Below are 576716 nucleotides of genomic sequence, written 5' to 3' on the forward strand. Positions count from 1 at the left end.
ATGGTATTCACTCTCTCCCTGTCCTGCCCATTTAGATTGGCCACACTAACAGCTAATGCTTCTGTTCCTATGTGGCATACTGTTGAGGTGACTCACACCTTTGTCTCTGAGATACCTGAGCCATGGGGACACAGCTCTTCTGAAACATTGCAACATGTATCAGTTTGCCCTTGGGAATGAGCAGCATTTCCTAATGTGAAATATCTTGCACCTAGAACCCAAAGACATCTACCAAGCCGCATGTTCTCCTTGGTAGTGGGTGGTACAAGACACAGCACATTTTCTTTTACTTTGGAGAAGATGTTCTTGCATCTCTTTTGTGACTGAGCCCTCAAAAGCTTCGCTCTGAAGTTCTCTAAACCTTCACAGGATCTTCCCATATCCAGACATTATGGTATCCAAGGAGTTTCTCTGATGACAGATACATTCTCCATCTGTTCTTTCCAATATAATACTATGAGCTACATGTGGCTATTGTACAATTGAAATGTGCTGAACTTGACTGAACCTCAAAAAGGTTTTCAATCTTAATGAATTTTAATTTAAATAGTCATATTAGTTGAGGCTGCAGGCTACAAGATTGAGTATTTTAATTCTAGGGCTTGTCTGTCTCATAAAGTTTCTTAATATATTGCTGTTGCTCTGATTAACAGAGTATCAGCCATACATTGGTCTGATGTGGATATTTAGCCTGATATCCACACAGTTTGGTTCTTATTGGACTATATTATGACTGATCAATAAAGAATTAACTTTGCTCTTACCCAAACTCTAAGTGTGGACCTCATATGAAGAAGAACCATTGTTTAGCTTAGTTTGGTGAAAGGATCTTACTGCGTAACCCTGGCTGGCTTCAGACTAATGATCCTTCCTCTTTAGTCTCATGATTGGTGGAATTAGAGGTATGTGCCACCACACAGCATGACAAAATAGATTTAATACTCCTTTTGCGTAGAGATGAAAAAGAATGTACCAACCAAGTCAATGGCTACATACCATGAACCTGAGTTTGGCTTAATGCATTCTAATGAAGAATGATATCCATATACCACTAAGGCTACAACTTGGCTATGTCTGTCAGGTTGAAACCAATTTGTCTGGGCATGTTTCTATGTGTTTACATTATTTTATTTTGTGGAACAAGACAAATGGGTGCAAACATGATAGAACTACAACTTAGGTATAACTCCCAGTATATAAAATTATCTTTTATTCATCTAGCATCCCATATCAGAATCTTCCACTTGGACTTGACCTTTGTGAGAGGTTTCATTTACAAACAAAGGATACTGAGTTAGAATTTACTGAGTACTAACTATGTCCATTCTAATTATAATTTCATGGCCAACAGGCATGTCTAGAGCGAGGAAATTCATGTCAAGTAGTCAGAAGTGAGAGTACAAATGGCCTGTGACTCTGAATGGTCAGTATAAGATTTTTAACATTATAATGGTCAAAAGTAGTAGGTGCTCAGGAGAAACTCTACTATGGTTTTAATTTTTGATCTTTTCCCAGGCTAGCAATAGCCTACTCATAAACTCTTGGGACACCAACTACAGGCAGTAGCTACAGTTTCCAGTCACCCTTGCAAGCACAGAGGTAAAAAACGAACACTTTATTGTATATTGTGTTGTTCAGACATGATGTTCATCAGGTTAGTTAAATTATATGCATTTGAGTTATAATATTTTCAATTTATGATGATTTATTACTATGTAATGCCATTGAAAGTCAAGGAAATTCAGTGTCAATAATTGGACCAATAAAGCATGGTGATATATTAAGAACTACTTACTACCAATAATGAGGTTCTCACAGACAGCTGACCAATGAATGACCACTTCCAAACTCCCACTTAGAACTGTCTTCTTCAGTTCACTGCTGACCCTGACGACCACGGTCTAGGTCCGTGGGAAGCAAACTCCAATGCAGATTGCTTGCAATAACCTTTTAGGGAAGTGACCATGCAAAGCCTTACTTGTGAAGGAGCAAGAAACCAAAACTGGCCAGATGAAGCAATCCAGCTGTGAAGCAATAGAAATAAAGGCCTCTGTGGATTCCTAGAGAACTCTGGAACTGGCATAGCCCCTAAGGAATTCTGAATTTCGGCCAGAAGTTTGGTTATTGGAATGGTCCTCATCGGTAACAGCCATCAGTCACTGAGTGCAGGCTGTCCCTGGGGAGGAAGCAAAGACTTACATAAGGCAACTGGTTGGGCAAAGGACAATGCCCAGAGAAAGAGGGTGATTCCTGGAGAGGGACTGGGCTGTTCGCCTCAGGAAGCGACACTCCTTGCTGTTGACAGACAGAATGAGTGTCCCAGATAGAAAAGTTGGCAGTGGGTGCCACAGGAGGCCTGTAGACAGTGAGAGCACAGCAGCCACCAAAGGTCCCCTGCCTGGTTTTGCCTGAACACCGAACCTGCCTTCCCAAGTCTTCTCTCGCCCATCTGGATGCCACGGCAGAGAGCTGAATTCTCATGGATGTGCTTTTCACTAATTATTCTAATTTCCTAGTCTATAAGTGTCTAGTTGTTCAAATGATATTTTTCAATATAAGTAAAGGGGGGATTCATAGAGGAATTTTTTCCCCTGATTTTCATCCAAACAGAGAATTATAGCAACACATGGCTTCACTTAACCTCAAAGTCAGTATCTAATTTTCATAAGCTAAGGATGTCGGACGTCTTTCTGTTACCACTTTGGATCTTTACAAGGTGTCGTAAGTCTTATTTGCACACACAGTTTTGCCACAGTGTGCTGTGGAATCCATTGGTTTATTTGTTACCAGAAGTCATGTCTTTTCAGCTTTCAAATATAATAAACAGTGCATGAGTGTGTAAGTGTGTGTGTGTGTGTGTGTGTGTGTGTGTGTGTGTGTGTGTGTGTGTGTGTGTGTGTGTGTAAAGCCAGTTAGAGAAAGGGAGAGAGGAAAAGGGTACCAACTATTTCTCTGGTGCATATAGGAAAAAAAAAGTCTTCAGAATCCAATCTTAGGAATGTCATTGAGACTGGGTAGGACTAACTACTATAGACTAGTAGCTTCTAACTACTGTGATGAAACGCGCTGGCCAAAAGCAAGTTGGGGAAGAAAGTGTTTATTTGGCTTTCATTTCCACATTGCTGTTCATCACTGAAGGAAGTCACGACAGGAACTCAAGCAGGGCAGGAACCTGGAGACGGGAGCTGATGCAGAGGCCATGGTGGGGTGCTGCTTACTGGCTTGCTCTTCATGGCTTCCTCAGCCTGCTTTCTTACAGAGCTCAGGACTACCAGCCCAGGAATTGTACCACATCCACACTTGGTTGGGCCATTTCCTGTCGATTAATCACTCATTAAGAAAATGGCCTATATTGGACACTTCTTATGGAAGTATTTTCTAAATTGGAGTTCCCTCTTTTCAGATGACTCTAGCTTGTGTCAAGTTGGCATAAAAGTAGCCAGAACAACTTCTTTTATGCATCCACAAGGAAAATACTTAAATCTCATTCTTAGAAGTTTCTCTGTACCTCTTGAAAAAGTGATCAGCAAAATGCACAATTAGCAAGTTTTCTCTCCTACTGCAATTTCACACCATGACCTTTTCCACGCTCGTGAATTGAGAGGAGCTGCCAATCACTGTCTATTGCCAATCATTTTTTTTCACATGCTCAACTTTATCACCATGTATTTATACCTAAGCAGTCTCTGACACAGTGGCATATCTTATATTCAGTTACTGCCTCCTTTTGAGTAATATTAGTCCTCTTAATACCTTCTCTAGCTCTCTATCTATCCCAGAAACTATAAAACCAAATTTAATCTTCAAAATTCATGTATGGTGAGCTTTTGTTCCTTGAGAGGTTTGAATGTCACAACCTAATGACATTGGACATTTTAATCCATGCATTAAAACTGCAGGTCAAATATTTTACATCAACAAAGAAGCAACTTAGCCACAAGAGCTATTTGTAAAGCAGGCTAGTATCTTCCTCTATGTGATAGTCAAGGTAAACTATTAATGGTATGTATCCAGTCAAAGGTTCTTCATGCTAGCCCTTTCCAGATAATCTTGCAGAGTAACAAGATTCGTTTTGTCCAGCAGCATTTGATTTGGAAGGACAAATGTTTTAAGTGTTGCTAGTTCAGTAATCAACACTTGGGAATTATAACTGTCTTCTCTCAGTTCAGTCTTTATGACATAACCAACAGATGTGAATTTCTTGATATAATCCCTCCTGTGTGACAATGTGAAATGTAGCATGTCTTCTGGTGTTTATAAAATTAGAAGACAAAATGAAGAGGGCTGCTGCAGAGATTTTACTGTCTATAGAGTTAAAAAGAAGCACCCACACAGAGACAAAGCAAAGGTCTAAGTTTACATTTTTGAGGAGCATCTAGAGGAAATAGTTAATGATTAGAACTCATCTGCACCTGACATGTAAAATATAAAAACATTTGCAGTGGTTTCTACAGTCTTTATAAGTTTCACTTATGAAGTCTTTATAAGCCAGGCAGCGGTGGCTCACGCCTTTAATCCCAGCACGCAGGAGGCAGAGCCAGGCGGATCTCTGTGAGTTCGAGGCCAGCCTGGTCTACAGAGAGAGATCCAGGACAAGCACCAAAACTATACAGAGAAACCTTGTCTCGGAAAAAAAAAAAATTCTTTATAAGCAGAAAGTGAGTATAGCATACCTAATTATGTGTCAGAACACAGCTCCCATTTATGAAGCTCTATCTACTTCATCATCTCATTTTAAAAGTTGCCTCTCCCAGAGGCCTGTGAATATGAGAATCCTGTGTGTACTGTGCATACTGTGCATATGGTACCTCTCATCTGTGGGATCGTGTTAGGTACCATTGCTTCTAGGGTTCACACTGTTCTTAAGCACCTCCCAACTCTGACTGTCGACAGTGGGCCAGTCTGTCTGCTGCTGCTGCAGACTGCAAGTGTACACACACAGAGTGAGAAGGCAGCTGAGCAGCTGCGCAACGCCCTTTGCACAGAAATGCCTTCCATCTTCCCACCCACCAAGCATCCACGCATGTGAAGAAAGTTTTACATGTGGGCAGCAGGGTCTTGTATGTGTTAGTTTATCTTTGTTACAATAACATTTGAATGTGAGTTCTATCGTTATTATTCCCCATCTAGGAACGTAAGTGCCAGAGAAATTAAACATTATGCCCAAGCCTCACAGCCAGAAAAGGGCAGAGGTGGGCCTTGAATGGGTGTCCAGGATTCTACAACACAGGAATTTCCCATAATGCCCTACAAATCCCCACTCTCAGGTTTTGGCAGGATACCTAATGGTTCATAGTAGCATTTGTGGAACTTAACTGGTTTCAGACTCTTTGATTTGCTAAAAGTTATCACCTACTTAGTACTTAGTAAGTTAGTTCCATGCTAGTAGAACACAAATAATATCAGTGTATAACTTGTAAAATTAATACAAAGATAAATTATTTTAATTTATATAAAGTGTTATAGGTACATAGAGATTGTACATAGAGATAGGTACATATAGAAATAGTTAGAATATACAAACATAATATGGAAATACTGTATTTCTGTATTGTAGAAGATAATGTTAAATTAGCTATTATCATTCTATATTCTATTCTCACTATGCAATAAAGGCCCCCACTGAAAATGAAATCATTTTAATGAAGGAGGGCAGCAACCCACTAGTCCAGCTGCCCAGGCTAGAGTCTCATAATCTTCCACTAGTCATCCATGAGAGCACCCAGGGAATGAGGATGATGTGAAAACCTGTTTTATCTGTTGGATAAAAGATGTGGAAGAGCATTACAGTGTCAAAATAGGATGTAAGGGAAACCTGGGAAAGGTTGGAATCAACAAGAGAGAAGCAAGCCCAAAGTTTCTGCTTTGAAATGCTCCTGTAGAAGACTGCCCTGAGCCTGGCATGGTGGCGCATGCCTTTAATCCCGGCACTCGGGAGGCAGAGGTAGGCAGCTCTCTGTGAGTTCAAGGCCAGCCTGGTCTGTAAAGCAAGTTCCAAGACAGCTAGAGCTGTAACACAGAGAGACCCTGACTGGGGGGGGTGGGGGGAGGGGAGGGGAGGCTGCCATGACTGCATTAGATGCCGTATCTTGTCATTGACCTGATTATCATTTTGGTTTGCCTTATTATGGATGCAACTGTCTTCCTATTGTCCCATAACTCTTCCAGAATGTTTGTTCCTTGAAAATAAATTTTTCTTTTAACTTTGGGAACAGTAATAGAATTTTGAAAGGTAAATACACAGACTCAGTATTGAACATATGCATTCATGTGGGTCCCAAGTATTATTCTTCAGGAGCCATCCATCTTACTTAGAACTGATACAGTTTTTATTCTATTAGCCTGGAACTCAGAGTGGACTAAGGCGGCTGGCCAGCAAGCCCCTGGGGACTCTCCTGTCCCTGCCTCCAGTGATAAGATTGCAAGCACCCACCACCACACCACACCCAGTTGTTTCTTGGTTGTTTAAATTTTTTTAAATGGTAGATTCTGGTGATCAAATTCAGGTCCTCACACATTAAACAGCAAGAATTTTACCCACAGAGCCATCTCCCCAGATTTCAATTTTTAATTTAAAGTTAAATATGGCAAGTGTGAAAATAACTATAAAATTATGTGGCGTTATCTATGGAACCTCTCTGAAATCTAGGTCTTATATTTTTTTTTTCACTATTTCCTCAAGATCTACCGCCTAATAAAGTTCACAGCATGTTTGACAGGATTTTAAATATACATTATTCTTCTTGATTTGAATTGCAACTTCTTTATTTGACATTCAAATTCTTCACTCCTTCATGCCTCAAAGGACAAGATTCTGCCGAAATAGGAGAATTTGTGATAGTTTTCCTCTGTGTTCTGTGTCTTGTATTAAGACTTTAAAGCGCTTGTTATCATGTCACAACTAACGTCTCTGTAGCATGATCAAAGGCTGAGATGCCATCGAGAACTTCGGGTAGGACTTACTCTGATCCTTGTAGAGTCTGGGAGCAAACACACAAGGAAGTTTAGGAGTCTGCGGTGATTCGTTGTGAAAGAACTGTGTCATGCAAAGAAAAAGAGGTGAGAATCAGGCAAGACTGAATCATCAGAGTGGAGGTGCATCTCCTTACGCCTTCTCTCCAACAGCTGCTACACAAAAAGTGAGAGGAATTCAGGCTGTCAACTGCAATCCAATTAAGCAACTACTTTCTTTTTTTTTTTTTTTTTTTTTTTTTTTTTTTTTTTTTTTTTTTTTTTTTTGGTTTTTCGAGACAGGGTTTCTCTGTGTAGCTTTGTGCCTTTCCTGGAACTCGCTTTGGAGACCAGGCTGGCCTCGAACTCACAGAGATCCGCCTGGCTCTGCCTCCCGAGTGCTGGGATTAAAGGCGTGCGCCACCACCGCCCGGCAAGCAACTACTTTCTTAAGTGCCGGGAACCTGACCATCTACTCACAATACAAACAAGTGGAACAAAACCACATTAGTATGAATGCTCCCCTGAATGTTTAATAATATCCAATAGTCACTCTTTTGCATCTCTGCAATAAAAATGAACTCAGTGAGAGTGAGTACTGTAATAGAATGTCCATTGTTTGTGCACTAAAGATATCAAATAATATTACTTTAATTCAAATCTATGCATTGATAGTAAATTCTCTTCCTCATGGATACCAAAAAAAAAAAAAATCTAGCTTTTTGTTTTGTTTTGCTTTGAGACAGGGTCTTGTTGTGTGGTCTTGAACTTACTGTCTTTCTACCTCAGCTTCCTGAATGCTGGGATTGCAAGCAATGCGCCATCAGGGTTGGCTTCCAAAACCATTTTCAATGACCGTATTTCATTTGTCATAACGAATCCCTGTGGCAGTTTGGATGGGGACAGTATTACTGTCCTAATTTTTGGAGCTTAACAAGAAAAACACTTCAAAAATAATTTGCCTAGAGTTACAACTAGTAAATTATAGGGACAAGACCCAAAATTTTGGATTTTTTGGCTGTGCTAAGAGGTACCAGAAATACAGTACAGTCTTGAAATAAAGCAGATAACAAGTAAGATGTAGCTGCTCAGATGAAGAGAAAAGACAGCTTAATCCTCAGGATAGAAGACAAGAAAGATCGTTTTAGAGTTTTCCTTGGTTTCAAAGGAAAGCCATCCCCAAAGAGCTGGGACCTAAACAAGTCTCTTATGTGTTTCTAAAACGCATGGAAGCAGGTAAGAAAGGTCCTGGAACCCATGAGTGGCCATTGTAGATAAGATTAGCAGAGTCAGGCATCTGCCTGGGAGTGGTGAGATACATCCGGGTGTGCAGTGGGGGAAAAAGATCTCACCTTGGACAGTAGCAGATGCCAGAAGACAAAGCAGGTGATAAAATGATAGAGATCTTGGCGTCAGGCAAGCTATTTGGTGGTGTGGGTGCAGGGTGTTTTGAGAAACCGGAGTTGGGGTGAAGGCAAGCATAGTTTCCTACTTTGTGATGAGCTAGAAGAGCAGAGACTCAGGGAAACGAGGCATTAGTGCTGGAGCACAAGAAAAAAAAACAAAACAGGAACTAAGAAAGAAAAAAAGACTGTTTGGTACATGGAGACCACTATGCGTTAAGTGCAAAAGACAAGTTCCCCCAGGAATCTGTTACCTGTATGAGGGCAGAGCTATTTACTAAGTAGGAAGATACACTTCTAGGACTGTGTCTGTGTGTGTATTTGGGAGTACACAATCGTGAAGCTGAAACTCCTCATAACAACACTTCCTTTTTACTACTAGGACTGTGTGTGTATTTGGGAGAACACAATCGTGAAGCTGACACTCTTCATAACAACACTTCCTTTTTACTAAAAACAGAGACTATGTACTAATTCAAGGCAAAGGGATGATTGAGCTATGATCCTTTTTTTTTTTTTTTTTTGGTTTTTCGAGACAGGGTTTCTCTGTGTAGCTTTGCGCCTTTCCTGGAACTCACTTGGTAGTCCAGGCTGGCCTCGAACCCACAGAGATCTGCCTGGCTCTGCCTCCCGAGTGCTGGGATTAAAGGCGTGCGCCACCACCACCCGAGCTGTGATCCTTTTAAAATCATTTTACTAGCTTTAGGAAACAACACTGGTACATATTTGGAGAAACTCAGTGTTGGCAATTGACCGTGCTTAGGAAGCTTACAGGAACAAGATCAAGGTCAATGTTCTCTGAGTAGAATTTTATTTTTACCAACAAAAACAGGGGAGCAACTCACAAATACCAAGGACTAATATGTACGTGAGAACTTTGAATTTCTCATCCATTTTTCAGAGGAGCCATTATGGTAATCATCAACAATAAAGGATTGGACATTGTAGACAGAAGTGGAACCTCATGGAGGCAAAGGTCTCAGGCATGTTAAGACCCAAACCTAGGTCTCCTGAAAAGGTAACATTCTGCTAGAGGGAGTTTTCATCTCTAAAAACATAGACAAAAAAGGAAAGAAACCTTCTGTCAGGTATCCTCATGGGAGAGAAAATGAACACTCTGGCATGGTGGCACAGTCTTGCTGGTACCTGAGAGGCAGAAGCAAGAAGCTCTGAATGTTTGAGGAAAGAATTAAAGAAACAAACAAATAAACAAAGGGGAGAGAGAGAGAGAAAGAAAGTGAGCTAAAAGAAACAAAAAGGAATATGGATACCACTGTCTTCAATGTTCAAATGCATATTGGAAAATTATTTAAGACAAAACAGTAGATTAATAATAATAATAATAAACAATAAACAAGATACAGACAAGATGTTCTCAAGAGTTCCATAAAATTGATTTTAGTTTATTATGTGTCAACAGAATCCAAAAATTGTCTATAATAACATAAGGAGAATTTCTTGAGGTTAAAAATAAAAGATGAAAATGGGCAATAAAACGCCTTAAACCTGAAGTTTTACACTGTGCTTTTAGAAATTGATCATTTCTTTCGTCAGAGAGTGTCAAATGCCTTGCTTTGCCTCCCTTCCTCAGAGACATACTGTTCTTCAGCATCTGCCTCTGTACAGGGCGGCCATTATCTTAGGGCTTAGTCATCACGTTCAAGAGCTGAGACTCGGAGATTGTCCATATAAATGAATGTTTAACCTGCACAGCCCTGCAGAAAACAATGTCTCTTTTTAATGGGTGAATCATAACACAATAGAGCCCCTCCCTCCAACGAGCTCAACTCCTGAATGCACTTTCAAACAGTTTAGTAAGCACTGAAGAGTTCAATCAAAAACTCCTTCAGCAGTCTGTTTTCCCACTCCAGTGGGCCTCCACCTTGGCAGCCATTAAGGGTCTCTTGTGAAGCTATGAAAGACACGCCTTGAACCAGGGCGTCTGAGGGTACAGCCTGGCCTGCTGTGATCAAGAAAAGCTCCACCACGGAATCTAAGGCACAGGCCTGCCTCAGAGTTCTGACATGGGCAACATGTAAGCCACGTGATGGGCTTTCCTTGAGAGGAATCGGTGAGGACATTACCATGTTTAAAAAACAAACAAACAAAAAACGCTCCCAAATAAGAAGAAACTGACTTCTGAAAGGAGTTACACTAATCTAACTGCTCCCTGAAGTGGCCGTGGCTCCATGATCTGCACACCTCCAGGCAATCCCACTTCGGCAGCAGTGATAAATTCCAAGCATATTTCCAATGCAAACTGACCTGACCTTTGAATCTAAATCCCTCCAACTCTCTCCTAAAGTTTAACTGTAAACGTTCACTTGGGTTCAACTTTCCGTTCGCCCAGTATTATTAGTCAGCTGGTGTGGTTTAAACATTTATAGATAGAAAAGTTCAGATGTGATTCAAGTTTTGTTGTAATCAAATGTTAACTGAGTGGTTCATGCTACTAAGTCTCTGACTCTTACAGATCTTGGAGAATAATCATTGTCAAAGAATCTCGGGGAATTTTGTTTGGCCTTTAGAAATGAACAATGGACCTTATATAGGTTTACAAAAATATTTATCATGACAGCAGCACACTGTGTATGCACTAGTAATCACACCCTTAATTTACTCATATTCTAATAGAAAGTCTTTAATCATCTAGTTTATTGTAGGGATGCAAAGACACTGTCTTAGTTAGGGTTACTATTGCTGGAATGAAATACCACAACCAAAAGCAAGTTGGGGAGGAAAGAGTATATTCCACTCACAGTTCCACAGTACAGTTCATCAAAGGCAGTGAGGGCAGGAACCTGGACACAGGAGCTGATGCACAGGCCATGGAGGGGTGCTGCTTATTAGCCTGCTCTCCATGGCTTCCTCAGCTTACTTTCTTATAGAACCCAGGACCACCAGCCCACGGGTAGCACCACCCACAACAGGCTAGGTCTTCTCGAATGAGTCACCAATTAAGAAAATGCCCCACAGGCCTGTCCACAGCATGATCTTATGGAGGCATTTTCTGAACTGAGGCTCCCTCCTCTCTGATGACTATAGCTTGTGCCAAGTTGACATAAAACCAGCCAGCGCAGACGTACATATAGGATAGAATGTCTGCAACTGGAATATCATTGTCTACACAAAGGGGCAAATCTATGAACTAAAACTTCTCCCATTTGGTGTCGTGATTGGAGTAGGTAGAGAGTACCATAGAGTCACAGAGGAGAACAAACCTTTATAGAGAGAGTCGGGGCAGGTCTTACACAGAAAATGACATCGATATGCAAATCTCAGTGGGGGAGAATGTGACACATTCAAGAAAGGGTGAGAACTACATGGAATTCTTTGCACAGGGCCCAGGGATGCTCAGTTCAATACCACCCTTGCCATCGTTTTTGATAAAGGCAGCAGACCTGTAGTTATCTGCCCAATTTCCTGGCTTCTAAGCTCTTTATTTCCAACAGTTTCCTCAGTTTCCCCAGGCTCTGGCTTCCACCATTCTACCCTTGTCATTACAATGCCTGCACCACGTCTCCTTGAAATTCCAAAGTTAATAGTTCAGGCATTCTGAGCACAGAACCCCACTACTACAACTACAGTACGCTTGTCTTGGAAACCTCCCTTCATAACTTCAGTCCTGTTAGGCTCTCCAGTCAACTAACCACGTCAACTACTTCTCCGCTCTCTTTCTACCTTCATCACTCATTCCGTGTACCACCAACTTCCATACCCTGCTCTTCTTCATCTGATCAAAGCCCTGATGAGGCTCAGTACTCTACTATTACATATCCAAACACTAACAGTTGAATATAACTGAAGAAAAAAAAATGAAGCACATTATCTAATTCTGCAGCTCTCAGGGCAAAAAAAAACGACCTTCTCCATCCTTTTGCAATTGATGTTCCTTTTGCCTAGGATGCTTTCCCCCCAGATAGTCACATGCCTTGCTACTCTGACTCATTCAAGTATTTGTTTATAGATCAACAACTTCTTAAAGAGGCATTCTTGGAGTGTCATCTAAGAGCGTCAGCTACCCCAACCTAGCTCTCCTCTGTGTCCTTTGACTCTGTTTTACTTTTCCTCATAGTACTTCTTATGAAACATCGTTGTCATCTCCATTGATGACACGAGGCCAGCAGCTACAACTGTCACGTTCACAGTAATGTGTCTGTGCATGTGCCACATCATGAGGGATGTGGTTAACTGTATGTCAGCTAACCAGGTCAAGGAGTACCCCAATAGTCAGTTGAATGTCATCCTGGGTATGTCTAAGAGGGTCTTTCTAGATTTAAATCAGTAGTGCGGACGGTTGCCCTTTCCAATGTTGAACGACACATCCTATCTGCTGAAGTCCTGAATAGACAAAAAGGCAGAATGTGGGAGAATTTGTTCTCTCTGACTGATTCCGTACTGGGACACATCTTCTCTTGCCTTTGGACTTAGTCATAGACTAAAACATCCTTGGCTGTCTTGGGTATCCAGTTTACTAACTGGAGATATTGGGTCTTCTTACCCTCCACAGTTACATGGTAAAATTCTTTTCAATAAAGCTGGAAACACATGTGGTAGATAGATCATTGTACCTACAACTTGATTTGCTTTCACTGGAGAAAGTCAGCGATATGTCTTTACTGTCCTACCTTAGAGGTGTGTCCATTCTCCAGCACCACATCATAATTCATTTCAAAATGACATCTTCTTATTCAGGGACCATTATGAACCCAGGCTGACCTGGAGCTTGCAGTCCTCCTGGCCCTGCCTTCCTAATGCTAGGATTACAACTATGAGCTGCTACATCCAGTTCAAAGGGATTCTGACTGTGTCTCACTTCCACAGGCTATCACAGTTGCCCATAATAAGGAGCTATCACTACTCTAGGCATACCTTAGGACTTTCGTGTGTCCAAGAATCTGGAATCACCTACTTTGGTGAAATTGTAGAACTCTAGTGGTATGAGATATTTCAAGATCCTCTCCCCTTTTTAGTTTTTTGGTTTTTTCAAGATGGGGGTCTCTCTGTGTAGTTTTGGTGCCTGTCCTGGATCTTGCTCTGTAGACCAGGCTGGCCTCGAACTCACAGTGATCCACCTGGCTCTGCTTCCCGATTGCTAGGATTAAAGGCGTGTGCCACTGCCGCCCAGCTCCCCCCTTTTATTAATGATTCTCTTCTTGAAAGATTTGTTTTAGTTTTAATTATGTGTATGTATGTATCTCACATGCACGCAGATACTTGCAGAGACCAGAAGAGAATGTCAGAGCCCCTGGAGCTGGAGTTACTGATGTTTGTGCAGGACTGGATGGGAATGGCTGGGAACTACATCCAGATCCTTTGAAGAGCAGGTGCTCTTAACCTCTGGGTCATCTCTAGCCCCCAACATACCCATTTTAAGATTAAGGATAAGCGGTTGTATCTGGTTCCTCCAATAATCAAGAAAGAGGCACAATAGCTTGTAAGCCTATTTGAATTTTGGAGGTAACATATTCCTCTGCTGGTGTGATTTTCAACCCATTTACCAAAACAAACAAACAAAACCTTGTTAGTGTCAAATGGAGTCCAGAGTAAAAGAAAGACTTTCTATAGTCCAGGCTGTTATGAAAACTACTCTGTTGCTATGTCCATGTGTTATAACAGATAACAATTGTGCTTAGTATTGATGGCAGATTAGTAGACAGCTGTTCAAAGCCTTTGACGGGACTTTGCAGATGAACTTTAGTGCAAGCCCTTAGGATGTTGGAGAAAAGCACTCATCTTTCCCAGGTCCTAATCTCCCTTGGAGAAACAGTGTTAGGCCTCTTTTTAACCACAGGCCACCATGTGACCAAGCAATCTGACCTGCCCACCAATTGCTGAGTGTTATCTAACCCACCAGTCGTAAAGCCGGCATGAGCAGCATTAAACGCACAGGCCGGTAACATCGAGAACTGGTTCAAATGTCCAGGATTCCCATTATATTGCTTTTTCTTTCTGTGTCTACATTTACGATCCCTTGGAGGATTCACTATAATCCCTTGACAAGAAAAGATACAGCTGGCATATATAGTTCTACACCATAGAGTTCCCACCATCCTAAAGAGGCTGTGACACAATCAGTGTTGAAACAGACACCTTGAAAACAGCTTTCGGGATTGGGAAAGCATTTTCTGGAAGGCTGTATATGATCTGAGTCAGCATCTCACACATGGTGCTATGAGTTACACAGCCTGCAGCATTGTGAGTCCAGCTATAAAGGTGTGGTAACTGAAGTGACATCGTGCGATTACCCCTAGTCAACATCTGTGCTTCCTGCTCCTACGGTCTTTGCTTTGCTCTCCTAGAGGTTTTAACTCAAGAGAGAAGAAAGAGAGAGAGAGAGAGAGAGAGAGAGAGAGAGAGAGAGAGAGAGAGAGAGAGAGAGAGAGAAAGAAAGAAAGAAAGAAAGAAAGAAAGAAAGAAAGAAAGAAAGAAAGAAAAAAAAGACAAGAAATTCTGACAGTAGAAGACCCAGACACGATGCCATTAGACTAGCAGTTAAGATGGCCATCTGACCACTTTGGACTCCCCATGCTTCTGAATCAATAGGCTAAGAAGAAGGGTGCCTTGTCAGGGTGATTGACCCTGATAGGAAGGGGAAATTAGACTGCTTCTCCATAACGAAGAGAATGAAGATGAGATTAGTAACCACAGGGTATCCCTTAGGACTATTAGGCTTTGTAATTAAAATCAAAGGGAAAAAAACAAAGACAAAAACGCAGCCCCATCCAGGCAGGACTAGGAAGGACCTAGAGTGACCCAGATGTATCTACCCTGTGGCCCACAGGCCACAGGCCACTGATAGCTATGAATGTAGCCCAACACAAAATTATAAACTTACTTAAAAGTATGAGGGTTGTTTGGGGTTTTTTTTTTTTGGCCATTTTTAAATATTTGATTGTGTGGTTCTCACTCATGAATTTTGTGGGTGAGGATGGCAACACCACATTGTAATATCAAAAGGATGGACACACCAGACACCAGATCTTCCAAGAATGGAAGTTTAGGTCATCAAGTAAAGAACCAGGCTGAATCAAGTGCCTTTTGAAGGTAAAGGAAATATAAAATGATTAGTAAATTGGGTAGGCATGAACAAGAGCTATAGCTACTTAACTAGCTACAGAAATACTAAAGTTGTTATGAATATTTTCTCCTTATTTGACCATGAGTGTGCTTGGGTATGTGTCTACTTAAGACATATATGTACATGTAAGCCTATGCTTAAATGTTTATTTATATATTTAACAAGTAGCTTTATTATTTTTCCCCTCTGCTGCTCACTTATGTAACACCAAATGTACTGACTTTACATCAAGTCGTTTAGTATTGTTTTTTTTTTTGTGTGTGTGTGTTGTGGCATTTAACTTAGAAGATATCAAGGACAAAAGTATATACTCCACCTCCAAAATCGTACTTCCACTTCTGGGGAAAGGGTTAGGGCAATTCTCCTTGTACACAGCATAATTTGGTGGTGTCAGGTGACATGTGTGTCATCGACTGTATTTGGAAAACACATATGCTCTCAGGAGATTCATAGGGTGCCAGGTTAACGTGGAGTGGACTTGCTACACTTAATCTTATATGTCAACCTGACAGGGTCATAAAAGGTTTGGTTAAACATCATTCAGGGTGTGCCTCTGAGGGTCTTTCTGGATCAGATTAACATTGAAATCAGTAGATAAAGAAGGTTGTCCCTACCCACGCAGGTGGATCCCATGAAGGGCTTAAACAGAATAAAGCCGAGTAAAGAAGAATGCATTGTTTCTGGCTCTCTTTGATCTGGGTCACCAATCTTCTGCCTTTAAACTCTAACTCAGAGTGGAAAGTACGTCATCACTTCTCCTGGTTCTCACATCTTTGGTTATACTATAAATTAGGCCCCACACCCATGACTCCATGGGCAGCACAAATTTGCCTCAGTGAGTTATAACACCAAAAGGGACAGAAAATTGGGAGGAGCTGGGGAGGTGTGAGTGGATCTTGGAGGAATCAGGAGGAGGAATGAGGATTGAATATGATTAAAAATGTATTATAGACATGTACAAAATTCTGAAAGAATGAATCAAATATATTAAAGATTCAATAGATCACCAGCTCTTGTCATTATCAAGTCCCTACACTTGAACAGAAACTGCCTTCCGAGTTCTGGAAAAGTTGGCAATCCAGAAGCTACATTCAGAAAGCCTCCCCAGCAAGCATGGCTGCCCAACACATGAGCTGAACAAGGACAACACCAACAGACATGTCCAAGTGAACAAAGAAAAGCCCACAAGGCCTCAAGCCTCGGCAAAGAACTGTTGGCAACTAAGGAGAAACCGTCTTCTCAGGGATGCACACACTGACTGGTTACCCAAAACCAGATGGTCAGCCTTGAAAACAGACATTTAAGTATATTTATTTATTTTTTTATTTTAATTAGTTATTATGTATATGTATATATAATTATACAGACTGAGGTTATACATATATGTATATGTACATATATACATATATATCTATCTATATATGTATGAAATAATGATTAAGAAAAAAAGAGGTCATGAATTTGAAAGACAAGGAGGGGTAGATGGGAGGGTTTGGAAAAAGGACAGAGAAGGGAGAAATGTTATATTCTCAAAAAAAGTTGGTAACTTCAGATCTTAGGACTATAGTTTTCAAACAATTTTTGTAATGAATCTATACAAATTAAAGTCTTCTATTGGCCTTAAACTTTTACTGAATAAGTGGGTAAATTAATGGCCTTCCTTGTATTTAAAATGTATCAGGCAAATTAAGTTATGAAGCTAAAGAAATGATAACATTTTTAATAGGAATTAATTGTATTATGCCATAACCATAAACAATATATGCAAACAAATATAAATAAGTTATTTCATTTGTCACTCATAACCTCGTACAATTGCTGTTTTTATGATCTCCACTTTACAGAAAGCACAGAGGAGTTAGGTCCCTGTCTCATACACCATTATCATAACTGTTTACCTTGAAATTGTATTTCACAAATAGAAACAGCTCTAATATTTATGTTCTATCAAATCAATCACCTAATCACTTAAGCAGCAAGAACATACTGAGTATGATAACCTTGACCGTGGTGATTTCCTGTATGGAAAATAAGCCACTGATGATCAGTACAAATATCTTCCTGGATCCAGGACACATTAGATAAAGGACTCTGGATATATTCCACCTTTGGCCAGCCTTTCCCCTTATATTGCTATAACTCACTATTTCCCATAGAAGAAAATTATAAGAGCTAAATAGCTACTAATTACAACCTCACTATAAATAAGAAAGAATTAGCTTGATGAAGCATTTTAAATCATGTGGACCTTGTCACAGACATTATCAGCAATGTGGAGATCATGTTTTCCTCTAAGGAATAAAAAGCCTATCCCCAACACAAATATGTTCACAAAACAAAACTTCCCACAGCCATGGCCACCTTGATTAGGGGTTAATGGGCCCTTTTTGGTAAATGTTCAGATAGTAAATATTTCAGGTTTTGTGGTCTCCATCATGCCTGCTAGATTCTACTCTTGTCACATGAAAATCGACACCGACCAGTAAATGACTGATATTAGGATATTACACACACACACACACACACACACACACACACACACACACACACAAAGAGTCTGTCTTTATAAAATGTTGAGGGTGATGGTGGGGAGAGATTGAAGCTGCCTGAGTTGTAGTTTTCCTGAGCCTCTGAGCCCCTATCTAGAATCTTAGGTACCATATGGCCAGATCAGAAAAACAAGCTGAGAAAGAGTCTTCACTCACTCTGATGCAAAGTAGGTGTCGATGAAAGCTAATAGTGCCTAGTGCACTTGTAGTGATGAATAAATTGATAAAGGGTAGAGGTAGCAGTTGATACCAGACCATCTCAAAAGAAGCTTGACGTAGGGGTGGAGAGAGAGCTCCGCAGTTAAGACCATTGACTGTTCTTCCAGAGGACCGGGGTTCAATTCCCCACAAGGCAGCTCAAAACTGTAACTCCAGTTCCAAGGGATCTGGCACCCTCACACAGACATGCATTTGGACAAAACACCGATGTACACAAAATAAAAGTAAATTAAAAAGAATTTTTTTAAAAGAAGCTTGATATAAATTATACAAAAGAATCCAAATCAGTTAATAACCAGGGTGGTTACCACTTAGGCAGGAACTCCGAATTTGGCTCAGAGTCATCTTTTGTCAGTAGACTCTTCAACAACACTGGTGCTCACCCACAAAATCTACTTCCTTACCTGGACTTACCTACCCTGGAACAAAGCAAGCCTGTCACTTTTCCTACAGTTATGGTAACTTGTTTACTGAGGCCGACATGCCAATTACAGAATGATATCTGCAAATTGCTTTCACTAGGTAACTCCTTAGCATGCACTTGATTCCTGAACTAACTCATTCAACAATAGCAACAAAAACTTCATAACCAAAGTTTCAAGTTTACTGGATCCCCACTGAGTTTTAAATCATAGAAACTGCACCAGGGACTTAGCACTAAATTCTGAGGGATACAAACAACACCAGGACTCATTTCTCAGAAGCAACTTTCACCACCTACATGGTTCCCAGGGAACTGTATACTCCACCCACGAGCCATCACTAAATGGCTCTTTATTAGTTTTCTGGAGGACTATAACAAAGTATCATACACTGGGCCGTGTAAATAACAGAAATGTATTGTCTCCAGTTACTGAGGCAAGAAGTTCAAGATAAAGGGGTCAGCAGGGTTGACTCCTCCTGCAGAATGGGAGGGAAAGTCTGTTGCAGGCCTCTGTTCTGGTTCCTGATAGCTTGCCGGCAATCTTCACATTCCCTTATTTGTAGGTACATCATGCTCTTTCTGCCTCCATATTGACATGAGGTTCTCCCCACGTACTCTTCTGTTTCTGTGTCCAGATCTCTTATTTTTACAAGGACATCAATCTTATTTATTTATTTATTTAGTTAGTTAGTTAGTTAGTTAACACCCCTAAGACAGTTTCCCCTCCCTCTTCCCCACACATTCCCTCCTTCCTCGCCCCATCCACTACGCCTCTGTTTCTGTTCAGAAAGGGGCAGGCCGCCCATGGGTATCAACAAACATGGCACATCAAGTTGAGGTAAGACTAAGCCCCTCCCCTTGTATTTAGGCTGGGCAAGGCGACCCAGTATGAGGAATAGGTTCCCAAGAGCCAGTCAGAACATTAGGTACAGGACCTGCTCCCACTGTTAGGAGTTCCACAAACAGAACAAGCTACACCACTGTCACATATATGTAGAGGGCTTAGGTCAGTCTCCCTGGTTGTTGGTTCAGACTCTACGACCCAGGTTATTTGTTTCTGTGGGTTTTCTTGTGATGTCTTTGAGCCCTCTGTCTCCTATAAGCCTTCCTCCTTCTCTTCAGCAGGATTCCCTGGGCTCAGCCTAATGTTTGGCTGTGGGTCTCTGCATCTGTTTCCACCAGTTACTGGATGAAGGCTCTCTGATAACAATTGGGATAGTCACCAATCTGATCACAGGAGAGGGCCAGTTCAGGCTACCTATCCACTATTAGGAGTCTTAGCTGAGGTCACCCTTGTAGATTCGTGGGAGTTTCCTTGGCATCAGGTTTCTACCTGACCCTGAAACCGCTCCCCCCCCCTTTCCATTCATCTTTTTCAGTACTCTAGCCCTCCACCCACCCCCAACCTGGTCCCTCAAGTTCCCATCGCCACCCACCCCATCCACCCAGGAGACCTCTTCTATTTCTCTTTCCCAGCAAGATCCATGTGTTCCCCCCTTGGGCCCTCCTTTTTACCTAGCCATTCTGGGTCTGTGAATTGTAGCTTGGTTAAAGGACATCAATCTTACTAAATTAGGATCCAATTGAATAAAATCATCAAGTTAATAATATACAAAAAATAAGGTCACGTTCAGATACCTGGGGTCAGAAATTCAATATCATGTTGAAACACACAATTCAACCCATAACAATTCTAAGGTCTCCCAAGCAAGGACAATGAGAGACTTCATGGGGATTTTTGGAAAGACCATTGAGCAATCTCATCCAGATAACTAAACTGGTGCTATGTTAATCTCAAGAGTACTTAGTAAACATATTTTTTCTATATATAGAAATTCCAGCTGCAGTAATAAGAAAACTAACATACATAAGAGATGAAATTTTTTTTTAAATTGCTCAAACACACAGAAAGCAAAACATCACCTGTGGATGTGATGGCAATGGAGTCACTGGTTCCAGATGTTTCACAGCTGAGCCTCCAGCTGCCATGCCCATTCCAAGGTTTCCTTACATTCTGTTGGTCTTTGCAACTTTCAATATTAATATTAATATTTTAGCGTCTCTTAGCCTTCAAATATTTGTCCTCCACTGTATTCATTTAGGAGATTCCATATAAGATGTGACTGTAAGACATTCTTTATTCTATTAAAAATTATTACAGAAATATATACCACCAAATAAAGAATCATAAGGCACCCAACAGGCTATTGAATAATTAAGTGTTCTGGTCAACAGGAAAAGAAAAGTCATCCAGAAACAATAGGAATGTCAACAACAATAACAACAACAACGAGATTATTAGTCAGGACTTTGATGTTTTGATAGAGGTTGTTCTAAGTTTGGAGTTCAATAACAAAAGGTAACTTTATGCACCTTGGAAAGGTAGCTAATTGTCCTCTGCTGGCTGTGCCTTGCCTTCTCACAGATCTGAGTTATACTTCTTCATATATTTGGCAAGTGTCTATGATTTTGACATATCTGAAGAACCAGTAAAACAGGAATTCTAGAGGATTATTCATTTGAGCAGCGAAAGCTAACAGGGAAAGAGTTCATACCAAAGGTAGAGGAAACCAAAGGCTAATCAGAAAGCAGTAGCCACTAACAATTTTACTTCAGTTCAGTTGACATAGCATGAAAACTGGAAAGAAAAAAAAGGAGGTTTATTCCCTTAAATCTCCATGAATCATTGAGAGTTCTGGTCAATCTCATTATCTCTATACGTTACTTTGGCAACAGTACAATGATACGGCAATCTGTTATTCATATTTATCAACAGCATTGACTAACCAAAAGAGGATGACACTAGCAACATTAGCACCACTAATTTTATGAATAAGAGTCTCAAAACTTTTACTGTTATCACCACAATAAGCGTAAGAGAAGAATATGGAATATCGCATGGTAATTTGGAAAACTAGTTTGGTAGCATACTCAAAACCTACCTACACCAGGGATGTTCAGAACTATTTCAGAAAACATATGAAGATTCTTTTTTTTACAATCTACAAAGAAGACAGAAGAAAAAAAATAGACTAGTCATGTTTGAGACTACTATTATAACCTTACTTTCTCTTCTAATTTGGTTCAATCTAGAAAAAAAAATTCATTCTTGTGAGACAATCTCTCTATGAAGCCTAGCCCAGCCTTGAGCTACATACAGGTCCTTTGCTTCATCCTCCCAAGTGCTAGTATGAGAGGGCTGTGACAATATAATTAACTAAAATTTAAGATTTTTGAAGAATAATGAAAAAAACTTTTGTGTGTTTTCAATTCTCTTCTACTATTTGTAGTTTGATATTTCCTTGTATGTTGTTATTACATACATTAAATCATTTTCATTATCTATTAATAATGTCATTTTATGAGTCTCTAAGGGGCAATTTGAAAAGCACTAGGAGACAGAACAACAGCAGAAAAAGAAAACAAACAAACAAATACAGGCATAATATGAATCTCTGTACTGGGGAGGCTGAGAAAGGATGGGCACTCCAAGTTCCTGGGCTACAGAGTAAGAGCTTGTACCAGAAAACAAAGCCAAAAAAAAAAAAAAAGACTCAGAAAGATGAGTGTTGTTGTACAGGTCTGTAATCAGCCTTTGGGAAGAGGAGGCAGGAGGATCAGGAGCTCAAGGTCATCTTCTACTACATATTGAGTTGATGGCCAGTCTGGGGTACAGGTGAACTCTTGTGGGTGGAAAGGGGACATAAAAGAACTGGAACCACTATCTCTGGATAATTGGGCAATCAGCTCCGATAGGGGCAGAAATCACAGAACTATCCCCATGTGGGGTGTGGACCTAACAGGTCTACAGGAGGTTTTTTCTGTGGATTAAGAAATCCTCAGAACCTGCCTAAGTTGATGTCTTCTATGCCATTTCTGTTCAGTACCAACTCTGTCTTGATACTTGAGTGTTGAAGCAGAGAATCTCATTATCTTTAAGTGACAATAATGTTTTCTAAAGTTTTATCTGAATATACCCATGCTTCAAAGACAAAAATCTAGGCATGAAAAACTCTTTAGTGACATTTTTTTTTATTATTTTCTTTTTTTTAATTTTTTTTCAAGAGAGGGTTTCTCTGTGTAGCTTTGCGCCTTTCCTGGAACTCACTTGGTAGCCCAGGCTGGCCTTGAACTCACAGAGATTCGCCTGGCTCTGCTTCTTGAGTGCTGGGATTAAAGGCGTGTGCCACCACCGCCTGGCTTGACAAAATTTTTTAGAGCAAAAAAATTTCTGCATTTTTGTTGTTATTGCTGTGTGTTTTTGTTATTGTTTGGTTTTTTTGTGGGGGAGGACTTGAGAAAGTACTGTTTTTGTCTTTTTCTTTTTGGTACTGGAAACTGAACCCAGGGCCTTGAACATACTAAGCAAGTTTTCTACCACTGAGCTGCAAACCAGCCCATTAAAATTAAAAGAAAAAAAATTTTTTTTTTGAGACAGATTCTCAATTGTAGCCCAGATTAGCCTTAAACTCAAGGTCTTCCTGCCTCAGCCTCCTGAACACCAAAATTAGACATATACCACCAGTCTGAGCTCTTGTTTTAACTTCAAAAGAATATGAGTAAATTCTCACAAATTATAATCAAAACATCTGAATCACAAATCAAACATTTTGAGTATAATAGTTTTCTATTCTAAATGACGTTATTTTAACCATTAAATAAAGTATCATATAACTAAAATTTATTTTAATTTCTCTTAACATTATATTTATATTGTAAACCACATAGTTATTTTTTAGTTATATGAGTATTTACAGCATGCTATCATATTTAACATTGAAAATAAGATCTTACTAAAAGCTGGAATTTTCTTATTTTAAAGTTGAAGCCACCTTCAAAAATTGTTTGATGTAGGTCTTAACATCCAACATAGAGTCACTAAATTTTAATTTCAAAAGTCAACTCTACAGAGCATAAGTGTCACTGGTTTCAATTTATTTTGCTATTTAAATAAATGCTTCATGTTGTTTTGGATTATTCAGTAGAAAGAATCATGTTTAGAGGCAATTAAGATTATAAAAATCTTGGTTAATATTAAAAAGATTTTAAAAGTATCTTCAGAAAATTCACTCTTCTAAATCTCATTTACTCTGTATGATTTGGTCAATGTAAAGCCTCAGAAGGATTATAGAAATTAAATCACTATCCTTTATCCGGAAAAACATGGCAGATGCAGGGTCAAGGACATTTCTGAGAAGGCCTTGATCTCCCTCAGCTTATTACTTTCCTAACCCCTGAAAGTCACTGGCAAGCAATGTCATGGGTGCCACTGTAGGGACCTTCTCCCAACCTTCACCACTTTATTCTCTAATTTTTGTGCAGAGAATTCAAGTGAAAGTTTTATCAGTTAGCAAAATTCCATTTTTTAGTGTAAAACAATACCCGAATCTATAGAATTGATATTATTAGTTGGGCTTATAAATTATTTAGAAAGAATGCTAGGAGATTGTTTGGAAGTTGTGGGAGTTTTTTTTTTTTCTTTTAAGAATGTTTTGTAATTATACTGCATGGAGAAAAATATATTTACTTAAATCATAAAGTGGGTGGCCAGTAAGATGGCTGAACAGGTAAAGACGCCTGCCATCAAGCCTGACCAGCTGTATACACACACACACACACACACACACACACACACACACACACACACACACACACCAAAAAATGTGAAAAGGAAATGAAATTTACAAAGTAGACCCTGACAATGATCTAAAGAGAGAGAGAGAGAAAGAGTGCGTGTGTGTGTGTGTGTGTGTGTGTGTGTGTGTGTGTGTGTGTGTGTGTGTGAAAATCTGTCTCCTGTCTGGGTTTTTTGTTGTTTGTTTTTGTTTGTTTTGTTTTGTTTTTAACAGGGTCTTACCCTGTAGCCCAGGCTAGCCTGGAGTTTATTATGTAACCCTGGGCTGTCCTCAAATTTGCAATCCACTTGCCTCAGCCTCCTGAGGGCTGGTTTGTAGCCTGGGCCACCACACCCACTTGTTTATCATTCTTACCATAGAAACTAGATGTTCAGAGAGTTAAGGAGACACCTTCTCAAATGTTCTCTCAACTTATTTCCATACTTCATCAGCATGACTTTTGTACATGACACCATTTATCAGTTGGTTATCAACAACTACTTATATGAAACCAGAGTTCAAAAATGTGGTTAGAAACTGCCAAGAAAAAAAAAAAGTTAGAGAGAGAGAGAGAGAGAACGCTTCCTATTTTGCAGCTTTATAAAGAGAAAGGGTGTGGTTGGCAGAATTTTTAAAAAGCCAGAGTACTCCTGGGACAACTGATAGTTATTTGAGAAAAGTACTGTGATAGCTTTTAAATGGAATGTTTTCTAAAAGTAGGTATTTCATGATGTGAAGAGTTTAACTGGGGTAGTATATGTCATAACTGAAAGTTGCTTCCTTAAAACAAACAAACAAAAAAAAAACCTAAAGTAAAAAATTGCTGCTGACTTTGTCCTACCAAGAAACTGTCCCGCAGGACAATTCATCTTGAAGAAAAATGTAGCAACTGGTCAACTAGAAGGTATAGACTGGAGAACAGAAAACTCAAAGAAAAAAGTGTAAACAAATATTGAGTGACGGAGAAAATAGACTGGAAAATGAGAGGGGCAAAGAGAACAGAAAACAGTTCTAAGGGGATGTAAAGTGGGAATACATTGACTAGATGCTGACTTAGTTATTTTTTTTTCTTCCCCTAAAAAGACTTTTACAAAATAGAAAGAAAGAAAAGCTGAGTTATGGAAACTGTCATCAACCCCCAAATTACAGAATTGAAACTCACTGTCACCAAAGTAGCACTTTCGCCTCGCAATTACATGGCCTGCCTAGCATTTCTGGGCCCTGTCATCACCTGACCTGCCACCTGCACCTGGACTCCACAGTTGGCTTCTTGCATCTTCCACCACTGCAGAGTCCCAGGAGTGTAAGAGCCCGGCATACCAGAAGCGGGGAGAGATAATGGGAATTTTGTAGCCATCACTGAAGTAACCTAATCCACGTCCCCGGGTGCTAATGTCTTGGGCTCAAAGACCACGCCAGAGGTAACCTACATTTAAGAGGAGAAAGTACATTCTCACATTAAAGAATCCTGAAGTTCTCCCCTTAATTGAGTGATCACTCTCACCAACACTGGATCCCAGTCTGACTTTCACCCGTGTGCTAGTACTGCCCAAAACACCAAAAATACTTTAACCTACATCCAATTCTGAAGAAGCTATCAAACAAACAGAATTCAGGACTCTCGCTATGACAAGTGACCTGGACTTTTCAAAATGGTTCATATCATTTTTAAAAATGGAAATAGTTCTATTCAAAGAGATGGAAGATACTGTACTCAAATGTCATGCATGATTCTAGATCAGTACCTACAAAGATCCAAATATAGCTAAAAAAAAGATATTTGGAGACAGTTCCAAAATTTAAATATAGATAGCTTATGAGATAATAGGTTTTTAAATTATTATTAGTTGTCTTGGGTATGAGAAATTTATTATGAAGGATAATACCCTAATTCTTAAAAGATGTAGGTTAAATACTTACATGTGATAGAATGCCTGCAAGTTACTTTCAAATGGGCCATCTAATAATGTGTGTGTGTGTGTGTGTGTGTGTGTGTGTGTGTGTGTGTGTGTGTGTAAGACATGAATCAAATGTGGCAAGATAACAACTGGTGAAACGTATAAAAGATATTTAAATGTTTGGTGTACCATTGTACATTTTTTTTAAGTTTTAAAATTTTGTAAATATAAAGTTAGGTGGCAAAGAGCTATTGGGAAAAGTCATAGAACCTGAAAGATTTAACAGTTATCTCTACACTAAGCAAGGCCTCCAGCCCTCAGAGCATGAAAAGGGTAACCTCACTGACCTGCTCTACAAGACTGTTCTGAAGGTGAATAATGATATGATGTCAAGGGAGTGTTTGTGAACTACAAAATCCTTCTGAGTTCTCAGCTGTGGGGAGAGGCTAGGAAACTCACTAGCCTCTAATTGAAATTTAACATCTCCTTGACCTACAAAGGTAGGCAGGAGTTAGTGTGTCACGTATCTAGAGTATAATAAGAGCTCAATAGTCCTGACTCTATTGTCACCATAGTTAATTTTCTTAACTTGAAAGAATGACGGTCATGAAAAGCATGAGTCATTTAGGCTCCCTCTCTTCTTTCCTTTCCACATCTCAAAGACACACCTACTCTGAGCCAATACTACAGGAAGATACTCTATCACTGACTCACGCTTTCCATGGCCCTCACTTGGGCAACTTACAAAAACAAACTGTGATAACAGCTAACACAGTATGTTCCAAACCTAACTTGTGATCACCATACCCTTTAAAACATCCCATTCAGTGCCTCTCGAGTGATGGCATGCCAAAGACCCCAAGACTCAAGACAAAACTGTGGCTGCATCCTTGATTCCCCTTTCTCAGCAACTACCTCTGGCCATTCAGGAAGAAATTCTGTTGGCTCTTTTAAAATATATGAAAAGTCTAACTATTTCCTACCATGTCTACTACCACGACTCAAATATAAGCCATCACCACCTCTTACGGAAGACCGATGAAACACCCTTCCAGAAGGCCTTCCTGCATCCTCTCTTCTCTTGCTACTTAATTATATGCCTTGTACATATAATTATCCTTTTAAGAAATGTCACATTATCTATTCCTCTACTTAATACCTTGTAATGATTCCCATTTTCTTCAGAATAAAAGCCCAAGTCCTACAAATGATCTTAAGAATATACATTTGTATATGTGATAAATACAAAACTAGACTTCCTTACCACAGTGACCTAAACTCCTGTCTCTACTTTGCATGCCACACTCACTTCCTATGGCTCTGTGAATATGCAGACACCTTAAGGCATTAGTATTAGGCATTCGCTTGCTTCCAAATGCTTTCCTGAGATGGTTACGTCCATCATCTCTACACCTCTAGCCAAGTCTCATATACCTTAGGCATATTCTGGCAACCTTTTCAGAAATAGTGGCCAACTCAGAATTCCTAGTCCCTCTTATTTCTGTGTACTTTTTCGATAGCACTTGTCACCTTCCAAAATTCAAACAAATTATATGTTGCCTATCACTAGATTATATTTGGGTGCAATATTATAGCTCATAGCATATTTAAATGATGTATTTGTTTTTGTTACTCTGCTTTATCTTGAGACAGGGTATCACATAACCCAGGCTAGCCTCCATCTCACTGTGTAACCTGTGATGACTTCGAAGTCCTGATTCTTCTCACTGCTGAGATTACCTGTACCACTATGCCTGGCTTCTTTTTATTTTTTTTAGTTTTATTTCCAATTTTTATGAGTAATATGCAAATGGTGTACTATTGTGACCCAGGATGGTAGCACACACCTTTAATCCCAACACTTGAGAGGCTAAGGCATGATCATGCATGAGCTTGAAGCCAGCCTGGGGTACATAGCAAGATGTTGTCTCAACAGCGACACAACAAAAAAACAATATCCAAGTCATGCTTAAGTATGGAATTCAGTGGTATCAAGCACATTCGTGTTGTGCAACCATCAACACAATCCCTCTCCAGAACGCTTTCCCTCTTGCAGAACTGAAACCATAGCCATGAAATATTTCCTCATTCTCATATCTTCACATTTCGTAAGAACCTAGGACAGTTTCTACCACACTGGTACTTACCATGTTTTCTGTTGACTAAATAAATAAAATACCTCACGCAGAACTTCAGATGTCATCTCTACGGGGAATGTTTCCAAATTTATAACTCAAGCACAGAATCTATGTCAAATTCCTGCAGTTTTATCTGAATTATGCCCTCTCTTGCCTTTAGAAGCACTCACACCGTGTGAAACATCCACACTATTTCAAGTACTGGCCGTGCCTCTTGCACCGTTGTGTTCTCCATTATCACAAGTAGGCAATCTTAAGCATAGCACACATCTGCTAAGACTCCAGCATATGAATAATGACAACATCAGAGTTGTGAGTACTGAGCCTTCCTAACCCACGTCTTACTTAGTACCTCCTCCATGGTTCCAAGTCAGCCAACATGTGTTAAGGCTAAGACACTGGACAGGAAGAGGATAGGAAGACATGCATTCAACTATTGCCTTAGTGTTATAGAAATCAAGGCTTAGTATGAACATTAATATCCTTAATATATTATATATGTTATAATATGTTACCATATAATATATAAATACACATCATTATATATCATTATTATAATATCTTATTTATATATTATATATTGATAGTATTTATTATATAAACAATATATACATATATATGTTGGACCGGGTGATGGAGAAGAGCCTGGAGGTAAGGAAGAAATGACTCAAAGTATTAACTCCCTTGGAAAATGTGGGCTAGAACACCAGGCTCCCAGGAGGTCAAGCTACTGCCAAGCCTGCCGGTTTTCTTGGGGGCAACATTGAGATGGAAAACTCGGGACGCCACAATTGACACTCTCCCACCTCACCTCCAGGAGAAGGTCACGACGTCTGGAGTCCATCCTGTGGAACCTATTATTAGCAGCGAGGAAGCCACCTTTTTAGGAAGACATATGATTGTGTCCGTCAAATTTACTTTCACGCAGCCGGTAGGAAAGGTTCCAGATTCCTTGGCAGCTGCGCCTGTAAACCAAGAGGCAGGCTGACAGTGGGATCCGGAAACAGAGCTGTGAGCAGCAGTGAGGGAGACACTCTTCCACTCTCCTGTAAGAGTAGAGGGGTGGCAGCTGCCGTGGAAGGGTGCCCCGGCGGAGCCAACTGGGTAGAGACACGGCAGGGGAAAGGGACAGCTGTCACAGCGTCATGGAACGGGGTCCAGCCAGCATGCAGAAGGGTTTAGGGGTTTATGCAGGTCAGTTTGTAATTAGACCCTTGGAGCTCTTCTTCTCGCCCCCCTCCTCCCTGCGCGGTGGGATAATTCCAAGGAAAGAGAGGCCCAATTAGATCAGCTCGGTTGAATGATTTCTTCTTTGAATTTGTCACCTACAAAACGGGTCATAGAAGGCCTATGTGCCCCCAACTCATAAAATTCTGTATTCCAAAATTTCACTCCAGTTGAATTTATTCTCAAACTGTGAGTTAAACACATCCCATAACCTTAGACCTGAAAAGTTGGACCTAACTTCTAATGGCTGTTCAACAAAGGGAGAGAGTCCCCTTCATATCCTAGACCATTGTTCCTCTATTTTTAAACCCCTCTGTTGTGACACCTAAATGAAAAGCTATAGCTTTTTAGAGGCCAAAGGAATAGGAGATTGTGTGGTGATAAAAAAAAAAAAAAAAACTAAAAAGCTGTCTGGTCTTTTAAGCTTGTCACAAGCCAAATGCACAAGCAGCACAAGAAAATCCCTCCTGCATCTTTCTTAGACCAGCCAGGCCCAGTGGCCTGTTGGGGAAGGAAGTTAGACACATGAACAATATGAGGCCAGGAGGCAGCCTTAGTACATGATACAGAATATTTTTTTTTGTTTTTTTTTTGTTTTTTTTTTTGGTTTTTCGAGACAGGGTTTCTCTGTGTAGCTTTGCGCCTTTCCTGGAACTCACTTGGTAGCCCAGGCTGGCCTCGAACTCACAGAGATCCGCCGGCCTCTGCCTCCCGAATGCTGGGATTAAAGGCGTGCGCCACCACCGCCCGGCACAGAATATTTTTTAATAAAATTCAACCAGGTACAGTAGCATACATTTGTAATCCTAGCAATAAGAAGGTGGAGGCTGGAGGGTCGTGAGTTCAAGGCCAGTCTCAGCTAAATAGGAAATTTGAGGTTAGGCTGTGGTACATGAGACCTTGTCTCAAACAAGTATGGGGGCTCGGGAGATGGATCAGTCAGTAAAATCCTTGCTGGTCAAGCATAAGGACCTTAGTTCAACCTTCCCAGAACCCATGTATAAAAGCTAGGCACAGTGGTGTACATTTGTAATCTGAATGCTGAGGACACAGAGACAGGAGGATCCCTGGGACTTGTTGACCAGTCAACCTACCCTACCTGGCAAATTCCAGGTCAGTAAAATACCTTGTTGGAAAACAACAACAACAACAACATAGATGGTATTTGAAGAATGCTTAGTCAAGAAGTTGACTTTATCTCCTCGTGTATAAAAATACATGTGTACCTACCCACACATGAACGTGCGCGCGCACACACGCACAAATACACACGCAATTTTACTCAATTATCAAATCTTATGTTATATTCACTCCAGAGCCTTGGAGTCTGAAGAATGCTTAAGTTCTTATAGTCCAAAAGAAGTATTGAGAGAGAGAAAATACAGATGTAAGATGTTACTAAGGTTTGGGTGGAATTGTGGAAAGACAAGGGGAAGAGCCTAAACTGAGACGTAGAAAAAGGTTTTCAAAAAGTACATCTGTTGGTTGATTGTAGACATTTTCACTAACTTAACCATATAAGCAATCTTATAAGTACAGTGGGGATCTCGTTGCTGGTTGTCATCTAAAGTTATTCTTCTTGTTTCAAGAATCCCGGTTTTGTGGTGTCATGGGATGAGTGACAGTCTAAGTCAGAGGAGGGAAAACTTTCTGTACAGAGCCAGGTAGTAAATATGTCACACTTTGCAAGGCAGATGGTTCCTGTCACAACTGACCAACTTTCCTGTTCTAGCACAAAAACAGTCATAGCTGATATAAATATGAACACGCATGGCCGTGTCCCAATAAAACTTTATTTCCAAAACAGGTCCCAGCTGGGTTTTTTTCCACTATCCACAGTTTGTCAACACTTGGTCTAAGGCCATCACAGAAACTTCATTTCTTTTTGCTAGTGACTGATCTAAAGCCGAGGTGGGTGACCTAGTTCTGCCCAGTGAGAAGGGAAATTCTGCTAGGAGGTTTCTGATAAAGATTTCATTTGATGATAAAAGACGAGGGATATAAAGAGGAGGTTGTTTTATTCTCTCTCTCTCTCCCTTTCTGCTTTGGATACTTGTTCAAGGACATACAGCTTGAAGTGGTGGTAGTCATCTTGTCCTATGAGACTTGAAGTTGGAAGACAAAAGCCAACACACTTAAGAGAATGGGAGGCAGGATGAAAAGATTCAGGATCCTTACTGACTCACCGAACTTCTACCTAGCTCCAGATTTCTTAAGAAAACAGTAACTATCCTGATGACTGAATCATTGCTGGTTTGATTTTGCTCCTTACAGATGGAAGCATGCCCAACTCACACATCCACAAAAGCACAAGATGTGAAGTGATTTTAACATGAGCATTAAAGTCTTCTGCAAGGGCTGAGTGGATTTCCTATCATGTGATTGGGAGCATGAGCTCTTATATAAGGAAAACAAAGACTAATTACAAAAAAAAAGTACAGGATTTCCATAGTAAATGCTATAGAAGCCATAGAAATACAGGTTACACTAGTATCAGCTGTGGGTTCTATGGAGGAGTTACTGTGCCTGTAAAAGCAATCACTGTCACATGTAAGATAACATTAAGTCTATATGTGTAAGTTAGCAACAACACGCTGATTGTCTAAGCTTGGAACTGGTCAATCATAGCCCACTTTTATTTAAATGTTATCTGAATACTTCTATTCCCAAGTCCTTAAATACAGTACTTCCCTGTTATCGATAGTTTTGCTTTCTGTAGTTATGGTTACCCACTGTCCACTGTTGTCTGGATATAAATGGAAACGTCTAGAAATGAGCAATTCCTAAGTTTTAAGGAGCTTGCTATTCTGATTAGCACAACAAGATCTTACACCATCCTTCCCCATCCTTCCAAGAACACAAATCATCCCTCTGGCCACTGTAGCTACACAGTATGTGCTATCTGCCTCTTATGTACTTGGTATTCTCAGTTACCAGAAGACTAGTCACAGTATTTTATTATTGCTTGCCTTTCAATATTTTTCCTTTCTCTAGAAGCCACTGGTTTCTTAATGTCTTACTATGTCTAATTTATAAACTAAACTTTATCAAGAGTATACATATGTAAGGAAATCTCTCTCTCTCTCTCTCTCTCTCTCTCTCTCTCTCTCTCTCTCTCTCTCTCTCTCTGTGTGTGTGTGTGTGTGTGTGTGTGTGTGTGTGTGTGTGTGTGTGTGTAAGTTATTATTAGCCATGGTTGGGATATCCACTAGTTGCCTTAGAACATATCCAACACAGATAAGGGGAGAGGACTGTATTCTCTGTGATTATTCTGAGATACAAAGGACAAACTGAGAAACTGCAACAAAGTACACAGGACCTGTAAAACCTATACTACTTGCTATCTATTACTGTCATGCCTTTGACCTCAAACGTTTACTGACTCCCTAGTCCAGACCATAGTTCTAATTACCCCCATCTAGTCCCCAGAATGAGGGTTTATTTAGTCAGTCTCTTCATACTGCAGATGGAGAAATAATGGCCTAAAGCTAAAGTGTCTGGCTCAGTCTTGTAAACACTTGGCAGAATCAAGACTCATTGCATATATCATAAAGAAGAAGCATCAGATGTTACAAGCCAAATGCTTCTAGTACTTGTGAGCCTTTTCAAATGTATTTTAATGACCAGGCTTCCCAAGCTTTCAGTGGCTTGTATTTCTTCAGAAGAACCCATTCTGTTCCAATATAATCAGTAATCTGTCCACAATGTTTGCATTTTCACTAGCAACCACTTCTCTTTGAAATGGAGGTAAAACAAATTCTGCTGGTACTGGGTGATTTTCTACATCTCCCTTTTTAATTTTCCTTCTTTGTATTCTTTTCTCTAATAGCTGGACCTGAGTCCACTCAACTTCTCTGTTTAAAGCCAAGCCAAGATCTTAGAAGTAATCCGCAATAACTTGTAAGTGTCTCAACATCCATACCCTTGAGTTCAAGTACCTTAGTCAGAAAAGAAGGCCCAAGGTCCTCAATAAGAACCAAACTAATAGTATTTGGGGTAGAATTATTTGGTGAATAATATAACAGAAGTCAAAAAGTGGGTTCATTAGGATGGGGGGGGGGCGGGGGAGGCTATAGAAAATACAGAAGCAAATCTGAATCTGATGAAATACCTACAACAAAGAGGCAGAAACCTGGATGTAAGATATAATTGTGTGGGTAATAGCATTTAACTCTTGGCCAAAACAGGAAATTTAACATTTGACACAGTAATCTAGAATTTACTGTATTGTTCTAATAAAAGAGCCACCTTTAGAAGATGATAACTGGTATCACAAGCAAAATTTCATAGTAAATGAAATCTGAACACAATATATAACTTGACATAGTATCCCCATTAGATATCCACAACATACACTAAAATAGTAACATTTCAGAAAACACTCGATTTAAGTGCTTTGAAGCCAATATTGTTGAAGAATATTATTTTAAGGTGTGTCACTTTTGTTTATGCTGCATTTGTTTAACTCTGTGAAGCTGTGATATTTTGGCTCTCTAAAACACCTGATGGTCTAATAAAGAGCTGAACAGCCAATAGCAAGGCAGGAGAGAGAAATAGGCAAGACTAGGAGGCAGAGATGATAAATAGGAGGAGAAATTTGGGAGAAGAAAGAAAAGAGTGAGAGAGGAGAAGAGGACACAAGGGGACAGCCACCCAGCCAGCCACAGAGTAAGAATGAAAATAAGATTTACAGAAGTAAGAAAAGGAAAAATACCAAAGGAAAAAGGTAGATGGGATAATTTAGGTTAAGAAAAGCTGACAAGAAACAAGCCAAGCTAAGGCTGGGCATTTATAAGAAATAATAAGCCTCTGTGTGTGATTTATTTGGGAGCTGGGTGTCAGACCCCCCAAAGAGTAAAAGAGCAAAAAGAGTAAAGAACAAAAACAACCAACCACACAATGTTTCCTAAATGACTAAATGAGTCCCATACCTTTGCTCTTTAAGAAACAGTTAGCTGTTAGCTTAAGAGAAAAATTAGTTTTACAACATAAAATTTGATAGTCACTAATAAAGGTGATTCCTAAGTTCCTCTTATGTTTGTTGTTAAAAATTCTTTATTAAGCAGGTATTATGTGTAAAATATTGTAGGTACTATAAACAAAGAAACCAACAGAATGAAGAGATTTCTGCCCATTTGGATGGTGTGTTCAGAATCAGAATAACATTTTACAATATGTGTTTGTGGTGGTTTGAACAGGAATGGCCCCCATAGACTTCATGTGTGTGAATACTTGACTCATAGGGATTGGCACTATTAGGAGGTGTGTCCTCATTGGAGTAGGTGTGGCTTTGTTGGAGGAAGTGTGTCACTGTGGAGGCAGGCTTTGAGGTCTTATAAGAGGAGGGACATGCATGAATTGCCCAAGGAAGGGGTAAACTGGGAGAGGGGAGTAGAGGCAAAGGGATGGGAATGGAAACATTAGGGTTCAAGAGGGCTGAGTTGGGAGATGGACAGAGAGGGAGAGCAATAAAAGAAGTATCTTGACAGAGTGAGCCATTGTGGGGTTAAGGAGAAATGTGGTGCTAGGGAAATCCCCAGGAACCCACAAGGCTCTCCCCAGATAAGACTCCTAACAATGGTGGAGAGGGTGCTTGAACTAGCTTTCCCCTGTACTCAGATTGGTGACTACCCTAATTGTCATCATAGAACCTATATCCAGTGACTGATGGAAGCAGATGCAGAGAGCCACAGCCAAGGACTCGGCCAAGCTCCTGGAGTTCAGTTGAAGAGAGAGAGAAGAAGGATTGTAGAAGCAAGGGGGATCAGGGTCATGATGAGGAAAACCACAGAGACAGCTGACCCAAACTAATGGGAACTCACAAACTCAAGAGTAATCTTTTAAATTACCTCAGCAATGCAGTTCAGCATGCCAGACACAGTGCTCAAAGTAGGCATGCTGGCTCTCCACAGTTCATCCTGAGGTTGGCTTTGGATATAAGTGTATTAGTTAATAATCTATCTGACTACAAGGAGCAGAATGTAGGAGCAGTATCACTTTAAATAAATAAATAAATGCCATTTGGGATGTAGTAGCAATGAATCAATGTTTGTTTTTTTTTTTAAAGAAAATCGTCTCTAGGATCCTGCTAGGATTTTTCCCATGAGCACTGGGCCACGAAGAAATGATATTAAAGTATTGGTTATCCAGTAGCATACGGTAAGCCCTGAAATCATGTGCAATCAAGTGACATATGGATTGAGTATGTGGTATTTATATACTTAGGAGTGATTGTGCGTGTGTGTGTGTGTGTGTGTGTGTGTGTGTGTGTGTGTGTGTGTGTGTAACGACAATTAAAAAGGCCATGAATTTGAGAGCAAGTAAGAAATCCATGAGCAGAACTGGAGGGAGGAAAGAGAAGGGGGAAAGTCATGTAATGACATTTTAATTTTAAAAAATGAAATGAAAAACCAAGAAGCAATGAAAGAACTGTATAAGATAGAGCCATCATATTCATAGTTCAATGTGAGGAAAAAAGGAAACTGCAGAGTAAAAGTGCAGCATAAATTCTTCTTAACAGGAATGTTCAAAGATTTTTTTGAAAATAAAGCTTTTGCTAGAAATCCCCCAGCAGACATCTGCTCAGGTATTATTAAATAGAACAGAGTGTCATAGTACCCTTACCTGTAGGGGAAGCCTAAAGAGAAAGAAAAAAGCAGGATTGTTTTGAATAGCCTAGGCCAGTCCTTTCCAAAGACATATATGACATATGTGTGTATATATATATACATATATATATACATATATATATGTATATATATATACATAAAATTTTTTTTTGGTTTTTTGAGACAGGGTTTCTCTGTGTAGTTTTGGTGCCTGTCCTGGATTTTGCTCTATAGACCAGACTGGCATTGAACTCACAGAGATCCACCTGCCTCTGCCTCCCAAGTGCTAGGATTAAAGGCATGTGCCAACACGCCCGATTTCCATTGATATTTTATGCATACCACGTATTTAATTTTAAAGTAAAAGAAACAAGTTAATTGGTTTTTATTAGCATAGTTAATGATAAATCAAAACATAATTATTTCAACATGTAATCTATATAAAATTGTTAATGTGGTATTTTGCTTTTTGTACTTTGTGAAATCTAGCTTACACTTAATACTTACAGCATTTCAATCTGGACTCATCTTACTTCATATAGTCAATCGCCACAAGTGATTAGTGGTTTGCCATACTGGATATCATGGCATTAGAACAATCAGATTCATTGCTTGGCACAAAGGATGTTGGGATAATTTTTTGTTTTAGCACAGAAGAGCACTGTAGGGCGCATCTGTATACAGGCAGTGAGTAATGACGGTGGCATCCAAGCACTTACTGACATTATTGCCTATTAGCCTGGACTGTCTAATGATGAGAAGTGAAGTGCAGTTGCTTGCATTTACGTGCTTAAGGAATACCACAAGCTGTTCTTGAAAGTTTGTTTTACAATTGAAAAACTGCAGATAGACTCACATTCCCAGATGTACTCATTCAATACATATTTGCTGGTGACTTTACAGTATTTTTCAATTCCCTTCAACACCTCCTTGGTGGCATCTGGAAGTTCTCACAAGCTATTTCCTCTGAAAGGAACCATGTTCCCTCCTTGTCCCACCCTCCCATCTCCGAATCTGGATGAGTCTAACCCATCTTCCAAGTCTCAGATTAAATGTTACCGCCTCAAGGAAACCTTTTTCCAACTCTGTATAATTACATTGCGTACTTCCATGGCCTCCCGTCACTCACCCATCATTATGTTCATTGGACTTTACAGTAGTTATTTCTTTTATTATCCCACTACTTAACTATATTGCATGCCCCACAAGGTCTGAAACCTTGTCTGTCTTCATCAGGGACTTATGCAGACTGTCTGCCCCCATATTTAATATATGATTATTGGATGAATAATTGAATGAAAGAAATGCCATGCACCACACTAAGTAATGCGGTGGGGGGTTAAGACAGACTTCAATATAAATTAAAAGTACAGTATGGTCAATACTATTTGCTATGAATTCAACGCCTGGAATGCAGGAGGAAAAACCCTGAAGTGCATTTTAAGAAATTTGTCCCTTTGCAGTCAAGGTGGGTATGAGCATTCTAGGCAGGAGAGATGACAGTCATTTTTGCTAAGAAGACATAAAATCCTGAATCAAGGCAACTGGAGTGTAGGTGTGGGTGACAGGAAATTCAATATATATTTGGGTAAGTAGAATCAGTAAGATTTGAGACAAAAGCAGTTATCAATAGTTGAATAAATACAGTATCAATAGCTGAATAAATACAGTATCAATAACTGAATAAATACAGTTTTCAAACCAGGCTCAAAGCCACAGGAAACTTCTTAACTGATGGCAGAAGGTCCTATGCAGGCTGCTGAGGGAGAAAAAACATTGGTGGTCTTACCCAGAGCTAGACCCTGCCTTCTACATTACCAACACACCAGGCAATATGTGCCCCCTGGTGCAATGGCGGTATAACAGTTATGAGGTAACCAACTGCTCTCTGATAGGATTGGAGGCCCATTCTACAGAGCAAAACTCATGCCTGTTACTATTAAACCTGGTCAAAGGCCTGAAGCTGGTGAGGTCAGTGGCCCTTGGGTAGAATCGATCATTGCTATTTTGTTAAATGGGCATGTTGTCATACTGCCGTCTAAATAAATGTTTATACCTATGGATTTATGTTTCTCTCAATTTTGGAAGCTTCTTTTTGCAGCGGGGAGCAGTTTATGCAGAGACTCAAAGCTAGTCAAAGTGCCAAATGTAAGTAATCATGACTGCTCAGCTGCTGCTGGATCATCTGCATTAACCACTAAGGCTTGAGAAACATCGAGGAAGAGGAGGCGGAACCAATGTAAGAACCAGAGGACGGGCAGAGTGCCGTGAAGTCTTGTCTTCTGAACAGGACTACTGAGCTCATGAACTCACAGCAGCGGTGGTTATATGAGTAAGATCGGCACAAGATCAAGGCAGTCACCATGCACCATGAATGGGGAACAAGCTCACCAGACCCCACCCCTATGTGATGGTTGCTGTGGGAGGGAGAATCTTTGGGGGTGTGGCCATTGGTAGTTTTCTCAAGCTCCAGTGGACAATCCCACACATATGTGAAGCACTAATTGGATAGAGCAGATTTATTTAAAAGTAAAACAACAACAACAACATAAAGTTGGAAGGGGATATGGTATGGGAAATCTGTGAAAAATAGGGGTGTGGGGATTGTATATAACCATATTTGGTTTTTGCATATATGAAGTTCTCAGAAAACACATTTTTTTATTTTTTATTTTTTAGAAAACACATATTTTAAGTGAAAAGGAAGTTCTGGTGTCTACATAACTGAACTAATTTCCATATTATTATGTGATACAGCTCTAGGGGAGCATCCCCCTTGATGGCGTATTCCTTGAATACTATTATGATGTATGTTTACCTCAGGGTACATTATGGATTATGTTATGTAACACTAAGCACAAGGTAGTTATGCAATACTAAACACTTGTTGGATTAATTGGTCAATGGATTAATGAGGAGTCATTTTTAAATTCCCTTCAAATTTCTACTAGCCCCACAGGCCTATACCTGTCAGTATCTTCTTACATTGGTTATTTACTGTGTGAGATTTATGAATTTGGGGAATTTGCCTATTTTTATTGTCTGTGCCTTTAGTAGATTGGGATTGTGAGGGTTAATTCTAATGTAGTTGGTTTTCCAACTTAACTGAACTAAATATACTCTGATAGGTAGGAAAGCATCCTGTCTAGGTGTGTCTGTGAGATGTGGAGAGTGTTCAGAGAGAGCTGAATTAGCAGACTAAGCAACATGGGTTACCCTTTCTAAAATGGTTAGGATTCCTTCATTATGCTAGGAGTCTAAATAGAACAGAAAAGCTGAGAAAGGGGAAAGGGGGAAAATTGCTTTTTTTTTTTTTTTTTAACTAGCGCTGAGACACACTTTTTCTCCTACCCTTGACTGTGGAGTTCCTGGTTCTTCAGTTTTGAAACTTGGACATCAGCCCACCCATGAGTCCTCAAGGTCTTCGGCCTCAGGCTTATTACCGCAAGTTTTCTCACTTCTGTAGAATTAAGACAACAGACTATGGGACTTCTGAGTTTCCATAGCTGCATGATTGATTTCCTACAGTGAATCTCCTTTTGTATGCATCTTTATATTCTTAGCCTATTGGCTTCATTCTCTGAGAACTGTGACTAATACAGTAACCATATTGACAGCAATAATCTTGCTTAGGTCACTCATAGATAAATCTACCCCCATACCAGAACAGTTGTTGGCACAATAGTTTTTTTTTAATAAGGAAAAATAAAGAAATAAAAATAAAATAAAGAAATAATACTATAATAATAAATAAAAATAATACTTTTCTTTGGTTACTCATTGCTATGCAATAAGTTACTCGCACATGTTATAGCTTAAAACAACGAACATTTTTATTAGATATCATGACTTTTGTGGATCAACAATTGTGGCAGCACTCAGTGGGGGAGAGTCTTCTGCTCACTGAGGATATTCCGTGATAATGAGGGGGCAGATGACCTGGTCTGGAAGGCTCAAGACAGCTTTACTTGATAAGGATGACAGGAAGACCAGGCTTCTGTGGATCTGATGGCCAGGGTCATCTATACTTCTCCAAAGTGGAGGTCTGAGTGCTTTTGTTTGCCTGAGACTCCTCTGAATGAGTACTCAGAGATATGTGGTGGATTTCCTATCACTTAGCCTTCAAATTCTCACTCTGTCTTGGCCGGTTCCTTAAGCGGGTCACCAAGTCTAGTCTGTTTTCAAGAGGAGAACGCTCTCCAAGGGAGGATTAGTGGGGAATTTATAGGCATTTTTCAATCTTCTGCATGCATCAAAGGGAAAAAAAATAAACGAACATGTAAAATCGGGCAGGGATCTAAAATAGAACAGTGATTGCCAAATGAGCCAGACATAAGTAGCCAGCAAGAAAATTTATAGCTTATGCATACAAAGAGCTAACTTTTTTTTCCAGTGCCAGGGAACAAACCCAGGACCTCAAGCAAACCCAGCCTCAAATACTGACATTTATAGGGAGATCAAAACCCTTGAAAATATCTATAAAACACTACTATTGACCGCTTGATTGATTGCTTTATATGTATTCTCTGTGTCCTTATAAACCACACTATTGAGTGGATACTGTTATACTCCCACCCATTTTACAGATTATGAAGCAGTAATACTCACTACCACAATTGGCGAGTGGTAGGTAGCACTGAGTTAGGAGTCCAGGAATTTCAACTCCAGAACCCTTGCTCTTTTCCTCCAAAGCAGTGGGCCCTGGAAGTGAGCATTATAATTTATTGCAGAGCTGAGTTCCACCCTCAGCGTGAGCAGGAAGGGCCTATTTTAAGAACGTGAAAAAAGGAAACGAACTTTAGACTCAATCCTATGTTGTAATCCTGGTTCTTCTCAGCGCTAACTGTAACTGGGGGTAAGCTATTTAACTTTTAATTACTCATCTGCACATTGCAGGCGATAACATCTAGTTTGTGAGGTACCACGAAGATTCAAGAGAATCATTTCAAGTGCCTAGAATAGTCACCACTTCGAAAGGCTTAGAAAGTTTTAGTTCTTTTTGCAGATTTGGAACTAGTGCCCTACTTACAGGGAGAATCAATCCTCGCATGTGTCACAATTTTTCATAAGCATTTCTCATGACACAATTAAATATTTATACTGAAAGAAAAAAGCGCTCCAGAAACTTAGATTTATCTGTCTCCACACCAGTTTAGTGGCTGTCCAACCTAGTATGAACAACAGAACAAAGTCTTTAAACAAAAGCAAGGTTACCACTAATACATTAATAATAAGGGACTGTCAACACAATTTTTCACTGGTTACAGAAACAGCTTTATAACTTGCTTTCATTTTACTTAAAATTGAAATCAGAATGATCTACAATATAACATTAGAAAGAAAAACAAACAAGTGTCTAACTCCAAGTTCTACTCCCAATGGAGGGGCCGTGGCAGCACTAAGATGCTGGCATTTCTAGCTGTCACAATGTTATCAGCATTATCAACATGAATATTTTATTACCAGCAGTGTGCAGTCAGATTGTTTGATATGGTTCTTTGGAGACAGGGTCTCACTGTGTAGCCCAGACCAACCTCCTGCCTCCATCTCATAATACTGGGATAACAAGTGTGAGCCACCACACCCAGCTCCTACACGACTATGCTAAATCTAACAGTAGCTAATTCCCTATCAAATAACAAAGAATGTCAACTGCATTTAGCATGCTCAAGTAGCTCTGTGCTGTCTGAGTAAAGATAAGAGATAAAGGTAAGACCGGGCAATCCAAGAATGCAAAACGTGAGCGTGCCGGTTGACAAAGGATGTAGAACAGCTTGTACAGGCACCAAGAAAGAATCTTTACATGCTCAAGAGAAAGAAAAAGAAAAAAAAAGAACAAAAACCAAACAAACAAACAAACAAAAACCAAAGATGAAGTAGCTTGAAGTCAAGTGCAGGAAGGTTTAGAACGAAGACTTAGGGACAAATATTCAACAAACGCAATAGGAGAAAACTTTCTTGACTTCTAAAAATGTTCTACTGTCAGCTCCATGTTTAAAACGCAGAACCTATCTCCAGCATATGCTTTACAACGGCTTAAGTTACCAAGCTACAGTTTGGAGTCTTCAAGTAGAACGTCTCTAAAGCCTTGGATGTGAGGATTAGGGAAGAAAGGAGGAAAAAGGTACAAACAAACTGGCGATTTCAATCTTCTTACAATTGACGAGCTTATGGGTTTTACAAACGTGAAGGGCAACGGAACGTGGGCTGTGAAGGAAGCAGATTGCGGGGAGAGCGAAACCAGAGACAATTTTGACTTTGAGAAAACAGTCTCCAAGGGCGAGAGTAGGCTGCTGACCCAGGGCAACAGGAGAAGTGACTGTAATTATTATATTAAACAAAGCCTTTTATGGCCAATGACTTAAAAGGAATCACAAATCTCTTAATTATATAATAAATGCGTTTCTAAAAGCCTCCTATGAATTAGCCAGTGGAGACCAATTAAAGCGATAATAGTTTACTCTTTGTTCATTAGGTGGCTATCAGCAAGCTTGGCAGCCAAACAAGGAAACAACAGAGCAAAATGGACTTTCGTCCGCGTACAGGATTAAAAGTCTACGCATCTTCGCAGTCATGGAAAACCTGACAAATCATTACACAGGATGTTTGCAATTAGCACATGCATTATGCGAAGTATAGTGGAAATGATGGGGAGAGGGAAAGTCTAAAAGTCACATGCCTTTCAATGTCCTGAGTCACCATCACCACAATAATGTGAGCTGGGTAATTGCTACACATCCCTTTTTTGGGGGAGGAAGCAAATCGACAGGGGAATGTTTGCACAATGGAAAGTCATTGGATGGTAACTGACGTAATTAAGCTGTTTTGGAAGGAAAGAGTTAAACCTATCAATGGAGGGAGTTCCTAAACGTGCTATTATTTGAGACCCACAAAGGAGTGACGGCTTGCTAAGTAAAACCATGTCCTTCAATAGTTGGGTCCCTAACATTCATACCGACATCTATTCCTTCAATGTATAAAATGAGAAGGTGACCCTGCGTCTTTCCGGAAATGTTGCTGGAATGGAGCCGTAGGAAGAAGGAACCTGGGCTGCAAGAGAGTACTTGGTATTCAAAAGATGGCACCCACCATCAGCAAGGGAGAAATAGAAAGCCTCCAAAAATAGAGCTCTTGAATATTGGACCAAGAACTTGCCCACACAGAAAGAGAGTCTGAGGTTTCCTATCATATTCTCTTACGGCATAGGCCATTTTGAGGCTCTGCCATTTTTGCGGCTTACAGGGTTGTGTTTTGTGTGTTTATTTTGAAGGCTTTGTTTCTGTTTGGAAAATGATTTTGCCATTTGGCTCCTTCCCAGATCAATACTTTCTAATTGTCATTAATGGCAATTGATTGGATGTGACAATTTTAGCTTCAGTAGATATTTATATCAAATCCAAAATGTACTTTTACCTGTATCTGTAGAGTTAAGTCAGTTAATGTTTATAGGAACCATGTGCATATATAATGGGAAGTTTTATATGAATAAAACTTTCAAGAACTGTGTGTGTGTGTGTTATACATTGTTCAAGAATTTGTCCTAAAGGGGAATTCTCTATTTTCCATTCTTTTATCTTAACCACTACATTGTTCATTTTAGCCTCAAATATGAGTTTGTAATAATCTTCTATATTTAACTACATTATTTTTAACTCTCTTACTATCCTACCTCCCTTCGCCCTTGTATTCTTCCTGACACACGACCTAGGGTTATCAGCGGGGATAGACACATACTTATGTGTATGTACATACATTTCATATTTAACATTCTAAGATATTTTATTTGATTCAGATGTTTCAACTGGTAGCAGTAACAAACCAGGGAAATGGTCCTTGAAAGCACAGCCATCCGTTGATACCAGAATCTAAGAGAACTCAAATCTTTTCATGGTTCTCCTCATCTCTACTACCCCTTTCCCTGTTTTGTTGTTGATAAGGATGACTGATAGGTCCCCCATTGGTTTGGAGACGGTGTTTCACTCTGTAGCTCAATCTGTCTTAGAATGGATGAAGTAGCCCAGGCTGGCCTTGATGACCATACAATTCTCCTTCCCCGGCCTCCTGAGGAATGGGATAATAGGTGTTAAGCAGAACAGCTGTCTGGAAAGTTGAAATTTCTTCCCATCTTCCCATCACACTTACAATGCTGCTGCTAGCCTATCTCTCCAACTTCTTTCCTATAATCGGCTTCCAGTACATTCTATGCTCTAGCCATTATGACTAGCCTGTAATCAATGGAAAAAGCTAGTATTTCAACTTCCTTTTTTTTTTTGGCATATGTTGTTCCTTCTACACGAAAGCCCTCTCCTTTTACCACTCAAACTCAAGCTGATCTTTCAAAATTCAAACTTCAAAATGAGCATCATCTCCTCTGTTAAGCCCCACGCACACATGATACCTGGCACTTACCACGCTAAGCTAGAATTGCTTTTTTTTTGTTCTTCCTACCAGACTAAATCCTTGTGTCTGTCATACCTACCATATTATTATGGTGCTCAAAATGTAGCTAGTTACTTAACCGTTGAATAAACAAGAAAGATTGCTTCTATCAAGCAAATAATTACCTATGGGTAGATAATCTATCTTTTCCAGCTAATATCCCTGATATCTGAAGACAACTGTTATGTCTCTCTTCCTGTGTTCAATACCTACACTAATTCAGCATCATGATCATCTTTGCCTTAAAGAGCCTTTGAATAGATTTCCTCTAAACCCATCATGCTGTCTGTCCTTAGCATACTATCTAAATTTTACCCCGTGCATTTCCTGCAGGCAGTAGTAGATTTCATTTTCTCAATCATTTCACACTCAAAAAAAAATCCATTTCCTTCCTGGTCTCTCATTTTATCAAGGCATCCCATGTTTTTTTTGCCTTGGGGCCTTCTTCCAAGCTATACACTCTACATATGAGAAGACAGTCACTGATCAACCAGGCAGCGGCAGCTGTGGCTTGGTGGACAAAGGCAAGCACTCATTGTAGAATCTTATCAAGGGAGGGTCTGGCTTCCATCAGCTAGAGAAGATATTTGTAAAAGTCCATGTTTTGTTTCAAACTGTAAAACCTTCTGGGGGAAAAAAAAACTGCCATGATAATGAATAGTCACTTTGTTTTTATTTCATTAGTTTTTAAAAGACCAATCTTGAAGAAACGCTTAATTCCTACTTGAAATTATTAAAGATGGTGTTCAGGGCCTTTAGATAGGGACGTAGTCACTGAAGGTAGTATGACATTCTTATACACTGAAGGAGGACCCGATTTTTCATCTAGAAAGTGATCTTCTAGTATACACATGCGCACGTGCATGCGCACAATTTTAAAAAACTGGTAAGCCAGAGGCAGTCCCTTTATTAAAAGTTTACTGGCAGATTGTCTTTCCACCTCATCTAGTTCATACACTACTACGAACCTGTAAATGCATCCTACACTAATCTGTAGACTTTACCGCTTCATAATTCAGTAAGAAGACTATTTTTAAGGACATAGACATAACCCCCAGAGCTTTCTTCCTTTTGCATCGATGAAACCCACACGTAGGAGCACATGCCACCATAGGTCACATAACTTCCTCGTCTAGATGAAAGGTCTTGTACACAATGACTTTTACTTGTAGCAGGTTTCAGGGATGCTGAACTGTTCCAAACCTGCTCTTGCAATTTGTTATATTGCTGGAAGAAATGTAAGCTCAATGTTGCATCTCCCATTTTAGAGATAAGTGAGAAGAACTATAAAGATCTCACCAATTTTCTCCATGTCTTTTTGAGTATCCAGTACATCAGGATGCCTGCAATAGTAGATACCTTCTATGACCTCCAAAGAGTCCAGTTGCTAAATGGTTCTATATCATACTTCTCCCCTTACTGTATATAATTTAAATAATGATAGCTGTCATCACTGCCTTACAAAGTAAGATTTTATTTATTTGGGGGATATTTTGATATGAATTTTAAAGCTTAACTATTCAGATTAATTAAAGGGAGAAGTATAATTCACAGTAATTTAAAATATCCTTTTCTCACACATTCCCATTATCACTGGTATATTTCTAAGTTAATTAAGTACAGAATTGCTCCACATTTCAGCCCAGAGAGATTCCAGTATATTAGTGGTTATCAATGTGGCTTTTAGCATTTTAGAAATGACCATATAGAGTATAAATTTACTTCTCAAAATGCTCTTGGGTTATCTAAAATGCTATTTTTAGATTTTAGTCTCAGTGCAATAGTCTCATTAGTTGGCTTAGAAATTCACTGCTTAACTTCTGGATCTATATGAAGGATCTCATAGGCTCTGTCTATAATAAGCAGCTTATCCAGTATGTTAATTTTAAGGGCTGCTTAAAAAAAGAGCTGGCTCCTTCTGATAAACCCCAGACTTTAATAGCATGTCCTCTGAAGTTGTTTTGTAAATGCAGTACTAAGGTTCAGCGCGGCACTCTGAGCTATTTAATTAGCTCCCAGCTGCAGGGTTGGGAAGCAGTGTAGGGATAGCATGCCTTGTTGAGACAGTTTGGTGTTCACTGTTTGGGCTCTGGTTCTGAATTCAGTGGTCATCTTAAGCTTTCTTGAAGAATGGTACAGCGGTTTGAATACAAAATGTCATCCATGGGCTCAGGCGTTTGGAACACTTGACTCCCAGCTGGTGGAATGTTTGGGGAGGGGGTCCAGTCTTGCTGGAGGAAGTGCATCGTGGGACACGGGGTTTGAGAGTTGACAGCCTCACCCCACTTCCAGTTCACACTCTCTGCTTCATGTTCACGCTTGAGATATGAGCTCCCCAAATCTGAGTCCTACCACCACATCTCCCCATCATGATGGACTCTTGTCTCACTGGAGCCATAAGCCAAAATAAACTCTGTCTCCCATAACTTGCTTTTGGTCATAGTGCTTTAACATAGCAACAAAAAAGTCACCAACACAAATGATTTATCTCTATTTTCAAGGGAGACCATAGTCTCTCTTGTTTAATAACTACTAAAAGACATTTTGCTAATTTTTTATCATGCTTATATAACTAGCTACATAGATGATCTTAACTCAAATTGTAATGATCTTCTAAATTAGAAGGGAATTTCTTTTCTGACCAAAAAATAATCTGAGTTAGCAGATTAATTAATATGTCATACAAATAGAACTTCAATCTCAATGTCTTTACTATTTCAAAATTTCTTAAACTTTCCAAACCTCCCTTACAATAATGAACATGGTTTATAAAGTTTAAAAACTTCCTTTGAAGCTGTATACATTTTAACTACATTTCTTTCATTTTTCCCTTAATTACTTTACTTTTATAGATGCTAGCCACAGTGGTTCTCAATCAGTGGGTCATGACCCCCTGACAAACCTCTATCTCCAAAAATATTTACACTATGATTCCTAACAGTAGTGAAATTACAGTTATGAAGTAACAACGAAAATAACTGTATGGTTGGGGGTCACCACAACATAAGGAACTGGATTAAAGGGTCACAGCATTAGGAAGGTTGAGAACCACTGTCCTAGTGAATTTTAAGAATTACTCTAAAATGTGACAGATTATGTAGGACAGTGGTTAAAGATCTAGTTATTGGCTGGGTGTATTGGCTCATGCCTTTAATCCCATCACTCAGGAGCCAGAGGCAGGAGGATCTCTGTGAGTTCAAAGCCAGCCTGGTCTACAAAGTGAATTCCAGGACAGCCAGGGCTACACCGAGAAACCCTGTCTCAAAACACCAAAACCAAAAAAAAAAAAAAAAAAGAAAGAAGAAAAAAGGAAAAAGAAGACCTAGTCATTGAACACCTGCTCTGAAAAGTGCATTGTGTAACTTCATTCTCAAAAGAGCCCTAGGAAGTTATCCTTTTACACAGAGGAAAACCAGAGAGGATGAGGAACTGGTTGAACAAGATAATTTAGTAGTAAACTTCAGAACAGGAGTTCAAGTCCAGGTTACCTAATACCTAACCCTCAGGCTCTTTCTAGATACCATATTGAATCCTCCTCAAAGCCAAGTCTAATATTTCAGTTCATTTAAATTTCCCTAGTGTAAGTTTATACAGTATATATTACAGGGTCACACAGTCATTTATTTCTCTGAAATTCTCTTACTATTTTGTGAATGGCCAGTGCTACTAAAAGTATGCAGGTTCCACATCCTGTCAATCTCTTATTGCAGCACAATAACTACTCTGCACTAATTCCAACAGCTTCCTACTCTGGTTCTGCCAGGAGGTGACTATAGAAATCTTCCTCTCACATATCATGTATCTATAGGATTAGAATTAGAAAAATATGTAAACACATGCAGGTAACTATCTGCACCTATTTTTTTTGAGACAGGTCTTGAACTCACTGTATAGCCAAGGATAGTCTTGAACTTTTCATTCTCCTGCCTCCATTTCCCATGTGCTGGGATTACAGGCGTGTGGCATCATACCTGATTTTGGATGTTTTATTATTAAAACTCTGTTAAATATGTATTTTGGAAAAAAAAATTTTAAAGTATATAGACATGTCCTTGATAGGTTTTCTATTGCTGTGATGAAATGCTATGACCAAAAGGAAGTTGGGGAGGAAAAGGTTTATTTGGCTTATACTTTCACATCACAGTCCATCATGGAAGGAAGTCAGGACAGGGACTCAAGCAGGGCAGGAATTTGGAGGCAGGAGCTGATGCAGAAGCCATGGAGGAGTGCTGCTTACTGGCTTCCTCCTCATGACTTGTTCAGCTGCTTTCTTCTAGAGCCCAGCCCAGGGATGGCACCACCCACCATAGGCCTGGACCTCTCCTATCAATCACTAAAGAAAATGCCCTACAGCCCTGCCTACAGCCTGATCTTACGGAGGCATTTTCATTTGCTTAAATTTTATTTTCTTATTTAAGAAATTAATTTTATTTATCTTACATACCAACCACAGATACCCCTCTCATTCCTTCTCTTGCTCCCCGCAAACCTCCCTCACCCCTACCCACTCCCCATCCCCTCCTCCGAAAGGGTAAGGCCTCCCATGGGCAGTCAGCAAAGCCTGGTACGTTCAGTTGAGGCAGGACCAAGTCCCTCCCCCCTGCATCAAGGCTGAGCAAGGCATCCCATCATAGGTAATGTGCTCCCAAAATCCAGCTCATGCACCAGGGATAGATCCTGATCCCACTTGGAGGCATTTTTTTAATTGACGTTCCCTTCTCTCAGATGACATTAGCTTGTGTCAAGTTGACATAAAATTATCCAGCACACCTGACCCCCAATCAACTTGACACCAAACACATCACCATTAAGCCACAACCTTTTCTTTCTCATTCATCCCCAAGATTCTGCATTAAAAATATAAATAACTTTGAAAGACTCACAGTCTTTACTAAAAGTTCAATCTCTTTAAAATAGCCAATCTTTTTTTAAATCCGAAGTCTTTTAAAATTCAAAGTCTCTCAACTGTGGGGTCCTGTAAAATCAAAAATACATGAAATACTTTCTTACTTCAAGAGAGAAGAATCAGGGCACAGTCACAAGCAAATCAAAGCAAAACCAAACTCCAAAAGTGTAAATAACTCAATGTCTAATGTCTGGGATTTGCTTACCATCTTCTGGGGCTTGGGTCACTTCTTCAGCTCTACCTTCTGCAACACACACAGCTTGTCTTCTAGGCTCTGGCTGGCTCCACACCACCACTGCTGCTGTTCTTGGTGATCATCCCATGGTACTAGCATCTCCAAAATGCCGGGGTCTTCTGCTGAAACGGGGCTGCACTTTCACCACTAGCCTCTCATAGGCTCTCTTCACGGTGCCAAGCCTCAACTTCTCTATGACCCCCTTCAATCCTGTGCCTTCAACAGCCACTGGGGCTGCACCTTCAACAATGGCCCTCTCTTGGCCTCTCACAGTGCCAAGCCTGAGCTGCTCTCCACGACCTTAAAACCAGTACCACCTGGGTCACTCTTACACTACCAAGCTCAGCTGCCAACTTGAAGTACAACGTCGGCTGCCTGTGAAACACAGCTCCTACATGCTCTCAGGAAACACTTCCCAGAAGATTTCATCTCCAACGATGCTGGTCTCCTCTTCATCACTATTCATTTCTCAGCTCTAGCCAGCCAGCATTGAGTATCCCAGCAAAGTAAAGCTTTCCCTTTTGTAGTTTTGGTATCTTGTTTACCATAGCTGACTCTTCAGCCCCAGCTAACCAGAGCCACAGAATATTAATTTAAAATAACAAATGGCTCTGACAGAGTCTTTAAACTTCCCTTTGAAACTTCAGAAGCCAGGCCTCCATCTTCTGCATTGCCCTCAACATTCTTACCTTCCAAGCTCCTACAAACTGCCCACTAAGTTCTCAACAGTTAATGAATTTTCTAGGCCAGAGTTCCAAGGTCCTTCCACAATCCTCTCCAAAACAACAGTCATGTCTGTCACAGCAATACCACGCTGACCTCTTCAACAGTAGATTTTGGACTGAATTTGCAGTATTAGGCATGAATTCCCTCAGGCAGGTTGAACCTCAAATCCAAGCAAAGAGTAGTTGGTTACCCCCAAAGCTGTCATGCCAGTACTGCACCGGTGAATAGCTTTTCTCTGGTAGGTTGTTATTATAGTTCGTAGGGTTCACAGCTGGGTAAGAGAGCTGTTGCCTTCTCTCCCCTGGCAGCTTGCTTAGCACCATCTAGCACTATGAAAACCAACCAACAAGGAAGAAACTTCCAGTTCAGTTCCAGCTTGATTTTAGTGTATTTTGCAACAAAGATGTGTGGTGAATCCAGCCATACAGTCTTACCCATTATCTCTGATGGACAACCAAGAGGAATTGCAAGGCTTTGTACTGTCTTGGGAGCCTTCCTATCTAGCAACCCTAAAGGAGCTCTCTAAAGCCTGGCACTTGGATTTTTGCATAATAGCCCATGGCTTTTAGGAATAGAAACACACTGCAATTAATGGCGGCAAAGCATTAAAAGGCATCTAGAATTTGGAACTTGGAAAGCTAAAAACGTACAGAAGAGTCAAGAATCTTGGCAAGCCAAAAGTCAGCCATTGGAACACCTTCCAGAGACAGGTATGATTAAAGTTTCAGAGGGGCCAGAGCTAGATCACAGGCTAAGCTGCAAAGAAGCAGAAGTGAGTGGAAACATATGTGAGAAGTGGAATCAGTGCATCAGAACCTGGGTAGCCAGAAGCTGGAAAGGGCACAGTTGCTGGAGTTTCAAGACACCCACTGAGAACCTGGAGGACTCTAGATCCCAAACAAAAAAAGGGGAAGCCAAAGACCAGAAGGCCTCAAATGGGTCTGGCACCCACAAAGTCCCAACAGTCGGGGCTGAAGAATTGGGAAAGCAATGAGTCTGTGACATGCTGTACCCAGAGATTTCACCATTCCTCTAACAACGTTTTATGAAGAACTCAGCATTTCTGGATCTTGCAGTTAGACAGGAACACACATCTGACTGGGCCCTGCTCCTGCCAGGTTTTCACAGTGATAAGCATTCAGGATTGTATCCACAAAATTTTAAGGTAGCTGTGCTCTTCTTGTTCAGCTCAAAGAAACTCCTTGTCAGTACAGCTTTCAGTATGGACTGACAAGGCTACCCAAACTGTTTTCATGAGACTGTGATTTGCAGCTGCTATATCATATCCAGCTTACTCATGTATTCTTTTGTGTTTGTTTGTTTTTTTGTTTTTTCAAGACAGGGTTTCTCTGTGTAGCTTTGGGCCTTTCCTGGAACTCGCTTTGGAGACCAGGCTGGCCTTGAACTCACAGAGATCTGCCTGCCTCTGCCTCCCGAGTGCTGGGATTAAAGACATGCGCCGCCACCACCCGGCATGTATTCTTATTCTAAACACATGTGCCTATCAGTTATGGCCTCACGTGCATATTTTGCTGGAAGGATGATTTCAATGGTTGATCCAAGGCCTAGGGAGCCTCCCAAGCCTGTTCATTAACACCTGAAAGTCTTTTACCTTCTGAGAGTTTTCAACAAGGGAAGTGTGAGTTCACCAGAACCAAAGGTTTTCTCTCCCTATGGCTATCTGTGTGTATTGGAGGAGAAGAGCTTGCTCAGTCTTTGTACTTCCATTTTCTCTCTCTCTTTCATTTCTCAAAGACACAGCGCTTCCAGGTGTGGAGGACAAGAAGAAGGGATGAGGAGAAACACCAAGCCTCCTTTCTTGGCTAGGCTCCATTTGTCATCCCCTCTGGCTGGCTCTGGATGCCTTCTGAGTGGCAGACATCCAAACATTCATAAAGGTGTATGTGGGAGTTTTGGGGGAGGGCACAGCAAGACTATTGTCTCTTATCATGAGCGATAAGCTCTCTACCAACCTCTTGTTCCTCCAAGGCCCAGCTCCTTGCAATCTTCTGATAAGGACACGCCAAGCTGTCCAGCAGAGAAACTGGCACCCATGCTGAGCCGCATCACGGGGCTTTCTGTCAGCTTTCCTTTCGTGTCTCTCTCACGCTGGCATCCCTCTCCGCTTCTCACTATTCCCGACGTGTTGACTATGCAGACATCTAACTAGTGCATGCGGGAACCTCCAGTGTTGGAGTATGAGTGATTCTCTTGGGAAGGCAAGAGCGCTTTCACGAATACGGAAAACTCCCACAGGAGAGTTATTTCCAGAAGAACGCTGAGGAAAGCACCCTTGATCTCTCTACCCATGTGGTTGTTAATATACAGTTAGCCATTAGGTAATTGAAGGTAATTGTTTCTTTTCTTTTTCTTTTTTTTTCCCATTTCTAGCTGCTGTTATGACTTCCTCTGTCTTTTGTGTCGTGGGATTTCTTAGTGAAGTGTGTAGGGTGGTTTTCTTTAGTGTCTTTTATCACTGGTTCCCCATTTATTTATTTATTTACAATTCTAGGCAGAAATTAAGCCTCCCTGATGCTTTTCCCTGGCATGAGTGAACTGGGAGGACCCAGTACCAGCACTCCACTGTGAGACGCAGGATTCTATCTTTACATGACATTGCAGCCCATGCAGAATGCTACCAACATATACCGTAGACTCTTAAGCAGCTGGTGATTACGTTTGCAGTTCTGGAGGCTGGGAGGTCCCAGATCAAGGTAGAAGGGGCTGAGCATCTGGTGAGGGCCGGTTTCCTTGTTCACAAACAGTGCCTTCTGTGTCCTGAGATGGTAGAGAACAGAGTAAGTCTTCCGGCCTATTTTAAAAGCAAATTAATTCTGCTCTTGAAGGGCCTTTTGAATTCTCACTACTTGATCAGTGTGGGGGACTCGACTTCCAACATGAATTTTAGGGGGACACAACATTCAGACAGGCTGCTTGTACCCACTTTGCTCCCTCGGTCATTTCCTGCCACAGTTATCAGTAGAATTCTGTGATTCTGTCTACCTGGCTCATTTCCAGGTTTACTAATTCCCTGAACTAACAACTGCTTATGGTTGGTTGCTTGTTCCTCTACCAGTGAGTTCTCCATTTCCAGACTCACAAATGTCTTGTGTCTTTACCCTCGGTTTCGTTATCAGTATTGTTTCCTACATCCTCGGTACCATTTATATGCACCACCCACAAACAATGGAGGAGCAGAGTTACATAAATGCAGGCAATTTAATCCAGCAGATCTGAAGAGGCTTCATATGAGAACTCTAAAAACTTCTTACCAAAAATGAGTCTGCATTTATGAACCGAACTGAGTCCCTTAATATTTATGTGTTGAAATTCTAACGCTCAGTGTGCCTGTATGAAGAAGAGGCCTTTAGACAAGCAATTAGAGTGAAGTGAGGTTGTAATGGTAGGTGTTTAATCTGATAGGGCCAGTGTACTCCTAAAGGAGAGATTCCCTTTACACTCACTTTTACCAATGCAAGTCACATGATGTAAAAGCATGGAGGTATGTCTTGCAAGCCAGGCAGAGAAGCCTTATCAGAAACTCCCCATAGGCTCTAGAATGGTGAAAAAAAAATCAATTTGTGTTGTTTTAGCCATTCAGTCTGAAGTATTTTGTTGGCGGTCTGAAAAAGACTAGTACACTCTGATTATCAGGGCTATGTCCATTCTCGCTAGGAAGTTGTGCACCGGACCCTTGACTCTACATGCTGAAGCCAAATAGGAAAACAATCCCAATTCTAAGTTCTGACAAACTGTCATGCAAACTCATATTGCTGGAAAAGCACTCTAAACTTACCAGGCCTTGGGAAACCTACACTTTATTCTTTAACCATATTTTAATTCTTTCCATCTATCCATCTCAGTCTTTAGTTTTACTTCATCCTGGCTGATGGCCTTAACCGGTATGGAAGGAACAGCAAGATTCCTCCTTGCTGGCCTGCATTATCTTCCCTCTGAACTTCTGTCTTCAGGCTCCCTTCTTGTTATTTTCTAGACTCCACATTCCTCTTACTGCCCCACGGTTATCAACATTCGTCCCATGGCTCCGGTTTGACTGACACCGAGACGGGAGACTCGTGGATCAACTCAGCAGCTTCCAGTGTCTTGCTTTGGGTGACTGGTTGATTGCTTTCTCGCTATTGTTTCTATGCGGAAGAAGAAATGCTGACCCTCCAGAAAGTTCCCGCACAGGGTAAGAATAAAATCAGGTTATGTGCATAAACTTAGAATTCATCATCGGAGAAACGGTTACTTCTTTTCTTTGTTCATTCATTTGCGCTAAATGAATTGGCATTCACTTGGTGCCAAATTCTGCTAGGTCTGCCATGTAGTAAGTGCTTAATAAAAGTTTCTTTGTGTAAATAACTAGATGAACTATTATTAACTTGATACTCATGTCGTGTAAATAGAATCTTTCTTGTTTTCCTACCTTAGTGACCTCAGAGGACATTTGTCAGGCTCAAAAAGTACTTAGGAAGTAAAACAGCATTACCCCTGTCATCAAGGGGCTGAAGTCGTGGGAGTGGGCACACTTAGTATCAAGATAGACAAATGCTGAAGAGCAAAAGCCTACTATTAGAAATAGGCAGGATGGATAACAAGAACAACTAAAAAACACAGAACGGCTGGAAATACCTCAGTGAATAAAGAGCTTAGCATGCAAAGCCTAAGAATCTGAGTCCATCTCTAGCACGTACATGAAAAACACCTGGACGTGGTGGCACATGTTTGCAATCCCAGCACCAGGAAGGAAGAGACAGGTAGATCCATGTGGCTCAGTGGCCAGCCAGTCTAGCGTAAAGGGCAAACTCTAGGCCACTGAGAGACCCTGTCTCAAACAACAAAGTGGAGAGTCCCTTGAGGTCAGACAACATTCTCCTCTAGCTTCTATGTTCATGTCTATGTGAAGTCTCACACAATGCTCCAACACACACACACACACACACACACACACACACACACACACACACACACACACACACACCTTTAAAAAGATGCTATGGCAGAGGAAGAAAAGAGTGTTCCACACAAGAACCATCGAAAGGACTGTCTACTTTGGAGAGATTCAACCAGAAGTTCTAGCCCAGAAATCTGCAATGTTGACCAAAGTAATTCTTGGTCAAACAAAGAATTGATGTTCAAACAAAACAAAACAAGGACAAACAAAATCAGTAAAAAAAAAACAAAAAAATTACAGGAAAAATAAGCTAGCAGACTAAAAAGACTAGAGTTTGACATCAATATAGGAAAAATCCTGCCGATTGTTCTAGTGATGGACGGTATCAGAAATGGTAGGGCAGGAAGCTATGAACCCGCATTCTGGATGGCCGTGTTCAGCGGCCGATTCCATGCCACCGCCTGTTCCGAACTTCTCGAGTGGGACTGGCATCTGCTGTGGTTGGGATGTGCAGGGGTTCCAAAGGCTCACGTTGCACAACAGTGCTCAGGGGTGCCTGGATCGTGAGAGCTCGAGTCACCAGTGGATGAATCCACGGATGGAGCTGTAGGTGACTGGACTATAAAGAAGTAGGGCCCACTGGGAGTAGGTCCCTGGGGAGGAGAACATCCCCGGAGGCCCTATCTTGGCTCCTGGCCTCCCTCCCCACTCTCTACCCTTCCTTCCACCCCACTCTACCCCTCTCCCCCAGCCACCAAGAAGCAAGCAGCTTGGCTCCAGCACAGACTTCCCAGTAGGATGCGCAGTCTCGAGGTGGTTCTCAATCTGTGGGTCGCGACCCCACCGGGGTTGCACATCACATGCCCTGCATATCAGATATTTACATTACGATTTATATCAAGTAGCAAAATTACAGTTGTGAAGTAGCCAGGAAATAATTTTATGGTTGGGGGTCGCCACAACATGAGGACCTGTATCACAGCATTAGGAAGGTTGAGATCCAATGGTAAAGCAGTGAAGATAATTGACAATGGGCTGAAAGCATGGGGTAAAATAGTTCTTCTTATGTGTTTTCTCCTTTCTATTTTCCACAAACATAACCTATATTCAAAAAAGCCACTATTTGTCTACTTTTTGGTTATCTGTAGCTAAAATCATGTCTCATTTAATAAATGTAAGTTTTTTATTTTTTCTGGAAAAGACTTAGACTCTCTCAGTGAAATGAGGCAGGGACTGGTGGTTCAGTGTGCTGTGATTTAAGGCCGACCACAGATAGAGTCTCTTTTTCATCAGCAAATTATTCTGTCCCATGGGTATAATCCATTTGACTAAGCAAATCAAACGTGCATGTTTGTAGCGCAAAATAATAATTTGTAATAAGAAGTAAATACTCTGGAAAACGCCTTTAATCCCAGCGCTGGGGAGGCAGAGGCAGGCGGATCTCTGTGAGTTCGAGGCCAGCCTGGTCTACAGAGTGAGATCCAGGACAGGAACCAAAGCTACACAGAGAAACCCTGTCTTGAAAAACCAAAAAATACTTTGTAATAAAAAAAAGAGTATTTCTGAATAATGTCATTTATTGAACATATAGTATATATTGAATACTGTGTTTTGGATGAGTCTGGTGGACACACCTGACGTGGAGAAGGCAGAAGGAAGAAAAGAGGGAATTCAAAGCAAGCCTGGGCTTACGGATAAGTTCCAGGCCAGCCTGGGTTATAGAATGGGAACCTTTCTTTTTTTTTTTTTTTTGGTCTGAGCTGAGGACCGAACCGAACCCAGGGCCTTGTGCTTGCTAGGCAAGCGCTCTACCACTGAGCTAAATCCCCAACCCCGGGAACCTTTCTTAAAAACAACAACCCCCGCAAACAAAACAACAGAAAAAGCGAGAAATAAAAACCGTGTTGAAACTTTATGCAAATATTTCACCCAAATTTTATAACAGCACTATGATATATGACAATTCGGCATTAGTAATGGGAAAGCGATGCATTCTAATTAAGGGAGGCGAGGGCTCTCAAGGGTCATCAGGATACGCTTGAATAATGGAGGACAAGGGAAATGATTATGGTAAACTTGTTCAGGGCCAGGTGACGTTCCCAGCCTTTTTACTGTACATATTCTTTTCTATTAATTATGTTTGTCTCTTATGGTACAAGACAGATCTAAATCTGCCATGAGGGACCTTCCTCAGCATTTCGGTATGATCTCGCTATTGGCTGGAATTTATATTTGGGGGTCAATACCATATGCCTAAATTATACAGTTTTTTGGGGTGTGGAAAATGCCTTACTCCTAGAAGGTACGAAGTATGTAGGCACGAAATAATTCCCAGCAAATGCTGTCATCCAACTGTTTTGCATTTTTCATATATAAAAAACTTACTGTTCTGTGACTTGAAGATTCTTATTTTAGGCTTACTTGTAATTGTACTCCATTTAATTCAACAAATATAATTAATTTGTTACTAATAAATAAGTTTTCTGTGGGTTTTCAGCTAAGTAATGTTTCTATCCCTAGGTTAATGAAAATTTGAGAACATACATAATTGTATTTTAGGAAGTGTTTGATATTCCTCCCACCCTGCTCCCTCCCTCCACCCATCAGTCCTCTTGTATTCTGTTATGATCAGGACTGACATATTTACATATAGAAGTCCATTTAAGGAATGTATCTTGTTTCAAAAACATACTACAGTTGGTGTCTTAATTTTGCTCTTTTTTTTTTTAGACAGGGTCTTGCTATGTATTACAATACTGGCCTGGAACTCACGATGTAACAGCCCAGGCTGGCCTGGAATTCTCCATCCTCCTGGTCCTTGCCTCCTGAGTGCTGGGATCATGGAAGTGTGAAATCATGTTAGGCTAGAATTCTTAAGAGAATCAAGAGCCTAATGTTTCTCTTCACATTTGGTTACACTGAGGAGTTTCTGCATGTGTTATAAAGCTTGACATAATCAATTTACCAGTAAAGATGTCAATACAATTATGCCATTAAAAGGAATTAAAGGATTGCACCTATTAAAATTGCCTAACATGTTATTGCATTTCCAATATAGCATCCAAAACAGTAACTTTTCTGGGGTTCATCTTTATAAGTTTGGTATTGTAAGTAAAAAGCATATTTGCAAAACTATAATATTATTTAGTAGAAAACTGTATTGCGTTGTTCCTATTATATGCTAATATACCTCCAGTTCAATTAAATTCATGGGATAAATTAGTTCTAAGATGAAGATGATATGTTCATATAATACACAAGGGCATTGATGACTTCCAGTAGCCCAATATCTTATGAGAAATAATTCTGAAGGGTTGAACTCTAGTCCAGTGCCAGGGTACTTGCCTGTCACCATAAGGCCCTGGTTCCATCTCTTTCACCAGATGGAAAACAAAAAACCCTAATTAAGCAATTCAGCATTTTTACATCGAAAAGTATGTCATTTGGGAGATTTCAGGATGAAGCCCTGCGGGAGGAAAAAAAATTGAATTTCTTAATGAGCAGTTGCTTCTATATTGCTTTTAGCTTTAATTTCGTATTTGAAGGAATGAAAACATACAAATCAAATATACAGTACAATTATGTTGACTATATGAGAGTAAATTTCATCATGCATGTAACTCACATTTATTAAAGTGCATACAACTATATTCTGGGACATATACATTTTCACTCAAATAAAAATTTCATAGCAATAATGTTCCATACTAAGGATGCTCAGTGATTTTTTTTCATGAACATATACTTTTAAAAACATGCATTTGATGATTTAGAATTTCAACAAACCCATAAAGTGAACAGATTCTAGTTTAATCTATTATCAATTTTGCTAGTGTAGCATACAATGATTCATTTATTACTTTAATGTCAAATTCCTGATTAAAGTAGAATGCACAATTCAATTTTCTACGGGGGACTTCCTTGGTCGAAAGTTGAGAACCAGCCAAGAGTTTGTGGATGTGTCTGAGCTATTCAGAAAGATATTTCGGGGCGAGAAAATACTGGAAATTACCTAAGTGAAATTTAATTAATCTGCTTTCCTATATGTAGATTTGAAATAGTATCAAGAAGGGCTATTTACTGTACCACACAAACCTATTCTCTGTGATGAAACAGAGAGGAAAAAAATGCCCAGTGCCAGTTTTACATGTCAAGGGCACAGTTCAGAGGGTTGGTAATGTCTAGCCTGGTGAAAAAGTATAAATGGAAAAAAATGCGTTTTTTCAACAGTTTTATCGTGGAAAACTTGCTTTTAAACTCAAATATTTTGTTTCCAAGCCTTCACATTATTTTAAAACAAATGCTATAGTGAACATACATAATGCAGCACTTGCCTTTCTTTACCTGTGTGCTTTTGAGAAGACTGTGCAACTATCAATTCTTCCATTTCAGAGGTTGAACAAAAAAGAACACTACAGAACTTTTTTTTTTCTTTCTTTCTGGTTAAGTGATACTGAAAATAACCCTGATAAGGTCTAAACGATCTGGGGACCTTTAGTTAAAGCAGAGGCGATTAGACACGGAAGGGGCAGAATACACATCTTTAAACCCGTGGACACAGTCAAGAAAACCCTTTTGAAAAAGTAGATGCGATAACGAGCGTTTTCTTTTCTTTTTCTTTTTTTTAAAACTGCAACACGTTCGAAAGGTTGGGCCAGAATCGGCTACCTTTTAACTATCGCCACACTGCACATGGCTCTGTATGGTTTCTTTTTAAATTTCTTCTCGTTTCTTTCTCCTCGGGAAAAGAAGAGGAATTCAAAGCCCCACTAGCTTGCCACAGGTAGAACAAGATTAAAAAGCAAACCTAAGAGAGGAAACACGAGGACTTTAAGCGCGGACCGTGCAAGGCCTCTTTGCACCGGCCCGCGGACACCGTGTGGCCCGCTGCAGCGGGGATCCCCGGTGTCTGCTAGCCGGGCCGGCGCGCACACGGGGACAGTGGGCTCCGGTCCCCAAGGGGGAGGCACTCCGGCTGTCGGGCGAGTGCGTCACTGTCCGGGACCGGAGACAAGACAGGTCCGCTTAGGGAGTGGGCGCCCAGCCGCGGGGAGCCGTTCTCCGGGTCCGCTGAACCGGCTTCGCCTCCACCCCGGTGGGGGCGGCTGGAGCGGGACCCCGGGTGAAGGTCGTCCCACTGCAGCGGCGGCGGCGGCGGCGACAGTCATCACTCTCCTGCCTCCGCACGCTGCGGGAGCCGCCCGGCCGCGCGCCTAGGAAGCGGCGGTGACGGACCGAGTCGCCGCCCCCTCCTCCCCCGCCGCCCTCCCCCTCCCCGCTCCCAGCGCCCGCCCCTCCCCGGGCCGACACGTCATGGAAACACAGACGTCAGAGGCCGCCGGCCAATCAGAGGCCCCCGCAGGAGGGGAAAAGGTGGGGTGGGGTGGAGGGGGGGGTAGACGCGCAGGAGGGGGGCGGGGGCAGCGGGCGAGCCCGGCGCGCAGGGTGGGGGGGGGGGGGAGAAGGAAGAGAGAGGGAGGGGCGCGCAGCGGAGGCGCGAGCCGCCCGCCTTGCACTCCGGCCACCCTTTCGGCCCCGCGCACACGCGCGCCCGCGCGCGCGCGATCGCCGGCCCCGGGGCGGGGTGGAGTGGGGTGGGGGGCGCGCTCGGTGGATCCACCCCCTTGAAACGCCCCTCTCGGGGACGGGAGGTGGTGGGGGGGGGGAGAGAAAGCGCCAGTCCTCGGCCGAGCCGCGCTAAAAAAAAAACCTCCGCTCCGTGCGCGCGCGCGCGCCCGCCCGCCCTCAGGCTCCCCGCGGGCCGCGTCACGTGACCGCGCCCAGCCAAGGCGGCAGCGGCGGCCGCGCGAGCATCGGCGGCGGCGGCGGCGGCGGTGGCAGAGGCAGCGGGGAGGCAGCTGCGCCGCCAGCGTGGAGCGGGAAGGCGTGGAGGTGTGGAGCCCAAGGGGAGCGTCGGAGTGGAACGGGTGAGCGTCCTCCTTCCTCTTCCCCCCCGCCCCGAGACTCACTGCCCGCTCGGAAACGATCTCGCGGGTCACCCCGGTGCACACGGGCCCCCTGGCCCCCCGGGAGCTGGCCGCAGCCCCCCCTGGTGCTCCAGCCGTCTGCTTCCCGGTGTCCCCCCCGGACCCCGCCCCGGGGCTGCACCCCGCCCGCTGCTGCTGGTTCTTGCTGCTGCTGCTGCTGCTACTGCTGCTGCAGCGGACGACGGCGCGGGGCCGGCAGAGCTGCTGCTGTGTGCCGAGCGCGGCGCGCCCTGAGCAGCGCGGCTTTGCGGAGCCGAGGAGGCGGGTCCTGCGGGGACGCGAGCGGCCACTCGGCGATCGCCGGGCTCTGGGCGGGGGCCGGGCCGGGCACCGCCTCCTCCTCCTCCTCCTCCTCCGCCGCCGCCGCCGCCGCCTCCTCGCGGTGCAGCGTGAGTAGGGAGCCCCGGCTGCTGGACGCCGAGAGTCTCCGGGCTCCGCGGCGGCCGCCTCCTCCTTCGCCTCCTCGAGGTGCAGCCGCACCTCCGCGTGGCGCCCCGAGCCCAGCGAGCCGGTTTGCGAGCACGTCCCGAGACCACCTTCCCCCTGCGATCTCCTCGCCCCCCACCTCTTCTCCCCCCCCCCCTCCTCCGACCCTCCCGCCTATCCTTCCTTGATTCTTCCCCCCCTCGGAAAAATGGTTCCCGCTGCGGGCGAGGTGAGTGGCGGCCACCTGCGGGGGAGGCCGGGCGGAGCGCGCAGGGCGCGGCGGGGGTCCTGACAGCTGGGCGCGCGGGGTGGAGCGCGGCGGGTCCCCGCGAAGTTGCCCGGAGCCGCCGGGGTTCGCTCCGGCTAGGAGACCCGTAAAGGTGAGAAAGATCTTCCTCTTCTCCCCCGCGCGCGCGCGCCTCGGCGCCGGCTCCAGCTTGGAGTCGCCGCCGCCGTCCCGGTGGCTTCTCGGTCTCCACCCCGCGCGGCTCTCCTACTTCGCGGGGCTGCCTCGCTCGGCTGCCGCCACAGCCCATCCAGAGACCGGTCGCCCCCACCCCGGCGGGTGCTGGTGACCTTGAGGGCAGCCGTGCCCGGGCACTCCCTCTTCCCCGCGCCCCGGGAGGGTCACCCATTTAATCCCTGGCTTGGGCCCCCCCAAGAGGTGCTGGAGGCGCAAGGTGAGGGTTCGTGCGTCGGCCCCCCGGAGGGGGGGTGGTGTGATCGATGCGTGTCACCCAGGACGGTGACTCCCGGGGAGTTGGAGAGCCGCCTGGACTCTTGTCTTCAGGTCTTGCGTCTGGCCCCCCAGGATGTTCACGGTTGCTTCCGATTCATGGTTATGTACTTAGTTTAAAAGAAAAAAACAAAACCAAACAAAACCAATAATCTCCGCGCTGTCCTCGGGTCCCCGGAAAGGGTCAGTAAGAAGGAGGGTGGCATTCCAATTGCGCGGGGTGGGGGGGAGGTGGAGAGGGCGGGGGTTCCTCTCTATTTCATCTTGCAAGAGAATTTTGTGGCTTAGCTAGTTAGCGACCCCTGGGTCTGCGCTTCGGTCTCTGCCTAGGTCGGTGTCTGTGCGCATTTCATTCACCAGTTTACTGCGGGACTCTGGCGTTGGGAGTGCTTTTTGCTGTTGGCGGTGAGAGGACCCCGAAGGAGAGCTGGGACTGGTCTGCATGGGGACAGGGGTCTGCAGGACCGCGGAGGACGCGAACCTCCGCGGTGGGCTGATTTTTACCCTTCCTGTGGGTTCGAGCGCCGCAGACAGCCACCTTTGGCGGCTATGCATGCTACTTTTCTGGGTTTATTAATAATCTAATGGCTCCTGTTGGTATCGATTGCTGTTCCTGATAAATTAGTTATATGGATTTTTTTTTTCATACGTGTGTAGGTATATACACGCCTGGACTGTCTGCCTTTCAACATGGAAGGCTTTGTTGTATTTCACCTCCCCCACCTGAGGACAGTCTTTACTTTAAAATAAGATTCTTGCTCAGCGTAGGTGTATTTTATAATAATAAGTACTTGTAAGGGCCTGGTTTGTATAAAGCGCTCCTAGGGCATCCCTTTGGATGGTGGCCCATGTGAGTGAATGGAGAGCCTTCACTTGCTCTGCCACCAGCCTTCCCTAGGGAGACTCCCTGTCCTTGTGTGTGGCGGGGACGGATTGGGAGAATTAAAGAGGGATTGGAGGAGGAGAATCTGCCTTTTGTACTTGTGTGCTGCGTTCAGCACCCCCACCCCAATCCCTCTTTTCCCCCCCCCGCTCCTGGTGAGGGCAAATAGAAAATTTTTTTTCCCCCTTATTGGGAGCTTTTGAAAGCTAGTGTATGAAATGGGCCTTTTAAGCCATGTTTTTCAGGGAAGCTGTTTTAGTTTTTACCTTGCTTTGGATAAGACAGTTAAATTGCTGTCATTAAGGGTGGATCTCTGTCCTGATTTTGGCTTGGGTGTAACTGCAAAAGATCTTTGAAAAGTAACTGTTATTTTCTACCATATAGTCTGCAAAAGTGAGTCACATTCGGGTGAGGTGAGGACGGAGCGCCACCTTTGATTTAAAATTTTGTTAACCCCCACCCCCACCCCCGTCACATGGTGAAAAATGAAGAGTATGGCTTCCTACCGCAGTTGTCCTCCCCCGTACGCCCGTTTAGAAGGAAGGGGGGATTTGTCTTCATTTTTTTCTGCCTTCTGTAATTTCTAGACCTTGAGAGGGATTTCAACAGCTGGGTGGGAAGCCATGGTGTTTTGTTTTTAGTTGAAGCTCGAGACCTTACGTAGCCTTCTAAGATGAGGTGCGGAACTAAACTAGTTTTGACTCGTGTTGATAATAGAATAAGAGGATATTGATGATGTGGATCGACCGAGGAAGGGGGCAATGCAGCAGTGTTGTCCACTGTGTTTAGACAGTCCAGCAAATTCCAGTACCTACCAGCATGGTAGTGCTTTGACTTTTTTTCTTTCTTCTTTCTTTCTTTTTTTTTTTTTTTAACTGCTGAGCTATGAACAGGTTATAAAATAAACACCGAAAATGTGGTAAAATTATTTTTCTGGCCTGACTGCGATATGGTAATTCTTTTTCCATTCGTTATCTTGGTTTACCTGCCTTTCGTGGTTTCGCCGGGGCTTATAATTACTTGCCTTAAGATAATACGAATGAGCACTTTGAACAGGAGTACTTATATTCGAAGTTTAATCAAGACCGTGTTGGAAAAAGTGGTTTCTGCGAACGGCTCCCTCTCAGATGCATCTCATAAAAATAAATGGAAATTTTCAGGCTGGGGGGGGGGGGGGGAGATGCTGTCGTGACAGCTGAGCAGATGAGATTTCCCTGCTCTCTCTGCGTCGTCCTCTCTCCCTTCTCAAATCCAGATTTTTAAGGTACACTCTTTAGGCAGAGGATAATTTTTTTTATTGTCATCCGTGGAACACGAGAGAAAAGGATGTAAGCTTTTAAATAATGTGTAAATTAACATGGGTATTACCTAATACGGATTTTTAATTACAGACCACAAGCTATTATTGCTGTTTTATCTGCATTTAAATTTTAATTCAACATTTGTGAGTTCTTCTGACTACTGTAAAACATTAGATGTTGAGCTGTAGATAAGGATTAAGCTATAATTAAATAAAAAAAATCCGTTTGAGATGATAGATTATTTATGCCTTCACTGCTACAAGGCCTCCTGAAGCCATAGAATATGGTCCTAGTAACCTTGTACATTTAAAACCGTGAACTTGATGCATGCAGAATAATTAATACATTGTTAAGTGTATTTTGATAAAATCCTTTATTTGAGGATTCAGTTGACTAATTTCCTTGGGCAAGCATGCTAACTTCATTTTGAATGGAACAGTTGCTTGTGTGGAAAGAGTTCAAGGATTTGTCACTCAGTAAAACTATTATAATATTGAACATCAAACAACATTTGGCAATTTTTCCTGTATTTTATACATACAAGGTTAAAACTGGGTATTTTCATCTCTTATGGAATTTGTAATTAATCTGAGAAAACAGGAAGAGTAAGGACCAGGAAGCAGAGAGTTAAAACTTAACGTTGTTCCTGCAGCTCATGTAAAAATGTTTACTTGATGAGTTGGAAGGGAAAATGGTTTTCTGGTAAGTGTCTTATAGAAAGGTGCCATTAATAGCTTATTTGGGGATTTACAGGCTCTGAGGTGGCATCGCTAGGAAAATGATACAAAAGGAACATTTTGGAAAAAGTGACAATTTCTTAGCGTTTAGAAATGCTACTTATACACACACCAAATACACTGCCTTATTAAAGTTCTTGTTACAGAAATTGCCAGTGAAAATGGAATAACAAAATGAAATGACCATTTTGACAACTCATAAACTCATAACCTGTTCACTGTCAATATCCTCATATTAGAAATGAGCGTTATAAATGGGCACATTAGGTGAATCGGCGGAATCCTTTTTTTTTTTTTTTAAATGTCAGATTCTTACTATGTAGCCTTGGCTGGACTGGAACTCATAATATAGACCAGGCTAGCCCTGAACTCACAGAGCTCCACCTGCTTCTACCTCTTGAGTGTTAAACTGAATTCTTATGTTTAATATTTGTAGCATAGGAGATACTCAGTACTGCTCAATATTTAAGAGTCCCTGAAAAATTGACTCTGTAGTCTCAGTTGTGTATGTGGCGTAGACTTTTTTTTATTTTTCTGCTGATACTCTGTTGTATAGCAGATACTTCATAGTAGCTCTTCAGGCTTCACTCTGGTTCGTGCTTTATAACAGTGACTAGGAGATGCTCATAGTTAGTGCGGTTTTTAATATGCTGTGCCACATGATTCTCATAACAAGTAATTTTTCAAAATGAGTTACGTAGACAGTTGTACACCCACCCACCCCCCACTCCTCCCCACCCCGGGTAGTCGAGGTGATTTATCTAGGTTCAGTTCACATAGCTAATAGATAAATCAGCCAGACCTGGACTCTAGATTATCCAGAGGTATCCCCCGACTTCTGCTCACTCACTCTCTTCTCACTATATGTGTTTGTATAAGTTTATGAATATTCACATTATATTCATATTCATAATATACAAAAGGTCAGCTTCTGATCAGTATACATTTAATAATATAATAATAAAAATAAATTCACTTAGGCTTAACTTTATAGTTTAATTATTGCTTATGCTTGGAGTAAGTAAAACAAACAATTCATAGATACCCTGATTTGCCTAACAATGAGTGAGTGAATATGAAGATCTGTAAATTATTATAAATTTAATAATTTTTTAAAAAGATCTTGTTTCCAGTGACCTTGCTGTTTTGCAATAATTTAGTTAAAAATAATAAAATTTGTTAGAGTAAAATGTTCCTTTCAAATCCTGTAACGTTTTATGAGCTTGTTTTTCTGCCACAGGTATGTTATCTAAATTTTTTTAGAATATTAATTTGTTGAGCAGGGGAATTTAGAAGTTTAAATTGGTCCCCAGTGAGGAGATTTTTAGTTCATGAAATCCAGAACCTTGTTATAAATCTCTCTCACACACACAAAAAAGGTGGTGGTTCTCAACTGTTGGTGCGATTACCTGGGGCAGTTACTCAAAGCACAGGTCCCTTGGCATTGCCTCGGCAAATCAGATTCAGCAGATTTTGGGTGGGGCCTACCAGTCTGCATCTTGAAAAAGAATGATACTGAATTTATAAGTTAGGCGAAATCGTAATATTGTTAAAAATCCTTTCATGGTTCAGGAGGAAATCACTGATGTATTATGAACATAGCTGACTTTGTGTTTGTAAATAGTTTTGACTGTGTAGAAAAGTTTGGTTTGTTGGCTTGGGTAGTTTTTGTGGCAATTGTAAAAATTGATAGATGGAAAAATCCTCTCTTAACTGTGTATGCAGAGTCATCTTTCAGAAGATCTGTCTGTGGTTACTTGTAAAGCACGTAAACTCCCAGACACTGTTCTTTCTTATGTTCATGTCTAAATGTCTGCTGCCTTCAAAGGATTTGAACACAGGTGTCTTTTTCTAAAAGTGACTAGTGGTATGTCATCATAGTTTTGTGTCTTTAGGCTTCAGTCTACCTCTTGTCTTACTGTTAGCGGGGGAAAGTCCTAAAAAATATGGACATAAACAAGTAGATAAATAGTCACCCTTTTAAATATCACTTAGCAAACAGCTACTTCAAAAGTAGCATTAACATAGTACTGATGATCTTTCCAGAATATTAACGATGCTAGATTGATAACTTACCAACTGGACACCAGAACAAAAGTTAGTGTTGTTTCACTCCCACGTTAATAATTTGTGTAGCTAGGTAAAATCCATTTCATCTGGTGTTAAGACTGCTTTAACTATTACATACTGTATATGGACTAACTGCCTTTAATAACCTTCCTGATTAAAATCAGCCTTAAGATGCAGTTGTTTTATGTACACCATTGTAATAAAGAGTACATGCATTAAAAATGAAAGCAGTTTCAAAGCCCATCTCAAGACTTCTGAAACTTGTTTTTATTTTTAAAACGTAGCTTATTGGTTGAGCCTTAGGGAACAGTTAGGAGTCACGGGGTATAATTTACTAATGACTATGGAAATCTAAATTAGTATTTTTGGCAGAGTGGGAAGACTCCTCCCTATAGTCTCTTAAAGCTGTTGTCTATTGAATTTCCCCAAAACAATGTTAACTAAAGAATACATGATTTTTTTTAAATGACTTCTTTGGTAAGAAAATTATTTTGCTATTTATAAGTATAGTAACCTCTAACACTGTGGTTTCCAACATTCTGGGATTCTGGTTTTGAATTAATGTTACTGTCACCTGGGCCTCCAGAGACAAGGAGCATACTTTTGAATGGACCACTGCCTGCTTACACTGTGAAATCTGAGATTATACTCTTCACTGCAAACTGGTATGACTGCTGGACAGACCTGGTACATTTACGAATACAATGTATGTTTTCTGAAAAGTGAATCTTAGAAAGGATTTGACCATTCAACTTAGAAGGAGCTTTTACAATAATTGGATTGTTAGCAATGTAGATCTGTTCAGTTTATTAACCCAGTCTCCTGCTACGGGGACTAACAGTCTTGTTCTCAAAGTTTCTCAGTTCTTTTACTGTAATCTACTTTTCATATTTGTGCTGAAATTTGTTGCCTTTTTTTTTTTTTTTTTTTTTTTTTTTTTTTTTTTTTTTTTTTTTTTTTTTTTTTTTTTTTTAGAAAATGTCTTATCTGGCATCATTGCCTCACTAACACATTTAATAGTTCCTCTTTTCTTTTTTAATCATATACAGCTTATTCTGGAGTCCTTACGTCAGTGAAGTAACCCAGTGTTTTCTAAAGTGTGTTTGGAAACTCTAGCTCTTAGAAATATTAAGGGTTTGAGGAAGCGGGCAGAGCTGAAATCTAAGATGTGCTGTTTGTACAGTTTTTCCATTCGGAATTTCTCCACCGCTTTAATGTGAGAATATGGATAGGACCTATCCACATGTGTTCGGGGGTTTGCTTCTATTTCATAGACCACCTTCGAGGAGCACTGATGTCATCTGTCAGTCTTAATCTGCTCCTAACCAGGGTCACTAGTTTGTACAGTCGTGGGAGGTGCTATTCATAGGAATAACATCAAACGCATTCTGTTTTCTGCAATTGAGAGCTGCGCTGTGTGCGTAGCACTGTTGACTGTCCATTGGAGGCGGTTGTATAGTCTGGCTGTCCCCCGGTTCCCTTTTCTATGACTTCATACATGTGTTTCTTCTAACCTGAGAAAACTCTGGGTCTTCTGGTCTAAGTATCCTATCATTCAAAGCTCAGCACCTACCATTCCTCGTTAATCTGCCTGTCCTCAGTTTCTCTAGTTTCCTGTTCTTGGCTATACACTTACTAGTTTTTGTCTTTAAGATGTATTTCTCTTCTTACTTACACGTATTTGTGTGTGCTTGCCTAAGTGTATGTGCCCCGTGTGTGTGCTGGTGCCCATGGAGGCCGGGGAGCAGTTGGATCCCATTAAGCTGTTGTTACAGGCAATTGTGAGCCATCGGATAATGGGTGCTGGGAACAGAACCCAGGTCCTTTAGAAGAGCAGCAAAGGGCTCCTAAGTACGGAGCCATCTCTCGAGCCGAAGTGATACGCTTCTTAACGTTATAGATCCCCTTTCTGTGAGGGTTTTCATTTGGAGGAGATAATACGGAAAAGTTGAGACATGGGTTCATTGAAGATGTATAGGCTTGGAGATAACAGATGTTCAATCAGAATTGGTTGCATATTGATTGTGTATCTTTTTTTTTTTTTTTTTTTTTTTTTTGGTTTTTTTCGAGACAGGGTTTCTCTGTGTAGCTTTGCGCCTTTCCTGGAACTCACTTGGTAGCCCAGGCTGGCCTCGAACTCACAGAGATCCGCCTGGCTCTGCCTCCCGAGTGCTGGGATTAAAGGCGTGCGCCACCACCGCCCGGCTGATTGTGTATCTTTTTGTTAAGGTATAAATAACAAGCGTGCAGAAAATTGAGAATTTCTAAAGCCTGTTTTATCTTCGACTTTTTAACCCTGCTTCTTTTGCTTCACAGGACCGTCTGTTTTACCACTGGTAGAGTCCTTTTCATTGAATATCACTAGGACAGTCAGTAGAATTTAGCTTCTATATGGGAAGTATTTTCCGTTTGTAAACAGTGTGGTGTATTCATTCTTATGAGACTTTATTCTGATTCTAAAAAGTAATTACAGTTAAGATTGGTATTTTTAATCAAAACCTGTATGAAACTCAACTCTCCAAGAATTAATAAAAATAAAAAAAGAGAACAAGTTATTGGGAAAAAGATATATATTTTTAAATAACTAATTTTATTTTTGGCCTGTGCCATCTTTGTCTTTCATTTGGATTAATGTTGAAATGTGCTTCCTGGGTCTACATATAACCTAACCCACTGGTACTTTGCATGGTGTGAAAGACCATACTTTGAAGCCTATATTACGGCTTATAATTTAAACATTATATTCCTGCAGTTCCTGTTTGTGGATAGGACTGCTGGTGGAGCTGCAATGGGTTACAGGTTCTCCTCTTTGGGGCTGTTGAACTTCGAGTGAAGTGTTAGTCCATGAGCTAATGTTCAGTCACTGTGGGCATCAGGAAGAAGTATCAGGATACAGTCTGTTAAAGTTTAAAGGTATGGTAATATGGTTATTCTTCCACCTGCCTTCAGGTCAGGAAAGACCACGTCTATCAATTCTACTGAATGCTTATTTTATACACACAGTATTAATTTCAAGCATCAAGTGATGATATAAGTTTACCATGTAAATCATCACTCTCAAGATACTTGGGGGGGAAAAAACTCTAGCAATTACCCACTTTCAGTAATTGGCATATTGTGTTCTTGTTTGTCTAACTATTTAAAATTCTATACATTTTTTAAAAGGTTTTAAGGATTAATATTTTAAGTATTGATTATTTTTCTTTAAAACCTTTTATTTTTGGACATTATTCTGTGTAGGTCCAATTTGTTGTGATTTGGGTAGTTTGTAAACTCAAAACAACTAATACCATGATCGAGAAACATGGAGAGAGAGGGGCCCAGTGCGTACGGAGAATACACCAAACAAGGGTGGCCAGTTATGGAAAGAGCAGAGAGGGTGGGCATGCTGAGGAGAACGGGCTCTCTCAGCGTCAGACTCCAGGTCAGATGTTAGAAACCCAAGGTCAGCCAGTCCCCTCTCCACATAGCAGATCGGGGTAATGGTTGGGTTGGGTTGCCTTTGAGTTTGAACACCAGTCTTTCTGTGTCTGTGGAACACTGGGACCCACCTGATATCTCCGACCCTTTGGTCTTGTTGCTGAAGTGTTTTCGGTGTTTTGTTAGGATATTCCTCTGTGTGTCCACAACGAGAATGTTGACTTTGCTTTTCCCTCTGTGATTTTTGTGGATTCCACGTTTAAGTTCTTTCTTGTCTTTGCCACTGAAAACCCTAGTGACTTTGAGTGGATGAAACACTTGGGTTTCTGTGTCACCTCCCAGAAAAGTGTAAAAAGGCAAGTCTTTTTTAAATTAATTTTCTCTTTTAAGTTTAGCTTTCAGAAACCTTATTAAACTTAGACCCCCCTGTTTTTTTTCCCAACCTTTAATTTCCAAATTTTGTTAGCTCTGTCTTCTAACTTTGTTTCATTGATTTTTTTTCAACTGTGACAAGCACTGTTTGGTTCCTGAAGACAAATAGATTCATTGAAAACCTAAGTTGTCTAACTTCATCAGAAGAAGTTGTGTGTAGCTAGCATTAATTCAGCTCCCTGTCAAGTGTACACTAAAAAATGTGAATAGTGAATTCCTTAAAAATTCAGAGGAAAAAAAAATCCATACCATCCAAATCAAAGTGTCGGAAAGAGCTGTGATAGCCTTACATCAGAACTCAAGATTGCCATTTCCAATAACGTGAAGTTTACTGCACAGTGTTACACCTTAATGAAGCAGCACGAAAAATCTTACATTATGATTTTTAAAAAGAAGTAAGACGAGCAAGCTAAATCAAAGATACAGATGTCAGTGTGTGGCTGCCTAACTGTGGATTTCACTGTAGAAGATCTGACCTCTCCCTTTTGAACACACACAAATCAGGATCTTCAAGACTTTCTCCTTGAGCTAGAGAACTCTCCTATGCTAGATGGCAGGCACACTAAGCTGAATTCTAAACCAGTGATAGGATAGCCTAATAGCTACTCAGTTTACATTTCAGAGTTCCCCCAAAGGCTCTGGGTGTAGCTCTGTGACCCCTCCATCCATCCAGATTACAGAAGCCTGTTTTCTGGGGAAGCTGAAAAACTGAGGCACACAGCTGACCATGATACAGTCCTTAGTGAGTGCGTGCAGACCCTGGCCTCCCCTCATTCAGTTGTTAGTGTGCCTGCTGTCTAGCATGGGAGAGTTCTCTGGCTCAAAGGGAAAGACTTGAAGATTCTGCTTTGTGTGTGTTCCCCCCAATGGGGGGCGGGGGCAGTCTTTGTCAGATCTTCTACAGTGAAACCCATGGTTAGAAAGGCACACACTGATGTCTGTACCTTTGATTTACTCTGGTTGTCTTTTTAAAAAGTCAAATGTAGAATTTTTCTTACTGCTTTTTTAAGGTCTAATACTGTGCAGTAAACATCGTCTTTTTAAAGTGGCAGTCGCGGGTTCTGATTTATGGCTGTCTCTGTAAAATCACTGCAGCCAGTATGTGTAGTCGTCTCCCATAAAAATGTCATTCTGTCTCTTTCTACCACACCCCTTCCCACCAGCCCCTGCCACTTTCCACGGGTAACCACTGATCTGTCCCCATAGATTCATTTGACATTTCTACAACTCTTATGTACGTAGAATCACGCAGTACATGCTCCTTTGTAGTCTGGCTTTCACTCAGTCTGATTATTTTGAAATCCATCCATGTTGTATCTATTAATAGTTTGTTTCTTCTTATTGCTGATGAGGACGTCATTATATATAGCTATACCACAGTTTGTTAATTCCATTCATGGACATTTTGGTTCAAGTATAAAGCCTAATTTGTTGTTTTTGAGTTACATTGCTCTTTATCGTTTAGATCATTGATTTAGGAATCATCTGTGTTTGTGTGGGGAGTTGGAGGAAAGTGTTGGTGAAAGAAATATATGAAACCTCAGCCTGGTAAAGCAGGGAGGCCACGCTGTCAGAATTATTTGCAAAGATGAAGATCAGTACTGTCAGTCATCTTGCCATCCTTGTGGGGATATACCCCCCATAAGTCAGTTGACGGAGGAGAGGCTGATATGGGCTCCTGATTTCAGAGATTTGGGTTCGTGATTGCCTTGCCCCAGTGTTCTGGGCCTGTGGTAAGGCATCTTGTGGCAGAAGCATGTGGTAGATAGAGGACTAGATAACCCCAGGGCAGCCCAGAAGCAGGGAATGGGCAGACTCCAATATCTCCTTCGAGGGCACATTCTCAGTGTCCGAACTTTCTTCCAGGATGTCCACGGCCTCACAGTCGCATCCCTCACAGTAGCATCCCAGGTTGGTAATTAGCCTTTAACAAATGCACTGGTGGGGGTAGGGGTGGGAATGGGGGCCAGTATCTAAGATCTGAAGGCGTAATAAGTACTAAAATAATAAGTACTACAATGAACAGTTAATAGATGAGAAAGCCTAGTTTGTAGTTGCCCCTGAGTAGAAAATGATGTAGAACAGCTAAGGGAATTCTTGATATTTAAAAGTAAAAGAGTATTGCGGATCTTTGCTCTAAACAAACTTAGAATTTTGTCAAAACTCCAGCTGAATAAATTTCAATGTGTGGATACCCCAGATCTGTCACCTGTTAGTTTCCGTGTCTGTTTGCAATCTCTAGTGTCTTAGATCCACAAATCGTGTTACTTTGGGTAAAATAACTCGCTTCTATAGAAGCATAAAGGAGTAATGCAGTTGTGACTGAACATTTCTTTTGCAGAGATACTCTGTGGACAACTTACCGGTTTATTTTTTCCCCCTTTCTGATTCCAAGCCCGTTCTACTCCAAGTTCCAATTCCTAAGTCCTTATTATGAGGAACAGTGGATTGCCATCCTTAATACTATAGTAATGTTTTAGAGCATTCTTCTCGTGACACCTAAGTACTTCCAGTTACTCTGGCCAGAAAAAGGAAATTGAAAATAACTGAGTAAAATGAATCGCCGTATACCAGTTTTTTACCTGTAACCCACTGTTCTCAGACAGTCACATGAGTGGGTTCTGTGGAATTTGTGCGTGAGATAGTCTAGAAAAAGATGAAAAGGGTCATTTATTGTCTTCAAGGGTTATTCTCCAGGCTGGGGAGATGAGTGAGTGAGTGAGTGAAGTGTTTGACATACAAGGACGGGAGTTCGGATCTCCAGCACCCACTAAATGCCAGGTGAGTATGGAAGCTCACTTCTGGTCCCATCCTTGAGAGATGGAGGCCGGGAGCAAGCTGGCTAGCTAGAGAAGTTGAATCAGTGAGCTGTGGTTTCAGTGAGAGACCGTGCCCTCATAAATGGAGAGCAAGAGGAAGACACCTCGAGGTGCGTGTATACCTCTAGACATGTGAAAATGCACATAACCACACACAGTTATCTACAAATGCAGTGATTTACTAGCTTCTGACTACCTAAAAGTGAAACAGCACGAATTTTATCATGTTTGGAAGATAATGTAAAAGCAAAAGAAAATCAGGCTGGAGAGATGACTCTGTGGTTAAGAGCACTGACCGCTCTTGCAGAGGACCCACGTTTGATTGCCAGCACCCACGAGGTGGCTCAGAACCTCCTCTAACACTAATTCTAGGGGGTCTGACGCCCTCTTCTTCTGCCCTCCACAGTCACCAGGCACACACGTGGTGCACAGACTACATGGAGACAAAACCATCTATACATAGAAGATAAAAAAGATTTTAAAGAAAAGTCTCTTGTTCTGTGTCTGATCAACAACCAGCTTTAAAATGTAATTATTTTGGTGTTTAAACTGTGTATGTTTTAACATCCTTGAAGTAAGAAAGTGTGATTGTATTGCTTTAAAAAACCTGACATGCTTTCCCCTCTATTTCAGTTTTCTCCTTAACATGATACATGATGCAGATTAGTACCGTCTAGCCTGTGACTAGTCTCTTATATGGAATATGTTGGCTTTCCTCTCTGTTAAATAATCCCTCCGTGTGAATCTTTAATTGTAGATGTTTGTCTTTACTTATGACCGTGTCCTTTATAGTTATTAAATATAAAGAAGTGTGGTGACTTGTAACCTATTCCAATTTCCTTCCAACTTCCCAGAGTCAGGTGTTTTGGAATTTTTTTTTCCCCTTCTTGGTTCTGTATATAGTGTCCTGACTATTTACAAGTCTTTCCGCTACTGTCTCGAAAGTACAGTAGCACTTTTTTAAATGGTATACCTGTTTGACGCTTCCAGGAGCTGTCCAGTCTGAGAGTAGAGAATGTTAATTTTTCTAACACTTGCTCTTGGTATGGTGCCTATTTATACCTGGGAGATTCTGTACGACTTTGAATGAGTGTCTTGTATCTAGTGTTGAGCTTGTATCCATTTGCTTCTGATGCTATAAGACATTTGGTTCTGCTCCACTGTTAAGAGCTCTGGCTTCTCTTCCAGAGGACCCAGGTTCAATCCCAAGGATCCACAGGGTGGCTCACAAATGTCAGTAACTCCAGTTCCAGGGGATCTGATACCATCTTCTGGGCTCTTGGGTACCAGGCACACGTGTGTTGCACAGATATACACGCAGGCACTAGTATACATAAAATAAAAGTAAAATACTTGTTCCATCGCTTAGAAGCAGTAGTGTGCTTGGCATGAGAGTTTCTCAACAACTCCTGTTTCTCTTTTAACTTTTGAGTTGACCGATGTGTTAGCCGAAGGACACGAATGAGAAGATTTGGTTATGGCTGCTATATGCTTTATAAGTGGAACCCTTTCTGCAAGGAGAATAGACTGCCTCTATAAATAGAAAGATGGGCTGATCTAAGGAGCAAATACTAGGAAGAGAATCCTTATAGATCCCTAAGCAACTGTGAGCCCAGAGTGCCAGAGAGTCATGCCCCAGAATAGAATAATGTGGTTTGCTTTTGTTTTTTAGAACAGGCAGCTACAGATGTTTTAACATCTAAACTTTTATGGAGAAGTCTGTGTGGAACTAATACTATAATACTACATTGTAAGCAAAATAAAATTGTGGAGACATTTCAAGGTGTTTTAGTGGATTTTCATATGATGTTTTCTGATTTTTTTTTTCAAACTTCAGATTTTGAGTGGAAGACAAATTTTTTATTAAATACATGTTTTTTGTTTGTTTTTAACGGGGAGACGTTAAAAGATCAGGAGTTCAAAAGCAGACTGGACTACATGACACTCTGTCTTAAAAGAGGGGTACAGAGAGAGACATGAGGGGAGTGTGTGTGTGTGTGTGAGAGAGAGAGAGAGAGAGAGAGAGAGAGAGAGAGAGAGAGAGAGAGAGAGAGAGAAGGGGAGAGGGAGAGAGGTTGCTAGGCAGTCATGGTGGATGGGACTCTGCTGGAAAGAGACTGGGGAGCCGTGACACTGCACACTCCCTGCTCCTGTCTGGGTTTTTTTTTTTTTTTCTGTGAGGGTGCTCCTCAGGTGCTGCTTGCTTCCAAGAACCAGTATTGTGCGTTCACCTGTCTCCCTTGCTTGCCCCCTTTATTAAAGGGGTATATCATTTCTAGCTGTTTCTGTTTTTCCCTAACAAACCAGAGGGGCATTCTGGGATGTGCTTTCAGACCTCGGGGGTTTTGCCGCCCTTGTTTCCGTTCTTAAGAGTTGCTGCTAAAGATGTTCCTAAGTGGCCCTGAGCTTTGCTTGTATTTCCACATAGAGCCAAGGGCTGGTGAGTTAGGCTCTCCATTCAGGTATATGGATTTTCCCTTGCCTCCTTCCTTTGATACGTAGCAATCTGGGTAGCATGGTTAATTCAGATTGCGTGGTTCCCCAAGAGAGACACTGTCTGGTGAAGATACCGGTCCTGAAATGAGTGAGAACTGTTGACAAGGTTCTTTGGCCACACTCCTACCGTGCATTTACCAACAGCTGCTAGTCTTGTATCGTGTGTACCCCCAGAGTTGAGGAAATTTAGATTGGTTTTAGGGTTCTTGACAGATGTTTATTTAGCCGAAACTGCCAATATGTACAAGAAGAAGCTGGAGGTCATCCTTGAAAGCCACCGATAATACAGGAATTGTGGGCTTTGGAATTAAGAGGGCAGCTGCAGAAGTGGGGATGTGGTGGGGAGAAAAAAAGATTGTATAGTTGGCTGTAACATTTTTACGTTGATAGCTGCTTATATATGTATCCTTGGGATCTCAGAACAAGTAGGGTTTTGTTTTGTTTTTTCTATGTAAGTAGTATCACTTAAAGAAAAAAAATTATAGGTATAAAAGAAGTGTACCATAATGCGATTTTTATGTCGAAGTCATTAAATGCCAGTCTTGGCGGGGCATAGTGGCACACCGTTTTGATACCATCAACTTGGCAGGCAGAGACTGTCCGATCTTTGTGAGTTGTAGGCCAGCCTGGTCTACAGAGCAAGTTCCAGGCCACCAGGGCGGACTACACAGTGAAAGCTGGTCTCAGCAGTCTTGAGGAGTTCCATGCGTGGACTGAGTTTTCCTGGAATGGGAAAGAATGAAGCACCAGCAGGGCCAGAGGAAAGGTTAAGAGCTGTCGGGTGCTTTCTGGGCTAGCCTGGGGCTGTTGTTCATCCAGTTTCCTGAACCATGTCAAACAGAGTAGAAAACCAGGAAACTGGCAGAAAAGCTTTTTAAGGAGCCAAATTCTTCCTGTCAAAACTCCAGAAGCCTCTTTTTCAGCTTAGGTGTTTACTTGGCATGTTTACTCACATTTTAGATTCATTTCTGTAAAATTTTCACAATTAGTTTCCTAATATATTGTAAATGACAGAACAGATTTGCGAAGCAAAATTGTTTGGAGGCAAGCACAAGGATCGTGGTTAAAAAATCGAAATTTGACGTCCTGATAGCATAAGATGACATTTTTCAATTGATCAGACTTAACAGTTGTGGACAGTTGGTTGCAAAACATTGGCTCCTTGCTGCTCTCCATATCTGGAAAACCTTCACTTGGGACGAACATCATTTAGGACCCTAAGACTCCCTTTACAAAACCCCCTACACCTCTCAAAGATTAGGTGCTTCTGACTTATCTCACGGATTAGTGGTCCTCTAGTTAGACCCTGCTGTGTGGTTCCCAGCTCTGTTGACCTAGTCATCACCCCAGTCATACCGGGAGACTTGGCTGGTTCCAGATGTGCAGAGCAGCTGTTCACCGTTCCCTGCCTTTATGTGTCGTATTCCTCTTCACTCAGTCCCTCCTATTACAGAACACTGCGCCTGTTCAAGGCCCACTTTAAAGGCTAGGCTTTGATGAGGCGCTGCCCGCCCCCCCCCCCCCCCCCCCCCCCCGCTTCCCTGCACAGAAGCATCCCCATGTCTGTGTTGCAGTTGTTTTTATATTATATTATTATTTTATATTATATTATTAATGTTTCCTTGACTCTGAAATATCAGGTAGGAAGTAAAGGATGAGATGAGTAATGGTAGTAGGGAAGAGGAAAGTATATGCACGCAGAAACGCTTGTACAGATGGCTAGAGACCGTTCTTTTCTCAGTTGTTACATGTAATAGAATATATTCTTCAACTAAAAACAAAAAAAAATTGTGTTATTACTGGGATATCTTTTTTTTTTTTTTTTAAGTAATACAGAAATTCAAGTTCAAGCCTTTTTGAGTTTCAAGTCAATTGAGTCACGCTGGTCCCTCTCGGACTGGGAATGGTGTCACAGAAGCTTGTTACTTTTTATAACCTGTGTTCTTGCGTCTCACCCTCCCCTACAACTTTTACAGTGGGCATGTAACTGTTCAGCTTGGCAGACTGTCTCGATGTGTTTGGATTTCATGTTTTGTTATTTATTTGATTTTTACTTTATGTAAGTGCGCGAGAGAGTTTTGGGCAGTCTCAGACGCAAGGAGGTCCGAGGACCGCATTTTCTGGGAGTCAGCTCTCAGCTTCCACCCCTTGCTGAGGCAGTCTCTCCACAGTGGACCCAGGCAAGCTGGCCTGAGAGCCTCTTCTGTCTTGTCGTCTCTCACCTTGCCTCAGGAAGGCTAGGATGACTTGATGTACCTACCACAGCATCTGCTTTTTACAGAGGTACTGGGCGTGACCCCAAGTTGTCAGCTCCAGCAGCAAACACGCTCACCCATGGAACCCTTCTCTTCAGCCCAAAATTTCACATTTTCTAATTGTCTGTGGTTTTCTCATTTTATTTATTTCTGTCGTTAATGTAATAATGACCCACTGAGCTACTGCATAAAGAGGAAACACTGCCCTTCCTTAGTTTGAAAACCGTTTTCTGAGAGCAGGCCAGTCCCTTTCTCTGTTATGGCCTGTCTGACGTGTGACAGGCAATCTGTGTAAACTAGAGTTTGGGTTTCAGTGTTGTTTCTTAATTACAGACTTCTGAAAGATACTTTAAACAGAAATGAGGGATTCAGATTCCAATGGACTCAACAGTGACAGAAGGATGGAGTTTCCTATTTGGGAAGCTAATAGTGCTGAGAAGCTGGAAAGAATGACTGAGGAGAAGAGTCGAGTATTTCCATGTGTGTGTCTGTGTGATTGTGGAGGCCAGGTGTCTTCCTGTCTGAGTCTACATTATCTTTTGAGACAAAGGCTCTCACTGAATTATTAACTGGAATATTTCCGTGTGTGTGTGTGTGTGTGTGTGTGTGTGTGTGTGTGTGTGTGTAAGTGTGAGTGATTGCATGACTGTGGAGGCCAGGTGTCTTGCTGTATGCATCTACATTATCTTTTGAGACAGGGCTGTCACTGAAGCTCATGCTCACTAATTATTAACTGCTTGGCCAGCAAGCCCCAGGGCTCTGCCTGCCTCTCCAGTGCTGGGATTTTATCTGCCACACCTGGATTTTTAAGTGTGTGCTGAGAATCCAAACCCAGATCCTCGTGCTTGCACAGCAGACATTTTTGCCTGTCAGCCAATCCTGTGTGTTTCTAAAATGTCATTTGTTATCTTAAATTGTCTGTTTATAGGTCTATTGTCTTTGGGTAGAGTGGGAGTTCCTCAGAGTTAGTTGGTAACAGTGTAACCCCTAGGCCGATTAGAGTTCCTGGGACATTGCAGGGCTGAGGCCGAATAGTAATCATGAGTTTTACCTGCTGGCTTCATTGTGCTTGGCTTTTTAAAATCATCCAAGATAATTGGTGGTATATTGCTAAAAGATTTTCACCCAAATTATTTAGTTTCTATCTTTGTAAATTTTCATTCATGCATGTTTTAGTTTGGGTTTTATTGCTGTGAAGAGACACCTTGACCTCGGCAGCTCTTACAAAGGAGAACATTTATTGGGCTTGGCTGACAGGCTCAGAGTTTTACTTCATTGTCATCAGGGCAGGAAGCAGGGCGGCACACAAGCAGACTTGGTGCTGGAGAGGTAGCTGAGAGTTCTGCGTCTGGATCCGAAGACAGCAGGAAGAGTGAGTGAAACACTGAGCCTGGCTTGAGCATCTGAGACCTCAAAGCCCGCCCCTAGTGACACACTTCCTCCAACAAGGCCACACCCACTCCAGCAAGGCCACACCCACTCCAGCAAGGCCACACCTAATAGGACCACTCCCTATGGGCCGATGGGGCCATTTTCATTCAAACCACCACATGCCACATATCTCATAGCACAAGTTTTTCTTAATAACTTCTTTAGATATGCTTTAGTCATGGATTTCACCCTTTGCCTGGAGTTTAGGAGAATGGGTCTGGCGCATTGGCTTTAATTTTTGTAGTCATGAGGTTCACGAGCCTGATTTTCTGACACAGCTAGGTGATGGTGTGCGAAGCATGTTGCATCAACAGCTGGTGTGCCTTGATCTGTATGGCAGATTCCTTATAAGGTCATAATTCCTTTCTCTGTAGACAGAGACATAAGTGAGTTTACCTGCCCAAGTGCCCAGAGGCCTGAAAGGTCTATGGGCCAGTTCTCTAGTTCTGAGTAGCTATCCTTTCCACTGCCCAAAATGGTGCCTCTGACACGCTTGTGTACATGTGAAGTAATGTCACAAGCTAGATGTGTGTGTGTGTGTGTGTGTGTGTGTGTGTGTGTGTGTGTATTATTTGTTGGTTTTCTTAAATTTTCTTAAAATTTCTTAATTTTCTTAAAATTTTCTTGGAAGATTCTTGAATGCTTGCCTGTTCCACCCATTTATTGTTGCAAAAATGTTGAGGATATTGTGCATTTAATTTGTTCTATTGACTAAATGTTGGTTTTAGAAGGACCTGTTTAGATCTAGTTCTGTTTGGATTGTACCACTCATTGGAAGCAGCAAACAAGCCGTGAACATTTGATATTATCCCAATTCTTTTTCCTTCTTGTGTGATAGGGTTTCATGTAGCCCGGGCTGGACTTCATCTTTTGACCCCCTGCCTCTACCTCCCGAGTGCTGGGCTTCCAGGTGTGTGCCGCCACAGTTGGTGGTATTATTCTCCTCTTAAAGGGAGAATGTATAGTGCCAGCAGTGTGGTTGAGGGTGAGGGAGAAAATGGCCATTGTTAATGAACTGTGGTGTTTCTGATTATTCCAGGGCCAGGGAAGTGGGGGACAGAAAAAAGCCATATTTGTCCAAACTAACATGAGGTGGTAAATCGTTGATGCTAAAACATGCTTAAAGTTTAAAAACAGTTCTGTTGAATTTGGGCTCAGGAGCTTGATGATGTGACCTGATTGATTTAGGAGATTTTTGTATTGCCAAACTGCTTTGTGTTGGGACTTGCCTCTGACAGTTTCTGTGATACAGCTTTGCCAATATCCTAAGAAAGGGGTGAGCCACAACTTACCTTGTTACTGAGACTCAGTTACAAAATGTCTTCAAGTGTTACCTTTTCAAAACAAAATGAAGATTTGCTACCTTTGAGACATTTTCTTTGAAGAGCACCCGGAGTAGAAGTTGCAGATGATTGAAGCAGTGGGGCCCTGTCAGGTGACTTAAGAGAAACCTCAGCACTCGGGAGGCAGAGCTAGACGGATCTCTGTGAGTTCGAGGCCAGCCTGGTCTACAGAGTGAGATCCAGGACCGGCACCAAAACAACACAGAGAAACCCTGTCTCGAAAAACCAAACAAAACAAAACCCCAGGCATTTACTGACCTGTATTTATATCTGGTATATTTAAATTTTTATAATATCTCTATAGCCATATTGCATAGAAATAATAACATCCACAAAAAATGTCTAGAAATTGTATCAAACGCCTAGTGAGGTCTTACTGCAAAGTATCCCAAGGTTGCAAAAAGTAAGGAATTTGGGGCTTCTATACATTTCATGTTTAAACCAGAGACAAAACAGTTAATAGGATTTTATTAAAAAGGAAAAAAGAGAACTCTGGGTTTATCACGGGATCAGTATGATTCAGAAGTGCCATCTCACCGTCTGTGAGTAGTGATCTACAAGCATTAGATGTTTAGAAGACAAGGATTAGCTGGTCATGGTGGTGCGCGTCTGTAGTTCCATCGCTTGGGAAGTAGAGGCAGGAGGATCAGGAGTTTGATGTCAGCCTAGGACACATGAGTTCCTGTCTCAAGATAAATGAATAGAGAACAAATGAATAGGAGTGAAACACTGTATTTGCGTGATGTGCTGTGTATACGGGAGAGGTAATGGGTGGGTGTGAGGACAATAAAAACTCCCAAACTGTATGTGGAAGACAGAAATAAACTAGTGTGAACACTAGTACAGCAAGCGAGCGGGTAGAGGAAAGATGGAAAGGCCATGCTGAGCCTGGGCGGAATGTGGGTTAGAGGGTCCTCCTCTCCGACTGCTAATTGGGCATTGGATGTCTTTAAGCTTACTCTCAGAAGCGGAGTGGTCGTTAGGACCAAGAGCTCAGGCCAGATGGACAATCTGTTATCTTACAGTTCATTTCCAGTAGGTGTGGTGGGCTGTGGTGGACTAGAGTGAGGTGATGCTCAGCTGCTGGAAGACCCAATTTCCTTCAGAATCAAAGAGAAACTAAATTGCATGTGATGCTTAATCTACTTTTTAAAATTGTTTCCTTGGAAACTGGGCTTTGTAATCAGAGAAAACAAAGATCCATTTGCCAGTGAATATTTTTTATGTGCCTCAAATATTACATGGGCTATACATGGACTAAAAATTATTTGTTGATTATCTGCAGTTTAAATGTAATGGGAAGTCCACTACTTGGTGTCATAGCCCTTTTAGGACTGACATGAAGGCAGTAATGGGGGGAATCTTTGGTCTGTATTGGTAAATAAGAGTCTGAAATACAGACTGTGTGTAAGTCATAAAGAATGTACCAGTATTCAAAGCCAGTTTTAAAGGCCACCTGCTTTTATTGATTAGAACCAATAAGGAATTTTTACATTTAGAAACTAAATTCAGTATAGTGAACCAGGGTTTTGAGCTATTAACATAAACACAGTAATGAATGTATGTTGTGATCCTTTGGGGCATCTTCATAATCATTTTATGGTAATAGAGACTGTATACAAGAAGTGTGGGTAGGCCTGTGTCCACTAAATGGGGCACAGATGTTTCTGTGCTTGAAGATGCCAAGGATTTCAAGCATTTTGGGGGCAGGTAAAGCCTGAAAGGCTCTGAGAACCTGGTGTAACCCATCTGCTCTGTACATGAGACCCAGTGGTCCTGTACTTTGCTCAGGATCATGCAGGTGGGTGAAAACTCAGATCTCATTCCTAAACGTTCCCAGTAGTAGTGTTCATTCAAGGTAATGTGAGTGTTAGCTCTGTGTTAGCACAGTTACAGCTTCAGGTGGTGAGTTGGATCCTGAGGAAGACCGTGGCTAAAGCAGCCTTGTCCTGTATATATGGAAGTGTCTTGTGTCTCCGTTTCCCATAGATAGGTGGTAGCTGAATGGACCAGATGGCACAGAATGATTGGTTTAAAGTGTATAGTCCCGAGCTATAGAGCTTATTCCCTATTCTACGGTTTAGCTGTACAAAACTTTCATGCAGGTCTCCAGATACTTTGTAACTTAAAACATGTGTGCACCTTGTGGTCCTGAACTGCTTCTTTACTCATAGTTAGTTGGCTTAGTCACTCTCGGTAGTGATGATTGTTACGATTGAGGAGACCTGATTGGTTGTACAAAAGACAATGTTACCAGGTTATATCATTGCCTGAGATAGTGAACAAAGAAAGGCCTCACCTTAACTAATGCCTCCTCTTCTCCTGGACGTAGACGTCTGCCAACAGCCTTGACTAGTCTCTAAACTGTAAGAAAGCACATGGAAGCCCTGGATTAATTAGCAGGATAGGCCTGATTTTCTTGTCAGGTGCGCCAGTGTTCTTACATGTTCTTGTATGTATGTATGTATTCATTCATTTAGGGTTTGAGCATAGAATAAACCATTAGGAAAGATAATATCACAAATATTGTATGCATCTGCCCTTCTTATTTTGGCAGTCTAATGCATTCTCAGCAGTGGTTCTCAGTAGAGAAAAGAATGCTTGGTTTGCATTGACACTGAAGATGCATATGTGTCTGTAACATGTAAGACCCCATGTCAGACCTGGGTATCCGAATTGCTTTGTAAGTCACACTGATTTCCATCCCACGTCGAACCTTACTACTCTCAAAATATTAATGTTTTTCTTACTAGCCCCCCACCCCCAGTTTTGTGATTCTCAATATCAAAAATCAGTTGGTGTTCATTAAGAAAAAGAATTGCGGGGTGTGTGTGTGTGTGTGTGTGTGTGTGTGTGTGTGTGTGTGTGAAAATCTCTCAGTGGTTAAAATTGCTTGCTGTGCCCGCCCCCGTGAGAATTGGAGTTGGGATGCCCAAAAACCTCTGTAAATGCCCAGGGGACAGGGTAGCCATCTGTAATTGTAGCCTCCGAAGACAGCGACAAGGGATGCCCACAGCAAACAGGCTTGTAGATATCAGTTAGAATGTGAGCTCTGGATTTGGTTGAGAAATCCTGCCTCGATAAATGAGGTGGACAAATGGTGGAGGATGATTTCAAACATCAGCTTCAGGCCTCCACGTGCACTCACACATAGGTGCACCTGTCCACACATGCATGTCTACCACAACCAGAGAGAGAGAGAGAGAGAGAGAGAGAGAGAGAGAGAGAGAGAGAGAGAGATACTGAGCCCAATTACCACTTTGATAAGACTGCTTAGAATGAGGTTTTAAATCATTTTAAACGATATGCTGGGAAGATGGCTCTGTGGATAGATGTACCTGCTGCCAAGACTAATGACCTGAGTTCCATCCGCAGGACCCACATAGCAAGAGGACCAGCTCGTTCACACAGTCTTCTGACCTCTGCATGCCCACTGTGGCATGCATGCTCCCCAACGCAAGTCCCTGAAAAATGAGTTAAATGTAATAAAATGTAATAAAACTTAAAACAACTTATTTATGAGCTTGACCTATCTCCTTAAGTTGGAACAAATTTTCTAATTAAATATTCAACCTAAGTTCTAATTAAAGTTTTACATCATTTTAAGAGGACATTTTGTGTTGCTATCTTTATGGGAAAATAATTTCGTTGGAATTTGAATGAGAAAGGGACTAGGTGATTAGCGTGTTCATTTCTTTAACCTTAGTGCATAGTAAATTAAAAAATCCTAATCATTTGTTTTAAATCATTTGTATTTGTGGGAAATACAAATAGCCTCTAAAGGGTATTATATTAAATTAATTTAGTAGAGGTTCGCCAGCGGTCTTTGCCTGGTACATGTCGCCCTCACCCTCATTGAAGACACTTCTCTACAATGGAAGGAGACCATCACAGGAAACCACAACTGGTCAGAGTGCAGAGAACATCTGCTCGTGGAGTGTCCGGGCCCAGTAGATTTATCTACAGCAGAACTCCTCCACCTAAAACTCAAGGAACGTCGCAAAGGAGGAGACAGAACCAGAAAGTCTGCTGTGAGATTGGGTCTCCTAAAAATGGCAGGGAGGCTTCATCCACGGTACCCCCGCGGCGATATGGCTGCCTACGCAAGACCCAGACAGTGACAACACTCATAGACACACAAACACGGAAGGGAGACATCTCGAGGAGCCTGCCCTTAGACAGAGTTACAGGCAGCTCGGGACTGCTGAGAGTGAGGGAATTAGTATTCTTCTATGGGACCCCACACAGTCACACACGCAGTCGGTTATCCAATACCTAGTTGTCAGCTCTGAAGCCATATGCTCATAAGCAATACTAAATAGACCAGGCAGGTTGTATTTACTCTGTGTGTGTGTGTGTGTGTGTGTGTGTGTGTGTGTGTACAATAATCAATGAAAAAAACCATGAATTTCAAAGGGACTAGTGGAAATGGGGGGGGGCATTGGAGGGAGAGAACACAGAGAGGATTGGAGGGAAGAGAGGAATTATTTATTATTTTAATTAACATTTACATTTTTTAAAAGTAAAACTTAAATGCTTAGGTAGAGGCAGGATTATATATATATTTTTTTTCTAAGTAACACACTTGTTTTACTGTATGTATACTTGGCTAATGTAAAATTACTCACCGGTCTCTTAATGTAAATTTAGATGTATCTGTACATGTATACACTACATAAACATGAAATATGAAGCCCTTCCCAGATGGTATTTTGTGCCGTGTGTTGATGGAACATGGTGGATACACAGGTGTCTCTGCCCAGGGTACTATTAAGTTTGTTAGTGTATGTTTGATTTGTGGTTCATATGTTTGATTCACAGGCTAGCTTTAATAATTTTATCAGTATTTCTTAATAAAGGGCATACTCTATAGTGTTTTTTTCCTTGTAGGAAATGATTTGGAAGATTTGATGATCTGTTGGTTCCACTGTATTACACAAAAGAGGAAGTAATGTCTGTAGTTTGATTCTACATTATTCTAACCGTAATAGATAATAAAAATGTAGTCATAAACATACTCATCATCTGATGTTTGAGAAAGGGTCAACAGTCTTTAAGAGGAATGAGTCAAAAGGATGGATGGTAGGTAGCCATCAGAGGCTGCAGGTGTCTTCTCAAGGGGGTCAGGAACAGAGTAATCCTTTGCCATCTAAATTGTGAAAGTTTGATTTGGTGAATAGACATTGAAGAGAATTTCAGGAATAATTCTAACAACAGCTGGTGGTACCTTCCGTCCATACAGCAAGAGACAGGGCATAGAAACAAAACACTTTTTTTTTTTTTTAAGTAAAAGGGGATATGTTAATCTGCTGGTGCTGGGGTAAGAAAACACCACAGACTGGGTTATTTCTAACAGTGCCAGCTCTGTTGGAGTAAGGCCCTACCCTTTTACCTCACCTAACATTTCATTCCTTCCTTGATATAATCACCAGAGGTCATACTGGAACGTAAGGCTTCAGCACAGGAGTTTTTGGGCAGTCCTAGTGGAGAAAGGAGGGAGATCCACAGGTATCTGGGAAGCTTGGCAAGGCCTTCGGGGTTCCTGGGTTTGTCTCATGCTTGAATGGCTGTCAAGGTCCAACGTGATGTTGATGCTGTTGCTGTGGGGACTGTACTTGGAGGGTGGCTTTTGAGTTTGGGGGTAGGGTGGGGGTGTTAAGCTTGAGAGGTGTGAGAGAGGGGTATGGCTGGAAGTAGAAGATAACGGTGGGAATGTTCAGGAGGCTTTTTTTTTTCTTGGTTCAGCTTACCAAGTTATGTGTGTTTCCAATTTAGTGACATCAAGAGAGATTTGATTGGAAGTTCAATCGCTTAAATTGTCCGGAACATAAGTTCTGGTTTTATTAGCAATCTCACTTCCCCTCATCCTCAGAACTTCGGTAAGATGTCTCCCTCTCAGCCCCTCAGCCGCTTCCAGTTCAATGTGTGCATCTGCAGATCGGGCTTCTCAGCGTGTCCATGCACTCAGAATTCCCAGCCCTTCCCTGCTCTGCTCTGTCACACGCCTCCTTTCACAAGTCACCTTCCTTCTGCTGGATTCTTGATCTTCTCTCTCCCCCAAAGAAATAGACTTGCATAAGCTGTCTTATTTCTTGTGTTCTTTCATGGAGGTTGGCACTGTTCCCTGTCCTTGATATATTTTAGAAGCTCCACCATATTGCCTGGTAGACAGCTTCCTCCTTGTTACAGGTGGGTCGTATTCTGGTCTGTGTGCCGTTCTGTACACGCAGCCACTGTCTTATGTTGGGAGCTTGAGGAGGTCCCTGGTATTCTGAAGTTTAAGTGATGCCACAGTGAATAACCTTGTGCGTATATGTATTTCGTATTACTAAGGTGTGTGTATCTTCAGAGTAGATTTCTAAAACTGAAGTAGCTGGGATGGTGGGTAAATCAGTATGTTTTCTTAGCTATTGTCAAACCCCATACCAGTTGGAACTCAGATGGAGTTCATTATTATGTAAGTTCCTCATGGGGCCGTGTGTGCAATATTCTCAAGTCTTCATACAGTTAAAACTTTTTTCCGGGCTGGAGGGATAGCTGGGCACAAGCATGTTTTTGTCATACACATGACAAATGCGGGAGACCTTTGGTTCAGTCAATCCTCAGCACCATAGATAGCCTTTCTCTGTTGACCTGGCTATTGGTGAACGAACGTCTTGGCTCTGGTATTGGTAACTTCCTCACGAACACTGCCTCACTATTCTCTTTGCTGCCTTAAAAGTCTTTTCAAATCATTCCCTGTCTTTGCTCATGTTCTGTGGATTTTTCTGGTTTGTTTTTACATTCTGGTAGTTGGGTTAGTATGTGTCGTGAAGTAGATTGACGTAGGTCTGGCTTCCCAGGTGTGCTGTGGTCCTTTTCAATACGGCTGCTTTAGACATTGTCGATGTCTTTCTTTACTTACAGACTAAGTATTAGTTTTGTTCCAGTATTTTCTTAAGGAGCTTCAGTTACACGGCATTGAATCTCTCCCATGTCTTCTGTTTCAGCCTCTGCTTTTTTTTTTTTTTTTGGTTTTTCGAGACAGGGTTTCTCTGTGTAGCTTTGCGCCTTTCCTGGAACTCACTTGGTAGCCCAGGCTGGCCTCGAACTCACAGAGATCCGCCTGGCTCTGCCTCCCGAGTGCTGGGATTAAAGGCGTGCGCCACCACCGCCCGGCCAGCCTCTGCTTTTGTTAGCCTCTCCTCACTCCCATTTCTCACGTCCTTCTCCTTCCCTTCTCCCACTCGCTCTTCTCAGATGCTGTTCAGATGTGTTCCACACTGGCCCTTCTGAGTTCATTCTCAGTTTCTGAAAAGAACTTAAGTCCCTTCCTCGAGATCAGTCAACTGTTTCTAGGTGATTTTTGTCACTTATCTTTATTCAGTATGAAGGACTTTGCTTCACGGCTTTCTTCTAATGCATGGCGTATGTGTGGCTAAGGTTGGTGGGTGGGGAGAGTTCTTACCAGCTTAAATCCGAGTGACATTTACTTCTAGTTCTTTTGGGTAGAGTGGGGTTGATTTCCGTATCCCCTCACCCACCCATCCCCAAATTCCTAGCCACACTCTTACGTAGTTTTTTGGGCTGGGTTCCTGATTTAAGAATGCCTTGTTGAAATAGTGATGCTTTAAAAAAAATGGACAGTGCTGGTAATGAAGAGGAGTGGCCAGGAATTTGTGTCGTCGGTTTGTACACCGTCCTTCGTTTCCTCCCTGGGCTCACCTTCTGCTTCTGGAGAAGCCCTTTTTGCCTGAGTGTCCCATCTGCCCTGCAGGCTCCCATGTGATGGGTGTGATGAACGTCCATGTTCCAATATTCATCATTTTGGCCCTTGGCACTCATGTTTTTTCCTCCGTGAGTGACTTCATCCGGTTTGTCTGTGTCATTTGGGTTCCTCCTCCTCACAAGACCTCTTGGGCCCCTTCTGTGATAGGTGCACACAGACTCGCGCTGGGTGGGGGAAAGGGGGGGTGCCTGTTGGATTATGGTGTTTGTTATGCACAGTCATTCAAAGTCCATAGTATTCTCCTTGTTATACTGAAGTCCGTGTGTGGCTTTGTGCTTCTTGTGTTTGGAGGCTCTGAGAGGAGAGAGATGGGGGTTCAGGCTTCTGCAGTAATGAATCTTCCTGCCTCAGAAGTTGTAAAGGAACCTTTCAAAATAAAGGTTTGTGGATGCTAATCCGGGACACACACACACACACACACACACACACACACACACACACACACACACACACTTTCTCTCTCTGTCTCTGTCTCTGTCTCTGTCTCTGTCTCTCTCTCTCTCTCTGTCTCTCTCTCTCTTGCTGTAAAGCTCTGTAAATCTTTCCTTTGCAAATGCAGATGTATGCATACAGGTGTGACCTGACCCAGAGCCGGTTTGCAGAACTGCTGACCTTAGACCAGGCAGAAGCACGCTCCTCTCCAAAGGCTCATTTATTATTATTATTTTCAAGTTACGGGAACCAGGTGATCTTTGTGGAGTGTTCTCTCTCCCTGTCCCCCCTTTTTTCCCTCCTTTCTTTCCCCTCCCTTTAAAAATAAAAAAGCAATTAACCTTAAAAAAAAAAGATGGTGTGTGATTTGGGCCAACTTCTGCCATGCACTATTTTCAGAAGTTTTGTTTATTTAGTTTGGCTCGAATGTTCTATTGACGTCTTCTGATGGTTTAAAGTCATGTTTCTAGTAGCCTTAGACCTAGTCTGGCGACAAGTCAATAAGAACAAGCCAGAGCAACAGCGGAAATGCAGAAAGGTGTTCCTGGCTAGTTGCTGCGTATGCAGCCAAGGAACCGTCTAGGATTCCTAGAAAACAGCTTCTTTTACAGGCACCTCCCTTTAAATGGATGCCTTGAGTAGTGACCGGGACGGTGCTGAGCATCTGCTGTCGCTATAAACATGGAAGTGACAATTTCTTAGAGAATACATTCTGAATATCCTTACAGAGTTGTTTTTTTTTTTTTTATTTGAAGTTGAAGAGTGTATGCTAAAATGGTTTGGACGTTTGTATGGCCGAACTTGAGCCTTTCTGGCAGTGTGCAGGTTCCATTGCTTCGTACAGCAACTCTGAATTTGTTTTCGTAAGAAGACATACTACTAACGTGGGAACTCGCCGCCTCTCCCGTGGCCAGAGGCGTGTGCTTGTCTGAAAGCTGAACGGAATTGTCTGAATGTGGTAGAGAAAGAGGTCTTGCAGCGTGCTGGCCACGCTCCCACTCCTGATTTCCCTAGCATCAGGGGCGGGGGCAACATTCCCTTGAGGATTATAGCCTATAAGAGATTATTTTGAGAGGGTAAACAACATGGAAAAGAATTGAGAGATGGGAGCAAGTAAGGCTCAGGTAACAGATTCACTAAGTCGTTCATTCACCCATAGGTTCTTTCTCTTCCCACTGGAAGGAAACATGGAAGTGGAGCCAACCGGTCCCTCTGCAGTATAATTTAATCCTTCCGTAGTTCCATTATGAAATGACTATGGTTTGAAAGTGTTTCCCCCCCCCCATTATGTTGGTTAGTCACCTCTATTTTTGGTCACTGGTCATCCTATTTTTCATGATTCACCGATGTGGTCAGTGTTTGAAAGTCTTCTGCTGACAGGCTCGCACAAGGGAGTAGGAAGGCAGGGGGTTAGCGTTAGTAATGTTGGCTAATGCAGTATCTTGGTAACTCTTTCCATTATCTTAGAAAGGTTACCACTTGTTCCCAGGCCGGAGGCGTGGCTCACCTGCTGAGCGTGCTTACTGCTGAATCATTGGGACCACGGCACAGACCGCAAATCCACACAAGCCGGGTGGCCTGCAACATACATACCTGTAACTCCAACTCTTAAGGGAACGAACACCCTGTTCTGGTCTCGTCTCTCATACACACCTGCTCATACCTGTCATGCTCACCTGCTCATGCGTATATGTGAATAAATCACTTAATCAATCTTTCTTTTAAAGGTTCAACTTTCAATTCTGTGGAACACTCCCCTCCTTTATTTTCACAGAAGCCACAACAATCATGCACAAATTGAACTGTGCATTGTAAAAGAGCAATCAAACTGCTTGCTGTGGTTTTCAGGCTCCTCGATATCTGGGCCTTACTAACTCATGAGCTGCTTGGGAGCTGGCTTTTCCTTGATGCTCTAGCTACGTTGACCCTTCTGTACTTCTGGATATTGGAGCCTGGTTCCTGCCTTCAGGACCTTGTCGTTTTTTCTGCTAAGAATGCATCATGCCCATGTCTTCTTGAGGCTGCTTCCCTGTCATAAGTTAAAAGACTCATATTCTCCTTCGGCCTCATTGAGAGCTCCTGGCGTACTACCCTTTATATAAGTACTTGTGTTCTTTGAAGTTAGATGGGGGAGACAGGCAAATTAGTAGAAGCTTAAGGCTTCTTTAAGCCAGGGACATAGCTACCATGTTAACCACTCAGTTCTGTGCCTTTGCCTCGCTGTGTTTTTTAGCTTTGGTTATCCCGTTTCTTGCCGATAAAATTTGAACAATAGTGAAGTTCCTCCAGAGCCATCCCACTTATCTCCATGGAAGCTAATGGGTAGTTGGTCTTGGCTTGTGCTTTATCATTGACCTGTAGACTTCAGGAATTAGACTTCTTTAAGAAAGTTTCAGCCTTAAGAGAAACACATAGTAGTGTATCTATGGCTGTTTATTATAACCAGGAGGGTTGTAGTCAGTTAGCTTAAAAGCAATCAGTGTCTAGTTCTGTAACTTAGAGACTGCATAAATCCCCGTACTTTAGTTTAAATGACAGGGAATTCAAAGGTGTTCTTTGTTTTTAAGCAGAATGATTTATTGTGCGGTTCCCCATAAGATCCTCTCGGTTTCAGTTTCTGTAGAAGTGAAATCCCCACCCCCACCCAGGTTATCTTAAGTATTGACTCATGTAGAAAGGGAGCTTTTTTTTTTTTTTTTTTTTTGTGCATTCAAGTATTGTACTCTGCATCCAAGGTTGGCCAGGTTTTCCTGGTATCAGAGATATATTCAAACAGGGTGGCTTTTCCTTAATTCCCCCCCCCCCAGAACACTGGGGTCTCTGCTGCCTTCCGTACTTAATGTAGATTACTCAAGCTTAGGTTTGAGTTGGTAGTGAACTAACAGCCCTTCATTTTGTTAAGATGTCTCCATTTTATACTTACATATCTGCCTCCAACCTTCTAAGGAGTCTAAACATAGGGATTAATATTTTTAAATTTCATCCCGTTCTGTTGAAGTCTTTGAACATGTAATCTGCCTTCTGGTCACATGAGATCTCTCTTTGCATTATTCAAAAAACTGTCTTTTATGGCTTTTTTAAAAAATTAAAGTGTATGTGTATACATATACATATACATGCATACATATGTGTGTATGTGTATATATATACATATACACACACACACACACACACACACACATATATATATATATATATATATATATATATGAATGATATTATACCATTGGTGACATTCTGAATAGCACACCTGAAGTTACTAATTTGAGGCTTGGAACCAGGAGACAGCAAGCTTTAGCTTTAGTTGAAGGACTTGCTTGGTCCATGCATTTAAGGAAGTAAGTAGCTTTCCTTCACTCTAGTTTTATTTTGAAGACAGAGAATATCAAGGGGGTACATCGCTTCTGTGGCATTTTCAGTAAAATTTGAGAAAAGCATGAGTTCTGTTGTAAGCCTGGTCTTGTGTTCTCCCATTTAAAAGTGTAGTGGATCAGAGATTGCCACTGGAGAATTAAGAGGAGAATATTTTCAAGACAAATTAATCTCGGTTGGAGACTATTCTTTAAAATATTCATTAATGCGCTGGAAAGATTTGGGGAAGGTATAATCACTGCCTCCCACTTCCCCACACACAATTGAAATTAAACTCCTGTGGATAAATCACTCAAAACAGCTGGGCTCTGCATAGGAGTGCCTCAGAAGCCAGGCCCAAGCTCCGTGTAAAATACAAGGTGTTTCATGTCCTACGGAGTCTGTATTCAGTATCGTTTGGCAGTGATTAAGGAAGCTCCTAGCTGCCCTCGAATACTTTGCTGGAACTACTGGTTATGTGAAGCTGTCAGTATTTAAAAATCTGAAATACCTTTCAGGATAACACTGTGATTTGAGGGGGTGGGGTTTTTTGTTTGTTTGTTTGTTTTCTTTTTGAGAATGACTTGAAATATTTTAAATCCATATGGATAGTAGTTCTACAGAATTTTATTCTAAGGAGAGAACGATGTGCCTCTGTGTGTGGGGGGGGGGGGGCGGGGTGCTACCTTTTTTGTGTCTTGTAATAATAACAGTTTTAAATTTTGCTTTATAAATCTGGGAATTGGGAATTAGAATTGTTTCACAATTGGCAGTTTAGAAGGGTAATTATCCTACATTCTCACACGAATATAGGAATCTGGAAGTTTTGTTTTGTGTGACTGTGGTAACAACTGTCAAATGAATGAGTAGTTTCTCTTTGCAGTTTTATGCCTCTGGTTAAGTCAGAGATAGCCTCATTCAGGAAAGACTGTATTACACAGGCCTCGCTGTGTCTTTACCCTGTAATGCCGATAATAAGTGCATAATTATCCGTGGTCAGATCCCTCCTGTTTAAAGTTGAAATGCCATGTTTATAATGTAGACCTTGTCCAGGAGGCAGCCGTGGTTAGCGAGGGCTGTATGCATATGCAGTTGGAGCTGACATCGATCGCCACATGATTTGAGAGAGCCATCACCAGACGCCCTACACGGATCGCCTGTGTAAACCTGATCTCTTTTGTGGTGCCTTGTGTCAGTGGTTCTCAACCTTCCTAACGCTGCGACTCTTGAATACAGTTCCTCGTGTGGTGGTGACCCCCAACAGTTATTCCGTTGCGACCTCACAATTATAATTTTGCTACTATTATGACTCATAATGTAAATCTCTGTGTTTTCCCGTGGTCTTCGGTGACCCCTGTGAAAGGGTCGTTCAAACCCTGAAGGGATCACGACCCACAGGTTGAGAACCACTGGCTTCCATGGTCCTGTACATCCAAGATTGACTACAGCAGTCATTATTGAGAGTATATACTGAAAACCTTGGCCTTAAACGCCATGCTTGCTCTGATGGGATGAGACTAGGAAGTTCTCTGTCGCTGCTCTTCTTTCCCTAGCCCCTGCCACCCAATGATTCTGATATGTAAAACAAAAATCTAAGCTGGCTGGGCTTTATGCTTTAGATAGCCAATTCCCCTTAAAGATCAAAGAATATTTGATATGCAACAGTGTTCATCTCTGAGATTATTAAAAGACATTCTTCTGCTTAAATAAATTTATAGATTAAGTGCTCCTTAAAAAGCAACACCACCACCAAAAACAACAACAACAAAAAAAAACCCCAATAACAGGATTTCACCTTAGCCAGACAGGGCTAGAGCTCATTATTTAACCCAGTCTATACTTGAACATAGAGCAGACCTTAGCCTAAGCCTCCTGCATGCAAAGGAGCCAACATATTCTTTAACATTGTTTCCAAAAACTTTGGTCATTTGGTTTTTTTTTTTTTTTTTTTTTTTGACCTAACACCACCTAAAATTTAATCCTGGCTTGCCAGAATTTTCGAATAAAGCAGTAGCCTTCCTTCCCAAACTGAAATTACCATGGTGACCGGGGCAGTAGAAAGGACTCTTGTCTAACCTGTTCACCGTAGTGTTTGAAGCATGTGAAGTATTTTGATAGATTTGAGTTGTAGAGGCCAATTTTCCAGAATGTAGTTACAAGAACATCATTGCTTCAGCTGGAAATTATGTAATAACCATACACTGGAGAGGTTGGAAATTCTATATTTGTGTATTTTTTCCAGCACTGTGGTTCTGTTGATTCATTTGGCAAATGAGTGTCAATCCTGTGCCATACCACACTCTCCCAGGGGTAAAAGATGGGCTTCTTAGGTTTAACGCTAATAAAACAATGGCAGAAATGCTCTCGTGGTTTAGAGTCAGAGTTTTAAGAGTCAGGAGTAGTGCTGCCTGCAGAATACAGTGGTCATCCTTCAGAGTAGGTGAGTTAGCCTTGCAGAGATGCTTTGGCACTGAAGACAAATTGCTATTTATATAATGATTTGCTCCATACTGTCACATACATGTTTTATGACAAGCATCAATATAAACGTATTGCTAGAACAAACTGACATTTCCTAATCCATTTTTAATGAATGATTCTGCTCTTGGATTGCAAACTTAATAGGACTTTTACCCTCTGCCTCTTCTTGTTTCTATACTGTAATATGATGCCTTTTACCTAATGAGTTCCAGTGTAAATATTGATGATAACAAAGTCCTTGATTTTTAAAATGGAGGATGCTTTGAGATTACAGCTCTAAGAATTTTAGTACCTGCTTTTTAATAAATAACAGTCCTCCCTCTGTGTACCTAGAGGTTCTGTAATACCTGTAAGAGCATTGTAGATTTGGGGTTATTACAGCATGTGACCATTTTTTAAGTGCTCGGCTATCTGATTCAAGTAAGTGTGCTTTCTGTAATGGCGTTTCCAGTAATGTAGGGCAGTATTTCACATTTAATGGTAGGCTATTTTTATTTTACTGAATTGCTATCTTTCCAAATAGATGATCATCTCAGAGAGGTCAAATATTCTGCCCCCTGAAAATGCATGCAAAGACTATGGAGAGACGGAGGTATAAGCCATAGGACTGGGGTGCAAACCCAGCACTCCCCCTTAATAGCTCTGTCACCTTGGGAGAATTAATTAGCCTGCCTATTTTTAGTTTCCATAAAACAGAGCATGGTGCTGATTGATTATCCTTTATCTGGTATGCTTGGGGCCAGAAGTGTTTTCAGTTTTTGGAGGTTTTGGTTTTTGGTTTTTTATTTTTTTTTTATTTTGATGTTTTTCAATATTTGTATAGACAGACTACTGACAGAACATCTGGAACTCGAAATCATAAATGCTTCAGAATCTAACCCTCAAAACATTCAGACTTCAGAACATTTCAGATCTTTGCATTATAGGTTCACCCTATGGTACCAACCTCATAAGGCCAAATTAAACACTGTGTGAATGTTATTACTCTATAATAAACTGAGAGGTTTCCTTCCCTCAGTAAGCCAAAGGAGTACTAATCTGAGGTATGTTTGCTATTACAGGAGCAATTTTAAAGAATTTGCTTCTAATGCTGCCATGTGGCCACAGCCTACCTATCGCTATGCTCATTCAGATTCCTTGCGTTTTCTTGCCTGTACCAAAAGACTTTAATCAGAAAGCTGGAATTACTCCTCCCCCCCCCCCCTTTCCCATTTCAGGTTTATGGAACTGTAAATGACCAAGGAGAAAGGAAAGAAGTGGGGAGGAGAGGAGTGAATGAATGAATGAATGAATGAATCAACCCTCATCAGGGCATGCAGTTCTTGGGGGATCATTGGTCCCAGGCTGGGCACATCGTGAGACCCTATCACGAAGCAAACAATACAAAAATTGTATACTTCCTCTACCTCCAGTAGGAGACAGATGTTCTGAATAACTTTGGGGGGGGGGGGGTTCTGTCTTCCCCCTCTGCCCGCAATACCTGGGACTGAGGAGATAAAATTTAAATATTTATGCTCTTCATGTTAATATGTGTTCGCGGATTAAAACGAAATGGACATGACAGTCTTGAGAAATTTGTAGACTAGTTGAAAGATGCAGCACAATAGTAAAGTATTAGGGAAATTCACCATCAAATATTTGAATAAATGAGAATCTAGCTGTAAGTTGTTACCTTCTGTACCTGATTACATGTCATTCACATTTCTTATTTGCTTTATTTAAAAGCCCCCAGTCTTAGCTAATATTTACAAAGTCAGTGCTGTCTGCATAGAACAGCTCGAAATCCTCATGCTCTGAATCAGCATTTGCCATAACAGGAAGAATTTCAACTGTATCACAGAGAAAAGATGGCACATTCAGTTCTAATCCTTACAGCAGTCCTGAAATGTTGATAGCAACCTTTTTTTTTTTTAATAGAGAGGACCTGTAACTTACATAGGACATGATCTGGAATTCAGTGGTTTAAGAAGTAATACACAAAGAATGGATGTGAGAAAATAGAAAAAAAGGGAATTTGGTGGGCTGGACAAATGGCTTAGCAAAGTTCAGATCCTCAGAACCTATGTAAGAGGCTAGGTAGGGCGGCCCGCACCTCTAGTCCCAGAGCTGGGAGGCAGTTCCAATCTCCAGCCAGTTAAGAGCCTTAGGTTCAGTAAGATACTCTGCCTCAAATACCTTCATGTGGTTGGTGACCTCAACCATAAAATTATTTCATTGCTACTTCACAACTGTAATTTTGCTACTGTTATGAATCGTAATGTAAATATCTGATGTGTACGATATCTGATATGTGACCCCCAAAGGTGTCATGACTCACAGGTTGAGAACCACTGTTAGGGAGGGACTGAGTGGATATTGGGTAGATACGGCAGGAGATCAGAGTTGCTTTTGCATATAAGTAGTAGGTACTTGGAAATAGGAAAGACTGGAGCAGCATTTCCTAAAGTATTCCGTGAAACACTGGCTCCAGAGTATATTAATAGGTGTTGGTGGAAAAGAGAGAGAGGAGCTGAAAATAAGCTCAAGAAATGCAACATGTGCCTTTGCCCTCTTTTGAGTCACGTGTGCAAGGCCGTGGAAAGGCCGAAGAGACACATTTACCTGGGGTGACAGACAGACACTACCTCTGCTAGTGCACTGTGAGTCGGTCACTCTCCGGGACACCAGCTCGGAAGTCTGGTATAGAGAACTTGAGATGGTTTTTAGGCTGGTGGTTTGAAGTTTTAGAGTCAAGCAAGGGAAAACAAGAGACAGAGCTTGGGGAGGAAAACAGCAGTGTGCAGTTGTAAGCTGAGCCTAGCACTATTAAAGTGTGTGTGGGCCTTCAGGTATGCTCCAGTCTTTAATACCCTGAGCGTACAGAAAAATATGAGACTGTATTTCAGAGTGATGTATAAAGTAGGGGAGGAACCCAAAGTCGTAACTGGGTGCTAAGGAGATTGAGTACAGAACCTTGGGCTCTTCTGAGGTGGGTGTAGAGAGCGTGGTTTCGGAGAGACAGGCAGCGGGTAGGAAAGCCAGTCAAGACACAGGGAAGGAATGCCGGCAGCGTAAGAACTAGGAATCGTGCACGGACTGTGAGAGGGTGATGCGTGCCGTAGACGGGGAGTCGTAAGTGTCAAGAGGAAGAGGGAAAGACCATGTGGAGTCTTTGCAAATGAAGCCAGGAGAGACGGTGATTTGCTAGGTAGGATTAAGGACCAGGATAGATAGCCTCGTCAGAAATCTTGTTCTCTGATGTTTATTTTTGTACTCTCGACTTGAAAAAGGAGGAGATAGCAGATGATGGTGTGAAAGTGTCATCGGATCTTGGGAAGAAGAGGACTGGCTGTCCCTGAGGGGAATTCCACAGCATGGGAATTATTATATCCTCTAGTAGACTTACTTGTAACGAGTCAAACTTGCAGGCTCGGAAGCTCAGTGTAACTATGTTCTAGAGGCTCCACTCAAACTCGTACTAACAGAGTTGGTGAGAGTGATATAAAAACCAGAATGCCGTCTTACTGATTTATGGTTCCGAAATTCCATTTGCCTGTGTGTGTGTGTGTGTGGTGTGAGTGTGCATGCACAGAGGTTTTTGATGGCATGTGTGTGGTATGGAGGCCAGTGTCAGTACTGAGTGTTCTTTCTGTCAGTCTCCACCCCATTTTTAAGACAGGGTCTCTCCCTCAACCAAGAGCTTACCATGTCAGCTAGACTGAGCGGCCAGCAAGCCTCTGAGCCTCTCCGGGCAGTTTGAGAGGGAGGGTTTACAAATGGTGCCTCCACCCCGGCTTTCACCTGGGTGCTGAGTGTCTTGGGTGTTTGAACTCAGGTCCTCATGGTTTCACAGCCATTTGTCAATCCCACTTTGATGATTTTTTTCAGCCTACTGTTAGAAACTCTCCAATCCTGGCTGTTCTTTCCACTCTAGACAGACTACACAGACTAGGGAGTACGTTGTTTGGCAAGCAAGTGTTATGTTGGAATGTATAATGTTGTCTCTTGTTGTTGGGGGTCGGAGAGGTTGCGTAGCGTGATCCATACAATGGACCATGACTTGCTTAGCACAGATCCTGCTCAAGTATACTCTTCAATTCCGGTAACAACTATTAGCGGTTGACTTTCTTACATCTGTGCACGAATACTACTACTAAAACCTCACCGTGTGCTCAGAGTGCTCTTAACACTAAATAACAAAGGCTGGCTTTTCCTTCTTTCCTTCTCTGCTCTGTCTTTGCTTGCTTTGCTATGGTTGACAAGCCTGTTTTCTCAAGGTAAATTGATGAAGTCTATCCAATCATAGGTCTTGAGACATGGAGTCTATTTTATTCTTTTGAGGATGTTTGGTTTAAGTGTTCTTTCTGTTCAGCTCCCTAGACTGGATCTGAGTGTGTGAAATTGCTGATGTTTTCCTGGTTGTCATCTACAGAAATGGCACTGTCATTTGGCCTGATCCAATATAAGGATTTTAAATTTTAATTCCGCCTAGATGTTTCCATCAAGACAGACTAAGTCATTTGAAGTCTGAAGCTTTTTCTTGTCTCTCCTAAAAAGGCCTGGACACTTATACTTGGTTTCCTGTGTTCCAGTTCTAAGAAGGTTCTTCAGAGAGCTGTGCATGTCACGTGTATTGTACCAATTTTCCTCTGTTTGCTCCAGATGGCATTAAACATACAATATACTCTCCGTTTATTCGTAAATATGTTGAAGATATTAACTAATACTTACTGCTCAGTATTCATTAAAGTGGCCAAAGGATATGAGATTAGGACATTTGTGATATCGCACTTGGCATTTTAGTAAACTGCCGGTAGATTCAAATCAGAATGCCTAACAGTTGAAAAAACAGCACTTTGGCTTTGTGGTGTACAAATAGCGTCCAAAACATTTGGGAAGTGTGCTTATTATTTATTTTTAAGTGTTTATCTTTGGTTTATTACTTTAAAAAATCACCTGGAAGCTAGCACCTCACTTCTTCCTCATGTTTGCCAATTTTTGTCTCTTTGTAGCATTTGAATTCTGCTTAGTTGCAATCATTGGGTCCATGCCCCTGCCCCAACATAATATTTTGTAGCAAAGAGTTTTCCAGGTTTGTGTCCAAGAATCTTAAACATCTAATAATTTGAATATCTGATTTTAATCATAAGAAGAAAACTTTTCTCCCTTTGGGTGACCGTGATATTATTCTTTCTTTTTTTTTTTAGGTTTTTCGAGACAGGGTTTCTCTGTGTAGCTTTGCGCCTTTCCTGGATCTCGCGCTGTAGACCAGGATGGCCTCGAACTCACAAAGATCTGCCTGCCTCTGCCTCCCAAGTGCTGGGATTAAAGGCGTGCGCCACCACCGCCCGGCCTTATTCTTTCAAATATGGACCACTTAGTTGGAGATTAACTCTAATTCTTGAGCTCTTTAAAATTCTTAAATTTTATTTGGAGTCACTATATAAAAGGATATCACCTTCAAATACCAAAATAGACATATTTGTCTAATAAATATATAATGTATTTATTAGATATGTATATAATGTACTAATATATAATTATAATAAATATATAATGCATATATGTATAAAAATACATAATAACCCTCCACAATACAGGGTTGATTTAGACACAAGTGTGACAGGAAGCTAATTAAAATACTTTGTTGCTAGTCAAGTCAAAACCATCACAATAGTCACAGTTCACTGAGTGCTTCATATTAAGTAGCAGCGTGGGCTCCAGGAACAAGCTGAGTCCAGGGAGCTGAAGTTAACAGTTCGCTCACATTTTAAAAGTTAGGAAGGTGGGACGGTGTTTGTCAAGGCCGCTGTGCTAGTTCAAGGAAGTGTGACATGGAATTTAAGATGCTATGGACTAACCATCATTCCTCTTCTGATTAACTACTCATGGGTCGTATGTTATTGTGAGTGCTGAGAGAATCTTGGTTTCTGTGGAAGAAGAAGCTGAGTGCATTTTTCTGGCATCTGAATGAAGCTCCTTTCATAAAGGCCCACGTTGTCTTTAATGGCGTTGCCGCATGTGCTCCAGCTCAGTTTAATTACCCTGTGTTCAACGGTTTCTAGGGACAAAGTGCTGTTGCTGGAGTGGTCGGTCACTAGGAGATGCAGAAATGAATGCCCATCCTGCCTGCAGACCCGACTTGCAGTTTAGGAAGCATGCAATCCACACAAGAGGTTGCATTCCATGCTGAATGTGTTACAGAGATTCCGAAAGACCACAGAAACACATACATGTATTATTTCCATGCTGTCAGGTCAGAGTAGGGGGGCATTGGAAGCATCCCTTGGGAGAAGCCAATAAAAGGGAAGGGAATAGGTCAGCGGTCACAAGGGAGCATGCAACAGTCGAGGACTTCTGTCTGTCTGAAGGTCTGTTAAGATCTCTGGCGGTGTTAATGCTCATGAGCAAGAGGCTTCCCAGTTTCCATCACTGGCTGAAAGCAATCCTTATCTTCCTGGTTCCTTCAGTTTACTTTCTACAATGCTAAGAAAGGAAATTAGACTTGTGTCTGGGCTCCTCAAAAGATTAGTCTTTCACTTGTCTTTATTAATAGCAGAAAGAATCGCAGAGTCAGCAAATTTGAAGCCTCCATGTCTCCTCGTTGATTTTATAATAGCCTTCAGTTTCGGTTATTTTTAATTTAAAGTAAGTATGTGTGTAAATGTGTGCATGCGCGGGCACACGCTCACATGCTATGTGGGGGTGCCTGTGGAGAACAGCTCTAAGATTCCCCCGAACTAGAGTAAGTGGCCTCTGTGTGTCCTGGGAACTGAACTCTGATCCTCTGGATGAACCACAAGGGCTCTTAACTGCTGAGCCATCTCCCAAGCCCTTTCGTTTTCACATGAGTGCTGCTGTCACTTCAGCATTCTGTTCCGGAAGCTTAGGCTGTATTTTAGGAGAGAAGATGACTTTCTGTGGAACCAGCTTTGGAGATAGGACAGTGCTTTTATCCTAAGACCGGCTGTTTCTTGAGCTACCTCCTTGTCCCCCTGTACTTGGCAGGAGACTCTGTTTCTCCTTTACAGAGACTGTGAAATCCTTGAGGACAGAGCCTTGGTCATGGGATTTATTCAGATGCCTTTGGGACTGATAGAAACTTCAGAGAAAGCAGATTAGATGAGTTGAATATTAGTGATTTCACCTGAAGTACCACAACATGCTTAAGTGGTAATGTGGGTCGGCGGCTGTAATGGAACCTGTAGCAAGAGAGTAATACTCTTTAGTAGATGTAGGCCATGATGTTATATGAGTTGCCAAGAGAGTCCTGCAAAGAGATCCGGGTGATGCCCTCATTTAGGATGTTGTAAAGATTTAAAAGGCCAGTGAATTTGGTTAGAGACCTGTGAGAGCTAAGTGATAATGGTGACTAGAAGAGACAGTTGTATAGAGAAAGGTGGGGGCTAAAAGCCAACCTGAGGTCATTAATCACTGTAATGTCATCTCAGGAGTGTGTGGACTTCAGGACGGATCCAGTTGCCAACCTCACGGTGAGAGTTGGGAATGAAGTTGTGTTGAGGAAAGATGCTTTTCCGAGGCGTGGTAGAAGGAGATGAGACAGGATAGCTTGATGGGTTAAGAAAGTCGAAGAGAGGCAGGCTTTTCAAAGGAAGAGAAAGAGATGGTCTTTTATGGAGTAGAATGTCTGTAGATATTGGCAAGGCCAAGGGAGTAGACCTAACAGAAAAGGCTTTGAGATGCCGGCTTGCCATGGCAGTTAAAGGAACGGCAGTGTGAGCCATGGAAGTCTTGAAATCAAAATCAGAATATTCTGGGAAGATGAGATGTGTCCGTGGGTTGTGTGTTACTAGGTCATGTAAGTTATTCATGAACTGGAACCTGGTTTTGGTTTTTTTTTAGACGGGGTTTCATGAAGCCCTGGCTGGCCTAGCATGTGTTATATAGACCAGTTGGGCCTCGAGCTCAAACAGCAATCGGCGTACCTCTGGCTGCCCTGCCTCCTGAGTGCTGGGATTAAAGGCATGTGCCGCTGTGTCCAGCCTTAAGAACATGGACCTGAGAGGAATGGGAAATGCGTGTGATCAGGGTGCATTGTGTGACATTTCCAAATAATCAACTAAAAAAAAAAGTCCTCAAAAACATCTTGCTGGGCAGTGGTGGCGCACGCCTTTAATCCCAACACTTGAGAGGCAGAGTCAGGTGGCTCTCTGTGATTTTGAGGCCAGCCTGGTCTACAGGGCCAGATCCAGGACAGACACCAAAACTACACACAGAAACCCTGTCTCGAAAAGACAAACAAACAAACAAACAGAGCCTGGTCTACAGGGCGAGATCCAGGACAGACACCAAAACTACACACAGAAACCCTGTCTCGAAAAGACAAACAAACAAACAAACAGAAAACCCAAAAAACTTTAAAAATTGTTTTTCAGTGGGTGTGGTGGGTCAGGCAAGCAAGAGGCAGAAACAAGAGGATTGTGTCCACCTCAAGCCACTCAGAGATACATACTGAGACCTTGTCTTCTCTCTCTCTCTCCCTCCCTCCCTCTCTCTCTCTCTCTCTCAACCCTCTCCCCCATTAGTTAAATGTCTTTTTTCAGTATTCCTTAAGCAGATGCTTTGTCTCTTCTAGGGTCACTGATTAACCAGATGGGTCTAGTAGGAGGATCAGAGCCAGTCACACATCAAGATAGATACTGGGAAGTTAGGTTTTTGAGGGAGACTGGCCGTGCTAAGGAGTGTGGTGACCTTAGAACTAGTCAGAATGTGTGACAAGATTCGGTAGACCTAAAGAGAGCCAGTGAGGACCGTTGTAGCAGAGAGGAACTCTGAAAAGCGCACAAGCCTGGGTGAGGGTTTGAATGGGTGGCACTGGCCTTCAACAGCAGTCAGCCTACAGACCAAAGTGAAGAGCAGCGATGTGTGGGGAAACCTCAGAGGACAGAGATTGGGAATATGTGCACAGCTTAGAGGCTCACTGGTGGTGTGGTGGAGTAAGCTACAGGTCAAGACTTTCCTAATGCCCAGACTTCCTGCACTTTACTGAGTTAACCATCAATCAAATGCTGCCTAATGTCCTCTTAAAATATAGCTTATTTTTCAGCCAAGTTACTTGAACTAGCATGAAAGTGAATATTGGTTTCCCAAGCTCCTCTTCAGTAACTATAGCTGGAAATTGCAAAAGATCATCCGTCCACAGTCAAACTACATACATAAAATAGAAACGAAGACCTGGAAAAGTGTCTCATCCTCTTAGCTTTGTGTTCAGTTTGGAAGGGCTGGGCCATGGGGTTGGGGATTTAGCTCAGTGGTAGAGCGCTTGCCTAGCAAGCACAAGGCCCTGGGTTCGGTCCTCAATTCCGGGGGTGGGGTGGGGGGTGGGTAGGTGGGGAATGAAGTGCTGGGCCAAATCTTTGGAATCTAGAATTTTCAATTAATAAAACAGAAAGCTCATGTTAATTTACAGGAAAGAGTTCGCCTCCCTGGGTATTGCCAACTTTATTTTTGTGAGCCTGTTCGGTGACATAATGAGCATCCTGTTTCCTTAAGCAGTTAAGTGTAGGTTCTTGTGAATTGACAGGATAGAAGCTCTTAAGAACTGAGTGGGCCGCTGGAGCAGCTGGTGTGACATTCAAGTGTTCATGTTGCCTCTTAGCCCTTGAACAGAAGGAAAAAAACACTTTTAATTTAGAAATCTCTTCCTTGACTAGAGCTGAAAATTTCAACACCAGAGAAACTAGAAAATGATGGAACATTTGGTTCTCATATTTAACCGGAGATATAGTATGTTCTTATAGTTGGTAAATTGCACAGGATTATATAAAATTAACTTTATTTTGGAGCTTTTTCAAAAGTCCCCCCACCCCTAGCCAGGCATCTTACTGTAAAAATGAAAGGTTTAAGATGCCTAAGTAGAACAGTAGGCCAGAAAAAAAACAAAGTATAGTTTATCTTAGAGGTGTGCACAGAAGATAGGTATCAAAATCAGAGCATTTTGTTAAAAATCAGTGCTTTAAGGTTAAGCGTTTTTAGTTTGAAAGAATTATTCACAGTATTTGTGTAATATGAGTCTTAAGTAGAAACATATCAATGTACCTGGTATTAAAAACCAAAACCGTTCAAGGCACCAGCTCCCAAAACATTTTTAGAAGGTAGTCTGCTTTAAGTTATTTCTGAAAATGAGGAATAGTAGCACAATGCAGCGTCATGAGGAATTCGCCCATGTTGTCCAGAAACTTTTGCATCAAGGTGGATATCCAATAGTTCTTGAGTCAGAGTTCAGGTCGCAGTTGCCTAAGAGTAGCGGCGACTTACCAGAGCAGCAGCAGGATGAGTATCCCCAGCATCCCAGAAGTTGTTAGGAGGGTCAATTTTCACTCTGTGCACTGCTTGACTGCAGAGGTTTCCGAGGTGGGACCCAGCAATCCCTGTTTTAAGAGGCCTACAAGTGTTACTCCTGGCCACTGCAATCGAGAAGCAGAGATCTGCGGTATGTAGAATTAACTTTAAAATGTATTGTGGTTTGTTGATTCAGTAGGTACATCCTTGCAAGATTAGGCCGGTCTCCTCAGAGATGGGGGTGTCACCAGTACACTGGATCAGATTCTACCAGATTGACCTTAAGGCAAACAGGTCTCGAGTTATCGTTCAGAGATCTGTGCTTTTGATCACTGACATTCAGAATTTTATCACACGCTCTTACGTGCTTTGTTGTCATGAACAAGTATCTGTGCTGGAAATGGCGCTATCTAAAGCCCCAGAGGTGTAGTTGAATGGCCAGTTGGTACACTTGCTTTGTTTTGGGCTGGCATCCACTTTTATAAATGAAAAGTTAATGGGAATAAGAGTTGCATTGGGGGGAAGACAAGGAAACTGATTTTTTTTTCACACTTTCTCTGAGCCAGACTGCTATAGTGTGTTTTAATTGAATTGTGACGTTTGGAAATAATAGAGAAAACAAACAAAAGTCTTGCAAATGAAACTGGCAAATAAATTTTTATTATCGAAAAGCCAATCTCGTTTATTTTGTGGCTGAAAACAGTTACCCTATCACCCAACCCCATCCCACTGATTCCCTTGACGATTGTTGGAAGAAGCCGAGCAAGCTCGGGAAAATGAAAACATGCTGCCAGACACGACAGTGTGGTAGGAGCAAGAGTCCAGCAGTGGAGGGATTAAAACAGCAGAAGCTTCAAGATTTGGGAGAGTGGCAAAGAGTAGCAAAGGTTGCCAGGAAGTGGAATAAGAAAGACTGTGCACTCTTCAGGTTCAGGAATGCGGGAATCACTGGTCACCTAGAAAGTAGTTTCTTGGGGGCACTGGAGAAGCTGGAGTGTGTAATACATTGGTCAGGAAGGGAGGTAAATAGGAACAGCACATTTCAAAGGATGATAGGGTTGGGGGCTTAATTAAAACGGCCTTTACTAGCTGAGAGTTTAGTGTCTTTGTTTCTTGGGAGCACTGGCTAAATTGATTCCTGTACTGATTTGATGTGTTTTTATTTGGCATGAGTAACTTTAACGGTTTATTCCTCAAATAAACATGCTTATCCTCCAAGCTTTATGAACTACTAAAACTCAGAACTGGTGCTTGGCCTCCTGTCAAAGATCTAGGACCATTGTTCAAAATCATTGGCAGTAGTCATGTATAATTCATTTGAGACTCCGGAGTGTATGTATGTATGTATGCATGCATGCATGTATATTTGTTTGTGAAACATTGTCTCACTACGTGCCCTTGGCTGGCCAGGGACTGTGTAGACCAGGCTATCTTGAACTCACATAGATTCTACTGCTGCTTCTTCTCTGTGGCTGGGATTAAAGATGACATGCCACCCCAAATAGCCTGGAGTACTTGGTAATTTCTGTTGTTCAAAAGGATTCAAAGGGAAGTAAAAATGATACATCTTTAATACGGAGATGACTTGAAAAGTCCTCAAATGCCAGCTTTCTGAGAAATCATAATGCACTTAGCGTATATTTTAAACAGGTTGTACGGTTCTGTCTTGTTTTTATTTGAATTGCCACTACTTTGTTGCAGAGCTGCTTTTTCAAATAGATCATAGCTCACGGCATAAACCAAGAGCGCTTCTAGTCAATAAACATTGAACCTCCAATATCACAGACACAGATGAGGGTTAAAAATCAGTAGGACAGATTCTACCCTGAGGTCACAGTTCACTGGGAAAAACCCAGAGAGGGAACTCAGATCGTTACAGCTGTGTGAAAATAGCCGTGACAAGTGACAGGCTAGGTCCTCTTCTGTCCTAATAATCGGCCCCCACCCACCCCCAGACATTGCTGAAGCCTTCATGCTGGGCTTAGAGCTCGACACAGCTGCAGCTACTTTTACAGTACTGCGTCTCTGCCTAGAATAGTCTTCCAGAAGAGGAAATGTAAATTACTGACCACAGTTAGAACAGTGTCCACAAATCTTTCGAGATTAATAAACCAGGCATTGTGAACAGAGCTTGTTTTCTGCTGCATCAGTTCTGTATAAATGAGATCCTCCTTGGTGAATTTTCGTGTGTGTGTGTGTGTGTGTGTGTGTGTGTGTGTGTGTGTGCGCGCGCGCATTCATTTAATAGGAATTAACTTCTGTGACTAAGAATATGGACTTTGTGTTCTCTAATATGAGTATGTTTTCTTTATGTCCTTTGAAAAAATATAAAACAGGAGTTCTGAGTAAAATTAAATTCGAGTCTTCCCTTGGTTTCCTAATTGATGTAGTGAGGTAATTTGGATATGCAGTCATTTGTAAAGGATTTTAAAATGTATGCTCTTCCCACTGTTACAGTTATACCTAAAGGGACTATGTAGACCAGGCTATCTTGAACTCACATAGATTCTACTGCTGCTGCTTCTCTGTGACTGGGATTAAAGATGACATGCCACCCCAAATAGCCTGGAGTACTTGGTAATTTCTGTTGTCCAAAGGATTCAAAGGGAAATAGTTCTTAAAGAACTATTGTAGTTGTTGAAAGATTTCAGGGTTTGGGGGCAGGAATCGGGCGAAAGGTGGTTTTTGCACTTCTGCAGAAGTAGCTCTGAAGTAGTGTGAAGGAGTGTAGTTTGTCTTGCTGAGACACAAGATAGCATAGCACGCGTCTGGCCTTGGTAAGTTTTCAGTGTAGGAGGCCGTCAGTCCAGTCTAGTTTGTAGTATTTATCTACCCACCCCCTCAAGGGACACTCTAAGGCAATGATTCTCAGCTTGTGGGCTGTGACCCCTTTGAGCATCACATGTTAGGTACGTTGCATTTCAGATAATTACATGACGATTCATAACAGTAGCAAAATTACAGCTATAAAGTAGCAACAAAATAATTGTCTGGTTGGGGGTCACCACAGTTTCAGGAACTGTATCGAAGGGTGGCAGCACTAGAAAGGTTGAGACCCACTGCTCTAAGGGGACATGGTTCAGGTTGTCCACACTGACTTGAATATAATTGAGGAAAACTGGGTGGGGCGGGTTGGTTCTTTAGTTTGCAAAGCAGCTCTCAATAAAATGCTAGCCACAGTAGAAACTGTTGCAGAGGTTGGTGACCCTTCTGTTAACTGACTGTGGAAGTACAAAGGAAATAGAATTGATTTTATGCTGACACATATGGATACATATATCCACACATGCTGAGAGAGAAGGGGGGGGGGTGAGAAAATGGAGTTCTCTTTACATGTCCTTTTGTGAGCTGAAATTCCAAATTGTTTTTGAGTTCTTTGATCTGTCTAATGGCTAAGTTTAGAGTACTGTCATTTCGCTGGATGGCAGGTAGACCTTCTTAACATTAGCACGTCGTAGGAAGTATACCCCGATTATGTGATTAGGGTTGATGCCTTACTATTAACATGATAATGCTGATTAATATGACATCAACACATTTAGCTTTTGATAAATTGGGCCTTTGTCTTTCATATATGCTAATGCATTCTTATACATCATATTTATACAGTTACATTTTAGAATTAAATATAGGATGATCATACATGTGTGCCAATTAAATTTAGCCTCATTCCCATCTGTCTGTTTGGATCCTCATCCTGTTATCTAACATTTGCTGATTATCCTGCTTTAAATTTTATAGATTGAATAAATACAATTTTCACATCTTCAGCTCACTGCATACATTTAGAATCATTAAAGAGTTGGGAACTCCATTTAAAAGGAGGTCTTGTTGCTAATATTCTAAGTTATATCAGCACATGTTTCCTGTTTTACCTACAGGAATCTCTTGTTGGTATATATTAAAGTCATTTCATGGAGTGTTTTATATGACTCCATATTTCATTCCATAAGTTACTTAGCTCTTCTCCTACATTTCTTTTAGTTTGTGTAAAATGGTTTTTAAAAATCTGATTACCTGTGTTGAATCTAGATAACTTTCATACAACTATAGTCAGAAGTTTCTCCGGTCTCGCAGCCACTTATAAAATAATCATCTAGAGGCTTAATATTATTTACACACTGTATGGTCTATGGCAGGCCTCTTGCTAGCTAGTTCTTATATCTTAAATTAACCCATTTCTATTAATCTGTGTTTTACCATGTGTTCCATGTTTTTACCATGGTTAAACATGGCTTCACCAGTTTGCGGGCATCTTGCTGCTCCTTTGGTGATGGTCTCTACTCTGCCTGGCTAGCTCAGTCAGTAGAGCATGAGACTGTTAATCTCAGGGTCATAGGTTCGGGCCCCACTTTGGGTGCCACTTTTTACAACCAATCCACGTAAGTCTGTTAAATGGGTAACAGAATTTGTTAAGATATAAATTGAGGAAATTCACTCACAGATACAGAATGGAGTAGACAATAGCAAAAGTTGTCCTCTGATCTGACTGGGAGCGAATCTACCTCTTAGGCAGGAGCAGGGAGAAGGCCATGTGACCCTTCTCCAACTCCTTATAAGAGGTCACATACAACAGCAGGAAGCATCACCTCCCTTGCGCCTCCGTATAGCCTAAGGTCATGGGCGGAACAAATACCACTACATACAACTTCCCCCATGTTCTTTAAATCAGTTTACCTTCTGAAAGGAATTGAGATTGTGCGTTGACAGTGCAGTCTCTGAGCCTCACTTAGCAGGTGGACTTCACAATCATCCTTGTGTGTTCATTTGTATCTCTGCCCATTCCTAGGAAAGTATTATGTGTGGTAAGAATCTACCCTATCCCCTCATTTGAAGATAGTAGCTATTTTTGGCATGTGCCAGGCTACAGCATCTTTTTCTAGAAAGCCTTAGACTACCAACAGTGACTTAATCAGAAATGTCATTTATTCTGGCCTAAATTTTATAGGCTAAGTGTTCTACACAGAGTTGGGTATTTTCTTTAAGATACCACCTTTCTGAGGTCTCAGCTTCCACTTAACATTTTTTTTCCCTCTTAAGCTTTTAAAATGGAAGGTGAAATTTCTTTGAAGAACAAAGAGGATCAAAATAGATGATCTGGTTTCTGTTGTATTTGAATCCAAAATAGTTTGTCTCTTACATGACTATAATTTTGAGGCTAACAAATAAAGGCCAAGAGTTAAGGCATTTTTGTCAGTTTGATGAATGAATAAATAAAGAAAAAAAATAAGAGAAGGAGATAATAGATAACCTAGAAGTAGAAAACAGCCTGATGTGTAATTTGTAGATCATCGGTAATTTGGACAGGAGCTCCCTTGCAGTTTTTGTGCTTCTTTTGAATATCCTTTTCTCAAACTGTTTATTTAGTGTAGTGGATCATGCTCCACCAAAGGCTCTGTGATTATAAAATAATAGTAAACTCAACTTCTCAAAACTATTTCTTGATAAATGGTTGAGAAAATCCAGGACAGGACAAACTGTTTTTTTTAAAAGAGCAGCTTAAACGATGCCTGAGGACTTGAGAGGCACATGTTCATCCATGCATGTGTGCATCTATCTATCCATCATCCAGCCTACATGCCTTCCCTATTGGATCACGTAGTACCAGGTGATCATAGCAGCTCTGTATGCTTCTCTCAGATTTAAGTTGAGTTAGAAGATCTAAGCTGGTAGCAGCGAGGCACACCAGAAGTCTCACTGCCAGACTGTTCGGGTCTCATTCACATGTCTGAAGCAGGGAGAGCATGGGGAAAGAGTTTTCTATGGAACCCAGTTCAGATTTAGTAAGCACTGGGAAAGGGCTGTTGAGGTGACAACGGAAATCCAGAGCACTGTCTGTTGAGTATTGATTTGATTATAGGAATCAGTGTATTGGTGTTATTTGACTTTTTTTTTGTGTTAAGCCAACTAGGTCCATTGTGACCTAGTAAATATGAGGATCGAGGGGAGGCAGCATTGTCAATGTAAAGAGCATGGCATGTCATTTCTACCCCCAGCTCAGCTATTGTCCTTTTCTTACGGGCACCCAGTGAATAACATGCTTTGATTTCAGTCTGTTGAGAGAGCAAATATTGGTACCTAAGAATCAAACATGTAAGTGCTGCTATCGCTTCCCCAAACAAGCACGTCAGCAGGCTGCCTTCTTGTAGACTAGTGCAGCTCCTCTTTGCAGAAGGTGACCTGTCTCAAATATCTTCAGAGTGTTGAGAATAAGTGACTCACACAGTCAGTCTTAAATGGAACATCTGCATTACAACACACACACACACACACACACACACACACACCACCACCACCACCACCACCACCACCAGCAGCAGCAGCAGCAACAGCAGCAGCAGCATCTGTGGACATCTGCACAAGATCAGCCCCTGCAACTTTTCACCGTGGATAGATGGGGCGTGACCAGGAGGCTATGAGAGCTAATACTGCTAAGGGCTTTTGCAGGGGAGAGGGCGTCATTTTCTCTAATAGAGCAAATAGCCACTGGGGGACTAGGTGAGAGAGAGAGGAAGGATTCAGAGGGCAGGAGAGGGGATACCAGAGGACTAAAACTCAAAAGATAAAATTAGTGATATTACTGATGAAAGCTAAATGGAAGGTGATTTTGTGGGCAGCAATGGCATTCTAATATTGAGCCCAGAATGGCACTTTGCCTCCACTCCAGGCACTTTGAACAACAGTGAGCCTTATAACTTGTAAGTCTTCTCATTAAATCTCAGTCTAGAATATACGAACCATGCAGCCATGCCATTCTTTAAAAAAAAGAAAAAAGAAGGCAGAAAGGCTTTTAGGGAAATACCTCCAGCAGAATCAACACTTTCATGGCGGTTGGTGGGATCGTGGACCAGGAGTTACGGAGGAAATCTCTTACAGACACCAGGGACAGATGGACACACATGCCTTTATCCCAACACAGACAAGAATCTTAATTATTTTATCTCTTAGGATAAATAATCCATGTTATGGTTAATGTGATGTTCTAGCCAACAGATTTTGAGTATGGAAACTGACAATTATCAAACAACTACACTCTAGGTTTTTTTTAAGTTGGCTGTTATGATAATTGATGTGAGTAGGTGGGAACCCACTTGGCCTAGGAGATGAGTAACATGGCAGTAATTGGGCAAGGGTAGGGTTATGAAGTGGGCGGAAGGAGGCAGTGACAGGAAATGCCTCCCAGAATCCATCACTATATTCTTGCAGATTCAACCCAAGGCAGACCAGCTTTCCTCAGCACAGCAGGTAGAAGAGCTTTGCTTTTCCAACCAGCTCCCATTCCAGTAGTTCTCAGGATGCTCCCTGAGCAGAGAGCACCTGAGTTGTCTGAAAACTTGATAGAGATGTAAGCTGTGGAGTACGTGCTTAATTCTACTAAACTTAACACTCGTGAGGTGTAGGCCCCAGCCGTTTGTTTTTATAAACAGCCCTCCAGTGGATGACTGCTGGAGTATGTGGACCACAAACCATGTGGACCACAAACATACATCCTTCTATCAGTTTTAGAGCTGAAAAGTACTTGCCAGTGTCTTTCCAGTTGCCAGACATTTTATTAAATATTTGGAGAGTTAGATTGCTTGAGAGGCAGAAAAGTTGATGCAGTTAACTGAAGTTTGACCATGAATGCCTTTAAAAAGAATGTCGTGGTAAAATGTCCAAGGGTTGGCTGAAGGTGATGTTATCATAGGAGGATTGAACGGGACTCGGTCACTCACTGAAACAGTTAGGGATGGAAGTCAAAGACGGAAACAGTTAGGGATGGAAGTCAAAGACGGCACAAGCTCAAGCCCAGGTCATCAGGATAATGGTGGTCGTGGAAGGGTGTAGTAATAGAGAATGTCATCAATCCAGTCTTGAGCGTGTTAGATGAGAATCGACAGGTCATTTTTAGGTGAGTTAAAAGAAGATGAATTGAAAGTACAGTGAAGAAATTAAAACGTTTCTCACACTTTTATTATCTACCTCATTTTTTGACATTTCTATATTTTAGTATTATGCTCATTCTTTTATTGTCTGTCATGGTCTGCCATAATTCTTGACGCTAAGCCTAGAGTAACCTGGAGATAAGTTAGATAAGCAGTAAGAAAATGAAGTCACAGGGAAGGTTAAGGCGTAGAAAGCAGTGTTAGGTAGACAGAAGACCTGAGGTGGTAACATGATGGGAACTGTACGGAAGAAGCTTTAGAAAACCAAAGGACGATGGAGCCGCAGAGTAGTCAGGAACAGTGCAGAAACTGTGTTTTCGGTTTATTAGGCTTTTTGTGCCGTCACAGGCTGTTCCCTATGAGTAGGTTTATTAACAAGCTTTCGTAGGCCCGTGTATAAGAAAGAACTCTGGCTTTGAGACCATTCAACTTCAGATACTTCAGCTTTTGAGTTAGCTGAAAACTCAGTTTGCCGAGACCTGACTTTTCGGGATAGAGTAAGAAATGGTGGTGTTTCATTTTAATAGTTAAATGAGGCCGGGCGGTGGTGGCGCACGCCTTTAATCCCAGCACTCAGGAGGCAGAGCCAGGCGGATCTCTGTGAGTTCGAGGCCAGCCTGGGCTACCAAGTGAGTTCCAGGAAAAGGCGCAAAGCTACACAGAGAAACCCTGTCTCGAAAAACCAAAAAAAAAAAAAAAAAAAAAAAAAAAAAAAAAAAAAAAAAAATAGTTAAATGAAAGGAAGAATTTAAGGCAGCTAGCGCAAAGTTGGAACTAAGCGCTTAGAGCTAAGCATTTCAACAGTAACTTAATTCCTAACACACAAGCACACAGTTCAGTCATGCTATGCAGTTTCATTAATTCTTGGGTTCTAATGACTAGATGCACACTTTTTATTTAGAAGTTATACTGTGATCCGAAACCATGGCTCACAGTATGTATGATGAGTGTACTTTGTTTAGCTACCGGGTGGCATTTTAAAAATAGGCTTACGTGCATGCATAATACTCTTGAGGATGAGCCATTAACACCTAAATATTTTCTCCTTTCAGATGTATGCATCTCAGGATTGAGGGGAAGAAACAAGTCATGGGCCAGCGGTCAGGATACTTCTCTGGGAATTGTTGCTGCTGATACTACTTCACAGAGTTCATACAATGAGTGTTTGGTTTAAGGAAGATTTTCATATTTAAAAGATTTTCATCTTGGAAATATATCAAGTGAAAATTTCATTCTCTTGGGAAACATTTTCCTCCTAATAAATTATACTTGTAATGGGCGACATGGCAAACAACTCCGTTGCATATAGTGGTGTGAAAAACTCTTTGAAGGAAGCTAATCATGATGGAGACTTTGGAATTACACTCGCAGAGCTGCGGGCTCTCATGGAGCTCAGGTCCACAGATGCATTACGGAAGATACAGGAAAGCTATGGAGATGTCTATGGAATTTGCACCAAGTTGAAAACATCTCCCAATGAAGGTAAGTTTTATTGTGTGCTGTTTAGTCACTGGTGCAGAGAATGCTGTTTATTCAGCTCAGATGGAAACATGGTGCTCCTGTTGTCTTGGCCACTGCACGATTTTAGCAATGAGTCCTCAGATTGCTACTGTGAGAAACTGTTCACGTCTGTGTTTCAGAACGGTGAGCTGAAATATTTTGCCCTCCTGTCTACATTAGCACTCCAGTTGACGATAACAAGCTTGCCCTTCCACTGGAGATGTAGAGGGTGGAACTGAGAGTGGTACCCCCCGGGGGATTCAGTGGAAATAAACTGCTCACTAGCCTTCATTCTGCCGATGGCTTAAAATAGTCCTCCCTTCCAGTAGCCGTCAAAGCTATTGGAGCTCATGGGACTTAATCTAAACGTCTAATAATCAGTTGACAAGGTCTGAACACAAAATTTTAAATTAGATAGCATTAAGTTTTTCACTTAGTAAACGTGTGTGGTCAAGTTATGTTGAATTTCCCTCTGTTTGAAAAGGCTTTAGTTTTGTGAGTTCCTTTGTTTTATGGTATGAACTTTGCTGTACTGTGACCTTTGAAATGAACTGACAAAATTGGGGCTTTTATATATTGATATTATTGTTCATAAAGTGAAAGATACAGAGTTTGAAGAGAGCACTCCCAAATTACAGGGAGGAAAGTGAACAAATAAATATGTAGTAGGATCGTATCACATGCTTAAAAGAAAAGTTCATGGAAAGGGGAAGGCAGAAGTGTTGAAGGTGCCTGTATTAGACTGTGTGACAACTTAAGGAACAGCTCTAGACAGGAGGATAAATGTTCAGTGCATGCAATTTATCTTAGTAAGATTGGGAATTTTTTATTTTAAAATACTGTATTGGTATATATTCCAAAGCCAGTTATAGAGAAATTATGAAGGCTGCTTTTCTCAGCATTTTCATGGCATTACTGCTGAATTATGGCATTATTACTTAAGGGAATACCAAAAGGTAATTGTCAGAACTATTCAAGAATTAGAAGTCATACTAAATTCAAAGATATTTGTCTAGTTGTATGTGAGTTGCTCACTACTGATTGTGGTAGGTAGGCCCTTTGAGTTCCGTGACGTACCACAGTGTTAAGGAACTCGGTATCCATGCTCACACATGCCCTAAAACAATGTCATCTCACTGCCTGAGGTCTTTTCTGCAAGGTAGCTCAAGATTTTTCTGTACCTTTTTCACGTCAGAACTACCAGCAACATAGACTTAACTGTTGTTATACCTTAGTAATATGATAAAACATGAAGCTTTTCATTAGGCAAACATGATTTGAGAGTACTTAAGCTTTTGACATGCTAGATTATACTTTAATGTGCTGTTCTCCATTAGTGGGTTATTAATTTTCTTTACCCATATGCACTCAATTTCATCTAAAACCCAACTGATGAATGCTTCATGATCAGCAAATTAGTAGGAAATATTAACATTAAAAAACCCTCGTCACATACATTTGTTCAGAAAAGGCTTAGTGAGTGGCTAGGGATGTATGTAGCCCTGTAGCAGAGCATTTACCTCATGTGTAAAATCCATAGGTTGAATGTCCAACCTTGCAAAAGGTATACATTGAACTTCAGTTACAGATGTACAATTGATTGCCCTTCCCTAACCATATTTCTGTATTTTGTTGCTATGAGTTACTACAGTTTCTTTTATTTTGAGTAATATTTTACATTGATTTTGATTTAGTTAATGAATTAATTGGAATTTTTGCTTCTCATAAATTCCGGGAAGAAGTGATTATTTACTCTTGACAGTGTGGGAGAAGCCATGAATGGTCTCTAGAGAACCGAGTTAACACTTAACATTTTATCTTTATTGTTTGTGCTTTGGGGCATTAAATGAAATTATGCATTGTTTTTCACTCTTCTAAATTTTACAGAGTTCTTGATCATGTTCTTCATGATACTGTGAATTAATGTTTGCTAAAATTTGTACAAACTGGTCTTTACAGTTCATATATAAATTAATTTGTCATTTGGAAATGTTCTTTTAAAATACTACAAAAAAATGGTCCATTGTAAGCATTATATTTGTGTTTATAGTTGCTGAACTATAACCAAAATGGCAGTGAATTTCATAGAACTGCTCCCAAAGCATTCTTCCTAGCCTTTCCCTTATTAGAAATATTTCACTCCAAAGTCTTAACATTTTGTCACTGATCAACCAAATCATAATAAGTGAGTCAGGATTAAAAGTCAGCAGCTGGGGTTTGTGTAGCCAAGGGTGTGTCTAGACCATAAATCCCTTGTTGTTAGAATAATCTGTGTTCAGGAAAAGTGAGAACTGAAATGGCTCTTCAAAGTACATGGGTTTTATTGCTGAAACTAGAGGTGTCCCCTGTCCCTCGGGTCCTTTTGTTTATGAATCACTCGCTGACACTGCCCTTAGTCATACCTGGGGCTCTCTCTCGTGTGCTCCGTAGATCCCTGTTATCTCCCTAGAACGGAAAGGCGTTGGCAGTTGTTAGAAGAAAATTCCGAGGATAAAATTAAGTTACATCTAGCACTCAGAAGTTTTACTGAAATATAAGTCTCTGTGTCTTTTAGAAAGTATCTGCTATGTGACAGGTAACTTTTCCAGGCCCCAGGCATACATACATGAATTAAAGCAAAGATCTCTCTGCACTTTATTCTCAGGAAAGGGAGACAGACAGTTCACCAGGTTAAACGTATGGTGACTACATTAAACATGCAGTATTAGTGTGCTAGGCTTCAGAGAAAGATGGATGGAAAAGGGAAATCAGTTGTGCTGGAGGTGCCTGGGTTAGATTGTGTAATGTCTGATGGAGCAGCTCAAGACATTTCTTAGAAATATCTCCAACGAAAACAGTAGCCCTTACAACAGGTAACATTCTTGTACTAGATTGCTTATTCGTACCTTCTTACAAATATCAACTCATTTTATTTTTAAAACTCCTTTATCCTATGTTATAGGCAAGAGTGCCATCCCACCACCCCAAAAAGAGGTTAAGCAGCTTGCCCAAAGTCACTTAGCTGTGGTCTCATTCTGAGTAGATGCTTTTGGCTTACACAGTGTGCTGCTTTTTATAAAAGTTCAGTTCGTATAACTTACACTAGAGTTGAGATACTGAGAAAGAGACGCCTTTGTTCTCTTCTCTTAACAGATTTTCCCCCAGTGGAAAAACAAACTTATTTTGGGGAGTTAACGTGGTGGATAAATGGTTTTGTGTGTCAACTTTCTGTCAGTGACAAAATATTTGAGATAATCAGCATTGAAAAGAAGAAAGGTTCATTTTGATCAAGTTTTAAGGGTTTTTATCATGATTACTTGGCTCGCTGGGTTTGGGCTGTAAGGAAGCAGTAGTTATTAGCAAGAGTGCATGGCAGAGGAGTTCATTCACTTGGTACCTGGGGGTGACAAGGTGAATGAAGGGCCTTTGGGGAGGCATTCAAGATCCAGGCTGTGGTGTTCTCAGCACTCTGTCCTTTAAAAACATGCCCTTCCTATCCAGGCAGCTGTGTTCCTTCCTCATTGGCACACCAGCTTACCCCATGTTCTCTAAAAAAGTACTGTTTGAGCCTGTTCTCAAGAATACTGCAAATGTGTTGACCAGTTGAACAGGTTTGAGCCTCATGAGATTTTTTCCGTCTTTTTTGACTAACCATCATAATTCCTGAGGGGATTGAAGTTCCAAGTTCAGGGTAAAGTGAAGCTGAGACTTGGAATGTCATGTATTTTTATGATATCTTTTAGGTGTAGTAGAGCAAGCATCTATCTTACAGTTCTCAGAACTCTAGAGTGTAGTTTTATATCAGAACAATCTGTTTGAACATCCTCACACAGAAAATGACTGGAAACTATTTTTCTTTTGTGTCTTATTTTCCTATATTGACTCTATGGTTGGTACTGTAAACTCCATTTCTCGGGCCTGGAGTGTTCCCAGTGGCTTCAGGTGTCTTCTCTGCTTTAACCCTGCGTTGTCTGTCTGAGCTTGACATCGAGTGTCAGAGGACTCTGCTGCTGTGGATTTCTGGAGTGCAGGCCTCTAGCTCCACTATCATATCTGTTAGGCAGTAATGCCACACTAAACAAAGTGTAAAAATGAATTCCTAAAAATTAAAGACAGATGCTGGGTTAAATAGGCTTGGCTTCGTGCACCACAAAGGAAAGAAGTCTTCAAGTAAAACAGCTTTTGAAGTGATGATCGTCAAGATTAGGTAAAAGAGAAGCTAAAAAAAAACTAACGCAGGAGGCACAGAATGGGAGTAGAGAGAAACAAATGAGGTCTACGATGGGAAGCAGGGTAGGATCAATAGCCGCTGTCATTGGTTGCCTGGTTTCCACGTTTGAAGTGCCAGTTCCTATTTGCACTCCCTAGAAGTAAGTCTCTTGGACTGGTGTACTTTCACCTCGTCTCCATGTTGTGATATAGTTTAACGCTTGGAGAAAATTGACCTTTCCCTAGGGATAAATCCTGATCGACTTACAGGCTAGTACAAAAATGCTCTGATGTCCCGTGGTTCGTGCTTGGTTTTACAGATTAGCGTAGACAGTCAGCCAGTGTTTGCATGGTCATGGTGTGCTAGCATGTATGGTTTTAGGCTTGTGAGGTCTGTGATCCTGCATAACCTTGTCCTAGAAATGTATTGACACTGTAGTAGAAAGTTAGGTGTTATTTTGATGTCTGCTCTGGTCACTTGTTTTTGTTGATTATACATTTTTTTTTTTAAATCATTTTAACTAGTTCTCAACTCTGTAGCATGTATATAATTTTAAAAGTCATATGTGAGCCTGAAGTAGCACGTCCTTGGTTTTTTATTGCGCTTCTAAGTTTAGGTTTTAAGTAACAGTATATTGAATTGAACTTCTTTTCAAATGCTCCCTTTCTGTCTCCCCAGCTTACCCCTGGAGTTCTCCTTCTTGTTAATAGATGTCCTTCTTCCCCTCCTGTGCTTCCCTAGGCTGTTACTTCTCTGTGATGAGTGCTTCTGGGCAATGCCTTTGTTGGAACGACTTTGACTTCACAAGCCATCATCTGGGTGCTGGTGGTTCCTATGTCAGCAGTTCCTACCCAGGGATCCTCACAGCCTCGAAGCCCTAATCCCTCATCCTTCTCCCACGCCCTGTTTAATGAAACTCTCTAATTTTTTTTTTTTTTTCTGAAGTTGTTATCCATGTTGCTACCAAGTTAGAAACTTGAATGCCCAGCCATCACTTCCTTCTTAGTGCTGGGATTAAAGGCGTTTGTGCTTCCCAAGCAAAGGCATGAGATCTCAAGTGCTGGAATTAAAGGCGTGTGCCACCACTGCTGGCTCTGTTTCCCTCCTAGACTGAGTCAATCTCATGTAGTCCAGGGTGGCTTAGAACTCACAGATATCCAAATGGATCTCTGCCTCCTGAGTGCTAGGATTAAAAGTGTGTGCCACCACTGCCTGGCCTCTATGTTTAATCCGGTGGCTTGTTCTGTTCTCCGATCGTCAGGCAAATTTTATTAGGGTACACAATATATCACCACAATTAAGTCTTGGGAATTCTAACTCCTAACTTTCTCTTCACCAACAGTGTCTCCTTCCCTGTTCTCCTCACTTTACCCTGTGGGTGGAATTCACTGTCTTGTCTTATAAAAATTCAGCTAAGGTCATAATTGATGCCTCTTTTACACACTGTCATTTTTCTACTCTTAAAGCCAAATAGTGTCCCATTGCATTTTGGGATGGCATTTAGAATTTTCGAGTAGACCTGCAGCTCTCCTTGGGGTCTGCTCTGCCGGACCTTTCTGAGTTGGTCCCCCTTCCCCCTTTCTGATTCTTTGTGTTTGAAGCAACCAGTTTTGTTTGGATTCGTTTCCCCACATGGATTCCTGTAGTGTGGTCTCCACTGCCATCTAATGCGTAATACACTGGGTGTGTCTGGGTGGTTGCTTATTAGTCACCCCTACCAAACTGTGAGTTCCTTAAGGTCAAGAACCAGGGAAAGGCATCCGGCCTGACCCATCTCTTGTACGTTCAGTACCTTTCCACAGTGCCTAGCACATGGGAATGAATGTTTAAGTCTGACTTTGGATAGGTGGATCCATAGTTTGAGGGTAGGTGAGGGATCACCTCCTCTTTCAAAACTGAAACAATGAAGAAGGATGTACATGAACACATTTCCACATACTTTTCTAGTCTGCATCCTTCTCTCCCATGTAGGATAGTTACCCTAACTGCTACAGCCATCCCACCATCATATACATGTATATGTGCAATATATATATATATATATATATATATATATCCATAGTCGTGGTTTCTAGTTGTATGTGGAATGTATTCTCCTTGATTTTCAGCTAAACCCACCTGCTTCAAACACGGTAGTAAACCCACTCCTCCTTTCATAAGTCAGAGTCAGCGACTGAGATGCTGTATTTTCTTGATATAAGTGACTTGATATAATTGGATTTTATTCTCTCTCCATTCAAGTGTAAGATAGTACTGTTGATCGATATTATTTGTTCATGAGATCAATTTTAGGCTATTTTTACTCCCCACCTTGGTGGATACAGACCTGGAAAGTTTATCATTTTGAAGCTGCCTTCTATGGGTTGTGGTTGTATTTTTTTCTTTGTGAAGCTAACTGTGCAATTAGAAGATCAGTCCTGTGCTTGACCTTGGCATGGTTGCCACCGTGCTATAATCAGCCAGGCTCACAGGACTCAGCAGATTTTTCATTGTATTTATCGATAAGTTATTTCTAATAATTTGTTACTTCTATCATTAAAAACTGGGATCAGGGAGTCTTATCACCAACTCCACTCTTCGGACCATGGCAGCGTCTTCCTGATCTGTCGGACTGACAGGTTCCATCCCTTCTTGCTTCTTCACAGTTCTTACTCTAAGAATATTCATGATTTCCTGTATCATTTCTGTCATCTGCTCTGTTTGTCTCATTTCCTTTGGTAGATACCTAATATCTGCCCCCCATCTTTGAAAACACAAAATACACATAATACCCACTGTAAGTCACCTTTACTGATGTATTTCTCCCCCAGTGTGTCTCACTTCTGGGGCGGGGGGCGGGGGGGGAGGATGCTGGATACTTACTATTTCCACTTGCTTATACCATTGTCTATTCAATTCATTCTCATCAGACTTTTTTCTACCCTTCGCTACTGGAAGGCTCTTATCAAGACCATCATCTTTTGTCAGTGAAAGAAAATAGGCAGTTTTCTGCCTTTATCTTACTGAGCCTTCTCGCGGCATCTCAGCATCATCTTTTAAACCTTTTTCTTCTGGAAACTTCCGTAGTCCTGCTCGGAAATGCTTCATTCTGTCCTAGGCTGTGTCTTGGTGCATCCTTCCCCCAGCTCCCCTTGTAAACTTCCTTTTCTCCTTCCTGCTTATTCTGGCCTTCAGAAAGCTCTCATGGAGCCAGTGTCTCCAGAAGCCTTGTGTGTGGCTAACCCTCTGGTTCACACTTTGCACAGACATTCTGAATGTGACCAGCAGCCTGTTTACTGGATACAGCCACTTCCTTGCCCAAGTCTACAGAATAGAACTATTAAGTCCTCCTTCCCTGCCAGCAGCCCTGTAGTCCCCCAAGCCTGCCCTATCTTAGTAAATAACCACCATCCACCCACTCACACGCACACACATTAAGCTGTGATTTTCAGTTAAACCCACCTGCTTCAGACATTCCATTAAACCACCCCCACTCAAGTCCTTGTACAAAAAAAAAAAAGAGTTAAAGGTTAGGTCTAGATGCCATTCTTCCTTCATTCTTCTCTCTCCCTTTGATCCCACATCCAATCATTCCTCATCTTGTCTGATCTCCTTCCAGGGTACCTGGCAGATCCAGTTACTCCTCTCGGCCTCTGCAGCTAAAACCCAGAATCAAGCACTTTCGCTCTTTGTACACAGCCTCTTGCCTGGGCTTTTCCCTAAAGCACTCCGACAGGGCAGTGTAAATGACCTCTCTAAATCACACATTAGTGGTCACTCCTGTGCTTGAAAACCTTCCGGTAGTTTCCATCGCAGTTCAAGTGACTAATAGTCTTCCTTCCTCTCCCCCGTGATCTTGGCTCCGGCGCTCTTCGTTTTCACCCATTCTTTCTTTCCTCCTTGATCACTGGACCTTAGCCGCAGTGGTTTGCTCTCTGGCTCCTTCTTGGAACCTTGCTTTGATCTCTGCCTGGCCTTTGCGTCTGTGCTCCTGGAAATACTTTGTTCTGGTCCTCTCCTGGTTGGCGCCTCGTCCGTCAGACCCCTTTAGATGGTAGTTGGTTAGAAAGGCCAATGTCCTCTGAGAGAATTCTGGTGGCCCTTTAAAAACCATCTTCACCTGAGTTACAGGTGTCCTTACATTTCCTAATTTTACCCGTTTTGTCTCTCGCCCTTGTAATTTACCCTTGCTGAGTGTAGAGCTGGCTCCCAGCATGCAGAGCAGTGTCTGGAAGTAGTTGATGATCAGTAAATAGCCATCTTGGGGCAACTCGCAAGACTCTTCACTTCACGATATTAAGATTATTAAATCTATAATTAAAGATTATGTTCCAAATGGGCTTGAAACTTAGAGTATTCAAATTGGTAGCCTGTCTTCCCTCTACTTAACTTCATAAACTTGACCCTGTAATTTATGATTTACAAACTTAATGCCCTCTCCCTGTCTTCAGAACAACCTTGTAAGTCACACACGCGCGCGCACACACACACACACACACACACACACACACACACAGGCAAAGTGACACCAGATTTCTTAGGTCTTCCAGTTCCTCAGCAACTTCATTGTTGAGTGTTGTAAGCATATGCTTAACCCCCATGATGGGTTGGGTTTGGTTTGGTTTTTTGGGGTGAGGGGGGCTGGGTTCGAGACAGGGTTTCTCTGTGTAACAGCTCTGGCTGTCTTGGAACTCTCTCTGTAGACCAGGCCGGCCTTGAACTCACAGAGCTTCGCCTGCCTCTGCCTCCCGAGTGCTGGGATTAAAGGCGTGTTCGACCATAGCCCAGCTGATGTTTAGAAGACTCGGAAAGCCTTAGAGCTGCCCCCTTTTCTTTTTGCTCTTTTTTTCCCCCTCTCTTTAACTGTTCAACTTTTCAATATTAACATAAAACATTTTCTGTAACTAATCAAGATAGATTTGACTTACTGTTTCATAATTACAGTGGCAATATTTAAACTGATCAGGTGTTAATTATGTGATCAATGGTAATCTCCAGTCAGTATGAGTTAAAAAATAGATATTTATACTATTTCTTCGATAGCGGAGACCAGCACAGGGTAGACCAGGACTCGGCTTCTTTCCTCCTGGCCGTTGAGGTAACTGAGGCAGGAGACTAAACAAATGACCCAGACTTCCCAGTGTCCAGTGTCGTCATCATTGTCGTTACTGTAGTCTACCCTGTCTTTGTTCTGGTGACTCCACCTCCAAGTTTAGAGTGCTGGAAGGTTCTGGTTGACTTGGCATCAAGACCTTTTGAACTGTGCCGTGTGTCCATGTTAACAGTTGCCCGTGAGGACATTCTCTGGAATCTTCTTCTGGTACATTCAACAAAGCCAGTGACGACCTTGGATCTGTATGTCCGTTTCTTGTTCTAGCGATGTAGTCTGGTGTCTCTTCAGCTCTCCACTTGCCTCAGCATCGAGGCAAACCGAAACACTGACGACAAGGGCCTTGTAGTAGTGGTGCAGTCCTTCCCGTTTTCTTTGTTGCCTTTCACAAATGGGCTCCTACCAGGTTAAAAAGGGGGGGGGGGTGAAATAAGGTCAGATTTGACAAATTAAAAGGTACTATTCTGGTTCCCTTGACACCTTCCACATTCTTAAATAAACTGAGGAAAATGAGATCTGTGGAGGCTGTCTGGTTTCCCTTGGTGAGCAGCATGCATGTAGGTGCACTTTTTCATTAGAGAATTCCTTAGGTATCTGGGTTTGGATGGATGAGTTTAAATTGGGGAGTGGGGTGTGCTTGACAGGGTCAAGGGAAAGGCAAAGCGGTGTTTGTCCAACCCTCTTAATCTCCCCCTCCCATCTCTCAAATCCCACACCTGAACAATGAACGTTCCGTCCTGCAGTGCACCTTTTCCCAACAGCACTTGGAGAGCTGCAGTTCCCCTTGAGAGGCCATTGTGAGCCTCCTGCTTCCTGACAACAAAAATCGTACGAATCTACCTAAAACTGACATTTAGTAGAGATGCTTTTAGAGATTCTGTGAAAGTGAACTCCTTGTTTCTTCTGTAAATAAGGATTAGAAAAAAAAGTGTTTTGTTGATTCGCTAGTCAGTGTTCAGTACCTAAAGCAAATCTGCCATATATATGTGTGTGTGTGTGTGTATATATATATAGTGTGTGTGTATGTATATATATGTATATATATGTGTATGTGTGTATATGTGTGTGTGTGTGTATATGTATATGTATATATATATATGTATGTATATATATATACATATATATATATATATATATATACAACAGAAATGTCCCCATTTTAGAAGGAAAGCAGTCCTAAAACCAGGGAAGCATTTAATTTTAACATTAAAAAAAAACTATCAGATTGTCGTAATAGGTTCTGGTGTCTTGGTGTCTGTAAGAAGTATGGTCAAAATAAATAAGAAAGTGAAAGTAGAGTTTTGAGGCTGTTTAAAAAAGGGTTTTTTTTTTCCTTTTCTTTCCTTTTCTTTGTTTTTTGGTTGGTTGGTTGGTTGGTTGGTTGGTTGGTTGGTTTTGTTTTATTGAAGTGCTCGGCATCAAACCCAGGGTCTTCCATATGCTCCATGAGCTCTGCCACTGAACCTTGTCCCAGCCCATGGGCCACTCTTGTTAGTTAGCTACTTAAGATGTGTGCTTCGAGTAAAGCTCCGTGTGTTCCTCCCTGACTTAAGCTCTGTGTGTAGACTAAAGAACAAGAAGAAACATTTCCTGTCTGGTATGCTCGATCCTGTGAGTCAAGTCTAGAGGGTCACCCATGAATGTGCTTTGAATGAAGCGGTCAGACTTCACCAAAATGTGTTTCTTTCCGTCAGGTTTAAGTGGAAATCCTGCAGATTTGGAAAGAAGAGAAGCAGTGTTTGGAAAGAACTTTATACCTCCTAAGAAGCCAAAAACCTTTCTTCAGTTAGTATGGGAAGCATTACAAGATGTCACTTTAATTATACTAGAAATCGCAGCCATAGTCTCACTGGGCCTTTCTTTTTATCAACCTCCAGAAGGGGATACTGCACGTAAGTCAACGGGGGGAGGGGTGTTTGTGTGATTCTAGTTCACCATATTTGCTTAATTTGTGATGATGATGATGATGATGATAATAATGCCAGAGAACATTTATTGACTGCTGTGTGCTAGGCTCTGTTCTAAGCACTTCAAATGATTTTCACAGTAACTGATGAGTTCCAATGTTGCCTGCATCATATAGGGAGTCCCAGTTGAATTGTTCTTCCATGCATGTGTGCTATGTTTACATCGTTATACATCTGGGCACGACACATGTATGATACAGCCTGCTGTCGAGGGTAAAAGTTTTTAAACTTTGATTTTTGTGTTGTATGGAAATGCTTACACGCAGGTTTAGTACAGTGCTTGAGACCAGGGTGTTATTTATCCCTTACACTGCAATGCATGAGACCAAGGTGTTGGATCTCATGTCTTTGGATTGGGGAGTATTTGCAAAATATGTACGAAATGAAATTCTTGAAGAAAGGGCCTGTCTAAATGCCACGTGTATTTATGATTCAGATATACATACCCGAAGATATTTTATACAATATGTTAAAGAATTACCTGCACAATTTCCTAGCTAGAGTTTTCCACTGTGGCGTTGTGTCTGTGCTCAAAAGGTTTCAGATACTTGAGTGTTTTGGATTTTTTGGAAATTGAGTCTGTGGGGAACACTGTGACCCATGAGGAGGTGAAGCATAAAAGAGGCAGATTGGCTTTAGTGTCTAGCCAATGGTTTTGTTGTGTTCTTTCTATGCTTCTCATTTATTCCTCCAATTTCTTCTTTGCCTTTTAAAAGGCTTTATCATAATAAATATTCTCATTACTGTACTCTGTATACTGGAGAATCTAACCTGGATTTTGGATATTCAAGTCATCCTCTATTTTATATCAAAGGACTTTTTTGTGAAAGCTTCATTCTTATGTCTTCTATACTATGAAGAGTTTAATAATAATAATAATGATGATAATAATAAAAAGCCAGCTCTAGAGTTTGGCTAGCTAGGTAAAATACAAAGAAATGCACAAACATGTGCCTAGGACTTGTGTGAACACTTGTTTCTCACTGATTTCTTTAAGGAAGTCGGTCATAGACTATACCCATTTATCTTAAATAGTGTAGAGCATAGCTTCTGAGCAACGGTACTGCTAAAATTTGATCAAAAACAGTCCTCATTGTTCACCGGACCATTCTTCCAGTTAAGGAACCAAAAATGCATCCAGGTTTTGTAACCCATCTCACAGGGACATAAAATTGTCCCTGGATCAAAATCACTGGTACAGGTAAGAAGATATTTTAGTAATGTATTTGTCAGTAATTAGACAAAGTAAAAACAAATTTTTATTTAAGCAAATAGTGTGTGGTTTGTTTTGTTTGTGGAAAAAATAGAGGAAGACAAGGTAATCAGAAGGAAATAATAATTTACTGGAAAATACCACTTTCTACATAGTACTCAGAATCCCTTCCAGATTCTAAAAAGTCCACATATACCCATATGTAGTCATGTATTTGAGTGTGTGCATGCTTTTTGCAAGTCTTAAAATGTACAACTGAATTTTTCAGTTTTGCGTTACCCAACTTTCATTTTAAATTATTGAAAATCGATATTCTAGATTTTAGTTGACAAATTAATACAAAAAAATTTTTACTAACAGTTTTTCCCAAGACTGTAAGGAAAATGTTTTTTTTTGTATGTGTGAGGCTTATTATGAGCAAAGTCTAGGTCAAGTCTTCCCGGCATCCAACCTACTTTATTTATAGGATGTAGAGAAGAGAAGTTTCCTCAGATTTGTTAGAGATTCTGCTAATTGAGTACCTCTGAGACAATAATTTAGTTATCTTAAAGCCTGCTAAGATTTAGGATCTGGTAGAATTTGTTGATGAAACCTAGGTTTTTGTCCCTTGATAGAAAGTTATTTATTTAGTGGTTGCACTTTATTCTATTTTTTAAGAGTTGTATATGTACCACCCATGTGCTTCCATCCGATACTTTTTCACATCTAAATGAAGTATCTTTAAGAAAGTCCATTATTTGTGAATCTTCTTAAAAAATCTGTGTTAATGACATGTCTTACTAATACTGTTTGGAAATGAAATACAGCCTGTGGCACCTATATAATTCGTGAGTCACTAGTACCTGCATGTCAATGATTCTCCAACTTTTTGGTCTCAGGGGCCCTCTATACTTGGTCTTGAGGACTCCAAAGAGCTTTTGATTATGTGAGTTAAGGTATAGATATTCCTTTCCCATATGCTAAACTAAAGTGGAAACATTTAAAAGTGTGAATCAACTTGATTGTAGTCATTATTATTTCTCAGGGTCTATATGAATCAAATGGTTACATTAGGGTGAAGGAGATGGCCCAGTTGGTAAAGTACTTGCTGCCCGAACATAAGGGCTTGTGTGTGGATCCTCCGCATCCATATAAGAGTAAAGCACACTGTTAGAAGACAAGACAGGCTGCTTCCTGGAGCTCGTGGGTCAGCCAAGCAGAATCAGTGAGCTCCAAGTTCAGTGAAAGATATTGTCTAAGAAAGTTTGGAGGTGAATGATTGAGGAGAGCAGCTGGCCTGCACATAGCATGCACACAAGCAAATATGCATACACACATGAAAATATTCTATTGCCTTAAATATAGCCATTTTTTAAATTCTTAGTAAAGCTAAATATTAATGAAACTTGGGCTATAAGTTAATACCTGCAAAGTGGTATTGGTAGCATTCTTAGGGAAAGTCATTATCACCCCCCCCATCTCTACATAAATAATTTTGAATGAAAAGACAGTGGTACTTTGTAAACACAGTCTTGCCATGTAGCTCAGACTGACCTCAAGCTTGTCTTCTTCCCTCTTTCCCCTCCCAGTGCTGGGATTACAGACACATGCGGCCACACTCACCTGCCTTTCCTCGTTTTAGTGTGTCTTTTATTTCTGGCTTAAAGAGAGCTGAGATCCCATGTCTGTGTCTGTATTCAGGGTGTCACAGCCCCATGGAATGTGATCCTTGATCAAATAATTTTTAGAAGATTCTTAAATGAAGACTTTCTAAATGAAATACTTGCCTTGAGGTAGATGTAGGTGGAGTGTAGACCTCATACCTCTCATTTGAATATGTTTCCAGGGGAACACTTTGGGTAAAATATATTTACAGTAAGAATGAAAGCGTTACACTTTTTACACCTTTGATCTTGGATTTCCTTTCTTTGCCCCTATAGCTTCTAAAAAGTTTGCTGTGGTCACCAGCCGCAAACTGTCGTAGTTTCTAGGGATACTGCACTGTTCAAAGATCACGTGGTCTTGGGTAATGTGGAGTGGAGCTGTATATGAGATGAAGTGTGCCATTGTTTCATGTTTCCTTTGCTATCCTCAGTAATTTAGTGATAAATAGGTGTTTCACTCAAAACCAATAGTTACATAATTGCTTCACAATTCCTTCCTCGTAACTTCTATTGTATTGTCTTTAATCTTTTATGGTTACCCTTTTAGGAAAAATTTTAACCCATACCTCTGAGTGGTAAATTTAATTATATGTATTTGCAACTGTATCTTTATAATATATAATTTCAAAAGTAGAAATTGGAAGAAGAAATGAATAAAAATTATTATTTTTTTTCTGGAGCTGAGGAGCGAACCCAGGGCCTTGTGCTTGCTAGGCAAGCGCTCTACCACTGAGCTAAATCCTCAACCCCCAAAATTAAATTTTTATTGTGTTTCTTGTACAATAGTAGCTGTAAGACTTCATGAACTTAATTTTGGCCCGTATTTATTTATTTCCATGGTTTTACTAGGGGTTCTTTAGTGGAAAAACATACTTACTCAGTCCATATTGGTTCTCCGTCCTTTCTGTCAACTACACAGAAGCTTTGTTGAAATAATACTACTATCTCCTGTTCTTTTATGCTTTTAATAAATGAAATGAAAACTCACGCAGGTGCTTCGTTTGGATGATTTTCTAGCTCATTTTAGGTTGCTGGAAGTATTCAACATGGTATTTTGACCTTTGCCTCAGGGTTTCTATTGCCATGAAGAGACACCGTGACCACAGCAACTCTTATAAAGGAAAACATTGAACTGAGGTGGCTCACTTAAGGTTCATAGCTTCAGTCCATTATCATCATGGTGGGACATGATGGCGTGCAGGCAGACTTGGTGCTGGAAAAGGAGCTAAGAGTTCTACATCTTGATCCAAAGGCAACAAGAAGTGAACTGAGACACTGGGCGTGGCTTGAGCATATATGAGACCTCAAAGCCCACCTTCATAGTGACATACTTTCCCCAATAAGGCCATACCTACCCCAACAAAGCCACACCTCCTAATAGTGACACTTCTTATGAGTTTATGGGAGCCATTACATTCTAACTATCACAACCTTTATATGTTCTTGAATCCAGACTTGATATAAGTCAGAGAGTTAGTCTCTTACCTTTGATGTGTGGGGTATCTTTACATGTGTAAATCATAAATTCATTCAATTGTATTATTGTATCTAATGACATGATCATTTCTTCAGCCTAAATGTAATTAAAATACAAGTCCTGATAACTGAATTGGGGCAGGGTCAACACAGCACTAAGTGGACCATTGGCTTCTACTTCATCTTACAAAAGTGCTTTGTGCCCTCTGAGTTCTGATGGCTGAGTTCTGCTAGCTTTCAAAATAGCTTTTGTGATGATTAGCTTCATCTCAAGTGGATCTTAGGTTTATCGTTCCTTCCTTGACCATTTCACATGTTCCTTTCCAAGACTGATCATTGCCCAGTAACCTCACACTCCAGATTCTTTCTCTGGTCTCTGCACCTTTCTGGAATAGGCTTAATCCATTTCTGCAATTGCTCATTTACTCATTTTTATTTCCCAGCCTGTCCAACCAGTAGCTTCAGTTCCGCTCAGAGAATATAATTTTATGTAATATTCGAGAGAATGTATCCCTCCCGGTGGATCTGTAAATACCCAAAGCAAAGCTTCAGGACAGGGTATTGCCAGTGGCAGTGTGGTTATCCCAACGTGAGGAAGACTGAGCAGGAAGATGGAAAGCTTGAAGCCTACATGGGCTGTATAGCTAAAACAATCAGAAGAAAAGCAAAATTAAGACTCCCTGCCTCTGAATCCTCTTTTTATTTTTCTGAGGCTCATCATGATCCGCTGAGTCAGTTTTAGACTTGAGTAGAAGCCCCAAAAGAACAAGGACCAGGTCCATTATCTTTGTGGTTTTCAGGGCTTAAGGAGTCAAATCCCATCCTTTTCTGACTGCTTTTCTGCTTTTTACCAATTATTGCTGACCTCGGTCTCTCCCTGGAATTCTCTTCCCTTCCATCTATATGCTGGTGGTCGCCGGTGACCATTTGACATGTTGTGGGCATCTTAGAGCAGCTTTCTTGGCTCATCCCACCTCACTTTATTTTGTAACATACAACCATGTTTTATTTTTTTAATGAACTTATGGATGCTTTATTATTGATGTCTTACCTGAAAACTCTGTATTGCATCCCTACCTTCCTACCTTGGTTTCCTGAAGTAGCGTCTGCCACCCACAGTAGGTTCATGTGGTGGAGCGAACAAGTAGCAGTTGTTTACTTAACTCTGCATACTACAGAAGCCAAACTGACCACACTGTAGTAAAACAGAATGATTTGTGGAATGTATGTCATCTTTAACTTGTTACTTACATCTTGTCTGCCATCTGTAATAATAGCAGGTGGCCTCTTCTGCTAAACAGCCACATATGAAGCACAAAGGAAAATTTCTTAAGGGAAACTGCGCAGGCTTACTCTAGTGAACACAAGTGATAACCAAGAGAAACAGCTCTAGTGCTGATACAGAGGAAGTTTTAGTGATCTGGATAGAAGATCACGCAAGGCAGCCACACCATTCCTGTCAGCCAACATGTAATCCAGAGCATGGCCCTAATTCTTAATTCTTTGAGGGCGCTAAGCAAAGTCAGGAAGCTGCAGAGGAAAACATCGCAGCTTGCTGTGAGGTTGGTCCATGGGCTTCAATGAAGGGCCCTTCTCCATTAATCGCAGGCTGAGATTCAAGTGCTGATGCAGAAGCTGAAACACATCATCCAGAAGATGTAGCTGATGGCATTGATGAGAGTGGTACCCGAAACTCTTTTCAGTGTGAATGAAACAGCCTTGTATTGAAAGAAAATACCACTGAAGACTGGCAACTAGAGAAGATTTCAGTGCCCGGCCTCCAAGGGCAGGCTCATTCTTGTGAAAGACTGATGCAGTTAGTCCCCAGAGTTCTTTCTACTCTGCCTTTGCTCTGTAAATGGAATAGCACAGCCTGGCTCACCGTGTGTCTGTTCTAACATGGTTTACAGTCTTTTAAGCCCACTACTGAGGTTTCCTGTGCTAACTGTTTTATATACGCATGGAAGTAAGCCATCAACATCACAGCAACACTCAACCACAACACAAAAAACGAGCTGCACACAGGTCACTCAGATGATCATTGACAGTTTGTAGCAATAAAGTGATTTATAAATGTGGAATATATATTTTTAGACTATACATACTTGAAATACTATTACTATATACTTAAATTACATATAGATTATATATTCATATAATAAAAATTCTATTACTCAGTACCAATGCACCTGTTCACCCAAGAGCTCCAATGAAGATGTATGGTGAAATGAATGGTTTTACATCTGCTTACACATCATCTACTCTACAGCCTACGGACTCAGGAAGTAATGATTGTCTTTTGGGTATCTTTATTTAAGAAATACATTTCCTAAAGCTATGGATATCGTAGGTAATTTGACAAAGGAGAAGTGAACTGAGAACCTAAGGAAAGAGTTCACCAGCCAAGATGGCACAGAGAACATCCTGGTTCCTGGAGGAAAAGCATCGGCATTGACTGAGATTTGGAAGATGTTGATTCCACCTTCATGGATAACTCCGAGGGGTCCTTGACCACAGTAGAGGAAGTCACGGGGTGGACTGCAGCTAACTTCTAGTACCAGCCTGCAGATGTGACTGAGTTACTGCTCATATGTGAGCAAAGAAAATGGCATCTTTTTTTATTTTATTTGCATTGGTATTTTGCTGCATGTATATAGACTGTGTGAGGGTGTCAGATCTTGGAGATAGAGACAGTTGTGAGCTGCCATGTGGGTGCTGGGACTTGATCCCAGGTCCTCTGGAAGAGCAGTCAGTGCTCTTAACCAGAAAATGGCTTAAACAGACTTAACCAGTCAGTGCTCTCCAGCCCCAGAAAATGGCATCTTGAGGTGGAATTAGCTTGTGGATTTAGAGTATTGTGTGTATCTAGTGATAAAGTATGAGAAGATTGATTTCAGCTTTGAAAGTGACTCTTCTACGGTTGATAAAATGATACCAAACTGCCTTAAATGCTCCAGGAAACTCTTGCAAAAAACTCACCTTTCATGGCAAGCAAGCCTCATCCTTGGTTTTTTGTTTTTTAACTTACCATTTTTTATTATTTATTTTATTTGGGAAGATTATAAATAATTAACTTCCTTTCTTTTTCCTCCCTTTAGACCCTTCCACTTCCATACACCCCCTCCTTGTTCTCTTTCAAACTCACGGCCTCTTTTTTCATTAATTGTTACATGCATATTTGTATATGCGTACACGTTCCTAGATACAACCTTTAATTCCAGCACCAGGAAGGCAGAGACTCTGTGAGTTCGGGCTCAGCCTGGTTTGCATAGTCAGTTCCAGGTCAGCCAGAGCTACACACAGAGACCCTGCCTTTTAAAATAAAATAAAAAGATCTCAGTCATCCTGTCTTCATCATGGAAGTTGCTGCTTTGTATCCCTTCCTTCAGCAACCACTAACTACCCTGATCAGTCAGCAGCCACCATCAGTATCAAGAGCAGCACTCACACCACCAAAAACTTAGGAGTTGCTGCAGACTCAGATCATCATTGGCAGGTTCAGCAACAAAGCTGTGTATGATTACGGTGTGTACGTTTTTTAGACTTCATGCTTTTGCAGCCTGTCTAGACTATAGTGTGGACGTAGCTGAAAAACACGAGAAAGCTGAAAATTTGTGTAAGTTGAAATATTGACTGCATTGGGTCTGCCTGGAATGAAGCACTGTATCACAGAGGTATGGCTGTAACTTCCCTGCAGACTGACGCTTGGCCTTCCCCACATTTTCCTTCTCTACTCTTTACTGGCACCCTCTTAAAGGCTGGGAACTTTGAAATTGACAGAGAGAGGCTCTTAACCTTAGCAGAAGGATTAAGTTCAGTGGCGCTCAAAGCTCTGTGTAAAATTGATGAAGTAAAAAAAACAGAAAACATTCGCTCTGTTTTTTATAATCGTTCTTTTCTTTATGTCTTCTCAAACAGTTTGTGGAGAAGTTTCTGTCGGGGAAGAAGAAGGCGAGGGTGAAACCGGGTGGATCGAAGGAGCCGCGATCCTCTTGTCGGTCGTGTGTGTGGTGTTAGTGACAGCCTTCAATGACTGGAGTAAGGAGAAGCAGTTCCGAGGCTTGCAGAGTCGAATCGAACAGGAACAGAAGTTCACGGTCATCAGGGGCGGTCAAGTCATCCAGATACCTGTAGCCGACATTACGGTGGGAGACATCGCCCAAGTGAAGTACGGTAAGGCAGGCAGAGCGCCCGCATCCACCTGCAGGGTCCGAGGCTGTACTGAACTTGGGCACAGTTGAGCATGTCACTGCCCTTCTCTTGCAGGCGATCTCCTCCCGGCTGATGGCATACTGATTCAAGGCAATGACCTGAAAATTGATGAAAGTTCGTTGACTGGTGAATCTGATCATGTTAAGAAGTCTCTAGATAAGGATCCCTTACTTCTATCAGGTAGGAATTTATAAACTTTGAAGATTTTACTTAAAAAAAAAGAGCCAAGAAAGCACTAATCTTAGAATTCATGAAGATTTTTATGAAATGATAGCTATATTGCAGGCCTTGGAATACAGTGCTGTATTTCATAAATGGGGATAGAATCCAAAAGGTAAAGAAATGTGAAAGATAGTGCTAATGATAAATGGTATCTATTAAACTCTTTCTATATTCTGTTTATTCTTATGACTTGTTATAGCCAAATCCAAAAGGTAAAGAAATGTGAAAAATAGTGTTAATGATAAATGGTATCTGTTAAACTCTTTCTATATTTCTGTTTATTCTTATGGCTTGTTATAGCCAAATACTAAAGAATGATTATAGATTTAAAGCAAAAAAAAAAAAAATGCACTGCAAAGAACTGGTTCGTTTTGTTTTACATAACACCTAAAGTTGAATCCCCTCCCTTCCTGAACTGTTAGGCAATTTGTTTGAAATGGGAACTGTTTAGGTCAGGTTACATGAATAACTGACAGCAGTCACACTGGAGTGACATTCACATGGATCCGTCAGGAGTGAGTTTGAATTTCCATGTTACAGGGACAGAGCTGGAGGATTTGCACAGGCAAGGGTACTGTTGGAAAGGAAGGTGTAGATGTCTGCTTAGGACACACGTGGTCATATATTGTAGCTGGAGTTATCTCCAGTCCCACCCGGCAGCCACTCAGACTCAAATAAACACACAGACGCTTATATTATTTAAACTGTTCGGCCTAATGGCTCAGGCTTCTTGGTCTTATATCTTAAATTAACCCCCTTTCTATAAATCTATACCTTGCCGTGTGGCTCGTGGCTTACTGGTACTTTACATCCTGTTCCTCATGGCGGTGGCTGGCAGTGTCTCTCTGATTCAGCCTTTCTGTTCCCAGAATTCTCCTCTGTCTTTGTCCTGCCTATACTTCTACCTGGCTACTGGCCAATCAGCACTTGATTTATTAACCAATCAGAGCAACACATTGGCAGCATAGAGAACATCCCACAGCGTTATATAGGAGTAATAACATAAACTAAGGTTATTTGGGATTGAAATTGAAGGGACACTGAAAAAAGTACAAGCTGCCTTCTCAAATACTAAACTTGAAGAAACCAGAATGCCAGATTGTCTGTAAAAGTTTGCTCATTTTTTAAATTTAAATTTCTGAGATTCCCTACTTTTAATCTTAAAATATCCTTTAAGACATTTATGAAATTATTTGTCAGAACTGTATTGTTAGATTAAATTTTAATAGTGGTACTTGGGCCATCTAGCATCATCAAATGTTCATGGAATGCTAGTGTCCGTAAATTGAAGATTCCTGCCGATTTGATATTTAATGACTATTAAATAATTTAGCAGCTGTCTTTTTTTCAGGCCTTGGTTAGCTTTCTATTTTAATAAATTGAACACGGCTTTATTGAACCGAAGTCAAACTTACAATACCTACGGAAGTTAAGTTATACTCCCAACTTCAAACCAGAACCTAAAATTAACCATTGTCTTTATAAAGTTTTTAATGACAGTGAGAAAGCTTTCTGCAGAATAAATAAATAGTAATCAAGAGTAACTGCACATTCACTTATGAAAAGAGTGGGTGTCAGTTATAACATAGGAGTGCCTTGTCCAAACATGGAGATTTGTATGCTGTTTGTCAGACTCCTAGGCCACTCAGAGTGCTGATCATTTGAGTGTTTATGTTAATGTACTTAAAATACATCCTGAGGATGCATTTCATCGATGTAGAAGGATAATGTCTGTAAGTAATGCGTACTCACTTTACTACTGCTGTTCCGTGTTTCTAAGAAACTAAAATCAGTGTTAACCAGGTAAGACCCATAGTCTTTCCAAAGGGACAAGAGATATTCCCTAATCTTACCATCATAGACTCACTGGCTAGTATATTGGGTGAACAGAGATGGCCTTGTGGTGACTTTTGATATGTGTGCTTCGTGGACTTTTATGTATGTGTCGTTCATTTACCTAGTGCTTAGCTGTTTCAGCCTGGTCCCTTTAACTAAGCTTTGGTCCTCTGACAAGGATGACTGGTAAACTTTACATACACTCACCTTCCTAACATACCAAGATACCAAAAGAAGTCTATAAATTTCCCATGTTCAAGAAAAGACTGAAATAACTTTGTACAGTCCCTTATCACAGTACGGGTGGGAAAGTTTCTCTGCATTTATTTCCCTGTTCCAAAAATGTACTAAAAACCATGACATGCATTTATTTTTAAATTTACTCTCATGATGCCATCTCTCACTGCTGTTCTTGGCTTCTTAAATTTAGATTTTTTAAAAGCAGTGTTGGGTTAGTGGTGGGATAGGACCTGAACAGAAACTGTTTACTTTTCCTGAGCACATTCACTGTTAACATTTGAGCAGACTTAGACTAAGGAAAAACAGAGCATAATAACTGAAATCTGAAGAAAGCCAGAATTGTTCAAAGAAATTGTCTTTTATACGTATTTAATAAATATTATCCTTCTAAATTTCATGTGTTTACCTTTTATTTTCACTGACAACGAATGCAGTAATCAGTAAAACACTAAGAATGTGGGGTTTGTGTGTTCTCTAAGCAAGAAAAGAATCAAAGACCTCAAAAGTTCACTGTGGATAAGTTACCCAATAATTTGTAGCCAAATGTGAATCCCAGTGACTGGAGTAAGTACATGAGCTTTATAGTCTTATTTAGCAAATAGCCCTTGAGCACTGTGTGTAAATATACTGAAACTGGAGAACAGAAAGGAAATTGGTGGCTGTAAGTCTCCATTATCTTCTGACAGAGCTACATTGACTCTTTGCCTTGTTCGTGATATCTGTATAACTTTAGGCAAATTTCTAGAAAATAATAATAATGATGCTTGTCAACTTGCAAGATTGTTATGAAGGACATGGTCTGAATTCAGTGTTCCTGTCTGTGTTCCTAGCTGTCTGGACTGGAATTTTATGGTAGCGTTGCGGAAGATTGAGAAGGCTGGTTGGTCTCAAATGAAGATGCTGGGCTTGATCCAGTAGGCAGTGTGTAGAGGCAGAATTTATTGGACCCTAAGAGGGATGCTAAGTCACACTGTAGGAATTGTAAACACCAGGATAAACTAGGGAGTCAGAGAAACTACTTAGGGAGTTTGGCAGTAACCTTGGCAAGCTGAGCCGAAAGCCTGTATGAGAGGTTTTGGGGTTGAGTATGGGGACGTGTTTGTGCTGTGGAATTCTTGGTCATTAGTATATTTAGGTTTGAATGATATATTTTTTAAATGCTACTCCTTGTGCCCTTATGTGCTTATGTTATAGCTAACACTGACTTCATTGAATACTCACACAATTCCAAGCAGTGTGCTAATTTTTCACTTATAGGCTTTTTTTGAGAAATATAAATTGTATTACATTTTATGAAATATGGGTACTATAGTCTGTATTTTTACACAAGGAATTGATACATTATCATTTTCCTATTGTCACTTGGTGATAAAAGTTTTGAACTTGTATATGACTGACTACAGATTGCTCAATCTTTAAGAGTTGCCCAAGAGTTGAAGATTCAATGTTAGTCTGCTTTATTAAATACTGATTTTATTAAAAACAGTGTTACTGAGATTTGAAATTGGGTGGTTGGAGGGGAACCTGTTATAATTTTTACGAAGTTCTCTATTGTTATAGGTACTCATGTCATGGAAGGTTCCGGAAGAATGGTAGTTACAGCTGTAGGTGTGAATTCTCAAACTGGAATTATCTTTACCTTACTGGGAGCTGGAGGTGAAGAAGAAGAAAAGAAAGATGAGAAGAAAAAAGAAAAGAAAAGTAGGTCTGGCCGTTTGCTGTAAGAATTGGTGTTTGGAGATAACAGCGACTGGGAATCTTAAAAACTGGTACAGAGATAGGTTGCTTTCATGAGACTGTGATGTGAAAATGGCTGTGAAATGTTAATTACCTGATACACTTTCAAATAACAGAATTAAAGGAGAGGGGATTTCTTGTAATGGTCCATCAGCCCCGTCTACCACAGGAAGAGAAGGGTCAGCATATGCTTTTAGTGCTTCAGTTTGGGCAGTCTCCTGTCTGGTCATTTGGTCATCTAAATGAATTCGGCTCTCCCTTCCTGACTGGCTTTTTCTTCTCCCTCTCACTGCTAGTTTTTCTCTTCAGCCAGTTGCCTCTTGCTCTTGCTTGTTTTTTTTTTTTTTGGTTTTTCGAGACAGGGTTTCTCTGTGTAGCTTTGCGCCTTTCCTGGAACTCACTTGGTAGTCCAGGCTGGCCTCGAACTCACAGAGATCCGCCTGGCTCTGCCTCCCGAGTGCTGGGATTAAAGGCGTGCGCCACCACCGCCCGGCTGCTTGTTTTTTTTTAATCTTCAGATGTTCGTCTTGCTTGTGTTCCATTCTGTACGTACATGGTGGGATGTTTGGACGCTGACTGGGGCTGCCCTTGGACACTTCGTGCTTGTCTCGTCAGACTGACCCCATCATTCGATGTCAAGATCTCCCATTTTGACTCTCGCTGCTACCTACCACCCCCCCCCCCCCCCCGCCACACACACACACACCATGAGCTCCATCAGCAGACTTTGATAGCGTATCATTTATCCACAGAGATCTTAGAGCACACTGGTGCACACAGAGGGACATCTCAGACTGGAAGTTCAGGGTGTGCCACTTTAGATGCCCGCCTGCACCGTCCATTTCGCACAGAGGGACCTTTCAGGACTCTTTCCCCGTTGCCTTGGCAGTGGTTAACCATCTGGATTTATTTCATCTTCTTTAGGATGTAAGCCTGTATTTTGCTTTCTCACCTGAGTCCTGTAAGATCCTTCTAAAATAAATGTCTGACTAAAATTTTGGCTTGCTGTGCTGTATCATTGTTTTTAATCTGTTGCTTTTTTGGGAGTTTGTTGTTGGGGTTTATGATTCTGGGCATAGAACCCAGAGTCAGCCCCACAGTTGAGGAGGTGCATGGTTGCTTGGACTGTTTTTAAGGCAGGGTCTCGCATTCTGCCTCGGGCTAGTCTTGAATTCAGTGGATAGCCCAGGTTGGCTTGAACTTGAGGTAGTCATCCTCCTTGAAAGTATTGGTATCATAGGTGTGAACCATGACACCTGGCTCGCATCAGAGCTTCTGATAGTTTCGTGGGTTGTTCGTTCTTTTTGCATTATCTTTTCATACGAAGTTCTTATGTCAAGCAAAATGTATTTGAAAATTTCTTTAGGTTGAGATTGTAGCTCAGTGTTGGAGAACGTAATGGCATGCTCAGTCTCTGTTTATTTCCTAACACTAGGGGTGGGGGCGGGTCAAAAGTTGTGGCTGAAGTTGAGGGTGGCTAGCCCCATGTTCTAGACTTTTCCACTTCAGTATCCCAGGCAGCCCTTGACAAGCCACATAGGCCTCTTGAAACCTGGTAGCGGCGCTTACTGAATGCTTTGCACACTCCCATCCTCACCTCCCTTCATTCTTACTGTCAGGAAATGAACCACATGGAGGTTGTGTAACTGATCGGCTAGCGAGTGTCTGATCAAACTCTGTGCTCTTCTCTGTCCTCAGACATCATTGAATCCTATGGGGAAAAAAAAGATGTGTGCTAATGACTGCTCTTACTGACCTCCAGTAACTTCTCTAATAAGCACTGTCCGCCAAGGTCTTCCCCAACTGTTTGGAATAGCCCTAGGAATTAACATCAGAATCATCGTTTGGCTGTTTTTACTTTGCGCTTTTCACCTCCTTCCCCCTACCTCTTCTCCTAGTCTCTTGACTACTCTGTCCTAAGCAGACACAGCCCGGGCTCATCTGTCTCCGGGCCCGGTCCGTTGCCTTGCCTGCCTACACTGTGGTTTTCTGGTCTCCCAACCCGGGCTCACTGAAAATAGCTAGGTGTTCTCTTACTATCTCTTCATCATCCGTCCCCGGCTCCTCTTCTTCCCCGACATACTCGTTCCAGGTTTCCCAGCTTGAAGATGCTCTTCTTGATAGTGAAGTTGGAAAGAAATAGGCTGGTTTGCTTGTTCCAGACAGTAGGTCTGTCTCCGCCCCCCCCCCCCCCTTATTGCTTCACGTGTACGATCTCTCTGTGGTCTGTGAATCTAAGCTAATTTAGGGGTTACTTTGACTGTCAATCATCCTGGCTTGTTAATACTCTGGCTTTACTAACTCGCCTCCCTGCTCTCACATCCTCTTATTCTCACTCCCACTGAGGCTCTCCTGTATGCCTGTTTTCTTTTTATAGCATCTCCCCCCTCCCCCACCATCCTCTCCTGTTCTGCTTTCTCAGGGTCAGGTCTGTATTTAGCTTGTCAATCTCTTGTACCATATTCGGGCTTATTATAACTTATAAAAGAGTAAAGCCTTATGTAGAAATACTGTATGCATGCCCTAAATTATTTTGGAGTATTCTCCCATGGTGAGATGTAGGAAGTGATTGACGCGACTTCAACAAGCTGGTGTTTTCTGTTTGTATACCTACACACCATTGTGTAACAATTCTCTTATAGAAATGTGAACTGCCCCTGCATAATTTAGCATGGCCGTATCCATTTCTTTTGGAAAGCTTTCATTCCCATTTTGTTCCTACAGATAAGAAACAAGATGGAGCTATCGAGAATCGCAACAAAGGTAAATTGAGGAAGATAAAAAGTACGGTTAGCTTGTTTTCATTATCTCCAAAAATAGATCTGCTGTGTACTATATTTATCCAAAATTAGGGTGCATGTGGCGGGGAACATCAACAGGGTTCACTTGGATCACCCTCTCTTGCCATTGCTGTGGTCATGCTGTCTACAGTCTGAAGAGGCTGTGAATTATGATTTGTGCTGCTGAGCTGAGGTAGCTTTCCACACAAGTGTTTCAAGTGCTCTGTAACATACCTGAAATGTTATTACCTAGTTGGTAGACAGTGCCTAAGAATCTGTAGGGTCGAAATTACATTTAAAAGTCTATAAACGGGCCGGGCGGTGGTGGCGCACGCCTTTAATCCCAGCACTCGGGAGGCAGAGCCAGGCGGATCTCTGTGAGTTCGAGGCCAGCCTGGTCTCCAAAGCGAGTTCCAGGAAAGGCGCAAAGCTACACAGAGAAACCCTGTCTCGAAAAACCAAAAAAAAAAAAAAAAAAAAAAAGTCTATAAACGTATGCACATTCTATATGTGGAATCACAGGTGATGCTCTGCATTTGATCATAAATTACATGAGAGGGATCTGTATAGTCTTTGGATAGAACCTAAGCCCTAACATTGCATGAAAAGAGATTTAGTGTTCTTAGTTCTTAATTGGAGGACTGTGTGTGCCTCATTCCTGTCACTGAACAGGACATTCTTCAGTCTGGAACAGTATCACAGTCTTATGTCACTGTTGTCTTATTCCCTCTGTGCAGCTACCCCCAGTGCACACACACACACACACACACACACACACACACTCACACACACACGCACGCACGCACACACGCACGCACGCATGGCGCTGAATGTTTATCGGTCAGCCTTTTTCCTGTAACAAACTGATTTTGTTTTTTAAAAAAAAAAAAAGTTTTCGAGGTGTGACTCATACCTTTACAATGCAGTGAGATCGTGTTTTTCTCTGAACTTAGCAAAAGCCCAGGACGGCGCAGCCATGGAGATGCAGCCCTTAAAGAGCGAAGAAGGGGCGGACGGCGACGAAAAGGACAAGAAGAAAGCAAATCTGCCCAAAAAAGAAAAGTCCGTTCTGCAGGGGAAACTGACAAAACTGGCTGTTCAGATTGGCAAAGCGGGTATGACTCGGAAGAAAGCGGGGTGCTGGTTTTGAAGTACCTCTGTACTCTAAAGGTGTCTTTTGACACAGCGAGGGCTGGGCATTGTTACTCAGCAAGTGTAAAGGATGTTAGAAGAATATTTTTCTACTTTGTATGGGGCCTTTTGAATGACCATGGACACTCCTAACATGACTGCAGCGTACGGGCCCTTGCTCCTCCTGTCAGTGAGATAACCAGTGGTCAAGTTAAAATTAGTGCCTGCATTTGCGTAATTTACAAGCCCTTGTAAATCGGCTCTAAATGTTTAGGGTCAGTAGTGAGAAAGGACTGTCAGGGAAGTTACTTAGTACAAATTATTGAACTGTAACAGGTTCTTGGCACGCATTTTGCTCGGCCTTTTATTGGCTGGCTGTGAAAAAAATACATCTTTGTAAACGTAATTTTGCTCCCCTGAAAACACGCGTAATCGTGAAGCTGAGATACTAAAATGCGGCTTTTGCTAGAAAGTGCCTCTGAAACCTAGGGCTGCTCCTCAGGGGGGCCTAAAAAAGGAGAGCCTGTGGCGTTCCCACCTTTTGACACATCTCTGTGTATAAACAGCATGCATTATGAGAGTCATGCAGCCATCATCATTGGACGTCCAGTAGGATCGTAGGTGAAGCAGCCTGTGTTCTGTACTAAATAAGTTTATTGCTAATAGCAAATACATATGTATACTAATCACTCAAACATAGTGTTGACCCATACCGCTGGGAAGGGTAAACCTGAGGTAGTAAGAGCATTTAGTGACTCTTGGGTAAGGGTATTAGACCCAGATATTTAGACTTGCTTTATCTTTTAATATTCGTTTTTAAGAGGTTAAGTAACACATATCATAGAAAGGTAGATGTTTTGTAATTTGTAGTTAAAGTTTATTTTTCTGAGTTAATGTGTCAGTGAAGATAGACAAAAACATAAATTAGGAAATGATCTAGGTGGTATACTTTTATGTGTATATTTTTAAACATACCGTTAATTTAATTTTGAGACTCTCTAAGTTGACCAGTCTTCCCAGCATGACCATGGCAAGCCCCAGCCCGCACTGACTTGTGGGTTGCTTGTCTTTGCCTCTTACTTTGGGCCTTCGAAGACAAAACACAGTTATTAAAGAATCACAAAAGTTCCTCTCAGTTCTCTGGAGTCAGGGGGATACCTGGAAGCAAAACTTAAATCTGACAGGGGTCAGATGTGATGAATGAAGTGCAAACTGGAAATAACAGCTTCTCAGAAAGACTAAAACAGACGTAACTCAGCGAGTTAGAGACTAGCCGTACAGTGGCTAATACGGAGCTGGCAGTGGGTTGTGTTTATGTATTGAAACGGTTGCCCTTTTTCTGTCTTTCAAGGTCTACTGATGTCTGCCATCACAGTTATCATCCTAGTATTATATTTTGTGATTGATACCTTCTGGGTCCAGAAGAGACCGTGGCTTGCTGAGTGCACCCCGATCTACATACAGTACTTTGTGAAGTTCTTCATTATTGGAGTCACGGTTCTGGTGGTCGCAGTGCCCGAAGGTCTTCCGCTGGCGGTCACCATCTCATTGGCCTACTCAGTCAAGGTTCGTGGGAAGAGTTAGTAGACACGTTTAAAGCCTTGGCTGGCATAGAAAAGTGCACACCGGTGCATCCTTTTCTGGTCTGGAAAGTGGAGGGTTTCCGTCCCCTTAAAAATGCAAGCAGTGATTCCACTATTTCTGTGCACAGCGACCTCACTTCATGGAGAGCCGCAGCCTTGCGAGGTCTTATCACCCCCTCTCCCCCATCTGTAAACTTGAGGCCAGGGTATGCGCTGTTTAGTATAGGGCACAGGAGCCAGGACATTTTCCTCGGGCCCAGTTCCTGAGGCCACATGTTTCTGCTTTTCTCTTCCTACACCGTAGTCTTCCCACTTGTGGGCAGGGTTATAGTTCCAGAAACAACTCAGATAGATACATGTGTCAAGCCCTCTGCCTCCCTTCCTGTGGCCCTCAAAGGTCCCGCTCATGCTGGCCCTTGCTCACCTACCTGTCGGTGCTCATGTGCCTCGTTCTCTCTCTCTGCCCCAGCCTACCCTGCTGCTTTCTAAGCAGTCCATCTAGGGCTTTTCTTTCCTAATAGTTGTGCAGGTTACCCTTGACAGAAGAATGCTGCTCTTGTAACTCGTGAAGTTAATTGGTTAGTAACATTTCTGATGGGGAGGAATCTAACCAATCAGCTTCTGGGCTTACATTTTTCCTTCAGTCTTCCCAATGGTTTGCAAATGGCCAGGCAGGAGAATGTCTCTTGCTTGCTGTTCAAGTTTTTTTTTTTTTTTTTGGTTTTTCGAAACAGGGTTCCTCTGTGTAGCTTTGCGCCTTTCCTGGAACTCACTTGGTAGCCCAGGCTGGCCTCAAACTCACAGAGATCCGCCTGGCTCTGCGTCCCAAGTGCTGGGGTTAAAGGCGTGCGCCACCACCGCCCGGCTGTTCAAGTGTTTTTAAACTTACCGTGTTTGCACATTTGTGTGTCCCACGGTATGTGTGTGGAAGTCAGAGGACAGTTGACAGGAGTGGAGTCTTTCCTTCGTGTCTGTGGTCCTCAGAGATCCAACTCGGGTCACTGGGCTCGGGACAAGCAGCTTTCACCCGCTCAGCCACCTGCCAGCCCCTCCGCTCTGTTTTCTCTTCAGGCATTTAACGCAGCTTTTATAATTTAAAAGTTACAGTAAGGTGTTCACGGAACACAGTTTCACCATCTATTTGTCCGTTTCTGTGTGCTCTAAAGTAATTGGAATCAGTACTGATTTTAGACAAACCACCCGTTTTGGAAAAATTGTCGTTAGTTCGTTTTGCAGAGTCATTAATGATGTTAGTTTTTCAGTTGATTGGAAAGATACAGATAAGTTGGTTTGTGTTCCTTGAATAGAAGAGTGAGATCATTTTGCCCAAGGTCCTTTAAGCCTGTGTTAAATGTCTGCTTGGGCCCTAGTAATCACCTTCTGTTCTTTCACTGTGTGTGGTCTTTACATTCCCTGTCCATGCTTCCTAAAATTGAACCTGTTTCCTTCACTGCAAATTTCATTCTCTTAGTTTCTGATATTCAGATCATAAGTAATTTCAGAAGTACACATTTCTCTTTTCTATGTTTATTCAAAAACTTTTTTTTTTAAATATTCTCCTGTGATTTAGGATTTAGTTATGGGTGGGGGGGACTTTGAAAATGAATTCATGTAATTTCTCTCTCTCTCTCTCTCTCTCTCTCTCTGTGTGTGTGTGTGTGTGTGTGTGTGTGTGTGTGTGTGTGTGTGTGTGTGTAAGAGAGAGAAAGAGAGAGATTTTAACTTAATTGTCTTTCAACTATTGTGAAAACTCTTGGCATCTTTGAAACTATCCTCTTTGGTTACAAATGAAAGTAGTGACATCCACTTTGATCCTAAGGATGAAAATGTCTAGCATTTGGATTGGATGCATGTGACTCAGTCATGTCTTTGAATGTTAACTCAGCCTTTAAAAGGGGAGGAAACAACCCCCACCACAGATTTTTCTCTTTGTCTTAATAAAGCTATGTTTTTGTTGGGAATTGCTAAGGGGTCTTCTAATTTCATACTTTTTTTTTTACTTGTATTTTTTTTTATTAAGAGATTTTCTATTCATCTTACATATCAACCACAGATTCCCCTGTCCTCCCTCCTCCCACCCCCAGCCTTTATTTCGTACTAAATGAGACTTAGTCCTTTATCTTGCATTACCATAATTACCACTGTACCTGGGCTGTTGTAAGACATTTCACTAAGCATATCCCACGCATGTAGTATGTAAAAATATAGACGCTGAGATCTCTGTTAGATTATGTAATGCATCAGTAACATGGCTGAAACCATTCAATGCTAGTAGTATTGGCTTATTTGAATGGGCCAAATATTTTAAAGTCCTTCCAGTGTTAGGCTGACACTTTTTAAGCTGTGTTTTCATTAATTGACTTTACCGTTGTAACGTAATGAGATGACTGGCTGTCTTTCTGTGTAGTTCAACTGTTTGAGATTGTCGGTTTGGTTCTTTTTTGTCGCCGTAGAAAATGATGAAGGATAATAATTTAGTGAGGCATCTGGATGCTTGTGAGACCATGGGGAATGCTACAGCGATCTGTTCAGATAAAACGGGAACACTGACAATGAACAGAATGACAGTTGTTCAAGCTTACATAAATGAACAGCATTACAAAAAGATTCCTGAACCAGAAGCTATTCCTCCGAATATTCTGTCCTATCTAGTAACAGGAATTTCTGTGAATTGTGCTTATACATCAAAAATACTGGTAAGATTCCTTTAATTTACATGCATGAAGGTGACTGTTTATAATAGGATTACTCTAAGAGCTATTTACTTGTTTATTATTATTGCTGGGTTTGTGTGCATGGTATTTCTGTGGGCACAAATGCCATGGAGCCCCTCTGGAGGTCAGAGGATAACTTTGTGGAAGTGGTCCCTCTTTCTCAGTTTACTTGTGCTCCAGGAATCAAACTCAGGCCTCTAGGTGTATATGAGTACCATAACCCCAAAGCCATCTTCTAGCCCACACTTGTACTTTTCTTTTTTTTTTTAATCTTTAATTACTGGTATGCAGAAACTATGAAGTCTTACAGTCAGAACGCCAGGCTACGTTCTCACCTTTACTATCGTTTGCCGTGGTGGGTATAGAATACGGGGCCTCGTGTCTGTGAAGTCAGTGTCCCACCACCGTGCCACTCCCAGCCAACGGATTCATCCTACTGAAAGATTGTGACTCGGTTGATTGTGTAACAGACCTGCCTGCCTGGCTGTCTCATGGTCGAACATCCAGTGTCAATTTAAAGCAATCCTGGAATCTGCTATCAGTAGCATACTGTGCTTGTTCGGATGTTTTTTTCACTACTTCTTACCCATAAAGCTGTCTTTAGACCCTTTAAAAGCTCACAAAGGAACCATGAATTCTGTGAGAACTTCATTAAGGGATTCTCAACTTTGCAAGCTTGAAAATTTTATTTAAACAGAAAGTATAACCCGTGTGTTTGACTTCTTATTGTCTAGTGGTTTGTTAAATCGTTGGGCAAAAGTTACATTGCAAGTTGGTGAATGAAAAACGTGGGTGGGTGGATGAGAGTTAGGAGATTCTGGTTCTGGACCTAGTCTTGCCGTTTACTAGCAGAAAGTCTTGAGTTTTTATTTTCTATAATTATAAATAAGGACTTTATTTTGAATTACTTAATATGTAAATATTCAGTGAAAATGGGAAAAGGAATTGAAGTCGTATTGTGTATGGGAAGTTAAGTAGATGATAGGTGCATCTTATGTCATTTAATTATAAGCTCATAAGTACTCCTCTTTATAGCTACTGAAGCCACCACCATAGTAGTTGGAAAGCTTGACTTCTAGACGTTCACTTGACCAGCAAGTATCTGGACTGAGATGGAATCCATGTCACCCTTCCCCAAACTCTTTTCTGCCTTTCCTATGTCCTTCTTTGAAATTCTCATATTAGAAGACAGTTTCTACGTTATTTTATTTCAGAAACTATATCCTGTTTTACATTAAGTTGAATTTTTAATAGGGAAGCAAGATAATGCTAGCTTCTGACCCTTATTCTTTTACAGCCACCAGAGAAAGAGGGTGGATTACCTCGTCATGTGGGTAATAAAACAGAATGTGCCTTGTTGGGATTTCTCTTGGATTTAAAACGGGATTATCAAGATGTTAGAAATGAAATACCAGAAGAAGCATTGTACAAAGTCTACACCTTCAATTCTGTTAGGAAGTCCATGAGTACAGTCCTGAAAAATTCAGATGGAAGTTACCGCATCTTCAGCAAGGGTGCATCTGAGATCATGCTGAAAAAGTAAGCATGGGGTGCTTGGAGGAACAAGCCGACTGTTGGATATGGAATACCTCTGTGTATTGTTAACGTCCTTTGTGAACATCGTGCATCTGATAGCATCACAGAGCTTTGGAGCATACTTCTGGTATCCAGAGAATTGCCCACTGGGTTCTGCCTCTCACACTCTAGCTTCTAATTTCTCAGCATTTTGCTCTAGGGAAAATAAGCCTCTTACATTTAGTGTGGTAGTTTAAGTAAGGTAAACTTCAGTGTTTCAGTTTTTTAATAGATGTTGATTCCATTACTTTTATACAATCTTAAAAAAATCCCCTTTTATTTTTTTGTTTGTTTGGGTTTTGGATTCATTCATTCATTCATTCATTCATTCATTTAAGTTTTTTGGGACAGGGTTTCTCTTTGTAGCCCTGGCTGTCATGGAACTCACTCTGTAGACCAGGCTAGCCTCGAACTCAACGACTCTCCTGCCTCTGCCTCCTGTGTGCTGGGATTAAAGGCGTGTGCCACTGCCACTCAGTGAAAAATCCCCATTTGTATCAAAGGGAAGTTTATATTTATGCTGCTGCACTGTCTTTTAAGTATAACCTCTTTTATATATTTTATATATAATCTTTGTTTCTTTGTCCTTTTATAGTTCCATAGTTTCAAAGTTAACATTCCATGTAGAAATCCATGTAGAAACATATAATTCCCCATTTATGTTATTACAGCTATTAAAATTACTTTGATTTCTTTTATTCTAATAGAGAAATAGAGAAGTATCAGAAAAACATCAGAGCAATTTTGGAAATTTGGAGTTCCTTTAAAACATTTTAAATGTTTCTACTGTTAAATTGCTTGTGTATGGTTTATAATTTAATCTTATTTTAATGAGCACCTGACACATTATAGTCTTAATAGCCTTAAGAGACTAAGTACATTTTTAAAAGCAGCTTTTGGTAAATTGATAAAGTTATCTTACTGTCTTGTCTTAGTTTTTGTTTTGAGAAAGAATCTCATGTATCTCAGGCTGTACCCCTCCTGCTCCCCCCTCCCAAGTGCTGGGATCACAGGCATTTGTCCCCATTCCTGGTTATGCAGTACTGGGGAATCTGACCTAGGCCTCCTTGAACTGGCACTCCTCATCCAGACACAAGCTTTTAGCGGAGATGTAGCATTTAAAACGGGTTTGGGGATGAGTTAGTGAGGGCTTGAAGGTGACAGGATACAGTTGTACTGGAAAACATCTTGTATAGTTAAGCAGGAAGTGAGAAGGTTTTGTGAGACCTAGATTGCAAACGACTTTCTCACATCCATAGCATACTTAGTTCTGTGATTTCAGTGTGACAGGTTAGAAATCTGTTGTGTCCCTGGCATGCTTGGTAACGGATAAATGGCAAAGGAGGGTTTTGTTTTGTTTTTTTTTTTAAATCAAAATCAGTCAGGCATTGACTCTGTCCTTGCAACTAATTAGCTTTGAAATCTGAGGCAGAATTTTTTTCTCCTTACTTTCCATTCTCCATTTGAAAAGGGAGTGGCAACCAGCAGCAAAGCCAAGCCTGTAAATTTCTCCCGTGGAGGTTGATGGGGTAGTAAGCGAACAGTAACTCACAGTGATGTTTATACTCTGATTAAAGACTTGAGTGTTAGACTGGGCAGGTAAGAGTGAATAAACCAGGTAATACCATTAAAGCATTTTTCATCGAAGTTCTGTGACTGTCAGCTAGACATGGGGGTGGGGTGTATGCGTATAAATGCGTATCCTAGCATTTGAAAGTCATGGGGATTAGAAATTAGACACCAGCCTGGGCTACATAGTGAAACCTCCTTTAAAAGACAGAAACAAGAAAGCTGTGACTTGAGACAGGAACTGATTCCAGGCTGAAAGGAGTCTGGTGCCAGGGATGGATGGAACAGCTGTGGCTGTTCCACAGTAGCTCTGGCTGGGAAGTGAGAGCCCCGAGGAGGAAGTAGCACAGAATCCAAAGGAATGAACACATGACCCCTGAGAGAAGAGGAATGTGGGGCTGAGGAGATGGACAGTACTCTGGGGATGAAGAGGCAAGTGTGGTCATGTGGATGGCACCCGCAGAGGTAGGGAGCAGGCAGCCTTCAGTGCTGTGCGCTGAGGTTCAAAGGTCGGGCAGAACGCTTCAGCACTGACGGAGAGCCTTAGAACGCCGTCGAACAGAAAGGGTGGCTCTGACAGACACCTCCGTGGAAACACACAGAAGGGCATCACCAAGAGAGGAGTATAGAAGATGTGACTTGACTGTGTACTAGGGGGAATCTTGGGGCTAGTCTCACTAAAAATTAAACTATTTTGATGTAATCTTTCCCTACTAGAATGCCTACTTCGATATTTTAACAAAAAGATTCTCTTTTTTTTTTTTCCCCCCCTTTTGTGGTTAAAACCATGTAGGTAATAAAATAACCTCCACAGGTAAGGGGTTGATTTGAACTTACGCTGTCCATTTAAAAGGAGAAAATACTTTGTGTGACGACTTGGGAATCTTTGTGGAAATGTTTTTAAAAAATAGCATTTCCAAAAAAAGGAAAATCTAGAGGCTCTCTGTGGTAACTAGTTAAGAACCATAGACAAGAACCATCCAGATGAGAACTGTTTAGTCGGGGGCGAGTCAACAAGTCTACAAAATGCACAGTTTGAGATTCCCTCACCTCCAGCTCTCAGGCCCCACGATATCCTTTGCCTCGCAGTTCACTTCGATGGCGTCAGCTCTTACTTTTGTTAATTATGGGTGTTTGGATTCATTGTTTCCTTTTAGGTGTTTCAAAATCTTGAGTGCGAACGGAGAGGCAAAAGTATTCAGACCCAGGGACCGTGATGATATTGTGAAAACGGTGATTGAACCGATGGCATCGGAAGGCCTGAGAACCATCTGTCTGGCGTTCAGAGATTTCCCAGCGGGAGAGCCAGAGCCAGAGTGGGACAACGAGAATGATGTCGTCACCGGCCTGACTTGCATTGCTGTTGTGGGGATTGAAGATCCTGTGAGGCCTGAGGTGGTGAAATCTCCTGTTCTGCATGTGTAGAATCTTGTGCTATAGTGGATCTAGGCATTAACCATAACCAGTCTTCCAGTACAGCTCCTGATGTTCGTGATTTTTTTTACTCTCTGTGAACCAAAAAAGAGTGGAATAATAATGGCACAGTAGTAAAATAGCATTTGATACTCTTGCTGCTATTCAGTGAGACAACTTCCCTGGTATCCTGTGTGGTTATGGCACCACAACCTAGCACAGAACCTTAACTGTGCCTTTTTCAATTGACGTTTAACTTAATATTGAATGTCATTAAGTGGTTAGCTTTCGTCCTGCAGACCAGGACTCTGTCCAGCAGAGCTTTCAGGGAAGACAGAAATGTCTCCGTTTCTCTCAATACAAAAGCCACTGGCTGTGTATCTCTATCATGTTCTTGAGGTGGGATTAATACAACTGGAGAACCGAATTGTTAACTTGACTTATATTTAAACATCTCCCATATCTGCTAGCAGAGAACATTAGACTTTGCCTTTTAAATGAACTGAAATTTTTGTTTCCTTGCTGGCTTTTGATTTTGAAGTGTATCCCAGACCCTGTTCTAGGTACTAGAGACAGAAAGAATTTAGAAATCTGGTCCCCGGCTTCAAAGAAGTCAATATCTTGGGTGACAGTGGACACAGTACTTAATGTTAGTCTGTTGCCAGTTGTATACAGAGCATGTTGTATAATTGGAGACCCGGGGGTATCAGCCCAATCTAAAGCAGTAGCATCTTTTTTATTAAGTTTTTTCCTGAGCAGTTCACATACAACTTCATGTAGTGCTTACCTGGTGGTTGTAATATTAATTACTCTGATTTGACAGGAAAACACTGAGATGTATGGGGAACTTAGACATGGTGTGTTCAGATCCTAGCTCTGACTCTAAAACAGAAGTTAAAAAGATTATCAGACTGTATTCCTCACTGTAGGGTTCAAATAAGACTTCTTGAAGGTTGATTACTTGTCTTGAGTCCCAGGGGGATAATGAACTAAAGAAGGTAGGACAGGCAGCTTTGGGAACACAGTGAGTACATCTAAGCCAAGAAGGCACAAAGCAAAAAAAATCCTTTTGTTCAGTGATTATACTGAGTAATTTATTCAGCCCTTAATACTGGGCAACTGAGAACAGGAAATACTGACTTTAGTGAGCAAAACAGTCAGAGAACGTACATGCTGGAAGAAAATACCCCCACCTAAGTACAGGGATGGATGCCTGGACAGCGTGCCAGTGGGAAGGGGAGAAAGGCTTTGTGAGGGATAGTGATGATCCCTGCGCTCATAACCTGTGTCGTCGAAATGGGAAAGGGGGCAGCTATGGTGACGCAAATGGGAATGTGACATGACGTGGACTCTCGTAAGAGCGAAAGGGTTGTAAAGGAGCTGCGTAATAAAATGAGATAATTGAGGAAGACTATATAAAGAATTTGAGCTGAAATGAAATATGGTGGCATACTACGAGCCAGGCATATAAATAGCCGCAAGAAGAACATTCCAGACTATATTAGTCAGGGCTCTCTAGAGGAACAGAACTTACAGAATGAGTCTATATGTCTATAGAAAGGACATTTATTAGACTGGCTTACATACAGAGTGTGGTCCCAGCTAGTCCAACAGTGGCCGTCTACCAGTGGGAGAATTCAGGAGTTGTTCAGTCCATGAGACTGGATATCTCAGCTGGTGTTCATGTACACCAGAATCCTGAAGAAGTAGGCTCTCATGCCAGTGAAGGAAGGAACTGGCCAGTGAGAGTGGGGAGAGCAAGCAGGCGAAAGGAGCAGGCTTCCTAGTTCTGTGTCCTTTGGGTGGGCTGGCAGCGGACGGTGTGGCCCAGATTAAAGGTGGGTCTTCCCACCTGAAGATCCAGATTGAAAGTGGGTCTCAGGGGCTGGAGAGATGGCTCAGAGGTTAAGAGCACCAACTGCTCTTTCAGAGGTCCTGAGTTCAATTCCCAGCACCCACATGATAGCTCACAACCATCTGTAATGAGATCTGGCGCCCTCTTCTGTATACATAATAAATAAATCTTTAAAAAAAAAAAAAAGTGGATCTCTCCACTTTGGTTTAATTAAGAAACTATCCCTCACCATGACCTAACCACTTGGGCTTTAGTTAATTCAAATGTAGTCAGATTGATAACCAAGAACAGCCATTACACAGGCAGACAGCGAAACGTACAGGGGACGGCAGGCGTGAAAACCGCACTGAGCCCTGTACAGAGGAAGATGGATAGGAAGCCAGTGTGGTGCTGAGTGTAAAGAAGCCGGAGATGAGATTATCCACGGCCTAACTAAACTGTGAGGCCTCTGAGTTCTACAGTTTCAATGCTGTAGCAGTGTGTGTGTGCTAAAACACCATTTTGAAGACTGGAAAGAGAGAAAGGGAAGCAGAACACCCAGTGGAATTTTTGTACCAGTCTCCATCAGTACTTGGACCACAGTTCTGACAGGGAATGTGAAAGATGACTTCAGGGGTAGGCTAATGGGGATGAATGCATAGGTTAGGTTTGAGCGTGCTGGTGTTTTGACCCTGGTGAAGTGTATGAGACAGCCTGTGTGTGTGTCAAGTAGGCTTTTGGACCTAGAAGCCAACAAAAGAGTCTAGGCTAGAGAAATTACGAGGCAAAAAGAGATATCCTGGGGAAGATGTATAGCCAGAGAAACCTTGTGTGGTCTAGTGGTGCGTCTTTTGCTTCCTGATAGTTAGGCTGATGTCATCCCAGACAATCATAGAGCAGTTTCACCACCTGAGACAGAAGCTCCATAGTCACTGGTACCCATTCCCTCTTTCCGCATCCTGCATCCTGTGGTGCCAGGCACTTGCCTGATGTCTGTGTCTACATTTACCTACCTAGAACTTTTAAAAAAAAACCCAAAAACTATTATTCTTAGCTCATTATAATTAAATATTGACTGGCCTACATCTCATCATTCCCCCTACTTTTTAAACTCCCAAGTCGTGGTGACCAACTGTGCCGTTCCTAAATACTTCCCCCACATAGTTTTAAACCAATCCCAGCCTCTCCACGCTGTCCTCCCTGTCTAAGCGATCTCAGATAAGTTTCCAGTCAGAGATTTTGCTTAGCTGTTTGACCTAAAGTGTGTCTTGAGCTTGTATGAGATATCAGGGGGTACATGATATTTAAACAACTGGCCAGTATTTCATAAATCAGTTCTTGATTAAAAAATCAATAACCTAAGCATCACTAGGACCTCCTATGGCACCCAGTAAACATTAGCTCCAGGGAGTGTAGAGAAGGCTCCCCTCCAGTGGTATAGATAACTAAGAGTTGACAGGGAGGCAAAAACAATATAAACCTTTAAACTTAGATACATATTTAAGTTGTTCCTAATTGTTTATGTGTTCTAGGACTATCAGATACCCTGCTCTTTGTACCACCCTTGAAAAGCATCCCTGTGTTAACTGTTTCTTCAGAAACATTAAATTCAGAAGCACAATAAATACTCAGCTCTGATTATTTACCAGATACTTAAATATGTAAATAAGTGAAAGAAATTGCTAAATTAGAGATAAAGTAAAGGTCCTGCCTTGAGAAACAGACTTGCAGAGGACGTGAAGAAACAAATATCCGTAATATGTTGGAGTAGCCAATAATAGAGATATTTAATAATAAGATGAAGGCCCAAGTTTATCTGGGTAGCTAATTCAGTGGAGCTCCAGAGAAGTTATATTTAAACTGGACTTGGAGTGGTCATAGGCAGGCAGCTCTCGGGACTAATTTAGTACTCCTTCTGCATGTATGTATGCGACATGTGGAACGTAGAGAGATCACACACAGGAGAGTTTCTCCTTTCTCTTGAAATCGTAAATTGCGTTGGCATAGGCTGTCTTCATCCTCCCATAAAAACCAAACCCGGTGAGAGCTGAGTAACACTTTGATTAAGCGTTTTTGTTTTGCTTTTTTTCCCCTTGGGTGTGTCTCTTATCAGCATATTTCCCTCATTGCTGCCGTCTGCATGGCCCCCGAAGTCATCTGAATTTGCAGCCTCGGCTCTAGGAGGGTCTGTACGGGTTCTCTGGCCAGAGGAACAGGAAAGGCTTTTCTGAGCAAACCACAGTAGCAGAAACACACACGGCCACGTCAGTCCATATGTAGTAGAGAAAAGTTTCAGTAAATTTCGAGAACTCTCCTGAGGCCATCTGTTTCTCTTAGTACGGAGAGCTCTGAGCTCTGTGTGTAACAGCTGAGGAGTCACAGCGTATTTTTAACACGTGTTGCCCTGTGAAAAAGAATTCTCCCGTACAGTGCATCAGACATTCTAAAGAAGAAGCAACAGAGAGAGATGAGGGCAGCAGTTAAAAGCTGTTGCAATAAGCCCCGGGGCTAGAACTGACTCAGGAGAAGCTTGAGACAGAATCTGTCACGACTCGTTGGGCCTTAATGGAAGCGTAGGGAGGAAATGGGAGAGGAATTAGAGTTGACTCCCAGGTTAGTTTAGAAAGCATACCGTACCAAATTGTGATGCCCACTTTGTAGACGGAGCCTTGAATACAGACAGCTCTCCGAGTGTGAAGGAAGGGTGCGGGTTTAAAGTCCTTAGCTCATAAATGGTTTGGAGGTAGACAGAAGATGGCCTGGGATACTGCTGACTTTCGACCCCCCTAACGCTGCCACCCTTTAATACAGTTGGGACCCCTAACCATAGAGTTATAACCATAAAGCTACTTCATAACTTTAACTCTGCTGCTATTATGAACTGTAATGCGAATATCTAAGAGGCAGGGTATCTGATATCGACCCTCAGGTGGAGAATCACTGGATTAGGAGAAAAGGGAAATCGAAGGGAGCCGTCTGTAAGTAAGCGTTTTACTCCGGTTTCCCCTGGGCAGGAAACCTGAATCGTTGACAACTAACTAGCACATAAGAATTGCCTGATGGTTTTCAGAGGAAACGAGGCTTTCAATAACATTGGGAAGTTTGTATCTGCCGTAAGGGTGGCAGCTAAAAATGGCCGGTGGTACTAGAAAAGAAGACATCATTGGCAGCGATAGAGATAAAGTTGTCACTTGTGGGCTTGGGAGGTCATACTTGTTCAGTGAGATGTTATTCTTTGGAAATAATTTTCTGTCCTATGAATTTTTCTTTCCTGTGTAAATCAGGTACCAGAGGCAATAAAGAAGTGCCAGAGAGCTGGAATTACTGTGCGCATGGTCACTGGTGATAATATTAATACTGCTCGTGCTATTGCTACCAAATGTGGTATTTTACACCCAGGGGAAGATTTCCTTTGCTTAGAAGGTAAAGATTTTAACCGAAGAATACGAAATGAGAAAGGAGAGGTAAGAATTTTTTTAAGTTTTAAATTGATATGCTTAGTGTATTAGTAATTTCTTCAGCCAATACATATTGAATATACATTCTCTGTTAGGCGCTATACATCAGTAATGCTGTTCAGAAGCAAACCATCTAGGAGATAGGAACATCTAGTCTAGGAGATAGGAACAGTGGTTCTGAAAGGGCTTATGTGTTGCAAGAATGCTTTACGAAAGGAGTTAGGCATGTCTAGACCACTTTCATAAATAGTGTACTACCTACTACCAGAGTAACAAGGTGGGCTGGAAGAGCTGATGTGGAGAGGATGTCAGGAGACCCTCCATCCTCAGAGTTCTCATGCTAAGGAAGTGCATTTTCATAGGCAGTGAGGGATTTTTCAAGATTTGACCTTAAGGTGTAGAGAGCAGTGGTTTTAAAACCTGTACATGAATCAGAGCCACCAAGACAGCTTGTTAAAACACAGATTGACATGCCCCACTCAAGAGTATTTATTGTTTGACCTGAGGCCCTGCCCAAGAATGCAATTCTAGACGTTCCAAGGAGTTTCTAGTACTCTTTGGACCATAATAAAGAACCACTGGTAAACATAGCAGCTAGCTAACTTGGAATTATAAGACTAGTTTGGGCACATTTTAACTTGGATAAAACTTTGCAGATTGAACAAGAGAGGATAGACAAGATTTGGCCAAAGCTTCGAGTCCTCGCAAGATCCTCTCCCACCGACAAACATACACTGGTTAAAGGTAAGTCAGTTGTTCTCTGTCTCACCGTTTCTTAAGACAGAAGTGCGCATTCTGCTTCCTTAAGTTAAAACAAACCCTGAATCTTAAATGGAGTCACAGAGAGCAGTTTTCTAGTAAAATGGATATTTCCTTCTGATATCTTTGGACAGTTACGTTCATCTTGCATGATTACTACTTCAATAGAACCTTAGTTTCTAGAATTGATCTTCGCGCCATGGCTAAGTAGTTTATACTTTTATGTTTGCTTAAGTGTATTTTTTGACTTTGAGTCTATGAAACGGACTAATCAGGATAGTCTACGGAATCACCTTATTCATTCAAAGCGTTTTTATAGCACAAATGTTTCCTTCTGTTTAAGGTATAATTGATAGCACTGTCTCCGAGCAACGTCAGGTTGTGGCTGTAACTGGTGATGGTACAAATGACGGCCCTGCACTAAAGAAAGCAGACGTTGGATTTGCAATGGTAGGAACCTGCTTACTCACGTATCTATGTACAGTTGGCTAGCTGGGTTGTCTGCTTATCTGTTGCCAAAATTACTGCTGATTTTAAACAGTGTTTCTCAAAACTAGTTTAAGAGAAAAAGGATAAGCCAGAGTGAGTTGATCTGTCTATTTTATATGCTCGCTCTATTAGATACTTTGAAGTCTGGCTAGAAGATGATTTCTTTGGCCAACTGTTAACAATATACATTTGCTTTGTGCTCTGCGAAACATTGAAACATGTGTCAACTCACCTGACTCTTTAGAACCACCTTCGTAAACAAGCGGATCACAATGGTGACCTCACGGCTTTTAAAGGATACTTGAGTGTCATCATTTTATAAGAGACATGCAGTCTCCTGTGTGTAAAAATGTGTTTCATTATGGCATCCTCACACGTGCATACAGCGTGCTTTGCTCATATTCACACATAGCCATTGCCCTCTTACTCACCCCCCTCCCTCTTGCTGGCCCTTCACCCTCCACGGTTTGCCCTTCTTCTTTGATGCCTTACACAGTCTGTCAGGCTAGAGTCTACATACCAGAGAGTTGCTTTAAAGGGGGCGGGGGTGGGGTGCTTGTTCCTCGACTAAAGTATTTTCTTTACTCTTTGTCTTATTTTTAGAAAATAATAGTCCATGATCCTAATTGTCAAATCCAAAACGTAACCAGAAAATTACTGGATATCTGAATGTTTTTGTTTAATATACATACAGCCTAGTCTTTATTTTTTGCTCTGGACTGGAAAGTTTTACATTGGACTATAAAAATCTCTTCTGAAGAGCTACTTGTTCCGCATGATGTGACGGTCCATGGCCATTGTAGAAATATTAATTTTTTAAAGGGGTGCTAAATTTGCCTCCTTCTCCTAAAGTGTAAGAGACATTGAATTCTGAAAAAAAGCCTGGCACTAAGGGTTCCAGGTATGAAGATGTTTCTGTGCACTAGTGTGTACGTGCATAATTGTCCTCAGTACTTTGCTAAAATAGAGATTTAAAGGAAGACTCATAGTAGGATTTAATTAAGAGAGATGGTAAGAGGAAATATATGAGTAGATTTCCCCTCAAGCAAAAGCAAAGTTTCCAAAGAGACGCACCCTACCCCTATCTAGACGCGGTATTGACGTGAGATGTTGAAATCTGGGGAAGAATTCCAGAAGTGGGCCAAGGGATGCTTCAGATTCTGCCTTGTGCTTTAAGCAAGCAGCATCGTTCCTTTCCGGAATGTCACGGCCACCAGTTGTTGTACCACAGCACTTACCAGAGTCTCACTGCTGCTATGACCCTGATAGCTAACCAGGATGGCAAAACTAGATCCGTAGAACAAATGATTTTTGTCCTCAAAACTTGGGCATAAGACGGACATTGTGAGTTTTTAGATACTTGTTAGCAAAACTTAACCCGTAAAAACAAAAAAGAAATGCAGCACACAGGCTGTATGGGTAGTGGGTTTTGCACAACTTGAAATTAAATTTAAAAAATTAAATTGACTTTAAAAGTAAAGGGAAGGAATAAGTGCTTGGGTGGCTTGGTCTTGTAACCGTTTTTTGCTAAAACTTGACTTCTGGTAGAGTATGAATCCGTTTAGGTCCGTGTGTTTTTGTGTCACACTGGAGGACTCACTAAAAACTCTTGTCTGTTTTGATCCAAAGTTTTCCCAACCATAGTTGTCTGTGGAATTAAGTTTTCTTTGAATACCAATTAACCGTTTATAACTATCAAATTGGTAAGGATTTGAACAAAGACGTGAAGAGATTTGCATTTACAACCTATAAAAATGACTGGAATTGAGAGAGTAAAGCTAAGAGGGAGACCTAGAGACTGAAAATTTAGATCATAGTTGCTTCTAACGGAATGCTTGGAGTCAAGCTCCATTTCGGCTTTTCCTGCTGAGCCGTCCAGTGTCTGTAACAGCTTTCAAGTTTGGTGTCAAATGCTCCTACCACATGCCATCTCTTTCACCTTATTTTTTGACTCCCAAAAGGAAACGACTATTTTAGCTATTTTTCCCCCCCATACGTATAAACCATATGACTCCTGTGCTTTGTCACCATACAAAGCATTGACTACTGGCTTTTCCAGGAAGATGAGGATTCAACACTGAACACAGGCACAGTACCACATTCTCTCCATGGACATTCATGCTCCCCCTGTCCTGCCATTAGTACTACGTCATCATTTGGGTTAGATCAGTCTTCTTGCTTGTAACAGTGCCATTCCATCCCAGGCCTCATGATCCCCTACAATTATGTTTCCTTTTTTTGTACAACTTTTCGTATTCCCTACAAATTATTTTTTTGTTGATGTTCACTTAATTTTTTCCATAATTTTTAACATACTTGGCACACACTCATTCCCAGAGTCTCTTTGCAGTGACTCAGAGACAGTTAGTGATCTTAGCAGTTTTAGCTTAGTATCCCTCTGCCCCACCCCTTGACCTGCTTGAATCTGGCCATGGAGTAGCAGTGACAGCCTGCCTAGAGATATGAATTTGAGAGAGCTCTGAGATCTAGTTCCCTTGTCCTGTGACTCCTGGAGCTCATTGCTTCTGCCTGTTTTAAACTATACAAAGTTACATGCATTGTGTCCATCTTTGGTTCAACACCAGTATATGAAAGTTATCTGGGATGTTTATAGGCATAGTTAACTCGTTTTTATGAACCCATAGTCTGTTAATCTACCCATTCTACTGTTGACAGTGTTACTAATCTGAGGCTTCTCATGGCTTCTTCAGTGTCTTCAGGTCTTCAAGAGTGTCTCTCATTTCATCTGTTTCTAAGTGTGCAGGGCTTGAGCCTTATAGGAATTCTGTAGTGGGGAAGAAAGACTTCATCTCCGCTTTCCCTACTGATGGCCTAAGCTTCAGATTCCTTCGGTCTCCTGAGTTACTTGCCATTCATCATGTGCTTCCAGTCCCTATGGTTTTCTTGCAAACATTCCTTTCCCTCACATTTAATCACTTTTAATATTTTCTAAAATTTTACAGTAATATTTTAAATTTGAGAAGTCATACGTATGTATACAGTGTATAATAATCATATCCACCTCCTCCATTTCACCTCTCTTACTTCTCTGATCCCCCCCAACATGCCTCCCCGCCCCCCACCTTCATGTCCACTCTTTTTCTCTTAGTATTTTTAATACACTTTTTGCATGACTGGGGAAGAGACCTCCCTTTATTTGCAACACCATTTGCATCTTGCTTCTCATGCCTCATTCTTGATGTACGATGTCTTCTCAGCCTGAGTGTCTTTCTCGGTGGCATCTTAAAATGACAGTACTATCTTCTTTTATCATTAAGTGTGATTATTTTTTATTAAGAATAATGGTGCACATTTGCATGTGTGAAGTTATTTTTTAAACATCTAGTCTAATTCACAGACTTTTTTAACAGGGCATTGCTGGAACTGATGTGGCTAAAGAAGCATCTGATATTATTCTCACAGATGACAACTTTACAAGCATTGTTAAAGCAGTTATGTGGGGACGAAATGTCTATGACAGCATCTCAAAGTTCCTTCAGTTCCAGCTTACTGTTAATGTAGTAGCAGTGATTGTTGCTTTCACGGGCGCTTGTATTACTCAAGTAGGTGACTGTTACTATTTATTTCAAAGCCAAAATTTTATGCTCTGCCTTTTTAAAGTCCTTAAGTATTTAAGTAAGATGCTTTATATTGTAGGCTAATTAACATAAAGTGTAATCTGTTTTGTTCCTTAAGTCTCTGTAACCCTAAAGGCTTCCTGAAAGTCGCTGCCTCCCTGCCCAGTTGTGAATGTGTATTAGGAAGCCTGTCTTTTCCAGGATTCACCACTTAAGGCGGTACAGATGCTGTGGGTCAACCTCATCATGGACACCCTGGCTTCCCTGGCCCTGGCAACGGAACCTCCTACCGAGTCACTCCTGCTTCGGAAGCCTTATGGTAGAAATAAGCCTCTAATCTCACGCACAATGATGAAGAATATTTTGGGTCATGCATTCTACCAACTCGTAGTGGTTTTTACACTCTTATTTGCTGGTAAGAGTTCACTGTGAGAAAGTTTCAGTTAAACTGTTTTCTGTTAACACATTACTGTCACTCAGTATAGTGTGACAGAATTTTCGGAAGCCTCAGTTCTGTTCCTGCCTCCACATACCTTAAATTTTTACTTGCTTTTCATGTTGCCTACTCCGTTTGGGGAGAGTGATGAGATGGTGGGGGAAGTAGGTAGAGGCTTAGCTTTTATCCAGGCTCCACCACTTTTAGATCTGTGATCTTGACTTGTCCCCATAATGCTAGGGGGTTTCACTTTCCTTATCTGTAAAACAGAAGCTGCACCAGATAATCCCAGGCTCCATGCCAGCCCTGAGACTGGCCAAGCTTTGTGATGATGCACTTCATTGAAACATGTTACGCTCTTTCAGTGATAGTTGCAAAATTTTGGTGACTTTTCATTTCAGGAGAGAAGTTTTTTGATATCGACAGTGGAAGGAACGCTCCTCTGCACGCTCCCCCCTCCGAACATTACACTATTGTGTTCAATACCTTTGTGCTGATGCAGCTTTTCAATGAAATAAATGCCCGGAAAATTCACGGTGAAAGAAACGTGTTTGAAGGAATCTTTAATAATGCCATCTTCTGCACTATTGTTTTAGGCACCTTTGTGGTCCAGGTGAGTACATGGCAAGGAGGGTTTAGATTATAAGAAACATAGTCAACAAACAGGTACTTAGTTCTGCAGATGAGTCCAGCCAGGAGGGAGCTTCTGTATATGAACTTGTGATGTCTGTCCAGCTTCATGTTCCTTTCAGGTACATTCTGAAAACTATGGCGACTTCTCTCTAGCTTTCTCAAAAGTCAGTTCCAGAGCTGCCTCAGCAAATAGCTTTATTTCTTTCGGCTACAAAGTAAAGAATTATTTTTAATGAGACCAAATCAGCCAGTCACATAATTATTGGTTGTCCCAGTATTTTAATGCCTTCCCTTCACACCTCATTACACCAAAAAAAAAAAAAAAAAAAAAAAACCATCACCCAAAGATAAAACTTTCAATTTTAAAAAAACTAGAAACACTGAATATTTTCCCATTCCCTGTTTTCTTTGTTTACAAAAGAAAAACTGTTTCACTGTCATTCCTTTATGAAAATGCAGAGCTCATTACCAAATCAGCTTTAATGGTTATAATACTATAACATTATAATATATATAATATCAGCTATCATGCTAGGCTTCTAGCAAACCAGTGACGACTCTATCTGGACAAATAGACAAATATTCTTGACATTAAAAAGCAATGAAATTAACAAATAAATGCAAAGCATGAAATTAGTAATGCTTTTTAAAAGTATAAAAAAAGGTAACGACTGTTCAGTACCAAAATTACCTTTTTTAAATTTCAATATTTCACAGCTACTTCCTTATATCAGAGAGAATTGTCATACTCAGACAAAGGTGAATATTTTGCTGCTGACTTAACTGTTCCCAGGTATACTACTGTAGAACACTAAGGACCAGGAAGGAATCACAAGCATCGTAGTGTGACTTTTCTGTATGTGTGTCATTGGACTTTACTCTCGCTGTTGAACACACTAGCAGAGCTAACACACACTTCCTAGCTTCGCCAGGTTGCTTTTTTTCTATTACAGAGCATGCGTAGTTGGCTTAACATGTAAATGTCGACAAGGAGTGATTGCTGTGTAGGAAAGAAACCAGGTGGCATATTCTGTCCACATGTGTCTCCATGGCATGTGGTACTGCCCACAAGACACGACCTTCCATGAAAGGCTTAAACTGTTGAAAGCACACCAAAGAATGTAGTTATTTGGGATAATATAGGAAAGAACATGAAGGTATTCTTTTGGTCATGTGATTTTTATTTTCAAGAAGCGTAATTTACTCTATTTAAAACTTGGGGCAAAGATTTTGCTTTATTTTAGTTGTCATTTAAATAAATTTACTCTCGATTATTCCTCCAGATACTAATTGTGCAGTTTGGTGGGAAACCTTTCAGCTGCTCAGAACTTTCAATAGAACAGTGGCTGTGGTCAATATTCCTGGGAATGGGGACCTTACTCTGGGGCCAGGTAAAAATCTCACTGTTTTTGTTAAAACCTAAAGTAATTTTTTTTTTTTTTTAACTTTCAACCATTTCTGTTACTTGTTCTAGTTACCACTTGAGTTACAAAAGGGAACTTGAGTGACATGGGATTCGTCCCTTTCCTAAGTGGCTCTTCCGAGGTGGCTCTTGTTTATTACGCTCATTGGACTTGTATTCGTTTCTAAGGTTTTAGAGGAGCTTGTTGCGTTACAACCATGGCGTGTATATGACGGGTTAGAATGGTAATGCCTGTGTGCCTTTACCACCTGCCTTCATATTTTCAGGATATGCATGCTTCATTGCTTTGCTGTAGAATTTAATATCTTTTAAAGCCTGGGAGAAATTTTGAGCCTTACATAGTGAGTGCATACCTGAAAAACCCGAGCCACAAAACGGGATTTTAAGGCACTGCAGTAGTTTTAACAGTTGTCTATCAGTGAAAAGGCCAGGAAAGTCGGATCCGCCTCAGCTTTGCGGATAGTCATCTTACCTGCCGCTGCACGCCGTTCTTTGAGAGATGAGTGGTCCTGACGTACGCAGTGTTCACCAGCAGGCTGTTGTTACTAGTATCAAGCGAGCTGCTGGACAATCGGTACTGACGCGTCCATGAGTACAGGGTCACGTGTTAACAGATATATATATAACTTGTGTGAGCGCATTCATTGTCATTCTGCAGATCAACCAAACTCGGGTTTTATGTTTTTCGTAGTTGTGTTTCTGGGTTCTACATGGTTTTTATTATCTTAAAAATCTCTTTCTCAGTGATCCCTAATTGGTCCACATTTCTTTCTTGATTGCCATTCTAATTATTTCACAGTGTTCTCTGTTAGGCAGAGCACAAGCCTGCAACCTAAAAACTTGGCTAATTTCAAGAAGAAAAACTCAGTGCTGCATACATACAGAGCCAGCAGCAGCAGGCTTACATTGATTTTGTCTTGTTGATTTCAAGTGTGTGATTCTTTGAAAAAAAAAAAAAAAAAAAAAGCCCTGACTTTGGTGCCAGGGAGACCTGGAATCTTAACCATTTCGTGAGCAGGTTGCTTCACAAATTCGATCCTGTTTTACCTCTGTGAACTCATATGGCAGGAGGAGAAGTTCTCCAGGCTGTTCTGTGTCTGAATGTAGCTTCGTTTCCCCTTGGTAAACTCTACTTCATAGGTATTGCCTGTTAACGCTCAAACGCTAATATGTATTATTGATGTTTCTGATAATGCTCATGTTTGTGGAGGCATCTACTGTTATGTATTGCTGTTATTGATCAGTGTTGATTTAATTTAGATAGCTAAGTTTTATAAAAATAGTAACCTGAATTATTTCAGTATAACCTTAAAGATTTCCTGAATTCTTATTCTTTTACTTGTTGAATTTTTATAGCAATAGTGGATTACAAGCTTGTTTTGCACCCAGTAAGACCACACGCCATTTCATTTTACTTGAAGTAAATGTAATCAATAATGAGTTCAGGTGGAGATTTTATACATATAGACACAGTAAAATATGGTTGTACGATTTAATGTCATGAATGTCTAAAGATAAAGTATGAGAAATACCGTCAACTTAACTTGTATTCAGAAAACATTTTGCCTTGTGAACTTAGGTCTTTTCTGTAACTGAGTGATTTCTGTTCTGAAGTCTCATTGCTTCACTAGTGAAAAATAAGTGGATACTCCTGCAGTTTTTAATAACACCTTAAGATCTTTCCCCTGTGTTATAGCTTATTTCAACAATTCCAACTAGCCGTTTAAAATTCCTAAAAGAAGCTGGTCATGGAACACAGAAGGAAGAAATACCCGAGGAGGAGCTAGCTGAGGATGTTGAAGAGATCGATCATGCCGAAAGGGAGTTGCGGCGTGGCCAGATCTTGTGGTTTAGAGGTCTGAACAGAATCCAAACACAGGTATGGGTCTGGTAGAGAGGTAGGAAACCTGATGGGAGTAAGGATTCTATCTGGGGAGAGGTCCAGACCACCTGTGCTTTTGAACTGCCTCTCCAGCCTTCCCAACCCCGCAAAATATATTCTTTTGAAACCTACGGATGGCTGAACTGGGTGAAGCTCTTAACTGATTATGAAAAAATGTCTCTTATACGCCCTAAGCTCCCCCCCCCCCTTTCATCTCCAAATGCTACTCTGGCCTGTTTATCTGCTCTGTAAAGTGCCTTTTTCTTTACATTTTAAATGTTGGTAGATGGAACGGTCCTTTCTCTTGTTCTCTCTCTCTTGCTCAGCACGCTGTCACAATCTCTGATTCCTTGCAGATGGATGTAGTGAATGCTTTCCAGAGTGGAAGTTCCATTCAGGGGGCTCTAAGGCGACAACCCTCCATCGCCAGCCAGCATCATGATGTAACAAATATTTCTACCCCTACACATGTAGTGTTTTCCTCTTCTACTGCTTCTACTACTGTGGGGTGTGAGTGTGTGTTCCTAAGTGCATGAAATTAACATTTTCTACTTCACATACCTAACGTTTCCTCATTTTCTCCTTAATGTTTAAATTCATTGTTCAGGCTTTTCCATAAAGCTTTCTTTTCGTAAAGTGGATTGAGACCTCAAGTGTTACCATTTGTTGTTGTTTTATTTCTTAGAGGGTTAGACAAGAGCCGAACAATTGCAACCAAAGATTAGACGTGAAATCAGGGAGCTTGTCTCTGTGTTAACTTTTATAGCTAATATGGGGAACAAAATTGTAGCTCTGCACTTTTGAAACTACTATAAATGTTTGAGTATATGCCTTTAAGCATATTCATACTGCATGGTTTCCAATAGCATGTGATTTGAAACTGAGCTAAGAGAACCAGAAGATGACGTTTAGAACACTAAAGAATGGATTTAGCATTTCCACTTGAATATTGTCCTGTAACTTAGTAGCATGAAGTAAAGTTATTCTTGTGTAGACAGCCAGTTGCTTGCCTTCTGATTTGAGCTTGCTTTGCCTTGTTCCGTGTGTGTTTATAAGAAAGGTCCTTGACTAAGTTTCCATGCTGTTTCTATTGCTTGGGTTCTTGGGTTTTTACCATTTGTGCATCAGTTCAGCTTAAAAAAGGCATCATAGGTAATATTCTCCTGTTACAAACAAAATTGACAGTGCGCTCACTGCTGTTCGTCTGTCACAGTGAAATAGAAACGCGTGAATAAAGTAGAATTATAAAGTAGCATAGTCAAGTCACAAGGTAATACTGGCAGGATACGTTTGGTTTTGTGTGTGGGCATGGCCGCGCTTCTCAACGACAGCTTGGACCTCTGCTGCCTCAGAATCTGCCTTTTCCCAAGACCCCCAATTGGTGCCTATGCACAGGAGTGTCTGAGGGTCCTGGGACTGTTTGTCTATGCTAACACTGTACCACACCCTGTAACAACCCTACGAGGTGTAGGGACCATACTGTTGATTACAGTTCCTGATCCTCTACTCAGTGGAAGCCTGAAACTCATTTTCCGTCTCTATTTTTCTCTGTAAAGGGCCGAGTTAATTTAGACCAGTTAGTTGTTCTCAACCTTCCTAACGCTGCGACCCTTTTAAATACAGTTCCTCATGTTGTGGTGACCCCCAGCCATACAATTATTTTTCATTTCTACTTCATAACTACAATTTTGCTACTGTAATGAATCATAATGCAAATATCTGATATGCAAACCACCACCCCCAAAGATGTTGCAGCCCACAGGTTGAGAACCGCCGATTTGGACTTAACCCTGGTTACAGATGAGGACGCTAAGTCCGGAAAGACAAACGGGGGGGACGGTTAGGGTCATTTGAAAGGGCACATGACCCTAGCCATACATTTTTAAAACACACATTCGAATGTATATTTGAATGGTGCTTAACCATCATTTCAATGTTGAGATGATTTTAGTGATGCCTGTTTTCTTCTGGCATGCTGGTGTGACTTCTCTTTATGAGTAAATGATGATTTCATTCTTAAAATTATTAGAATTGACACAAAAGTGAACATTTTTATGTTATGAAAATATTTACATTTTTTTTAACGAATGTAAGTGCTCAGCTGAATGGATTTTTTTCTTTTAAAATGTTTTCTGAGTGACACTGGTTTGTGGAGCCCTGTTGTCGGCACTGTAGCGACATTTTTATGATTGCCCTTTAACCTAGTTTCTTATATACAGCAGACACCCAAGAGGAAAAGTAAACTACTAGGCCGTAAGTCTAAATAGTTAGTAGAAAACTTTGAAACTGTGGATCCTTTTCTCAGAATTTTTCAAAGAGTCCGAGAGAGAGTGTGTGTGTGTGTGTGTGTGTGTGTGTGTGTGTGTGTGTGTGTGTGTGTGAGAGAGAGAGAGAGAGAGAGAGAGAGAGAGAGAGAGAGAGAGAGAGAGAGAGTGTGTGTGTGTGTGTGTGTGTGTGTGTGTGTGTGTGTGTGTGTGAGAGAGAGAGAGAGAGAGGTGTGTGTGTGTGTGTGTGTGTGTGTGTGTGTGTAATCTGTTCTTTCCAGCAAACTGTCGTGATTAAGTTATAATCTCTTATACAGAAAACCACTAACACTTGTGTAGAAAAATGGCATATACTCAAATATTTATAGCTGTTCAGTAGCATTTCATAGATACGTATTTGGATTTGTCTTTATTCTTCATTTTTAATTACGGAAGTAGTGGGGCAGATGTGAGTTCATTGTGGCATTCAGCTTATATTTGCCTGGCTTTTTCATGGTTGGTGACACCCCGATTCCTAGCATGATTAACAGTAACCCTTTGTGCTTGACTTTGTTTAGCTTACTTGAGTTGTTTTGAGAAGTACGTTCTTTTTGATTTAAAGATAATTCAACTAAGCTTGTGTATGGCTAAGTTTTCATTTTGTTTTTTGTTTTTGTCGTCTTAGGGGAAAAAAAAATTCTACACAATGGCTATTAAATTTTTAGCCAGTGACAATAAGATTTTGTTAGTTTTCCTTTGAATGTATACCTCTTAGAGTATGTGGTTTTGTTGTTCTGTAGTGTCCTACTAAAATATTCATTTTTTTACAGTGTATTGCAAGTTCCACTGCATTACATGCAAATATGATTCACTCATACCTAGCTGTTTGTGGATTCAAACTCATAAGTGAACCATTACTGTAGTTAAGCTGCTGGTGTTCTGACATCTTTCTCTGTTTTCTGCTGTTTACAGATTCGAGTGGTGAATGCATTTCGTAGTTCTTTATATGAAGGGTTAGAAAAGCCAGAATCAAGAAGTTCAATCCACAACTTTATGACACACCCTGAGTTTAGGATAGAAGATTCAGAGCCTCACATCCCTCTTATTGACGACACTGATGCTGAAGATGATGCTCCTACCAAACGCAACTCCAGCCCTCCACCCTCTCCTAACAAAAATAACAATGCTGTTGACAGCGGAATTCACCTTACAGTAGAGATGAACAAGTCTGCTACCTCTTCATCCCCAGGAAGCCCACTACATAGTTTGGAAACATCACTCTGATTGTAAGCTGAATGTTAACACACTAGCTGCATTGTAAAGAAACAAATTGAAACTGAGTCTTTTCACATATTGTGACGGACAAGATAGTATTTCTTGTCTTTGGACTTCAACAGAAGACACACTTGTACGAATGTAGATTTATTTTTTTAAAAAAAAAATGCAAAGCTTTCTGCCAGACTGAGGGTGCTTTTTGGGGGGTGGGAGAAATGAACTGACGGATGAACAGCTCGGCATACGTGACCTGTGGATCATCCGTGGTACCTGGCGTGGTCCTGACGGTGTATTAGCAGAGCTGTGGTTTATCTCAGTCCTTGATGGGAGAGGGGGAGGAGTGAAGCTGGGCAAGACAGAGAACCCTGGATCATTGAATGAATACTTTAATTTCTGCTGTTGGCTGTTAATAATTTGGATTATTTATGTTTATAAATGATACAGATCTGTTTACAAGGTTTGTAGATACTTTTTTTTTGTTCTTCATAGATGGGAAGCTTCCTTATAACTAATGCAGAGAAAAATTAGTCCTTCAAATACTGCTGTATTTTCAGGAAATAAAAAAGGGGTGTTTCTATTGAAACTGTACTAAATTTTTGCCTACAATTTATCTTGTTAAATATTGTAGATAAATTGCTAATACTAATAGCCAAATAGATAACACTAATGCTTTGTTTAAAAAACAAAAAACAAAAAAAGAAAACAAGACAAAAAACAACAACAACAAAAAAAAACATGAGCAGTGGTGTTCTAATGAAGTTATGGCATCTGTCCTAATTAGTTTCTTAAATACATTTACTACTTAATGGTTTTGAAAGAACTGTTTAATTTTTAAATTTTTTGAAAACTTGCTAATAACCTTTTGTTCAGAATTTAGTAGATTGTTTATTGCCGGACGTCAAATACACAATGAAAGATGCTTGAAATGCTTTTGTTATTTCAGGCAAATCAAATTAAACTATCAAACTACAAGAGAACCTTTAGTCCTTTTGTTTTTGTCTAAATATGTTAGTTCAGTGATGTCTTGGTGAACTGTGAGTGAACTGTATTGATTTTTCTAATAACTCCTTAGAGACCTGCATACAGCAGACAGGGCTGTTGGCATTTTGAAAAAGGTTAATAGGTAGAAGCATACATGTTTTCCTTTTGTTTTTGGAACTTCTTTGTAAACATAGAGGAATATGCCCTTTTATTAAATAAATACACGGCAGTGGTTTTAAGACAGCTCACCTCCTATCCTCGGTCCTGCCTGCGTGATGCATCGGTCTGTTCCCTCTGCCTACAATTGGAATAAATTTCAAGCTGGTGACGGCCCCACGAAGTGCGGTTTGAATTCTTTGTTGCTCACCTCATAGAGTCAGGCTGAGACAGCACAGTTTTGCCACCTACCCTATTCTTCATAGAACCTAGTTTTATCTAAAATAGTGTCACCATTTTATAAAAAGTCATGACCGCCATTGTCTCTGACACACTTGTTTTTATTAAGTGGCCAAATAACATTAGCTGAAAGGAGATGATAAATCATGAAAACATGAAAGCTTCTAAACATAAGATACGCAGATGTGATAATTAACCATGTGCTGAAATGCCCATCCCGGAGTCAGTTGAATTTCTGGGCTCTCTGCTTCTTTCCTGTCTGCCTTCTCCCTTTGCCCTGCGTCTTCACCCTTTTGAAACTGGTATTGTTTCAGGGCACAGATTTCACCGGATAAACCATCCTCAGGCTGATAAAGCATACGAGGACTGCGACATCCAAGAATGCTGACCCAGCAAAGAAACCTAGTTGATGGTGCTCGCGATTTTTTTTTTTTTTTTTTGGTGGGTGGGAGGAATCTTTTCTCTCCATCAGTTGCCTGCAGTAATCCTCTGCAAGTCTTAGGAACGTACTGGCTCTGTCGCATTTACCACTGTACATTTACTCATCAGGTATTTGTAGTTACTCATACTGTAAAAAAGAGGTAGCATGATATGCTGGGAAGCATATTTAGACCAGGCGTCCAGAGTGGGTGCCTAGTCTTGATTTTGCCATTAATGTGCTGCATGATCTTGGGGGAAATGACTCACCCTGAAAGAGGGTGGGGGACTAGACTCCTCTCGAAGAGCCCTTTCTACTCTAAAAATTGACCCTATCCACTGAAGAAGCCTGCAAGGCATAGGGAATAGAGAAAAGGGAAATGTTTTCAGTTTTCTTTTTTTTTTTTTTATTTTGGTTATGCTTAAATATGAATGTAATTACCACAAGATTTAGACTTGCATGTGCTTTGGAGGGTTTGTGTCCAGCTTTCCGGTCTTTTTATCAACTCAAGGCAATGGCTTCTTACACCACCTCCAGTCCATAAACGGGTCTTAGGACATCCATGAAGTAATAGCAAGACACGCTCAGTGTGCGTTTTTCTCTCTCTGAGACGCTGTAATTTCTACTAGAGATTTCCAGAACATTATGTAAGGGGGGAATAAAATGCAAGCAAGCTGTTAAAGATCTTGGATCCCGTTATAGAGTGTATAGCTAAATCAACATCTGTAATTCACATTTTATCTTTAACAAAAGAGAAAACTTGTTTGATTTTGCATCCCAAATGTTTTTAATCTTTGTATATTTTTTAAAAATCCTTTTCTCCTCATCATTGCCTTTTTTGTGGTTGTAAATAGACTTGCTGCACTTTGACGCTGGGTTACTCCTGGTCATCTTACGAATATGTGATACGGTCATTTTCATAACAGATATCAGTTTTGAACCAAGAAATGGTGATTTGTTTATAAGAAAAAAAAACCTGGCTTCATTTCTGTGAAATTGCTCTTTGAAAATTTCATTTCCACGTGTAAGCCAACCGAGATACTACCATGATGGTGTTGATTTCTTTTAATGATGCTTACCATCTATTTTAACCACTGAGCCTTTTATTATTTGTCTATTTGTAAAGTTTTATTTGTCTTAACTCATTTAATAAATATACTGTTTATCTGTTTCTGAATGGGGACTGAACTTTTTGAATATTGGAATGATTTGAACATCATATTTTGGCATTCTGTTTTTCTACTTGAGTTTTTGTTTTTTAATCTACATAATGGAAGTTCTATAATATACTTGGAATGTTAACGATCGACACAGTGACTCGGTGTGCTCATGTCCATGGTCTCGCCTCTGGAAGTAAAATGTATATGGTGCCCTTACTCCTGCCCACAGTGTCAGCCCTCAGCAGGGCGTTAGCTCTGCAAGCCAGGGACTAGTGGTTTTGCTTTAGAACAAACTTATGTTCCATATTACTAAGAAAATTTCATCAAACAATCCAGACTTTTCAATAACAATTATCTTAACTCTGTGATGAAACAGTCATAACAATGAAATTTGCACTTAATGATCTTTAGAAGAAATAATTATCATAAATTCACAGAAAAAAATGCCAAACCAGCAAAATAATTATGAGTGCCATATTTAGATAGCATAAATTATTAAGGGATTGAATACAAGTAACATACAACATGCAAGGTATTTTCCATCTTGTCAGTTGAGGAACTTATATGTGTATTCTGTCAGAATTGAATTTTTAATTATGTTCTGTTTGTAAAGCTAAGAATGGAAAGTTTCTTTAGTCTTCATTTCTTAGCATTTCCCCCCATACCTTTAGAGAACTCGGGTTCTTTTTTTGTTTGTTTTGTTTTTCAAGACAGGGTTTCTCTGTATAACAGCCTGGCTGTCCTGGAACTCATACTATAGACCAAGCTGGCTTCAAACTTACAGAGATCCACCTGCCCCTGCCTGTGCTGGAATTAAAGATGTGCGCCGCCGCCGCCACCCAGCGAGAACTCGTTTTGTATAGATGTTTTGTCTCTGTAATCTGCGCTACTTTAGACCTCTTCGGCCCTGACTCCATAGCAACCTTCCCCTTTCTCGGTTCTTACGCATGTGTAAGTCTGTGCTTGTGCTGGTATACTGCCGCCATAGGCATGGATCAGCAAGGAAACTATCTTCATCCAGATCATTTATTTTTCAACAGATGGGTAGCTTTTTCCCTTTAAGCTCTCAATCTCTTTATTATATACTTTTGCCATGAGAATTACTTTTTTTCATTTTCCATATTTGTAAAAGAAAAAAAAAAGCTTATAATCAAATCTAGTACAAGAAGACTGGCTTAATCTGTTGTCTCTGAGTTCAAATTGTCATTATTGAACAGTACATTAATGGCCCCAAAATGGGGGCTTAATGTGTGTTTTTCTACAGTGTTGATGCCTGGCACAGTTTCCTTAAGCAGCACATCTGGGTTTGGGTTCAACTCAGGACGAAGCTTCTCTTTATTTAAATCAAGGCTTAAAAGTCATAGTTTTTCCATATTAGCAATGAGTTATTGACTCATAAATTAGTAATTATGCAGCATTTTCAATATGCCAAGCATTTTATATGGATTATGTAAATAATAGCCCTGTGTATTCCCATTGTACATACGGGAAAATTGAGGCTTAGGAAGTTTAAATCTCTTGCTTTGGATCACACGGTAGAACTGGGCTTTACACCGGAAGCAGCTTTGAAGAGCCCCAAGCTGGTCGCCCCTGCCTAAGTCAGCCCAGTGTCAAAGAAACTCTGCACTTAAGTCTACTTGCTATTACCTTCACTATTGCTGTCTTGATAACTCAGGCTCCCAAGATCCCTCCCTAGGCAACAGCACAAAGACTGAGGCGAAGAGTCGCTGCTTAGGGTGTAAGTAGCCTAGGCTTTCCTCACAGACCTCCTCCAGCTAAAGGGTCAGAGGAGGACAGGACAATGATCTTCGTAACATAACTTTAGTTAGAATTTCTGAGATGGGTATTCTTTAAGTTTCATAGATAGCATTAGCAGGTCATTACTCTCACTAATGCCGGGTGAAAATTTATCACATTAATGAGATGAAATTTGTAAAGTTTGGGCGATACGTTGGCACAGAAACTAGACCTGCGGAATAGAACGCTCTGCTCTCACGCTGTTCACTTTTCCGCTGCTCTGTCTCCTTTACTCTGAAATCTTCATAGCTCTGTTTGATCCCACCCACCCTGCATCCTCCCTAAGCCGACTTTAGTGAGTTATTTTGTGCTTCAATAGCATTTTCCTTGACGGAAAGTCCTAATGCTTTACTCTTTAGCCAAAGGAAATGATACTGTTGCACATGAGGATTGGGGTGATCCAAGTTAGTAAACAACCCTTTTTGTCTACCATCTTAGTTCTTCTGTGTTAATGCAGTTTGTGAGTGCTCTTGCCCTTTGGCTTATAAAACTGAGATGCTGCTTGCTGGCTTCTATGGTCATTAAGGTATCTTCATGGAGATAAAGTATACTAAAAGGTTTTGTTTTCAGTAAGACTGCTTTTGAAATCACCAGTCTTTAGGGTATATCTTAATGAACAGCTGGACAGGGGGGGAAAAATAAAAGCAGGCACTAACACCTGGGGTGTATGGCATTCAAAATTCAAATTAAGATCCTTTTCATCATAAGCCTTCTCTGAGGTGAATTCATAGTGTGTCAAAAGGTCTTTTGTGTTTCATTTCCCTGCTGTCGCTTTGGGGGAAGTAATACCTCACTTCTGTGAGGGCAGGGGCCTTCAAACAATACAGCCACTCCAATTCTAAGAAGTCTGATCCTGTCACCATCTTAGATCACTGCCTGGGAGTTAGGCCCCACCTCCCTTCCTCTTAAACTAGCTGCTAACTGCTTTTGATGGTTTTCCTTGTCCATGTCTCCTGCTCTCCAGGTGCTCATTCAACAAGTATCTGGAACCTGTGAGAACGCATTCATACCTTTCTGACCCTGAGCATAATCGGGGGGGGGGGGGGGGGGGGGGGGGGGCATGTGATGCTGTGTTGCTTTGTGTGGTCCAAGGGGTCCTCACAGATGAGTAACAATGGAGCCGAGACAAAGGAAGGTTATCAGGAAGATTCTTTCACACAGAGGCTCTAGTAGCTTGGTGCTTTGTCAAGTTAGAGGGCCAAAATGAAGTGGTCAGTGTAGCTGGAATGGCTGGGCCAGTGGGAGAGTGTTTTTAAAACTTAAGTAGGCAGTAGGGGACCACTTGGCTTCAGTATAAATAAGCCTCTGGAGAACTTTGGCTCTTAGGCTGAGTGAAACCAGAAGCCACGGGGCAGAGGAGAAACAGGCTGGCTTTTGAAGGATCATGGCTGTTTGTGGATATGATTGGAAGCAAAGGAACCAGTTGGGTAGAGATTACCTTAACATCTGCTCTATGGCAGTTTGGTGCTCTCTGCCTCTTTATTGCCCCCTTCTAAAGGTCCGCCTATGTCCTTATCTGTGCTAATTTACATTTGTCCTGCCCAAGGCCGGTACCATTTTTTTAAACATCACATCTCTTCCTCATTAGCTTCAGCCTGTATGGACGTTTCCCTACGGATAACCTTTGTATTCGGTGTTTTTCATTATAGAAATAAAAGATGGCCATTCTCGGCTCTCCGATCTAATGGCATCGTGTCTCCTCCAACCCACCTTTGTTTGGCTTGTGAAAAACCCTTTTTGCACCTGCTGGTCATACTTATCTCTGGCATGACTGCCACCTTGTGTCTCTTGTCTTTGCCTAGTAACCTTTGTTGACTTCATCATTACCATGTATTTGAGCTGGCTCCCTCATCCTATTCTTTCACTGACATGGAGGCCTGGAGGGCTTTGCCTCCTTGAGGGCACACAACTTTGGTGCCTAAACCTGAACGACCTTCAACTTCATACCTCTTCGGAGCTTTACAGCACACTCCTAGTCTTGATAGAAATGAAAATAAACTCATCTTGTTTTCTAACTGATGCTCAAGCCAACCTTTTATTTGTGTTTTATTATTCTCGGGTCCATTCCTCATTGCATGTATTCCAGATCTTCATATATCCCTTCAACCAAGATTCAAGCCCTGGTTTGGCTGACTCAAATCCACACTGCGTTATTCTGTCCAAACCTGGAGCATTTTGCTGTCAGGCTATGGTCTGACAGCATTTCCCATTTCAACATCTGCTGCTCATTCTCACTGTGGTGTTAGGCTTTCGTCCAAAGCAAGATTTTACATCTGCCTGTATTAAACCGTATTAAGGTTTGCTACTTTGCTGAAGCAACTGCTTTCCTGGAAAAAACTAAAAGGCACAAGCAAGGACGATCTGCAAATGAACCTTTGCCTGATTTTTTATAAACCCTATGTACCAGGCTGCTATTTACCCAATGATCAGTTAAAGACCACCTTGTTAAATATTCCGTTATGTTACATGTCAGTAGCCATTGAATCCAATAGTAGATAATGATTATTGCACTGCTGTTTCTCCATTACCTCTTCGTTAGTTTCAACTCTTTTTTTTTTTGTCAGTATCCTTAATTTCAACTATTTTCCTAATCTCTCTTATCTCGAGTCCATAGTAATGGTTTCTTGACTTTCTGTTGTTCCTACTCTAAGTCCATGCCACACCAAAAATTCACCATTATCATGAGTTTTCCCAAATAGTGGCCGGGCAGTGTTGGTGCACGCCTTTAATCCCAGCACTCGGGAGGCAGAGGCAGGCAGATCTCTGTGAGTTCAAGGCCAGCCTGGTCTACAGAGCGAGATCCAGAACAGGCACCAAAACTACACAGAGAAACCCTGTCTTAAAAAAACCAAGAAAGAAAGAAAGAAGGGGGGAAGAGAGAGAAAAGAAACAAAAAGAAATAGTAAGTGACCCCCAAGAAGCTTTGACTAGCCCTTACCCCCAAGCTCTCTCCTGTTAACTATTCCCTTTCTCTGCTGGGAGCAATTTGTTCATGTGTTCTCCCAGCACCCCCAAGCTCTTTCCTGAACCCCATGCTTTCCTGGACCCTCTTGCACTTTGTATCTCTTCGCAGTACCTGTACCACACTGCCTCTGTCCTTCGTACAACTACGAAGTGAGTGTTGGTCACGAGTGAGTGTTTTCACTGGGTGTGGTAGCACTCCCCTGAGGGTCTGAGGCGGGAGAATCATAAGTTCTCTACTAGCCTGATAAACATAGAAAAGCACGGATGGGGAAAATATCCCAGTAGTAGAGTACTTTTGTAACCCATGGGTTTGGTCCCCAGCATCACTCAAAAGAGAAGCATCACTGCAGGAGAATCAGCCTTCTGGGAGAGGATGCTGAGGCTCTGGATGTGAGGGGTAGGAAAAGGCAGCATTCTGTGGGAAGAGCATTGACCTGGCGGTCTACAGACCCAGTTCTGGTCTCAACTCTGCCTTGCTCTAACAACGCTTTGAGCCCCCAGTGGACTCGGCAGGAACCCAGTCCAGCCCCTGCCCTTTTGATGGCCACGTGAAATCAGAGACGTGAAAGTGCTTTCCTGACTCTAAGAAGAGTGCACCATGGGCACTGTGGTTCGGCAGCCACGGAACCCTGCGAGAAGCTGTTCCTGCCTCCCTTGACTTAGTTGAAATAAAAAGTTTGAGCTGCCAAGAGTTTGCAAATCCCATCTTGGCTATAAACACAGCCTTAGGAAGACAACCAAGGAGAGCCATCAGAGAAATAATAGTACTTGTTCCCATTTCCGCTTTGGTGTGGACTTAACCTATTGCACATCCGGCAAGTGGAGCTCCGATGACTGCAGTGACCCAGTCAGATTTTGCCATTTACCATACCACTAGGTGCTCTGATGTGTTGAGCCAGTTACCTTGGTTTAATTCCCTTGTCCCTGGTCCTACATTTTATTCTCATAACGATGATGAAGTATGTCAGTCTCCCCCCCAAGCTTTGTTAGAAATGAATGACTGGAGGGAGCACTAAAATGTTGGTGCTAGCTCAGTGGGCAACGGTGTGACCAAAACATCCGCAACATTTTTTTAAATTCCCAAGTGATTCAAATATGCAGCCCGAGTTTGAGAACTCAGAAACACTGACAGGGCAGTCCCAGAATGCAGAAATCTGCACAGAAGGTAAATGGTAAGCTCTCCCCGCAAGATTGCTGTGGAGGACCACAGATGCAGTTTGCTCGCTTAAGAGGCCGGGCGGTGGTGGCGCACGCCTTTAGTCCCTTCACTCAGGAGGCAGAGCCAGGCGGATCTCTGAGTTCGAGGCCAACCTGGTCTACAGAGCGAGATCCAGGACAGGTACCAAAACTACACAGAGAAACCATGTCTCAAAAAACAACAACAACAAAAAGATGCCTTTAAGAAAAAAATGAAAATGTCTGTAGTGCTCTTTAAAAAGTGTACAGAGGGAAAAAAAAGGTTCTGAAACTTGCTGTTTCGCTTAACAGAGGCTTCTAAACTAACCTGAGATCTGTACTGGGTGGAAGTACACCAATAGCAAGTTTGAAATCTCACAAATACAAATACTTTTAAAATTAGTTGGTTACATGAAAACAAAAGCGTTTCCTTGTTTCCAAAACTCAAGTCCATATTTAAAGCTGCACTTGTGCTGGAGAGATGGCTCAGCCGTTAAAAGCACGAGACGCTTTTCCAGGGGACTTGAGTTTTGATTTCTAGCACTCATATCAGAAGGCCCACAACCACCTGTAACTCTAGCTCCAGGAAGGTCTGATACCTCTGGCCTTTTTGGACACCTGCACTCACACACACGCACACATTTAGAAATAATAAACACTAATTTTTTTTTTGAGACAGAGTATCTCTGTGTAGCTTTAGTGCCTGTCCTGGATTTTGCTTTGTAGACCAGGCTGGCCTCAAACTCACAGAGATCCGTCTGACTCTGCCTCCTGAGTGCTGGGATTAAAGGCGTGCACCACCACCACCCGGCAGTAAACATTAAATTTTAAAATAAAGATACTGTCTGAAGCAATCTTACCATTTCTAAAGTTGACTTCTACATCACTCCCCACTACTAAAAGCAAATAGCATTTATCACTTGATAGGTAAATATTAAAGTCCATGATCATTAGTAAACACTAAATATGATCAAAATATAAAGACTTAATTAAAATACGAGTTCTTAGAAATCTTTTCTCCAATCTAGAAAAAAAAGTTTTAATTGAGTTTTTCTTTCTGCCTCTAAGGGCAATTTCTAAGTCACTTTAATCTTAAAAAGTTTTGGTTATGCCTGTCCATTGGGTTAAGAGTTGAAATACCCCACAGCATCCTGCACTAGGGCCTGTTCCCTGCTTGTTTCCAAAGCAGCAATGGTGCACTACAGGTACTTACTGTGCTCTGTTCTGGGTCCCACTGTGAGTCCTTCCAGTCTACTCATGTGTAATACCTGAGAGGCATCTGCTGCTTGAATCTATTTGCAAGCATTCCTTACAGCCTGGGAGGCAGAGAATCCTATCAGCCAGTTTACCGTGCAGTTTTTCAGAATGTAGCAGCAACTTCTCATGGCCCCAAGTCCCAAGCTCCATCCTCACTTTCTTGTCCCCACACTCGCGGATCCAGTACCTAGAGCTGTCCCTCCCAATGGCGTACCATCTGTCCCAGCTTGCCAAAGTGGTTTGGCCATCTCCAGGTGATCACTAACACACCCTCCCTACCAACTCGTTCTGGTTTGAATGGTAAAAGTTACATCCCCGAGTTTCTTCATTCTCTTGGTCTCACTCCCCCGGGGGGTATGTGTGTTCTGTGTCAGCAGCCTGGCAGGCATTTTGAGATTGTAGAATGTGGGATTTTACTGCGATGGCAAGAAGAAAGTTGAGATAGGACGTGGAGCCCCTTTGTGTCTGAACAGGTGACAGAATGGCTCCTGAGTGTATCAGTTCAGTCCATAGACGTCTAGCCAAGAAGCCTGCTCCAATGGATTGCAAAGGGTCCAGAGCTTAGCTGTGGCCAAGCAAGCCCACCTGCTTTCAGCCCAAAGCTGGAACCTGAGGGTGTGATGAAGCGTGAACCTAATTAGTCTTATCAATGAAAACCAGGAATCAGATATCAGGGTAATAACCTGAAAGATCAGAGAAACAGAGGAGCATCCACCAGTGACTTCTTACCTCTCCGGATCCTCCCACCAAAAGGGCTGAGATCCTGTCTCCAAGCCCTGCCTTATCACTTCCTCTTTCCGCCTCCCGAGTGCTGGGATTAAAGGTGTGAGCCACCACCGCCTGGCTTCTATGGTTAACTAATGGCTAGCTCTAACCTCTGATCTCCAGACAAGCTTTATTTGTCAGAACACAAAATATCATACAACAGTGTGATTGGGGAACTAGCTGTTGGTTCAAAGCTGATGGCTGAAACCTCCTTAAGATGTACATAGCTAAGCTGAGCCCTTTCTCAATGTTCTGAGAAGCCTTTCATCCTTGTTTAAGGAATATTGTATTTATTTGGTTATGACAAATTGTGCTTCCCAGAGGTACAACGGGTATCAGATTTCCCTGTGAGGATGGAATGCCACAGTGTGGTTGACATTCATTCGAATGAATGACAGGGTTTGAAGAAGGCGCTTTTCTGTCAGTTGTGGTTGGACAAGCATTGGGAGGTGGAGACAGGTGGATCAGTAGACCCTGTCTCAAAACAACAACAAAAATAAATAAAAACCATAAAAATTGTGTGTGTGTGTGTGTGCATGCGTGCATGCGCACGTGTGTGTGTGTGTGTGTGTGTGTGTGTATGTGTGTGTGTGTGTGTGTGTCTGTGTCTGTGTGTGTGTGTGTGTGTGATATGAATGTTGCTAGGTGAACAAAAGGAACTAACAGGAGGGAGAAAGAGAGGAAAAGAAGGGTGTGGGGGTTAGGGGACATATATGATCATATGGACTTGTGTGAATACTAAAAAGTAAAGCCACTTTTTGGTTTTTGGTTTTGGTTTGGTTTTTTGGTTTTGTGAGGCAGGGTTTCTCTATGTAGCCCTGGTTGTCCTGGAACTCTTTCTGTAGACCAGGCCGGCCTCAATCTCAGAGATCTGACTGCCTCTGCCTTCTGAGTGCTGAGATTAAATGTGTGAGCCACTATTTTTAAAAGGTGTTTTCCAACATAAGTTTAATTAGAGGCCCCAGCGTTTAGTAGCAAAAGTCTATTGAGGTATTTTGTCACATACCTTCATGGTGAAATTTATGCAGTTGTTAAAATATAAACAAAAATGTTAGAGACTTTTCATACTCTTATTATTTTATTGATCATAGCATTGTCAATATTTCCATGTGACTATTACAGACTTGACTCTGAAAACAATGAGTTAGGACATATTATTCAGCTTGTCTGATCTTTCCCTCATTTTTTTTTTTCTTTGCCTGAAAACTGAACACAGACTAACTAGCTGTTGCTGTGGGATGGTCTGTATGTCAAATGTGTTGCTGATTGGTCAATGAATAAATCACTGATTGGCCCGTGGCCAGGCGGGAAGTATAGGTGGGACAAGGAGGAGAATAGAGCTGGGAAGTAGAAGGCTGAGTCAGGGAGACACTGCCAGCCGCCATGATGAGAAACAGCATGTGAAGATGCCGGTAAGCCACAAGCCACGTGGCAAGGTATAGATTAATGGAAATGGATTAATTTAAGCTGTAAGAACAGTTAGCAAGAAGCCTGCCACGGCCATACAGTTTGAAACCAATATAAGTCTCTGTGTTTATTTGGTCGGGTCTGAGTGGCTGTGGGACTGGCGGGTGAGAGAGATTTGTCCTGACTGTGGGCCAGGCAGGAACACTCGAGCGACAAGCTGTTTCTCAGGGTGTCCTGATGAACTGTCAGAAAGCCCTAGCACGGAGCACAGCCTGACAGAGAGCACTGGGACTGTGCTGGGAGCTCCTACAGGAAGAGCTTTCAGTGATGCGGTATTAGAATGGACCAGTTAATCCGTGCTGGTCCCAGTACAGCAAAGAGGACCGGTGCGCTGGTGACTCAGGAGCATGTCTAATTCACTGAAGTGTTATAGTTGGCTACAGTTATCATAGTGTGTGTATGTTTGGCTGGTGGGTTTGGGTTGTTTGTTTCATGGATTTCCTACATTGAAAATTAGGTTGATGTAAAAGCATCCCACATTTGTTTTGTTTTGTTTTGTTTTGTTTTTTTTGCACCTGGCAACATGGACTCTCTCATTCCCATGGCAGCACTAGCCGGGTGCTGTTTGCATTCTACTCAGTGCTCCTTGTAGGCCAATGTCACTTATCGGTATCTGGACCGTTTACTGTCTCTTAGTAGGACTAAGAGGAGAGTGAGATTAATTTTGTTGCTATTGAGTTTTAAATAATGAAGAATTGATCAGGATACAATTTAAAGAAAATTTCTAACCCAGTCATCCTCACTCGTATGTGGTGCCAGCCTGGGTCCATCGGGCATTTGTGTAGAGCCTATAACCTGTCGTAAAATGTTAGGGCCGTGGAGAGGAGCTAGCCCTGTGGGTCAGGTGTCCATGCTTCCCTCATAAGGATAAGTGAGTCAGTCTTGGAATGACTGCACCTTTTTGCCCAAGGCTCTAGTTAGAGACTAAAGTAATTCTTTAAGATACAGTGACGTTTCTCTTTACGTTGATTGGGCCTTTTAAGGGGTTTTATTTATTAAGTTCGGCGGAGTGGTACACATTTGTAATCCCAGCACCCAGGAGGCTGAGACAGGAGGGTCACAAACTCAAGGCCAGCCTGGGTTCCATAGTGACACTTCAACTACAACAAAAACAAAGACAAAAAAACTTGCAAATGTTTGCCTTGATTTTAAGTTACAGAATTGATATAGGTCAATTCTCTGTAAACTAACCCTCTAACGCAGTGGTTCTCAACCTCCCTAATGCTGTGACCCTTTAGTACAGTTCCTCATGTGACCCGGCCCCCACCATAAAATTATTTCCTTGCTAGTTCATAACTAATTTTGCTCCTGTTATGACTTGTAATGTAAATATCTGATATTTGAAATCAGGGGTCGTTACCCACAGGTTGAGAACCGCTGGTCTAACGCCTTTTCCCACTACGAAACACTGTGACGCGCGACATTCTACAAGTACGTTCTCTGACAGCGTCAAGGAGCTATCTAGCTTACTGAGCTCTACTTTTGTTCCAAGGTTTGTGACCAATGTGAAGAGAGCATTGGAAAGATGTACCCTGTGCCCCTGATTTCCCTTTCTGAGCAGTGGAGAGCTAAAGAGGCACCTGCCTAGTGGAATCACCTGGCATGCTTGGGGCAGTGGTGGCAAGTGTGGGGGTGATTGTAGGTGTGGAGGTGATTGTAGGTGTGGGGGGTGATTGTAGGTGTGGGGGTGATTGTAGGTGTGGGGGTGATTGTAGGTATGGGGGTGATTGTAGGTGTGGGGGTGATTGTAGGTGTGGGGGTGATTGTAGGTATGGGGGTGATTGTAGGTGTGGGGGTGATTGTAGGTGTGGGGGTGATTGTAGGTGTGGGGGTGATTGTAGGTGTGGGGGTGATTGTAGGTGTGGGGGTGATTGTAGGTGTGGGGGTGATTGTAGGTGTGGGGGTGATTGTAGGTTTGGGCATGGCCAGTTGTAGGTGTGGAGTGATTGTAGGTGTGGGCATGGCTGGATGTAGATATGGGGTGATTGATGTAAGCATGATTGGTTGTAGGTGTAGGGGTGATTGTAGGTGTGGGTTGGTTGTAGGTATAGGAGTGGTTGTAGGTGTGGGGGTGGTTGTAGGTGTGGGCATGGCTGGATGTAGATATGGGGTGATTGGTGTAAGCATGATTGGTTATAGGTATGGGGGTGATTGTAGGTGTAGGTTGGTTGTAGGTATAGGAGTGATTGTAGGTGTGGGCATGGCTGGATGTAGATATGGGGGTGGTTGGTATAAGCATGATTGGTTGTAGGTGTGGGTTGGTTGTAGGTGTGGGGATGATTGTAGGTGTGGGTTGGTTGTAGGTGTAGGAGTAGTTGTAGGTGTGGGGGTGGTTGTAGGTGTGGGGATGGTGGTAGGTATGGGGGTAGTTGTAGGAGGGATGGTTGTAGATGTGGAGTGGTTATTAGTGTGGGGGTGGGTATGGAGGTGGGGTGGTTGTAGGTGTAGGGGTGGCTATAGGTTATAAATTTAATTTAGTACATCAGGAAAAATGTGGTGGCTGATGATTAACTGTGGACTGAAAGACCTAGAAATAACAGATCCACCTTCATATGTAATTTCAAGTTTCTTCTCTAAAAGATTGATGGATGCAAATAGCAGCGACTGAATTACTCAGCTTATTTTTGCAATTCCTTTATCTATTTCCAGCCCAAAGGAGTTGGAAAGCAGGCGATGTGAGCAGTTCACAGCTGGATCATGAGCGAAGACATGGGCCATTATTCTCAGGTACCAAATACCAAGCTCCTTGGGTGGCAAAATAGTTCAGTGGGTAAGGACACTTGCCACCCAGGCCCAGTTATCTGAGTTTGATCCCTGGAGTCCACATAAGGTAGAAGGAGAGAAACACCTTGTCTTCTGAAACATATAATATGCCATGACACATGCAACAAAAATGAAAACAATGATAGTAATAATAATAATAATAATAATAAATACTTAAAACTAAAAGCTCTTTTGAGATCATAGGACTAATTGAATAAATTTGAAGATGTAGCTAGAAGAATGATAATAGTCTCATTAAGGAAACAGGCTTTTACACTTTCCCTTTGGTGGTATTGTTTTTAATCATAAGACCAGAGACATTCTGGGGGAAGATTTTACAATATACTTGTTACAAAATGCTTCTAAAGATAAGGAACTTCAGTTTTTTTTTATCTCAGATCCATGCTCTTTATTAAAGTAGAGATGTATGTAATGCAAGGAAATATCCTACCCCCTCTTTCCAGGTTAAATTCTAGCATCTATGTTTAGAAACCTTTGCTCTGCAAATACATCCAGCCCCTCACATCTAGCCAAACCTTTGGCACTGAACACATTTGATGTTTCAGACATTGCTCATTATAGCAAGTTTGATGGAGCTGGGAATGGCCCACTGCAGTCCAAATTCTAAAAAGGTTCAAGACAAAAAGAAATCCATACACGTGAAAGTTTAAAGTACATCAACCCTATTGACCAGGCTATCTGGTGGGGAAAGAACACAATGTATCTGTGAGAAAGAGTGAATGTGCTGTGTGACGAAAATTTCAGCAACGATTCTGAAAAGGCTGCTTCAGTCCTAAGGAACTGTCAAATGAAGCCATGATTTCACCTACGGCTCACACCACTCTTCTGTGGCATCCTTCTAAGGTAAGAGAGGAGTGTAACCAGAAAAGCATTTCTGCCTCGGAGACGACAGGAAGCAGGCAGCAGAAGCAGGCTGAATGGAAGAGTTTGAAGTGCCATAGCCCTAGAGGGCAGGTGTGGAAGGTACAACGGAGTAACAGTGCAAGAGCCACCTGAATCCATAGCACGATAGCAACCAACTGTCTGCATACACTGAAACCTCAAAGTGGGACTTTTAGTTCTGTTCCGGAAACATGCTCAGTGCCTCTATCTTTTGCAGGAACTATAGTAGGCAGAAGAGGGACCGGGAATGTAAAAGGCACAACTCCTGTATCTGAGGGTAATGTGTATTAACCATTAAAAATAACTTTAAAATACCATTTAAATACTGTTCTAAGTGCCATGGCCATCCCAAGTCAGGGCACTGGCAGGATTAAATCCAATAAGCATGAAGATTCAGAGTTAAAGAATACTCAACAGAGAAATCCCCTGTGGAGAGAGAGAGAGAGAGAGAGAGAGAGAGAGAGAGAGAGAGAGAGAGAGAGAGAGAGAGAGAGAGAGAGAAGTGGGCAAGGTTCACCAGCTCAGAGATAGGAGTCCAGACAAGAACTAGCTGGTGCAAAGGATCAGAAAACAGTGATATTCTCTTCACAGTGGACAAGCCAGTCGGGTGAAGGACAGTGCTGGGCTTCACCACCTTTGAAGGCTTACCGAACGAACGACACATGCTTAACATGTCACAAAGACTTTTCTAGTCTATGTTGTCAGCTAGTTGATGCAAAAGGCCTTTCTGAGACACAGCCCTGAACTTCTTACAGCTACATGCCAGCATTCCGCAGAGAATACCGTGCTGGCTAATAAACGCTCTGGGCACTGACCATGAGACACCCGCTTGTGGATGGGTGCTTCCAACATTTAACATTGGTGTGTGTTGTTTTGTAGCATTCTGGGGCTCCCTCTTACAGTTCTTAATGATGCCATGGGTTCCCTAAGGTCCCTTCTCCTTCTTCCATCATAATGAAATGCTGAATCTGAAGAATATGTACTGTGCTATTTTGCACCAAAAGAAAATGGTTTGGCTACCAGAAGAGCATCCTTCTTCAAAGTGAATAAATACATCTAGTAAATATTTTTCTCATGCGTTGCTTTGGCTCCAGAAATGACAGGAAGGCTTGCGTGCAGATAAGTATCTGTGAAGTTATGCCTTTAATGTCAGCAACATCATGTCAAGACCGAAAATAACCGGAGAAATTTTTTCTCTGTCTTATTCTAACACAACTCATTTCATGTAGTTTGGTTAAACGCAACTTGTTTTGCGATCTCTTTCAACTCAACGGTACATTTTTGCTGTGTTCAGCTTCATGGAATGTGGAGGCGGCATCCGTTTCAATATTTTTATTTGGGCTGTTTACTTTGTAGTCAAACATTCTTCAGAAACATTTTAGTCTCCCCATACTTTCCATCCAGGGCTGTCGGTTCCTATTTGGAAAGGTTAATTGAGGCCCAGAATCTCAAAGCCTCTGACACAGAAGCAGCTTCTGCCGGCTTTAATAGTCAACTTTGAATTTGCTGCCAGGGCTGATTCTGCATGTAAATATTTAACTGACTTGTTTTTAAATTTTTTTTTTTAACCAGAGTGGGAGAGTGCATTACTATAATATAGTGTGTGAGGTGGGGAAGCCAACTTTTATTTCTGCATGTTCCTTTTTGCTAATTTCTTGGTTAGTGTTTCATTTGCAGAGGTCTTCTTAACCGTTCTTCACGACACCCTTGGCCTCCTTTGAAGCTGCTGAATGGAGCAGGAGATGATGCAGCCTACTGGTAAGGAGCTCACCGTGTTGAATCAACGCCCACCCCAACCCCCATGTCGAAGGCTGAGTTGAGCGGTCTCTCTGCCATGACCCTTAACTCTTGAAAATCAAGCATCTCTTCATGAAGGCTGCCTTTGAACAGTTTGTCTGAGCTGCTGACATAACTCCTTTCAGAACCTCTCCAGAAAGTATAGCCTGCCTGGAATGTAGTAGAAATAACCCCAGTGCGGAAGAAACCGTTGAGCCAAAGAACTCACTATGGATGCTGTCTTTGCCACAGCTTCCTGCTGAGGAAGAAGAAAGTTTGTCCCATTCCACCTCCTTCTCTTCCCTCTTTCCAGCCGGCTGCCACTGAATTTAGACAGGAGAAGGCAGCTAACATAAAAGCCAGGCCTGAGATGGGTACTCTGTGCCAAAATTATCTGTTAATTGTGATACATGCCAGGCACATAACTTAGGCGTTTGAGTAGTCTCATTTTAAAACCAAAAAGACAGTACTAATTTGAATAGTCTATCTTGAGCCAGAATTTTGAAAATATTTAATATGTAATCCAAGCTGAGTAGAATGGCACACCTGTAATTTCAGCTCTTGGGAGAAGGGTGTAGGAGGGTCAGGAATCCAAGGTTGTCCTCAACTACATAGTATATTCAAGACCAATCTGGACTACAGGATACCATCTCACCACCACCACCCCCAAAAAAAAAACCCAGAAAATTTATCAGCGAGGTATTTTAAGTACACTTATTTACAAACTAAGTGTTCAAAATATGGTGCTTACACTTTGGGTGTATCTTAATTCAGATATTAAGTTTTCATTGGAAATGTGTATATGGTTATTTAGATCTCGTCAAATTAACAGTTGAAGCCGGGCGGTGGTGGTGCACACCTTTAATCCGAGCACTCGGGAGGCAGAGCCAGGCGGATCTTTGTGAGTTCGAGGCCAGCCTGGTCTACAGAGCGAGATCCAGGAAAGGCACAAAGCTACACAGGGAAACCCTGTCTCGAAAAAAAAAAAAAATTAACAGTTGAAAAGGTAGATAGAGAACAAAACTTGTTCTAAATATGCTAAAAAAAAAAATGCATTACCGGCAAAGTATTGGATTGTTCGTTCTTTTTAGATTAATTGAAATTCGATAGACGTCAAAATTTCTCATTTCAGGTGCAGTGCACAAACACAGAATTCCACTCCAATGGGAGGGGGGTGGTGGTGGTGGAGTTTAATACAGGAGACAGAAGCCATAAGGAGAAGAGGCCATTTTAGAATAGTTCTATTCTGATCCTTTGCAACCTGTAGGGCAGTCTCCCGGAATGGAGCACTAAGTAATTTCCATAGGGCCAAATCGCTAAGAAGGACCACAGGGCTAAGGACATGGGGTTTAAATTCCAGTCTAACTCCAGAGCTTACGATTCTAGTTACCATGTCGCACAACAGATGTGTAGCACCCGCATCATCTGTAATAAAGACTGATTTTATTTTATTTTATTATTTGTGTGTGAGGGAGGGGACAGGGTGCATGCCTGCGACAGTGCACATGTGGAGGTCAGAGCACAAGTTGGGGCGAGTCAGTCCTTTCCTTCCACCACCTAGGTCCTGGGGATCAAACTCAGGTCAGCATGCTTGCCAGCAAACACCTTGACCTGTAGTTGGTTGATTTTACCCTTTATTCTTTGGGGGCCCGCCACCCAGCTCCCAAATACATACACGGAGACTTACTCTTTCTTATGAATGCCCGGCCTTAGCTTGGCTTATTTCTAGCCAGCTTTTCTTAAATTATCCTGTCTACCTTTTGCCTCTGGGCTTTTACCTTTCTATGTACGCTTCTTTACTTCTTACTCTGTGGCTTGCTGTGTAGCTGGGTGGCTGGCTCCTGGAGTCCCCCTCTCCTTCTCCTTTCACTCCCTGATCTTCTTCCCAGATTTCTCCTCCTGCTTATCCTCTCTGCCCACCAGCCCTGCCTATCCCTCTCCTGCCTAGCCATTCAGCTCTTTAATAGACCAACAGGTGTTTTAGACAGGCAAAGTAGCATAGCTTCATAGAGTTAAAACAGATGCAACATAAAAGAATGCAACACATCTTTGCATCATTGAACAAATATTTGACAACATAAACGAATGTAACACGTGTTAAAATAATATTCCACGTTTGTGCACTGAGCCATCTCGCCTGAGCTGATTCTGCATTTTCATTCCTGACCACTAATGGTTTCAGGTTCCAACTCTCCTCCTTTTTACCCGACACATGGCCAAGCCTGTGAGAACATAATTGCATTCTATCTCTTGCTTCCAGAAAACAAGCTTACCTCATTCTGCCTCTACCACACTCATCCAGCCCCGTCCCACTCAGTCACGCCCAGCCTAGCTTGGATACTTACTCTGTTGTTCTTCAAGAGTGAAGGATAAATCTCTTTATTCTCTCAGTTGGGTGTGGCAACATTTATCAACTTCTAAACAAATTTTGGGCAAAAGATATTGATAACACCCTGTATGGGACAAAAATAAAAGACTATTAAACTAAATATTGTGACTTGATATGATACCAGGAGCTTTCTCCAATGGCAGAAATGACAAAGATTACTGGAGACCTTGTGCTGCTGGGAATTGCTTCCAATGCTTTGGGCATGCCAGACAAGTATTCCACCACCGAGCTATAGCCACAGCCCAAATTCATGAATCTCATTATTATATCTGCAAAAAACTTAGGTTGCTATGTTGTCTAATTATGGTGAATATGATTGGTGGGGGAAGTATAATTATCTTTCTCCACACTCCAAACTTTTGTCAACTCTTCACTAAGCCATTTCCCAGCTCCAGGGAACAGGAACGGATACTTTGATGGATGTGTTCCTAAAGCTCAGTTTCCTGGTGAACAGGGTTGTTCTTGTTTCTATAAAAGTCAACCCTTGCACAGGACATTCACCAGCGCATTCAGTTCTATAGTTCACAAATTTCCATTGCCCCACCACCAACCCCTTGGTGTACCTTCAACACCCCCCCCACACTCAGCTCTAGTAGTTGTTACAATCTCCTGTAACCTCATCTCTTTATTATTTCTCAGTTCACTGTACCCTGTGAAATGTATCTGTCTAGTCAGCACCAATCTTGTGTGATTTTTTTTTGTTGTGTTTTTTTTTTCTGGATCTGAGGACCGAACCCAGGGCCTTGCGCTTGCTCTACCACTGAGCTAAATCCCCAACCCATCAGCACCGATCTTAATGGTGGATGGGAAAAATAATCAATTGCTGTCCTCGCTTTGTGAGGACCCTCAGTGAGCTCATGTTGTCACTCATTGTCCATTCATTCTCGTGTTCAATAAAGGGCTTATGCCTTCTCATTTCTTACACCTCTAACATACCCTCTTCCGTTCCTGTGACGAGCTGAGACCTTCCTACTCCATCAAACCTAACTGGCTCAATCAGAAGGGAATGCCAACGGGTCCTCACCTCCAGCGGACATGCTGGCAGCATCTGCATCCATACACTCTGCCTCCTTGATGGAGTTAGAGGAGTGAGACACACTCCCACTAACGCACACAACACGAGCTCTGTCACCTAGACAAGGATAGTGCTCCAGTTATCTGCTGCCTTTCTCCTCAGTCCCCAGCTCTCGTAATGGCTTATTCTATGGACATGCGTAAAATTTTCCTTAAACTCATTTCCCCCTACTTATGGCCACACCATTTTTTACTCCTTTTTGTAACAAAATTCCTCAAAGAGCAAGCTCTACTATATCAAATTTCTTACCTCACATTTTTCTATTTAAATCACTACATTCAGCCTTTTACCCTTTTGATTCCACTTAACTACATGTTTTAAATCTGTTTTTTTTTTAAACTGTGAGTGTGTATGTATGTGTGCATGCATGTGTGTCGGGGGTGGCACATGTTGGGGGTAGGTGCACATGCAGGTGTGTGTACACCCCATGGAGGGCAGAGGTCAACACTGAGTGTCTTCTTCAACCCCACCCCCACCTTCTTTTTCTAGACAAGATCTCTCAATGAACCTGGAGCTCACTGATTTGGCAAAACTAGCTGCCCCGCGAACCCCAAGGATCTTGTCTCGGCACTTGGAGCCGATACATGCCTGGGACCTTTCTTGTGGATGCTGAGGATTCAAAGTCAGGTCTTCATGACTATGCAGCAAGCGCTTTACCTCTCGAGCCCTCCCTCCAGCCTCTCCACTTACCTGCTGCTGTCAAGGGAACCTATGACCGCTGTGTTGTTAAATCGAGTGCTCAGGCCTCAATGTACTGAATTCACTGACACCATGTGACTAGGTGGCCGCCTTCCTCCATGTTCCTCCATGACACATTGCCTTACTTGCTTCCCTGTAAGTGTCATTTGAGACAAGGTTTCTCTGTGTAGCTTTGGAACCTGTCTGTAGACCAGGCTGGCCTCAAACTCACAGAGATCGGCCTGCCTCTGCCTCCCGAGTGCTGGGATTAAAGGCGTGCGCCACCACTGTCACCTGATGATGTCTTTTCTTAATGCTGCAGTGTCTCATCAATCAGCCCCTGAATTTTTTTTCCGTCTTTCACTCTTTTGGCGGTCTTTTTTTTATTCTCATACATCCCAACTGTAGTTTCCCTTCCCTGCCCTCCTCCCAGTCCCTTCTCCACATCCTCCTCCCTCAGATCCACTGCTCCTTCACTTCCCTTCAGAAAAGAGCAGGCCCCCTAGGGATATCAACCAAACACGGCATAACAAGTTAGAATAAGACTAGGCACAAACCCTGACATCAAGACGGGACTAGACAATCCAATAGGTGGAACAAGGTCCCAAGCACAGGCAAAAGAGTCAGAGACACCCCCACTCCCACTGTTAGGAGTCCCACAAGAACACCAAGCTACACAGCCATAACACATATGCAGAGGACCGAGCGCAGACCCTTTCAGGCTCCAGGATTGCCGCTTCAGTCTCTGTGAGCCCCTACGAGACCTGCTTAGTTGATTCTGTGGGCCACGTTCTCCTGGTGTCCTCAACCCCTCCGGCTCTTGTGATCCTCTTTCTCCTCTCCTGCGGGGTTCCCCGATCTCTGCCTAATATTTGGCTGTGGATCTCTGCATCTGCTCTCATCAGCTGCTGGATGAAGCCTCTCTGATGACAACTGGGCTAGGTACCGATATATTCCTCTGGCTGACTTGGACTGCAATTGAGCCCTTTAGATATGGTCTTATTAGAAATCTTAGCCAGGAGATTTTCTGTGCCATCTGAAGCGAGGCGTTATAATACCATTCTTCCATTTAAAGAAAAAAATAATGGGGAGAACATGAGATGCCTCAGTGGGGAAAAGTGCTTGCTGAATGTGGTGATACTGTGCCCCCCAATATGTTTTGCACCCTAAGAAACTTATCTGGGATCAGAGAACAGAACAGCTACTAGATAGAGGCCAGAAAATGGTGGCATACGCCTTTAATCCTAGCATTCTGGAGGCAGAGATCCATCTGGATTTCTCTGAGTTCAAAGCCACACTGGAAACAGCCAGGCATGGTGACACATGCCTTTAATCCCAGGAAGTGATGGCAGGAAGCAGAAAGGTATATAAGGTGTGAGGACCAGAAACTAGAGTCTCGTTAAGATTTTAGGCTTTTGAGCAGCAGTTCAGCTGAGATCCATTCGGATAAGGACACAGAGGCTTCCAGTTTGAGGAAGGAAGATCAGCTGAGAAGTTGGCTGAAGGTTAGCTGTGGCCTGTTCTGTTTCTCTGATCTTTCAGCATTCACTCAATACCTGGCTCCAGGTTTGTTTTTATTAATAAGACCTTCTAACAATTCATGCTAGAGCTGAATAATCCTCACAATGTGAGTTCAATTCCCAGAACCCATGGTGGAAGAAGAGAAATGATTCCCAAAGATTGTCCTCTGACCTCTGCATGTGTGCTGTGATATGCACACCTGCACGCACAAGACACACACACACACACACACACACACACACACACACACACACACACACACACACACACACAATATATGACGATGATGATGATGGTGGTGGATGATGATGATGGTGGTGGTGGAGTGAAACATAAAAATTTAAAAAGGCCTCGCCGGGCGGTGGTGGCGCACGCCTTTAATCCCAGCACTCGGGAGGCAGAGCCAGGCGGATCTCTGTGAGTTCGAGGCCAGCCTGGGCTACCAAGTGAGTCCCAGGAAAGGCGCAAAGCTACACAGAGAAACCCTGTCTCAAAAAACCAAAAAAAAAAAAAAAAAATTTAAAAAGGCCTTGCAAAATGACTAATTTTGGAGGTAGCGTAGGAAAAATTAAAGAGAACTTGGGCATCCTGAGGTGCCAGGATAAAAGGAAATGATGAAAAAAATTAAAAGAGGAGATTATGTAAAAAGGGACACAGTTTAGTTCCAAACTAAAGGAACCTTTAGTGCTCAAAACTGGAAACTTTTGAACTATAAAATAAATCACACGGTACTGGATTACCACCCAAATGATAAAATAAATATACATGAATCTATAGAGATATAAATAACCGAGAGAGCAAAGACAAATCTGCCGTATAGAAGAACTTCAAACAACTTATGCAGATGCACCCCTTGCAGGAGGCAGAAGAGCCTTCCCTTCCCTTTCAATCTTGCTTAGATTTCACAAAACACAGAACACGGAGAGGGAAGAATACAGCCGTTTTCCTGAGAAGAGAGACAACAAACACCGTCATAACCCACAGATCGCAGTTACCGTGACCAGCAATGTCACAGTCATGGTATGCTTCCCAGGTGAGGTGTGCTAAGAGGAACGCGTCATGGAAAAAAACAGTAAGATACCGAGGAAGTCTGGAGTATAAGGAACCAGTGCCACAAGAAGGAGAGGGTCTGACAGCAAGAGAAATGGTGAAGATGTAGAAAGTAAACCGAGGTTATATTCAAAAATAAAAGAGCAATTCAGCCTCTACCTGCATACTCGTGTTTCTCTTTCTCTCTCTCTCTCTCTCTCTCTCTCTCTCTCTCTCTCTCTCTCTCTCTCACACACACACACACACACACACACACACACACACACACACACACACACACCCCACTCTTCCAGTGTCAAGCTCTTGAAGCATTTGCTCTTGGAACAGGATTCTGTGTAGATGGTGTGATGTACAGAGAAGGGCCTATAATAGGTATGTCTCAGATCTAGCTGATAGCCACCTGATGGCCAGCATTGGCCACCATACATGATGAGAAAGCCTGTGAGACAACCCCAGGCTCTAAGCATGAACTTCCTAAATGAGCCCAGGCAATGTTCAGAATTATTGGATAGCATCAATGGTAAGAAACTCTTCTATACTTCTGTTGGGAGGGCTCACACAGATAACATCCCCCAGAATTCTCTGGTTAGTTATGCCTTGCTCTTTTCCATCTTTGATGTAACAGCCAAGCACTTGGGAAGTCTGGGGAGATGAAAGAGACATTTTCTTGTGGACACAGTAGAAGAAAATTCACTTCTACTTCAAGCTGCTTCTTCATACCAATGCTGGCTTATACCAGATAGCCTTGAACTGGAGAAATATTTAGCATCAGTTATATAGTAATCAGAGTCCCATTCTGTAGATGAATTTCTAAATGGTCTTATTAAATAAAAAACACAGAGCCAGATATAGGGGTCAAAACCTGAGAGATCAGGCAAGTAGGGAAAGCCACAGCTCACCTCACCTCACCAACTCGGCAACTTCCAAAGGTGAGCTACTTCCTGTCTACCCTATATGCCTTGCTGTTCTGCCACCTGATTTGCTCTCTCTGTCCAGCTACATCACTTCCTCTTCCTGCCCAGCTCTGTCACTTCCTGTCTGTCTGTACAGACCTCCAGACCTCCATGGTTAACTAGTGTTGGAATTTAAGGCGAGTGCCACCATGCCTGGCTGCTATGTCTAACTGTCGAGTCATGTTATGTTTTTATATTCATTTCCCAATGCTTGGAGGAAACTGGATAGGATTTTGAATAAGCCAGAGACAGTAAAGCAATTTCCTCCATTCATCTAACACATACTTTCTGAGCATTTAGTCTATGTCCGTGCATAGAGAGTGGTGTGTGTGTGTGTGTGTGTGTGTGTGTGTGTGTGTGTGTGTGTGACAGAGAGAGAGAGAGAGAGAGAGAGAGAGAGAGAGAGAGAGAGAGAGAGAGGCTGAATTGCTCTTTTATTTTTGAATATAACCTGGGTTTACTTTCTACATCTTCACCATTTCTTAGAAATGGTTTCCTTAAGTACCAATGTGAGTTGGAGTGTGTGTGTGTGTGTGTGTGTGTGTGTGTGTGTGTGTGTGTGTGACAGAGACAGAGAGAGAGACAGAAAAGGAGAGAGAGATAGTGCGTGTGAGAGAGACACACAGAGAGTGTGTGTGTGTGTGTGTGTGTGTGAGAGAGAGAGAGACAGTATGTGTGTGTGTGTGTGTGTGTGTGTGTGTAACTGTGGGGACCTGAGGTTAGCACAGCTATTTTCCTCTAGAGCTCTTCATCTTGTTCAGTCCCTCAGTGAACCCAAGCCTCACATTTTCAGGAAGTCAGACCGGCCCACACACCCCTGGGCTCCTCCCCTCTCTGCCCTTCCACTCCTGGCTCTGGCATCACAGGGCTCTGCCACCACTCCCTGCTTTGATGTGGGCACCGGGCCTCCAAACTCCCGTCCTCCTTTGCTCGGCAAGCCTTTTAACCACTGAGCCTCCCCCTCAGCTCTGCATTTAGAAATGTTTTTTAAAATGATACTCTGGGCTTGAGCTCCAAGTACAGGATGCTATGAAGTTTGGGGTGGGAAGAGAGAAGATTTTTTTTTTAACTGTATTGTAGGCCTTTACTCCATGCTAGGCACCTGGCTTGGGTATATATGAAAGCATATCAATTCCATTTTACAGAGGACACAGTGGAAGCCACACAGCCGGTGAGGACAGAGTGGGACTCTCACCTCAGACAGGTCTATCATCCCAGTTTTCCCAACTTGACTAGAAAAACAAAACAAAACAAAACAAAACAAAACAACTCAGAACTCTGGAGACAAAGGGCCTATTTGGGATCACAGCTCTGGCAATTAGTGTGTGATCTCAGATAGAAATCCTAACTCCCAAGTCTCTCCAAAACTGAATCCTTGTAGCAAAGATTGTGGAAATGTGTGTGTGTGTGTGTGTGTGTGTGTGTGTGTGTGTGTGTGTGTGTGTGTACATACACACATACATGTGTATGTGAGGGTATTTGGGGGATCTCATAAACAACACCCAGAAAATATATTTTCACATGCGCACTCATGTACACACACACACACACACACACACACACACACACACACACACACACAGAACCTCCATTCAACAGAAAACAGGAAAGGACAATTATGCGAGTAATATCACAGCACCTACTGTGATGTGTTCTTTTGGCACTGAAGAGGGAACTGTGTGTATTGTAAATCACTAAGCTCTCTCCCATGACGTACTCCTTATAGAAAGCGATAGTATGTGTAGGCCAGGCTAGAACTGATGAAATAAGACGACTTATAAACAGATGACAGGACTCCAGGCACCCAGTATCCATAAGATTGCCCCAAGAGCCAAGGTGCCCCTGTAACATTAGTGGCACATTAATGTATGTACCATGGAGCATGGCTGAGAAGCTCTGCCTGTAACTCATAAATCTCACCAGAAGACATTATATAAACTTTAGCTACATGGAGAATTGCTAAATAGTTCTATGGCACAGGATGAGCAATGAAACACACTCCCTATCTCTTCATCAAGATCAGGGGTGTTTGAGCACCCAAGAACCAAAACATTTTGAAGCATCTCCAGGCAGTAGATATTTGAATGTAGATATTATCATTTTTGTGGTGTGCTGTGCTATTTACAGGTGAAGTAATCAATGAACAAGAAGAATAGGGTGAGGTTGTCACTAGTTTGTGAGAAACTATGAACACCCATTTGGAAATACCCATAAAAAATGAGAGATACTTAAAGAGATTTATTGGAAGGCAATTTTATGCCAAAATGAAATGAGTCAGAAGAAATGTCTTACAGTAGTTGAGAGAAGTGAGCAGGATACGTTGTGGGAAGTCTGGACCACAGCAAGTATAGTTCAGGAGTGGCCACCGGGGTTATGTGTACTGGGTCTTGCACTCATTAAAACTCTGGCTGCTACTAACAGAATACTTTCAATATGGTTAGAAGAACAGACAAACTGTGTGGGTGTGTATATGTGTTGTTCATTGTGAGAAAACAGTTACTGGGTGGTAACCGGACCTAAGAATTTACCAAGTGTTCAGGAGGGGCTGGATCAAAGGACCGAAAAGCATCCTAAATTTGGACAACTTCAACAAGGGAATTTCTCCAGATCAACTCGCTTTGCTGTTGTTCAGCCTACTTAGAGGACAAAAATGAATCCAGTTCCTAAGTTCTTCTCCTCCTACCCATCTGGGGAATTTCTTTCCTTCTTCCTTCCTTAGTTTTTGTTGCTTTGGTGTTTGAGACAGGGTCTCATTCTCTCACTTAGTTTGATCCGGGGACTCTTTGCAGTCCTTCTTCCTCATCCTCCCGAGTGCAGGGATTACAGATACGAATCACCACACCAGACCATGGAGTTTCTTCTCTTACTGTTTTTATTATCATGTATTAATTATACAAAATAACGGGTTTCGTTGCTGTGGGATGTCTTTCTGTATGCTGTGAATATGTGCTGCTACCATTGGTTAGTAAACAGGCTGCTATGGCCTATGGTGAGGGAGAATGGAGCCAGGAAGGAAATCCAAGAGATAGAGAAGAAAGGTGGGGTCGAGGAGGGGCTGTGAGTTGCCACCAGGAGAAGGAAGATGTGAGAGAACAGGTAATGCCACGAAGCCACGTGGCAAAGCATAGATTAATAGGAATGGGTTGACTGAAGTTGTAAGAGCTAGCTAGCAAGAAGCCTGAGCCATAGGCCATACAGTTTGTAATTAAGCCTCAGCTGCCAGACCACAGTGGGACAGAAAGTCCAGCCTACATTTCATTATGACATGTCATACATGTGCATAATGTATTTTGATCATATTCACCCCGTAGCCTCTTCCCAACTAGTCCATCCCTCTTCTACTTTTATCTCTCTCTGTGTGTGTGTGTGTGTGTGTGTGTGTGTGTGTGTGTGTGTGTGTGTGTGTGCATGTGCCTCTGTGTGTGCTTCTGGGTTTGTCCCAGTGAATTTTACTAGAGTTGCTCACGGGAGTATGAGAGACTGAGCAATGGCTACACTAATGAATAAAATGTTTCTCCCTCTATCAGCAACCATTAACACTTTCAGATCCTCAGGGAGGGATAGGATCCCATGAGTCATTCCCTCTTCCTGTGACTGGATATTGATGGGCTAACTCTTTTGCAGATGATCTCAGCTGCTGTGAGTCCAGGAATGCCATAGCCACATGTCCTGGAAGACATTGTTCTGCAACATGCCAACCTGTCATCCAGCCCTTACATTCTTTCTGTCCTCTTTTCCACAATGCATGAGATGTTTTTGGTTTTGTTTTTTTAAAGATTTATTTATTCATTATGTATACAGTGATCTGCCTGCATGTATGCCTGCAGGTCAGAAGAAGGCATCAGATCTCACTATAGATGATTGTGAGTCACCATGTGGGTGCTAGGAATTGAACTCAGGACCTCTGGAAGAACAGCCAGTGATCTTAACCTCTGAGCCATCTCTCCAGCCCCAGCATGGGATGTTTTTGAATTCAGAGTCTCAAAAATGAATATCAGAATTGCTAATTTAGATCAGGTATCCAATCATCCCCCTGGAGGGTGAGATCCTTCACCTTACTAAGTGCTACTTTCATGATTGAAATAGAGCAATGCCCAGTCCTCTCCTCTGAACCAGGCCTGCTGATAGACTGCCCACTCCAGTATAACTTAAGGAAGGGTTAGACATGTGGTATAATGCGGGCAAAGCTAGGTTATTACTCCTGAGCCCGGCCAGAAGAGGAGAAAGACAAGTTACCAAAATGCAAAGCAAGAGAGAAGCTTTGAAATTCTTAGATGGGCTGCAGCAGCCCAAAATGACCCTAGGAAGGAACCTAGAAAGCGATCTCCATCTCTGTGGTTTACCCCACTGGCCAGATCAAAGGATGAAGACCCTTGATAATGTAGCCACTAGAGTCTGCCTGCCAAGGGGAGAGGATGGAAAACGTAGAGTACTGAGTGACATATCTGGTTATTGTTCCTGGAATAATATGCAAAGGAAATTACTCCTCTGCCCAGGTTTTGATGGCTCCCTTTAGAAAGCGTCCCAGCGTGTTATAACATCACACTGCCATGAGACCCCAATGCCTTCATTTCAACGCCAGTCAATACAGACTAATAATAAACTGTTCTACTTTATCTAAGGTGCATTCCTTGTCTCCAGCCTTGCTGCCCTACTTAATTATCTAAGACCAAGTTTAAACCCACCACTCCCTCAGGCCCTCCATCTGCCAGCCTCTTGTTGCACCTGAGTGAATATTTTGTGCACCTTGCATGCCCAGGTTCATGATCATTCATCTCTGTGTTCCTATGGAGACGCTTGCAAAACCATCACCCATAGAGGATGCTGGAGTTCATGGAGTCTTTGTGGCAGAAAGAATTTTGCAGATCTCATATTTTCTAGGGTGGTGTTCATTTTTCTCTCTCTCTCAAAGATTGCTTAACAGGCCCCGTAGGTTTCTAACTTGGAAATACATACTGTTCAGCAAGTTAGAACATTTACGAAAGGGTTACTGCTTACCTCACACATTGGAACAGCCCAGCTCTTGCCTTAGGGTTACTTTTGAAGAACTTTTATCTGTATTTTGACTATTCCTGAGAAAGGGTTGGCTGGTATTAAATAACACAGAAATGAATCACCCTTGTATCCTGAGATAGGATAAGGAGTGCAATTATTAAATCTCAGTGGATTGTACTGAGGGGAAGGGACTGTTTTTAACCTAGAAATAAAGTCACAAAAAATAAACTTGGAAGTGAGTGTAAGAAGCACACACGATATTCCATTGTATATTTTTTTAATGTTAGTCTAAGAATCATTTTGGAGTGGGTGGTCTAAAAACTGTTCAACTTCCCAAAGGAAATATCAGAAAAGGACAAAAATCCAGCTTTTTAAGACTCAAAATCTCTAAGTCTTCTTCAGGATGTCTGAGTGTATGGTAAGAGACCCACCCCTGGATATGTAGTTGCTATTTAAGTCCAAAGTGTTAAAACCAAAGCAGTCCAGCCATGCTCTTTATTCAACCTGCTTCTTCCTGACCTTGCAGTCATGACTTTGAACTTGTTATCACGGGTTCTCTATACACTTCTCTGCTCTAGTATTCAGTCAAACACCACACCATTTCTCTCATGTCTCTATACAAACCACTCTAAAAAAGATTCTTTCCCAATGGTATACTTAATAATAAAATACAGCCCGGCAGTGGTGGCGCACGCCTTTAATCCCAGCACTTGGGAGGCAGAGGCAGGCGGATCTCTGTGAGTTCGAGGCCAGCCTGGGCTACCGAGTGAGTTCCAGAAAAGGTGCAAAGCTACACAGAGAAACCCTGTCTTGAAAAACCAAATAGTAATAATAATAATAATAATAATAATAATAATAATAATAATAATGCAAAGAAAGCATCTAAGAACTCAGTAAAGGTGCTAATAGGACCTGAGAGATTCCTGAGAAGTATTAAATAAGATGATACACATAAAGCCGGGGACCTGGAAGCACGTGGTGGCACAGAGTGGACCACAGTGTAAAGGCACAGAAATCATAAGACTGTCTTCCCACTGCCCCCGACAGCATCCACCTGTGGAGATTAGACCTCAAACTGGTGTGGCAAGGGAAAAGTGTCGGACACTGCGTCATGCCCGCCCCGACTGGTACAGGACTTACTTGCTGGTGGAATGAGCACACTTGAAAGGGAATGACCTTGGGCTAGGTGAGATCATTCCTCCTGCATCACCCGTGATAGCATCTAGAGAACAAGAGCACAGCCTCCTACACACCCCAAACCAACACAAAGCGTTTCGTTGACAGATCTCATCTCTCTCAGGCTTCCAGATTCTTGACCTTCTGAGGTCAGGCTTCTGCGGCAATTCTCCTCCGCCCCCCATCTAAATACAGTGTTCAGAGCACTTTGACATCCAAGTAAGGAAAGTTTTCCAAGACAACGACCTCAATGGCCCAGGTAACAAGTATTTGGGAGGTGGGGCGGAAATAATAAACTAGTGCAGAAAAATCCTGTGTTAAATTCTCTCCTTGTAATGCACATTTTTTTGCCTTCTAATTCCCCAGCTGCCATTAGACACACCAACAATCACATCTTCTGTCTTTACAAGCCCCAAAACTTTAAAGACAATTATGATAATGACAATTAATACCTTCCATTGCCCCCTGGCCAACCTTGTGTTCATAGTCCCGCTGGGTTCTCAAATGAACTCACTAACATCAGTCCTAATACTATGCCCATTTTACAGTTGGCTCCTGAGGGGTAGAGGACGCTACTTTGCCCAACTTTAAATCACTAGTAAAGATGAAGCCAGTATGTAAACCCATTTGTGAACCAAATCCAATCCTTCAGGGACACCTTGGGACCTTCCCTAATTGTCATCCTTGCCTGATTAAGACTGGATGATGTTTGGGACAATAATCATTTAAATATCTTTCTTTTGTCATTAACTAAGGCCCGTGGTTCTCAACCTTTCTCATGCTGTGACCCTTTAGTATAGTTTCTCATGTTGTGGTGATACCCTAATCATAAAATTATTTTCATTGCTACTTTATAATTATAATGTTGCTACTGTTATGAATTGTAATGTAAATATTTGATAGGCAGAATATCTGATATATGACCCCTGTGAAAGGGTCGGTTGACCCCCCCACCCCAAAAAAAGGGTCCCGACCCACAGTTTGAGAACCACTGGCTTGGGCACATATTTAATTCAGTTCAGCCCTCTGCTGAGCCATCTAACAGATACAGATAAAGGATTACTGCTTTAATGTTCCTGAATTTTAATTTTCTTCACCCAAGCTCAATGTATGCCCCTCTGGATTAACTATCCCAACTTTACTTCATCATCTAAACAGAATCAGGGAACGCACAGCCAAGCATCGGGTACAAGGCATTCATCTCTTGATTGTACTGTCTGGTCACTCTATGATAAGACCACCGAAGGAACTTGCTGGTGCTCATGTAGCCAGGAACAGGGGGCTCCTTGGTAAAATCTTGGCTGTATCTTCAAAGAACTCCAGAGGTGGGTATTTGTTGGATTTAGGGAGCTTGTGGTTAGGATGAAATTTGCAGCATGGGGATCTGATTTTGACTCTCCTGGTTTAGCGGGATAATGATAGGGCTTTGGCAAGTTCGGCGAGGCCTGGGTTTTGGAGCAACTCTCAATAAGTGGACATCCCTTTGATAAGTAACTCGGCACCCAGTTGAATAGTCTGTTATGAAGAGAGATGAAGTTTCAGGGATGTTTTTGAAGTGAGCATTTGACAACTTTATCGTCTTACCCCAAGACTTCCCAGAAGAGAAGTTATGTCGGGGTAGCCAATGCTGGCTCATGGAGTTACAAGCAGTTTTCATTCGGTGTTTATGTCCCTTATCTGTAAATGGGGATGATTAAAGCACTTACTTGGAGAGACATCATGAGGTTTAATGAGCTAATTGAGCTCTTAGAAGGGGGTTAGCACACAGAAGACTCTCGGGATGCATTCGGCACCATACCTAGAACTCAATGCAGGTACTCTTGCCCCAGACAGACCAAAGAAGAATCTTCTATGATAAATCTTCTCTAAAGCAATGGATTATGGGCTGAATTATGTCTTCTCCAATGTATGTGTTGAAGTCCTGATTTGTAATGTGACTCCTTTAAGGACAGAGCCTCTGAGAAGGTAATTAAGGTTAAATGAGGTCATGAGATCGGGACTCCAAAGCAAAGGTGTCTTTATAAGAAGAGTAAGAAATCCTGGACATGCCTTTCTCTTCACAGACACACAGGAACAGCCATGGAAGGGAAAAATAAGCTGTCTGTGGGCCAAAAAGAGACCTCCATGTTGCTTTGATTTTTTAAAAGCCATTTTGAACAAACGAAATGTATAAAGTTGGCCTCGGGGGCCCAAGATCTTTGTCTCTACTGAATTCTATTAAGGCTCGGTTTCTCTGCCTGGGACTGCTTATTATCGCCAAAGCTCACCTTGAGGTTCCTGAAGCTGCTTTCACTCAGAACCGAAGCCAAAGTGAGCTCGGGTTCCTCCCCTCACCCATCCACACCCCCTCCACCTGTCCATTCAGACGACTGCCCAAGGTCTCAATGACACAGCAAGTATGAACTGGGTACCTTTCATCTACCAGGTATTTCCTCAAGTAAAATGATGACCAGTATGAACAGGGAGTCTTCCCTCCAGAACCCATGGAATACAGGGACAGATGGATGATAAATCTAAAGCCGCAATTGCCGCTTGTGCTGGGGAAGGGGAGACACAAACACAGGTATGTCATGAGAACTGAGACTGCCTACAGCCAGATACCTCAACTCAGGATAAGAACCAAAGCCGCCTACATCAACGTGACTTCATTATTTGTTCCGGTAATTCTTGCCCAGGGAGGTAAGACTACACACCATCAACACTCCTATTCTTTGCTTTAAGAACTTGCCCTAAATCAATTTGTCTAGCTTCTCAACCAGCCAATACGTTAGGACAGAGGCCCGGTGTAACTCACTTATCACACAGCTTTTCACCCATCAAGGTTTGCTTCAAGACTCTCACCTCAACCTGTTTGACGTTTCTAAATGTTATCAACTCCCCTTGAAGCTGGTACCTGACTCTAGCCTTCAAAACCTTAGAAATATCAATTCCTGACTTCCCCCTTGGGAGACACCTTTAAACTGACCTTGATTGACAGCTTAAGGTGGTCTACGGGGATACAGTCACTCATCACCATGACCCCCTGATGGGTGCTAGAAGAACCAATGTGTGGGGCAAGAATGGGCTGCACGGTGTGGATCTACAGAGAGAGTAGGTAAAGAGGGCCCAGGCAAGGCCTCAGGGGAAGTAGAAGCAGGCTGGAAGAAGAACGGAAAGGATGCTCCAGGAAAAAGCCTTCGGTTAGGAGAGAAGTGTGATTTTCTAGAATGAAGAGAAGGCTCAAGGCTGGATCAGAGATGGAGCAAGAGGTAACACAGAGACCTCAACGATGGAAACATATGGAAGGGTTGAAATCAGGAGGGTGAGAAGATCTCATTCAACAATATCACTCTGGCTGCTGAGTGGATGGCGGATTAATGGGGGCTAATAAAGCAGAAAAGCCTCATGGGAGAGAGTTGAAAACTGCTGTAGATCTGATGATTTAAATGAATCTGGAGACACTTGCACTGGAACTTGCAGGCATCCAGTTAGATGGGCCCTTCCAGGTTAGTCTTCAACCATGGTCAGCCACGCCCACGCCACTCTTAATCTAGTCCACGCTAACCTAATTCTCTCCTCTCAGTACACCAGTAGATAAAATGAGGTGACAGCAATATGCAACCCATGTGACTCGGCAAATATGTTTTTAGGTAATGTTTATATTGGTGTATACTCATTATACACAGCACTGGGCTTCATAAAGACATTTGCATATAAATGTAATGGGCACATATACTTGGAGCGTATTTCCCTTCAGTACATGCCTATCTTCCTCTTTGTCTGTCTTCTTTACTCCCATTCATCTCCTTCTTGGAGCCTGATTGGTTGTTCTCAACATGTGGGTCGCGACCCCTTGGGCCGCATATCAGATGTTTACATTATGATCCATAACAGTAGCAAAATTACAGTTATGAAGTAGCAATGAAATAACTTTGTGGTTGGGGGGGTTCACCACAATATGAGGAACTGTCTTAAAGGGTCGCAGCATTAGGAAGGTTAAGGACCACTGATCTAGAGAGTTTCGTGTTTTTCTTTCATACCTTATATACATGCATAATTTAGTGTCCCTATGTAAAATCTAGGATCCGCAAATAAGAAAAAAAATCATACAATATCTCAAGACATTTTGGAAATAACTGTGCTTAGTCCTTGAAATTGTCACGGGAAGAGACCAGTTGGTGGAAAATGGCGCGCATGGATGCTGAGGACCACAAGGCTGTGCTGACACTCTTCATTGCAAGCGATAGAAACACTAAATGCAACAGGGGAACGTACAGCTCATGTGCTTGAGACGTTTAGAAGAATTCTGCTCTACACACCTTTAGATCTGTGTAGTAAGATCAGCAACCAGGGGATGACATGAGGACTCCATGCCTTCATCCACAAAGTAAACAAGGTGGCTACCAGGGGTGCAAGAAAAAAAAATCTCCTGGCAGAAAGGGTACAGCTTTCCTGAGAACACACAGACGATAGTACCAGACAGGATTTTGATTGGCTTATGTGACGGACCCATTTTCATTTCGGCCAGTCTTGATGTGGAATTCTGTCTAGTTTTAGATCTAGTGCCCCACTCAAGAGGAAGGAACTGAGCTGTCAGTCATTCTCAACCATACACACTGAGCCATATTTCCATGGGATACTGTAGGGGATGATTAGATACCCAAAGCAGGGGGTTACTGGACAGAACCAACCACAGAATGCCTGAAATAATTACACTGTATATAAGTTTGGCTTTATAATTGTGGCTGAATTATCTGTTATCTCTGTGATAGCCTTTATAGGTCTTACCACAAATATTAAATGGAAGGGTTGACATCAGGAGTGATGGGTGATGGTGCTCTGTATGCTGTGAATGTGTTGCTCTGATTGGTTGATAAATAAAATGCTGATTGGCCAGTAGCCAGGCAGGAAGTATAGGCGGGATAAGGAGAGAAGGAGAATTCTAGGAACAGGAAGGCTGAGTCAGGAGACACCAGCCCACCATCGAGGGAGCAGCATGTAACAGCACACAGGTAAAGCCACAGAACATGTGGCATCATATAGGTTAACAGAAATGGGCTGAGTTTAAATGTAAGAGGTAGTCAGTGGTTAGCCTGAGCTAATGGCCAAACAGTTTTAATTAATATAAGCTTCTAAGTGATTATTTTATAAGTGGCTGTGGGGTCTGAGGGGCTGGGCAGGACCAGAGAAAACTTCAGCCTCACAGGAGGGTAAAAGAATGAGAAGGGAAGACAAAAATGAAATAGAAAGTGCACGCTTTTAATCCCAGCACTTGGGAGGCAGAGGCAGGCGGATCTCTGTGAGTTCGAGGCCAGCCTGGGCTACAGAGTGAGTTCCAGGACAGCCAGGGCTACACAGAGAAACCCTGTCTAGGAAAATAAAATAAAACAAATAAACAAACAAACAAAAAAAACAACTAGAGAAATAATGTAAATTAAGTAGATGATTTTCAGGATGAGAGAGACCTAAAAAATGTTTAATCTGACAATAGAAAGTACTGGTGAGAATTCAGACTGTCTGCTGTCAAATAAAAGAAAAAGAAGCGAAGGAATTCAGCTGTTGGTGGGAATGTAAATTAGCATAACCATTATGGAGAACAATATGGAAGTTGAAAATATGTCTGTCACAGGATCCAGCTATCCCATTTCTGCATATATGCAAAGAAACAAAATAAGCAGAACAGAGATATGGCACATCCAAGTGTATTATGGCACAACAGCTAAAGTATGAAATCAGAGTAGGTAATAACCAATGAGTACATGAACAAACACACACATATACATGTGTTATATCCACAAAATATATACACAATTAAATACCATTCATTAAAGAATGAAATCCCATAATTTACAAACTGCAGAACATTATGCTAAGTAAAATAAGCCAGACACAGAAAGGTATTATATATTTTTTTCTCATATGAAGTTTAAAAAAAATCATAATTACTAGAGGTTAGCAAGGGGTCTGAGTTTGAGCAGTGAACACTGATTGCATGTGCTGAAAGGTCACACTGCATCAAGATGTACAAATAAGGCAAATATGTTTTTAGATAATGTTTATATTGGTATATATTCATTATATACAGCACTGGGCTTCATAAAGACATTCACATATAAATTAGTCAAAATGTAAAGGGAATACTGAAAAGAAAAAAAAATCACTGGGAAAAAAGTCACTGATGAGAAAGACTAAAGACTAGAAAGGGGCTTTGGTCTTGAGGCAGCACACTTCATATTTGGGTGCAAGAAATGAAAAGACTGGGTATAAATAAAGGGTATGAGTGTGTCACACTTTAAACCCCTCTCTTTTTGAGCACAGCTCATTTTCACATTGAAATGTTTCTCCTACATGAATAATGTTAGCATTTGTATTCCTTTCTCGTTGCTATAACAACATGCCCCACAAAGGCAACTTAAGGGAGAAAGGATGTGTTTGGCTCATGGAGAGTCGTTTATCCTAGAGGGAAGGTTTCCTAGTTTGCTTCTCTGTTACTGTGATAAAACACGGGTCAAAAGCAGTGTGGGAGGTTTGGTTTATTCCACCTTACATTTCTAGGTAGTCATCACTGAGGGAAGTCAAAAACTCTAGCAGAATCTTGGAGGCAAGAACTGAAGCCGTGAAGGGGTGCTGCTTACTGACTTGCTCTCCATGGCTTGCTCAACCTGCTTTCTTATAGAACCCAGGACCGCCTGCCCGGGAGGTGGCACTGCCACCGTGGAGTGAACCCTCTCACGTCAATCATGAACCAAGAGAATGGCCCCCCAGATATGCCCACTTGCCAAGATAATGGAGACAATTCCTCATTACCCAGTGCAGACTCCATGGCAACCTATGAAGGCATCTGAAACCTCCCGTTTGGGAAGACCAGGAAGCAGAGAGCAGAAGATGTTTGCAGTCCCTTTCCCTTTTTTTCAGTCCAAGACTCTAACCCATGGGACGGTGACACTCACATCCAGGGTGGGCACTGCTTCCTCAGTTAAACCTCCCTGGAAACCCTCTCACCGACATGCCCAGAGCTGTGTCTCCCAAGTAATTCTAAATCTCATCAAGCTGACAAGCAAAATGAACTACTATAGCATTTGTTCTATCATTTTTGTTTTGTTTTGTTTTTTAGTTTTTGGTGTTTCAAGACAGAGTTTCTCTGTGTAGTTTTTGGTGCCTGTCCTGGATCTCGCTCTGTAGCCCAGGCTGGCCTCGAACTCACAGACATCCGTCTGCTCTGCCTCGCGAGTGATGGGATTAAAGGCGTGCACCACCGCCGCCCGGCTTGTTCTATCATGTTAATGACAGCACCCATCCTTCGTTCACACAAAATCAGAGAGTTTATAAGATTAGTGATTTGTAGATTTGATACAGTTTGCCAGGTCATTACTATGTCAGTAATCTGAGTGCATCTGTGTTTGACCAGCTCCATGCTCTTGTCTTCTAAGTGAATCAGGGGATGGAGTGAAGTAGTTGGCCGATAGATATCGGGTTGGACGTTGGATTTGGCTGGTACAATCCCTGCTCTGGCTTGACCTTCGGCTCCACCAATTACTAGGCCGGCTGTATGGTCAAGTTGCATGATGTATTCAGGTTTCAGTTATCTATAAAAATAACAGTCCTAATGCATACATTTGCTGTAAAGATCAAATGGTATGCGTGTATTGGGGGGGGGGAATGGGCCATAGACAACATGAAGACAACTTAGTTGTGGCTCTTTGGTGGCTGATGCTGCTGTTGCTGTTCTGTTTTTTAAGTGTGGGGTGACAGTTGGAATGAGGGTAAGGCAGGGGAAGGAGATGAAAGAGTAAGGTAAGAACAGCACTGAGAACCCACTGGAGGATGAGGCCACAGACCTACAGACCTACAGTCAGCCCGGTGGGGTGAGTTCCTCCTGACGGGTTGGGCCGATCAGGGATAGGTGTGGCCGTGGCAGATTGTACATCGGATGTTTGGCTGGGTTGCGTGCAGCAACATGCCAATCATTCTGCTGGACCCTTGCCTGGGCTGTTCTCTTGCCAAAACCGCATCTCATCACAGCCATGTATTTGGCCCCTCACCCACACTTCAAATGCCACTTCTCCCCAGGGGCACCTCCCTGGCCATCCTCACCTAAAATAGCACCGTCTACCTCGCCTTCTCGACACCTTCGTTAATGACTAATGACAGGATTTTTTTTTTTTCATGTTTCTACTGCCTGGACTCTTGGTGACTAAGGTAGTGATGACGTAGCCCACTGTCCTCTCATTTCTTGTCCAGCACATGCGCATAAATGATGACTCAGGAGACAAATCCATAAACAGAATCCAAAGGTGAGAGAGAGACATTAATTGGGGTGATAATCAAAAGTTGAGACTGCAAGGGAAAGGAATAAAGCCACAGGAGCCAATGGTCTCTCATTTCCTCACACATTTTTTTTTTTCCAACTTTCTCTTTCACCTGTTCCTTCCCGGGGCTGCAGATAGGCCAAGGGAGAAAGCAGAAACCGCCACTTCCCCGGGCCTTGTTATTCAGCTATGGGAGCTAGACAATAAACAAGATCAATAATTAACGCTATGCCGTGCTAGAGGAGATATGCCCTGTGGAAAAGTGAAACAGGGCAGAGGACAACTAGAACAGAAGGAGGGTGAGCGGTTACAGACAGGGTAAGCTACGCAGCAGGGGACCGAGACGGTATGTTCCAGCTCAGGCGGGGAAGACAGCAGGGTGACTCTTTTTTTTTTTTAAATTCTTCTCTCATACATTACATCTCAACCACAGTTTCCCCTCCCTCCACTCCTTCCAGCACCCCCACCCTCACCCCATCTCCCCCAGATCCACTCCTCCTTTCCTCTTCAAAAAGAGCAGGCCCCCCAGGGATATCAACCGAACACTGCGTAACAAGTTACCGTAAGACTAGGCACAAACCCTCATATCAAGGCTGGATGATGCAACCCAGGAGAAGGAACAGGGTCCCCAAATCAGGCAAAAAGAGTCAGGGACACCCCCACTCTTAGGTGTCCCACAAGAACACCAAGCTATACAATCATAACATGTATGTACAGGGCCTAGCTCAGACCTATACAGGGTCTATGATTCTCGCCTCTGTCAGCAGAATGACTCTTTTCATGGCTATGGGGAGAAGCTTTTTGTTTTGTTTTGTTTGTTTATTTTTTGTTTGTTTGTTTGGGGAGGGGGAGGAAGACACAGCCAGAGAGCCTGAGGAGTCTGCATTAGGGGCGTGACTGGAATAAATAAAATGCAGAGCCAGGAAGGACGGGGGGGGGGGGGGGGGGGGGGGGGGGGGGGGGGGGGGGGGGGGGACGGGGACGGGGACGGCAGGGAATGAGGAACCTGTAGGATGATGTCAGCCGGTGGGAGGATCTGTGATTTTACTCCGAGCAATGGGAAGCTAGCTGTGTCTGACTTGAAGCAACAAAGTAACCAGATTGGGATTTTTGAGTTGAGTAACCTGCAAGAAACAATCCTGGCTTTATCCCTAGTAAAGCCAGCATTTGGAGGGAATGGCGATAGGTTTAAAAATCACGAAGCAAGTGACCGACCATACTTGGATTGGCACATCCACATCCTAAACCTATGCTCTTGGCGAACAAACTCTGTCTCCCCCAAAAGACACATGCACAACAGGGCTCCCCAAAAGCCAGGGGAGCAGGAGTCCGTTTCCTGGTAGGAGATCAGATTTTGCTCTGCCAAGGCCAACAATAAAAGCTCTGTCTCAGTCACTCTTTATGGATGAGTTCTTCCAGTTTAAAGAGAGACACTGCCCTCACCACCTACACCTGCTGCATCCTATAAATGACAAAGAAGTGTGTCGCCAAAGTACTAGCTGGCCAAGCCTTAAAATCTAGAGATTGTGCCCTGAAAAATGTCAACTCCTGGCTCTCACAACCCTCATGCAGGGAGCTGCCTTCCCCAGGTCCCAGTATATGTTTTAATGTTTGCATGCGCACCCATGCATTCATGAGTAAGTGCAGCTATATTCGTGCCGTGGTACGCATGTGGAGGTCAGAGGGCAACCTCGGGTGTTGGTCCTCAGTTTTCACCTTGTCTGAGTCAGGGCCCCTTGTTTTGCCACAATGTACACCAGACTAGCTGGGCTGGAAGTTTCCAGGGACTTTCTTGTCTCCGTTCCCATCGTGCTTAGGAGTGTTGTTCTGATGTATTGGTGGCCAAGTCAAACCAACCTAGCCAAGCTGAAGCAAGTCCCAGATCACTAGATGTTTTCAAAAGTTTCTTTCTTCTCTTCCCAGGGACACGGGCAGTCCTCCACCTTCTTCCGATCTCTGAGCCTCTCCCCTGGACAGAGCTATCAAGCCTGGCTGTGCCCATGCTTCCCTTTTCTGCTCTGGAATATGGTATTTGAACATTTAAGATCATTTCACCGACATCCCTTCCTCACTATCCTCTGTTTTTACCATGATTACTAATCCAGTTTACAAGCAGGGAACCTAAAAAAAAAATGTTAACCAGTTAAAGACAACTTTTAATGGCCAATTATACTCTCATTAAGTACTAACTGAATTCAATATCATTATGTCTAGAGTGCTGAAGACAACTCTGAACAGGACAGATAAATCCTTAGTTCAGAAAAACAATCAACAAACCTGAAGTCTTACTTCATCCTCAGTAGCATAGTTCTGTTGTACCCGGAAAACTCTTTATATTTTTTTCATTTTTTATTTTTGAGCAAAATAGGAAGGTAATAGTTTCTCTTTGCTGTGAGCTTACGATGTTGAAGTTGGGCATTTGTTGACCTAACAAAACACTTGGAACCGAACGCAGTTCAAGAGCTGATTAAAAGTAAAGCATGTCTCCCTGTCTCCTGGACGGACTGCTTCCAGTAAGGTTTGAATTTCCTCCTTGTTCCTTCAAGCCACGGCACGCAGCCAAGTCATTAACTTTCTCATAGCCTGTCCCCTGTGCTATCTGTTCCAGATCTGGACTCGGTGACTCAGGTTACGGAGCTGCCTTGATGGAGATGGGAATGGGATGTAGAGTCCTAAGTCTGAAAGGCCCTAGATGTTCCCCCTGCCAGGAAAACAAAGGAAAATCCAGCAAGGTGACATGTGTCTGCCTTTTTCAAATGCCTAGGCATTCCTCCGTTGTCTTCGTACCCTGAGTTTTAAAATGCAGCAAAGAGCAAAAATGACCTCTTCTGTGCTTGGCACTGTAAGTTTTGACATGTCTATAAACTCATCCAGTTCCCATTACAACCAATGCCATGAAAATACACATTTCTGGACTGGGTGTGATGGCACATACCTATCATCCCGGCAGTCCAAAGACTCAGGCAGGAGCATCACCAGTTCCAAGGCGAGTTTGGGCTAGACACAGTGAGACCCTGCCTCAAAACCAAAACACTGAACAAGCAAAACAAAAGCTGCCACTGTGTCTGGCCTCTGAACCCTAACGGGGAACCCATGTTAGTCTGCTGCCTCGCTGGAGTGTGCTGACTGTTAGACACATTCTCCTAAGTGGAATCTACCCTGTGAGGCTGGCTGGCTCCTTTCACTTGGCCTAATGACTTTGAGACTCATCCAAGTTTCTGCATGATTCAGTAGCTGGTTCTGCGCAGCACTGAAGAGAATTCCATTGTTGAGATGTTCCACTGTTTGTTCCTCTTGGAGGACATTTATATTGATGTAGTTTCCGATTTGGGGTGACTATGAATAGAAGCAGTTATAAACATTTATGAACAGTTTCATTGGGGATGCACAAATGTTTTGGGAACATTTATTTTTCTATGGTGAATATGTAGGAGTGGGTTGCTGGATGTGGTGATAGATAAATGTTTTACTTTACTTAAGAACTCTGAAGACTTCTTCCCCTAGTGACTGGATATTTTGCACTCACACTGGCAGAACACAAGAAATCTATCCATTACATCACCATCACTATTTTTTTTAATTTATTTATTATGTATACAGTGTTCTGCCTGCATGTATGTCTGCAGGCCAGAAGAGGGCACCAGATCTCACTACAGATGGTTATGAGCCACTATGTGGTTGTGGGAATTGAACTCAGGACCTCTGGAAGAACAGTCAGTGGTCTTAACCTCTGAGCCATCTCTTCAACCCCACTGTCATTATTTGATGTTCCAGTGTTTTTCCATTTTGCTATTTTTACAGACACACTGTGATTTTAATTTACTTTCCTTAATGACTAATGAAATTGTATGTCTTTTCATGCGCTGTTTTCCATCCACACATGCCCTTCTTTAGTCCACTTTACAATTTGATTGTTCCTTACTGTGTAAGTCTAGGGATTTTTATACATCCTGGATAAAAGTTTTGTTGGAAATGTAATCTGTAAATATATCCTTCCAACATCAAGCTTTTATTTTTATTTTATTTTATTTTTTGAGACAGGGTTTCTCTGTGTAGTTTTGTTGCCTGTCCTGGATCTCGCTCTGTAGACCAGGCTAGCCTCGAACTTGTAGAGATCTGCCTGGCTCTGCCTCCCAAGTGCTGGGATTAAAGGTGTGCACTACCACAACCCGGCTAAATTTTTCTTTTCATGCTCTAAAATGTCTTTTGATTAGCAAGTTTTTTATTTGATGAAACCTATAAATTTCTTCTTTTATGGTTCAAGCATTCGCTCTTTAAATTTCTGCATGTTTGTGTGTGTGTGATATGTGTGCCTGCTTGTTGTGGAATATGATTTTAAGTTGTGTTACATTTGTTTATGCTGTGGAACATTTGTTTAATGATGCAAAGATGTGTTGCATTCCTTTATGTTGCATTTGTTTAACTCTGTGAAGCTGTGTTACTGTCCCTGTTGAAAACACCTGATGGTCTAATACAGAGCTGAACAGCCAATACGAGGGCAGGAGAAAGGATAAGTGGGACTGGCAGGGAGAGAGAATAAATAGAACGAGAAATCTGGGGATGAAAGAAGAAAGATCAAGAGAACAAGAAGAGGAGGATGCTAGGGGCCAGCCACCCAGCCATCCAGCCCCACAGCCAGCCTCAGAGTAAGAGTGAAAGTAAGATATACAGAAGGAAAGGAAAAAGTCCAGAGGCAAAAGGTAGATGAGATCATTTAAAGTTAAGAAAAGCTGGCAAGAAACAAGCCAAGCTAAGGCTGGGCATTTATAAGTAATAATAAGCCTCCATGTGATTTATATGGGAGCTGGGTGGCGGGCCCCCAAAGAGTAAGAAAACAACCAACAACACCTGTGTGCATGTGTGTAGGCACACATGTACGGGTTCACATGCACATGTGCAAGTGTGTGGAGGCCTTAGGTTCATGTTAAGTGTCTTCTTCCTTGACTCTCTCCGTATTATTTACTGAGGCAGTGTCTCTTGATGAACCCAGAGCTCAGCCATTCATCTCGTCCAGCTGGCCAACCTGTTTCTTGCGTGGAGTGCTGAGTTTACAAGGGGGGCGTGTAAGTCTCCTACTTAAGCACCAAGTACTTCATCGACTGAGCCTTTCCCCCCCATCTCCTGGCTCAAGCTTTTGCATCATGGCAAAACTCTTTCCTTCGCTTTAAATCATGAAGGCTTTTAATCTGGTTTTCTTCTAAAGGCTTTACAGGTGTGTGTTACATATATTTTGCTTGCTTGCTTTGCTTTTGTCTTGAGAGAGGATCTCACAGTGTATCCCAAGTGGGCCTGGCACGTGTGGTCCTCTTGCCTCGGCCTTCCCAAGTGCTGAGATTACAAGCATACACCACGTCCACACACAAGTATAAACTTTGCAACTGGGTCTATAATCTATGTGGCTTTTTTTTTTATTCTTTCAATGGATAATATGATGGATTACCTTGGGTGATATTCCATGTTGGTCAATGTTGTAGTCACAGGATGAATCCCACTTGATTGGGTTTTTCTTTGTTTCATTTTCAACTTGACACTAGCTAGGATTCATGATCTAAGAAAAGGGAAACACAATTGAGAAAATGCCTCCATAAGACTGACCTGCAGGCTAGCTTTTGGAGTATTTCCTTAATCAATGTGGGAAGACCCAGCTCGTTGTGGGCAGGGCCACCCTGGGCAAGTGGGCCTGAGGTATATGAGAAAGCAGGCTGAGCAAACAATGATGAGCAAGCAGCATGCAGGGAACCTCCATGACCTAAGCTTTAATTACTCCCCTGAGGTTCTGCCTTGGTTTCCCTTAATGAAGCCCAGAATGTATAAGACACATAAATCATTTCCTAACAAACCGCTTTTGGTCATGGTGGGTTTTTGTTGTTTTGTTTACTTTGGTTTTGGTTTTCCGAGACAGAGTTTCTCTGTGTAGCCCTGGCTGTCTTGGAACTCACTTTGTAGACCAGGCTGGCCTCGAACTCATAGAGATCCACCTGCCTTTGCCTCCCGAGTGCTGGGATTAAAGGTGTGCACCATCACTGCTTAGTTGGTCATGGTGTTTTTTCACAGCAATAGAAACCCAAACTTGAAGACAGTGTGGTGTGTTCTCTTTACTATATATTATTGGGTTTCATTTCCTTGAGGGATTGGGCATATGTTTTCATATATGAAACATTGAAATATGAATATTGGTTTGTAGCTTTTTTCACTGCCTTTAGTTTCCTTGTCAAGGTAATGGTGGCCCCTAAAATGGGCTGCTAGGTAATATTTCTTTGTCTCCTATTTTCCTGAAAAAAGTTTATAAAATTGGATTCTCTCTTCTGTGTTACCTGTTTGGTAGACTTTACCAGGAAAACCATCTGTAACTGAAAACTCCTTGAATTTTTTAGGTTTATTAACTGAGAATTAAATTTTCTTTAAATGTCATAAGACTGTTCAGACTATCCATCTCATCGTAAGATGATATTGGGGGCTGGAGAGATAGCTCAGTGGTTAAGAGCACTGACTACCCTTCCAGAGGACCTGGGTTCAATTCCCAGCACCCACATGGAGGTCACAACTGTCTGTAACTCCAGTTTCAGGGGATCCGACATCCTCACACGGAAGGCATAGTATTCTCTTATTATTTTAATATTTAATACATACAGGAAGGCAGAACACCAATGCACATAAGATTGTGGATGACCACAGAGACTCCATAGTGAGGCCTTATTCCATCTTGACTCAGGGTCAGAGAGTCCAAGTTTGATTTGCCCTGCAAGGCTGCATAATAAGTTGTTTTTGGCCAAAGGCGTGGTTAACAGGTGTCTTATATTCAAGCCTAATTATAAGATGCTTTGCCATAAGGAGTGGTTACCAGGTGTTTTGATAATTAAGGAAGGGTCTACACTTGTTTGTACTTTGTACCTTGACCTTGAAAGGGGAGATCTTTTGCCTCTCACCTTGCTGATATATAAAAGTCCCATTAGGGGCTGGAGAGATGGCTCAGCAGTTAAGAGCACTGACTACTCTTTCAGAGGTCCTGAGTTCAATTCCCAGCAACCACATGGTGGCTCACAACCATCTGTAATGAGATCTGGTGCCCTCTTCTGGCCTGCATGGGTACATGCAGGCAGAATACTGTATACATAATAAATAAATAAATCTTTAAAAAAAAAAAAAAAAAAAAGTCCCATTAGGAATAAACTCAAGGCGACTGTGGTATTGACCCAGAGCCCTCCGGAAGCTATCCCGTGTCCCTGTCTTTTTCTCTTACATCTATTACACTAGGTGTTATCCTTCATGTCTCTATTTTTCATATCTATTACTTGTTAATCCTCACTCCTCCCTTCAAGGACTGTTCCACAGGTTGGGATTGTCCCCAACATGAGATAAAAATAAAAATATTTTATAAAAAGAGGATATTGATGGTTGGATTTTTTTGTGTTGATATATTCTTCTGGCACTTATAAATAGTAAGTCATAGTATCCTCTTATTATATTAATATTTAATACCTATGGAATTTGCAGCAATATTTCATTACAGGTCATATATTGGCAATTGCTGCATTCTTTCTCCCATTTATATGTTAAGAACTTTTGGAGCTTTATTGACCTCCCTTTGCAGTTTATCAGTTGTATCCTTGTCATTTACTTCTTCATTAAAATTGCTCTGAGCCTATTTTAATCTTCTCCCTGTAGCTTCTTGAATTAGACATTTAGATGATGGATTTGAGACTTTTTTTTCTAATATAAATTTTTAGTGCTACAAATACCCTCTGAGTGCCTCTCCATCTGAGGCTCGTAAGTTTCGACACACGTACCTAACTTTTCAGATTTACTTAGAATCAATATTTTATCAGTTGAAGTGGGATACAGAAACCTCACTGCCATCTAGCTCCGTTTCTTGCCCTGCTTTTTGTAATTTCTTATTTATTACATTCTTATTATTTCGGTGCATCTGCATGCGCCGAAAACCCCATTAACTGTAATTGTTGCTGTCAATCATCAGACATATTCAAAGCAATGGACAGAAGAGGATTCTCTAAGGTGTCTGCCATGTCTTTCTTTCTGGCACTATTTCACTTGTGTCTCAAGAATTCCCCTCAGCTATTCTTCTTGGAGAGGCTTGCTGGCAGTGAATTCTCTCATTCTTTGTATAAAAAATGTTTTTATTTTTTCTTAATTCCTGAAGAGTATTTTTATTGAATATAAAACTCTTGTTAATTATTTTTTTTAAATTAGTGTGTTTAAAATATTTTTGTTGGGCTGAGAGAAAGGTTAGTCAGTAAAGCACTGGCTATGCAAGAATGAGACACCACATTCTATCCCAGATTCCACGTGAAGGATCCAGGTCTGTTGGTGTGTTGTAACCCAATGCTGGTTTCCTCGAGTGGCTCAGAGTCACTGGTTCTTTACACACTGCATTTATTCTTCAGGATTGTATTCTGGACATTTTCAATCTTTAAAAAAGTTTATCGGGGGCACTCACCAACCTAAGACAGAGCGCCTGTGTGGCCTGGGCAGGCGTCTCCATGATGGGTAAGGAGACCTGCTGACATCCCACACTACCTAAGTCAGAAGCTCATTTTCTAGTAAAGGGGGACCTGTAGGGCCCTGGCCCCTGTTTTGGGTAACTGTTGCCTTGCTTGCTGACCTTGACCTTGATATCCTCCCTATGCTAATTCCCTCCTGGGTTTCACCCTCCTGAATGCTTAAGGGAAGTTCCTTGTCTATGTATCCTGCATAATGGGTGTTAACAGCTTAGATGCAAGATTGCAAAATATCGGTAGCGAACTTCTGCCCTCCAGGGTTCTCCCATTGTGCTGTAAGTCTGTATTTAAGACCTCCTCCCTCCTTCAATAAACGGCATTCAGCATTTAAAAAAAAAAAAGTTTATCATCATTGGTGTTGTTGTTAGTGTGTGTGTGTGTGTGTGTGTGTGTGTGTGTGTGTGTTATATGAGTGTGGGCATGCATGTGTGAGTGTCACAGGACAACTTTCAGGAGTCAGTTCTCACCTTCCACCATGGGATGCTGGAATCAAACTCAGGTCATCAGGCTTACACAGGGAGCACCTTTTCCCACTGAGCCACTTTGCCAGTCTGGCTGACCTTTTCAAATTTTTATTATAGAATTAGAGGTCTTATTTACATCCTACAAAGAATACTGACAGCTTTGTTTTAACAGGCAATTGATGTTGAATTTACACGTTCCAACCAGTCAACTATGATTACGATTCCAGTGTCAACCTAAGCTTCAAAACTCACCAAGCCCTGTTCAGTTCTCTCTCTAGCCAATGCACAGTCAATGATCTTGGCTATCCAGGGTCCAGGTCATGGTCCGGCCACTCAGCCATTGATGTCCATGTGATTTAACATCAAATCAAGGGGAAGATCAGAAGTTCACGAACAATTTTCAGGAGCAGCCATCCAAGCTCCTCGCCTCTCATCTGTTTGGCGCCTCCGAGTTTCCCAGGGGTCCTCTTTGTGCTCCTGGTTGAGAAGCTGCGGTTTGCTAGTTTTGTCTTTTTTTTGCATTTCCTGCAATTATCCACCACATCTCATGCCAAGTGGTGAGAGAACACCACGTGAGAAAAGAAGCAGGAGTTTGTGAATTCTCCCGGTGTCACAACTACTCCAGCAGACAAGGATGGCCTCCTCAGAGCTTTGGCTCCTGAGCATCCGCTGTAGTAGACCATCTTGGGAAACCAAAGCAAACTAAAGGTAAGACGATAATGTAATAGTTTTCCCTGGCCGCTCTGAGCAACTGAAGTCAACTTTCCTGTCCTCCCAGCCAGAGCTAGAGGTCATCTTGAGCACTGCCTGTGCCCCTGTCTCCACTTCTGGCTCCAGACAACCTTTAGTTCATTCCAAGAAATGCTAAATGCTGAGGTGTTAAACTCATCGTTTTGACTTTCTTTTCAACCTTCCTACTACGATTTACTTGTTCTTTTTATCTTTTTTAAATTAAGGCAGAATCTTGCCATATATCCCAGACTGGCCTGGAATTCACTATGTAAGCAAGGTTAGACTCAAGCTTGCTGTGGTCCTGATTCAGCCTCCAGGATTATAGGATTACAGGAATGTACCACCATGCCCCACTTGTTTTTTGTTTTTGTTTTTGTATTTGTTTTCGAGACAGAGTTTGTCTGTGTAGCTTTGATGCCTGTCCTGGATCTTGCTCTGTAGACTAGCCTGGCCTCGAGCTCACAGAAATCTGCCTGGCTCTGCCTCTCGAATGCTGGGATTAAAGGCATGCACCACCACCGCCCAGATTCCCACTTGTTACTCAAGTGTCTCGTCCATTTCTGCCCACCTCTAGTGCTTTACTCCACGGGGGAAACAGTGGAGTCCGGAGCTTATTCACTGTACTGGAGTCAGAAGCCCCATCATGAGAAAGAAATTCCTTTAAGAACAAAAGGAAAGAGATGCAGTTTTTCAGCATGCATTTCTCCCTAAATGAAAGTTTAGACTTATTAATGCTAGGAAGAGGAAAAATACACGCGTGGGTGGATGAGGTGGGCCTATCATGCAATCACACGAAGCATTTTAAAGCCAAAAAAGAAAAGGAAATCTTGGAGTTTTACTTTTACAGGCTTCTATTTTACCCAGTACCATCTGTGGGAAAGGAACTAAGAAATGAAAGGCAAAAATTAAAATAAGTTGTGAAATCAGTAAAAGACTAGAGGAAGTTTGACTGGGCAAGCTAGCACGGAGTTGGGAAATGGGGAAACACAGTTCACTAGCTGGAAGAGTTTGTCCCATCTCCAAGAGAGGGCTGAAGGAATTTCCCTTTTCCATCTACCCCACTCACAGCCCACCACAAAGAGTTTGCCCAAGCCTACGCTCAAGACAGAATTAGAATCCTTTTAACTCCTAAAGAGGATCAAGACAGGACACTCTCAAGGCTTTTCTTCTTGCTTATCTTTCGTGGCGTTTTGTTTGTTTACAGCCATATGCATTCTTGACATCCTTGCCTTTGGGCTGTGAAAATCCCTCATCATCGGGGTTCTTGCATTTCTGGGCTCACGGAGTTTGGTCACCCCAGAGCCTTGACCTCTACACAATGTGCTACTGTGTAAGCTGGCTGCAGCCTGAGTCTGCTCACTTGGCAGTGGGTAGGGGAGGGTGGGAAGGAGGGATGTGCTTGGGGAAATTTTCAAAGTCAAAGTTCAATTTAAAAATAATAATAATACAAGGTCTCACATAGAAACTCTTTTGAGAAGCTCATTTTCTCAAGCCCTTTCCTTTAAGTATCTTTATAAAGGATGCCTGGCCTATTTTGAGTGAGGTGAGAAACACCATTTCTCCTGTTCCTTGGGCTACGTGGTGAGGAAAGGATTGCTGGATACAAATTTTTTTAAGGCAAAATAGAATATTCATCCCACATGAGGAACTACATTTACTTTGAAACCTGCTTTTTTGCCTGGAGGTGACTCTCCCTGAAAACACAGTGGAATCACCTTGCATGAAGGTCCAAGGTCCCTCTTCTCCACAACCTCGCAGGACACGGGAGTTTGAACTCTGGGAGTGGACTGTAGTCAGCCTAGTAGCCCACCGGAGTACAGGCATTTTGTGCGTTGGAGATTGTCTGCTCTTCACCTTTCTTCATACTGAGCACTAACCTCATCCATTTTAATTACTTAATTACGTGGTATCTTTACCAGACCGGAGGAAGTTAATTCATTCATAACCAGCATGTATTGAGCTGCCTGTTTTAGTCAAAGCATTTTTCTAGATCTATGTTCTGGGGATAAAGAAAGAACAAGAGAACTCCTTGTCTCAAGGAGACTACATTTCAGTGGAGGCATCAAAGACTAACCAGCCGGCCAGAAAGACATTCTGCAATGACAAGAAGCAGTGAGACACATACAGAAAATGATAAGCAGAGGAGGGTGGAGTGGTGTGGACTGTAATGGCAGTCTTTAAGTAGAGGCATTAGTAAAAAGCTGTGAATCAAGCATGACAGCTCACACATTTAATTCGAGCACTTGGGAAAGTGAGACCAGAGGATTGTGTGTTTGAGACCAGCCAAAGTTACACCATGACGCCTAAAAGAGGCAGTGGGCTATTCAAATAGTGAAGGATCATAGATGGCAGAAAGATAGACGCTTAGCAGCCCAAAAGAGTTGATCCAGATGGAGTCGATGAGAGAGAAGGGCCATGTGCAGTATGTGTGGATCGCTGGGTTTCCGTTTCAACTCAAATAGAAGCCACCTTGAAGCATCTGGTCCCTAGTATTCCTGGAGCAGCCAGAAGGGAGGGAAGCATAAGTATATTTCAGGTACCAGGAACCTCTAATAAGAACTCAAATGATAAGAGATCTGGCCTGCCCCCAGAAACTTGAAAAAATTCACTCAACAATTTGCAATAATTAGGAAGGGACAGGTACTGTACAATTACTCATAATTGTGGCCTGGCATGAAACCTGGAAAAAATGTCCTTGGACTTATGTTCCTAGGAGGAAATTCTGTTCCCAGCCTGGAATACCAGCTAGGACAGACACTGGCAGACCTCTTCTTTGTGTGCCTTTTGGGTACTTTTTTGTTTGTTTTGTCTTGTTTTTCAAGACGGGTTTTTCTGTGTAGTCTGGCTGTCCTGGAACTCACTATGTAGACCAGGCTGGCCTCAAACTCAAAGATCCACCTGCCTCTGCCTCCCAAGTACTGGGACTAAAGGTGCGTCCATCTGGGTGCTTTTCTTAGAGTACTCCTGGCCTTGGTCTTTGGTTCTCTTAACTTTTTCATACTCTTTCTTCTTTGTTCTACTTTATTAGACTTCCTGTAAGTCAAAGAAATATAATCTCTACTCCTATTAATGTGAGGTTTACATTTGCTCTCACATACCGATCCTGAACTCTCAACTCATTAACCCAACGTAGCTGCCTACTTGTCCTCTCCATAAAGCTGACAGACATTTCAAACCCAATGTATCCAAACCTCAGTTTCTAGCCTTCCTCATCTCAGTCAACGGCTTCAACTACTCAGGTCTAGCATCTGGAAATTGTGCACTACTACTGTGCAAATCTCATGTGGTGGTTTGAATAGGAATGATCCCCATAGGCTCATAGATGTGAATGCTTGGTCATCAGGGAGTGGCACTATTAGGAGGTGTGGCCTTGTTGGAGGAAGTGTGTCACTGTGGGGGCGGGCTTTGAAGTCTTTTTTTCAAGCTTCACTCAGTGTGACAGTCAGTTGACTTCCTGTTGCCTGCAAGACGTAGGACTCTCAGCTCCAGCACCACATCTGCCTTCACACTGCCATGCTCCCTACCATGATGATAATGCACTGAACCTCTGAACCTGTAAGAGAGCCACCCCAATTCATTGTTTACCTTATAAGAGTTGCCGTGGTCATGGTGTCTCTTCACAGCAATAAAAACCCTGACTATGACCAACCTCAATGCTCCACACTAGTGACCCACTTCCTCCAACAAGGCTCCGCCTCCTAAAGATTCTATGACCTTCGGGAACAGCACCACCTGCTGGAGATCAAGCGTTCAAACATATGAGTCCGTGGGGACATTTGCATCTAGATGACAACAGTGTCCCAGTTGAAAAAGAAAAACTGCAATCTTACAACAGACTACGATTATCTTCTCCCTTATTGGGTGTCTGGCCTCGGATCAATTCCACCCCCATTGCTGACTTAACCTAATCATACCGACCCATTTCTCTTGAACTTGGTCCCTGCCTCCCCATTGGTCCCTCCCTGGCTAGGCACATGGTTGATTTATTCTCCATCACTTCTTTGTACCACTTTCTAGGTGACACCTACCCGAACATCCTATTTAAAACTGCAGTCTCCACCCCCACCCCCAAATACCCTGCATCTCCATCACCTGCTCTACGTTCTTGAGGAGCCATTGTTCCCTTCTCCTGTACCTTGTAATTTGCTCATTGATTGCTGTTAATCGACAGTCTCCTCTCGCGAGGGATGGGCTCCACGGGGTGAGGAGTTCTGTCTGTCTTGCTCACTCATGGGATCTCAAGTGTCTGGATGGTTATCTGACATCCAGTAGGTGCTTGGTGAATAACTGATTTGTGAATGAGTTGATTGTTTTTCTATATCGCTCTCCCCGCTGTATAGCTCGGCAGTATTTAAAGCAATTCCTTGTGTTGTAAGCATTCAATAAATATCTCTGGCAAGCTGCTGATTCAGCAGGAAGAATGCACTATGTTGTGCAGTATTTCATGAAATTTTCTCATCTAGTTTCCACTTTATGGAAACATTTAAAGGAAGGGCATCGTCATTAGAGTCCATTTCATTTTTTTCTTATGGGAATAAATGTATATGAAAGCATATAAATCATAAACGCACAACTTGTGGTAATTTCACAAAATAAAAGCCACCCCTGTAACTTCTCAGGGGAGAGAGTACATTGCCAACTCTTGGTGACCCCCTCTTGCTTCATTTCCTGACTTCTAATTTCACAAATTAGGCACATATTATTTTATCCCTGTTAGGTATCTAATAGTGTCATTAATGCTTGCATGAAGCCAGCCTCATAAAAAATAATGTGAATTTTCTCACCTTACTGACAAAGAAACTATAAAAATGAAGTTTTTATTTTTAAGTTTATCTTTATAGTTTATATATATAGTATAATATACAACGTGTGTTTTATATTTATATATATATATAATATATAATGTGTGTTTTTCTTGTGTATATGTATGTGTTGGGGGATAGTCAATCACACTGTGAACCCCAAGTTTGCATTTGCATTAGTTAAATAAAATTAACCTTGGGTCAGGAGACTGCATTAGAAATAATAGACAGAAGGCATCCGGGAGACACACACACACACACACACACACACACACACACACACACACACAGGAAGTAGCAGGGAGGGATTTGGAGTGGTGCAGCATTTTCTGGATTGGCAAACTGGAAGCACGGGGCTTCCGTGGACTCCAGCAAGGAGAGAGGGTCAGCAAGTTGCTACTCAGCCTCTCTGAGCTCACAGATTTTCACCCCAACCTTTGACTCTCGAGTCTTCTTCACAAACAGAACGGCAGACATTTAGGTAAGCTACCTTTGAGTGGCAGCGACAGGGCCACCGCCTGTGGAAGCGGAATTCCGGCCAGGCTGCGGCCTGAGCAGCCAGGCCACTGCTAAGGAAGCAGGCTGGTAACTGCAGAGTCGCAATTGCTGGCTGAAATAGCAGTAGATTAGGGCACAGACAGTGTCAAAGTTAAAACAACATGTATGTGCACCACATAGGTGTAGTGTCTGCAGAGGCCAGAAGAGGATGTGGGAGCTCCTTGAACTGGGGGTGTTACAGACCACTGTGAACCACCGTTTGAGTGCTGGGAACTGAACCCCGGTCTGCTGCAACAGCAACCAATGTTCTTAACTGAAAAGCTATCTCTCTATCCCCAAGGATCTTGTATTTTTTTTTAAAATTCATTCTTCTTCTTCTTCTTCTTCTTCTTCTTCTTCTTCTTCTTCTTCTTCTTCTTCTTCTTTTTCTCTCTCTCTCTCTCTCTCTCTCTCTCTCTCTCTCTCTCTCTCTCTCTCTCTCTCTCTCTCTCTCTCTGTCGTGTGTGTGTGTGTGTATACCATATGTGTGCACATGTCTGATGAGGCCAGAAGACGATGTTGGATCCTCTGGAACTGACTTACAGGTGGCTGTGTGCTGCCGGGTATGGGTGCTGAGAACCAAACTCAGTCCTCTGCAACACCAGAAAGTGCTCTTAACCACTGAGCCATCTCTCCATCCCCCATGGAATTTTTTTTTTAAGCCAAAGGAATTTATCAAATGCTCACACTTAAAGACAGGCTTCCTGGGGACTGAGGAGACAGCTCGGTTGGTAAAATGCTTGCTACACAGCATGAGGAGCTGAGTTCCAGCCCAAGCACCCACATGAAAATACAGGCATGCTGGTGCGCGGTTGCAATCCCAGTGCAGAGGTGAGGGTGGAGGGATGGAGGGGTGAAGACAAGAGTCTCTTGCTACACAGCCAGCCTACCCTAATGGGTGAACTCTATGCCAGTGATAGATCCTGTCTCAAAATACAAGGCAGTCAACTGCTGAGAAATGACACCCAAAGGTGACCTTGTATGCACGGACACCCGCATAGGCATGTGTGATAACCACACACAAGTGAGCGTGCATGCGTGCGCGCGCAAACACACACACACACACACACACACACACACACACACACACACATACATACAAATACACACAAAAATATTTTTTTTAACACTTTCTAGCAAAAGCCAGTTAACCACAGATTTTAGATCTATCTACTTTTTGACCTCTGGCCCCTTGAAGAAAGACCGAAAGACACACTCCTTATCTGGAACGTGTCAAGATAAGCTAAGATAATCTCTCCTTGCCTTGTTGGCACCGAGTGTGGATGCCTTTATCAGGGTGGTTCTCACAGTTAAAAGGAGCTTGCTGAGGAGCCGTTTCCCTCTAACTGACGGGTGAAGAACTGCACATGTGTGGGTGAGCTGTTCCGCACCCCTCACCTCTCCCGCTCTATTTTCAGCAGCGCTCGCTCTGCCTAAGCAGATGACTCAGGCTTCTTGCTGCTTCCCAACTTTCCCTCCAACTACGACTCTGATGTCATGGGGGAATTTCCTATGATCATTTGATGAGGAAGAACGGGATTTGATGAGGAAGAACGGGACACTGCCAGATTTCAGAAGGTAGCTCTCTCTGCATCGGTCCTGAAAGTCAGACGGAGTTCGCATCGTGGACAGGATTTGGGGAAGTACATATGGTTGGTCCCATGTAGTCAGAGATAACTTGTGGTTTCCTGAGGTAGGAACATTTATAGAGAGCGATTAATAAAGTGGCCGATGTATGCAAGGCTTGGAAGATTGGTGACAAGATCATCTGGAAGCAGCGTATACGATGACCCTCTAAGAGGCTGTTTGTGTCCCATACTGTTCCCTCACAGGACATATACAGAAGGCTAAAGGAGGCAGCAGCCATGATGGTCTCTGGCTTGCTATCAGTGAGTCTCTCTCCTGACTTCTATATTTGGAACAGTTCTAGCCCCTCAAGACTCTGAAACATAATCACCAGTATGATAACATTAAAGGTGAAGTTATTGCAAAACGTCTTAGGGTTTCTGTTGCTGTGAAGAGACATTGTGACCACAGCAACTCTTATAAAGGAAAACACTTCATTGGGCTGGCTTACAGTTTCGGAGGTTTAGCCCATTATCATCATGGGGATAAGCATGGTGGCATGCAGGCAGACATGGTGCTGGAGAAGGAGCTGAGAGTTCTACATCTGGATTGGCAGGCAGCAGGAAGAAAATGACACTGGGCCTGGCTTGAGCATCTGAGACCTGAAACCTCACCCCCAGTGACACACTTCTTCCAACAGGAGCCCACCTACTCCAACAAGGCCACACCTCCTAATAGTGCCACTACCTATGGGCCTATAGGGGCCATTTTTCTTCAAACCACCACGGAAAATGATTAGTTCATCGAGGCATTACCCTCACAGATAGGATTAGTAGCATGACGGAGAAGACCTTTCCATCACAGGACACAGAAGGTATTTTGTGTGAATGAGGAAATATAGAATCTTTTTGGTCTCAGAATCTCCTGCCCTCTTGCATTGTGACAACTAAATCTCTGTGTCTACATGCCACCTAGTTTGTGGCATTTTGTTGCAGTAGTCTGGAGAGTCTGAGACACTAGCCACGTTTATGTCCATGAAGCAAGTGGATGTGGGAATCAAAATAGAGACAATAAATAATAAGGGTAAAAACCTAGTATCCACTTATCTAGTATCCACTTATGAATGAGTATATACTATGTTTGTCCTTCTGGGTTTGGGTTACCTCACTCAGGATGATATTTTCTAGTTCCATGTACTCACATGGAACTAAGAGAAGGAGGAGAAGGAGAAAAAGACAATGACGACAGAAAGGCATCATGAACTCTCCTTAGATGCCTGCCGAGAGGTGACACTTTGTGCAGTCATGGTGCTGGCCTCTGAAGTGGTCAGATCAATGACCAATATATGTTCTGGAAACCCAGCCATGGGTTTGGGAACAGTTTCTCTCACCATTACATTTAATTTTTCACTTGAAGAATATTGTTTTCTTCTCGGAACACTCACCTTTTGGGGAACATGAGACTCCCCCAGGAGAGTTTCAGTCTATTCATACCCATGATCAACAGTGGACAATGGTACAATAGACCAGTGTGTTGGACTTTTCTTATCAAGAGAAATTGGACTTATTCCTATCGAATGGGAGTGGTGCTGTGCCTGGAACACATTAGCCTCATCACACTGCATGCCCAATATTCACAGTGGACAGGCAACAGCAGAAACAACAGAAATACCTGGATGCCGTGAGAGACCCTGTCAAGGTAGCAGCTGAGGATCCTGAGTCATGGGATGAAGAGCCGGAACAAAGAATCCATGGCTATAGGATTAGGCCTGCCCAGATGTGGGGCTGGGGTGGGTTATTTCATTCTAGGTGCTTCTTTCCCTCACTGTCTTACGTCCTACTGATGACTGATAGGGCGGCTCGGGTGCCAGGGAAGACTCTGACTGGCCTGCATCTGCACTCAGTGACGGGAGGCGATGAAGCTGTTGGCCTTGTGTTTGGGACCTGAGTGTCTACAGCTAAATGAGAGACCAGAATGGAAGCCGAGTGACAGCAGGATGGCCTGGGATTGTTATTCTTAGATGAGTTCTGTGCATTTTCCTGTCAAGCTCCGTGGCCTTGGACGCTGACCTCCATTAGGCCTGCTGTCCCCATTTGCTTTTTTTTTTTTCTCATTCTCTGCCAGGAGACCCTGGCAAGAGGCCAGAGCAGAGAACAAGGCCAGGTCTTTTGATGCCCTCCTCTTCTGCCATCCCTGCCTTGCCACAGTGCAGGCCGTGTTCCGGCTGCCAGCCAAGAAGAGCTCTCTTGTGTGGTTCTAGCTTTTGCCAAACCCCTACCTAATACCAGGAGGACATTGCCTCTCGGTGTCCCTGCAGACGACCTTCGCTTGTAAGGACCTGTCCCTAAGTGCATCCTCAGTATGTGCTGCATCTGTGTTAACGATGCCTGCCCACACCTTTGGAAGTGGTCCCCAAGTGAAGCGCTTCTCAGCGAAGCCCTTTGAGGGTTCCATCTGTTTCCTTCCAATACGTCAACGGGTAGCGGCGGCGACTGTGAAAGCAGGGGAAACCTGAAGACCACAACAGGCCTGAGGAAGATGCATTTTCACACGCTGAAACCGGCCAAGACAAAAACAGCGCTCTCTACTGGTCAGATGTCACTGTTCTTTTCATTATCAGTTGAGAAAAAAATCTTATGGAACTGGTTCGTAGGCGCCAAAGTTAAGGGATTTTCCAGGATCAGCCCTTTACGGCTAAAACCGGGACAGACCTGAACAAACACGAATTGTTAATCAATAGCTATTATCAGGAGCTTGAGTCCTGCCCAACTGTTGCTGTGGAGGGGCTGTTCTAGGTCAAAGAACACTGGTCTCGAACCATGTCCCTCACGTCTCCATCAAGTCCATCATTGCAGTCTGAGACTCTCTTTTAGCACATGGGGTCAGGTACCCACTATCCATTGGTCAATTAGAATACCTGGTGAGAACCTCTCTGTCACGCTTGAATTAGAGCTTTGGCCTCAAATTCAAAAACCGAACTGAACCAAGCGAAGCTTCCAGAACCTCTTCGTCCCCACAGCCTCGGCCTTGCTGACATATTGGTGGGCATCCCTTTGGGTTCCCTTGTTCTTTGCTAAGCCCCTGATGTGGGTGCTCTGTCTCCCTACCTGCCAGAAGAGCTCCAAAGTCTGGCAGCGAGTCAGGAGAAATGCGGCACATGCCTCTGCAACATGAACAATCTGCCAGGCAGTGTTCTGGGCTCTTCACACATTTTTTGGTGACACGTATTTCTTACAAACCCTGCCCTGACTTTGTTAAGTCCTTGAAGAAAGGGAAATCTTTAACCCAGCTGATGAAACCAGTAGCATGGGAACCAAACAGTACAGCATGGGAACGAAACAGTACAGAAAGCAGCTGAATGTGAGCGGTCTGAACGCAGGTTCTCCTCATCTCTGTAATATAATTACTTTGGTACTTAACTCAATGACTTGGGCTTAGTGGAAATCAAGCACTTCGCACACAGCACATAGTTAATACTAGCTTTGTTTATTACACACCAATCCCAGTGTGCTGAATCTAAGTGCAAAGGGGGGCGGGGGGGGGGGGAGGTGTCTCTATCCCAGACCTAATCCCTTTACTCTTCCAAGCTCCATCGCCTGGCCAAAGGCACATTCTCAAGCCTGTGGCAATCAGTTCACCTCCTTAAGGAGTGAAGTCCAGGAGCGCCCTCTAGGGGACAGTAGGACTCCAAATGTCTGATCCATTACCACTCCCCAGATGTGTGCTGCTGTTTTGTTTGTTTCTCCAAATGTTTGTCCCTCCTCTCGTGCCGAGTTCTGTTTGTCCTTTGACATCTAGTTCCATTTCTTTCTACTTTTTTCTGGACTCCAGGTTGGTGATGTGCGAAGGCTTCGTTTGCAACCCTCCACCTCTTAGGTTGATTTTAACCAGTGCAATCACCCAGATCAACAAGAGAGACATCTTTGGGGGATATTATTTCCCTCGACTCCTCCAAGCCAGGCTGATAAGGGTAAGCAGTGCTCCTCTACCAAACGTCACAGCTGCTATCACGCACACCTACATGCTCTACCATGCCTGGCTCTCTGGTGTCGGCTCCCCCAGCACAGAAATTATTCCCTGACGAGGCGAGCCCTATAGGGCACGTTCTGTCTCAGCTTGGTGTCCCTTAATCCTGACCGTGCCTTTCTTTGTAAATAGCCCATGGATTAAGCTCTCCTTACTACCCAGTCTGAGTATGTTTTATTTTCTGGTTCCTGCCAGGTTCTACTGATAATGTATCTAAAATTTTGACTTAAGCCTTAGCTCTCTCCAGCCTCCCCAGTATCTTGTGCTCACTAAACCAATTACTGAAGTTTCTAATAATGTAAGCATGTTGCTTATATGACAGGATTCTCTCAAGAACACCTCCATCGGCCAGGCCCCAGCGTCCCTTGCTCAGTTCCTACATAACCTGCTCTCCCTCTGACCCCTACCTAGCCCAATTCCCTTTCCAACATTTTAAAGCTGTTGAACGGCTGTCTTTAGTCCTTTCCGGCCTTTGGCACACGTTTTCTCTTATGGAGTTGACATCTGTGCAATCTCTACCCTATTAAGTAGCTGTCGTTTACTTGGCTGGTTTCACCTTCTCTTCAGTGTCTATGAGGATCTTGGGTAGTTTAATTGCATTTTGTGACTAATTAATAATGCCTCATTCAACCCCCAGACAACATTTCCCTAGCCATGGGGATTTCTTCAGAAGGGTTCTGTTCGGCACTTTTGTTGAATGGTTGTGGGAAGTGATGTTGTTTCCTTCAAAATGAGGGGGCACATACAGTGGCACCTATCACTGGGAGCCACCATTCACTAAGAAGACTGCGGCTGTGAGAAAGAAACTTGGAAAGAGGGAGAACGGAATTAAGAGGATCATGGGAAGCAGAGTTGTACCCTTGATCAAACTAGGTCCCAACTGTCTTGCAAGCTGGTCTATCTGGGATGGGATTTTTGTTTTTAACCAAGTAAATATATGTAACATTTTTGGTTAATGACCGGTGGTTTGAATGAAAATGGCCCCCATAGGGTTATAGGGAGTGGCAATATTAGGGGGTGTGGCCTTGGTAGAGTAGGTGTGGCCTTGTTGGAGGAAGTGTGTCACTGGGGGTGAGTTTTAAGGTTTCAAATGCTCGAGTCAGGCCCAGTGTCGTTTTTTCTTCTTGCTGCCTGCTGATCCAGATGCAGAACTTCCTGCTATCTCTCCAGCACCATGTCTGCCTGCGTGCTGCCATGCTTCCTGCCATGATGATAACGGACTGAACCTCTGAAGCTGTTAAGCCAGCCCCAATTAAATGTTTTCATTTATTTTCATTTCCTCATTCATGAGGAAACATATATACGATGCAATTGCCAGGACAGCTGAGGATGCCGCTCACTTGGCTGTTTGCTTGCCTAGAATGTTCAAAACTCTGGGTTCCGTCTCCAGCTTTGTAGAGGGTGGTCCCGCAAACCTCGAATCCCAGCACTTGGAAGGTAGAGGTAGGAGAATCAGGGGTTCTGGGTCATTCTTGGCTGCTGCATAGGGAATTCAAGTATGCCTAAGCATGGGATGCCTAAGATCGTGTGTGAAGAAAAAGCCAGCTCCATTACTGAGTTATTTTCTTCCTTTGTCCATTCTAACAGAACATTAGATGAAATCTTGGTGAGGTATATGGGTAGAGGAGAAGACCCAAGTCTTATGTGTGCTTTTGCTGATGAAAAAAAAAGTTTTCTCTGTAATTAAAATATCCATCTCTCTGCATCACCAGACCTTGGCAATCATCTCAACCTTAAAGTTTTTTGTCTCCCTCAACTCTAGTCACAGAGAGCAATTGATTTATTTCTTCGTTCTTAGAAGCCTGGCATGGTGTTTCATCCCTTTCCCTCAGAACTGGAGAACAGGCCACCTATTGTCTCGAGACCTCAGCAGACACTGAGAAAAAAAGAGGACAGGAAGAGTCCCTACTGTGCAAATGTGTCTTGCAGCTGGTGGCATTCTCTACCGACTCGACAGCCCCTGCACAGATGTTCCTTGAAGTGCTGGTAGTGTATGGATGTACTTGACTGATTCCATCAATCCCTCTGTTGAACTATGTATGGGGCACTGAAAGCCAGGGTCTGAGTCAGATGGAAAAACAAAGGTACAAGAATGAAATCCAACTGACTTAGGAAGCAACAAACTCCTGTCTAGCTCGTATTTCCACACAGAAGGACTTCCTTTCTGGAGCAGTAGCTAAGCTGACCTCTCACCTTTGGCTTTCATTATCCTCCCGTGTGAAAAGCCATTTGGAGAGTTTGGAAGAAGGAACCAGCTCTCTGCAGCTCAACCAGGCACACCTGCTTCTGTCTATCTCCAGACCTGGTTTGCTCTAGGGTACCTGCTGTCATGCTGTCGTCGGGGACTGGATTTAGGAGCAAGTGGCATGATTAGTTAACTAATAAGCCTAACTGGTGATAAGTAAAGCCAAGTCCATTGTTATTATAGCATCAATACGAAATACCCATGACGTGTGTGGCTCCAAGGGCTAAATACGTGGATGGGAGATAAGGCTCTTTTATGGCTCATGTAAATACTATCAAAATCCACAGGCATACTGACCTTTGAAAATTTTCTCCTATGACCCACAGTTTAAAAAAAAATTCTCCAAATCCACTTACACCTTTTACTACTAGAGAAATGTTTAAGCATGGCTTCCCATCCCCCCTTTTGAATATTTTTTATATGTTTTTTAAAATTCTTCTCTCATACAATACATCCCGACCAGTTTCCCCTCCCTCCACTCTTTCTAATTCTTCCCCACCTCCCCTCCCCCCAGACCCATTCCTCCTCCATTTCCCTTCAGAAAATAATGGGCCTCCTAGGGATATCAACCAAACACGGCATAGCAAATTACAATAACAATAGGCACAAACTCTCATATCAGGGCTGGGTAAAGCAACCCAGTGGGAAGAAAAGGGTCCCAAGGACAAGCCAAAGTCAGAGACACCCCACCCCACTATTAGGAGTCCCACAGAGACACCAAGCTAACAGCCATGTTACCATGATAATTTCAATAATCTGCTATCATTGGGGCTGTATTTCTCTTAGGAATAATTTCTGAGGGTGAACAGAAGCTGCCTCCTATAGATAAGGATGAGTTTTCAAGCTCCCCTTGGTTCCAAGCCAGTCATGCTTACTGGATTTGGCAAATATCAAAGGAGAGCCAATAAACCTGAAGTTGCTTAATTAGCTTATTAGTAGAGTAGTAATGGTATAACTCTATCCAGGATAATTCACGCACTGGAGTTAGGGCAGCTATATTGCCTCTAGAAACTCTCTCTGCCTCACTTATTATTCATATGGCTACTAAAATGGATTTTCTGTGTGTATTCACACTTACTACTGTTCAGGGCCTAATGTAACTGTGTGGCCCATTTGTGGGAAGAAATACCAATATGGGCCAGGGCAAAAACTATGATCTGCAGGAAACACATGTGATCCAAAAGATGATCCAACAATAACCATGTCTTACTGAGCTCAGCTTGGGTACGACTGCACCTTGGTGACTGAGGACCCAGCCCGAAAGGCTTTGGTCTCTCCCTGACAGGCTGAACAGAGGTGGGCAAGTCAATGAGCCTTCCTGGGCCTCTGGTTCCCTATCTTTGAAATGCTTGCTCACCAAAGCTAATATACTTCATTGTTGTTGTTGTTCTGAATATATATCATAAAGATCAGCATGTGAAAATGTGACAGCAGCACTCCTCAGCAGTGGGAGGAGAAAAGTCAATTATTAATGACATAACCTGTGAAACAAACCAGCTAGTGTATCGATAAGTTACTCTTCCACATCCCCAGGCCGAATTTCAAAAATTCCTGCTCTCAATAGATGCAATGCAGCTTTGAAAAAGATGTGATGGAAACTCTGAGGAAGATGCCGATACCATCTTAAGAATTCAAGATGCTGTGGACACTGTGACATGCACACCATGATCTAATAACAGCATCTTTTTTTTTTTTTTTTTTTTTTGGTTTTTCGAGACAGGGTTTCTCTGTGTAGCTTTGCGCCTTTCCTGGAACTCGCTTTGGAGACCAGGCTGGCCTTGAACTCACAGAGATCCGCCTGGTTCTGCCTCCCAAGTGCTGGGATTAAAGGCATGCGTCACCACCGCCCGGTCTTAATAACAGCATCTTAAGAGAAAAGGTCATATCTAACCACATCTCATGCCAATTTAAGACACGATTTTTTTTTTTTTTTTTTGAGACAAGGTTTCTTTGTGTAGTTTTGGTACCTGTCCTGGAACTCACTCTGTAGACCAGGCTGGCCTTGAACTCACAGAGATCCGCCTGCCTCTGCCTCCCAAGTGCTGGAATTAAAGGTACACGCCACCACCACCCAGCTTTAAGACACGATTTTTAAGACCTAGAAGTCTTAGAGACACTAGGCATTCAACCAATGATGAATTGACTTAATGAATTGAATGACAATAATGAATTAGCAGGGTTGTAGTAAGTGCTGTCATGTAAATCCAGGTTTCTTAAACTCACTATTCACACCTGAAGCTGGGGGGAGTGTGAGTGGGAGGGGGCTGACTGGCTATGCTGGGCATTCAGTGTGTTTCACAGTTTCTGTGATCTCTATTCACCAGATGCCAGTAGCGCCCATACAGTAGTGATCAACATAAAATTTCCCAGACATTGCCAAATATTCCCTGTGGGGGAAATTGTCTCTAGTTAAGAGCCATTGATATAAATTATCTGAGTGATTTGGGTAATTCCCAGCCACTCGGCAAAGTCAACTCTCTGTAGTCTTGACTGTGCCAAAATGCTATGGGCTGAGAAGACCTGGCAGGAAGATGCATCAGTCTTCACTCTGCTTGCTTTATTGCCTCCAGGGCCTTGACCGTCAAACAGCTTCTACTGGTGTCCTCTGTCCTTTCTTCTCTTAAGGCTCTGTGTTCACTGGGCTAGGTAAACCAAGGTATTGTCATGTCCTTCTCCTTCCTCCAGTAAGAATATTTCCCTTAGCGGCCGGGCATTGATGGCACATGCCTTTAATCCCAGCACTCGGGAGGCAGAGGCAGGTGGATCTCCGTGAGGCCAGCCTGGTCTACAGAGCGAGTTCCAGGACAGCCAGGACTGTTACACAGAGAAACCCTGTTTCGAAAAAACAAAACAAAAACAAACAAACAAAAAGAATGTTTCCCTGGGGCCTGAGAAAAGGGGCTTGGCAGCTTAAGGAAACTTCTGCTAACCCTAATGACCAGAGTTTGATCTTCAGGACCCAAGGGGGTGGTGGAAGAAGAGAACCAGTTCCCAGAAGTTGTACTCTGATCTGCATATGTGTAGTGGCACACTGGATCCATACATGTGTGTGCATACATATGCACATGCAGGCATGCACATGCACACACACACACACACACACACACACACACTCTTTTCTTGCAATTTTTAACCAAACCTTAGGATGTCAGGAAATGAAAGGTTAAAAAGCCAATTCCTGCTAAACACTAACTACCAAAGATGGTCTGAGTTCTCCTACCTGAAATGAGGGCAGGCTCGTTGGAAGCCATCCTTACTTACAATTTCATCTATTATAGTAATCTGCGATAGGAGCAGTGTATTAAAAGCAAGAACAGGAGCCGGGCGGTGGTGGCGCACGCCTTTAATCCCAGCACTCGGGAGGCAGAGCCAGGCGGATCTCTGTGAGTTCGAGGCCAGCCTGGTCTCCAAAGCGAGTTCCAGGAAAGGCGCAAAGCTACACAGAGAAACCCTGTCTCAAAAAAAAAAAAAAAAAAAAAAAAAAAGCAAGAACAGGAGGTTATAAGCAAGTGTCTGTCTAGCAGGTGTTTCCCAGAGAGGAAAGGGGCGCTAACTCCTGACTACAGTGGTGTTCCATTTCCACCTTCATCGGACTTCACCAGAGATGACATCTTTTTTTTTTTTTAGAGATTATCCTTAGTCTAACTTTATTTTTTTTTTATAATTCAATTTAATCTTACATATCAGCCACGGATTCCCTTGTTCTCCCCGCCCCCCCCCCTCCGTCTTCCCCGCAGCCCACCCCTCATTCCCATCTCCTCCAGGGCAAAGACTCCCCTGGGGATTGAGTTCAACCTGGTAGATTCAGTCCAGGCAGGTCCAGTCCCCTCCTCCCAGGCCGAGCCAAGCGTCCCTGTATAAGCCCCAGGTTCCAAACAGCCAGCACATGCACTAAGGACAGGTCCTGGTCCCACTGTCTGGGAGCCTCCCAAACAGATCAAGCTAATCAACTGTCTCACTTATCCAGAGGGCCTGATCCTGTTGGGGGCTCCTCAGCTATTGGTTCATAGTTCATGTGTTTCCATTCGTTTGGCTACTTGTCCTTGTGTTTTTTCCAACCTTGGTCTCAACAATTCTCACTCATACAAACCCTCCTCTTTCTCGCCAATTGGACTCCTGGAGCTCCACCTGGGGCCTGGTCATGGATCTCTGCATCCAGTTCCCTCAGTCATTGGATGAGAGTTCTATCACGACAGTTAGGGTGTTTGGCCATCTGATCACCAGAGTAGGTCAGTTCGGGCTTTCTTTCGACCATTGCCAGCAGTCTATTGTGGAGGTATCTTTGTGGATTTCTGTGGACCTCTCTAGCACTTGGCTTCTTTCTATTCTCAAGTGGTCTTCATTTATCATGGTCTCTTATAGTGGTGCAATGGATAACGCGTCTGACTATGGATCAGAAGGGATTACATCTTAATGAGAGTTTTGGTGGGAACATTCGAGACCCAAGAGCAGATTAAGACAGTGGGTTTACACCCTGGTGATGGTTCTCGCCATATTTTGAATCTAAAATGTCCCCCTCAGGCTCATTTTGAACACTTGTTTCCCAGCTGGTGGCAATATTCTGGAAGACTTTAAAATCCTTAAGAGGTGACATCCAGCTGGAGGAAGGAGGCTAGCAGGGTGGGCTTTTGAAGGTTCTACCTGACTCCACTTCCTGCTTCACTCTCTGCTTCCGGTCTGTGGTGATACAAACAGTTGCCCTGGGCTACTGCGATGTCCTGCTCTAAAAGATAGGGTCTAGGGGTCACAGTGCCTAAGTCCAAGGAGCTATGGACTGAAATGCTCTGAAACCGTGAACCAAACCAAACTTTTCCTCTGTCAAGAGGTTTCTGTCAGGGACTGCAGCCACAATGATAGAAAAATGGTTACTACAACCCTACAAGTGAGTGCAGCACATTCTTCGGATGGTGTGCAGCATTTCCCTAAGGCTCACTGGCTGTGTACCCATTGGCTTTTTCTTTCTGTAACAAATACACAAGAAAACCAACTTATAAACGAAAGAGGTTTGTTTGGCTTATGGTTTTGGAATTCCCAGTGTGTGATCAACTGGCTCTTAAGATTTGGGGCTGTAACATGGCAGTATACCATGGAGGGGAACATGTGGTGGAGAACTGCTCGCTTTATGAACAGACCAAAAGCAAGGAAAAGATGAGGGTCCCACAATGTTATTTGAGGTCACCCTGCACCACTGTGACCCCTAGACCCTATTTCTTAGAACAGCGGTTCTCAATGTCCTTAGTGCTGTGACCCTTTAATACAGTTCCTCCTGTTTGGTGACCCCCAACCATAAAATTATTTTCATTGCTATGTCACAACTGTAATTTTGCTACTGTTATGAATTATAAATACCTGTGTTTTTCAAAGGTCTTAGGCAATTCCTGTGAAAGGTCATTTGACACCCCCCCCCAAGGGGTCTCAACCCAAACGTTGACAACCACTGTCTGAGAGGTCACTCCTTGTCAATGCATTCCAAATCAATGCATTCCAAATCTAATCAGGAACCTAAAGTATATTCTGGTAAGAAACACATGATCATTTTTGCTTATTTTCAAGAAAGTCACATTTTATTTTTTTTAAGTGTTAGAATCAGTAGTTTCTAGTACATTCACCAAGCTACAAACCCACTTCCATTAGTTTCAGAACATTTTCAGCATCCCAACAGGAAGCTCCCTTCTCATTAGAAGTGTGTATTTGTTAGGGTTCTCTAGAGTAACAGAACTTATAACATGTATCTCTACAGAGAGAGAAAGAGGATTTATTACAATGACATACAGGCTGTGGTCCAGCTAATCCAACAATGGCTGACTATGTATGGAAGGTCCGAGAATTCAGTAGTTGTTCAATCCACAAGGCTGGATGTCTCAGCTGGTCTTCAGGATACACCTGGATCTCAAAGAAGTAGGCTTTAATGCCAGTGAAGGATTTTCTGGTGAGGCAAAAGCAGGCAAAGAGCAAAAGCTTCCTTCTTCCATGCCCTTATATAGGCTTCCAGCAGACGGCATGGCCCATATTAGAGATGTGTCTTCCTACCTCAAAAGATCTGGATTAAAGGTGTGTCTTCCCACCTCAGAGATCCAGATTAGAAGTTGATCTTCCCAATTCAAAAATCCAGATTAAAAGTGGATCTTTCCATTTCATACTAAGCAAAAATCCCTCAAGTGTGCCCTCTATTTTCGGGTTTAATTCCAGATGTAGTCAAGTTGACAGCCAAGAATAGCCATCACAAAATATCTCCCTGTTCCTTCCTTCCCTCATCTGGGACAACTACCAATCTACTTTATGTCTTTGTAGTTTTTCCTATTCTGAACATTTCATAGGGGTTTTCTTAGTTAAGGTTTTATTGCTGTGAAGAGACACCATGACCAGGCAACTTTCATAAAGGAAAACATTTGAGGCTGGCTTACAGTTCAGACGTTTAGTGCATTAACATCATGGTGGGAATCATGGTGACATACAGGCAGACATGGTGCTGGAGAAGGAGCTGAGAGTTCTACATCTGGATCTGCAGGCAGCAGGAAGAAACTGTGAGCCACTAGCTTGACTTGAGCATCTGAGACCTCAAAGCCCAGTGACACACTTCCTCCAACAAAGCCACACCTACTCCAGCAAGGCTATACCTCATAATCGTGGCACTTCTGGTGACCCTTTTGGGGGGGATTTCCCTTCAAACCACCACATGGGTGAAATCATATATTATTGTCATCTTCTAACATGATGTTCTTAAGCTTCCCTCACACTGCAGCATTAACCAGTACTTTATTTCTTTTTATTGCCAGATAGTATTCCCCTGTATGTATGAACCTCATTTTGTTTGCTACTGATCAGTTCAAAGACATTTGGTTTGTTCCAACTATTGTGAGTAATGCTGCTATGAACAAGTGTCTGTTTCCAGGTGGATGTGTGTGTCTGATTGTCAAAAACAGAAACCTGCAAGTGTGAGTGCTTACTCATATGCTATGTATATATTTTTAAATGTTTTAACACTTTAATAACCAAGGAAGACAGCCTGTGGACTTGCAACTGTTGCACAAAAATTAAACATACTTTCCATTCCTAGGTCCAGTTACTGTACCATTTCATACCCACAAAGGCAATTTATCAGAACTCATCAGTCTTTTTACAGCCCCAGCAGCTCTTGTTATCAACTCTTTGTGATCATAATTCCCCTAGTGGGTGTGATGCAATATCTCGTTGTGGTTTTGATTTACATCTCCCTAGTGGTTAAGATGGAAGCTGTTAAGTACCTTCTTTGGTGAAAAGTCCATTATTTCCATTTTTTTTTAAAGCCGGAAGGCACAAGCTTTTGAATAAAAATAGAAGTGTCGAATGAGAGAGAATGAGGAGACACTACATTCTGAAAAGGGGTAAGACTGAAGGCAATGTGAACTGTGCAGCAATTCTGGAGACAAGAGCATCAAAGCCTCCTGGGATAGGAGGCCAAGGTCAACAGGTTGTTCCAAGAAGTCTCCTTGAGGAGTGACTCTTTAGCACAGACTTGACAGTCACCCCCATTCCACCTTCACCCCCATACCTTCTATACAGTCATTTGGCAATGCCTCATCTTAACTAGGATGGGAAGGGAAGGCAAGCATGATTGCCTAGTGGGAAGAGGGAGAGAATTCCTTAAGTAGAAACCTAGTGAAACTGCTAAATCACACACACACACACACACACACACACACACACACACACACACACACCCCACAAAATTTTAAGAGGATTTGGCAAGATGACTCAGAGGGTTAAGGCACTTGCTGCAAGCCTGATAACTGAAGTTTGATCCCTGAAATCCACAAGGGAGAGAACTAATTCTCACAAGTTGTTTTTAACTTTCACACACCTGCACATGGACAGACACACACATACACACACACACACACACACACACACACACACACACACACACACACACACCTGCATACGCGAATAAAAAATGTAAAACTTAAAATAGATAAAATTGGTTAAGTAAAACGTTATGACCTTATTGTTTCTGAGATATTAAAAAGCTACAACATCTTTAGCAATGGGGCTTAATATTAAAATGATAAGCCTTATGGAGGAGTTACTAATTTATCTGGATAGGTGAGACCCATTTGCAGCGAGGTGTTATCGGTTCAGGACCAAGGACAGCACATCAAGTATTAGGCCTCTAACTTCTTTTCTATTCACACCTGCACAAATATGTCTCTGTTATTATGTTCTCTCTTTTCTTTAGACTTCTCCAGCAGGGCAGAATCTCTCATTCTTTTGTTCTCAACCGTAATGAAGCTCATCACATGAGCAACACCTTAATGATGTCTGTCCTTTCAGCACCCCCTTGCTAATTTTGATTTATTTATTTATATGGATGAGTGTTTTGGCCTGCATGTATTTCTGTGTACCATGTGTATGTCTGGTGCCTACAAGGGTCAGAAGAAGGGTCCCCTGGGACTGGAGTTATAGGTGGTTGTAACCACCACGGGAGTGATGGGAACCGAACCCAGGTCCTCTGCAGTGCTTTGAACCCACTAAGCTGTCTCTCCAGCCTGCTTCCTTTTTTTTTTTATGGGAGTAAAAAACATACAACATTTTCAACCAAATTTGTGATTATAGTTCAGTGACGTAAAAGTACAGTCATACTGCACAAGCCTCACCATCCATCTACAGAACGGTTTCACATCCACAAAAATAAACTCCATGCCCATTAAACAATGTCCTTCCCACTTCCCCTGGTCCTGGCAAATTCTATTCTATTTTGTTTCTCTTACCCCTACTTTCTGTTTAGCCTACTGGTTTTTCCCAGGAAGAGTCACCCACAGCATAAGCATTCCATTTGGGGATCTGCACTAGTATAACTTATACCAGACCCACTGAAATTTCAACTGTGGGTAGAACTCTGAAAAATCTATTGCAACCAATTGTTAAAAAGATTCTGATCTGGACATGGTACCACACGCCTTTAATCCTAGCACTCTGGAGGCAGAGGCAGGCAGGTCTTTGAGTTTGAGGCCAGTCTGGTCTTCAGAGTGAGTTCCAGGACAGCCAAGGCTACAAAAACAACCCCCTGTCAATAGATAGATAGATAGATAGATAGATAGATAGATAGATAGATAGATAGACAGACAGATAGATAAATTAAGGTTCTAAAACCCACTAAGTATTTTTAGCATATTCATTAGTCACTAATTCCAGAATATCTCACCAGCCTTAAAGGAAGATCCTTTCTCATCAGTCATCATTCCCCAGTGTTTTCATGCTCTAACCCTTGTCAAGCACAACTTTTAAAATGATTACTGAAAAACCCCTTCTCCAATAAAACCTTTCCTAAGAACAGCTCCAGGGACCAGTCGGATGTCTTACGCATAGCTGAGGCTGTGAAGGTACAATATGGTCACAACAATATGGTTGACACTTGCGTCTTTCCAATATTTACTAGGGACTGTGCATAACTTGACATGATTTAATTTTGTACTGACTGGTTTCCCATTAATCATTTCACGTAACGTATCCTACTTCTTTAAATGACGTTAAGGCCTCTACTGTTTTTCAGGGGCTGAGCTGCTGCAGAATAATGCCAACACAAAAGCAACACAGCTGATCTTGACTGGCCCTCCACTACAATGGCGGCTGGTAGACACACAACGTGATACAGATATAACGCAACAGCATAAACCGTGCCTAGTGGAACTGTACATAACACAGTAAGGGGACACAAAGGAAGTGGAGGAAGGGTTATGTATTGTAGGGTGTATGGGCTGGGAGAAGATCACTTCACATAAACACATCTTTCTAGGTCCTGGTATTGGTCTCCTCGTGTGCAAGCTGGGAGTGGCGGCACAGGCATTTTCAGCTTCAGGAAGCTCCTGGCAAAGCCTCCAGAGTCTGAGTGCATAGAATGGGTCGCAATGGCTTACATCCTAGCCCCAGAGTATGTGTGATGAGACAGGAAAAAAAAAACGAGTTGGGTTTGAGGCATTTTTAAAGATCCATATCCCAGTATGCATAGAGTTCCCCGATGGTAATGCAACTTATAATTGCCCAGGAAGCTTGCTTTGCAACACGCAAAGTTCTGGGATTCAAACCAGACTTTCTATATCAAAACCTCTGATGGGGGGCGGGGTGGGGCTTGGTAATCTACTTTTAGCAAGCAGCACTGGTGGTAGCTGCTGTCAGTAAATAAGGTAAACAGAAAGAGAAAGTCTTGATGTCAGAAAGCATATTACGGTTACAAAGCACTCTAGGAAATAGAGGATGAACACCTAATTCCAGAGCATGTCACCACCTCTGTGGCGGGTACCAGAGGGACAGAAAATGGGGAGACAGGAATACCTAGGAGGATATAATCGGTAAGATTTGGAGACTGAACGTTGATTGACACAGATCATCCACTGCCCCCCAAGATGTGTGCAGTGCTTTAATGATTCACATTTAGCTCAGGTTTTTCCCTGTCTATACAGTCTCCCACACTCTGGGAGCACTTGCATCAAGAAGGCAGTACCACTCGCAGCCTATAAACTGCTGTTTAATGCAAGTGCCATACAGTAACATGAACAGTAGGTGGCAGTTAAGTGCCTGAATTTCCAAAGTGGAACGCCACTAACCTAGGAATGATCCGCACTGAAAACAACCCTTTATAGGGCTCAAGCAGACACATTTAATACCTAGTCTGAGGGGGGCCTGGTAAATCAGAGCCAAGAAAAGGCTGCTTTGCCCTACCTAGTATGCAGTCCCCAGTGATGCCTTGTAGGCTTATAAATACTGATCCACCCTGCCTGTGGTGACTTCCATACCGATGCTAAATTTGACATTTTGTGAAGTGCAAAAGAATCACTGTGGCAAGTGGGTCACAGACAAACTCCTACAGGTTTGAGAGCAGAAAACACTTCACGGCCTCGGCTGTGTTTCCCGGTGTCTACCTATGAGCTTTTGCTGCTGGCAGAGAGAGTTGGGAGAGGAAAAACCAAACACGGGAAGGGCTTACAGGAGGGATGGCTTAGAGCAAGAGATGAGGGCTGTCGGATGAATGTCAGCGAGAGCTTGCTTTTTTAGTCTTGGCCCAACTTATTAAAACCATGGCTAGTATACAATTTTTAAAAATTGACTGGAGCGGGGAACGTACCTGCCATGAGAGCTCATGTGGCGGTCAGAGGGTCAGAGGACAACCAGCAGGGGCTGGGTCTTTCCTTCCACCCAGGCTGCCAAGCTTGTCAGCAAGCGCCTTTACACTCTGAGCCACCATGCCGGCCTCACCGGGCACAACTCTTTGTATATTTACAATATGCACGCAACTGTGAGGCTAAGCCCAATGGCATGTATCTGAGAACCCAGCATTCAGGAGACAGAAGCGAGAGAATCTTGAGTTTGAGGCCAACGTAGGCTATGCAGTGAGGTCCCTGTCTCAAAACAAATATAAAAACTGAAAACAAAAGCTTGCAATCATACGAGAGGCATCGCGACTTTGCAGTTTGGATGGTTGAATGCCTAAAAATTTTTAGCTCTCCTGTTTCTGAGCAGTGTGCCTTGGGCTAGAAACGTCTTTGTACTTCAAATGGAAATATAAGAGTCTCTAATATGGTTATGATGATGGTTAAATGTCAAGATGTGAGCAGGTACTTAGAAGGGCATCTAGCTGTAGGGAGTACACCATAGGATGTGACAATCTTGTGTTGTTTTGTTCATGGGAATATGACAAAGTTTTTAAGGTCAACTTTGGGTGATGAGACAATAATGTTCTTTTTTTTTTTGGTTTTTCAAGACAGAGTTTTTTCATGTCGTTTTGGTGCCTGTCCTGGATCTCACTCTGTAGACCAGGCTGGACTCGAACTCACAGAGATCCGCCTGCCTCTGCCTCCCAAGTGCTGGGATTAAAGGTCTGCGCCACCACCGCCTGGCAAGACAATAATATTCCTATTACATTTTTACTCTGTAGGAAAATCATACATGTATAGTATGGAATATACCTACCTCCCCATTTTCCCCCTACAACCCTCCCAAGAGGTCCTTCTCCCAACTTCACATCTTCATTAATAATCCACCAAGTCCAGTGGGAGCTGCCCACATGTGCATGGGTGTGGGACCATCAACTGGAAGATGGGAATCCAACTAGTGGCCAAACTCTCAAAGAAGATGATCTTCCCTTTTATCTACGAATTGCCTATAGCTCCTCAGTTTGGGGGTGGGGTCTACAGAGCACCACCAACATCCATGCTAGAATTCGGACCAGCTTGATTCTGCAAAGGTAACCGCAGCTGCTATGCATGTGCAATAGGCTTGTCGTGGCCAGAAGACTGCATGTCAAAGCACTCCTCATCCTTATCCTCTGGCTCTTCTTTTGCAATGTTCCTGAATGCTTGGGCTTGGGATGGGGTCCTTCCAGTCTAGGAATAAGCACTCATAGATTCTTATTCTCAGCACTTTGACCAGTTATGGGTCTCTGTGTTGACTGCTGTCAACTGCAAAAAGCAGCTTCTCTAACTGTAAATGGACATTTCCAATCCTGACCACCCGGTCCAAAATAACCGACCCACAAGCTTATATTAGTCACAAATACTCGGCCAATAGCTCAGGCTTATTACTAACGAGCTCTTACATTTAAGTTAACCCATATCTCTATTTATGCTTTGCCATATGACGGTACTTTTATTAGCATGACACATTCATCTCCTGCTCCCTGTGCAGCTGGCTGGTGACTCCTGACTCCACCCTTCTCTTTCCCATCATCCTTAGTTTGGTTGCCCCACCTACACTGCCTGCCTGGCCAATCAGCATTTTATTAAAACAATTCGAGTGACAAATCTTCACAGTGTACAAGAGGATTATTCCACAGCATCTAACCAATGTTGAGAGTAGCCCAGGCAATTTGACAGCATGAACATTTAGTAAAGTAACCGTAGCAGGCTATACCCTAGGGCTTTTCTCTTTTATCTATTTAGAGCATGTCTTGTCTTTTAATGAACTAAATAACAGTCCACTTTTGTCTGCCTCTGACAGTTATAGTTGTCTATTATGGCAATAGATGACTGATAATAAGGGAACTCAACAAGTAGCTGTGGAATACCTAACCACAGATATAGGGATGGTTTGCAGTGATACATCTGCTTTCAGAACTTGCTTTGTCTCCTGGCTTTCTTGTTTATCTTTAAAAAAACATTCATTTGGGATATATTGAAGATTTCAAAAACATTACTTAGACGATCAGAACAAATTTTATACTTGTATCCTCTTTTCTTTTGAGTTAATCTCTCCAATCTTCTTCCTTTTAATGTGATGTGCCCCAAATTAGACATAGCTATGGGAGTTCCTGAAGCCTTAATTTCTCCTGTTTCTGACATTATTTCATTGTGATCAAATATACCAGAAATAAGCATCTGCTTATTCTGCTATCTAATGCAAATTTAATCACACAACATGATTTTATTTATGTCTGGCTTATTTACTTGCTTGCATCTAGAAGCATGTATCAAATCTCATTTGTTTTTATGGCCACATAATATTCCTTTTATGTATAAATATTTACCTATTAATCTCTTGGATACTTAGTTGTTTCTAAGGTGAGGCTACTTTGTATAATTCTGCTATTAATGCTGGTGAATATAGATGTTTGGTCCATGCTTTGCTGGATCATAAGTAAATTGTTTAATTTCTGAGTAATTGCCAGACTATTTTTCACAATGCTATGCACCATTTTTACATTTTCATCAGCATCCAACATTAAACATTTTAAAAAGGTGAACCATTGAATGGCAAAGTACCAGGTTGCCAGTACCAGTTCTCATACAATTCTTATCTTATTCTCTCTCTCTCTCTCTCTCTCTCTCTCTCTCTCTCTCTCTCTCTCTCTCTCTCTCTCTCTTCCCTCCCTCCATCCATCCCTTCTTCACCCCTCCCTCCCTCCCCCTCCTCCCCCTCTGTTACACACATGGGGTAGGGTAGGGACTGATTCTGTGTGTTTAAGTGTTGAGAATCAAATCCATGTCCTTATGCCTGTTAGCCAGATGAACTGTACCACTGCCTTCCATCACAGCGAAACTCTGAACACATCATTTCCTCTATTAGAGCAACATTTTTCATGTATACAGTTAAGACTCCCATAGCAATCACCCAAGGAGTTTGTTATATAGGTAGGGCTCTAGGTCCTGCCCCATAAATGTTGGATCAGCATCTCTGGCAACAGATCTCCTCCCCTCAATCAGCATTAAAATACTAAAATATGAGACTCCTGAAGTTAGAATACTGAGGCCTCCTTGTTGTTGTTTGCTTTTAGTATTGGTTAACAGAGTCAATGCATCCCAGGTTGGCACAAAACTCACAATGTAGCCAAGGATGACCTTGGACTTCTGATCCTTCTGCCTCTAACTCACCAATGCCTGGGTGGGTTGGTGTGGTGCTGGAGGTAGATGCAAGAGACACAAGGGTTTAGTTCATGCTAGGCAAGCACTCTCCAACTGAGCTACAGCCCAGCCAAGAATGGCAAGTTCTTGAGGGCAGGGAAAATATTGGTGTCCCCCCACCCATCTTTTTTTTTTTTTAGCCCTTGGGGTCAAACATACAAAAGACATTTAACAACCACCCACCAGTATGTCAAACTAATATTGTATTGCAGTCATTCTGGACATACTTAATTGCTACCTAGTGGTTAAGACTAAATGTAATCACAATACAGCCAGTTAGAGAACCTGTAATTAAGACATCTTTCATTTACATGGAACATGTTTCTTACCAGTTATCATGACATTTTGTTGCCAAGAATTTTTGTTTCATATGTAATTTTCAGATGAGTCCTTTACACTTCAGGGCAGGGTTTGTTATCGTTTGGTGTCAAGGGCTTTGAAGAACCATCTAGATGCGGCCTCTCTTTTATAAATTGCCATCGACATTTTGTAGCTTTACCAACCTCATGCTGCCCAAGCACAAGTGATAGACACTATGTGTAAGAAAGCCGAGAGTGGAAACCGTTATAGTAACCATGTGGTCTAGTAACTTTAAAGCATGTCTCCAAACCTTCTGACGACTTCAAAATATGTGTGAGTTTCACAAAGCGTATGTAAATACGCAGATGAGAACACAACATACAGCAAAATAACGGGGTGAACATTTAAATACAATGTTCATCCGTCCTGTGCTGCCAGCATTTGTATCTATACCACGTGCAAAAACTGTCACTAAACAAAACCAAGTCTTCCGCCAGGAACCTAAGCTCCTCTGAATTCACTGTTCCAAGTAACTAGCTTGCCTGAACCTCAAAGTTCCCTCTCCGGTGCCCCGGGATCAGCTGGGGAGCTTTGGGCGGCGGTCTCTTTAAGGTGCAATAGAACTCTGATCGCATCGATCACCGGCTCACCTCCGCCTCGCCCCGCCGCGGCATCCCATTCCTCCCCAGGTTTACTCGCCGCTTCCCGGCAGCAACCCCCGGGGGTCCGCTACCTCGGACGCACGCGGGCTCGGCTGTGTGCGAGCGCTGGAGCCCCCGCGGCGCGCTCCCGCCGGGCCGTCAGCCGTCAGCCGTCCGCAAGCGCGGGCGGGCGGCGTCTCGGGGCTCGTCTGGCCACGCCTGGAGCGCGGGCTTTGATTGGCCCGCCGTTGTTGTAGTGACCGGGAGGCGCCGGCGCTCGGGGCGGACGGTTCCGGGCGCCGTACGGTCCCCCCCTGGTCCCCGCCCCTCCCTGGCTCCCGCCGGCCCCGGGAGCTGCCCGCTCCCCGCATGGCCTCCGCCCCGGTAAGGTCCCCGCCGCTGTCTGAGCCGATCTCATGGCGGCGGGGCCAGGTAGGGGACCACGCCGGCTGTGGGCAGCCCCGGCCCGGGAGCTCGGCCGAACGAACGAACGTTCGTTCGCTCGCTCGGCGCCTTTGCCTGGCAGCGAGCGGGAGCGCCGTGCCCCGGCGGGGCGCTGAGCTCTGCTCCGGGGATCCCGGGGATCCCGGCTCTCGGACCCTCCCCCGCGCCTTCCGGGCCGGCCTCCGCGCCACGCCTGCGTCAGAATCACCTGGGAGGTTTAAAGGGCGCGGGAGTCAGCGGCGTGCACCGGCGGCTCCCCCGGCTGCGAGCCTGGGGCTGATGTCGGGGGGCGGGGGGGCTCCTCCAGTTGGAAGGGGGTGGCAGGGGCAGTTCCTGAACCTGTCACCCCGGAGGTGATGCCCTCGCCTCCCTCGCTGCCCACCGATGAGCCGGGGGTCCTCTCCGGTCTCGGGGGCGGAGGGGGGGGGGGAAGGGGGCGGGGAGTGACAAGCGACGTTGACCTCTGATTCCCGAGAGTTCCGAATTCTGCACCTGCTTTCAGACTTGACAACTTTCCATCCTAGGAGGACCCGATTCTGGAACGTTATTTTAAAGGTCACAAAGCCGCGATCACCTCCGTGGGCTTCAGCCCCAACTGCAAACAACTTGGTAAGTTTTTGTTGTTTTGTTGTTGTTGTTGTTGTTGTTCTGGTTTTTTTTTTTTTTTGTCTTGTTTAGTTCTTTTCTTTTTGTGACGGTAACCAAAGCTCACTTGGTTGAAAGAAAACCTTTCTTTCCTTCTTCTTCGACCCTGTCCGAGGGAGCCAGGCGCGATGGGGCGCACCGGGCCCCACTCTAGGTCCCTCTGCTCAGTACCGACGTCGCCGGTCTGGGCCTGACAGACAACTTTCGTGAACTAACCACCAGGAGGAGTGAGTGGGAAGGGGAGGGGTTTGTGATCGGCCCGGGGAGGGTGGAGTATTGGCCGGAGAGTTTGTGAAAAGTTCTGAGGCGAGCAGGAGGAAGTGGGGACCGAGCAGTTGAGCTGCACCGGAGGCCGAGGAGCGAGGTTGGGGGGGGGTCTCAAGTGACCCCTGGGAAACTCCGGTGTCCGGGACGGAGCCGAGCGCCTACATGAAAGGAGGGACCTGGGTGGAAGTTCGCCCCTACCTGAGCCGGGAACCCCAGCTGCAGGCTCCGCAGCCCTTCCCCAGCGTGCTGGCTGGCTGGCCGCGTCTACGCACGACCCGCGAGGATCCGGATGGCCGTGAGGTGGACCTGGGCAGGCAAGAGCTGCCTGCTGCTGGCGCTTTTAACACTGGCTTACATCCTGGTGGAGCTCTCAGTCTCCACTTTGTATGCCTCCCCAGGAGCCGGCCAGGCCAGGGAGCTGGGGCCAAGGCGGCTCTCAGACCTTGAGACGAGGGAAGAGGATTTGTCTCAGCCTCTTTATTTAAAGCCCCCTGCAGATTCCCATGCTCTTGGGGAATGGGGGAGAGCAAGCAAACTCCAGCTCAACGAGGGTGAGCTGAAGCAGCAAGAAGAACTCATTGAGAGATATGCCATCAATATTTACGTCAGTGACAAGATCTCCCTGCACCGCCACATAGAGGATAAAAGAATGCCTGAGTGTAAAGCCAAGAAGTTCCACTACAGGTCGCTTCCCACCACCTCCGTTGTCATCGCCTTCTATAATGAAGCCTGGTCCACGCTGCTTCGAACCATTCACAGTGTTTTAGAAACGTCTCCTGCGGTGCTTTTGAAGGAGATCATCTTGGTCGATGACTTGAGTGATAGAGTTTATTTAAAGGGACAACTTGAAACTTACATCAGCAATCTCGAGAGAGTTCGCTTGATTAGAACCAATAAGAGAGAGGGGCTGGTCCGAGCCCGCCTCATTGGGGCCACTTTCGCTACCGGGGATGTCCTCACGTTCCTGGACTGCCACTGTGAGTGTAACACTGGTTGGTTGGAACCCCTTTTAGAAAGGATTAGTACAGATGAAACGGCAATTGTATGCCCTGTTATTGATACAATCGATTGGAATACTTTCGAATTCTACATGCAGACTGGGGAGCCCATGATTGGTGGGTTTGACTGGCGTTTAACATTCCAGTGGCATTCTGTCCCCAAACATGAAAGGGACAGGCGGACATCAAGAATTGACCCCATCCGGTCACCCACCATGGCAGGGGGACTGTTTGCTGTCAGCAAGAAGTATTTTCAGTACCTGGGAACATACGACACTGGGATGGAAGTGTGGGGAGGCGAAAACCTTGAGCTGTCTTTCAGGGTTTGGCAGTGTGGTGGCAAACTGGAGATCCACCCATGTTCTCACGTGGGCCATGTGTTCCCCAAGCGGGCGCCATATGCGCGCCCCAATTTCCTACAGAATACTGCCAGGGCAGCCGAAGTCTGGATGGATGAATACAAAGAACACTTCTATAACCGCAACCCTCCAGCTCGGAAAGAGGCCTACGGGGATATTTCTGAAAGAAAGTTACTGAGGGAGCGGTTGAAATGCAAGAGCTTCGACTGGTATTTGAAAAACGTGTTTTCTAACTTACACGTCCCTGAGGATAGACCTGGCTGGCACGGAGCTATTCGCAGTATGGGCATCTCTTCCGAGTGCTTAGATTATAATGCGCCTGACAACAACCCCACAGGTGCTAACCTTTCCTTGTTTGGCTGCCACGGTCAAGGAGGCAATCAGTTCTTTGAGTACACTTCCAACAAAGAAATCAGATTTAATTCTGTGACCGAATTATGTGCGGAGGTCCCTGAACAAAAGAATCATGTAGGGATGCAGAACTGTCCCAAAGATGGTCTCCCCACTCCAGTAAACATCATCTGGCATTTTAAAGAAGACGGAACTATTTTTCACCCTCACACAGGACTGTGTCTTAGTGCTTTCCGGACAGCTGAAGGCCGACCCAGTGTACAGATGAAAACATGTAATGCCCTTGATAAAAATCAGCTCTGGAGTTTTGAGAGATAGATGAGCAGGACGGCATCTTCTTTTGGGGAGCTGACAGTAGCTTCTGGAAAGTCCAAGTGCCCAGTGATGATTGCATTTTTCCCAGAAGTCACCCAGCAGCTGGCGGAGAGAGCACTGGAAAGCCACGGTTCTTCTGGGGATATCACTCTGAAACTGGTGCACTGCTCAGTATCTTAAAGTGCCTTCTTTCTTCTCGGGCTGTTTTATTTAAAAGCTTTGTCCATGTGGTCCCCTCCTTCTCTTTAAAGAAGCTGCTGTGAATTGAGATGCACAAAACCCTCAAGTGTGGGCTGTGGGTGTAGCTCAGCAAGACCCTGTGTCTGATCCACAGCACCACGAAATACACACTTAAGTTCAAGACTTAATACTAAAGAATGTAAAAGTCCAAGCAAAATGGGGTATGATCAATCTGATTGGTAAATTCACTGCATGTCCTTTTCTTTTTATCAAAACTTGTGAATGTGTAACTAGAACTATTACTATTTTGATTTTGTAGGATTTGAATTTCTTTTAGGCAGCACATTAAATTTGAGGTTTTTAAAAACTAATTTGTCTTTGATCAAGTAGAAGTTGGGCGAATTTGATCTTGAGGAAAAGGCCTGGTGTCGATATATGTTTTTCATTGGCAGAGGGTATTAGTCTGCATGCAAGTTTGGAATGCAAGTCTGCTCAGAAACCTTGACTCAGGCCGAAATGAGATGGTGAGACATTGACATTCCGTTCTCTGTACACGTGAGCTATTGGACTGAACTGACCTATATATCAATACCTCACATCACTCTGACTCTGTAAGCTGTCCTCTCCGTGAACTTGTTTGTGAGTATAGGGCATTTTCTGATTGCACTTCCTTAAGGTTTGAATGTACTAGAACAGGACTCAGAATACTGCGCCTCCCTTTGTTAAATGCCTAATCCTTTCAAGTAAACACCATTGAGACCTCTGAAGCTAACCCCCAGTGTGTTTACTGAAATGTGTGAACCTGAAAGTGGGCCCAGTTCTGCAAAGAGTGTTCGGCTTCTCATGAGTTCTTGCCCACCTGGAAATCTGGACGATGTCTCTTAAGACTGCGAGCGGGGGAAAGACCGCACTGGTAGTTGGTGATGGCTGCCTTCAAGCTCATTGCCAACACCTGGCAGCCTGGCAGCTCTCACGGTGGGCGAACAACTGGCTCAGCGGAAGGATGACCTCGGCTGAGTCCTTTTTCTTGCTTGGGCCTCAGTTTCCTCATGGATTGGTTCTTGAGGATCCCTTTCAATCTGAAAGATCAGTTGTACATCCTCCTGTCCCCTGCGCACCCACTGTGACTTCTAGGGACTCTTTTGTGTCCTTACTTTGAACATAGGTAGTGCTGAGCAGCTGAGGAATGTTCAGTGTTGAAGACAGAGAAGCCAGTTTTAAACTTCCGGGAGCTGAACTCACCTGAAGTGGTGTGTCTCTCCGGGGATGTTACTATAGTCAGTTGTATAGTCATTTTATTTTGACAGTTGTTGAACTGATTGTGTCTTTTAAAAGTTTTAAACTTTCAAAGTAATTCTTTGACTAAGCGTATAAATATTTCCCAAACTAAATTATTTCAGAAGTAAATACGTTTTAAGACATTTCTTGGTTCCCTACTAACATTTTATTCAGAAATCACAGGGTAAATTTGGGAGTGAGTCTCAGCTTCTTGACTGTGGTATGAAAAATGTATTGCTCTGCAGAGAACCAGTCCTCAGGAATTCACAAGAAAATTGTTTTCACTGTTCACTTGACAGCTTAGATGGAGAGAGGGAACTTTGTAAACCCTGAATTTAAGTAACTTGTTTCGGGTGACCGTTTCAAAACATTAAAGCTTGTGTGTACGTGTGACTGTTTCATTCTCATTGACTCTTGGAATGAAAATCTGTTACTGCTGTTCTATAAGTTATCCGGCAACCTTAAAGTTTGTGGAAGATTTGTCTAGATTCTGTGGGCAGTACCCGACCCTGGGTTTTATTAGAGGAAAATATATAAAAGTATCCATTCAGAGGGAAGTTCTCCTAAATGCACTCTGGCCTTGCCCATGTCCTCTTGAGAACAATTTTTTTTTTTTTTTACTTTTTTGCAGAATTTTTTTTTTTTTGCCTTTTTGTTCTTGTCAGCCCCCTATCATATGAGAGAATGAAAATGGATATAATCCAGAAGTGACTATTGAAATTACTTTTATTTAGTACCTTGATACCCCTATCAAAGAAGGGAAAAGCCTTTAAGACTAGAGTATTTAATTCTGTGTGTTTTCTTTTTTCTCTATATTGGTGGTTATGACTTTTTAGGCTGGTGGCTTATTTATATCCATAATTCATAACAAAGGAAACTAGAGTTGTGTTTTTATATGTGGGCGTGTTCCAATTTCATTACAAAAGTACACCATAATGAAACATGCAAAATATTCTTTCACTTCTTATTTCCAATTTATTGTTACCTGCCCAAGTTCTCTATTTTGCTGTAGATAGTTGGGGGTTGATCTTTTAAGCGAATTTACATGCTTAAATTAAATGTTATGAAAGTATTTGATAGGCAAGGAGTTTCCATTTTGTCATTTACTGGCCAGTCCTGTGAATAGATTATCTCCATAAGCAGCTTAGCGGTTGTTTTCTTATTAAAAAATGATAATATGAAGGTCATTAGAAGGCTTTCTATAACTTTAAATATTTCGTTTGTAAGGGAAAATGTGTTTACTCAGTCAATAGTAGGCTCTTTCGTGTACGTTGATGTTAGCAGATTAAAATATTCTAGGCAAAAGTTTAAGTTGTATACTCTTAGTTGTTTTAGGGTCTTGGTTTTAATGAGTAAAATTTAGATTTGACTTGTCTTTTTGAATTGCTATTTTAATAATATTTTTCGAATGAGCACAAAGCTGAGGTTCAGATTTATGTATTTTGAGCAGTGACTCTTTTTGTTGGTGGTATTTGTAATGTTGATTAAGACATGCAATAAAATGTATGCCTAATTATTTTTGCAAACGGATTCTGATGATTTTAGTCCATAAAATTAATATTCCTATGTGCACATTCTTGATGGCAGTGTGATAGTTACATAAACATGATTCTTTTCCTTACTTGACAGTTCAGATAGGGTATTTAGAAAGTCAGGTTTCCTGCTTGACTGTGTAAGATGTGTTAACCAGAAAGGATTAAGAAGTGGTGTCAGCACTATTATGCATTAACTGCATATGAACAAACTGGAAAAGATAAGGCTCCCTGGGACCCATCCTGTCTACTGTACAAGGACACAAGCGGTTCCCTGGACACATGGACACTCCTCCTTTTAAAATCTTGAGCTGAAAAGAAAACGCTTGTCTCCTAAACTGCAGCCTCACACTTTTCCCTGTCCATAAGTGCTGTTCCTTTACACCAGAAGCATGAGTGATTTTTTTTTTTCCTTTTGAGACAGGGTCCCATGAATCCCAGACTCTCCACAGACTTGCTATGTAGCCAAGGATGACCTTGAACTTCTGATCCTCCTGCCTTGCCTCTTTCCGGTGAGCTGATGTATTGGCCACATTTAAGGGCACGTACTAGATATATTAAGCGTTTTTTCTTTGTTTTGTTTTTTTGTTTTTCAAGACAGGGTTTCTCTGTAACAGTCCTAGCTGGCCTGAAACTCACTGTGTAGACCAGGCTGGCCTTCAACTCATAGAGACACCTGCCTCTGACTTCTGAGGGCTGTTAATAAAAGCATGCGCCACCTCACCACCACAGCCACCTCCCCACCCCCACCCTCCACCCTCCACCCCCACCCCCGGCTCTTTTGCTTTTACATACAAAAAGTTTCTATAAATGCAGGTGCTTGCTCCCTAAGCAACTCTTTGTAAATCATGTTGTATCTCTGTGTTTCAGTTTTATGAATGTAAAAACAACTGGACAACTATGTGCAGTATATTCGTGGTTGCCAGGGCTCTGGAGAGGGAGGAGTTGTTCATGGAGGGAAGGGTCATGTGATGAGAATATTCTGGGATGGGTGACAGTGATTCCACTTGGTGAGAACCACTGAATCCTGTAGCAAAGGGTGGGGCTTGTGGTTTGCGAATTATATTTCAATTGAAAAATTACTTGTGGAGAAGAAGAGAGGCTGGGAAACTCCAGGCGTCCCAAGGAAGAGATTTTTCATAATACTTACATTAATCCTCCAGTTCAGTATTAGGTCGAAGGTGAAAGTTAGTCTTTATCAGTTTCTCCTGGCAATTCTGAGAAGCTACAGGCCGTCCTTTGGCTAGGAGGTGGAGAGTACAAAATGGGGAGTGAATACCTTCCTCATCCAGCTGTGCCCATGGCAGAATGGATGGCCATTATAATTTGCTAATAATAATCAGATAATGCTTTTTTTTCCGTTTGCTCAGTTTTATGGCTTTCCCCGGCTAGGCGGGGCTCAGTAAGTCTTCAGTAGGTGAGAGGTGTTCTGTGCTGTCTGCTCCGTATTCTGAGCCCTTTATTTGCAGTTCTCTGACCCGTTCAAAAGAGGGAAGGGAGGGACTGTTGACTTAATACTCCTTTAGTTCATGCTATCATGCGCTCTAAATATACATGCACGGGAACAAAGCCGATGCGTTTCCTAAAATGATATAAAGGTTCATAGTCCAGTGGGAAAGACAAACAGGCACAAGGAAACTCACAGATCCTGTGTAACTAACTAACTAACTCTGCTTGATAGAACAAAGGGACAGTCAGAGCTGAGGAAAAGCAACCGCGTGTTTGGGGGTGACCATCGAAATGGAATAAGAGGTAAAGGAATAATTGTGCACAGAATATTTAACTGAAGCACTGAAGAGTCAGCTAGGTAGACAGCAGAGAAGGAGCCTTGTAGGAAAAGGCCAAGGAGGGGAATGACCTTGTCTTAGAGAAGCAGGAAAATGCCATAAGGGTAGAGTCTGGGACTCAGGGAGACAGGGAGAGGTGAGCTTGACGATGGGCAACCAGAGCTTAGGTGGGACTTGGACTGTATAGCCAGGCAAATGGCAGCTGGTAGGCCTAGAGAAGATGTGCCTCAGTTTTTAGTCCCTGGAACCTATGATGTGTCTTTATTTGGGCAAAAAGATTTTTACAATCATAATTTATGATCTTGAGGTGAGATCATCTGAGTGGTAAGTTCTGTGACAAACGCCCTTAGAAGAAAAACACTGTCCTGTAGCCCTGGAAAGGCTGAGGAAGGACTACTGTGTGAGTGAGGCTGGCCTGGGATACAGAGGGAGACACAGGCTCAAACGGAAAACACAGAGCAGTCAGCCAGGCGTGGTGGCACACGCCTGGAAGCCCGAGCATTAGCAAAACCGAGGCAGGATTATTGAGAGTTTAGATTAGCCTGGGCTACATAGAGAGACCCAATCCCCCAAACCAAACAAACCAGTAGAAAACAGATAAGGGGCGGCCATAGGAAGCCAGAGGCCAGACGGCAGACAGCAGTGAAGGAGGCAGAGAGGGAAAGGGAATGGAACTCCCAGGGCCTCTGGGGGGACTCTTTTTCTGACAGCACCTTGACCTCTGGCCTCTAGACCTATGACAATAAACCTGTGTTGTTTTAACTTTCTAAGTTGACGGTGATTTGTTACGGCTGCCACAGGAAACAGAAGTGTATTCAGGGACCCAGTTCACGGGTTTAGGATCTGATTTATGCTTTGACCTTATCATCATGGCTACTGTGTGGAAACAAAATAAACCAGATAGTATAGTAAAGAAGTCCTCAAGAGCTGTTACAGAAGTTCCATCAGAAAAGCATTGGTGCGTGTGAGGGCGGTAATCCTCAAGCTAGAGTGAGGCTTTGCTAGGAGACATTAGGGAGTGTAAGAGATAAAGGACATTTAAGGTCACAGGAAGGGATCTGGTCACAGGGAAGAAGCTGAAGAATGAGCAAATGGCCTGTGCCTGAGCCCATCCTAGCTCTGAGCTTTAGATCCAAAGAGATAGGCAAAGGATCGGAAAGGCTGGACGAGTGCCATTATATAGGAAATCAGAAGGCCCGGTCTGTGGTGGAGTAAAATGCTGAAGGAGGGGTCAGCAGGGCGAACAGGCGGTGACAGAGAGTGAGAAAGGGGGCCTTTTCAGATGTCTCCACGCCTCTCCACGCCTCTCCAGCAGCTCCGTCTGTGGTCACACGCTGGACCTTGTCAGTAGCAGACCCTGATCGTCGGCCTCCTAAATCCGTGTTCTAAACCTAACAGGAGGTTTTCCGTCCCGTGACTTTCTCAGCAGCTTCAGCTCGAGACTCCTTTGCCTGCCCATGTTCTTCACCGAGGCCCCTCACAAACGCGTCTCACCGTGCAGCTTCCAACACACCATTCCCACCTTTGTCCCTTTACATGCTCCTTTACACACGCTCCAGGCAAAAATCCAATCAGTCTGGAATGTCTGAGATAGTATTGGAGCCAGTGGCAATTCCTAGACACACCCCCACACACACTATAAACCCAAGATCACCCATTTCACACACACCTTCTCTGCACGGCAAGCGGCAGGCAATTGTTAGCCACCCGCCTGGACACACTGGCAGTGATTTTACAAATGTACTTAAAGGGATTGGAACAGCAAGAGGGGAAACTAATCAGGATATAGCGTATGAGAAAGGAATTTTTTATTTATTTATGTATGTATGTATGTATGTTTTTATTTATGTATTTATTTTGATTTTTCGAGACCGGGTTTCTCTGTGTAGCCCTGGCTGTCCTGGAGCTCTTCTCTGTAGCCCAGGCTAGCCTCGACAGAGATCTGCCTGCCTCTGCCTGCTGAGTGCTGGAATTAAATATGTACCTAGCCAAGATTCTATTTTCTTTCTTTCTTTCTTTCTTCCTTCCTTCCTTCCTTCCTTCCTTCCTTCCTTCCTTCCTTCCTTTCTTTCTTTCTTTTTTTAATTTTTCGAGACGGGGTTTCTCTGTGTAACAGTCCTGGCTGTCCTGGAATGCACTTTAGTGTAGACCAGGCTGGCCTTGAACTCACACAGATCTGTCTGCCTCTGCCTGCCGAGTGCTGGAATTAAAGGTGTACCTAGTAGCCAAGATTCTATTTTCAATAAAAGGGAAAAAATATTTTTTAAAATTACATTTTGCCTATGTGCATGCAATTTCTTTGCCCGATTCTCCACTTGGACGCCTCACTTAGAGATCTGCCCTGTTGTAACACAACCCGGCGCCCTCCCACTCCACCTCACTGTTTAGGTCAGATACTATTCGGTGGGCGGGGGCACGCATATGCACACCAGAGGCCAGCCTCAGGTATCATTCCTCAGGTACCACTTGTGCCTTGTATGGTTTTGTCCATGTGGTGTGCATTGTGTGTGTGTGGTGTATGCACTTCCTAGTTCCATTGTGTGTAGGTGCATGTGTGCGCGTGTTTGTGGGAGACCAGAGGTTGATGTCAGGCATCTTTTCTTTTTCCACCTTTATTGTTTTGACACAGGCTCTTTCACTGAACCTGAAGTTTATTGATTTGCCTGGCTGGCTTATTGATTGGCCTGGCTGGCTAATAACCGTCCCCAGCCCAGGGATTACAGGCGTATGTCATTATGCCTGGTTTTTTATAATGGCTTCTGGGGGTTGAACTTAGGCTCTCCTGTTTGCGAGGTAAGCACACTTTCCCAACCATGCCAACTCACCAGCCCGAGGCAGCGCTCCTGAGTAAACTAATTATGACAGGAGTCGGGGAGGCAGCCATGACCTGAAGGGGGTGAACTGTGAAAGACAAAGGATGGAGGCTTTAAAGGATTTCAGAGGACTTGGTGTCCCCAAACAGTCAGATCAAGATTGAAGTGGTGGAGGAGGTTTCTGCCTCTAAGAGAGATCATGTAGCCATGCTTCTCAGGCCCACCCAGCACATTTGGGAAGAAGATCAGGCATAGTACTGGGCTTTTAGCTAAGGGATATGCAAAGCTCTATGAAAATGTAAGTTTACATCATAACTGATGAACTTAGAGATTTAAGGCATAACTTCCGGTCATACCTGGAGGAAGGCCAGCATGGAGCATGGTGGAACACATATATTCATACCCCCCTTTCTCCCATGATTGCCACCCCCCATTATCTTTAGTGGAAGCTTATTTTTAAGGCACCCAGGTTATCTTTAGTGGAACTTTATTTTTTAAAGCACCCACGGCTCCTTTAGACAGAAGATTTTTTTTTTTTTTCTCATCCAGGGCAGAGAAATTTTAAACTAGGGCCATCACTTAACTAAACTGTGGTTCAGTGCTTGGATAGTAAAAACAGATTCTGAGACTCTTAAGCTGTTTACATTTTGTAGTTCCAGTTAGAATACTGTGAGTTTATTGTGCAACCCTCTTCCATTTGGGTTTATAAATGTGTATACTTAAGGATTACATCTTAATTTTTTAAATGATTTCTAGAGAATGCCTTATTAATTTCTCTAGATTTCCTTGTTTATTCTTCCCTAAGAAAGGCAGTCCCATTGCTTTCTTTTGTGGCCCAAAGGCCACAGTGAGGCTGGAAATGCAGGAGCAGGTACGCAGTGTGGACCTGCAAACTTGTAGTAGGGAAGGACAGGAGCAGAGAGCATAGGACTTCCCCAGGAACTGCAAAAGTCAAGGCTTCAGATAGGAAGGTGATCTGAATTCCCAGGCTCCTCTTGATATGCAGTGAAAAGACCTGAGAGCATATGTAATTCAAATGTCTAAAAACAGATGTGGGGCTGGTGAGATGACTTGGCAAGCAAAGGTGCTTCTTCTGTAAGCTTGGCAACCCGAGTTTGAGAGTCCCATGACCCACATAAAGGTAGAAGGAGCTAACTGACTCCACAATGTTGTTCTCTGACCTCCACACTTGTACTGTGACACATGTGCCCACACATATACGTCATACACACACACACACACACACACACACACACACACACACACACACACACACAAATGTTGTTATTTTGGGGTTTTTGGTTTTTTTTTTTTTTGAGACAGGGTTTCTCTGTGTAATTTTGGTGCCTGTCCTGGATCTCTGTAGACCAGCTGGCCTCGAACTCACAGAGATCCGCCTGGCTCTGCCTCCCAAGTGCTGGGATTAAAGGCGTGCACCACTGCTGCCCAGCGACACACAAATGTTTTTAAAGATAAATATAAATGTGGACCTTTTTAGCAGATTCTAGTATTTGTCCTCTGACTTAGACCCAGCAGTAATTGTTCTACAGACTATCAGAATGATATGTTTATATGATAGTCATGCCATTTACATAGCAGCGTCGTATAAAAGAGCAACAAGATTACAACCAACCTAAATAGGGTAGTCTCATTAAATAATTTGAAAGATAGCTTACACAATAGGATGGTATATAGATTCCCCCCTTCAGTTATAACAGTAACTGGAATCTGAAAATAACCGTAAAACAAGATTCAATACGCAGTGTACCTTTTTCAGGCACTGAGCCAGAGTGCCAACCCTGGCCTTTGTAGGAGAGCAGCACACAGTGTGAACTCTACATCTTGCCTTCTTCCTAGCCACACTCTCCCTAGAGGATAACAGAAAAGTAGAACAGAACCAGCATGTCCCATGGCCAAGCTGTTCCGCAGATGGACTGGAGAGGCTGGGTTCTTGAGACATTTTTTCTGCACAGCCTCAGAAGCGTGTCTGTCTATGGGCTCTTGTCCTAAAGCTTTGGTTGAAGGCCAAGAAACACATGGACAGAGCAGGTTACTCCATTTGGAGGGCAGGATCCACAGGACTCCTTCTCAAAGCCCCGCCACCTGGGAACACTGTCACCTTGGGACCAAACTGCAACATGAGTTTCTGTAGGGACAAAGCACTTAGTAGTATGTTGTGGTGATATATTGTGAACCCCCAATATACTGTATACCCTGATAAATTTATCTGGGGATCAGAGGACAGAGCCAGCCACTAGATTAGACATAGAGGCAAGACAGTGGTGGCACACACCTTTAATCCTATCACTTGGGAGACAGGGATCTCTCTGGATCTCTGTGAGTTCAAGACCACACTGGAAACAGAGCCAGGCAGTGGTGGCACACATCTTTAATCCCAGCACTGGGAAGGAAGGAAGATGGCAGGGCACAGAAAGGTATATAGGCGTGAGTAAACAGGAAGTCTTGCTCTGGAGGCTGAGGAGTTGGTAAGGTGAGGTTGGCTGTGGCTTGTTCTGTTTCTCTGAATTTTCAGCATTCACTCCAATATCTGGCTCCGGGTTGTTTTTTTTTATTTTTTTTTTTTTTATTTTTTTTTTTTTTTGGTTTTTCGAGACAGGGTTTCTCTGTGTAGCTTTGCGCCTTTCCTGGAACTCACTTGGTAGTCCAGGCTGGCCTCGAACTCACAGAGATCCACCTGGCTCTGCCTCCCGAGTGCTGGGATTAAAGGCGTGCGCCACCACCGCCCGGCTTGTTTTTTTTTAAATAATAAGACCTTTTAAGATTCGTGTTACATCAAGTGACTTTAAATTCTAGCTTAATTACAAATGATTAAGAAAAAATGCATATTTAAAGATGTTTCTATATATAGAGAAAAATGATAGGGTCAGCAGACTACATGTAGATATGATAAAATCTCCAGTAGGAAGAAGGTATGGGGGGGGTCTCTTGTACTGTCTTGTAATTTTTCTATAGGCTTGGAATTATGAAAATTAAAGTGTGCCAAGACCAGAAAAGGGAACACAGGGTAAGATAGTTGTGTGTATTAACAAAACACAAGCTCCAGCATACACTGAGTAGAAGGGGAAGGGAGAGGTAGGGTGCAGAGGAGGAGATGCCTGCTGTACCCTCATATACAGAATGCTTGGGAATGGACACCCCAATGTCTGTGAGCACATAGGATTCCCAGTGGTTATGCTGCAGGAAAGGAACCCTGTGGCCAAGGAGCAGAAGGAAGTCTGTTAGGTACCCTTTCGTAGTATTCGAGTTCTGGAACAGTACTGATTTTACCCACTGAAAGGAGACGTGGGATAATGTTTAAAAGCCACAAAACTGAAGCAAATGTCACTTAGTTTTAGAAAATAGTATTTTGTTTTGTTTCAGTTTTGGCTTTCTGAGACAGGATCTCATGATGTAGCTCTGGCTGGCCTTGAATTCATGACCCCCCTGCCTCGGCCCCCACATACTTAAAGATGTATGCCACCACACCCAGCTCTAGAAAACTGTACTCTGACAGATGAACCTGTAAGTAACCTCAAGCAAGCTTTTGTCACATTAGTGAGGAAGAGAACTAGGTTGACTACAGAATGGCGCTGTTCCTTAAAGTGACAGACACCAAAAGTGCGTGCTGACCCTCCAGTCAGCGTGAAGAAAAGCACTTGAAGTTAGTGTTCTGTGAACTCGCCTCAAGGGACAGAGCAGAGCTGGGGGACAGCAGAGTGTGCTTGTTTTTTGTCAACTGGGCACACACCAGAGTCGCCTGGCAAGAGAGAACCTCAGGTGAAGAATTGCCTCCATCAGGCTGGCATCTCTGTGGGGCGTTTTCTTGATGATTGTTGATTGATATGGAGGATGAGCGGTCAGTGCCGCTCCTGGACAGGCGGTCCTGGACACAGTAAGAAATCAGGCTGAGCAGCCAGTGAGCAGCGTTCCTCCACGGTTTGGCCTCCAGGGTCCTGCTTGAGCTCCTCCTGACTTCCCTCAGTGATGGGCTGGGACCTGGGAGTTGTGAGAGGAAATAAACCCTTCCTCCCCTAAGTTGGTTTTGGTTAGTGTTTTAGATCGCAACCACAGAGAAACTGAACCAGGACAACAGACTTTGTTCTTCTGTGGCCTAACAAGGATGTCCTCAGACGATGGATTGCCATTTTGATCATGTATTTTATAGATATGTGAATATGTATAACATATATAATATGTACTCATACATATAATATATGCTCATCGGTAGATTTACTTGCTAATATTTTTCTTAACATCCTTCCTTTGGGATTTTATCTTAAAATAGAGCAGTAGAATGACGAATACTGTAAGCGTTGACATTTTAAGTGATGTGGTAATGTTTACGTAGGGTGTGGTTCCATAGAAATGTGTGAAAGCAAATTCTACATCCACACATCCGTAATCTCAATACTTTAGAGCAGCAGGGATGCAGGAGGATCTGGAACTCAAGGTCATCATTGGCTCATGGCAAGTTTGTGTCCAGTTTGGGCTACTTGAGACCCTGCCTCAAAAAAAGAAAAGAAAGAAGAAAAATAACAAAGGAGGAAGGGAATGTGGGTGACAGATCCGATGCTAGTCTACATGTTAGTATGAATATTTTTACTTTGTTGTTGTTCTTTTTTGTTTCTTCAAGACAAGATTTCTCTGTGTAACAGCCCTGGCTGACCTGGAACTTGTTATATAGAGCAGGCTAGCCTCGAACTCACAGAGATCTGCCTACCTCTGCCTCCCGGGTGCTGGAGAAAATACATGCACCACCATGCCCTGTTTGCTTGCTTACTTGCTTGCTTGCTTTTTTTATGGTTTATTATTTATTTTTATTTTATGTGCAGTGGTGCCTGCATGAATGTATGTGTGAAGGCATCAGATTCTCTGAAGCTGGAGTCACAGATAGTTGGGAGCTGCCATGTGGGTGCTAGGAATTAAACCCAGGTCCTCTGGAAGAGCAGCCAGTGCTCTTGATGGCTGAATCATCTCTCCAGCCCCATTTAAAAATAATAAAACTAATACATTAGTAGTTTTTCTGTTTTGTTTTCCTGAAATGTAAGAGAAAAGATAAAGCTATACCTGTAACTGAGGCATCTCTATTTCTGGTGTGTTATATATAATTGGTAGACCTCACTTAATTCTGATTCCACAGCTTAGTCTTTTAGCCATCATACTGAAGTTAAGCATCTCTCTGGGCTCCAGGCAGGCATATGCTCCCTATCTGATGTTCACACAGGTCTCATTAGCATCTCTGAACAGACTCTTGATTTTCACCTTATCCTGCCTCTAGACCAGTGGTTCTCAACCTGTGGGTCGAGACCCCTTTGGCAAACCTCTATGTCCAAAAATATTTACATTATGATTTATAACGGTAGCAAAGTTATAAATCAATAACTTTGAAGAAACAAAGTAAGTTTGTGGTGGGGGGGGGTCCCGACAACATGAGGACCTGTGTTAAAGGGTCGCAGCATCAGCAAGGTTGAGAAGCACTGCTCTAGAGCTCCTTCTGTCCCTGTCTTTCCCATTTTATTAAATGACCTTTGGATTTTCCTGGGTGCCTGGCAGTCAGGACCCTTCTGCTTCTCCTCATCAAATCCATCAACAGACCCCACAGTTTCTACCCCTCCAATTCCCACAGCCTCAGACCGAGTAAGATCACCATCCCCTCCAAAGTGCATTATTGTAATACTGGAGTTGATTTCTTTCTTCTGCTTCCTCTCTCTGTTTTCTGTGTGATGTGCTTGTTGAATCAACCCCAGAGCAAGATGCGCCACCACCAGTAAGCCCTTAGTCAGCTCGAAATACTATGACAAATACTTAAGATTAGCAGTTCACGGCTTCCAGTTGGAGGTTTCAGTTGGCAGCCAAGTTACTTCTGTCACTTTTGAGCCTATGGTAAGGAAGTATGTCACAGCAGAAGCACGTGATAGAGGAAGCCACTCCCCTCTTGGTGATTGGGACCAGACAGAAAGGCCTGGTGTCCTAATACCCTTTCAAGGTCTTTCCCCATAACCTCACCCCTCCCACTAGGCCCCACCTCTTAAAATCCACCACCTCCTAATAATACCATGAAGGGGTGACCAAGCCTCAACCACATGGGCCTGGCTGAAGTCCCTTACAGTGTCGTTCAAGTCATTCTCTTTATGATGGGTAATTCTAATGTCTTATTTAAGCGGATTTTGTTGTGTTCTCTTTTAAAAGCTCCCTGTCCTCTATATAATGTTTTCATTAGTTCACAATTCATTTGCTCCAATCAGACAGGAGGACTACAACATGGCTATCTCAGTCAGTAGAGCATGAGATCTTGTATAATATTAGAGGGACCAGCCTTAATATTATACATCCCAGGGGCTCAGGAGAGAGAACTACTAACGGCGAGGACTATTTTCAGGAAATAGAATCTCAGCACACCGAGCTCTATAGTCCACTTGCTTTAATTCCTCTGGCATAACATCCTTTATACCCAGCTTCAGTTCTGTTCTCATGTCTAGCTCCTTTCTTGGCTGATTTCTCTCTATATTTATCTACTGCTTCCTCTAAGTTCTATCTTAATTCTCTTGTCTTAACTCTGCCTCATCTAGGTCCTTTTCATCTTGTTCTTACCCAGCCAGTACTTCTCCATCTGACTCTTCCTCATCTTCCATCTCATTCCTCTGGTGCTCTCCTCTAGCCCTTCAATCTAGTTCTTCCCCATCTCAGTTTGCTCCTCTCAAGTTCTTACCCATCTAGTTCTTCCATTCTCTTTTCTCTTCACTGTCTCCCTGTGCCCTGGAAGTCCTGGTATATAAAGCCAGGCTTCCAGGGTCAAATGGAGGGGTGATAAGGATCACATAGAGAGGCAATAACCGTTAATTATCATTTGCAACCCCAAAGGGAAGTGACCAATGGGGAAATGAATTAACTAAAGGCTAAATTCGGGTAATATCTAAGAAGAGGGAATCTTATGTGCTCAACTATAGTCTTAAACGTGATTAGTAGAAAATGTTAAGAATCTATAAGTTGCTAGGTCAATGGGAGAAAATAAAACTGTCTTCTTTTTTCCTGTGGCTCCTATCTGTCCAAGCTATCTGCCGTTTTTCTGCAGGGTGGGGGAAAGTGTGCTCAGTCGCTAGGCAACCTGTGTACAGCTGGATGCCTCTGGTGATAGTTAAAGGGAGATCTGGAACTAGAGGTAAGGTTTGGGAAAGGAGGAAGTAAGGCTTAATTGGCACATCTGCCAGACCTTCTCAAACAGGTAGCCTGGATGGTTAAGTCTGTTCTTAGAGAATACAGAGGTATCTCTGATAAACTATTCTCCTCCATCTGGGGATGGACCTGGCCGGATGCTGCTAATGATGATAATTACAGGGAGGCTTGAACTGGGGTTCTGGCTGAGCATAGCTGTCAGCGCAGAAGGTTATCTAAATATTCCTAGAAGTGGTTAGGTAAGGAGTTAGCGGTCTATAAAGTTAGTAAGGCTGTAAGAAAGGAGAGTCCGAGCTGAATTGTGTAAAGCTATTACTTGATGTCCACCTGACCTAGGTGGTATCTCCTTGTGGAATTTACCTTAAATCAGGAGACTTGCATGTGGACTGTTATTACTGCTAGTCCTTGAAAGTGGCCAAGGGAGATATCTGATTCCAGAGAAAGCCTTTCCTGAGGCTGTTCTCCAAATACCTGGAATGTGTATGTCCAGAGAGTGATCAGTCCATACTGTTAGCCCTTCTTAGGGAAAAGTCAATTGGGAAAACTATGAAGGTACACATGATTTTCATAACAGAAGACAGCTGATATATAACAAGCCAAGTAACACCAAAAACTCCTTGGGATTTGGCTTCCTCTGGAGGAATTCCCTGATTCCTCCAGGTAGTGACTTTGCCATAACTAGCTGAGTTCTTATGATACATTCTTGCGGCCCGCAGCAATGAAACTCTTAATCTCAGGGTCATGGGTTCGTGCCCCACATTGGGCGCTGGATAATGGGATAATTCCACAGAGTCTATTTGATGATCAAAGGAATTTATTTGGGATTTAAGTCACAACAAGAATAAAGGAGTTGGTCGAGGAATCCTGGAGGGGTGGGGTACGGTCCAACATGGTTCTCAAGAGAGCTCTGCCTTGATCCACAGCACCAGCATCCAAGACCATGAGGTAGCAAGGAGAGAGGAGGGCATGTACATGCATCCCAGGTCTTAGGGGTCCCCGTCCTGGCCATGCCCAAGGGGCCGGTGTCTAACAGCTACCTGCTGCCTCACAAGGGGCGGTACTTCAGGGCCTGGCACAGACAACCCCCCACTACAGTAGCATATGGTACTTTGAACAGTACTGCTACAAATGCTGACATGCCTTCTGTGAAATGTCTGTGAGTTCTGTTTGGTTATATAGGTTGGAGTGTAGCTGCTGACTCAGATGATAAGTGTGTTCCACTTCAGATAGATACAGTCAGACACTTTCCAAAGTGATGATACCAACCAGCATGAGGGAAGAGTCCTGGTCAGTCCATGCCCTCTGAGATTCAGTCTCTTTCATTGTAAACATTTAGAGGAGGGTGTGGTGACACTGTGGTTTCCAGATGACTAACAGAATTGAGCACTTTTTCTTATTTACTGGCTTGTGGTTTATAAAAGAGCCATCTGTTTAACTTTTGCCAATTTTTTTTTGTTGATTTATATGATACGTGTAAGTTCTAAGCACATTTTATTAACTATTGGAGTATTCATTCATACATGCATACATGCAATCTTCTCCCAGTATGTTTTTTCACTTGGTTGGTTCTCTCTCTCTCTCTCTCTCTCTCTCTCTCTCTCTGTGTGTGTGTGTGTGTGTGTGTGTGTGTGTGTGTGTGTGTGTGCGCGCGCGTGCGCGCGCTCTAAGATAGGATATTTCCATGTAGCTCAGTCTGACCTGGAATTTACTGTAGGAATTTACTAGACTGACCTCTAACTCATACATACACTTTCTGCTTCTATCTCCTGAGCTCAGGAATTATAGGTGCGTTCCACTATGCTCAACAAAGTGGTAATTATAGGTGTGTTCCACCATGCTCAACAAAGTGTTCTTCTTTCTTTCTTTCTTTCTTTCTTTCTTTCTTTCTTTCTTTCTTTCTTTCTTTCTTTCTTTCTTTCTTTCTTTCTTTCTCTTTCTTTGTGTTTTTTAAGACACAGGTCTCATTATGCAGCCCTGGCTGGCCTGAAACTCACTTTGTAGGCCACACTGACCTTGAACTCACAGAGACCTGCCTGCTTCTTCCTCCAAGCACTGGGATTAAAGGCGTGTGCTGTCACTCTCTACTTACAGTGATTTTTTTTCAAGGAAGGAAAATGTTTTCATTTTACTATAACACCAAATGTCATTCTTTCTTTATGATTAGCACTTTATGGGTCTTGTTCAAGCAGACTTGGATTACCTCAAGCTCATAAAGCTATTCTATATTCTCTAAAAGCTTAATGTTTAATGACATTTTGATCCATAGCACATACAGAATCTACTCATTTGAAAACAAATTCTCTTCTCCAGTGACAGTGACTGTTTTCCCACCCAGAGCATGGAATCACCTCTTTTCAAAACCCAGTGACTTCCTACTGCCCATGGAGTAAACTCTGCCTCTCCCCCTGCCTCCTTGACCTAAGTCTGTGCCTTGGGACGTCACTTACCTTCTTGCCTGTCCTCTGTCTTCCTAGTGCAGTCTCGGGCTTTGCACATGGGTTTCCTTCTGCTGGGCACAGTGGAGCATGCCTGTATTCCCAGTCCTTTGAAAGCCGAGGCGGGAAGATGGCGTGTTTGAGGCCAGTCTGGGTTATAAAGTAAAACCCTTCTAAAAATGACAACAAAAGTTACTCCTAGGCCTCTTGGCTAAGATGAAGGGGCGTTCCTTCTGCTCAGAGTGCTCTTCCTGCTGTCTTAGCGAGATCATTTCATCCACCTTCCCCAGAACAGACGCCCTCATCACAGTGTCTAGCATGAGTAAATGACATGTTAAGATGCTCCTGATATGTGTGATGGTGCTAATGATGTCTCACCACTGTATGTGACCTTTCTTAGAGGGAATGGGTTATGTCTTTCTTGCCGTTGTGCATCGTGTTTGTAGCATAAGACACAGAACAATTATAGGGTCCTAAGTGTAGTGCATGTGTAACCAATTGTATTCCCTATTTGTTAACACTGATCCCCAGTAAACAGACCCCAATGCAGATGGTTTAGAGTTTGGATGAACTGTAGCAGAGCATCAGCTTCTTGCACTCTTCCCTTCCTCCTCTTTTTTCTTTTTTTTTTTTTAAAGGAAAGACAATGAAAAAAATTATGGCTTGAAACCTAGAAACTCACTAGCCTGTAAGTGTGGAGCTAACGCATAGGCTAGAGAACTTAGGAGAGACTGCCATAGTTTTGTAAAGCCGGGGCCCGTTTCTGCCTGCCTGTTAGTGATGCTCACTGTACTTCCGGTTTACAGAGTTGCTGTTTTCCCTTCGTATTCTCTAGAGACATAGTGATTCCCAGTGACCTGATTCCTGTTGTTGGGGCTCTTCTGGGATGTGTGTATAATAGAACTTGTTCTGTGGGCATGAGTTAAACCCACTTTCCTAAGGGTTACTAGTTCATTCTTTGTCAAGGAATTGATTTCCACTGTTGATCACATTCATTTTTCCTTCACTTAAAGATTTTTAAGCTAATGTCTGACATGCAGTTCATTTTATTAATCATGACCTGTCATAAACTTACAGAGCAGAAACAGATTTTTAAGGTCATCTCATCCAGTTTTAAAAGCATTTCTGGATGAGTTGATGAGGTTAGAATGCCTTTGGTGGGTGGGTGATTAATTTCTCAAGCTTACCTGCACTGTGGGTATGTGAGAGAATAACCATATTCCTAGGGAAAGCACATGGAAATGTTTAGCAATAAAGATGATGTGATTTATACAATGCATTTCACATGGTTCAGGAAAATGTTTCTGCATACACATGTGTTCATGTACAAAGCGAAGCACCAAGGACATACAGACAATATTAACAGGTAGGATTAGGCAAAGAGTGTATTAGCGCTATTTATGCTATTGTGACCTCTGTGTGAACTCACTGCCACATAGTTTTTGAAAGTAGCTCTCACCTGTCCCTCTGAAGAGATTGATTACCCCAACACTGAGGTTAAGTAACTTCCAGTCACCCAGGCAGACAGAATGACTCAGCCTAATGTACTCTTCTACAGCCCGCTTCCTTCTTGTAGCGAGTAGTTCCTGCATTCTCCTTGAATCTTGGGCCTAGTCCCCCTGCTGGGAAGCATACCAAATTTTTAATATTCGTAATAAAACAAGAATAGTTTTAAATAGTAAAATACTGTGGCCAGTGCCTGGTCAGCCCTACAACCTCCAGCTTCTCTGTTACTCACAGGCTGTTGTTACTGGTGGTGTGTGCACGTGACCCTGTCTTAACCGTGGCTTGTTTGTTCTTCCCTTTCCTCGCAGCCACTGCTTCTTGGGACACCTTTCTCATGCTATGGAGTTTGAAGCCACACACTAGAGCTTACAGATACGTCGGCCACAAGGACGTCGTGACCAGCGTACAGTTTTCTCCACAAGGAAACTTACTGGCGTCGGCTTCACGAGACAGAACTGTTAGACTCTGGGTTCCTGATAGGTGAGAGGAACAAGCACTCGATAAACTTCCGACTGGGACTGTGAGAGGCTCCTGAGGCCTGGCTGCTCCTCATGTGCTTCCTGGGGATGCCTCAGCTCATTAATGGCCTGTGCTCATTGGGGTCACGGAAATACTGCCCTGGTTTTAAACTCAAACTATTTCATTCAACTCAAAATTAAGTCCTCCTTTTGAAAAACCATTTCTAACCTGGAGATCCATACAATATGTCTGAATGTTTTTTGGGAGATGGCTTGCAATCTCTGTAAATCTGAAAGAAACACAGTGGCATATATCAGAAGTTTAATTTATTAGGCTCCTTGTGCCCATTCATCGGTTTTTAGGGGCCCTGGGAACCTTGTCAACACCCCTGTGCTTAGACTATCCTTTGATTGTTATTCATTTTGGAGCTCTAGAATTTTCTTGTTTAAAAACTTTCTGACACCGGGCGGTGGTGGCGTACGCCTTTAGTCCCAGCACTTGGGAAGCAGAGGCAGGCGGATCTCTGTGAGTTCAAGACCCACCTGGGCTACAGAGTGAGTTCCAGGAAAGGCACAAAGCTACACAGAGAAACCCTGTCTCGAAAAACCAAAAAGAAAGAAAGAAAGAAGGAAGGGAGGGAGGGAGGGAGGGAGGGAGGGAGGAAGGAAAGAAAGAAAGAAAGAAAGAAAGAAAGAAGAAAGAAAGAAGAAAGAAAGAGAAAAGAAAGAAAGAAATACTTTCTGACAAAAATGTAAATCATTGCTTGGCAGTGGTAGCACATGCCTTTAATCCCCAGCACTTTGGGTGGCAGAGGCAGGCGGATCTCTGAATTTGAGGCCAGCATGGTGTACAGAGCGAGGACCAGGACAGCCAGGGCTACACAGAGAAACCCTGTCTTAAAAAGCCAATATATATCATTGCATTTGCTGAAGTCACATTCTCTGATTACAGATCTTCTGTGAGGCACTGTTGAGACGTGAGCTGACACCCTGTCTATTATAAAAGGCTTTATAGTTAGGATACTTTTTTAAGTTTTCAATTTTAAGTATATAAAATTTCAAACACCCATAAAAAACACATTGCACCATTTCCCCCACCATACCCACCAACATCCAGCCTTCCTTGTATCATATATCTACCCCTCCTCTTCCTAGAAGACTTTTGGAATGACTCGTGTATGTACTGTCATTTCCCTCTGTGTGTGGCAGAGGATGGACTGTCAGCATTTCCCTCGACTCTGTGGTGGCAGGCTCTGATTTCCAGTCTGTACACTAAATGGGCTCAGGCACTTAGAGGAAGAAAGCTCAGGAGTGATTGCCTGCCACTAAGTGCTATATTCTGCCACCACCCAAGGGGAGTTCTGTTCTGAAAAATCCGAATACTATGCTGACAGAAATAAAAGCTCTTAAAGAGAATTGACATGAAAATGTGCATGGACTGTAGGGAAACTCGGAGGTGAAAGCGGTGAGTTTGGGGTTCAGGAGGAAGCGTGCTCTTTAAAAGCCTTAGCTTTGGACATTTAGGACTCGTCCATTGTTGAAGGAGTTGCAGCCTGTTTTCTCTTGCTGATTTGAGAAACAAAGCTTTCGGGGTGGGTGCACTAAAATCGCACTGACCCATTAGCTTGGTGTGGAAATCTCCATGGTGATTGTATTTCTGTATGCTGGTTTCTCTTTCTAAATACTGTCGCAGTGGGGCCAGGGCAATGGTGAATCGCGGCAATGGGGAATTTATGTCAGTGATTAGTTATTCATCACTGCTTAAAATCCCCGAGACTGAGTAGCTTAACTCAAGTTACTCATCACTGCTTAAAATCCCCCATACTGAGTAGCTTAATTCGAAAACTACCTCCTCTCTTCATGTTGTGGGTGGCGGGGATGTTTTTCTCCCAGTTTGGTGTTGGCTGAGGTTACCACACAGCCTCATGAGCTGGTGGCTGAGCTGACGGTGTGTGCCTCAGTCACAAGTCCGGGGCCTTGGTGAGCCTTCTCATTCAGCAGAATAGCCTAGGCTTTCCCACGGCATGACAGCTGAGCTCCAGGATTGTAAATCAAAAGCTTTTGCAGTCTGAAGGACCAGGCCCTCACCTGCACAGTGTCTTATGTGCTGGACAGAATAAGTCACAAAATCCGACCAGATTCGAAAGAGGAGGGCAGTGAGGCCACAGCCCAGTAAACAGCACATGAACTCTGTTGCCTTGCTGTCTGCTGAGCTTCCTGTGCGTGGGGCCCAGGGCAGGCCGGCCCAGCTCGCCAGCTCAGAGGAGGCCCAGAAAGATACCCACGTAGTAGCACAGACTGCTGGGTGCTGTGCAGACTGAAGTTCAGGGACTATTTTAATGATATTGACTGATTGGCTGACTGGCTTCCTGGTCACTGGAGATCCCAAGTCTTTCCTTTCTTGTCTCGTGATTTGTTTTCACAAGAGTTCCCCTTGAAAACTGAAGTCAGTAGTCCTCAAGGACTGTCCCCTGGATGTTTACTACTAATATCAATTATTACATATGTAGTATTCTATGCCTGGTGATAGAAATTAATGATAAAGTCACATTTGCCCCCGTGGGCCACTGGCTGGGCAAGCCAGACTAAGTCTAAGAAGCTTTAAAGTATTGGTTCTTCCCAGTGAAATTCAGTAGGGAGTCATTGAACTCTTTCTATGTACCTGACATATGTCAACTGGTGATCTTACAGAGGTGAGTAAGGTCATTCCTGTCCTCAGAACACTTACAGATTAATAGGCAAGAAACGAGTTTAGTTCTCAAAAGTCAGGAACACTGCAGTGATTCAAATCCACGTAGCAGATCAGGGGCAGTGTGGTTGGGTCAGGGGTCTGCAGATGGACAACAGTCTTCCTAAGAGCACAAATGCAGAGGCACAGGTGTGTTTGAAGCACCCTGACTGCTCCGGGTACAAAGTTCAGCTCGGTGGCAGGATATCCTGCCAGTGAGCTTAGGGCGTTGTATTTTAGGTTGTGAGAGCCAGGAATACGTTTACACTGGGATTTATGTGCTTGCCATTACCTTTTCAACAAGTGGTAAGCACAGTGTGTAGGTGGCGGGGGTGGGAGGTGGGGTGGGGTTGGGGAATAAAGGATTAGAACAGGGAGACTACTAAGAGGCTTTTGCACTAATCTAGGTGAAGGGTGCTGGGGATTTAAGTGTCTGAAGGCAAGCAGCGCTGGGGTAGGAAGAAGAGGCTATTCAGAGTACACGTAGGAAGTGGTAGCCATGGGGTTAAGAGTGTTATGCGTGGAGGAGAAGTTGCATATGACTTCTCTGCGCTTCCCTCATAGAGGCACGCTGCTGTTGCTCCACTCCCATGGGAGCAAATACGGGGTGAGTTACAGTCACGTGAGCATCTAAGATTTGAGAATCTAAGATAGATGTCCCTGGCTGAATTCTGGTGCGTTATTTTCTTCAAGCACTGTAGCCATCTCTACTATAGGAAACGATTTTCTTTTTGGTTTTTTCGAGACAGGGTTTCTCTGTGTAGTTTTGGTGCCTGTCCTGGATCTTGCTCTGTAGACCAGGCTGGCCTCGAACTCACAGAGATCCGCCTGGCTCTGCCTCCTGAGTGCTGGGATTAAAGGCATGCGCCACCAATGCCCGGCCAGGAAATGATTTTCTAAGAGCAAAAAATGACTAAGTCCTGGTTATAGTGCAAAGTGACCATGCCTTGCAGACTTACCACTGGCACAAAATTTCCCAGCATTCACCTTGGCAATCAGCACCACTTGACCTACTGATTATTCTTCTTTTAAATGAAGAGGAGCTGAGTTTTTTAGAGATTTTTAACTTAGCATGTGTTCATAGGAGAGCTACTTGGGATAAGGATAGTGCATATTCAGGTGGGTGAGGGCTTCTCCAGAGAGTTACCCGTCCTCATCTATTTTTCAAAGGTTTTCCTCACCTCCAACACCTCACACTGTATTCTCCATTGCTCTATTATCTTTTCTCCTTCCCTCAGTTAAGAAAAGATGTGTATGTGAAATTTCAGAGCACTTTGGTTGTTAATGAGCATAAGATGGAGGCCATGAGGTCAGCAAGGCAGTTGATACACACTGGAGCCTTGGTAGTTGATCCTGGTTGGTCTAGACCCAGGGAGTAGGGGAAAGGAGGCGTGTAGCACAGAAGACACCTTCCTCTCCTGGGCCACACTATTAGCTCACAGAACTCCATGTGGCATGGGTTCAAAACTTTGCCTGGGGACTATCGATTTTAGTCAGCCTTAGCTCTTCGAGGCTGAAACTCCTTTAAACTGCAGGTGGCTGTTTCTATAGTAACAGAAAGTGTCATGTAGAGAGACTGGTTCAAACCGTAGTCCCAGCTTCCCATTAAGACAGAAGCAGCAGTGCGTTTCAGGGGCGGGGATAAGCAGCCTCCCTCCTGTCAAGTGTGAGCTGCGGCTTCCATGAGCCGAGCCAGTGCCCAACAGGACCAGTGAAGGACGCAGCACATGGCCTGCACACACTTGTGTAAGGTTGCGTGAGCACTGAGCTACTCGTAAGTTTCCGACTCTGTGTGGTGGGTAGATAGTAAAATTAAGTCATTTATCGCTATTGAACTTTGTTTACAGGACAGGGAAGTCCTCTGAATTTAAAGCGCACACGGCGCCGGTTCGAAGTGTGGACTTTTCAGCCGATGGCCAGCTTCTGGTTACAGCCTCAGAAGACAAATCTATTAAAATATGGAACATGTACCGCCAGCGCTTCCTCTACTCTCTGTACCGACACACGCACTGGGTACGCTGTGCCAAGTAAGTGCAGACGCTTCTTCCGACAGGACGTTTCCTGCTCCAGATGGTATTGGATCCCCCAACCTCCAGGAAAGGGATTGGGGTCATATTCAGTCATTCACTCAAATATTCTGTGACTGCTGTGTGCTGGGGTCACTTATTAACAAAGCAATCAAAATCCCTTGTTTTCATGGAGCTTACACTCTAGAATCAGGCAATTTAAAATATTTAAATAGATAGATAGATAGATAGATACACACATACATACATACATACATACATACATACATACATACATGGATACATGGATACATGGATAGATACATACATACATACATACATACATACATACATACATACATGGATACATGGATAGATAGATACATAGATACATAGATACGTAGATACATAGATACATAGATAAATATACAGATACATAGATAAATACATAGATAGACAGACATATATACATTATAGATAGATAGATAGATAGATAGATAGATAGATAGATAGATAGATAGATTAGATAGGTAGATAGATTAGATAGACAGACATATATACATTATATATATATATATGACAGTAAGTCTATATGTGCAGTTATGAACGGTGTTCAGGGGCTGCCTGACAGAGAAGTCTGTCTTTAAGTAGAGACCTAAGGGAGGAAAAAGAGGAAAGAGCATGGCTTGAGGAGTTCTGTCAAAGGAGGTGAGAGAATGTGGTTGTTTGAGAAAAGCAAGGAGCAGATAGTAGAAATAAAAGAAGGTGGAGAGAAAACACGAGTAGAGCACGCCCCTTCCACCAGCTCACTTAGTACTGGGGTAACTGTGTGCTGTGTGGTGCACAGTAGAGCATGGCCCTTCCTGCAGCTCAGTTAGTACTGGGGTAGTTGTGTGTGTGTGTGTAAGGATAGCCATTATTGGCTTGAAAGGTCTAGAATCATCTAAGAAACAGACCTCTGGGAATCACTATGAAAGCATTTCTAGATCGTGTTTACTGAGGTGAGAAAACTTGCTCTAACCCTGGCATCACCGTTCTGTGGACACTTGATAAAAAAGGGGGGATGCAGCCGGGCAGTGGTGGCGCACGCCTTTAATCCCAGCACTCGGGAGGCAGAGCCAGGCGGATCTCTGTGAGTTCGAGGCCAGCCTGGGCTACCAAGTGAGTTCCAGGAGAGGCGCAAAGCTATACAGAGAAACCCTGTCTCAAAAAACCAAAAAAAAAAAAAAAAAAAAAGGGGGGGGGATGCTAGCTGAGCACCAGCATTCATATCTCTCAGCTTCTTAAATATGGATGCCGTGTGACCCGCTGTTTCCTGCTCCTACATTGTGACCTCCCTGCCATGATGGACTGTGTCCTTTAACTGTGAGCCTAGGGAAACCCTTCCTTCCCTAACTTGCTTGTCAAAGTAATGAAGAAAAGCAACATAGAAACTGGTAGCCAGAAGTGGGTGGTTGCTGTGATCATTGTGACCACGTGGTTCTTAAGCCTTTGTAACTGATTTGTGCAGGAATATGGAAGAGTTTGAAACTTTGGACTAGAACAGCCCTATAAACAGATCTTAATGGGCCCTTCTTGTGGGAGAGACCAGGATGAATGTGAGGGGTTCAGAGGTGGGACAGGTATCTATTGAGAACAGTGCTACAGACCATTTGAATTACAGACAAATCTGGCAGCATTCTGCCCATGTCCTGAGAACTTGAATAAAACTGAACTTAAAAGTAATAGGCTAATTTGTTTGTGAGAGAAATGTCAAGACAGTATAGCATTCAGGGTGTGATGGCCACTGCTCCTTGCTCTTACTCAGATCTACAAGTAAGAGAGAGCCACAAGGTAGGGAAAGTGTGAAGGATTGTGAGGAAAGACATGTGTAGGCAGAGGTTTCCTGTCCCATCTGCCTGCTCCCAAATAACCTGCAGCTGCTTCCCAAATAACTGATTCGGAGACTTAATATAAATTATAAATGCTCAGTCAATAGCTCAGACTTGTTACTACCTAACTCTTACATTTAAATTAACCCATATTTCTTATCTATGCTTTACCATGTGGCTCATGGCTTGTTACCTCATTTTCTACACTTCCTGATTCCTCAGCTGCTGGCTCAAGTCTCCCTGACTCCACCCTTCTTCCCATCATTCTCCTAGTTTGGTTTTCCCAACTAACTTTATCCTGTTTAGCTATAGGCCAGTCAGCTTGTTTATTAAACCAATCATAGCAACATATATTCACACAGTGTGTAGAAGGATTATTCCACAGCATTTCCCTAATAAATTTTTTTGTTTAATAAAAAAGGAAGGTTTTAACTTTAACATAGTAAAATTATATACAACAAAAAGTTATTATAGTTAGAATATCCAGTCTATTTGTATTTGGCAAAATTAGAGAAAATGCTCTATTATTTATTTTATCTTGGTGAGTCTCAAGTTATATACTTAATTTGCTTTCTATCATAACTAAGGAAAACTATTATTTAGTCTATAATTCCATCAAAGATCCCAAAAGGACGAAATGTTGCCTAATGACAGGTATATCAGACTGCCTGGACAGTCACCCAAAGTTCCTCTCCAACGTTGGGGCATCCAACTCTGGCCTACAGACCTAGCATACTTTACAGACTGTCCTGTGAAGCAGAGAATTTTGAAGGACTGTCCTATCTTGTCTTGGCAAAGTTTGGCAATCTCCTTTCTTGTGCCCTGCTGGTCCAATTTGAACAATAACTGTCCCCAATTGAGGCAAGGGCGGTTTCTTTGCCCACATGGCTAGCTTTTGCCATAAGGAACGCAAACTCCATACAGTGTTTCTTCAGTGCCCATCATCTTCTCTGAAGTAGATTGGTGCTGCCAGGAGCAGACATGTCTCACTGTCATGAAAAGCCTTGGGTTATTAAATGTATTAAATGCCACATTCTGAAGGTCTTTGAGTGTTTGAAGACCATCTATTTATCTAAATGTATCTGTTTATGACCTTGAAAACATAGTTAACAAGACTTAAGTTTGACTATTATAGATGACTAATAATTTGCATTTTTAATTATACACTAAATTTTTAAATGAGTTGCATAAGCACAATAACCCAAACAGAGCAGAAGCATGCATACAGTATAACAAAATTAAATTTGTATCAATATACAAAAATCCGTACCAATGTAAAATATTTAAGACTAGTAGTTGCTTGTTTGGTTTAAAAGTAGATACAGTAATCTACCCTTTTATCCTATCATTTTTATATCCACCCCCCTTTTTCTTTTCAGAAAGAGATCCTTGAATCTAATCTCCTTTGTTCGGCTTTTTTTTCCTGACCATGACCAATAACAACTTATAACCAACCCCTCCTTAAATGATAACAAACATCCATAACCAATATTTTGGGAATGTGGACTTTTTTTCTCTAGACTGCTTCCTTTTGTCTGGGTGCACTGGTAATCTTTGAGAGAACCTTGAGAAAATCAGGATCATTGTTAAGTCTTGGCTGGAGTATTCTGTGAGGCTGGATCATCTCAGTCAGCAGCCTTGAAGCTGTTTTGGATGCTGGATCACTTGGTCCATACGTTTTAATTGATGTCTGGTCCTCTTGTACTGAGAATATATATACTTTTAAAGGTAACATACATATCTGTATCAAATATAGACTGTGCATTATACACAAGCCGACCAAAGATAATTTTTTGTTATGTGGTTGAGCAGGTAAAATATACATCACATGTCTTGTAGTTCTTCTAGGTTTATTTCTTTATGTCTGTAGTCAGGATTTCAAGGTGTTTTCCTCACTCAAACCTGGTTTTCTTTAACCCAGAATGAATCCACAGCCTTTCATTTCCTGTGGAAATAAAAGCATAACCTCTCCCCCAAAGTATAACACGTCTTTTGACTTAAAGTTTGAGTTCAAGATGTTTTTAAAATATATAGGTTGGTTGAATCTAGCAGTTTTTTTTTTAATTTAGTGTCTCTTAGCAGCCAAAAAATTCAAAGATAATACAATAACATATAGGATCCAGACTCTGTGTATTTTCCATCTTTATGTGCCTTATTATATTTTTTTATTGCTCTATTTCTTTTTTAAGGACTTTCTCTACCCTTTTTCTTTGCTCTCCCAAGCCTAAGTAAATTTTTAAACACACTGTAACCCATTTAGAGGTTTTTTTCTTTTTCTTTTTTTCGTCTGAATCTGTCTTTACTGCATACGTGTAACCTTTTCTGTCTGCATGAGCAAAAACCCCAAACCCACCATGCAGTGCACTGGTGGAGCTTGCTCTGCTAGCTTAAGCCCACAGGTAGCGGCTGGGAGACACCTCTCTGTACCACAGCCTGTGTGTATGCCAACGTGTGCTGGCAGTTGCTGGGAGATGCATCTCCGTACTAAAGCAGGTGTGAGAGACACAAGACTAGGAAGTTGAGTCTAGCTCCCTTTCTGTGTGTTGTGTGTTTAGAACCTTTTTTTTTTTTAAGCTTTCTCAGGTTTTATGTGGATGTATGTAGCACTGACCATTGGGTGCCATTTTTAGGCAGAGTTTTCCTGTCCTATCTGCCTGCTCCCAAATAACTGGCCACCACTTCCCAAATAACTGACTTAATATAAATTATAAAAGTTTGGCTGATAGCTCAGGCTTTTTACTACCTAACTCTTATAAGCATCGGAGCAAGTTTAAAGTTGCAGATGAGAACAGCATAGAGAGATCATCTATAATTGAGAGAAGGATGCACACCATTAAAGAGAAAACTCATTCTTGTCCAGGGGAAAATATCGAAGGTGCCCTAAAGGCACAAGTCCACCCATTGAAGGCTGCAGCTTGTAAAAATGAACATTCATTTGAGTAGAAAACCTGAATTGAGAAAGTTGGTTGAAGGGGTTCCCTGCTGGAAAGCAACCACCTCGGCAAACCAGCCACTACAGCTTTGGCTCAGGGGGGCCACACTACATCTCCAGCTGGCAAACACATTGCTAGTGTTGTCAGCATGGTACCAAAATGAAAGATGCCAGAGTGAAGGGCTCGTGGAGGCTTTCCCGAGGTTCCAGAATTCTGCTGAGGCCAAGCAATGTGAGGCAGAATTGGATTTGCGGCCTGGACAGGAAGGCGTGTTTGCTTTCCCATTAGACAGATGAGGAAAGTAAATTCCAGAGAGTTGAAGGTCAGACTCACTTACTAGACAGTGACAGAAACCCAACTCCATTGGCTTTTCTTCCCTACAGGGGTTAATTACCTGGTGTGCTTAATAACCTTACACAACCAGATAGGCACAACCAGAACCAGGAATGATTCTGGGCCTCTGCATGCTTGCTTTGTTTTTTTCAAACACACTGGTACTGAGGCTCCAGGCTTAAATCCTCACAGCTTTGAGGGTGCCCAGGAAAAGCCTCTTCCCTCTATTTCTGTTAGAAAAAGGCTAGAAATGACTCAGACCCAAGTAGAGTCCTATGTCCATCCCTCATCTAGTGGTGAGAAATGGTGGTTCCCTCAGGCCAAGTCAAGTACCTGGTAGAAATGGCTGCTTTGGCCAGGAGTACCCCATATTCTAGCACAGGGACAGAGGAGCCATGTCACAGAAATGATGTGGCATAGGTATGTTCACTGGCAAACTGTGGCCCCTGTGGTCCTGGGCAGGTTAGAGTGGGGTGGGAGTTTCAGTCTAGACAGCTCTGTGACCTAACAGCTCACTTCTTCATGGTTGCTATAGTCTCAATGGGTGCTATTACTCAGGAGGTGCTGATTATGATCTATGGTAACGAGCCCAGCAGGAATCGACAGAGCTGAAGTTACACTTTTAGTGAATCATGTTTTCTTCCAAAGAGCTCGGTTACTTCTTGGCTGCAGGCATTTCAGTGTTGTTTCTCTCTACACACATGTATGGTTAAGAACAACACACAGTCTGGACCCAAACAATACATGGGTTGAAACCCCACACCTGCCATTCTTCAACCGTGTGGTCTTTGGGGAGTTGCTTTACTTCTCTCTGTTTTCTTACTTGTAATGTGTAGCTGGAAGTTTCCCTGTGTCCTGGCCTGCCGGCGGTTGGGACAAATCTCTCCCACTCGTGTCCCCCAAGAAAACACACAGAGGCTTATATTATTTTATAACTGCTTGGCCATTAGCTCAGACTTATTATTAACTAGCTCTTACACTTAAATTAACCCATAATTTTTATCTATGTTTAACCACATGGCTTGGTACCTTTTCTCAGTTCTGCCTTCACATTTTGCTTCCTCGGTGTCTGGCTGGCGACTCCTGACTCTCCCTTCCTCTTCCCAGCCTTCTTCTTATCTGCTTGCCCCACCTATACTTCCTGCCTGGCTACTGGCCAATCAGCATTTTATTTATCAACCAGTCAGAGCAACACATACCCCACAGCAGTAATGGGATGATAGTAAGAGTGGGCTAGGATATTTCGATACATAAATATGTGGGTAGCATTTGGAATAGTGCTACCTGCACAGGAGTCACTACATAAGTCTTTGCCTTCATCCTCACCATCACTCAACATGGTGCGAATTGATTTCTATGTAAAGCGATGTGTGTAACATTCAAATCCCTCCCCTCATAGCTCAGGGAACCCCACAGAAGAGGAGGCAAAAGGAGTAGGGGAGACCGAGAGGATGGAGGACACCAGGAGAACAAGGCCCTCTAAAACAGCTGGGCAGAGCTCCTATGAACTTACAGACTGAAGCGGTGTTCGCAGGGCCTGCACAGGCCTGCACCAGGCCCTCTGCATGTGTGCCATAGCTTTCAGTTTCGTACTGTTATGGGACTGATGCATGAAAAAGTGGGTCTCTGATTCTTGTGCCTCCTCTTGGGTTCTTTCAGGTTTCTGTTGGCTTGGCTTGTCCAACTTTGATATGATGGTTTTTGTTTTGTTTTATTATATTTTATTTTGTCGTGTTTGGTTGGTGTCTCTTAGAAGCCTGTTCTTTTCTAATGAGAGACAGAAAGGGGGTGGGATGAGGATGGGAGAAGATGTGGGAAGGAACTGAAGGAGTAGAGGGAGGGGGAAATGGATTCAGATTATATTGTATGAGAAAGGAGTCTATATTTAACAAACGGAACAAAATTAAAATATATATAAAATATATGCATATATAAACACATATATATACATATATATGTGTATACACACACACACACACACACACATAATTTGTTGTTTGTTTTTTGGGTTTTCAAGACAGGGTTTCACTGTGTAGCCCTGGCTGGTCTGGACTTCACTGTAGACCAGACTGGCCTTGAATTTACAGAGATTTGCCTGCCTCCACCTCCCCTTCCAAGTGCTGAGATTAAATGCTGGAGCCACCACTGCCCAACTGAAGTTATGTTTTATTTTATGTCTGTGAGTGTTTTGTTTACACGTGTATAAGTGCATCACTTATAGGCGGTGCCTGTGGAGGCTGAAGAGGGCGTTGGATCCCCTGGAGCTGGAGTTACATGAGCTGCCATGTGGGTGCTTGGACAATAGATTCTGATCACGGTTTCCCCTCCCTCATCTCCTCCCAGATCCTCCCTACCTCCCCACCCACCCAATCCCGAGCCTTCTTTCTCTTCCTTAAGAAAACAAACAGGCAAGTAAAGCGAACAAACAAGAATTAGACAGGGGCTGGGGATTTAGCTCAGTGGTAGAGCACTTGCCTAGCCCTGGGTTCCGTCCTCAGCTCCAAAAAAAAAAAAAAAGAATAAAACAAAACAAGCCAAGTGTGGTGGTACACGCCTTTAATCCCAGCACTCAGTGGCAAGTGGCTCTCTGTGAGTTCGAGGCCAGCCTGGTCTACAGAGAGAGCTCCAGGACAGTCAGGACTACACAGAGAAACCTTGTCTCAAAAAATCTGAAAACAGGGCCTGGAGAGATGGCTCAGTGGTTAAGAGCACTGTCTGCTCTTCTGGAGGACCTGGGTTCAATTCCCAGCACCCACATGGCAGCTCACAACTGTCTGTAAGTTCAGATCTCCCGGATCTGACACCTTCACACCAATGCATATAAAATAAATAAATTTAAAAAAAAATCTGAAAACAAAAAAAAGGAGGGGGGAATAAAACAAAACAAAGAAAAAGCATAAGAAACATACCCCAAACCTATCAAAACACAAAACCAAAACTATGCAAGCAAAAGACCAGTAAGGTTTAAAAAATGTCCAAACAAAGCAATATACAACAAAAAAAATCTTCAAAAATACCTTTGAGTTCAAGAAACTGAGTTATTATGAAATGTTGCGACTGACAGGAAAATGATAAATGAAAGAATGAGGGAGTGTGTGACTGACGTAATGAACTAGGTTTATGTGATGAAAAGTCAAGAGAGACAGTCTGGGTCCAGAGCTGAGGGACGGGAAGGGGAAGAGGGCAGAGGAAACCAGGAGAAAAGCATCCTGGCCTGAGGGACCTAGTGTACCCATAGGAGCATTATTACCGGATATGGTTAGAACAGCGGTAGTGTGGTGGGACAAGACGTCCAAATTTATATGCCTCCCTGTACCACACTGTTGCCCTGCTCTCTGCCACACCAATGACACTCCTTTATAGACTATTGTAAGCATGAGAAATAGACGTTCATGGCTTGGGATTGAGCATTGCCATTGGACCGGCTTTCTCCAGCTGGGCACTGTCACTTATGGAAAGACTCAGCAGAGGCCTGTGAAAATGCTGTCCCCCTTTTCAGGGGGAAGAAGACCGTGGTGGAAGGCCAAGCTTCCCCCTGTCTGTGTGGCAGTGCTGAGCCTCCCTCATCTCTCTGTGTGCTGTGGGGACACAGCATCTCCTGTCATGCTGCAATGGCCTGCCCTCCTCCTTTTTAGGTTAAAGTATGTAGTTTCTGAGAGATACTGCTGTTTTAAAAAATGAGAAGCGGCCCTGGTTACTGTACGGAAAGGTCATGAGGCATGAGCCACGCATGACAAAACCCAGTATCAGAGCTTTATTGGGGGGTGGGACAAAAGAACCAGGCCTGGAGAAGAAGCATATGCAGAGAGAGAGGGAGGGAGTGAGGGAGGGAGAGAGGGAGAGAGAGAGAGAGAGAGAGAGAGAGAGAGAGAGAGAGAGAGAGAGAGGGAGAGAGAGAGAGGAGGGAGAGAGGGAGAGGAGAGAGAGAGGGAGAGAGGAGAGGAGAGGAGAGGAGAGAATAGAGAAGAAAAGGAGGAGTCTATGTCCGGCTTTTTAAGGGTTCCCATGAACATGCACAAATGGGTTTACGGAGCTATACCACGCATACACTGATTGTGTGACCATGCCACCCACACATAATCACCAGCATGCACTGATGATATAAGACGCAAGACCCCTTGCTTAGCTGCTGAACTGCACATGTGTGGCCATGCAGTTGGAGTGGCGGCGGAATCCTAACAGATACCGTGGACAAAGAACTGACTTAAAAATAATACTGATTTGGAGGAGAGCAGACCGTGAGGTGCAGAAAGGTGACATGCTCTCTAATCATGTGCTTGGCTCTCTGCATACAGCCATTGCTGAAAGAAAGGGAGAGAAGGAGAAAAAGGGAGAGGAGAGTCCCTGGGATGCTCCCTTTGCTTTTCTTCTTGTGCAGCTGAAATGCTTCTGTACAAGACAACACTGAAACAGAACCAGTTTCTAGTCAGAGTACCTGTTCTGCCTCTGTACCCAATCTAGCTGCCTCAGTTGAGTATCATTGGTCCTTGTGGAAACTTTCAAGGTCATTTTTTTTTTTTTCGAGACAGGGTTTCTCTGTGTAGCCTTGATTGTTCTGGAACTCACTCAGTAGACCAGGCTGCCTCTGCCTCCCCAGTGCTGGGATTAACGGTGTGCACCACCACACCGGGCTTTTAAGTATAGGCGGAAGTTTTCCTGTATCCTGCAGCCTCTTGGTCACAAGTAAACACACAGAGGCTTATATTAATTACAAACTGTTTGGCCTACGGCTCAGGCTTATCATTAACTAGCTCTTACAACTTAACACTCAACCTATTTCTATTAATCTATGTTTTGCCACGTGGCTTCATGGTGTTACCTGTGTTCCATTGCATCATCTCCCCCCACCCCCAGCCCCTGGGAGTGCTCAGCGCCTCATCTTTATTAACCAATGGTAGCACCACATATTCACAATGTACAGGAAGACCATCCCACAGCATTTAAGGTCATCTTGTAAAAGGTCTCCTTGCTACAGAGTCTTCTGTATCACACACACACAAACACACACACACACACACACACACACACACACACACACACACACACACACACTCACACTCTACACCTGTTACTGCTTTCTGTAAAAGGCAGATTTGACCATGCTGTTTCCTAGCTTGGACCTCTGAGTGACTCTTTCCTGAGGCACGGGTACTTTTCCTTCTGTGACAACCTGTCCCTCTTTGTCCCTTTCACCGTTCACTTGCCTTCCCACAGCTGTGCACGGCCCTTCGGAGCACAGCTGTGTGTCCTCAGTTTCTACACCGTCTACTTTTCAGGCAAGGCTTGCAGCTTTGCTCTCGGACCCTGCTCTGCGTCGCTTCCTCCAACAGGGTTCCTCACTGTCCCAGCCCGAGCCTAGGGATGTCACAGTGTCTAGGAGGTCTGTTAGTATGGGCGCCTTCCCAGGTAGACTTTGAATTAGATGCCATTCGTGCTCTGCTCTCTCCCCGGGCCCTGCTCTGAATTCTGTGGATATGAGAGAAACAGAAACAGGCAAATCCCCCCTGTGCTGGTAGAGCTCCTTCTGCCAAGGGGAGACAAGACAAACAACAACTATATTAATATTCATACACCCACAGGTTGGAGAAGTCACATTTGCTAGTGTGGCATTGGAGCTAAGACCCGACAGAGCAGAGGGAGCTAGTGATGCGGGTACCTGGAAAGTGGACATTTGAGACAGTCCCGTGCATTATGAGAACCTCTGTCTCTAGGGGCTAAGGAGAGCTCCGAATAATTACCCAGAGATGGGATGGAATGGATCAGATAACTTTGATGGAGTATCCAGGGGTTTCTCTGGGGCTGAGTCATTTTTGTGAGCCTTTAATGCAAATTCGGAAATATTATATATGCATGCTAATCATGCATTTACGCAGCCCCACCTGTTCCTTGTACCTTTGGTTGAGTCTTGTTCACACTGACAGGGTGTTCACTCACATACCCGACTGTGATGGAATACCTTTGTCTTGCTGGGACCTGCAGTTCTGGGGGACTGTTTAAAGATCGCTTGCTTCTGTGCTATTAGAGTGACTCATCAAATTGCAGAGCCCTCCCCGCCCCGAGGAGTATTCCTTGATAAATACTTTGGTGACAGTTAATGCATTTCTCTTCTTGGCAACTTTCCAAGTATATGCTCTCCAGCACTCTTAGAGATTCTTTTCATATCTGTATTGTAATCTTGGCTCATCTTATGCAGTTAGGACAAAAAAGGTACGAGGAATATCTAGGTGGCCACTCAGTTGCAGACTGCTCAGTACGTCGTCTTTGAGAGGTTGTCCTGAAGCGGGACTGAAAAGGTCTGCAGTGTTTAAAGTCCTCTTTTCGGTTTTGGCCAAGGGGTGAGAGCTCTTTGAGAACCGAGTCATGCTTAAACAGTTATCAGAGTCTGGAAAAGAAGCCAGCGTTCATAGGTATGATGACACCACCAGCTGCCAGAAGGCCTAGACCTCTCGTGCCTCAGTGAGGGCCTTCTTAACTTGGACAACAAAGTCCAAATACTGTACAGAAGGATGCTTATAAAACCCGGGCTAGCTGGGCGGTGGTGGTACACGCCTTTAATCCCAGCGCTCGGGAGGCAGAGCCAGGCGGATCTACAAAGTGAGTTCCAGGAAAGGCCCAAAGCTACACAGAGAAACCCTGTCTCGAAAAACCATTAAAAAAAAAAAAAAAAAAAAAAAAAAAAAACCCGGGCTAAAACAAGAGGGTTCATTGGGACCTCCAGGAGTAGTTGTCTCATTCTGACAGTGAGTCTCATACCCATCCATGCCGAGGACACAGCTGCTGCTCAGGTAGCCCTGTAGCCAAGGGGCAGACATGCTGGCTGCTGTGGCTCTTTGCCTCTTGCTGGGCACCTTCTGTCTGTTGAAGTAGAATCCCACTCACCCTCAGTGGCTGGTCGGACAGAGAAACAACACAGAGTAATTACAAGAATGGGCTCACTAGGAAGCATGTGATCTAGGGCACATCGCTTAACCTTTCTGGGCCTCAATCACTGTCCCATAAAATGAGTACAACTGAGGTACTTTCCTCATATAGTGGGGTATCAATAAATATCAACCATCAGATGCTCTTGTGTTCCATCTCTTCCTCCTGGGATTGTGCTGGGGTCACATTTATGTGAGCCTCAAAAGTCATTATACATATTTACATATAATTTGGGGGAATGCTCTTAAGGTAGTGAGTATCATTTTGTTTGTCTGTTTTATTTTGTTTGGTTTTGAGACAGGCTCTCACTATCTAGCTAGACTGGCCTTAACTGCGTGCTCATCCTGCCTCAGCCTACTAGAATCCCTACTCTTTAACTGCAGTTCACAGTCCAGGTCTGTCGGTGTGGGTGATCTTGTGACTGACCCAGTGTCTTGCTGTGTTGTTACACCACTTATTTCCTGCTGGCCTTTTCAGTTGTACATTGGTCCCATTTTTTCCTCCTTTACTGACTTTTTCAGTCTACTCTTTGTCATTTCTCTGCTCACTGGTAACATCTGGAAGGTGATTATGCATCCTTAACACAATCTATAACGTTTTAGACAAAATGTCAGAACTTACAGAAGTCTATCCCTGTTACCCACTTCTTGACCGTTTCCTTCTACACACAATAAAAGCCCAGATTGTTAAGCCACCAGTTTTATCTGAAACAAAATGAGAAAAGTTGCTTTTGCATTTTGTGTCCATGTTTTCCAGTTCCAGCACAATTTACTCATTTGTACAGATCCAGGTTTCCATTTGCTGTCGTTTCTCGAGCTTGAAAAAAGACGTCACGTCCTAGGTTGCCATTTTCCTGGTCATACCTCCCCTAGCTTTTTGTTTCACGTTTGTAAAGGATGTTTTTGCAGAGATATATAATCACAGTTTATGAAGCGTCAGTTGCTATGGTCTTTATATTAAGGTTCTCTAGACAAACAAAGCCAATGGAATATGTATTGATACATGAAAGGAGATCTATTAGGAAGGTGGCTTATGTGATTGTAGCAGCTGAGACACCCTACAACCAGTTGTCTGAAGGCTGAAGCCGCTGAGATACTGGTAACATGACTCAGTCCAAGTGCAACCAGGAAAGACAATGATGTAACTTTTTGTTCCGGGACCGACACTTGCGAACCTTGAGGCGGCCTCTGGAATAGGTCCTGAAAGCCAACATCTGCAGAGCCTGGACTTCTCCTGTCTAAGACAAGAAATGAGTGTGTTCCCATTCTTGGGAGTGGGTGGTGACTGCTGATTTTAGTTGTCAGCTTGGGTGGACTTTATAACAAATGTCTAGGCCATTTATGACACGTGCCTTGGAGTATGTATGGATCCGAGGACTTTTGCAGAGAGAACTCGTTAAGGGAGAAGATCCATCCTGACCGTGGTGTCATCCTATGGTCTGTGGTCTTGAGCTGAATAAAAAAGGGAACGGGATGAGTAAAAGGGGGGAAAGGAAAAAGCCAGCTGAGCGAAACCCTGACTTTGAAAAAAAATATTTGTAATAATTATTTTACAGACCTTGTCCACTAATTCCAACATTTGTATAATACCTTGGTGAGATTTTCTTTATTGTATGTTCTTTGATTTTTTTTATACTCTCAAAGACAGCTTAAAGTTTCATCTTATGGATTACGCTATCACATAGAGCAGTGGTTGTTTATGTTTCTTAATTTAAAATATTAATGAAGATATAATTTGAAACATAGGTAAGAAATAGTAACTCTTGAAAGGGAATATTTTCAAGGCTTAATTATAGCCTTCTATTTTCTTACTTGATACATATTCCAAAATAACCTAGAATTCCTATGGTATCCACAGTAAAAGAAAAAGAAAATAGAGAAGTTTGACAATATTACTGCTTTTCCAGCATTAGTTTTAGCAGTGAAAGAATCTGCCGTTAATTTTTAGTTGTTCTTGCAATTCTGAGTACTCTTTTGAGCTCATGGGTTACAAAAAAAAAAAGTATGTCTCTGTGTGTATGGTGTGTACATGTATACGTGTTCCTGTGTGTAGTCAGATTTTTTTTTCTGTCCCTCCTACCAGCTCCCAAATAACCACATGAGACATTATTAATTATGAAAAGCTCAGCCTATAGCTTAAGCTTGTTTCTAACCAGCTCTTATAACTAAAATTAACCCATTTCTGTTCATTTACTTCCTGCCTTGTGGCTTTATTACCTTCACTCTGTTACTGCCCATGCGTCATTCCTGCTTCCTCCGCGTCTGGCCGGCAATTCCATCTTCTTCTTCCCAGCATCCTCTCTGCCCCCAAAATTCTGCCTACTTATAGGCTGTTGAGCTTTTTATTAAATCAATCCGAGTGACAAGTCTTCACAGTGCACAAAAAGATTATTCCACAACACCTGTGTGCACGTATATGTGTCTGTGTATGTGTGCCTGTGTACGTGTGCCTATGTGCCTGTATCCATGTTCCTGTGTGCCTGTGTCCATGTGCCTGTGTTCCTGTGTGTGCCTGAGGTTGATGTCAGCTGTCTTCCTCTATTGCACTCTACTTACTTTTTCTGAGACAGCGTCTCTCACTGAGCCTGGAACTTCCTGAGTCAGCAAGACGAGCTGGCCAGTGAGCTCTTGGGACCTTCCGTCTCTGCTTCTCCATCTCCAGGATTATAGGCGTGTGCCACCACACTGGGCTTTTTTCCATGGGTGCTGGGATGAGCAGTCCTCAATGCTTAGGCAGCAAGCAGACACTTTATCAAATGAGCCATCTCCCCAGTCCCAGATTTTATGTGTGTATGTGTACAGTAAACTATTTAGATGCTTCTTAACTTTTGATAGGGTTGTATCATTATAATCCCACTGTAAGTTAGAAGTATTAAATTGAAAGAACATGCAGTATATATAGTCTGCTGGACACTTGATCGGGCAGCACACTATGCTGTGATGACACTTCTCTCCTCTAGTGGTTGCCTGGCTGACTGGAGCTGCTGCTCCTGGCTCTGCCCAGCGCCGACATGGATTGTATCTTGTGCCACAAGCCTGGGATGAGGTGGGAAATTTTACCAACCACAAAACACTTCTCCAGTCTTTAGTTGGAAAAATCACTGAGTCCAACCATCTTTATAAAATTTATCATTTCCACTATTTTTCATGCATACGGTTGCACAGCATTGAGTACACGTAACATTTTTGTGCGATGAATTGAGAATATTTTAAACATGTATACAATATTGAATTTGTCTCAATTCTCTCTTTTTTGTTTTCCTAGGTACTCCCTGGGGAGTATACAGTGAAGCATTGTGTGGGGTTAGAAGAATGAGTGGGTAGATTTCTCTCTAATATTATGTTTGGAAAGCAGACATAAAACTCTCACTGGGGGGTGCAGTGTGATTGTGAATATGTGCCATTGGAAGATTGTGTCTGGGAAGTTAAACAGTCTGGGTGCAGTGTGATTGTGAATATGTGCCATTGTAAGATTGTGTCTGGGAAGTTAAACAGTCTGGGTGCAGTGTGATTGTGAATATGTGCCATTGTAAGATTGTGTCTGGGAAGTTAAACAGTCTGGGTGCAGTGTGATTGTGAATATGTGCCATTGGAAGATTGTGTCTGGGAAGTTAAACAGTCTGGGGAGTGTTGAGGAAGTAGCAAGTAAGTAGGTAATTTGAAGGATATTTAAGGTCCATCTTTGCATGTCTATTTTTCTTTTAATAGATTTTTTTCTTCATACAATACATGCTGATGATGGTTTCCCCTCCCTCTACTCCTCCCAGTTCCTTCCCACTCCCTTCCCATCAGATCCACACCCTGTCTATCTCTGTTAGAAAACACACAAACAGGCATCCAAGGAATTACAATAAAATAAATAAAAACAAATTGGAATACGACAAAACAACCAAAGAACAAAATGAGCCAAAGAAAATGCATATAGATGCAGAGACACACTCAAGAATCCCCTAAAAACAAAACTGGAAGCCATAATAAGTATGCAAAGGACCTGTGAAGGTGGGAGAGGGGAAAAAGAGAAAAAGAACAGTCTGACTTAACATTGTGATTGAAGACTCTCTAACAGGGCCATTGAGTTCACTTTGTGTTGACCACCTACCGCTGGGCATGCAGTTTACCCTTAAGGGTGATTTGTTTCCCCAGTGAGACTCTATTGGAGAAAACTTAAGTTCTCATTTGCAAGTGGCTATCAGTTGGAAATAGCTTCTGGGTTAGGGATGAGGTGTATGTCCACTTCTTTCAGCTCCAGGACCCCATCTGATGCAGACCCTTACAGGCCCTGTGCATGCCGCCTCAGTCTCTGTGAGTTCAAGTTCATATGTTGCTAGCCTTGTTGTGTCCAAAGGCCTTGATTCCTGGTGTCCTCCATCCCCTCTAGTTCTTATGCTCTCTCTACCTCCTTTTCCTCAGAGTGCTCTGCACTCTGGGCTGGGGGGACAGTTGATGAAGACATCCCTTCCAGGGCTGAGTGTTCTAAGGTCTCTCACTCTCTACTGTTCTGCTACAGGAACATAGCAAGAGATTAACTCCTAAGGACATTCTATTATATTCATGGATCTGTTCTATGTGCCTTGTTCATCCATTACCAGAGAAATGTAGCAGAACAGTAGTATTTGGCTTTCCCCTAGGACCCTGGCCTATCTAATCTCAGGTTCTTGGCTACCCAAGCAACATTGGGTATGGGTTCCATCTTATGGAGTAGGTGTTAACTCACATCGAATATTAGTTGGTCACTCCCACAAGCTGTGTGCCACTGTTGCACTAGCATACTTTGCAGACAGGTCACTCTTGTAGACTGAAGGGTTTGTAGCTGGGTTGGTGTTTACCTTTCTCCGATGGTACCATGCAGAGTACCTAACAGTGTCATGAATACCATAAGGGAAGGCTCTAGGTGTTGAGTTGTGTAGGTGTTGTCTTCAGCGATGGGACCTTACAGTCAGTTTGTGGAGAGCCAACAATAGCCTTGTCAATAGCCTGGGGTGTTTGTGGGTTCTGATGGGTATCATTTTGTACTTGGAATTTGCCTTGGGCCACCAACCAGCTCCTAAATAGAGACACTGAGACTTATTATTAATTATGAATGCTCAGCCTTAGCTTAGGCTTATCCCACTAGCTCTTTTAACTTAATTTAACCTGTTTCTGTTCATCTACGTTTTGCCTTGGCTTTTTACCTCTCTTTCATTCTGTATGTCCTACTTTCCTGCTTCCTTCGTGTCTGGCTGGCTGGCCCCCTGGTGTTTCTCTGGCGTCTCTTTTTCTGCCCCAACTCCAGCCTAAATTCCTCCTCCTCTTACTCTTCCAGAAGTCCCACCTATACCTCTTCCCCCACTATTGGACATTCAGCTTTTTATTAGACCAATCAAGTGCCTTAGGCAGGCAAGGTAAAACAGCAACACATCTTTACATAATTAAACAAATGCAACACATCTTTACATAGTTAAACAAATATTCCACAACATAAACAAGTGCAACACATCTTTACATCATTAAGTAAATGCAACACATCTTTGCATAGTTAAGCAAATGTTCTGCAACTCCATTTGGCCAAGAACTCAATTAGATGTAACTCATTCCGGGTACTGGAAGCTTCATTTGATGACAAGAGACAGCCAGTGTGGGTCTGTGTCCTCCATTATTTGGTGATTTCATTTAGACTAACTTCATATATGTATATATTATAGGAAACTTCTACTGTAGTAAGTTTCCATATGACCCCCCAATGGCCCCTAGTTTTAGCTGTCCCTCCCTGTATTCCCTCCTTCTTCTCGCCCCCTCTCTGATCCTGCCATTGCAATCCTACCTTGCCTTGTCCATCCATAACTCTCTATTCTCTTTTCTCTTCCTAGGGAGATCCAGCCCTCCGCCTTAGTCCCTTATCTCTACCTAACTTCTGTGGTTATACAGATTGTAGCTTGCTTATCAACGACTTAACAGCTAACATCCACATATAAGCAAGTGCATACCTTATTGGTCTTTTTGGATCTTAGTTACCTCATTTTTCTAGTGCCATCTATTTACCTACAGATCTCATGACTTCATTTTTTTAACAGCTGAATAATAACCCATTGTGTAAATGTCCCGCATCTTCTCTCTCCATTCAGCCATTTATGGACATCCAGGTTGTTTCCTATTTCTGGCTGTTATGAACATGGTGGAGCAAATGTCTCTGTAGTAGATGAAGTGTCCTTTAGGTATATGCCCAAGAGTGGTACAGCTGGATCTTGAAGTCGATTAATTCCCATCTTTCTGAGGAACCACCACACTGGTTTCCATACTGGCTGTACAAGTTTGCTAGGAATAGTAGTCTGGGCCAGCATCTGTGATCCTTAGAGTTTGTAGAACATCATCTGTCCAGGTCCTTCTGGCTTTTAGAATCTCCACTGGAAAGTCAGGTGTTATTCTAATAGGTCTGCTTTTATATGTAAGTTAGACTTTTCCCCTTACATATTTTAATATTCTTTTTTTTTTCTGTACATTTAGTGTTTTGTTATTATGTGCTGAGGGGACTTCATTTTCTGGTCCAGCCTATTTGGTATTCTGTATGCTTCTTTTACCTTGATAGGCCTCTTCTCTAGTTTAGAGAAATTTTCTTCTATGATTTTGTTGAAAATCTTTTCTGGGCCTTTGACCTGGATTTCTTCTCCTTCCTTTATTCCTATTATTTGTCGATTTGGTCCTTTCATAGTGTCCCAGATTTCCTGAATATTTTGTTAGTGAGGCTTACCTGTGAGCTTCCTGTTCAAGTTTCTAAATTTTTCATTTCCAGTTTTCCCTCAGTTTGAGTTTTCTTTAGTGATTCTATCTCCACTTGCAAGTCTTGAATTGTTTTTATTTCACTCTTTGTATTCTTATAGATTTCTTTAATGGATTTATTCATTTCCTGTTCATGACCTCTAACATATTCATAACGGCTATTTTAAGGTCTTTTTTTTTTTATGCTTCAGCTATATTGCATGTTTTAGTAGTAGACTTGCTGGGGTTAGTGGAGACATTTTCCTGCCTGTTATTGATTGTGTTTTTTTTCATTGGTTTCTAGGTGTCTGGGTTTGGGATAATTGTAATTCTAGGTGCTGGTATCTGGTCTTCTCTTGGTTAGGTACGTGTTCAGTTCCTTGGTTTCTGTTGTTCTTTCTGGTTCTTAGGAGAGGGTGGCGGCTGTGGGTTGCCTGGAATGGAATGCTTCTGAGATCCTGTCAGGTGTGGTCATTGGTGGTGCTGAGTAGAATGTATTTCCTGGTGGTGGGAGCTGACACTTAGGAATGGACATGGGCTAGAAGGGAGGGTCTGGGGGAGTTCTACTGGAGGGAGAAAAGCAAGGGGTGTCACCAGGATCTGCTTAGTCCCCTGGGAATGGGGGCAGAGAGGGAGGTGAGGCCACAGCCGGTAGTCTGCTACAGAGCTGGGGATGAGACTGAGGGATTGGATTTGGAGGAGAGGAAGGAGAGTGAAGATCTGAAGCTTGCCTACCTGCTTTGTTGACCTACCTGCTCTTCTGGTTGGGATGGTGGCCAGCTGTCCCATGGGTTCTCGTGGAGAGTCTGCAGAAGTTGGAGAGGGCATGGCGAGGGAGCTGTACGAGATCTGAGTGATCTGCTGGAGATGGAGGCAGAGAGGAGGGGGAGGTCACAGCAAGTGTTCTGCTCCATATCTGGGGATGAAACTGGGGCATTAGATGAGGAGGAGCAGAGGGAGAGTGGGGGTCTGAAGACCGCCTCCCTGGTTCCCTGGCTCCATTTGCTCTTTTCTTTTCTTTTTTTTTTTTTTTTTTTTTTTTTTTTTGGTTTTTCGAGACAGGGTTTGGCGCCTGTCCTGGATCTCACTCTGTAGACCAGGCTGGCCTCGAACTCACAGAGATCCACCTGGCTCTGCCTCCCAAGTGCTGGGATTAAAGGCATGCACTACCACCGCCCGGCCATTTGCTGTTTTCAATGAGGTAAAAAGTTAGGAGTAGCATCAGGGCAGCTTGTGAGGAAGAGCAAGGCCCTGAGAGGAGATGTGTACAGTGCCAAGAAGAGCCCAGGATGCAGATGAGGAGATAGGCTGGTCCTGGAGGGCCTCCTGTCAGCAGGCAGGACTCAGACTTTTGTCCACAGCCGGTGTAAAGCCACACAGCATTTGATTGAAGATTTAGAGTTCACTTCTGTTGCTGTGGACTACGAGTGAGCACAGTGCCAGATGCAGGTGGAGGAGACCATGGTGATGGAGGGAAAGTTGAAGACGTGGAAGAGAACTAGAAATCAGCCATGAGTGCGTAGTTTCTGGATAGAGAAACTGATTCCTGAGAAGAGGACAGATAACTAGGGGAGGAAATGATGCACAGAGATGGAGTTCAGTGTTGGAGGCAGCTTCAGGGTGCTCTAGAGGGGACGCCCTGAAGGCAGCTGTGTTTATAAGTAAAGGTCCCAAGAGAGACATCATGCACGTAAGTGGTAAATGACCTAAAAAATAATGACTGTTCGGTGCCACGCTCACTCCCCTTTTACCGTTTCCACTTGACTTTCGTTTCCCGATCGTTGCAGGGATGAATTCTAATACAGTCAACATGGCTTCTCTTCTTACCTTTTAAAGAGATACAAATGTTTTCTTCATTGCCTTACCTTCACCCTCAGGATGGAAGCACAGATCCGATCAGAGAAGAGTCTGCTAGTTTACAAGGCATGTGTGAGAGTTTGAAATCTGCCTGTAGTCTAGACTCTCACTACACCAAGAGAAAACCACATCTGTGTGGTAGTGAATTTCACAGGGTTACATGGCCAGGGGAGGAAGGGGAGAGTGGAATGGCCCTGGACCCAGGCCTGTACTGGGCATTTCATTACTTTGAGTGGCTTTCTCCTCCTCCTGCTGCTAAGGGCGTAGTGCTTACCAAACAAGACCCAGTACACCCACACGGTTTGATCTTAGAGCTCTAAATGCTGAGAATGTGTTTTTTGTAGAAAATACATTGACTAATCAGAAACCGTCAAAGGACGGCTATGACTGTAACTAAGGGATCAAGCACCTGCCTAGCACTGATTCTCCATCCCCCGTAAATAAGGAAAGAAAAGAATCCAGGAGGAACAGTTCCTCAAGTATGAGTGTGGACACACAACTTTCTGTTGTTTCCAAGTTAAAGAGTTCCTGCTGTTTAATTTGGGCTACTCTTAAAGACCTGGAAACCAGTTTTTCTTGAAAAAAAGTTGGAAAATGTCTTCATTCTTTTGGTGTGTCAATGATCATTAAGGGATTCACAGTCATTTTGGGTGGACTTGTCAAGTGCTCTTCAGAGAACCCATTAGTCACCACTGACTAATTCCTGGAGTCTTAAAAGGTGCTGGAGTGGAACTGAATTGAGATTGAAAATCTATTCATTGTCAGTATCAACTTTAGGTCCTTCTAACATTTTAAAAACTAACAGTCCTGCTAGATGGCGTTGGAACCTTGGCAATTAAAGTCTGACTTTTGCTCATGAAAGGCAGGACAAATAGAAACCTGTCTTTTGGATGTTAACTTATTTGTGAAGTCTCTAATTAAAAATCAAAGGGAAGAGGAGGAGGATGAGGAGGAGGAGGAGGAGGAGGAGGAGGAGGAGGAGGAAAAGGAAAACAACACGCCCACTTTGGACCTCTCAGAGGAGAAGCATGTAGGAATTAAAGTGACTGGGGAGGGAAAGGCCTGACCTCAGGCTTTGCACTGCCCCGCCCCGCCCCACCCCCAGCACCTGCTTCCCAGCCTCCTCCTGCCCTTTCTGCTGACCTGGGGTGCACAGCCCCTTCATACCTTTAGTCCCAGGAAGTTGTTCCCAGCCCTGAATCTCCTGCTGAGGGAGAGTTTTCCATACTGAAGAGAACCTGCTTTTGCTCACTGACACATTTCAGTGTCTTCCCTGGAGCTTCTGGAGGACAGGTTTTTGTTGTTGCTGTTTGTTTTGTTAAAAATATCCCGATGCCAACATCTCTAATTATATCGTTTGTGAAAACACCATGAGAGAGAAATCTTACCTCACTTCTAACTCCATTCCTCCTGTCCAGGGCAGCCCTGTGCTGGGAGCTGGCAGGTACTCTGTTCATCTTTGAGTGACTGCCCTCCTCAGGAACTGTCACAAGGAGAGAGACCATGCTTGTTTTACTTAATTGCTAATAGCAACCAATAGCAGTGTGTGTACTTTTTCTCTTATTTGTTTTTATTGTTTGAGATTTCTTATGTGCATATAACGTGTTTTGATCAAGTCTAAACTGAATCTCCTCCCTTCCACTTCTCCTACCCACCCCCAATCCCCTCCCTTCCACTTCTCCACCTACCCACCCCCAATCCCCTCCCTTCCACTTCTCTTCCTACCCACCCCCAATCCCCTCCCTTCCACTTCTCCTCCTACCCACCCCCAATCCCCTCCCTTCCACTTCTCCTCCTACCCACCCCCAACAGACATTTAGAAGAAGGGTCATCTGTGTCACAGCACTGCCTCCTGCTTTCCTTCCATTGGAAAACTTCCAGGCGGGGCTGGGAAGATTGCTCACTGTGGGAAATGCTTGATGTACAAGCGTCGGGACCTGAATTTGATTCCCAGCACCGTGCAAAAGCCGCATGCGCATTTGTAATCCCGTCCCTGGACAGGAGGAGCCGGGGATCCCTGGGGCTCATTAGCAGCTAGCCTGCCTAGTCAGGGAGCCCCGTCCCAGTAGGAGACCTTTCTGGAGTAAACCTATGGTGCATGTGTACATGTGCTGGCTGTCTCTCCTCTCTCTCCTCTCTCTCTCTCCTCTCTCTCTCCTCTCTCTCTCTCTCTCTCTCTCTCTCTCTCTCTCTCTCTCTCTCTCTCTCTCTCTCTCTCTCTCTGTCTCTCTCGTTCTCTCACTCTCTATCTCTCCTTCCTTTTCTCTCTCTCCCATTTCTCTTTCTGTAATACTAACACACACACAGAAACACACACACACACACACACACACACACACACACACACACACACACACACACACACGGTACGGATCACATAGAAGCTATCCAGAACTTTCAGTGCTTTTGCTGTTAGAAAACACTTCCCTTTTGTCGGAGAGTTGCACGCCGGGAAACCAACAGCCTGATTCACATCTGGACCTTTTCCTTACTCCTGTATTAGTTATTCCTCTGTTGCTGTGAAAAAACACTGAGACCAAGGCAACTCACAGGTTTACAGATGCAGAACATCTGAGTCTCTTGTAGCAGAGACAGCAAGGTATCTGGAGCGGCAAGCTGAGAGCTCACATCCTGAAGAAGCACAAAGTAGAGAGAACCAACTGGAAATAGCACAAGCCTTGAAACTCTGAAAGCTTGCCTCCAACAAGGCCCCAACTCCTAAACATCCCCCAAACAGCACTACCAACTCGGGACCCATTCAAATACATGAGCCCACAGGGAAATTCACATTTCAGCCGCCACATTCTACTCCCTGGTGCCTGTAGGCTTGGGGCCATATCATAATGCAAAATGCAATTTCTTGATTGTAACCTCTTGTAAAATCAAAAAGCAATTTGTATATTTCCAACATATGCTGGCACAGAATATATATTGCCATTCCAAAAAGGAGAAATGGGACATAGTGAGGAAATACTGGGTGGGGTCTTGCCCTGAGGTCAGCCTTCCCTTTATTAAAATGCAGATCAGGCCCCTACTTCCTGGTGCCTATCTCCTTATCTCTTTCAGAACAAGTCTTAACGGCAACTATAGTTTTCTGGTGCTCTTTTTCTCTTTACATTGTACATTTTGTATTTCTTTCTTCCCCGCTTGCTATTTTTCATTGTAGACCTGCAAAGCAGTCATTAATAATAGCCATGCCACAGAGAGCAATATTATGCTGCTTCCACCAAAGAAAGCAGTCCATTTCTTTCTGATTTAGCCTCAGACAAATTCTTAGGACAACAGCAGGAAGAAGCCACATTCTCTGACAAAATATTGCAGGAACAGTCTCTGGGCCCGTTGATAATATTGTTCCTCTCTGAAACCTCTTGAGCTGGGCCCCCACACTCTGCATTGGCGTCAGCACTACTGTCTTCAAAGCTCCCACTAGAATGGCCCATTAAGCTCTGCTTACCAATTCAAACACATTTCTAGTCCGAAGTTCCGGAATCTTTTAGTATTCCTCCAAAAAACAATATGGTCAAGGTGTGAACGATGACACCCCACTCCTGGTACCAAATTCTCTATTAGTTACTTTTCTGTTGCTGTGATAAAACACTGTGACCAAGGCCACTTACAGAAGGAAGGGTTTGCTTGGACTTACAGAGTGTGAAGAGTGCATGATGTCAGGGAGGTCATGGTAGCAGGCAGTAGGTACAGCAAGCTGAGAGCTCACATCTTGAACAAGCCAAAGCAGAGAGATCCAATGGGAAAGGACATGAGTCTTTAAAGCCAGTCTCAAAACCTACCTCCATTGATATACTTCCTCCAACAAGGCCACACCTACTAAACACCCCTAACCAGCATAACCAGCCGGGGACCAAGTGATAAAATACATGAGGCTGTGTATCTGATTTTTTAAATTTGAAAGACGGAAATTCTCATTCAAACCGCCACACTCCTTTCTATGTCCCCATTTACTCATCTGCATGGGGAGACAAGCAATAGCACCTACTTTGTAGGATTGTTTTGAATATTACATTAGCTTCTGTCGGTGAAGTGTTGAAAACCATTCTATGATATGTGGGCTCAATAAATATGGATAAGATAGTGTGGTGATGGTCTCATCAGTAATGCCATGAAGATATAGCTCAGTGGAAGCGTGCCTGCTTATCATTCACAAGACTCAGATTTTGATGCCCAGCACCACAATTAAAACAATAACAACAGCAACAATAATAATTGTAATAGGATGATTTGTGTTGCATCATTCCAGTTGATTAAATCTTTTAGTGTTACTTCCTCCAAATGTCTGGAATAACTTCGTCTCTTTTCTTACTATTTTCACATTAAGTAATTTTTCTAAAACAAGGCTGATTAAGAAATACGATTGCTGGGTGTGATGGCATACACCATTAATCCCAGCATTCTGGACACAGAGATAGGTGGATCTCTGTGAGTTCAAGGCCAACCTGATCTACATAGAGTTCCAGGGCAGCCAGGATACAGTGAGATCTTGTCTCACAGAAGGAGGAGAAAAAGGCAATTTGAATTGATTCCTGCATAGTTTATATTTACTGTGAAAAAATAGTTTATATTTACTATGAAAAATTTAGTTCCATGAAGGTGATGAGTCAGTTGTTTTTTCTACGTCCATGTCAGATAAGGTTTTCTATTTGAAATATTTCTGTAATATTGTTCCCCATATTTGTGTATTTCTCATGTATTTTCTGGAGGAAAAATTAGTAAAATATTATTTGTCATTTTAAAGTCATAGAAAACTACTAAGAATGGAAGATTTTCTTCCTTGAAGGATTATTTTCATACATTTCAAGAGCTTGCTTCACATAGAGCTTAATAATATTTCTGTATGATTTTCTTTTTTACATGGTGAGTTCAGAAGTATGGGATTCAACGTTTCAGTTGTGAAGAATTATTTCTAGCTCTCTGTTAAGAATAAGTTGGGAGCCGGGCGGTGGTGGCGCACGCCTTTAATCCCAGCACTCGGGAGGCAGAGGCAGGCGGATCTCTGTGAGTTCAAGGCCAGCCTGGGCTACCAAGTGAGTTCCAGGAAAGGCGCAAAGCTACACAGAGAAACCCTGTCTCGAAAAACCAAAAAAAAAAAAAAAAAGAATAAGTTGGGGCTGGAGAGATGGCTCAGTGGTTAAGAGCACTGGCCTCTCCCGGATTCAATTCCCAGCACCCACAAGGCAGTTTACACCTGTCTGTAATTCCAGTGCCAGCGCTTCTGAAAGCCTCACACAGACATACATGTAGGCAAAACACCAATGAACATTAAATAAAAATAAATTACATACAAATTTTATGTATATGTAAGAGAGAGAGTGTGTGTATGTGTGTGTTAGGAGTAGAGAAATAAACATAAAACCTTTAATTATATTCCACACCTAAACTGAAAATTCAACAGAAATCTGGACTTTGGGCTGGAGTTAAACTACACATAAATGTGCTCATAATCACTGGTCTGTGAGCTGATTTTGTCCTTTCTGAGCTTTACAGCTGCGGAAATTCGGCTGGTCAAGAAGCTGCTTGTAGTTCCCTTTCTAAACTTCCCTTCGTTTTCTGTCTGGTTTCCGATCGTTCTGACTTTAAAAGGCAATTGTTGTTACAAATAAGGAATAAATATGGAAAATAGTGTAGGAGCAGTAGACAGGGTGTCTGGAATCAATCTCTCTCTCTCTCTCTCTCTCTCTCTCTCTCTCTCTCTCTCTCTGGCACTGGGGTGTAAGCTGGAGCAGGACAGAGCTGCTCTCTGAGTGACTTGTCAGGAAGCCACTGGCCTTAGGAATCGGATTGATGTTATTTCACTTTGATTCTCAATCCAACAGCCAACAAAAGCTTCACTACCAGCTTGATGGGATGAGTAGAAAAAATACATCTCTTGAATAGATAATGGTAGAAAATAAAAAAATTGAAAACTAAAAACAAACAGGAAATGAAGGACTTTTAAAAACACAAGGTATTTGGCTTGAAAGGAGTGCCGAGTTGATTCACAAACCTCCAGGAGAGCCACAAAACTGAATTACTTATTTAATAGAAACAGAAACAGAAAAAAAAGGAACATGGTTAGTCTATGTGACATGTTTGGTATTTCAAGGGTCTCCAGTGTTTGTCATGGTGATACGTTGTTGCAAAGATATCAGTTACAAAATGTAACTTTGCTGTGTGGTCAATATAGTGTGGTGACAGTGGCCTCTGCTCTCAGTCTGTCTAGTCTGACTTGTGTGTGGTGTGGAGCTGTGTGGTGGTAATTAGCCAGAATTGCTCACGTGTAAAACCCTCTGCTTTCTAGATTCTCGCCCGATGGAAGATTAATCGTGTCGTGTAGTGAGGATAAAACTATCAAAATTTGGGATACTTCAAGTAAGCAGTGTGTGAATAACTTCTCAGATTCCGTAGGGTAAGTTCATTCTCTGTACATGTATTTGGATCTGCTTGCTAAGGAGATCGTGTATTATAAGCAGCTCAGACTTTAAAATGAAGGTAAAGAAACTGAAATGTCAAGCCCTCATATTCTTTCTTCCTAGATTTGCAAATTTTGTGGACTTTAACCCTAGTGGTACATGCATAGCCTCAGCAGGTTCTGATCACACTGTGAAAATCTGGGATATCAGAGTGAATAAATTACTCCAGCACTATCAAGGTAACAGTTCCCCCAACCAGAGAGAAGTTTCACTGTCAAATGGCTGGGAAAAGGAAAGGCTGGGAAAGGCTTGTGGCTGGGTTTAGATCTCTTCCTGGGGTCAGAGGCTGGTCTTAGCTGGCTAGAGAACACAGCAGTTGACTCCCACCACCAGAAGAAACGAGAGGAGAAAGAAAGATACAAAAGATGTTCATTTTATGTTTTAATGAAAAGCAGAGACAGAAAATGTATTCAGTGTGGCCATGTCGGAGAGTGAAACAGAAAAAGGGCCCCTTGATCCGCACGTCAGTCTTGGGGAGCTTAGGAAGAACTGAGGCAGGATGCAAGGAGGTGTTCGTATTGAAGCAGTCCTGGCCAGGGCTTCCTTGTCTGAGTCTGTAAAGGAGGCAGAGACAGTTCTTTTAATTCCTCTGCTGAGGGGATGAATCTGCTTCCTACACTCATTTCGTTTCTGCCCCATGGTGAGGCTCGCCTTCGTGGATCATTATCCTCCTCTGGGAGATTGGTCTGTTCTGAGAGGTTTTGTTTTTCCAGGGGTCCAAGGTTTAGGACATGTATGTGTTTATGTGTATATTTTTAGCCATAGCTAAGGAGACAGAGAGACACAAAATGAGGGCAAAGATCCCAGGCTGTCAGTTTCTTGTGGCCCAAATAAAGAGCCGACATTTTAGCAAAAGCACCTTCTAAGCGCCCATTTCCGTTTTTCCCTGTGTTTAGATATTGCTCAATAATAAATTAGTGCTTGAGAAGAGAACAGGCGGTAATAACTGGGCATCCGTGTGAAATGAGCCAGATGTTTAAGTCTAAAAGTGGAAATCCTAATACAAAATAGGATACTAGCATCCAAAGCCAAAAAAAAAAAAAAAAATCCAATGAAATAAAATCTATAGGGAGACATCTTCCTGGCTAATTGCTCTGAGTATGGACTACTAAGAATGAATGGATGCTGGAGGAAGGAGGTGTCAGGCAACCATACTGAAGAACCATTTCTCTATAATCCCTTGACTGCAGTTGCATTTGGAAGGGCTCATATAGGCTGGCCCCAGTCATGACCCTCCTAAGTGATGGGACTGTAGGTATGTACCACCATGCCTAGCATGACTTTATTTTGACTCTGAAGACATCCCCCATTCGCTAGGAACAGTTTTCTCTGAAGGCATGGCTGTTTAATCATCTAGTGATTATCATAACTGTCCTTAGTCACTAGGCTGAGAGCTGTCCCTGTTGATCTGATCTGGTCCTGTGTCAGGTAGGGGAGGGGAGATGAGCTATGACAAGGAGCCAGTGTCAAGAAGGCTCCCTAAATGCCATCCTTCCCCTTTGGAGCCAAATTCAAGTAAATAAGAAGTATAGAAGGCCCTTAGGCTGGAATTCATTCTTAATTTAATTCTATCTGTCCTAATGGTGATAACCTGGCATCTTGATAATCCTTAGGTCATTTTGTTAGAAGATGTATTTATACAGAGTATTAGCAGACAACAGAAAAAACTTTATAAAGAAAATAGAAATCACTACCAACAAGAGCAAATATTTAAAGACATTTGGGATGAAAAATAAATACGTAGTAGGGTCATTTTTTACTGAGTTTGATTCTAAGTGCTTTGGACAAGAATCAAAACTGTAGGAACCGAAAGTCTTAGAACACTCATATTTAGAACGCTACAGGAAGTTGAAAAAATGAGACTGGGGCCTTGGGTCAGTGGTTAAAAGCACTTGCTGATCTTGTAGAAGACCTGGGTTCAGTTCCCAACACCCGCATGGCAGCTCACAACTGTCCACAACTCCAGTTGCAGGGGATCTGGTGACCTCTTCAGGCCTCTGTGGGCACCAGGCACACACAGTACACTTACATACATGCAAGCTTAACATTTTACACATAAAATTGTAAAGTAATTAAAAAGGAAGTCGAAAATTGACAAAATAGCCTTGGTAATTTCATTACATTCAATGTTACGATTGACAACATTATGACCATCAAGCTATCCTAATTCTCTTCTTAGAAATACATTTAAATTTGCATCCATTGAAAGAAGAATATAATTTATCAATAACAGGATACTTTTATATATAAGTTCTGCTTAATTTTGTCTTTTTTATAATTTTTTTATTTTTGAGATTATAATAAAATTATATTATTCTCCCCTTCCCTTTCCTGCCAGCATACCCAAACTTTAATGACATCTCCACCCCTCCCCCACTTTCTTTCAAATTGTCGCCTCTTTTTCTTTAATTGTTGCAGTGTGTGTGTGTGTGTGTGTGTGTGTGTGTGTGTGTGTGTGTGTTCCTAAAATTATAAATACAACCTGCTCAGTCTGTGTAATGTTACTTGTATTCGTACAACACAACTTCTCCTCCTAAGGCTCAGGGATCATTGCAGAAAGATTGTTGTAAGAGCCAGAGGAACAGGGAGTTTGCCGTGAGATTTTGTCTCCTAAATATGTGAGAAGCTGCATCCATGAAGCCTCACCAGTATGGCAGCCTAAACATGAGATGAACAAGGAGGACCCCAATAGACATGCTGACATGGAAAGACAGAAAGCTAAGAGGCCTCCAACCTAGATAAGGAACTTCAGGCAACTAAGGAATGTGAGAGTAAAGAAATAGTCTTCCCCAGGGAGGAGCACACTAATTGATTATTTGATACTAGATGGCCCTGAAAAATATATACATCGGAGTCATTTTGTCTTCTAAGAGTAAACAAAGGTTTTCTAAATAAAGTAGATGGACTTGTTTGGAGATATCCTCTGTACGTAGAGTTTTTCTGTGTCGCAGCACTGCCTCCCAAATAACCACAAGAGACTTAATATTAATTATAAATGCTTGGCCAGTAGCTCAGGCTTATTTTTAGCTAGCTCTAATAACTTAAATTAACCCATTTCTATTCATCTATGTGCTGCCCCAAGGCTTGTTTACCTCATGTACGTGCTTCCCATCTTGCTTGCTTTGTGTCTCGTGGTATCTCCCAAGACTCTGTTCTTCTCAGCATCCTCTTAGTCTGGCTTTCCTGCCCAGTCTCTTCCTGTCCAGCTATAGGCCAGTCAGTTCTTTAGTTACCAATGGGAGTAATATGTATTGACAGTGTACAAAGATTGTTCCACAGAGGTCCCCCTTAGATCCCCATTGTCTGTGCTTTTAAAGACTAGGGAAGCATGCTTGGAGGATATAATGGGAAATGTTCTAGTTAACTCTGCTTAGAAATGATAGTCAAAAAAAAAAAAAGAAAGAAATGATAGTCAAGATACAAGTGGGAACTTGTGAATACAAGCCTGGTAAAGGATTAGTACCACTAACAATTCTAGAGGGAGTAGGGGAGATGGCGTAGTGGGTAAAGTGTTTTCTGTGCAAGCCTTGAAGGCCCAAGTTCAGATCCCCAGGTCTCATAGAAGCCCAGTGCAGCAACATAAACATAACCCCAGTTCTGTGTGGGCAGAGATAAGAAGTCTCGCTGATGTGGAGATAAAGGAAGACTGGCCATCTGACGTCAGCCTCTGGCCTGGCACACTCACCCAGAGAACACACACATACACACAGTTCTAGTTTGGACGGTGGAAACTTAGTAAAGTGTTCTCAAGATTTCCCTTCTAGAACGCTTATCCATGCCGGGCGGTGGTGGCGCACGCCTTTAATCCCAGCACTCGGGAGGCAGAGCCAGGCGGATCTCTGTGAGTTCGAGGCCAGCCTGCACTACAGAGTGAGTTCCAGGAAAGGCGCAAAACGACACAGAGAAACCCTGTCTCAAAAAAAAAAAGAAAAAAAGAAAAAAAGAAAGCTTATCCATTGGAGGAACATAAATACATTCAACCTACCAAGGAGCCCATAACCACTAGCATCAGAGTTACACATTTCATCGATGTAAGTTTATCTCCTACTTCTGAAGCAATTTGGACTTTCTGACTTAGTAAGGTAATAGATCTGTAGGCAAAAAGTAAAATTGTAGATTGCTTACCAATTTAGGGCCCAGTGCTAGTGTCATAGACAGACTTGTCTTCTGATGTACATGTGCATCTCATAATCAAAAATCAAAATGCTTACTCGCCCAAGCCAAACAGATTATTACTTAAAGGAACATTTATTGGTCACTTCGAATGTATTAGCATGGTTTTTAAGTCTGCATTTTTCACATACTGTGTAGATGAAGTTATGACATACACTCTATGTCCAGACATAGACATATATGGTAGTAAATGTAATAGAATTTCTTTCAAATGTTAGTTATTTCTAAAGTGGTCACTTTAAAGGCTTTAACTCAACAAATACTTGAGCAGACCTTGACTTTGTTAAGACTGGGTCAGAAACCCTTACCATCAACAGGTTACTAAGAGCAGAACAATAGCTTTTTAAAGTCTTACTGCCTTAGATATAAAGAATTAGGTTCAAGCCTTACAACGGTACATTAACTTTTGGCCTTAGAAAACCCTCTAGACAAATTTATATTTTGAAACACCTTTCCCAAAAGCTTTTTGAAGTTAGGCAATTGTTTTTTCTTTTTGTTTGTTTGGTTTTTTTTTTTAAACTTTTATTGATTCTTTGTGGGTTTCACATCATGCATTCTGATCCACCCTTTGCCCTTGCAACTTTCTCCCCCCAAATCCAAAACCAAATTTAAAAGATAAACCAAAAGCCAAACAATACAAAGCAGAAATAAACAAACAAACAAAAACCACAAAAAATAAATGAGAAGAATCTTGTCATGGAAGCTGCAGTGTGGACCATTGAGTCATAGTTTACCCATTAGTCCATTCATCTTTACTTGCAAGTATTCATAGGCAATTGGTTTGTTGTTTTGTTTTGTTTTCTCTAGGATTCAGAATTAAACTGAGGGCCTTGTAATTCTACTACATCTCCAGTCCAAAAATTATTTCTTGATAAAATAAAAAAACCTTAGCCGGGCGGTGGTGGCACACACCTTTAATCCCAGCACTCGGGAGGCAGAGCCAGGCGGATCTCTGTGAGTTCAAGGCCAGCCTGGGCTACCAAGTGAGTTCCAGGAAAGGCACAAAGATACACAGAGAAACCCTGTCTCGAAAAAAAACCAAAAAAAAAAAAAATTAATTAATTAATTAATTTAATTTAATAAAAATAAAAAACCTTATGCCTTTTCATAGGTTTTTCATCTATATGGCTTAAATTCTTTTATATTTCCTAGATATAAAATTCCATGTATTAATTACAAATTTAACTCTAAATAATCTTTCAGCAAAGAAGCAAAGCTTCCAGAAAAAAGGAATCTGTTTGTTTGTTTGTTTGTTTTTTGAGACAAAGTTTCTCTGTGTTGTTTTGGTGCCTGTCCTGGAACTCACTCTGTAGCCTAGGTTGGCCTCGAACTCACAGAGATCCTCCTGGCTCTACCTCCTGAGTGCTGGGATTAAAGGAGTGTGCCACCACCACCCAGCAAAGAAAGCAGTCTTAATCTATTTCTCTATAACTGGCAATGTATAAAAACACAGTTGTTAATAGTTCAATTGTACTACAAATGAGAGCTGGATTCAAATTGGTTTTATGAGAGAATGAAGCAAAGTAAGATTACCTGCTTACAAAACTAAATGAAAAATGTGTCCTTCAAGCCTTATCTAAGCAGGCATCAACAGCTTGGTTTTAAAATCTTTCCCCCTCTTCCTTCAGTTCCACCATCTACATTGAATTCTTAAATGCTTGCATGTCAGGCCTTGCTAAAAAAGATCTTGAAAAGCTATTTTTTTTTTCCCTTTCAAAATAACAAAACAAAATGGCGGCAGCAAAGTAGAGAAGTGGGGGTGGGTGGGTAGGGCGGCAGACAGACCAGGCAGACAGCAACTGCTAGAAATATGTAGTCTGAAAATCATCACACAACACTCTTTTCTATACATTTCAAAGTAGACCTGCCAAGAATGGCAGTTTGCGTGTGTGGCCTTTTTTTTTTTGTCCCCATTTTCTTAGTCTTTTGACTAGAGGCTCATCTTGGAAGCCAAAGCGAGTACACAGATACTCAACAAGTATTGCGCCAGTAAGATGTAATATTTAATATTATTATGATTCCTTCTTAGAGTGTCACCCTGGACATGTCTCAGGAAGCCCCAACACGAAGGAGTGCAGTGTGGGCACCTCTTGGTTGAACTGTTGGGGTCCTTCCAAGCCACGAATGCACTTTGTGGTTCCCTATGAGACCTCAGCACAGCCCATGGCCTGACACCTCAAGACTCTAGTCCCCCAGAGCAGGCCAGAGGGAACATTTGTCTCTTCTACTCAGTTCGTTTCTAACTGGACTGTTGCTGTAGCCAAGTAGTTTTCAGTCTCCGTTAAGGCAGTCATCATGGACTCCAATGGAGTGAAAATAATATGGCACACAAAAAGAGTTTACGTGACTCACAGTGCAATCTTAGGTAAGCCACCAGAAGCTACAAAGGACAAGTGAGAATACTCCCTAAGGGTTCCAAGATAGGACAAACTTCATATTCCATGGTGATACAAACTACACTAAGATATCCCAAACACTGCTATGTCTTGGTATACCTTATATCCACTCTCTACTAGTTACCAACACAGAATTACGGAACTCGGCCATCCCTATCATACCGGAAAATCCCCAAAAGGTTTAAAGACTCTGTAGTGGCTCAGAAGATAAGGGACCGCAGAAATTCAAACCAGTTCAGAAGGAACCCAGACAGCTCCAAAGCGCCTCCGAACTGACAGGGGAAAGAAAGGGCGGGCTCAAGTGCACTGATTGGGAGAGATTCAAGGGCCTGAAGAGGCCAACCACTCCTCTCTCCAGCTCGCCAAATCCAAGCAGAAAGCAGCTGAACTCAGCCACAGTGGAGAGATCAGAAAAGTTCCCGGAATAAAAGTGATTCAGCGGCTGTGGGGACCACCAGGCTCTCCCCTCCATCCAGGCTTGATGAGCTTGAGGGGATGATGCGAAAAAGGTGTCATTGATCCTGATTCAGCTTGACAAAGTTGTACCCAGAGATTTTAGGGCAGAAATGTTGGCCCTGGCAACTCCTAAAAGCTCACCTTGGCCACACACCCCCAGTATGCCAATTAAAGAGAGAAAGAATGCTGAAAAGCACAGTCAGATATAGTCAATGTGGCCACATTGGGAAGAGGAATAGATAAAGGGGTCTGGTGTCATGCCCCCCATCCCATCCATCTCTTTAAAGGGACTTTAAAACTGACGTGGGAACCGTAAAAACAAAGTTACTATGGTAGTTTTCACGCTCTGGTTGCCTGCTCAGTGGGAGAATCAGTAGTTGATGTAATCCCAAATGAATGGGAATAGCTAACTTGGAGGAAACCAGCTTCCTTCTGTGTGAATGTACTAAAGCTGGAAGAGAAAGAAATGGTTTTCTAGGTTTATATTAGCTCTATATTAAATCTACATTATTGTGCATGAAGATAATCTCTACCACTTACTCCATGATTTCTATGTAGCAGATAAACAAGTCAAGCCTTATACAGTTCCTAGTAGGCATCATTACTTCTTTTAGTTTTAAGGGTAAGAAAACTGATGGAGTAAACTTAAGACTGTGGGACATCGTGTCTAGAAACCATACGTTTTTGATCACTATGTTGTACTGCCGCCTATTGGAAGGACGGTGTCCAGAAGTGAATTCTCCTTCACATATGCCTCCACACTCACCACTCAGTAATCCCAAGTACCCAGCTGCTCTTTAAATTTAATGTGAGGCTGAATTACAGAGCTTATACGAACTGATAATAATCAGCTATTAATTATTTTGATAATATAGCCAAAGACTTTATAGCTGTGTGCCCAATAATATTCTCTTTGTGACATGCTCTCATTTCCATGTGATTCTGTCTCTAGCTGGAAGCTTCATGCCACATGATGTTAGAACATTTAAATGCTTTGGGGAGCTCTGGCTTTGCTGTGACAGAGAGGCTGCCTTGACCGATCCTGTCTTCACAGCAATGCTGATACCAAAGCAAAGGAAATGCTTCGAACTTAAGAATCCTTCTCTGACAACATTGAAGGCCAGTTATATCAAATTACAGTTACGATGTTAAAGACATCATAAAAAAAAAAAAAAAACATTGTTTCCTGAATTTTTTGTGTTTTTTCCCCTACAAATTAGTTCACAGCTGCGGTGTGAACTGTCTGTCATTCCACCCTTTGGGTAACAGCCTGGTCACTGCCTCTTCTGATGGAACACTTAAGATTCTGGATCTCCTAGAGGGAAGACTCATATACACACTTCAAGGACATACGGTATCAACACTAAGATTTCTGTTTTGTAATAAGATACTCTTTAAAGTTTGGTCCCATTTGTTATATGCCTTTATTAGTTTTGTTTTGTTTGTTTTTTTTTTTAGTAGTAATGTACATTTGCTGCTACTCCTAGAATTTGATTTTTTACTTTTAAGTTTTAGGGTTTTTGTTTGTTTGTTTGTTTGTTTTTTTGAGACAGGGTTTCTCTATATAGCCCTGGCTCTCCTGGAACTCTCTCTGTAGACCAGGCTGGGCTTGAATTCACAGAGATCCACCTGCCTCTGCCACCCGAATGCTGGGATTAAAGGCGTACGCCGCTTTTTAGTCTCTAGAAGCAACTCTTAAAAGTAATATTTATTGCAACTCTTCAAAAACAATGACTTTAGCCATTGTACTGTTCTGACCGTGGGTATCCCAGGCTATAGCTTCGATGGAGTATATTTCCCTCACGAGGATGCTGGCTCACTACCTCTGACACCCAGCCCCTCCCTCCTCTCCCCATCCCTCCTTTCCTAATCTGTTTGGTGAGTTTAGGGAAATTCAGCAATCGGAGCCTAACACCTGCTCCCCTGCCCTTGCCCGGGAGCCTGCTCTTGCCCAGGACCTGGCCCTTACTGTTTTCCTCTGATAATTCTGTGCAAAGACTTGTCCTTACTCAGTGTGGCCTGTCACTGGGCCATCACACCTGGCTCCTTCTGGATATTGTTTCTAGAACGCCCACTTGCCTCCCAGATAAGCAATATTCTCCTTTTAACAAACTTACTGGAGAGAACTTTGTATTGGCTCTGGTATTCCTTATTTTTTTGTCTTATTTCTCAATTGGTTTAGGAAAATATTGATATTTTTAAGTCTGTAAACTTCTCTTATGGGTAAATATTCAAACTTGTAAACTTTTTAGAATAAATTCTTTGTTTTCTGCCTTATACACTGGGTATTTTCTTTTAGGTGAATATAAGCTGTTCATAGCTCAAAATAGAATGGCTTTGTGGTCTGGAAAGAGAAAGGTTCTTTCTGCCCCATCTGTCCTGCCCAACTTCCTCCTCTGTTCATTTCTTCTACAACAGAGTTAGGGCAAAGAGAACCAGCTCAGTCACATGCAGACATGTGCGTGTTGCACGAATCGTAATTGGCCTTATTAATAAAAACCTGGAGCCAGATATCAGGGTAAATGTTGAAAGATGAGAGAAGGAGAGCAGCCAGCCACTGGAGTTCTTACTTCTACCGAATCCTCAGACTGAATGCCTCTGAATCCTCAGCCAAAAAAGCGCCCAACTCCTGTCTCCTCCTGCCTTATATTCCTTTCTCTGCCCAGCCCTATCACTTCCTATCTCAACCTTCCTAGTGCTGGGATTAAAGATGTGTGATCTCCAAATACTGGGATTAAAGGTGTGTGCCACCACTGCTTGGCTCTGTTTCTCTTTTAGGCTTGATTAATCTCATATAGTCCGGGGTGGCTTTGTACTCACAGAGATCTGATGGATCTCTGTCTCCCAAGTGCTAGAATTAAAGGTATGTGCCACCACTGCCTGGCCTCTATGTTTAATCTAGCGGCTGGCTCTGTCCTCTGATCTTCAGGCCAATTTTATTTGTTAGAGTACAAACAAAATGTCACCACACGTGCATTTAGGGAAAATAAAGACAGTCAATAACAATGGCTAAGGGTTGACACATCTGTAAAGTACTACATAATTAGGGAAACAGCACAGCATTTAGGAGAAAAACGATGCACACAGATGACATTGCCATCTAGAAGTAAAGGTGTGTATGAGCTACAGTCTAAGTCTGTAACAGGGCTCCTGGTTACTTTCCTGTTGCTCATAAGAAACCCTGGCAAGCAGCTGAAGGGAGAAAGGTACTCCGTTACAGTTTCAGGAGGGGTGGTCTACAGTAGTCGGGACATCAAGGCAGCGGGGACCTGAGGTCAGCCTGTCACATTGCGCTGCTAGTCTGGAAGCAGAGACAGAGAGACTATGAAGTGGAACCAGGCTATAAAACTATGAGGCACACCTGTAGTGACACGCTTTCACCCTCCTGAAGACTCCATACCTTCCCAGACAGCACTACCAGCTGGGAGTTAAGTGTTCAAGCATAGAAACCTGTGGGGGCATTTCCCCTTAATGCATAACACAGGTGTATGTGAGTAAAGCAAGAGGTTCTCTCCAAACCTTTGTATATTAGTTTAAGTATGTGTTAAAAAAAAAAATAAACAAACTTGCCGGGCGGTGGTGGCGCACGCCTTTAATCCCAGCACTCGGGAGACAGAGGCAGGCGGATCTCTTCCATCTCCAGGAAAGGCACAAAGCTACACAGAGAAACCCTGTCTCGAAAAACCCAAAAGTAAATAAATAAAAATAAAATAAAATAAACAAACGTTAACATTTCAAGATGAGGAATAATTCCTCCAATCTTGATGGACTGAAAGGTTATGCATCTTGATCTCATGCAAAGTGAAGATGTCCAACTTCAGGGGAATTGTTGAATTTTAAGTGCTTATTATCTCTCAGGAGATGAGAACTTCCCCACCGACCTCCAGCTGTTCCCGGCTGCTCATCGCCATGGTTGTACTGCTGACTTTTCCTACTTGACGCTCTCCTCCTGTCCCGTTCTTAAATTTTTAGTGGCTCCCAGTAGCCTGCTTCAGAAGAGAACGCCCAGTGGGGCCTGATATGGTCAGGAAATGACCTGTGTTCATGTTCCCTCAATGCCATCGCTTCACATTTATTGTTTAGTTTTTATTAGTAATTGGTTAAATACAAACCAGAAAGCTAGAAAAGGTTTGACAGAAATTCTTACCAGCTTATACATGTGCAAACTCTTCTTAAGAGGAGAAAACGGCCGTTCCTCTTTTGTTTGTTAACACTGTGTTCTACCATACTTGGGTTGGTTCTGTATCTTCACTCGGCCACCATTCATTGTTAGCTACTGGATGCGCCCATCGGACACTAGTCACTGGGTGACAAATTAGAACGCAGAAGTGGCACTCAGTCCTGTTGGCCTTGAGAAAAGAGCTCTCAACACTCTTCTCTTTACTCCCCTTTGTCTCTTAGGGACCTGTCTTTACTGTTACATTCTCCAAGGATGGGGAGCTGTTTACGTCAGGAGGTGCGGATGCGCAGGTCTGTACACCTTTGATTTGGATCCAAGGACCTGATTTACATCTTTAGGACCCTCATCACTAGCTAGCCTGTGCATGTTGAGATGATTACCAGTGGGTTTTTATGTTAGTGTCCTGTTTGCTGTCACATAGCTGAAATAGTTCCAGTTGAATAGTTTTAAGAATTCCGCAGGTATTTTCTCTTGCTCTATTTTAAACTTAACAATACATTTGGTTGACACTGAATGCCCAGTTTCAGTGCCCTCTTACCCCAATTATTGCCGAAGATTTTGTCTGTACTTCCTATTTCTTCAAATGTTGAGCTGCCTGAGGGTTATAAATCAAAATCATTGATGAGGCAAATCTACATTTATATGAGATGACCAAAAATCATTCATAGCCAGGTTATTGAATAAAATGAATGATCAAGTCAAAAGCATGGTGTGGGGCTTTTAGTGAGGGGCAGAGAGAAGTGTTTTAAGTTTATAAAATACCACCTAAGTAAAAATTTTGTTTGGTTTGGTGTAGTTTGAGTTTGGGTCTGGCGAGTATTTTTGAGACAGGGTCTGTCTCACTGTGTATCACTGGCCTGGAACTCACTAGCTAGGCCAGGCTGGTTTCAAACTTATGATGTTCCTCCCAGCTCTGCCTCTCAAGTACGTGTCCTACACACCCAGCTCAGAGTAGACGTTTTAAGTTGGGCATGAAAGCAGTTCAGAATGTTACAGCTCCTCCCTGCCATGCCTAAAATATTGAAGAACAGTGATGGACATGTGTGTCTCTACGCACAGACGTTCTGACTGCTCAGAACAGTTTTTGATGTTTGGCTTTTTAAAATCAGCTCTGTGGTTTCAGATGCTGGCCAATAACTACCGACACCTTTGACTCTTTGTAGGTCTTGTTGTGGAGGGCTAACTTTAATCATTTGCGCTGTAAAGATCCTAATAAAAGAAACCTCAAAAGACTGCATTTTGATTCCTCACCACACCTTCTCGACATCTACCCTCGATCACCACATCCCCATGGAGAGAAAAAGGAGACTGTTGAAGTGAGTATGTTGTACTCATTTGTCCTATGTTTTATGATCACTGTAAGGCTATTATGGAATCTGGTGCTTAAAATTATACTGATTTATATAAAACCTGGTCCTGCCCCCGCCCCCGCCCCCCCCCCCAAACAACAAAGCTTTGAGAAAGTCTGTTTTTACTACTAAAATAAAACCATAGGTGAACAGTAGTATGTATAGTACGGATAGCTCTCAAATTTGCTTCTTGACAGCTCAGAAATAAAGCTACACATTGTGTTGGCAGGAATAGAAATGAGAAATCAGGGGGCTGGAGAGATGGCTCAGAGGTTAAGAGCACTGGCTGCTCGTCCAGAGGTCCTGAGTTCAATTCCCAGCAACCACATGGTGGCTCACAACCATCTGTAATGAGATCTGGTGCCCTCTTCTGGCCTGCAGTCATACATGCTGTATACATAATAAATAAATAAATCTTTAAAAAAAAAAAAAAAAAGAAATGAGAGATCAAGTCTAAGGCTGCAGAGTCTGAACTTGCTTCCTAGCGGTCACCTGGGGAGAGAGGTAGTTCGGTAATAGGACCGAGGGGCACGCGCTTGTGTGCCAACTAATGAAACAGGATTCCAGAAACCTTTTATAGCCAACCAAACTAGCAAATCTACCTATAGACATTTAAAGAAAATATTATTTAGCATTAAACAGAGTAATTGAGGCCCTATTAATGATTGAGACCATATTGCTGCTTGCTTTTACACATACACGTATGTGTGTGTATGTGTGAATGTATGTTTACCTTTCCAGGCCTGCAAGATGGCTCAGTGGGTAAAGGCACTTGCCACACTAAGCCTGACGTGATCTAAGTTCAACCCCCAGATCCCACATGGTGGAAAGAGAGAACTGATTGCCACAAGTTGTCCTCTGGCTTTATTTCACACACACAACCACGCTTCCTAAATGAATTCATTTTTGTAATCGTTTACCTTTCCAGGAGTGGTTTGTTGGGTTCTTGCTTTAAATACCATGCTGGTCTTAAACTCAACAATAATCCTCCTGTCTCAGTTTCCCAAGTGCCAGGATTACAGGCATGAGCCACTATTCGAGTCTTGTTATCATTTGTTGAATGGAAGGCATTTGTTGATGTAGTCTCTTTTTTTAGCCCATCAATGTAAGTTTTCTCCCATCAATGAAAAATCCATTTTGGCTGAATCCTCAGCTCATGTTAGGCTTCTTAGTTCATCTTTTACAGTTCTTTCAAGTCCATTTCTGTTCCAAGAGCAGATATCAGAAATCACGATTTCCCTGCTCATTTGAGTTTGGTTTTATGTTGTTACAGAGCTTTGACTTTAGAGTAGTTATTTTGCTTTCTTATATTTTCTTGTTGCTTTGGTTTTTGAGACGAGGTCTCCTGTAGCTTAGACTGGCCTTGAACTTACTTTGTAGTGGAGGATGACTTTGAACTCCTAATCTGTCTACCACTGTTTCCCAAGTGCTGATCCCCGGCTGCTAAGCACGGAGACTTTATCTGAATGCAGTAGCCCAAGTGATGCCCCACCTCAGTCCCCACCTCAGTCATTCTTAGGGCTGGTTTCACCACTCTTGGTCGTTGTCAGGCCTCTCCACTCCTCTCGCTTGAAGCATCCACACGTCATGCTCTGGGTGTTCTCGCTGTCCTTGCTTGTTTTGAAACACGGCTCTCAATGCTCGCTCACACTGACTCGGAACTCCTTATCCCCAAGTGCTGGGACTTCCACGTGTTCACCATCACACCTAGGTTCCTTCTTAAATTTTGTCTAATCCAGCTGAATTTGGGAATTTCATATTTTGTCATTGTTATGCATGTGTGCGTGCATGCATGCACTTGTGTGTGTTTGATGCCGTGGATCCAGGTCAAGGCCTCTTATATGCTACAAGTGATCCACCTCAGAGCTATATTCCTAGCCCTCATTTTTCCATTCATTCTTTGAACGAAGAATATAATTTTTAAAAGAATTATTTATTCTTATTTCATGTGTATGAGTGTTTTGCCTGCATGTATGTGTGCACCATGTGCACGCAATGCCCTTAGAAGCCAGAAGAGGGTGTCAGATCCCCTAGAACTGGAGTTATAGATGGTTGAGAGATGCCATGTGGGTGCTTGGAATCGAACCCAGGTCTTCCGGAAGAGCAGCCAGTGCTCCTAACCACTGAGCCATCTCTCCAGCCGAAGAATGTAATCTTTTATCTTTTTCCTCAGTTGTCACAGTTGTTAAGTTGGCCTTCTGTGGTCAGATAGAACACAGAATAAATGTGGAGATATATACATTTTCCTTGAGTGTCCCTTTCTTGTGTTACCAAAGTAAGTTTGTTGGCCCTTGGTGGCTTTTACTTTAGCATTTCTATGGCTTAGCTGGGCCGGATCAGGATAAAGAAACCCCTGGCCATGTCATTTACATGGCACTCACCCAAGTGACTTGTGCGGTAGAGCTACGGCTGAGTGATATTTACCTGGCGTTGTGCTCTCCAGGCCCAGACAAAAAAACAAACCATTTACTCCGGTTTACTGTTAGCTCGGGTCCATTTAGCAGAGCTAGACTTTAAAATGTCAATAGGGTGACTGAGTAGCTTGTTCTGACTCTTTAGTGGAGAGCCCTGAAGCCACCCAGGCTCCTTTATGTGATCCGGTCAGGATGACCCAGACTGCACAAAGACTCTCCCGACTACTTTTCACATGGGCACTTGCATTTCTATTAAAAACTGTCTTTTCATTATGGAACTAGAGGCCAGTGACACAGCACAGAGTGCAGAGAATATGCCTGAACACTTTGTGTGGCCTGGAGGAAGTTGGCCTTAGGTATCCAGTTTAAATCACCTCTAGATATCAGCTGTTTGAGTTAACTGTCTAGTGTGACTGACTTTTGTAAAACACTTTCCAATGCTGTGCCAGAGAAGTAAAAGGATTCTGCAATTAAACAGCCAATCATCTCGTTTTTAAAATAAGCTCACAATAAAGCAAAATATAATGCTTTTTTGTAGAAAGCGTATTTTCAGTGTTATAAAAAAAAAATAACTGGGCTGGGCAGTGGTGGCGCACGCCTTTAATCCCAGCACTCGGGAGGCAGAGCCAGGCGGATCTCTGTGAGTTCGAGGCCAGCCTGGGCTACCAAGTGAGTTCCAGGAAAGGCGCAAAGCTACACAGAGAAACCTTGTCTCGAAAAACCAAAAAAAAAAAAAAAAAACTGGGTATCAAGGTTTTGAGTTTTTTTGTTTGTTTGTTTTGGTTTGGTTTTTGATTTTTCAAGACAGGGTTTCTCAGTGGAACTAACAGCCATAGCCATCCTGGAATTCCCTTTGTAGACCAGGCCCGCCTCTGCCTCCCGAGTGCTGGGATTAAAGATGTGCACCACCATGCCCAGTTATCAAGAAAGTCTTCAAATTAATGAATATAGATCCTTCACAGAAAGAAAAATACTGTTTAATTTAAAACTAAAACTTCATGTAGATGTAGTGTAGATCAGGAGAAAATTACTATGCTCACTTTAAATTATGTTTTAAAATACTTGATTCTGTGGGTTACAATTTCTTTCAAAGTTTTAGGGAGGTGGGCTTACATTACTTCAGAAATACTTTAAAACTGAAAACATTCTGAGTGTTCAGAATTTAAAGAAAATACAAAATTATTTTTAACAAAAAGTATTGAAGTAATTTCTCTTCTTGTAGTAGCCAAGATTGTTTCATTTTTGAGTTTGGAGCAGTTTCGGCGCCCTATGATTTATATTTTTATTATGTTTTCTTAACCTTCTGCATGAAGTTGTTTGGCCTTTGCAAAGCCCATCAGCTTGCCGGCTTGTTTTGTTTTGTTTTTTGGAGACAGGGTTTCTCTGTGTAGCTTTGGAGCCTTTCCTGGATCTCACTTGGTAGCCCAGGCTAGCCTCGAACTCACAAAGATCCGCCTGGCTCTGCCTCCCGAGTGCTGGGATTAAAGGCGTGCACCACCACCGCCTGGCCTTAGCTTGCCAGCTTTAACTGCCCCATTTGTATGAAGGTAGGGAACCGTGCACAGTCTCAGGTGTGGAAATTACTAATCCTTACACCAATAAAGCGGTGACAGCCAAACTGCTCTGAGAATACACCAGAGGAAGAAGGCGTGGCTCGTAGAAACCTTGCGGTGTGGACATCCCTCCTGCGGCCCCCTCCCGTGGTCTCCTGACAGACATGGTGCTGAAGCAGTCCATCCTAATTAAAATGAAGCCCAGAACAGTGTCTTTCCATGATGTTGGGAAAGCGCCATGTATCCAGGGGTCTTCACCTAGTTCATATACGTTAGGAATAGTAGTCCATGTCAGCCTCACCAGCTGCCACAAGAGAGAACTGCATTGTACCGCTTCAGGAAAAACAAAACAAAACAACTTTGCTTTCACAGGGTGGTCGTGATTTGCATAACATTTGCATAACACTGTCCTTTGTAATCTTGTCCCTTTCTGCATATTTAATGGAAAAAACAGAAGCATTTGAAGGGATAGATCCATGTGAAACCAGGGGATCAGATAGTTATTCTAGGCCTGGCAGAATGTTAGAAGGCACCGTACTTAAGTCAAAAGTATTAATAAAATCATTATCTTGATTGCTTTCAATTTCAAAGTGGCCACTTGAATATCACCACTCTCTATGAGTTGCATATGGAACTCAACATGTTATTTAGCAGGACAGGACACATCCTTTTATTTAACTAAATATTTTTTGATAACCTGACCATGATTCATTGTTGAAAATTCTGTTGTGATCAATGTAAAGCATGCTTATGCTGTTTTGACCTCAGTAAATATCCTGAGGTGCACATGATAATAATTGTAATAAGAATACCTAATGCCTGTGCAATACTTTCCCATGTCTTTACATAAATTATTTCATATTACTACAAATACAAATACTAAAAGTCAGTAATGTATTTATCCACATGAGAATTGGAGCGAGTATTAGCTGACCATGCTGGAGTTGCAGCCCTAGCCCTATGGCTCATTGGGCATCTTTACCCATCTATTGCGGTACTTCACTTTAATAAAAGTTAAAATCTGGCCCTGTCTCGGATACTGCTGGGGGTCCTAGCTTTAGGACCCATTCCTTGCCCGTCAGGAACGTCTAGTCTAGGGAAACATTACAGACTGCATTAGTACAGGGGCTGATGTTCTTGGACTCCTCGGTGTAGACCCTCAGAGCAGGGCATGGAGGGACCTTCAAGGTTCTACACAACCTTCTGCTCATTCATAAATCTCAGTTGTACCCCACTGTTCAGCCAATGAGAACCCAGCCTCTCAATCACACCCATTTCAAGGCAAATTGATTTTATGCAGCAGCAGTTTTGGCTACCATGTAGTAAAACACTTGTAGTTACATGCATTCTACACTTACAGAAAGTCAAAGGTTTTTTTGTGTTTTGTTTTTTTTTTTTAAACAGGAGGTGCCTCCTCTCTCCTTGTAACTTAACTTTCTGAGCATTTTCTATTTCAGAGGAGGGAACTAATGTTGACCATTTCTCTGTGGACACTAGGTGGCAGTAGAGAAAAGAGTAAAATGTCTCTGGCTGGTTCGCCTAAGATTAAAGAGCATGAAGTCAGCCAGGTGTCTCTTCCCAGAGATGGGTGGATGGGTGAGCAGCTGTTTGTTTTCTGCTGTCAACAGCTGGAAGGAGGAAGAGCTGTTGGGCGACCGAGCCAGTCTCCCTCCATCCTTCTCACACTCAAGTATCTCCCTGCTGTACTGTGTCTTCCACTTGTGCCCCCTCCGCTGTGGTTTTTTTTTTTTTTTGGTTTTTCAAGACAGGGTTTCTCTGTGTAGCTTTCCTGGAACTCACTCTGCAGACCAGGCTGGCCTCGAACTCACAGAGATCCACCTGGCTCTGCCTCCTGAGTGCTGGGATTAAAGGCGAGCGCCGCCACCACCACCCGGCGCCCCTCCGCTCTAACACAGGGAGCTGGATAATTATAAGATGTATTTAACATTCCTAAAACTACAGCTAGAGGACTGATTATAGGCACATATAACAACACTCGGGAGACACGGGAGTTTGACACCAGCTTGTGGTGCATAGCCGTGGAGAGATCAGTCCCCAGAACAAAACCAGGCCAGCAAGCTGGCTCAGCAGGTAAAAGCATCGCAGCCCAGCCGGGCATCCCGTCACTGGGACCCGCATGGTGGAAGCGAAGAATCAATCTCACAAATTCTCTTCAAGCCTCTTGCACACGTCCCATGGTGCAATCACGTGTGTAGGTGTGCATGCGCTCGCGCGTGCGCGCGCGCACACACACATAAAAATAAAATGTAATCATTATAGCTACAGCTGTGCCCACCAAGCCTGAGTAATTTTAAATGAATTCTGCTCTTCTTGCCAGGGGCTCAGCCTACCATTAGGAGTCGTGTCTGATGTCTCTGTCTCCCAGATGGGTCTCTCGAAAGCACTTTAGACCCAGCCTCGTGGTTTTCGCTGATTTCTTCACTCTTTGTAATTTGGCCTCTGTCAGCCTCAGTCTCCGTCTTTTTCCTGACCCTGTGCTTTGGCTCATCTGTACCACGCCTGCCCTCTGCCACTGTACGGGGAGACTCTTTGCTCATCTGTACCATGCCCGCCCTCTGCCACTGTACCGGGAGACTCTTTATCTCACCCTGCCTCTGACTTGTTTTCTAAAGTTGGGTTTGTTCTTTATTTTGTGTGTGGAGAAGTTGTGCTGAGCTGTATCTCCTCCTTAAGTGTCCTCTGTCGATGAGCAGTCAGCTGGCATTTTCTTCTGGCCCCTAAGTGCACAGTGCTGGTACCATTGTTTGCTATAAAGCCCTGCCATCCGTATTGTCGTCCTTGGTTCACGTCTTGGCATTGAGGGTGACTGGATTTTATTTGGCACATTTGGGGGCCTTTGAATTTAGAAACAACTTCCCTCAGAGGTAGTCATCAATCCAGAAAATCATCCCCTTTTCTCTGTAATTTTAATACATACATATTTTCAAACCTATAGTTAAAGATTGTTTCTGCTTTGAATGGTCAGGAACTTGTGGATAAGTTGGATTGAATTGAGTATATTTTCCGTAACTTGTCTTTTTATTTCATATAAAAAAAAACCTTGAGATGTGTCCATAACATGAACTGACACATGTGTATGTGCTCTGCTTATATTTCACTGCTGTGTGTATCGTAGTGACTGCATTATAGGCATTCCCCACAGTGTAGTCCACGGTCCGCGCTGACACACCGAGCTCTCTGGTTCTTCCAGTGGTGTTATTTCCATTTTCACGTTTCTCAGGAATAATGCTGCTCAGCCCCTCTTGAGATGCTCATTAGCCCTCAGGTGTTTCACTCCCGGAGATTTTTTTCCATAGACTTTATATTCATTATGATCTCCACATCAGGTGTGATCACAGACATGTCGTGTGTGTGTGTGTGTGTGTGTGTGTGTGTGTGTGTGTGTGTGTGTGTGTGTGTGTGTGTGTGTCCCGGCCTTACAGTTTGCTTTTGCAGTTTTTCAGATGCCCTTCTCTACCTCTGGCTATAATAAAGATCTTACTTGTTTGTTCTGGCTTATCTACAGCTTGAACATCACATTTGGGTTCTACTTAACCCCTGCCTACCCTTCCCAGCAGGGATCCATGAACCTCGTCAGTCTTTAGACCTGTGGGTCCCCTTGTCCGTTAATGAAGGTAGCCATTGTGTCTCACTGTGTTTATCTCCCATAATGCACCTTGCTTCTGAACTGTCTAGTACACTTTCTGTTTACTTGAGACTTCTTCAATGTCAACAGAAGTGTTAGGCTTTCCCGTGAATTCTCTTCAGTTTTATAGTATTTGATGGGTCCATATTTTAACTTCATGTTGAAATCCATTTGGGTTTGTGTGTTGGTTGGGGCTAGTAGTGCCCTTCAGGTCTCTTAGTGGGGCTGAGGTCTCAGCAGTAGATTCTGATTATTTTTCCAGAGGTAATTGCCCATTTCTGAATGAAAGTTTTTTCCTTCCCTCTGATTCTTACATCTTAACATTTTATTTCTTTTTCTCATTTTAATGTACTGGCTAGGATTTTTTTCTGCATCTCTTGAGGTGGGTCTTTCTACTTTAATATTCCTATGTAAGTAAATTACGTTGCTTTTATAGTGTGAAAATAACTATTTCTGGCTTATGTTCAACATAGTCAATATCGTGTACATTAGTAGATTTAGTGAATTCATATTTTGCCAATATTTGTGTGCTTGTCAGTGAATATATGCTTTATTTCTAGACTATATTAAGAATACTAGTTGGGTTTTTTTTACCAATAGTATTTGGTTTCTTGTGATAGAAGGTGTTACATTAACTTATTTTGTGTATGCACACAGATTAATCCCAAACTTGAGGTGATGGATTTGCAGAGTTGTTCTCCCCCTGTCGTGGACGTCCTTTCTTTTGATTCTACCACAGTAAGTTCTTTTTAACTTAAGCAGTGCTCAGTTAGTTATCACAGCCTATTTCCTTAAAAAGTGTGTGAGACGGGGGATAAAACGTGGCTTGAGTAACCTCGCATTTCAGCCTAGCAAGGCTTGGCACAAGTCATTTTTAAGTTTCTAAAGAGCCACCAGAGGGAGCAGCAACCGTTTCCGAGCATCTCTTCCTTTGAGGCCTCTAAACTCGGTCTAACTCACCCTCCCGCTCCTGCCCCTGGGATATTACACAGTTGTTGTGGCGTAGACTGCCTGCTTTGTCGTCTTTCGGAGACGCTTGCCTTCTAGATTTGCCTTTCGAAGCTCTAAGGACGTCAGTTCCTTCCCTTTGTTTTTGTTACTCTTGATGGATTATCCAGAAAGAAGGTCTCCCTAATACTTGCAATTTTGTTTATAGAAAGTATCTGATATTTTGCATACTGGCTGTCTGAAGGCTTCGGAATCAGAGCCTGAGCCTTTTACCTTCTGCATCTGCTCGTCCTGGTACACAAATCACGGGTCCCCCTCCCTGCTCATTGCACGCGCCTTGCTATGGGAACAGGAAGTGAGTGCAGTGTTGTCCTGGACAGCACTATTGCTAAGCTGTCCGTTTAGTTCCATATTGTAGGTGAAATTTTAAAGAAACACGGCCTGACATAGAGTAGATGCCCAGAATAGTATCGACTGCAGCGGAGTTCTGCCGGTACCGGGAAGTACTCCAGTTATGAACTCTTCTCAGCATTAATGCTCAGCAGAGGACATTCTTCCCATGGGACATTGTGGTGACAAGAACCACATGGTGGCAACCAGGAGCTCCTTGCCAGAGGGAAAGCCGGACTCAGCTGGTGAAGCTGGTCTGTGCACTCAAAGCGCTCATGTACACCAGCATTTCTGCATGAATGAATGGCTTGTCAAATTAAGCACTAACTAGCCACCTGAAATTTGCCACTGTGCTCTCCCTATAGTAAGTCTTCAATGAATTTGTCACAGCATATGCCATTGACCTTATACATTCCAGCGAGTTGAGTGTTTTGTCCTGTAGATAGGTAGGTTGTGACATGACTCCCTCCTTGTGACATGTCCAGCAGACTAAAATTTAGTGTTCCTGACCTAGAAACTATCTCAGATCGTTAAACATTTTTGTTCTACTTATTGAGACACGGGCTTCCTGCCAGTAACCTTTAACCTTTGCAAAGACTCCTGGCTTGAGATCTCTCAGCAGTCTCAAGAGTTTGCTGTGAAGGATGGGCCTGTTACCAGCTAGGGCAAAGGGTGTCTGTCCCTTGGAGGTAACCCCGGAGATACCAGAGGCAACTAGTTTACAAGGCATCCATGAGACTTTGAAAAGGAGTTCTGGGTAACAGACATGACAAGGTTGACAGTTATTATAAAACACAAATAAGATTGAATTCTACATTATCCACAAGAAGGAAACATTAGCCTGGATTATGTGAAACTGCCTTTTTTTTAAAAGACAAAAAACAAAAAAAAAAAACAAAGCCAGTCTAACATCAGTGACTTCACTTTACAAGAAACATTTCAGAGAATTGATTTTAAAAGTCCTGATGCCAAACCCTACGGCACTTGTCTCTAATCTTAGAGTTTGGGAGTCAGAGGCAGGAGGATTTTGAGTTTCAGACCACCATGAGTTATATAGTAAGACTCTATGCCAGAAGACAAGGGCTGGAGATGTGTCGGCAGGAACTTGCCTAGCACATGGAAGGCACACTAACGTGAGACTTAGCTATCCTCCAATAGAGAAGAAATTAAGGCATGCGGTATCTTTGTGGTTTACACTTCTGTCTCTAATGTCTGGCGGAAATTTTGATATAATATTTGGGGGATCAAAATAAACTGAGAGATCTCAAAAGCTTGATTATACCAAAAAAAAAAAAATATGTTTCTCTGCAAAAGATTGGTCCTGGATATCATATAGGCCTGGTTTTAAAATGTTGATCTTCTCAAATGCCTTAGTCTTTATTTTGATTATATCAAGTCTCTTATTATATAGTTTTCTGGCTTTTTAAAGAATCTTTTCTTCAGGATTCTGGTTTGAACCTTAGTATTTTCATAAACCTAGACCAAGATTCTGACATCAAACTTTGAATTAGGGGTGGCTGGGATATGGCTCAGGAGTTGAGATTAGCATGTTTGAACTCGTGATTCCATCCCTAACCTGGGACAAGACTGTACTAAGGAAAAAAAAAAGTCTGGGCGTTGGTGAGGCACTCTGGAGGCAGAGGCAGGTGGATCTCTGAGTTCAAGGCCAGCCTGGTCTAAAGATCGAGTTTCAGACTGGCACCAAAACTACACAGAGAAACCCTGTCTCGAAAAAAAAAAAAAAAGATTGTCTTTAGGCATTTAGCATTAGCCACTGATGATGTAGCTACACAGGGTGTCCCAGATCCTCTTCACCACTCTCGTTAAATAGAATTAAAATTGAAGGTGTTTGTTGGGACTAAAGAGAGGGCACTGTCTGTATACTGCAGGCCATGTAAGCAGGAGGTCTGTATTCCCAAACCCAAGCATCAGCTGGGCGTGGTGGTGAGAGCCAGTGATCCAGGGCAGAGGGGAGGCTAGATGTGTGGATCCTCTGGGCTCAGGCAAATTACAGTCTGAAGTTTTAACATATTAGCTTTATTACTTGTCCTACAGGTAGGTGAACAAAATGCAGTTAGCGCTCTTACAGTTGTTCTTCTGAAGAACAAGAATCCAAACACAGGCTTCTCCTCAAAGAGCTGAGAAATGTCTTTACCTTTATCCCGGCCACGATGTGTGCGTAAATGTAATGCATGTGCCTTTTTTTTTTTTTTTTTTTTTGGTTTTTCGAGACAGGGTTTCTCTGTGCAGCTTTCGAGCCTGTCCTGGAACTCACTCGGTAGCCCAGGCTGGCCTCGAACTCACAGAGATCCGCCTGGCTCTGCCTCCTGAGTGCTGGGATTAAAGGTGTGCGCCACCACCGCCTGGCGCGTATGCCTTTCTTTAGAGCTAGGGACAGCATTGCAGGTCACATTAGTTATTTATAATAAAGACAGGCTTCCTAGAGAAGCATTTGCAAGGTGCTACCTTGAGGTAGTGCAGTAGCACTCGCCCTCAGCCGATGAGAACAAGGTCATAGTGGAGGGAACGAATGGTCAGCTTCAGCGTTCTTCATGTCAAGGACAGGTTGGTAAGGGCGGTGTTCCAGAAGAGGTTCTTAGTCGCCTGGAGATGAGAACAGAGGACTTTTCCAGGAGAAATCAGCCCTTAGCCTGAGCAGAGATGGGTAGGATTCTTTTTTTTTTTACTAGAATATTTCAGGTAAGCAAAGCAAAGTTTAGTATATTCCTTTAAAGTGTTTGAAGATGTGCACCATGATAATAAAATGCACAGTAATCTACTTCTGGATATCTCTTTTTCTCCTTCACTCATAACACACACACACACACACACACACACACACACACACACACACACACACACCACACTTTCTTTCCTCCCTTCCTGAGGTGTGGCTTTGTAGTTCTGGATGTCCTTAAACTTGTGACTGACTGCCTTGCCTCGCTCGGCCCTTTCCCTCTGCACCTGGCTAGTTTGGGTTCTTTGCATTGCCTTACCCAACAGATGGCAGATGGGACTGAATCCTGGAAGGATGCCCACTCATATACATCCATGCCTCTCAGTAAATATTTATCAAGGAGCTATTGTTCCGTATTGCTCCCCCTTCTTGGTTTGAAAGAAATGAGAAGAAAACAGTCAATTAAAACCTGTCCGGAAAAGCTCCGTTCTACATCCTAGTCAGGGAAACAGGCAAGTCTCAGATTAAACAGATAAAGTTTTTAGGATAGTGGATCAAAACTACCCCACAAAAGTGAAGAAAAACACAGACGGCTTTGGACAGTAGCTAAAGCTGCAGGAGTGTAGTCAAGACACCTGCCACGCCAGGTGTGGTGGCGCACGCCTTTAGTCCCAGCTCTTGGGAGGCAAGGCCGGTGGATCTTTGTGAGTTCGAGGCCAGCCTGGTCTACAGAGTGAAGTCCAGGACAGCCAGGACTGTTACACAGAGAAACCCTGGAGAGAGAGAGAGAGAGAGAGAGAGAGAGAGAGAGAGAGAGAGAGAGAGAGAGAGAGAGGAGAGTGCTGTCCCATGGCAGGTGCCATCTGGGGAAGGAAGTCCTGCAGGGGCAGTGGGAACAGGGCAGTAACTAGAAAAGTAAGGAAGCCACCTCGGGCAGTGGCGTCTTGACACAGACAGGCTCCGGGGAGGTGGTGATGGACGGCAGGGCTCTGAAGACATTTTGAAGCTTGAGCCAAGAGGATTTCCTGACAGATTGAATGTCTGCTGTGGGATTCCCTATCTCCTCTCCTAGGGGACAGTGAGGTGTAGCCCTGAATAGTCTCAGGGCAGCTGGGAATATCTTCTGACTCAGTCTCATCTTGACAAAGAGCCATGAATGGAAAAATAATTTTGGTGTTCTTGTCTTGGGCCCTAGAATCGGGGAAAGGCGATTCTCTGCTGTCTCTGTGACTTTGGGAAGTCACTGCTGCATGTCATTTAGAGTCACAATTCTCAGCAAAGTGTATGGGCTTCTCTTTTGCCAAGATTTTGACCTCAGCCTATTAGAGGGAAGAGAAGTTTGCCCACTTTCATGGACCATATGGTACATACTACCTACCAAACAATGTTGTATTGACACATATGTGGACACAGGGAGAGTAGACTTGCAGACAGAATTATTTCCACGGGTGTTGTGGCAACAGTACATCCTGGTTACCAGACAACATTGTGTAACTAGTTCAGAGTTATTTCAGTTCCTAACTGCTTATGTAAGCAAAGATTGGGAAGGACTTATTTGAAAGAACACAGTGTCTGCAAATTTAAATGTCTCTAAACTAAAATGTATATCTTTGACAGCTTAAAATGCACGTGCAGGCTGGAGAGATGGCCCAGTGGTAAAGAGCAGGGGCTCTTTCAGAGTACCCAGGTTCAAGTCCCAGCACCCACATGGCAGCTAACAACTGTCTATAACTCCAGTTCCAGGGCATCCAACACTGTCTTCCTTACAGGCATACATGCAGACTAAACATCCGCACATATAAAAACAAATAAATTAATCTTTAAAAAAAAAATGCAGGTGCCCCTGTAACCCACGATGTTCTGGCCTCCTGCCTCCTCTCCTCTCCCAGTGCTAACATTCTTGAGTTTAACCCATAAGCATCTCCTCAATTTGGAGTAGGTCAGGTTCTTTTTATAAGGCTGCATTTGATTTATAAGTTTAGTAAATATGGTTTCTAAAGCCAGATATGCTAGTGGCTCATAGTAAGCAGGCGGGTTTGGGGGGGGGGGGGTGTTCGAGACAGGGTTTCTCTGTGTAGCTTTGCGCCTTTCCTGGAACTCACTTGGTAGCCCAGGCTGGCCTTGAACTCACAGAGACCCACCTGGCTCTGCCTCCCGAGTGCTGGGATTAATAGGGTTTGTGTGTTTCAAAGCACTGTCTCAGTGGCCCTCCAGTGTCTGTGTCCTGCTCCTTCACAGGGGGTTTGGAAGGAAATGCTCAGGTGACTGTAGGACCCAGGCTGGACTCTTCACTGGTGCCTCCCTCAATGTGACTTTCTTTCATTAAAGGCTCTTTGTCTTTATGTCATCCTATAGTAAATGCATTAAGTTACACAATGATGTTGACTGTTAGATTCTAGGGTGCTTGGTAGGAATAAAAGAGGAATTTTTAAAAGATCTAAGAAATATCTTAAAAGTAGTCCTCTTTATAAAATTGAAATCTGTGAAATAATTAAATTGTCAAAGGCCTTGAAGAAATACGAAGTGCGTACTTAACAAAAGTAAATGAGGAAAAAAATGCATCTTCCCAAATCTCCTGTCAGAAGTAAAAATGCGTCTTGAGTTTCTCAGATACAGTCTTTAAAGTAGAAGAAACAGAGATGGGGAAATTTTCCAGAGCAGTTAGACCCTTGCTCTTAAAGCACTCACAGCCACATGTTATGGAAACTACTAAAGTTTTAAAGGCAAAACAGGTCTTTCCCTGGGAAGGCTGGGAGATTGATTTTAAAGCACCAACAGCAGAAATGTTTGTGTGTCAAAGGAACGTGGCATCTTGTTTTCTGAACAGAGCTCTCAAGACCTTAGTCTTCAGTTCATCTCCCTGTGAAGGAAATGGTGTAGGCCGAGATTGTCCTTTTCCATCTACATTAATCTGCTCTTCAGTAAAAATCGTGACAGTAAGTCCAGGTTATTTTATTCAGGTAAAACCTCTCCCACCCCCCCCAAAAAATGCTGATTTGAGCTTCTTTATGTTTCAGAGTCATGGAGAAAGAAAATGTAATGAATTTACCAAAAAATGTGGACAAATCAAATTTATATGAACTGTCATGGTTAGATAGTACTTTTGCTCTGTTTCTTTCCTCCTGATGACAGAAGAGGTTTCCTTTTCTATGTTAAGTGTATTCTTTAAAACAGGAAACCGTTTTAAGGAAGGATTCTTTATAAAGTGCCATTGGCCGCCTAACATGGTAAACAATCCTTGTAGATCCCTTTAGAAAATGAGCACATTTCTGGGACTGGAGGTGTTGAAGCTGCAGATCTCATTTCTGCCCCTGACTTCCTGAGGTACTGAGTTTCTGCACCGTGACAGCCCCAGTGACACCCCAGGCTCCCCTCGGCCTGGGAATCCAAGATGCATCCCCAGTTCCCACAGCTGAGGCGAAGGCATGCGGAAAATGCCAGCAGCCCTCAGCCCACACATCCAGCCAACTGGTTCCTTCCTCTTCCTGGGGAAGAGCAACATCCTCTGAGATGACAAGCCATGCATGCACCCTGAGGAATGCAGGAGCAGCAGTGAGCATTCACACAGGAAATTAATGTCTTGGGGCAGCACTCTGCAAATGCTTTGCTCCTGGCTGTCAGCTTGAAGAACTTCCTGCCCACCCAGAGGAATGCGAGGCCATCTGTGGGGCTGTGGAATAAAGTGACCTTACTTTCAGCCCTTCTCTGCCTCGTGCCCATCGGGGTTTGAGTTACTGGGTGCTGTTTAGATAGTGAAATGTCCACCCTGACCCTTCCTTGCCGCCGAGTTATATGGTGGAAGTAGTGACTCTGCTGAAGTACGCTGTTCAGTCAGTCCTTGATGCCTTACAGGCTCTGAAATCGTCGGGCTTCCCAAAGATTCACAACCTCATCAGCTTGACTGTTCAGGCCAGCGCTCGTCCTCCCTTGGTTCTGTCTCTTGCCAGTCTCCTTCTCCTCTTGAGACAGTCAGAAATCATCGAAGATATCATACCTGGAATGTAATCCTGCATCCTCAGGCACAGATAACAAACCATATTGCTGAATCAACCAGCCAGTCCCGGTACTTAAACTTCAGGCCGACTTGTTTAGACTTTTACATTTAACTTATTTCAGGGTCATTTGGTTTCATTTTTCCTAATTCTACAGTATTTTGTTTTTCTTCACTTGAGATAATGATAAGACTCCAGTTTTGCAGGCACTTTTAAACTTTTTTTTTTTTTTTTCCAAATCACTGCAAATTTTTCGTGGGTTTCTGTGTTTATGGTGGCACAATTCTTTACTGTTTGTTTTAAGTTGTAGAGGAGTTGGAAAAGGAATGTCAGGCATTTCCTCTCCTCTCCAAAATGTCTCTTTAATGAACGTTCCTCCTCCGTCCTTAGGAACAAAGTGTATTAGTTCACAAGGGCCCTCTGAGTGTCTAGGATGGGACAATCCAGGCTCTTTCTTTGTTCCTCAGCCTTGAAAAGGTCATTGATAGTGTGTTTACCATCCCGTCTTACCTCCCAGATCTCTCTAGTCTTTACAAAACTTCCAAACTTCTGTAAGGAGTTCCTTGTGGGGTTTTTTGCTGTTAAAATAATTGTTTCAACTTATGCAGTTCAGCTAGACCCTATATGATACATAGTAAGTCACTCTAAAGAATGGATAAGATATAAATACAAAGATCTTTGTAAAGGAATGCTTACCCCATCATTGTTTATAACAGCAGCAAGAAAAGAATATAAAACAGACGTCCTTTAAAAGATACTCGTTAGATAGAAGGTGTCCGCTGGTGGAATATTATGTGGCAGTTCTGTGTCTAATCACAACTAAATGCAATGTAATGGGATTCTCTATTTGATCCTGTCTTACTTGAGGACCAAGGGGTGGAAATTGACAAAAATTATATTTTTCTATGTTGCAAGTGAAAATCCTCCAGACGTCATATGAAAACAGTTTGTTTAAAAAAAAATGTGATTTTAATTTTGTAACAGGGAAGAGTGTGGTGATCCCTTCAACAAAATTCCTTCTCCATGCCTTCTATAGATCGTGTTCTAACCTCATTCATGGAATTTGCCCAAGTCCATCTGGTCAGCAAATAATGAAGCTGGATTTTTACCTCTGCTTGGTTTTAGAATGTGTGCTTTTAATCACTGTGTGGCATATGCTTCTACCAACAGCACCTTTTGTATTCTATGAAGAATAAATGATTAAAAACTAACAAATGATAGTTGAAAAATGAGAGGGCACATGTGTCCCCTCACACAACAAATAGATGCCGTACCTTGCAAGGCACAGACATTGTTCACCCATCGATGTAGAGTCCTCCAGGTTATTAGAATCCAGAAGCTTGAAGAAGAGGCCTTGTCCTCCAGGCTTGGGAGCTAGGGGACAGACCAACTGGTACTGAGTTATTCAGGATCATTAAGAACTGGGGCTAGGAAGAGGTTGACAGGACCAGCAGGCAGGGAAGAGCAAGGCTCTACTTCACTGACCCCGGGTCTCAATCTCTTGGTTTCCATTTGCAAAGCCTAAGGGAATCTGCTGTCTGGGATGCTGTGGTTTGCAGAAGTGCCAGACTGCCTGACAGAACAGTTCCAAAGATGGATATGGTACCAAGAAATACACTATATTATATGAGGATCTGTTGAACCAGAGGCTAGGAACTCTTACAAAGAGCTTCAGAGCTTTAAGTTCACTCTAAAATATGTCTACAAGTATTTCCTCTCAGTAGTAATATATAGAATTTTCTGGAAACTGGAGAGATGGCTCAGCAGTTAAGAGAAAACTTGACATCGTTCCCAGAATCCACATCCCCTCTCCAAGCCCTCCCCCACACCCCTCTTTTTTTTACTAATTATTATCACATGCAAATATGTATGTACATATATATTCCTAAATGTTACCTGCTCAGTCTATATAATGCTACTTTTATGCATGTTTTCAGGGCTGAACTTTCGGTGCTGGACACCCAGTTGGTGTACTCTTCCCTACAGAAGACCACCTCTCCCATTCCCAGCATTCCTCAGTTGCCAGTAGTTCTTTGTGTGGGGTTGAGGCCTTGGGAACTTTCCCCTGTCCACTTTGACGTGTCCATTGGTGTTGTCCTTGTCTAGGTCATTTGGGCAGTGAGACTTTATGGGCGCAGCTTCTGACATTCCTAGGAGACACCATCTCACAGCGAACTCCCTTATGTTTATGGGAGGGCAGAACATGCTTGCGTGTACACAGAGTCAAAGGATAATCGTGGAAGCGTGTTCTTTTTTCCCACCCCATGCCTTCTGGGGCTCACATAAACTCAGGTTGTCAGGCTGGGTGGCAAGTGCCTTTACCTGCCGAGCCATATTTCTAGCCTTGTTTATTTCTGATTATTCTGATAAACAGGAAGTATTACCAAGTTAATTTCATTTGTACAGATTTGTGTAGCTTTCACTTGCTGTTCATCTATGCCTCTCAGCCTGCCTTTTTATAGATTTGCCTCATTTTTCTATTGTTTTGTTCATTTAAAAATTGATGGCTAAGTCATTTTAACTCAAAAGATTGACCTTTTGCTGGAAGCTACAAGCCGCTTTCCTCATTTATCACTTTTGTCTTGACTTTTGATAGCTGTACTGACATTTGAGAAATGATTGTTTTATCGTAAGGATTTGTTTCAATTCTCTACAAAAATCCCTTTCAAACTCCAAAATATATCTCCAGCTATTCTTTTTAAAGTTTTATTTTTAACAATATATTTTTAAATTTTAAATATAGTCATTTACGGGTAATGCCTGGGGGGCACTCACCAACCTAAGACAGAGCGCCTGTGTGGCCTGGGCAGGCGTCTCCATGTTGGGTAAGGAGACCTGCTGACGTCCCATGCAACCTAAGTCAGAAGCTCATTTTTTAGTAAAACGGGGACCTGTAGGGTCCTGCCCCCCCCCCCCCCCCCCCCGTTTTGGGTAACTGTTGCCTTGCTTGCTGACCTTGACCTTGATATCCTCCCTATGCTAATTCCCTGCCAGGTTCCACCCTCCTGAATGCTTAAGGGAAGTTCCTTGTCTGTGTATCCTGCATAATGGGCATTAACAGCTTAGATGCAAGATTGTAAAACATTGGTAGCAAACTTCTGCCCTCTGGGGAAAGCAAACTTCTGCCCTCCGGGGTTCTTCCATTGTGCTGTAAGCCTGTATTTAAGACCTCTTCCCTCCATAAATAAACAGCATTTGGCATATATATATATATATATATATATATATATATATATATATATATAGTCATTTAGTTATCAGATGCAGTTGATAATTTAAAACATGTCACGGTCCACATTGTTTCTTTGCTTATTTGAATTACATTCACTGGCCGTATTTTTTTCTTAATACCCTTCTGTTTTGTCTTATTTTCCTGTTTGATCTTCTCCAACGCCTTAATTGTTACAGCTTTAAAATACCCTTTACCCCCCTCACCTATATAAACTTAAGGATTAGTCTGCCCGTCTCCAGAAAACACCCTAGTAGAGCTCTTACTTGGCTTAGCATTTGGCCTCTAAAATAATTTGAGAATAATTGCCAACTTTAATAGCCTGTGTCACTCATCTGGGAATGTAATATTATAGACGAGTATTTAATAGCTTTACTGCGTCAGATTCAGAAGTACTCTCAGCACATTCCTGTGGTCCCCATAAAAATAGCCACCATTTTTCATGAACTGCTTAGCCTTTTACCTCCTTCCTTAAGCATCCAGATAGATTCTCGCGTTGCACAGATCAGTCTTAAAGAGGCTAGGCAGTTTGCCGAGAGTCCCGCAGCTAGGGGATGTAGAAGGCATGCAAGGCCTGGGCTGGACTGAGTCCTAACTCTGCCCTGTACTCCCCACATGGTTAAGACCTCGGCCACCTACCTTGTCACTTAGAATGCTAGTTTTAGTGTCCCTCCTCACGTGGTTCAAGTGTGTGCTGCTTCTCTGTAGTGTATAGTAACTCTGTTTAGTAAATGTCACCTAACATCAGGCATTTGCTCATGTTGACTAAATGATACTCTAAATTTGGAAATATGCATTGGGGGATAATTTATAAAATTGTGAGGTCATACATAATTAAAATAACTCCTTATTTTAGCAAAACTGTGACTTCATCATTAAGATAAAACAAAGACAGTTGTTTGCTTTGGAATATCAGCTGAAGAATTTGTCTGAAAAATATAATCTTCCAGATTTGTGCTTTCAGAAAAAAAACTGTATGTTTGTACAGTTCATAACATACTGATATTAATTCTGTGTTGATTTTTTACGTACGTGTGTGTGTGTGTGTGTGTGTGTGTGTGTGTGTGTGTGTGTGTGTGTGTGTTGGAGTGAACACAAACCACAGTGCCCATGCATGGAGGCCAGAGAACAATTTGTAGGAGTCTGTTAGTTCTCTCCTTCACCTTCTGGATCTGGGACTCAAACTCAGCCCTTCAGGCTTGGCAGCAAGTCCCTTTACTGGACCATCTTGCTGGTCCCTGTTAACGGTGTTTTAAATTTTATTCTGTTTTTTACTTTTCTAGTAATTATTTATATCTGGTGTTGTGTCTTACACTGTGGGCACTCAGTGTGGCAGGAGCATTCCCCCACCCTCATCCAGAGACAAACAATCTCACTGATACACAATTAAATAACATAAATTTGCTGGGCAGTGGTGATGCATGCCCTTAATCCCAGCAGAGTCAGGCAGATCTCTGAGTTTGAGGCCAGCCTGGTTTACAGAGTGAGATCCAGGACAGCTGAGGCTACAGAGAGACCCTGTCTCCAAAAAAAAAAAAAAAGTTCAGAAGGAAGAGAGATTGCTCAGTGGTTAAGAGCACTGATTGATGTTCCAGAGACCTGGGTTCAATTCCCAGGCCTTCAGGTGTCTGATCATGCCAGGATTTAAAAAAAAAAAAAAAAAAAAAGTTCAAACATACAAGATTTTTGTCTAAAAAATTTTTAAGGTATTTTTTTAAATGTAAATGGCTGCCTCTGGAACTAGAGTTATGGATGGTTATGAACTACCATGTGAGTGCTGGGAACTGAATCTGGGTCTTCTAGAAGAACAGCCAGTCCCTGTCCAAATGTATTTTTAACTGAACATGTCAACAAGTTTACCGAATTGTTAGATTGTAAGGAGTTGTTTTAGTTTTAGTTTTATTTCAAAGTAAACCACAACCCACAACAACGTGTTTAGAACTTCTGATCTAGAGACCAATAGTGTTTTCTCAGATAATGCATTGATGTAGCTAAGTGTCAAGAGGTGTTCCTTTCTGATATTAAATGTGACGATTATTTTTACTCATTTATTAGTCAAAGGAAATGGCAGTTCTGGGTTTTACATCCACACTGTGCACATGTTTGGGAATCTGCTTGTTTATTTTTAGCTTTCGCTTTAGCACGTCTTTGCAGGCAGTTCTCTTGGCAACAGTGATATTACTTCTTCCTGTTGTGTGTTCTGTACACTTAAAGTCTTGTATTATATCCCCCATTGCAACTTATTTTATGCAAAAGCTCTAGTCTTTCTACTCAGCTCTTAACATATAATTTTCCGACTGCATTTTAGCCCTTTCTCTAAATATAAGGAAAAGTGAATTTTGTGAGAATTTAAGCAATGATTTTTATTTAAATCAGTTTTTTTTTATTTATATGTATGCATGTTTGTTGTTGTCGTTGTGTGAGGCAGAGTCTCATTGTGTAGATTTGGCTGCCTGCACCTTGCTATGGTAAAACAGGCTGACCTTTAATTCAGAGAACCACCTGTCTGCCTTTTAAGTGCTGGGATTAAATGCATGCACCACCACACCTGACTTAGACAATCGTTTTTGTTTTGTTTTGTTTTGTTTTTAATGACAAAAAGTAAGGATGTACTCAATGTATATTGTAGTTAGAGATTTTTTTAGTCTTGCCTGGCCCACAGTCAGGACAAATCTCCCTCACCCGCCAGTCCTGCAGCCTCTTAGACCCAACCGAGTAAACACACAGAGACTTATATTGCTTACAAACTGTATGGCCACAGCAGGCTTTTTGCTAGCTGTTCTTATATCTTAAATTAACCCATTTCTATTAATCTATAAGTTGCCACGTGGTTCGTGGCTTACCGGTACATTACATCTTGTTTTTCATGGCAGCGGCTGGCAGCGGCTCTCTGCCTCAGCCTTCCACTTCCCAGAATTCTCCTCTCTCCTTGTCCCGCCTATACTTCCTGTCTGGCTACTGGCCAATCAGTGTTTTATTTATTAACCAATCAGAGCAACACATTTAGCATACAGAACATCCCACAGCAGTGTATCTCTTCCTCCTGCCTCTGCCCTCCTCTGAGCCATCCTTCCCACTAAGGTGTAGATTTGGAGCTGACAGTAGTGACTGGCATTTGCTTTTTGTTGTTGTTGTTTTTTTTTTTTTTTATAAACTGATTTTTTTTTTTAAGATTTATTTATTTACCATGCATATAGTATGCCTGTACACTAGAAGAGGGCACCAGATCTCATTACAGATGATTGTGACCCATCATGTGGGGGCTGGGAATTGAACCCAGGTCCTCTGGAAGAGCAACCAGTGCTCTTAACCTCTGAGCCATCTCTCCAGCCCTTGTTGTTGTTGTTTTGTTTGGTTTTTGTTGGCTTGTTTTTCTGCTTCTCCTGTGCCTGGTGCAGTAGAATGTGGAGTACTGATAGACTGTACTAGTGCCAACTCGTAGAGAGTAGAAAAGTCAGTATATAGCAAATCAAATGTCAGTACATAGCAAATCATTGGTCGTTGCCCTGTAAACCCCTCACAAGTGAATTTCAGCAGAATCAGACAATACCTTGAGTGTTAACCAAAGATGAGCTGGATTTCTGTGGTGGTTAACTTTAAGGCAGTGAACTTGTGGGGTCAGCATCATGAAGGAAGGTGACTCAGCCTAAGTCAGGGACTGATTCAGTAGATGGTATTCATCTCACAAGAAACCAATGAGCCAGACACTAGGTGGGGGGGGGGGGGGGGGGAACTGGGTTACAGTGGTGAGCAAAAGCTACCATGGAATGTTTCATGAGCCAACAGGAAGATGAGTCTGGAGCGCGCTGAGCCATTGGCGTTTGTGAGGTGAGATCAGAGACAGTCCTCCTGGGAGACACTGAAGCTGAGAGCTCGAGCTTTTGTTCCTCCATACTGACCACTGGAGAGTTGACCTGAGCGTCATGTGGGATCGTGGCCATCTCAGGTCTCACCCAGATTTAACCGAATCAGATCACACCTTTTAATGGGAGCCCCCAAGACTTGTGCAGATTAGAGTTTGAGAAATGCTGGCTGAAGCTTCAGTGGGAGCTGAAGGAAGGGAGAGAGTTGGAAGCCAGGAGCTAATGCAGAGCCCGTCTTGCTTGGTGCAGTCTAAGAACCAAAACAGACTGGAGCCCAGAGACCGGGCAGGTTGCAGTGTTATTATGAACCCAGTCTGGAGAGGACCGTGGGGACCACACATGCATTTTGTCCTTTACAACAAGACAGCAATCTTCCTGGTGGCTGAAGGGGGTTACATTAAAGCCACTGAGGAGTGTAAGTCAGTAATCCAGGCAAAACTAGAAGATGACTGGAATAACTCATTGTAATGGCGATGGTGAGAGTGGAATTCATCTGATAACGTGATACAGTTGCTAAGGTTTGGAGGAAAGGAGAGTGGTTGTCAAGGGTCATTTCTGGAATCCCAATTTGTAAAATGATAAACTGATTTATCACGGAAACAAGGGATTTTCCAAGTTTTCATTTGGGCACCTTAAGTTAGATGTGTCTGAATCGTTCAGTAGTAGTAATACATGGCAAGTATACAAGATTATACACATACATGCAGTTTAAAGGGAAGGGTAGTATAGAATTAAGATTGTGGAAGTAGGGGCTGGAGAGATGGCTCAGAGGTTAAGAGCACTGCTTGTTCTTCCAAAGGTCCTGAGTTCAATTCCCAGCAACCACATGGTGGCTTACAACCATCTGTAATGAGATCTGGTGCCCTCTTCTGGCCTGCAGGGATATGTGCAGGCAGAACACTGTATACATAATAAATAAATAAATCTAAAAAAAAAAAAAAGATTGTGGAAGTATTCTGCATGTGTGTGGTAATGAAACATCATGCTTAGAGAAGATTTCCCGAGAACAGAGTAAAAAAGGGTTAGTAACACAAATGATATATGCCCAAGGTGACAGATACAGCTACCCTGGTCTGTTGTATACAAGTGTGACAATGCCACACTGTGCCCTCAAAATATGTGCAGGTACCGTGTTAACTAAAATGTGGGCAGTACTTTAACACTTTAAATATGTAGCGGGTCTTGAGACATTTTAATAAAATAACTTGATGAACATGGGTCAACCTGCCAGGGAGGCAAGAAAAGGCCAGAGGGAAGCATGGAAACCAGAAATTGGTATCATGGCAACCTAGCAGGTAAGAACATTCCAAAAGAATGTTGTCAGTCAACACGTTTGAAAACCCAGGGAAGGCGTCTCAGTCCAACTCAGCCGAGATTCCTAGTAACCATTTGAAGCGTTGTTTTTATGAGGTATTACAGAGAGGAACAACAAGTCTCAAGGGAGTCGCAGAGTGAATTGAGGGGGGTGTGAGAAGAACCAGCTCAGTTGCTGAATACCTAGGATATACCAAGCAGTGGAAATAAATGTACAAAGGAAGGCTAATACTGGTGCAGGATGCCTGCCTGGATTGCTGTGAGTAGTTAAAGAGAATAGTGATGTGGATGGGTGTGAGGTGAGGGGCAGGGGTGCACAGGCATGAGCCCTGGAAAATGACAATTGCAGGTGGACTTTCTGTCCCGCCAGCTAGCTCCCAAATAACCACACAGAGACCTATTATTAATTATGAGTGCTCAGCCGATAGTTCAGTTTGCCACTAACTAGCTCTTATAACTTCAATTAGCCCATATTTCTTGTCTACACTCTGTCATGTGGCTCTGTACCTTTTTCAGTACAAGTTCATCTCCTGCTTCCTCTGCATCTCCTCGAGACTCCCGAGACCCTCCTCCTCCTCTTTGCCTCTCTTTTGTCTGCCAGTCCTGCCTAACCTCTACCTATCCAGCCATTGGCTAATCAACCTCTTTATTAAGCCAATCACAGTGACATATATTCACACAGTGTAATGGAATATTCTACGGTGGTGGAGAAATGGCTCAGAGGTTAAGAGCAGGGACTGCTCTTCTAGAGGTCCTGAGTTCAATTCCCAGCAACCACATGGTGGCTCACAACCACCTGTAATGAGAGCTGGTGCCCTCTTCTGTCATGCCAGCAGAACACTACTGTATACATGATAAATTAATAAATTTTTTTGAAAAAGGAATATTCTACAACAGATGATACTGATGATAGGTAATTTAATACAAACCATAGAATAAACCTAAATTTTTACAACAGCCATATAATTTATTCCAATATTATCATCATTTCCATTTCAGTTAGAAAACACAGAGACTTAAGGAGGCCAAGTGATTTGTCCTAGAACATTCTGAGATACACAGAAGATAAAAGGATTAAAATCAAGTTTGTGATTTTAATGTTTATTAAAATATATGTAGCATATATTTAAATTAAAATATTTTAATATATAATATAAAATATATTTTCTGTATATATAACCACCACATTATATGATGTCACACACAGTTAGGTGATACCACAATTCGCAGAAATGCAAGCAAAAACTAATTGTCTTAAGAAAAATTGAATTACCATAGTGATGGAATACAGGCAGAGTATATCTGTTTTGGAAAGTGGGTAAAGACTTCATTGTTTTATAAATGCAAATTAAGTTGGAAGATATAGCGTACACGGTGTATACTGAGGCCGCATAGAATGTTTTCACTGTCTGGGTGAGCTAATAACAATAAATAGACTGAAGGGTGGGTTTCAGGACCACACTCTGAATATATGTTACTGTTACCAGTCATCAAGGTAGTATGATGACTAGTATGTTCATATTGTGCCTGATGGTAGATAGAACAATAAATAAAATGTTTGTCTTATAAATGATGAGCCATGCAGCACCCCAGGTTTTGAATGTGGCTTTGTTAAATGGCTGGATGAATTCCTGCCTTAAAAGTTGCCTCTTCGTATCATTTACACGGGTACAGTAATGACGGTGACATTTTATTCAAATGAGCAAAGCATGGTTTAATTGCTTTGTGTGGCTTTTAAGAATTACCTCATGACTTAACATACAACAACTTGCCACAGTGCGTTGTACATCGCAGCATACAACCATTTCTGCTACTTTTGTCATGGGAAGTTTTGAGAAACAAGCAAATAGTGTCTTGTAGGAATAACCAGGGAGTAATATTACTTTTCTCAGAGAATAAGCAAGCCTGGAGAATAATTTTTCAAAAATGCATTTTAAGTAAACTTTACAATTTGTAAGATGAGGGCTCTCTCTCTCTCTCTCTCTCTCTCTCTCTCTCTCTCTCTCTCTCTCTCTCTCTCTCTCTCTCTCTTTTAAAACATGCTTTGACTTCTTGGTTTTGCTGGCCTTCTGTAGTATACTAGCAGGATACACAATGGATGGTGGCATGCTCGCTTCTACAGAACTCATTGAAATGATCCAGAGGCTACGAGGATAGCTACCTGTAGACAGGTTTTTCCCCATTTATATTAATCAATATTTTGCCATGTGACTTTTTTTTGGTTTTTCGAGACAGGGTTTCTCTGTGTAGCTTTGCGCTTTTCCTGGAACTCACTTTGTAGCCCAGGCTGGCCTCGAACTCACAGAGATCCACCTGCCTCTGCCTCCCGAGTGCTGGGATTAAAGGCGTGCTCCACCCCCACCCCCACCCCCACCCCCACCCCCACCCCGCCCATTTTTTTTAAAAGATTTATTTATCTATTATGTATACAACATTCTGCCTCCAAGTATGCCTGCAGGCCAGAAAAGGGCACCAGATCTCATTACAGATGGTTGTGAGCCACCATGTGGTTGCTGGGAATTGAACTCAGGACCTCTGGAAGAGCAGCCAATGCTCTTAACCTCTGAGCCATCTCTCCAGCTCCCACCCTGCCCATTTTAACCACAAACAATACCAAGACCAGATAGGTTAAAAACTTGAATATGAAAAGCAAACTGGCTTAAAAGCTCTAAAAGAAATCAGAAAAAAAGGTTTATACATTCTGAGTAGCAAGGATTTTTTTTTTTAAGAGCAAAACACGGACAAATAATAAAGGCAATGTTTGATAAATTTGGCCATATGAAAAACAAAAACTTGGTACCAGGCATGATTCCTGGAATCATAACACAGGCTCGGGGCAATCATTATAGGAGGATCATGAATTTGAAGCAAGTTAGTTCCTCAGGGGGGGAAAAAAATCTTAACTCAAAAAACAAACAGATAAACACCCCGAAAACAAACACTCATAAGAGAAAAATGAAAACAAATGTAATAAGTGCATCATACATATAAAGAATAGAAGATCAGTACAGAGAGCTCTTACCTACATTGGAAAAGATAGAAATAAGCCAATTAAAGACTTGGCAATGAAATAATGTCTCTTTGCAACAGACAGAGACCATTATAGAAAACCACGGCCATTCAAAATGCAGAGAGCAAGTGACCGATCGAGTGATGCCAAGACCTAATTCATAAATCTACACCACAACTCCTGCCTTAAGGCTGAGGGGTCGGTCATAGCAGAAGAGGGGGTAGAAAGAGTGTAAGAGCCAGGGGAACAGGAAATTAGCTGTGAGATTTCCCCTTCTAAAAATGCTGGAGAAGTTACACCAATGGAGCCTCCCCAACGTGGCTGCCTCAACATGACCTGCACAAGGATGACACCAGTGGACATGTTACCATGGAAGGGGGAAATCTGATGAGTAACTAAGTAACAAAGGAAATGGTCTGCTCTTGGGGGGGGAGCCCCCTGTTGGCTGTCCCAGCACCGAGTGGTCAGCCTTGAGATCATATACATGCAAGTAACTTTACACCGGCTGAGCAAGTTGTATTTATAGATTTAGGGGTGTGTGTTTGTGTGTGTGTAAAACAACAATTTAAAGACATAGAGGTATGAATTTGACAGCAAGGGGAAGGCAGGTACATGGGAAGAGTTAGAGGGAAGAAACAGAAACAGGATAGGAAAAACGATGTAATTGTATTTCCATTTCAAAAGACAAAAATAGTTTTTGAAACTTGGCAAAAGATTAAACTAGCACATTTATAGAATTTATTGACGTACGCGTTAAATATGCTCAACTTACCAGTAACCAAAGAAATACACAGTGATATAAAAGCCATGACATGGTTTCCTGCCTATATTAGGCAGAATTTTATACATGAAATAATTAAGTGTTTTTGTAGATGAGAGACTGGAAGAACAAGCTGATTCTACCACGTTGAACAGCATTTGCTAAGACTGACACCTGTTCCACTCTAGAGACATCTATCTCATCTCCACACAGGAGACATGTACAAGAATACCCACCCTAGCATTTGTTGTTGGTTAACAAGTATTAGAAGGGAAACACTATGCGCTTGCCTTAGTCACTGGAATACTGTTGGGCAGGTGGTAATATGAATGGGAATGGCCCCCATAGGCTCATGTGTTTGAAAACTTGGTCCCCAGTTGGTAGAACTGTTTGGGGAGAATCAGGGGGTATAGCTTTGCTGGAGGAGGTATGTCAATGGGGGCAGGCTTTGAGATTTCCAAAGATTCACCCCACTTGCAGTGTGCCCTCTGTCTTTTGCTTGTGGATCGCATTTGTAGATTTCGACGTGAGTTCTCAGCTGCCTGCTGTAGCGCTTCCTGCCATGATAGTGATGAACCCTTGGCCCTCTGGAACTGTAAGACCCAAAGAAACCTTCCTTCTGTAAATTGCCTTGGTCATTTTGTCACAGCAATAAAACGGTAACTAAGACAGACGGTGATAGAGTTGTATTCATTGCTGTGGACAGTCTAACAGTGCTAACTAATAGAAAGTATCAAAAGTAATAGAAATCCCTATATTATAGGATACCATGGGAAGTTCTTATAGGAATGTCTTCATGAGTGACGAAAGTAAGGGACTGAGTTAGATGGATAGACAGGAAGATGTAGGCATTCAGGGGAGAAGGATACAGAGCAGAGAGGGGCGCATTGTTTCCTGAGTTGTTTGTTAGTCCTTGTGAGTTTCATCGGGTTTTTTAAAGCATTGTTGCAACTTGGAAAAGAAATCAGCTGTTACCTTTTACAACACAGCAAAGAGCTGTGTTGCTTAGAGGGATGTTTGTGCTACTGCTCGTTCTCTTGAATCCATTTCACTTGATTGCTGTCTGCTTAAATTCTCAAGGGTGAACAGATCAGTTTTTCTGAGACATGATAGGAGTGAAATTAAACCAGCTGTGGCCTTCCAAGCCCCGCCCCGTCCCTGGCCCCCTCCCACCGTTTTTTTCTAATGTATAACTTAGTTTAAGGTAACTTAAGTTTAAGGTAAACTAGCTTTGTAAAAATAATTGAGTATGTATATGTGTGTGCAGGTGCCAGCAAATGACAAAAGAGGGCATCAGGTCCCCTGGAGCTGGCGTTACAGGTGGCTTGGAGCCTTGACTTGGGTGGGGGGACCTGAACTCAGATCTTCTGGAAGAACAGCAAGCATTGCTTTTCTATCTGATTTTTTTGCAGTGGTAGGGATCAAACAAACCTAAACTTGAGTCATTCTAGGCAAGCAAGTACTCCACCACTGTGTGTGTGTGTGTGTGTGTGTGTGTGTGTGTGTGTGTGTGTGTGTGTGTATATATAGGCAAGAAAGCATACCCACCACTGTGCATATGCACTCTACCACTGTGCATATATATATATACAGTGAAAGATAACTACAGATTTTTGTCCTACACATTAGCATACTATATGTATATGAATGATTCTTGTGAAATTCTATGTAAAAAAGAGATTAAGTGTGACTTTCTTACTCTGAGTGCCCTTTGAAGTTTTTTTTTTGTTTGTTTGTTTTGTTTTTTCGGGACAGGGTTTCTCGGTGTAGTTTTGGTGCTTGTCCTGGATCTCGCTTTGTAGACCAGGCTGGCCTCGAACTCACAGAGATCCGCCTGGCTCTGCCTCCTGAGTGCTGGGATTAAAGGTGTGCGCCATTACCGCTCTGCTAAAGTTTAACAATAACAAAAAGTCATCTGTTTTCCCTGTTGAACTGGCAAGAAGCTTTGTTGGTGTCACATTTGCCCAGAATATTGAGAAAGCATCCATCTGCAGCCCTTAGCGTCCAATGTTAGTTCAGAAGAGAGAAAACCGATTCTGTTTCACTCACTGCCTCCCTCCCAACCCCCAGATGTTGTAGTCAGTGCTTAAATCACTCATTAAGGGTTGTCTGCCTTGGCACAGGTTTCCATGTCAGGGTGGGGCGTTAGAAGACAGATCTTCCCTTAAGGAACTGGTAACAGAGTTTGTGTTTTCTTAATCATATAGTGATAAGTGAAAGTACAGGGACATTTTATGTAAGTCTCATGTGTACTAGTAGTCTACCCATTCATGCCTTCAAAGTAGATCAGTTTCCATAGGAATGAAACTAGTGATTAGAAACAAGGGTGATACTGGATTTGTGTCCTCAGCTGTTTCCAAAGGACCAAAATCATTCAGATAACTTGGCTGACAATTCCATAAGGGGCGTTGTTTTTCAAATCCTCCATAAAACTTTATACCTAAAGCTTTTGTGTTTTTCTGTTTTTGTGGATGTGTTTATTTGGCTGGCTGGTTGGTTGGTTGGTTGGTCAGTCAATTGGTTGGTCAGTTGGTTGGTTAGTTGGTTTTTTTGTTTGTTTGTTTGTTTGTTTTTCGAGACAGGGTTTCTCTGTAGCTTTGGAGCCTGTCCTGGACTAGCTCTGTAGACCAGGCTGGCCTCGAACTCACAGAGATCCACCTGCCTCTGCCTCCCGAGTGCTGGGATTACAGGTATGCGCCACCACCGCCTGGCTGGCTAGTTGGTTCTGTTGGTATATTTTATTAGTTAACTTGTTTTGTTGTTGCAACAAAATGCCTGCCAAAAGCAACTTAAGGAAAGAGGAGTTTATTTTGGCTTTGAATTTGAGAGTACAGTCTATCGTGCTAGGGTAGTCATGGCAGCAGGTGTGGGAGGCCTGGTCGTATCGCATGGATGTTGAGGAAGCCAACATCTGCAGCTCCTGGAGTTCAGTGTTGATTCAGAAGAGGGAGCGCCCAAGTAGTAAACTCGGAATACTTGTGATCAACTCACTTTCTCTTTTTTATCCAGTCCAGGACTGCAGCCCATGGAATGCTGCCACCCACAGTGGATGGGTCCTCTCACCTCAATTAGCGTAATCTACATCATCCTTTACAGTCTTGCCCAGAGGCTCACCTCGAGGTGATTCTGTGCTGTTGACATTCAGAATTATCCATCATGGTTGAGTGTGGTTGTTTTGTCTTTTGGTTAGATGATTTGTTAGAGAGGGGGCGGGGGGGCGGGATAAGACTTTCTGAACTTAGTAAACAGTTTTTGAGGGGAAAAATTCACATAATATTTTCTAAATTTTTATCCTAGAAATACACTGAAGTTGATCAGACTTGGGGGTTGTTTTTACAAGATTATGCAATATACTGTATAGATATAAAACATATAAATCATGCGATTTCTTGTTCAAAGTAAACAGTCCAGGGTTTTGAGAATTTTAGAGCTTGAGTATGAATCCTTTGTGGTAGCCCTGTGACAGATTCTTCCGGAGAGGCTCCTGCTCGTTTTCTCATTTCCCATCCACGCCTGTCAACATGGCTTTGATCTGAAGAAAAGCACCAAATATAGAGCAATACTCAGTCCCTTCAAAGGATGGCCATCCTGCCTTTGTCAGGGGTTCTCAGAGGAACTCAATGACAGGCTGAATCCTTTGTGCTCACGGTAAGCACTGCACAAGTGCCTCCCACCCGGCCACAACTTCTGTTCCTCCCACTTATGATTCATAACCACCCCCACACCACCCCCAAAGAGACTCTAGCCACTAGGCTTCCTGCCTTTTCATTACTGGTCCCCTGTGTCCGCGTCTCTGCCTTTGGGCAGCTTAGATTGCTTGGTCCCTTTACATTCATGCTCTTGATCCTTTGTCCCTCTGTGTGCTTACCCACAAAGACTCCAGCTGGGTTCATTGTCTCCCTGCCTCCTCTTCCAACCCCAAAATGTCTATCTAAATTTGCTTGACTAAATAACTGGTTGACTGGTCTCACTCACTTAACTAACGTTACTTCCTCAAAGCCCCAGGGGAAGTCTGCTGATGCCTACCTTGCCCTTTTAATGGATTAGCCCTAGTCCTTACCCTTCACTGTAAGCGCTTCCCAGCTCCCATCAAGGCAGGGGAGGTGGCCCCAGGGTTAAAACGTTTGCTGTGTAATCAAGGAGACTAGAGTTTGGATCCCCAGAACCCACGTGAATGCCAGGTGGGTGTGATGGCCCACCTCTGTAATTCCAGCACTTAGAACACAGAGATGGGTGATCCCAGAACAAGCTGGCTGATCAGAACTGCTCTAACAGCCAACTCTGGGTTCAGATGAGAGTCCCCACCTCAGAGTGTAAGGTAAAGACTGATGAGGGGGGCTGGAGAGATGGCTCAGAGGTTAAGAGCACTGACTGCTCTTCCAGAGGTCCTGAGTTCAGTTCCCAGCAACCACATGGTGGCTCACAATCATCTGTAATGAGATCTGGTGCCCTCTTCTGGCCTGCAGACATACATGCAGGCAGAACACTGTATACATACTAAATAAATCAACCTTAAAAAAAAAAAAAAAAAGACTGATGAGGAAGACTCCAGATGCCCACCCCACTTCAGGACAATTAAAATTTTTATATATATATTTGGGCTGGAGAGATGGCTCAGCAGTTAGGAATGCTTACTGCTAATGCACAGGACCTAGATTCACAACCATCTGTTATTCCAGTTCTGAGGGATCTCAAGTCTTCTTCTGGCCTCCGTAGGCTTCCACACACACAGCACACATAAATCCTCACAAGTAACCACACATACACGTAAATAAAATGTTTAAAAATGAAATTTTTAAAAAAATGTTTATCCTCTAATGTAAATGATAATACCTTATCCGTAAAAGCGAACCATGACATTTAGAGAATTGGCTGGACACTTGTCTATAGACCGTGACCTTCAGAGTTGTTTCTATCAAGCAGCTTTGTTCTTTTACTCTAGTTTTTGTTAAGTGAAAAATGGGACCTTTTCACCCACAGGCAGGGATCTCTGAGCTCCTCCGGTTTGCTCTGGGCCTGGTCTAGGCTGCCTTGTTTCCCCAGTTTTTTACAGGGATGGAGAACTTGGAATGGAGGCTGCTCTGGTGTCTCCTTAGGTAAAGTGGTCCAACTGTAGACATCACCAAGGAAGTACCATGTACACGCCGGGATGCGCACTGCCGGAAGGTCTTGTTTGCTGGATCAACAAATGCATCCCTGGTCCCCACTGTTGAGGGTCAGCAGCAGAGGCGATGTGGTGTGCTGTCTTCCTTGTGAAACCTCCCTCTGGTGCTTTTTTTTTTTTAGTGCTAAGGTCCTCTGTCTCCTGTGTTTTCAGCTCACGGGGCTCCAGCCATATCAGGAGCGCTCCCAGCACAACAGAGAGTCCTGGAGAGCAAGGAACTGTCACGGGCGTGTTTGTCACTGAAGATGCTTGGTAGGATGTAGAGCCCTGTAAGCATCCACACCAAACATTCACAGTAACATTCGGGAAAAGAAGGGACTGGAGACGCAGGCGGTGAAATTTTGTCAGCACAGCATCCTAAACATGGTTTCTCTTCCATTTTATGATAACATTATTTTTAATTTATGATGTGTGCATCTCATTTTTCTCCTCTTCAGACAGGAAGCAAAGGCAGATTGGTTGATAGGAACTAATCAGCTAATATGTAGGTTCTAGTTCCTTTAATGGAAAAGACAGACATCAGTTGGCTGATGTTTGATGTGGGATTGGTGAGTTTGTTTTTTTTTTTCTTCCGGCCTGAATACTTGCTTTTCTTATCATGCCCATATGTTCTGTGATGGTAATCTGTTTGTTTTCTTTCTCCAAACAAGAAAATTACTATTAAGACTCTATTGGAGTTCCTTTATTGCTTTGACTTGCTATGTTCCGAAGTCATTTACTCCTCTGTTTTCCTCTCATTTTTGACTCTTTTATATAAAGAGCATTATATTAAAGCTAGCCTTTGGTGTCCAGCTTCTTTAATGTAACTCAATGCTTGGAAGGTTCATCTGAGTTATGAAATTAATCAGCAGCCCATTTTTATGAACAAATAATCATAGTAAAGATATGCTGTATTTGTTTCTTTATTATCACAGCATTGGACGTTATGATCAATGCTGCCTTGCACATTTTCACACAAGCTTGTATGGATATGTTTTCACTGTCTTGGGTTTATGTCTAAGGTTTATGGTAATTCTGTGCTTCAATTTAATGTCTCTCAGTGTCTACATTCTACAGTCCTACCAACAGTGTCTGCGGGCTCCAGGTTCTCAGCATCCCCCCTAAACTTGGTACTGTCCGTTATTTATTTCAGCCATCTTGGTGTATGTGAAGCAAATGTCCTTGTAGTTTGATTTGGTGTTGCTGGTGATGTTCAGCATATGCTTGTGAGCTCATTGGCTGTTTATGTATCATTAGATGAGTGCTGTTCAAAGCTTTGTCCATTTTTAATTGGGTTATATATCTTTAATCCTTGAATTGCAAGTCTTTGTGTCTGTGTACAAGTCGTTGTTTATCAAGTATTTGCTCCAAAGATACTTTCTTCCATTTGTCTTAGCTGTCTTGATGGTATCTTAATCATACAAATGGTAAAGTCCAGTGTATGTATTACTTGATTTTGGTGTTATACATAAGGAAATTCTGTCTGGTTCAGGAATACTTAACCCACACCATATACATCCCAGGATAGCTATGAATGTGACCAAATACAATCGTCATATAGCCGTGGAACAGGTTGGACACTCCTGGGTCCAGATCAAGAAAACTTAGTCCTATTTCCTTCTAAAAATTTTATAGTTTTAGCTCTTCTATTTAATTCTTTAACCTTTGTTGAGTTGATATTATATATGGCATGAAGCCAAGGTACAAATTTATTCTTTTAAGTGTATCTAATTTTCCCAGCATCTTTTGTTAAAAAGATTATGTTTTCCAAAATAAATTTTCTTGGCAGTTGTGTGAAATCAGTTGGCCCTGTGTTAACGTATGGGCTTATTTCCGACCTGTCAAATCTGTAGTGTTGATCTGTAAGTCTTTTGAAGGTACTAGGGATCAAACATAGGACCAGATACATACCAGTCATGGACCTAACCATTGAGCGACCTCCTGAGTTCCACACCACATTGGGCACTGTAATTTGCTGGGAACTTTTGTAGTTTGGAGTATGTTGTCTAGTTTTTTACTCATGTTACTTTAGCCGTGTGGGTTCTTTGCACTTCTGTGTGAATTTTAACGTCAACTTAAACTTTATGTAAAAGAAAGCGGCTAAAAGTTTGATGAGGATTGCTCTGAGTACCTTCGTCAGCGTTGGGGGGGGCGGGGTACTACTGCTATCTTTTTTACAATAGAGTCTCAGTATATATAGATAGTCCAGTGTAGTGGAACTCATGATCCTCCTGCCTCAGCCATCCAGGGACTGGGATTACAGACATTTGCCACCACACCTGGCAAATGTTGCCATCTTAACAATGTGCATTTTCAGATCCCTGAGCATAGCATATGAAGTATCTTTCCATTTGGTTGGAGTTTTAATTCCGTTTAGTGGTGGCTTATAGTTCCCATAACACATAGTTTGTTAAATTTATTCCTAAATATTTTAATTTTTGATGCTATTCTAAATGGAATTATTTCTTAAGTTTATATTCTAGCAGTTTGCTCCTATTTAATTGGATTTTTTATTGTAGTGAAATATATGAAACAAAGAAGTTACCTTTTTAATAACTTTAAGTATACAACTTACTAGCAGGAGATTTATTCACCAAACTCACAACGTTCTGTTACCACTGTTTATTTCACAACTTTTTGGCATTCCCAATAGAAACTTTTTTACCCATTGAGGAATAAATATGATCACCCTTCCTCCCAGACACTAGTAACTTTCACCCCAACTCTACCTATTTGAAATCCTACAAGTAAGTGGGCCATTGCATGTCTAGTTTCTTCAGTTAGCGTAATATTTCCAGGTTTTCCCCATGATAGTATTATTGGAATTCCATTTTGTAGCTGAATACTGAAAGGTTTTTTGCACACCAATAGGCCTCTCCACCAACACAGCAATCCAAATCAGACCGAATCAGACCTAATTAGAAAAAGGCCCAGTCTAACGGGTAAAGCATTCCCAAGTGATTCTCCGGCCCCCAGAGAGGAGACAGGGACGAGAGACTGGAAGAACCACATGTCTGTTTTCTGGGGTGCAGCTTAAATACCCTGTGGGAGTGGTCTTGAGCCTCTGGGGGAAGAGCTCTGTTTGGCGGGTCTTGAAGGGGCGGGTTTGGGGAAAGAGATGAGGGAGGGGAGTTGAGGTGGATCTTCCACCAGAACATTCCAAATTCTTTGGGTACATGTTTGCCAGGGTGCCAGGGGCTCCAACCCAAACAAATACAATTTCGCTAGAGGTTTATACCACATTCTGTCTGCACACTTTTCCGCTGGTGGGTCAGGTTCTTTTTAAACTCTTGTGAGGGAGGCCACCGTGGATATTGGTGTTCTGTACTCTTTTGCATCTGCTCCAGTTCCTCTGGATGTACGCTAAGGAGTGGGGCTGCTGGACAACATGGCAATTCAATGGTTAATTTTTTGAGGATTTATCAGACTTCCCATAGCAGCTTCAGCGTTTCATGGTGACTAAAATTTTCTACATCTTCACCCGCATTCGTTATTTTCCTTTGGGGGCACTAAGAGTCACCTTAGTGGAAGCAGATGTTTTGTTTTTAATTGAAAACGAAACTTCATTCAGCAATGTTTTTAAATGGCAAAACGTGATCAGACAGGCATATAGGAAGTATTTCACAGAAGATGAAGAAACATGATGAATTTTTTCTACTTACTATTAACTTTGTTTCTTCATTATAATTGTAACTTAGGAATTTTGTTATATAAAAAAGAAGATAAATGATTCACTGTAATCTGGAACTGTTAGATATATGTGTGTGTGTGTGTGTGTGTGTGTGTGTGTGTGTGTGTGTGTGTGTGTGTGTGTGTGTGTGTATTAAGTTTGGAAACTCTAATTGTTCCTGTCTTTTCCATGGCATTAAAGACAACGGATTCCACTGGCCGAGCTGTACCAGAGAAGGGTGGAGACATTTGTGGGTATTTCTTGAACCCTTCCTTAATACCAGAATGCTCATCAACAACTGTGAAAAAGAAAACAGAAGATTTAAGTGACCTCCCCTCGGAAAGCCAAAGAAGTGTGCCACTGGCTGTGACTGATGCTCTGGAGCATATCATGGAACAGCTCAACGTTTTAACACAGGTGGGTTGACCTTCTGCCTCAGGGTGAGATATGGAGAGCAGGCCTGGGTATAGCAGGATGTGAGGCCAATGGAGCAGAGGGAGTTTTTCCTGGCAAGGCAAACCCAAATAGTGATTAGCAAGACACTTAGGGCTAAGCCATTCCGAGCAAATTTGTTCAGAGTGTCTCAGAAGAGCTAGCACTCACTCTTGCTCTCTCTCTCTCTCCTCTCTCTGTGTGTGTGTGTGTGTGTGTGTGTGTGTGTGTGTGTGTGTGTGTGTGTGTGTGTGTGTACACAGCACCCTGTGCTCTCTGGCATCCTGTATCATTTGTACAAATGGCAGTGGTATTCTGTGCTCTAAATGCTATTTGGTTTTAAGCAATAATGTTTATCCTTTGAATTTATGATGTAGTTTTATTTATATTAGTCACTTATAAAGAAATATTTAATAGCATAAGAAAAATTTATTGTAAGTAAACACTCCTTTGTAGTACAAAATATTACCAAAGTTTATGGTTTTTCCCTGAAAATCCTCTGCCTGCCAAGTGGGTAATGTCTCTCTCCAGAGTTTCTTCCCGAGGAGATGGCTTGTCTTCCCATCTTAGAATCTTAGCCAGTGTCTTAAGGCCATTTACCACAGCAAAGGAGAAGTATGATGGACCTAAATACTGTTCTAAAACTCTTCCGGACCCAATATGAGGGAAACCTTGTGTTGAAGAGGAAACAGCCATAGTTTCTCTCCCCATCTGCTGATTGTGTCCCTTGGAGACATCTGTTGACCTCCTCTTTGTGTACACTTAATCTTTGCTGTGTACAGTATTGGTCAGTGCACACATTACCTCAGCTTATACAGAGCAAGGGGTAAATGTATGAGATAGAGCAACATAAGTCTCTTGCCCAGAACAAATATTTCAATCTCCAACACCTCCTGCATAGAAATCCCCTCCGTTCTCGACTCTGGCTGTACATCTACCACTGGGATGCTATGTCCAGGTCTCACTTCCGCAAGGGACCTTTTCCCTTGTCAGTCTCAGGTAAACCATCAGGCGCTGAAGAAGACTCCGCGGCTCTCCCAGTGCTTAGAAGCAGTAATTAAGGACTTACTTTGCCCCGCACATTCCATCTCAGGGCCTTTGAAGTTAAGCGGCATGTCTGTGGGTTTGGAGTTCTGACATAGTGTGAGAAAGAGCCTTGGGAGACTTTGGAGTCACATTTGTTCACTAAAAATCACATTCAACTCACCCATTTTCACTTTGAAATTTTGTGCTACAGGTGACCTTCCTTGTGTTTACCTAACATTTCTCTCCTTTAAAAACCACTGACCTCTCGGGTACCACCTTCAGTTTCAGTGGACAGGACTTTCTTCCCTGTCACCTGTCAGTCAGGCCCTCCTTAGGACTCTCCAGATGAGTCGCTTCCCTGCTCCCCCACACCTTCCTCGGCTCCTTCCTCCTTTTTACCTGATTCCCAGATAATGGGTCACTTAATTTCCTCCTGCATTCCACAATGGTTGTGTTATTGTTGACTTTAAAGGGTTCATTTCCTTCATACATTAAAGAGCTGAAGGCAGGCGGAGCAGGCTTGCAGAAGAGGAACAGTGAGTCTGGGCAAGTTGCAAGCAAAGTAAACATGTTCTGAGCCGTCCCTAAGATGGAGGATTTAGAACTGTTACAGAAAGGGGGGCGGGGGGGGGGGGGGGGGAGAGAAGCAAGATCAAGCAGACTCAGAAGCAGATAAAGGAATTAGTATTAAAGATACTGATAACACACACAGCTTCAACATGTGTAACTAATTATGTGTGTATGTGTGTATTATGTATGTATATAACAGACATTTAAGAAAATGCAAGATCATGATTATTTTTATTTAACGATGGACTGTTCTATGGAATATGAAAGCAAAAGCTTTGAAGTGATTGTTGTTCCCTTCAGAGAAGGATGGACAATCTCTTCTCTGTCTTCCTTTATCTTGTTTGCCTTCCCTGTATGAACTCTATTACTGGATAACTAGTCAGTCGATGAGGGAATGCTTGCACACTCCCTCCCCTCCATCTCCCTCCCTCCTCCTAGGAACTCTTATTTATAAAGTGTACCAATTAAGAAAAAAAAAGGTTAAAGATAAGTTATTTCCCTTTCCCCGGTGACTAGTCACTGAACCATCACTGAAGGAGAAACACCCGGTATTACCAATGTGCCCTCTCATGAGAAAATAGATCACCAGCAGCTCCGGTCAGGCTAAGGTTTAGGACCCTGCTTCCTCTTCCTAGGATCTGCAGAGGAAGCTAGTAGACTGAACTGGATCGTACTGTGTAGTCCCGAAGTACAGATTATTATACATGGCACAGACAAATGGCCTGGGCCTGCTAAGGGTTGACTGTCCAGAAGAGAAAGGCGGATGTGTGAACTTGCAGGTTAAAAGGAACACGCCAAGACTTGAAAATGGGAATGTGAAGTTGTGGTTCCTGGGAGTTCACTTTGGGGAATTAAAACCATACGGAAATGTACAAAAGTGTTTATAAAGGTCAGCATAAAGAAAAACAGGATGGAAAGGTAAGGATGAAATGGTGAAAGCCATATGGAGAGTTCTAGATAGTGACTGAAAGTGACCACTGGTCTCTTATGGGAACTTATTACTAAGTAACACATAAGTTTTGTGTGGCTTCTTGGTCTGTGTTTTAGTTTATAATAGAAAGGGATTTTTGTTTTTTGTTTTTAAGAAAAGCTATAAAAGATTGGACAGTATCACAATTATTTTTCCCAAATTTAACATCTCCCTATGACTGTATTATTATGAGAACATGTAATTATGCTGAAGGACTTAAGAAAGCTAGACTCCACCAAGTCCTTTGTGCCCAGCAGCAGCATAGCTTAGACACTTCGGTCCTCCCACCAAGCCGCCCATCTCCTTACCTGGATGAGGAACCGCCGGCCATCATGGCGTTTTTTTAGTCACCTCACTCCCATCTGTCTGTAGTGTGGTCGGGATGGTTCCCTACAGGATGGACTGTGACAGAGGGGCCAGTGGTGGGTGACATGGCTGCAGCACCTGAGCCAGGAATCTGTAGCTTCACGTGCACTGTTTAGAATGCTGTGGATGACCTCATCCCTGCCCGTGAAGACTTCTTAAGCTCCTGGAAGATGGGAGCCCAGATAGAAGAACATTCCCCAGAGGCCTGATCTTCCATCCCCTGTTCTTCATAAGCAATGGTTGTTTCCTTTGGGGTTTTGTATGGGTTGGGGCCAGGTCTTTTAACATCGTCAATACTTGATAATGCTTTGCTCTGCAGGTGAATTCAGTGGCACAATGAGTTGGGAGCCCCTTTTTTAGCCAATTTGGGGGCAGGTGATTGATATTCAAGTCCTAAATGATCTGCCTTGGATCTTCACTGTCCCTCTAGGCACAAGGTTACCAGCACTGAGGCTTTCATGCCTATTTTTCTTTTCTTTTCTTTCTTTTTTTTTTGCAGACTGTTTCAATTCTGGAGCAGCGACTGACTTTGACAGAAGACAAGCTGAAAGGCTGCCTTGAGAATCAGCAAAAGCTTTTCAGTGTCATCCAACAGAGAAGTTGACCAAGAAAGTGTGTGCGCACAGGCCAATAAATGATGACACACGCGCATGCTCAGGCAGGTAGCAAAGGCGGTCCACCCCCACCATGCACTAATTAGCACAGCTTCTTCAGAGGGTGAGCGACAGAACCAAAGGTTGAAGCCATTTTTCAGAACCAACTTAAACACATAAATCAATGTCAAGGATCAATTTAAGCTCCTCCCAGTTATAATTGCAGTAATAAAATTATAAGCATTTAAATCACCCCATTCCCCCTCCACACACACACAACCCATATTATTTGAAATGTCAGCTTTTATTTAAAGTGCAAATCCCCACCAGGAAAGTAACCAGACCTCTAGATTTCATTGTTAAATGATTTCGATTGACCATGTTCAGGCAATTAATTACCCGAAGATAATTAATGTATTTCTTAGGTGAACACACCCTTGGTGTGAAATAATTCTCTTCCTTTTGAATAGCATCTGAAATGTAAAAAATACGTTATTGAGCTGGCTCATATTTCTTTCAGGTCAGAAAAACTACACTCTTATTAATGCCTTGAAAAGATGCTCCCAGAGAGTTTCCACAGCCAGAATAAGCTTATTTTGATTAGTAATGCTGCAGAGCAGGAGTTTTCCTTGTTTGCTGGGAGTGAGAACCATGTGGGGCATGAATTACAGTGGACACGCTGAGTGGTCTGGGTCATACTGAACTTCGTGATCCAAGTCCACAGAGATTATGTTTGTGTGATTTCAGTGTGCTAAAAAGGCAAAAGGATGAACAATACATACTCAAGTAGATACACATGAATCACATATTTATTGTTTAGGGTGACGCTCGTGGCTGAATAAGTATATTTTTATCTATAAAGAAATTCCATCTTTTATTTGATTTTTTTTAATGAATTGTGATTTGAAATGAAAACAAGTCAGGCATTCTAAAAGATCTTGGTTGCAAGTTAAGAATATGTCTTTCTCTTTAAACAAATAGGCAATCAGAGTAGAAAAGAGGCAAATTCAAGGCAGCTAGCTTTGGGCATGGAGAACAAAGGCCAGACACATCTGTGTATCGGGCAGATGCTATCTGTGGAGAGAAAACGAAGCCCTAGCAGTGTGGGAACAGAGAAATCTTTCTCCAGGTAGTTTCAATTGTGTACCTATGAACTGACTTTATCTTCTCTCTCACTGTATGTTGCAAATGCCTTTTCTGTCCTGTAAGTGTGATTGTCTAGACATTTTTACAAGCTCACAAAACTAAGTGGCCCTGTATTTTTATACCTTTATTGAGAAGACTACATCAATAATGAAATGTAATACCAACTTTTGTTTACTCTTTTTTTATGCTTCAAATAATAAAGACATTTTTAAAAATAATAATTTTTTTTTTGATGTTTAAAACCTAGCAATGAAGCCAGGTGGTAGTGGCGCACGCCTTTAATCCCAGCACTGGGGAGGCAGAGGCAGGCAGATCTCTGAGTTCAAGGCCAGCCTGGTCTTAAGAGCGAGTTCCAGGACAGGCACCAAAACTACACAGAGAAACCTTATCTCGAAAAACCAAAACAAAACAAAAAGAGCACCTAGCAATGCTATTATTGCACTCATCTAGACCACAGTATGTGTAGCAATCCTGGCTCCCAGCTTGCCCAGCCTTAGCTCTAGATCTCCTGACTCACCAGCTTCAGAAGGGTCCCTGTGCCCTGTGTCTGTAACAAGCGTAAGGTCATTTGGATGTTTGTGGCCTGTGGGCCCCTTTAGGGACCACCCATCCAGCTTCAGCTGCTTCTGACCACCTGAGGTGGCCACAGATCTGGCTCATCATCACAGAACCCTGATAAAAGGTAATGATAAGGCCGAGTGGTGGTGGTGCACACCTTTAATCCCAGCACTAAGGAGGCAGAGCCAGGTGGATCTCTGTGCGTTCGAGGCCAGCCTGGTCTACAGAGTGAGCTCCAGGACAGGCACCAAAACTCCACAGAGAGAAACCTTGTCTCGAAAAACAAAAAAACAAACAAACAAAAAAATGGTGGTGATAAGAACAAAAATATCCCTGAAGCCATTTCAGAGTGTTATTTTATGATCCCCCACCCTTTTTTTTCTAGCTCTTGAGGAATCTCCTTGGCCTTCATCAGCACCAGCACCCTCTCCTTCTCCTCTTAGAGCTCTAACATGCATTTGGTTTAACAGTTTTTTGTTTTTTTGTTTTTGTTTTGTTTTGTTTTAAGGAGAAAGCCATGGTATCAAACAGTGTGACAAGTTGGTCCCTTTGGTATTTTTCCTTGATCCTAGATATCCCAAGGACTCAGGGTCTCTCACCTAGTCACTTAAAATTGAGATTCTTACAATGGGCTGCTCAGGCCTTCTGCTCAGGAGCCATTGCATGAGCAGAACAGGAAGCTGTTTTCCTACTTAACAAAATGCCTGCGATGTGCAGGCTCAGTACAATCTGGGCATTGTTCTCAGCTCCAGAGTTCTGTCTGGAATGGCAGGCAGAATTCCTGCCTGGAAGACGAGTATGCAGCAGAGATAGGTGGGTCAGATGACTGGAAGTGTCCTGGAGGAAGCCCTGTCTGGGGGATGGGAAGTACAGGCCTATTTCAGGGTGGGAGTCCCGCCAGTGAACAGAGCTTAATGCTTGGAGAACTCCCTCAAGGCAGACAATTCCAGTCAAGGGAGGGAAGGAGGCCCTGCAGCCAGAGGGGAGTTAAAGGAGATGACCCAGAGGAAGGAAATCATAGGGTTGGGGTTGGGCAGATAATGTGCAGTTAAGATTTGGGCCTTTACTGTTGATGAGATGGGACCGTGCTCCATTGCAATTGCTTTTTAGACAGCCTCTCCGTAACCCAGCTGGCAGGCTCCTGCCTCAGCCTGGTGAACTCTCAGATGCCAGGTCTAGGCCACCATGTCAGGATGAGACACAGGCTTTGCTGACCCAGGGCTTTTGTTTGTTTGTTTGTTTGTTTGTTTGTTTTTCAAGACAGGGTTTCTCTGTGTATCTTTGGCTGTCCTGGAACTCACCCTGTAGACCAGGCTGGCCTCGAACTCACAGAGATCGGCCTGCCTCTGCCTCCCAAATGCTGGGACTAAAGGCGTGCACCACCACACCCAGCAGCCCAGGCTTTTTTAGAACCACTCTAGCTAGCCTTGCAAGGATGAGGAGGGAGACAAGTGACCTTGGCAAGAGATGACAGCACCTTGGATTATTCAGGAGGTGGTGAGAAGTAGTTGGGTGTTTCGTGTACTCTAAAAAGACTTGGTGAAGAGATTAACAATGTGTGTGAGACAGAGGAGCGAGGATGACTCCCAAGTGCTGGATCTGAGCAAAGGAAGGAAATTATTGAGATGGAACTCCTAGGGATGTGGAGATTGGGGGTGACATCTGGTGATGCCTGTCAAGAGTTGTTTTGTTGGGCATGGTGGTTCATGCCTGTAATCTCAGTCTTTGGGAGGCAGAGGCAGGTAGATAGATATCTGAGTTTGAGTCAAGCTTGGTCTACGTAGCAAGTTCCAGGCCAACCAGGGCTCCATGATTGAGATCCTGTCTCCACAAAAAGGTTTTGTTTTGTGACAGGGTCTCATGTAGCCCAGACTAGCCTTGAAGTCCTAATTCTCCTGCCTCCACATCTCCAGTATATATCACACATACTCTGCATACTCCCCTGCCCTGCTGTTAATTGTTTGGGTGAATAGTAGCTCAAGAATCAGGGCTCGGCAAACGATACAATTTGACTTTCTCCAAAGACAGACGTTTTCATCTTTCACTTGGCCACTTGGTTCCTAGGAGGGGCTCCACAAAGGGTCATTGGATAAAGGAGTGTCTTCACTTCAGGTCTTTTCAAAACGCTGGTCTCCTCTGAGAGCCAAAAGCGGTTCAAAGGAGAGTGAGTGAACGGGAACAAACAGCCTCTGTTCAGAATCTTTAAATGTGGGCCTGGAGAAATGACTGAGTGGTTAGGAACACTAGCTGCTCTTGCAGAGGGCCCGGGTTCAATTCCCAGCACCCACGTGGCAGCTCACAGCTGTCTGTGACTCCAGTTCCAGGAGACCTGACCCCCTCATGCAGGCAAAGCACCAATGCACATAAAAAAAGATTTTTTTTCTTAATGTATATGTATTTGAGAATAAGTGGGCATTATCATGCCCTGCTGTTTGTTCATGCTCAGGAGTCACCTAGGTCGTTCCCTGCTAGTGTGACCTGCAGGGAAATAGCTGTTATTATTGCTATTTACCCATCAGGTCACTGGACTCCTGTTACAAGTAATATGATTTCCATTGTCTCGGGAAGGGACACAGACTAATATTAAGGAGGTGGGGGATGAAAGTGTGAAATTTAATACTATATTAATGTTTCATTTTTAAAATTCAACAAGAAGAATACATACATAAAAGAAATTAGCATTTCATACAAAAAGAACCTAAGGGTGCTGGCCAAATGCAGGCCATTGAATAACTCCAGAGAAACTCAGCCTGAGAATACTAATATTGTGATTATCCTAACTAAAAGCCTGGTGAGTCCCAGAAGTGGAGGAGGGAGCTGGAATGTGAATCAAGTAAGTGTCAGTGAGAAGAAGGTTTGCCTGGAACCCTTCTTCCCGGCCCTTTGGCTATTTGCAAAACAAATAGTATTTGCTCCTTGCTTTTTCTGTGAAGATAAACCAGCCCAGATACTCACCTCACATTTCTGCCCTGGGTGGGAGGAATTTCACACATGCAAGGGGACTGGAAGATAAACCATCTATCTGTCTCTAGATAGAAGTATCTAAAGGAAAAGGTGATTCATGCATTTGGAAGTTTTGAACAAATAGTCATAATTAACCCACGAACAGATTTAATAATAAAACAAAAGCTAGATGAATCTACCGGATATTTTAAAGTGACATTTATACCACCAGCCCGTGTTCTGGTTTGTTTTTTTTTTTCCCAAAATGGCTTCTACTATGTTAGCAAGTCTAAATAAAATAAAACTTCACACACCAACGGGTTATGAAACGGACCCTGAACGTTGAACTCTAGGAACACAGTGTGATTGCCTGGTTGTCCTCCAACTATGACTCAGCCAGGTTAACAGTTGCAGCCCAGGCTTACTAGGAAAATAGGTCAATGGCTGGCCAAGAGGCAGAGGTGAACTCAGGGATGAGAGGAAGGGGGGTGGCGTGTGTGCATATGACTTGATATTATAAAGATGGATCATTTGTATTTTCCTTGGGGTCAAATGTCAAACATGTTCCTATTTTAAAAAGACACCCTAGTTTGTGTGGTAGCCTATGCCTTTAATACCAGCACTCAAAAGGCAGAAGAAAGAGGCTGAAGGCAAGAATCTCTGAGCTAGAGGCCAACTAAGGCTGTGTAGTGAGCCCTGTTTCAAAAATCAAATCCTGATTTGAGGGGGTTTTTTGGTTTTTCGAGACAGGGTTTCTCTGTGTAGCTTTGCACCTTTCCTGGAACTCACTTTGGAGACCAGGCTGGCCTCGAACTCACAGAGATCCGCCTGGCTCTGCCTCCCAGTGCTGGGATTAAAGGCGTGCGCCACCACCGCCCGGCTCTGATTTGAGATTTTTTTACAAAATAAAATGCATTCCATAACCAGGCAGTAAGATAAATTAATCATTGAAAAACTTTAAGCTTCAAAAACAAAAACATGAATCAAAAATAGATAGAAATATAATTTATAACATAATTAGGACTACCAATATCTTTAGAGTTTAGTTGATATACATGATATGAAATTATACAAAGCCATTTCTGTGTAAAGTAATTTGCCTTTTTACCTAAGGAAACAAAAATTGCCACTTGTGTTCTGAACCATATGATATAAAGTTTTAGTCAATATTCTGTGTGTCATATACTCTAAGAGTAAATAATCAAGTTTTAAAAACAAAATGTTTAACAATACAGGAAATGTGAAAAGGAAAACGGTAGTAAATCATATTTGGTAATATTTAAGCCCCCAAATGCACTAAAGAGTAAATGAAAATAGGAATGTTATGGATCAAATTAGATGGGATGTCTGTCACCAGAACAACCAAAATCGAAACCAAACACCTCTTTAAAATGTGGTGTAGACATAAGTGAGGAAGAAGCCAAAGAGCGCTGAAGAAAAGCAGAATAATAATTGACTTTTTGCAAAGTGTAACAGTCATCATTGATCAACCGAGAAAACACCTGTCTCACCTCAGGAGGAATTTACAACGTGGTTACCTGGAGGCCTGCCATTCCGGTTATCATTGAAGATGTCCAAGTGCATGGTGACAAATTGGACTGTAAAATGTGAGAAGCAGGCCACCAGAAATGTACTTTATGTCACCGTTTCAGGAACTGTTAGTGGCTTTGCACAGTGGCTAAATGTGTGCCTTCTTTCATCTAGTCTTAGGCTGTCAGGAGATGGATGAGGCAGGCTGCCATCACACACACACACACACACACACACACACACACACACACACACACACAGAACCCTCCCTTGGAACCAAGGACTGAACCCAGGACTTCCTGCTTGCTAGGCGAGCATTCTACCAGAGAGGGCTAAACCCTCAGCCCTCTTTGACACAAACTCTTATCCTTTATTGTTCCACTTAATCCTCCAGCAGACTTGAGGCTTTCACTAAAACCTAAGTGGAGCAGACCTGAAGAGCAGCACTCCGGGCAGCTTGAGGAGCCAGAAGCCTCTGCAAACTGCCTCCCACTCCCTGTCTTCCTCCGCTTCCATCTATGAGCTGTCACTGAAAATTCATCAGGAACGGGACTGATGAAAGGGAGGGACAGAGGGAGGGAAGGACGCAGACAGACAGGGGAAAAAAAATGATCTCCCTCTGTCTCTTTACTTTAAAGCAAAACATATGAAGAGTCATCTACTGCTTTTAAAATTATTTCAAAAATAATTTAGTGTCCATGGTACATGTTAAAAGTTTTGGGGGGGAAATACAAAGGAAAAAAATCGTGTTTTCTGGTAAGATACTCTTCTGCTTCATTGTTTTGCCCAGGATCGTCCTGCTCAGCAGAGCATGTTTGTGCCACTCGATGCTGGATTTTGGGGAGCAGTCCAAAGTTGGGGGGAAGGACTCTTTTGCTGAGATGGCTTCAGGATACTTTTGCCTGCATTAGTTCTAATGAAACACTACCCTACCTCAGGTTGTTTCCTCTACTTAATCCCTGGAGGAAATCCCTTTGCTTTTCAGAGATAAAAAGTGAGCTGAACAAAGAGAAAGTCGGGGAAGTGCCCGGGCTTTTGCTATACAATTTCACTGAAGCTTTTCCAAGCCCCGGGATAGAGCCGGAGGGCTCTAGTGTTTATTCCTACACCTGGATTGGATATCAAGGTCTCTGAGATGAATCATTTAGAAACGTAGTCTTGCAGGGGACTTTGCTTCTTTGGAACTCTCTAATAATGACTGTGTCAAAGGCAGGAATCACACGGAAAGTTCAAAGTTATTAAATCCCCTCTCTGCACCACTTTCATTGAGCGAAAGTCGGTGGAGTCTTGTTTTTGGTGTGAAGAGGGGAGATTGATGAGGACAGACAGTGTCAGCCGCTCCCAGGTGGCATTCTCGGACAAGGCGGCACCTGTCTGAGACTTTCATCATTTTCATTTTCAGCTTAAACGGTGATTAAGGCAAAAGACACCGGATTTGATGTGGATCCAGATGTGAGCAAGGAAAATACATTTGAAAGGAGCAGAGGAGGGCCCAACTGTTGTTTCTGGTGCCAGCCACTTTTCGGAGCATTATCAAAGCTCAGCTCACCCCCAAAGGGCCCTGTGGACCCAGCCAGGGGAGGAGTCACTCTGCCAAAGTAAACTACAAATCTGAAACCCCTGAACTATAGGTATTGACCATTAACAGAAGCATTAGGCATCTTCCCATGATGATGGTGCACCTGTTAATATAGCGAGGAGTCTCATAAGCGACCTTCTTAACCCCACTTCCCTATGTCCCTTACCAAGCTTGACCAACCTAGCCCTTGGCTGGACTTACAAACTCAGTAGATGAATGATAGATAGATAGATAGATAGATAGATAGATAGATAGATAGATAGATAGATAGATAGATAGATAGAGTAGGTAGGAAAGGACATGACTACTCCTAAGTACAGTAGAGGAGAAAGTTTATTGTAGATATATGGGAGAGCATAGTCAGAGGCAGCAACATCTGGAAGAGTCTAGAGCGGGCATGACTAGGCTGAGCTGAGCCAAGTGGGCGAGAGAGAGGGGAGGAGTGAATGGAGAGAGGGGAACCAGGTGCAGCAGCCAGGAGACCAAAGGTACAAGAGGTAGCGGGTAACCGAAATGTCTGGATTATATGGGGAAGAGCCTCTGGAAGAAGGGCAAGCCAGCCCTTGGGCTGCGGAGTTCAGGGTAGAGGGTGGGGTATGTTGAATCCATACCCTGTAACGGGTAGGAACTAAGGGAGAACCTGGCAGCCAGGTCCGCTTTGGTATGTTAAGTAGGCACCTCAGCCATTCTCCCCTGGTTTGAAACTTAATAATGGACACATTTGACTTGGCCCCTAGTGGTGCGTTTGGTTTGGTTTTGTTTTTTCTAACTTTGGTGCTAATACTTCAAAAAAAAAAAATTTTTTTTTTTTACATTGAAGGCTAAATCCCTGGCTTCTGCTGAGAATTGAGAGGCCTGGCACTATGCGTCACATTTCGCACAGAGCGTTGTTAATGTTAGGTAGTCAGTGTCACAGGCAGGGACTTCCAACTCACCCTGCCTTTGTGACCACGCCTGCAGTTCTGGTCTGCATCTGGACAATGTGACTTGTGTGCTCTGAGGCTCATTTCGCCGTCTCCCAGACTTGAGAATGACGAACCAGTGAGGCTTGCCTCTTTGTTTTAAGGAGATGGAAACTCGTGATGGATAAGTACCAGTACCCAAGCCAAAAGCACAGTCTCCCGTTCTCAAACCACTATTCCCTAGCTCTGTCCACTGTTCTTTGCTGCCATCTGTAGCTTATATTTAACTTTTCAAAACACTAAACAGATTTCAAAAATCGTTGAGTCTTAAGTAATCATATGTTAAGTAGAAAGGAAGAAAGAAAACCACCTCTTACATTCAATGCGATTAGAACAGTTAAAATGATGTATTGAGAAGCGTCTTGGGGTACCAGTGGGAGAGGAAGTTTTTCTTGTATTTTTTCCTAGGCTTAATAATTTCATATTAAGCTGATATGGTGGTGCATGCCTGTAATATCAGCACTCAGGAGGCTGAAGTAGAAGGCTGGCTAGATCCTGTCCCTTCTCTCCAAAAAAAGTTTTGTTTTGTTTTGTTTCTCCAGACAGGGTTTCTCTGTGTTGCCCTGGCTGTCCTGGAGCTCACTCTGTAGATCAGACTGGTTTTGAACTCAGAGATCTGCCTGCCTCTGCCTCCAGAGTGCGTACCACCTCCACCACCACCCCCCCACAGCTTTTTATTCATTCTAATGATAAAAACTGTATGAGTGGAAAATTCTGAGCACAGTGAAACCGTTACATGGCCCAGTCATGACAATCTACGGCCAATTGCCCGAGACTCCCTTCCCTGCCTCCCCTGAGGCTCAGATTGCCCATGTGCCCTTGTGCTGACTAATGAGGCATAAGGGGGCGGGCATCTCCTAGTGGTTCAAGACTTTCGAGGTCCTCAGGTTTCAACATAGTTGTGTCATGCTAAGCAGAGTTCTAGAGAATTACAGATTTTGGACTGACAAAACCCTGCCTTTCATTATTTTAAACATTATCCCAGTGGATTAAGCCCTGTGAGGTTTTCAATTTGTGTCTGTGTGTGTATTGAATATATATATATACATATATATATATATATATGTATATATATATATCAAACATTTTCATTTTTTTCTGCAATAAATTCAAACGTGTTACCTTTTACTTTCCCCAGGACTCCCTCAGTAACTTGAATTGAGAACTAGACTTTTGATTATCTGCTCCAATGGCGAAGGCTAGTGAGAAAACCAAAGATCACATCACATGCCCCCTATGAACGTGCTGATAATCATCCACCTTGTTTTCACAAGGTTGGTCCTAACAATCCCTGGTTTCCATGCGGTCTTATTCTGATGAGTCACGAGATGGAAAGGGGATGCGTTCGATTTTAGCCGCGCGCTGCTGGAGACCGTGGCACTCAGTTCGGGTGGCCCTTTGAGCTTCATTGGTGACACTGCAGAGATAAGACAGAAATTTAGAAGTGTGCACTGGGGGAGACCAGCAGGTAGAAGGGGTGAAGACCCCGGGTGTCACCTATAAAGCTGAGCTACATGAGGCAGAGCTGAAGAACAGGGCGACTGGGACAACCCTTAGACTCTAGTGGCTGAAGGATTAAGGATGCGTTTGGCTTATTTGCAAGAGCTCAATTATGTCAACCCAGGAAAGTGGTGGAAGCCAGTTCTAAAAGCAGTGCATTATGGTCCAGGCTGAACTACCTGAACCTAAAACCAAGATGAAGTGTGGAGACTCAGAGTTGTTGCTAGTCATCAAATATTCAGGTAACCGGGTCTGAAAACCTTTGCCAAGCTTTGGCCAGAGATGAGCTTTAAGGGACCACTGGCACGCACACAATGGTGACCTCGAAAGTTTCAAATCTAGTTCACTTGTAGGCTGGTAAGAGTGCTAGTTATCCGTAATGTTTCAAATTTGGATGGTGATAATCTTACGTTTCAAAGGTGTGCGTAAGTGGCTCACTCATTAACATGCTTGATGTATAAGCCCGAGGACCCGATTTCAACCTCCAGAATCCATATTTTAAAAAACAAAACAGAGAAAAAGAACTGGACGTGGTGGCAAGCAATGAGGAGGGAGGTAGAGACAGAGAGGTTCTGAGATGTTTGCCAACCAGGCCAGTCTACCGGATAATCTGCAGGCCAGTGATTGACCCTATGTCCACAGACAAGGTACATGGTTAGATGGTTCCTTAGGAATGATAGCTGAAATGAGTTCACTTCTGGCCTCCACAGGCTCCGGCACACTTGAGCATACACACACACACACACACAGCGGGAGAGGCAGGGGAGGGTTTGACATACAATTAGACAACTCTTCCCAAGCCTGGGATTTCCTGAGACTCTGAGCTCTAGGACCTCTCCTCTACTTTGGGCCATGAATGAGAAATGGCCGGTGTTCAAGGCCGTTTAATCTTATGAAAATACTATACTTGTGATATTAACATTGGCTGTTTCACAGGGAAAGAGAGAACATTTGACTTGAATTAATTTCTGCTTAACTGTTTGACTGAGACAACCCCAAAACTCCAATGGAATCACAGCCTGGCTGACCCATGCAAAGTTACAAGTGTGTGAATTGGCCAGGGGCACTTGGAAATGGATGCCAGTGTCATAATGATGCATTGTTCAGGTCTTAGCACTTTGTGAGGACCTGTCCTAAGAAGGATTTTCCTTCAAAATTGTGAGGCAAAAGGTTAAGATTAAGGCTTAAAAGAAAATAACCTTTGGAATTCAAGCTCCAGGGAGGGAACTGTGAGCAAACTTTGTTCCATTCAGAAGTGTCCTGAATGTAGGTCAGCATTAAGTAGTGTACGCCAAAGCCAGGGCTTACAGGAAACCTGGGTGGGGCTAGGGAAAGAGGAAAATCCAAGTGTGTGAAAGTATTGAGTAAGAGAAAAGGGAGGGAAGGGCAAGGGGAAGCCTGTTCAGTCCTTGATGTCGGGCTTTGTCTCTTTTGTGTCTTCCCTGTGGTGCTGGAGGGGACTCCTACATGCTGCATAATTGCTCTATCACTGAGCCACATCCCCTGTGTGCTTGTCTCCTTGACCTCTTCCCATTGCCCCGCCTGAGCACCTGCTCCTCTTCTCCATCCTCCATCCCGGAAGAGGAAGGTGTTCTACACAAGGAACCCCTTCCTTGCCCCAGACCAAGTCACCAGAGATTTAAAAAAAAAAAAATAAACAAAAACCAGTACAGAGCTCCGCTCACTCCACTTCCGGATTCTGAGGCTATTCTAACGACCATTCCACCCGCTTGCCTCGTTGAAAAGAAAGTACATAGGAGTGGTACCCTGGAGGTCACTGGGATGAGTCCAGCTGAGTCCAAGCAAGCAGGGCAATCTTAACTTCCCGCTATCAGGTGATCATGCCTGGGATACTCCAAGTGTCATACAGATGTATTGTAGGCCTGGCCGTGAAGGAGGATTTTATAGTCAGTTGAGGCCTATCATCTCAGGAGGGAAGTTATCCTCCACAGAGAAAGTATGCCCATGGGGCTCCACACACATGTTCAAGTCCGAGGACCACTTGCCAAGAGTCAGTACTGTCTCCCCACCTTGTGGGTTCTAGAGACTAAAGTCAGCTCTTAAGGTAAACATCCCGTACCCTCTAAGACGTCTTTCTGGCCCCAAAATTGGCCATTTAAAGTCATTTATAAACATATGTGGACTATAAATTCCCCTCCAGGAGCCCTATGTGAAGCATTATATAGACCTCTTTAACCTAGGGCCCACAGGAGTTTCTCTGTTTCTGTTCTCATGAAATACATTAGTATTTTGAAGACCAACTAGAGTTTGGGCTGCCACATTGGGTTGATGATGAACTTTATGCCTTAATGTGAAAAGAAAACAAGAAGAATTTCCTTCTTTCCAGACCCACTCCTGAGCTCTGAACTGTGAACACTGGCTTGGAGGGTGGCCTACCGTGCCAGCACACACCACGTTTCCTCCAGAGCCATAGTCCCACTCAGTGAGATCTGCAGACGGCTATGATACAAGCACATGTCTGAGATTCAGGCCTTACCATATAATCTACTCAGCGACACTTCCGAGCGTGTCTGTCTCTGTGTAGATAGATATTTAACAGCAATGATTAAGTCACCTAAATTGTGTTTAAGATGCACTCAGTAAGCTAGGCATAGTGGTGCACGCCTTTGATCCCAGCACTCAGGAGGCAGAGGCAGGCAGATCTCTTGAGTTCAAGGCCAGCCTAGTCTACAAAGAGTTCCAGAACATTAGGGCTACACAGAGAAACCTTGTCTCAAAAAAAAAAAAAAAATCAAAACAACAAAAAAATCCGCTTGCGAGTTCTACTTCCTTTATTTTTAAACTCCCAACTTACAGAAAAGATGGAAAATACAGCAATCCAAAGGATTGCTGTATACCTTTTTTTTTTAAAGATTTATTTATTATGTATACAGCATGTTTGCCTGCAGGCCAGAAGAGGGCACCAGATCTCATTACAGGTGGTTGTGAACCACCATGTGGTTGCTGGGAATTGAACTCAGGACCTTTGGAAGAACAGCCAGTGCTCTTAACCGCTGAGCCATCTCTCCAGCCCCTGCTGTATACCTTTTACCCACACTCCCCCCCCTCCCCGCCCCCCGGCTAAAGTTTTGTCAACTTTGATCACCATTGAAGATCTGTCAATCATCTTCCTGAGACAACTGAAAATTAGAGACAGGGTGCATCGGGCCACTGTCGTTTTCAGCGTGAAGTTCTAGTAAGGACATCTACAAAACCACAGTTCAGTTGTGAAAGCAAGAAGTGAGGGCTGGATGTGGCTCAGCTGGTAGAGGGCCAGCAGCGTGTAAAACAGGTGTGGTGACACACACCTATAATCCCAGCAGTTGGGAGACGGAGGCAGGAGTGTTCAAGGTTATCCTCGAGTACAGAGTGAGTTAGAGGTCAAAAGCGAGTCAATGAAAGCAGGAAGTTGGTACTTGGACGGTACTGTCATCTAATGTCACCTTTAACCCACCCATTTCATTCACATTCACCTGCTGGTCTGATGCAGTCTGAGACTGTGTGTTACATTTGCTTGGGATGGCTCCAATCAGCAGTGATTCTGCAGTCACTTATTTTCATGACCTCTGTCCTTTCCAAGATTTGATGCATTATTTTGTAGAATTTAGGTTGGTGTGATGTGTCCCTTGGATTGATAGATGCATTTGGCCAGGTGTGTGGCAAAAGTCATGCATGTCATGTTTCTTCGGAGTGCCGACTCAGGGGACATGCAAGGTCACTTTGTCCCAGTATTGGTGGTGTTCACTTTGCTCTCGAATCAAAACCAAGCTTAACACAGTGGAGTGGAGGTTAAATGTCACAACTTCAAATATAATAGTTGTCCTTGCTCCAGCCCTGTACAGGAACAAGAAAAATAATACACCCCATGAAAGTACAGTACTAAAGTGACCATATTTCCTCAGCTTAATAACTTCCTTGATTAGGTGTAAGAAGAAAAACACAATTTTTTTTCTCTCCTAATAGAAAAGGGTGTATTGTGACTGACACATTCAGGAAGTACCAAGTTTGCTGTTAAACAAATTATACAATGCGATTGTGTAATAGCAAACCGTGAGTTTACTCTGAGTCATATTTCTACGGCCTATTCATATATCCATTGATCCACCCTGCTTATTACAGCTAGACCTAACCCTAAGCCGCCATGAGTGTTAACTTCCAAATGTGTCCAGGGTAATCCAAACCTTAACAGTAGCTGAGAGGGAATCAGCCCACAAACGTGGGCTGATGAACTGTCAGTTCTGGGGAAGCTGTTTCCAAGAAAGCGGCAGGCTGGAAGCAGAGCCATGGCCTCCTGCAGAACCCTGAGACCCCCTGTGGAAGAGGTTGCATCAGAGCCATAGAGTTGGGCCTTGGGGAACCAATTCATTTAAAAGAGAGAGATAGTTGAGGGCTGTGGAAAGTCATGTCAGAGGTGACACACACTTTAAGTTATGAATGATAGATCAATAAAGGCAAAAATTCTTTGTGATTTTATAATATCCATTTCACTTATTTATCATTTGTTTGGAGAATCATTTTATGATTTGTTGTTTCTCTGAGACAGGGTTTTTCTGGGTAGTCCTGGCTGTCCTGGAACCAGGCTGGCTTCAAACTTAAGAGATTTGCCTGCCTCTGCCTGAGTGCTGGGATTAAGGCGTGTGCCACCACCACCCGGCTTGTTTTCTTTTCTATCAAGGCAGGGTTTCACGTAACCAAGGCAGGCTTCAGATTTTCTGTGTAACTCCTAATCTTCTACCTCTGCCTCCCATGTGCTGGGATTATAAGCATGTGCTACCTCCCCGGGTTTACATTTACTTCATACACTATGGACATAATGTCCACCACGTTGTTTTTACGTGGCGTGACTGGCCAATAGAAAATTATGATGTTCTTTCCAGTAAATTCCAGTAGTTTCCTTGAACAAACCAGTAGGTATGATTTGATTCAAAGTCGTTGCATATCATCATCCAAGTTAGGCCTCAGAGAAAAAAACAAACCCAGGACCACATGTCAGCAAGAGCCAGGCCCGCCAGGCGGTGGTGGTACACGCCTTTAATCCCAGCACTCGGGAGGCAGAGGCAGGCGGATCTCTGTGAGTTTGAGGCCAGCCCGGGCTACCAAGTGAGTTCCAGGAAAGGCACAAAGCTATACAGACCGTATCTCGAAAAACCAAAAAAAAAAAAAGAGCCAGGCCCGGGGGGACCTGTGACTGCAGACACTTGATTCTGGCCACTAGTCATGCCTTCCTACACCTTCCAGCAAAAGCCAGGTGAGATCCAGACCTCTTCACACATTCACCAGAGGATTTACAGGCTTTACAGCCAATATCTGAGCTGGATCTAGAAAAACAAAGCTCCATAGAGTCCAGGGACCCAGGCTTAAGAGATACCAGACCTGAGTGGGCATGGTATGTCCAGCTCAGCCAGTTCATAGCTTTGTCCATGAAAGGAGGAACTGGGTCCTGCCTCACCTCTGCCAAAGCACCACTGCTAACATTCTCTTTGCTAGTATCTTCAGGCATTGGCTACTGTAAGTACATTCCATATGCTAAATAACTGAAGGTAAAAGTTGATTTTTATTTGGTCACCTTATATGTTAATTAATTACCCCTTGAATTGATAATTATAGTTAATACCAAAACACAAGACATGGATATGGAATACTTTGTTTTCTTTCTAAAGATGATAAAAACAGCATATGTCATGTGAAAAATAAAAAATAAGTAAGCTAGAAGGCTGAGCTAGCCTTTCAGTCTCCTTTGGTTTTTGAGATAGAATCTCTGTGTGTAGACCAGGCTGGCCTGGAACTCACAGAGATTCACCTGCCTCTGCCTCCTGAGTACTGATTTTAAAGGCTCTGTCACCACACCCTTCAGCCTCCTCCTGAATGCACAAATCAGAATATTTTATACACACACACCTCTTTACCTATTGCAATTAATAATTTAGTAGTATAGGCAGAAAATTAATAGTACTGATGATATAAATTATTTCTATAAATCTAGGGATGATTTTTAAGAGTTCTTTTTAATGTCACACCTGGCTTGTTATGCACCACGAGGAAGGAGAGAGACAGCAGTTATGGGTTTCAAAGATTTTAATAATTCACCACAGAAGCAGGTCACTGATTGATCAGGGCTGCAGGACAAGGACTCGGGAGCCTTGTTTCTCCTGACAGCCCTGAGCAGGGACAGAAGCAGGCTTTATAAGCACAAAAATCACAAACATTTGTTCCCAAGTTACAGTTACAATTTTCACCAGTCAGGATTTAGAGATTAGGGGCTTCCTTGAGTGTTCCATGGTTGTCAACCAACATACAATGCAAGCCTTTCAGTCCAACCAATTAGATTCATTTCTTTTTTTTTTTTCTGAGACAGGGTTTCTCTGTGTAGCTTTGCGCCTTTCCTGGAACTCACCTTGGAGACCAGGCTGGCCTCGAACTCACAGAGATCCGCCTGCCTCTGCCTCCCGAGTGCTGGGATTAAAGGCGTGCGCCACCACGCCCGGCCTTAGATTCATTTCTTTCTTCTGTAGTTAGGAACAGCCATGATGCTTCTGAAGAACTAAAGATGCACAACGACTATTTCTACGGTTTAGGGAGGAGGTTGGTCAGCCATTGGAAAGTTCTCAGCTCCCCTAGGGCTTGGGACCTGAACTTTATTTCACCCTGCAGGTAAAATGGCGTCTGAAGTCAAAATGGCAGTACTCAGGTCAAGGTCCTTTTGCCTGCTCCCTTCAATATTACCGATATATTTTCATTTCTATTTATCAAAAGTCTACTAGATACTTTTAATGTAGGAAAAATACAAGGTGTGTGAGAGAGAGCTATTTTTGACTTTTTGAGGTAGTTTCCTTCTTTAGCCCAGGCTGGCTTCAAACTCAAAGTAATCCTCCTGCCCCAGCTTTCGAAAGTGTTGAAATTACAAAGATAAGCCACTACACTGGGCTAAAGTATTTTGAAACTATCACATAGATAAAATACAGAGTTCGTTTGCCAGCGTGGTTTTAGTGGTCATGGTGCAGCTGGTGATACCATGGCATTACTAGGCTGGCTTTGGTCTTAAGGAAGCTCAAAAGGAACAAGAGAGGCTTCAGGCCTCTCCAGAATTTCCAAAACAAAGGAGCCACAGGTATAGTTGGACTTTCTTTGGACCGCCAGCTCCCAAATAATGACACAGAGACTTCTTATTAAGTATGAAAGCTTGGCCTTACCTTAGGCTTGTTTCCAACTAGCTCTTATAACTTCAATTAGCCCGTTTATAGTCATCTGTGTTCTGCTAGGTGGCTCGTTACTGTTGCAGAATATTTGTTTACACTGTAAAGATGTGTCTCTGCCTAAGGCACCTTCTGATTGGTTTGATAAAGAGCTAAAGGGCCAATGGCTAAGCAGGAGAGAATAGGCGGGACTTCCAGGCAGACAGAGAGAGAAACTGGAAGGAGGAATCCAGGTATGAGATTTTGCAAGCTGACTCAGAGCAAGGCAGATGTGCCCTACTAAGAAGAGGTGACCAAGCCCCGTGGCAGAATGCAGATTAAACAAAAATGGGTTAAGTTATAAGATCTAGTTGGGAGGCTGGAGAGATGGGCTCAGAGGTTAAGAGCACCGACTGCTCTTCCAGAGGTCCTGAGTTCAATTCCCAGCACCCACATGGTGGCTCACAACCATCTGTAATGAGATCTGGCTCCCTCTTCTGTGTACATAATAAATAAATCTTAAAAAAAAAAAAAAAGATCTAGTTGGAAAAAAGCCTAAGCGAAGACCAAGATTTCATAATTTAAGTCTTTGGGTCATTAGTTGTGGACTGGCAGTCCAAAGGTAGTCCGAAAAGAAACCTTGCTACAGGTTACCTCTCACTTCTTCATTGTCTGGCTAGTGAATCCCAGAGTTCCTGTCTCTTTTCAAAAGTCCCGCCTGTCCTCTTGTAAACAGTGGTGGAACCTTTTGTCTTGACCACTGGGTCCCAAATATATACACAAAAGCTTATATTAATTACAGAATACTTGGCCAGTGGCTCAGGCTTACTACTAACTAGCTCTTACATTTAAATTAATCTGTATATTAATCTATGTATTGCCACATGGATGTGGCTTACTGGTTCTCTGTCATCTTGCTTCACGGGCAGCTGGCTCACGTCTTCCTCTGAGTCCTCAGTTTGATTGTCCTGCCTAACCTTTTCTTGCTTTGCCGTAAGCTAAACAGCTTCATTATCAACCAATGAGAGCAGTACATATTTACAGTGTACAGAAGGACCATCCCACAGCATCCTCTCCTGTCTAGCTATTGGCTGTTCAGCTCTTTATTAAACCAATCAGAAGGTGCCTTGGCAAGGCATATCTTCACAGGGTACAAAAATATTATCCCGCAACCCACAGAAGATTTCTAGTGTCGTTTCTTTACACAGTCCCATTCTGTTTATCAGAGAAAAATACAGTCATCAAAAAATGGGCATTTCTGTCATCCATGCTAAGAAAGATGAACAAATTTAAACATGTTGACACTTACCAGATAGATGTAAAAGTTTCTTTCTTCTAAAGACATCATCAGTTTTTCCTTCATTTATGTATGTATGTATTTATATATGTATTATTATTATTTATTTATTTTGTTTTGGTGGTTTTTTTTGTTGTTTTTTGTTTTTTGAGACAGGGTTTCTCTGTGTAGTTTTGCGCCTTTCCTGGAACTCACTCTGTAGTGCAGGCTGGCCTCAAACTCAGAGATCCGCCTGGCTCTGCCTCCCAAGTGCTGGGATTAAAGGCGTGTGCCACCACCGTCCGGCTTCCTTCTTTTATTTTACACTGAAGATTGAACCCAGGGTCTTGTGCGCCAAGCAAGCTCCAGACCGCTGAGCTTCACCCCCATCTCCTTTTCATTTTTTGAGACAGGTTCTCACTAGGGTGCCCTGACTAGTCTTGAACTTACTCTACAGCTCAGACAAGTCTTGAATCTGTCATCTTTCCCTCCTCAGCCTCCTGAGTGGCTGGGACTATAGGCCCATGACCACAGCTTTATATATTAATAAGTTCACTGCATACTGTGGAGAGCCACTCTGATAGATTAATCCATTGCTAGACCAATTGTTCCAAACCTATTCTCCAAGGGAAAATCCTGCCAACGAACAACTTGGCAAAGATTCTTGATTATTTCCCTTAAGAAAAATTCCCAGATGCAGTGATGCCAAGTGAAAGTTCATAGGTATTTTTCTTTCTTTTTTTCCTTGTCCTGCGTAATATCTGTTTCCTTTTTTCACACTTCTGCTCACCATATCACATTTCCTCAGGTAATTCCTTCTGCTTTTCCAGGCTTCCCACTCTTAGCGGATAACATTGCTTTCAATTTCTGTGAGAAAATAGATGTTACTGGAAGCTTCCACAACTGCCCACTGCTTCTACCTACTTTCCATTCTTGGTGGTCACATCCTTAATTCAGTTCCCTGGGGGCAGCAGAGCTGGCTTCCCTTCAGCTCTGACCCGAACCCCCTGGCCTGTCCAGTTACACTGCTCTGCTAAATCTCTTTTATAATTTCCTTCATTTGCAGTTTTCTCTTCTTTCCTGTGAATCATTTTCATCAGCCTTCAAACAGTTCTTATTTTTCCCTTCCTTAAAAATGGGTAGAGAGTTTCCTTCTGTTGGTCCAATCCACTTTTCGGCACAGATTCATTCTTTTTTTTTTTTTTTTTTTTAAGATTTATTTATTTATTATGTATATAGTGTTCTGCCTACATGAATGCTTGCAGGCCAGAAGAGGGCACCAGATGTCATTACAGATGGTTGTGAGCCACCATGTGGTTGCTGGGAATTGAACTCAGGACCTCTGGAAGAACAGTCAGTGCTCTTAACCGTTGAGCTTTCTCTCCAGCCTTCTTTTTTTTTTTTTTTGGTTTTTCAAAATAGGGTTTCTCTGTGTAGCTTTGTGCCTGTCCTGGAACTCACTCTGTAGCCCAGGCTGGCCTCGAACTCACAGAGATCCGCCTGGCTCTGCCTCCCGAGTGCTGGGATTAAAGGCGTGCGCCACCACCACCACCCGGCTCAGATTAATTCTTTTTGCTAGCAAAACTCTGGGAAAAAAAAGAGTTGTCTTCATTCACTGTCTCCAATACCTTCTATCCAAAGAATGACTTCTACTAATTACCATATATCCCCAGCCAGGATCTTGGCTTTAATGTCATACTTGTGTTTCTGAACTCCACAGCCCAAAATTCATTTAGGCTGCCATCCTTTTCCCTTTGGAGAAGTCGGTCTATATATGATTTTAAAACCTGCTTTCAGTTCTTTTAATGTGTGTTATCATTTAGACTTTGCACACACATCCACACACACCCATTCAAATAGCCTTTCAAATACCATGTTACATCTTGCTGACAGTCTGTGACAGTGATATCTTGTCCCTCTTGATAGCGGTCTTGACTTTCATGACTTTCCTGGATTTCCTTCCTGGATTTCCTTATCATCTTATTTACTTCTCTGAATATACACACATCTTCCTTAACCATGGAAGGAATTTGCTGGGTGGTGGTGGAATACACCTTTAATCTCAGCACTTAGGAGGCACAGGCCAGCAGGGTATAGAGAACAAATTCCAGGCCAGCCTAGTCTACAGAGCAAGTTCCAGGACAGCCAGGACTACAGAGAAAAAACCGTGTATCAAAACCTTAAAAAAAAAAGAAAAGAAAGAAAGAAAAGAAAAAAAATCTCCTGGCCAGTAAATGATGACACACACTTAGACACACTACAGAAAACTTCGAATTCGAAAAGGCAGGTTGCTAAAACTGAGGAAGCCTAGTGCTTTGCTTTGAATTTGGATTTGCGAATTAGCCAACTGTGGACGTAGGCTACTAGCAGGTTTTCTGTCCCCCAGTAATAGGTTTCTCGGCCAATGCAGTAAGCCAGAGCAAGCCAAATTGGAAAAGTGTAAGAACAGGTTTATTTGAGCAAAGCAACTCCCAGGTGGGTTCTCTAGTCCCAGAGATGGAGGCCAGAGAAGCCACACACCAGAACTCAAGCAGGGAGATCATATAGCCTGTAAGCGAGGGGTGATGATGTGTCCGACACAAGCTGGGTTTGTGCCCAAGTGTGGTCAAAAGCTGATTGCTTTTGGCGGGGACTTGGGCTGCTGATAACTTCAGGAAAGGAGCTGCCATGGCCGCCAAAAATGTGGACCTGGGCTTTTTGCTTTTTGGTGCCTTTTCTTTGTTGAAGATTCTCTGAGAGGGTGGGATTTGAGAGAGAGAGAGAGAGAGAGAGAGAGAGAGAGAGAGAGAGAGAGAGAGAGAGAGAGAGAGAGAGAGAGAGAAATCGGGCTTTCCAGATCATGCAGGGCGAGCTGGAGATTCCAAAGGAACATGCCGACCTTTTTGGGTATATGAGAGCTGGTTAGCTACTATTTGCTGGGGGCATGGATAGTTCATCGATTGACTGTATATTGCATGTCTGGAGGGCTGTGATGGGAAAACAGCCTCCAGACAGGGTTAGCTGAATGAATTGAATTTTAGCCATCATTTGTAAGACATTTTCTTCCTCTGCCTCTACCCTTCTCCATAGTTAGGCATTTGTCTAAAGGTAGCAAATTGGGGATAATCGGATTTTAGAATTATCCTTGGTGTACCTGTGATGGACAAAGGAGACGGGGATGCTGAGGGTGGGGGGTGATCTACAAGCCATTTGTTCTAGTAAAGCTACCAAACATGTCAAATGAGTGTGCTGACAGCTCTGGAGAGGATGCTTAGGAAGAAAACTAAGCTCTGAAGTGATCACATCGTTCATGAGCATCCAGTGAGCATCCGGCATGGCGCCTCTTCCAGGGCTGGCCTCGGCTGCTCTTCTCTATTCACTTGGAACCCGGTGAGGTTTGATATGGGCTTTATGTATTTCAATTATGATATTTTAAACGTTTCTTAAACTAGAGAACCTCATTTTTCACAGCAAGAAAGACCACAAAGACCTATGAGATTTTGACACAGGTCAAGGTAAGGCTGCCCTGGAGGCCTTTTGCAATCAAAGCTTGCAACCCTATGCACCTCTGTTGGGTACACACGAGTTACTCCTATCCCTCCTGTCCCCAAGTTGGGCTTCATTAGGCCTCTTGGAGATGAGACTTAAGGTTTCTAAAGATTTGGAATGTGAGGAACGGAAGCACCAAAACTCAAGGGAGTGTTATAATAAACTTTATTATATAAAATTTACAAGGGGGCTGGAGAGATGGCTCAGCAGTTAAGAGCACTGGCTGCTCTTCCAGAGGATCTGGGTTATATTCCTGGCATTCACATGGCAGCTCATAACTGTAACTCCAGGTCCAGGGGATCTGATACCCCCACACAGACATACATGCAGGCAACACACCAATACATAAAGTGAAAACAATAAATAATTAAGCCGGGTAACAGTGGGGCACACCTTTAAAAACACAACAACAACTTGCAAATAAAAATCCCTGAAGTCTGCACATCTCAAATGAACTCATATCATTAGAACAGGCCTTCTGAAGGGGTGGAGCATCACATCGGATTTTATGCTTTCGCTATATGTACTTATCCACCACCAACAATGAAAAAAAAAAAAATCCATGATAGAGTTAGAACCAGAGAAACAATTAGCTTTAAATCCTCTGTCAGGCCCATTACCCACACTCGGTCCTTCCTCATCCCAAAACATTTAGCCTTTCTCTTTCTCTTTGCTACATGTTATAGCACACCCATGTGTACATTGTTCACGTATATACATTATTGTCTAGGTTCTGCATACGGGGAAAACATGAAGTTTTTTTTTTTTTTTTCTGAGATTCTGACCTCATTCAATATTACACGCTATTACACGTTCTTATATTTTTGGTTGTGAGCCTAGCCTTTAACGGCTGAGCCATCTCTCCAGCCCCTATTACACGTTCTAAGTCCATCCATTTCCCTGCAAATATTGTGATTATGTTTTCCTTAAACCTAACCCGAGAGCCTCTTTTTTTTTTTTTTTTTTTTTTGCATTTAAATCAGCCTAGTTTTAATGGACTCAGTCTATACACAGTTTTAAATCATACTTTGATTTTTTTTGTGGGGAGGGGTGTTGGGGTCTGGGTAATTAATTAATTAAGCTATTTATTTTATTATGTGTGTAAGACAGTGTGAGCACGTGTGTGCCATGCCATACCTGTAGCGGTCAGAAGGCAGTTGGCTCTTGCCTCCCACATTCTTCTCTGTTTGGGTTTCTTTGTGTCACTCTGGCTATCCTGGAACTCGCTCTGTAGACCAGGCTGGCCTTGAACTCAGAGATCTGCCTGCCTTTGCCCCCCAAGTACTGGGATTAAAGGCATGCACCACCACCACCACCACCACCTGGCTCAGTATTAATATCTTTCTGGGAGCCTGAGTCAAAAGAAGAAAAATTGAGCAGGGCAGATACTATTTATATTGAGTCTTGAACAGACTTATCAGTGTCTGTGCCAATCTTGGACTCAGAGCGAGTACTCTGTGTCAGGGGTCTTTCTTGGATCTGGGTCTACCAGTCTAAATTGTTACACAGACAGACTCTTGTCTCTCCTTCCTTCTTTGAATGTATGTTCCTTACTGTAGGGGCCTCATTGTGCTAGTCTTTGTATCTCAAACACACTAAGGGTTTACTAGTCGTTTAACTATACTATTTTAAAAAATAGATTCGGCCGGCTGTTGGTAGAGCACGCCTTTAATCCCAGCACTTGGGAGGCAGAGGCAGGAGGATCTCTGTGAGTTCGAGGCCAGCCTGGTCTACAAAGGGAGTTCCAGGACAGGGGCAAAGCTACAAAGAGAAACCCAGTCTCGAAAAACCAAAAAAAAAGATTCATCAGACTGTAGTCCATTAGAAGGTTCATCCATCCTACTTAACCTCTAACTGGCCTTGTGACCTTGGGCAGATTGCAATTCCATCACTTTCAGTTTGTTTACCTGTGAGATGGAAGATTGGGTAATTTTGAACACCTTGTATCTGTCTGCAGGATTCATCTATCCAAAGAATTTCAGGTCTTCCCAAACTTTCCCTGTTTGGCTTTTGATGATTATCAATAAGGTCCCTCCCTGCAAGAGTGCTGGTCTTTTGCAACAGATTAAAAAAGTGTTTTCAACAAAACAATAAAGCTATCTGTAAAATGCGCCCTTGGCTGGATAATTGCTTTGAACGCGGGTTCATCCACAGCTGCACTTCAAAAGGCATTTAGAAGGTACTTCTCTCAGTGAGGTTCCCCTAGTTGAGAAATTCAGGCACTGTCCTGTAATTATCTCAACATATGTTAAGGAATAAGCCTCCTGCTTCTGGTTCCGTCCCGGCTGTCTTCAAAGATGGGAAAAGGCCTGTGAAGTCTGGACAAGCATTTCAGGTGTTCCTGACACCCGGTGCATGTGACTGGGAGAGAGGAAATGCTGGGAAAGAATGAAGCTGGTCCACCGGAAGTCCAGAAACAAGCATGAGCTGAGCACCTACTCAGAGCGGTCCTCAGTGGGAAAAACAGCGTGGTGTCCAAGGTTTTGGTCGTCAGTGAGTTCTCCAGAACCTTCCAGGCAGGAAAACATAAACAGGGAAATGCCTTGGGAGAGTTATGTAACAACTGTCTAGACAGTACGGACATGTTGCTTTCTCAAAGTACTCACCTACATCTTCTAAGGTGCTGGGAATGGATTGTTTGGCCCGGTTGCTAAGGAGAAGAAATCACCGCTTCTCTTCACAGTCTCCAGTGATGCAGCCTTGGGCTTAAGTGGCTTTTTTTTTTTTTTTTTTCAACCATCTCATCATAGGGTATTTGCTCATTAAGACACCACCACGGTTTGGGAACTGGAATTGGAGCGTTTAAAGCAGGTCAATATTTTCCTTCTCACAGTACAGTATTATTTAGGTCTTTCCTTGGCTTATAAGAAACGAAGTTCCCATGTTTGCTGTTTGAGAGTTCTAAAAGCATTGGACTCAAGTGACCAAAATCCCCTCCTTGGCTCTCTGGCTTCCTTCTTTCCAAAGATAGGTTCCACCCCTGCTGACTCCAAGGAACAGATGAAGCAGAATTGACTCTTTCTTTTCTTTTGTTTGTGTGTGTGTGTGTGTGTGTGTGTGTGTGTGTGTGTGTGTGTGTGTGTGTGTGTGTGTGTGACTGTCTTGGGACAGCTAAGTCCATGAAATTTGCCCATTGCTGGTTCCTGTCTTTGTTTTGTTTGAGTCTACCCTGTTTTTCCATCTCTTCCCGCTCTTTCCACCTCTGACTCTAGGCATCGGGAGAAGACATTTGGGACTTAACTGAGCATGAACGACGGCCATTGGGCAGCAGTGGGATGTATGGAATCTGTTTACTTAGGTGCCAGGAAATACGAGGCCAGGGAAGGTGCACACATGCCTGAGCCTTCATTTCAGGAGCCCAACCTTCTCTCTGTGAAGCAGAAGGACTCAGCAAGGCTCTCAAAGGCTTGGACCACACTGTGTGTTGCCCACAAAGCCTTGCCAGCTTTAAAGTCAGGTTAACAAGGAAGACGGGGACTCAACCAATGTTTGTTGGCAATATTGGAGTTAAGAACCATATCAATAAAATGTATCCACCACATCAATTTTCAAATCTTAATAAAAAAAATGATTATCTCCTGTCTGTAGGATGACTAAACTCCTACTCTATACTTATTTGGTATTTTTTTGTTGCCCCATGAAATATTAATAGAAATATCCTATCAGTAAGTGGGGTCTTGAATTCAAAATATAAATCATCATAACAAAGGCTAAAAGTCAAGAACAGTAGAAAGATCGTGGGGACTTGTGGAATTTCTGTGTGAGGTTTGGATGGTTTTTCCACTCAGGCACACATGTGTATCCTGAGTCAGGCCCTTATGAGGTCTTGGGCCCACCAGACAGCTGATGGTACACTTGCAGCTGAAAGCATGATGCATCTTTCCATGACCACTTAGAATCTTGAGGGCAACGGTGGGCAATGGGGCAGGAGGTGGTCAGTGAACTGGCAAAACACTTCTCAGAACAGTCAAACATGTTCCTTGAAAATCACTGGGCACTAGAACAGATGATCCATAGAGAAAAAAGACAGAAAAAGTAGAAAACAAAGGCCCCGGGCAAGTTCATTTAATTCAACTGTAGGAAAAGACCACCATGTTCAGAGACGTTCTTATAAAGGGAAAGTTCTGTATTTAACAGCATGACATGGCGCTCCGGTTCATCTCACCTGTGGCCAGTATACAGTGTGAGGGACACATCCATCTACACGTTCCCCACCTTCCTTCACCTGCTCAATGTTTCCTCTTCCCAGAAAAGACTCAGCGCTGGCATCAGTCTTTCCAGGAAGCCATCTGACACCCCACAGGATGACTATCTTCCACACGCCTGTCGTGACCCTTGCCCTTGCCACATTTTATTAGGATTCTTTTCCATGCGAACTGTGACCTCCATGAGGGCAATGACTGCCATTTACCTATGGCCTCAGAGCCAAGCCCAATGCCAGGCACGAGTAAATACATACTCACAGTGATTGAGGAATTGTCAGATAACTAACTGCTGAAGGTTTGCTGTGACAAGGAACAGCTGATGAGGTCACAGGGAAAGATGAGTTGGGAGTTGGGAAGACTGAAAGTAGAAGTGGTGGGATTGGTGGGAATAAGATGAGTGTATCATTTACAGGAAACGTTAGGGTCTGCACTGACTGGGCCTCACAGAACATGATGTGGAGGGATCAGTGAGAAATGGGACTAATTATAGGAAGGTGGATAGCTGGAGGGTTGAACACAGTTGGTATTCTGGATTTGATAAACAGACTATATCATTCTTTTCACAACTGTCGATGAGAGGGCAGGCTGATGGCCAGCGGTGCTCTGACCAAATTGTCCCCAGAGAGTCTCTCTTTGGCATTTTAAAGCCCCACGATTTCAGGTGAATCCAGAATTTCCTGTCTGCAATCCAGACACACATCTCAGTGGTGGCTGGGGGTTATTTCCACAAACTACAGTAAACCTACGCCCACGGAGGTCCATGCCAACCAACTCAACTCGACTGTTTCCTTAAAGATGCAGCTCCCTTATCTTCAAGCTACTTTCCTGTGACCTGAGCATCACTTCTTGTGTATTTTCATGTCATATAAAGAGCTCTTACTTGAGGCCTGCGCTGGGCAGGAAGGGGAAATGAACAGGTCATTTAACAGAACACACTGTACGTTTTTAAACATTAACCATTGTTCAGGCCTGAGGTCCTGGCTACTGAAGGCAGGTCTATGCCAGAACTCTTACCTACGGAAAATTTTAGAGTTCTTTTTTTTTTGTTGTGGCTCTTAAAGTGACATCAAATCAGAATGAAATTTATATACAGCCATTTGGTTATTTTCAGAAATAGACATATAGCTACCCCGACTTATCGCTGACCTGAAAATGGCTTTATCTGACCCAAGCCATACAGAAGGGCAAACTCACTCTGCCTGGCAGCATTTAACCTGGGATGACATTGTGTCGTTATCAGTGACCCCAGGAGTTTCTGTTCTTGTGGACCAGAAGGACTCTGACAATCTTTGCTCTATGTTGGCATAGCAACTTTTTTAATTGATAGGGGACTTTTTGTTGCTCCCTTGATTTTCTTTTCCTGTGAACATGAATCATGTAGGCATGCATTTAGATGAGAGGCTTCTACCAGAAACTAGCTGGCTGCAATCGTCATAATTTTGTTATTGGGTACTTATGATGTACCAAACACAGTGGAAATGGTTTTCCTACATTAGCACACAGGGCCTGGAACTTCCTTCTAGAAAATCAGTCAAGCTATAATGTAGGTGTGCCAGTCTCACTGAATTACCACACTCTCATAAGTTCAGGGCCAGTATCTAATTCATTGAGTATCTCTGTACCCTAGATATATGAAACACTCCATAAATGTCTATTATGTACGTAGACACATTTTGACATGAACAAAATCATGCTATTTCCAGGATTCTCAGACAGGGGCCTGAGCCTGGTGTTTCCAGTTGCTTGGCCTCTTAATCAGAGAGGTGAAATAAAGGCATATGTGGATTTTCAAAAGTAGCAAGGAAACTTTATTCATAAAACAACAAGGCAAGCCAGACACAGAATCAAGAGTGGCAGCCACCCCCACCCATGTAAGTGAGAGTACTCAAGGGTTCCAATTATTGTTTGGGTCTTTCTTTTATGGAATTCAACAGAAAGAGGAGTTTGGTTACTAGGGGCTTAGTTTAGATGGCTCTCTATTTTGATTGACAGATTATGATACACAACCATTTCCTCTACTGCACATGTCCATTCCCGTAATGCATCTGACTTCCACCATCTATACAACTAATTATGCACAGAGATAAGATGGCAAATAAGAGATTCTACCTAAAAGTTCCCATGGGGCCAGGCGGTGGTGGCGCACGCCTTTAATCCCAGCACTCGGGAGGCAGAGCCAGGCGGATCTCTGTGAGTTCGAGGCCAGCCTGGGCTACAGAGTGAGTTCCAGGACAGGCTCCAAAGCTACACAGAAACTCTGTCTCAAAAAACCAAAAAAAAGCCGGGCGGTGGTGGCGCACGCCTTTAATCCCAGCACTCGGGAGGCAGAGCCAGGCGGATCTCTGTGAGTTCGAGGCCAGCCTGGACTACCAAGTGAGTTCCAGGAAAGGCGCAAAGCTACACAGAGAAACCCTGTCTCGAAAAAGCAAAAAAAAACAAAAAACAAAAAAAAAAAAAATAAGTTCCCATGGGGATATAATTTTGTCTTATTGTACATGCACTGAAAACCAGTTTAGGCTGGACTGACCTCCTAGTCTCAGACCCTTACCCATCCAGAGTGTGAATGAATAGAATCTAAGTTTGGTAGCCACTAAAGGGAAGAGAAACATATTCCAACGTTCAGGGAAGGGTGTGGATGCGGCTCAGTGCAGATAGCGGTCCTGGCCTGCGAACAGGTTGCTGGGTGCATTGTTTAGAGAGAGATGTCACTATAAGAGTCCTGGTTTGCCAAGTGTGGTGTTAGAAGAGGACTCTTTCTATAGCCCAAACCAAGTGGAGCCCCAGGTTGCTAAACTCTATCCTACACTGCCTCAGAATAATTTTCACAAGTGTTAGAGCAGCATGATGAACATGCTGTTGTTTCAAATAACAAAATCTGGAAATAAACTAAATCCCAGTCACGGAAGGCTATAGGAACAATGTAACTACTCTTTGTGCTATGAGCTTCAGACTCAAAATGAACAATTATAAAGAGAAAACTTTGTGACCTGGAAATATTTTGTGACAATGTCATGTGAAAGTGTGCTAACATTAAATTGAACATGCAGTATTTATAACTGTGCCATGGAAGGACGATTATTTATAGAGATAGAGAAATAAACTGAGGGGAAATATACCAAAATTCTGATAGTAATGAAAAAGGAATAATTCATGAATATTTCCTATTTTGCACATTTTCTATTATACTGAGAGCCTTGTACATGCCAGGCTCTACCAATGAATCATGTTCCCCACCCACCAGTCCTTCTTAATTTCTTTCTTTCTTTCCCTCTTTCTTTTTTGTTTTTGTTTTGTTTTGTTTTGTTTTATAGTTTTGGTTTTTTTTGAGACAGGGTTTCCCTGTGTATTTTTGGAGTCTGTTCTGGAACTTATTTTGTAGACCAGGCTGGCCTTGAACTGACAGAGATCTTCCTGGCTCTGCCTCCCGAGTGCTGGGATTAAAGGCGTGCGCCACCACGCCAAGCTTTTTTTTTTTTTTTTTTTTTTTTTTTTTTGATTGTTTGAGATAAGAGTTTCTCTATGTAACAGTTCTAGCTGTCCTGGAACTCACTTTATACACCAGGCTGGCCTTGAATTCACAGAGATCTTCCCGCCTTTATCTCCAGAGTGCTGGGATTAAAGGCGTGCACCACCACCACCACCACCACCACCCTCTTAATTTCTTTCTTTCTTTCTTTCTTTCTTTCTTTCTTTCTTTCTTTCTTTCTTTCTTTCTTTCTTTCTTCCTTCCTTCCTTCCTTCCTTCCTTCCTTCCTTTCTTTCTTTCTTTCTTTCTTTCTTTCTTTCTTTCTTTTGGTTTTTCAAGACAGGGTTTCTCTGTAGCTTTGGAGCCTGTCCTGTACTAGCTCTGTAGACCAGGTTAGTCTCAAACTCACAGAGATCCACCTGCCTCTGCCTCCCAAGTGCTGGCATTACAGGCGTGTGCCACCACCGCCTAGCTCTTTTTTTTTTTTAATTAAGAAGTTTTCTATTCATTTTACATACCAACCACAGATTTCTCCTGTCCTCCCTCCTCCCGCCCCCTCCCTCTTAATTTTTTAAGGCAGTATCTCATGCAGCTCAGGCTGGCTTTAAACTTGCTAGGTAGCTAAAACTGGCCTTGAACTCATGGTCTCCCTGCCTCTACCTCCCAAGTGCTGGAATGAAAGATGTAAAGCACTGTTATGAGCTCTATATAATTGTATGTTGAACACAAAAACGTATTCTTAAAAGAAAGTAAAAGTAGCAATGTGAATGGTATTGTTCTTAGCTAATGAGGTTATAGAGGACATTTGTTTATTTAGGTGGCCCTCAGATTCAAATTTGGCTCTGTGGTAGAGCCCATGCTTAGCATTCATGAGGCACTAGGTTCAATTTCCAGCATAAAAAAAAAAAAAAAAAAAAAAAAAAAAAACACCGAATAAGGGTCTGGAGAGGTGACTCGGCGGTTCTGAGGACTCGTTGGTCTTCCAAAGGAGGGCAGTTCAGGTTCCAGCACCCATGTCCGGCGGCTCATAACTGCCTGTAACAGCAGCCCCAGGGAATCTGACACTCTCTCCTGGCTTTTGTGGGCAGCTGATCGCATGTTGTGTTTAAAGATGAAATCAAAGTTCCCCAGAACAGCACAGCAAAGACCCACTTTTAGTGCACCCACTCCCACTCCCACCCCCCACCTCCCCCACCCCCCTCCACTCCCCCACACACCCTCACCCTCCCACCCCCTACCCCACCCCACCCCTGTCCGCTCGCCAGCCATGGTTGAGAAGATCCCTTTGTGTCTAACAAACACAAATCAGGCTTCGATCAGTTGAGTGTAATTGGGCAGGCCACACTGTGAGGCTTGAACAGACAGATACTTGGCCTATTTGTGAGGGAAGCACGTTTCCTATAAAATCAGCGCTCTCTCCCCAATACAAAGGGCAGGAGTTGGGAAAGGGTCCTCTCCAAAGCTACTCTTAGGATTTCAGATTGGAACCGCCCCAGCCTTTCACCTCCAGGCTCCTCTCTCTGCGGCAAGGGGCTCTTCTCTTCCTGCTCCTTCTTCTGCTTCTTCCTGTCCTGCCTTTGTCTGTTTGTCTATCTGTCTGTGTTGCTGCCTCTCAGGCACTCTTGGGGGTGTCTTGCTTCTTGCTTGGCTTGGCTGATCCCACAGTGGTACTGAGATGCGCTGGCACCTCTCGTTACCACTAGCCAGGGGCAGTTTTCCTTTCTTGTTTTAAGCCTTCTTCTTTTTGTGTTGGCTTTGCCTGGCTCCTTCCTGGGCTCAGCCAACCTTAGTTATGGCAAGAGAGTCATCCAGACAATTCTTTGGAGGGAAAAGTTAGAGACAGTTCCATGGAAAACAACAAATGAGGTATATAACCTAAAAGTGTATTGAATTCTTGATTTTACACATATCAGAGAAGATTATTTGCAAACCTCAGGATGAATTACCAGTGAACTAGGTTCATTCTCCCAGGTTAGAAACTCGAATCTCATGAGGACATTCCTGAAAGGGACTGAGCTGCCCTGGCTGGGCCAGACCCCGCTGCCTAGCCTGTGTGAGAAAGGAAGCAAAGGGAAATCGTGGAAGAGCATTGACCTATCGTATTCCAGATATCTTCAGTGGTTTCTTCTCTTAATGACTTCGAGGCTAGCCTGTGATCAGTCTTGTCCCAGCTGGAAAACCTGACGATCAGAAAAATTAATTCGCTCCAACAGGTCACCCAACCAGGAAACAACAGACTTGGAGGTGACAACTTGAACTCAGGACTTTATGAGTCCAAAGTTTGCCGTGGTGGCTCACGGCAACAGCTGAAGAGAGCTTGTTAACAGAGCCGGCAGCAACATCTCAGGTTATTAAAGACCACAGGCAAGGTACAAATCACCTCTCAGGGGCTGGCTCCTGCTGTCACGAGCCCCATGGGTCACGCCTACACTGACTGTATCTCATACCTTGGAGAAGAGAAGGTCCACTATCGGTGATTCACTTGGGGGAAGTCATAATCTTAAGAATCAGATTTGATGGCCACTGCCCTAATATTATCTGGCCTTGAGTCACATGAAAAGCAGCTGGCCTGAGTAGTACAGTAGACTTGGGTACAAACAGAGCCATTAACTATCCTAGCTGCCTCTTTACTGGAAACCCCATTGAACACCCTATTAAAACATGTAAACCCTGAACAAAATCATACTTGAAATCCCTTTACTACCCAGTATCCTATGGAGAGAGAGAGCTGGACACCAGCCCACAGTCCCCAAGCTGTAGAATGTATGGCCAAATGGGTCAGAGCTAGAGGAGAATTGGCCTTTTTGCTCCTCCTTGGCTTAGACTAAGTCTCTATGTTCCGATTTTCCTCTTGGAAAATTCCAATAGTTAGCAGACCCTGGGAGTTAGAAGTTGCCCTGACCTACACCGCAATGGGAACGGACTCCCTCCCATGATTGGTTTTACATGGGCACAAGCCAAAATGACGTTGCCCATTTGCTGTTTGATAAACCATTTTTAGAGCAGTCTTGATTCCTGGAACAATTGTGAAGCTGGTAAGGTTTTCAGAGAGGGCACACTTTCCTCTACCATTAACATTTTACCTGAGCGCGTAGCATACACTTGCTGCCACTGAAGGAAACAAAATGGACAGCGTCCCCTTGACCCAGGCTTCCACGGTTTGTTTTCCTAATGTCCTTCCTGGATCCCGTCCAGATTCCTTGTTACACTTGTAAGGCCCCTCCAGGGTCCTCTGGGTTGTTACAGTTTTTCAGGTTCCTCTTATTCTGTGACTTGCAGAACACTGGTGAATCTTTTAGGATGTTTTCCTCTATATGGGCTCATCGGATATTTTCCTTAGGGTTAGACAAGGGGCATGGGTTTTTGGAAGGAGACTCCAAAGGTGACCTGCCCTTCTCATCACTCCATACCAAGCATTCGTGACTGATTGTTGTTGATTTACCATTTATTTATTTATTTATTTATTTTTATTTTTTTGTTTTTGTTTTTCGAGACAGGGTTTCTCTGTGTAGCTTTGCGCCTCTCCTGGAACTTACTTGGTAGCCCAGGCTGGCCTCGAACTCACAGAGATCCGCCTGGCTCTGCCTCCCGAGTGCTGGGATTAAAGGCGTGCGCCACCACCGCCCGGCCTATTTTTAAAGCCAGAAGCAGACCCGCCATAGTCTCCAAACTGATTGCGTTGGCACAGGTAGATTGCCAAACTGTCATGAAGCAAACCCATCATGAGATGGTATTTAGTCCAGGTCCAGTTACAAGGTTTATGTAAACTCACTTACAGGAAACATGTGGAGTCCCTTAGCAGAAATGATGGTCTTAAAATATAGAATGCAGCTAGGGTGCCTGCCGTATATCCTCAGCATTTTGCTGCGCTGAGAGCCAGCGCATGCTCAGTCGATTACATAACACCAGCTGTGGAACCCTGCTGTTCAACCTACGGGGCCTACAATCCCCGGAAGACAACATTAGCGGTGAACTAGACTTCCACATTTCCTGCCTCCCTTGAATTCATACCATTTCCAAATGGCTGGAGCGCTCCTAAGAGCCTGCGCCATTCATTACCTCGTAGGGAAAGAAAACCCTGGCAGAGTGGGCTGTTCATTTGTTGCATAAGAACACCGGCTTCTTTTCAGTGATTTCACCCTGATTAAATTTAGCTGTCAGCATTTAAAGTGCTCCGAGACGCATTCCAACCCAGACAGGGAAGAGGAGAGGCATGCTGGCACCCCTTCCCTTCCTACCTTTGTGCAAACTCCTTTTCAAACAGCTGGCCAGACATCATTCAGAGACCAGACCTTTGCCAAGCTCCAGGTGCCTGGTTTGAACAGCTATTCCCACCCTCGCAGCCCTGCTGGGGAAGGTGTTAGAGCTCCCCAATTGCAGACTGTACTTGCGTCGTCTCTTGGCTCTCTTGGGGTTTTGTTTGATATTTTATTTTGGGGTTTAAATTTGGCAAGTGGGGCTCTTTTTATTTTATTTGTTATTTGTTTGTTTGTTTGCTTTTTGCCTAAACCATCCGACTCTTGCTGTTTTGGTGTCTTGCCCCTCCCTCCAGCCCCAGTAACTGAACAATCAAGGTTAGTCAGTAGGACAGGGTCGGCTGTTTCCCTTAATGAGGATCTTTTTATGCAGTTCCTGTTACTTTCCTGTGGAGAGGAGACAGTTACCCTGCATCCTTCCCTAGAGATGGCTGAGAAGGCTTATGTGTGTGTGTGTGTGTGTGTGTGTGTGTATGTGTGTGTGTGTCCCACAGACCTCAGACACCCCTTCAGATGTGTTCTCTTAATACGTCCAGGATTCACACAGATGCAAATTCAGTGCTGGTATTCTCATCCCAAACTTTCTCTGCGTGCTATCCACTATCTAGAAAATGAAAAGGGGCAACGATCTAAAAAGAGGTCCTCCGAATGCTTGAAGTGGATTCCAGCTGTTACTGATGGCTCGGGCCACCACAAAAACATCCTGCCCGAGTGTAAGATGCTTTGTAATCAGGTCCATATGCTCTAGGCTTGATTGATTATCGGGGCCATCTCAGATGTTACGCAATCACCAACCACTTTGATCTTCTCCTTCCTAGTCAGCATACCCAGCTGTATAAATAATATTAGTGCAGGCACAACTTCCTGAGCAAATGGTAAAAAGAAAAAAAAAGTTGATAATGTCCTGTGTTTCTAGAAGCACAGGTGCTTCAGATCAATGGGGCTAATCTTGTGGAAACAGCCGACGCTAAGCCTTTTCCTAAGACAGAGAGCTTTTGTGTGTTCAGGTTCACATTTGGGAAGAAAGTGGAATTTTCTTGGAGCTAAAAATGTTTCCTTTAGAGCTGATAGATTGTTAACATTCTGTGTGGGTTGCTTTTTTTTAGCCATTAAAAAAATCAGGATGAAAGTACTAAAATCTGAACTATTATGATTAGGATAATCATAATAATTAACCTGCTGATGAGTTTTTTAAAGATGACTCCCATGAAAGCTTGAGACAAATGCATAATTAATTATAAAACAATCCTTCTCCATGGCTACTTTGACCAAATGACCCACATGGGATTGGAGACTCCTAGAAAATGACCTGTTTTGGGTCCCTTAAAAATGACTCTTATGAGCCGGGCGGTGGTGGCACATACCTTTAATCCCAGCACTCGGGAGGCCGAGACAGGTAGATCTCTGTGAGTTCGAGGCCAGCCCGGTCTGCAGAGTGAGTTCCAGGACAACCAGGGCTACAACAGAGAAACCCTGTCTTAAAAAAAAAAAATGGCGAAAAACAAACAACAACCAAAAATATCTCATGATTGAACAGATAACCCCACAGCTGAGGTTTCAGTACAAGGTTGCAAGACTGCACTCAACATGACATGGATATTTCTATTCAAACTCTCAAAAGATATTCCTTTATCCCTTAGATACCAAAAGATCTATTCTGGGCTCTTGGCAGTCCAGAGGTGATATGGTAGCATGTCTGAGTCTGGTGATGGGAATGGAGCCTGGCGCTTTAACCAGATCCCTAACCTACTGGGGCTCCGGTCTTCGTCATCGAAATCGGGAGCTGAATTGGGGTCTCAGTCTGCTCGTGCCTCCAATGAAATAACAACAACGGTAGTATAATAGTAACCGTAACTATAAAAGAGAATTCTAGGGTTAGATGGCCCTGGCTCTACCACTGTGTCGGTTAGCTGTGTTGGCACAAGCTCGTTAACCATTTGGACTCTCGATCTTCTTACGTATGAAATGGTTATAGCCGTAGAACTGTGTGTATATGAAAAGGCGAGATAAATGATTACATGAGCTCACCCCAGGAAGCTTTGAACATGCTGCCTGGCTTAATAATGTGTGTGAGAAAAACATTAGTTTCTGTTTTCCAAGAAAACGTTTTTTTTTTTTTTTTTTGGTTTTTTCGAGACAGGGTTTCTCTGTGTAGCTTTGCGCCTTTCCTGGGACTCACTTGGTAGCCCAGGCTGGCCTCGAACTCACAGAGATCCGCCTGGCTCTGCCTCCCGAGTGCTGGGATTAAAGGCGTGCACCACCACCGCCCGGCAAGAAAACGTTTTTATATAATTACTTATGTAGTTTCCATCCTATTCTCACCAAGTTGATCAATTTTATAAAGATGAATTAATCAAGAAAAGGGGCTAGGCAGTGGTGGTGCACATCTTTAATCCCAGCACTCGGGAGGCAGAGCCAGGAGGATCTCTGTGAGTTCGAGGCCAGCCTGGTCTACAGGGTGAGTTCCAAGACAGGCACCAAAGCTACACAGAGAAACCCTGTCTCAGAAAACCAAAAAAAAAAAAGAAAGAAAGAAAGTGGAGAATCTCTTTGAATCTCATAGGCTGATGTAATGAGTATTTCATTAATATCCCTGCTTCTAATGTTTTTATGTAAAATAATTAGATATATGTGTCCTCTTTGGCTTTCTTCCTGTGACAACCCATGAATGAACAAATACATCAAAAATTTAGTTCTTTCTAAATGGTCTCTAGCCACACCACACCCAAAATATATTTGACCAACAATAATAATAGTTTTCGACAGCCATAGTAGCAAAATACAGGTATGTGTGTTCAATAGGAATGTGGGATATTGGGAAGGGGTGTTCTGTGCCCCAATCAGAATATAATAGGTAATTCCACATGAACTGAACCCACAGCATCAAAGTATTCTGTGACAGATGAAAAAGACAGATGAACAAGACAGAGGGTGGGTATGAGATCCATGGAGTTGACCAGGAAAGGGGAAGGCTCAGCTTCTAGTGACATCTGAAGTAACTGGTTGCACTTGAGGAAGTTATTTGAGCCTCAGTTCCCTGATCTGCAACATCAGGAAGATTTCTGGTCAGCGCTTCTCACAAAACCAAGTACCAGGACTGTAAGAAGGGTCTCCATGTTACCACAGGACATTCCACACATATGAGGTACAATGGCAAGGTCCTCAGCGGGACGCACAAGGAAACCCTGAAATAAGTCCATGGAAATAAATGCCTCCTTGGTAGATGTTTTACTCCTCTGCATTCCTTTGAAATCAGCAATTTCCATTCTTAAAGTTTCCTTGGCTTCAGATTATGTCATATACTAACCGCTAATTTACACAAACATCCATTTCCACTTGGAAAGCCATCCAAAACCCCAACCAGTCTCCACTCCTTTTCTCCCTGTGGGCCAAGAAGATCTGTAACTATCCTGTTTGCTTCTGCCTCTCTTCCTCCACTGGAAGAGAAACTCAAATAGACAAGACATAACCTGCTTAAATCACCAGATACAGGATATTGCGTATGGCCTTTAGTGGCTCCTTAGTAAATGTTTGTCGAATGAAAGAACATGCAGATGTCCCTTCCCCAGCAGAATGCCAACTGGCACCCGGAACAAAGAGGAAGTAGGAAGAGAGGGAGGGAAGATGGAGAAAGGGGGGAGAAAGGAGAGAAGAAGAAGTGAGTGAGAGAGAGAGAGAGAGAGAGAGAGAGAGAGAGAGAGAGAGAGAGAGAGAGAGAGAGAGAGGAAGAGGAAAAGGAGAAAACATTTGGAAACTTTGGCAAATGTTTCAGATGTGCCCTTTAGGTATTCCATTCTCTCCTTCCTCCTACTTTCTACAGACAGAGAAGACTGTTTATTATTTATCGCCAGTTCTTTTCTCATACCAAATATTAAATTAACCCCCAAACACAGTGGAATACAAAGGATTATGACCTTGAAATGCTGCTTCGGGAACCCCCAATCTGGCCCCCACAGAGAAGCAGGGGATTTCCTGTGCAAATGGAAGGACAAAGATCTGCGAAGTGTAGACCCCTAACAGAGGTCTACACTTTGGAAGCATCCCCCGACACAGTGGTTTTTCAAAATGTACGTTGGTCCAACTGCAGGGGCTGCTCCTCCATCATTAACCCATCACGTCATTACTGTGGGACTCGGTCATTGTCTTAAGACTGAACAAAACTTGCCCCCTAGGTGAACACACCACTGGCATTGCCACAGAATTTCTAGGGCTCTCGATTGGCAGAACCATGGCGGATTCGGAAACCGGGTGATGGTGGTCAAGTTAATGCCGGGAAATTTGGCTCCACAGTCTTTTTTCATTCTCATGCTTGTGTAGTGGCTATTCTGAAAGAGACACTATAAAGCCAACCTTGGAGAGATGAATGGCTTGGAAAAAAAAAAATTGACCTTGGTGGCTTGGTAAATATTTGACCCAATGACTCCACCTCCCACCCCCAGAGTTTAACCTTTGGCCTTGCATGTTGGTGCCTGAAGCATGTGAGGAGCTATTTTGGTCAGAATCCTAGGATGTGAGCAACAGAAGCTGGCATAGGCTACATTAAGCAGACAAACAAATGTGTTGGAAGAATCTAGAATAGCTCACAGTTAAAGAGTCTGGTTTCTTAAAACAAACAAACAAACCAAAACCTCTAAGAAAAGCTAGGAATTCAGCTTTGATGAGCCATGCAGTTTCCTGCATGTGTTCTGAGATTACTAGGGTCAAATTATTCAAGCTGTTCTGTTTCTCTGTCACTTCTCTGGACATTGGACTTCCAGGTCAAGAGCGCATTTGACAGGCCTGGCTCCGGCTGGGTTCCCACCTTCACTTTGTTCGGGATGGGAGAATTACTGTGATCTCTCCCTTAAAGGAAATGTCGATCCCTTGTAGAAAGTCAAATCTCCTGACGCATCCTGTTGCGATACAGCAGCTTCTTTAGCAGGAAGAGATGTGCTGCTGGGTTGGGGAGGTGTGCAGAAGTAGCCCTAACTGTGGTCAGCTCAACACCTCCAGTTCAGTCTCATCCCTTCTCTTTCTTCCGAACTCTCAATCGGCGGGCTGGACATCTCCACACCAGGCTAGTATATGCTCCCTCTCCCCACAGCTTAGGGAAGGGGAGATGGGTAAAGGGAGTGACTTTGGCTGCCATGGTGGTAGATACCTTGACTCTTTGTTTATTTTTTGTTGTTGTTGTTTTTACATCCCAACCAAAGTTTCCCTTCCCTTCCCTCTTCCTAGCCCCCCCCCCCACACACACACCTCCCCTCACCCTTTGCCCCATCTCCTCCTCCTCCTGTTTCTCTTCAGATACAGGCAGGCCTCCCATGGATATGAACCAACCATGGTATATCAAGTTGCAGTGAGACTAGGCACCTCCTCTTCTATGAAGGCTAGAGGAGGCAACCCTGTAGTAGGAAAGGGTCCCAAAGGCAGGCAACAGAGTGAGAGACATCCCTGCTCTCACTGTTAGGAATTCTTCTCACACGAAGATCAAGCTACACAACTGTAACAAATATGCAGCGTGCCTCAGTCAGACCCATGCAGGCTCCTTCGCTGTCAGTTCAGTCTCTGTGAGCCCCTATGAGCCCAGATTAGTTGGTTCTGTGAGTTTTCTTGTGGTGCCCTTCACACCCCTGGATCCTACAATCCTTCTTCCCCATCTTCCAAGGGATTCCCCAACCTCTGCCTAAACACCGTGACTTTCTGAGGAGATAAATTCTTTGCAGTTTTCCCCAAGGCAGCAGTTTTGACTTAACTTGAGAGAACCTGAAGTCCACGCCTACAGCAGCACCTTGGATTTAGCTTGTGCTGTTGTGACGTAAGGGAAAGGCTGACATACGATGTCAGCCATGTTTTCCCTCATTCCTTTTTCTAGAACTGACTGCACGCTAGATGTGTTATTATATCGTATGGTATGTAGATTAGACACACAAAACACTATGGGGGTGCTGAAGGAGCAGAGGACAGCCGCTGGGTCAGCCTTCCCCAAGGAGGGAGCTGCCCAACTCTGAGATGCAGGATTGGCTATGTCCTTCGGTTCCCATACAAGTGACCTCTTAGGTGACACATGATCAGATCATGAAGCACCCAAGATTCCACCCGTGTGTCCCAAATGAAACAAAACAACCCTACTGAGAAAGAAATATTTCCAATTAAATATTATGCTTGCCTGGAATGGTGGCTTAGGCCTGTGACCCCAACACTAAGAAGGCTGAGGCAGGAGGATCAGAAAGTCAGCTTGGACGATGTATTAGGTTTCTGGCTCACCTAGGATATGTGTTGAAGGCCTAATTAAAGAAAACATAAAAGATCCAGTAAGGTGGCATAACTAACAAAGGCCCTCGCCACCAGGCAATGGCCTGCCTTTGATCCCTGGCACCTACATGATAGAAAGAGAGAAGCCTATGCCGGGCGGTGGTGGCGCATGCCTTTTACCCCAGCACTTGGGAGGCAGAGGCAGGTGGATCTCTGTGAGTTCGAGGCCAGCCTGGTCTACAGAGTGAGTTCCAGGACAGGCTCCAAAGCTACACAGAGAAACTCTGTCTTGGAAAAAAAAAAAAGAAAGAAAGAAAGAAAGAGAGAAGCCACTCCTGCAAGTTGATCTTTGACCTCCACAATCATGCTGTGGTACTCTCTGATGTGTGTGTGTGTGTGTGTGTGTGTGTGTGTGTGTGTGTGTGTGTGTGTTTGCACATACATGGGGAGAGTTTAAAACCACAGAATGAAGTGTTATTGATGCATGTTTTAGCCTGAGAAACAGCTACGTCTGTTTTCTTTTAGTAAATATATGGGCTTATTTCTCCCTTAATCCTGTTTGTTATACTCTTTAAAACTCTTGTTTTATGGAGCATATAAAAAGCTAATCATTGACTTCGGTGTTTGTTAGAGCAGCTCGTTGTGTTTCCTGGGATTTCCTCTTGTTTCCTTTCAGTTTCATTACCTCCTCTAGCACATGCTCTCCCCTTGTGTCCCTGTCACTACAGCCATGAGGCACCAAAGCAGGACAGAGCTGACATTCACTGGACACCTACCCCGTGCCAGACATTCTAACAAGTGCCTTTGCTTCTATTATGTCATTCATACTTGTAGGACTCTCTCCATGGACATATGAGTCATTCAAAACCCAGAGAGGGTCACGGAGCTCGTAATCGATGAGTTCATATTGGAACCCCACACCTACCAGATTTTAAAGCGGGATCTGCTCATTATGTCAGATATAGTAGTTAGATATTAGTTCATTAAGAACTACTAAGCACCAGGCACACATGTGCAGAGAGCCTGGCAAGGCTAAAAATGATGCTGAAAGAGAGAGGTATGGAAGTCAAAAGAGGCTTTGTCTCATGGCTCCCCATCCCCTTAAGGGGTACCTGGTGGGTAACAGAGTGATAGCTGCTCAACTTAGTGATGAGTAGCTCTGGGTCAGAAGGAAGGACTACTAAGATGGGACTCTGGGTTCACGAGTCCATTCTGAAAGCTTCGGGACTAGCCATAATGAAACATTCATTCATTCTTTCTTTCAATGAGCAATTTGTACATGCCTATCCGTGTCTGGGAATATAATGACAAATAAGGTATCATTTTATGAATGCTCAGTACTTTCTTCAAGGACTTTCATATCTATGGAAGAAGAGAAATTTAGAAGCTATTAGAACAAGTTAAAATATATTGCATACTGCACTTAAATGTCTCTTCTATAATCAGCATATTGTGGGCATATGCTGATGGACAACTCAGTGCCCATCTCACCTTGATTTCATTGTGCCAAGTCTGATGAGCTAAATAAATGCAGACACCCTCAGTACTCCTTTCTCAACAAATAGCCATCTGAGTTTGTGTGTGTGTGTGTGTGTGTGTGTGTGTGTGTGTGTGTGTGTGTGTGTGTGTGTGTGTGTGTTCCATACAGGGTTTCTCTGTGTAGCCCTGGCTGTTCTGGACCTCACTCTGTAGACCAGGGTGGCCTTGAATTCACACAGGTCCACCCGCCTCTGCCTCCCAAGTACTGGGATTAAAGGCCTCCCTTTACTTTATAAAGTAATAATTTCACCGGGCGGTGGTGGCTCAAGGCCAGCCTGGTCTACAGAGTGAGATCAGGACAGGCACCAAAGCTACACAGAGAAACCTGTCTCAAAAAAAAACAAAAAAAAAACAAAAAAACAAAAAAAATGTTTAAATTATAAAGGGAGATGGTAGGAAATGGGAAATTGATGGGCAAGTACTGGATGGGTACAGTGTACTGACCACATAGTTGGATGGAATCTGGAGTATCTCATCCCACCAAGGCAGTTTTGTCCATGTATAAGTTTTCTGCTCCATCCTGAGAGTGTATAGAAACACCGTCAGTACATTTCCAGTGGTAAACAATGGAAGGATAGAAAAGATCCCCTTGGTGAGGCATGATTATTGAAGTAAGATGGAAAGTAAGTTAGGTTAATAGAATAAACCCAGGCAAATGCTGGTAAGATACCGGCTGCATTGGCTGGAGACATGGAGCGTTTAAGGCCGATGGCAGAGTCAGAACAGATAGGCATTGCTGGTCTTTTGTTTGTTTGTTTTCGAGACAGGGTTTCTCTGTGTAGTTTTGGTACCTGTCCTGGATCTCACTCTTAGACCAGGCTAGCCTTGAACTCACAGAGATCCGCCTGGTTCTGCCTCCCGAGTGCTGGGATTAAAGCGTGTGTCACCACCGCCCAGTGGCCTAGCTGGTCTTAATGATCACTGGACACAGAATGCGAGATGTACGATGAAGAATTCTTCTGGGAAGCAAAATAAGGCATCTCCTTTGATTTCCTTTCTGCTCATCTAGACAGTGTATTCTGACTTAGCATTGGTTTGGGCAGCAGTTTCCTTATAAAAAAGACTTTTAATTAATTAAATTTTTTTTTTTAGAATTTAAGACATGAGTACTGTATTTACATCATTAGTACCCCCTTCAACTCTCTACCACTCAGTCTCAAATTCATGGCCACTTTTTAATTATTGTTACACACACACATATATGTGTGTTTATTTGTATATGGGTGTGTTTGTATCCTGCTGTGTCCATTTAGTGTTGTCTGTATGTATACATGTTTAGGGATAACCACATGGGATTAGATAAACTGTCAAGGGGCTTGTGCCTAGATAAAACTGATTCTCCCTTTTCCAACAGCCATTAATTGCCTGTAGCTCTTCATCTAGAGGTGGGACCTTGTGAGATGTCCCCCATCCACACTGGCATGTCATTGTGTTGTCATTGTGCAGATCCTGTTTAGGTGACGTTATTGTTAAGATTGCATGAGTGTAACTTCCTGGTCGTATATAGGAAGACAGTGTCCCACAGCAGACCTCCTCCTGGTCCTCTGACACAATCTTTTCTCTCCCTCTGCCTTGAGCTTTAGGTGTGGGAGTTGAATTGTAGACGCATCCACTGGGTTTCCGTGTTCTCGTCATTTCTACCAGTTGTGGCTTTCTGTAATGATCTCTGTCTGCTGCAAAACAAAGCTTCTTTGCTGAGGGGTGAGAGCATCACTTATCTGTGGATATAAAGGTAAGTATTTAGAATGCAGTTAGAAATTTTATTGGTTTAGGAAAGTGGTGGTAGTTAGATTCCCTTTCAGGGTACATGACCTCACCAGTAGTTGGGTGGGTTTACAGTACTAAGACTCAACTTCCTCCTGTTCAGTAGACCTTAAATCCAATTAAACAGTTGTTGGTTACCAATGAGAGAGTTGTTGACTACAGCTATGGGATTGGTAGAATTAATACTGTGAAAATGGCCAGCCTACAAAAATCAGTTTACAGATTCAATGCAATCCCAACCAAAATCCTCATGATAGTGTATACAGAAATAAAAAGAAATGCATTCTAAAATTCACACGAAACCACAAAATATCCTGGATTGCCAAAGTAATCTAGCAAAAAGGACAACACCAGAGGGATTACCATAACAGATGTCAAACTATATTACAGAACCACAATAATAAAAACAGCAGGGACAGCAAATTCTTATTTACTAAGAATGTCTTCTGCCATCACCATCCTCCAAGCCTGGTGACACATACATCATTTCCTCCTAAAATATGATCTAGGAAACTTGGCAGGGACACCAAATTACTCTTTCCACCCTCTCTTCAAAGGCCCAAGGGTATGTGTTCAAGGAGGTTCTTGGAAACCGTCCTGGAGAGCGTGAAACATTCCAACCTCCACAAGCACGCTCTAAGAATGACAGTGTGTCACATGGAGACTCACTGCGTCAATATTCCTATCGACATGCTCACCTGTGTGGCCACAGCCCACACAGTTCACACAGCCTCGGCCTGTCTCTGTGGAGTGCTCGGTGCTATCATCAGGTTGGCTGCATAGGGAAGGTGCTTAAGAGTACCTGTAGTCATGTGGAAAGAATTCGATAGTGCTGGGGCATGCAGAGCTAGACTTCATGGGCTGTAATGTCCTCTCAACAAACGCTCATAGGGCATGAGCAGACCGCAGCCTCCATGAGTCAGAGCCCAATGCCTGCTTGTCCTTTGTACTTTGTCTTTTGAGCCAATAAATACAGTAACACCCAGGCCTATAATATCTTATCTGCCGAAAAATAAGCCAGTAGCAAACCTGTGCGCCGAACTCTGAGCCAGCCTCTGCAAGAGCTTCCTAGAACCCTGGATTTGAGGGGCCGATTTTTGAGATGGAAAAAACAAGTTGATAATCTTCTTGGAGTTTGTTTCTTTCTTTCTTTCTTTTTTTTTGTTTTTTGTTTTTTGTTTTTTGAGACAGGGTTTCTCTGTGTAGCTTTGCACCTTTCCTGGAACTCACTCTGCAGTCCAGGCTGGCCTCAAACTTACAGAGATCCTCCTGGCTCTGCCTCCAGAGTGGAGTGCTGGGATTAAAGGCGTGTGCCATCACCGCCCGGCTTTCTTGGAGTTTCTTTAGTTGCTCATTTTATCTATCTTGGAAACTGGGTACCTAAAAGAAAAAAAACAAAAAACAAAAAAACAACCTGGTATTTTTAATAAGCATTTGAGTGGTACTTAGAATAGCACATCACTTCTTGAGTGATTTATTTTCATTTTAAAAATTATTTTTGAGGCAGGATCTTTTGTACCCCACACTGACTTAAACTCACTCTGTGGCTGAGAATGATTTTGAACTTGTAATCCCCTTCCTCTGCATCCCAAGTGCTGGAATGTCAGATAGTTGATGCCACGCTGGGTTTATATGGTGCCAGGAATGAAATCCAGAGCTTTGTGCATGGTAGGCAAGCACTCTACCAACTGAACTCCATCCCCAAGCCCTTAAGTGATATTTTGAAAGATAAAACAAGGTTTTAGAATATGCTAGTAACTTTTGGAATGCAGCATTTTCTCTGTATAGCCCTGGCTGTCCTGGGATTAGCTCTGTAGAGGAGGCTGGTCTCGAACTCACGGAGATCCATCAGCCTTTGCCTCGCAAGTGCTAAAATTAAAGGTGTGTGCCACTGCCCAGCTGGAACCCAGTATTTTTAAAACCGTGCTAGTAGGCTGTCCAACGAAACCATGCTCTGTGGGCACCCGAGTCGTAAGGGACATTTTCACGGGAAAGAACCAGAACACCTCACCACAGTTGGTGCCCTCAGATAACTTTTACTCGATAATTCGATTTAGATCATCGTATCTGCTGCAGCTTGGTAAGCCAGGTTTCTTTTCAAACAAATTTTCTCCAGTCTCTTTGCCAACAGCTCATATGAGATGGAAATGCCCCAACGTCAATTCCTGCGGCTCCACCAGTTTCATGGATTTTCAACTCAAGGAAACAACAATTAGGATATTTTCAATGATGAGAAGAACTCCATTAAGCTGCCACAAATGTCAAAAGTTCCTGGATCTGTTAGCACTTACGTAATTGTTCTGGAAACCCCACGCTCCGGAATAGACCTACAACACCAGGCATGACTCACCGAATAGTTCTATGCACATGCTCCGAAGCACCCTCCAGTTGGGATTTATTTTTTTCTAAGAAAAATAAAATAAAATAAAAGACAAAATATGGCATAGCAAATGGAAAAGTTTTCCCTGTGAATTTCTTTCTTTCTTTTTCTCCTCCCTCTCCCCCAAAGTTCTGTTGCTTCACAATGAACATCAGAAGATGCTACTGTTTTCAATAATAAAGCAGCCAGATGGGCCGACATTAAAACAGGTTGAAACTTTGAAATTCTTGAAGAAAAAAAAAAAAAAGAAAGAAGGAAGGAAAAACATGTGGGTTCTCAAATTTCCAATGGTCTTTATTTTTTATTTCGTCTTGTGACTTTATACCCAAGGGTTTTGTTTTTGTTGCTAGTTGTGGCTGGTAGCAATATGATTGGTGCCCTAGTCTTCAGCTCAATGCTAAAGGAAATGATGCCCGAGATGAAGGGCTGATCATCATATACACAGCTCGACCTCAATCATGAAGGTTCATTGGAAGCCTACTCTGTAATCGCTTTTATGAAGCCAAATGTTGCGGGAGGGGGATGGAGAAAAGCATATGGCATCCTGATGCCCTGTATTCCCCAGGGAGTGTGCTAGCTGCAACTCTGAGTGCTAAGGCAGTGTGTGTTTCATTGATGATACACAGAATCCAGCCTAAGAATCCTCTCAGCTCTGAGCCAAACCGGACTTGGCAAGGCAGTCCCGAGAGGCGGCTGAAACAGGTTATGGATGGGGATTGATGTCTGGGCAGTAATAGGGGCTCAACCATTGGGTTGTCATCAAGGCCTTGCAACAAGAAGTCATCAGTCTGTTCTCCACCTGCAAAGGAGCAAAGAAGAGATGAGCAATAGCAATCCATCAGCCCTGACCGGGGCCTGGAGACAAGAACAGGGTTCCAGGAGGGATCCATGCTCTAGGAAGGACTCATTAAGAAAGACAGAATCCCTGTCTTAGAGAAACTTACAGGCAAGATTTAGAGGAAGAAGCAAGGCAAAAATGTAACTATAGAATGAAACATGGGCTGGGAAGATAGGTCAGTGGGTATTGCCCTGGCCTTGCAAGCATGAAGTCTTAAATTCAATCCCCAGAATCAGCATAGGCATGCTACGTGTGGTAGCACACGCTTGTAATCCCTTCACCAGGAGGCAGGAAACACTAGTCTAATTGGTGAACTCCTGGCCAATGAGACACTGTCTCAAAGGAGTTGGATGGTGTGCCCTAAGATGAAGCTCTGCTGTTATTTGGCCTTCACACACATATGCCACAACCCCAAACTTCCACTCGTTAGAAGAAGAAGGAGAAAGAGAAGGAGAAGGAGAAGGAGAAGGAGAAGGAGAAGGAGAAGGAGAAGGAGAAGACAAGCAAAACCTGTAATAAGGACTAGAAAGGGTCTTGCTGTTGGCAATGGAGCAGGAGCTATGGACAGTACTTGGAGCAGCCCATGCTGAACAACACGGGCTGCTTACATTTCCTTGGGCTTGAGAGCAGACAGGCTCCTGTCTGTCTTAGGACTGAGCTGTAGGCTGGTCTCTACAACCCCAGTCACAGATTGATCCTGATCTTTGGAATTCAGGAAGTTCCAGACAGTATAACCAAATCCTATCACATGAAAATTCAGCTCTCAGCCCTCTTGTTGTTTTTTGTTTATTTGGTTGGTTGGTTTTTGGTTTTTCGAGACAGGGTTTCTCTGTATAGCTTTGTGCCTTCCCTAGAACTCGCTTTGGAGACCAGGCTGGCCTCGAACTCACAGAGATCCGCCTGGCTCTGCCTCCCAAGTGCTGGGATTAAAGGTGTGCGCCACCACCGCCCGGCTTGTTTGTTTGTTTTTTACAAGCTGTTTTTCTTGCCTGGAATTCTGCAGCTCAAATTTTGAGAGCTGCTTATCCTGTGGAATGGAATTTTCTGGAAAGTCTTTTCAGGTTCCATGGTTCTGAAATGCTTTATACAGATCTCTCTCTCTCTCTCTCTTTTTTTTTTAATGTATTTTCTTTTCTTTTTTTATTTTTATTTTTATTACATATACAGTGTTCTGCCTGCATGTATCCCTACAGGCCAGATGAGGGCACCAGATGTCATTACAGATGGTTGTGAGCCACCATGTGGTTGCTGGGAATTGAACTCAGGACTTCTGGAAGAACAGTCAGTGCTCTTAACCCCTGAGCCATCTCTTCAGCCCTTATACAGATCTCTTTAGGGACACTTGCTACACTTGGTCTTGACTGGTTTTGCTTCCCACATCTTTCACCTGCTACTTGCCCAAACGCCCTCCGCATGTGCCCAGTCCCGGGCAACACCAGCGTAGACAGAATTCGATGCTGATAAATGGGCAAGGACAAGTAAATGAGTAGGTTCATTGAAGGAGTAGATGTTTATCTGATAAAATCATCACTATTAAAAATCCTCCTATTAAGCCGGGCGGTGGTGGCGCATGCCTTTAATCCCAGCACTCGGGAGGCAGAGGCAGGTGGATCTCTGTGAGTTCGAGGCCAGCCTGGACTCCAGAGTGAGTTCCAACAAAGGCACCAAAGCTACACAGAGAAACCCTGTCTTGAAAAACCAAAAAAAAAAAAAAAAAATCCTCCTATTAAATGAAAATCTGTAATCAGTTAATAGTCGTCAGTAGCACATATTGACAAGGAATAAAAAGAATAACAAAATAACATCTATCTATCGATGACTGTCCTGAGCCCCGCGTGTGGTCCTTCGTATAGATTTCACTTTACAGCAGCCCAAGGTGAAAGTGCTGGTCTAACATCCATTTTACAGATGGGAAAATGGAGGTATTGTACTAGAATCTTGAGGAATTTGGTCTGATGTGGTGTCTCTATACTGAGAGGAGCCGTTCATTCTTACTTGGACACCTCACTCTCCACACGGGACACAGCTGCTGTCTGTGATGGGGACAGAGGGATTACAAGACCTATGTGTCTCCTCCTTTTTTCCCCTATCTCGAATTAGTAAGGACAGCATGACCTATGTGGTTCTAGTGAAAGGTCCCACACATTTACCTCCCCCTTGCTGCCCCAGAAGGCACTAGAGCAGTGTTTCTCAATCTGTGGGTCGTGACCCCTTGGGGGTATTGTCAAACAATCCTCTCACTGGGGCCGAATATCAGATCTTTATATCATGATTCAAAATAGGAGCAAAATTACAGTTATAAAGTAGCAACAAAAATAATTTTATGATTGGGGCTCACCACAATATGAGGAACTGTATTAAAAGATTGCAACATTGGGTTGAGAAACTGCAGCAGAGGCATTTTGAGATGCTGGATCATCTGGGCCACCCGTTTGCATTGGTATCTGGTCCCCTTGTCCTGAAAATACATAAACTTTTAAAGGTAACATACATATCTGCATTAACACAAGTACAGACTGTGCCTTGTACACAAGTCAGCCAAAGATAATTTCTTATGTGTTTGAGCAGGTAAAATATACATCACATGTCTTGTAGTTCTTTCAGGTTTATGGTTTTGTGTCTGTAGTCAGGATTTCAGGGGGTCTTCCTCGATCAAATATGATTATCTCTAATTTTGAATGAATCCATAGCTTCTCATTCTCTTGGTGGCAGCTCACAGTGTCTGCCCTGACCCTGCTTTTCTTCTGTATCTCTCTTAGATTTCCTACCTGGCTCCATCCTGCCCTGCCATAGGCCAATGCAGCTCTATTTATTAACCAATGGGAGCAGCACATATTCACAGCCTACAGAAAGACATCCCACAGCCCTTCCCCTTTTCTGTCTAATCAAAAAGAAGGTTTTAACTTTAACATAGGAAAATTACATATAACAAAACAGTTATCAAGCAAGAATTACAGTTACAATATCTAGTCTATTTGTATTTGGCAAAGTTAAAGAAAATAATCTATCATCTATTCTATTTTTGTGAGTCTAAAGTTCTAACCTAAGGGAAACTATAATTACCCATAATTACCCATCTTCAAGAAATCAAAAAACCTTGAATACCCAGACATCTACAGCAGAATGGAAGGACCTATTAGTACCAATATACTCTACAGGGTAATATCTCACTGCCTAACATCAATGTCTCTTTAACTCTAGAAAGGTTGTGGTCCAGATTCAATTATTAATCAAACTGACTTTGGAGTTGGAATGTGGCTCTCTCCTTCTCTAAACCCAAACATGTTGCTAAAGGAAAAAATTAGGAGATTCTGTCTCATATCAGAAAAGCCAACTGGTGCAGGACAGAAAAAAAACCAATAATCTAGAGACCATTGCTGTCAAGATTCTATATCTCTCCATACTTATTCTTAATTTCTCAGAATCCTTCCTCACATGTTGTATCATCTTAAGATTCAAACTTTCCACTCTAATATTAATAATGTTCAAGTTTTCCACAGTGAAAAATAAATCTTTCCGACAGCAAGCCCTGAAGTTTCCAGAAGGAAGATGGGGCCCCACAACAACCACTCTACCTGGTCCATAATGATGCCATTGTACCAAAAAAACACCACTCAGTTATCAGCTTTGAACTGCGAACTCTTCAGGACACTTTCAAGATGAGATAGATGGTTCATCATATTACACTTGTAGCCAGAACCTCAGATAACCTTGCCCATTACTCTGAGACTCGCTACAAAATTACAGCTAATCCTTATGAGACTTAGCCATTTAGCTTTTTTACAGGACCCCACAGAGATACTGTCACCCCCTAGACAGCGGGAAGCAATTTTAAGAAAACCCCATCCCCTCTCCCAAAAGGTTTTATTTTCTCAGGGTTATGGATAAGTTGTTATTGGGTTGGGAGTGGAACAATAAAATTTAGACTCAGGATTCTCTTTTGGAAAAGAAAAAGGGGGAATAGATAGGAATAGGATATTAAGGTAGATTATTGTATCTACTAGTAAACTAATCTAGCAAACTACCAGCCTTAGATAATTTGCACTGATATGGATTCTTGTATATTGGTACAAATGTAAACTGTTTTTGTATTCCTATTTAAGATAATTTGTATATTGATGCAAATTCAAAACTATAATTGTCATATTGTACACATGTTCCTACTCCTATTTGAAATATTTATGTATTGATATAAATGCAAAATTATACTTATTATACTGTATGTATGTTCTACCTCTATTTAGGATATTTTGTGTATTGATACATATTAAGGATATGTTGTCATATTGCATATTGCACTATACATTTCTACCTCTGTTTAATATATTTTGTATATTGTCACAATTTTGAGTTCATTGTCCTTATACTGTGTATCTATCTGCTTATAGACTGTTTACCTGCATAATATGAAACCTTAGTCCTTAGGTTATTTATGTAGATTATACTTACAGATTAATAGTCACCCATGCTTGTCATATCTATAGTTATCTTGGTTAAGTTTTCCTGATTTACAATAATATATTTCAGAGAGACAGGTAATCTTCAAACACTTCATAGACCTAGATAATATGGCATTTAAATGTTTTGATAACTTAGAGTTCTGTTGATGTGAGACACGATTGCTCCTGGCCCCATGGGTCTGATCCTGAGAGAATGTTGGGCATCAAAGACACTCCGTTTGGAAATTTGTCTTCTTTTTGGCACAAAATGGCCTGCTGGACAAAGAACTGCCTTTGCCTCAGCTGCTGACAGTATGCACGCTGTCCTTTCTGAACAAGCAGGACACAAAGAAACGTGACCGCTGAACCTTGCCAAGATAGGGTAAAACAGTCTTTCAAAATTCCTACTTCTGAAAATGGTCTGTCAGATATTCTGGGCCTGTAGCCAATATGGATGCCCCAATGGTGCTGAGAAACATTAGGTGACTATCCAGGCTGCCAGTAGTCTCTGTCTATTCTTGCAATTTTTTGGAAATTGCTTGCTTACACTTCCTGTTTTCTCAGATAACATTATTTTCCTTCTCAGGTCTTTGATGGGGTTGAAAACTAGATAGTTACAGTTGTAATGCTCTCATATCTTAGCTAAGAACATTTTAGGTACTAAAGTTAGACTCTACAGGATAGGGCAGTTATTGGAGTAATCTCTGTAACATGCCATTTACCTATGGTCTGGACATTTCTGGACATTTAGCATGTGTTTCTTGTTTGACGCTGATCTTGTTGGTTGTAGTTCCATTTTTGTTTACGTTATTACCTTTCCCTTCTCCTGAACAATACTTGATAATCATTCTTACCATATATAGTTTGCATTAGGTTTAGAACCTTCTTATTTAGACAAAAAGGGGAAATGTAGTGGTATTTGCTCCACCCATGACCTTGGGCTATAGGGCCTGAAGAGGCGGTGCTTCCTGCCTTCCTACATGACTTCTTAAATGGAAAGGGCGAGGGATCTCGTAGCTTCTTCATTCTTCCTGGCATGATCATACAGCCAAGTGCATTCGCTCCCAGACAGAACAGAGGGCGACTTCAGCTGTTTCTTCGGTTCTGTGTTCGTGAGTGTATTTCCTCAATTTATATCTTAATAAATCCCTATTACCCATTAATAGACTCACATGGTTTGATCTTAATAAGAAATCGCTGAATTAGATGCTCTAATTCTCCTTTAAATCACTTACACTGATAGCCTTAGGATCTGGAGCACAGTATAAATCGAATGAAATAACAAGAAATGAGAGACAGAGACAGAGGGGAGATATATCTCCAGCACAGCAAACAGGGACTTCATATTCACCCACTTATTCCCTCTCTACCTTTTCTCAGAACCACATAAATGTGTTACATTATCTTCTTTCGTCCTCATTCTTCTTAAAGAGTACATTTCCTTATCCCATAGTCTCCTCATGAGACTCTTGAGGTCCCCAGAGATTTAACAATTTGATGTCCTAGAGGCCGGAAGCAGTCAGGGTTTGAATTGAGGCCCACTTGGCTCCAATGTGATGTAGTTCAGGACTTTCCAAGCACCCAGCCCCGGGAACACCATGTATTGCCCTCAATATTCTCTGGTGTCAGAGATATAGTCATAACCACCTTTTCTGGCTTTTGTTAGCATTTCCTTTAAAAGCTTGATTTTCACGGCAGCTTTTTGACCCACTGAAGAAGGCTGTAAAGATCCCATTGACTGGTACAGAGCAGTTGGTGGCTATAAGTCAGACGCTGACACTATGGTGGTTGAAGTATCCGGTGGTTCTAGTGGGAGTATTCAGATTCCCTGTCTCGCTTCTGTTGTTTTTTCCTCTTTGGTGCTTTAGCAACTTGTGTGCCGTCTTGTGTGACCTGTTTGCGACGGCTGCGAACCTGTTGAAAGGGTGCACCCGCCATGAGAGACAAGAATCCTGTCTGCACCCCACACTGTTTGCTTTGTGAAATTCCAGACTGTTTAATCTGCTCTACCTCATCCTAATAACTCCAGATTCCACTTTTCTTAATGACTTTCCCCTCCTTAAATGCCTACACAGTTATCTTTGAAGAAGGCCTCGATGAATCATTTGCAGGAAATGGGGGGCAGGGAAGGAGTGTGGTTGGAACAGCAGATGGCTGAGTGTGTGGGCACATAGCTGTGTCTGTTGTTCCTCCCGCCACGCTCTGGAAACAAGTCTCTTGGAAGACAGATATTCATTCCAGGGTGGGGGCTGCATCCGCTTTCAGGTACTAACATGTAAATCCACATCCGCTGGGATGCATTGTAGACATCCCAACCCTAGGCTCAAGCCCAGGTTGCGATAGTCTCCTGTCCTTGAAGTTTCGACATTAGGCCTTCTAGACATATAGTAATAAGCCACTTCAACTAGTGGAAACAGAATTTCTCATGCCGCCGTCTCTCTCTCTCTCTCTTTTTTTTTCTCTCCTGCAGGATATGAAGTAAGTGTGTGGGTATTCCTCACGTGTTGTAGTTCCAGCTCCCTGACCTTATAAGGGGCTGGCAAATGCTTCTATAGAAGCTGGACTGTGTTTTCAGAGAAAAATATAGGTTAAGCGGAAGATCCCAGGTTGTTCCTCCTGGAGCTTGTGGTGATCGGGGTGTGGAAAGGAATAACGACAATATTCTGCATGCCTGGGGACAGGAACTGACCAGAAAGCTCACTGAAGTGAGCTCTCTGATGTATGCATCTGAGCAATTGTGGTCATTTTGCTTAATTAGCGGGACTCGATTTCTAGAATTCAAAGCAGCATGGAGTTGGAAAGAGTCTGACTTTCTCAGAAGGCTTCATTTATCCCCTTTCTTTCTTCCATTTAAGTTGCCAGATGTCATCCACGTATGTACTAGGGGAGAAGTATTTGCTATTTTATTTCTCCATGCATACACTCATTTAATTGACAAGCTGTCTTTGACTGTTCTTTCTTTCCACTTTCATGGTTACCATCTGCCCTCCAGACCCATTCCATAACACACAGGTATGCAGAAGAGGGACTGTCTTGTTGTCCTTAAGTCAGTAGGTGTTTTGGCAAAATATCTTTCTAGAATTTGGGCTATGTCTTAGCACAGACAACTACATATGACTTGGGAACAAAACACTGTGGTTTAGAGCACATCTGATGAATGAATGCCTTAAGAGATATCTTTATCTTTAGCAGAGGAGAGGGCTTATTTGGTAACTGCTTGCTGTACAAGCATGAGCACCCATATAACAAGCCAGGCACAGCAGCCTGCCTCTGTGTCCCAGAACTGGGAAAGCAGAGACAGGGGGATCCCTGGGACTTGCCAATACGTGAGTTCCAGGTACAGTGAGAAATCCTGTCTTAAAAAACAAGGTGGAGTAATAAAGAGGACACCTGAGAGTTACCATTGGCCTCCTCACACACACACCTTCACTCACAATCACCTTTAATAATAAATAATAAACATCATCTGGGTAAGCATGAGTAAACTTGGTCCAGAAATCAATATGCAGGGTCACAGAATATATTTCACAAATCACAAATCAAGATCATAAATTTTGTTAATAGTAGAATTTCCACCCCCATACTCATTATGATTAAGTGGCCTTTTATCTGAAAATCTTTCAGATTGATCCCACAAAGATACTAATTCTTAGATCTTAATTATTTTTCATAATTTTTTTTTTTTTTTGGTTTTTCGAAACAGGGTTTCTCTGTGTAGCTTTGTGCTTTTCCTGGGACTCACTCGGTAGCCCAGGCTGGCCTCGAACTCACAGAGATCCACCTGCCTCTGCCTCCCGAGTGCTGGGATTAAAGGCGTGCGCCACCACCGCCCGGCTATTTTTCATAATTTTAATACACAACTAAACAGACTTTTCTTCTTCTTGAGATTGCCTAGCTTCCCCTGGCCCCATGGCTTAGCTCTTTCCAAGTGATCTGGGGAGAGGGTGTGACTTGGCATCCAGTCCCAGCAGGAGGGACCTCCATGGCTTGAGGACACAGGTGTGGTGTGAATGGGCTGCACGCCTCACATTTTATGGCTGCTTTCCTCCCTCCTCTTCCAGGCACTTCGGTGAGATCTGTAATCTAGCTTCCTCACCCTCTCCCTTAAGTGGCTGAGTAACAACCCCAAAGTATAGGGAAGTGAACATTTAAATCAAGGGATTAGCGTTCAAGGAGAAAATGCCCTCTTGTCTTTCTTCCTTACCACCGCCCACCACTCAAGAGATCATCAAGGTGACTTGCAGGACACAGCAACTGGCTGTGTTTGCTTACAGTTATGGCCAGATCCCTAACACATCACCTAGCATTTGTATTTCTTCCTTTCCTGCCTCCGGCCTCCCACCTTCATTTTACAGCCTTGGGATTTCTTCTCCCGGCACAGCCTAGGTTTTATTTTCCAGAATATTTGGCTAAGAATTACATATATCTGTATCTATCGCCCTTCCACTTGGCTTCTTGCCGACAACCTGTTTTCTTCCTGATGAGATAGCTATAGATCTATAATCCTTATGAAGGAGAGCTAGAGTTATTTCGGTGAATTGTCTCTGTGTCAAGGATACGACTCTCACCTAACTTACCTGGGACTTGAATCTCACCAGCCTGTGGTTAGATGTTGGCCAGAGGTTGAGCACAGTGAGGGTGCATGTTCAGAATGTGTGAAGCCCAGGGATAACTCTCCATCATCAGAAGAAGAGAAATCAAGTATGTTCGGATGCTAGTAGTTACTTGGTTGGGTCAGTTGTTGCTGGCTGCCCTAGCCGGGTAGCTCTCCTGACAAACCCACTTCCTTGTCTCTACCAAACCAGCCACACCGGTGGCTGTCCACTTCTTAACAAGCAGGAACTCCCACCTCTGTGCCTGAGACAAAGCCGGTCAGAGCAGTGTTTGAAATCTTTCTCCTTCAGGAATTTTCTCATTCCGTTTTGTGTATATTTCGGCTGCCAAACGAAATATGATATTTAGGGATTGTAAACAGACACTTAAAACCTTCCCAGATGGAGAAAGAAGCAAAGGGACTTTTCCCATTTCCTCCTAAATGGGTGAGATGGTATCTTTTTGGGGGTGGAGGGATGGAGGGGAAGAATTAAAGCCTTCTCGGAAGTCTGGCTTTCTTTTTCCTGCTCCCACTAAGGCAGGAACTGTGAGTAGGGCTAGACCATTGACTCTCTTAACTTCATGACTTAAATCCCTTAGTAAGTTGGCATGGATAATCTATGGCTGAGACAGAGTTTATGGCAAATGACTCTTCTGGGGTTGAAATAAGATAAATAAGATAAATATAAAAATAAACCCCACGGGGAACCTAAAGAGTGAGAACAGATCCCATTGCTATTTGAGATTGGAAGGAAAAGTCAGGCACTGAATTATGTCTCAAAGTGTACTTGAAGATAGTTGAGTAACTCTACATTTATTTTGTTTCCTCTGTGAAACTAATGGCTGATTAATGGTATTTAAATCTACTGGCTATCATGAATGTATCATTATGGTTGTATATTAAGGTATAAAAATAATATTGAAAATCCACTTAGAAATGGGTAAAGAATAGGAAGAGATAGTTCAGAAGAAATGAAATGCATTCGTTTTCTGGTTGCTGATTGAACCCAGACAAGGCTAGGAAAACGCCCTACCACTGAGCTACATTCCCAACAGAGGAAAGGAAATTCAAATAGCCTTTACGAATCTGGAAAATGGCCGGGCGGTGGTGGCGCATGCCTTTAATCCCAGCACTCGGGAGGCAGAGCCAGGCGGATCTCTGTGAGTTCGAGGCCAGCCTGGGCTACAGAGTGAGTTCCAGGACAGGCGCAAAGCTACACAGAGAAACCCTGTCTCGAAAAACCAAAAAAAAAAAAAAGAATCTGGAAAATGCTCAACTTTGATAATATTGTAATACTTTTATAAATTAATCTAATAACTGGACCTTTAACAAAAGAAATACAGATTAAAAGGTACTATGTGATTGTCAATACTTGTGTATCAGCTCAGCAGAGGGTTGTGGTGGAATTTTGAGAGGAATACCTTTTTTTTTTTAAGAAATCCTTTTATTTAATTAATTAATTTTATTTATTTATTTATTTATTTATTTATTTATTTATTTATTTATTTATTTATTTATTTATTTATTTTTTGGTTTTTTGAGATAGGGTTTCTCTGTGTAGTTTTGGTGCCTGTCCTGGATGTCACTCTGTAGACCAGGCTGGCCTTGAACTCACTGAGATCCGCCTGTCTCTGCCTCCCAAGTGCTGGGATTAAAGGTGTGCGCCACCACCACCCGGCAAGGAATATCTTCTCAGTGGAAATTCAAACTAGCAATTTTTAAAGAAGGCATTTGAATAATCCCCATCAAATTCCAAATTCATGCACTCTAACCAAACAACTCCACATCTAAGAATTGTGGCTGTGCTCACATAAAAGACGAATACGTAAAAATAAGTTATAGCTTGTGATAGCAAAACTGATTCTGATTAGCTAAATAAATTATGTGGTGATCATGTACCACAATACTGTGTGTCATTAGAAAGAATGACATGGCCGGACGGTGGTGGTGTATGCCTTTAACCCCAGCACTCGGTAGGCAGAGGCAGGCGGATCTCTGTGAGTTCGAGGCCAGCCTGGTCTACAGATCGAGATCCAGGACAGGCTTCAAAAGCTACACAGAGAAACCCTGTCTTGAAAAACCAAAAAAAAAAAAAAAAAAAAAAAAAAAAATGACATGACGTAGCAGGAAAAGGCACCTGACGCCAAGCCTGACACCCCGAGTTCGATTCCGAGAACCTACATGGTGGAAGGAGAGAACTGACTCCTGCAAGCTGCCCTTTGACTTCCCATAGACACATTATGGCACCACCCCACATGGAGACAAATAAGTAAATGAGGAAAAGAAAATATAGACTAAGGAAGTTAGGCCTGGTGACAAAAACCCCTGGTCCCAGCTACTTGGAAGCTGAGGCAGGAGGACTGCCCACCTGAGCTACACAGAGTGACTTCCAAGCCAGGCTGGGTAATTTAGTGAGACCCTATCTCAACATTTAAAAGTAAAAAAGAGGGCTAGTGATACATTTCAGTGGCTGAGTCCTTGCTTAGCATGTATTCAGCGACCAACACTTGGGGGGAAAGAAAAGAATGAGGAAGCTCTCTATTTTCTGGAATGAAGCCATCTCCAAAGTGGAGTGAAGAGAAATGTGTGAAGAGAAAAGTCAAATTGTATTCACGTGGGTTTTGTCTGCGAGACCCGTGTCATAATAATGAATATGTATATGAATTTGTATTCTTGTACAGAGACTGTCTGAATAGACATGTTGGAAGCCAGCTAATAGTGGTTGTCTTGAGGAGAGGTAATGAATGGCCAGGAGAGACACGCTTTTGCTTTATATTATTCCCTTCCTTTTGGATTTTTTTTTTTTTTTTGGTTTTTCGAGACAGGGTTTCTCTGTGTAGCTTTGCGCCTTTCCTGGAACTCACTTGGTAGTCCAGGCTGGCCTCGAACTCACAGAGATCCGCCTGGCTCTGCCTCCCGAGTGCTGGGATTAAAGGCGTGCGCCACCACCGCCCGTCCTCCTTTTGGATTTTATTCCATGCATAAGTATCATGTGCCCCCAGATAAATCAATAATGTTTTATCTTTTTCAATTTTGGTTTTGCTTTTACTTGGTAAAACAAACAAAAAACAAACAACAACAAAAACAAACAACAACAACCCACCTGTGCATATTTATACAAAAGGTATAATATACTCAAACATTTGAAAGGAGCTATGGTTGGTTTCGTGGGTAAACTATCTTTGCAGTTCCAAATCCCATGGCAACCGTCAACCGCATACATTTTTGTTTAAAAGCGAACAAAACATCTTTAAAGATTCTACCAGAACAAGGACTATCAAGTCGCTGCCCACCGTACTACTTGTTCGTGAGCAAATGACCCTTCGCCTGCATGCATGATTCTTGTAAGTCCGCACAGTCCGCTTCCGGCTGCTTTCTCGGAGTTCTCTGAAGTGAAAGAATCTTAGCATCACACCGAAGAATGCACGAGAGAGCAGGCTGAGATCTGTGAGATGTAAACTGTCCTTAAAATAAGAACAAAGTTGTGTGAGGATTAATGAGGCTTGTTTGTCTGTTCTTTGTAATCTTCTGATTGCTTTGTGACAAGTTTCACCAGTGCGTTCGTTTTCCAAGAAATGTCTGATAACAGGAAAGGAATGAATCAGAGTAGCTCACTATACTAGTGCACAGATTTCCACTTGCAGGAACTAATCATTTATTACTCATGCACATGTACTTCAGAGGGGAGTGTATATTATCTTATTATCCCCTCCCTGTGGGTTCATGGTTTGTCTCCTCATAGTAACACGCTGTACCTATTCAGCTTTCTTTTCCTTTTCTGTTTCTAATTATTTATGTTAGCACACCTTTAGCGGTTTTATTAGGACATTTTTATACATGCACATTATGATACTTTGTTCTGACTGCCCTCAGCTGGACCCTCTGTTCCCTTTGCCTGGTTCCAGAGAGTTCTTTTTTCTGCGCTCATGTCTTATGTACTCCCTGATCTCACACCCCCCTGAGAGCTTCATTTTTCATTATTTTAACATGCCCTGCTTTTTTAAATCTCTTATGGCTGATTTTGGAGTGAAATCTACTTTCTCAGATGACAGATTAATTACACCAGCTTGTTTTCCGATGCTATTTGCTTGGTAGATCATCGTCCATTCTCTGACTCTCAGTCTGTAGATGCCTTTACCAGTGTGATGTGTTTCTCGTCGGCAAGAGTTGACTCTAGTTCTTTGTTTTGTTTTGTTTGCTTTTGTAACGGTTTCATTGTAAAGCTCTGGGTGCCTTGGAGTGTGCTATGGAGACCAGGTTGGCCTCAAACTGCCTGCCTCTGCTTCCTGATGGAATTAAAAGCATGCACTACCAAGTCCCGCTTGGATCTAGATTTTTGGTCAAATCAGCCCACTTTGTCCCTTTGTTGGTGAGCTGAGGGCATTTACTTTTAATCTTGCTGTTGGGAAACGATTACTAATTCCTGTGACTGTGTTTTCCTGGATGCTTGGATTATTTGCCCTGGACTTTCTTCATCAGAGTTAGAGTTTGCTGATTTACTGTGTTGTCCACGATGGGTTCCTTTCTGACTCTATTTCTTCTGTCTCTACCATGAAATCTATTTTTTCCTTACTGAGACTCTCTTTTCTATCTGTACACAGCAGTGCTTCTCAACCTTCCTAATGCTGTGACCCCCAACCATAAAATTATTTTCATTGCTACTTCATAACTGTCATTTTGCTACTGTTATGAATCACAATGCAATATCTCTTGTTGTAGAATATTATTTTAAGATGTGTTACTTTTGTTTGTGCTGTGGAGCATTTGTTTAATGATGCAAAGATGTGTTGCATACTTTTACGTTGCATTTGTTTAACTCTGTGAAGCTGTGTTACTGTGCCTGTCTAAAACACCTGATGGTCTAATAAAGAGCTGAACGACCAATAGCAAGGCAGGAGAAAGGATAGGCAGGGCTGGCAGGCAGGGAGAATATATAGAAGGAGAAATCTGGGAGAAAAAGAAGAGCAAGAGAACAAGGAGAGGAGGACACTAGGGACCAGCCACTCAACCACCCACCCAGCCATGGAGTCAGAGTGAAAGTAAGATTACAGAAGGAAGAAAGGGGAAAAGCCCAGAGGCAAAAGGTAGATGGGATAATTTAAAGTTAAGAAAAGCTGGCAAGAAACAAGTCAAGCTAAGGCGGGCATTCATAAGTAAGAATAAGTCTCTGTGTATATTTGGGAGCTAGGTGGCAGGTCCCCCCAAAGAGCGAAAACAACCAACAACAATCTGTGTTTTCTAATGGTCTTAGGCTACCCCTGGGAGAGGGTCTTGCAAAGTCCACAGGGGTCATGTTCCACAGGCTGAGAACCACTGGTTTATCATCTTCTCTTAAATCCTTGCTGCTGTACAGGCTTTATGATCAGAGACAGCTCCAGCTCGTACTTACCTCGAAGTGTCCTTCGTGCTACAGTAATTTTAAAAGGTAGCTTCGATGGGTGCAGTAGTTTGGGTTAGCAGTCAGGTACTTTTCGGGCTTGGAATCCATTATTCCGTGCTTTCCTAGCACATATTCAGATGTCTCTGTCTTTGTCAGTTGATTGACATTTTCCCCGTAGAGATTTCAATATTGCCACGTTGCTTTATGTTTTTGACATCTTGACTACAATCTGTCATGGAGAAGCTCTCCTCACATCATGTCTATTTGAGATGATAAACGCCTATGATGTTTGAACGTCTGCATGTCTCTCTAGTTCGGGGGGTTTTCTGCTATAATTACTTCGAACATATCCTTTGCACCTTTGTTGTATACCTAAGCTCCTTCTATCCCATATATTCCCCCAGTTCCCTTGACTGTATTACAGGGTCTGAGGCACTGTGATCATCTTTGGTGACTTTATTTTCCTAATGATGTTTGAATATGGTATTTCCTCTATCTTGTCCTCTACCCCCGTTATTCTACATTCTGCTTGATCAAATCTATTGATGATACTTTCCCTCTTCCCTTGCTTTGTTTTTATTTATTGAGTTTTTCATTTCCGACATTTCTATTTAGTTCTGATTTTTCTTCAAAAATCTCAATTTCCTTGCTGGATTTTTCTTCTATGTTGTTGATTTTTTTTTTAACCCATGTTGCTAATTTTCTCATCCACTTTGCTGAATTTTTCTTGTAAGCTGCTGTCTTTCTTCACCCCATCCTCCACTGAATCACCTCACTTGTTTATACTATTTTTTCTGGTAATTGACCATTTTTACTTTTTTTTTAATTCTTGGTTTTTTAAGACAGGGTTTCCCTGTGTAGCCTTGGCTGTACTAGAACTTACTCTGTAGACCAGGCTGACTCTGCCTCCCGAGTGCTGGGATTAAGGGGGTGTGCCACCACCGCCTGGGTCCATTTTTACTTTTTAAATCATCTAGCATTTTACTTCTCTCAGTATCTGAGTTCTGTGAGTGAGGAGTCACATTAGTTTACTTTTTTCACATGTCTTGTCTTTCCATGTTGCAATTTAGATATCTGATGATTTGTATATCGATTCTAGTTTTATTTAGCAATTTTTTTTTTTCCTGGAGCTGAGGACCGAACCCAGGGCCTTGCGCTTGCTAGGCAAGCACTCTACTACTGAGCTAAATCCCCAACCCCTTATTTAGCAATCTTATTGAGCAGCCTACTCAACTTGAAGTATCACTTAGAAGAAAGCAAACTGTGGAAGCACCTTCTGCCTGCCCCTGTGGGCAACAGACTGCAGCTATGTTCAGCTCATATCTGGGTGTATCACCAACCTTTTCCTCTGCACTTTTCAGAGAGTCTTTCATTTCCTTTGTGGATCCCAATGCTCTTTCTATCTCTTTTGGAATAGAGTCTGTTTTTTCTTCCAACTCTCTTCTTCACTGGCACACAGAGGTGGCTGCTAGCCTGCCATCTTACCCAGAAATCCTATTTAGTTATGTGTTTTTTTGAGGGAGGGCTTCTCTGTGTTATAGCCCTGGCTGTCCTGGAACTCACTTAATAGACCAGGCTGGCCTCGAACTCACAGAGATCTGCATGCCTCTGCCTCCCGAGTGCTGGGATTAAAGGCATGTGCCACTACCACCCAGCCTTTTCTTCTTCTAGTAGTGAGGATTGAATGTGAGGCTTCAAATATTCTGGGCAACTGGTCTACCATTAAATGACAACCCCAACCCTCCTTTTTTTTTTTTTTTTTTTTTTTTTTTTTGAGACAGGGCTTCACTACATTGCCCAGACTATCCTTGAACTTGGAATTTTCTCACCCTAACCTCTCAAGTAGCATGGATTACAGCTTTGGGCCACCAGGCCTGAGCTCTTACTGTTCTTTTCTTTCTTTCTTTCTTTTTTTTTGGTTTTTCGAGACAGGGTTTCTCCATGTAGCTTTGCGCCTTTCCTGGAACTCACTCTGTAGACCAAACTGGCCTCGAACTCACATAGATCCGCCTGCCTCTGCCTCCCGAGTGCTGGGATTAAAGGAGTGCGCCACCACCGCCCGGCGTACTGTTCTGTTCTTTTCTTGAGTAGAACATCCCTATGCGATTTACCTTTCTATCTCCTGAATATCTTATACTAACTCAGCACTAATATGGAATATGGGATTTTTTTTAAGGTGGAAGACAAATGCATTTTGACAAGACTTAAACCAGTCTCAGTATGCTATGCATTCTCTCATAGATTCAAGTGATCCTTTTCCAACCAAAATGAGCAGAGAAATAGTGTATGGTCCAGGGCAATGGATTCCTAATGGAGGCAAAAGTCTTGATAGCTGAAGGAAAGGGCATGGTTAGGTGCCCTTGTCTACAAGGACAGACTGCAAGCTTCAAATGACAAAGTGTAACCTGGAGACATTTTGCCCAGTTCTTAACTTAGATATTGTATAACCTTCTCCTAGCATGCCCAGCCCACAATTCTGTAAGAGTAATAATAGGAATAGCATCTGTGCCACTTCTGTTCATAATAGGAAAACCAGGCCTTTCCTTACAAAATTTCTCAGCAGAACAGTGTTTGTAACCACGCAGGTTGCAAGGGCACTCTCATCTGGAAAGTAAAGGGCTCTTCTGTTGAAGATGTCACTTCCTGGGTAGGGACTCCTCGGCATTTCTGCAAAAGAATACTTCAATGAGTTCTGCAGATTCTTTGACTCGATTGTCAATTTTTCAGTAGGCTTGGAAAATTTCATAATAAACCATTAAGGGGGGGTGTGATGACAGTTTCTTTTCTCCAAGAAAAATCATTGCAGCTCGCATTTAAAATAACATTTCTCCCTTTTCCTGGCTGCAGTTGCAAGCATCTCTCGGTACCACTCTGCATGAGGTAAGGTAAGTATTTTGTCATCCTCTATTATTAGGGAGGGATTCTGAGTCATGGAGAAGCGAAGTGATTTTTCCAGCCTCAGAAATAAAGGGATGAAAACGAAGCTGGCTGATGAGTGCATTATTTTAGGATGAGGACAACTGTGTTGGTGTAGTCTCATCTTCCTGGACAATGGCAAGGGCTTCCTAATTGGTTTTCCTGCCCCCAGTTTCTCTGCTCCCTACAATGTACTCACCCCATCGTTACCGGAATTACATTCTGAAATCACGTCACACACCCTTATAAATATCTCTGATAACTTGTCATGCTTTCCCCTTGTGTGTGTGTGTGTGTGTGTGTGTGTGTGTGTGTGTGTGTGTGTGTGTGTGTGTGTGTTTTGGCAGGGGGTGGGATGGGGGGTTAGGGTGGTGGTGGAGGGGGGAGCATCTCAAGCTCAAACTGCTTCCTACGGCATCTAAAGCCCTTTTGGGATTCTTTTGTTTGTTTGTTTGTTTGTTTGTTTGTTTTGAGACAGGATTTCTCTGTAGCTTGGGAGCCTGTCCAGGAACTCGCCCTGTAGACCAGGCTGGCCTTGAACTCACAGAGATCCGCCTGCCTCTGCCTCCCAAGTGCTGGGATTAAAGGCGTGTACCACCACTGCCCAGCCCCATTTCGGGATTCTAAGCTGCCTTGCCCATGTCCTTTGCCAGTCTTCTTCCTCTTTACACTGCTCAGCTACACTCCGATGATCATGTATGCCCATTGCTCCAAAGCCCACCCCCATCTCTGCCCTAGCACGCCTTTCTTTCTTTATGCTTTGCTGTTATGGTGTGATGAAGGTTTGATCTCTAGCCTGGGGAGACACTGGGAGATGATGGAACCTTTAGGGAGTGGGGCTGAATTGAGAAAGTTAGATCACTGGAGGGACCCATTTGAAAGAGATCATTTTTTTTCTCTCTTTGTTTCTTGGCCAACATGAGTGATCGTTCTCTTCTGCTACATGTGTCCGCATGGTGCTTGACTTCATCACAGGCTCTGGAACAGCAAAGCCAGCTGACGCCCACCTAAGATCTCTTTAACAAAGAGATCGTTCTTTTTTGTTTGTTTATTTTGTTTTGTTTTTCAACACAGGGTTTCTCTGTGTAGCCCCAGCTGTCCTGGAACTTGCTCTATAAACTAGGCTGGCCTCGACATCATAGAGATCTGCCTGCCTCTGCCTCCCGATGTGCACCACTACCACCTGGCCAAATCTGGAGTCTTACACTCTAGTGGCCACAGGTCCCACATCTGGGTTAGCGTCTTTATTGCATTTTTTTCATGATGGAAGTGGAACCCGTCCCACATTTAACTGGCCTTCACTCCCATAAGCTTTGGCAATGAGCAATCTAGACAATAGTCCTTTTCCTTGTCCTTAGCACTCTGAATAGCAGGGGCCCCAAAGGCCTCACCTCGCGCTCAAGCAAAAGTGGCAGATCTTTCAGTCTCATGGAGGCAGATCCTAGACACCGTGACTGGAGGCTACACGGTCATGTTTGCAGGTAACCCGCTTGACGTCATCCTATAGATTGATCATGCAAGATCCTTGGCTCATAACTCCTCCAACAGTAATGTTGTAAGCCCCTGAACTTCAGCAAGAAATAATATTTCAGCTGGGCCTGGTTTTACAAGCATGTCATCACAGATACTCAGGGAGGTGAGGCAGGAGGATTCCAAATACAAAGCCTGCCTTGGCAAGTGAGTGAGACCCAGTCTCAAAGGGCTGGGCCAGCACTTGCCTTGGCATGTGGAAGGCATTAGGTTAAATGTACAGGAATACACACAGAGGAGAGAGTTCATCTGTTGTCTTTTATGCTAAATTGAAAAAAAAATTCTCTGGTCACTAAGATGATTCATATTGAAGAATGTCACAGCCGTCTATACTACAGTGGTTATACTGATTTACATAAAAAGTAAATTCTCACTGGGCAGTGGTGGCACATGCATTTAATCCCAGCATTAGGGAGGCAGAGACAGGTGGATCTCTGTGAGTTCAAGGCCAGCCTGGTGTAATCAGACATTTCCTGTCCTAACCACTGGGTCTCAAATAACCAAATCAGAGGCTGAATATGAATTATAAATGCTCAGTCAATAGTTCAGGCTTATTACTAACTAGTTCTTACAACTTAACCCATTTCTTTTAATCCATACACTGCCCCAAGGCTTGTGGTCTTGACCTCTATGCCATGTTATGTGTTCAACTCATTCTCCCTCTGGCTGGCGACTACCTCTCACTCCACCCTTCCTCCCAGCATTCTCAGTTTGGCTCTCCCACCTAACTTTATCCTGTTCAGCCATTGGCCAGTCAGCTTCTTTATTAAACCAATCACAGTGATAAATCTTCACAGTGTACAAAAGGATTTCCCACAGCAGCCTGGTCTACAGAGTGAGTTTCAGGACAGCCAGGGCTGTCTGAGAAACCCTGTCTCGAAAAAAACCAAAAACTAAAAAATAAGCAAACAAAAAGTAAATTCTCATACAGCTATCATAACAAAAGGACAGAGAAATGTAAAGTCCTATTCTTTGGGAAACTGGATAGATCGAGACACAGCCCAGCAAATACTTTAGATTTTGGATGTATGGGTGAAGAAGCCAAAGCTTTTGGTGGGTTTAAAAGAGCCTGATGGGTTACAGCAAAAGACTGTTCATGCCAGACATTTAATAAAAATGATCTTGTAGTCTCACGTATGTAAATGTTGCTATAGCAACCGTGTGAGCAGGTGGATTGCTCACTCAGAGCTGGCTGTGAACCTCCCCGGTGGCACAGTCTTCCTCACCCAGAAATGGAAGGTTTCTTCCAGTCACACATGGGTGCCTTTCACACCCAGCCCTTTCATCTGACAAACTCCCTCGGGGACATGAAGGGAGAGTGGAAATTCCCAGAGAACGAGAGTCCTTCCATGCCCAACTCAGTATCAGTGTGTGCTCCCATCGGGGAGGCAAGCTCAGAGTACCTGGAGATGATGGGTGCGTGACTCCCCCAGTAGATTTCCAATCCCTCTCTGGTTAGAATGAGTGTGCAATCCACAGCAACAGGAGCAACGGAGCCAGCAGCGATGGAGGGTAGAGAGCACCTGCTACATCAGCAGGTGTGTTCTGGGAAACCTCTGGAGTGGAATCCGCACCTGCAGCATCCTGGTGTCCCCGGGTTTCTCCACATCTCACAAAGCCTTCCCAGGCGTGGTGGCGCGCGCTGAAGGCAGAGGCGGGTGGATCTCTGTGAGTTCAGGCCAACCGGCTACACGCAGCTAGTTCCCGGCCAACCAGGGCTACCTACGGAGACCCTGTCTCAAAAGAAAACATCCAAGATTGGCCTTGGGACTGTTTGCCTCGGCCATGAAAAGGAATGGGAAAAGGAATCCAGCCACCAGCATCACTATTATTACTGTTATTAGTGTGTGTGCATGGTTAGGGAGGTCCATGCTATGGCCCAGGTACAGGTAAGAGGACGACCTTGTGGCATTGGTTCCTCCTTTTCACCTTTACAGGGGTCTCGAGATTCGACTCCGGTCACCAGGCTTGCCTGGCAAGTGACATTTTTTTTTTTTTTTAACCTGCTGAACCATTTTACTGCCCGTCCTACTTAATTTTTATTTTTCCTCTCACATTTTAAATATTTGGGTTTTTCTCTACTCCCGAGAGTTAAATCGGCGCTACAGGGTTTTTCATTATATGATCCTTTTGGGCAGGGATAATAAACACTTTCGGAGGTGTGTGTGTGTGTGTGTGATCAGTGAAAACAGGTAGCAGGCAGTGAATTATTCTCATTTTAGGACTCCTACCCTGTTACAAATATAACCCAATGACTGCAGTAGTCCAGGAGAATAGTATTACTATTTTACAGGTGGAAAACGGGAGCTGTGAGGAGATGAAGTGGTTTCCCTCAGGGTCGCATGCTACAAAGTAGCTGAAGCAGGGCTAGAATCTAGCTTGGTCTGACTCCAGAACTCCTAGTCTTAACCAGAAAGATAATATTTAACTAATTACGTAGATATTGTATCCTACTACATAATTCACAAGATGCTGCACAGCGACTTACCCTAGTGCCTCCCCCCCCCCAGTTGGTTGGGTGCAGTACGAACTAACAAGGCTTCAAAGGGACCGGGATGTGAACTGGGTCCCTGACATTTAAGCTCTGGCTTCACAATTGTAAAACTTGAGTGATGGTATACCGGCTTGCAGGGGTATCATGGCAGATCAAATTTTTTTTTTTAACGTTTATTTATTTACTGGGGAGGTGGGATATGTGTGCCATGGCCCACGTATAAAGGGCAGAGGACAACTTGTAGGGGTCAGTTCTTTCTTCCTAACCCGTGGGATCCAGCTCTGGTCGTCAAGTTTGGGGGCAAGTGCCCTCACCTGTTGACCCATCTTACTAGTTCAGTCATGATAGATTTAATACGTACAAATCTGGGTACAAATAGACCGTAACCATGGCATTATGTCATGATGTATCAAGACTTGACTCTGACTGTAATGAATCCCCCCGGAAGCAGCACTGCTTAAACTGAAATCTGGGGGTTCCACCAGTGTGTGTGTGGGGGGGGGGGGCGCTCTGAGTTACATTTGAGAATCCAAGTTAAAGCCCGAACACGGTCATATCCACTGATTGCTGAGGGAAAATAGAGGGGGAAACAGGGTGGTGTGAAATAGTATGTAACAAATTCTCTTACACCATGGCAGTATGTGTGCTGCTCACGCCCACGTCAAAAAAGGAACGTACTATGAAAGGATAGTCCTAAGGCCAATATAAGGAGGCAAGGGGCAAACACTCAGCCTAATCCCAGGATCCTACACACAGGGTGCATGCTGGGAAAGACGCTAGAAGGAGTGCATATGTAGATGGCAGGGGCTTTTGGAAACAATTGGAGGGGACTGCCGCCACTTCTTTTGAAAAAGCAAAAGCAAATGGGCTAGCAGAAAGGTCAGCTTCCTGGTGACGGCCTAACTATATACTTCTGTACTCCCTACTTGGTGGAAAGAAACAGTAAAAGGAAAGAATTGGGTGTTTTCCTAGTGGAAGGAAGAGAACAAAACCTTCTTCAGAAGTTAGCATCATCTTTAAACGAATTCACTTGCCGCCGGAGACTGCCAGCTTCACAAGCATCTTCTAGATAAGGTCTCTGTGCGTAGGGGTCTCTAGATAGGGGTCTGGAAGATAAAGCAACTGGTGTTGTGTCGGGTGATGGGAAACAGAAATGCAGGAAGGCAGATGGTGGCTGTTATGTTGGCTAAGACCTGATGTTCACCACACTAAGGTAGTTTGCTTTTTCCTCCGGTAGCATCCCTTTGGCAAGGTGTGAAGGCACCATCCTCTTTATAGGTGATCTCTGGCACCCATCCTCCCTTTATATGCTATGGACAAGAAACTGGCACCACCACCTCCTTCGGGGAAGTCATTAAACTGCACTCAGGCTCTGTCGCTCCTCTACGGGGCCCAGTTCCATGAAGATCATGGTGAGACATGAACTGACTGCAAACCAAAGCCTGCGGTTAGTTCCGATGGGTTGCGCTAGTGGTATCGGACATGGGGGCAACTTGAAGCTCTAACTTTGTGCCCGGCCAATCATGCATATGATCAGTGCATCCTGTTGTCGATCCTTTAGGCCTCTTGGTTTCCTGTTTCTGCTGTTCAAGCATAGCTTGCTGTCTTTTCAGGCCCCTGTCAGGAGAGATCTCAGGATGAATTTCACGCATTCTTGTATACCTTCATTTTAAATCAGATGATTGAAAACTGTACTCTTCAACCAGAGTTAGATTCCATTTTAAGGTTTAGCTGCTCCAAAAGCTGTTGTCCTCCCAAGACATCTAATAGGAAATTGTGAATATATTACCTGCCTGTATTTTAAGTTGGTGCTCCCCAAACACCCTCTTACTGTTTGTTGAAAATCCGCTTAGCCGTTTTCACATGATGTGTTAATAAATGTCATTGTATCCAGAGAGATTACTCCAAGAAGATTAAAGGTCGTGCTAACTCATCTGGGTCCTAGAAGTCCCAAGGCTCCTTAAACTCAGGAAAATTCCTGCAAAGCCACACTGTTTCTCTAAGGGCCTAAAGAAAATGTGTTAACACAAGACTTAGTAACAACTTTTTAAAAGCTTTCCAGGATAAAACACCTAGAGAAATCCAGCAATGGTTGTTTAGTGCGGCGGTGCTGCCCTGTCCCCTCGTGCGTCCTCCCTCCACCCTCCAAACAAGGATCATAGAAAGTGCATGTCCCAGCTTGGCCTCTGTTGCTGTGATAAAAGATCTTGACAAAAAGCAAGTTGGGGGAGAGAGGAGTTTATTTCAGCTTACAATGCCAGTACAATACATTATCTTGGGGGATGTCAAGGGAGGAATTCCGAACAGCTAATCTCATGCCATTCACAGGCAAGAGGGGAGAGAACCAACCGAAGGCATGCATAGTCACTTAAGCTCAACTCAGTCTCTCCACTCATAGACTTCAGGACCCTCTGCCGAGAGAATGGTGCTGCCCACAGGCAGTTGGGTCTTCCTACATTCATTATACGTAATTAAGACAATTCCCCCCCCCCCCCATCAATCCAATCTAGACAATCCCTCATTGAGACTCTCTTAACAATTTGTGTTAACTATCACAGTGCACTCTCTGCTTAGCAGAGTGAAGTCCAAGATGACTTTTGGCATCTCTGCTTTTTAAAATAGTCTCCTGTGGTTGGGGAATATGGTTCAGTGGTAGAATACTTCCATAGCATATTCGAGGCCCTGGTTTCAATTCTCAGCACTATAATAAATAAATGAATAGCCTCCTACACATGAATGATATTTTAGAAAAGGATGGAAGGCATCATTATCAAGGAAGCCTGTGGTCCTTCTCTTGGCTAGAGCCTTTATCTTGGGAGAGAGTTTTTCCTGGGAGCCTGAGTAGGCAAAAGATCTGGGCAGACCAAGGGTCACACACAGCAGCAAATCATCTTTATTCAAAAATAAAGGAGTGATTTAAAAGAAACATCCTATTTGCCAGGCCTGGGGCAGCAAGTCTGTAACTCTGAAGTCTGAAGGCTGAGAAAGAGATTGGCAAGTTCAAGCAAGGCCTGCGTGGGCTACAGAATGAGTTCAAGGCCAGCCTGTGAAACTCAGCAAGACTCTCGCAAAATAAATGATTCAAAAAGGACCAGGGAGTACCAAGCAATCTCCGGTAACACAAGGGAAAAAAAAAAGTCATACTCAGAGTACCCCTCTTCGTGTCCTACACTTTTGAGTTGTCCCGTATCTCCACAGTCCTTTGAGTAAATATACATATTCCTAAAGGTCCTTTACGCAAATATACATATTCCCAACTTCACACATCTCTTCATTCTCTTCCCTGCTTAGTTTTCTGCACAGCACTTCTTCTTTCCAACGTAGTGCATAATTATTTTATTTCTGTTCTTATGGGAAGGGAAGCTCAAGGAAAGTAGGCTATTGGGAATTTTAAAACGTATATTGATTTTTATATTTTTTATTTTATATTTGTGTGTCTGTGGGTGCGAGGTCACCTACGCAGATGAGCCAGAGGACAACCTCAGATGTTGTTCCTCAGGACTACTGCTCACCTTGCTTTTTGAGACAGGGTCTCTCACTGGCCTAGAACTCACCAACTAGGCGGGGCTGGCGGCTAATGAGCTCTAGCGATTTGCCTATCTCTACCTCCTTAGTGCTAGTATGACAAATGTTGGTTTATATATATATTTTTTTGAGACAGGGTTTCTCTGTGTAGTTTTGGTGCCTGTCTGGATGTCACTCTGTGGACCAGGCTGGCCTTGAACTCACAGAGATCCACCTGTCTCTGCCTCCCGAGTGCTGGGATTAAAGACGTGCGCCACCATCGCCCAGCTTTAATTTTAATTTTTTTAAAAATATGGGTTCTTAACTGGGTGGTGGGGCACGACTTTTATCCCAGCACTTGGGATGCAGAGGCAGGCAGATCTCTCTGAGTTTGAGGCCAGCCTGATTTACAGAGGGAGTTCCAGGACAGCCAGGACTACACAGAGAAACAAACAAACAAACAAAAAAGCGTTCTGGAGATTCAACTCAGGACCTCATAGTTGTTAGAAAAGCAAGCACTTTACCTCATCATTCTTGTCTATTTCATTCATAAGAGTTCAGCAGACACTGAGTAGTGCTGCCTCAATATCGGCGAGTGATAGAAGTAAGATCTGAACCCAGGTCCACGCTACTAGATAAGCAACTGAAATTGTGAGGGTTAGAAGCTATGACATATACCCCAAGGAAGAAAGAATGTTGTTCATCTTGTGAATGGTTAACTAGTGAAGAAAAACCACCCGGTGTGTAGAAGGGCAAAGAAAGAGCCTTAACCTCCCTTAACATACGTGGAGTGTGTGCTACTGAACGTGTAGCTGAAATGCAAAATGTACATACAACTTAGCAACTTAAAATCTTGTGCGTCTTAGCAGGAAATGGAAGCTTAATGATCTTTGAACCTGGTCATCTAGGGTCTGACCTCAAAACCAGAGCACATTCTTTGTTACCGTATAGCTTCAGGCCAGTTCCTTAATCTCTGTTATCTAGTGTGTGTTAAATTTCCTGAAGACCGTCCAAAATTACCCAGATGGACAGAAACCAGGCTATGCCTGCCCTACAGTACTGTTTCATACATACTATTTCAACTGTCTTGGTTTGATGTGATGAAGCAAAAATTTTAAATGCAACTGCAAGAAGTTAGACACTATCTAGATCCACCCAGCTATAACAACGCTACGGTGTCATTTGAGCCTGGGCTAGGACCTCTCCTGTTTTATTAAACTGGAGTGAATTAAACTGGTTTGGGCAGTCCTCTGAGAGGTTGTCTGCAAGTGAGAGAGGCTACCAGGCAGGCTTCAAAGGGAGTGTTTGGATCAGGAAATACCCCCCCCCCCCCCCAAAAAAAAACCACAACCAAACTAAACGGCTCAAGCCATTTTGTAGGTAGGTTAGCTCAGAACACATAAACACACCAGCCAACAGCACACCATTACCAGGCATTTCATTGTGTCCATTTAATATTACAGCGGCCCTACAAAATACAAGGAGAAAGCATGTAACTGAGCGCAGTTAGGTAGAAAAGGTCTAATTTCTTGGAGGAAGTGGGAGATAACTCAAACTCAGAAACGCGGGTACAAATGCTTCGCTTCCCACGCGTGCCAAGACGTTACGATCATCCTCCCTAATCTCGGGTGGCTTCGCTTTAAAATTCGGTAGAAAGAAACTCAACCTCCTTCCCTCTTCTGTTTGGAGGTTGAGGCTCTCCCTTCACGTTTCCGCGGCAGAGCACCCCGCTCTCCTCCTCCTAGCCTTTGGTCCCACAGATGAAACGTCTCGGGGTGGGAAAGCCTGTAACAGATGGGGAAGGATCCGGGGGCGTCAGCTGCAGCGCAGGCCTACCCCAGCGGGAATTGGAAGCCATTCAGGGAATTATGGGCGTTTTGTTCCCAGCGCAGCCCAAAAAAGGCGCGGAGAGAGGATGGAGGCAACCCCCCATTTCCATCAAAACGCTCCTCCTGGGGCGCCTGCCTGCGGGAGAGCTCCAAAATTGGCAACTTGGACCTCGAAGTCGCCCTGTTTAGCCCACATTTCCCCCAAACCCCAGAGGAGAAGGAGGAGGAGGGTGATTCAAAATGCAAATTGCATTGCGGGTGACAGCAGGTAGGATGGGGATGCGTGGCACCGGGCTGGGGAGACCCCGTGACCTCAGGCGCCCTCCGCGCCCGGGATTCGGGAAGGGGCCGCAGCCCGCGCTTCCGCCTCCCGACCGCTGCCAGACAATGAGCGGTTCCTTTCCGCCGGGCCGGGAGGGCAGACCGGATCGGGACCCGCGCCTTCCGCAGGGCCCGCCGCCGCCGCCGCCGCCGCCGCACACAGGTGGTTTTCCGTCCGGGAGGGGCGGCCTCGGCACTTTTATATAACAATAGAGCTGTGCGCGCCGGGAATGCGCCCTTGTCGCCGTCGCGGCCCCCGCCGGCCACGCCTCCATCCGGCTCCGGAGCCGCGCCGCCTCCGTCCTAAGTTGCCTGCGGGGTGGTACAGGCAGCGGAGGTTGTCCTTGAAACTCCCCACCCTATCTTGGGAACCACGGGGTCCGGATACGGACTCCCCTGGCTCTCCACCCGCACTAGTTCTCTTCCCGAGGCGACAGTCCCGCGCTGGCCCTACAGGCTACCGCAGCTCCCCCCCCCTCCCCCAGAGCAGCCCGGCTGTGGCCAGAAGCGCACTGCGCGCAAGCGCGTTTGGAGCTTCTAGAGTGCTCAGTGCGGGGCTCGGGCACCGCAGGAAACCAAGGAGGGATCGGGGGCCGGCCTCACGGTCCACAGTAGCCAGTCGCCGTTTTCGCTTGAGTTCCAGCAGCCTGCAGCTCTTGCGGGAGCCCTCTGCCTCGTCTCCCTGGTTGCGGGATCGTTGGTGAGGCCAGGCGTCCTAGGCACCTAACCTAGGCTGCCTTGCCAGACCGGTTCCTCTTAGAAGGCAAACTCCTGCTCCCGGTCTCAAATCATTAAAGGAGCACGACTCCGCCGAGCTCGGTGGGTGACCCGTGGTTGGGGGAGGCAAGATTTCCGGAACAATGGCTCAGAATGTCTCATGCCACCAAAGCAAAAGAAAAGTGTAAGGCTAGCCGACGAGGTTTTTTTCTGCACCCCACCCCCCCCAAGTTGAGAAAACCTGGGGTTGGAGAGCTTCTGGTTTTCTGGACAACCAAACGCTTGTTTGCTTAGTTGCTTCAAAATGTTTCAACAAAACCCTAGTTTGTTTCGAAAGATGTTGGATTAGCATTTAACACTTCGTCGGGTCACTAAAGCCCAGGCAGTTCACCAGCCCCAACACAGGCTCGGCTAAAAGAGCATCAGAACAAACAGAACTAGACGTTTTAAAGAGCCAAACAAATGCCACACACGATCTAAAGGAAGACGGAGAGGGAGGCTCTGGCGGGTCGAGAGTTTGAAGGGGAGGTGAGGGGGAACCCACCAAGTTTTATTAAAGCTAGCTTGAGAGCGCAAAAGTCGCGAAAAAGGGCTTTTGTGCTTGCTAATTGCACCACTGGTGCGCAAGAGTTCGACGCGAAGTGTGAACTCTCAACAGAAGGAAACACGAGACAACTGAAGTGCCCTGGTTTATGTGCCCTGCTCCTCCTCCACCACCGCCTCCTCCTCTTTCTCCTTCCTCCCGCCGAGCCCGCAGTTGCAGCCTGTTTGCACTGGGGCTTATCCGGAGCGGAAATTCCTTTCCGTTTTTGTGAATGACAAACTCATTAACAATTCATCAACACAACCTGTTCCAGCCGGCCCGTCCCCACGGCAACAGCCCCTTCCGCAGCGCGCTCATTGGCTGGCGGAGAGAATGTATCCATTGAGACGCTGGCTGTTTGTATCCATTGAGGAGCTGCCTCGCACAGGGGGTGTGCTCTCGCCGAGTCCTAGGGACTGTGAGCAAACCGAGTCTTGAATCCAACCGGGTTGGATCTGAGGTGCAGCCTCAGAGGGAAGGATTAGGAGCCGCTAGACGTTTTTTTCTTTTTCTTTTTCTCCCCTCTCAGTGGCACGGAGTCCGAATTAATTGGATTTCATTCACTGGGGAGGAACAAAACTGGGTACCTTCATTCAGAGAGCTTCGCTGACTCCCAAGAGTGATCCCTGCAGCCCGGTGCAGAGGGACCACCGGCTTGGCTTCCGTGCCGCCTTCCCAAACCGCTAGCCTCGGCTTGGCAAAGGCGAGGCAGAATCGAACCCCGCTCCGAGAGCGGCAGCTTCGGGCAGCGTGCTCGGCCTATGCCTGCCTCGAGGGGCGTCTGCTAGGCACCCCGCCTTCTCCTGCAGCTCGACCCCCATGATAGATACGCTCAGACCCGTGCCCTTCGCGTCGGAAATGGCGATCAGCAAGACCGTGGCGTGGCTCAACGAGCAGCTGGAGCTGGGCAACGAGCGGCTGCTGCTGATGGACTGCCGACCGCAGGAGCTGTACGAGTCGTCGCACATCGAATCGGCCATCAACGTGGCCATCCCGGGCATCATGCTGCGGCGTCTGCAGAAGGGCAACCTGCCGGTGCGCGCGCTCTTCACGCGCTGCGAGGACCGGGACCGCTTCACCAGGCGCTGCGGCACCGACACCGTCGTGCTCTACGACGAGAACAGCAGCGACTGGAATGAGAACACCGGTGGGGAGTCGGTCCTCGGGCTGCTGCTCAAGAAACTCAAAGACGAGGGCTGCCGGGCGTTCTACCTGGAAGGTATGTTGTGCATCCCGGGTGTGCAGGGCTGCGGGCTGGGGAAGCCGCCGGCGAGGTAGCGACCGCCGCGTGCGTTCTGCTTAGGGGAGCTGGGTCCGCGTGTTAGCTTTTCCTCCCTGGCCACCCCCCACCCCCCAAAGGGTTCTATCTAACCAGGCAACCTCTACCTTCCTCTCGCTTTCTTTTGGTTTGATTTCAAATTAAGATTCGGAAGACTGGAGAGGTGGCGGTAGGTCAAAATATTAAGAGGAGTTGTCAATTTTTTGCATTTCCGGATCCAGATGAATAAGAGTTCCCTGGGGGGGGGGAAGTAGCCGGTTGTGTTCCTAAAGGTGCATACTTAAGTGTGTTTCTCTTAGGACTGCAGGGGGTTCATTGGGTGCCTCGGTAGTGTTTCCTGCACCCAGCTGCGGTGCTTCTCACAAGCTGAAAATTACTACGGCGTCTCTGGTTACAAGATTGCTTTTCTTGTTCTGGCAGGTGGCTTCAGTAAGTTCCAGGCCGAGTTCTCCCTGCACTGCGAGACCAATCTAGACGGCTCGTGCAGCAGCAGCAGCTCCCCGCCCTTGCCAGTGCTGGGGCTCGGGGGCCTGCGGATCAGCTCCGACTCTTCCTCGGACATTGAGTCTGACCTTGACCGAGACCCCAATAGTGCAACGGACTCGGATGGCAGCCCGCTGTCCAACAGCCAGCCGTCCTTCCCGGTGGAGATTCTGCCCTTCCTTTACCTGGGCTGTGCCAAGGACTCTACCAATTTGGACGTGTTGGAGGAGTTTGGCATCAAGTACATCTTGAATGTCACCCCCAATTTGCCCAACCTCTTTGAGAACGCAGGGGAGTTCAAATACAAGCAAATCCCTATTTCGGATCACTGGAGCCAAAACCTGTCCCAGTTTTTCCCCGAGGCCATTTCTTTCATAGGTGAGACTGATTTACAGTCATTCATAGAGTTGAAGATGTTAATCTGTTTTTCTGCAAGCTGTTTTGCTGGCCTGCAGGTCTTTACTGTTCCTAGAGTGTTCTTAATTCTGGTTTACCTTCCTGTAAAGGGTCACAGGGCCCTTTGACATAGCAGATCATGGGGACTATTTGGAACATTTCCTTGAACCATTTAATTCTACTTTTAAAAGGCTGTTCCCAATCGGCGTGTTTGTGTGTGTGGGTCTCTAGTCAGAGTAGGAGAGTGAAGAGAGCTAAGTAGAGCCACTCACTTAATAGACCCGAATCCTAGAATTGCTTTATCATTTTAAAAAGACCCAGGAGTTATTTTAGGACACCCAAGTTAGTTGTTGGAAAGCAGTTCGAATACTAAATGTTACCCAGTTGAGTGATACTGCAGTGTGCTGGTAACAGTGAGACTCTGGGTAACCTGATCTCAGCAGGAAGAACTGTGGGCTCGGAGCCTAAGAGAAGCGAATCTCCAGGCATTGTGGTGCATTTCCTATTACAAAGGAACTCATTTTCAGGCCTTGTAGACATCCTGTTCCTCCTAATGGCTGTCCCCTGTGACTTCCCTCTCTTTTAAAATGCCTGAATACCTCCATTGTTAGCTGCATAACAGTTGGAGAATAATTTAATAGACCCTTGCAGTCTGCTTGTCTGTATGAGAGACATTCAGGACCATATTGCAGGATTTCTGGTACTCACATGCTGAGGCAAAGAATGTACACATTAAGGAATTTTTTTATCGTTGGTAGAAACGTAATACAAAAGCTCTCTTTACAGGAACTATCTGAAATATGTCATTGTGTTTGGTGTACATGTTTATCTCAGTTATACATTTTCTCTGGCCTTCAGGGCTCAACTGCCACACACGATTGTTTTGAATGCTCCGTCTTAATTCAGATTTTAGGCTGAGCATTTGCAGAGGGTGGTTTTTCGGTCTAGTAAAATCTTGCCTTTCTTTTTGTGTTCACAGATGAAGCCCGAGGCAAAAACTGTGGTGTCTTGGTGCATTGCTTGGCAGGCATCAGCCGCTCCGTCACCGTGACTGTTGCATACCTCATGCAAAAGCTCAACCTGTCCATGAACGATGCTTATGACATTGTCAAGATGAAGAAATCCAACATCTCCCCGAACTTCAACTTCATGGGCCAGCTGCTTGACTTTGAAAGGACACTGGGACTCAGCAGCCCTTGTGACAACCGTGTTCCAGCACAGCAACTCTACTTCACCACTCCCGCCAACCAGAATGTCTACCAGGTGGACTCCCTGCAGTCTACGTGAAAGGCACCCTACTTGGCCTAGCTGGGAGTGTCCCGTTCCTTCAGCAGTTTCTCTTGGGCAGCAGCGAGCAGGCTGCTTTCTTTGTGTGTGGCCTCAGGTGTCAAAAATGTCACCAGCTGTCTGTATTGGACAAGGTTGCCAAGTGCAAAATTGGTTATTACAGAGGGAGAGATTTGCTCCATTCATTCTTTCTGGAAGGACAGGACATGCTGTCTAGATCCATGGCAATAGGTTTGCTCCCGTACCCCAGCCTACCCAAGCAGGGACTGGATGTCCGTCCAGATGAAGAGGGTAGGGCCAAGAAGTAGGGTAGGGGCATGTGTTCTCTAGGGCCTCCAATGGCTGTTTCCTGTTGCATCTGGAACTAACTGTATATTGTCTTCAGTGAAGACTGATTCAACTTTGCATATAGTGGAGCCAAAGAGATTTTAGCTCTGTATTTGTGGTATCGGTTTGGGAAGACAAAAACAGAACTGATACTCTTTTAATTGATTATTGTAAATATTTGATCTTTAAATCACTTGACCAGTGTTTGTTTGGCTTGTATTTGTTTTTATCTTTGAAGGGTTTAAAAGAAGTCCAAAGGGAGAGGAAGAGCAGTATGCCACTTAAAACAAAATAAGGAAAATTTTGCTCTTTTCTAATCCAAAGGGTATATTTGCAGCATGCTTGACCTAATTGTACCAATTCTGATGACATTTTCGCAGATATTATTATCACTAAGACTTTGTTAAGGTGCGATCTTAAGTATCTTTCATATATCTTCCTTCTGATCCCCCCCCCCCCCTTAATGTACTTTGACTCTGCCTTACCTTTGTAAATATTTGGCTTACATTGTCTCAAAGGGGGGGTATCTTGGGAAGACACCAAAATTGTGGGTTCACTTTTTTTTTTAACTTTAGCTGTGCTCAACAGTATATTATTACCTCTGTACAAAATTCTTCAGGGAGTGTCACCTCAAATGCAATACTTATGGTTGGTTTCTTTCCTTTAAAAAAAAATGATATGAAACTGGAAGTGTGTGTCTGTGTGTGTGTGAGCATGGGTACCCATTTGATAGGTGGGATGCATCAGGCTGTGGAGAAGGGAGGACTAACTTGCTCCATGATGTTCGTGGTGTAAAGTTTTGAGCTGGAATTTATTATAAGAATGTAAAACCTTAAATTATTAATAAATAACTATTTTGGCTATTGAATGTGTTTTTATTTTTAAATGTCTCCTTAGTGTGTTAAGTAACACATTTAAGTAGTGGGAACTGATAAAGCTTGTAGTGATGGCCAAGGCAAGGTTATTACTGTTTTTCAGACAGAAATTAATTTTGCTTCTTATCAAGAAGACTTAATAGGGTATATATCATACATACAGATAATGCGTTATGAGTAGTTCAGGCTTAATATTTTCTTCCCCTGGAAAAATGAAGTCCACAGTATATCCCTTCTATGGTTTGGCTATCTATAAATTGCCAAAAGAAGACTGTGCCAGGATAATGACAGCCACATGGTAACCTCTGCCCTGCAGGATCCTCTACTCCATAATCCTTTGGCATGCTAGGAAGGAAGTAGAGATAATCATTTTTTCCAGGCTGTCTGCTTCTACTGGAAGTTATCTTAGCACAAGCTAAAATGCCCCCCCCTTCTGTGCACATGACATTCTGATGGCATGTTGACTTTCTTATGGACTTGCAAGTGGTCGCTTAGGATGAAATCTTGCTCTCCCAATTCAAGTCTGCTTGTGTGCTTAGCTGTTTCAGAATGTAGGCCAGAACCCCCACTGAACCTCAGTTATAGACTTGAAATTTCCTTCTGAGCCAAAGGCTGGGCATTCTGTCATTTTAAATTTTTATTTATTTATTTGGAGACTTTTTTTTTGAGCACGGAAGTACATAAACCAAAGGTAGAAAGAAGGCATGCCTGTTAGAGTAATAAGTGCTAGGACGTAGATTTGGGGATCTCACACCTGAGCTCTACCATTTTGAAATGGGAAACTGAGCATTCGACACCAGCAACACCACGGGAGACGACTGCCATGCTCTTCGGCATTCTAACATGTCATTGGCAAGTGGATTTCATTCTGCAAGCAATTGTGCCCACATGCCTGGGAGTGATTTTTTTTTTTTTTTTAAGCGACTAAGTCCAAAAACCAAACTGCAGAAAAAAAAATAACCGAGTCAGGCTCCTATTTGGGTGTCCCCAAGTCAGCAGGAACCCAGAAAGCAGAAACGGAAGGCAGGCAGTGCAGCTTGGCTCCCGTTAATCCAGTTCTGAAGAGTTTCCGTTCCTGGCATTCCCTAAACTCCCCGTTCAAAGTAGGGATTTGCAAGCAGCGTTTCCTGTCCAGCTGCAGCTCAAGTAGCTGAGCGCTTTCATTCCTCCTTTCCTCTGATTTCTTTTCTCTCTCTCTTTTTTCTTTCTTTTTCCGTGGAGGGGTGAGGGGTGGGGTGGGGACGGGGGTGGCGCTGTGGGTAATTTTAGCGCGTTTCCCCTTGGTGGACCGACATCTCCATCCCTCCCCGAACTTGCACACTGAGTTCCTACTGCCGGGCTCCAGCCGACAGCTGGCCTCCCCCAGTACTTCCTCTTATTTCACTGAGGGTTTGTTTGTCAGTCCACTTCTGAAATTAATAATGTTTTCTGGCCAAGTGCCACAAGCCATTACCACAAAGGGGAAGTAACACGTATGAATAGCAGGAAGCCAGGCAGGGTCACAGTGTGAGCTGAACCTGTGCAGGGAGCATAATTGAGCCTGGCCCATTCAGCAAGTGTCTGAGAGTGATTTCAGGAGAGGGAGCTTGCAGCATTTAAGCAGCTCAAGCTGTGAAAAAAAAAAAAAAAAGAAGTGTCCAATAAATTGGGAGCAAATGGTCTTTGTCACCAGGCTGAGCGAGGGAGGCAGAGCACGAAGAGTTTAGGGTCCCCATAAAGTTGCAGCGTTTGGGGTTTCTCCCCTCCTCCTGGCATATTGTTTTGTAAGACTGGTGAACGCAGGGGTGCCTGCTTCCTCTATTCCCACAAAAGGGTTCACGTTAAAAGGGTGATTTTTACGGTTCACGTAGGCCAGGAGATCCAAAGAGCTGCATGCTTTTCTTCCCTTGCTCCTCTGAAAGGGGGGAGGTTGTAACTGACAGCATGGGCCCTCACCTCACCCCGCCTGTAGCCTCCCTTTCTTCCTGCTACCCTGTCGGCTTTCTTTGTGCTTGCAAGGAGCCAAGCAAGAAGGCTATCATTTTCCTTCTCAGAGTTGGGCTGGTTTCCTGAATGGAGCCCTCACCGTTACCAGGGGCAACCTTCGCCCGCAGCTGCGGCTCTGCGGGCTCCTTCACTTTCTGTCCCCATTTGTGCCATCCTCCGGTCTGGGAGAAAGTACTACCTTCCCGGCCTTGTGGCGGGAGGAGGGGGCTCTTGGAGGAGAGGAGGTCGTCCGCAGGTTTTGTGGGTGCGGCAGAAAGCTCAGGGCAGCCGTTAGTGGGGTGGACAGGCTTTAGGGTTAAAAGTGGAATGAAGAAGGGTTGTCTGGGGATAAAAAAAAAAAAATACCACCAGTCTTCAGAGGAATGAAAACGGAGATCTGCATGCACCCGAAATTGGAAGGCAAGAATTGTAACTCTTTTTTTTTTTTTTTTTTTTTTGGTTTTTCAAGACAGGGTTTCTCTGTGTAGCTTTGCGCCTTTCCTGGATCTCGCGCTGTAGCCCAGGCTGGCCTCAAACTCACAGAGATCCGCCTGCCTCTGCCTCCCGAGTGCTGGGATTAAAGGCTTGCGCCACCACTGTCCTGCAAGATGTAACTCTTGTTCTCTCACTAATGAAGGAAGTAATCCTGAGCAAGGCTTTCAGCCTCACTGAGTTTTTTGTTTGTTTGTTTGCTTGCTTGTTTTTTCTTGTCTGTTAAATGAGTGAATGCTTATCTATCATTCAAGGCTCTTCTCGTACTTCTAACCTTCTGATCACGGGTGGGTGGGACTTGTAAAAGGATAAAATGAGAAGGGGGGTTGAAACTGTCTATGATAGGTACCACATACTGTACATGGCGAGTAATACCACATTTACTCCTCAGAATGGCTCTATGAGGTAGGCTTTATTATTGTTATCTTCCAAAGGGGAAACTGAGGAAGTGAGAGCTGGGGAACATTTATATCCACCCATATGGGGCATCTAGTGCTGTGTTGGGGAATCTGTGTGTGTGTGTGTCTGTCTGTCTGTCTGTGTCTCTCTGTCTCTCTCTCTCTCCTGTGTTGGTGTCCACTGGCCATTGTTACCTTTCAGAACTGACCTCCGAGGCTCTGTCTACTTTAAACTGCTTGTCCTCAGTATTTACTCCTCTCTTTACAACATCCTGTGATGCTGGATAGGAAGTGGCGCCTCCATTTTTACAGCCGAGGAAGTGGAGGAGGAATCAGAGGTTACCCGGCCTGGGATGCCCACAGCCAAATCATGAAAGGCCAAGCTGCCAGAGAAGTGTCAGTTCATCTGGAAGCTTCTTCCCTTCCTCTCCAGAGAGAAGTTGCCCAACCCCGGGGCCCGATGAGCACATAAATTACAAAACCCGTGTTCCTAAGGATCTCTTGCTAGCGCTGCTGACCTGGCCCTGACCCTTGCTCACACTCCTCTGTCAGGGGAGGGAGATTTCTGGATTTCTGAATGCAGCTCCCCTCCTCGCTCTGAGTCTTCTGGAAGAAATTTGTGAGAGGGAGTCAGGGTGGGTGAGGGAAGGGCAAGAGAAAGAGTGGAGGTCTGCAGAACGAGAGCCAGAGAATTAAGAATGGGAGACAGAGTGGAGTGGCGTAGAAGGATACAGAAAGGTCCCATGGTGGCTGGCTGGAGGACAAAATCCTTGAAAAGCCCTTAGAAAACCAGTCCACAGACCGTAAACTGCTTCACAAGGATTACTTTGGTAGTAAATTTATATGCAGTTCCTCACAGGCAGTTTCTCAAATATCCTTCAAGACTTTCAAACATTCTTATCCAATCCCTGCGTCCTCGGCGCTCACTTGGCAACTGGCTCTGAGTGGGTCCAGTTTGGGGAGATGAATCTTTAAAATGTCCTTCCAAGTCCAAAGAGAATTGAAGGGCACAGAACAAAGTTCAAACCATTCACAAATATTTATTCAGCCCTTGATGTGAGTTCGTTTGATGAAACAAGGTGAAAATAAAGGGCACCCAAAGACTGACTGGAACCCTCCAAGGCCAAAGGCAAGGCCGTGCTCCCAGGTATCACCGTGTCGGTCTCCGACTGCCCCAAATCATAGGGCCCTCTGAAGACAAGCGGATTCCTTGTACGTCCTGCTTTGTTTCAACCATGCAAACAATATTTTATAGCCTGTATTTTAATGTTTACAAAGGAAACGATGAATAGCCTACGCATCCGCAGTCTGACCCAGCAACTTACCCAGACAAAGCAGGGAAGGTCTATGACAGAGAAGCTTCGACTCACTGTGTTTTCAGAAGATGAACTCTCAAAGGCACAGGGAAAATGACATCCTGAAAGACACCAAGAAAATTAACAACAGCAACACAAACTCTACTGTTCCTTTTCTGTTAGACTTGTCCCTTTCTGGCTTTTGGAGAAAATCTAATTTTTTATTATAGTTTTTAAAAATTAAGAAATATTCAGCTTTTTTTTTTGGGGGGGGAGGGGGTTCTGAGACAGGATTTCTCTGTGTAGTCTCGGCTGTTCTGGAACTCGCTCTGTAGACCAGGCTGGCCTTGAACTCAGAGATCTACCTGCCTCTGCCTCCTGAGTGCTGGGATTAAAGGAGTGCACTGCCTGGCAAAAAATACATTCTTAAAAAATTTTAGTTGTACTGGGGGTTGAACCCAGGGTCTTTGGCATATTAGGCAAGCGCTCTACTACCTAGGTAACATTCTGAATTCATATTGACTACTTTGTGTCTGTGATATTTGTATGTACATGTTCACAGAGGACAGAAAACAACCTTGGGTGTTATTCCTCAGGTCCCATCCACCTTTCTCCTTTTTTCTTTCCTTTCTTCCTTCCTTCCTGTCTGTTTGTATTTCCTTTTTTCTGTCCTTCTTTCCTTCCTTCTTTCCTTCCTTCCTTCCTTCCTTCCTTCCTTCCTTCCTTCCTTCCTTCCTTCCTTCCTTCCTTTCTTTCTTTCTTTCTTTCTTTCTTTCTTTCTTTCTTTCTTTCTTTCTTTCTTTCTTTTTTAGACAAGGTCTCTCAATGGCCTGGAGCTTGTGAATTTGGCTAGGGTGGCTGGCTAGCAATTACTTGGAATCCTCCCGTCTCTACCTCTCCAGCATTGGGGTAATCACACCACCACACCTGGTTTGTGAGTTCTGGGGATCAAGCTCAGCTCCTCCTGCTTGTAAGACAAGAGATTTACCGACAAAGCTCTTTCACCAGCCCCACACTGATGACTTTTTATTAGTTTCAGTTTAATTACTACTATATACACTAAAGGAAGAAAAGAAGAAGGTGTGGAAGGAGATCTTTGAAAATAGTCCCCCCCCCCATAATTATAGCAAGAATGACCCTTATGTTTCTGTTAGTTATTGGTACATGACAAAACACCCCAATGATAACTTATTTTGTTTATAAGTCTGTACTTGGGTGGGGCTCAGGAAGGAAGGGTGGTCTTCGCTCTTGGCAGGTTGGTTCGCTGGACGTTCACTGAAATTCTCTGAAGCTCACCTTCAGTCCCAGAGAACCCAGTTCTAAGACATCTCCCTCAGTTATCTGGCAGTGGCTGCTGGGAGCTGCTCAGGGGCTGCAGCCTGCAACTTTGGTTCTTTTCCACATGGCCTAGATTTCCTCACAGTAGGGTGGCTAGGTTCCATGGATAAAATCCCAGTGAGAGCACGAGGTGGAAGCCGCGGGAACGTTTACCGCCTCAGGAGTCACTTCTGAACACAAGTTCAGAAGGGGCCATTGCAACCTGCCTTTGGATGGAGGAGGACCAAGTTTGTGGGAGAACAGGTGCAATGGGGCTGGGTGGCTGTCATTCTTGGTAAACACAACCTGTTTCACGTCTTACATGAAACGGGTTTGAATGCAGGGCTGTGAGAAGTAATCTCGAGCTTCCACTGAGTGAAATCGAAATCGTTTAGCTGTATTTATCTCATTGTCCTACGCGGATGACATAGTTTTCAGCAGCTACTGCCATAGTTCTTGTAGTTTTACTTCCCCCAGTTTTCTAGAGTTAACAGTGGAGTAGGAATGCCATTCAAATATCTTTGGGATTCCTTCTCAAAACTGAAGAAGTATTTCAGGTTTTTAGGTGCATAAATGATTATATATATATATATATATATATATGTGTGTGTGTGTGTGTGTGTGTGTGTGTGTGTGTGTGTGTGTGTCTCGTGTCATGGCTAGTGTGTATATGAATGTGCACACATGTGTGTGAGTATATGTGTGTGTATAGGTCAGAGGTCAACTGGCAGGAGTTGATTCTCTCTTACCATGTGGATCCTGGGGGTTGAACTTAGGTCTTTAAGCTTGGAGGCTATTGTAGAATATTATTATTATTATTATTATTATTATTATTATTATTATTATTATTATTATTATTATTTAATTTTATTTTTTTGGTTTTTTGAGACAGGGTTTCTCTGTGTAGCTTTGTGCCTTTCCTGGAACTCACTCTGTAGTCCAGGCTGGCCTCAAACTCACAGAGATCCACCTTCCTCTGCCTCCCGAGTGCGCCACCACCGCCCGGAGTAGAATATTATTTTAAGATGTGTTCCATTTGTTTGTGCTGTGGAACATTTGTTTACTGATGCAAAGATGTGTTGCATTCCTTTATGTTGCATTTGTTTAACTCCATGAAGCTGTGTTACTGTCTAAAACACCCGATTGGTCTAATAAAAAGCAGAACAGCCAATAGCAAGGCAGGAGAAAGGATAGGTGGGACTGGCAGGCAGAGAGAATAAGTAGGAGGAGAAATCTGGGAGGAGCAAAATCAAGGAGCAAGAAAAGAAGGGGCCAGCCACCCAGCTACACAGTCAGAAACAGAATAAGAAGGAAAGAAAAGATATACAGAAACGGAGAAAAGTAAAAGCCCAGAGGCAAAAGGTACATGGGACAAGTTATGAAAAGCTGGCTACCCAGGCAATGGTGACACACACCTTTAATCCCAGCACACGGGAGGTAGAAGCAGGCAGATCTCTTTGAGTTTGAGGCCAGCCTGGTCTACAGAACGAGTTCCAGGATAGCCAGGGCTGTTATACAGAGAAACCCTGTCTCAAAAAACCAAAAAAAAAAAAAAAAAGCTGACTAGAAACAAGCCAAGCTAAGGCTGGACATTTATAAGAAAGAAGAATAAGCCTCCATGTGTTTTTATTTGGGAACTGGGTGGTGGGCCCCCCAAAGAGTAAAAAAGACAACTACAGGAGGCAAGTGTTTTTACCCACTAAACTATCCTGCCAGCCAAGTAAGACATTCTCTGAATGCTGGGGTTGTAGGTGTATGCCATCAAAACAGCTTAAACACAGGGTTTTTTTTTTTTTTTTTGTTATTTGTTTGCTTTACATTAAATAAAGGAATGTTAATTTTGATGGAGAAAGCATCATGACTGAGGGTGATTATCTAACTTATTCAATAACTTTTTTTTCCCCCTGGGGTAAACCTCATCCCGACCTTAGGAAGGGTGCATGACCTAGTCTAGGCCTAAAAGAATCTCACTTTGGGGCTGGAGAGATGGCTCAGTGGTTAAGAGCACTTGACTGCTCTTCCAGTAGGATTTGAGTTCAATTCCCAGCACCCACATGGCAGCTCATAACTCTCTGTAATTTCTGTTTCAGGGGACCCAGCTCCCATGGCAAAACACCAATGCACATAACATAAAAATTAATTAATTTTAAAAAAAAATCTCACTTCTGGTTTCAGTGGTAGATTTCAGAATGGGATGTGAGTAAAGTTCACCTATTCATATCACAAGCTCAATTATTATTTGTGGAAGATTTTTCCCTTAGGGTTGCCAGGCCCCAGAACTATAGAGTCAAAATCAATGGAAACAAAATCCAGAGCCTGTTTCTTATAAAAGGTCCCTGGGTGTTTTTTGTTTTTGGATTGTTTGGTGATTTTTTTTTTTTTTTTGTTTTTTTTTTTGAGTGTCAAGTTTGGGAATTACCCTGATAAGCCATGTACCAGACAAGTGTGTTTAAAGAGCCTTATGAAAGGGGACTTGCTAACTATGACATGGGCCTCCAGAAGCTAAGCACACATAGCTTAGCTGTGACCTCACACAGTTATAGCATGCAGCTATGGACGGTTTCAGAGTTGGACTTTCCCGTAATTCATGTCTTGCCCTTCAGAATGGGACACGAAAACGTGGATTGTTTTTACAAGCACTTGGTTTTCATTTTGCTAGGTCTGTCTTACTGATCTGGTGTCTCCGTTTGTGTGGACTGTACTTGAAGACTTCGTGGCTCTGGCCTGCCAGTTCTCACAGTTTTGTCTTTCTAGGCTCGCGTGTGTTGAAGCCTCCTTGCTTCCTTTTCAATCCCTAATCATTTTACTCGACCTTCTCTGGATAACCTCCAGTTTCATTATGACATTTGGTGGCTAGAACTCCATGTGGTATTTCTAGAGCGGATGAACGCTAGTGTCTGTGTGCGTGTGTGTGTGTGTGTGTGTGTGTGTGTGTGTGTGTGTGTGTGTGTACGCGTGTGTGTATGAGTGCTCCAAGTCTGTGCTTTTCTATTTTGTTTTCTACATCCTTCCTAATGATGCCTGCCTTTGTGATTGCCACAATGCATTGGACGGACCTCTTCAGGGAACGGCCTGAATGATGCCATCTTCCTTTTCCTGAATCACGTCTCCACCCGGAAGCCTTGGTCTCTGGAGAATGAGGTGGGTCCCTTTCTACACAGACCATTATTGTGCAGCTGACGCCACTGTGGGTGACTGTCAACACCCTCACACAGGCTCTGTGAGGCCTGCTTCACCATTTATTCTCATCAGATTGGTGCTACCATGGCCAGAAACTCTGGATGATTTGAAGTTTCACTTTATTGGCATTTCAGTCACTGTGGGAAAATGGTGAGCAAGACTGGCACATAAATACATTCACCCAGCTCACAGGTTTCATATATCCTCAGACAAGGCATGATTATTATCCTTTTCATTTTCCCTCACAAAGTCCACCCACAACCTGCAGTGGCCCCTGGAACTTGATTTAAAAATTTGTGCACTTCCTATGAAAATACAGCTTTGTGATCACTCACCCTTTTCTCCTAGGTCCAATGTTACTTCTAAGCCCTTTCAGTAAGGAAACATCAGAATGGTCGCTGGTCTCTATCCATTCTAGCAGTGAAATACGTTGACTTGTTTGTTTTAGATAGTATTTTGCTCTGTAGCCCAGGCTGGCTGTAGACTGATGGGGTCATGGCTGTGGAACAGATTTTTCACCTGTGTGCCATGTGACCTTGGACTCAGACTCCCTTCACTTTGGTTTTCTCACCTGTACAGTGGGGATGAAAACAGTAATTGGAGTCTTGAAGGTCAACGAGACAACTGATGTCAGTCACTTAAAACGGTGCAAAGAGATGATGATTGACGGGTCTCTGGGGAATGTGATTGCAGTACAGACTTCTCACTAACTTAGTGACAGGTAGACAACCCATTGTACTTAGGGAACGTCCTGGAAAACACAGAAAGCTAGGTTTATATAAATATTGACCTTTAGCCTTGATAGAAAGATAGTAAATATAAATAACTGATAGATGTAAAGTAATGAGTTAAGAGCCCAGGCTCTGGGTTTAGATTCTTGCAGATTCAAATACTACTTGCATCATTACATACCTGGGTAGCCTTTATTAGCCTCGCTAAGTTTTCCTGTTTTTACAGGTTTAAAAGAATGGGGAGGCCAGTTGGTGGCGGCCACGCACGCCTTTACTCCCAGCACGTGGGAGGCAGAGGCAGGTAGATCTCTGTGAGTTTGAGGCCAGCCTGGTCTACAGAGTGTGTTCCAGGACAGCCACGGGTACACAGAGAGGCCCTGTCTTGGGGAAGAAAGAAAAAAAAAAAAGAATGGAGATAATAGTACTATTGACCTTACAGCGTCGTTACAGTATTAACTGAGAAAATTCATGTAGAGAGCTCAATGCTTTGGCTACCCCACTGAGAATCATGCTAGCCCTCTCCACAAAAAGAGATCCAGAAAAAATAGTGTGGAAATTCAGAGGAGCGTGAGATCTCTCTGCCTACTGTGTGGAGACATGCAAAATCATGTGAAAAGATGATAAATCACAAAGTCCCTCCCCAGCACCACGACATTTGTGATTTGGGACCTCACTGTGGTGCTGTGTGAGTCAGGCAAGTACTCTGCCGTGTGCTACATTCAATGTCTCAGCTTACTGAAGAATACACATTGTGCCATTACTACTAAGCTGGCTCAACTGTTCTCTGAGGTAGTTTTTGTCTCTTCTTCTCTTCTCTTCTTTTCTTTCTTTTGGTTTTTCGAGATTTCAGGATTTCTCTGTGTCCTGGAACGCACTCTGTAGACCAGGCTGGTCTCAAACCCAGAGATCCGCCTGCCTCTGGGATTAAAGGTTGTGCTGCTACCACCCACCTAAGGACTGGTTTTTTGTTTGTTTGTTTGTTTGAAGATTCTTTTTTTATTTTTAAAATTACATGTCTGTGTATGTCATGGGTGAAATGTGCTGTGTGAGCTCAGGGCCCGAAAAGGTGATATTAATGTGTCAGATCTCCTTCTGTTACAGGTGACTGTGAACCAGCTGACGTGGGTCTGGTCAGTATGAACTCCTACCCATGAGACATCTCTCTGGCTCTGAGGTCGGTTTCATAGCATTGTTACCTCTTCATCTTTCAGACAAGGAAGCAGAAATCCAGCAACTTGAAATGAAATCACTTGCCAAAGCTCACCTCCCCACTCCCTGCCACATATCCCACCCAGGAAACTTTTCTGAAACTGTGGGTCTACTCCAAAGCCTGGGTTCTCAACTGCACACACCCCACCCAGGAAACTTTTCTGAAGCTGTGGGTCTGCTCCAAAGCCTGGGATTTCAACTGTTGCTTTGTGCCCAGCTACGGAGAAGTGGCTATTGCTCATCTTTCCAGGATGAGGATTTGTGGGGAGTGGGGTGTACCTGGAAGGAGGCTAATAAATGTAGAATCTGAGCCACAAGGGTTTGCGGCTTATGTCATCCTGGTTGTATTAAGGTCAAGAAATAAAACAGCCTTTTCCTCACTGGGATGCTTTTTGGGTGGTACTGGGTCATTCCCACACATTTTTTTTTTTTTAGCCCCTGATTCTCTTGTCCCTGTCTTTTTTGATGGAAACCCAGTATCATGTACACCACCTCTTAATCTCCAGTTCATTAAAACACTAACTGGTTTTACTATTCAGCAGTTGGATTTCTTGTTTCTTGTTAAGCCCTAGATAAGAGATGAAAAAATATCACCAACAGCCACCGGCAGATGATTTTCCAATAATAAACATAGAATCGCCATTGGTTGAATTCTTCCTTTGTGGCCAAGCCAGATGCTGTCAGCTGACCAGCTTGTCTAGACCTTGGTGCTTCTCCCGACTCTCAGATTCCTCTACTCTAGTGTTAAGTGCAAGGACTCCGGAGCTACACTACCAGGTTCAAATCCCAGCTCTGTCACTGGTGGCCTGACTTCAAACAAGTTGGTTAACCTTCCCTGTGCCACTTTCCTTATTACAATATATAAGGAGAGATAGTAGAAGGACATGGAATTATATAGATTTCTATGCTCTGGGTACTTAGAGCATTACCTTGGTGAATAATAGATTCATGTTATCTCTACATCCAAGGAAAGCCTTATGCTCTTTTAGTTCCAGTTAGGGGGCGAGTTACAAATTCAACTGAGAAAAGACACATTATCAAAAGAATTTTTTTTTCCCCTTTAAAAGACAGGATCTCATTATGCAGCCCTGGCTGCCTTGGAAGTCACTATGGAGACCAGGCTAGATCTGAACTCACAGAGATCCTCCTGTCTCTGCCTCCTGAGTGCTGGGATTAAAGATAGATTTTCTTCACTTCTGTGTGTTGTGTTCACGTTCGAACGTGACTCGAGGGAGAGCATAGAATTTGGGAGCCGACAGCTAAGATGGGCAGGGTAGAGGAAAGTCAGTTTGGGAAAAACAAATGACTTCTAGTAGCGATAAATCCGCCCTTAGAGAAGAGATGGGAGAAGTGATAGTCTGTGACAATGTCTGTTTCTCTTCCTTCTATTCTTGATGATCAGAAACTATTTTTCCTGCCGGCGACACTCCTGGCGAGGGCTGTATGACACTTGAAGACTTCTGGGACGCTCTATACTCACGTCCACCAGAGCATTCCAGAAACAAACAAAGAGAAACTGGTCAATCCCAGTGGAATATTCCAGATCACTTCCCATAGTGTCTCCATTTTACAAGTAGCACAGTGGAGGCTGAGAGAGATTAATTCACCAAAGTGGTCAAGGTTGGAGTTGAGATTTAAACCCAGATATGTCTAACCTGCCAGCTTGTTTAATTTTTCTATTTTAAGGAGAAATTCTAACCTGCCTCAAATTTCTGAGGAATATAAATAGTTTCTTCTTCCCTCCCCCACTCTCCTTTTCTCTTCCTCCTTTTCCCTCCCCACTTCTCTTTTTTTTGTGACAGGCCGGTCTTCCTATGTAGATGAAGATGACCTTGAACTTCTGATCCATCCACATCACAAAAGCTAAGATGGCAGATGTGGACGCCATGCTCACTTTATGCAGTGCTGAGGACCTAACCCAGGGCTTTTGCTGGAGGCAAGCACTCTACCTACTGGCCACATCCTCAGCCCTTGGGTGAATATAGATTCTTTGGCATGAATTTATAGCAAGTTTCACCTTCGTTATTTAGAAAATGATAATGTTGAACAATATGGCTTTTAGAGGTCTGCCTGTTAACACTGTGTATTTTGGTTGTTTAACTGAAGAAATTATAGTCATGTTTTATTTATTTATTTATTTATTTATTTATTTTTGGTTTTTCAAGACAGGGTTTCTCTGTGTAGCTTTGCGCCTTTCCTGGAACTCACTTGGTAGCCCAGGCTGGCCTCGAACTCACAGAGATCCGCCTGCCTCTGCCTCCCGAGTGCTGGGATTAAAGGCGCGCGCCACCACCGCCCGGCTATAGTCATGTTTTAAAGCATGGACCAGACAAGCCATTGTAGTCTCTGTGTGTGTGTGTGTGTGTGTGTGTGTGTGTGTGTGTGTGTGTGTGTGTTACCCATGGCCTTGCTCATCTGTGCATACCTTCGTAGGGTCTTGAGTTGCGCTAGAACATTGGCTCTCAACCTGTGGCTTGCATATCAGATAGCCTGTATATCAGATATTTATAATTTGATTCGTAACAGTAGTAAAATTGTGGTTATTAAGTAGCAACGAAAATAGTTACATGGTTGGGGGTCCCCACCACATGAGGAGCTGTATTAAAGGGTCACAGCCTTAGGAAGGTTGAGAACCACTGCTCTAGAAGGAAGGGCATGATATACAGATGTAGATAATTGTTGTTTGTTTCTAAGCATGAGTTGCTGACCCAGGCTTCTGCACGTCCTCAGGGAGTGTCTCTTGCAGGCCTTTTTGAAGAGGTGACTGGCTAAGGGAAGCAGTCCTTTTACAAGAGATAAGTGTCTTCTTAAAGTAAACCCAAAATCAATGGAGGACAAGTTCTGTTTACTGAACACTTCCTGCTTGACAGCCCTCAACGTGCAGGTCCACATGGCGTGCTCTCTGAGGCACGGAAGAAATGAAGCCCAGTTCTCTTTCCCCATCACGGGAAAGGCATCCAGGAACTACCCCACAGACAGAAGGTTGCGTCACTTCTGAGCAGATCACGCACCCATAGAAATAGGCGCTAACATCCCCCCCCACCCCTCCACCCACCCATGGGAGATGCGTTTAATTTGGAGACCATTGATAGAATTAGAGGATTTTGAAAGCTTCACACAAAATTTGTTAAGTACCTTCCTTTCGGTTTATTAAATCTGTTACCAATCCTTCAGGGCAAGGGCCTTACCTACAGAGCCATCTCCTCAGCCATCTCCTCGGCCTGAAAATTTGTGTTTTCACTGTTGGGTGGTTTTATTGCAGGTCATTCCTCCCAGGGGCTTTGCTCTTGGCTCTCCCAGGGGCCCATGGGGAAGGTGGGTGCTTGACCCAGCTAACTCAGACATTCCTTTTTTTGTTTCTCTTTTTTCCTTTCTTAATTTTTTTTTTTCACTTGGAAACATTTCATCTGATGATGTTAGGGATGCTGACGATTTTGTATTGATTCTGACTTTTCAAGTAGCTTCCTTCAGTCTAGGGCCAGGCCAGGTGAAAAGGGGGTTGTCTGGTGTGGCGAGACCTCTAATCAGGCCAGAAACAAAGCTCTTAAGGGGATGCCAAGCTGTAGGATTCCTCATGATGTCTAAGTTAAAGAGAGAAAGCAGCCTGGCTTTTTATCCCGCCGTGGATGAAAGGAAAACCCACAAATACATGAAAGTGAACGGAACAAAACCCAAGAAAAGCTGCCAATCAATCAGTCACCATCAAGAGACTGACTGGCAGGAAGGGAGGCAGGCTTTCTCCCAACAGGCTAGAGAAACATGTGGGTGGGATGTTGAGTGAGAAAGGCTGGCTCTAATGAGCCCTGGAGCAAAAGGACAACTAAATCCCACTGCTGTGGAGATTTGAGGCCTAGGGATGCCCTAACCAAAGGGGGTGGAACTGAGGTCATCCAAAGGTCAGGAGCCCTCACTCAGGTTTTCCCAACTGTACCTAGGGTTAGGTTAGTAATTTGATAGAATTTAGTAAACCCTGAGGGAGGGAGGAGATGGGAAGTAGTGAGACTTAGGGAAAAAGAGTTTTCTTTTTAAGTTTTTGGAGCCTACTCCCTGATTTAAAGAAATAATCAAGCGGTATACCCGTGACCTTAGCACTCTGGAGGCTGAGGCAGGCAGAACTCTGTGAGTTCAAGGCCGGCCTGGTCTACAAAAGGAGTTCCAGGCAAGCCAGGGTTACATAGTGAGATCTTGTCTCAGAAAGAACAAACTTAGCCAACACAACAAACAAACAAACAAAAAAACCCTGATCTCTGGGATGGGTTGAAAATCTGTATTCAGCTGGTACTCTGACGCTAAACTTAATTTGTCTAAACCTCAGTATTTTCAAGGGTAAAATAGAATATGATAACAGATACATTATAACTACTGTAATTAACGGTGCCTGGTGCACAGCGGTTGCTTAGTAGGCATATGTAGAATGCAGAGGCAAATAAGGACATAGTGAGTATTAATGAATCGAGTATGTAAGGCAATGCTGTGTACCTGGCACACACCCTATTGTAAAGTGAAGTTTTGAAAAAGGACCTTGTTAGGAGCCTGCTTTCACTCTGGCACACGCACAGCTCTGGGTCTGGCATCTTACGTCATCAGCAGTCAACTACGTACCTGCCTTAAAAAAGCCGGATGCAGACCCCCACCCTCTCTAAGTCAGTAAGTAGGTGATGGATGGGACGCTCATGTTCTGGGGATAGAGGTAAGTCTTGGGTAAGCCCTGGCCTGGGAGAAACATGCAAATGAGTGAATACGTGAGAAATAGACTGAGGAGGCGGCACCCGGGGACCTGGAGAAAGTCTTTGGGAGTCTGAGGCACTTAGAATTGTAGGACATTTGGAGAAAAGAGAGCTCAAGTGCCTTTCCCCTACCCTTCTGTCATGTTAATATTCAATTTAGTCTGTCTGTCTCCTGTTCCCTTGATCTCTGCTCTTCTTTAAAGCATTTCTTTCTTTCTCCCTTCCTTCCTTCCTTCCTTCCTTCCTTCCTTCCTTCCTTCCTTCCTTCCTTCCTTCCTTTCTTTCTTTCTTTCTATTAATTCAGGTTTTGTTTGTTTTAATTTCAGGTGTAGGAACCTTGGGGTCCCTAATTTTCAGATTTCCTTTTTCTATGTTTGGCATTGGAAGCTCTAGGTTTTCCTGGCCTCCTTGTTAGCTGCTGTCCTGCAAAGTACGATAGACTCCGTGCTGGCTAGTTTTTCTTTCAACTTGATACAAGGTGGGGTCATTTGGGAAGAAGGAATCATGATCTAAAAAAAAAAGCCTCCATAGGATAGATCCATAAGCATGTCTGTGGGGCATTTTTTTGACTGATGATTGATGTGGAAGAACCCAGGCCATGGTGGGTGGTTCCAGCCCTGGGCAGGTGGTCCTGGGGTATGTAAGAAAGCAGGCTGAGCAAGGCAATAGACATCATTCCTTCAAGGCTTCTGCTTTGATTCCTGTCTCAAGTTGCTGTCCTGACTTCCTTCAGTGATGGACTGTGTTGGGGAAGTAGAAACAAAATAAACCCTTTTCTTCCCAAATTGCGTTTGGTCATGGCATTTTATTGCAGCAATAGAAACCCAAACTAAAACAGAGACTCTTCTGGCACTACTTTAAAAAAAAAACCAAAAAATAAAAAACAAACAAACAAAAAACAACTTCATTTTATGTGCATTAGTGAGAGGGTGTCAGATCCCTTCAAACTGGAGTTACAGTCGTGAGCTGCCATGTGGGTGCTGGGAATTGAACTTGGGTCCTCTGGAAGAGCAGCCAGTGCTTTAAACCACTGAGCCATCTCTCCAGCCTTCTGCTGGCACTATTATTCAGCTTAGTTTATTTTCTAATTTTCTTCATATTTTTTTCTTGGTCCTATGCAATAGTTCCAATATTTGGAAGTAAGTCTTACACATTTTATTATTGATTTCCAATTTGCCTTTATAATGGTTCATGAATAAACTCTGTAATTTCAACCCTTTAAAAATTGTAATTTCAACCCTTTAAAATAGAATTGTTTTATGGCTTAGCCACAATTTGAAGACCAGATCTTGGGCTTTGGAAAAAAATAAATGTTCTGTAATAGATGGATACAATGGTCTACAAGTAAATATCAGTGAGTTCCTGGTGGTTGTTCAAATTTACATCATCTATTTATTGTTTGAGAATTTCATTCACAAATATGTGTTTGATCAAATCCGTTCCATACTCCATTCCCTCCAATTCCTCCCATACTCCCTCTACCATTACTTTCCCCTCCTAACTTTATGTATGCTTTTAAACCCACCCAGTCCACTTAGTACCCTCAGTATGTACACTGGTATAAGGCCATCCCCTGGAAATTGGGTGACCTATCAAAGGGCTACCTCTGAAGAAAACTGAGTCTCTGTGGTGGTTTGAAAGAGAGTGGCCCACAAGGGGAGTGGCACCATTAGGAGGTGTGGCCTTGTTGGAGTGGGTGTGGTCTTGTTGGAAGAAATGTGTCACTGTGGAGTCAGGCTTTGAGGTCTCATATATGCTCAGGATACCGCCCATTGTCTCAGACCACTTCCTGTTGCCTGCAAGTCAAGATGTAGGACCCTTGGCAACTTCTCCAGCACCACGTCTGCCTGCACGCCACCATGCTGCACCATGATGATAATGGACTAAACCTCTGAAAAAATGTAAGCCACCCCAGTTAAATGTTTTTCCTTCATAAGAGTTGCCATGGTCTTGGTGTCTCTTCACAGCAATAGAAACCTGAACTAAGACACCCTCCCCTGGCAGTTATCAATTGTCAATGAATCCTCAGTTAGTGCTTTGTGAGCCTTCAGCCATCCGTGCTGGATCTTTGGCTGACTTGCTTTGAGGAAGGTCTTAGGAATGCCACTGTGAGTTCAAGTGGTCAGCAACTCTGCTTTGTCTGGAAAGTACTTTCACAGCAACTGGGTCCCTACCTTTGGTCTTTGCAGTTTTTAAACATCTCTTCCATGATGATCCTTGAGCCTTGGAAGGGAAAGACTATATATATATACAAAACTACATTTTGCTAGTCTGTCTATTAACTGCTGAGAAAGGGATATTTAAATTTATGAGTTTCATAACCAATTGTCTATTTTTTTAAATTTATTTATTTTTATTTCACATACATTGGTGTTTTGTCATGGGTGTTAAGTCTCCAGGAACTGGAGTTACAGACAGTTGTGAGCTGCCATGTGGGTGCTGGGAATTGAACCAGGGTCCTCTGGAAGAGCAGTCAGTGCTCTTGACCTCTGACCCATCTCTCCAGCCCTAAAGTGTCTATTTTTTTCCATTTAACTTTTATAGATTGTTTTTTTTCTGAGACAACTTTTCATTCGATAGCCTAGCCTGGCTTGGAAATCATCATGTTGTTCAGGGTGTTCTCAAATTTGTGGCAATCCCTCTGCCTCAGTTCTCCGAGTGCTAAGATGATAGTTGTGAGCAACTATACCCAGTTCTATCCTCACTTACAAAGCTAACAGCGGCACATTTATATGTTTACATAGATAGGATTATATTCACGAATTCCTCTGGTAATCCCCTTCTGGTTGACCTCCCACTGGGCCTTGTACTCCTTCTCAGTCAGGAGAAGGACACACACTGAGGTTCTTTTCACTCACAAAAGATCTTGCCATGCCAGATCAAACTTCCCGACAGTACTGATGATATATCAGTACATAAAGAAGCATCACACAATAGACATTCCACCTGCAACTCTCCCTTTTTACCCTCGTGATGTAGATGTCGAAGATAGAATACAGAAGAGGAAAATCAAAAGTTGTATTATATATGTGTGAGAGATGTACATTTGACCTACAGTATTTTAACCTCAGATCTCTGTTTGCTTCAACCTTTTGCCACAAGAAAACAATACCTTACCCTGCTCACACCACTCTGAGTATAGTGGCCCAAATGGAGGAGCAGTTTTGCAGAAGATAATATCCCAGTGTAGGATGCTATCGTGGTTTGAATAGGAATAGCCCCCATAGACTCATGCGTTGGAATAATTGGCCCATAGGGCGTGGCGCTACTAGGGGTGTGGCCTTGTTGGAGTAGGTGGCTTTGTTGGAGTAGATGTGGCTTTGTTGGAGTAGGTGTGGCTTTGTTGGAGGATGTGTGTGTCACTGGGGTTGGGCTTTGAGGTCTCAGATGCTCAAGCCATGCCCAGTGTGGTAGTGTCTTCCTGCTGCCTGCCAATTTGGATGTAGAACTCTCAGCTACCTTTTCAGCACCATATCTGCCTGTGTGCCACCGTGCTTCCCACCATAATGACAATGGACTAAACCTCTGAACTATAAGCCAGCCCTAGTGAAATGTTTCACATTATGAGTTGCCGTGGTCATGGTGTCTCATCACAGCAATAGAAACCCCAACTAAGACAGATGCCCAGGCAGGGGGATGATGATAGGAGACAGAATAATTGTCCTTGGAGGGTCTGTCCTCTGCATTTTAGGGGCTTCACATGTTATCTCGTTTGTACCCCGCCCCATATCAGTCCTGAAAGTCAGGCAATAGGGTTGTCATTCTTCTGTTTTCACAGGGGTAAACACAAGCTCTCGGAAGACAAGACACTCAGGTCCAAGGGCAGGTCTCCACTATGAAGCATGCTTTCCAGTCTCTAAGAACACGCCCTGGGCAGTGGGTACAGGGCAGGCAGGAGGAGGGTTAGAAGATGAGGCAGTTCTCTATCCTCCACAGGGCAAATGCCTTTGTGAGCCTTGGGGAACCTGTTGCTGTGTTGGCCAATCAAGCCTCAAGACTGTCCTAAACTGGCCTTGCTTTTGGCAACAGTAGGGCCTATGTTTGTTTCCAGAAATCACAGTAGTGATCACAAAGAGGCTGTGTTCACATGTAATTTGGTTTGACAGAAATTAATTTCTAATAAGAGACTCTATTCAGTCAAATAATTGCCCTTAGGGGCCTGTGTCAGGGTCAGTCATCCAGAGCTGGCCACTGGTACTACTTGTGCCCTTGGCTATAGCCTGGGGCGTGTGTGTGTGTGTGTGTGTGTGTGTGCGTGCGTGCGCGCGCGCCTGTGGAGGGTGTTGGGGGTGGGGAGTGTAGACTGGTCATAGTCAGGTGACAAATTAAGACCAGGTATTAGTCTAATTAGAATTGAGAAAGGCAGGGAGCCCATTTATTTCTTTGCCCCCATCCCCATCCCCCAAAAGGGCACTGAGTATAGTGGCCCTCTATGGTGGCTTATGCTAATACCCTTTCCACACACTCCAGGTCTTATGGACCCCAGGACAAGCCTTCCACCATGGTGGTGTTAACGGATGCCTACTTTATTTAATCCTAATGGCAGCCCTCAAGGTACAGCGTCATCAACTGCATTTCATACAGCCAGGAGGTAAGGGGTTCCCTCATCCCCATACCAAGTCATTTTGCCTTCTTAGTGGCCTGCCCATCCTCATGGTTCCAATCAAGAATCTCTCAATGGAGTTACTTGAAACAACAGTACTTCCTTATGCCATGAGCAATTTTTCTCCATGCTATTCACCTAATCTCTATGTCATGCTCATCTCTTGCTCGGTATCAATACTGGTGAGGGGGTGCTTACCCCATTTTCAGAGGATCCGAGGACTTCCGGGTTCTCTTTTTTGGGTAGTTGCTTCCATTTTCCTGGGCATTTTCTCTCAGGAAATGCACACTTTTTTTCTTCCTTTCTTTTTGGTTCTGCTAAAAGACAGAGAACCTTGCAGCTCTGCCTTCTCAGTGTGGGCGGCACTGCCATTTTCAGTGCTGAAAACTTATCCTCCAGCCGCCCCCGAAGGCTTTATCAGGAGACATGGTGACTTCTCTCCTAAATTACTCAGATGGGTTTAAAAATAGAGTGCAGGGGTTCCCTCGTCAGGAGAGCTGTCAGCCTGCCCACTCTTGACAGCCTTTTCTACCTCCCTTTGTTGGTACACGTCAAAGCGTTTTTTTTTAAGTGTTCTGCTTAAGTTTTCTGGAGCCTTGAAATGACCAGAAACGTCTCAGGAGGCCTTTCAAAAAAAATGATTCTGTTTCCTGACTTAAAATCACGAGCAATTCGATTTCCTGTGCCTTACCGTCTTTGCAGGCGCATCGTTAGTATGAAAATGAATTGTAAAAATGTATTCTGGTGAAGGGGAGAGTCCTGATATGCAGAGTTCTGCTGTGGGTCAGGGCAAGATACATTCCACGGGGCATAAAGCGGACTGGGGTTGTGTATAACTGTGCATAGTGAGAACGATGAAGGGTATAAAAGATTAAACAAATGAACAGAAGGCAAACCACATAAAAATACACTCTGCAAGGAAAATCAGATTAGCCCTAATAACAATAATAAGAACGCACCACACGTTTGTGTGGTGAGGGCAGAGAATGGAATGGCCTGCCTTTCTGGCCAGTGCTCTTTTGTTGATTCTTTCCCCAGATCACAGAGTTTGTGGCAGCATCTTGTCCTTTGTGTGTGGGGGAATGTAAAACCTTCCATCTCCCCCCATAACCTTTTGCCTCTTCATTCCTTTCCTCTTATCTGTGCTTCCCATTCTTCCCTTATATGGCCATGGCTGCCCTCGGAAGTTGAGGAATTTGAATGTTCTGTGAAAGGCTAAATGCTAATTGGGCTCAGTGACATTCACGTCGCACGGGGAGATGTATGGGGGTCACCCTGCGAGAGATCAGCGGCTATCCTCCTCGGCTGTGATGCCTTCCATGGCTGTCTCTGTAAACACCAGTCTTAGCTAATGGCCCCACAGCCCTGCCATCCCCCATCCCCCATCCCCCATCCCCGCCCCAGCCCTCTGTTTCCTTAATTAGCAGGACAAAGATTTCTTTAATGTTTCAGCACTGCAAAAAGATGTTTACATTCATAATCTCATGTACGGCACACAGAAGGAGCCTGTGAGATAGAAGGGCAGGTATTATATTACATCATGCCCACTTTGCAACCCAACCGGAGGCCTTAGCTGCTCCTGGTTATTGCTCATGATGGTATGCTCATTAAAGGCAGAATCCCACTTCCCTTCTCCCCAGCCGCAGGCTCCTTGGCGCCCTGTTTGGGTGGATTTCCTTAAACAAAATACTTCCTGACTTCAGAGATGAGGCACCATTTGTGGATCCCAGTGACAGATAATTTTGTCATATGAAAGCTCATTCAGATTTATGTCTCATATTAAAGCGGGCCTTCCTTATCTCCATCTAAACGACTTCATACTTTATAAAATACATTGGCTTCCTTAGTGAACATCTGGACTGACCTAGTTTGAGTACAGAGAAGTGAGCAAAATAGAACAAAACTTTTATGGCGCTCCCTTCCAGTGCAGGAGACCTAGAATAAGCAGGGAAGCTAAGTGTACATGATGAGTTTGGAGGTGAAGGATGGTAAGGGAGGACTACTGCAGACTAGGAGAGCAGAGGAGGTGGTGCCCTTGGATGAGGATTCAAAGAAGCAGTGCTTAAGTTACTCGGGGTGGGGTGGGATGGGATTAAGATGGGTGGGAGGGTCGGTCAAAGCAGCTCTCAGGAATGGTGCCCCCGGATGGAAGGACACCTGACCGGTTAGAAGAAATGCGCTAGGGTTGCCTGAGCACAGCCAGGGAGGAAGGAAGGCAGGTGAGCTGGGGAGGTGTCGGAGAGACACGACTCCCAGTGAGACAGTTGCCTTTAACTCAGGGTGGGATAAGATTCCCTTGGAGGGGTTAGAGTGTGGGACGGGGCCGGTGTCAGAAAGAGCAGTTAGACAAATGTCTGCATCCTGCTGAGCTCTGGCCCAGTTCTGACCCCTTTCATTTCTCACCCTGGGGTGGATACATAACTCGCATGGCCCACTTTGAAAATAGAATGCAGTGTTTCCTGCTTAAAAAGCAGGAAAAAAAAAAAGAATAAAAAAGAAAAAAAAGACATAGTTAAAAGCTACTGAAACATACAGCATTTCCTTTCTCCCTCAGCCTCACCTTCAACCTGGTATGGTGGTTTCAATTTGTCATTTCACATAGATCTAAGTAAAGAAGGATTCACATTTAAAACTCTTAGCGTGAATTTTTCTGTTCATCTTTGCACTGCCCAATATCAGTTCTCAGTGCAAATACAGTGAGAACATTTTAGTAGACACATTTCCTGTGTGTATTTTGTTTGTACCAAGACAGTGGAAATGCAATAAAAAAGGGCACAACCCCTCCTCTGCCCGCCCCTGGAAATGCAACCTTCTACCAACTCTGGCCCTTTTATGTGACAGTAAGTTAGGGGGACTTCAAAGTCACAGGAATTATTGGTTGTACTATCTTAATCTATTTTTTTTCCCAGGTCATTATTTTTGGGGTCAATTGTTGATTCTAACAAGGAAGCATTTGGAGTAACAAAGGATGTGATAGGAAAAACAGCCAGCATGCCATGGCCTTTGTTCTCTATCTGCTTCAGGTTTTTCTTTGGAGTAGAAGATGCAGTCCCTAGGTGCCGTTTGTGCTCCCTCTTAGTCCCAGATGTAAAGTGTCTGTCTTGTTGAAGACTGTCTCTGGACTCCAGACCGTATAGATGGCCAGGAATCCTGTGCTCCTAGGATATGGCAATGCCCATGGGAAGGCAGGGGCTACCCAAGGTGGGCATGCAGAGTGGGAGGACTTCCTTTGCCCCCGCCGATGGCTCCTTGTCCCGGTGGACTTACAAAACAAAAAGACCAAGTTACAAAGACTTTTCGGTGGATGACATCAGACCCGAGAGCCATGTTGGCCATGCTTTGTGGCCTGCCCGCCACAAGCTGCACACCCACCCAGCTGACCCCGTTCAACCCTGTCCTTTAGAGAGCTAGTATGGCCTTTGTGGCAGATGTTAAAAGGCGGAATGAATGAGATAAATAAACCCACTGCCCGAGGCACATCCTGCAACCTTGGTTACAATTTATACTGCCAGCAAACAAGGTTTGAAAATTCTGGTTGAGAAAATGGTGCTTGTTTTGAATGGGGATTTTTTTTTTTTTTTTTTTTTTTTTTTAAATCAGAGATGTGTGAGGGTCACCATGTGAGAGATCACAGACCTGTATCTACTGTGCTGTTTCAGGACCAAAATCCTAGAGGATGAAGAAGCAACAGCTTGTGTTAAAAGAGAGAAAGCAAGTGGGGAGTGGATGAGGAAGAGAGCCTGCAAACAGCGGAGTGACCATGTTGAGAGGTGTTCGGTGTCTGGGGCTGAGGAATACCACTGGGATCCCGAAAAATGAGTGTCAAAATAATATCTTGGAAGATTTGACTGGTGCCCATGTCAATGTCAGCCCTATTGGTAATGATACCATTAAAGAAGAGGGCATATTAGTAATATTAGGTAATAATTAGGGCCCGGTAATAGAGATATCATTGGGTATGAGCTTTAAACATTTACTGACTTCTTACAGAAAGTGAGGGAAGAATGACGTCTTAAAGATGATATTCACATATGGGGTGTGTGTGTGTGTGTGTGTGTGTGTGTGTGTGTGTGTATGTATATCTGCGGTGGGATAATCCTTCTGTACCCTGTGAATATGTATTACTCTCATTGGCTAATAATAAAGCTAATTTGCCTATAGCAAGGCAGGATAAAGTTAGGCGGGACAATCAAACTGAGGACTGGGATGAAGAAGGGTGGAGTTTGGGGAGATGCCAGGGAGCCATCCATCCAAGAAGCAAGATGCTACCTCTAGCCATGAGCCACGTGGTAATACATAGATTAATAGAAATGGGTTAATTTAAATGTAGCTAGTAAAAAGCCTGAGCTATTGGCCAAGCATTTTTCAATTAATATAAGCTTCTGTGTGTTTATTTGGGACAGGTGGTCGGGACAAAAACCCTACCTCTGTCTACATATATCCACACTTTTCCTTGGAGAAAGAAGAACGAGCAGGATTACTTTGGTGCAGGATAAAATGTCAAGAAAAGACAAGCTTTCTGAATTTGGAGAAAATGAGAAAGTTGAGCTGCTTTTTCAGACCGAAGAATAATGTCAGGAATGAGACGTTAGAAGGAAGCTGAGTGTCTGACATTTGTTTGTGATTTGTGGCTAAGGTTATGGGGAATGGAGGTGTCACATAAAAGTAGCTCAAGTACAGAGAATTTCCATGGAGGCCGCATGTCTGTGGGAGAAGGACCTCCTTGTCCCCTGGAGCAAAGCTGAAATGTTCAGAAAAGAAGGGCTGTGTTTATTTAGTGGCCCCGAGACTAAGGAAAGATGTATTCCTGCCTTTACTTGAGGGGGACTTGGGTAGGGGGCCTGTAAGGCCATCCGCTCCCCCCACCAGGAAGTCTATACTTTCTTTTGAGACCATGATCTATTCAGGGCCTAAACTCACCAGGCCTGATTCCAGCCTCCAAACCCCTTCCTCCAAAAAGATTATAGTGCTAAATGGGTGGGATTGCTGAGGGCCAACTGTTAGAGTTGGACTGCTGGGATGATCAGACTGGGATAGTTCAAACCTTGAGGCTGCTTGTTGGGAGGGATGGGCCTAGGGAATACAGAGAGAAGGGGAGGGTTATCCCACAGCCTCATGATTCAGTGCAAAACTCAGAGTGGTCCAAGTTTGAACTCGGCTGGCCTTGTTACCAAGAAGGTATAGTTGTTAGAGCTGTTCACTTCTTATATAACTTCCACTTATTTATTCATTTGCTATGTGGGCCTGCATTTATCCTCCTGCTCTGGACCTGCCCCCAGGGGAATTCCTTCTTGAGTCGAAAGGCTTAGGCAGAGGGTGAGGAAAGTCTCAGATAAAGCAACTTTTACTGCTTACATTATTACTGTTATTATCTTTAGTGGTTATGTAGGAGACCCTTAAAGACTAGGAGAATAACCTTTTTGCCTCAATGTGATCTCAAATACTTCTCGTTTTGCGAATGGGCGTAGTTGTTTTTAGCAGAAGAATAAAAATACCTTGATGTTTTGGACATTATTTGTCCCCTTGTACGTGAAGATGGAAAGACCAGAATTACTGGTTAAACTGAGTGTCTTGTTTCCTTCAGATGTCTGGAAGGCATGCTTTTCCTGTGGAGCTGGGACTAGGATTCCTCCTTGAACTGGGAAGGAAGACAATGTTAGTCTGAAAAAAACCTCTTTTTCCAACTCAGCTTTGAGCCTGGGCCCTGAACCTTTTTTTATTTTCCTTTATGCTTGACATTAGGAATTTATTTATTTATTTATTTATTTTTTTGGTTTTTCGAGACAGGGTTTCTCTGTGTAGTTTCGGTGCCTGTCCTGGATCTCACTCTAGACCAGGCTGGCCTCGAACTCACAGAGATCCGCCTGCCTCTGCCTCCGGAGTGCTGGGATTAAAGGCGTGTGCCACCGCCGCCCGGCAGGGACATTGGGAATCTTAAAAACAGGGAAGAGAAACAACTCAAGCAGGGCTGAGAGAGCTGAGGACCCAGAATGTTCAGTGGAGTTCAAGTTCTTCTTTGTCCCCTAAGTGTGCAAACTGAGTCAGGGTCCAAGGGATTACGAGGGAGGCGATTTCAGGATTCCTTTGTTGCAACCAAGACTCAAGAGATGTGTGGACAGGATTAGTAGACACAGCTTAAGTTCTAGTTAAACATATGGACACTTTTCCTGAAGAGCTCTCCTCAGGCATGTGCTGTTCATTATCATCAGTAGATTTTCATGTAACTATCATTCTCATTTTATAGGCTTTGACATCTACCCGAGATTGTGTGCCTAGTCTGGTACTGAGACGGGCCTAAAAATAGTCCCTTTTGATAAATCAGAGCTTATGCTTTTGATCACAGTGTTGGTATGACCGGCTTCCCAATAGTCCTGGGTATGATATTGGGAAGCAAAGCTATTTACTTATTTGTTTGCTCATGTATTTTGGTACTGGGGTCTGAGCATAGGCCCTTACATTCTCTAGGCATGTACTCTACCACATACTCGAGTAAGTATTTCCTATAGTTTCTAGAAGACCAACATTTAGAGAAGTTATTCGGTCTGACCACTTCAGTTACTTAGTTATGCATGCAAATAACCAGAGGAGTCACATGATGCATCTCACATCACACAGGTGGTTAATGGTAGAAGGAGAGAGACTCTAGGCACGGGGATGCTGCATGGGTACTTCCACTGCTCTCTCTATTCGGAAGGACTAGTCCAGAAATGCAGTTCGAGTTATGCTTAGCGGAGAAGTAGAAAGGTTTTCTTTGAATCTTCAAACTTGGAGTAGGGTGCCTGCCTCTCACGGCCCTGCACTCCATTCTGTGGATGCTGAATGAATACATAAGGAAATACATTGCTCGTGGGCTGGCCTCGCCACGCCATACTAAGAATGAAGGCACATGGTTTGCTTTCAGTTTTATACCAAGTGTGTGTTTGTCTTTGTGTGTGTTGTGTACACACGAGTGTGCTTGTGTGCAGGCGTGCAGAGGCCAAAGCAGGGCGTTGAGTGTCTTCCTTTATTGTTCTGCTCCTTAGTATCTTCAGACAGAGTCTCTTATGGAACTGGAAGCTTGCTCTTTTTGCTGGACTGGCTGGCTGGCCAGTGAGCTCGAGGGATCCACCTGTCTCTTTTCCACTCAATGCTGGAATTACTCACAGCGTACACTCACAGATAGGCTCCGTTTTTAAATTGAAGCTAGAGATTTGAACCCAGGCTCTTAGATTTGCTCTTGCTGACTGAATCATCTTTCCAGCTCCTCTGTGTTTGTCTTTGTTATCAAAAAGCCACTTCCTTCTCTCTCTTTCTCTTTTTTTTTTTTTTTTTTTTTTTTTTTAAGTTTTTCGAGACAGGGTTTCTCTGTGTAGCTTTGCGCCTTTCCTGGAATTCGCTTTGGAGACCAGGCTGGCCTCGAACTCACAGAGATCCGCCTGGCACTGCCTCCCGAGTGCTGGGATTAAAGGCGTGCGCTACCACCACCCGGCTGCCACTTCCTTCTCTAAGGGTAGCTAGGGCAGGAGCAAATGCCCCTGTATTCAAGTTGCTAATCTATAATTGACTTTCCTGTTGGAACTCTTGGTTCATTATTCTGCCTAAGTGAAGCTATAGGGAGTTGGGTGGAGTCATGGCTCATGCATGTAATCCCAACAGTGTGGAGGCTGAGGCCACAAGATGCTGACTTGAAGGCCAGTGTAGGTTATACAGTCAGACCTCATTGCAAAAACAATACAAAACAAAAGCCCAAACCAAAATGAAAAAACCCAACAAATCAGCAACAGTAAAGCACAAAACTAAATTTAGTTAATTTAGAAGAAAAGTCACATGAGCTACACTTCCATGTTTTTTAGAGAAGGCTTTAAAACAGGAAACTGAAAAAAAAGGGGGGGGTTATTTATCTAGCTTGTGGGTTTAGAAGTTGTTTCAGTTAGTTTGGACAGACTATCTCAGAATTTTAGTTGCCTCAATGGTCATTGTTTATTTGTTCGTAATCACACGAGTCAGCGGTCCATTCCGGCTCAGCTGACTCTCATCATCTGTCACCTGAGGTCTCACAGTGGCCAGAGTGGTGACTTTGTAGACAGTTTGCAGATAGCTGTGACCGTTCATTTCCATCCTGTACAAAATCCCTCTTGCATTGCGATGTTGCCATTTCTGTGTAAAACAGAAGAGATTATTCCTCATTACTATTTGTTGTTGCTTGGGGTTTTTAGGTTTTGAGCCTGAGTTCTGCTATCTCGCCCAGGCTGGACTTGAACTCTCAATTCCTTTGTGTTTCTGTGTCAGCCTTCTGAGTAGCTATGACGAGATACATAAGACCACGTTGGGCTTTTCTCATTCCTTTACCCTGTGTGTTTGGATTTTACTCAGAGACATTTTCCCCTCAGTGGGACATTAACAAATAGGACATGGCAGCCATTTGTTAAATTTTTGCGCAATGGGACTTGTTTTCTTGCTCCTGTGAAGCTGGGGATCACCTGGGCAATATACTTCACTCTGTCTCCTAGAGAATGGGGACCCGTGTGTTCTGTTCAGGCTGAGACTGGAGAGATGGACCCATGTGAATGAGGCCATCTTAGCTCTACAGCTGTGTCAACTTGATCCAGACCCAAAAAACTAAGCACCATTGGTGCCACAAGCCACTTCATATTCATGTTTGCTAGCTTGTTTAAACTATTATGTGTATGGTCTGTTCGTTAAGTCACATAGTACAACCATTTCAACAGTTATTTGTGTTTGTGTGTGCTTTAGGAATTTGGATGATCCGAATAGCTTTTGTTCTACAAAATGGTGTTTGCTTGTTTTTGTTTTTTTTTTTTTTTGTGAAAGGGTTTCTCTGTGTGGCCCTGGCTGTTCTGGAACATGCTCTGTAGACCAGGTTGGCTTTGAACTCACAAAGATTTGCCTGCCTCTGCCTCCTGAGTGCTGGGATTAAAGGCACAAAATGGTGTTCTCGATGTATGGTTCATAGTTTAGGAAACTGTTCTTGCTCATGAGCTCTACCGACCAGGAAGCTTATCAATGGAAGGAAGTCTGGAACATATGCTGGTGCCCCAGATTCTTCGAGGAGTGCTCAGTGAGTGCTCTTGTCCCTCTAACAGCAAGGGGACCTTCAAAAGTACAATGGCAGCTGTGACATTCCCAAGAGGAGGAAGGCCAACCTGGTAAGTAAAAGCGATGCGGCTCAGGAATGAGAGAAAGCCTTTTGTATGTTCCTCTTGAGACAGGTCTTTGTGAACTGAGACCAGAGAAATCATTTCACTTTTCCTGCCTGAGAGGATTAGTGGTTTACAACGTTAAGTTTAATTAAGTCAGTGTCTTCAGAAAAAAACAAATAAAAAACAAAACCAAAAAACTCTATTGTACTTTCAACAGATGTGGACCCATACAAATCCAAGACACGCTGTCTTTCTATCATTGCCTGGGGATGGAGACCCCAGCCCAGTTTAGAAACACTCATTTTTCTCCTAGGTTCCTTGCTCTGGACTCCATGCTCTTTGGATGGGTGGCCTCTGGGTGTGTGTTGCCAGAGCTCAAGTGAACTTGAAGCGGGCCTGCCCGAGCACTTCAGTGCTGATTTTTACAACCACAAAGTCCCCTCCCCACCCCCATCATTGAGCATCGTTAACAAATGCTCGCCTTCTACTTCATCTACAATGCCATAACGTTGGTGGCATTTTAAATGTTTAGTGTACACAAAATATAAGCAGGCATAGTACATTCAGGAATTGGAGATTTAAAGGATTGGCCAATTTTCAGATAAAGCCACGAGCTGGTGAAATCACTTTCCTGCAGACATTTCAACTGGTGAGAGAGCAAGGCTGTTATTAGAGATGGGAGTGAGGGAGAGAAAACATCAGAACATAGCAAATGTAAGGAAAGGATAAAAGTTCCCGGGGTGGGGGAAGAATTTCAAAAGGGCATGCAGATTACAAAGACAAGGGAGAGGTTGTCAAGCACAAATCCTTTGCTTTCTTGTTTTCTCTCTTCCTTCCTTTCTTCCTTCCTTCCTTCCTTCTTTCTTTTTTTGTTTTTTGTTTTGGTTTTTTGAGACAGTGTTTCTCTGTGTAACAGAGTCCTGGCTGTCCTAGAACTTGCTTTATAGACCAGGCTGGCCTCGAACTCACAGAGATCCACCTGCCTCTGCCTCCCAAGTACTGGGATTAAAGGCGTGTGCCACCACCGCCGGCTCCTTCCTTCTTTCTTTCCTTCCGTCCTTCTCTCTCTCTCTGTTTCTCTCTTTCTTTCTTTCCCTCCCTCCCTCCCTCCCTTCCCCTCTCTCTCGCTCTCCCTCCCTCTCTTTCTCTTTCTTTTTCTTTCTTTCTTTCTTTCTTTCTTTCTTTCTTTCTTTCTTTCTTTCTTTCTTTCTTTCTTTCTTTCTTTCTTTCTTTCTTTCTTCTTTTTTGTGTAGTGCTGGGGATGGCACCAAGGGCCCGCCTCTGCACACTTGGCAGTATCCCCAGCCCTATGGGCTACTCTTGACTTCAGGAGTTGAAGACAATTGCCACCACGGTTATCATTGCCTTCCTCCTTCTCTTCCTTCTCCCTCTCCTTTCTACGGTCTCCTTCTCAAATCCCACCAAGCTGAAGTTCTGAGAACAGTTTAGGGGGATTCTGACATACCTACATACTTTCTAAAAATATGTTCTAATATTTGTTCCTTAAAATGCTTAGTATGAAAGAGATAACTAATCAAATCAGTTTGAGAAATAATTATACATTAAATCTCACTTTTCATTACCGTGGATATTAGCATAGTATTTTGAAGACTTTAAAAACTATCACAGTGGAGAAATAATTCTCTCTTTTAAGAATATAATGCTTGCCTATCCTATTTAGATATAGCAACCTTCATGAAATGATTTAACATCATGTATAAATGACGTCACTTGAGAAGTACTGAGTTGGCTGGCTCAATTTAACCAATAACTATAACTATATATAACTATATATATAACTATATATATATATATAACTATATATATATATATTTAGAAAGTATGTAGGTATGTCAGAATATATATATATATATATATATATATATATATATATATGTGTGTGTGTGTGTGTGTGTGTGTGTGTGTGTGTCATCTTGGGTATATAGAGCCCACTAGATATGGTACAATAGGACATATAAAACTTATACAGAATTGTATTATATAAAATAGGAAAAAGTAAAGAGCAAATCAATAAGGTGCTTTCATTGAAGGTTTAAAAAAACCACTCAAAGCGGCTTAAGTGGTGAGAAGATGGCTGGCTTATGTAACTGGGAAGTTCAAGGTTAGGTAAGCCTTGCTGAGCTTGTTCTGTCTGGGCTCTGGTTCCATTTCCATATCAATCTTTTGGTTATGCTCTTCCCTGGACGTCAGCGTCATCCCCAAGTTGGCTTCCTTCCCGAGAACAAAACATATACCATGGCAACATGAGCCATGGAATGCCTAGTTTTCAAATGCTGAAGGAGAATGTGCTTCTGCACTGTCCTAGTTCTAAGATTTGGGATGATTAAAGCTTGCTTAAACCAGCCTATGGGGGCAAGAAGATTTCAAATGTCTGTTGGCTAGGCTCGGCTTTCTTGGACTCAGTCAAAACGGATGAAATCATCCTTATGGTATAGATCCTGATCCAGGCTCAATATTGTTGGAATCTTTGGAATCTTTGATTGCCAACACGTGTTGGAGAGGGTAAAACAATGTTGTAGGGAAATAACTAAAAAAGTCTGTTACAGAAGGCTCATAAAGAATGTGTTGAGGCTCAGTGAATCCAGTTAATAGGCTCTATTGGTTAGAAATTTGAGGGGGATAGCCTTCAAGCTGGTTGTGAAGAGCAGGCATTGGCCTTGGATATGAGGGAGAGGAAGAGAAAAAGGCATTGGCAGGGGAGGAAACAGCCATGAGAACAAGAGGCAAAACCTGAGTGAGAGTGAATGGAGAGCTCTGAAGCAAACAGACCCATTTGGACCGAGTAGTCATAAACAAAGTTCTATGGTAAAATGCATTCCTCATTGCAAATCCTTCAAAAATGAGGTTTTGAAATAATCCGTTAGTAAACTGGGAACTCCCTGTTCTCTTGGAGATAGTGGGAAGCCCTATTATCATTGGTAATGCTTGTGTTCCAAGAGGAGTACAGTTGGTATGTCCATGAAAAATGGTTAGAGAAAAATGGCCGGCTTGACTGAAAAAACAAACAAACAAACAAACAAACAAACAAACTAGCTTAGTGGGCTGACCAGTGACACATTTTAGAGCAAAATGTTTGTTGGCAGAAGTTGAAAAAAAAAAAGATTTCTTTTCTCTGAGGACTTATTTTATTGCAGACTATGTATTATTAATCTACAGAGCCGTTTAGATTAGCGATACAACACAATTTTACAGAGCTGAGCCTTCCTATATGGCTCATCACTTTATTGAGCAACGAAGAAAGATGATCAAGTTCTTTTTGTTTGTTCGTTTTGAGACAGGGTTTCTCTCTGTAGTCTTGGCTGTCCTGGAACTTACTCTGTAGACCAGGCTTGGCTTTGAACTCAGAGATACGCCTGCCTCTGCCTCTGCCTCTGCCAAGTGCTGGGGATCAAAGGCGTGCACCACCACCTGACTTCATGTTCTTAATTTAATATAAACCTCCTGGATAAAGTTTCATCATTATAAATAAAGTCCATTAATAGTGTGCATTAAAAAGGAAGAGGGAGGAGGAGGAGGAGGAGGAGGAGGAGGAGGAGGAGGAGGAGGAGGAGACATATATGGTAGAACCACATGGTGGCTGCCAGTTGATAGCAGGTACCAGAAAAATAAAGAGTAGCTCTCATGTATTTTGAGTCTTTAAAAAAATGGCTCCCTTGCTGTCTGTGCTGGAGCACACCTTTAGTCCCAGCACTCAGGAGCCAGAGGCAGGTGGATTTCTGAGTTGGAAGCCAGCCTGGTCTACAGATTGAGTTCCAGGACAGCTAGAGAAACCTTGTTTTGAAAAAACAAAAAAACAAAAAACCAAAAACAACAACAACAAAATGAACCCCCAAGAACATCTCCCTCACATTGTGTTTTCGTTTTTAATTTGTATCTCCCCCACCCCCAACTCTAGACCACTTTCCATTTAGGCCCTGTATTGGTCCTTGTTGCTCCCTTGACAAACATTTGTAGTTCTCTCTATAAAGCTCCAAGTTCCAAGCTTTGGTCTTGTTCTCTCTGCTTCTGCTGCTTCTGAATATGTAATTATTTCTAGGTGGAAAGAAGTGGATTAACAGAGCTTGCCCTAATTGCTTGTTTTTGTGGAGTTGTTAAGAAGGATTTGGGCTCCAGAAACACAGGGTGTAGCCAGACAGAAGGCAGCCCGAGGAGTTCAAAAGTCTTGTAATCTTTGGCTCCACAGGCCTATAAAATGGAAGTGTTGACTGAATGCAAACAGCCTGCAGCCTGAGAGGCCCAGGTCCCAGGAAGGATTGAGGCCCCTTGGTCATTTGAAAAGGCAGGGGGTTTCATAATGACCCTGACTAACCTGTTAATGGATGGTCCCATTTGATTTTCCCTTTTTCATGAATGCCGGATCTGAAGCTGCCTGCCACACAACAAAGCTTTTCTTAGCTCCCAGGTTCCTGGAATTCAAGACTAAATGAGGCTTCTTGCAAAGACCCTGCATGAAAGAAGCAAATTAAGAATTTGAAGGGATGATGATGCAATAATAACACACTCTTGTTTCCTGGTATCCCTCTGGAGGTAATGGTTAGAGGCTCATATTTATGAGCAAGATTGAGCTCAAACTAAAACATTATTACAGGCAAGTAAGAGCTGGGGGATCTTCTGGGAAAGTGTAGTGATCGGTCACCTTCTCACCTGGAAGGCTTAAGGGTTACTGGAGGTTATAAGGTTTAATGAGTATGGAAAGTTCTGCTGGGTGAGAGGGCATTTTTAAAACGAAGCTGGAAATGCTTTTAAGTGACGGACCTCACAACAAATCGTGTTTCCCAGCACTCCGCGGGGTCCTTATGCATTTCCTGGGTATCTTCAAAGAGAAGACTAGTTGAAAAGCTTGAACTATATGCTCTACATGATTGATCAGTACAATAAAATATAGAAATGTCAAGATGTAACAGGACAGCACAGGAATGCTGTTTAGGAGAGGATGCAGTTGAGAAAACAATAGACAGACTTAAAAATGTTTTTTAGCTGGACAGAAACAGGTAGGGATTAACGGAATTACCTCTATTCTCTTTTTTTTCCTTCTAAAATGCACTTGGATGTATGTGGTGTGTATGTCAGCAAGCGAATTTTCAATTATTTTAGGAGATTTATCTCAACTATCTTTGAAGGAATTGTAGGTGGAACTACTTTTTCTTTTTTCTTTCTTTTTTGAGACAGGGTTTCTCTGTGTAGCTTTGGAGCCTGTCCTAGAGCTCACTTCGTAGACCAGGCTGGACTTGAACTCACAAAGATTCGCCTGGCTCTGCCTCCCAGTGCTGGGATTAAAGGCGTGTGCCACCACCACCCGGCTTGTGATCTTTTAAAACTAAGTAACTAGGGCTGGGCATGGTGGCACACGCCTTTAATCCTAGCACTTGTGAGACAGAGGCAGATAGATCTCTATGAATTCGAGGCCAGCCTGGTCTACATAGTGAGGTCCAGGTCAGCCTGGTCTACACAGCAAGGTCCAGGCCAGTCAGGGCTGTCAGTACGATCCTTTCAAAAACAAACAAACAAACAAAAAAATTAGGAAACTAAAATCGCTTTTAGGTCCGTATGAATGAAAATGGATACTTGTGGTAGTCTAAATTACTTCTGTTTTTTTTCCCCTCAGGAACAAACATTTGTGAGTCCATTGTATTTTCCAGGTGATTTTCTATTCAATGATATGATTGACAGAAACATCCCTTTGACGTTCTCTCTCTTTTTAATCTCTGGGGGTAGAAATTCAAGACCCATCAAACAGCTTGGGCCTCAAAAGTAGTTACTACCTCATTTTATTTGACAGAGACTTCACAATTTAATTTTAACTAAAACAATTGACTACCCTGCAAAGAATTGTGTAGGGCTTTGCATATTTTGAGCTCCAGGTTGGGAGCTGCTTTTTCTCCAACTCCAGAGCATCAGCCTTTCAGAGAGAGAGGCAGGGTAAGAGGTTGAGTAAACTTTGTGACTCACATCATAGGACGGTGAGATGGACATCACATTTAGCCTATAGTCTGTCTCTTCTGGGGGCTTCTACATGATTGTTGGAAAATGTAAAATACAATGCTAGTATGTCTTAAAATCATTCCAACTTGACAGCCTTTTAGGTTATATTCAACTTCTCATGAATAGAGCTATCTAAAGACTTAGTTTCCATTGTCTCTCATCCAAGAGACAACGCCGAGTTAGGGAGCTTGGAGGTGAGTGTCCTTACCCTTGTATATAGGCAGAGGGGATGGTTCGAGAGTCTTCAGATGTGGTATCTTCTGGGCTCCAAGGTTATGGCCATTAGGTCCCTCATCGCCGTCTTATCTCCTGGCTTTCGAAGTATCTGAACCTACAGTTGTTCTTTGGCTCAGACAACGCTACCAGTGTGGTTGTTTTGATGTCTTTGGCACGTCCTCATCTGCCACTGAATTCTGGTGTTCCCCTCAGCGTCAGCTGTAGACTCCTCACGCTTTGTCCAGGTGGTCCGGCTGCCAGTAGGCATGCTACATTTTCCTCTGAATTCAGACAACAGAAAAACACAAGTGCCTTAGAAACCCTAAACCTCAAGACTTCTTTGCCAATCACCATGGAACTAAGTCGCTCAGAATAGCTGAGTTTCAGCTCGTATTCTTTAACAGACACTCTAACCTGGGATATTTGATCTTGTGGAGATTTCATCTACGAACCCACTTCCTCATTTACATGGTGGAAACCAAGGTAGACGAATTTCAGAGGGAGATCTCTCCTCTCCCCTCCCCTCCCCTCCCCTCCCCTCCATTTTGTGTCCAGGAAAAAAAATACAGATTCCTGTTCACCTCCTTTATGGTGCATCTTTTGTCCACAAAAGAGATGCCATAATGATGGAACAGGTTCCTGTCTCACATCACCATAGAATCACGTGACCCGAGTCTTTCAGACTCGACTCTCCATACGTTAAAGGAAAGAAGAAAGTGGTCAGGAGGTATTTAGTGCTGCAGTGAAATGTGCAAAGCTCCTGTCTGGTACATAATCTTACTTTCTTTTTCAGAAGCTAATTATTTCTTACAGCACCCTAAATTTTCTCTGCAAAAAAACTCTCATGGGCAATGTCACTGTCAGCTGTGACATATCTCTGGGATTTGAGGGAGTCCCGGGCAGCCAAGTTGAAGCATTTTGATTTGTACTTTCTTTCTTTGACCTCTCTGCTGAAGATATGTATTATCTATTTTTAATTTTAATTTTTAAATAACTCAAGCATTATAAAACACTGCAAGAGTAACCAAGAACTCAAAATGCACACCACATCAGCATTTTTTCCCTTTGCTTCCCTGTTCTGTGTATATTTATATATATTTTTTGTGCTTCCTTTTATTGAAAATAGATTTTTGAGAATTTATTTTAATATATCCTGATTATGATTTTTCCCTCTCCTTACTCCTTCCAGCTTCTCCCCATCTCCCCTCTCATCTGGATTCATTCCTTTTTCTGTCTCTCCTTAGAAAGCAAACAGGCTGCCAGGGGATTATAATATAATATAATATAATATAATATAATATAATATAATATAATATAATAAAACAAAAACTAGCTCAGTGGAATTGGACAAAAACAAACAAACAAGGAAAAGAGCCCAAGAGAAGGCACAAGAAAACAGACACCCACTTGTCACATGCTCAGGAGTCCTATAAAAACACCAAACTGGAAACCATAATATATACACAAAGGATCTGTAGGGAAAAAGAGAGAAGGAAAACAATATAGAAATAAAATGAAAATTAAAAATAAATAATAAGATAAAAAAAAGAAGGCAGAGCCCCAACGCGACATTAGGAGACAAGGACCCTCCAGTGATGTTGACTTTGTTTTCTCTTGGCCGTCTAGTGCATGGAATGTAGGCCATCTTTAAGACTAGTTTGCTTCCCCAGTGAGACTCCCTTGGAGGAAACTAAATTTTCATTGGCAAAGGGTTATCAATTAGAGATTGCTTCTGGGTTAGGGATGGAGGCATGTGTTCATTTCTTTTTTGGGAGGGGGGCGTGTTTCAAGACAGGGTTTCTCTGTGTAGTCTTGGAGCCTATCCTGGAACTCGCTCTGTAGACCAGGCTGGCCTTGAACTCACAAAGATCTGCCTGCCTCTGCCTCCTGAGTGCTAGGATTAAAGACATGTACCACCACCGCCTGGCTTATGTGTCCATTTCTTTTAGCTCTAGGACCCCGTGTGGCGCGGGCCCCGTGAGGGCCCTGTGTGTATTCCTTTAGTCCCTGTGAGTTTGGATATTTGTCTGTCTTTTTGATTCAGAGGGTCTTGTTTCCTTGGGTATTCCCAATCACCTCCTGCTCTTACACTCTTTCCACCCCCTTCTCTGTTGGGTTCTGTAAGCCCGGAGGGGATAGATTTGATAGAGATGTCCCTTCTAGGGCTGAGTGTTGCAAGGTCTCTCACTCTCTGCATATTATCTGGTTTAGGGTCTGTATTTGTCCCCATTGGCTGCAGGAGGAAGCTTCTCTCATGATGGCTGAGCAAAGGCATTGATCTATGAACACAGCAGATCGTCTATAGGAGTCATTTTATTGCTGTGTCTTTGTGTTTTTTTGTTTTTCTTTTAGCTCAGTAGTATTTGGTTCCATCTCGTGGAGTGGGCCTTCAGTCAAATCAGTTATTAGTTGGTTACTCCTAAACATATTGTGCCACCATTGCCCTAATGTATCTTGCAGGCAAAACACCATTGCTTATCAAAGTATTTGTGGCTGGGTTGGCGATTACATTTTTCTTTTGGTAGCATGCAGAGTACCTTCCTATACCAAGGTGCTAGGATGTAGGGGTGAAAGGTCTATGTAGGCACCAACTTGACTTCTCCATGTTCAATGAATTGGGCAAGGTGTTGTCTTCAGCAATGGGACCTTGCTGTCAGTTTGTGGAGGGCAATCTATAGTCTTGGCAACAGCCTGGATTGTTTGGGGGGTTCCCATGGGACCCCTTTGCCCCCAGACTCAATTAGATGTAACCCAATCCCAGGAGCTCTGTCTCTCCCGTTATTTGGTAGTTTCATACATCACCTTCATCTATGTATATATTTTAGGGGTTTCTACTGTATTAGGTTTCCATACTACCCCTCAAATAGCCCTTAATTTTAGTTGTCTCTCCCATACTCCCTCCCTCATCCTCTTCTTTTCTCTTCCTCTACACTTGAACCTCCCATTCCACTCTCCCTCCCATCCATAATTCGATTTCTGTTTCTCTTTCCTAAGGAGATCTATGTGTGTCCCCACCCCAAGTCCTGTACTCTGTAGTTCTATAGATAGTAGATTATCATTGACTTAGCATCTAATAGCTAATGTTAACAAATAAGCGAATAATACCATATTTGTCTTTTTGAGTCTGGGTTATTCAGTATGATTTTTTTCTAGTTCCATCCAATTACCTGAGAATTTCATGATTTCATTTTTTAAAAATGGCTGAGTAATACCCTATTGTGTAAACTACCACATTTTCTTTATCCAGTCTTCTGTTGAAGGACATATAGCAGTTTCCAATTTCTGGCTATTATGAATAGAGCAGCAATGAACATGATTGAGCAAGTGTCTCTGTGGCAAGATGAAATGACCTTTGGATATATGTCCAAGAGTGACACAGTTGGGCCTTGAGGGAGTTCGAATCCCATCTTCCTCAGGAAGCACTGATTTCCATAGTGGCTGTACAAGTACATTCCCATAAGCATTGGATGAGTGTTCCCCTTACTCTACATCCTCGCTAACATGAGATGTCACAGTTCTGTTTATCTTAGCCATTCTTAGAGGTGTAAGATGAAATCTCAAAATGGTTTTGATTTGTATTTTCCTGACGACTAAGGATGTTGAACCTTTTGTTAGTTTCTTAGCCATTTGAGTTTTCTCTTTTGAAAATTCTCTCTTTATGTACCCCATTTTAAAATTGGGTTATTAGTTTTCTTGATATCTAGTGGTTTTTTTTTAGTTCTTTATGTATTTTGAATATTAACTCTTCATCGGATGTATAGATGGTGAAAAATCTTTCCCTATTTTGTAGGCCACTGTTTTGTTGAAATGATAATGTCCTTTGCTTTACTAAAGCTATTCAGTTTTATGAGGTCCCATTTATCAATTATTAATCTAAGTGCCTGTGCTAATGATGATCTGTTCAGAAAGTCTTTTCCTGTGCCAGTGAGTTCAAGACTATTCTCAACTTTCTCTTCTATCAGGCTTGGTATATCTGGTTTTATGTTGAAGTCTTTGATCCATCTGGAGTTTTGTGCAGGGTGATAAGTATGGACCTGTACTAGTTGATTTTATGTCAACTTGACACAAGCTAGTGTCATCAGAGGAGGGAGCCTCAATTGAGAAAATACCTACATAAGATCAGGCTGCAGGCAAGCCTGTGAAGCATTTACTTAATTAGTGATTGGTGGAGGAGGGCCCAGCCCATTATACATGGGGCCATCCCAGGTTCATGGTCCTGGGTTCTATAAGAAAGCAAGCTGAGCAAGACATAAGGAGCAAGCCAGTAAACAGCGTTCTTCTGTGGCCTCCTTATCAGCTCTTGTTTCGAGGTTTCTGCCCTGCTTGAGTTCCTGTCCTGACTTCCTTTGACGATGAACTGTGATCTGGAAGCATAAGCCAAACAAACCCTTTTCTCCCCATGTTTGGTCACGGTGTTTCATCACAGCAGTAGTAACACTCCTAAGACAGAATCTATTGTCTTCTTCTGCATGCAGCAGTCCAGTTTGACCATTTGTTGAAGGTGCTGTTTTTGATTTTTTTCAGTGTGTAGTTTTGCCGCCTTCTTCTTCTTCTTCTTCTTCTTCTTCTTCTTCTTCTTCTTCTTCTTCTTCTTCTTCTTCTTCTTCTTCTTCTTCTTCTTCTTCTTCTCCTTCTCCTTCTCCTTCTCCTTCTCCTTCTCCTTCTCCTTCTCCTTCTCCTTCTCCTTCTCCTCCTCTTCCTCCTCCTCCTCCTCCTCCTCCTCCTCCTCCTCCTCCTCCTCCTCCTTCTTCTTCTTTTGGTTTTCTCTGTGTAGCTTTGTGCCTTTCCTGGAACTCACTCTGTAGCCCAGGTTGGCCTCAAACTCACAGAGATCTGTCTGGCTCTGCCTCCCGAGTGCTGGAATTAAAGGTGTGTGCCACTACCAGCCTGTAGTTTTGCCTTCTATATGTAAACAAACAAAACCAGATATCCATAGGTGTGTGGATTTATGTCTGAATCTTCAGACATGTTGGTTTTGTGCCAACTCCGTGTTGTTTTATTACTATAGCTCTGTGGTAGAACTTTAAAGCAGGGAGGATTTAAATATCTACCATTTCTTTTATTATTCAGAAGTTTGTAGTTATTATGGGTTTGTTGTTTCTGTATGATGGTGAAGATTGTCCTTTCAATACTTGTGAAGAATTGTGTTGGAATTTGGTGAGGATTGCATTGAATCTATAGGTTGCTTTAGGTAGGGTGGCCATTTTTACTATATTAATCCTACCGATGGGTGATCTTCCTATCTTCTGATATTTTCTTCAATTTCTGTCTTTAATGACTTGAAGTTTTTATCAAACAAGTCTTTCGCTTGCTTGGTTAGAGTTACCCTAAGATATTTTATATTATTTGAGATTATTGTGAAAGGTATTGTTTCCCTGATTTCTTTCTCATTTGTGTATAGGAGGGCTACTGATTTTTGTAGCTAATTTTTATCCAGCTACTTTGCTGAAAATTTTTATCAGCTGTAGGAGTTCCCCTGTGGAATTTTTAGGCTTCCATATGTATGCTATCATATCATCTGCAATTAAAGATACTTGGACTTCTTTCTTTTCAATTTGCATCGTCTTGATCTCCTTCCTTTGTCTTACTGCTCTAGCTAAGACTTCAAGTACTATATGGAATAGGTATGGTGAGAGTGGACAACCTTGTTTTCTTCCTGTTTTTAGTAAAATTCCTTTGAGTTTCTCTCCATTTAAGTTGATGTTGGCTATGGGCTTGCTGTAAACTGCCTTTATTATGTTGAGGTATGTCCCTTGTATCCCTAATTTCTCCAGGACTTATAACGTGGGTGTTGGATTCTGTCAAAGGCCTTTTCTGCATCTAATGAGATGGCCATTTTGCTTTTTGTTTTTTGTTTTTTGTTTGTCTTTCTGTTTGTTTATATGGTGGATTACATTTATCGATTTATGTATATTGAACCATCCCTGGTCTCTGGAATGAAGCTGACTTGATCATGGTGGATGATTTATTTGGTACATTCTTGGATTTGGTTTGTAAATATTTCACTGAGAATTTTTGCTTCTGTGTTCATAAGGGAAATTGTTTTGTAACTTTCTTTTTTGGGTCTTTATGTGGTTTGGGTATCAGAGTAACTGTGGCCTGCTAAAAAAGAATTGTACAATGTTCTTTCTGTTTCTGTTTTGGGGAATAATTTGAGGAGTATTCCATTAATTCTTCTTTGAAAGTCTGATGGAATTCTGCTCTAAAACCATCTGGCCCTGGCCTTTTTTTTTTTTTTTTTTGGGAGAGTTTTAATTACTGCTTCTACTTCTCTAGTGGTTATAGGTCTGCTTAAATTGCTTATCTGATCTTGATTTAACTTTGGTAAATGGTATGTACTGAGGAAAGTATCCATTTCTTTAAGATTTCTCCAATTGGTGGGGTACAGCCTTTTAAAGTATGTCCTTATGATCCTCTGGCTGTCCTTGGTGTCTTTTGGTATGTTTACCTTTCTCTTTTAGTTTTCTTAGTTTGGGTCTTCTCTCTCAGACTTTTAGTTCATTTGGGTAAGAGCTTGTCAATCTTACTGATTTTTTTTCAAAGAACTAACTCTTGGTTTCAATGATTCTTTGTATTTTTGTTTGCTTGTTTCAATTTGATTAATTGATTTAGGTTATTAGTATGAGATATCTCCATCTTTTATAGTGTAGGTACTTAAGAGCTATGAACTTCCTTCTTAGACCCACCATCATCACGTCCCATAAGTTTGGGTATGGTACGTTTTAATTTTCATTCAATTCTAGAAAGTTTTTAATTTCTTTCATAATTTCTGTCTTTCAGTAGTGACTTGTTAATTTCCATGAGTTTGTAAGCTTTCATTGTTTCTGCTGTTATTAACATTAATGTCTAGTTTTAATCCATTGTGGACAGATAGGATGCAGGATGTTATTTCAGTTCTCTTTTATCTGTTGAGACTTAGAAGAAGGTATATTCTTTTGTGTCTGGGTGATATGTTTTGTAAATATCCGTTAGGTCCATTTGGATTATAATGTCGGTTGCCCTAGAATTTCCCTGTTTAATTTTTGTCTGGATCTCCTGTCTATTGGCCAGAGTGGGGTACTGAACTCTCCCACTATTAGTGTGTGAGGGTCAATATGTGATTAAGCTGGAGTAGTGTTTCTTTTATGAACGTGGGTGTCCTTTTGTTTGATGCATCAACATTAAGAATGCAATGTCCTCTTGGAGGATTTTTTCTTTGATGAGTATGTAGTGTCCTTTCCCTATTTCTTTGGATTGTTTTGGCTTGAAGTCTATTTTGTCAGATACGAAAATGGCTACACTAGCTTGCTTCTTGGGTCTATTTGCTTGGAATATTGTTTCCATCCTTTTCCCCCCGAGGTGATGTTTATCCTTGATGTTAGGGTGTATTTACTGGGTGTAGCAGAAGGATGGTTTCTGTTTTAGCATCTGTTCTGTTAGTCTGTGTCTTTTTATTAGGGAATTGAGACCGCTGATGTTGAGAGATAAAAATGAGCAGCTATTTTATCAATAATTCCTGCTATTTTGTTATTGTTGTGGTTGTTATGGTGGTGGTGGTGGTGGTGTGTATGTGTGTGTGTTTCCCCTCTTTGATTTGCTGGCCTGGGATTAATTTTTAATGCTTTGTTAATTAAAATGGAAATTAAATGCCACTTTATAGTGCTTCTGTGTTTTCTGTCTCCAATGGAAAGAGGGCTGACACAATATGCTTACTATCTATTTTGCCTCCCATTTCATCAATTAATTTGCTCCTATTACCTTATCCTTGTCTATCTTCATGATGCTTAGTATCATTGAAAGTATGATTTTTCATTTGTTTGCTTGTTTGCATTCTGTTTCTGTCCATAAAATGTGAGTATAAAGACAGGAAAGCTTCATTTGTTTTATCCATCATAATATTCCAATGCCAAGAACAGGATTCATCTGAAAGAGGGATTTAATCTGTTGGCTAAATGAACTCATAAATGAAAGAATGCATCCATACCCACAGCCTACAGTTAACTGGTTCTTTCCTGTTTAGTCTCAGTACAGTTTAGCTTTTCCTGTTACTTCCAAGTTTTTGCAGAATTAGACCTTGCAAGTAGACTTACCAACAACGTTACTGTAGATGCCTAAGCAATGTGTGTGCGTGTGTGTGTGTGTGTGTGTGTGTGTGTGTGTGTGTGTGTGTGTGCATATGAACTAGTGTGGGGGGCATGCACATGGAGGTGAGAGGACCATCTCAGGTGTTGTTTCTCATCTTCTCCCTTGTTTGAGACAGGGTCTCTTGGTCACTACTCTGTATGCCATGCTAGCTAGCCCATGGATTTCCAATGATTCTTCGGACCCTGCCTCCTATCCCACCAGAGCAGTGGTGGGATTACAGATGTGCACTGCATCTAACTTGATGTGGGTTGGAGACCTGAATGTAGATCTTCATGCTTGCACCATATGTGATTTATCTACTGAGCCATTATCTCCACAGTTCCTACATATGTTTAATAATACCCTATTCCTTTGTTCATCATCATAGCTCAGTGCTAAGTACTTGGCATATAACGAACAACACTAGTGTTTTTGGAATTAGCTTAACATAAGCTAAGTTTGAAACTTAGTTTTGCTGGTAGACTTTATATAAATGATTCCGAAGCCACTAATTTCCATGTAAAACCACACAGTTCAATACTGTTTATTTTAAAGTAGCAAACAAGAGTGTCAACCCGCCAGGCGGTGGTGGCGCATGCCTTTAATCCCAGCACTCAGGAGGCAGAACCAGGTGGATCTTTGTGAGTTCGAGGCCAGCCTGGTCTACAGAGCGAGGTCCAGGATAGGCTCCAAAGCTACACAGAGAAACCCTGTCTCAAAAAAAAGAGTGTCAACCCAAGTCTGACTTGTCCTCTCTTAATTTATGTCTTGTTTTCGTAGCCAGTCTGGAAAAGACGTTGCTGGAATCAGTGTTTCCAGGCTCTTGGGAATCTTTGCCAGTAACTAGGAAATAAAAACATAAAGTTCCTTATCGCTGACGTTCCAGTTTGTGATATTAAAACTGTGCTTCTCCAGGCCCCAGCACCCTATCTAAAGCAGCAGGGCAGAACTGTGCACAATTGTGTCGTGGAGTTCTTGTTTTGTCATGGTGGATAAGGACTTACACAACCGTTGTTGACTGTGTAGGTTGGCAAGTTCTATACTCAGAGAGACTGACCACAAGAATTGTTGAGACATCCATGAATACATTGTTTCAGGTCCCTGTCTGCAGCGAGTGCAAGATCCTTCCCCCTCCCCACTGTTATGGCTGTGAGTCATCTCAGCTTTGTGCCTAAACCATTTGGATCTCCTGAAACAGCCTCACCTGGGTTTGGGAGCTAAGCTCAGGGAATTGAGTTCTGGGCACATCGCTATGGCATCTTCAAGCAGCTCTCCCGCTGTCTGAGGAAGCGATTGAACTGAGTTATTCTTTTGCATTCATGGTGCCAGCCGTGAAGTTTGGGAACATTTCAGGGCCACAGATTTAGATGCAGAGTTAGGCTACATATTACTGTTGTCTACTGATATTCACCTCATACAAAATTTATACAAAACTTCCATTGAAGCTGTGTATTCTTTATTGATAGTAGGCCACTTACAGCAAGAAAAGCTGATGGAGAACTTATTGCATTTAATTTAAAAATGCATATTAAATAACTATGAGGTGTTAGGTTATACATGCTAGGCAAGTTCTGAGATGTACGAAAGAAAGGAAGCAATTATTATTATCTTCAAAGAACTTAACATTAATGTTAGTCATAAACTTATACTTTGTTATAAGCAATGTGCAAAAAGTATTTTTTTTTTCTCCAGAGTTTGCTATGTAACTACCCTGGGATGGCCTCAAATATATAATCCTCTGACTCAATTTGTGAGTGCTAGGATTATAGGCATGTGTTACCAGGTCTAATTTAAATCGTGTATATTTTGACACAAGACATTTCTTTTTTTCTTCGTCTTCCCACATAAAGCATGTGGGTAGAGAGAGATACCACGCCCCAGACTGCAACAACAAGAAACTTATGCGATGATGAACTTTCATCTTTTGGACGTTATAGCACGTCTTGTGTTTACTTTCATGTACATGAATCACTTAAAAAACGTGTTGAAGATGGCATAGTAGAAATGAGGGAGTTTTAGAGAAACTTAACAAGAAACTAAAGAAAGAAAATAAATAACCTGAGCAATCAGAAACAGGAGCAATCAAATCGGAAGTGTGTATACTTTTAAGTGTTCTTACTTTTTATATTTATATTTATTTTCTTGGCATCTTTTCTTCCCTTTGATGTTGAAAGAAAAGAAAATCCTTGGAAGTGGGATCGTCTTCATCCTTCCCTGAAGCCTGAGTGGTTTTTCAGAGTTGTCTTGTTACCAATTTCATAAGCACGGCATTTTATATTTGTGACTCTTGGTGATTACTTTTCTCTCTCAGGAAAATCCTCCCCCCTCACTCCCCTTCTGCTGTGTTCCTCAGCAGAGAGAACAGAGCCTTGTAAGTCTCTCTTCCTCCTACGGCATGCTTCATGATGGCAATGTTCCTCGCTTCAGCTCAACTCCCAGATTTAATTCATTTGTTAGGCCTATTTTTACCCCGAGACATGAAATCTGAATGTGTTGCTAAACTATCAGAGAGAGTACTTTCCTTTGTGCCTTCCATCTAAGGCAATGTGTGCTCCCCTAATGGTATTATTTATAGCTGTGGGCTGTGAAAATGGAGCGCAGGCAGGCTGCCTACATCCCATGTCACGCTTTTTCCTTCTTTCTCTCTGTATTTTTTTTTTTTTTTTCCTTCTTCATTTGGCTGGAGTAGTTAGTCATTAGTACCAACTTGTTTGGTCACGAGCAAGGAGGGAGGGAACGCGTACAACTCAGTCTGTGCAGTCTCCACAGCCCTGGTGGGAAATCTGTGGAGGAAGAAGGTCTTGAGTGATGAACGGTTGCAGGTGGATGAGATAGCCTCTGAAGCTCTGGCATCCGGATGCCTTCCGACTCTTGAAGTCTCTGTGTGTGAACATGTCAGTTAGAACCAGATAGGTTCATCTGTGCCGCAGCCAAGAAAGGTCCCCATATGATGTATCTTCCATATGATGTCCTTTCCAGCTTGGCTGTCTCTCTGCTCCTTGCTGCCTCCTGGAGCAGCTCTGTCTGGAACACAGTCATTGTAGTAGAAGGAAAAGGGACATGGTAAACTGCTTGCTGGCTCCAAAGGCTCCTTTGTGGAAGGGATACAAAATTTCTGTCCGCCTTTCAATGGCTAAGTCATTTGGACACGCAACAGGGCCGTGGTACATCATATAATCTTCCCTCGGAGACAAAGTAAGGGAAGCCTCAGAGGACTTGGTAAATGGGCCACTGCAATGTGGGCTCATTGACTTCCTTTGGGGATACGCAGAAAGTGAGATATTCCCAGAGAAGAACTGCATCTCATGACTGAGCATGGCCAAGAGTCAGTGTCTCCCTTCTCCAGGAGCTTGGGGAGGAGACATCAGAAGCTCACTGTTTAGAACACTCTTGAAGATGTGTGTACTCTAAGGTGTGTGCATTCCCATTTTGTGTGGTATCTATTTATTGCTTCATCTACTCTGCTTGACAGATTTTTAGGCATTTTGATATCTTGCCTATGTAGACAGGCTCATCTCTTCCCTGACTCCTCCCCTAGATTCTAATCTCTGGCTGCAATGAATGAATTACTCTAGACATTTCCTTTAAAACTCAGTCAATGTCACCTTTTCCTAGTCCTGGTCAGTTGCCTCTATGTCCGGTAGCACTTTCCTTTCTCTTGATCAGAGCGTTTATCCGGAGGAATATTTGTTTATAGGTTTCTTACTCCATCTAATTCATCATTGCTCAAAGGGCCATGACTCCAGCTTCATTTCTCATCAATCTGCTCTTTTGTCCAGGATGTTACCATCACACTCAACCTCCAGGGGGTTTGGTGATTAAGCCCAGTTGTATCACACCGGAGGGCCTCTTCCCTCTCCATTCCTGCTGCCTGGAATGCTCTTCTCTCATCCTCCAAGTGGGGCCCTTTTTGTGTCACTCATGTCCAGGTTTAAATATCACTTCCAGCTGGGCCTCGTGGGTGCAGACTATCATCCTTGTAGCTACTCTGGAGGTAGAGGCAGGAGTTCAAGTTCAAGGCTTGCTTGAACTGCAAGGTAAGTTCAAGGCTAGCCTGGGGAACTTAATCGGACCCTTGCTTAACATTTAGAGTCAGAAGAGGTCTGGGGATATAGGGTAGCCTAGCCCTAAATTCAATGCCCATTACTGTTGAAAAAAAAAAAAAACAAAAACCAAAAAAACCCCAAAACCACTCTCTCAGAGATTCCTTCTGACTACAGACCTCATTATCTCTACAAACCCTTATCATTGCCTAACTTTTTTCCTTTCTTATTATCTCCCCTCTTCACAAGAATGTAACTTCCTAAACAGAGCTGTTGGAGTCTGTTTATCTCATTTATCAACACCAAGGATAAGTTTGGTTTTTATTAGTGCTAGTTACTCCATATAAATAGCTTTTATATCTTGAATAGATTCGCAAAACTGTAGTAACTCTTCAGAATTCAAGTTAAAGCCCTTATTGTTGGTAGACACTCAAGAAATATTTGCTAATATTAATTAATGAAATTCTAGAAGTTCTTTCCAATCCAGGTAAAGCTTTCATCTTCCATACAAATCTTCCGTAGTGATTCTTATTATTTTGTAACCTCCTTACAATGTCTATTTTTTAATTTCTCTTCTGATACGTAGCAGTATCCTGACAACTGTGTTTTGGGAGTAGACCTTTTTCTGTCGGTGGTGCTATAGTCTGGACCTTAAACACCCAGGTATAAAAGACTTGGTCCCTAGTCCAAGGCACTAGGAGAAGGTGGTGTAACATGAAGAGGTGGGCCTAGCAGGATGAAGTTAGGTCATTGGGAGTGCTTCCTGAAGGGAATATTGGGATTCTAGAGTCTTCCTTTTTTTTTTTCTCTTTTGTGTCTAGACACAAAGTCAACATCGTCCACCATTGAACTTCTGCAATGATGTCCGTCTTTACCATGGACCCAGAAGCAACAAGGCCCAACCTGTGACACCAGATAAGCCTTCCCTATTTTTCAGCTGACCTCAGTTATTTGGTTGGACTCATAGAGAGTGACTGGCACAAGCAGGCTTTGATAAACAGGCTTCATTGGGCAAATACTGTGACCATCGATAATTCAGATCTAAGCGAATTCTACCAGGACCCAAAGATTTTGCAGACATTCCAATCACTTAGTGAAAATTTCATGACCTTCCATAACTTACCTCATTCCATGCTATGGAAATTTCTTGGGATGAACTTTTAAAAAGATTCAATATGGTTTGGATCTTTTCTGTAACTTTATTGAAGTATAACTTTTTTCCTTGCAAATAGAATGTGCAAATCAGATTATGATTCTAATATCTTACTTCATTTATAAGGTATATGACCTTGGACAATTTATTTCAGTTCTTAATCTCTAGCTGCCAGATAATACTATTGACTTCCAAGGGTTGCTAAGAAGGTCACTGACTAAAAGTTAATTGAAGAATAAGATCTTCACAATGTTTAGATTATAAAAAGTCTTATCCAGAGACACATAACTTTGTGGAAACAATGGACACAAAAGAAAACTCACAGAGACTAAAAGGAATTAATGAAAGTTAATACAACAAAATTTTATTGATGATAGAAATTTTAGTATTGCTTTGTGATTTTTAGTATTATAATTAAAATTTTGTAGTTTAAGGGCAAAATAGCTATTATTGCAAAATAATGTCAATGGAAGAAGAAAGTTGAAAACAGAAAGAGTTTATTTATAAATATCCTTAGGGTCACAACTTCCTCAGAAACAAAAATAGCAGCGTCAAAGTGTAGGTTTGAAATGTCCCATAGTGTTTACTTTGCAAGTTGATTTTTTTTTTTTTTGTTAAAAATTTATCTTGCCGGGTGGTGGTGGTACACGCCTTTAATCCCAGGACTCAGGAGGCAGAGCCAGGCAGATCTCTGAGTTTGAGGCCAGCCTGGGCTACCAAGTGAGTTCCAGGAAAGGCGCAAAGCTACATAGAGAAACCCTGTCTTGAAAAACCAAAAAAAAAAAAAAAAAATTATCTTAAGCATCTTCCTGTATCACCCAATAGTCACCTGTACTATTTACAGTGCTTTTTGAAGTTCTACTGTATGAAAATACAATCCTATTTCCAAACAGCCCTATTTTAGTATTCAGTTAGATTATAGTAAGATAGTTTGTTATTACAACTCAACAAAGAGCACCTTTGTAGGAAGGTGATGAAATTTTTATAAAAGGTACATTTTTTTTTCTTTTTGTTGTTTGAGACAGGGCTTGTCTGTGTAGCCCTGGCTGTCCTGGAACTCGCTCAGTAGACCAGGCTGGCCTCAAACTCACAGAGACCCTCCTGCTTCTGCCTTCTGAGTGCTGGCATTAAAGGCATGTGCCACCAACGCCCAAAAGGTACATTTCTTTACTCAATTTTTTTGTTTTTCGAGACAGGGTTTCTCTGTGTAGCTTTGCGCCTTTGCTGGAACTAGCTCTGTAGACCAGGCTGGCCTTGAACTCACAGAGATCCGCCTGGCTCTGCCTCCCAAGTGCTGGGATCAAAGGTGTGTGCCACCACCGCCTGGCTATACTCAAGTTTTGTATGGATTTCAGGAAAAAGTATCATCATCTGAAAAACTACTGTGAAAAGAGAGACTATGCTTTTCCTATGTCATCCAAGTTCTGGTTATCTGGCATTAAACTACTTAATAAGGAAAAAGCCTTGTGAAATAAAGCTTCTCTTTACCTTCCAACAGCATCTGGTATTGTCACACAATAAGAGACAGTGTCTGAGATGGGCTTTTAAAATAAGCAAAGTCCAACCACCTCAACTCAAGTAGCTCAGAAAGAGCACAGAATGATTGAAATGTCATGGAGAAGCTCCCCAGATTTGATCAGTGGGAATTTATTTGACCTGAGCTTATTCCTGTGCTATTTATAGACAAAGGCAAATACAATTTTAGGTCTCCTTTTGAAACCACAAGCAAAACCGAATTTTGTGTCTGTACAAGGCTGGAAGAAATGAATTGGGAACAAACTAATTTCACACTCACTGCTCAGCACAACAGTGCTGAGTGAACACATTTCGTGAAGAGTTGCTCAATGAGTAAATAAATTTATTAATGAAAATGGAATATTAATTTCATACCTGTGACGAGCAAGCTACTATGTCTATCATGTAGCACCAAGTATGAGTATTCAACATGAAGTTTTGTATAAAGTGACACACCTTCTACCACCCTGAACACCACTGAGCATGGAAGCCTACCTGAGATCAAGGTCATGTTTTTTTTTTTTTTTTTTTTTTTTGGTTTTTCGAGACAGGGTTTCTCTGTGTAGCTTTGCGCCAAGGTCATGTTTTAGTACTGTTTTTGCTGAGTACCCAATGACCAGGTAGGAAGTTACGGTGACTGAATTGTGTGTGGCTGGCCATGGATGAGTGCTCCCAGGGAATCTGTTTACCTTTCCAAAGCACCCACACTGTATAGACTATCTACTACTGCCAAGTACTTTCTCATTTCATAGATGGGGAAAAAGAGAGAGAGAGAGAGAGAGAGAGAGAGAGAGAGAGAGAGAGAGAGAGACTAAAAACTTGAAAAGAAAAGACAGAATTTCAAGGTTACAAAGACAGCAGATTTAGCTGGTACAGCATGCCACTTCTGCATCACTCTGAAGCCCAGGACCACCACAATACTAACTTCCTCTCTTGTGAGTTTAGACTCCAATAATATCTATTAAAATACCTAGTGATCCTACCATGGAAATAGTTGCTGATATTTTCTAAATGTTAGAAGTCATACCTTAAAGAATATATTCCAGATAATATGTTTTGTTTTGTATTATAGCTGTCTTCTTTTTCCTCTTAGCAATATACTTGAATTTTCTTCACCTTGTTATTATTTTTCACCATATACCAGAGTAGTGATCCCTCCCATCCCTGTGCCCTAAGTAAATTATGAAGTCTTTCAGGGAAGAAACCTTAAAAACATATGTTTATACTAACATTTTACTATAAATATACATTATTTATGTATATATAAACATTTACAATAATTGTAATTGTATTTATTATTATTGCTATATTGCTATAGCTTAATTATATAGTATTTATCAGGCATTGCATTGATCACGTTAAGAAGAATTCATTTAGTTTTTAGTCAAGTGCTTTGAAGCAATTCTGCTATTACCCCCTTTTTGCTTAAGGGGAGTGCCTCGGTCATTTGTGCTTAGTAAATGGTGGAGGCGGGTTCAAGCCTAGGTGACCTGGCTCTGAAACACCTGCTCCTATCTACTCCATTCAGGACCTGACACAGGCAAGTGGATGCTTGTCAACTCTGGAGCATGTGTGGTAAAGGTAAATAAATGATGAGCACATTTCACCGAGTGCTTCCCTAGGAATAATAACGTGTTTTTGTTTTCTGTGTTCGTCAACGGATGTGGAAGAGGCCTCGTCCGTGCCATTCAGAGGATGCAGCCAGAGTCCGTTTGAAGCAGTGCGGCTCAAATGAGCCTCGTGATGGGTCCCAGTTGCAGACAGCAAGAAATCCCCAGTCACGCGTGACTTGACAAACCACTCGAAACTCAGCAAACTGGCTTCGCTTTACTTCCTTCTTTCCTAGACTCTAGCACAGCCTGCCTCTCTTTGTATCCCTGAACACAAGGCTGTCCCTTCGAAGTCTGTGTTTTGCCTATGTCCATTGGTCCCTTTGGATGGAACGCCTGGCCCTCAGCAGTTCATTGGCTACTTCATTTCACCATTTGGTGTTGAGGAATCATCTCACAGTTTCAGTTAAACTGTCTCACCTCTATTGAGTTCGGTCCAATGGTGTCAAATCAGCTTGTCTGAGTTTCTTCACAGTGTGACTCATTATCCTTTACTTTAATCTCTTTGCTTGCTTATACCCTCATCCATTTAGGAAATGGGGTTCCATCTATTTCACAGAGTCTACGGAGTGTTTATCATATAGAAGAACCCCAAAATAATGCCCCATGAACTGTATACATTGTGTGGCAAAATTGATTGGCTATTTTAATAGAGAATTTTAAAAACTTGATCAGCATTTTCTTTTTTAAAAGACAGGATCTAATGTATCTCAGGCTAATCTCAAACTGGCTATGTGGCCAAGGATGACTTTGGATATATGCTTCTCTTGCATTCACTTTTTGAGTGCTAAAGACTATAGTTATACTACTACCATACCTGGTTTATATGGTACTTGGATAGAACCCAGGACTTTGTGAATGCTAGGCAAGAGCTCCAGACAACTGAGCTACATCCCAGCCTAGCAGATTTTATATGAGAGAAATTTTTTCAGAGTGAGATTCTTTGTGGAAAGGTAATTCTGTCCTAACAGTCCCACTTACAATGAAGATCAGGCCTCAGTTTGAATCAGTAACCACATCTAACTTGTCTATAGACATTGGTAAACACATAGGTGGAGAATGAGATCATTCATAGTCTCTGAATAACAATAATAATGTTGGAGTGATTCTTATACAAAAATATCTGAACAGTATTTGGTCTTTATTAAACTCCTGGTGAGCAATTTTTGTTGTTGTTAATTTTAAATGGCGACCTTTCCTACTTAAATATGCGAAAACGTGTCCCTTACACTTTCAGCTCTCACGTCTCACACGTGTGCAAGCACCGTTTCTCAAGACTGGGATGATACTTAGAGGAGAAAAACACTGTTAGTAAGACTGTAATGAAATTTCCAGTTACCATGGCTACCTTTAATTAAAGTCTATATGTATGGGAGCTATTAAATCTAGCTAAAAATGTGTAACGATGCTTTGGTGGCAGAGTATTTGGATTGCTAATTAAATACAGTTGTGACTTCAATATTGCAATAAGAATTTACTGGTATCTGTCAAGTGAAGGTGTAGTTTTTAATGCATGATTATGCAACAAGGTTCCTATTTTTTGGTGTACATAACCACATAATCTCCAACTTTTGCCTAGGGTAGGTAGGCTGCAATTATGATGCATTTCACTCCTTTGATTAGGTTCTGTTATATAATAAAGGTAAAGAGATTTTGGAAATGGACTACACAACCTGTACTAGTTAACTTTGTGATATTAAAAGAAGATGATTACTCAGCCTCCACACTCACGTTTAGTATGGCACAAGTCATGGTAGCCAAGTCTTGGAATCAGTGAAGGTGTCCATTAATGGAGGAAAGGATAAAGAAAACATGGCATGTATACACCGTGGGGTATTATTTCATACCTGCAAAGAATGAAATCATTTTGTTTTCAAGAAAGGGAGAGTACCATGTTAAGTGAAATAAGTCAGGCTTAGGAAGACATCCATCACACGCCTTCTCTCACACATTGAATCAGGGTTGGGGGAAGGTAAAAAAAGTAGAAGGGGGTGACTGAGGTTGGGGAGAGGACCCAGGAGAGAAGAAAGCGTGAAGGTGATGGCGATGAGGGTGAGGATGAGGATGACCAAAGTATGTACAATGTGTGTTTGAAAATGAAATAATGAGTCCTATTTTTTGTTTAATTAATATGCTCTAATAAAACATAATTAGGCAGGCAGTTCCTCATGCAGAAGCCCATGCATGGCTGATTCCACAGCAAACATTTCGGGGATGATGATTACAAGACATATTAATCATCTTAATTTTGCTAGGGGCATGTAATATTAGTGAAGGAAATTCTTGGGAATTCTTCGTCATTCAATAGTTTTCTCTAACCTTGATTTTAAAAATTTATTTATAATTTTGAATATATTATTTGAAAACAGTTCACTTGAGTCATTTTTTTTCTACCAACTGACGGTGTCCTTTATATCTAGCATGGTCTTAATAAACCTTAATAAACAGTATGACATGGTTTACCCAGGACCAGCAAAATGGCAGGCTGGAGCAAAATCAATTATGCCAAAGATAATTATGAATATTTATGGAGTGGTAAATGCTTTGAAGGTAAGATATGTGAAACTATTAAGCTAATACAGTCAAGGTATTTGAATGCTAGGTAGCAGGAGGTATATACAGTGCCAGCTATTAGGAAACTGTTTAAAGGAACATTAATTATATTGCTTCTGGTTTCTTTCTTTGAGACAGGGTTTTTCTGTATAGCCCTGACTGTCTTAGAACTCACTCTGTAGACCAGATTGGCTTCAAACTCAGAGATCCACCTGTCTCTGCCTCCCGAGTGCTGGGATTAAAGGCGTGGGACACCACTGCCTGGCTGTTGCTGATTTTAAAAGCAGACTTTATCCGTGTTGCATGGTGAGAGCCTATCCAATTCTCCACCACACTCAAATTCAGCAAGGGCTCTGGGAGCCTTCCATTCACTCCTATCTCCAGCCAATAGTTAGCTCCAGATGTTGGTGTCGTCCAGAGCCGCTTCCTAAGTTGTTCACATCTTTTAAGAAGGGACTCACCTCCTTCCCTTCATTTTGTGTGGTTTCTTGGTTGCTTCCTAATTATTTTATTGCATTAGTCTAGGCTGTTGGCAAAGTAGCTCCAAGAACAGACTTAATGAGAATGACAGATTTTGACTTTCGTATAAAATTATAAGCCTGTGTCCATGGAAACAGAAGGAAAAGCAAACTCTGAGATTCTCTTCCTTTTATCTTGCTGTTTGACATGATAGAAAATAACCATGTCTGTAATAACACAATTACAGGCTGCAGCAAATCCAATATTCCAGGTGTCAGAAAGGCACAGCCCTACGACCTATGAATGTTTCTCTAATATTTCGGATTATAGGAGACACGTCTCAGTCATTGTAAATCTCAGTATGAGATTCTAATCTGTTATAACTTGAAAGCATTAGGGTGTTAGGTTTTAATAAATATTTGCTTGAAGGGAATCACCATGACAGCTCTGAAACAATGAAAATGCCCTTATTTGTGAGTACTTTTATATGGGAACCTGCTGTGTTAATATAGTGCTACAGCTTGGATGGGGTTTACAAGCAGGAACTTGTTTTCTCCCTATTCCGGATGCTGCAAGTTCAAGATCTCTACTTAAAACTACCAGTTCATTGCCAATGTAGAACCTTTTAAAATCTGTTTTAGAACCATTTATTTATTTGCTTTTTTATTTATTGTGTGTATGCGTGTGTGAGTGTGTGTGCATACAAAATGCTTCTGTGTGCATGTGTGTGTTCATGTGTGTGTGTGTGTGTGTGTGTGTGTGTGTGTGTGTGTGTGTGTGTGTGTGAAGGCAGATGTCAACTTCAAATGTTTTTCCTTGGGCACAATCTACTTTGTTTTTGGAACAGGGTCTTTCATTGACTTGGAAGTAGCTGATTAGTCTAGCCTAGCTGGCTAGTGAGTCCCAGGGGATTTATAAGGTTCTATACCCACACTTGGCTTTTCAACAGTGAGTTCAGGTGCTCATGTGTGCACTAAGCAGTTTACAGATTGAGCCATCACTCCCAGCCCTCACATGCAATCTGTGCTTTTTAGCATCAAACACTGCTAGAAATTTGCGTTGTGAAATATTGATATTATGGAAGAATTTTTATTATATTCAATGCTAGTGTGATTATTCTGATGATCACTTAAATTGTAAGAAGTACAGTTTGTGGAAATTTAGGAGTAATTCCAAAGCGAAGCAAAGTTTATTCAAGTGCTGACATGATTTTATAAAATCATGCAGTTTACATTTGGTTGATTTATGTGTCAACTTGAATGGACTAACGGAGACCTAAGCAATTGGAAAAGCAGTATTATGGGGTATTTCTCTAAGGGTGTTTCTGGGAGAAACTATAATTTGAATCATTGGGCTAAATAAAACAGTCTTCATTAATGCAGGTAGGCACTGTCCAATCTGCTGGGGGCTTAAATAGAACAAAAAGGTGGCAGAGGGGCAAATTTACTGCTTCCAACCTGGATAGTTCATTTTCCTCTGCTTTGACCCATTGGAGAATCTAGATTTAGACCATTGGATTCTGGATTTACACCAGCATCTTCTGCTCCTCCCCCAACTCCTTTGTGGCTGTCCTGATTCTTTACTCTTCAGATGGTAGTTTATGGGCCTTTGGGGCCTCCATAGTCTCGTGAGTATATCAACATGTACTGATTTTAAATTCTGTGAATTGTGGAGTTTGAACACATTGAGATAACCAGTCTCTAGTTTAAGAATATACTCCATAGCCTGGTGGTGGTGGCGCATGGCTTTAGACCCACCCAGCTCTTGGGAGGCAGAGGCAGGCATATCCCTGAGTTTGAGGCCAGCCTGGTGTACAGAATGAGTTCCAAGACAGCCTGGGCTACAGAGAGAAACCCTGTCTCAAAAACCAGACTCCATTATCAAGAATACACTCCATTATCAGCAGCCTAGAAACTTCCTTTATGGTTTTGACTTAGTTATTAACTTCTGCAAGTTGCTATGGACTATTCTTTTCTTCTTCTTCTTCTTCTTCTTCTTCTTCTTCTTCTTCTTCTTCTTCTTCTTCTTCTTCTTCTTCTTCTTCTCCTTCTCCTTCTCCTTCTCCTTCTCCTTCTCCTTCTCCTTCTCCTTCTCCTTCTCCTTCTCCTTCTTCTTCTTCTTCTTCTTCTTGTTCTTGTTCTTCTTGTTCTTGTTCTTCTTGTTCTTGTTCTTCTTGTTCTTCTTGTTCTTCTTCTCGTTCTCCTTCTCCTTCTCGTTCTCCTTCTCCTTCTCCTTCTCGTTCTCCTTCTCCTTCTCGTTCTCCTTCTCCTTCTCGTTCTCCTTCTCGTTCTCCTTCTCCTTCTCGTTCTCCTTCTCCTTCTCCTTCTCCTTCTCCTTCTCGTTCTCGTTCTCCTTCTCGTTCTCCTTCTCCTTCTCCTTCTCCTTCTCCTTCTCCTTCTCCTTCTCCTTCTCCTTCTCCTTCTCCTTCTCCTTCTCCTTCTCCTTCTTCTTCTTCTTCTTCTTCTTCTTCTTCTTCTTCTTCTTCAAAGCACATACTCAGTGTTTGAAGCATCTCTCTTTTTAGCCCACTGTTTTGTTCAATATTTGCTTCTTTTGTTCAGTATTACAGCTGTGAGAGTCATTCACATTCTGTGCAGCCATAATTTCCTTTATTTCAAATTTTCAATGGCATTCCATTATATGAGTACTTTGTCCATTCTACTCTTGGTAGACTTTTGGATTGTTTCCAAGTTTTGTCTATTATGAATTATGTCATTATGAACACCCTCCTATTTGTCTTCTGTTGAATGTATATCTAAATGCAGAATTCGGGGTCATGGAGTGTGCCTCTGTTCAGCATTACAGTTTCAGTGAGACACATTTCCACAGTAGTTGTACTGACTTGCACACAGCCAGATGTGTATGGATTCTTCAGTTGCAACACACATTTGTGAATGGGTGATTTTTTTTTTACCCTTCTTGTTATCCACATTATTCATAAGGCACAGTGCTCCGAGGTCAAAGAGAAGTATGCAGAGGGAAAAGAGCTGGATGTAGGGTCATGCCCTCAAGCTCAGCTCAACTCTGGATGCTGAAGAAGGAAGATCCTGAGTTGGGATACAGGCTGGCTTAGGAGTGGAGCAAAGGAAAGAGCGAAAGACTGTTGGAGCTGTGGGAAGGGTCTAAAATGCATTTTGGTCACCTATGAAGAAGGAAATTGTACTCCTTTAGAAGACAATGTCTAATGCTTTGATGCTCTGATTCATTGGATTGGAAGCATATATTGATCGGGTAAAGGTAAATAAAATGAAAACATTATGTAAAATATAGGAAAAAATTATCTGAAGAGTCTAGGAACAGGTACCAAGCCAGTGTTACGCCTCTTGGGGCCTATGCTCCTAATTATCTTCACTGCCTACATGGCCTGCTTCCTCTGTAGAACATAGCTACCAACATTTCCACGAAAGAGTTTTTAAAAAAGATTTAGATACTGTTTTATTTATATATATGTGTTTGCCTGCATATCTGTACATACACTATGTGTGAACAGGGGCCTGAGGAGGCTAGAAGAGAGTGTTAGAGCCCTTAGAACTGGAGTTACAGACAGTTGTGAGCCTGCTCAATGTGTATGCTGGGAACTGAACCCATGTTCTCTGCAAGAGAAGCACTGAGCCATCTTTCCAGGACTCGAAAAACTTACATGTATATATATACACATAAATATGTCTTTGAAGTTACAATATTATTACATCATTTCCCCCTCCCTCCATTCCCATGTACCCCACCCCCTACTCTTTCTCAAATTCATGACCTACATTTTTTAATTGTTGTTACACATACACACACACACACACACACACGCACACACACATATATATATTGCTAAACATATAAGTACAACCTGCTCAGTCTGTATAATGTTGCTTGTATGTATGTGATTTTAATGCTGACTACTGGTATTGGATAATCAATCTGAGTGATCTTCCCTGAGGAAGACTCTTTCTCCCAGTGTATTTCTTACTTACCTGTAGTTTTTGTTTAGGGTTGAGGCCTCATTAGATTTCATGTTAGCATGTGTATTGGAATGGTCTTTGTTCAAGACTTGTTTAGGAATCATGTTGATAAGACTTGGTGGGGTTTGCGTCTGTGATATTTCTAGAAGAATTCTCACAGCAAACTTCCTGTTCCGGCTCTTACAAACTACTCTTGTACAGGGTGGTGGTGGCACATGCCTTTAATCCCAGCACTCAGGAGCGGGAGAGACAGGCAGATCTCTGAGTCTGATACCAGCCTGGTCTACAGAGTGAGTTCCAGGACAGCCAGGGCTGCACGGAGAAACTCTGCCTCAAAAAACCAAAAATCAAAACAAAACAAAAACCAAACTACTCTTGACCCCTAAGGCTCAGGAATCATAACAGAAAAGTAGGCAGAAAGATTGAAAAAGATTTTCGATCTTAAAATGTTTGGAGACTTGAGGAGGGAAAAGTCAGCGTCTTAGCCCCCATGCTCTTTCTTTCTTTCTTTCTTTCTTTCTTTCTTTCTTTCTTTCTTTCTTTCTTTCTTTCTTTCTTTCTTTCTTTCTTTTCTTTTATACCTTTTGGATCTGATTTAGCAAACCCTGTCCCCAGAGACGTTGAGGGAGAAGGACAAGTGATTTGCCATCTATGAAAGCCCAAAGACTTGAGCTAATGCTTTCCTAAAAACTGACATAAATGTTTTGGTGGATTGTAGCCTCAGAGATCCGACTGAGAGCCTTCCGGGTGGTATGCAGGTGCTCTACCCCGGAGCCACATCGCATCCCTATCTCAGAGGAGACGGATACTAGATATTCCTGGGCAATACCTTCTCACTTTCTTTTCTTTTATCTGTATACCTAATGTTTTTGTTTTTAAGGGGAAAGTCTAGTTTAGGAACTTTAAACCAAGGATTTAAAGGCTTCTGCATACTTAAAACAGTGCTTACCTGTGCCATTCTCCTTGGTAACACCAGCTTCAGTAAAAGCTGGCAGCGAGGTAGACAGCGTTGGACCAGAGAACTGTGTCTCTCTGGGTTTGCTTGCTAATTCTGTCCCCCACTCCCACTACATAAGCCATCTGGAAGGAGGGAGCAGGCTTCGAGTTAAATTTGGAGATCTATGAGGCATGAGATGCGTAGTTGCTCTCTTCATTTGAATTGAAAATTTGATCCAATTCTGGATGGAGACTTCTCAGTTAGCATCAACCTTCTGGATTGAGCTGTAAATCTGGAACGGACTCTATAACATTATTTACTTTGACTTAACAGGGCAAAGTGATGTCTCACACCGAGCTGGGAGGCAATAGAGCAGCCACATTTACGTTGCCATACCTGTCATCTTTCCTTTAAGTGAAGCGTCCTGAAGAACTTTAAAAATGCTTCTCTGCCTAAGTTACTGTAAGTAGAGCAGTCCAGTATCCTGGAATCTTACTAATCAATCAGTCAACTTCCTAGGTGCTATTCTCTTATATTTTTGCTTGTGAGCCTAGCCTTTAATGGCTGAGCTGTCCTTCCAGCCCCCAGGTGCTGTTCTCATTGTGCCCGAAAGGCACTGCTCCTGTTACAGCTTTAGAGCAGCTAAGGCCATAGTTTGTAGAATGAAAAATAGGAGGAAAAAGAAACAACTGCCATGAAGCATTTGATGCACTGTTGCAGAAAGTGCCAAAACACACAACTTCCGCTGCTACCCTGACTGACGTCATCACCTGTTAACTGCTGTTCATACCTGCATGGTAGTTAAAGCAAGAACACATTAATGAGGGCTTCAGTGAGAGCTGGGTTTGCATCTGAATTATATTTGCTTCCCAGAAGTTATAATGTTCTGTGCTGAAGGCATTTCTGCTCCCTTTTGGTTTCCATGGAGAATTCTGTGGGGGTTGTGGTATTATTTAGCAGTAACTTCCCAGGTAAAACATACCCAGGTAATTAGGAAAATGCATGTAACTTATAAAAACGGACTCAAGAGCAATTTCACGCTCCTCCTTACCTTCTCCTTCTCCTTTCCCTCCCTCCCCCTCCTCCTGGTGGTATTAAGGATTGAACCTAGGGTACTGAGCGAGAAAGTCATGGGGCATTGTGCATGCAAGTCGAGTGTTCTGTACTGAGCTACAGATAGCCCCAGCTCTCTTTCCAGCACAGACAACATGGAATACATGATAAACATAAACTCTACAAAAGAGTAATCATTACCAACCAATCAGAATTTGACAGTAGAGAGGCAAAGTGGGGATTTGCTTACCATAACCTTTTCTTTGTGTAGACAGCACATGTTGATAGGAATTAATTGACATTGAACCACATGACTGCTGTAGCTTTTTTCCATAATGAAATTGTATAAGTTTATGTGTAACATGAATCTTAAAAGGTCTTATTAATTAAAAAAAAAAAACCCTGGAGCCAGATATTAGAGTGAAAGCTGAAAGATCAGAGAAACAGAACAAGCCACAGGCAACCTCACCTCATCAACTCCTCAGCTGATCCAGTTTCCACGAATCCTCAGACTGAAAGCCTCTGAGTCCTTACCCCTGAGGGTCTCAGGTGAATTGCTTAAAAGCCTCTAGTTCCTGGTCCTCATGCCCTATATACTTTTCTGCTTCCTGCCATTACTTCCTGGGATTAAAGGCCTGTGTCCTTCCCATGCAAAGACATGAGATCTCAAGTGCTGGGATTAAAGGTGTGTGTCACCATGCCTGACTCTGTTCCCAATGTGGCCTTGAACTCACAGAGATCCAGAGGATTAAGGGTATGTTCCACCACTGCCTGGCCTCTGTGTCTAATCTAGCGGTTGGCTCTGTCCTCTGATCCCTAGATAAGTTTTATTTATTAGAGCACAAATAAAATACCACCACATTTATGGGATAAATTTAATGATACAACAAGCAAATATCGAGAAACGTAAGAGGAAGCTGTGTGTTGAGAGAGTGGGTTCATAAGTTTTTTTATTTCTTTATCTTTTACTATATACAATGTAGGCTACTTTCTGAGGTCAAAGAACTTTGGCTATGTTAGTGAGAACCACACTTTTTAACATAAGATGTAACTTAATCACAAAATTGTAGCATGTGTAGCTGGCCATCTACTTATTTATGGATTTAATAAAAACATACCATGGGATAGACAATATGCTGAATAATGGCCTGCGGGCATGGTTTTGTCCTCATGTATGACTTTGTTTTCCTACTGAAGAGCACAGACTCATTATATAATGTTCCACCAATTCTAAGATCTACAGTTCTCTTTCTAGCTTGATATGGTTTATACCAAGAGACATGCTAAAATTGAAAGAATGTCACAGCTTGACATTTTCTTTTTTAAATTAAATTTTTTTTTTTAGAATTTCATCCACGAATACTGAATTTGCATCACCAACACCCCGCCCTCTCTACTCCAACTCTTGCCATATCTCCCCGACTCCCTCTCAAATATTTAACCTCTTCTTTAATTATTATTGCACATATATATGAATACATAACCTGATGGCATTTAGTGTTGAGGACAGACCACTGTGATTGGGTAACCTATTAGGGAGCTTGTCCCTAGAGAAGACTGATTGTCCCATTCTCAGCATCTACAAATTGCTAGGAGTCTTTCTCTTAGGGGTGGGACATTGTGACATTCCCATCCATGTTGGCAGGTCAACAGATGTCATTGTGTGCAGGTCTTCTTTAAGTGACCGTATCGTTGAGATTTTGTGGTCATGTATAGAAGACACTATCTCACAGCAGATGTTCAGGTTCTCTGGTTCTGACAAGCTTTCTCCTGCAGTTTTCTTGGTGTTCCTTGAGCCGTAGGAGTAGGGCTTGTGTCGTAGATGTATCTGCTTGTTGGATACCTCATGGTCACCTGTTCCCTACGGTTTGACCAACTGTGGATTTCTGGAAGGGTCTCTGTCTGCTGCGAAAAGAAGCTTATTTGATGGCGTGTGAGAGTTGCATTTACATGTGGGTATAAGGATAAGTATTTAGAATGCACTTAGATATGATACCGGTTTAGGAAAAGTGGCTGGTAGTGTAACACAAATTGCTAAACAGTCTTATTAATAAAACAAAACAAAAACAAAACAAAACAAAACAAACAAACAAACAAAACCCGGAGTCAGATGTTGGAGTGAAAGCTGAAAGATCAGAGAAACAGAACAAGCCATAGCCAACCTCACCTCGCCAACTCCTCGGTCGATCCTGTTTCCACGAATCCTCAGACTGAAAGCCTCTGAGTCCTCACCCCTGAGGGTCTCAGTTGAACTGCTGCTCAGTTCCTGTCTCCTCACACCTTATATACCTTTCTCCACCCAGCCATTTCACTTCCTGGGATTAAAGGCGTGTGTGCTTTCCAAGCAAAGACATGAGATCTCAAGTGCTGGGATTAAAGGCGAGTGCCACCACTGCCTGACTGTTCCCAGTGTGGCCTTGAACTCACAGAGATCCAGATGGATCTCTGCCTCCAGAGTGATAGGATTAAAGGTGTGTGCCCCCACTGTCTGGCTTCTATGTCTAATCTAGTGGCTGGCTCTGTCCTCTGATCCCCAGATAAGTTTATTAGGGTACACAGTATATTATTAGGGTTCACAATATATCTCTACACTGCAATAAATTTTCCTTTCTTGTCCACGGCGTCACCAGCCATGGGCAGTTGGCTAGGTTTACACTACCAGGCATGAATTCCCTTCTAGTGATCAGGCCATAAGTCCAATTAGACAGCGACTGGTTAAGTTTTGAATTGACTTGATTTTATTAAAATAGTTTTATATTTTCTTTTGTTGTGAGCTTAGCCTTTAATGGCTGAGCCATCTCTCCAGCTTTAGAATAGTTTTAAATCTAAGTGCTCAGGAGTGGTTGTATTTTGGATAAGCTATTTGGCTTTTTTTTTTTCTTCTTTTTTTGAGACAGGGTCTTTCTGTGTGGCTCACTCACTTTGTAGACCAGTGGCTGGCCTCAAACTCACAGAGACCTGCCTGTGTCTGGCTCTTCAGAGCTGGGACTAAAGGTGCGCACACCACACCCTACCTTCTTCTTTTTCTTTTTTCTTTTGAATTGTATAAAAAGGTAATGTTGCCTCCTGTTTGAGCCTTTCTTGGCATCTTGCCACTTAAACCAAGAACAATAGGCCACGCTAAAACTCTTTAGGGTGAAGAATTTTTGGGGATTTTGTGATTCTAATAGGAACATAATTTTGTAGGAAAGTTCATTCCTGGGGAAGCATTGGTAAGCCACATGTGGATTGTGTTCCAGCAGCTTGCTTATGATAGCAATGTTTTTTACAAAGATTAAAAAAAAATATAACAAATAAGCCAGGCAAAGTGGTGCATGCTTGTAACTCCACACTTGGGCAGAAGGACTTCCAAAAAGTTCAAGGCCATCTTGGGCTAAGCAGTGATGTGTTTCACAAAACCAATCCATCTAAACAAAGAAACAAACAAAAACTGTAACCAAAACATACAAATGAAGTTACATATACATATACATAAACACACACACACACACACACACATACATACACATCCCAAAGTCTAACACAGACAGTCTGTGTGTGTGTGTATGTGTGTGTGTGTGTGTGTGTGTGTGTGTGTGTGTGTGTGTGCGTGTGCGCGCACACACACATATATATGTGAATATTGAAACCAGAGTTTGACACTCTCCACCTTAGTTTTCTTTTTTGGTTTTTCGAGACAGGGTTTCTCTGTGTGTAGTTCTGGCTGTCCTGGAACTCCCTTTATAGACCAGGCTGGCCTTGAACTCATAAAGATCCACCTGCCTTTGCCTCCCAAGTGCTGGGATTAAAGGTTTGCGCCATGACTGCCCAGCTCCACCTTAGGTTTTGAAACAGGGGCTCTCACTGAACATGGCCAGCTAGCAAGAGCTCATGTGACCCTCCTGCTTCCAGCTCTCCAGTGATGGGTTTACGGCACAGACTGCGTGTCTGGCTTTTTTTGTGGGTGCTGGGTACTCATGCTTGTATGGCAAGTACTTTAGTGACTGAGCTGTCCCCCCAGCACCCATAGTTTATATTTTTAATACAGGGAACAGTGTTCCCTGTAATCTGATTTATACTTTATCATGTTTGCCATATAGTAGTACTTTCAGAATGGCCACATACAATTGAAAAAGGAATCTCTATTAATAGAGATTTATCATTTTTATTCTTCTGAAACATACATTATATCTATTTTTCCTCTACATGTAAATCAACAGCTAGCTTATCTCAGGCACATTTAAATGGACACACACACACACACACACACACACACACACACACACATAAACACCATAAAAAGACAAAATCAGAAATCATACAAGCAAAAGACCAGTAAGAAAAAATAAGCCCAAACAAAGCAATATAAGACAAAAAATATCTCCCCAAATACCATTAAGTTTGTTTTGTGTGGGCCTTCTACTGCTGGCACGTGGTCTGCCCTTGGGTATGGTTTATATATATCCAGTGAGATTCCATCAGAGAAAACTAATTTTTCTTTTGTAAGTGGTTGTCAGTTGGAGTTAGTGTCTTCTTGGATAGAGCTGGGAGCTTGTGGTGTCCACCTCTTCCTCTCGATGGGGCCATACCCTCTGTTTGTGGAAAGCAACCAATAGCCTTGGTGTCATCTGGCTTCCTGTTCCCACGACCTTAAGTTCTGGTTCCAGAGAGGGAGTGCCCCTGCCAAGAGATACAGCAAACATCCCAGTGAACTGGAAGGAAGCTCAGACTTCCCCCTGCCCTTAAGCCAACACGCTAAGAGAGGGATGACAGGGTGAGGAGGGGACAGACTTGTGATTGGATTCTTGCTTGTCAACACGACTGCATCTGGAATGAACTAAAATCCAAGTGGCTGGGTACACCTGTGAGGGATTTTTCTTAATGCAATCATTTGAAATAGGATGTCCCACCTTTACTCTGGATCTTTTGAGATAGGCAGAGCCACCTAAATCTGGACCACACCTTCCCATGGCAGCCTGTGTAAAGGATGTGGCAGAAGGAAACACTTGCTCCTTGCTTGCTTTCGTTCTCACTGGCGAGTCCGTTCCTTCAATGGGATTAGAACCTACTTCCGGATTCTGGCACATATTGAAGATCAACTGAGACATCCAGCCTCACGGACCGAACAACCTTTGGATTCTTGTGCTTTCTATTAGTAGACAGCCATTATTGGATGAGCTAGACCATAGCCACTTTAATAAATCCCTTACACACACACACACACACACACACACACACACACACACACACACACACACACTCTATCACTTCTGTTCCTCTAGAGAACCCTGACTAATATACTTGGCAACAGCCTGAGTTATTTGGGGGTTTCCATGGGTGGTTGGGGCTTTATCTCCTCTGTTATTTGGTGATTGCATTCAGATTTCTTTCATATATGTATATATTTTAAGAAGCTGCTTCTGTGGTAGGTTTCCATATGGCCCTTCAAATGGCCTTTAGTGTTAGCTGTCCCTCCCCATGTGCCCTCCCTTAACCCCTCTTTCATTTCTCCATTGAATTCTCTTGTCCAGTGTCCCTGTCCCTATCTCTCCATAGTTATCTGGATCCCTTGATCTATACCTAATCTTTGTGGTTATATGGATTGTAGCATGACTATTAAGGGCTTAAAAGCTAACATTCACATACAACAGAATACAAAATCATATTTGTCTTTTGGGGGTTTGTATTATATCACTCAGGATGAATTTTTTCTAGCGCCATCAACTATTTGCCTGCGATTTTCCTTATACTTCATTGAATGTAACACATTTTCCTTATCCATTCATCTGTTGACAGACATCTAGATTATTTCCAATGACCAACTACTTGGAATACGGGAACAATCAACATGGATGGATGAGCAAGTGTCTCTGTTGTGGGATGTAGAGTCCTCTGGGTATATGCCCAAGAGTGGTGTAGCTGGATCTTGAGGTAGATTATTTTCAGTTTCCTGAGAAACTGGCACACCGATTTCCATAGTGGCTGCACTAGTTTGCACTCCCACCAGGAGTGAGCGAGTGTTCCCCTTACCCCACACTCTCAACGCCATGAGCTGTCATTTGTTTTATTGATCTTGGCCATTCTGACTGGTGTAAAATGAAATCTTAAGTAGTTTTGATTTGCATTTCCCTGATGACTAAGGATGTTGAACATTTCTTTGTTTCTCAGTCATTTGAGTTTCTTCTTTTGACAAGTCTCTGTTTAGCTCTGGATCCCAGTTTTTTAATTGGGTTATTTGTTTTCTTGATGTCCAGGTTTTCTTTTTTTCTTCTTTTTTTTTAGTTCTTTATGTGTTTTAGATATTAGCCCTTTATCAGATGTGCAATTGGTAAAAAACTTTTTCCCATTCTGTAGCCTGCCTTTTTGTCCATATTATGGTGTCCTTCGAAATGCGGGAACTTTTCAGTTTCATGAGGTCCCATTTATTAATTGTTGACCTTAGTGCCATGCTAGTTGTGTTCTGTTCAGAGAGTCTTCTCCCGTGCCAAATGAGTTCAAAACTGTTCTCCACTTTCTCTTCTATCAGATTCAGGATATCTGGCCTTATGTTGAGGTCCCTGATCCATCTGGAGTTGTGTTTTGTATAGCATGATAAATGTGGGTCTATTTGCATTCGTCTACACGCAGGCATCCGGTTTGACCAGCACCATTTGTTGAAGGTGCTATCTTTTTTTTTTTTTTTCTTTCTCCCTCAGTGTGTGTTTCTGGCTTCTTCATCAAAACTCAGGTGTTGAGGAACATTTTCTAAGAAGAACCACAAAGTATTGCATTATCTTATTATATTTAAAAATGGCTTTGTAGTTAAAAATCACTATTAACAACAATATAAATTCTCATTACAAAAAGTAAATAATATCTTCTCATCCTTTGACTCTCCTCACGATCGTCTCCCAGGCATCTGTTTTGTGTTTCAGTGTTATTTTGTTCGAGACGATTTTACATAGGCTTTGCTGGATGTTGCGTTCGTTTTACAATCCAGGTGCACATTTGCATGAAAGCGTTCGCCGAAGACGGAGACAATCGTAGGGTGAGTAGGAGCGACTGGGATCTTTAATGAAAACAGTGTGGTTTCCCAAAAGAGTGATCCGCTGCCAAATGAGATAGAGGTGGGGGTGCTGCCTAACTCGAGGTGTTCTGTGCTGGCTGAGGCTGCTGAAAAGAAATGGTACCCACCAAACTCCGACAATGTTCAGAAGCTAGATGGAAGCCCCCACGGTTTCCCAGGAAGTGCGGTTGTTTAGATGAAAATGCCTCTGTACTGCTGGGATTTAATTGACCACACATGGTGGAGAATGTGTGTGGAAGAGCTCAGAGGATTGCATCCAGTTCCTGCAAGGGAAAAGGCATCCAACTTAAACAGGAAGGAACAGCATTTGAATGCTAGAGATGGAACATAATTGCTCTAATTTCTCAGGTGGAAATACTCAGGCGGCTTGATATTTTCTTTGTGTTTTCCCGTAGACACGGTGTGGGGTGGGTAGGAAAGCACAACTAAAAAGACCGTATTTAAAGTAAAGTAGGAAAAACTTTCAGAACAGAACTATCCAATCTGAAAGGGAGAAAAGATTACTGCACATTTATGCTTCATAATTCATGCTGAATTCAATTAGCAGTGATGGATATGTTTTGCCTAGTGTTCATTAACCATCAGAACCACCCATGCAGCCATCATGTTAATCAATTATGACTGTACTCTGAGGTTTAGAATCAATTTGTTTATCTAATTAATATGAGTACTTTTCATTGGATGCCATTAGGGTTTCAAAGAGTGTTAATAGAGCTGAAGAAAGAAACAAAAATATTGTTTTAAAAGCTCCCAACAGGAGAGCAAAAACGAAGCATTAACAAAACCTCCCACACAGAATTAATATACTGTCTGGAGGTTGTACAGGTAGAGGTGAGGGAACATATTCATACACATAGGCAGCATTATTTCCCTTGCTACGTAGAAGATAAGGTAGACTATCAACACAGGAGTGTTGTAATTAATTAATTTCTAGTGTTCTATTTGCTGTGACTGTGGGCAAAACACCTTAACATTTTTCTGAACATCCATTTTTCTGTTTGCTTATTATTATTATTTTTTTATAAAAGAAGAATTTATCAAATTCTTCCTGACAACCTCTTATGGGAGTAAGATAAGATGCTGCATCAAAGCTCCTAGTAAGAAATTAACTAATAGGCTAGAGAGATATCTCAGTGGTTTATTCCACTTGATCCTCTTGTAGAGGGTCTGGGTTTGGTTCCTCACACCCCAGGCTGGCTCACACACACATCTGTAACTCTGACCAGCTGTGCATGTGATGCCCATATATACGTGCCGGAAAAATATTCCTATACATAAAATAAAATAAAATAAATACTAAAACAAAGATAAGTGATTCTTTTAAAAAGAAGTTAAATAATCCTATCAATTAAGAAGTACGTTGACACTGCTGTTAGTGTTGCATTGGAAATGTACAATCATACATGAGAATGTGATTGTCTACAACGCTAGCTGCTCCCGCTTAAGCAATTCTTTGTTTCTCTCTAGGTCTTGATGAATTACTCCATTGGAAATGTACAATCATACATGAGAATGTGATTGTCTACAACGCTAGCTGCTCCCGCTTAAGCAATTCTTTGTTTCTCTCTAGGTCTTGATGAATTACTGAAAATGCTGTTCTCTTTGGCCTTTGTGAAAAGGAACCAGAAAATCATTTGAGTTAGACAGCCAGGACTTGGTGCTGAGAGTTAACTTTGGCTCATTGTGTTCAACATGCTTAAAACTGTCGACAGTTTTTGTTCCTTCTAATATTTAATAAGGTCGGAAGTTTAAAAACAGAGATTTTGTTGGTACAGTGTTTGCTTCTTTCCCTTTGGGAAACATCATTGTGCATGATGGCTTTAATGCTGGATGGAGGTGACAGGGGGTTGAGCTTGGGGACAAACAATGAACATTCTCTCTCTATGGGATGAGTGCTTCCCAGAGCTGACTAACCCCTTCTCCTCTCCAAACTCAGAGGCTAGATGGCTCTAGACAAATCCTGGGAGCACAGGCAGACTGGGATAGCAGCAGTGAGCTATATTTCTAGGGAATACCTTCCTCCAAAAATACACGGGAAACCTGTTCAGGCTCCCAGAGCAGAGCTAAAGTGCTTAGAAATGTGATTAACATGGTAGACTTCCGCTGTGTCTGTGCACACAGATGCATCCAGCTTTCTGAGCAGCTGAGCCTCAAGCCTGCTGATCTGTAGACTTCAGAGTAAAGGAATGGTACTATTTACAGTGTCTCTCATGAGCTTCGCTGCATCTCTTAGCTTTTCAGTAAAGGACTTTTCCAACATGTTTACTTCATTAGGGAATTATCATAATTTAATTGAACATGACGACAAATGCAAAAGAATTTTTGCTAGTTCTAAGGGGGAAGGACCAGGCTGATGAGAATGTTGCACAAAATTCTACTTCCTGTTGATTGAAGTAGACAGTTTACGGAAGAGAAAATGCAGTAGGCTCACACATAGTAAGCTACAGAACATAATATCTACTAAAAGAACTATGGTGTCTTAACCTCCTTCTCCTCCCTCTTCCCCCATTTTCTTTTCTGGTTCAAAGAATTAAATTAGGGTTGTTTACTATGCTAGTTAGGGTTTCTATTGCTGTGAAGAGACACCATGACCACAGCAACTCTTACAAAGGAGAAACATTTAATTGGGGTGGCTTACATTTTCAGAGGTTCAGTCCATTATCATCATGGCGTGGCATGGTGGCATGCAGGCAGACATGGTGCTGGAGGAGCCAAAAGTCCTACATCTAGACCCAAAGGCAACAGGAAGTGAACTGTGTCACTTTGTGTAGCTTGAACATAGGAGACCTCAAAGCCCACCCTCACAATGACACACTTCCTCCAACAAGGCCACACCTCCTAGTAGTGCCACTTCCTATGGGGGCCATTTTCTTTCAAACCACCACACTTATACATCAGCCTTGGTGAGGGGTTGTTTACAGGAAACTTATAGGTGACTACACCACTAAAGGCAATGTCAACCCTTCCACAGCAGACTTTAATTTCCTCCCAGGGAGGCCTTGTGAGGCCCTTTACCATCCATGACTGAATGCTGATAGGCCTGGTCTTCTACAGGACTTAGGAAGGAAATCATAGCTGCTGTAAATTCATCAGCTCAATGACTGTTCCTCCCCCAAAAGACAGAATTCTACAACATTCCTCCTTTCCTGTGGTCCTTATACTCTTTCTGCCTCCTCTTCCATGGTGTTCTCTGAGTCTTGGAGGGGGTAGTGTAGATGTCTATTAAGCAATGAATTCAGATTGTATGCTACCTTAGAAAGAATGCTTATTTATTTAAATATTCCAAGTATGGAGAGATAAATCTAGCTAAGCAAATACTGGGCAAGATTTTACCTTTTTGAAATTCAGTTTTTCCCCTAACCTTTAAAAAATAAGGAATGATAGTTGTTAACCTCAGAAGGTTTATATAGGCTCAAATAAGTAAATGGGAAACAATTGCTGACGAGAAGATATTGCATAGAGGTAAGCTTTTCTCCATTTTTTGTTAATTGATCAATAAAAGAGAGGTAACAATTCTTTTCAGAAGCATGTGGGACATAATTTATATTAATAAGTAGTAATGATGTTTAGCAATTTCATTTCTTTTGACAATGAACTGGATAAATAAGCTGTCTCAAAATAACATGAGGAGCTTACTAATTAAAAATTATAATTTTATGATCTTTACCATCAACACATTCACATTCACATTAAACTCAAGTTAACTATGCATCTTCATTTTATTTGGCTATTTCATCTATGTTAGTAAAATTTAATTCACAAAATAATTGTGACAGGCAGACTTTTTTTTTTGAGGCAGGGTCTCTCTTTGCAGCCCTGGCTGTCCTGTAGCTCCCTATGTAGGCCATGTTGGCCTTGAACTCATAGAGATCTGCCTGCCTCTGCCTTCCAAGTGGGTTAAATGTGTGGGCCACCCCCCAAACCCCCAGCTTATTCTCCCTGTTTTAAAGATGGTAAATTAAAAGCTCTCCAACTTCAGTTTGTCAGTTGACATTTACAGGAAAGTATGCATCAGTGAAATAATTGATAACAAGGTGGCATTTTTCACACATTAATGGTATACACACGAGGGTGTGAGAGGGCCTTAACAATGGCCAGAAGACAATCTAAAGAAATACAAATGGGTTAGAACTAAGTAATTTCAGATTATTTTTAACGATTAAAACCCTCTAAGACAAGGGGAATTTTGTTGTGTGATTAAAACAAAACAAAACATAGTTGCCTCATAGATGCATGCCTGGAACCCTAGACTATGAAAGCAATAAGCTGGGCAATTGGGATGTTCCAAGCTGCCATCATCATAACTCTCTTATGCCCTAACAAAGACAGGAACACAATCCTGCAGTAGTTAACACATGGCCTGCTCAGAGACTTCAAGAAGTGGCTTCCCAAACCCTTTACAAAGACATTAGCTTTGTGAACAGCAACTACCTTGCTTCTAAACTATATAATTAGATGTTCTGGGTTGAACTCAGACATTCAAATACCAGGTAATGGGTTTTCTGGTGGAATATTGAGTGATTTGGCAATGTTGTCTTTGCTAGAGAGACACATGCATCAGGGCATTTCAGGGTAGTACAACCCCAGGACACAGAACGTCCTTGAATAAGGAATCCGAGGGCTGGCATTTAATGTTCAAAAAGTATTTCAGAGTGACAGGTCACCTATGGCCTGCATAATTCTCCCCATAATAGAACCAAGGGCAGAGATGGCTTTTGTCTAAGGAGTAATTCAAGAAACAGCTGTTCTCTTTGTTATCGAAGTAGAATGGGTTCCAAGGCGGGGTGCACATGCACCCAAAGATTGGTTACAGACAATCAGCTGAGGTCCAGAGAGAAAACACTGAAACCGTGATTTATTTCTGCCTAATAGTGTAAGAAGGAAATGAGGTTTACTGGGTGTGCGGAATGATTGGCACCCTTCCTTGACCTGGATGTCAGGCTGTTTTCTGTCCTGAATAGTGTGGAAGTTTTCCAGAGACGGGGAGTGGAGTCCCACAAGATAGAGAGCAGGAGCAATGGACTGCTCTTCCCACCCCGTTGTCTGCTCTCAGACTTTTGCAATCTGAAACACAGCCCAGACAGTAGATTTACAGATTCTACTTGTTTTAACGGGATGAATGCCGTCTATATGGATAAGTACCCTGAGAGAAGGCTGAGCTGGAGAACCATGAGACGGCAAGGGTGAGCGTTTGCCTGCTTGCCCTTATGACCGAGACAGGCCATGATTGAGTCAGCTCTGTTACCAGCCGAGTTGTCAGAAATATTGTTTGAAATACAGACTTAAATCCATCTTTGATAAATGGTGCCTGTGCTGTCTAAATTTATGTTGGTGTGGCACAAGCTGGAGTCAGTCATCTGAGAGGAGGGAACCTCATTTAAACAAACAAACAAACAAAATGCCTCCATGAGATCCGACTGCAGGCAAGCCTGTAGGACATTTTCTTCCATCAGTGACTGGTGGAAGAGGACCCAGACCACCATGAGTGGGGCCACCCCTGGGCTGGGGGTCCTGCATTCTGTAAGAAAACAGTCTAAGCTGGGAGGCAGAGGCAGCACTCCTCCATGGCCTCTGCATCAGCTCCTGCCTCCAGGTTCCTGCCGTTTGGGTTCCTGTCCTGACTTCCTTCAATAACAGTGATGCAGCAGTGTAAGCTGAATAAACCCTTTCCTCCCCAAGTTACTTTTGGTTATGATATTTCATCACAGCAATAGTAACCCTAACGAAGACAGTGCCCAAGGTTATATTTAATTGGTAGACTGTGATTTTGCTACTTATCCTTTTCAGATGTGATACATATGTCATTTGCTAGGGACGGTAGAACAAAGTAAGCCACACTAGAGTAAATCAAAGCCATTTATCCCCCCACTGCCCTGAGACTGAGTGGGATCAAGGTGTCAGCACTCCTGGTTGCTCCTTCCAAGGAGTCTTCCTGGCTTATAGATGGTAACCCTCACTGTCTTACATCCAATAATTACACTTGGAGTTACTGAGGACTTTGACATGAATGGAGGGTGGGGATAGACATAGTTCAGCCAATAATAATGGCCATTGAAATTATGCTTGTAAGCCGGGCAGTGGTGGCGCATGCCTTTAATCCCAGCACTCAGGAGGCAGAGCCAGGAGGATCTCTGTGAGTTCGAGGCCAACCTGGGCTACAGAGTGTGTTCCAGGAAAGGCACAAAACTACACAAAAAAACCCTGTCTCGAAAAACCAAAAAAAAAAAAAAAAAAAAAAAAAGAAAAAAAAAAGAAATTATGCTTGTGGACAGACTTAAGTCACTACAGTCTAACCAAGATTTTTAGAAATGTGTTTATAAAAGCTTTGTACCCATTCCATTACAAATTATTTAAAAATACTTTGTTTTTGCAAGTTGACTCATCCATTAGAAACTTTTTGTTTGGGAGTATGTTCTGTGGCATAATTAGGCATTCCTATTAATTTATTAAATTAACCAACATTAAGTGCCTTCCAGGAGGTTTTTTTTTTAGGTGTCTAGAAAAAAACAAGATATTTGCCCTTGTGGAGCTGACATTCTAGCGGGCAAAGAGGCTGATAATAAATCATATGTGTGAGGGTTGAGGTTAAAGGACTTCTCCCTCGCTCTGGGAGTGTTGCCAGACATGGCCTTCATCTGACAGCCCACTTGGGAACTGCCTTTGCCAGAAGAGAGCTACCTCACTCAAGGTCATGTGCCTATTCCTCCCAGTACAGCCTGCATGTGAGGTCTGCTCACTCCGAGCTGAAAGGGCCCAGACGTCTAGATCCAACTTGTGTGGCTCTGAAGGGCCGTCCAAACTTAAGAGCACTCTGCGGGAGGGGGTGGGTGGCTAATGGCTTCATTCAGACTGAATCCCAACTCAAACATGCTCCATGGTCTGTTTCTTGAGGCACATAATATTAAATAATACTATTATAAGTAGTATTTATGTTACATTATGTCACTTTATGTCATATTATACCATCACATTTTACTACAGTTGACCTTCCATATCCATGGATTCATGCATATATAGATTCAATTCATTGTACTGGGAAATACTTGTTAAAAATTTGCACGTGTATTCAACATATATACATCTTTTTTTCCCTTGCCACAATTTCCTACACAAGATAACTAAGTATATATATAATCTTATTGTATTAGACACTATAAATGATCTACAGATGACAGGAATTGCTTGGGAAAATATGTGTTGGTTACATGTAAACAAAAGACTTGAGCATCTGAGGATTTTGGTATCCAAATGTGTCTTGGAATTAGTCCTTGTAGATGCCAAGTGACTATTGTTCGCCTCCATCATTAGAATGCATCTTCTGTGAGATCAAGGGCTTGCCTTTTTTGTTGCTGTTGTTTGCAAGACTGTCCACAGCTTCTTGACTAGTGTCTAGAAGGTCAAGTGCCCACAGGAAGATATGTTAAAGTGGTGAACAGGCATGTGCTGGGGGATGTCTTTCTGTGCGCTGTGAATATATGTTGTTCCTGTTGGTTAATAAATAAGCTGCCTTGGCTGATGGCAGGGCAGCTTAGAGGCAGGTGGGAAATCCAAGGAGAGAGAGAGGAAAGAGAAAGGCAGAGTCTGGGGAGAAGCTGTGATGCCAAGAGAAGCAAGATGTGAAAGTATCGGTAAGCTACGAAATCACGTGACAATGCATCGATTAATAGAAATGGGTTAATTTAAGACATAAGAGCTAGCTAGCAAGAAGCCTGACCCACAGGCCATATAGTTTGTAAATAATATTAAGCCTCTGAGTGATTATTTTATAAGTGACGGCGGGACCATGGGCTGGGCGGGACGGGAGAAAACTTCTGGCTACAGACAGGCAATGTGGTAGGAAGACTAAACCGTTCATTGATGTGCAATTCTAACTGCAATGTTTCACACACGTACATGCTTAGGACTGTTGGTGTTTATTTTTTTTTTTTTTAGGTTTTTTTTTTTTTATTAATTTATTTTGCAATACAATTCAGTTCTACATATCAGCCACGGATTCCCTTGTTCTCCCCCCTCCCGTCCCCCTCACCTTCCCCCCAACCCCCCCCCCCCCATTCCCATCTCCTCCAGGGCAAAGCCTTCCCCACAGACTGAGGTCAACCTGGTAGACTCAGTCCAGGTAGGTCTAGTCCCCTCCTCCCAGGCCGAGCCAAACAATCCTGCATAGGCCCCAGGTTTCAAACAGCCAACTCATGCATCTGTTTCCTGAAAGCCACTACTTCAATTCTATTTTTTATGTGTTCATTCATAAAATGTTTATTGCCGTGCACTGAATTAAGCAGTGGGTCTAGGAAAGGACAAGAAATACCCTTTGTTCTTGAAGAGGCTCGAGTTCCACTGGCCTGGTCCTGCTGATATTTTCTCGGCTAGCTATTATGTTGTTTTTGGTGTGTAAGCTAGTCAATGTGTATATTTTTTTTTTCCTCTCTGAAACACACAGCGTGGGCTTAACACCTGTTTTCAAATGATTTTTTTGCTTCTTCAATTATCTGGGCAAAATTTCCCTGCCAAAACATATTCAGGTGAATTGTTGGGTAACAGCTAGTTCTGTGTTGCAGAAAATGTTGAGTTGAGCTGCTATTAGGAAATTCTTTTAATTTTCTAGCTGATTATTATTATTTTATAGGTTAGGGCTTTCAGAAAGGATTTTTCTTCTAAGCAAAATAATGTAACTAATAGATGTGTAAAGCATACTGTAAGAACCTTGCCATCTACTGACTATCCTTGAAGGTTTAGCATGATTACTGCTTCCTCCAGGAAGACTTTCCAGGCTCAGCCAGTTACCTTTCTTTTTTAACTCCACTACACCCATCCACAAGGGTTTACTGTCTTCTGGAATTCTGCTTTTTTTTTTTTTTTTTTTTTGGTTTTTCGAGACAGGGTTTCTCTGTGTAGCCCTGGCTGTCCTGGATCTCGCTCTGTAGTCCAGGCTGGCCTCGAACTCACAGAGATCCGCCTGGCTCTGCCTCCCGAGTGCTGGGATTAAAGGCGTGCGCCACCACCGCCCGGCTCTGCTTTTTGTTTTGTTTTGTTTTGTTTCATTTGAGACAGGGTCTCAACATACAGCCGTGGCTGGCCTGGAACTCATTATTTAAACCAGGCTGGCGTTGAACTCGTAGAGGTCTGCTTGCCTCTGTCTCAAGAATGCTTTTGATTCTGTCTGCTTTAGGATCTCAGAGACTCCCAAGGGACCAGGACTCATTCCTTAATTATTATTATATCTCCATCGCTGATTATGTGTAACACCAGGTGGTTAGTTAGACTTGTAATAAGCAATGCTTGCTACAGAGCAAGCATTGTTGTGTTTTATGAAACCTTATATCGACCTATTGAAGTATGTGCTATGATCATTTCCTATTCTCCAACATCTGGACTAAGGTCCAGAGATATTAAATGGGCAAAATGGTCTACTGCTAATGATCCCAATTGAGTTTGAATATGGACAATATGAAGTAGAATCCATGTTGTTAAACTTTGCTACCCCAAAAATGCGTTTTGGATTAATCCACACATGTAAATTATAACAGGAAAGGTTAGTCACAATTTAAGCTTAATCCTCCCTTAAGTTCAGAAACCTTCATAGGCAGGCTTCAGCTCTGATAAGCAAAGGTTGTTCATATTCTCTGGTTTAAAGAAATTTCCATGGTTTAGAGAAGTCATTTGTGTACTGGTTCGGTCTTCCTGAGAAAGGGTAACATGTTTAACCTTGGACCTGTCCATGTCCTGGAATAAAATACATAGTTAGGAATGATGTTTATATGAACCAACATTTAAGGAGCAATTAATATGGCCAAAGACACATAGCTGGTGAGTACTGGGTCAAAAATTTGGGTTTGTATTTTCTACTGTGAGCCACTGGACCATCTCATTTCAAATAATACCTTCCTCTGTCCGACACTTGTGGTGCAGAAGGCATGCTGGGCTGTGGTTCCTCTTATTAAAGCTTGTTTCTTTCCCTGTCTGGAACTCCAGTTCTTCTGAGACTAGAGTCCTTCACCATAGTCCCTGTAGTTGGATATCTGCTACACTCTCTTCCTGGTCATTGATTTTGCTATACTACGGATAATGGCAGATGTGTTATCTTCTGCTTCTAGGAGTGCTATTGCCTGGGCACCTCTGACGCCTAGACAGAGATCCACACATTATCTCAGGACTGACGCAACCCCAAATGTCACCTGCCATAACTACACAGCACATATTTGAATATAATTTTTGCCCATGTGGATTTGTGTGTGTTTTATTTTTATCTATCTATCTATCTATCTATCTATCTATCTATCTATCTATCTGTCTGTCTGTCTGTCTGTCTGTCTGTCTGTCTGTCCGTCCGTCCGTCCGTCCGTCCATCCATCCATCCATCCATCCATCCATCCATCCATCCATCTATCTATCTATCTATCTATCTATCTATCTATTTATTTTGAGATAAGCTATTGTGCAGCATAGGCTGGCCTCAAATTTGCCGTGTAGCTGAGGATGACTTTATACCCTCATCCTTCTGCCTCCACATCCCAAATGATGAAATTATAGGCATGTGCCACCACATCTGGCTTGGTGGATGCTCTTGAAGAGACCCATTCTGTGTTTTCATTGCTGTACTCGATCATTCCACATTGAGGTGTATTCTTACTCTGTGTAACTTGCCCCCCTTCCGAGAGAAATAGCAATATCCTGTAATGTTTTGGGAGTCTCCTGGACTACCCTGACTCAAAGCAAGGCCTCTTATGCCTGGTGTTGGGGTTTTTGTTAGATGGCCTTTGACTCTTGGAGGGGGCAGTGAAGCTCGGATGAAAACATTTTATTTAAATTATATATGTATTATACACAGACCTATGTGCATCAGAGGTTTTTGATTTAATTTTTTTAGGTAGATAGTTAACACTGTTATTTCTCATGACTCTTTCAGGCAACATTAAGTGTTATTTCACCTTCCTCTCTCCTTCTGTGTTTATCTCCCTCCCCACCCTAACTAGAATCCCACCTTTCCCCCATCTTCCCATCAAATCATCTGTACCCTGCTAATCCCCTCTCTATTGGCCCCCCATCCTGGCCATGCTCTCATTTTACCTTCCTATGTTCTGTAGTTACTATATGCTATGTACTTACAACTCAAGATTTGGAGCTAGGAGATTCCAGTAGGAGAGAACATGTGACATTTGCCTTTCTGGGTCTGGATTACCTCACTCAATATGATCTTCTCTAGTCCCATTCACTCACGTGTAAAGATAATTATTTCATCTTTCTTTCCAGCTGAATAGTATTCCATAGTGTACGCTCACCACATTTTCATTAGCCCCTGCACTAAAGGCTTCTTCTTTTTCTTTTGGGCTACCACCCAGCTCCCAAATCATGACAAAGAAACAGTATTAGTTTTAAATGCTCGGCCTAGCTTAGGTTCATTTCTGGCTAACTCTTTTAACTTATATTAACCTGTTTCTCTTTATCTACCTTTTTTACTTCCATATATCTTACTTTCACTGCTTCTCTATGTCTGTCTGTCTGTCTGGCATCTGCCTGGCTTCTTGCCCCTGGCATGTCCCTCATTCTCTCCTCCTTCTTCTCTCATTCTTCCTTCTCTCAAGTCTAGATTTCTCCTCTTCTTTATTCTCCCTACCTGCCAGCCTTGCCTATTGTTTCTCTGCCTAACTATTGGCTGTTCAGTTTTTTTATTAGACCAATCAGGTGCCTTAGGCAGGCAAGGTAAAACAGCTTTTCGTAAAATAAACAAATGCAACATAAACAAATGTTTACATGATTAAATATTCCGCAGCATAAACTAATGTAACAGGTCTTTGCCCAGTTAAAATAATATTCCACAACAACCCTTTTGTCAGTTAAAGGGCATTTAGATTGTTTCTACTTCTTAGCTATTGTAAATAGAGCAGCAGTAAACATGGCAAGCATCTGTGGAGTAGGATGGTCAATCCTTTGGGCATATACCAAAAAGCAGTATAACTGAATGCATAGATATATCTACTTTTAGCTTTTTGAGAATTCTCCATAGTGGCTTCACCAGTTTGCAATCTCCACAGTGAATGAGGCATCCCCTTTCCCTGTATTCTTGCCAGCACTTGTTATTAGCTGTTTTCTTGATCTTAGCCATTCTGACTGAGGTGTCGTGAACTCTAAAGAAGTTTTAATTAGCACTTCCCTAATTAGTAAAGACGAGGAACACTTTCAAAGATATTTCTTAGCCATTTTTATTTCTTTTGAGAACTCTCTGTTCAGATTCCTACCTCATTTTTTAATTGGGCCATTTGTTTTCTGAGTTCTTTGTATATTCTGGCTATTAATTCATATATCATATATATGATATATGACATATTTTTATATGATATATGTATATACATATTCCTTCCCACTCTGTGAGTTTCCTCTCCACTCAACGGATTGCTTCCTTTGTTGCACAAAAGATGTTTAGTTTTATGAGGTCCCACTTGTCAAGTATTGGCCTCATTTCCTGAGTGATTGGTGGCCTATTAAGAATGTCCTTTTGTACACATAGATCTTGTAGGGCACTGCCTGTGTTTCCGTCTAGATGTCTCAGTAGTTTGGATTTCCCAGTACAGTCTGTGGTCCATTTTGAGTTGATTTTCGTGCAGGGTCGTAGATATGGGTCTGATTCTATTCTACTACACGTGGACATCCAGTTTCCCCAGCACCATTTGTTGAAGATGCTCCTTTCTCCAGTATGTACTTTTGACATCTTTGTCAAATATCAGATTGCTTAATTACGTGCACTCATCTTTGAGTTTTCTATTTTGTTCCGTTGATCTCCATGTCTGTTCTTGTGACAGTACTGTGTTATTTTTAATCCCCATGACTCTGTAATATACCTTGAAATCTGCTATGGTAACCCCTCTACCATTGTTCTTTTTATTCAGGATCCCTTTAGCTAGCCAGGGTCTTTTGTGGTTCCATATGAATTTTAGGATTATTTTTCTATTTCTGTGAAAAGTGTCATAGGGATTTTGATTGGGAGTGTATTGAGTCTATAAATGGGTTTTGGTAGGATGGTCATTTTCATATTAGTTCTACCAATCTATGAGCATGGAAGGTTTTTCCATCTTCTAGTGTCTTTCTCATTGTCTTAGTTGGGGTTTCTATCACTGTAAAGAGACACCATGACCACAGAAACTCGTAAAGGAAAACATTTCATTGAGGTGGTTGGCTTACAGTTTCAGAGGTTCAGTCCATTATCGTCATGGTGGGTAGTATGGTGGCGTGCAGGCAGACATGGTGCTCGCTACATTTTGATTAGAAGACAGCATGAAATCAACTGAGACACTGGGTGGTATCCTGAGCATAGGAAACCTCAACGCTCACCCCTGCAGTGACACACTTCTTCCAACAAGGTCATATCCACTCCAACAAAGCCACATCTAATAGTGCCACTCCCTATGAGATTATGGGGGCCCATTACATTAAACTACCACATTCATCAATCAATTTCTTGAGAGATTTAAAGTTTAAGTGTAGATGTTGTTCACATCCTTGCTTGGGTTTATTCCAAGGTGTTTCATTTTCTTTCAGGCTGTTGTAGATGGGAGTATGTCTATGATCTTTCTCAATGTGCTTGCTATTGATATGTAGTAAGGCTACTAATTTTTGTAAGTTGGCTTTGTATCTTACAAAGTGCTGAAAGTGTTGACTATTTCTACAAGTTTTCTGGTGGACTATTTGGAATTTCTTATACATACTATCACATTATCTACAAATATGAATAATTTGATGTCTTCTTTTCCTATTTGTATTCCTTTGATTTTCTTCTCTTATTGATCTAATTAGTGCTTCAAGTACTATATTGAAAATGATTGGTTATAGTAGATAGCCTGTTCTTGATTGTACTGGGATTTGTTTGAGTTTTTCTCCATTTGGAATGATGCTGACTGTATGTTTGTCTTATAGACTTCTTATTATGTTGATATACATTCCTTCTTGTCCTACCCTCCCCAGGGATTTTTTTAATGAAGGCCTTTTCTGCATCTATTGTCATGGGATTTCTGTCTTACGTCCATTTATATGATTTATTACATTTATTAACTTAATGTATGTTGAATCCTACTTGCACTTCCAGGATGAAAGCAACTTGATCTTTTTGACATATTCCTGAATTTGGTTAGAAAGTTTTTTATTGAGAATTTTTATATCTATGTTCACCAGGGATATTGTCTTACAAGTTCCTTCCTTCCTTCCTTCCCTTCTCTTTCGTGTATGTGTGTGTGTGTGTGTGTGTGTGTGTGTGTGTGTGTGTGTGTGTGTACGTGTATGTACCTTTACTTGGTTTTGTTTAGGTATTAGAGTTATATTGGCATCATAGAAGGAGTTTGGAAATGTTCCTTCTGTTTCTATTTCTTGAATAATTTAAGAAGTATTGGCTGTAGATCTTATTTGAAAGTCTGGTAGCTTTCTGCTTTAGATCCATCTGGACCTGGGCTTTTTTTAGTCTGAGGGCTTTTTATTACTGTTTCTATCTTCTTATTTGTTATATGTCTGTTTGAGTTGTTTATTTCTTCTAGGTTAACCTTTAGTGGCTTGGATGAAACTAGAAATTTTCTAACTTAAATTTTAACTTGAAACATTCCTTTACAATGTTCTGAATTGTTTGTGTGTGTGTGTGTGTGTGTGTGTGTGTGTGTGTGTGTGTAATGTTTCCCTGTCCATCTCTTATTTTGTTCATTTGGACCTCCTCTTTCTTTCTTTTAGTTAACAGAACCAAGGTTCTGTTAATCTTGTTTATCTTCTCAAAAACCAGCCCTTAGACTTGTTGATTTTTTTTGTATTATTTTCTTTGATCCTGTTTTATTAATTTCTGCTCTGACTTTTATCATTGGGAGTTGAGTCTCAAGGAGGAATTATCTAAATCAGTTTGGCCTGTGGGTAACTTGATGGCTAATCCATGTTGGAAGACCCAGCCCACTGTGGGCAGCACCATTTCCTAGGCAGGGTGTCCTGAGCAGTTTATAAGAGGAGAAAGGTCACTGAGACCAAGGAAGGAAGGGTGTGCTTAGTATCTCTTTGCTGTGAGTGACTGTTGACTGTGAGTGTGATGTGACTAACTGCTAGGGTTAATGCCTTGACTTCCCCCAAATGATTGACCACCACTTGGAATTGGAAGCCAAATGAGTTTCCTTCCTCTGTGTTGCTTTTTGTCGAGCATTCTATCACAGCCACAGAAACGAAAACCAGAACAAGTGGCCAACCACTAGATGCTGTCACACTCTGAGGGACGAAGAGTGAATAATTAATTCTTTGACATGTAGACTTTTTGTGTGCGTGGTGAGTCTATTAGGGAGCTACACTCCTAACCCCTCAGTATAAATTCAGCCCCTAATAAAAGGGTGCTGTATTTATGTCATTAAGCCTCTCCTTTTGTTAGATGTGGCTCAGGACTTAAAGAGAGTGGTTTTGAATCCTCATTTTGCTCCCCACTGTTCCTACCATTCCTCCATAATTTGGACCATCTGCAAACTCAGTATGACTTCTCTCTTGATTCCCATTGTCTGGTGAAATTGTAGAAGGTAACAAGTGATCCGAGAGCTCAGAAGTATGGAACTAGATAATGGCATCTCTTTTGTCTTCTTGCTGCCTCTGAGCCCCTGTGATAGTCTCTGGGCTTTGTGACTGGCTTTCTGGTTACCATTACTCTATATACTGGTTTTGATTTATCAGGTGGAGTCTATTAATCAGCCCTTCAGTATTTATAATCTCAGGACATTCTATTTGGAACTAAAAGCGCTGTAGTGCTATTCTAATAAGAGATTCACTTAATTTAGTAGCCTTGGATAATAGAAAAGTCACTGGCTGAAGAATCAAGCTACTTAAATTGTTGTTCTGTTTTCGCAATTATCTGTGTTATGCAATCTCTTGGAATTTCACATTCTTCCCTTAGGAAAAAAATGAGCTAATATCTGTCATATTTCAGGCCTTACAGGGTTGTTAGTATCATATTCCAGTGAACTGTGTTAGGTGAAGTCCTAGAGATAAAACTCTGCAGATGAAGATGCTGGCCCTGCCTAGGTAAAAGTATTGGGGTGTTCAGAATCACATTTTCAGCCTCTTCTTGGGCTACTCAGTTCCATTGCCAAGAAAAGGCTGCTGAAAACACTGACTTTGTTGAGGTTATTAGTCTATCATTTATTTCTTTCTGGATTCTTTTGAGGATCAACACAATGCAAATATATTTTTAAATCGCAATAGAAAATCAAAATAGTATAACCTCCAACATTCAGATCTGTCCAAAGGTTGTAAACCATATTCTGAGGGTATGTAGATTAAGTTTAGTATCTTGGATTCAACAGAATTATGAAAGTTAGTCCATTTCAAGATCTTCCTGTAATGATCTTTTAAATAATATAGAAGAAGCATTTTAGAATGTACATTTCCATTAGCTAAATAATCAATAATTGGAATGATTACAGTTGATGCTTCCTGTAAAATGAATTTCTGAATATCTAATTTTATTTTCATACTCCTCTCCATTGAAATATATAAGCTAATGTCTTATAGGAACTATATATCATCATTGCGTTATAAATATTGCAAGTCACTCATCCATCTAGGACAGAATCCAGGCTAGTTGGACTGGGATGTACCGTAGACATAGACCAAGGAGACTAAGAAGGCCTTGGGTTATAGAAGAAAAGATGGAGGGGGCTTGTATTTATTGCACATCTACAAGTCAGATTTTTCTATGCTATTTAAATTTTCATTTAATCCTGACAATTCTGAGGTAGCACAAATATAGCATCTGCGACTGGAGTGTATGTAACAGTTGAAATGCCAGCGTATTCAAACTCAGCTTCCTAAATTATGAACCACGTCTGTTGATTCTATTTGTAGAAAATAACACTGGGGAAAATTTGTTTTTAAAATGAAGATGAGAAGGAAGGGAGGGGAATCCTGCTCGGTATTGAGGAGGGCCATTGTCCCACCTGAGAGCTGCCAGGTGATTGGCGCTGCTCTCTGTGGGATTGTCATTATTAACATTCTAGCTTTTTCTTTTTTGACTGAAACTGAAATACGTGCTCCACATCCTAAATGCTACATATCAGGGTTGGTCTTAAGCTTTGAAGTGTACATTAGCTCTGTGCCCTGAAAATGCTGAGCCTGGAGACTGGGGTGGTCCTTGCTGCCTTCGGGACAAATTCATGACCTTTCCAGTCCTGTAATTCCTAGATTTCATCTTCTTTCCTCAAACTGGAGGGATGGTTTTAGCTTGAATATAAGTAACGCTTTCTTTCTTTCTTTTTTTTTTTTTTTTTTTTTTTTGAGCCTGTCCTGGAATTCACTTTATAGACCAGGCTGGTCTCGAACTCAGAGATTCACCTTCCTCTGCCTCCCGAGTGCTGGGATTAAAGGCATGAGCCACCAGAGCCTGGCCGATAAGTAACATTTTTAACTTAACATTTTCATTGATTCTTTGGGAATTCACATTATGTACCCTAATTCCATTCATTTTCAAGTCTTTCTATGTCCACTCCTACATTTGTAACCTGCCCCCCTCAAAATAAAAAACAATATTAATAAAAAAACAACCCTCCCCCAAACCAACAAACCAACAAACCAACAAAACAACAAACTATCTCGTCGACTCCTCCGGGCAATGTGACCTGCTCTTCTTTCAACCACAGCCTTTTCTGACACCTAACACAGCCATCAAGTCTCCAGTCACGCCTTGCAAGTACCACTCTATCCCTCCATCTTTCCTGCCTCTCCATCATATATATATTCGTCGTTGTGGCATTAGAAGCTGCAGTGTGTCACAAATAAAACCTTTTGCCCAAACAGCTTTACTTGTGAATGCTCATTGCAGTGAGTCATTGGTCTGGTTCAAGGCCTCTATGGCTTCTGGCATACCATCAGTGTTGGACCCTCACCCAGACTCCTCTTGGATATCCTACTATTGCCAGAAGTCATGGAGATCCTGAGGCTATGGTTCTGCAGGACCGGCCCCTTCATGTGCTTCCAGCATGTCATGATGGGGTAGATGTCAGGGAGGGCCAACTCAAAACCCTAGATCTGAGTCGGTGTGGTAGCTAAGTTAGTCAGCCAGGCCCTGTACTGGCCCTCACATTGACAGGCAGCAAGGGACAGGGCCACCTCTCCTGTGCTCATGTCACAGGGGCCAGCTCTCTGCACCCAAGCCACTTCCAATGGGGGGTGGGGCCAGCTCTGCAACATGGCTTCAGGCAGCAGCCCAGACCACAGACATCTGCATGTTCTTTGGTGATAATACGGGCTACAGACATCAACATAGTCTCTATTCATACTTGGACCACTGACCCATTCGCGGCCCTCAGGGGCTACACGGATCTCAGGCCATGTCACAACTCTAGGTAACTACATGCACAGCTCACATCAACATGGCCACCCGAGGCAGCAAAGGACATCAATGAGGATACCACCAAGTCATCAGTCAATGGCACAGACTGCTTACATCCATGTGGTCATCAGGCTTCATCACAGCTCTGGGCAAAAGCATGGACTACAGACACCAACTACAGATACCAGATGCCTCTGGTATCATCACAGACCACAGTGGTTCTTCCAGGAGATTTAGTCCAGGAACTGAACCGTTACTTATCTGAGGCCTCTGTCATTGCTCAGAGCCAGGGCAATCCTTCGGCCAGGCAGCAGGTTGAGGGACAGAGTCTGTATCTGCATAAGCTCTAGGCTGTGGCACACCACTCTGCTGACCTGCTCCAGGTTTTTTTTTTTTTTAATCTTTCCACCTCTCTATCACATCTTAGTGGTGCCTTCGTGCCAAGTGGAGAGGATGCAGGGGTGCAGTAGGGAGGCATGAGGGGAGGGGGACTGCTTGTCTCTGGTCACAACACTCCATTAATAAATAACATTTTTGAATCTTTGGAAAAATCATGAAGGGCTGTACACATGTAAAGTTCTAATTTACAAAATGCCTTCACTAATGTTTTTGCTTATTTGTTAAATTCTTTTCCTAATTTAGGTTGTTGAGAATCCAGCAGTGCTATCCAATAGAGTTATCGGCAAAGAGGGAGCACTCAGTCTCTTTATTGTCCAGCACAGTACCCACTTACTACGTCTGGCCATGGGATGCTTAACAGATAGCCACCGTGACAGAAGAACTGAAGTTTGCTTTATTGAAGTTTTGCAGATTGAAATGTAAACTGGTTGTTACATATTGATAGTGGTTGTAACAGACAGTGCAGAATGTTGGGTGTTCATGCAAAAATACAGATTCCTAATGACTGGTTATGAATGATCAGCACTCCCTGATGCCCTAGCTGAGGAGCTGAATGAATCTTTGGTACTCTTTTGTCCTGATGTCTTAGGGCACATTAGATTTGTTGCTTTAGTTTTAAATGAGCAGGATATTTTAAAGTCTACTAACTTTGGGTAGCCTTAATCAACTAACCCATGTTTATGTGTTGGATGATACATACACATCATAGATGATACACATGTTGGTTCTCTTTTCCCTGTCTGGGCTTTTTTTTTTTAATGTGTGTAAAACTGGAAGAATTTGCCAAGTGTAGTAGTGCATGATTTCAATCCCAGAGCTCCGGTGGTGGAGGCAGGCAGATCTCATTCCATGTGTTCGAGGCCAGCCTGGTCTACAAAGCAAGTTCCAAGACAGTAGAACAACAGCAACAACAAGAAGAATAAACAACAACAAACCCCCAAACCAACCAATCAACAAAACAAACACAAACAAAGAAAGACTGGGTGAATTATACTTGGCAGGCTTGGACCAGGAGTTTGAAAGTGCCTGTAGTTGGGAAAGTCTCTACCATATTCATGCACTATTATCTAACTAAAAGTCATTTTTCTTTCCTTTTGGAAGAAATTCTGGCATTGAAGGAAGAACATGGAACATAGTATGCATGTGACATGTGACTGGTCAAGCTATGTATCTTTGCCAGCTGTCACACATTTCTTTCTTTCTTTCTTTCTTTCTTTCTTTCTTTCTTTCTTTCTTTCTTTCTTTCTTTCTTTCTTTCTTTCTTTCTTTCTTTCTTTCTTTCTTTCTTTTTTTCTTCCTTCCTTCCTTCCTTCCTTCCTTCCTTCCTTCCTTCCTTCCTTCCTTCCTTTCTTTCTTTTTTTTTGAGACAGGGTTTCTCTGTATAGCCCTGGCTATTCTGGAACTCACTTTATAGACCACACTGGCCCTCAAACTCACAGAGCTCTGCCTGCCTCTGCCTCCCGAGTGCTGGGACTGAAGGTGTGTGCCACATGCCCCGCTTGTTATATATTTCTTTGTAAGTTTACTTCGCCAGTCTGGATAATCTTTCATTGGGTAGTTTCACTTGCATTTTTTGGTGAATTTTAAAAACGTAAAGGCAAAGGAAATCTGTCTTTTCACAAAGCTGCCTTCCTTTCCCTGCTCGATAAATAATTCACTCGAAAATATATTTCATTGGGAGCACCTGAAATCCTATAAATACACAAAGCCCTATTGTTCTGACATTTTTGAATCCAAAAAAAAAAAGATTGCTTTTCCCCCTTTCAGTTTCATACATATTGTAGTTATCTGGAAGAGAACATTCCTTTCTTTTCATCTCTTCAGTATCTGCAAGGTTGTGAATCAGCACATTCATAAATCCCCCCAACCTCCTCGAGAAACCCCAAACCAATTAACCAAACAAACCAAAGCAAAATTCCTTCATCAGCAGAGAGACTGTTGATGTTCTTAGCTTGTGACTTGGTAGACCTTTGTCTTACCTCTGTAGTTTTACCCTCATGCTTTGTTGAATTGAAAAAGTGAAACTTTGCTTACAGAAGTTCTAAGGGCCTTGAAAAAGGGATTCCTTTGCCCCTCTGTTCAAAGAGATCATCCTCCCCATCTGTGATGGCGGGCGTCGTCTTGACTGCATCAAGCTAAGTAAGGAGCTGTACAGATGATTTATTCTACCCGGTGTTTGGGGGAAGAGAACAAATGCTTCAGAGAACCTGAAGCCCTCGGGGCTGATTTTGCCTTTGAGCTTACCTTGTTGCTTTCCCCTTTCAGCTCAAACCATCCCTTTTTTCTTTAGAAAGACCTCACGATAGTTCTCAAAGTGGGAGCATAAGGAAAAACGTAGAAGGTAATCATCATGAGATCAACTTTAAAGCATTATAAAAAGAATGGAAACACGTATCCTTCTTAATCAGGCATTTTTTACACCATCAAGTGTGGCAGCATCATCTTCTTGCTCTGCTCTATGACTCTTTTTTTTAGTGAAGAGAAAAAGATGTCTCGATATTGGGTTTGAGTGAGAATGTTCAGGAACAGAGTAGAACAGAACCAGGACTTTGGTGTTGCCATCATGCAAGATCTTTTGAAAACACAAACCCATTCAAAGCTTCAGGTCTGAACTACAGGTGCAATAACAGGAATATTAGGATAGGTATATGGAGAAGTGGATTCTCCTTTGAGGTCTGGTAACTGGTCATGTGACTTAGGGTAGCTGCCCATGTCTTCCTTTTCCCACATATTTGGCTTCTACAATATTGTGATGCAAATAATCCTATTTTATACCTTTTTGTTTAAGTCCATGGGCAGTCTTTGACATGTGGCTATGAAAGTGTGAGATGTCCTTTGTGTTCTGGGGACTATGTTGTAGTATTGGTAATGCTTTCTCCATCTAGCTACTTGCTCTCCTTCATGGCTCTCACTGAAACATTTGTTTTTACTGCCCAGGATGAGGCATACTGAGAACAAAGTTGTTAACTTTGGTCTCCTTGGCATTTTTCTTGAACAAATCAATGAATGATGTAGCAATTGCCACAGAGTTTATACCCAATAACAGCCCCAAAGGGTTACTCATGGCTGATCCTTGACCCTGTAAAAGGCCATCATAAAAATCCACCAGGCAACTGGAAGCTGTCAAAATTCATTTCTCAATGAGTCATCTGTTATTGTCAACAAGCATAAGTTGAGGACATGCAGAAAACAGGATATTTTTATGGTAACTAAATTTCAGTCGATGAACAACAAGTTGTCATTCAGTGCTCGTGAAGAACAATTACACTGTTTCAAAGCCAACAATCCTTGCATCCTTTAGGAGTGTTTAACGGAAGCCTATCACTCAAATATCTTTCCAGTTCTTCCAAGTACACAAGGATGAGCAGCCTTTGCCATTTATGTGCTGGTAGAAACAGAGGGTGTAGGAAGAGACCCTGGGAAAGACTTGTCTCGATTTTGCCATTTTCCATAAATCTTTAGTTTTCCTTGGTGTCTTTTTCGTCACTTGTAAAACAAAACTGTTTTTAGATGACCCCTGAAGATCAGATAGCATCTGTTCTCAATGTTTGTGACTTGTGAACCTCGTGACCTTAAAGAGGTAAAAACTCAGTGTCTTTCTAATGATCCGGTGAAAGGGCACTTTTATAATATGCTTTAATCAACAAATAATAGCACTAAACTGCCTAATAATGATATGCTTGCACTAAGCATTTTGATATAGCTGATTTCTTTCCACATGCAATTTGATGAACTTCTGTTAGATAATTGCTAACATTTTCAACAACTTGTCTGTGGAAAAGTATCGACCTATTTTCTTACATAAAAGCTTTCTGTAACTGTGAAATACAAAGTTTGTAGACATAAAATGTCTAATGAGAGCCCTTTCCTTCCCAAAACCACATTGCTGTTATTATACAAATAAAAATATTTTGCGGGTCAGGTGATGAACATCTGTAATTAAGGAGCATCATCCTCACCATTCTCAACAATATCATCATCATCACCACCAACAAAACAAATCAAAAGTCTTTTTATTAATACTCTGGACATCTACTTATATTTTCTTTGAAGGCATTGGCAATTCTGAGGAAGTCACTGGCTGTATACTATAGTATGGTAACAGTTACTTGTAACACAGCTCCTTGGTAAATGGATCAGAAACAACTCCATTATGTTAAAAAAGGTGGTTTATTTGATAGGTTTTTGTGAGTTTGCAGAATTAGGAAGGCGTTTCTGATTTAGATGATGAGGCCAACGTTGAAGTGGTAATAGACAGCTTCGTCATAGCCAGAGTTGCTCATAAATCAGATCCCTTGAGATGGCGAAACACCCAAATGCTAGCAGAGTGGCTAAGCAAATGTTTTGTGGCTGAGTACCCGGAAAGATAAACTGTAGGCTGAGAGCTTTATCAGGTTAACAAACAAAGGACTTGGATACAGGCCCTGAGAGGAAAGGTTGAGAGGCATGGTGTAAACAGCAACTTGACGTGGAAACCACACAAAAGTCTGTGAAAGAAACCATTCTTGTGCAAGGCTTACCGTCATAGCTCATCATAAACAAGGCTTACACATGGAAAGACAACACTCTTAATTAGCTTCTTAATTTTTTTTTTACTTTGAAAAATCAGATAATGTTTAAAATATGGATAATTATAGATTGAGGTTGTCATTCTAGATCATTCCTTTCAATACTAAAAGAAATTATGAATTTCACAAATACCTCCTTTTGTGCCTCCCAGAATCCTAAATCTTTCTAAACTGATAGTTTTACATAGTATCTAGATCCCATATAAGATACGACTTCCTAAATATCTAGACCCTACCCCCAATATCTACTAATATCTCTTCTCCTTTAGTAGAAATCTCTTCTTTCTATTTTTTTTATTGATATAAAACCGGTAAATAGAGTTACATGATAAAGTATGGTGTTTGAACACATGTATATATTGAGGAATTTGAATTTAGACTATTAATATATCTACCACCTTAAATGTTGTATCATTTCTTTATGGTGAATACACCTCAATCCTGTCTCTCAATTATTTTTAAGTAAGTAATGCATTATTTTAAAATTATCCTTTTCTGGTGTGAATGAATTTGAATGTTTTTCCTACATTCTCTTATGCATGCTTCAAGATCCACAGTATCACAACAGAGCTGTCTCCACCCTCTTCTTTTAAAAATTTTTTATGGCCATAATATTTGAAATGCTGTCTGTGTCTCCAAATATTCAAGAAGACATCTCACAATCAGTCATTTGTCCCCACCATTGAGATTTGGGAATGACTTTTGTTATACTAAATTGGAGCTGCTAATTTCTGTTTCTGATTATCCCTCTAACATGGCACATCAGAGTGACACGTGGCATTTGTTAAACAAACTAACATTCATTCAACCTTTGTAACTGCAGTCACGAAGACAATTCGTGAATCCACTCTTTTCTTTTGTCATGACGCCTATCTGTGTGTATCCAGTTTAGAGGCCAAAGAAAACAACAGCCTCTACTTTACACAATAAATGTCCGGTTAATCGTGCCCCCGCCCCTCCCCAGACAGTGTTTCTCTGTGTAGCTCTAGCTGTCCTGGATCTCACTCTGTAGACCAGGCTGGTCTTGAACTCACAGAGATCTGCTTGACTCTGCCTCCTGAGTGTTGGGATTAAAGGAGTGCGCCACCATACTTGGCTGCTAATTTTTGGTTAATTTTTTTTTTTCAAGATCTAATTTAATTTAGAAAATCTGATACATTCTAGAATTTGAAGGATATGATCTTTCCCAAAAGCAAGGTGTAAGTAATCAATTTGGAATTAAGCCCCCTCCAAGTTGTTCTTCTGACTTTAACAGATGGCCAAAAATTTTTTGAACATCTGCTTTGTTGCGGGGTCTAGAGGAGGTGGGCCATGGTCGTAATTCACGAATGCTTCAGATAAAAATATGCCAGATGATACACCTTTTCCTTTCCCAGCCTGCCTTGCAGTTAGGTTGGGGCCATTGCCATACTTTTCATTTGGCCAGTGAAAGACACGTCACTTTTTTTTGCCAGGACATATGAGAAGAGATGGTGTGCCATCTTCTTTAGTTGTTTAAGAGTCTAGAAGTTGTAGGCATACAGTAGAAGTGGGTGAGTGATGTGAAAGAGAAACACACTTATAATGGAGTTAAACCACTGAGACTTGGGGTTTGGTATTGTGGCAGCTAGCATTAATTATTCTTAATTAAAGAGCAGGCAATATATCTCAACGTTATGAAATTATTGGAGAAATCGGGTTCATTACCTAGAACAGGAAGTCACATATCTAACTTTGAATTAAAACCCATTGGGGGAGATTTAGAAGGGAAAAAATATCACATTTCTGGAAACTAAGATGTACTAAATTAAAATTTAGGGTGAAGGACATGTGAATCGATTTTTTTTTTTATCAAGTTCTTCCAGTGATTCTAGATCATTCCATTCAACCCTAAACTTGTATGGCTTAACATCAAAGTATTTTCTGGGCTGGTGAAATGGAAGATCAAAAGGAATCTGAGGTTTTTAGATAAGGGGTGGGGTGGGGGATTGTGCACAGGCAGGCAAACTATGACCCCTCGGGCTAAATCTGGTCTTGTAGTTTGTTTTATTGAAACATAGCCAGACTCATTTGCTTACTTATTGCCTAAGGTCTCTTTCATCACAAAGGCAGAGCTGTCTAGCTGCAACCAGTGACCTCAGGTGTCACAAAGCCTAATAATATATTTACCATCTGGCTCTGCGGGGCGGGGGAAAGCGTTTAGACTCATGATCTTCTCAGCCTCCCTCCAGGAGAAAGGAACCAGTGCTTGGCTTGACCCTGCTCCTAAGGGGTGGACTCAATCTCACAGTGCTCTTGATCTGGATGACTTGTGGTATTGAATTTCAGGACAGCTACATCTAAGAGTACTCTATGTTCTGTGAACAAAGTCCAACAGGTTCTCGATTTTTCTTTTAGGTTGCCAAGCCAGCAGATACACAGCCCCAACAGCACTGCTGTCCTGGTGGTATCTAGAAAGACCTGGAGATGCTCTCAAGAATAGAGATTATTATTTTCAGATACATCTGCACTTCTGAAGTTCTTTTACTTCAAAAGAAAACTACAATATAGGTTAATAACTAGTGTCACTGAGTCACTTTCAAGTCCCCACTCTCCTTTATAGTCCATTTGGGATTCCGCTCGATTTATATCACAAGCTTGGTGCCACCTAAAAATTTAAAAATAATCTCTATTTAAATATATGCACATCTAAATATGTACATTTCAACACGTATTTAAATATAAAAGTTAAAGCTGTCAAATCCAGGAAATTCAAATGTAAAATGGAATTCTGGGAGAGGCTATTAAGATTAGCTTCAAAAGCAGAGATATGTGGCAGATCCTTTTGCTTAAAGCAGTGGTTCTCAACCTCCCTAATGCTGCGACCCTTTGACACACTTCCTTATACCGTGATGATCCCCAAACATACAATTATTTTCATCGCTACTTTATAACTGTGATTTTGCTACTATTGTGAATTATAAATATCTGTGTTTTCAGATGGTCTTAGGAGACACCCTGGGAGCTCTGGAAGAGCTCAGTGGTGAGAGGGAGGAAGGAGAACAGGAGCTCGAGGGATCAAGGACACCAGGAGAGCCCGGGCCCACAGAATCAACTAAACAGACCTCCTGGGAGCTCACAGAGACTGAACTGGCAATTCTAAAGCCTGCATGGGTCTGCATAGACCCTCTACATATATGTTATAGTTGTTAGCTTAGTATTTTTGTGGGACTCCTAAGAGTGGGAGCAGGGATTGTCTCTGATTCTTTCACCTGCTCTTGGGACCCCTTTCCTCCTTCTGGGTTGCTTCGTTCAGCCTTGATAGGGGTTTGTGCTTAGTCTTATTGTAACTTGTTATGCTATGTTTAGTTGGTATCCCTGGAAGTCCTGCTCTTTCCTGAAATGGAAACAGATGAGCAGTGGATCTGGGGAGAGGGGAGGTGGAGAGGGAGGGGAAACTGTGGTTGGTATGCATTGTAGAAGAGAAGAATAAATTTAAAAATGGGGAGGGGTCACAATCTATAGGTTGAGAACCATTGACTTAAAGATCACCCTGGAGTATGACACTTCCCTCCTTCTTCCTTTCATCACCCCAATAAGTAGCCTTTAAAGACTGCCAGACATAAACCCAGCAAATAGCAACAAGAAAACCCAACACCCTTGTTTTCAAGCAAACAACTGGGAGAAATCATCTTGTGGGTTAAAACTTCTGTTATTGTTCAGTTAAAAAAAAAAAAAAGATGAGCGAGCCCAGGCTATACCACTAAGCTCCACCTGGATCTCTCTGAGCACCTCAGTTAGAATTTGGATCAGGTTTACCACAGAGCAAATGCTGAAGTCAGGAGTGAACACATCCTTGCTATGGCAGCAGGAGTTTGAATGCTTGCGTTTGGATCCTGTGGAAAGAAAAACTTATGCTTAACATCCGCTCCCCCACTCGTTTAATTTATGTAAGTTCTTGGAGCCAGAAAAGAAAGAAAAACCAAAGCAGAATGCAATTTCATTACAATCTTAATGGGAATAATTGGTAACATGTGTACCTCATTTGGCTTATTCCGTCTCCGTTCAGTTGTTGTTGGGTAATTCAGAATGGCAGTCCCAATTAAACAGCTCCTAGAAGCATGTAATGGCTAATTGTGAGCAGGTTAGAAGCCCTCTTTGTCTTTGAAAAGGGCTCTTAATTTTCCGGCGCATATCTGTTTTGGATTGAAGTCGTAACCTGCTATTGAATGATTGAAATTCAAGAAAATCATTTAATATTAAGGTTCAAATAAAGGAATTTATACTTTGTGCCATATGTTTAGCAGGTAACTGAAACCATGTACTCTCTAGTCAAGTTACTAGAAAATTGTGTGTAAGGGATTTAAAACTGGCTGTAAGCACCCTTGTAGTCAGGGGTAAAATGTATTGTGGTTAATACAGTAGGCTAGAATAAGAACTATATCCATTTGGGCCACTGAAGTGACTTGTGGTTGAATTTAAGTAGTTTCTTTAAATAATGTGTACTTCTTTCCTTTATACCTCTAACTCCCTAAATTTACAGACAAACCTACATTGATTTTCTCAGTTACTATTGACAAATGGCGAGGCCAAAGAATAAGTAACTGAAAAGGCTTTGGCTAGTATCTATGGATTATGTAGTCTAATTTGGATGAGGACATATATTCTTTGATGAAACAATCACTTTATGTTCCTAAGACAGATTTCTAAGCATTGTGCAAGGAAGTTGTGGTGGTATGAAAGAAAATGGCCCCCGAAGGGAGTGGCACTATTAGGAGGTGTGGTTTTGTTGGAGTAGGTGTTGTCTTGTTGGAGGAAATATGTCAGTGTGGGGTGGGCTTTGAGTTCTCCTATGCTCAAATTATTCCCAGTGAGACAGATCACTTCCTGTTGTCTGCAAGATGTAGAACTTTCAGCTCCTTCTCCAGCACCATGTCTGCCTGCATGCTGCCATGCTCCCCATCACGATGACAACAGACTGAACCTCTGAAACTGTAAGCGAGTCACCCCAATTAAATGTTTTCCTTTATAAGAGTTGCCTTGGTGGTCATGGTGTCTCTTCACAGCACTAGAAATCCTAAGACAGAAGTACACCCAGTAAAAGATGGTTTATAGGGGATGAGGAGCGATCAGGTGCTTACCACAGAAGGTCAAGGACCTGAGTTCAAGCCCTAGAACCTATGCCAAGAAATGCTGGGTGTGGTAGTGAACATCTGGAATCCCAGCACTGGGGAGAGAGATAAGCAGATCCTTGGTGATGGCTGAGAAACCAGCCTAGCCTAAATCATAAACTGCAAGCCAGTGAGAGTCCCTGTCACAACAAACAAACAAACAACCCCCAAATAAAAACAGAATAAAACAAAACCCTATGGTGGACAGCACCTGAGGGACAACAGCTGAGGTTATCCTCTGGCCTCCACATACATGCATATACACTTGAATACACAGCCCCATACACACAGCTGCACACATGTGTGTACCTAAACATGTGAATATGCACACACACATACACACACACAAACAGACATGCAAAATATGCAATACGATGGCTGGAGTTCAGCAGTTCTTTTTTTTTTTTTTTTTTTTTGGTTTTTCGAGACAGGGTTTCTCTGTGTAGCTTTGTGCCTTTCCTGGAACTCACTTGGTAGCCCAGGCTGGCCTCGAAATCACAGAGATCCGCCTGGCTCTGCCTCCCGAGTGCTGGGATTAAAGGCGTGCGCCACCACCGCCCGGCCGAGTTCAGCAGTTCTTATTAGTAGAAAAGTGAATGGTGCTGGTGAGAACTTTTACCCTCTGGGTGAGTGTGTCTGTACCAAACACGTGGAAATAAGATGCCATTCTTCTGTCCTTTACCTTCTGAGCCAAGTCGAGTATTGATGCAACTCATTGTTGCTCTTATGGGTAAAGACGGGCCTGGATGATGGAGAAGATGACACAGCCCATGTCGGGCTGCAGATCTGACTTTCTTTGTCATCTTTTCTCTTGACTCACTGTCAGGGCAGCATTCAGAGAGGTGAGTCACCGTCGGCGGCGGCTTCTCGACATTGACCCACTTAGACATCTCGTCCATTTCTGACTTCAGCTTCCTGCTCTGCCTCTTTTTACTTTTGGAGACTCATGTATTGCACATGGAGGGTAGGATGCACCATGACACATTTCCTAGTGAGAGCAGGAGAATGGAATCAAGAATCATATGACAGTTCTCTGCCTTTATTGATTCATTTCTGGTTTTTCATGACAGGGTTTCTCTATGTAGCCTTGGCTGTCCTCGAACTCACTCTGTAGACCAGGCTGTCCTTGAACTCACAGAGTTCACCTACCTCTGCCTGCCAAGTGCTGGGATTAAGGCATGCGCCACCACCGCCCAGCTCCCTTGCCTTTATTTATAATCTTTTCTTTCACATCTGCAGATAAAAGGAAACATAGATCTTGAAGGGACTCTAGCCAGCCCAAGGATGGCAATCATGTCTCTGGCAGGCCTTGCCCTTCTCCCTGATTCCCTCTGCCTTGTTAAAAATTGTTAGATAACATTCCTAAATCTAGCCACCAAAGTCTGTTCCCTTATTTGGCCACTTCCTCCTCCTGAAGCTGACCACCAAGGTCCAGCTATCAAAGTATTTAAGGCCAGCAATGAAAGCCCCCTTTGGCTCACCTAATTAGCATGTCCAATTAAAATTAAATACCTCATCCTAACATGGGGTTTCCCCTTTTCCCTTATAAAGCGCCATTTTCCTATGGGCCACATCTGTCTCCTCTCTACCCAGAGGCTGTCCTTCATTCCCCTACGGGACAAGTATCCCTAACCCCTCTCCCTTGCTCCCCTCCCCTTCTCCCTCATCCTCTCTCTCCTGTCTTTGTCCCTTATCCCTGCCCTCTGTCCCTCTGGGGCAAATACATCTCCTTTGTGCTGAGAACTTGGTCTTGGGGGTCCTCTGAGCTAATAATCTCCCTTTCAGATCTGTCTTCATTCAGAAGACAAGTCCTACTGTGAAAAACAGGTATCTAAAAATATCTATTGTTTACACAATATATATATATATGTTTATTTTTCATATAAAATATACATATATGAAGACCTTTCAGTCATGGTTGCTTCTAACTTTCCATCTTTTCAAAAATAATAATAATTTTTTTCTTTTTATTTTTTTTCTTTTTATTTTGCAATACAATTCAGTTCTACATATCAGCCACGGATTCCCTTGTTCTCCCCCCTCCCGCCCCCCCTCACCTTCCCCCCAGCCCATTCCCCCATTCCCACCTCCTCCAGGGCAAAGGCTTCCCCGCGGACTGAGATCAACCTGGTAGACTCAGTCCAGGTAGGTCCAGTCCCCTCCTCCCAGGCTGAGCCAAGCGATCCTGCATAGGCCCCAGGTTTCAAACAGCCAACTCATGCAATGAGCACAGGACCCGGTCCCACTGCCTGGATGCCTCCCAAACAGATCAAGCCAATCAACTGTCTTACCCATTCAGAGGGCCTGATCCAGTTGTGGACCCCTCAGCCATTGGTTCATAGTTCATGTGTTTCCATTCATTTGGCTGTTTGTCCCTGTGCTTTATCCAACCTTGGTCTCAACAATTCTCGCTCATATAAACCCTCCTCATTCTCGCTAATTGGACTCCCAGAGACCCACCTGGGGCCTAGCCATGGATCTCTGCATCCAGATCCCTCAGTAGTTGGATGAGGTTTCTAGCACGACAATTAGGGCGTTTGGCCATCCCATCACCAGAGTAGGTCAGATCGGGCTGTCTCTCGACCATTGCCAGCAGTCTGTTGTGGGGGTATCTTTGTGGATTTCTGTGGGCCTCTCTAGCACTTTGCTTCTTCCTATTCTCATGTGGTCTTTATTTACCATGGTCTCCTATTCCTTGTTCTCCCTCTCTGTTGTTGATCCAGCTGGGATCTCCCACTCCCCCAAGCTCTCTTTCCCTCGACTCTCGCCCTTCACTACCCCCACTCATGTCCAGGCTGTTCATGTAGATAATTTTTTTTGAGATAGGGTCTTTTTGTAGCTCAGGATGACCTAGAACTCACTCTGTGTTAAAGCTGGACTTGAACTCCTGATTCTCCTGCCTCTATTTCCCAAGTGCTAGTATTACAATTGCATGTCATGATACTCAGCTCTAAAGTTTCCATCTTATCAGGACTGGTGGACCCTTATCCTCATAGGTCGAACTCTAGTTCCAAAGACAGGGAAAAGGGAAGAAGGATATGAAGGTGGAGTACATATTCTACCTTCAGAAGTCCGCATTTTGTCTGCTCATGTGATGCTGGCCATTCTGGCTTTCAGGAGAAACTGAGGCAGAACTCTAAGTTGGACAAGCAGGTAGTCAGTTAAAATTGTGAGTTCTAGTAATGAAGGAGAAGAGGGAAACACATTTAGAAACATCTACCAGTCTCTATTATGTTCCATTCAGGTGAGAACATGCCCATCTGTATCTGTCTCTGACATTTGGTCGGAATAGAGTTCTTCCGGCCCCATGTTACCCAACATGCTGCAGTGCAGTGGTAACATGATAATTATGAGGGAAACTCTAGCAAGGCAAAGACTACCCAGTCACTAGGCTCTGGCGGTCGCCAAATCCTGCTGGAGCAGAATCAGGAAGGAGCCGGGTCCCGGGAGAGGAGGGACTCTCCTGCTCAGCGCGTCTGGAAGCTGTTGTTGCTACCCTCCGAGAAGAGCTGTCTTCTTCCGTTAGCTTTTCTGGTCACATTGAAAGCAGGTCCTGGGCAACTGCCCTCTTTCCCAGCCTCTTTTGTGCAGGTGGAAGATTTGGGTTCCAGGAGTTGCTTTGGGGCTTGAATGATCACAAGCCTTGGAAGGCCACGCTTCTGGTTTCAATTCTGTCCCCAAATTAGTAAGTGTCTGTTGTATTTGTTTCTGGTTAGTAGACACCTCTAAGTAAGCCAAGCCAAGGATGGCCTGTCTCTCTCCCCCCCCTCTCTCTCTGTGCATTAACAGTTAGCTTTCTCAGTAAGAACAACACAAGGAACCGCTTACACAATGGAAATTTATTTCCTTTCAGTCCCAGATTTGCTAGATGCTTAAGATCAAGGTGCCTGTAGGGCTTCTCCCGAGGCCTTCCTTCTTGGCTTGTGGAAACCAAAGTCTCCCTGTGGGTTCACACGGTCTTCACTCTGTTTGTCTGTGACTTAATTTCTTCTCCTTTTAACACCAGTCGTATTGGCTCAGGGGCCACACTATTGGTCTCATTTTAACATAATTGTATCTTTAAAAACTAATCCCAGATACAGTTCCATTTTGAGACATAGATGTCACAGTATTGTGTTAGTTACTTGCTCTGACAAAATGCCTGATACAAGCATATTAAGGATGGAAGGACTTATTTTAGGGAGGAGAGCTTATAGTTTAAGTATATGAGGCATCATTGTGAGGATGTCATGGTGGCAGGAGTGGGAAGGAGCTGGCCCCACTGCATCTGCATCTAGGAAGCAGAGGAAGAAGAATGTGGTTCTCAGTTCACTTTCTCCTTTTTATTCAGTCCTGGACCCAAGCCCATGGAATGGCATTGCTCACTTTCAGGCGCGGGGGAGGGGGGGGGTCGTCTTCCTAATTCAGTTGACCCAATCTAGAAACTTCCTCACACACAAGCCCGGAGGTGTGACTCCTAGTATTCTAGAGCCTACCAAGTTGGCAATCAGTGTTAATGATCGCAGGCATCGACATGAATGAGGGTGGGCACAGCCCACAAAACTACCCTTCTGATATGCATAAAATAGGCTTGGGTGGGATCATCTGCCAGAAACTCTCATAAGATCGAAGCTAGAAGTGGGATTTTTTTTTCCCCTCTCGCTAAGTCTACAGATTCGTTTTTAAAAAGAGCTCAATGTGAGAACAGAGGAAAATGAGCAGTTTTTCACCCTGCAAAGTCTCCAGATGTAACACACTGCTCCCAGAGCGTGGGCAGGAAACTCTGGATAGATTGTGTCCACTGTCACTTCTTCAAGCGGTTAGCTGTACTGGCAGGAAGCAACCTTCTGGGTAGTTACAGCATGTGCCCTAGGTACAAAGGTTGGCTGCTTGTAGGGCTAGAGCAGGAGAGTCTGATCACATGTTCTAGTGTATACCACAGGGCCTCTGATTGCTGGCCTGCTGGATGCGCTTGCTTGCTGCCCGACACTGTACTCATGCGCCAGCGTTACACTTTAAATGTGTTTGGGATAGGACTCACAGTTTCTTAAATTAGATGGGAGTGCTCTTTCTGCCTCCGTGGAAAGCCCAGCTGTCGGCAAGTCAGAGCTGATAGGGTGGGTCTCTACTCTGTGTATCTGGGACCCAGGCGCTTCTCACTTTCGCCTGAACCATTTCTTGGATTTGATTTTTATTGCTGTGTCTCCAATTTGGGCTGCAGACATCACTTCCATATTCCAAGAATCTGGATGAATAAAGGGGAAATAAGGACAAGATCATTTTCCTTTAAAAAGATGCCTCCCAGAATTCTACTTACATTCCACAATTGCTCTTAATTGGGAAGGATTCAGGGAAATAGGAGTATTTTGGGGGCTGAAAAGGCTTTGAGACTTTTATCATTAGGGAAGAAGGGAGACTAGATACAAGGAGAGAATCGGAATCTCTCCAACAAATAGGAAAATCTGCTCTTTCATTCTGTCTGAAACCTTTCCCACTTCCTTCAACTGCAGAAGAGTAGCTATTGGTGTTTATAGAAACAGCAAGAGGTGCTGTGGAATAATCCTTTTGTACACTGTAAAGCTTTGTCACTTGAATTGGTTTAATAAAATGCTGATTGGCCAGTAGCCAGGCAGGAAATATAGGCGGGGCTACCAAACTAAGGATGATGGGAAGAAGGGCTGGGTGAGGATCTGCCAGCCAGATGCAGAGGGAGCAGGAGATGAACGTGCTATGCTAATAAAGCTACTGGCACATGTCAAAGCATAAATAGAAATACGGTTAACTTAAAATGTAAGAGCTAGTTTAGTAATGAGCCTGAGCTATTGGCCAAGCATTTTGTAATTTATATTCAGTCTCTGAGCCAGTTATTTGGGACCTAGTGGTCAGGACATGGAAACATCTGTTTACAAAGATGACCAATCAGAGGCCAGCTTGACTGCACTGAGAGATGCCTAGAGAATTGGTAAAGCACAATTCCGGACGTGTCAGTGAGAGTGTTTGCAGAGATTGGAGTGCGCGCATCAGTAACCAAAGGGGGAAAATGTGAAAAATAATAGCCAATAAGGTAGAGGCACAGATGGAACATAAGAGAAAGAAAGGGGGAGATCAAGCCAAACTTAGAAGCTTGATTCCTCTTGAACAGATGTGTTTTCTGCTCCATGCTCCATCTTCCCTAGGCACTGAATGAGGATTCACACCAACAACTCTCTAGAGATCTAGCCCTTCAGCCTCAGATGCGTTTGCATCATTGGTCCCTTTGTTCTGAGGCTCCCAACTTCTTGGGCTTCACAGCTACTCTGTTCATCTAGCTTCTTGTAGATGGAGCCATTGGAGTATGCAGGGTTCTCTAGAGCTTAGCTTCTTAAACTGTTGGTTAGCATTCCATACGGGCTCATGGAACTCTGGAGGGTGTCACACAAAAAAAATTGGCAATGGTAAAAGTTTTCTTAATGTACAACAACCGAAGATGTACTTAAAATTAAACATATATGGAGTCTTTAGTAGTTGTCTGTGTTACCTGCCTTCATTGTAGTCTTAGTCCTGAACATGCAACATGTGTATATTATACACATATGTCATTATGCTATACAGTACAATAAACGTTGCCCAAGAAATGTTGGCTCAGAATCCAGTCCATTGTGTTCTGAATGGCAGAGTTTTTATTGTGCATACAAAGTTCTCTGCTGTGATAGAAACGTAATCGTTTATTTACATAAAACAAAGACTTAGCATTTCTCTGCCACCATTCCTTAGCATGTAAGTATCGAATTATGTATCTCTGCATTGCATTAGAATGCTCAATTTAAAAAATTGCTGTCTGAGTGGCTGGCTTGAGTTCAATTAAAAAAAATCATTAAATAAGGTATGGTTTAGGATGAGGACAGAAATTTCAACAATTTCTCAAATGGCCCTGAACATACTTCTGTTATCTTGTTATATATATATGTGTGTATGTGTGAGTGTGTGTGTGTGTGTGTGTGTGTGTGTACACGTGTGTGTGCATGAAGCAGCCTTCTCAGCAGTGCTGATTATAAACTCAAAATTTCAATCAACAAACATTCATCCAAGATTTAGTTCTTTATGCAAAAATAAGTTTATTCACCTTACTGGCATGCAAATTTGCTTTCATCTGTAATAGGCAGGAAAACTATGTGTATGCCAAGTAATTGTTTTAAAACAAATTCCTGATCAGTAAATATTTTATTTCCATGTCTATCCTGTATACCTATATACCAGCCACTGTGTAAAAAAAAAAAAAAAAAAAAAGAGTTTTTTTTTGTTAATTCTGTTTTATTAGTCAACTGGAAAACTAGTCAATCCTCCAGTCCTGGGAGGTGTTAATTCAACCCTCTTCCTTATTATCGCTGTCTCCAGCACCATCCTGGCCCTACTTGGCGTTATTCCTCTTCATACGGCCTGGGTGGCCACCACCCTAAGGAGAATAGAGGGAGAGTCTGGGAGTCCAGGCAGACAACGCAGAGGTGGATGGTCACCACCTACTTCTGTACCTTGCTATGATACTAGTGGATGAGTACATGGGCACGGTGAATAGACTTGGCCGGGCTCATCTTCTTTTTGTTTGTTTGTTTGTTTTTCCGAGACAGGGTTTCTCTGTGTAGCTTTGCGCCTTTCCTTTATCTTGCTCTGTAGACAAGGCTGGCCTTGAACTCACAGAGATCCACCTGGCTCTGCCTCCCGAGTGCTGGGATTAAAGGCGTGCACCACCACCGCGCCAGCCGGGCTCATCTTAAAGACCTGGGTCTGCAGCTGCCTCTCCAAGAAATCCTTCATCTTCAGGCCCAGGATGTAATCCAGCTTCTTCTCATCCAGCTCCCCAATGAGAATAAGTCGCCTCAGCAGAGCGTTGCCTTCAAAAAGATGCCCCTTTTGGTCCATCGTCAGCAGCTCCTGGGCAGCCTGGAAGATCTTAGAGAGGGTAAATTTGACCCTCACTCCTCACCTTTGTTCCAGAGCCCATACTCTCTGATCAGCTTTAGTTCCTGGTTGAGACCCGATTTCTCAGAAGGTCTCAGTGGGGTCACATAGTTTTTGTGTCAAACTCAACTTCTGGCAACCGGCGGCGTGTTGATGTCCCTAGGCACGCTGCTGTGCTGGCGAACTCATCCCCATGACAAAGGGCATGTAAACAATTTTTTAGGCAAATGGGACACTAGTGGAAAGAGTTTAAGAAGCCCTGATGGAAGAACAGAACAAATAGAATGTGTGTGTGTGTGTGTGTGTGTGTGTGTGTGTGTGTGTGTGTGTGTGTATTATTAAATGGGATTTAAGATTGGCTTACATGATAGGGCCAGGGTAATCCAACAATGTTTGTCTGTATTTGGAGCCCCTGAGAAACCTGGAATTGCCCAGTTCAGGCAACTCAGCTTTCCCAGTCCAGCACCCACAGCCTGGAAGTTTGCTGGTACTGAGTTATTGTTGAATGGCGGAAAAGGCTAATGCTGCAGGAATTATAGAAATCTAGTGTATAGCGAGACCCACACAGGAAGAAGCACACAACAGCACCCTCATGGTGCTGGTTTTCTCACATTTATTTTGCATACTGGCTGCTTGTGGGGAAGGGCTACTCACCTCGGGAATGAGTATTCCCCATCCTCAGGCTCCGTCTCACCTGCCAATCTTCTCTGAAAATGTACCCAAAGGCGCACAGATGTGTCTCTCCAGTTTTAGATGCCTTTTACTCCAGTCAAGGTGACAACCAAAAGCAGCCACCCTAAGGCATTATGGGACTGTGTAGCCTCTGATCCTATAATCCAGTCTAATAATGTCTCATAATCATGTATACATTCTGCTAGTTCTGTGTCCTCTAGAGAACTCTGGCATACACACGGTACAAGCGTGAAGAGTCTGAAACAGTCCTGAACCCCTTAAATCTCAAACTGCTTTCAGTACTATATAATAGGTCATATTTGTGTTCTTTTTTTTTTTAGTTATAATAAAATCAATACATAGTGCATGGTAATAACTAAGAGATAAATACTGACTACTGATTGTTTGAAGTATAGAATGGGCTAGGCTAGGCTAAGACCTTCATGAAGATTTTCCCATTTAGACTTCACAAGAATGCTGGAAATGGGCCTTACAGTACCACTGCAGCAGAAGAACCCAAAGATGCCAGAGATGAAGTGACTCAGGGTTATGCAATCCCCTCCTTCCTTTTCTTTTCTTTTCTTTTCTTTTCTTTTCTTTTCTTTTCTTTTCTTTTCTTTTCTTTCTTGCTTCCTTTTCTTCTCTCTCTCTCTCTCTCTCTCTCTCTCTCTCTCTCTCTCTCTCTCTCTCTCAAGGATAGCACTGTGTAGCTCTGGCTGGTCTGGAACGCACTGGGCGTTAAACTTAAAGAGACCCACCTGCCTCTGCTTCAAGTGCTGGGATTAAAGTTGTGCACCATACCTAGCCTAGGCTAGCCTGCAATTGACAGCCGGGCTGTCCTCAATGATCCTTGGTCCTCAATAAAGGATAGGAGATGACTTGTGGCTATTTAGATGCATAGTCTAAGGAAATAGAGGACTTTTCTTTCTGGACAAACAAATGCCTTTCCCCCAAAGGAATAGATCCCCCCTACCACTTCATGGATGAATCTTCATTTTATAATGATCTGTGGGAAAACTGAGGCATCTGAGGGTATAGGACTAGAGAAATTTTCAGGAAGAGAAATATAACACAATGTTTGCAAAACCAAACACATCACTCATTGTATTTTTAAAACAGGAAACAAAACTTTTAATTTGAAAAAGAAATGAGGTAAATGATTAGCTTCATTTTTTGAGATGTAAATGGTGTTCTAGAACAGATATAGTTGGATATAAACCTCTCCAATTCATACTGGTTTAAGGCTTTTGGTGTTACAGATTTTAAATGGTATAACCACTTCAAGACTAATGCAACTTTAAGCAGGATGAAATACTTCAGGATTGAGAGCCTTGTCTAGACAACCAGGGTAGAGATAACCATGACTTATCCACCCACAAAGAGGGTGTATATAGTCCCTGTGAAACCCATTACCCTCATAGCAAGGGGCTGAGAAGGCAATGGGGATTCAGCTATCATAGAATGGGAGGCTGTAGAGGTGAGTGTGGGCACCCTGTGCTCAGAGGGAAAAAATGTCTGCGATTGTAGGAGGTGGAGAAGACGGCGAAGATACAGTAAGAGTCAAGACTCAAAGATGATCAAGGTTTATAAGGCTGGCAGTAAGAAGATGAGGAGGGAGGAAGCAAGGGTCGGGGGTGGGTGGGAACAAGTTGGGGGAGAAACCCCAGGCTGCCTGGTACAACTAGCTACACAGAAATCTAGTGTGTAGTCTGAGACAAGTTGGCTCCCCCCCCCCCCCCCGAAATAGACATGACACAATTTTTTTCTCACAAAATTTTTCTTTCTGTTTTCTGTCAAGCCTCAGAAATCATCCCCATCTAGAGCGGACTCTCTTGGGAATGTTGGGAGTTGGATCTGATATTTTCTTCTTCCACTAAGAAGTCTGGGACTGACCCCCTAGAAATCAGATCCAGCACATTCACAGCCTCCATGGAGTGAATTTGGACCGCAGAGCTTGTCTGTGTTCACGGAGGTGGTGGAGTTGTTGAGCTGAGCCTTAGCGTGATCCTCGGTGTCCATGTGGAAGAGTGATGGCCTGTTGTTAGAGCCATCCAGTTCATCGCCATATTGTTCTAGAGCAAATCTAAGTGAGCTTAAGTGTAATCAAAACCAATGCCATAATTAGCTTTAATCCTTTGAAGCTAACATTAATGGGGAAATCAGCTGCTATAAACCTTTTATTGCCAGCAGGATATGAATCATAAATAAAATCACTTTGGAGGGAAAAGCACCAATAAAGTGACACACACATGTGGAAAGAAGGTGAAGATAAGAACAGAATTCTTTAGAACACAGTTTTGTCCCTATCCCCTCTCTGCACCCTACTCTCATGGGATAGAGCCCAGGGGTAAGGCCTCATCCATACCCTTTATTAAATTTAATTTTGCAAAGGATCTTCAGAATCTGAAATTTTCTTCAACTGTTAGGGGAAAGATCATTGACTAAGTTTGGTTGTGAAGTAGGAAATTTTTAAAATATAATTCTGTACTATTCATGATGCTGCAATTAAAATTTTGTTAAGCATCTGTTTCAAAAACTCAGGGATGCTAAAAAGGAGAAAGACCTCATTAACAGAAGTAATGTCTTGCAAGTTATTGTCTTTTACAAAGGAGAAAACTGAAATTCAAAGGTATAGGTTTTACTCACATCCATGGAGCAAGGAACGGCACATCTGGAAACTGTTGAAATTTTTGGCTCCATGTGTTTGTCTGTGTGAGTGTCTGTGTGTCAGTGTGTCAGTGTGTGTGTGTGTGTGTGTGTGTGTGTGTGTGTGTGTGTCTGTGTGTCTGTGTATCTGTGTCTGTGTATGAGTGAGTATGCGTGTGTGTCTGCATATGAGTCTCTGTGTGTGTTTGTGTGTGTATGAGTCTGTGTGTGTGTTTGTGTGTGTGTCAGTGTGTCTGTGTATGAGTATGTATGTGTATTTGTGTGTGTGTGTGTGTGTGTGTGTGTGTGTGTGTGTGTTGCATCAGGGTTTTTCTCCTTCCTAAGAATTTTCACAATTAGTGGTGTTGTGCTTAATGTCATAGCAGATTTCCTCAGTTATCCTGTGGAGTTGTTCAAGGGGAATACTTCTGTTTATATTGATTTTAAACAAGCGATTGAGACTCATCTTTGGTGGTCTGTGTTTTGGTGTGTCTTGTCCCCACAACCTTGTTCATGTAGGAACTAGAAATCATCATATAGTCTCTTGTTTTGGGGGGAAAAATGGGGGAAACTTTCTTTGCCTTGTGGTGTAGAAGTTCCCTTCAGGTACACACAGGTAGAGAAGAAGACCAATTATTAATGAAAACCAAGAGATTAGGACAAACTTTTCCCAAGTTAATGGACAAGTGAGTGCTTCATGTAAAAACGTTCTGGGTTTCCTGAAGGAGTGGAAAGAATTTGAAGCTGAGACAAGGAAACAGAGTAACACTGGAATTCTCTCAAATAGGTTGCTAAAGATCTCTGTAAGGCTTTACAAAATGGCGTCTGGTAAGCTCATTCTGGGTAGTAGAGAGGAATTGCTGTTCTTTGGCCCTGGAAATAGTTTCTCACAGTCAAAGAGGGGGTGTTGTCACTTCATCTGACCTGGTGTTTCATAAACCCTGAACCCTGAATTAGAGTGGGACTCTTTCTTTCTTCTCTTGGCGTTCTTCAGGCTAGTTCAGGCTTGTTCAGGGTGCCCTCCCCATGACTTTTGAATTTTGAAAAGATTGATGCTAAGTGCTGTCTGCGTTCCAACATAGCTCTACTCCAACTTTTCTGGGTCAGCATATTAAGGTCTTCCCAGATGGAGCTTGCTTGGCTCCAGGACCACTCAGTGACTCATGTTTCTGTTACATAAACAAGAAGGTTTGTACTACGGCCTCCATTTCTGTTGCTGGGGTCTTTACTGCTGTATGATGTGTATAAATGCCGCACCAAGTTTCAGATTCTGCATTATGCTGCCTGGATGCACTGAGACAGCCCCCACTTTGGTTTTTTGACACAAACATTGGTAGTGTCCCCCATTCCCCCACTCCCATCACTTTCTGAGCTCTTGCTAGACAGCAGGCTTTCCAGGATAACAGTTCATCTCCCAGTCTTCCTTGTAACTAATATGGCAGCACGACTAAATTTGGCTAATGGCTTTTAACTTAAAGCATGAATGATTATTATTATGGGTTGTACACCTGTCCTTCCCAACTTTTTACCCTGCTTACTGGACAGACTTGCATAAATCCTAGGATGGGAGCCATATTTTGAGGATCACATCACTGTCCTGTCAACTCTTCATATCCTGGAAAGAAAAGGAAATCGTTTCTGTTTGATTTTAGGTTCTGATTTTTGGGGGTCTTTTTTGTTGTGCCACTGAATCTTATTCTAAATAATATACTTTGATAGAATGTTCAAAACCATTCCAAACTGTTCATAACTGGATGAAGAGGAGACATTTGTAGAAATTGTAAGGTTCTCTCTCTATATCTCTATCTATCTATCTATCTATCTATCTATCTATCTATCTATCTATCTAATTTTTAATTTTCGAGTCAGGGTTTCTCTGTGTAGCCTTGAATGTCCTGGAACTTGCTCTGCAGACCAGGCTGGCCTTGAACTCAAAGATCAGCCTGCCTCTGCTTCCCAAGTGCTGGGACTAGTTGTAAGGAAGTCTTCTAACCAAAAAAAAAAGAGGTTCATTTCAAGAGTATGCCCAAACAGTGCAGCCATTCTTGGCATGGCTGTGGAATAAAGTGCTTTATAACAGCCTTATGCACTCAGCACATGACTGTTTACGTTTGTCCACCTCCATCGTCAGGGAATTTCTTCCCTGCAGATAAACCAAATTGTGCTGCCATTTCGTTATGGACCTTGGAATAAACTTCTTTCGTTTGAGGGACCTGGCCGACAGTGCACTGTGTCATTGTGAATTAAGCTCCTGAAAACTGGCACAGGGTTAGGAGTACAGTCTGGAGGACAGAACCCATATTCAAAGGATCTACAGCGTTCCAGAGAGTTTTGTTGATGCTTCTGTGCATTGAGTGCCAATGATGGAGGGGCTGACAAGATTGTGATGTCCACGGGGCGAGAGGAAAAGCTAGGGCTGCTGGAGCTCAGGTCTCTGTGGCTGCAAAGTTTACAAAGTTTGTGCTTTTTTTTTTCTAGCAGGAGTAACAAATTGGTGAAAGAATAATAAAACATATATTTCCTTGATAAGCAAGATACTCAGTGAAAGAGCTTACCTTCTTAGTCTCCAGCTCTGCCCTGGTTTAAGGTACTGGTGTTAAATTGTCACGCTTTTCTTTGATGTGTTAGCTCATGTTGATGTGCAGAAAGGTAGGGATAATGTGGGGTCTTGAAAGAGCATTCCTTCACAGACACTGTTCAGCAGGAATATATTTAGGGATATAACACATGGGCGCGCATGCGCGCGCGTACACACACAGACAGACACACACAGACAGACAGACAGACAGACATATATATGCATACAATAACAACTAGTGAAAGAAGAGGCCATAAACTTGAAAGAGAGCAAGGAGGGGTACATGGAAGGGTTTGGAGGGAGGAAAGGAAAGGAAGTAATGTCGTAATTGTATTAATCTCAAAAATTAAAAAAAATAAGGAAGTACCATGCCCAAACAATCCTTCCTCTTAAGTTCTTCCTATGAACATGATTCATTTTTTTCCACAACTTCCACTGCATAGAAATTCTTCCTTCTGTAGTTGTAAATCCTTGGTGCTGCCACTGAGATATATTACATGGCCACCACACTGAGCGAAGACAGCAGAGTACTCTTGTCCTTTATTTAAGGGCCTTTTCTGTTTTGGGAGTAGACGTGCCCATTACTCAGTTTTACTTTGGACTAATAATCCACATTCTTTCTTATCTTTGTTTTTTTGTTTTTTTGTTTTTTGTTTTTTGAAGACAGTGTTTGTCTGTGTAATAAGCCCTAGCTCTCCTGGATCTCACTCTGGAAACCAGGCTGGCCTCGAACTCACAGAGATCTGCCTGCCTCTGCCTCCTGAGTGCTGGGATTAAAAGTGTATGGCACCATGTCTGGCTATAATCCACATTTTCATACTTTGTTTTTCAGCTGCTTGCCCTTCCATCTTTTGAGTCACCTTGAACTTATGTCTTCAGGGAGTGCAGTTTTAAATCAGTGGATGACGGTCCGAGGCAGTATCAATGGATGATAGCCACCACGTCCAGGGGCCTGGCACTGTGTGTGGTGTCACTGTAGTGGGTCATCTTATTTGGTCCTCATCAGTATTCTTTGAGCAAAGTACAATCATTAGCTCCATTCTGTAATAGAAGACACAGATACTTGGGGGAGATTAAGCACTGTGCAAAAGAATAAGATGAGACAGTTTCTAAACCTAGTCCTTAGAGGTGGACCATCTTACATTTTAATATTTAGAAAGCCTATCAAATTTGGGCACCTTTTCAACCTGTTAAGGCACATGCCCCTGATATAATCTCCAATGCTTGTGGAAGTCACCTGTACTTTGACAGGTTTGTTCCTGGATGAGAGGTGAGATGGTGACTTCATAACTCTAAATTATAATTATGTTATAATTTATTATATTATAATAAGAAAGCCCTGAAAGAGGATGTATCAGTTGTATTGCATTAAGTGAACACAAAAGCACACCCATTCACTCAGTTGTCTCATTTTGTGGACTGGTCCTCGCGGTGGGGGATAACTTTTCTCACGCTAGCATCAGGAAGCCCGTATGGAGATGGAGAAGATGAACCGTGAAGACTGCAGTGGTGCTGATGTCAATGAGAATCCAAAGAAAACCATTTCGTTAAAGGAGCCTGCCAAACTGGTTCTCAAGTGACAGACTTGTTTACATGATTTTAAACATATAGACGACTATGTAATTATAAATGGGCATATCATTATTTTATCCATATTTGTAAAATTCATAAAACTCCAATTACTGGGGAAAGTTTTCAGTCTTTTTTTTTTTTCTGGGAAAATGGACAAATTCCTTCTCCCCAGGAACTTGTTGTAACTTCTGAGTATAACCGAAAGTGAGATGTCTGGGATTTGAGCCCAGATCTGTCTGACTCATGGGTTCATCGTGCTACAGAGAATGATGGATTTCTAGAACCCTGTCTCTGAGGACTGTCATAAAGAAATTGTCTATATTTGTGCTCTTGCCTTCCGTACATCTGTCTGTCTGCCCATCCCTTATTTGGTTCAAAGGTTTGGAGCCCGGGTCTTCCACGTGCCAAGCTGAACTGCATCCCAACTTTGGCTTTTCCTTCTTAAAGATGTCTGGCAAAATCTGACAGACTGAGCACACGCGCAGCTCCGAGAAATCACGTGCCTACAGATAAATATGAGCTTCCCAGGCACAGCATAACACGAGTTCAAGTGTGTCTTCAACAATGAGTGCTGTATTTATTAGTCTTTCTTTTTCTCTTCTGCTCAGTAGCTCCTTCCATTTCGTTGAAGGAGAAATTCTTTCTCCAGAATATTTTTCTCAGAGCCTCCTCTCTTACAGAATGGGAGAGAGATAATCAAGAGGTAGTTCCATTTCCAGGAATTCTTTGGCCCTATTATACTCAGATATTACACGAAGAACTTTAGATAGCTCATATAACCTCTCTACCCCATCTCCTTATCTGGAGCATAAAAGCACTAATTCTCCGTAATTACATCTCCTCTCTGCATCTGCCCTCCCTCCTCCAGGAAGAGGGAAAATGGTTGGAATGAAGCTTAAGCAATAGCCCTGTTTGCTCTAGGATGAGTAATTATCCATGATGGAAAACATATGGAAGTACCTCGTGTGGTTATTAACTTCCTCCTCTCATCCATAGACCCTAAGCATCCACTCCTACATCTTTTGCTAAAACCAAAGCAACTGATAGAAAAATGATTGTGATACTACTCCTTGCTTTACTGCACAAATATATCGTTCTAATAAGTGCCCTAGGCTCTTGAAGCCTGCCTTTCTGTCTTCTTACTGGAAGCTATTTCCCATCCCTGGCTGAATTCTACACGAAGAAGCCAAATTTCTTAGGCAAATGGCAATGACTGGGATTGGAGGACATATGGTCTCCAAAGTGCTTGCTTGTGTTTTCAATCAGTTCCTCCTGATGAGTTCCGTTCCTGTCGCCATGTATGCCACAGGTGAAGTATGGAGGATGCTTTCTATGGCTTCCTGCTAATATCCCAAGGCCTGAGGCTCCGCAGCGGGACGTCTGTTCCCCAGCTGTGTTTCCAACCGGAAGAGGGGATCAAATAAACAACGCACACACAGTAGTTCATTTGAAGCCACAGGTAATCTACAGCTGCAGCGAAAACAATTCCACGTTTTCAAACAGGTCCACCAAAGAGATGCACATCACAGAAGTTATGTGGAAATATTCTGAGCGTGGTTGATGGTTTCTTTCAAGAGCTTTCACCTAGACTGTTGCCAACCTATATACCCAGGATTGGATGCATGAGAGCTAACGTTTGTGCTTTTAAAAAAATGTGAAATTATAGTGTGTGTGTGTGTGTGTGTGTGTGTGTGTGTGTGTGTGTGTGTGCATACCAGGGTCTCAGGGATCAAACTCAGGTTGTCAGTCCTGGGAGCAAGTACCCTTATACACTGAACACTCTAGCTGGTCTGCTTTTAAAATGTTCTCTGCAATGAAGTTCTGTGTCATGGAAAAGGAGTAATTTTGATGTAGACATTCAAAAATTAGTACAATATACTAGTTATAACTTAGATTTGAATTTAAAAATCTATCTATATTGTCAAGACCTCCAAAATAGGAACATCACTCTGGAGATCTCAATAGCAGACGTTGCCTCCTCAGGCACTTTAGAATATAATAGAGTCAATTGAATATGTAAAATTTTTTTCATGTGGCTTATGTATCTTGATGATATAGAACATAAGGGCGGACATGCAAGTTTCATGTGAAATGTTTATTGAAGGCCCCAGAATGGATTCCTGGGCAAGTTCTAGGTACATAAGCAAATTCAGAATCTAAAGCTCGTTTTTAAAAAATCGGCACAACTTTGATGTTTAACCTCTGTGTGCTATCACAGAAGGCCAAAACTCACTGTCAGTTCATTGCCAAGGACTCAGCTGTAATCCCCAGTCTCCATGACAGTACATTCTCAAAGAAATATCATCATACCTCTTAGTCATCTGTCGTGACTGAAATTCTACCTATGAACCCCAAAGACCTTTTCCTCCACCTTTGAACACGGTGTGCATTTATTCATTTCCATGAAACAATCTTCATCACAGGGCCGAGTATGATTTAGAATAAACTGGAAATTGGATTAAACAAACCATGCCACTTCACAGGCTCAAACAGTCATAGGTGCCAGTGAACATTGCTAATAGTGAAATGACCTCACCAAGCCAGTGGTGTTTCTGGTTTTGACTATAACCATGGAGACACTCACACACTTTTACTCTATTTAGTTAATTCATTGTGTTTGGAGACCATTTCCAACATTCTGGTATCGCTTTTATTATTTCTTTTTCTGTACTCACCATTAACTAAAAAAAAAAATCAGCTGAGTACCATCATTTAAGAAGCTGGATAGGTGTATGAGTTTGACTCAATGTTCAAGTATTACATTTGTACATCATAGGCATCAGTTCTGGGAATATTTTGAGTAACCAAGATTTATAATAACAATCTGAATTTATTAAGAAATCTGAACAGACTGAGGATGTAGGTCAATGGTAGGGTGCTTGACTAATATGAAGAAAGCCCTGGAATTAATCCCAAACACCACCCAAACTGTCAACAAGGTCAAAATTTAGCACATGTTCCCTCTAAGGTAGTGTAACAACACAGAGATTTCAGCTGGTAAGCATGGAGATGAACAGTTTTGCCTTTCATGAGTCTGTCAGCAGATATCAACTACTAATCCAGGCTATGGGAGGTTATTGATTCCTGATTCTGCAGGCATCATTACAAGAAAGAGGAAGAGGTAGACTTCCTACCCTCAGGGAGCCCAGAGAGGAAACATCAAGGCAGCTGCTTGCCACCAATTTCCTCTTCCTCTTCTAATTTCTTCTTCTTCTTTTTTTTTAAAAAATAATTTATTTTATTCCATGTATATGACCGTTTTACTTGCATGTATATACATACACCATGTCCTTGCCTGGTGTCCAAGGAGGTCAGAAGAGGGCATTGAACCCCTGGAACTGGAATTACAGACAGTTGTGAGCTGCCATGTGGATGCTGGGAATTGAACCCAGGTCCTTGGGGAGAACAGCGGGTGCTCTTAACCTCTGAGCCATCTCTCCAGCCCCTCTAGTTTCTTTTATTGAGAAATAATCTCTCTTCTACTTGTTAGCAGCTAAGTAAGCAGTGCATCTTTGGAGACACATTGCTGCATTAGTATGGAGCTTTCCCTTTTATTTCAGTTACAGCTCTGGAGAAATTTGCCAGCTGAAGTCACCGAGTCTCTTATGTGCTCTTGTAAATGACCTAAAGTAAATGTTTCATAGTACTGAAATGAATGTGGCCAGAACTATTCACCCCACCCCCACAACGCTTTTCTTTCTTAAACTATGACCTTCACATGCGCATGCTCAGAAATGTACACGTCCAATTGAACATGTTAAGTAATTTGCCTACCTCTAAAGCATTTTTCCTGTGTGAATGTGTTTTCTCCCCAGTTAAAATCCCCATGCTTTGTTTCTTTAGGAAGAATGTTGCTTCGGGTGTAATCCCAGTGATTTCCTTACCTGAGACAGGTAATAAATCTTTCTTCATGCTTAATCTTCTGTTTGTGCTTTCTCGGATTGGTACCCACTAAGACGTGACCCCACTACCCTACATACTAATTGTACAAGTGGGAAAGGGATATCTACTGACTGATTCCCACCCGAGAAACTGAAAAGAGATGATGCTTATTTCACCCCAGTGTAGCCATAGGCTAATCATAAGACCTAAAATGGGCCAATTAAATCCACTTCTAGGTCTTGAGGATGGAGGTAGAAGGAACATTTTTGAGGCATATGTGACTTAGGGCAGGTAGAAGCACATAGCGCTGGTACTTTGGGGCGTGAGGCAGTTGTGCCCTCTGCCATTTGGCGTCAGCTTCTTTGGACTTTGCCATTTCTAAGACTACAAGCTACTGTTGAGCTCTTGATGGCTTTCTAGTAAGTTCTCTTATATTATACTGACTTTGAGTAAGTTTCTGTTGCTATAGACAGGGATCATGAAATAGTATCATAGTCCAGAGTGGGAATTATAGCTGAGACAACCCAGAAACTTGAAGAGGGCAATGGCTGTTGGGGAATATTATTTTAAGGTGTGTTACTTTTGTTTATGTTGCATTAGTTTAACTCTGTGAAGCTGTGTTACTGTGCCTGTCTGAAACACCTGATGGTCTAATAAAGAACTGAATGGCCAATAGCCAGGCAGGAGAAAGTATAGGTGGGGCTGGCAGGCAGAGAGAATATTTAGGAGGAGAAATCTGGGAGGAGCAAGAGGAAAAGAGATGGAGGAGGGTGAAAAGAAGTAGCCAGATAAGGAGGAGGACTCCAGGGGCCAGCCACCCAGCTACACAGCAAGCCATGGAAGAAGAGTAAAATTTACAGAAGGCAGAGAACAGGAAAAGCCCGGAGGCAAAAGATAGATGGGATAATTTAAGAAAAGATGACTAGAAACAAGTCAAGCTAAGGCTGGTCATTTATAAGTAAGAATAAGTCTCTGGGTGTGATTTATCTGGGAGCTGGTTAGTGAGCCCCCAAAAGATCAAAAACAAACAACAACACATGGCTTCTAGGACAAGAATAATTTCATAAGTCAGGAAGTTGGGGAAGGGCATGGTAGGTTAAGGAAATAGCATATGTATATGCATGGAGGTTAGAGCAGGTGGGGCTCGGTGGCACCCAGAGGAAATGCGTGTGGCTTTGGTGTTTGCTTTATAATGGGGATGTGCACTAGAGCAGACAGATTTCTGCGAGCTGAGGCCCAGCAGCCTTTCCTGTGAGTGGTGTATGACAAGACTCCTTCCTCTGTTAACATAAGCTATGCCTTCAGCTTGACCTAGAAAAGCAGCTCAATAAATGTGTAGTGGAAAGGAGACTTGAATTCAGTTTTGCTTAGATACTTTCTCCAAGCTTTCAGAACTGGAAGGACCCCTGAGTGGTAGAAATGTATATCTGAGTTGAGGACCGGTCCCAGAACTGTATAATTCCTGAGTTTGGGCAGTACCATATAAAGAACATTCTAGAGAGTTGGGGGATCATGCGTGTTTTGTATACATGTGAAGAAGACTGAGAAGGCACCATCCCTGTTAAAACTTTGACTATTTCATAATGTTTTCTGCCAAGTAAGTGCCTCATTATTTAACCACGGCTTCTGTTCTGCAACTCATCTCGTTTCCTGTTTCTCTCCTTGGAGGGTATGGGCATCACGAGTTACTCATCGTCCTTGTGAATAACAACCTGTCACGTGGTTAACATTGATTATCAAATTGCCTTTGGCTCCTCCTTTCCGTTCTTCTTGTCTATTTTTCAGCCTTTAATCATCTCTGTGGGTCTCTTCTCAACCATGTCCAAATCCACAAAAAAGTTTGCTTCTGTTTCAAAAGGAACACCAAAAGTTCTTAGGCCCCTTCAAATTGGCAAAAGTTAGACAGCCTTCTAAGAAAAGCATATTTTAGAGAAGGTATTTCAGGGGTTCCTGGAACTTGAAATGGTACTTGAGCCATTGAAACTGTACCAATATTTAGGCATTTCAAGCAGATGAAGTTTTAAAGTCAGATGTCTTCAATATACTCCCTAAAGAAATTGGGCAAGGTCGCTGAAGGAACTGTTCACAGAGCTCCTACTAGGTGCCACGGTTATTCCTCTTGTCATGGAGCTCACCATCTACTGATTTAGTCAGGAAGAAGTAAAAGACATTTAGTGTGCTAGACACCGTAGCACGAACAAGAAAATGAGTGGGGTAGAGACCAGAGGAGTGGCAATCCTCGCCGGTAGGGTTGGCTTATGCAGCTGCTTTCTCTTCCTTCTCCTCCTCCTCCTCCTCCTCCTCCTCCTCCTCCTCCTCCTCCCCCTCCTCTTCCACCTCCTCCTCCACCTCCTCTCCTTCCAGTGTGTTTTTTAATTGAACTAGAATTACATCACTTTCTTTCCTCTCTTTCTTCCCTCCAGCCCCTCCCAGATTCCCATCTTTGAATTCCTCCCATGTACCCCTACTCTCAGGCCAATAGCCCTTTTTTCTTTGGTTACAATTGCTTTACATACACACACACACACATACACACACACACACATACACACACACACACACACACATACACACACACCCATGGTGGGGGGGGGTTCATGCGTGCGTAGGCCCAATTAGACAGCTGTTGCATGGTTGCTACTACATGTGAGTACCAGTTACTAGACCTGTATACATATCTTGCCATGCTGGTCATTGTCACGGTTCATAGGTGTTGTGTAGCTACGTAGAACTATTTGCTCAGTTGACCAGATTCTCGAAAGAAAGCTATGAGATTTCCATGGTCGGAAAGTAGGTTAAGGAAGTGTGCTATTTCTCTTGGCAAGACAAGAGTGTGAGGGCATTCAAGAGCATTGGGTGTTTGCAGTTAGCTCAGGATTTGATGAGTGCATGGTAAGAGACAAGGCTGGTTGGGGGAAGACCCCAGAGAAACCTAGGTGATGCTCAGAAGGATTTGGATTTTGTATAGCAATTGAGAACACCATGCATTTATGAGTAGTAGTTTAGAGAGAATAGCTGTCCGGAATAAATTAAGAGATTAATATATTAGATAGGAAAGGCTTGAAGTAAGGTTGGCCTAGATAAGATAGATAATATTGGTTATGATCAATAACGAGAAGTGACTTGGGTCTGGTGAGTCCTGACTTGGAGTAGAAAACATGAATCTGTAGCCCTGGCTGTTCTCGATCTTTCTATGTAAACTGGGCTGGCTCTCAGTGTGTAGCAGTCCTGTTATTCTGCATCCCAAGTCACCACACTGAGATTATACAAGATATCTACTACATGTGGATGCTGCAAATTGTTCTTAGATGGTACTTCCTGGAGAATAATGACAAGGAGAAACCTGACCATGTTCGTTCTGGAGACTCTGAGTTTGTGGATACAGAACCTGTGGACACAGACAGATCATTGCAACTCTCAAATAACCCCTGATTGTACTTTCAGAGTTCAGAGGCCAGATACCTCCACCAGACTTCAGGTCCCAGAGTTAAAAACCTACAATACCTCCTAGTAAAATCAGTGGGGAGAGTGTTCCAGAATCAGTATTAAATTTTAAACCTGAGACTCAGGGAAGGAAGTCAAAATAAAATGCACAATTCAGCAAATGATTACACCATCCATCCTGACCCACAAATGGGTCAGTATACCATTTAACAGTCTTCGTAATTTAAGCATATAGGGTCTACATGTCTATGATACAGGGTACAAAGCACATCCCAAGGAGTATATATTTCAGAGGCAGGCATGGTGATGCGGTCTATGACCACAGCCCTTGTGAGGCTGAGGTAGGAACATCTCTATCGTGGCCAGCCTGGGTCATATAACGAGACCTTGTCTAGAAAACCCCAATGGTTTGTGCTTAGCTTAATGGTTGGGTGCTTGCTTAGCAAGTGCAAGGCCTTAGGTATGACTCTCAGAACTGAAAAGCAAAATGTGTATTTCAGAAGTAATCAGACAAAGGACTCTGGTTTTCACTCACTGGACAAAGCAATGAGTAGCAGTTGAGTCGGTGTGTGGTTGCTGTGGCTGCCAAATTTGTTTGGCAGGTTGTGGTTCTTTGGAGACAAACAAGTTCCTTCTTTTGACCTTCTTACCTCTCCCCGGGGCCTGGTAGCCACGGAAGGCAGGTGAAGGAGGCTTTGAATAGTAGCTAAAATGAAGCAGGGTGGCAGAGAGTTCTCAGTGTATGCTTGGGGAGATGGAGAGAGAAGGGGAATGGATTCGTGTAGGGGCAGTGGACAAATGGCCGTTAACAAAGGGAAACACAGAGGTGATGGTGAATCTTGAGGTTCGAAGGATGAGGGAAAAAATCAGTTCCTACCAGTGAACTTTCTGCAAGTGATTAAATTCTGAAACTCAATGTGAAAGCTTTGGTGCCAAGTAGGTTCTAGAGCGCGTGGTATGGACATTTGATTATCTTTCTTAGAAACTTGTCATTATTTTTCAAAGGAACAAAATGAGCCATATTTAAGAGAACTGGCCAAAATGAATTCTTAGGATTGTGTTAAGCATGCTGGCCCTGATCTCTCATCTAACGATAGCAGTAATGCCAACACCAACAGCTGGCTCTGGTGTTTCACATGCCGTGGTGTTAACGATTCCGATGCTGTAAGATAAGGATTATTTAAATAGCAAATCTAAGCCTAGGAGGCCAGTATTTTCTCTATAGCTGGACAATGGAGCCCAGACTCAGAACTAGGTCTCACTGACTTTAAGATATTGGTCTCTCCTCTTCCTGCTTCTTCCAGCCCACACAGCCTGGAATAAACAGGCTATTAATAGAGCCACAGACAGAGTTCAAAGCTGTAACAGAATTGGAAAAATGGTGTCTGTCGCTGGCTTGGGGATCTTGGCCAACAGTTTAGCAGTATTTTGTAGCACCTTGCAGGGCTGGTGCGAGAGTTATCTGAGTATTCCAATTGAGGTGACATTCAGTGCCTAAGTCACGATGCTGGCTAACCTGTGCTTCACAGGTTACAATGCCGTTTACTGTTCTCTTGGGTTTTAACTCATGCCCAGGCTAAGTTGCAGGCCCTGTGTGTAAGCCGAGGTGGGTATTGGGGGACTAAAGGCAGCTGTGTTTGAGCTGTTTAGGTAAGAGCACCCAAGGGCACGTTGAACAGGACCCGACTTCTTCAGCTGCACTCCCTGAGTGGACAGCTGGTGCTCATTTCCTGTCAATGATGCATGCTATGATGGTCCTGATATGAGCTGATGAAACCATACAGAGTTTCCATGTTACTAATTGGCATAACGTTAAAAAAATTGGATTAGATGGGGTCGGTTTTTTTCCCTTGGCTTACAGGGTAATTTTGGACCATAAAGTCACTCAATGGTTCATTTGTGAACAGCAACTCTATTTTAAGCACTGTTCTGGATAATCAGGACAAATCATTGATTAAAATAAACAAAATCGATTGCCTCTGTCAATTCTGTATGCCTACCATATGCATGCTATTTTTCCAGGGATAAGTTTTAAAAACCAAATGAGCTGATTCTCTGAGTAGAGTAGAAATGTATCAGGCTTTAGGATGAACACCAAGTTAGTTCACAGCTCCCTGCTTAGACTAAGACAAAGATATATAGGAGCCTATTTTCAATGTAAAACATCAGATTCTACAACACACATTTTAAGAAAGCAAATCAAGGATTCCAATGAGGAAGTCTATGGCCATACCCCCTGGATGTACTCAATCTCATCTGTCAATAGCTGAAGCAATTGTATCAAGTTATCAGAATTAGGACCCAGGGAATGACATTCAAGATTTTTTTTTTTTTTTTTTTTTTTTTTTTTAAGAATGGAAAGATTTTGAGTGATAAAGGTGACACGTGGAAAGATCAGCATGATGAAGCCAGGTGTGTTTAGGGAAGACTGAGACTAGTTTGGGAGATAAAGGCTGGGAAAAACAGTTTGAGGGAAGTTATGAAGAACAACATTACTATATCTTGTTTCTGTGGAGAAAGGGAAATTGATTAGGGGTGTGGAAAACACATAATCAGAGCACTTCTCTTGGGCAAGAGTAACTGATTATTTGAGCAATTATACACTAGGCTCTTTGAATTGCATCATCTTCTGTTCCTGTAATGAATGACCATTTTATGAATCAAAAATGAGGTTTAGAGGGCTTGAGAAATTGCTTAAGATCATACCCCTAGAAAGAGATAAAGCAGGATTTGGATATAGTCTATATTGCAATTTTCTTCTATGAGTAAGAGTTCTCAGTACAGCATGTGAGGAGATAAGGGAGCCAGCGGATGAGGGTACTACTCTGAAGTAAGTCATGGAATATTAAGGCTCGATGGGAGTCATATGTGGGAAATGGGGTTTAGAGAACTTTGTAATGGGATGTAAGAATGAATGAGAGCAAAAGATTCATTCACAAGAGGAAGGAGTTGAGGCTCTTGACCCAACACAACAGTGGCATCATTCACAGAAGCTGGGGAGGTAAGTGGAAGAACAGGTTTTGTGGGGGAAGAAGATGAGTTTGGCTTTGAACTTATTTGGTTTGTGGTATTGGAGGAACATCCGGATATGCAGCTGGAAGATTACAATGTAGGTCTGAGCTCAGGGCCAAATAATTGAGAGCAATTCATGTAGAAGCCATTTCTCAACTGTGTAATATTACTGGGGGAAAGCATATTTGGACAAGAGTGAAAGGCCAAGCCAAGATTAGAGACCTGCTTTCCGAGAAGAGGAGCCAACACAGGATTCGACTCTTGTTTGCTTTAAGCGTGACTACAATATGGAAAGTCAGTAAAAAGAAAACAAGTGTCTGATTAGCATCTGATATCCAGGAGACTTTTAAGATGTGGATTCTGGAATGCTCCAAGGTGACTGCCATATGGCCTTGTATGTTTGTTTGGATAACTTTGTGCCACTTGCCTGAGTGACCTGGATGACTTTCCAGCATTAGGGCTTCAGCACTGGACTTCAGTCCCTCTGGTGCATGAGGCCTGGGATGTTCCTGGCTGTGTGCTGGTGATTCAAACATTGGCACTCTGTTTGGGAATGTTTGAGCAGTATTTCTGCGTGCCTTGATTTTAGTGGTTCTCTGTAAGGGAATGTCCATGTGGGGTTTTCCTATACTTCTGTTCTCATCTTTGAAAAAAAACCTGGTCCTGGGAGCAGAATGTAATGATGTGGGATCCTGAGTGGAAAGTCTTATCGGAAAAAGCCACAGGCAGGGTCTTAAAAACATGGTTCCTGGGAGTTGGGTGTAGTCTCCTTTTGGTAAAGAACGTGGAAGCCAGTGAACCTTTGGAGTGAATGAAGCTGGTGGAGAAAGGCAAATTCAGGCAAGTGATTCATCGATTACAGTTATGAAAAACAGGAAGTGAGGGTGCAAGCCTGTGATCAATCTTTATAAATGGGAAGGCCACCTTCCTTTCCCATATGAAATGGTCGTTGGGGAAGAGGCAAGGATCTGTGCTAACATGCTGACCTTCCTGAATTTGTAAAGTGCTGCTTCACCATGCTTTATGTGGCTGAAATTTGCACGAATTTTCATCCTGCATGCTGGTACACAGCTTTCAGTAGCTGTTTGCTATGTCCACATGTCCCTTGATGTCTCTTGATCCACCTCCCCACACATTCAAACACTCATTAGCTCATGCATCATTTTATAAAACACTATATATTTTTTATGGACTGGATTCCGTGCTATTTCTTGGGGATGAGAAACAAATCAGAAGTTGTCCCTTCCCTAATAAAGCTCAAACCTGGTGGCAAAAACCACAGCGTAAACAGGAGCACACTTCCTCTGTACAACCACAAGAATAGACCTACGCATGCTCACACCAGATACAGGCTGTTGTCGGAAGGATGGAGATGTGGCAGGGGAGGTCACAGGAGGCTTCCGGAAGAAGGAAACCTCCCTTCCTGTACTTTAGAGATCTCCCGGTATTGATTATCTTTTTTACGTCTCTTATCTTAAACCGCTTCCTGTCTACTGTGTCTTTCCCACCAACTTTTAAATTTGTTCAAGCCACTGCCATCTTAAGAAAAACCATTTCTCTTAGCCCTGGGTCCTTCCAGCTGCTGTCCCGCACTTACCTTTTTTTTTTTCCTTTCCTTTTCTCCCCTCATCCATTTATTTCTTGACTCTGAAATCTAGCCGACATCTTGACCTTGCCCTCAAACTGTTTTCAATAGAGGTGAATCATGACATTTCAGCAGATAAACACAAACAGCATGTGGAGTAGTCCGTCTTTTGTGTGTGTGTGTGTGTGTGTGTGTGTGTGTGTGTGTGTGTGTGTGTGAGCTGTGTGTGTCTGAGGCTGTGTGTATGTGTATGAAACTGTGTGTGTGTGAGGTTGTGTGTGAGGCTGTGTGTGTGAGACTTTGTGTGTATGTGAGTATGTGTGAGGCTGTGTGTGTAAGGTTGTGTGTTATGTGTTTGAGGCTGTGTGTGAGTATGTGTGAGGCTGTGTGTATGTGTGTGAGGTTTTGTGTGTGTGTGGCTGTGTGTATGTGTCTGAGGTTTTGTGTGTGTGTATGTGTGAGGCTGTTTTATGTGTCTGAGGCTGTGTGTGTGTGTGTGTTTATATATATTTGTCTGAGGCTGTGTGTATGTGTGTGAGACTGTATTGTGTATGAGTGAGGCTGTTGTATATGTCTGAGGCTGTGTGTATGTGTGTGTGTGTGTGGTTGTGTGTATTTGTCTGAGGCTGTATTTGTATATGTGTGTGAGGCTGTGTGTGCATTTATATGTGTGTGGCTGTTGTATGTGTCTGAGGTTGTGTGTGTGTATGTGAGGCTGTGTGTGTGTGACTGTGTGTATGTGTGTGAGCCTTTGTGTGTGGGGGTAGGGGGTGTGAGAGGCTGTTGTATGTGTCTGAGGCTGTGTGTGTGTGAGGCTGTGTGTGTGGGTTTGTGAGGCTGTGTTTATGTGTCTGTGTGTGCACTTATATATGCATGCAGAGTTCAGAGCAGGGCGTTGTTGCCTTCCTCTATTACCTTGAGACAGGGTCTCTCAGTAAACCAGGAAACTCACCATTTTTGCTAGGTTTTCTGGCCACCAAACCCTGGCTCTGCTCGTTTCTTCCCCACCAACATTGGGGTGATAGGCACATGCAGCTATTCCCGGCTTTTCCTGTCAGCATGGGGATTTGAACACAGGTCCTGATGCTTGCAAAACAAGGGCTCGAGTCTTCCGAGCCATCCTCCCCAGCTCCACCTTGGTTTTTTGGGGGAAAGATTCTCTCACTGTGACTTGAGTCTCATCAATTAGGCTAGGCTGGTCTACAAGCCTCCGGGAGCCTCCTGCTTCTGCTTTTCCAATTCCGGGACTAAAAGTGTATAGCATCATGCTGACTTTTTATGTGGGTATTAGGGATCGAACTCGGGTCTTCATGCTCACACAAGCGCTTTACCAACTGAGCTCTCTCCCCAGCCTGACGACCCTTTTCTTACTTGCCTGCTTGCTTGTGTTCACCGCTGTGGGTGTCTCCTTCATGATCCAGCCCCTGTTTGGAGTTCTTGACCCTCCCTTCTCTCTCTGGCTTCCGAGTTAGCTCTTTCTGGCTATCTGCAAATTCTCCTGCAGCTCACAATTCAAAGATTGGTAACTGCTGGGATTTCTCAGGGACCTCTTTCGACGCTCTCTTTTCTTCCTGAGGAAACTTACCTGTTACGATTCCCATACAGCTTTTAGCCTGGTGATACCTACACGATTTTCCCACCTGAGATGTATCTTCTGATCATTAGACTGTATTCGTGCATCCTTTTCATCTACTCAGGAAATAATTGCTGGTTCCCACGAGGTGGCAAATGCTGTCTTAGAGACTAAGCAGGAAGCAACGTCTTTGCGTTTGTGCAGCTTCTACTAAAGCAGACTACAAAACACATAGTCTTCTCTTCCTTCCTTCCCTCCCTCCCTCCCTCCCTCTTTCCCTCCCTCCCTCCCTCCCTCCCCACTTCCCAGTTGTTGAAAAGTGCTGTGGAGAAAAATCAAGCAAGCCAGAGAATGCTGGGATACGGGTGGAAGGTTTTGCTCCTTATAAAGAATAATGAGTAAATTCCCTCTAATCAGATGAGGTTTAAGTGGGGACCTGTGTGAGCGAGGTGGACAATGAGGCAAGTGAGCATCTAGAAGAAGAGCTCAGTTGTCGGAGAGAGTCATTCCCTTCGTTCTCCGTCATCTACGCTGAGGAGGAAATTCCAGATGATGAGTCTTCCACTCTGGGAACCGAGGTAGACAATTAAGGGAAGAGGTGACTGGTGTCATCTCTGTTTTATCCCTTCTTGCCCTTGTACCCAGCGAATGGGCTTCTTTTCTTGCTTAATGTAGTTGAATCATACAGGTGGGCTTGAAGGCATGGTAAGTAAGTCTTGGTAAATGACTGGCTATCCCAGAAACCATTGCAGCAATTATCTTCCCCCACAAACCACTCCCCACCCATGTTCTCAGTGTCAGTGACAGGCACCGGGAGTCACCCTGTTGCCCAAACCAGAAACATGTGCGTTACCCTCCCTCATCTCCAGTATCTGATTCATCACCAAGTTCCGGTTGGTGACATCTTCTCTCCAGTCTGTTCTTTGCCTAGCCTCCTTTGCTTCTACCTCAAACCAGTCACTGTCATCTGAATGGCTCCTCTTTTTATCAGTCCCCCCCCCCCCCACCGATTATCTGCAGGGCAGAAATAATACTATTATATTATTTATGATATCATCACACAGAAACTAATAATATCCTCAAGCAGAAGCGTAATCTTAGAGTTTTAGTGTCTCCTCCTTGCCCAAGGGAAAGTGTGTCTGTTGCTGCCAGTTTGCTATGCTGTAAACAAAGATATTTTGAGTTCCTCAAAGGAACAATATTCTAGACACATGTTGTGCTATTCCATTTGCAAACTTTTCTGGTTTGCTTTGGGTTTGTGGCATCTGAGTTTCACTATGTAGCCCTGGCTAGTGGTCTAAACTTGGTCTGTAGGCTAGGTTGGCTTTGGGCTTGCGGACATCTTCTGCCTCTCCAGTGCTAGGGATACAGACAAGCCTGTGCAGTGATGCACACTTATATATTGTCATGTGGTGGGAACTGTCCCCTCCACTTACTGGTGCGATTCTCTCCGCTGGAGCTTTGATTCTTAACTTGTACCACAGTCTACTTCATATTTCTTAAAAAAAAGGATAAAGGTTACTTTATAAAGGGGTGTCGTTTCTTTGGTTCATAATTCTAGTGGCTGAGAAATCGAAACAGTGCTGGTGCCCTTGAGTGTGTTCCCTGGTCTCTGGGACAGTGGAGAAGTGGTGGGAGAACTGGCCATGTGCAGAAAGGACACAGGGCAGGGGGTGGCTTCACATTATAACCATCTGCTCTCACGACAGTTAGCCAGAGTCTTCTGAGAACCTCGTTCGTGTCTTTTGGAGATGATACCTCCAATGCCTTTGTCTCCTCTGACTCCACCTTTTGAAGTCTACCAGCTGCAGTGAGGACCAAGCTTTTTAGCTTATGAACTGTGAAAGATCGATCATCTACATGTAGACCATAGCAACTTGGGTACCAGTTTTCCCCAGAGCACTTTTGACTTCAGCCGAGTGCTTCATGCCAGATGCTCTAGTTCCGCTCCAGGCATCCCTCCACTGGACCATCGTCAATTATTTACTTGCCTGTATCCTTACTCTAGTGTCTATTCGCTGAAGACGGAGGCTTGTGAGTCTGTTTGACCTGGTTCCAGCCTAAAGTGGATATTCAGTGGTTGTTTATTGGATGAACGAGTGAGAAAATGGGGTGACACTGGAGAAAAATTAAAGGATGACTAGGAACAAGTTCCCCAGATGACAAGGAAGTGAGAACACAGTGTCCATGTTGAGAGAGCAGCTTGAATAAAAACACAGAGGTGAAATCAGCAGTGCAGCTTTTTAATCTGTGAGAAAAGTTTTAGGCTGTGGGGGAGCTAACTAGATCTGCTTGTGGTTATTAATGCCAACAGCTCTCCAAGGACGGGATTTGAGGGCAGCAACAATGGAGACTAGAAAGAGAAGTTCCCTGTGGCTTCATTCTCTCCTGGCTCTGGCTTGAAGCCGGGTTGTCTTTTCTCATCCCAACCTCCGTTTTCTTTTGGTCAGAACCCTGAAGTAGCCCGCGTGACCTCAGCTCTCTGGTGTTACCCTGTGGTCACATGTCATGCAGCAGAAGATGTTTGCAGGTGAATGAGGGCCATTAATCAGTTTACTAAGGAGATGACCAGGGTTGAGGTTGACCTAACCTGCTCACACGGTCACTCTAAAAGCAGATCTTCTTCTGACTGATCTGAGAAGTGAGAGAAAATGAAAGCATCAGGGAGACACTGTGAAGGCGACGCTCCATGCTTGATGTTGGGACATGAAGGGAAGCAGGTGGAAAGGGACCGAGTGTGTACTAGAAGAGCCGAGAGACGCTTTGATGGTGACAGGAAGCGAGAAACAGAAACTTCTAGACTCCCCGCGAGGCAATGAACTCCAGTGACAACCACGGGACTACAGGAGCAGATGGTACTCGAAGTCTTAGCCCAGAACTCAGCCCAGTGACGTCTCAGTTTTTGCTTTGTGAGTCGCCAAGGGGGAGAACCCACTCCCGTGTCTGTGGCATGACAGATCCCCGACTGCAGAGCTGTAAGCTCATCGAGGTGAATTGTTTCAAGAAGTAAATTTTGTGGAAATGTATTCTTCAGGAAAACAAAAGCACAATGCAAGAGGGCTGGGGAGCTAGCTCTGCCAGGACACGGCTGGCCACGTGGTCTGGACGACCCGTGCTCCATCCCCAGCACACATGTAGAAAGCTGAGTGGAACAGCAAATGGCCGTCATCCCAGTGCTGGGTGGGCAAGGAGGATCCCCAGGAGCTCGTTGGCCAGTCACTCTCATCAACCGGAAAGCTCTGGGTTTAGTGAAAGACTCCTTCTCAAAACATAACATGGAGAAGAATGACTAAAGAGGACATTGAACATTGATGACCCGTCTCCCCATGCGTACACTCAAAATGTACTGACCAATGTACATTGCGGCAAGATAACACTTTGTTCATGGAAGGATGCTCACCATATCTTCTTTTGCTTTAGGAACTACTGCTTTTTATCTCAAAGCATACATAAAAAGGACAGCTAGCCCTGGGGCCTCACAGAGGAACCAAGACCACCCCCAAACAGTTGGCAATGGTGTCTTTTTTGTGTGTGTGTGTGCCCGTAATTAACTCACATGAGAGAACCCACACATTATCTTCAGGGTTAGAGAAGAAAACTGAAGCCCGGAAAAGCCAAGTTAATACAACCAAGTTCAACTGACAGCTGGGAGTTAATCAAAGAGTGTCTTACTCTGGCAGTGTCGACCAGCCGAAAGACTCAGTGATTCCATCAGTATTTACAGCATTTAGCATTTCTCCGAGAAGGCTTTGATGGGCTTATTACCCATAGGAACAGACAGTGGGAATGATTTTCAGATTCAAGTTGTGTCCCATCTCTCTTTGGGGAAGCTTAGAGAATCGTTTTCAGCATGATGGTATCAATTTACTTTTGTTTAGGTTTTTTTTTTTTTTTTTTTTTTTTTTTTTTTTTTTTTTTTTTTTTTTTTTAGCCTAGATGAGGAGAAGGAAGAAGAAAATGAAAAGTAATTGGAGGGAAATGGTTAGAACTAATAAAAAAAAATGGGCTTGATGTGGGTTTAAAAGCAGGGGTTTAGTCACAGATGTATTTAATTTGGCAAGTCCCTGCTTCACGTCTGTTCAAGCATGGGCAGGTGTCCCTTTTTCATGTGTTATAGAAAGCTTGAGGCTGTCCACCTCATGCCAAGAAAAGAAGCAATTAAATATTTTAATATTTCCTGCCTATAAACCGTTCCCTGTTTTATTACTTCAAATGCACTGGGTTTAAAAGGAGGGGTGAAAGCCTCCTGAGCCATTAATAAAAGGCTGCAGCTGCCTAGGAGAGATGCTGCAGGGTCTTTCAAAGGGATGTTTGGGGTCTGAGTACCTCATCCGGAGACTCTTCATTTATGATCACCCGACCCTGGTGCATGAGGCAGACACTTTCAGTGCTTCCGGGATGTATTCGGATGGAACACAGACACAACGAATTCTTTTTCCCTGAGGAAAATATAAGGAAAGAAAGAGAAATACAAAATCAGCAGTTCAAAAGTTATGGCATGTTATGGCATGCTGCGCGCGCGTGTGCGCGCACGCGCGCGCGCGCACACACACACACACACACACACACACACACACACACACACACACACACGGAAAATCTTTCCCCAGAGTAAGCCTGCAGTACCTGTGGCGAGTTTCTGAGACTGTGACGTATTTGTAAGATTCCTTCTTTACATGGACAGAATGCACAGCAGGGATTAATGATCTATTTTTGAATAAAGACGGGCCCTGATGTTAAAAGATAAACCCACGGCACGAGTCTACATTTTCCCCCCTTCTCATCATCAACTGAAAAACACCTACTTGTGATTTCTCACAGATCTTCTACTTTATTTTCGAAGACTTTCATTTTCCTCTGCAGTAATGGGTATGATGGAAGTTAAAGGATGGAGCTGCTCATATTCCTTTCAACCCAGAGAAACCTCGTTGAGTGCGACTTGGCAAAGTTATTCTGGGTGCTGGGCAGATCCAAAGGGAGCCGTGGTGGTCTCCCTTGTCTCCTGGAGCTGGCGGGCTTTCTGCAGGCATTCGGACATGGTTTACAACATGTGGAAGAGGTTTTGTAAGCTTTACTTTTTCTTGTACTGTATTCCCAATATGGGCTGTGAATCACCTTATTATTATCTTCTTAATTAAAAGAAAAATTAACTCATCGTTTACTTAAACATAGCCTCGTCTTAAGCAATAATGTCAGTGAAACCATAGTTTATTGTGCTGGCTTGGACCTTTTCAATGCACCTTTAAATAAATGAAAATTAATAATATATTTACCCAAAACTATTAGGGTGAGGTGCGTTTTGAAATTTAGACTGTTTTTAGGTTTTACAAAGGTAATAAAGTCCATGTATATTTGTATATTTGGTGGCACCTTAACAGAACACATGTGCCATATATTTGGTGGCACCATTATGAGGTATAACAACATTCTACAACCAAAAGATTAGCAGTCAGACATCTGCTATTTCCACATGGTAAAATGTTGGGTAAAGTTCTTCTTAATGTCATTTCAGGTGGGCAGCTTTGGCTGCAGAGCTGTTTGGATTTCATAACAAGTAAGGAACTCTAGGTTTCAGGTTCCATTTTAAAAAAGTATTATAGACCCAGGAATAGTTGGTCCCAGCACTGAGAAGGGAGAGGCAGGCAGATCTCTGTGAGTTTGAGTCCAGCCTGGTCTACAGAGTGAGTTCCAGGACAGCCAGAGCTACACAGAGAAACCCTGTCTAGAAAAATAAAACAAAGCATTGAAAAGTACTATAGAAAATGGAATTGTTAGTAACAATAGGAATCATTTTGCCCTTCTTTCCAGTTGAAATAAAAATGTTTTTACTGAAGTATAAAAAGACATTGAATAAGGCATTAAAGAATACTATCTTAATTACCTAGCCCAATAACTGTGTGTGTATGTGAGCATGTATGTGCATGTGTGTACACACACAAGTTGTACATGCATAAGCTTCCCTTGGCCCGCCTCTTCCTGTCATCACCTCCATCCAGCCCTCACATTGTGAGAATCAGCTTTGAGTTGTATGAGTGAGCTAATCTTTGTGTTCCGCAAAACATCGGTGAGATTCTCCAATGTTATGACGTACGCCAGAGTCATACGCTTGGTCAGTGCTGTGTAGTATTCCTGTGTATTTTTGTCATATGTAAATATTTAGGTTAACACTCCCCTGGGTAGAAGGATCCCTCTGTCTCTTCAAAAGACAGACAATCACATGAGAAGAAAAGAAAAAAAACTATAAAACAAAAAAACCTCTCATCAGGAAATCTGAGAACAGTTGGCAGTGCTCGCCAAGAGAGCAGCCCTTTCAGTCAACTTAGAAAACACAGCTCCCGTTGAGGTGCTAAATATAAATAGTGGTTAGATTCATTTCCCTTCTTGTTTTCACCACATTGGTGAATGGATGCAAGCTGCTAGCTCCATCAAATTGAGAGAGAGAGAGAGAGAGAGAGAGAGAGAGAGAGAGAGAGAGAGAGAGAGAGACAGAGACAGAGAGAGAGACAGAGAGAAGACAGAGAGAGAGAGAGAGAGAGAGAGAGAGAGAGAGAGAGAGAGAGAGAGAGAGAGAGAGAGAAGATTGTGAAGAAACATTTTTATTTAATTTTTGGATGGTGTAAAATTTTAGAACAGGAAATTAAAAGCCCACATAGCTACCCAACTAGATGGTGATAAGACATGAAAGAGACTTTCAAATGAATTTTATACTAAATTTAGGACAGTGCTTTATGCTCGGGCCAGCTGTGTGTGGAGTAGAGCAAGCCGAGCTGAGCTGGGAGCAATCACAGGCAGTTTCCCACTTCCCTTGACTTCTTTCACAGCCAGGCTTCATTTGAAACATGTGAGTTCGTGTGAATTACTGTAACAGGAGCTGCTCCTGCTCTCCAAATACAAAAGTCCATGCCGGAGGCAGAGAGGAACGGGTGGAGCTTTGCTCCTTGAGACTGAAATAGAGAATTGAGAGCTGAATGGCCCAAGAGGAGTTGGAAAATGGTTTCCAGGGGTCCTTTAAGACGCGTTCTGTGACCTTGAGTAAAACACTGCATTAGCTGTAGAAATTCTCATCTGATAAAGAACCACAGCCTCCCCCACCCCCCCACACACCCTCAAATCATCAAGCTGGGCCTGCTGGGCCTCATGCTGGACACCTACAATCCCAGCATTCAAAAGGTGGTGGGAAAGTATGGAAATTTCTAGGTCAGCCTGAGCTAGACAGCAGGTCTGTGGCCAGCCTGGGCTACGTAGTAAGACTTTGTCTTAAAAGTAAGAGGAGAGAGAGAAAAACAAACAAACAAACAAACAAACAAACAAACCACCAACCACCAACCCACCAAACAATAACAACAAATACAAACCAGGGAACTTGACGATTTCTCTTACTTTTTAAGAATTTCACACATTAATACACTGTACATACATCTTTTTCACCCTTCCTGCTCTCCCTTCCACTAGTCGTCTCACGTCTTCTCCACACCCCCCTCCCAAATTCATGATCTCTAGTCTACTGATTCAAATTAATGTTTGTGTTTCCTCCTCCGGGCATGCATTTAGGGCTGACCATTGAGGATGGGACAATCTCTCAGAGGGTTCATCTCCAAAGAAAGCTAATTCTTCTTCCCTCAGCAGCCATTGGCTGACTGTGGCCTTTGACTAATGGGTGGGGCCTTGGAAGCCTTTCCCCCTTCCCATCTTGGCATGCCAACTGGTGTGCTCCTAGGCAGGTAACCATTCTGTTAAGAGTTCATGGGCTCAACGCCCTGGTTGTGTCTAGATGACACTAGTCTCCAGCAATACCTGTGGCCCCCTCGCATTCTTTTGTTCTTCTTTTCCATGAGTTTCCCTGAGCCCTAGCTGTGGGTGTGTTATAGGCGCCCCATTTGGAGCTGAGCACTCCACAGTCACTTACAGTCTACATTTTGACAGTCACGGTTCCCCAAGATCTTCCATGTGTATCTATCCACATCACCTCTGACAAAGCAGGAGAACGCTGTGTGAGTTCTGGGCTCAGAAAGATTTGGGCCTAACTGTGGACCCCCTTCCTTGTCTAGCTGGACCTAACTGTCGACCCCCTTTCTTGTCTAGCTTTGTCATCTTATGTCAGTACATTAACATCTGATTGTCAACTTGGAGTTTTCTTTCTAAGCAAAATGGTCATAAACGAACTGTCTGAGGAAGGGTGATGGTAGAAATTTAGAAAATGAGACCTAAATATGACTGCAGAACCCAACCCTCTGCTTCTCATTGAAGAATGCAAGGCCCATCTTCCAGCCTGCTGGCAGTGTAGGGGATTGAGGAGTGTTGCAGATTCATGAGTTCTTCTGGGTCTCTCTTTGACTGAAAGTTGCCAGAACATTTTCCATTTTATTTTGTGGGTATGATTTTTTCCAAGAGCTTACCATTTGATTGTGTTTCCTTGTTTATTATTTTATTTTGGTGCCCAAGTGCTGGCATTGTTTGTGGGGAACTAATTGTCTGAAAGATTAAGGGCCAAGAAACTTGAGTGTTTGTTGAATGTAACTGAAAGCTAATGTGTTCATGGATAACACCTCTCTAGAAAAGACTACTTAAAACCATCCACAGTGCTCAGGCCAGTGAGGTCTAGAAAAGATAGTTAGATGTAAGAGCCAACATTTTATCCCTGAGTAAGTTCTTTCCTCCTCCTTCTCTCCTCTTTCCCTTTTTCCTCCCTTCCTTCTTTTTTCTTTTCTGACAGGGTCTTCCTATGTAGCCTGGGTTTTCCTGAGATTATTTTTTTTTCTCTATAGGTCAGACTGGCTTGGAACTCATGATTCTCTTGCCTCCCATCCCTACTCCACCCCAGTTCTTTTTCTAACACTTCCTTGAACAAATCACGAATAGTTATCACGTTTTCATGTCTTGAAAAAAAAAATCATAAACACCAAGTAACATGAAAAATGTCCTGTTAACTGTCGAGGCCTCAAAAGTATGTTATGAGCCAGGAACAAAATAGGCTTGACCTGAGTCTTGGTTAAGAATTGCTTGATTTATTAACCCGTGGACTGGGAGGCCTAGATAACAAAATGACAACTTGGTTTTAAATACAAACCTCCAATAGCATGTGCTTATTTGTTCTGATACGTAAGATAAATATGTTTTTGAAAAAAGATAAAAAATCCAGGTACGTAAGAAAAACTCTGGGAGCTGTGGGATGAGGCAAATGGTTTTCCGGTGTGGACATTTTCCTTCTGGATGTTTACTTACTATTTTTTAGTGTATATTTTTGGTTCTTTACTGGCAAAGTACTTTATGATTAACTCCACAAGCATTTGTTGATGAATTTAAAATATACAGGTTCTGTAGTGAGCAGTACATGCTTATAGTCGCAGAAACTGAAAGACTGAAGCGGCGAGAATGTTATCATGACTTGAGGATAGCTTAGGCTACATAGTAAATACTAGGCCAACCTGGGCTATCTAGCAAAACCTTGTCTCAAACAAAACAGTAGAATATAAAACAAAATATCCCCAAACAACAACAAAAAAGGTTATATGTTAGGAAAGGACTCTCATGGAATTCCACCCCAGCCCAATGTCCCTCTGTTGATAGCTCTGACCTTTTGCATTTGGAATCTCTTAAAATCATTTGAATCATAGCCAAGGGGGAGAAAAAATCTATACTAAAAAAAATAGTCCCTGGGAAGAAACCATCACCTTGCCTCTCGGTTTTAAATGTACACGGATGATGTCTTTCTTGAAATGATGAAATGCCAGAGTAAACCTGACTTTCTAAGGGCATATTTTCTTTACCTTTTAAAGACAGACCTCTTTTGTTTTTTGGTGGTGGAAAAATGAGTCGGGACCAGGCCTGGGGCTTTTCATGATCGAGTTAAGTAACTTCAGAGCCTTGGAACAAACAATGAAAGTCAGATTCCCTTTCAGAGAAGGCTGGCCCATTGGTAGTTGGTAATTCCAGTCTAGCTGATCCAACAAGTTTTTATGCCTTAAAGCTTTGAGCACCATGAGTCAGAGGGAGAGGAAGAGAGAGGGAGGGGCATGAGCTCACCGTCAAAGGTTGGTATTAAAGACAGCCAAGATTGTGTGTTGGACCCAAACCAGAGCAAGGAGTGGCTGTTATTGCAGCAAGAAAATATGAGCACTGCTGGGAGTGGCCGAGTCGTTAGTGGAGTCACCTCCAGGGCCTCCAGGCAGATCTTCCAGAGAAGTAACACACTGCTTGGTGGTTTCTACAGTGAGCTGGCTTTGGAATTTTCCCCCCTCTTAGCCTTTTCTCTGCCTGGAAACTTAACTTTAGAGGAGGGAGTCTCGCCTCTGCCGTTGACTCACTCATATCATACTTCCTTTCTTCTGAACGTCAAAGTGAAGTCACCATGGTGACCTCATCGGGATTCAAGAGCTAGAAAAGCAAAGCATGTTACCATATGGAGGTTGGACTGCAGGTCCCTAATGCTGGAGTCTGGGCGATGTGCTGAGTTCTGGATGGGGTACCAGGACCTAAGTCTCTGAAATTGTAGACATGTATTAAGCTTAGTTTCAGTTGGACAGTGGTTCAGAGTGTCTTCCAACTAAACTTTATTTATTACTTTTATTTGTATTGAAAATAGATTCTTTTCTCATACAATACATCCTAATTAGTTTCCCTTTCTTCTACTTCTTCCAGTTCCTCCTCACCCTTCCTACCCCTCTGGATCCATAAGAGGTAATAACCAAACATGACAAAATAAAATAAAATAAGATGAAGCAAAAACTTTCATGTTGAAGTTGGACATGGCAATCCAACAGGAGGAAAAGAGTCCCAAGAGCAGGCAAACGAGTCAGAGACCCACTCATTCTCACAGTCAGGACTCCCATAAAAACACAAAGCTAATAGTTATACTGTATATGCAGGGGAACTGGCACAGACTGGTGCAGGCCCTGTGCTTGCTGCCTCAGTCTCCGTGAGCTCATATGCTCCTAGCTTAGTTGATTCAGAGGGCCTTGTTCTCCTGGTGTCCTCCATCCTCTCTGTCTCTTACAAATCTTCCCTTCCCTCTTCTACGGGGTCCCCTGTGCTCTGAGGGGAGGGATTTGATGGAGATCTACAATTTAGACTCTCTCTCCATATTAATGCCTGTCTGACTGTGGGTTTCTGGACCTGTTCACATCTGCTGCAGGAGGAAGTTTCTCAGGTGATCACTGGATAAGACACTGCTATAGGAGTATAGTAGAACATTTTGTAAGATACACACACACACACACATGTTCAGTCCAGTTGTGTTTGGTTTTACCCTAGATCTCTGGGTTATCTAGTCTCTGATTCTTGGTTACTCAAGCAATGTTGGGTATGGGTTTTGTCTCCTAGAGTTGGCCTTAAGCCAAATCAGACATCAGTTGAATACTCCCATAAGTTCTGTGCCACCATTGCCCTAGCATATTTTGTGGGGAGGAGAGGCTGTAAGTCAAAAGTTCTTTCTTCATTAAATGAAAAATGGATTAGCTCAATGGGAGATGATGAAATGATGTGTATTAATTATGATTTTTCATGCAAGTGGCAGAAATGCAACCTGAGCTTGTGTAGGCAAAAGGAAGGAAGAACAGAGATTATAACTGGGTCTACAGGGCCAGAGACACAGAGACCCAGGTACTGTCAAGCCTTTTTCTCGTCTAGCCTCATTCTTTTCAACGTGTGTCTAGCCAGGTCTTTTTCACAGTGTCCTCTCCTCTACCATGCTTTCAACTTAGCATCCGAAGCCTTTGTATCAGAGAGGGATGGTCCTTTTGCTATCTGTGGTTTGCACAGAGGGTCCAGCATCTCTGCGATATAGATGCGTCTTTGTAATTGTTGGCTTTCCTGATGTATGTGATAGTGTGAGGAATAGAATGATAAGAACAGGAAGATAAAAGTTATGCCGGGCGGTGGTGGCGCATGCCTTTAATCCCAGCACTTGGGAGGCAGAGCCAGGCGGATCTCTGTGAGTTCGAGGCCAGCCTGGTCTCCAAAGCGAGTTCCAGGAAAGGCGCAAAGCTACACAGAGAAACCCTGTCTCGAAAAACAAAAAAACAAACAAACAAACAAACAAACAAAAAAGTTAGACATATTCTTTATAGGATCTAAAACCAAAAGTATTGGTCAGGGATCTTCAATGAGACAGAACCAATGGGAATAATATAGATACAGGTATATTCATGGGCCTCGAGGATGTAGTTATATGAAGGGATTTATTATAAACCTTAGTTCACATGATGATAGAGGCAAGAAGGCCCATCATCCGCCATCTGCAAGCTGGAGAACCAAGAGAGCGGTGGGATCATTCATATCAGTTCCAAAGGCCTGACAACAGAAAGCCAATGAGGTGCTTCACGGTCTGATTTGAAAGGCCTGGGCATGGGAAGAGAGAAGAGTGGCAGTGTAGGTGCCTGGCCAAGCTTGAGCCTGAGAACCTGGAGCACTGATACCTCAGGGAGAAGATGGGGGCCGGTCCAAGAAGAAAGTGAACTTACCATCCTTGGTACCTTTTTTATTCTATCGAGACCTTCAGCAGATGGGATGATGCTGGCCTGCCCTGCTGAGGGTACGTGTTTTGCTCAGTCTACTGTGCCAAAGGTTAATCTTTTCTGAAAATACCCCCACATATATGCCCAGGAGGGATATTTTACCAGTGATGTGGGCATCCCTTACCTCAGTTTAGTTGACTCATAAAAGTAACTATGACAAAGATATAAAAGGAAACAGTTTAATAGAGATTTAATTAGGAAAAAAAATCTATAAAGCAGGTGACTAGACTTTGATGATCCTAGAGTTGGGGATGTAAATTGATGATTAATCTCTGTTGTATAAGTACCGTGAGCGAACTGATTGCGCCACTGTAGCATCCAATGATTAATCTCTGATTAAACTTTTAGTCTTTATTGTAGGAAGAAATCTACAGCACCGAATGTTCATAAATCTATAGCACGGAATGTTCATTTCACGATGAGGTAGAACACAAAGGAAAAGTCTTGTCCCTCTCACATTCATACCTCACTTTAAAGACTCAAAATAAAAATAATTGGGCAGGCTTCATTTGGAAGAAAGTGGAGCCCTGGTGACTCAGTATAAGCTTTGGATTAAATCCAGCTGCTTCCTGATTCTAGAAAAGGAGACTCTTTAAGCTTGGTGGCTCTGGGTTCTCTGAAGATGAAATGCTAAACACGCAGGTCTCCTACAGAAACGGATAGAATTCCATTAGTTAATTAACAGGGTGCCTAAAACTATGTCTCTCAGTAGGCATTTTGGTTCTCTGGTTTCCTTAAACGTATGCTATTTGCTATCTTTGTAATCTTTGGGTTTTCATTGTGTTTTCCCTCTGTAGGCAACAGGGTTTCTCTGTGTAGCCCTAGCTGCCCTGGAACTCACCCTGTAGACCAGGCTGGGCTCAAACTCACAGAGATCCGCCTGCCTCTGTCTCGAGTGCACCACCACTGCTCTGCTGGCATCAAGTTTTTAGATTGGAATGGAAGGCCAAAGGCAGAGAAAGAGGATATGATGCATTAAATTGGTCATTGAAGATGTCCAGGTCCAGGGCCTATAGTGAAGATTTCCAGAATCACACAGACAAGTGAAATCGGAGCACTCCAGAGTTCAAATGCACCAGCAAAGCCATGGCCTCAGGGAGACTGCAGCGTGCAGGTGTGCCTGCCTTCCAGGGAGGGCGGCCTGTGTTTCACCTGACACCAGGGCTCCCCCAGAGATGCCTAGTTGAGAAACACATTACTGACTTGGAAGGACAAGGTAATCCCCATCCTTTTCTTATAGGAGTTGTCTTAGTGAATTCAGGACAAAGGAAAGAGAAGGCTAGCTAAGAGGTCTTTTTTGGTTATAATCAATAATTTCAAAGGGAAAATGTCCATGAAATTGGTGCCTAAGATTGGATTATCTCTTCCATAGCCTCTTGCGTAATTACTTTCTTCAACATGTTATGTTGAATAACATAATAATATATATTACATAATAAAGAAAATGGTTTCTATAGAAAAGCTATTGATATAAAACAAATTGAGAAAAGTTACATGTATTGTAAAAGAATGGGCACGAGCAGTTTCTTATCAGCTAGTTTAAGCATAAACCCATATGTGTACATTAGAGAATCACAGACTTTGAACTCTGGGAATAAAGTCTGTTTGCATTCATTCTGTTTACTAAATTGGATATGTCAACCCCCTGCCCTCCCGAGTGTGTGTGTGTGTGTGTGTGTGTGTATGTGTGTTGTGCTGTGTTTAATGTCAGGCTTATATTGGCTTTGTAAATTAAGCAAGGAGGATTAGGTCTTCCTATATATCCTAGAATTGTTTATATAATGTGGCAAGTATCTGTTTCTCAAAAGAATGCAATCACATTGTTATATGATTCATTCTGAAGATCTGGGTTATTTTTTTTGAATGAGATTTTTTTTTTTTAAAACATTCAGTTTATTTCAGGTCCATTTGTGTATTTAGGCTATTGCATTTGATTAAGTTGCATATTTTGATGAAATTAAAAAATTTAAGTCATTGGCACATGGAGTCAGTTTTGGACAATGACCCTGTTTGCAGCCACGAACATTACTTCATTTCTTCTATTCATGCACCATTTCTAGACACTAAAATGACTTCTGGTTACTCATCTGAGGTTAGAGAGAATTCTACTTTTTAACTTATTTTGCAATCAGAGAGCATTAGTGGATTGTCCTTATTTTTCTTCACAGACAATTCTGGTGTAGGAGAAATTCTCTTCTCAGACGAAAACCAGGGCACAACTGACCCTGTTAGATAATGGCTGGGTTGGCCTCCTTGTCCACCTCTCTGGGTCAGCAGACCTTCACCTCGGGCAGTTTGATAAATGGAGAAGGAAATGGGGTCTTAACCCCACTTTCTGTTTCTCTTAATGAGCGTTTGTCCAGATGGCTTTGCAAAGTATTTGTTATGTAGGGAATTAAGAGTTATGTGAGAACTTTATTTCCTAGCAATGGCGGATAAAAGTTTGATTATGTTTATTTCCTGAGGATATTTTGAAGTTGTTACATGTTACTGTGAGCATCCAGGAAAGGGCTATACATCCTTCCCCCCAAGCTCTTTGTCTACAAGGTTCCTTTGAAAGCCATTTCATGACGTTAGTCTTCTATGAACTTTATTTTGGGATCTCTTCTGTAATACATCAGAGTACTTGGAAATCTATGCCAAGGACAAACGGCTAGGATGATTTCCAGTGTTTAGTTCTCTACAATTTTTCTTGGAATTAGTCTCCAAATGGATATAGGATGATGCAGGAGGAAAGAGTTGATAGACTCTTTAGCTGTCTCAAAATGTCAAAAAAAGTAGCAAGACCGTAGTCTAAGGGTCCTAAAGTAAGCGCTAAGAGCTTGGAATAAGAGCAAAGGAACCACCAGGCCTTTCCACTTGGTTTTTCTTCAGCTTTTTAATTGGCTGGAATGTTCTGTATGAACAGATGAAGCACAAACAGGCCTCTGCATTTTTCAGCTCCTCTGTTAGATGTCATAGGAGTATCCGAGAGGTTCTTGGGACTAATTTTGTCCATAGAGGTAGAACTTTTGTCTTTTATTATTGTCCATTATCATCTTAGGTATTTTGAAGAGAAGTTAGGATGGGCTAGAGTAAACATGGAAAATATGTTATTTCTGCAGTGGCTATTATCTATCACATGTAAATTTATCTCTCACTGAAGGCAGGGAGAGAAAGCCCGAGAATAGTAGACAGGGGCATACAGATGTCATGACACTCCTGATACGGTACTCATGGGTAATACTTATCTTGGAATCTGGATATGCAATCTTAGGAACAGACCACTGCTGCTACAATTAACAGGTCTACTTTGCTGCCCATTCAGGAACACTAAGTTGTCTAGGTTATCTGTTGGTTTGTTTGTTTTCAAGATAGTGTCTCACTATGTAGACCAGGCTGGCCTTGAACTCACAGAGTTCTGCTTGCCTCTGTCTCCCAGCTGGTGGGATTAAAGGCGTACACCACTATGCCTGGCCAGTAGTCTGGTTTTAATGCTAGTCCTTCATTAATCTGACTTTTAACTTCTGCATCAATTATCCTAAATAGAATAGAGTGACCACTACCAGCAAACTGTGAGCAAATCTTCACAAATTACCTTCAGCCAGCCATTTTGCTTGATCCTTTCAGGAACCCAAAAGACAGAAAATCTCCAAGAATTTCATACCAGTGATACTTTAAAGTGTGATCTTCAGACTAGAAAGGCATGCTATTTGTCTGTAATAATACAAGTAAGGGAATGATGATTCTTTCCTAGCA

General features: G+C 42.7%; 4 protein-coding genes, 3 long non-coding RNA genes and 1 pseudogene across 22 annotated transcripts; 5 read left to right on the forward strand and 3 right to left on the reverse strand.

The window, feature by feature from the left end:
• Positions 1-61102: 61102 nt before the first annotated feature.
• Atp2b1 (ATPase plasma membrane Ca2+ transporting 1) lies at positions 61103-172961 on the forward strand. 6 transcript variants are annotated; one of them, XM_052753195.1, is made up of 22 exons: positions 61103-61243; positions 114943-115372; positions 126363-126560; positions 134886-135140; positions 135234-135359; positions 139038-139178; positions 141939-141977; positions 142948-143109; positions 144477-144691; positions 147162-147404; positions 148720-148961; positions 151724-151961; positions 157098-157277; positions 157928-158015; positions 158374-158480; positions 161891-162082; positions 162299-162512; positions 162935-163146; positions 164450-164557; positions 166286-166468; positions 166828-166914; positions 169687-172961. In XM_052753195.1, the coding sequence occupies exons 2-22, from the start codon at positions 115165-115167 to the stop codon at positions 169996-169998; spliced, it is 3750 nt and encodes a 1249-aa protein (XP_052609155.1). In that variant the 5' UTR covers positions 61103-61243; positions 114943-115164; the 3' UTR covers positions 169999-172961. The 6 variants fall into 6 exon arrangements, with proteins under 6 accessions (XP_052609155.1, XP_052609161.1, XP_052609159.1 ...); XM_052753201.1 differs by having other exon boundaries at positions 166828-166979; positions 169687-169809; XM_052753197.1 differs by lacking the exon at positions 61103-61243 and adding an exon at positions 61845-61958.
• Positions 163082-248259, reverse strand: LOC128119729 (uncharacterized). Its single transcript, XR_008221654.1, has 4 exons — positions 248145-248259; positions 215378-215485; positions 190158-190265; positions 163082-163374 (listed from the first exon to the last, which is right to left on the reverse strand). It is a non-coding gene; the product is annotated as an uncharacterized LOC128119729 (long non-coding RNA).
• Positions 248260-248388: 129 nt separating this feature from the next.
• Positions 248389-357001, forward strand: Poc1b (POC1 centriolar protein B). Of its 11 annotated transcripts, none has more exons than XR_008221653.1 (12): positions 248389-248567; positions 249104-249188; positions 270527-270698; positions 275252-275431; positions 302349-302456; positions 302584-302699; positions 310766-310899; positions 313947-314015; positions 314889-315041; positions 323345-323425; positions 346326-346518; positions 348188-348301. XR_008221653.1 is itself a non-coding variant. In XM_052753204.1 (12 exons), the coding sequence occupies exons 1-12, from the start codon at positions 248505-248507 to the stop codon at positions 355649-355651; spliced, it is 1434 nt and encodes a 477-aa protein (XP_052609164.1). In that variant the 5' UTR covers positions 248389-248504; the 3' UTR covers positions 355652-357001. The 11 variants fall into 11 exon arrangements, 9 of the variants coding, with proteins under 9 accessions (XP_052609164.1, XP_052609167.1, XP_052609168.1 ...); XR_008221652.1 differs by having other exon boundaries at positions 346326-348085; positions 348188-348295; XM_052753204.1 differs by lacking the exons at positions 346326-346518; positions 348188-348301 and adding exons at positions 351885-352100; positions 355547-357001 and having other exon boundaries at positions 248389-248519.
• Galnt4 (polypeptide N-acetylgalactosaminyltransferase 4) lies at positions 249246-253363 on the forward strand. Its single transcript, XM_052753202.1, has one exon. The coding sequence runs from the start codon at positions 249781-249783 to the stop codon at positions 251515-251517; it is 1737 nt and encodes a 578-aa protein (XP_052609162.1). The 5' UTR covers positions 249246-249780; the 3' UTR covers positions 251518-253363.
• A 74201-nt stretch (positions 357002-431202) lies between the features above and the next one.
• Positions 431203-435463, forward strand: Dusp6 (dual specificity phosphatase 6). Its single transcript, XM_052753213.1, has 3 exons — positions 431203-432042; positions 432523-432963; positions 433961-435463. The coding sequence occupies exons 1-3, from the start codon at positions 431643-431645 to the stop codon at positions 434266-434268; spliced, it is 1149 nt and encodes a 382-aa protein (XP_052609173.1). The 5' UTR covers positions 431203-431642; the 3' UTR covers positions 434269-435463.
• Positions 435464-439248: 3785 nt separating this feature from the next.
• On the reverse strand, positions 439249-455682 carry LOC128120001 (uncharacterized). Its single transcript, XR_008221746.1, has 3 exons — positions 455586-455682; positions 444689-444868; positions 439249-439742 (listed from the first exon to the last, which is right to left on the reverse strand). It is a non-coding gene; the product is annotated as an uncharacterized LOC128120001 (long non-coding RNA).
• Positions 440777-446534, forward strand: LOC128120000 (uncharacterized). The gene is made up of 3 exons (XR_008221745.1): positions 440777-441201; positions 444002-444078; positions 445950-446534. It is a non-coding gene; the product is annotated as an uncharacterized LOC128120000 (long non-coding RNA).
• Positions 455683-538909: 83227 nt separating the features above from the next.
• Positions 538910-544945, reverse strand: LOC128119545 (40S ribosomal protein S9-like; annotated as a pseudogene).
• Between the last annotated feature and the right edge of the window lie 31771 nt (positions 544946-576716).

This window comes from Peromyscus californicus, unplaced genomic scaffold, assembly GCF_007827085.1.
Source record: "Peromyscus californicus insignis strain IS unplaced genomic scaffold, ASM782708v3 Scaffold_24__1_contigs__length_46423439, whole genome shotgun sequence".
Classification (NCBI taxonomy): domain Eukaryota; kingdom Metazoa; phylum Chordata; class Mammalia; order Rodentia; family Cricetidae; genus Peromyscus; species Peromyscus californicus.

Coding starts and splice junctions, on each gene's coding strand:
- Atp2b1 (XM_052753195.1), top strand. CDS start 115,165: ATGGGCGACATGGCAAACAACTCCGTTGCATATAGTGGTGTGAAAAAC. Junction 143,110..144,476: donor TGTTCAGATTGGCAAAGCGG/GTATGACTCGGA, acceptor CTGTCTTTCAAG/GTCTACTGATGTCTGCCATC. Junction 148,962..151,723: donor TCTGAGATCATGCTGAAAAA/GTAAGCATGGGG, acceptor GTTTCCTTTTAG/GTGTTTCAAAATCTTGAGTG.
- Poc1b (XM_052753203.1), top strand. CDS start 248,505: ATGGCCTCCGCCCCGGTAAGGTCCCCGCCGCTGTCTGAGCCGATCTCA. Junction 302,457..302,583: donor AACTTCTCAGATTCCGTAGG/GTAAGTTCATTC, acceptor CTTTCTTCCTAG/ATTTGCAAATTTTGTGGACT. Junction 352,101..355,546: donor AGCTCAACGTTTTAACACAG/GTGGGTTGACCT, acceptor TTTTTTTTGCAG/ACTGTTTCAATTCTGGAGCA.
- Galnt4 (XM_052753202.1), top strand. CDS start 249,781: ATGGCCGTGAGGTGGACCTGGGCAGGCAAGAGCTGCCTGCTGCTGGCG.
- Dusp6 (XM_052753213.1), top strand. CDS start 431,643: ATGATAGATACGCTCAGACCCGTGCCCTTCGCGTCGGAAATGGCGATC. Junction 432,043..432,522: donor CCGGGCGTTCTACCTGGAAG/GTATGTTGTGCA, acceptor TTGTTCTGGCAG/GTGGCTTCAGTAAGTTCCAG. Junction 432,964..433,960: donor CGAGGCCATTTCTTTCATAG/GTGAGACTGATT, acceptor TTGTGTTCACAG/ATGAAGCCCGAGGCAAAAAC.